General features: G+C 32.8%; 5 protein-coding genes across 9 annotated transcripts; 2 read left to right on the top strand and 3 right to left on the bottom strand.

Annotated features, from left to right (window-relative positions):
• Positions 1–35,381: 35,381 nt before the first annotated feature.
• On the bottom strand, positions 35,382–36,371 carry LOC126883565 (uncharacterized). Its single transcript, XM_050649206.1, has one exon. It carries the CDS (start codon positions 36,369–36,371, stop codon positions 35,382–35,384), a length of 990 nt encoding a protein of 329 aa, XP_050505163.1.
• An 81,163-nt stretch (positions 36,372–117,534) lies between these two features.
• LOC114324944 (nuclear receptor coactivator 2) lies at positions 117,535–511,626 on the top strand. Of its 5 annotated transcripts, none has more exons than XM_028272866.2 (16): positions 117,535–117,861; positions 301,987–302,094; positions 338,491–338,806; positions 347,110–347,825; positions 368,397–369,153; positions 421,007–421,255; positions 430,225–430,454; positions 441,740–441,941; positions 449,617–449,814; positions 450,036–450,287; positions 455,705–456,070; positions 458,261–458,441; positions 475,770–475,955; positions 485,671–485,868; positions 489,458–489,537; positions 501,456–511,626. In XM_028272866.2, the coding sequence occupies exons 1-16, from the start codon at positions 117,776–117,778 to the stop codon at positions 501,522–501,524; spliced, it is 4,194 nt and encodes a 1,397-aa protein (XP_028128667.1). In that variant the 5' UTR covers positions 117,535–117,775; the 3' UTR covers positions 501,525–511,626. The 5 variants fall into 5 exon arrangements, with proteins under 5 accessions (XP_028128667.1, XP_028128671.1, XP_028128669.1 ...); XM_028272867.2 differs by lacking the exon at positions 117,535–117,861 and adding an exon at positions 225,819–225,953; XM_028272870.2 differs by lacking the exon at positions 475,770–475,955.
• LOC126883008 (uncharacterized) lies at positions 415,146–417,921 on the bottom strand. Its single transcript, XM_050648163.1, has 2 exons — positions 417,709–417,921; positions 415,146–417,121 (listed from the first exon to the last, which is right to left on the bottom strand). Exon 2 carries the CDS (start codon positions 416,668–416,670, stop codon positions 415,612–415,614), a length of 1,059 nt encoding a protein of 352 aa, XP_050504120.1. The 5' UTR covers positions 416,671–417,121; positions 417,709–417,921; the 3' UTR covers positions 415,146–415,611.
• On the bottom strand, positions 511,410–535,802 carry LOC114324943 (uncharacterized). The gene is made up of 4 exons (XM_028272865.2): positions 535,408–535,802; positions 520,057–520,609; positions 519,119–519,302; positions 511,410–516,708 (listed from the first exon to the last, which is right to left on the bottom strand). Exons 1-4 carry the CDS (start codon positions 535,450–535,452, stop codon positions 515,160–515,162), a joined length of 2,331 nt encoding a protein of 776 aa, XP_028128666.2. The 5' UTR covers positions 535,453–535,802; the 3' UTR covers positions 511,410–515,159.
• Positions 535,803–541,780: 5,978 nt separating this feature from the next.
• Positions 541,781–550,201, top strand: LOC114324942 (COMM domain-containing protein 2). Its single transcript, XM_028272863.2, has 3 exons — positions 541,781–541,949; positions 544,678–544,838; positions 549,665–550,201. The coding sequence occupies exons 1-3, from the start codon at positions 541,883–541,885 to the stop codon at positions 550,046–550,048; spliced, it is 612 nt and encodes a 203-aa protein (XP_028128664.1). The 5' UTR covers positions 541,781–541,882; the 3' UTR covers positions 550,049–550,201.
• The last annotated feature ends 26,515 nt before the right edge of the window (positions 550,202–576,716 follow it).

Below are 576,716 nucleotides of genomic sequence, written 5' to 3'. Positions count from 1 at the left end.
CGAGTTGTTTCAATTTATAATCAATCGCGACAATACAGGGTGTAACGAAAATACAGGTCATAAATTTAATCACATATTCTGGGACCAAAAATAGTTTGATTGAACCTAACTTACCTTAGTACAAATGTGCATATAAAAAAAGTTACAACCCTTTGAAGTTACAAAATGAAAATCGATTTTTTCCAATATATCGAAAACTATTAAAGATTTTTTATTGAAAATGGACATATGGCATTCTTATGATAGTAGCATCTTAAGAAAAAATAATAGTGATATTTGGACACCCTATAAAAATTTTATGGGGGTTTAGTTCCTTTAAACCCCCCAAACTTTTGTGTACGTTCCGATTAAATTATTATTTTAGTACCATTACTTAAACACATTCTTTTTAAAACTTTTTTGGCTCTTAGTACTTTTTCGAAAAGTCAGTTTTTATCGAGATATTTTGAACCTTTTTCAAATCCACCACATATTTGTATATGGTTAAGTAAGTACGATTATGGAGACTTTGTAATAATATGAAAATTTATGTATGATTTACATTTTTAGGTGTATTTTGAACCGTATTAAAAAAGAAGCCATATCTCGATAAAAGGTGCCTTCTCGAAAAAATACAAAGAGGAAAAAAAGTTTTAAAAACACTGTGTTTAACTAATGGTACCGCAGCAATATTTTAATTGGAACGTACACAAACATTTGGGGGGTTTAAAAGAACAAAACCCCCATAAGATTTTTATGTAAACATATTAAAAAATAAGCCTCAACTCGATAAAAACTGCCTTATCGAAAAAATACTAAGAGGCAAAAACGTTTTAAGAATATTAAATTTAACTAATAGTACCACAATAACAATTTAATTGAGACGTACACAAAAGTTTGGGGGGGGGGTTTAAGGTAACAAAACCCCCATAAATTTTTTATGGGGTGCACAAATTTCACTATAATTTTTGTTTAAGATGCTCCTGCTATAAGAATGCCACATATCCATTTTCAATAAAAAATCTCTAACAGTTTTCGATATGTATTCGAAAAAATCGATTTTCATCTTCAAAGGGCTATAACTTTTTTAATGTGCATATTTGTACTAAGGTAAGTTACGTTCATTCAAACTATTTTTGGTCCCAAAATATGTGATTTAATTTATGACCTGTATTTTTGTTACACCCTGTATATCGCAGCGTCTAAACAAGCTTTAAAAAATCAATAAATCGAAGCAATTTATCGTCACAATAAATTGCTCGCATTTATCGCGGCGTCTAAACGCTGCTTAATATATAAAAATTATTGGATATGTAATTTAGTATGTTAATAATTATTATAAAAAACAAGGGGTGCCCGATCTAATTTTGTTCTGACTATAATTAATTAATAATTAAAAATGACTAAAAAATTATGAAAATGATACTAAATTTTTTCTTTTTTTTTCACCCCTGTAACTCTTTAAAATAAACATAGAAGTTCTCATTTTCGGCCCTTGGTAATAATGTAATTTTTCAATCTGTGTTTAAATTTTTCAAAAATGCTTATTACTTTTCTCTGGATTCGAAAAAAAATGAATGTTAAATAGCATTGGACCAAGATTTTGCGCCTACCCCCTTTTAAAGCGGAATTTTATTTTCTAATACAAATTTGTTTTCGTAATGTTTTTTAATATAAATTAATTTTTTTTCAGGTAAGCACATGTCACATAATGTCATTATGTCACATATAAGCACATGTCACACGTGTGGTAAGTAGAATATTTAATAACGACTCATAATTAAGATGATTATTTCATTCACAGGAGATTCTGACCAATAGAAAGCTACAGAAATAAAAATTACAGCGATAATTTTTGATAATATCCCCTCGTCAAGCATTACGTCTGCTGCCCTTCGTTACTACGCAAAAATGAACATTCAGTCACATTAATGACAATTAATGTTTTACAACTTGTTACAGAGAACACCAAGAAACAGGTTTAGCAAATATTCAGGTGGAGATATCAATAAAATATTAGTTAAAATGATTTAAAAAGACAGTTTTATTCATGAACTAATCTCAGCGAATTACACTCGATCTCTAAAATTATTATCGACCTGTTGCCCTCGTGACACTTTGACATAATAATTTCACTCCCCTTCGGGCCGTGACAAATTAAAACTGTCAAAGTGTCACTCGGAAACAAATTGATAATTTTAGAGCTCTCGTGCAATTACTACTGATAATAAATAACAAAGTAGCGAGAAAATAAGAGAAAATATAAGAATGCTTTATAACAAACCAAGTACCTATAAGCGCACTCAAAAAAGTATGAATGAAGTTCATATAAAATTCAAATTGTTGGGTTGGATGCTCGTTTGGTAGATAGTATGGATCATAGAGTCAGCCGTTCAGTGGTTTGATAAAACCGGGAATCAAGTGTAGAAGACAACAGAAAGATTAATAAATGAACAGAAAGATTAATAAATGAAGCGTATAAACTGGGTCTACAAATAAATCAAAAGAGAAGCAAGGTTATGAAAGTAGGAAGAGAAAGGGGGGATGGGACAAAGTTCAAGGTATTCACACAGTTAGGAGAGTTTGAGTTTGAGGAAATAGACGAATTTGTATATCTAGGATCAAGTATAACAAACAAGTGTGAAGAAATGATAGAAATTGATGCCAGATTGAGTAAAGCCAATCGATCTGCGGGAGCCATGAATTATTTACTAAGATCAAAGCAGCTGTCATGGAATATAAAATTCCGGATTTATAAGACTATAATAAGACCAACAGCGATATATGGATGTGAGACATGGATACTCAACCAAACAACAAAAGAAACAATAAGAAGATGGGAAAGGAAAATACTGAGAAGAATATTAGGAGGGAAGAGAACAGAGGAAGGATATATAAGAAGGACAAATGAGGAAATTTATAATATTTACAAAGAACCACAGATAGATAGCGTAATAAAATCAAGAAGGTTGCAGTAGCTGTGTCATATAGAAAGAATGAACGATGACAGAGTGGTGAAGAAAATAGCATGGAGAGTACCGGATTATAAAAGAAAGAGAGGAAGACCACGAAAGCGATGGAGAGAGGCGGTAGTAGAAGACCTAAAAAAAAAACTGAATAACAAACTGGAAGAAGTTGACAAGAAACAGAAAGCTATGGAAAAGAACAACAAAGCTCTGGGCCTAAAAGGCCTGTAAAAAAGCTACATATATAAGTGTAGGAGTAAAGTACTAACTGTACTACCCCTATGTAGCTGGTAACTGGCTGTGTTCCCTTACATGTGTTAACAGCTTCATAGCCATGGTCATAGGGAGCGGAACATTGCAGAGGGATGAGTGAGATAGGGTTAACCGAGAGATTAGTTTCAATCGACCAGTGACAGCAAGAGTTTGAGTGTGTTGATTTCTCTAATGAAGTACACCTACAGGTATTCGAACTATGTAGTCCAAGTAATGAATCTTAAAATAGTACAAAACCTCGCAATTTTTACAGAATTGATCGATTTGCTTGAAAATTTGAGAATAAGTAGTGGATAGTCCAAGGATCAAAATCTATATGATGCCGAAAGGCGCTTTTACCATGGGGGTGGTTGCCACCCCATCTCGGGGGTGGAAATTTTTTATTATATTTTGACGGCAAAAGTTGGTAAAAACATTCATTCTAAGCAAAAACGTTCTATACATTTTTTTGATAAAATTAACAGTTTTCTATTTATTCGCTAGCGAAAGTGTTAATTTTATATCGAAAAAATCAATGTTTTTAATAAGTTTTCTGCTAATAACTCCAAAAGTTTTCGTTTTATCAAAACAACTTTACTTAAAAAAATGTACCTTTTGAAAAAATAAACAAAACCGTTTTTTTTTAATTTTCTTTAAGAGCAAACAGTAGCGATCAACAGGTAGCAAAAAGCACGTTCCAAGATTGCGGCTCTAGTTTTGAATATTTTGTCGAGATATTTTTCACACATATTCGTAATATAATAAAGAATGGCGGTACAGAGCCCAATTTCAGAAATATGTTAGTATGTGGAAATTACTCTATAACCAAATAAAATATTGAAAAAAGGAGCCTGTACCATTAAGAAAGACAAAAAAATACACTTTCTTCAAATAAACTTTTTTATCCCGTGTCTAGATTTTGTGTCATATTGGAACTATTAAAAATCGATTTTTTTATAACAACAAATCGAACGTCACTGACTTGGCAACATTTCGCGCCTATGTGTATAAAAATTATTGTTTTTGATAGTATAAACGTCACTGTCAGTGTCGAATTACCGACGCACTGTTGCCTCACTTTTGAAAGTTCGCAGAACTTTCGCAATCTTAAGACCAATAATAATTGAGCTATACTTTATTATATGTTAGCTCTTCTTCGTCAAATGCTAAATATTGTAGTTTCAAAGTCAAAAGACGGGAAAACTATGCATTTTTCGATAATAACTTGTTCAAACTAATTTAAAGTATATAAAAATATCTATCTCAAGAAATAAAAAAAAACTATCTAGCTCAAAATTTAAGTGACTTATAATGAAAAGAATGTCAGTCCCTATTTTTTCAGCGAAAAAGTGATCGAAGGCAACCCCCTAATCACCATCCTAATTAAAATTAGTCATTGACCTTATTTGGTGTTCTTTATTTATGTATTATTAATAAGTTCTAGAAGTTTGACCGGCTTAGAGTGATTGATTATTTTTTTAAAAAATGGAGGTACAAGCGAATAACGAATTTTTGTAGTTTGGAAAAAATGGCCTTTTCTTCAGAATAGAATGATTAGCGTCAGCGATACGAAAAGATGTTTAAATAGGAAATTGTAGCTTATTTAATTTCCAAGATCCTGATTTGCAAAAATGTTTTCTACGGCAAAAATTGAGTGAGCTATTGACAATTAAATCTTGTATTAACATGCAAAAACCACCTTTACCAACCCTTTCAAAGTCACCTCTTTTTGCGACCGAGGATTTTAAAAAGATTTAATATTAATAGGCTTCCAGATCTTCTAAAAACCTACAAAACTCTTTTTTTTTATTAAACTTTCTAACATAAAAAATTAAAAGTTACGGTTACAAAATCAATATATTTTTTTGAAAAAAAAAGGAGCAATCCAATTGGAAGCATAATAATGTAAGTTAGCGGTGTTTTTAGTCATTGGCCTTATTCATTCTTCTTTATTTATGTATTAGTAATAGATTCTAGAAGTTTGACTGGCTTAGAATGATCAGTTTTTAAAAAACTGGAATTAAAAGCGAATCAGGAATTTTTGTAGTTTAATAAAAAATGCCTTTTTCTTCAGAATAAGAAGATTAGCATCAGAGATACAAAAACATATTTAAATATGAAATTGTATGTTATTTAATTCCCAAGAAATTTAGTTTGAAAAAAATTTTCCTACGGCAAAAATTGAGTAAATCGTAAATGAATATATCGGAAAATATTGATTTTTTCGATATAAAACTAACATTTTCGATAGCGGATAAATCGAAAATTATTAATTTTATCAAAAAATGTATACATTTTTTGCTTAGAATGAACGTTTTTATCAACTTTTTACGGTCAAAATATAATAAAAAATTTCCACCCCACACATGGGGTGGCAACCACCCCCCATGATAAAACGCCTTTCGGCATCATATAGATTTTGATCCTTGGACTATCCACTACTTATTCTCAAATTTTCAAGCAAATCGATCCATTCTGTAAAAATTGCGATGTGAAAAGCTTCATTACATGGACTAAACAGCGTTTGGTACATTACGATTCCTGGAGCATTAGTTATCATTTCTGATATTTTGGATTGCCATCGTTGAATTATAGAAATACATATCTTGATTTATAAATTAATCGTCATATCGATGTAGGTATTCTTTGTACACATTAATGAAAACTGCTTTCTCAGCGTAAATTTTATCTCTTAAACTTGCATCGTAATGTGTTTTCTCCGGCAACGCTATTTTCAACATTAATGTCACAAGAGAGTGAGAATAAATTTTTCGAAATCATTTTGAAATGATAAATTTTTTTAAATAATTTTTCGAAAACTTGTTTCCTGCAATAGACAGGAGAGCCTGGAGGCCTCGAGTGACTATTGCCGATTAGAAACAAGTTTACGCACAGGCGCGGATCCAAGGGGGGGTCAATGGGGTCAATTGCCCCCTCCTTGAGACTTCGCCTGGTGTGGTCTTTTTTTAAGCAAGAGATAATTACGATTGAAAATAAATCGTGAGTTTTGTGTCCTGTTGACAACTGAATAACGGAATGAAACATAAAACAGAATTCCTTCTCCAAAGTACGTGTTCTCGGTCTTACTGTATGGTGTCGAGTCTTGGACTGTGAATGAAATCGATCTACTTACCTTAATCGCCTTGAGGCTTTCGAAATGTGGTTCTATAGAAGAATTTTAAAAGTATTTTAGGTGAAGAAGATTCGAAACTCCACAATACTAGAACGTCTCAGCAAGACTACTGAGATTATATAAGGCATCAAGAAGAGAAAAGTGGAGTATTTTGGATATGTAATGAGAAGTTTCAAATATAGGTTGCTACAAAATATTATGCAAATATTATTTATTAAAGCGAAAATAGAAGGCAAACGCAGTCCAGGACGAAAAAGCCTTGGTGGTCGATTTAGTGTGGCAGTGAAGAAAATTAAGATAGCTATGATAGTAACCAACGTTCTGAAAGGACATGGTACATGAAGAAAAATAAAGTAACAGCCCATACCGAAAAAGAATCATGCATACGCGAGTGACGAGAAATTTTTTATTTCATTGCCCCCTCCTTGCAAGGTTGCTGGATCCGCCGTTGTTTACGCATGAAAATTGATGGAGAGAGGCAGTAGTAGAATAACAGACTGGAAGAAGTTGACAAGAAACAGAATGCTATGGAAAAGAACAACAAAGCTCTGGGCCTAAAAGGCCTGTAAAAAAGCTACATATTAAGTGTAGGGGGCTAGGATCAAGCTTAGAAGAGCAATATCCGCACGCGAGTTTCGATTTTTGGCCGCTTCACATGCGAGAAATAGACATCTAATCTTTAAGGTCATTCAACATTCGTGAAAGAGTCGATGGAAAACAGGATGAGCGATTTGACCATATCTGGGGATTAGGCTCCTGCTGTCGGGACTTAAACCTTGAGTTAAAAATACGACTGTTAAGGTGCTATGTGCTATCCGTATTATACTACGGAATGGGAGCGTGGACACTGAAGAAAATTGATTTGAGGATACGGGAGGCCTTCGAGATGTGGATGTACGATGTACTGAAGAATACTGAAGATATCATGGGTAGATAGAATAAAAAACGTAGAGGTAATCAGACGTATGCATAAGGAAAGAGAAGTACTTCTAATAATTAAGAGAAGAAAACTGAGATAAATATATGGGACATGTGATGAGAGGAGATAAATACTTAATACTCCAGGTTATTATGCAAGGAAAAAGATCCATATGAAGTAGACGTAACTCAGGGCTGAAGAACCTTAGGGACCCCTTTTTTACAACCTTTGCCCCCTTATTTACAAGTTTAGGCGTGGAGCTTGCGGAAATGCGTCCAACCTGCACTCTGAAAATTTTCAGAAAGTGGTAGACTCACTCAAACGAAGCAATTAAGTCCATTTTTAAAACTTTTGTACATAATCATCTTCCAATAAGGACGATGTGTTGTGGACTATTATGATTCATTACGACCTAAATCTCTGAATTGCAAGTTTGATATATATATATTTTTATCATTTTTTTGTAATACCTGTGCTTTATCTGTCAGTAAATTGTTAATAACAATCTTGACCCATATGAACTTATCACTAAGTAAAAAGGTTATTAAAAATTCATATTATAGATAAAAGCTAACTGTACATCTTATCTCATAATGTGCTAAATTTCTTCAGAAAATAACAAGGTGCTTAATTATGGTATAATTATTTATTTTTTTTAATTATCAGGCTATGCGAATGTTTATTTACGTGTTTACGTTTAATTTATTTTTAGTTATTTTACTTTTTATACAGTGGTTACTTATTTTCTGTAAAGACCGGTATACAGTGCGTCCATAAAGTAACGAATAAATTCATTATTTCATAAACCGGAGACACTAAGGAAAAAACCCGAAACAGATCGATTTTTATTTTTAAATTCCGATTTTTTGGCATATATATAATACCAGTGACGTCATCCATCTGGGCGTGATGACGTAATCGATGATTTTTTTAAATGAGAATAGGGGTCATGTGATAGCTCATTTGAAAGGGTATTCAATTCTCTATTCACTAATATAAATATTAACATAATTATTTATACAAGGTGTTCAAAAAAACATTTTTTTAATTAAAATAATTGAGACAAAAAGAATAATGTATGTAATTTACTTAATTCAAAATACGTTTTAGGGTTGTCAGAAAACAGGAAAAAAATGTTTATTTGACAAATAAATATTGTTTTTCGCTTAAATTCAATGTGAAAGCTGCCACCCACCTGTCTCGTGGCAGTTTGAACATTTCGTTTAAGCGAAAATCAATGTTTATTTGTCAAATAATTTTTTTTCTGTTTTCTGACAGTAGTAAAATGTATTTTGAATTAAATAAATTACATATATTCTTCTTTTTGTCTCACTTATTTTAATTAAAAAATGAACACCCTGTATAAATAATTATGTTAATGTTTATATTATTGGATAGAGAATTGAATACCCTTTCAAATGAGCTATCACATGACCCCTATTCTCATTTAAAAAAATCATCGATTACGTCATCACGCCCAGATGGATGACGTCACTAGTATAATATATATGCCAAAAAATCGTAATTTAAAAACAAAAATCGACTTGTTTTGGGATTTTTCCTTAAAGTCACCGGTTTACGAAATAACGAATTTATGCGTTACTTTATGGACGCACTGTATATGAAGCCAGTAAGAAAGCAAGTAAAGTGGGCACTAGTGGGCAGGTTACTTGCCACAAGTTACTTGCCTTTTGTAAACGTTTACTTGAGTCATATTTTACTATACTTGCTTTAAAATATGACCCAAGTAAACGTTTACAAAAGGCAAGTAACCAGCCCACTTTACTTGCTTTCTTAAGAGCTTCATGTATACCGGTCTTAAGTGCTTAGTGATTTTTTGAAAGAGACATCAATATCAAAATCTTTTTTATGCATTAAAAAAACCTTTATTAAAAAAAGAATGTGTGTGTACTTTGTACGCACGTAAGAAGTTATACTTCTATTATATGATTTCAACGAAATTAATATACTGTAAACAGTTTATTTATATTTTATTTAAATATTACTACTGACTACTTTTAACACTTACTACTTTCCAAAAATTTTTATTAAAACAATACCAAAAACAAAAAAAAAAATAAAAGAATAAAGCACACACAAACACATTGAAAACTGCCACAAATGATTTCTGAACAATAATTTTGTGGTGTTATGGCAAAAGTTGATATGTCCAAAAAATCGTGTTTTTGGTTTTCAATTGATATGTACTCTAAAAAGGATGTTTAACAAGGTGGCATAAGTAGATATGTGCCTAAGTGAAAAATTAAGGTGTTATATGCAGTGGCATAAGTTGATATGTCACAATTAAGAAAAGTTTAAGTAGCCAGAACATGATATGTTACATGTCAAGTGATAGTAAAATGAATAGTTTGTAAATATTGATACTAATTAGTTTTATCTTTTATACTATTTACTTACTATGTACCAATACAATACATATTTGTTTTCTTAAGTTTGCAAATAATTTTGTAATTGTTTTCAATCTCCTTATTTTGATATGTCCTACTAAAATTAAAAAAAAATATGGCAAAAGTTGATATGTTTTTCCCCCTCCGATTTTCGCCCTCTTATGTATTTGAAAGTAAAAAATTTACATAATGCTGTCCATATATTTTTGTCTAATACCATTTAGTTCACATATTCGAGTGCAACGATATTATATTAACAGGACAAGTTGTTTTTTCAAATAAAAAAAAAGATGGCAAAAGTTGATATTTTTTCCCACTCCGATTTTCCCCCTCCTATGTAATAAACTTTATTTGAAAGTATAAACTTTATATAATGCCGTCCATATATTTTTGTCTAATACCATTTGGTTCATATATTCGAGTGCAACGATTTAATATTAACAGGACAAATTGTTTTTATCATTTGCCAACAAATAGCAATTTGGACATATCAACTTTTGCCATAATGCCACAGAATTATTGGCAAAAATTTTAACTAAATACGTATTTCCTGAAAAAAATTATATATGGATAACGTTTGGATTTTGGATTACTTCGACAATGAATATTTTACTGTGCAACATAAGAAGTACGAAAGTAAATGGCGCTAATAATTATTCCAATAAACAACAATGTAATTTGCAATTTACTTTCGTTCTTCTTATTTTGCATAGTAAAATATTCGTTGTCGAAGTAATCCAAAACAGGCGTATGTTCGTGGAATAGAGATTAATAAATATACTTACAATCATAAAATCGATAAAAAATAAAAATTTGCATTGGGAATTGAACCCGCGTATATTAGGGCGGTTAGATTTGAAATCCAATCATCTTAGATTTTAGCCACACCCGTTATGTGGGAAAATAGACGAACTAAACGATTTAAACTTTTGACAGTTCTGAATTTAATGAAATTAGTTTGATTTTTGTGGAATTAAAATATTAAAACACAGCAAAACATAGAGTAAGAAAATAATATATATATTAGATGAATATTGGTAGAAATTTTGTTGGTAATCAAATTATGTAAATCAAAGCATTACCTACTAGGTAGGTATATTTAAACATTTTACATTTTCCAAATAGGAAGGTACCTATGTAATTTTTTATTACAATACTGAAACATTTACAATTACGTACCTGTTGCTTTTAAAATCTATTTAAAAAGTCACTACAATCATAAACTTGCTTTTGCCTTTGTCTTCACAACAATAAAAACTAATATACACAACATTTGTTTACCTATATCCGACATATTGAACAATTATTGACAGGTCATTGTAATTACCCAATCAGAGCACGTATAACGTTTCAGATGCGCACAGGACCAAGACTTTTGATGAATTCGCGCACATATACATACATTTACTCCCAAACGCGCCTAAAGAAGTATAACTTCAACAATCTATGAAATGTATTTACAAACTCCCTTATACACGTTTTTGATATGTCTAGTTAATATGTGTAACTTAATTCCAATAAACCTCTCACCCACCCTTTCTACTTAATAACTAATAAACAGGCAATTTTCAATATGGAATCTATAGGAATAAAAGGCAGGTTTCGAGCATCTAGTTTATTAAATCTGGCCCAAGTATACTTTCGCTAACTTAGCATCATCAGGGGCATTTCGTCAAATTAGGAAGATATCCCAGCAAAGTGCAACATTGGCAAGAAATTTTAAAAAAATTTTGAAACTGATAAATACATATAACACACACTGGACAAAGGACAAACAGATCAAAATTAAATAAAAAGTATGCTACATCTTAGCAAGTCAAAATGAAAGAACCATTTCTTAATTAATGACAATGGAATTTTAAAAAGTTAAAAATGACTTCTTTAATTATTTGTCATTTTGCCAAGAGGAACTCTCTAATTAAAAAAGTACACCGTGAACAACACCGTCAATGTAAATTAAATTGACAACAGATCGATCGCCCCGTTTCCATTCATATAATTTTGCCATTCACCGCTCAAGCTTCATGTGATAAAATGAAATTTCAATGTTAGAGAAAAATTAAATAATACTATTTGCTGTAGAAATACCAGTAGTTCCATTTCACCTAAAGAGAAATTGATAATGAATGTCGCGTAACATAGCAACGGTTTGTTGTAATAAACAGTTACTCTTACTTTATTGAAGAGAATTCTGGCGGACGCGGCCGGCGAGGTATTGAGCGGTGTGACGTCACATGCTGACGTCTTTTGCACTGTGCAATGCGTTCGGTTATAACAAGTAATAGTCCAATCAACAGCCATTTTCTCGTGGAATTTTGAGAACCAAGCTCGATTTCCTTGAAAATTTGGATTTAGTAATTATAACCTTTGTCAAACTCTACCCTATGCCGAACTGCGCTTTTTGCCCTGAGGGTGAAAATTTTTTAATCAAATAACTATGGAAATCGGAAATCGATAGAGTGACCAATTCTGAGTAAATTTTGGTCTATACTTTTTTTTGCAAAATTGACACTTTCCAAGTTATTTGCGATTGAAACTATGCATTTTTCATTGAAAAAACTCACGTTTTATAACAGTTTTTTATGAATAACTTAAAAAAATTTAATTTTACAGAAAAAATCATCAAAACAAAATTGTAGCTAGTAAAAAAACAAAGAGATTCGCGTATGAAAGACCTATGTAAACCCAATAACGACCGAGTTATTGCTCTTTAAAGGATGATTATTTTCGAAGCTTACATCGAAATGGAGAACTTCTAATCTCTAATGATAATCATGGATTGACTTGTATTTGAAACAATGTGTTCAATCATCGCGATAAAACAATCGCGCGACTACAAATCGCAAGTGGAGTCCAGCGCTAAGAGCTAGTAAACCCTCCGAGTAAGGGTTTGTTCACTACGGAGACCATCGGATCATATCCTAGCCTAGAGGTTAGTATCCTACTCTTCATTTTGGTGAACGCTCGCATTTAAAATAATGCATCTGGCGATCGATAATATGGTACGAGCAGTATGAAGGATACCAGGGCCTAGATTCCGTGCACTGTAGATATCTACATGTCGCTTTCTATCGATATTTGAATATCAAAATATTTGAATTTTTAGCTTTAATTGAATTATTTTCTAGTTTTGCTAGGTTATACTCTAATTGATAAACTAGAGCAAAACTAGAAAATAATTCAATTAAAGCTAAAAATTCATATATTTTGATATTCAAATATCGATAGAAAGCGACATGTAGATATCTACAGTGCACGGAATCTAGGCCCAGGGAACGAGGGTCGGCGCCTCGTCGTGAGCACAACTTAACGGTCTTCCTGTAAGGCTAAAAACCCTAACCTGACAGGCATCAGCCCTGCACGGGTATCTACCAGGTGAATCGAAAGGTGCATAGTTTAGGGGGTAAAATAAACTTTCTCCTGTAAAGTTTAAATTTAAGTATGTGTTTGAGTAAGTCATTTAGAAGACATGTGTACAATGACAGGCGGTTCTAAACAGCATAAGACCTTGACAGGCGAGGGGAAAGATAAGGTTTTTTGTTTTTTTTTTGGTTCTAAAATTATTTTTTTGCATCGAACAAAGTTTTTTTTAGATTTTTTGAATCATTAAAAACAGAAAAGGTCTTTAAGGACTTTTCTCTTAGGTTAATAGTTTTTGACATATAAGCGATTAAAAATTTACAAATTGCGAAATCGGCCATTTTTAACCCTCAAAAACTATGTGAAAACTGAAAATTTCAATGTTTCCAAGGAAGGTAGGTATTCTTTAAACATCGATTGATGAAATCCCGAAGAGTTTTTTGCAATACAATATCGAAAACCCCTTTGTTTTTTAATTACTAATCAAGCAGGCGCGACACTGTAGGGAAAATAATGTAATATGTGTAAATATAAGTGCGGAAAAATATTCTGATTAAATTTTTTTCACCATCTTGCTTGAAAAAGTTCCCTATTAACAAATTTGCATGTTGCCAGGGTCAAAAATTGTTTAAACAAGTTTTTTTAAACTTGAAAATTTTCCGCATGACAAAAATTCCGCGTAACAAAAATGCATGATAAAAACTGGCTTTTCGAAAAAGTACTAAGAGACAAAAAATATTTAAAAACATTGTGTTTAACTAATGGTACCACAATAATAATTTAATTGGAACGTACACAAAAGTTTGGGGGCAGGTTTAAGGGAGCAAAACCCCATAAAATTTTTATAGGGTGTAAAAATTTCACTGTTATTTTCTCAAATCCTGCCATAAGAATATCACATTTTTATTTTCAATAAAAAATCTCTAAAAGTTTTCGATATATTCAAAAAAATCGAATTTTGTAACTTCAAACGGCTGTAACTTTTTTTATGTGCACAATTTTGTACTAATGTAAGTTAGGTTTTAATCGATCTATTTTTTTCCTAGAGTATGTAATTTATTTTATTACCTGCGTTGTTGTTACGGTTTTGTATATGCGGAAAATTTTAAAGTTTAAAAAAAATTGTTTAAAAATTTTTGACCCATTTTTGACTATGGCAACATTCAAATTTGTTAATAGGGAACATTTTCAAGCAAGATGGCTAAAAAAAATTAAATCGGAATATTTTTCCGCACAGATTACGCATATTAATTACATATACTACATGTAACGGTTAAAAATAGTGTCGTGCCCGCTTGATTAGCAATTAAAAAACAAAGGGGTTTTCGATATGGTATTGCAAAAAAACTCTTCGGGGTTTCATCAAGCGATGTTTAAAGAATATCTACCTACCTTGGCAACATTGAAATTTTTAGTTTAAAGTTAATAGCGAACATTTTCAAGCAAGATGGCGAAAAAAAATTAAATCGGAATATTTTTCCGCACAGATTACGCATATTAATTACATACTACATGTAACGGTTAAAAATAGTGTCGTGCCCGCTTGATTAGCAATTAAAAAACAAAGGGGTTTTCGATATGATATTGCAAAAAAACTCTTCGGGATTTCATCAAGCGATGTTTAAATAATATCTACCTACCTTGGCAACATTGAAATTTTCAGTTTAAAGGGTTAAACATGGCCGATTTGGCAATTTTTAAATTTTTAATCGCTTATATGTTAAAAACTATTAACCTAAGAGAAAAGTCACTAAAGACCTTTTCTGTTTTGAATGATTCAAAAAACCTAAAAAACTTTGTTCGATGCAAAAAAATTATTTTAGGAAAAATACAAAAAAATCCTAATCTTTCCTCTCGCCTGTCAAGGTCTTATGCTGTTCAGAACCGCCTGTCATTGTACACATTTCTTCTAAATGACTTCTCAAACACATACTTAAATTTAAACTTTACAGGAGAAAGTTTATTTTTCCCCTAAACTATGCACTTTTCGATTCACCTGGTAGATACACGTGCACGGCTGATGCCTGCCAGGTCATGGTTTTTAGCCTTTGTGTGCTATGACTTATCACTATACAAATTTCTAGCCTTACAGGAAGACCGTTACTCTTAGTGTAATGTGGTTTGCCTAACTAGTTCCACTTACAGTATACGAGAGTCCATTTTACTACAACAACTAGTTTAATGAATTTTAAATGATAATTTTCACACTGGGTGTGTTGTTACATCATTTCTAATTTCAACAATCTGTATACCTTACTCTTAAATATGACAGGTTATGTTAAACTACCTGTGGAACTGTCGTTTGTCTTGTCATCGTTCCGAGGTTCCCAACCATTTCATTTTCACTTGCCGTCTCACTTCCAGCATGTGAACAAGTCATATCCAGATCTCAGATGTTACCTAGGGCAACTTAGATAATATTTTAAACATCCAGGCTTAAGGTAGCATTTTATACCTATGTTTCCTTGACGGACTACTTTCACTGGGCTTTGACCCACATATTTTTGTATAATACCATCTTGGTGGTTAGCATGTACATTGCATGTGAGTATAACCTAATATTTTTTTAACCCTAGTCAAAATTTCAACATCTTTGCCTTTTTTATCAGGTTATATTCATTTTAGGTAAGCACTGATGATGACTGGTAAACCAGTCGAAAACTAGTTATGTGAATTTAATGTGGCCCTTTTGAGGGTTTTTTAAATATACATTTTATACAGGATTTATTGTTTTTTGTATCACATGGTATACAGCCAACTACAGGAAAACTTTTTCCTTGTGAATTGTTACTCTTAGGGTTCACTAAACTCTCCTACTATTTATCATAAAACTTCTTTTTACTTTAATCAATTTAATACCAGTTTTTGAATTTACGGTACGTTATTGTAGTTTTTCTATAATATTTCTTTGCCGCGCTTGGTTATTATTTGCTATTCTTTACTACTCTTGACTTTGATGAGTCAGCAGAAGATAAATGCTCTGCAGATTTTAAGAAAATTGCTGTTATTACCGTTCGAATTCACAATTCCTTCAAGGATGTTTGGGGGAACGTTTTATGGCGTTTTATTAAGCACAAACATGAGTGTCAAGGAGTATGGTAAAATAAATACATTTTCACGATTTAACGTTTATAATCTATAATATTAATACACCAGGGAAATAAGGCAAAAATATACCATGTTCGGGATACTTGAGCAGCCAGGTTGCAAATGCGTTTTTTGGGTACTATATACCTAATACATTATAAATACAAAAATGCCCGTCACAGTTTGGACGAGAAATTTAGTTATTAACAACAAATAAGGGTAAAAAATGAGAGTTTTTTCGTTTAAATCGCTACAGGTAAAAATAGGGTAATTAAATGTCTTATTTATAATATTTTTCTTTTAGTAGATGAGCCAAGGTTTAAAACAGCGTTTTTTGAATTTTGGTCCGATTATTTATTGCTTCGGATATTGCAAAATAAAAATAAAATTTCGAAAATAAAAAATTTACTATAACTTTTGCAAAAATGAATTTAGGACTTTCATATTGCACGAAAAGTTGAGTCAAATAGTCCATACAAAGCACAAAAAACTTTAAGACGATGCGTCAATTAGTTTAAATTTTATTCAATTTGTTTATCCCAAAGAGCTTTTTTTTCGCAATGTTATTGTTCAGAAAATAATAATGATACAGCAATTCTGTGAAAACAACATGAAAGAAGAATAGTCATATTTTTAAAGCAAATTGGCACCATGTAAAAATTGGCCTACTTCTCTATGGTATATCTGATTTATAATTTCAAATATGTATATCATTCAAATGAAACTTTTTGTTTATTCTAAGGGACTTTCAGCCCTGGGTAATAATGTAATCTTTCATTCTGCTTCTCAAGATTCGAAAGAAATGAATGCGTTTAAAAAGAATTCAGCTGAAATTTGGGCCTACGCTCTCAAAAAGGATAAAAGTGTTATAAATTTTGGTAATCAGTATTTCAAAAGCTTTTAAATGGGGTATCACATGATGTACTTTCCCATTTAAAAAAATCAAAGGTATGCCTGTCACCTGAAGAGGGATCGCGTAAAGTTCGAAACATTGATGTTATAATATACTATGATTATTTTAAAAATCGACCTCTCCGAGCGTTTTGCTTATGTGCTAAAAATGAATAAGTTAATAAGGGGTTGAGGGGGGGGGGGGTAACACTTATTCCAGCGCACTGTATATGTGGATAGACACCTGCCACACAGCGTCGTCAAAAAATATAACTTATTTTACTTAATACAAAAAATTTTTACAAAAAATATAACTTACTACATAACAAGTGTAATTTTAAAAATAGTTTTATTACTAATCAAAAGTAAATTTCAAGCAGTCCGTTAGATTAAATTTATCAATTCTGTCGAGAAATTACTATTATTCATGAGAAATTAAATTACTCAGATACACAAGTCCCCATTTATCAAGTTTGGTGTTTATTCTCTATGTTCAATGTTATGCGGGTTGCAAATAATTGCCGTTTGAATATAAATTATAACTTCTACAAACACAGTTTGGTCATTGATGAAATGAAACGGAAGTTTTAGGGGAAGAAAAATAAATTACCTCCTCAGTCCAGTCGTCGGAGACAAAAATATCATTCAATCGGTATCTATCAATAATCATATAGTGCAGTCAGTTAGGGTATTTGGCTCCGAATTCCATCCTACCGCATCAATTTACTTGATATTTTTATTGTAAGCAGGGAATAACTCAAGAAACAAAGTCTGCCCTATATCCTATGACGCTTTTATCTTGGGGATTGTTCCCACCCCTTGTCGGGGGTAATTTTTTAGTCAAAATAACCACGGAAGTGGCTAGAGAACCTAATTCTAAGCAAAAACTGTTCTATAATTTTTTTTTGAAAACTCAATACTTTTTGAGTTAGTCGTGGTTGAAAAGCCATTTTCATTAAACATGACACCTTTTCGGATTTTGCGAATACCGTTTTTTGCGAATACCTGAAAAATTATTCATCTAACGAAAAAAACTATATAAAACATCTTTGTGTCTTATGACAAATCAAAGAGATTCATTTCTTCATAGATCTTCTAGTTATAATACAAAAAGAGATAAGCGAAAAAAGATTTTTTTTGGTGGTTGTTCAAATCGATGTATTCAACTTCAAATAACAGAGAAATGGTCGACTTTAGGGGTATATACTACGAGTACCTTTTCTAGTGCTTGAAAATACCTTTAGAACGCTGTTAAAGGTCGATTACATTCAAACTAAGCGAGATATGAGGCAAACAAAATTTATGACTACTGTATTTTAATGCAAAATGAAAAGAATATTTAACCCCTCATCCACCAGAATTTAAATGCATATTGTTCCTTCTACAATGCATTTTGTTAAAGTGTTATTTCTACATTCAAAAAGTTGGATGGGTTTAAAATGACTGGTTTTTGAAAAAAATAAGATCAAATTATAGAGTGCATTTTTAAATTTTCTTAAAAAGCTTCCTTTTTCTCCATGTAACTCGCAAATGATAAGAGATACAAAAAAGGATACACTACAAAAATGTAGGGCTTTTTCAGATAACAATTTGTTTTCTTTCATTACTGTATCTCTTTATCATTTTCGAGTTACATGGAGAAAAAGGAAGATTTTTAAGAAAATTTAAAAAATGCGCTCTATAAATTGATCTTATTTTTTTTTCAAAAACCATGCATTTTATAACCGTCCAATTTTTTGAACATAGATATAACACTATAATAAAAGTTATTGTAGAAGTAAAACGATACATTTAAATCTGGAAGATGAGGAGTTAAACATACTTCGAATTTTATCTTAAAATAAATTGGTTATCATTTTTTTTGCACCAAATCTCGCTTAGTTATAATTTACATTTAATAGTGCTCGTTTTAAAGGTCTTTTCAATCACTAAAAAAGATATTGTAGCATTATATCCTTAAAATCGACCATTTCTCAGATATTTTAAGTTGAACACACGGATTTGAGCACGCACAAAAAAACTCTTTTCACCTTCCATATTTCTTTATGTATTATAACTAGAACTATTTATGAAGAAACGAATCTCTTTGATTTTTCATAATCTATAAAAATGTTTCACATAGTTTTTTTCGTTAGATGCATAATTTTTAAGGCATTCGCTGAAAACCGTCCGAAAATGTGACATTTTTCAATGAAAATGGCAAATTTTCAACCACGAATAACTCAAAAAGTATTGAGTTTTCAAAAAAAATATATATAAAACACTTGTTGCTTAGAATTAGGTTCTTTAGCCACTTCCGTGGTTATTTTGACCAAATAATTTTCCACCCCTAAGAAACCACCCCAAGATAAAAGCGCACATCGACTTTGAATTAGGAAATAAATAGAGTGTATTCCCAAAATTTCATTAAAATCCATGCAATAGGATAGAATTCGGAGGTAATAATTTCCTCTTCTTCTCTCATTGACTGGCTATGTATTTACTTTGTGTTTTTAATAATTAACACTATTGGCGTAGATCAGCGTTTCCCAACCGGTGAGTCGCGACCCACTAGTGTATATTATATATCATTATAGGTGAGGGATGGGTCGCGAATATGAAAAAACATCAGAAGGTGGGTCGCCAGACATACGAGGTTGGGAACCACTGGCGTAGATCGTTATTAGTTTGAAAGCTGCTGACGAATCGTAGTGTGTTACATAAAGTAGTATTAGTTCCTAGCAGTATATTGAACGTAGGTCAGACACTTTAGCAAAATATGTATATAGCAATAAATGCATATTACCACATGTATAGTGATACATATAATCGTTTCTGTATTTCTGGGAATACCGTATTGCACCGAAGGATTTAAAAACCACTCCATATTATTGAATGCTCGAAAATAACTAGTCTTTGTAAAACGTGGTGTCACACTCAACACGACGTACACGTAAGTGTTCATACACTTTTATGACTTGCAATTCAACGGATGTCCTACTTTTGCAAACGGTGATAATTATACACGGTGATACACGGAATAGCTATAGGCTTGTGAACAAAGTATCTTAACTGAATGTTTTTTAATTCTCGCTTTTAACAATCATAAAAATATTTATTATTGTAGTTGTAGGCGACTATAGCCAATTTTTGAACCGTTATCAAAGGATATTGTCAATATTCTAAGTATTATCACTTATTAGTTGGGTATTGAAGGGAGATTGGGGATTTAATAAAGCACACTATTATTTGAAGATTCAAGCTTTCGGAAAATTTAACAAATTCTTTTAATGCTCTAGTCAGAGTAACATTACAATCTGTTTATTGATAGAACAATGAGTAACTTAATTCTAACCTAATCTAACTACATTTTTCTTAGTATTATTCAGCAGTATTTCTTTAGTTTATATCAGCATATCGTCTATTTTACACTCCAATTATTAACGTGTACCCAGCTCATATGGTTTAGTTCTTTTGAGTCGTCTGGTCTGCTTCGTGTTGTCTAGTAGCTGGACCCCGATTTTTTACCCTTCGCTTCGTTATCGATCATTCGCTATCTGTATGTGTCATCTGCAAATGTGGCAATAGTATCTTGATGTGGTTGAGGGGGGTCCACCCCAAAATCCCGACAGCCAAAATCACGACAGCCACAATCCCGATAGGCCAGAATCCCGACAACTTTCATAAGTTTCTTTTTAACATTTATTTCTTGTTTTGTGTTTATGGCCATCTGATTTTTTATTTTTTGTTACTAAACAAAAGTATTTACCATTTAGTATGAACTAATTTTCTAAATAAAATTTCTAACATGGGTATATGGGTATATATACAAGGTGTCCCAAAAGTAGTGGAACGGTCGAATATTTCGCGAACTAAACATCGGATTGAAAAACTGAAAAATACGTGTTCAATCATTTTCAAAAATCTATCCAATGACACCAAGCACCAACCCCCACTACACCCCCTGGAGATGGGGTGGGGGGTAACTTTAAAATCTCAATTGGAAACCCCCAGTTTTTCCTACAGATTTTAATTGGTTACGTAAAAGTAAGCAACTTTTATTCAAGACATTTTTTCGAACTGTGGATAGAGATGACGCTATAATTGGGAAAAACGATTTATCCTGATACCATAGGTAAATTATAGAAACGGTCTAATATCTCACGAAATACACTTCCAAATGAGAAACTAAAAAACATATTTTTAATCTTTTTCGAAAACCTTTCGAATAACACCAAACGTGACCCTCCAACCCACCCCCTGGAGCTGCGGTGGGGGGTAACTTTAAAATCTTAAATAGCAACCCCCACCTTTTATTACAGATTTGGATCCGTCACGGAAAATTAAGCAAAATTTATTCGAAACATTTTTTAGAATTGTTAATAGATGGCGCTTTATTTGGAAAAATACGATTTATTAGCGCCATCTATCAGAAAAAATGTTTCGAATAAATGTTGCTTAATTTTTTATGGCCAATCCGAATCTGCAATAAAAAGTGTGTGTTGCTAATTAAGATTTTAAAGTTACCCCCCACCCCACCTCCAGGGGGTGGGTTGTAGGGTCATGTTTGGTGTTATTCGATAGGTTTTCGAAAAAGATTAAAAATCTCTTTTTTGGTTTCTCATCTGGAAGTGTATTTCGTGAGATATTAGACCGTTTCTATAATTTACCTATGGTATCAGGATAAATCGTTTTTCCCAATTATAGCGCCATCTATCGACAGTTCGAAAAAATGTCTTGAATAAAAGTTACCTACTTTTACGTAACGAATCCAAATTTGCAAGAAAAACTGGGAGTTTCCATTTGAGATTTTAAAGTTACCCCCCACCCCACCTCCAGGGGATGTAGTGGGGATTAGTGTTTGGTGTCATTGGATAGATTTTTGAAAATGATTGAACACGTATGTTTCAGTTTTTCGATCCGATGTTTAGTTCGCGAAATATTCGACCGTTCCGCTACTTTTGGGACACCCTATATATAGTCCAATAATATATGTATAATCAAATCCTGAATTCAAGTTTACTTTCATAATATAATAGATATTATCATGTCACTTACAACCTTCCATTTCAGTAAGTACAGCATTTATATTATAAAATGAAGTGTTTAATGATTTCTTTCTTTTAAAATACATAATAATTATTAGTACCCTCACTTATTAGTAAGTAATTAATTTTTCAATTTCAATACTGTATAATATGATTTGGTATTGCATTTGAAAAGGAAACAATAAATATTCAAAATGTAGTGGTCGGGATTTTTGCAAGCGAGGATTGTTGTATGTTGGGATTTTGGCCTGTCGGGATTCTGGCGTGTCGGGATTCTGGCGTGTCGGGATTCTCGTGTGTCGGTGTTTTGGCCGTCGGGATTTTGACTGTCGGGATTTTGGCTGTCGGGATTTTGGGCGCCACCGGGTTGAGGGATATCTGTGGTGTATAAAATGTACAGAACTGGTCCAAGGACACTTTACCAAAATTTAGATTCAAAATACATATTGATTAATTCACACAAAATTAAAGTACAGAGCAAAATGCTCTAATATACATATTAAATGAAATAAAATACTAATATTTTCTTAACACAAAGATTAAGCGAAAGGCCACACGAGCGATAATTTACGGCGCCGTAAGAGCAGTAAACCCATTGGTTGACTAACTCCTCCACCAATTGTAGATGAAATTGGAGTTAGTCAACCAATGCCTCGTCAGGTTTACTGCTCTTACGGCGCCGTAAATTATCGCCCGTGTGGCCTTAGCCTTAGTTACTAAATAATTCGTTACATGTTCAAATTAATGTAAAACATCTTTGAAACATTTTTATATAAGGAACATTATCTGACATATATACGAATGGAAACATTATCCAGAAAAATCCAAAAAGATTATCCAAAATTCAATTTTCTGATGTCCATAAGACTATGTTTGCATGTCCTTTGCGGATGCTGATAGTTCTGATACAAATACAAATATCTTTACTAAATAAAAATTTTACTTCATATGTATGAAATTATTCACTTTGAAGTTAACATGGAAAATGAAAGATACAGGTCATATCAGAATAAATCAAAAAACGGCAACTGGTGTATGTTTTCAAAAAAACTGATAGTGTGTAAAAACTTTATTAAAATTCAGCTAAGTACTTTCAGCATATCAAAACCAGAGCTATCCTATAAAAAGACTAAGTTTAAATGACTTATTCATAAAAAATACAAAGGTGTAAGAACTTACGTCTCTTAGGTATACATACCTCAAATGAAGAGTAATCGTTGAACAACACATTACAACATTTAAAATTGACCCAGGGCTCAGCCTCTGATCATGAGTAAAAACCCCTTAAATATATAATTATCACATCTAATGTGAGTTCTAAACAATGCCTACCATTTTACATTTAACAGCTGTTACTGACAATTTCGCAATGATGAGGACGGAAACAAAGTCCGAAGCGACCTCTATATTATTAAATATTAATCAAAAAATTTGAAAATGATTGTATTTAGATATATTTCTAACAAAATTGTATAGGTAATTCCTGTAAAGTAACAACTTAATCGGAGTTATACCCATAATCATATCTATAAAATTTTAAAATGCCTCTTCTCTAAAATCGTCTTTTTTGACTTAAGAGGATGGGTACGTATTTTCGGCTGCAATGCTATTCAAATGGGGATTCATTTTTTTCGAATCCTGAGAAAACTAATAAATATTTTTGAAAAATTTAAACGCAGAATGAAAGATTACGTTATTAGTGAGGGCCGAAAGTCCCTGAGAACTTCTATAATGTTTATTTTAATAAGTTACAGAAGTGAAAAACTAAGAGAAAATTTAGTGTCTTTTTAATTTCAAATATCTCATTCAAAATAAACTTTTTATTTATTCTAAGGGACTTTCGGCCCTCGGTAATAATTTAGTCTTTCATTCTGCGTTTAAGTTTTTTAAAAGTATTTATTAGTTTTTTCAGGATTCGAAAAAAATGGACACCATGTTCGTGGTAATGTTTCCAAATCTATCTTTCTCTTACAACGCACTCAGTCGAATAGAATAGTGTCAGCATATTGTCAGTCAGACACTGACAGTCAGTAACAATTTTAAATATTTGACATGGCATCGGGAATATTTTGAGTTGTTGATTAAATAATATTGATATTATAGTGTATTTGATAAATAATTGATTTAAGACGTGAACTTAATAAAAAGTTATTTATTGTGTATTATTTGTCGAAGATCCAAGCAGAGAATACATCAGGATAATATATTCTGTGATCCAAGTATTTTGTTGTTAAAGATGTCCAAAATTGTAAGCGTTCCCTAGTAACAATATATTATTAAAAAATCACTTTAACACTTTTCCTCTTTTCTCGATTGAGTATTAGTTTTTGTTGTACATATAAATTATTACAATCACTGAATACATAGTTAGTGAAAAAATTATCAGTAGTAATTGCACAAGAGCTTTGAAATTATTGAATTTTTCCCGAGTGACACTTTGACAGTTTTAAGGCGAGTGAAATTATGTCAAAGTGTCACGAGAGCAAAAATCCTATATTAATTTCAGAGGTCGAGAGCAATTTGTTGCGATTATTTCATGAATAAAACTGTTCAAAACCAAAATTTTATTGTAATTTATTTATGTAAGCACCATTAAACACACAGTTTTTATAAATATTTGACGATTGAAAGTCATCACTTTTATGATTTTTAAAACATTAATTGTCATTAATGTCACTGAATGTATTTTTTCGTAGCAAGGAAGGGCATCTGACGTAATATACTTAACGACGGGAGATTATCAAAAATTATCGATTTAATTCAGATTTCTGTAGCTTTCTATTGGTCAGAATCTCCTATGAATGAAATAATCACATTTATTAACTGAATTAATAATTTGCAATTATACAAATAGTAGTTATCCAAGAACATTCAGAAGACATCTCTTTAAGTTAATGATGACATTTTTAAGTAGAATGACGTTCTAATAATGTTTACATATCCATACCAGTGTGAATTTTACTACACATAATTTGCCGTGTAAAGATAGAAAAAGTAGGGATAGCCGTAAATTATTTGCGAATTATGTACCCATGGCCTTAAGCCTACGTTCTTGCGAAGCGGCGATATACAGGGTGTAACGAAAATACAGGTCATAAATTAAATCACATATTCTGAGAGCAAAAATAGTTCGAATGAACCTAATTTACCTTAGTCCAAATATGCACATAAAAAAAGTTACAGCCCTTTGAAGTTACAAAATGAAAATCGATTTTTTCGAATATATCGAAAACTATTAGAGATTTTTTATTGAAAATGGACATGTGGCATTCTTATGGCAGGAACATCTTAAAAAAGCATTATAGTGAAATTTGTGCACCCCATAAAAATTTTATGGGGGTTTTGTTCCCTTAAACTTCCCCAAACTTTTGTGTACGTTCCAATTAAATTATTATTGTGGTACCATTAGTTAAATTCAATATTTCTAAAACTTTTTTGCCTCTTAGTATTTTTTCGATAAGGCAGTTTTTATCGAGTTGCGGCTTCTTTTTTAATATGTTAACATAAAAATTTTATGGGGGTTTTGTTCCTTTAAACCCCCCAAATGTTTGTGCATGTTCCAATTAAACTTTTACTGGGGTACCATTAGTTAAACACAGTGTTTTTAAAACTTTTTTGCCTCATTGTATTTTTTCGAGAAGGCACTTTTTATCGAGATATTACTTCTTTTTTAATATGGTTCAAAATATACCTAAAAATGTAAATCATAAAAAAATTTTCATATTATTACATCTAAGTCATATTATTAAGTCTCCATAATCGTACTTAGCCATACACAAATATGTGGTGGATTTGACAAATATTCAAAATATCTCGATAAAAACTGACTTTTCGAAAAAGTACTAAGAGGCAAAAAAGTTTTTAAAACATTGTGTTTAACTAATGGTACTACAATAATAATTAAATTGGAACGTACAAAAAATTTGGGGGGGTTTAAAGGAACAAAACCCCCATAACATTTTTGTGGAGTGTCCAAATTTCACTATAATTTTTTCTTAAGATACTATTACCATAAGAATGCCACATGTCCATTTTCAATAAAAGATCTCTAATAGTTTTCGATATATTGGAAAAAATCGATTTTCATTTTGTAATTTCAAAGGACTGTAACTTTTTTTATGTGCACATTTGTACTAAGGTAAGTTAGGTTCAATCGAACTATTTTTGGTCCCAGAATACGTGATTAAATGTATGACCTGTATTTTTGTTACACCCTGTATAGTTTTACATAACAGTACACTGATTCTAATTTCACCACAGCACAGCATCATAACTAGAAATCTTTTTTGTTTAATTTACCCGACTATAATAGTTATAAAGAACTTGGCATGTATCTCCCTGTATAAAGAACTTGTTTACTTCCAGTTGGTATCGAAGTAAGTAACGTAAACCTTACAAGATTACCGATAGCGTTACGTATGAGCGTGATCGCTTGAAAGTAAAATGCAAAACTGAGCTTGGAATTGCCTATATTATTATTATGAGCGACCCAAAAATCCCACGTTTATTCTTTATGTATCCATATGTACATACAATATATTTATAAATACGTTTTATGACAAAATGCGTGGAAAGGCTCATGGACAGAATTGCATGAAAATTTCAAGTTATTAATATAGACATAAAGGAAACGATCGTAGCATAAAATTTAAGAAAATCAAAAGGGTTTGTCATGGACAAATTGAACAATAAGTCCCACAGTTAGCAAATAAAGGGAGATTGCATTGGTTCTGTTATGTGGATGACACTTTGATATTCTAGAAACTTTTTTCATGCACAACCTCATTTATGATTGCGTGATTTCTGGGGACCCCTTATATTATAAAATCGTGTTTGTATTTAAATATTTCACATTAAAATCTCTCGCGACCCATAATTTTATTGTGACTCAGTGTAGCAGTCTCAACTTGCTGAACCCACGGCCACACAAGAAGGTAACAAATTTGATTCGAAGGAAAGTCGGTTCTGAATAGAAAATCTTCTTCTTCTTTTTCTTCTTCCGTCTTGTATGTAGGCTTTAAAGCCTTGCCATTCTACTAATGTGTTGGTTCTTCGTTCCACTGCTGTTTCCCTTTTGTCACCCATCCATTTATGTCTTCTACATTGCATGATCTTCTTATGTTTTCGCTTCTCTCCCTATCCAACAGACTTTTCCCTGATATTCGTCGAGGTATTTTCATCTCTGTTGTTTCTAGTAGTCGTCTCGTTTTAGATGTGTCAGGTCTTGTCTCCGTCGTGTATGTCAATATAGGTCTAATTGCTGCTTTATAGATTCTTGCTTTTAGAATAGAATAGAATAGAATATCACACTATTTATTATCGCAGCTCAACAGAATGTTAATTTTACGATCCGAAACACCAAACGTCTTTCCAAATACATTGAACATTTCAATATCGATTTAGAACAAACGGCAGATCCCAGGGAGCATATGAATGGAATGGTGTAAATAGCGTAGAAGGAATACTGGAGGAAGATGACCACTGAGCAATAGGAGATTACTACGTTCACTGTCGCATCGCTCTTGATGTCGCAAAGGAAACGTCAGGAAGAAACAATTCCAGATCACGAGACATAAATGGCGGAAAAATATATCATTCCTACCTATAATTATAATCTTATTTATAATGATTTTGTAGTGTTATGTTGTTGTCTAAGATATAGAAGGGAAGAACCCCTCCTCATTCTTTGAGACCTTGTCAGGACATAGTGACACTCCAAATATTGTTAGTTTGGTATATCCCTTGGCTGCGATCCTATGCCAGGTGGACAGCTTCGTGTAGGGATTTTCCTACCAGAGTCGTCATTTGGTCTGTCCATTGTGTTGGTGATCCTTCTCTTGGTCCTCGGTCGACTTTTCCTTTTACTACCAATAATTCCATAGTCGTCATTGCTGGTTATTACTGAGCCCAAGTATACAAATCTGTCTACTACATCGAAATTCGGCATTTGATGTAAGTGCGGTAGACTATTATTTGTTCTGTCTACGATCAAGATTTTTGTTTTTTCGGTGCTTGTCTTTAATCCGAATTATTTGCTTAGTTTTTTCGGTATACTTCTCTAAATTGCAAGTGAGATTACTAGCAATACATTTTTGTTTTCAAGGTTGCAATAACAATTTCTCAATACGACCAAAATATTCAGTGTATTTTACAACCCAGTTGTATTAAAGACTCGGGTTGAATCTTTCTAACTCCACCTAAAAAGGCGTTTCCTACTCTTGTGTTCATATCTTCCATGATTATTCTTTCATTTGGTGATATGTTGTCCAGCTCGTCTTGTAGTTGTTCACAAAATACTTAGCGTCTTCCATTGTCTTGACGGCATCGGGTATAAATAAGAGTGATTATAAGATGCACTAACGCATTTTCTGTTTTTAATGTTACAATTAATATTATGTCGTTCATGTACTTTACGCCAATTATGTAGGGTTCCTATCCATTAGTTTCATTTTTCATGAGTTGGTAGTTTGTCTATTAATCCGTCTGACATCCGAGACTATTATTACTCCAGCTATGTGAGCTACTCTTACCTAGGAACCCACCTCCTTTATCCGGACTTGGGACTGGTAATGGCCATGATGGTTTCTTAGATTCTCGATCCACCTAGTCGCTATCCTCAATACATGTGGAGTTGTAACGCTTTATACTTATATAAGAAATAAAACTTGAAATTCGACTACGTCGATCAAAAGGCTGTCTGGTCGACTCTCCTCTATGCACTTAAAACATCAATTGTAAATAAATCGGAAGCCTTTGAAATGTGGATCTCAAATGTGGACCGAAGAACCCTCAACATTTGATGGACATCGGACATCGCATACTTCAAACGAAAATATGCTGCATAGAATAGGCAAGAAACGAGAACTTTTTAACACAGCGAAAGTTAGAACAACATCATACATAGGCAATATCCTGAGAAATAATGCTCAACTAATAGTGAAAAGAAATATCGAAGGAAAGGGAGCACTAGAAAGAAAAGACTAACATAGCTAAGGGTGTGCTCACTACGGAGACCAAAGGAGGGTATCCTAAATTTAAAATAATGTATTTATGTATTTTACCTGGCGATCGAAACTATGTATATTATCGATCGCTATGTAAAATAAATGCATTATTTTGAATGCCAGAATTCACGAATATGAAGAGTAGGATACTATGCTCTAGGCTAGGATACCATCCTTTGGTCTCTGTAGTGAGCACACACAAGAAGCATCCGTCAATGGACAGAAGATTTTTCAATTGGAGTAGCCAATCTCCATTTAGGAGAGGACACATTAAGAAGTAGAAGATACTTAGGATACTATGCTCTAGGCTAGGATACCATCCTTTGGTCTCCGTAGTGAGCACACACAAGAATCATCCGTCAATGGGCAGAAGATTTTTCAATTGGAGTTACCAACCTCCATTTAGGAGAGGACACATTAAGAAGTAGAAGATACTTATACACTGATTTAACTTACCGTAAATTTTGCAGAGTGGATACTCAAATGAACACAAACTGTAGTACATCACTTTCTAACAGCTGTAGAGTTTTATTGGCACCTTGTATTATTACAAAAGTGGTTCTTAACAGTTAAGTGGGCTCCACACTCTCGGCGAAGTTACTTCCTCAAAGTTGACCGAAGCCCGAAGTACCTCTCTACACACTCGTTCTACTTCGCGAGGAACACATTCAAGCGGTGCGATACCGACAAAGATCCCTTTGACTCGGACGCGCCAGACCGACAGAGAACGGAAGTAGAACGAAGCGAGGCAAGGTTGCAAGAAGTGGCCGTCTACACTCTCGTACTTGTTGAACCTCGATCGACTTCGGCGAGAGTGTGGAGAGCTCACATTATAGGAATCAATCAGTCATAATACTAAAATGACTATCTGAAAGTTATAGACTAAGAGCCGCTATAGGTGAAATTTGCTAATCATTTTAGGCACAATAAGACCCTATAACTTAATTAGTAGAACCTAAAAGAAAACGTATGAACATGGGCCGTCCACTTATGGACTGTGTTTCCACTTATGGACGGGATAAATAAATTAAAAGGTACCCTCCATCACTCCCAGAATTCAATTTTTTTAAGTTCTATGTGATAAAAAATAAAACTCAGCGTAATTTTAACCCACCACCCCCTTCCCCCTTCCCCACCATCAAAAACTTCATTTTTCGTTTTTATTTGTTTTAGATGGGATGGACTTTTTTTGCAGATGGCTGGAGGTCTAATTTTTTTCTATTTTGTGTATTTTATCAAACACTCTGTTCTTAATTTTTTTCAGATTTTTCCGTAAGGTCTTCAAAAATCCAAAAAACTGTTTTTTGCTGGTTTTTGGGGATTTTTCCTAGTTTATGTAGTTCAAAATAGATCAAATTAATGTTTTTTTATAGATTATAATATGTAAGTTGAAGTAAATGAGTATTTTAGAACATTTAAAAATGGGAGAAACACGATCAAACTCCCAAAAACCCCATAAAAACGGTTTTTTGTATTTTTGAAGGTGGCGAACTTTATGGAAAAATCTGAAAAAAATTAAAAAGATAGTGTTTGACAAAATACACAAAATAGAAAAAAAATTAGACCTCCAGCTACCTCCTAAAAAAGTTATACGCTTTTTTCCAAAAAAAAAAAATTTTTTTTGAGGTTATGTACACTCAACCTACGGATCTATAAAAAATAGACATGTTTTGTAAAAGCGTAAAAGCCTCAACTATAATTTTTTGAAATTTTAAAATTGATTGCATCCCACCTAAAACAAATAAAAACGAAAAATGAAGTTTTTGATGGTGGTGGGTTAAAATTACGCTTTTTTAAAGTCTTATTTTTAATCACAGAACTTAAAAAAAATGAAATCTGGGAGTGAGGGAGGGTACCTTTTAATTTATTTATCCCGTCCATAAGTGGAAAGTTTGATGCGCCACTGTCGACGCATGTGCCACTAAAAAGTGACGGCACAGTGTTCATACGTTTTCTTTTAGGTTCTACTAATTAAGCTATAGGGCAGGGGTGGCCAAGCTCCTTGATAGGCCGAGCCATTTTTCAAAATTTGAAATTGTTCGCGAGCTGCGATTAAACAATTATTTAAAAAGTGTAAAAATGGTATTATTTCCGCAGTGAGAAAATTTTTTTCTCGGTGTTTGGATTTCATGATTTTTAAAGTGAAATAAAATGATTTACATCGCTGTTTCAAATATGCAAATAGTTCTAAAAGCAGCCTTTAATATTTCAGGATACCTTGATTCTTCATAATATTTCCATCTTTGTCTGGGACGGCCTACTGATCTTCTACCGTCTGGTCTATCAAAAAACACTGTCTTTGACACCCTGTCTTCATCTGACTTTACCACATGACCTGCCCATCTTATCCGGTTAGCTTTTATATGTCTGACGATGTTTTCAGTACCACACAGTCAAAAAAGTTGTGCGGCACCTTCTCCACTCTCCTGTCAATTCATCACTTTGAGGGCCAAATATCATTCTGAGACCTTTACTTTCAAAAACCAGCAGCATATTTATTTCCTGCTGATGTAGATAGAATCCATGTTTCACTTCTGTGTGTAATAATTGGGCGAATAACTGGCATGCACATGCAAAATCCAAATTGAGACTTTTACTACTTCGAAGTTGTGGTCATTAATAGTTACATTCTGCCTAACTCTTGGTCTTGGATTTTGTAGTATGTATTTCGTCTTCTCTTTAATTATTCGAAGGTCCAGACTACCTGCTTCTTCCTTGAGTTGTAAAAATACATCTCTTGTAGAATGAGCAGCAGCTCTAAATCATCAGCAAAGGCCAACAATAGTTTTGATCCTCGATTCAAAAATTCTCCTGTCAGCTCAGATCATACTTTACTATTACATTATCTAAGGCCAAATTGAATAGCAACGGTGATACGGGGTCTCTTTGTCCAAGTCCTAATGTTACACCTAGTCTTTTACATTTTTTATCAATAATTTAAGACATTTAACACAAAATTAAAAGTAATTCAGCTAAATTTATTGAGAGCCACAAATAATCCTTCAAAGAGCCACATGTGGCTCGCGAGCCACAATTTGGCTACCCCTGTTATAGGGTCTTATTGTGCCTAAAATGATTAGCAACTTTCACCTATACCGGCTCCTAGTCTATTAGTCACTGAAGCAAACAAGAGAAAGACAAGACAGATTGAGTAAAAATTTCACAATTCATCGAAACCGCCACGCCACGCCACGCGTATTCAGCGCCGTCACTTTGCGATGCAATGTTAGTGTGTCAATGTTACATCAAAGCTGAAACGAAACTATTTTAATGACTAACCAACCAAGGCAGTCGACCAGATTGTTTGTTACGCTGTTTTCATATCAGAACGCTTTACTTTCGATATAAAACTTTTCTAATTTGCAAACTCATTTGATAATTCGATTAATTGATTCAGATTCAGCAGCGTATTACATTTTTTAGCCGATTTTTTATCAGCTTTATTTTAACTAATCGATCTATCATTTTTACAGGTCGTTATTATTTGCAGTAGTGGAATAAATATATAGGGTGAGGCAGATATGTAACTGGCCTATTAGAAATATCTCGAGAACTAAAGGCAACAGAATCATGAAAGTTGGAATGTAGAGGTTTTGCAGGATACAGGACACCCTGTATATTTTTACACTTTTGGATTCTCCTCAATATCTTCTTTCTTAAAATATGAGGTTTTGTAATATTATACAGGGTATTTTAAAAGATATTTACGTTTTTTTATTAATTTCGTAGCAACATTCACACCCTGTAGAATTGTAACAGTTTGACATTAAAAACTCTGCTTACGTTCAAGTGATTTTTAATATAGTCTACTATTGTTAAGAATCATTAGTATAGCTAATTTTGAAATTTTAGTATACAGGGTTGGTCGAAAATCGGAATGAATATTTTCTGAGTTTTCTTAAATGGAACAGCCTGTATTTTAGTATTGTAATGAAGTGATATTTCATGGTACTTTTTTATTTTATAAGTATTCCCTATACCTAATTGCTTTAGTTTGTGAGTTATTGGTGATTCAAGCTAAACATTAATTGCAACAAAAAATACGTAAAATTTTATTAGGTTGGCCGTGAAAAAATTCAATCACGAATGATTTTTCAGAAATAAATACATATTAATCCAGACTGATCCTTAAAATTACCAATAATGGTTTAGCTATCAAAATACTTAGAGGAAAGTAACCAAATATGGAATAGTGCCCTAATATAGAATTCCTTGATTTCTCCGAAAATATACGTTGGAAGCGCTCTACAAGACCATCCTCTATTTCAGTCGCTCTCTTTATTATCGTATTCACACCTCTGTGTCAGATGCGCGAACGATACGTGTCTGACAGGCGAGTTTTGTTTTATCGTCTCGCAGAAAATTTCAAAGGTAAATATATTCAACGAGTATTATTGGTAATTATGCATGAATACAGACTTGTTATGCTATGGCGTATATCAGTAGTACCTTTATTTTGATATTTAATGACCTTCTGTAATTAAAACATTATGACTTGAAAAAATGTTGATACTAGTTTGAACTAATGTACAAATCCAAATATGGACAGTCGTTGGTGCCTAATTATGGAATAGTGGATTAAGTGTAAGTGGGCTCATTATGATTGTGCTGGTCCAGAGTTTCATACATGGATCTGTTTTGTCTGCAAGTGAATTAAGCAACTTCTTTTATTTTTCACAATTTTCTTATTTAAATTTATTTGATCTCAGATGTTTATGTCTATTTTTGTTATTGATACGTTGGTTTATGTCTATATTCCATATATGGGTACCTATTCCATATTTGGTTACTCATTTGGGATTTTGTTTTTTTATTCGATTTTTTTTTGTTAATTAAGATATTTAATAGAAGGCTTTTAATTACTACATAAAAATGTATGACTGATGTGTCATAACATTAAATTATTTTCATTTCTATAAAGGTATTATTTTATATCCCCAAAACAAAATGGTATTCCATAATTGGCGACTTTCCTCTACGTAGTTAAGATTGTTGGTGCGATTAACAATTAAGCACAAATTAAAGCAGTTAGGTATAGGGAATGCTTAAGAAATAAAAAAGTACCATAAAATATAATTTCATTACAATACTAAAATACAGGGTGTTCCATTTAAGAAAACTCATAAAATACTCATTCCGAGTTTCGACCAACCCTGTATACTAAAATTAAAAATTTAGCTATATGTACTAATGATTCTTAACAATAGTAGACTATATTTAAAATCATTTGAACGTAAGTAGAGTTTTATATGTCAAACTACTACAATTCTACAGGGTGTGAATGTTGCTACGAAGTTAATACAAAAACGTAATTATCTTTTAAAATACCTTGTATAACATTACAAAATCTCATATTTTAAGAAAGATGACATCGAAGACAATCCAAAAATGTAAAAATATATAGGGTGCCCCATTTAAAAAACGAAGTTATAAGCAACTTCGGGTACAACCGGAAGTAGCAAATAGATGAAAATATTTTCATTTAATAGATCATCCTTCAAAACCCCTTAATTCAAATTTTCATGATTCTGTTGCCTTTAGTTCTCGAGATATTTCTAATAGGCCCTTTATTTGCCTCACCCTTTATAGATACTGCAACTTAATATACTTCTTCATAATTTCTTATGAGTATTTTTCATTAATATATTCTTCAACAAACTTGCTCTGTTCTTCTTCTTCAGCCTGTTTGCATCTACTCGTGGACAAAGGCCTCCCCATTGTAACGGTGCGAAAATCGTTTGTAACATTTTGCTTCACCCTGTATTCTAAATTCGTTAAAATCATGTTTGTGTTTCCGATTGTTGAATTCTCACAAATCTATCGCTTGGTAAATCGGAAACGTAATTCGTTCGCATATTCTCATAGATATTCATATTTCTTTTATCTGAAGTACCTAGAGTTGTTTACTATACTGAGAAAAACGGTCTGTTTTTATGCAGAATGTGACGTAAATATTTTTGAGTGTCTCAGTGATGTTTGCTTAGAAGCTCGCCGACAAAAGAATCAAAGCCGTAAATTTTTTAATAATGTGTTATTGGCGACAGTAGAACTGTGGAAGGTTTGAGTGGCGATAAGAGTTCCTAGTTGATCAAAGAGTCATGTCATGTATTCAGAGAGTCTAATGTATTTTTGCTGACTCGTCTGAGAAAGAACCTTAAGTTATCCTAAGAACAGGTCTCAGTTATAAAGACAGCTGAATCAGTGGTTTTGATGGGAAAAAGGTTGTACGAACTAACGTATGGTCCTAAAGTTTTGGGAAAAATTTCAAAAGCATATAACTCTGACCACAATAATCTTATATTTTTATTAAATTATTCAACAATTTAACTTAACTATCCTTATTATAAATCAAAATTCAAATGACAGACAAGGGACCATTATTTTCGATTTGCCTAATAATTCCCCTGACACGTTGCATCATCCTTTGGACGACCTCGGCGTCAATTTCTCTAATTTTTGTATATATGCGGCGTCTTAACTGTTCCTGATTTTGTGCTTCCCATCCGTTATTATAGACTTTCCGACTTAATATTGCCCAGAACTCTTCAATTTGACGAGCCTGAGGTAGGTTGGGGGGATTGTCTACTTTCGGTACAAAGGTAATGTTGTTAGTTTCGTACCAGTCCCTTGTGATCCTCGCGTAATGACATGAAGCAAGATCTGGCCAAAAGACTATTTGATCATTTGCATGATGTGAACACACAAACTGAAGCAATTTAGAGAGACATCTTTGAATATAAATATTTGCGTTTAAGGCTTCGCCTCGAACAACACCAATGTAGGGCTGTGAGATAAAGCCAGCCTCAGAAATTGCACACCATACCAAAATTTTGTCCTCAAATTTTTTCTTACTTTTGAATTTTATTTCATCAGGTACATTTTTGTAATCGTTCGTGTAAAACCCATCGTTACCCTTCATCTCAGAGTTGGACAAAGTAAAATATTTTTCATCGTCCATCACGATCAACTTGTTGACGAAATGCACTCGCCTTAACGCGCAGGAACATCTCGGAATTCTCTCTAATTGATCCTCTGTGTATTTTGGAGCTTTCCTTCTTTTCCGGTAGATAATATTGTTACTCGATAGGGTCCTGTATACTGTAGTCCTTCCAACATGAAATCTTCTGACCAGTTTTCGCTGTGAGACCCCAATTTTGTTCTTAGCTGCTTCAATCAGTCTTGCCTCTCTTATATGGTTAAAAATCCGCGGTCGGCCACTTTTACGCAAGTTAACACATGGTATCCCTTCTTCACATTCTCTGATTGTGCGATAAATTGTCGATTTGCTTATGTTTTGATCTCGATAAATATTAACAATATCTCGTTTCGACATTCGCCCAACCATATTATAAACACCTCGACGAATATCAATTTTATAAGACATTTTGCAGAGCACAAACCAAAATATTCTGCTTTGTTTATTAAATGTCAATAATTGATGACATTTCAATTCCATGGCCTTCTTTGTTAAATGCATTTTGCTTCTCAATCAGACCAGCTGAAATTTTTCCCAAAACTTTAGGACCATACGTTACTAGAATCCGTTTATTCTCTTGATGATTGGATGAAATGTTTTTGATGGACATAGAGGGTGTGGCTAATATGTCTAAGTGACTTCTTATTTGTTAACATTTTGATTAGGGAAGTGTCTTAGGTCTATGATCTCTATTTTTGTAAATCCGTAAGAGATCACAGTTTCCTTTTAATTTAATTTTATTTTGTTTCAATAAATATTGCCTGATTCATTGCAAAATACTATTTTATTATTGTCTTTACCCTTGCTCTTGTTTCTTAAGTACAACAAAGAATTGGCTGAGTAAAGACATAGATAAGGTAAGTCACGCCATATTTGCACTGATTTGCATTCATTTAAAAGTATTTTATATATTTTGTATTGACTATGTTTTTGTTAATTTTTGGTTTGAGCCATCTTTTCTTTAATGTCTCTATTTTTGTATATTATGTTTGGTTCCATAATCCAAACCAGTGGCGCCCAATATTTTTTTTTATTTGATATTCTATTTGACTTTCTTTTTTTCTATTTCTAAGCTAATAAGAGAATATTAATAACACCCCGTTAAGATCCACTCCCATATCTCTTCCGTACTGAGCAACCGAGGACATGTTCTTCAAATTGTGTAAAACGAAAACATCCCCTTCTATGACATACCAACATCTTGTCAATTCTATTTACATTATTCCTATAGGGTGAATTTCGTCGTTACACCATGAATTCTCCACTCTGCTGTTTTGTGTTACATATTTGGTGCCAGTTTCTCCCCATTTTTGCTTTGATGTCGTTTAGCCATCGTTTTTGTGGTCTTCCTCTACTACGACTGTGCTCGCGTGGTCTACAATGTACAATGTTTCTCGTCCAATTTTCGTTTCTTTCAATTCTTCCAATTAAATCTTCCACTTTCACACGTCCTCATTTCATATATGTTCTCTCAGAGATACTCCTAACATAGCTCGTTCGATGGCCCTCTGTGTTGTTCTTAATCTATTGGCCAACGGCGTAACCAGGATGGCCCTACGGGGGAGGGGTTACAAGGCCCTAAGAGGGGGTTACAACTACTGGAAGGTCTCTAGAGGGTATGGTGTTAAGCGTATAGAGCTCAAAGTACATCCCAATGGGGGGGGTTATAACCCCCAAACCCCCCCTGGTTACGCCTATGCTATTGGCTGATAACTCTGTAAGTGTCACGGTCTCCATTCCTTAGGTCATAACCGGTAGAATACAACTGTTGAATACCCGTTTTAGATTGATTGGTGTCTTTTTGTTTTTCAACACATCACTGGGTCTTTCTACTGCTGCCCAAGTCATTCGGATTCTTCTAGTTATCGCTGCCGTTTGATTATGTTAAACTATGACGCAACTATGACCCACTAAAAAAAGGGTTTGGGATCAGCTGTAGCATCACCTCCCAATCAACATTTTTTACAAAATCCTATAGTTCGTCTAATAACCTGGCCAGGGACTGTACATTTTACATATACATACAATTGGATTATAAATATTCGTATTACAGTAACTCACTACTTTCGACTGATATCGGATTTTATCGTATTCGCTCCGAGCATGACTGACGCACCTTTTCTTGGCGACATTTTTGGCGTCCACAATTTGACGGTAAATATGATACACATATGACATATTTAACGTTAATATGCAATATTTTTTTACCATTTTTGATCAAATTTGTTATACAAACAATAAGTTCGAGTGTCAAATAAACGTCAAATTAAAAAGCGGATATTTGGAAGTTGTCTGAAGAAAATATCAGTTTTAAGGATTTTTCTTCACTTTTTCGTTATACATAGTTTAGTTGTCGGTGTTAACATTAATTAAGTGTACATCGAAAGCAATTAGACAGTGTGAATTATTAGTACCAGATGTTAACATTAGCTGGGTCTATTGAACTATTAATTTTGTGGTGTGTGTGTGTGTGGGTGTAAAATTAGAGAAGTGAAAAATAGAGAAGCGAGAATTAGAGAAGCGAAAGAAAAAGAAGCAATGGCGAGATGCCAAGAAATTGAGATTCTACAATCAAAGTACGATAGTCACAATGTACATAGGAAAGTTAAAGAACTCACAGGTGGACTAAGACGGAAACAGAGAGGAAATCTAACTGATTCTGACGGAAACATCATCTTAGATAAACAGAGTAAAATTAGAACGTGGAAAGAATATTTAGAAAAACTATTTGAAGACCAAAGAGATAACACCTTTGAGCTAGAAGAAGAGGTAAATGATGGACCAATAATATTACAGCAGGAAATTTATTCTGCCATAACACAGCTAAAGGATGGCAAAGCAGCAGGTCCCGATAATATACAAGCAGAACTACTCAAACTGATGGACAACGAATCCATAGCAATAATCACAAAGATATTCAACAACATATACAACTCTGGACAAATACCAACAGAATCGCTGAAGTCTGAGTTTACTGCACTTCCAAAAAAACCAGGAGCCAAAAAGTGCGAAGAATACCGTACGATAAGCCTGATGAGTCATCTCCTAAAATTGTTCCTGAAGGTAATCCATACGAGAATTTACAAGCTATGTGAAAGTCAAATTTCGCCCAACCAGTTCGGGTTCATAAATGCTGTTGGTACGAGAGAGGCTTTGTTTTCAATACCAGTCTTATTCCAGATATGCAGAGACGTAAATTGCGACGTATACGTATGTCTGGTTGATTACGAGAAGGCCTTTGATCGAGTACAACACGCCAAGATGATGCAAATACTAAAAGAAGCAGGAATTAACAACCAAGATCTGAAAATAATTAGAAACCTTTACTGGAATCAGACTGCAAACCTCAGAGTTGACGGTGAACTCACCGAATATGTCAAAATCATGCATGGAGTGAGGCAAGGCTGCATTTTGTCCCCCCTAATTTTCAATCTTTGAAAAAATATTTATCGAAGCTTTGCACGAAACTGAAAAAGGTATTCTACTAAACGGGTACCGGCTAAATAATATCAGGTATGCAGATGACACCATAGTATTTGCGGACAACCTAGAAGACCTACAAGTCCTCATGGACAAAATCACGTATTACAGTCAACAATATGGACTCAATATAAACGTAAAGAAAACAAAGCTTATGATCGTTAGCAAGAAAAAGATAACAGAAGGTCAACTCTATATCAACCAAACCCCTGTAGAAAGAGTGAGGCACTACAACTACCTCGGCACCATAATAAATGAAGAATGGACCAATAACCAAGAAATAAGAGCGCGCATCGGAAAAGCTAGATCAATCTTCAACCGTATGGGGGCGTTTTTCAAGAGCCACAACCTTTCTCTTGGTATAAAAGTAAGAATACTGAGATGTTACGTCTTCTCTGTCCTTTTTTATGGTGTTCAATCATGGACCTTGAACGAGGATATGTGCCGAAAATTGGAAGCATTTGAGATGTGGCTATATCGGAGAATTCTTAAAATCCCATGGACTGATCGGGTCACAAATGAGGAGGTTCTTAGAAGAATGGGGAAGAACCGAGAAGTACTAACCACCATCAAATCTCGAAAGTTGGAATACTTTGGATACATTATGCAAAATGAATCCAGATATGCCCTTCAATAAGCCATCCTGCAAGGAAAAATATTTGGAAAGCGAGGTCCAGGAAGAAGAAGAACATCCTGGTTAAAGAACCTCAGAACCTGGTTCAACACAACATTCGTTACGGATAGGCACATCAAGAAGAAGTGTGTGTGTGTAACACAAAATGGAAATAGATGAAGATGACGATACGAATATACCACTATATCGAGGAAAAAAAGAAAGTCAGTATGAAAATATAAATATAAATAATAAAAATCAAGACGGCAATAATAAGGTAAGCGAAATATCTATTGAAAAAAATTATTATTCAATCATTATTCGCCAAAGTTGTCATATCTCGCTACTACGGACGCTGGCATAGTTTCGTGTATCCCCACCATGGTCACGCACGGAGAGAATAGGCATTGAAACATTTATTAGATTTCTTATGAATCCTAATTTATCATAATACTTAAACTTTAATCAGACCAAAAAGGGTATATTTCCCACGTTGGCTCAATTCGTCCCTGAGTGATTGTTTGTTTGAATAATTAACACGAAATGGTTTCTCATGTAGTTGCATAAACGCATTTAAACACACTTATTGAATAATGTTCATTAACTCATTTAAGAAAATCGTATCATATGTTCATTTAATTTACAATGCCGTAAATCTGTTAAATCACTTTAGATTAATTGAATTAATTAATTGAATATTAATTACTAATTCCAGCATATGGCAAAGAGTTATTATATTGTCGGCTGGAAACCTTTCCAATTAGCAAGGAGTTTATTTCTATTCAACACGATGTACCTAATAAACTGTTTTCTTTTAATATTTACAAAAAATTTAACATGCCTATTCTATACCTCGTTTGTTTCGTTTATAATTTCGCAATGTTTTACTCTGCATCATGCGGATTATGATATCCTTCGAAATAATCCTCATTCGACTTAAGAGTAAACAGTGCAATATTTTTGTTTTTCGAAAGTTCTGCGAACTTTCAACAGTGAGGCAACAGTGCATCGGTAATTCGACACTGACACATTTATACTACCAAAAACAATAATTTTTATATGATGAAAGGGTTGCCAATGCGAGTCCATTATACCACTGGATAAGGAAATGAGTCAATACTCGCAATCTTATAGTTTGTATGTTATTTTTATTAGTTGTTACAATCATGGGGCAACCGGTTTCGAAGCTTACATTTTATGCTTCATCTTCAGGCCCAGTACATATAGTCTTCACATATACAAACTACTAGCTAAAATTAACAAAAAGACAAAATGTACATGCATATAAAACATAAAAACAAATATGTCTAGGTTGTGACTAAAAACATACAATAAAGCAAACCAACTGTGGATATTGAACTTATTGTTCCATAGAGTGTATATTGGAGGACTTTCTGCTATACGGAGTGACTAGTCTGATGGAAATTACTTGTTATATAATTTAAAATATACTACCATCAATCTTTAAGTGTTTAAGTGTTGATGGAGTCTAGACAAGAGGGTATAAATGATCAAAATACACATAAAGTTTTTTTTGTAACAGGTATGTACTTACATATCAGTATTTGGAACTGTTCTACAGCCAAAGATATTTACGGAAGTCACCAGCCCCATCAAAAAGCAGACTAGTTTAATTTTTGAATCTTGTGTTGCAAATGATGGATCTTTTTGTAGCTACAGTTGGTTTTTTGTCTCAAAACTTTTTCAATGCATTTGTTTTTACTTTGTGTTTAATGTTTGTATAGGTGTAAAAAACATTTAAATTTAACACTGGGACATCACTCACAAATTAACATGCACAAAATTTTTAGGACACATTAACTATTACAAGGAGCACTCCTGAATCATTATTTAAAATGTATATACATTTGAAATGTCAAATGATGATTTACAAATTGTATACATTGTAAATCATGATTCAGGAGTGTTCCTTGTAACAGTTAGCGTGTCTTGATTTGTTTACTTTTACTGCATCTTGATTGTGATTTTAGTATAATTATATTAATGTTTATATTACTAAAGAGATAATTGAATAGCCTTTCAAACGAGCTAGCACACGACCCCTATTCTCATTTATAAAAATCATCGATTACGTCATCACGCTCAGATGGATGGCGTCACTAGTATGATACATATGTCAGAAAATCATAATTTAAAAATAAAAGTCAACATGATTAACGATCTTTTTTTATGACTTTAAGTTTGTAAATTCAAATGTAATAAAACATTTTTATGGCCGACTATTACAACCTTTTAGTAAAAATAGAACGATAAAAAACTCAGGTGTATGGCTCATATTGTTTCTTCATAACCATAAATGGAATCATATCATAAATTGTATAACATAAATTGGCAAAGAAATACAGTACAGAGGCGTATTTAATAAAGATATATTTTTGTCAATATGTTACAAAGGCTGTAACAGTAGTTTTTCAAGACATTAACATTCTTGTAACCTTACTTTTATTTCAAATCTCTGATATAGACTGTACCAGATTTCCTCTTGGTTTGGCCAAAAAGATCACGTCATCTGCATAGAAGAATATTCCCAAAGACATGTTTTCCATTTTGGAGCTGACGATTAGTTCGTCGTCTATTGAATAAATAAATATTTTATTGTTTTTTATTACTGTTGTAGATAAATTATACGAAATTAATACGCACTCTTTATTGGTTTTCATTATTTGAAAAATATGCTTGTGATGAATATTTATATCGTTTTGTGATAACTATATATATACACACAAATGTCGATGTTTTAATGAGGGTGTTTATTTTGCTATTGTGAAATTAAAATTGATTCAAATATATCGCGTGTGTTACCATGTATGCCGTTGGGCATATTAATTATAGGAAAATTGAGGCCATGAGAGCCACAGTGGCCAAACTGATTTTAACATAATTTTTACATAATCAAAGAAAATTATCAGAAGCTAACAATGTCCGATTGTTTTAGTAGTTTTATGTTGACCAAGAATCATTATTTTTAATTTGAATTTATTAAATTATTTTAATTTATTTAAATTTTTAAATTTTGCAATTGATTCTTTCTGTCTAACTTCATTAATATTATTATTATTTTTAATTTATACATATTGACGATTTATGTAATTTTAGTAAATTGAATTGTTATTGTTTTGTTTTCTTGACTTTTTATAAGCTTTGTCGGTAAAATTGAACAATTTTTTATGACAACATGTAAAGCATATGTCTATGTTAAAATCAGTTAGGTCACTCTGGCTCTCATGGCCTCAATTAGTTTTTATCTATAATGTACAGGGTTGCGAAAGTCTTTGGATGGACTATTCAAATGGATTATTCAAAACGACCTCCACTAACTCCCAAAAAACATTCTTCTTCTTTATGTGCCTTGTCCGTTCCGAACATTGGCATTCAACATGGCTATTCTGACTTTGTTTGCGGTAGATCTGAATAGTTCGGCAGATGACAATCCGAACCATTGCCATAAGTTTTGGAGCCACGCAGTGGTAAACCGCGAAGTCGACGTTTGCAAACCGCCTGCATATAAACAAGCCCTAAGGGCTTGTTAATATGTGGGCGGTTTGCCAACGTCGACTGCGCGGTTTACCTGTTTTACTTGATCTCACCCTAATGCCGACTTTGAAGTTACCAAGGAAAACAGGGTGAAAACAGGTAAACCGGGCAGTCGACGTTGGCAAAGCGCCCCCATATGGACAAGCCCTAAAGTTTTGTGTAAGACCCCCTCGATATAAAAATCGACCGTTCATTGAATTTTTGTCAAAACATGTGGATTTTGTCGAATCTTAGGGGGGTGGGGTGTAAATTTTCGTTGGGATACTGTAAGGTAATTATGCGATTTATACATCTTGCACTCTTTTTTGTCTTACTGTTAATCCACGTGTTTGTTTTAAAAACTATGTACTAATTTTTTCTTATTAGATCATCTTCTAGCATTAAGTTTGATGATTCCTTTGCCTCTCACCATTCGTTGAGTTGAGCTAATTTTAACAAAAGGAGAAAAGTGCTCTGCTGCTCTGCACAAGAGAGCTGAAGTTAGAGCTAAGAGTAAGGTTGGCTAGGTGCTACCTTTCCTCGGCTTTGTTTTACGGAATGGAAGCTTGGACCTTGAATGCGGCATCAATGAAAAAACTGGAATCATTCGAGTTGTGGGTGTATAGAAGAATTCTGAAAATATCATGGACAGAATACGTCACAAACAAAGAGGTTTTGAGAAAGATGAATAAAGAAATGGAAGTCTTAAATACAATCAAAATCAGAAAATTTGAGTATCTCGGACATATTACATGTGGAGAGAGATACAACTTGCTCCAACTCATTATGCAGGGAAAGATGCAAGGAAAAAGGAGCATAGGGAGACGTTGCTGCGCAACGTCAGAGAATGGTACCGATCTCAGATACCGGTACTGGTACCGTTTTCAGAGCAGCCGTCTCTAAAGTCCGAATAGCTATGATGATTGCCGACCTCCGTTGCGGAGATGGCACTTGAAGAAGAAGATTCGTTGAGATTTCATTCTTGTAATATTCAGTGTGTTCACCCCATTTAGAATACTCGTCCATTAACTTTTTCATTTCGTGTTAATTTCGTCACTATCTGGTCCTCTGCCAGTAAGAGAGTATACATAATGGACCAAGAGCTAGCAACGTCGGAAAAAAATTATTTTAAGGCAACTGGTTCTTTAATATATTATTCCCTATGCTTCCTCGAACACCGTACCGGCCATCTGGCTGCTGATAGAGGTTGCGTTCATTACTGCGCAGCACATTTGTACAAGTAAACATATCTAATTTAAAATGATTGTAAGACGAAAAATTATTTTGTGATTATTTTTTAAACATTATTAGAAATATGAACTATAATTGCCAGACATTTTTCTGGTTTAAAAAGTAATGACGAAAAAATGTTTCGTCCTAAAATAATTTAAATTCAATATACAGGGTGATTGATGAGTGTGATAAAGCTCAGTAGATTCGCTATAGTAATAGATAGCAATAAAAGTTGATAAAAAAAATTGTAGCCAACTTTCAGCTTTACACTACGAAATTAGTTAGAATGCTACTGGTTGTTCGATAACATAGTGGCAAACCAAACTTATGTTTTTTTTTTTTAAATGGAACACCCTATATTTTATTTTATATTCGAAATTCTCTTATCACAAAAATATAAAGGTTTGTTATGTTATATAGGGCTTTTACAAAGTTATAACCAATTTTTTATGAAAAACGTAACAAGTTGAGCTCCCTGTATAAATAAAAATAAGCACAATAGCAATGGTTTATTGGTGGTATATTTTTTTGTTGATTGTCAAAATTTTAAAAAATGGTTGATATTGCTAATTTTCCTTATATCGAATACAGGGTGATTCAAAACGCAAGTACATTCTTTTCTCAGAAATTTTAAATGGAACACCCTGTATTTTATATCACCATCGAAAAGTATCATTACCGTACTTTAATTTTTGTATAATATTCCCTATGCCTAAATTTGTTAGTTTTCGAGATATTTTCATTTTTCAGAGCAAGTTATTAATTAAGGTGTTCTATTTAAAATTACTGAGAAAATAATGTACTTGCGTTTTGACTCATCCTGTATTCGATTTAAAGAAAATTAGCAATATCAACCATTTTTATGAATTTTGACAATCAACAAAAAAATATGGCACCAATAAACCATTGCTGTTGTGATTATTTTATTTATACAGGGAGCTGAACTTATTACGGTTTTCGTAGAACATTGGTTATAACTTTGTAAATACCCTGTATAACATAACAAACCTTTATATTTTTGTGATGGAGAAGTTAACAGGATTTCGAATATAAAATAAAATACAGGGTGTTCCATTTAAACAAACATAAGTTTGGTCTGCCACTATGATATCGAACACCCTGTAACATTCTAACTAATTTTGTAATGTGAAGCTCAAAGTTGGCTACAAGTTTTGTTATTAACTTTTATTTCGATCTATTACTATAGCGGATCTACTAAGCTTTATCACACTAATCAATCACCATGATTTTGTATTTACCTGCGCAGTAATGAACGCAACCTGTATCAGCAGCCAGATGGCCGGTACGGTGTTCGAGGAAGCATAGGGAACAATATATGAAAGAATCAGCTGTCTTAAAATAGTTCTCGAAAACGTTGCTAGCTCATAAGCAGTACTTTTCAATTTTTACACTTTTTTCTCCAAGTTTTTAATTCTTGTTTTACATACATTTCAAATAATCTCTTTAAGACCTTTTGGCCGTTGCCTTGTAAGTCCTTTAAACGAACTTAGCATTTGTAACATGTAGCACCTTTGTAGTTTGGATAATAATTATAGTAATTATACTAACAATTAAGCAAATCTGTACAAGTATGTTCAATTATATTGCATACAGTATATCAGTTTTTATTTGCTAACAATAAGATTGTGCAACGGAATCTCTATCACATCCTGTACATGTCAGTTTCGATTTCGGCTCTCGTTTCAGATCCATTATACTACCGAATTAAATCTGAATGACATAATAACTGTTGTACGAATAAATAATTCTTAATAGAATTGTGCGAAAAATTTGCGACGTTGATTACTTAAATAGCAAAGGTCAATAATAATTCTCAAGTTCAAAGAACTCTCCAACGCGATCCATTTCATTCAACAAATTCAAACGAAAGTAGATTTAAGTGTTCGGTTACTAGTTACTACGGAAACAATAGGTGAATCACGTTTAAGTTGTTTCTAGATGTCATTCTCCTCGTAAAACTGTTTTTCCTTTCTGTTAGAATACACATAACATAATCTTTGTACATATATACCTAGATTTACATTATGTAGTGGTTGTTCCAAATATACTGTGTGGTATTGGAGATGCCACATCCATTACACATCAAAATATTTTCCATATATTTTTGGTATAAAAAGGCGCTGATAATTTTTATATTGGATTCGATCCCCCCTTAAGTGGCCCCCAGTACATTCTCAATTGACCAAGGCGTACCCAGAGTAATATGGTAACTCATATAAACAATTACATTTTAGACCACATCTCCATAATTTGCTAATTTCTTCTAGTTATTTATATTTCATTCACGTTTCGTCAGTGGCGGCTGGTCAGAGGAGGCAAAGGAGGCTTAGCCTCCCCATAAATTTTTTACACACGCTACACTGTTTTGTTTACTTTGCTATTTTGCTTCGCGTTAGAGATATCGCAAAAAGTTATTTGAACAAGTTGTTCCAAATAATATTCTAACCCCACATACCAAATTTCAGCAAAAAATTCGCACTTTTAGTTTTTTCATTATTTGTAGTCGAGATCCTAAAATCGCAGAAGGAGGCTGCTGGCCGGAAAATCTCACTTGCTAATGCTCCGCGTAGCCCATCAGCGTTTAAGGATGGTTTAAGGAGACCCGGTCTCCTTAGAGCTGCACATTGTGCACATCGCTTAACGCACACGCTGCCCGGAGATCGGGCAAGTGAGATTTTTCGGCCAGCAGCCTCCTCTGCGGATTTTAGGATCCTGACTACAAATAATGAAAAAACTAAAAGTGCGAATTTTGTGATGAAATTTGGTATGTGGGATTAGAATAATATTTGGAACAACTTGTTTAAATAACTTTTTCCGATATCTGTAATGCAAAGCAAAATATCGGTTAATTTACCGTGTTTTTGCATTCGCAGAGTAAGCCGCTTTTAGAATTAAAAAAATTCAGTTGAGTATCTTAAACAATGTAAACCTTCAACCTGTATGGACTGCAAAACTTCAAATTTGTATTTATTTTGATATGCTTATCTACTTACAGAGATAGAATTGTTAACAAATAAACGACACAAACTTTGGTAATACACTTTTACAATTATACTAACTATTTTTAAAATGATATGATATGAAATAATTATGAATTTTGATGATATTATAAAATGTAAATAAAAAATGGTCAAAAAATGGGACCTTAAATTAGATTTTTTTGGCGGATTTTTTTTACTAGTGCAAATTTGTCTAGATAATTTACAGTTAGGTATAGCCTCCCCTATTGAAAAAATCACGAGCCGCCACTGCGTTTGATTAAACTAATATACAGGGTTAGGATAAAGTATGGAACCAAAAAAGACTCGATTCATGAAACTTTGCATGCAAGTACAAGGACACCTAAATTATCTAACTCTATCTCTTAAAAGTGAAACTTTGGGTTTGAAAATAAATATCAAGAAGACAAAAACAATGATTAGAGGTAGAAATAATTACCCAAATGCAAAGATATATGTCGCTGGGGAAGAAATCGAACAAGTCAGGCAGTTTATATTTGGGTTGTCTACTGAACGAAGAATGGGACCGGGGACCCTCCTCCGAAGTTACAGTAATACTTTGGATAGTTTATGAAAGAAGAAGATTTACACTATTAATTTAATTTAAAAAAATGACAAAGAATAATTCTAAATATTGCAAAATTATTTTGCAAGAACACATGAATTAAAAAAGGGGGCTAACTTCGTTTCTAATTGTCCTAGGACAATTGTTTTTCTTCCTAAATGTGTATAAAAATTCAGTCTTTCTAAATATGAAAAAATAATTTTTCTACGGGTAACGGTTAAAAAGTTATTCTAATTGTTTATAAGTAAGCAAAAAATCGACATGTTTTTGCAAAATAATTTTACGCTGTTTAAAATTACTTTTTGTCATTTTTTTTTAATTAAGCTAATAGTATAAAAATGTTCTTCTTTAATAAACTGTCCGAATTATTACTGTAACCTCATAATTTTCTGACTTATAGTGTTGCAAAAAAAATGAATTTGGGATAAACAAATTAAATAACTTCTAAACTATTTGACCAATTGCTTTGAAATTTTAAATATAATTTAAGCACAAGAAGTCTCAGCTTTCTGTGCAATAAGAAGGTTCTAACTTAATTTTTACATAAGTTATGAACATTTATAAAATCTCAAAATTTATCACTTATTTTGCAATTTTCTAAGCAACAAATAAGGATAGACATATTCAGCGAACGCCATATTGAAGTTTTTCATATGATTTATGAGTTTCTTATTCTCAGATTTGTTTAGAATGCTTCACTTTTCAGTAATAGACGAAAAAACCGAAAATTTACCGTTTTTTAATCTTTATTTGTTTATAACTATGTATATCATCAAAATCGGCTGCAGAAAACATATAGGTTATTAATATAGATGTCCATACTACTCAAAAAATTTGGTTTCGGCCTGGAGGGGTATGTGTCGCGAGAAAAATCTTATTTCTCTGGACTATTTGGCGTTCATAATTTCTTACTGAAACATGAACTATCTTCCTTCACATGTCGCACATCTAACAGTTTTGTATAAAATGTTTTTAGTTTCATCTATTTTCTGAATAAAATTGTATATCGAACTCCTTTAAGAACATAGCGACAGTGTGAGAACGAAAAGTGATATGAAAGGGTTAAGAAATAAATATAAATATTTATTTTTAACTGTACTTTTTTTAAATATGCAGCTGACATCACTGTTTTGTATAAATTAGCCATAATAACAGCATATGTTTTAAAATAATTTCCTAGTATGAGTATTTTTGAAATATTGAGTTGGTTTTTCTCGTTAAAATTTTAAATAAAATCAACATATTCGCCTGGTAAGATAAACTTTTCCTTTAATTTTCTGTTACTTCAGTTCACTCACCCCGTTTTAATTATTTTTGTGACAATATTTACATAATTTTTGTCGTTTATTTTCGCTAATTCGTATTTACAGTAAAAACAGTGAAGCATGTTAGTGTAAAAATTATCTAGAGTGTAATTTTTATTACGAAAACTAATCAATTACACCGATATACCAACAATATTCTTTATCTTTCTTTATCTAACAAAGCAAATTCTTTTTTTAACAAAGTCCTTTAACCATACACAAAAGGTATTTAATTAGACTGATTTGTATTACATATAAGTATTTGTACTATACTGTACATAACACAGAGGTAACTTTAATAAACAAGAAGCAAAAAAAAAATGAAAAAAAAATTATTCTTAATAAAATGCTCTGCATAGTCTAAGACCTAAGATGCAATCATCAGATATAAAATTTTATCAATAGTGAACTAGGTATGTTAAAAAAGATGAATTTCGCTCAAGAGTAAAGTACCTTTATTTTTAACAATATCAAAAAGTGTTATTACGAAAAGTTAATTGGAACTAAAAATTATGTTATAGTATGCAATTATATTCTTCTGATTGAAAAAAAAATTTAAAAAAATAAATTTTTTCTCAAATTACGGATACCCTTGGATATCCTACGGATATCTTGTTTAAAAATAGTCCTAGAATTTTTTGCAATACACCATTTTAAAGTAAAGAAAATAAGCTTTCTTTATTCCATAATGTAAAATACACAAATGTACAAGGAAAAAAGTCATAACGAGAAAGTTAAAACATAATCATTAAAAATATCAAATATCATTAAAAGTATAAAACCTTGAAGAAGCATAACTTACTTAAAAAGAGCCGTATAACCTTACACAATAGACCGTTTTAAAGATAATTGATTTCTCTTTCTACTAAATGTACCGTTGCATATACCTAGAGATGCGTAGAAAAAAGTTACAGAACAAATGTTTGCGAAATAATGGGGAAAATGGCCCAAAAATGCTGTGAGCGGCGAAGTTTGAAAAATCCTATTTCGGAAACTATAAATACCAGAAACTTTTACTAAACTTCGTTGTAAAGAGGAAGGATGGTAGTTATTTTTCGCTAAAGCAACGCCTATACCTATATCCCCGTGGAAATAAGTTATGGGCCAAAAAACAAAATTACTTTCTTTCGTGTTTTTTTCTTGCTTTTCTTTTGAATATAATTTTGTAAAAAGAAATATTTTTGATTTTAAAATGTGATATTTCATAGTAAATTTAACCTGGAACAATTTTGCTCTAAATGTGTTGGTAAAAAAGTGCATAGAACTTACCCTAACTCACCTCTTTCTCAAAAACGCACCCATTTAAATGGTAGCACTTCGTGGTTTTTTCTTTAGAGGTCCACTGACCATATGAGACAATAAAATCCCGTTAACGTTGTAGTTCCTTTTAGCTCTCTTATTTTGAACATAATCAATAGCCTATATTATGGATAAAGCGTTGACATTTCTCAGAACACATTGGTATAGTAATTTTTTAGAAATATACACCTATAATGTAATATAAAATCATCAATATCCAATCTACGATTCAGAAGAAAAATAGGTTCAAACTTATTGATATTATGTTTAAGTGGTGCGTTATATTTAGAGAGTACCTAGTGTACTTCCAAATTCTTTCATTTTATTTTTGAGTCTGAAGTAGAAACACAGTTTGTTCATAGTTAAATAAACAAGAAGTTTAATTTCCTTCTGAAACAAACTTTATGCTCAATTAATGATATTTTTTACGAGTTTCTAACAAAAAACTAGCACTTTAGTGTTCGTATACACGGTTCCTAAACACAAATGCTTTTTTAATGTTACCATCAAAGTAGCAAATTAGAGAGCAGTTTCGATTTCAAAATCATTACCAAATATGATGGTGCAAATCTACAGCTAAAGAATTACTTTCATTCCATTACTAAACACCAGAGACATTAGCATATATATTATACCAGCACGCGAATAAATCGCACAGCGGAATATCTGAATTGATAATGTTCATTTTTCTGTTGAAACCGTTTAAAATGGATACGACTCGGAGGAAAATGAAAAAATAAATCTTAACGCTAAAAATGAAGAAATAAATCTTAACGCTAAAAATGAATAAATTTGTATAACAGGACAAAAAATAAATTTCTTTGTACAACTACAGGAAAAAATAAGGGAGAAAAACTGAAATAAGAGGTTCCGAAAACTAAGTCCTAATTATGCGAATAAAATAAATACTAATTATACTGCGAGGCATAAGTTAGGGATATAGAAAATTTATACTCATTTTCATAGTTGATTTTTTCGTGAACGGATTAACGGATTCCGGTAACTTTTTTTATTATTTTAGATATTTCTTTAGTATTTACACAGTTGTGCAAAGACTTACTCAAACTTCTTTTATCTACTCTATGTCATATTATGTATAAGTTTTTAGTTTGTGAAAACTGTCATTATAGATAGCAGTGCGTGAAGGGTTTAAAGTGTGCGTGAAGTAACAATGTATTTTAAATGGGAATTACTTTTTCGCACTGTTTTTTGGCACACTTTCATATAATCAAATATCCTTAACTTTCGCGTTGTAATGATGATGACATAATGAGCAATAAATTACAATAAAAGTTTTGACAGTTTTGTGGTTTGAAAGAAGTTAGAATTTTTAAATGTCAAAGTTCTAAATATTGTAGAATAGAAATGAATTCCAGTGACGAAGAATTACAGTTTTTTTATTTGTTTATCGTAGATAAAATATTGTATGAAACTGTGCGTGAAGTACTTTTTGCGAACTTACGCGAGCGTGCGTTCGCAAAAAGCATACTTCACGAACTGTTTCATAAATAACTATTTTGTACTTATACCGGGTCGAAGAAAAGAAATGTTTTTCTTATGTTAAGTTTGAAACACCCTGTAGGGAGAACGAGGTACAAATCTGAGTATACATCGAAATCGTATTGTAGAATGTGCCTGATATCTTTAGAAACAAAGAAAATAGACGGTTTTTTAGTTTAACATGTGTTTTAACCGAAACAAAAGTTTGAGACACCCTGTAGGGGCGAAAATGTAAAAAGATGGTTATGCATCAATACTATGTTGTAGTGTCATATTTTGTGAACCTTTTATTTTTTTAATTTCTCTGATATATTTAGTAACAAAGAAACTAGACGGTTTTACTCTTTAATATGTGTTTTAAACGACGACTGCGGCGATACGTGAGGAGGGTGTGTCTTATCATACCACTAAGATGAAATTATTTCCTATATTATTATATTACAGTGCGAAAGGAAAAGAGTGTTCAAAGAAAAAGAATATGTGTAATGTACCTCTCGCTATTTAAAGAGCCCCTACGTAGACACCAAATCCGTATTACTTTCAAGGAAATTCTACTCCAAAGCATCACAGAGCCACCATTAAACAATCTCGTCTCTCTTATGTTGCGCTGTGCATACCGCTTACCTGGTCGACAAATAACTCTTATAGGTGTCGATAAGAACTGTTATGCCTTTAATTAGTTAGTTATTACGTTATGTGCCTTTCTGTTTTCAACTTTTGTTACTGTTATTTTTCATTTTCTACCTATTTCTTTGTTATTTTCTTTGTTTCTAAAGATATCAGGGAGATTCAAAAAACAAAATGTTCACAAAACGTAATACTACAATACGATTCCGATCTATACTAAGATATATACTCAGACCTCGTCATCCCTACAGGGTGTTTCAAATTTAATATAAGAAAAACATTACTTTTCTTCCACCCGGTATAAGTATAAAAAGAAGTTTGAGTAAATATTTGCACAACTGTATAAATACTAAAGAAATATCTAAAATAATAAAAAACAATTAGCGAAATCCGTTAATACCTTCACGAAAAAATCAACTATGAAAATGAGCATACATTTTCTATATCCTTAACTTATGCCTCGCAGTGTATGTTAGGTAAATAATTGTTAAGAAACAAAATTTTGGTCTTGCAATGGGTCTTTTTTCTCTATTATTAGCAGATGTGTTCATGAAAGAATTTAAAACCAGTATTATTCTCATACAAAATCTAAAAGCTAAAGTGTTGAAGGTATGTGGATAATGCTCCATAGGGCTTTTCATCGATTGTCATTTGTTTCGAGCTTCTGTCATGTGTCACATAATATTAATATATCTACGTCATACGTCTTTGGTTTGTATCATTGGTATATACCAATAACGTATGACGTAGATATATTAATATTATGTGACACATGACAGAAGCTCGAAACAAATGACTGTGAATGAAAAGCCCTATATAGCCTCATTGATTAGAATCATTGGGACAAATTCCATGTGTAGGTACGTATATCAACCAAAAAGGAGAGTCTATAACATTCACCATAAAAGAGGAATATAATAACTTATTACACTTCCTTGATATTTTAATCACAAAGGAGGATATGAAATTAGTATAAAGCGTCGTTTAAACACAACGATAAGTCACAGCAACTAGTTGTGATGACAAGTTGAAACACTGTTTAGACGCTGAGATTCAATGCGATACCACCTTCAACCCAACTCCAACTTTGATAAGTTGTGCGATGCACCGTTTACACACAGTGATAAGTTGCAACAACTCGATTGACCTTGATAAGTTGTTTGATTTATCGCTGTGTTTAAACGACCCTTAAAAATGCTTCTTCTTCCTCAGCTTTTGCCTTTTCAGGGTCGCTGTTCCTTACTATCCTTCTCCACTTATTTCTGTCTATCGTGTCTTCTTCACCTAAACCTTTCTCACTCTAAAGTCCTCTGCCACACAGTCCCTCCATCTTCTCCACCGTTTTCCTCTACCTCTCTTTCCATCAACTTCTAACAGCTCTATCCTTTATCCCACACAGATTTCATTTCTACGTCTGACGTGACCAAACTATTGTAGTCTTAATAAACGCAGGCCTGCCGTTACATTGCCCCCTCTAGGGGTTCCAATCCCGCAGCCTGAGTTCAAATTCGGTATTTGCGGGACTACCAAATTTCAATCCCGCGGGATCTCGGTATTTAAGAGATCCCGCATATTGAAAATAGTCATATTTATGTATATAACGCAAACAAAACAATGAATTAATCAACTAAGTCCACATTTATTTCAGTATTACTATTAGTATGAGATCAATAAAATTACACCGTTTATTCTTCACAAAAAACAGTAACAAATACTAAAGAAACAAAAAATATATCTTTTTCAAAAAATACACCAAAATTGACATAGTTTACTTTACTTATTTAGTTGCTATATTACTTAGCTATATGTTTACTTTACTATTACTTAGCTAAAGCTTTCAATTAAAAATATTTGCGGAGGAAACACAACATATCTAAACTGTCGTCTGCCGTATTTTAGAGGCAATATAGCCAGCAGCAAAAAATGCCCTTTCGGCTTCCACACTTGTCGGAGGTATTCCTTTTAAGGCTCTATATGTAAATGTAAGATATTTTCCCATTGACCTCAGATCCATAGAGTCATTTCTTCTTTTATAATCGACTCAAGTGTATTAGTTCGATATGGTGACGATAGAACATTACATGCTGACGATAAAGTTAACTCCTTTTGCAATGTAAGATCAAGATCGGAATCCCATGTCGGAACCTCTACATTGACGTTTCCTACTTGATCAGCCTCTTCGTCATCATTGCTCTAAGCCTCTTCGTCACACGACGCGCGATAAATTAGTTGTGCAAGTTACATTTTTACGTTGTAAAATACGTCAGCGCAAAGACAAAGCTAATTCTGAAGCTAACATTGAATCTTCCACTTTCTTGATCATAAATTTGAGTTCTGAAGCTATTTCCTTGTGGCATTTTTTTGATTAATTATTTATATGGGAAATAAGCCACAATTAAAATGAAAAAAATAATTTTATTAACGTTTCGACGCCCAAATCGGGTGCCGTTGTCAAAATACAAAATATTACTAAAATAAACTAAAGTGTCGTTGCTAAGCAAAAAAATTCTTCTAATAATTTATTTAATCTCACTCATTTATATTGGCAATTCAGACATATATTATACATTTTAAAGTAGAAGACTTTAAAATGATATTGCCAATATTTATAAATAGTAAATAGGAACGCAACTCATAAATATTGGCAATATCATTTTAAAGTCTTCTACTTTAAAATGTATAATATATGTCTGAATTGCCAATATAAATGAGTGAGATTAAATAAATTATTAGAAGAATTTTTTTGCTTAGCAACGACACTTTAGTTTATTTTAGTAATATTTTGTATTTTGACAACGGCACCCGATTTGGGCGTCGAAACGTTAATAAAATTATTTTTTTCATTTTAATTGTGGCTTATTTCCCATATAAATAATTAATCAAAAAAATAAATTTGAGTGTAGCTTCAGCAGTAATAATATTGTCATCTTAACGGCAAATAAGTTCGACAGCAAGTTTTACCGGCTTCGAGATATTTTTTAGATTTATTAGAGCATCAAAATTCACAAAAGTCATCAGGCGATAGCGCTGGCGAGAGGTCGAACGTACGTTTTTTCCAGTCCCGCAAATCCCGCGGATCCCGCGCCAGTAATCCCGCATCATGCGGGATTGGAAAATGACGCGGGATCCCGCAATACCGAGATCTCGGTATTCCGGGATTGGAAGCCCTAGCCCCCTCCTTAAGAGATGGTTCCTCCTGGAACATTGTCGGTACTCGAACTGGATGCTGGTATCGGCAACTGGAACTTCTTTGACAACTCCTTCTTGTAGATAATTATGAAATACCTATTAGGTATATTTAAAAGAGACAACTAGATATCTGCTTTCCCTTAGATGTATAAAAACAGCAGCAACAATATAGAAATGTTATCAAAAACGGATGGCCTTCAGCTACAGTCTTTTTGAAGCGAAGCGTCTATACTGGCGTTGTATTAATTTTTCTTTATAGTAAAATGCTGAGGCGATCATAAAATCTGAATAATAAAACAACGAGGAATCTAAAAAACAGAAGCACTAAAGATGTCTTCCGCTGGAAAGCAAAATTCTGGGAATCCGCGACTTCTTTAATTTACAAGACAAACGAACCGATAAATGAATAGACATGGGGGAATCTACAATATGCATTGCACAACCCGTCTACTTATCTAGGTAAAAATCCAACGAATTTTGATTCCTAGTACAGCACGACCAAATTCACTTTGTATTGGAGATTTGGTAGCTTCTCGCCAAGTAAAATACCTGTACGGTACCAAAATAAAATTCAGAAAATGTGAAAAAATCAAACGTCAACAACAGTGCGCATTCAAATCTGAAATACAAAATGAATTTGGTCGTGCTGTACTTAACATATATTAGTAAATAAATAAGCTTTGCAAATCGTTGATTGTAAAAAAATCGTAAAATAAAAAAATAAATAAATAGTAAAATTATTACTTTATTCCATTTTAAAAATAATAAATATTTCTAATTTAGAACTACAGAAAACATAGTATGAAGCTTCGTCCTAGTCTACAATACCGCCTACTGTATAGTAGGTACCTTAGATATTTTAGAAAACTGTATTTTAATCTTATTACAAAGTCATTTGTATTTGAGTAGTACACATCGTTAAATTTCGAGAGATGATCATACTGAATAGCAGGTATAATAACTAAAAAGTACTTCTTCTTCTTATATTAGGCCTCTTGGCCTGTTCTTAACCGATTTTGAGCTGTATTCGTAGCTGTGATGTTGACTGCCAGCTATCTCGCCACCTTTTAAAGGGCCTTCCTATTGGTCACTTGCCTGTTGGCTTCGAATCCCTGGCTATAAGGGCTATTCTCTCGCTGTCCATTCTCGTCACATGCTGATTCCACTCTCGTCGTCTCTGTCTTCCCCACCGTACTATATCTTATATATTACAGAGATATTTTATTCTGTCGTTCGGTATTCTGTCTCTCAGTGTTTTCCCAGTTATTGACCTCAATGTGCTCATTTCTGATGTTCTCAGTATCCTCTTGGTTTTTGCTGTGTCACATCTTGTTTCTATCGCGTACGTCATTATCGGTCTTACACATGATTTGGATATGAGTACTTTCCCTTCCAGTCTCATATCTTTGTTTCTCCAGATGACATCCCTAAGGCATCCTGACAAGTAATTTGCTTAATTTGCTTGCTTTCGGATGCTCTCAGCATCTCCATAACTACATATTTCGACTCCCAGATATTCGAATCTCGAGACTTGTTCAATTAGTTCGTTGTTAATTACTAATTTGCATCTTATGGGTTCCCTTGACACTACCAGGGATTTTGTCTTAGCTGTTGATTATTTTCATGTTGTAGTTCTTAAACAATGTAGCTCTCTACAATTAAAAGTACAATAGATTAAAATATATTAATTTCTACCTGGGCCGAAAATTTAACCACACTATTCAAATACAAATCACTTTGTAATAAGCTTAAGATTAAGGTTTTCCAAAATATCTTGATAGGTACTACACCTATCACTTTTTTGTTTAATTCCTTTAACGATGAGCCCTTCCTTTTCAGTAATACATATTTGCATTTTTTCTTGCGTTCAGTGAGAAACCAATAAGGTTTTACTTGATGTAGGCGTTTTCAAATAAATCAAATGACATTAGTCTGATTGTTTTTCCAGTGTGTTATTACCTTCATATTAATATTACCTCTGTAATAATATGGTTTGGAAACGATTGTTCTAATTTTAGAAAAGCTGTACTGATAGCGCACAAATTGTCGAAGATAAAATTTAAAAAATGAAAGCTCTGTGATTATAGGGTTGCATGTCTAGCCGCGAAAGTCCATTAAAGTGTCTACAATAATTTATTATGGTAGTATAAATCATGCTACAATTAGAATTCATTGAAGTTTGCAAATGTATTATTATAGCTTAGATATAAACTAGTTTTGCCACATAATAGGGTTCCAATAAAGCTGTATTGCCTTTATTATGAATTGGCTATATTCTTAAACGAATGGTACGAGTATACAGAGTGCGAAACCGAAAACGGGACTGATTGGATATTTTGATAAATATTTTTTTTAATGAAACAGTAAACCACGTCGATTTTTATTTTACCTGCGACATCTTTCTACCATATCCTCAACTGTCATATCTCTTTCCCCCTCAAAATTACCAATAAAAGTTTGATAGGAAAACAACTACAGTAGGAAAAATGAAAGAATACCCATGAACGAACATATAAAACACGCTGTATTTTCCTGTCACCGTGTCACAGAAAAAATTGGCCAGCGCAAGTACATGTAATAATTATTGTTACATGTACTTGCACTGGACAATTTTCTTTGTGACACGGTGACAGGAAAATACAGCGTGTTTTATATGTTCGTTCAAGGGTATTCTTTCATTTTTCCGACTGTAAGTGTGGCAGAAAAGATAATTTTGTTGTCACCCTTCTTCTTCATGTACCTCCGATGCGAACGTTTGCAATTGACATGGCTATTCTGACTTTGTTTACACTGACGTTGTTGTCACCCATTTTGAAAAAATGCGGAAGCCTTGTATTATCCATATCTGTCTGTCCCAGCGTTCCTTTAGTTGCCTTCGTTTTGGAATAATGTTATGTATATAATTTAGTTATCTTAGAATCTGTGATAAGTGATAAGTACCGTTCATTTTTAAGTATTGCCCTAATATGTGATACCTAATGCATTTATTATTAGCAAAGAAAAATTACTCAAGTAAAACTTCTCTAGTGCCATAACTTGTGAGACAAGGGGTTATGGCACTAAAGAACCTGTCTCGAATTTTGAATATGGGTGCCTTAGCAATAACTCCTTATCATATTTAAGGGTGAATTTCAGGTTTGTAAATATTTAAGGGTAAAGCAATGTTAATAATTAATAATAAATACAAGATGGGAAATAAGCCACAATTTTACTAAAAAATGAATTTATTAACGTTTCTAAGCCCAAATCGGGTTTCGTTGTCAAAAGTATTTTGACAACGAAACCCGATTCAAAACGTTAATAAATTCATTTTTTAATAAAATTGTGGCTTATTTCCCATAGAAAATACCTAATTATAAAAATGCCACAAGGAAATAGCTTCAGAACAACAATAAATACTAGCATTAGATAGATACACACGTAATCAACATAAGTGCAAAATTTGGTTGACTTATAGATAAGGAAGTTGCAGAGAAAAAAATGAGTTCACATAACATAAATACAGGGTGTTTCATTAATAATTGTCCATATAATAACTGGACAAACCTTAGCACAAAATACGAAGATTTAACCTAAAACACTTAAATAAAATATGGTTCCTTACTGAGTTACAGGGTGTTTTATCTAAAAATTTAAAAACAATTTTTGTTCAGCATTTTAAAACTATTTGACGTATCCTTTTTATACTTGACAGGTAGTATAGGTACTGTAAAAACTACTAAATTATGTTAAACAAAGGTTTCTGGCTATTACCAGAGGCGTACGACGGGGGAAAGTGAATGGTTTACCCTTTCCAAATTCTACGCCACTGGCGAAATTGCTATTTTAGTTCAATTTTTGGATTTTCCAATACTTTCTATGAAAATAATACACTCTTCATTTGTAACGATAAAGTCATTAGTTTTCGAGATCTTTGAAGTTAAAAATGAAACGACACGGTTATTTTGATTAATGTATTGTGTCGCTTTAGTTTTAATTTCAAATATCTCGAAAACTAATCATTTTATCGTTACGAATGAAGAGTATAATATTTACATAAAAAGTATTGCCAAATCAAAAATTACACCAAAATAGCAATTTCGTCAGTGGCGTAGAATTTGGGAAGGGTCAACCAGCCACTATCCCCTGTCGTACGCCTCTGGTAGTAGCTAGAAACTTTAATTTATCCTAATTTAGTAGGGTGTACAGTACCTACACTTTCTGCCAATTATGATAAGGATACGCCAAATAGTTTTAAAGTACTGGGTACAAATAATTTTTAAATTTTAATCATACGAATCATATCAGAAATTAATCAAAATAACTGTGCCGTTTCATATTTAACTTCAAATATCTCGAAAACTAATGACTTTATGGTTACCAATGAAAAGTATATTATTTACGTAGAAAGTATTGGAAAATCTAAAAATTGCAATAAAATAGTAATTCCTCCAGTGGCGTAGAATTTGATAAGGGTCAACCATTCACCATTCCCTGTCGTACGCCTCTGGTAGTAGCTAGAAACGTTTGTTTATCATAATTTAGTACGGTGTCTAGTAGTCGCACTTTCTGACAGGTATGAAAAGGATACGTCGAATAGTTTGAAAATGCTGAGCAAAAATAGTTTTTAAATTTTTATATAAAACACCCTGTAACTCAGTAAGGAACCACAAGTGTTTTAGGTTAAATCTTCATATTTTGTGCTAAGGTTTCTCCAGTTACTATATGGACAATTATTAATGAAACACCCTGTATATTGTTTTTGCTCCCCTGAAAAGTTTGTGATTTCAGGGTTATGGCAGTTACGAAGTCAGGGTAAAGTCATACATTTTATTAATTAATATGTATTATATAGTTTACTAATTAATAATTTCTTTTCAGGTGAGTCATAAAAGAAACATTCATGATTCGTTGGCGTGTAAGTACAACTAGTTAATATTTTTATATTTTTTATACCAACTAACATTCTGTTCAAAAGTATAGACAATATTGCATAGATTATGTAAAAATTCAGATCGCATAATTATATTATATTCAGTGAGGGGCCAAATCATGGCATACATTCATTTTCTTGAGTATAAAGCAACTTTACTCAAGGGGTCGAAAAAATTTAAAGGAGAAACTCCATTTTTCACCCTTTTCCCGATTATTGCTATTTTTCAAATAATAAACATGAAATTTTAAATTTCTAGCTAGTCAAAAAGGTATTATGCAAGGAGATTGTTAGAGTTTGCTCACTACGGAGAGCACTGGATTGTATCCTCGCTCCGACCCTTGCTCCCTGGTATTTATATTCGTTAATTCTCGCATTTAAAATAATGTATTTATTTTACATAGCAATCGAAACTCTATTATCGATCGCTATGTAAAATAAATACATTATTTTAAATGCGAGAATTCACGAATATAAATACCAGGGAGCAGGGAGCAAGGGTCGGAGCGAGGATACAATCCATTGATCCACAACTTAAGAAATAGGAGATTATACAGGGTGGTGAATCGTAAAACGGGCCATAGGAAACTCAATGTAAAATTCTAAACTGTTGAATTTCTGCTTCCCTAATTATTTTACATCAAAAGTCAAGAGAACTTATTCGTAGAGGATTGAAATATGTATTAAAAACAAAAGTTACAATTGTTCTACGATTTAAACACATTATAAAATTTTGAAAAATATGTTTTTACCGCAGTAGCTATGTGTGGGCATGTTAGGCCACACGTTACTATTTAACTGACAGTGTGCACACTATTGACTGAAGAAAATATCTTTATTATTAATACATTTTCCCTAACTGAGGGTATATTGTCAATTTTATTGTGTTTTAAATAATAAATGATAAAAGAAATAAAAAATTGACAGTTCAAATTGTTAATATAATAACTTCATTATCACCAAATGCAGCCTTATACACATTATTGCACTGTGTGTGGCCTAACTTTGGCGTATTACTCTAAAAATTGTATTATATTTTTACAAAATTTTGAATAACTATTGTTCGTAGAACAATTTTAACAGTTGTTGTATTCAATACAGATTTCAATCCTCTACAAATAGTTTCTTATGACTTTTGATGTAAAATAAATAGGAAGCAGGAATTCAACAGTTTACAATTTTACATTGAGTTTCCTATGGCCCGTTTTTCAATTCACCACCCTGTATATATCTCAATTTATAGGCAAAAATATGAGCGCGAAAAGAAAAATTCGATTTTTTTTCAGATTTTGTTGATTAAAATATTACTGGCAAAAAGGTTTGCAACTGGACCATATAGTCCTGTCGCCAGTGGGGGTACAACGGCCTCTTTAATTCAGATGGACTTACCCAAGTTTTTTTTATGTATTTTGACCCGTAGAACACGAATTTTTTGGGTAACAGTCGATCCGGATGTCGATAAGATTGTTATACACAAAGAATTTGAGGAATCACATAACAGCAATTTTTCGCAAAACAAAACATTTTTTAGTATTTTTTGGGTCATTCTAAGCAAAACATGTTTTTACAAGTTTTTTCGTAGGATGCATAGTTTTCGACATAAACGCGGTTGAACTTTCCAAAAATCGAAAAATTTCAATTTTTGAACCCGAATAACTTTTGATTGAAAAATAAAATGGCAATTCTGATTACCGCATTTGAAAGCTCAAGTCAAATGCTATCGGTTTTGATTATTTTCATTGCTAAAAATTAATTTTTTTATTGTTAAACAAAGCTATAAACACATCGTGATTGAATGATGTTTTCAATGCATTTCTCATTTGAAATCAAACGAGTAGGCGCGCATACATACAATTTCTACGTAGATTACGTGCATTAAAACGCATGCCTTGGGCACGGGAAACACTATAGTGTTTATAGCTTTGTTTAATAAATAAAGACTTAATTTTTAGCAATGCAAATAATCAAAACCGATAGAATTTGACTTGAACTTTCAAATGCAGTAAGCAGAATTGCTATTTTATTTTTTAATCAAAAGTTATTTGGGTTCAAAAATTGCACTTTTTCGATTTTTTGAAAGTTCAACCGCGTTTATCTCGAAAACTATGCATCCTACGAAAAAACTTGTAAGACCATTTTTTGCTGAGAGTCACCCAAAAAATACAAAAAAATGTTTCGTTTTGCGAAAAATTGCTGTTATGTAATTCCTCAAGTTCTTTGTTTATAACAATCTTATCGACATCCGGATCAACTGTTACCCAAAAAATTCGTGTTCTACGGGTGAAAATACATAAAAAAAACTTGGGTAAGTCCATCTGAATTAAGGAGGCCGTTGTACCCTCCCTGGCGACAAGACTAATATCGTGATTATTGATATATGTACATCCTGAAGTGGTTCCAGTAAAAAACTAGACTCCTATGGAAAATGTCCATTATGGTCTGCTACTCGACAAATCCCGCCTGGACTAGTTTTCAAAAAATCGAGATAAGACGGATGAATGCACTTGTATTCTCAATATTTCTATACCAAACAGAAACTTAGAGTCTGCGCACAAGAACCCCACAAAAATGGTGCATTTTAGATGTGGTCTTGGAGGAGAATGCTGCGCAACTTTGCACAGATCATCGGACAAACGTTTTTATTCTTAACTAACTTAGCTTTAAAAAAAGGCTACCCACAACATATCTGCTTGCGAAAATACGCATTTTCGAGGTTTGAAAACGCATAATATGTAGATTATTATTTTTGAAGTTGCTAAGTGCCTAAAGTGAAGTTTAAAAATTGATTTTCAAGATTATGAAGAGTATTCGAGGCTTATTTCAATGTAAACAGTTGTTTTTTAATTTTTAATTATGCGCGTCCTCTCGACTTTTAAGCAGCCGCGCAGCGGCGCTGGAGGCGGCGCTCCCCTGCGTGTCGCACTGTATGGTGCGTCTCTGTCGCACTATATGATTGGCATATTTTGATTAGAACATTGGCAATAATTAATTGAATAAATAAGTTAATAAAAAAAAACTATAGACTAAGTGAAAATATTTAATTGAAAATGGTTATTCATTTTTGAAAAAAAAACTATGCTGAACAGAAATCCGCAAAGAAACCGATCAGAAATTTCTTGATACGGGAGCGGATTCACAGCACTATTGTACACAGTACTATTATTGTCAGTAGTTTTAGATATTTATATTATTTTAATCGTTTAGTCCAAGTAATGAAGCTTAAAATAGGACAAAACCTCGCAATATTTACAGAATGGATCGATTTTCTTGAAAATTTAAGAATAAGTAGTGGATAGTCCAAGGATCAAAACCTATATGATGTCGAAAGGCGCTTTTACCATGGGGGTGGTTGCCACATCTCGGGGGTGGAAATGTTTTTATTTTGACCGCAAAAGTTGGTAAAAACATTCATTCTAAACAAAAACGTTTTATACATTTTTTTTTTTTGATAAAATTAATACTTTTCGATTTATTCGCTATCGAAAGTGTTATTTTTATATCGAAAAAATCAGTGTTGTTAATCAGTTTTCTTATTATAGTTTTCTAATAGCTCAAAAAATTTTCGTTTTATCAAAACCACTTTGCTTAACAAAAATGTACCTATTGAAAAAATAAACAAATCTGTTATTTTTAATTTTCTTTAAAACCACTAGTAATCGAGCTATACTTTATTATATGTTAGCTCTTCTTCATCAAATGCTAAATATTGTAGTTTCAAAGTCAAAAGACGGGAAAACTATAAATTTTTCGAGGATAACTTGTTTAAACTAATTTTTCTACAACCGTGTTAAAAATGCTACTTTAAGGCACTAGTGCTTTAAAATATTTTTAAGGCACTGCAATTCGTATTGACCGTATAGGCAATTTTGATGTAATGTCAAAAAAATATGAAAATCGAATATCAGTCAAGTAAAAGTAGATATTGTCCTGTAATTACGTTTGTAGAAAAAATATTGTATGATATGCGTGTTAAAAAGTACATTTTTAAGGCACTCATGTGAATTGCAGAAACTTTCACATGCGTGCCTTAAACGTGTACTTTTAACACTTATGTCATAAATAACTATTAAAGTATTTAAAAACATCTATCTCCAGAAATAAAAAGTCTCTAGCTCAAAAATTAAATCTTATACTGAAAAGAAGAATGTCAGTCCCTATTTTTCTTCAGCAAAAAAGTGATCGGAAACAACCCCCTAATCACCACCCTAATTAAAATTAGTCATTGATCTTATTGGGTCTTTTTTATTTGTGTATTATTGATAGGTTCTAGAAGTTTGACCGGCTTAGAATGCTTAGTTTTTAAAAAAATAGAGTTAAAAGCGAATAAAGAATTTTTTAGTTTGGTAAAAAATGCTCTTTTCTTCGGAATAGAAATATTAGCATCAGAGATTCGAAAAAATGTTTAAATATGAAATTGTAGCTTATTTAATTCCCAAGAAATTGGTTTGAAAACATTTTTACTACGGCAAAAATTGAGTGAATAGTAAATGAGTACCTATATCGAAAAACATTGATTTTTTCGATAGCGATAGCGAATAAATCGAAAACTGTTAATTTTATCAAAAAAATGTTAGAACATTTTTTGCTTAAAATGAATGTTTTTATCAACTTTTGCGGTCAAAATATAATAAAAAATTTCCACCCCTGAGATGGGGTGGCAACCACCCCCATGGTAAAAGCGCCTTTCGGCATCATATAGATTTTGATCCTTGGACTATCCACTACTTATTCTTAAAATTTCAAGATAATCGATCCGTTCTGTAAAAATTGCGAGGTGAAAAGCTTCAGTTCCTGGACTATTAGTTGGGCATATTTTTTGAAAATGTGTAAAAAAGGTGAAAACGAAAAATTTTGAATTTAGCAGGGTTTCATTCTGATGGCCTCATTTGTCTGTCAATTAGATCGTAGTCCAAGCGAGAGTTTATATAGGCTTGGCCCGCGAAGATGCATTCCTGTCCACTCTAAAAGGTTTTAAATTAAAATGTTAAAAATCTACTTAACTAATGCATAATGCAATTTACGATTTGTGTCTTTAAGTAGTTGTAAAATATACTAGAAGAAAATAATTATCCAGTAGTTGAGAGATGGTTTAAATTTATTAAGTTAGTAATGGCCAATGTGAGCAGAGGCGACATCGAAAGTAGTATCGCCACCGTGAGACTATTGCTTTCTCACATTTTATTCATTAGCATCGGAACTTTCTTTTCACTGTGTAGCATAACATTAAATAACTGTTACTAAATATTTGCAAAGATACGTTTGGATGATGTACAGTACCTTTATCTAATTAAGAGGCGATGCTCTACTTAATGTTTTTAGTAATTAGTAATTACCACGTCTTTTATTAGTTACTAAAACGCTACCGTCAAAGTAAGTTGGTTTACAGATATTGAAATATTGTAACAATACAGTATACCTACAATAGTTCCTTCTAATTCTCCAGGATTTACGAAGTTTTTTTATCTTGTAGTGCCTATCCGTTTCGGATGTTGGCGAGCATCATGGCAATCTGTACTTTGCACACTGCTGCTCTAAAAATATTTGTGGTTGTTGTGTTGAACCACGTACATACTAGTAGGGGAGGAAAGTATGCTAAATTTGCAGTTACTCGAGCGTTATGGTCACCTATGATTGTGAAGAGTAGGTTCTAAAACCAAAAAAAGTTAAGTTTTCCATAAAATGGGGGACTTTCCATTTTTAATTTAATTTTCCATTTCCAACAATCGTTTTTTCCGATTATAGCGCCATCTATCCATAATTCGAAAAAATGTTTCGAATAAAAGTGGCTTATTTTTTCGTAAAGAATCCAAATCTGCAATAAAAATTGGGGGCACCTATTTAAGATTTTAATGTAACCCCCCATCCTACCTCCGTGGGGGGGTCGTGTTTGGTGCCATTCGATAGATTTTTCAAAAATATTGAATACGTGTATTTTGCAGTTTTTCGATCTGATGCTCATTTCGTGAAATATCGCGGGGTTCGCAGATGAAAACATCCACTATTTTATAAATGCATTTTTTCATTATACACATTATATTTTATAAATGCAATGAGAGAAAGAGAGTTGTAGTTGTAGAGAGGGGGTAATGGTTTAGATGGGCCTACCTAAGAAAGTAATTATTGCAGTAACGGGAATGACTCCTTTGCAGAATTTATAATAGGAGGTAAAACTTCAATGCTTTCTGCGTAAATTCTTTACTAATACAGGGAGATCCGCTATCTGTTGTTCTGTTGTTTCACCTGGCATTGGAATATGTCATGCCAAAAATTTATCGGAAAATCAAACCAGACAGCATAGATCGTTCGAGCCTTTGCCGATTACATAGATGCAGCAGCACAATCATCATTAGAAGTTAAGGATATTTTCTCGAGCTTTGAAGAAGCTGCATCAAATATCGCTAAGTAAATGAAGACAAAACATAGTACATGGTCGTTTCAAAACAAGAACGAACAATAATGTACCGGGTGTTCCAATAAGAATGGCGCTCGGCCATATCTCAGGAACCGTTTATAGTACAGCTTTGGGAAAAAAAATTTTATAACATAATTTGCCTCGAGAAAAGCCTGGAAATTATTTTCATAATTGTAAGTCCACCGCTAGAGGGCGTAATTAAATATCAAAAATTAAAAAATCGAAATTTTACAAAATTTGCCTAATGAAAGGACACTGGAAATTCGATTATCGTATTCTTCATAAAATTCTGCGCATATTTTATTTCACAAGTTTAAGTCTACCTGTGCAAATAAGAGGTGGAGGTGAGTGGGAACATTGTTATGAAAAAATCGCTGTAAGTCCGGTTCTGCTTAATCGATTTTTGCAAACTTGGTCTTGTTGAAAACAGCTCTTTTTCGTCAATGTAATAGTTATAATTTGGAAACAGCCTATTACGTAATATGCCGGTTAGGATGCGCTATTCATTTTCTTTTTAGAAATCTTATTTTCTTTGGAAAATATTAAACACAAGTATGTATTTTTTTTCCTGTATTACAAAATTAGACCAAATTAGCAACAGAATACCGAAAACCTCATGTCTATACCTTTTTTCTATCTCGAGATATCTTAAGAAACGTGTAAATTTTAAACATAACTGTTGCTGTCATATAAGTGGAAATATATAGAAGCAAGTAGTGTGCTTTGGAAAAAAACAAAGAAACATTTTCCAGATGTCACCGTATATAATAAATCAAAACAAAATATGAAAAACTCTACTACTGGGGTGACGTCTTTGGGGATATTTCATTGCATATATTCTAGCCGCAACAGTTGCATTTCTTATGCATTCAAAGAATGTGGCTATCATGTCAAATGCTTCTTAGTTTGTAAGAATCATCTTGAATTTCACTCTGTATAAATTTTATATAAATTTTAATAGAAACAAACCGCAACAAACCATCAATGAACAAATTTTTATGTTTTACTGATTTGACACATGATGACTTTTTGAAGTTAATACTTCTAATAGTTCTATTTTTTCCATAGCACACTACTTTTTTCCACTTTGACTTTCTTAACTTAGTTTACCGGTGACAATAACAGTTATGTATTTATCTTAGTTGGGAATAGGATAGGTAATTGATATTAAAATATAATGAAATAAAAATTAAAAATGTGTGTAGAAAATCTGACGTTTTTATATTTTCTACGATTCATCGAGAGAAAAGCAAATGCGCGGAGGCAACAATTCATAAAAATTTACATATTAACGCTATTTTTTTGGTATTATTTTAAGTATTAAAATTAGTGTAATATTTAAACAAAAATAAAATTAAACTGTTTAAAATATATTTATTTCGTTAAAATCATAATAGTAGAAGTATAACTTCTTACTCGCGTACAAAGTACACACACTCTTTTTTTGTTATATTTTATAGTGTTATTTGTCTTATTGTTGTTTTGATTCATTATAAACGGTGACATCTGGACAATGTTCCTTTGTTTTTTTTCATAGCACACTACGTGCTTCTATATATTTCCACTTATATGACAGCAACAGTTATTTTTAAAATTTACACGTTTCTTAAGATATCTCGAGATAGAAAAAAGGTATCGACATGCGGTTTTCGGTATTCTGTTGCTAATTTAGTCTAATTTTGTAATACGGGGAAAACATACATACTTGTATTTAATATTTTCCAAAGAAAACTAGATTTCTAAAAAACAATAAATAGCGCCTTCTAGCCGGCATATTACGTAATAGGCTGTTTCCAAATTATAACTATTACATTGACGAAAAAGAGCTGTTTTCAACAAGACCAAGTTTATAAAAATCGATTAGGCAGAACCGGACTTACAGCGATTTTTTCATAACAAGGTTCCCACTTACCCCGACCTCTTATTTGCACAGGTAGACTTACTTAAACTTGTGAAATAAAATATGCACAGAATTGTATGAAGAATACGATGATTGGATTTCCAGTGCCCATTCATTAGGCAAATTTTGTAAAATTCGATTTTTTAATTTTTGATATTAAATTACGCCCTCTAGCGGTGGACTTACAATTACGAAAATAATTTCCAGGATTTTCTCGGGGCAAGTTTTTGTTATAAAATTTTTTTCCCAAAGCTGTAGTATAAACGGTTCCTGAGATATGTCCGAGAGCCATTCTTATTGGGACACCCGGTACAATATGAATAAATATGTGTTGTATGATATTCTAGTAAACAATCGACATGCGCAGTCTATGTATCTTATAAAATTATTATTTGTAATGTAAATTGAAACCATTACTAGTTAATAGAATATGTAAAAGTAATACTTAAGATTTGATTACGATTAGCTAATAACTAGCGAGATCGATCGACAAGCATCTACATGCGGGTACAGTAACCCCTATAGGTTCTAATATATGCTTTTTTCATATCTCCCACCATTATGGTTATCTTACAAAATAGATTTATTCATCGCTAATAATAAAAATATATTCCTTCTTTGTTAATATAATACTTAAGGGAATTTATTTTTAGATTTCTTAAAAAATATATCATTGGTTTGTAGTAAAACACAAATTCATTCACTTCATTACTTAGCAAACAAAAAATTCACTTCATTTAGTACGTTCTTTAAAGGTAAAATATTGCAAAACCTCTAAATTTTAAAGAACCGCTTAGATTTGACATGACATTTGGCAAACACATAGCTAACAAGTCATAGAAAAAAAGTGATATTGTGCCGCCGATGTGTGCTTTTGCCCTAGGGGTGACTTTCACCCCCTTCTGGGGGTGAAAAATATATGTTCGAAATAAGTCCGGAAATGATAAAATTACTAATTCATAAGGCCGGTTTTTCAGTGCTAAGTTAACCAATTTATTTTTCGGTCACCGAAATTCAACCTTTTGTATGTTACTGCAATCAATCTCTTTGTTTCTGAGCTGAGCTGAGGTTCTGATTGATTCGTATTCAATTTTTCTTTTGTTTCCTGTTGTATTTACCTGCAGTTTTTTGTTTTGCTTCTTTATTTTAGTTTCCAACAAATAATGGTCACTACTTATTTCTGGTCCTCTAACATTTTGAATTAACTTTCTATTGTCACGTTCTATTAGTATGTAGTCAATTATCGATTTTTCTGATTGTCTTTGTATGAATCTTATCTTTGAATGTTATGTATCATTGAAAAACAAAACTATAATTTTATTTTGTATGAGTAATATATGTTTTGAGTTACAGGCGAAACTATGGGCGCAAAAAGCAAAAACTTCGATTTTTTTTCAGATTTTGTTAAAAAATAAAAAAATTAAGTATCAGGCTTAGACCAGGGCGCATCTGTAAAAATATTAGTACATTTGGACGTTGAGAGGTGACTTAAATTTTTTTGCAGAAATTGCTTGAAAATAAATCAAATAATATTATTTGAGTTATCCTACCTCTCAAAAAGGTCCGGAACATTGTTTAAATAATTAAAATGTCAAAAAATGAAGGAAAAATTCGATTTTTTTCTTGGGTTTTTGATTATAACTTTAAAAGTATTCATTTCCGAGAAAAGTTGTAGTGACATAAAAGTTGCGTAATTAAATTTCCTACAATATAGAATTGGTTAAAAATTTAAAAAATAGTCACCCTTGTTGCAAAATAGCAATAATTGCAAAAAAAACCATACAAAAACAAGTATTTGCACTTTACTTTTTTCAACCATTTATGCTACACTTAGGAGCATACTTGGGAAATACTTGGGAAAACGTCAGGAAAGAAGTTTGAAGATAAAGAGACTTGGTGGTGGTCAAATGAAGTACAAGGAAACATAAAAGAGAAGAGAAAATTATATAAAAAGTGGCAAGAAACCAGATCGGACATAGATCTTCAAAACTATATGGTCGCCAAAAAGAAAGCGAAAGTAGCAGTAGCAAAAGCTAAAGCAGAAGCGTATTCAAACCTATACGATCAACTTGATACCAGAGAAGGCGAAACGAAGATATATAAAATAGCCAAACAGAGAGCAAAGAAAGCAAAAGATTTTAATCAGATTAGATGTATCCGAGATGAAAATAATAAAATACTAGTTCACGAAAGGGATGTCAAAAAGAGATGGAGAAAGTACTTTGACAGCTTATTAAATGAAGAATTTGACAGACAGCCTGTAGAGTCAACGGAGACAGTAGCAGCAATGGTCACCAAAATAACCAACGAGGAAGTGGCTCAAGCGCTTCAAAAAATAAAGAAAGGAAAAGCGGTAGGACCAGATGATATTCCTGGGGAAGTATGGAGAGCATTGGGAGAGACAGGAACAAGGTGGCTAGCAGGTCTATTTAATAGAATTATGGAAGTTGGACAAATGCCAGACGAATGGAGAAGCAGTATACTGGTACCTGTTTACAAAAACAAGGGAGATATACAACAATGTACAAACTACAGGGCTATAAAACTGCTTAGCCACACCATGAAAATATGGGAAAGAGTAATTGATAGACGGATACGTGAAGAAACCGAAATATCCGAGAATCAATTTGTGTTTATGCAGGGTAGATCAACAACAGATGCAATTTTCATTATAAGGCAGTTGATGGAAAAATACAGGAGTAAAGAAACAAACGCTCATATGGTATTCATTGATCTTGAGAAAGCATATGATAGAGTTCCTCGAGAGATTCTGTGGTGGGCACTCAATAAGAAAGGAGTCCCTGGTGAATATGTAAAGATTGTGAGGGATATGTATGAGGGAGTAACGACTAGTGTTAGGACAGGTGTGGGAGAGACTGATAAATTTCATGTGAAAGTAGGATTGCATCAAGGTTCTGTGCTTAGTCCGTATTTATTCTCATTAGTTTTGGACCAGATAACAGCGAAAATACAGGGTAACATTCCATGGTGCTTAATGTATGCTGATGATGTCGTGTTAGTAGGAAATAGTGAAAGAGACTTAGAACAAAAACTGGAACAGTGGAGACAAGCTCTGGAGGAAAAAGGTTTAAAACTTAGTAGGACAAAAACAGAGTATTTGGAATGTTCATTTAAAGATGGAGCTACTACAAATAAAATGGTATCTTTGGATGGTGAAATGATTGTAAAAAGCAATAGTTTTAAGTACCTAGGATCGGTATTACAGAGTAATGGAGAAATAGATGGAGATGCATGCAGTAGAATTAGGGCTGGATGGATGAAGTGGAAAGAAGCGAGTGGTGTGTTGTGTGACAGAAAAATTCCAATGAAGCTGAAGGGAAAATTCTATAAAACAGCCATAAGACCAGCTATGATGTACGGAACTGAATGTTGGGCAGTGAAAAAGAAAGAGGAACAGCGAATGCATGTGGCGGAAATGAGAATGCTTAGATGGATGAGTGGAGTGACAAAGAAGGATAAAATTAGAAATGAGTATATTAGGGGAAGTCTAGGTGTGGCACCAATTGATGCCAAAATGAGAGAGCATAGGTTAAGATGGTTTGGTCATGTTCAACGTCGAGACGTTAACCACCCAATACGAAGAATAGCTGAAGTGCAGATTCCTGGAAGGAGTAGGAGAGGAAGACCAAAGAAGAGCTGGGGGGAGACGATAAGGCAGGACATGTTGGTAAAGGGGATTAACATTGATATGGCCCAAGATAGAATTGTGTGGAGAAATGCAATTAGGGAAGCCGACCCCGCATAGGGATAAGGCAAAGAGAATGATGAATTAGGACCTTCATATTTCACCTAGAAAAACTTTATGATACTGTAAAACAATACTGTAAATTTCATTAAGATCGGTTCAATAAATTTTGCAAAATAAATTTTGCAATCCAGCTTTCGCAAAAAAAATTCATTTTTTCAAAATGTTACAGGACTGAAAATAAAGCAGATAGCAAGTTTAAATTTTTTTGCGTATAGAAGTGTACTGTAACTTTCATTCGCAATTTGCAAAATTAAAATCGATTAACTACCACGGCGTCAGGAATTTTTTTAAATAAACATTAATTATTGGTGCTTCGCGCAGGACAGCGGATAGTTTGCTCTGATTTGGCATTCCAATCACTTTTGATAATGATTGATACATTTTAATTTTTATTACATTTCGATATAAATAAATAAATTTGTTTATTGCAAAATAAAAACACATACTCTATCCTTTGAAATAACACTTTTTTTAGCAAAAACTTTCTTTGTTCATATATTTTAACTTAGAGAATAAAAGTTTATTATTTTTAAACATATGCAATTGTTTAAACAATATACAGGGTGAGGCAGATAACTGGCCTATTAGAAATATCTCGAGAACTAAAGGCAACAGAATCATGAAAATTGGAATAAGGGGGTTTTGAAGGATGATCTATTAAATGAAAATATTTTCATCTCTTTGCAACTTCCGGTTATACCGGAAGTTACTTATAACTTCGTTTTTTTAAATGGGACACCCTGTATATTTTTACATTTTTGGATTCTCTTCGATGTCTTCTTTCTTAAAATATTAAGTTTTGTAATATTATACAGGGTATTTTAAAAGATAATTACGTTTTTTTATTAATTTCGTAGCAACATTCACACCCTGTAGAATTGTAGTAGTTTGACATCTAAAACTCTACTTACGTTCAAATGATTTTTAATATACTCTACTATTGTTAAGAATCATTAGCATAGCTAAATTTTTAATTTTAGTATACAGGGTTGGTCGAAACTCGGAATGAGTATTTTCTGAGTTTTCTTAAATGGAACACCCTGTATTTTAGTATTGTAATGAAATGATATTTTATGGTACTTTTTTATTTCTTAAGCATTCCCTATACCTAACTGCTTTAATTTGTGCTTAATTGTTAATCGCACCAACAATCTTAACTAAGTAGGTATTTCGATAGCTAAACCATTATTTGTAATTTTAAGGACCAGTCTGGATTAATATGTATTTATTTCTGAAAAATTATTTGGGATTGAGTATTTTCACGGCCAACCTAATAAAATTTTACGTATTTTTTGTTGCAATTAATGTTTAGCTTGAATCACCAATAACTCACAAATTAAAGCAGTTAGGTATAGGGAATGCTTAAGAAATAAAAAAGTACTATAAAATATCATTTCACTACAATACAAAAATACAGGGTGTTCCATTTAAGAAAACTCAGAAAATACTCATTCCGAGTTTCGACCAACCCTGTATACTAAAATTAAAAATTTAGCTATACTAATGATTCTTAACAATAGTAGAGTATATTAAAAATCATTTGAACGTAAGTAGAGGTTTAGATGTCAAACTACTACAATTCTACAGGGTGTGAATATTGCTACGAAATTAATAAAAAAAACGTAATTATCTTTTAAAATACCCTGTATAATATTACAAAACCTTATATTTTAAGAAAGAAGACATCGAAAAGAATCCAAAAATGTAAAAATATACAGGGTGTCCTATTTAAAAAAACGAAGTTATAAGCAACTTCCGGACTAAACCGGAAGTTGCAAAGAGATGAAAATATTTTCATTTAATAGATCATCCTTCAAAACCCCTTTATTCCAATTTTCATGATTCTGTTGCCTTTAGTTCTCGAGATATTTCTAATAGGCCAGTTATCTGCCTCACCCTATATATTCCGGACCTTTTTGAGAGGGAGGATAACTCAAGTATTATTATTTGAGTTATTTTCAAGCAAAATCTGCAAAAAAAATTGAGTCACCTCTCAACGTCCATCTCAAAACAGATGCGCCCTGGACTAGCTTGCGACTTTCTATCATAATTATTGATACAAGATATTATATTCTGAAGTGAATATAAAATTGGACTATAAAGTTTATATTTATTACTATCTATTATTAATCGATATTTAAATTCAAACTAATAAATGTATATTTTATATTTTTTATATATAATATATTTATCTTTAGCGGCATAGGCGCAAAATTTCGGCTCCAGTGCTTTTTAGGGTACTAGTACACTTTATAAGACCAACAATAATAATTTTTTTCAAGAATTTTTTTCTCAGAACCTTTATTAAAAATGAACATAAAACGTTTTGCATATCTACTAATATCTAACTCTTACAGAGTACAAAAAAATATGTCTTTTTCATTTATGCACGTACACTAATATTGTAGAGGGCACAAAAGTCGAGGCCTCGAAAAATGATGGCGGATCTGAAACAAAAAAATCGTACTGCATTTGAAAAAGGAAGCTTCTTACGTGACAATTTACCACAATTTGACCAAAAAATAAAAAATAAATATTTTTTAACCATGAAAAACTGAAGAAAAACGGACGATTTTTTCACAATTTTTTTTTAAATTTCCGTAAAATCTTTGTTTTGCGGAATTTTTCACTAATGGTGGTAAATCGGTAAAAAATTTTTCACTAACGGTATCCCGAATGAAGTACGTGCCTCCTAGTGGCGGGATACGGGCAACAATACATTGGCTTATAGGGCAGTCCTTACAGTAGGGATCCTGGCCTATACAGAAAAATGCAGGCGGGTGTGGGGTAATACTGCACTTTGGTTGCATTGGTGGTGTATTGGCTAAACGTGCAGGACAGGGCAGGGTATGGTGCTGATAGAAAAGGCATTCAGGCATCAAATATCCAAAAATCTTTTCAGGCCATAATAATGAAAAGACCTTCTCCAAACGAAATAAAAACTTATACTGAAATGATGGCATCTCCTGAGGTAAAATGTTCCGGAAGTAAAATGAGCCTCCATTCGGATCTCCGGGTGAGGACTATCTCAGGGGGAACACCATTACAGGTTAGAAAAATCAGGATAGGGTCTTGGAATCTTGGTAGTCTTACAGGTAAGAGTCTGGAGTTAGTGGATGCGCTCAAACGAAGAAGAGTTCAAATTGCTTGTATTCAAGAAACTAGGTGGAAAGGACAAAGGGCGAAAGAACTAGGTGATGGATATAAATTGTGGTATGTAGGGAGTAGTAACACTAGAAATGGAGTTGGTATAATTGCTGATAGTGAAATGAAAGATAACGTAGTAGAAGTTGTAAGAACGAGTGATAGAATGATGTCAGTGAAATTTGTAATTGATAAAGAGGTATTGAATGTTGTGTGTGTGTATGCTCCTCAAACAGGTCTGGGTGAGAATGAAAGAAGAGCTTTCTATGATCAATTGGGAGACATACTGAGTGATATTCCAGCGGAGGAGAAAGTTATAATAGGAGGTGATTTCAATGCACATGTGGGCCAAGCCAAGACAGGATATGAAACAATACATGGGGGATTAGGCTTTGGAACTAGAAATGAAGCTGGAGATGACATGCTAGAATTAGCAACAGCATTGAATATGGCGATTGTTAACACATTCTTTAAAAAGAGAGAAACTCAACTTATTACCTACAAAAGTGGACAACATCAATCCCAAATAGACTACTTCATGATAAGGAAAGAAGACATACGTGAATGCAAGGACTGCAAGGTAATAGTTAGTGAGACAGTAAGCCAACAACATAAGCTGCTTGTTCTGGACATCGAAGTAAAAAGCGAAACTAAACAAAAATATCGGAGAGGACCACAAAAAATCAAGTGGTGGATGCTAAAAGATGAGAAGGAAGGTCTATTCAGGGAAAGAATAGTAGAAAAAATATGTTGGAACATGAAAGGAAGCCCTAACACAATTTGGAGAAAAATGGCCAATATTATTAGAGAGACGGCTATTGAAATACTTGAGAAAACGTCAGGAAAGAAGTTTGAAGATAAAGAGACTTGGTGGTGGTCAAATGAAGTACAAGGAAAAATAAAAGAGAAGAGAAAATTATATAAAAAGTGGCAAGAAACCAGATCGGACATAGATCTTTAAAACTATATGGTCGCCAAAAAGGAAGGGAAAGTAGCAGTAGCAAAAGCTAAAGCAGAAGCGTATTCAAACCTATACGATCAACTTGATACCAGGGAAGGCGAAACGAAGATATATAAAATAGCCAAAGAGAGAGCAAAGAAAGCAAAAGATTTTAATCAGATTAGATGTATCCGAGATGAAAATAATAAAATACTAGTTCACGAAAGGGATGTCAAAAAGAGATGGAGAAAGTACTTTGACAGCTTATTAAATGAAGAATTTGACAGACAGCCTGTAGAGTCAACGGAGACAGTAGCAGCAATGGTCACCAAAATAACCAATGAGGAAGTGGCTCAAGCGCTTCAAAAAATAAAGAAAGGAAAAGCGGTAGGACCAGATGATATTCCTGGGGAAGTATGGAGAGCATTGGGAGAGACAGGAACAAGGTGGCTAGCAGGTCTATTTAATAGAATTATGGAAGTTGGACAAATGCCAGACGAATGGAGAAGCAGTATACTGGTACCTGTTTACAAAAACAAGGGAGATATACAACAATGTACAAACTACAGGGCTATAAAACTGCTTAGCCACACCATGAAAATATGGGAAAGAGTAATTGATAGACGGATACGTGAAGAGACCGAAATATCCGAGAATCAATTTGGCTTTACGCAGGGTAGATCAACAACAGATGCAATTTTCACTATAAGGCAGTTGATGGAAAAATACAGGAGTAAAGAAACAAACGCTCATATGGTATTCATTGATCTTGAGAAAGCATATGATAGAGTTCCTCGAGAGATTCTGTGGTGGGCACTCAATAAGAAAGGAGTCCCTGGTGAATATGTAAAGATTGTGAGGGATATGTATGAGGGAGTAACGACTAGTGTTAGGACAGGTGTGGGAGAGACTGATAAATTTCATGTGAAAGTAGGATTGCATCAAGGTTCTGTGCTTAGTCCGTATTTATTCTCATTAGTTTTGGACCAGATAACAGCGAAAATACAGGGTAACATTCCATGGTGCTTAATGTATGCTGATGATGTCGTGTTAGTAGGAAATAGTGAAAGAGACTTAGAACAAAAACTGGAACAGTGGAGACAAGCTCTGGAGGAAAAAGGTTTAAAATTTAGTAGGACAAAAACAGAGTATTTGGAATGTTCATTTAAAGATGGAGCTACTACAAATAAAATGGTATCTTTGGATGGTGAAATGATTGTAAAAAGCAATAGTTTTAAGTACCTAGGATCGGTATTACAGAGTAATGGAGAAATAGATGGAGATGCATGCAGTAGAATTAGGGCTGGATGGATGAAGTGGAAAGAAGCGAGTGGTGTGTTGTGTGACAGAAAAATTCCAATGAAGCTGAAGGGAAAATTCTATAAAACAGCCATAAGACCAGCTATGATGTACGGAACTGAATGTTGGGCAGTGAAAAAGAAAGAGGAACAGCGAATGCATGTGGCGGAAATGAGAATGCTTAGATGGATGAGTGGAGTGACAAAGAAGGATAAAATTAGAAATGAGTATATTAGGGGAAGTCTAGGCGTTGCACCAATTGATGCCAAAATGAGAGAGCATAGGTTAAGATGGTTTGGTCATGTTCACCCTCGAGATGTTAATCACCCAATAAGAAGAATAGCTGAAGTGCAGATTTCTGGAAGGAGTAGGAGAGGAAGACCAAAGAAGACCTGGGGGGAGACGATAAGGCAGGACATGTTGGTAAAGGGGATTAACATTGATATGGCCCAAGATAGAATTGTGTGGAGAAATGCAATTAGGGAAGCCGACCCCGCATAGGGATAAGGCAAAGAGAATGATGGTGGTAAATTGTCTCGTAAGAAAACTTCCTTTTTCAAATGCCGTACGATCTTTTTGTTTCAGAGATCCCAATCCTGAGATTAACTGTCCGCCATCGGAACTACTTTTTTTCTAGGCCTCAACTTTGGCGCGCTCTACAATATTAGTATACGTGCATAAATGAAAAAAGATATATTTATTTTTGGTACTCTCTAAGAGTTAGATGCAAAAAGTTGTATGTTCATTTTTAATAAAGTTTCTGAGAAAAAACATCGTGAAAAAATGCTTATTTTTGGTCTTCTAAAGTGTGCTAGTACCTTAAAAGAAAACTAATAAATATTTTTGAAAAATTTAAACGCAGATTGAAAAATTACATTATTACCGAGGGCCGAAAGTCCCTTAGAATAAACGTTTCTTTTGAATGAGATATTTGAAATTAAAAATCACACTCAATTTTCTCTTTTTTTTTTCACCCCTGTAACTTATTAAAATAAACATTATAGAAGTTTTCAGGGACTTTCGGCACTCGGTAATAACGTAATCTTTCATTATGCGTTTTCATTTTTCAAAAATACTTATTAATAAATTAGTTTTCACAGGATTCGAAAGAAATGAATTCATTTAAAATTCATTGTAGCCGAAATTTTGCGCTTACCCCCGAAAAATATATTTTATGTCAAGTTGAACCACTAGACATATATATACATTTATGAAAACATTAAATGATAAACGATCTGTTGTCTTTTCTCTAATAATAATAAGTAAAGTTTCTTTTTCATCCCAAACAGAACAGATTCAAACAAGCAGCACATCTGGTATATATACAACAACGTTCATTTTGAAATTAACAGTAAGAAACAAACATGATATTATTTTGTGCTCTCCTACAACACAGGAAGTGGGACGCGTATATGGATAAAGATATGGGAAATCAAAAAGACAGATGGGAACTGTGTGGATGCCAGTTAATTAACATATTATTGTTTGCCTGCTATGGAATTTTTGTGTGTTCTATTCTAAAACGTGATATCAGGATGGTACAACGCGTGAGACTATAATTTCCACAGTAATTATAGCTAAAAAAGTGCGTGGACGTGTATTAGTTGCGACTGAACGCATTTACAGGTTTAACTGGGAGGGTAAATAATAACTGCCACTTTTTGATTCGTAACAACTAAAATCAACTGATCACGAAAATAACCATAAACAAACCATGTTAACAACGATGAGATTAAAAATTATTTTTTCAAATATACAGTATCTTACAAAAATATCGTTTCACTTAAATATACCATAAACTTAAAGCTATTTATTTCGTATAATATGCCGTTGATTGAATTTCGATCAGTTTAAAAAAAAGTGGGACAGTAGACGGTACTGTAGACTAGCGCGAAGCTTCATATAGTTCATACCAAAACCTTCTTTCAGTGCGTCATAGTTCATCGAATTCTCTCTAACGCATTAAGTTACAAGTGACTGCATACGTGAGTATTAAACATGCATACGTGAGTATTATACATACATAGAACTCATAATATAATAGCCAGGGAGGTAGTGTCAAATTTGACCGGAGCATTTTAGCATGGCTGGTATCTTATTATTTAGGTAGGTGCTCCAAAGCTTATTAACAAATGATGTGTCAGCTGGCCCAAAACCGGGGATTTTAGTCAAGAAAAGGTAAAACATGAAAGTTGATGGACCAACGCTACAGCTTAAATGTCAAATATTTATATACGTTACTCAGAACATTTAATGGACTTGCTTACTTGGCGCCTCCCTTTCACTCAGGAGATCGGGGTTCAAATCCTGGCGCAGAAAATTCTTTTTGTTTTTTAAATTGACATTTTATTTTGAAAAATATTTATTTTTATAACACCACGTTTTTATTATTTATACGAGACAATATAAAAAAATCTGTATGTCTATAGAATTATGCATAGAACTTATGAAATAGCATAATATATACATTTGATCATAAATATTATGATTCACCTTAATAAGCAAAATTACTGTACATGAACCCCTGAAGCTTCCTGAATTAGTACGACCAATCTAAGTGAAAAAGGGGGTTGGCCTCCCCACCCCACCCCCCTCCTGACATTTTTTTATCTTTTTAGACAAACTGTTTTTTGCACAATTTTATGTGATGTAAAACCAAAAAATACATACAACCCTAATTTTTCACTTTTCTATCACCAACCCCCATTTTTAATAGCAGTCTAATTATTTCCCTGTTCTCTATAATATATAAGAATGAATTTTTGTCTGTATGTCCCTTATAGAATCGTAAACTATGCATTTAATCATATAATGACCTCAAGCAAAGTTTTTGTACTTACATGAACCCAGGAAGGAGTTAATACGACCAACCTAAGTAATCATTATTTTGTGATGTCTGCGTAAATAAATTATTTACGCAGACACCACAAAACAATAAGTATGTATTGTTTATTAGAAAAAAGTAGGCGCAATATTTTTGAGTATTTTTTGGCTTTCTGGTAATTTTTAGGTATTTAACTTTTAAACATTATTTGGTTCTAAGGCGGTACGAAGTTTGCCTGGTCAGCTAGGTAATACTAAAAAAATATTCTTGGACTAGTTTGGCAAAGACTAAAAAGTATAAATCATTAATTTATGAATTTTAGATTGTAAGAAAAAAGCGTCCACATGGAACAAGTGGAAGAAGATCTGAAAACACTTGAGATTACCAATTGGAGGAACAAAGCAAGGAACAGAACAGAATGGCGGAAAATCTTAGAATAAAATCTTAGAAAATCTTTGCTAAGAAAATGAAAAAAAAGATACCTATAATAGGTATCTAATAATTAGAACTAGTCTATAATAGTATCTATTAATAGATACCTTATAATTAGATAAATCATAAATGTTAGGTACTGGTTAGTGTTTATTCCGAGAGTTTAAGCGCTACTCTGCCCTTTGAAAAACCAGCTAATATGTTTTCACACATCAAAATACCTGCTGTCATAAATTAAAATGTGCAATTAGGTATTGAATTGTAAACTTGGATATATAATTTTCAGCTTTGCCAAAAAGATACGAGGTTTCCTTATTTTTCTGGCATGTGTACTTGGCCAGCTAACATTTTTTGCAACGTACATGATGCAGCTGACGCTTTTTATTACAATCTAAAATTCATAAATTATTGATTTATACTTTTTAATCTTTGCCGCACTAGTCCAAGAATATTTTTTTATTATTAACTAGCTGTTCCCGCAAACTTCGTACCGCCTTAAAACTAAATAATGTTTGAATGTTTAATACCTAAAATTACCAGAAAGCCAAAAAATACTAAAAAAATATTGCGTACCTATACTTTTTTCTGCCAAATGCATAATCTACGATTCTATAAGGGACATAGGTACAGACAAAACATTCATTTTTATATATTATAGAGAATAGGGAAATATTTAGATTGCTATTAAAACATGGGGGTTGGTGATAGAAAAGTGAAAATTTAGGGTTGTATCTTTCGGTTCTACAACATATAAAATTAAGAAAAAACAGTTTGTCCAAAAAAATAACAAATAATATCTCCCTTTTCACTTAGATTGTTGGTCTTACCAACTCAGGAACCTTCAGGGGTTCATGTACAACACATTTGCTTATTAAGATCAATCATAATATGACCAAAAATGCATAGTTTGCGATTCTATAAAAGACATACAGATTTTTTATATTGTCTCGTATAAAAAATAAAAACGTGGTATTAGAAAAATAAATATTTTTCAAAATAAAATGTCAATTTAAAAAAACAAAAAGAATTTTCCGCGCCAGGATTTGAACCCCGATCTGCTGAGTGAAAGGTAGGCGCCAAGTAAGCAAGTCCGTTAAATGTTCTGAGTAACGTATATAAATATTTGACATTTAAGCTGTAGCGTTGGTCCATCAACTTTCATGTTTTACATTTTCTTGACTAAAATCCCCGGTTTTGGGCCAGCTGACACATCATTTGTTAATAAGCTGTGGAACACCTACCTAAATAATAAGAAACCAGCCATGCTAAAATGCTCCGGTCAAATTTGACACTACCTCCCTGGCTATAATATTCGTTGGCGGGTAGTTGCATACATACTTTCACAATGTCAAGGTGTAAAATTACAATTGTCATTCTAGGTTAGGATATTTCGACATTTTATTTTATATTTATTTATTTTTACATTAAAATATGTATTTTAAATTAATATTCAGGCAAATATGTAGGTATATAAATATTTATATAATTTATATAAATATAAATAATATCTTCTTCGTCTTTCTCTTTTTATTGGCTTGCATACTTAAATGGAAATATAAATATTCTGGCAATTGTCAGATTTAATTAAAATGTCCTGCAATGATATGCGGCATTCTTAAAATCCTATATGACGTCAAAATTAATGACGTACTGAAAGAAAAGTTTGGTTTGAACTATACTATGTTTTCTGTATTTTTAACATTTAAATATTTAAAAAATTGAATAAACTAAGTTTATTATTTATTTATTATTTTTAATTAATTCTGCTGCACCTATTAACTGGCATTTGATCTGCCCCGAACCACATTATATAGAATACAGTTCTGACGGATAGTCGCAGTCGTTCAAAAAATATGGGATAGGTACATACTTACACTTGAGTCCAGGATTCTTTACCCGTGCGTCATCATTTAAAGCATACGAAATAAGTCGAAAATTTACTAAACGCAACAGCAAGTGACAGTAATAGCTACTGCTCCGATCACGGGTTAAAATTTGACGTTATCAAATAAATAAATCAAATGTAAGTTTTGCTTTAAAATTTTGGTGCAGAATTACAGCTACATTTGAAGTAGCTTAACAAATTCTTTTAATATCATTAGTGGTTAATAAATAAATAAACAATTTATAAAAAAATTCAATAACATGTTTTCTTTTTGTCATTTCATTCACTTTGGCTGAACCTTAACACAATTTTATATATTCTTATTCCTTATCTGTCACTTAACAAAACTTCCTTAACAAAATAAAATACTTACCATAAAATTTCAAACTCCAATATAAAACTGTTTGTGAAATATAAAAAAACTTCAAAATGCAAAAATTCGACAAAAAAACAGCGAAAAATTCAACAGACTGACAGCCACAAAAGTAAACAAACCAGAAACGTCACAAAAAATCTGAAAACATTACTACGCGTGTTTTTTTGTATATACACTCCTGGCCAAAAAATCGGAACACCTTAAAAATAGGTCATTTTTGATGTCTCGAATCTCCTAAACCTGTTGTCCGATTTTAGTGATTTTTTTAGTATGTTACAGCTTTATTCTTTAAGAATCTCGATGTAGTAATATTGTTGCTGAACATGTAAATTTGATTATATACCGGGTGTAACAATAATACTGTATTTTTTCCTCAAAGTTCGGAACGCCCTGTGGAATATTCTAGCATTTAAAAAATATTGAAATTAAAACTCAATTTTAGCCTTAGGCTTTCTTAACAATATTGTAACAAAATAATTATTGACCTACCCTCGTATACCAGCTCCCGTCTTAGCACAGGCAGAACACTATCGATGTTTCGAGATACGCCGATGCAGCGCCGATGACGTGCAAGCGGTCACATGGACATAGCTGGAGATATATAGATATTTCTGGAATATCTGTATCGCATATATAAATAGGACATATTTGTAAATAGAGTTAGTCTTAAGCTAAAGTTTGTAAAGTAAACTTGTATAAATAAATAATAAAGACGTATATAAATTACGAACCGCTAGTTTTATTGTAATTAGAAGTATTACAGTAAATAACCGCTACAGTTGGTGTTAACGGTGTGGAGTGTAAATAAATGAAAAGTGAAAAAAAAGACTTTTGAACTTTATTCGTCGGGAATAATCGGAGTGCGTTAATTGTTCGGTATTCGGAAAGACTTTTGAACTTTATTCGTCGGGAATAATTGAAGTGCGTTGATTGTTCGGTATTCGGAAAGACTTAGACATTTTGAAAAGTACGTGTGTGCCGACCAAAGATGTTGCTACAAGAACTGACCATAAAACAGCTCCGTGAACAATTAGAAGAGTACGAATTAGACAGCAGTGGGTGCAAGATAGTCCTACAAGCACGACTCAAGGATGTCCTCACGAAGAACGGAGATGACCCAGAGACGTTCCACTTCCAGTCAGCAGAACAAGTAATCTTATCGAAATTAAAAACTGTTTCTGAAACGATCGATGAAACTTCTAGACAGAACAACGAGAAACTTGAGGAAGTTAGTAGACAGAACAACGAGAAACTTGAAGAAGTTAGTAGACAGAACAACGAGAAATTTGAAAGTGTTTCTCAAAAGATCGATGAAACTTCTAGAAAAAGCGACGATAAATTCGAAAATGTTGCTAAAAGATTTGACGAGACTTCTCAAGTAATTAAAGAAGTTTGTAGACAGAGCAACGAGAAATTTGAAAGTGTTTCTCAAGTAATTAAAGACGTTTGTAGACAGAACGACGAGAAATTTGAAGAGGTTTCTAGAACATTCGATAAGATACAGAAAAGCGTAGACGACAGTAAAGAAATGTTAGAAGATAAGATCAAACAACTAGAGACTATGGTAACCAATACGAAAGTGCTACCTTCAGTTAATGCAGTAGTTTTGGCCGTAGAAGAGAAGATCAAAGAATTAGAGAGCATGATAACCGATACAAAAGTGCAACCGTCAGTTCATGCAGTAGCTTTAGATCCTGTAGTGAAAGATGAACTACCGAGAGAAGAAATGTCGCATAATATGAGATTCAAATTACCACCATTTGATGGAAAGTCCTCTTGGTCCATATATCTTAGACAGTTTGAAGCTATTGCGACCGCCAATCATTGGACCGAACAAGAAAAGGCTGTTTCCTTGACTGCTGCTTTACGAGGTGATGCTGCAGATATATTAAGGTCAATTCCCAAGGGTCAAGAAAATTGTTACCAGACCTTGTTCACTCGTCTAGAAAAACGCTATGGAGATGCCCATCTACAACAAGTATACAAAGCACAACTGCGAAGTAGAAGTCAACGAGCAAGTGAGAATCTGCAAGAATTTGAAGCAGATGTGGCTCGTGTGGTGCGGTTGGCCTATCCAGAGGTGCCAGACAGCGTTTTAGAAGAAATTGCAGTAGATACCTTCGTCAATGGGCTGAAAGATAATGAACTACAGAAAGCTTTACGACTAGCAAGACCGAAAGTTTTAGATGAAGCACTTGCTATTGCATTGGAACACGAAACGGCTAGTCAAACTTCACGAGGCCATAGAGTAAGAACCATTGAAGAAAGTGACGAACACAACGATGAACGTCTGGAGGAAATGATACGGAGAGTATTAAGTAATCAGATGCCAAAGAGACGCGAGCCTAGATGTTGGAATTGTGGAGACGTAGGCCACATTCGTCGTAATTGTAAGAAGATCGTACAGCCGTCGGAAAACTAGAGCGGGTCGACACCAAGGGGCAACTGCCGACCTCGAGAACTAGAGCCCCCATAGTAACTGTCAACCTTACGTCCTCCGGTGGAATCCACAACTTATACATCGAAGGTCGTATCAGTAATAGATGTAGATCATTTTTGGTGGATACAGGTGCAACGAGAACTATCGCACGTCCAGATGTAGTACGAGACCATAATAAATTATCACCTGCAACAGTAAAGCTTAGAACAGCGACTGGTGAGCTAATTAATACATATGGCGAGGCTAATAATATGTCAGTATCCATTGGCCAGACCACAGTTGAACATCAAGTATTAATTGCCGAGATCTCCGACGAGTTCATATTGGGGATGGACGTACTACGAAAAGTGGGGGCAATATTGGATGTTCAAAATGGAGTTCTCAGGATCAACGGTGAAGAGTTGCCCTTTCACGACGACAAAGAAGATGTCATCCGCTTACTAACTACATGCGACGTAACCATACCCGGTAATAGTGAGAAAATTCTGATGACCATGCTTGATGGACACTGCCGAGAGGGAAGTTTAAGGATGGTCGAAGATGTAGAAAATGTCGAGTTCCTAACGGCGAAAACTTTGGTAAAAGTTCGAGATGTCATCCCTGTAAGAGTTATGAATTTAAGGGAAACTGCTATTAAGTTAAGTAGAGGAGCTTTGATCGGACAGTGTGTTCCCGTGGCTTCAATTTGCTCTATGAATACCAATGAGAAATCATCAAAGTCAAAGTATCCAAAAGACCTTGTCGAGATGATCATTGAAAGATGCCAAGACCTTGACTATGAACGAACGGAAAAAGTAAGGTCTATGCTGATAGAGTATCAAGATGTTTTTGCTATTGATAAGAAGGATAAGGGCAAAACAAGCATAGTAACGCATAAAATAAATACCGGAGACGCTCAGCCAATCAGACAACGGCCTAGACGACTTCCATTTGCGAAAAGAGATGAAGCCGAAGAGATTATCAAGGATATGGACAAACAAGGGGTAATTGAACCATCGAACAGTCCATGGACATCACCAGTAGTTCTGGTAAAGAAGAAAGATGGTTCAACGCGTTTTTGTATCGACTACCGCCAGCTCAATGCGGTAACAAAAAAAGATAGTTATCCTTTGCCCAGAATAGACGATACATTGGATACTCTCTCCGGTTCTCGTTGGTTTTCCACACTCGATTTAAAAAGTGGATATTGGCAAGTAGACATGGAGCCAGCCGATCGGGAGAAAACCGCATTTTCGATAGGATCAGGGCTTTGGCAGTTTACGGCTATGCCGTTTGGTTTATGTAATGCCCCTGCCACATTTGAAAGATTAATGGAGGCAGTTTTAAGAGGTCTAACATGGAAAACATGCCTGGTTTACTTGGATGATGTAATTGTGGTTGGAAGGTCCTTTGATGAACATGCCAAGAATCTAATAGAAGTCTTTCAACGATTGAGGGCAGCGAACTTGAAGTTAAGTCCGAAGAAATGTCACATGTTTCGACGAGAAGTTAAGTATTTGGGACATATTGTATCGAGTAATGGTGTAACAGCTGATCCCGAAAAGATTGAAGCAATTAAAGATTGGCCAGTACCAAAAGATAAACATGAAATTAGAAGTTTCCTTGGCCTATGTACATATTACCGACGATTTGTCAAAGGATTTGCCAATATCTCCAAGCCCCTAACAAAGTTGACGGAGGAGGGCAAAGAATATACATGGAGTGAAGAGTGCCAAAAAGCTTTCGAACAACTACAAATGGCTCTGATCAGTGCACCGATATTAAGCTACCCGGGACAGGCAGGAAAATTTGTTTTGGATACCGATGCTAGCAACAGTGCTATAGGAGCTGTTCTCTCCCAAATCCAGGACGGACAGGAAAAAGTCATCGCTTATTTCAGCAAAGTCCTGTCGAAACCGGAAAGAAACTATTGCGTTACCAGAAGAGAACTGCTGGGTGTAGTGAAGGCTTGCGAACATTTCCATAAATACTTGTATGGCAGAAAGTTCCTTCTTCGCACCGATCACGCTGCTCTAAAATGGCTCATACAATTCCGTAATCCAGAGGGCCAGATGGCAAGATGGTTAGAACGATTACAAGAATATGATTACGAGATAGAACACAGGGCCGGAAGAGTTCACTCAAATGCTGATGCCCTTTCGAGACGACCATGCAGTGCGAATTGTAATCACTGTGCCAAATTAGAGGAACGATTTTGCCCCGTGAGACGAACCACCGTAATTAATGAGCAATGGCAGCCCCAACAGTTACAAGACGCCCAAGAAGATGATCCATGTATAAAAAGAGTATTGGATTGGATGCGGCAAGGTGAGAGACCTAGTTGGCAGAACATTAGTGCATGTAGTCCAGAAGTCAAGGCCTACTGGAGCCAATGGAATTGTCTGGTACTAAAAGATGATCTTCTGTACAGAACCTTTGAGAACGATGATGGTACAGAATCTAAGCTTCAGTTAATTGTACCTAAAAGTAAAGTGTCAGAAGTATTGCGTCAGTTGCATGACGGTACATCAGGTGGACACTTTGGTATTACGAAGACTCTGCAAAAGGTTCGAGAACGGTTCTATTGGGTGAACTGTAAAGATGATGTAAGAAGATGGTGCCGAAAATGTGAACCGTGTGCATCTGGTAATGGTCCGGTTGGTAAAAAGAGAGCACCCATGAGACAGTACAATGTTGGAAGTCCTATGGAAAGAGTAGCTATCGACATTGCAGGTCCATTTCCAGAAACCGATGCTGGAAATAAATACATCCTGGTAGCCATGGATTATTTTACAAAATGGACTGAGGCCTATGCATTACCAAATCAAGAAGCTGCTACCGTTGCAGAGGTACTTGTTAAAGAATTCTTTAGCCGATTTGGTGTTCCCTTGGAGATCCACTCCGACCAAGGGCGAAACTTTGAGTCAGCTCTTTTCCAAAACGTTTGTAAATTGATTGGTGCCAATAAGACCAGAACAACACCCCTGCATCCTCAATCAGATGGGATGGTCGAGAGGATGAACCGAACGATGGGTAAACACTTGTCCAAAGTTGTATCTGAACATCAGCGAGATTGGGACCAACACATTCATTTATTCCTGATGGCCTACCGCTCGGTCGTAAATGAAACTACAGGTCAAACACCAACCTGCCTGATGTTGGGTCGTGAAGTTCGGTTGCCCTGCGACCTAGAGTTTGGCTGCGGACCTTCCGAGGAACATGTTGCAGGCGAAGACTACGTTGACCGCCTGAAATTACGAATGAACAACATTCATGAACTTGCCCGACAACACATCCAGATAGCCAGTGACAGAATGAAAGATCAATATGATTCTCGATGCAAGAATGAAAGCTTCGAAGTAGGTGATCTTGTCTGGCTTTATAATCCGCAACGTCGTCGAGGCTTGTGTCCTAAACTGCAAAGACAATGGGAAGGTCCGTATGAAGTTAAGAAGAAAATAAATGACGTAATATATAGAATTAAGAAGTTGCCAAACGGTAAACCAAAAGTTATTCACATAAATCGTCTTGCACCATATGCTGGCTCAAATGAAACAGAAGAAGCACGAGTCCTCCAACAGGAGATGAAAGATGTCGCACAGCCAAGTTTTAATCAATTTATGTCAAATTACGCAGAAAGAAAGAGTGCTAGATTCAGCGTGACCACAGAAGTTCAGCAAGATCTGTTTGGTGTTCCAGAAAACGTCTCTCTAGCCCACTGTGTTGCACAAGACCTCGAGATGACTAAAGGAATCTCGTCCGTATTCAATAGAAAGTTTGGCCGCCTGGACGAGTTAAGGAATCAACAACCTAAAATTGGAAGAGTATTGCGATTGGAAGATGGTCCTCGATCTTTGCTGTATATAGTGACCAGGAAGTCTTATACGGACACGCCAAGCTACGAGAACATATGGCGTGCTCTAACTAATTTAAAGAAAATGGTCTGTAATTATGACATCAAAGATTTGGCTTTACCAAAAATTGGCCATGCAGTAGAAAATCTGGATTGGAAGATTGTGAGAAGCATGCTGGAAGTGATCTTCAGAGAAACTGGCGTACGGATTACTGTGTGTTGCATGAACCCGAAGATGTCATACCCTTCAAAGACAGTAGACTGTTACTTCTTTTCTAGGGGTGTATGCAGAGCTGGAGAATCCTGTAGATTCCGCCATCCTGGGCCATCTAGAGTTGCTGATCGGGACGCTCAGATCTTAAGAGGGGAGCAGTGTAACAAAATAATTATTGACCTACCCTCGTATAAAAGCTCCCGTCTTAGCACAGGCAGAACACTATCGATGTTTCGAGATACGCCGATGCAGCGCCGATGACGTGCAAGCGGTCACATGGACATAGCTGGAGATATATAGATATTTCTGGAATATCTGTATCGCATATATAAATAGGACATATTTGTAAATAGAGTTAGTCTTAAGCTAAAGTTTGTAAAGTAAACTTGTATAAATAAATAATAAAGACGTATATAAATTACGAACCGCTAGTTTTATTGTAATTAGAAGTATTACAGTAAATAACCGCTACAATATGTTTTTTGACTCATTCACTTATGTTTAATAATAAAAAAGTTAGTTACTTTAACAATTAGCCATGTTCTTCATCAATACAGGGTGTTTATAAATAAGTGCGACAAACTTTAAAGGTTAATTCTACATGAAAAAATAATGACAGTTTGCTTTATAAACATTTGTCCGCAAATGCTTCGTTTTCGAAATACGGGATGTTGAATTTTTTTACACAAACTGACGATTTATTTATTGCTCTAAAACTGGTTGAGGTATGCAAATGAAATCGGAAATCATTTTTTGACATACAACTAAAAATTTTATATTTACCTTTGGCGTGCATACAGGGTAAATGACCGGGTTATATGACCCGTATGCACGCCAATGGTGAATATAGAATGCATCATTGTACGTCAAAAAATGCGCAATAACTACCTCTTAAAACCCATCAAATTTGATTTGCATATCTCAACCGGTTTTAGAGCAATAAATAAATCGTCAATGTGTAAGATCTCGTATCTGGGAAACGAAGCATTTGCAGACATATGTTCACAAATCAAACGGTCATTATTTTTTCATGCAGAATTACCCCTAAAGTTTATCGGGCTTATTTAGAAACACCCTGTATTGATAAAGAACATGGCTAGTTATCAAAGTACCTAACTTTTTCATTATCCAACATAAGTGAATGAGTCACAAAGCAGAATGTTAAGAAAGGCTAAGTTTAATTTTAATATTTTTTAAATGCTAGAATATTCCACAGGGTGTTCCGAACTTTGAGGAAAAAATACAGTATTATTGTTACGCCCGGTATACAATGACATTTACCTCTACAGCAACACTGTTACTACATCGATATTCTTAGAGAATAAGGCTACAACATATTAAAAAAATCACTAAAACCGGACAACAGGTTTCGGAGATTCGAGACATCAAAAATGACCCATTTTTAAGGTGTCCGGATTTTTTTGGCCAGGAGTGTATTATCTATTTTCAATTTACTGAGACTAGACGTTCATAACATGTGTTTTTATTTAATAACAGGCGGTAGCTGGTTTGTCTTTAGTTTCATGCGTGGAAGAGAATGATGCTAGATAAAAAGTATGTGTTTTATGTCGCCAGGTATTAATGACGCACGGGTAAAGAACCCTGGACTCAAGTTTACAACTGCACCAAAAACCATGGTTTAATTTGTACCCGTCTTTTTGTCTGACTGCACGTAAATGTCAACAATTTCGAATTTTACATTTAAATTGTTCTTTAATATTAATCCAAAATATTGCAAATATTAGATTAATCGTTTGTGTAGTCAATAATACATAGAAAACACTGTTACTGTTGTAAGAAAAGTTGTAAATCATTCGAAAATATTTGAAACTTACGACAAAAATTGGCAACCTCGCACAGACGCTGTCATAATTCAATGCAAATCGTTACCCTAAGTGCAAAATGTTGTATGTAAAATTAGTGTACTTTACAGGAGGCAGAAAAAACGTATTTACTTTTAAATGCATTTTCTTTAAAACATGGGAATAAAAAATATGTATCTTTTTAGTCTTTACTTTTAAAATGATTTTGATTACACAGCAAAAATTATATGATATACTTATTTTTTTTTTGTACATACGACACTTTGCAACTTAATTTATATTTATAACTCTACATACGACTTTTTTCATGTAGACATACAGCTTTTTGAACTCTAATTTCAAAGAAATAAAGTAACATACGACATTTTTAAAAATTTTATTTACACAACTTCTACTAATTTTTGTAACAAAACAGTAAGTAAAACTTTTTTCTAGTTGCCATGACTCAAGTTGTCGTAAAATAGTGGTAGTCCTCCTCTAGGCAAGGTTTTAATTCTTATAAGTCTTTGTACTTCCTGTCTTGAATTGGTAGAGATTTGGAGTACAGAGGATTTAGTGTTAGGAAAACTTCATTAATTGGTTTTGGTCTCTTAGGTAGCTCTAACCAGTTATCTGAAAAGTTTAATTTGTACCAAATACGGTCATCTTTTACATACTTAAGGCACCTAAGTCAGTGACATAAGGGTCTCCTTTTTTTGAACCAGGCCTTATACTCTTGTAGTATCCATTTGAAAAACAAAGAAAATCCTTAAAAGATAAGCTTTCTACACAGTAAGGGCTTGGATGGGTTCTTGCGTCACGTATTGCTCTCACGTAGTCTGCCGGAACGTTCTTAAGCTTTTTTTCTATTTTGCTATGCATGGAGTCTACCTCCATTTGTGTGTGTCCCACTTCCAAATATTTTTGATATACAGTTACTCCTGTTTGGCAAGTGAAATATAGTAGAGCATTTGAGACAGTCTCACGCCTGTTTTGGTAAGTGCAACCATCACTCCAAATAATTATTTCATTGATACTTGGTTTTTTTTCCAACTCTTTTCTCAAAAACCTCACAATCATTGAAGCACATACATCACTTTCTACACCTCCATTACCTTCGTCCCAAACATAGCATGTGCCTTCATGTGTTGCCAAGTTATAAATAGTCCAATTGTGAACTTAAGTTTTGTTTTGTAATAGGCTTGCACATCAACAGCATAAACTTGCACTTCACTTGAGTTTTCAGCCCATTTTTTATCTGTTTCTTTTTCATTTCTGTATTCAACTTTCCTGTTTTTGTGATCATCGTATTCTTCGTTTGTTATTTTTCCCAGTTTGTGTTTTAGGCAAGTCTCACACTGATCTTTTTTAGGAAGAAAAAACCCGATATTCTTATTTTCAAAAACTACATGAAAAAGAGCTTTTGATGCTGGTTGAAGTTGCTGCTCTTGGCAGACGCGCTCATATTCTCTGTAAAGTTGACTCTTGCTTTCCCACATTGGTTCTAAATACACTTTGCTTGTTGTAGCACGGCAGTAGTGCGATTTCATTTTTGGCAGAGTCTAAAAACTGATGGATTCCCCTCCGTTTTTCTGTATCATCCCTAGATGGCGTCTGAGCACTGGAATCAATATTTTTTGTAGATTCTACGTTTTCATGGTTTTCTCGATGAATAGGGATATCAAGGGGTGATTTCATAACCCAAGAACGTACAGACCTTTCCCCTAAAGAGAATGTATTTAAAAACATTTTCTTACATACTCGCATTCTTATATCACCCACCTTCAAATGGTACTTAAAAGAAGAATTTTTACGCGAGTTCTCTGAAACAGTACTTGATCGTCGAAATTCTGGTGTAGATTTATCCACCAAAGACACTATAGTAGCTTGTTTTGCTTACCAACTTTCAATTCCTTTCCAAAAATTTGTGAAAGGTTGAAGCCTGTTAGCTTCACTCACTTTATCACAATTAAAAAGCCTATTCTTGCATTCACATGGAGCTTTCATTTTTCGTTTTTCTCTTTCAACAGAAAGTTTGTACTGGCCGTTGTCTTGTTTTTTTAAACCTAAATATTTTTCTCCTTTTCTTCCTTTTGCTGCATTAAGAGTTCGTTCCCAATCTCTTGGGTTTACGTTTTCCCCCTTCCTTCTCTTCTTTTTGGTTAAAGGCAAATTTTCCGTGCTATTATTAAGGCCAATCGACTGAGCCTCCTCTTGTGTAACAAAATCAGTTCCTTGTGAATTTGTTTATTTTTTCAGAATTATTTTCCTTCTTTCGTTTTGATTTCACGTTAGTTTTATGTTACACTTCAGTAAGTTTTGTTTTTGTTTTAAGCTTTTGTCTTTTAGAAGCAATATTACTGCACTCTTCATCTTCATCACTTGTGCTTGATAAAGGTTGGTAGTCATCTTCAGACCCTGAGGAATAGTCGGATAAATCAGCTGATGACATACGATATTTAGCCAGCAGTTGCATATCATAAAGAGCAATGTTTATCGCTAATAAAAAAAAATTGAAATTTTTTACATACGACATTTTGCACTTAGGGTAACGAAATGTCATGTCATTCAGTAGTGATGTTGATTATAGTTACTTTCGAGTATTCGTTACAAATCGTTACTTTTGTATAAAGTAATCATTTAAAGTATTCGTTACTTTGATTACTTTTGTTACTTTTGTATTTGAGTACCGGTAATCATATCGAAAATCGTATTTCTCAGTAGGTAGGTATTTTGTATACAGTAATCATTTACAGTATTCGTTACTTTTATTACTATGATTACTTTTGTATTTGAGTACCGGTAATCATATAGAGAATCGCATTTCTCAGTACATATTTTGTATTAGTAATTAGTATTAGTAGGATACTTTGATTACTATGATTACTCTTGTATTTGAGTACCGGTAATCATATCGAGAATCGCATTTCTCAGTATTTCGTATAAGTATAAGATCCGAAATAACGACCTTCACCGATCTATTTAATGGATAGAAATTAAATGATATGTAATTGTTCTGTCATACTGTCATTGCTGCTCCACAATATCAGTAATCTCGAGTAATCTGTTTGCATCAATTAAGTGCCAAAAACAAACCCTCAAAACTCTAGATGACGTACCTTAGCAGTAACCCTGGGCAACCAGGTGCTTCGGAGGTCAGTTCTGATTGTAAATTTGTGTTCAGTGACCCCAAATACCCCGAAATAAGAAAATCTGGCCCTTAGTATACTGATTTTAACATGTTTATGCATTTTTCGATGCGTTTTAAACATGCGTTTCGACACTTTAAAATGTAATAATGCATTTCCACCTATTTTTTTATTGTAGACTTTTTTTCCAGACGGCATCCTAATCCTAAATACAATGCAAAAACTTGCAAGTCTCTATGTACCTACTATATTTAAAAATAGATTTATTCCTGTATTTTTAGTGTTAAATGCCCAGGTCTAAAAAAAACAATGCCATACCTACATGTCAAATTAAAGTTGATGATCATAGTCTAGAAATATTATCATTTCTACATATTTTCTGGTCAATCTAAGCTATTTTTTCTAGGCCTGATAAGAATAGTGTGTATTTATTATTAAAATCTAATGTGTTCCATTTTTTATTTTCAAAAGAACTAACATCTGTGAAATTCTGTGAATTATCTACCTCGACAAATCGTATAGAGACATCTGTTTCTGGGTGCATGCTTTGTTAAATGATATACCTCCCTCTGTTTCAGCTACTTCTCAGCGCCCTGTAATCCTGTAAAACTTTTCATAGCCTTCGCCCTTCATAGATAAAATTTTAGTTAACTGTACTTGATACCGAATACTCGTGGAATACCGGTCAGACTCCGATACCAACCGAGTAGATACAATACTCAAAATCAACATAGATAGGCTCTGATACAATTGGTACGTAGTAACGAAGTAATCAGAGTAATCAAAGTAACGATTTACCTCTCTGTATAGTAATCGTTACTTACGGTATTCATAAGTAACGAGTATTTTGTAACGAATAGTTACTTTTTCAACATCACTATCATTCAGTACAAATTAATTAGCAAAATTGATTATTTTGGTGAATATCAATCAATATTCAGTATTCCATTATATCCAGTAATAAAAGTTAAGAAATATTCCGCACTAATAATATGATATAAATGAAAGGTTAGCAGAAATATATACATAGTTTTGTTATACAGTGAGCACGTAAAGCACGCATCTGGTCGTGATGACGTAATCGATGATTTTGGGGTGTTTCACAGGGTGTTTCTAAAGAAGGGAGAAAGAAACTTTAATTTTGCTCCTCCTATATGGTAAAAACTTTACATGTTTTCTTATAAAACATCTGTATATTATGTAAAACTCAAATATAAAATAATGAAAATTCATCATAATTCAATCAACGGTAAAGAAAAACAATAGCTTTAATTATGTTTTATTGTAGACATTGTCTTAATTTTGGTGGGTAGTGTATTTCAGATATACATACATACATAACTGTGTGGTGAATTCCTAGATTTATCGGTATTGTATTAATAAAACAATATAATATTGCTCAGGCATTTATGCTATTTTCATTCAGTGTTTTATGTGGTAAAATTAAATGGTGTAAAAATATTACATTGTTTCATTAATCCCAGAGCCATAAACACTGGAATTCTACTGAAGTTAAATTGAAAATTTATGGTGGGAGATAATAAATATGAATGAGTTGTATCAAAATAAATAAACATATATCGATCTAGCAGATCGAGGTAGCAGATACAGGATGCTGCAGTTAATACTCAATGGAAAGATCGACGGAAAAAGAGGAATTGGTCGAAAGAAATATTCATGGCTCCGAAACCTTCGTCAATGGACTGGCTTATCAGCAGATCAATTGTTACATGCCGCACAAGATCGAGAACGATATCGGCAAATTGTTATGGAAGCTACCCACGCCTAAAAATTTGGGCACGGTACTTAAAGAAGAAGATATCGATCTAATTTTGTTAAGCCATTTTTTGCGGAAATCCATCCATAATGGACCACATAATTGTTTCTATTTAACATGTAAGCAAAATCATTTATAAAAATGTTAACATCAAGGGTAAAAGACAAAGATGGCAAATATGTTGTCTGCGATTAGATGAGTCAAGATATCTGAACTGAACAATAAAGATATGTACATATGTTAAATTATTAATATAATTTCAGGGGACTTGGACTGTATGAGGCTTGTTAGTTCAAGTGGAAATTTATAGACGGATTATGATAAACACACAATATTATAAGTTTACAAAAAGTCCTACCAAAGTCCTGTGTCACTGATAACTAATCGCGTTTTGATTAAACAAATATGCCGTTTTCACTCGCGGATTAAATTGGTTCACGAGTATTAATTGTTCTTAACGGTTTAACGGTTATCAAAGAAGTGAAAAATCAAGTACAAAAAGCAAATATACTGTCAGGATGCCTTAATAATACTACATATACCGGGTGGTGAATTAGAAAACGGGCCATAGGAAACTCAATGTAAAATTCTAAACTGTTGAATTCCTGCTTCCCTAAATATTTTACATTAAAAGTCATAAGAAACTATTTGTAGAGAATTAAAATCTGTATTGAAAACAACTGTTAATATTGTTCTACGAACAATAATTATGCAAAATTTTGTAAAAATATAATACAATTTTCAGAGTAATACGCCAAAGTTAGGCCACACATAGTGCAATAATGTGTATAAGGTTGCATTTGGTGACAATGAAGTTATTATATTAACAATTTGAACTGTCAATTTTTTTATTTATTTTATCATTTATTGTTTAAAACACAATAAATTTGATAAGATACCCTCAGTTAAGGAGAAAGTATTAATAATAAAGATATTTTCTTCAGTTAATAGTGTGCTCACTGTCAGTTAAATAGTAAGGTGTGGCTTAAAATGCCCACATATACCTACTGTGGTAAATACATTATATTTTTTAAAATTTTGGAATTTGTTTAAATCATAGAACAATTGTAACTTCTGTTTTTAATACAGATTCCAATCCTCTACAAATAACTTCTAATGACTTTTGATGTAACATAATTAGGGAAGCAGGAATTCAACAATTTAGAATTTTACATTGAGTTTCCTATGGCCCGTTTTCCGATTCACCACCCTGTATGGCGAAACCGACATATTAACACTGTGATGAAGTCAAGAATTTATGCCAGTGTAAGAACAATAATGCATCCATCAGAAAAAGATCTGATACAGCCACAACACATACTACTGGAAACGGCAGAGATGATAGTACTACTGAGAAGAATTACAGGAAATACGATGAGAAATCGAAAGGGGAGTGAAGACATTAGAAAATGTAACTTACAGTATATAACCGAATGGACACTAAATAAAAAAGAAATAATGGAATAACCATATAAGCAGAATAGCCATATAAATCACCAATCGGTAGAAGTATCGGCCGACCGCGCAAAATATGGGTGACAACCTTCCATAGAGATATCAATCTGCCAGTGAACAAGCAGAATTGCTTATAAAGAGGAAGAAGCAGAAAGATATTTTTTTTTAATTTGAAATAGCTTTTCGTATACTATCCAAATTAGTTAAGTAATTAACTTCTCTTTTTCTTTTATTTTTATTATTCTTCTTTTTGTATAGACATGACTCTGTCTGTTTTTTCAATGTGCCTCTAGTAAGTTGTCGTTCCATCGTTTTCGTGGTCTTCCCACTGATCGTCTTCCTATTGGGGAACCGTCTCTCGCCGTCCTTACTACTCTATTTATTTTTGAAGTTATACTTCTTTAGGCGCGATTGGGAGTGAATTTTTATTATTCTGCGCGCATGCGCACACAGACAATATGGACTTCGTTGCTAAATCTTCTAAGTTATGTATGTATCAGTCCAAAAAAGGTGTGGAAAGAATATATTAGTGTTTTTAGTAAATATATTTATAATAATTTTTGTGACTTTGGATTTGTCTTCCTCGGGAGTAAGATAATACGTATTATTAAAACATTTTTATATTTTATACTTCACTTCGTCTATTTGTTACCGTGAATTGTCATAATGTCCGAGAAACCGTAAAAACAATACCGTCGTAGTGTATTGGTAGAGCATTCGACTACGGATCGAAAGGTCCCAGGTGCCGACAATTGCTGTCTTTTTTTTTTAATTTTTGGAAAGTGGTAAGTACACAGTTTTCATCATTGATTAAAAAATTCTAAGTTGTCAATATATTGAACTTCTTGTCTGTTATCTGCTGTTATCCTAATTTTTATTTTCCTAAGCCTCTACCACATAATTATTTCGTCTTTCACTTCTCTCATTTCGGTCATTTAAGAAAGTTCTTGAAATAATAAAACGGTCTAATAAGATAATATATTTTGTATAACTTTATTTCTTTCCACTTAGATTATATTTCGTCATCCATGTTGTGTCACACACATTTTGTATTCACGTTATTTTATTCTTTAGAAGAATAAATACGAACAATTTTTTAAGCGAAATATAATTGATGGATTTTGACATTTCATGAAGATTGATGTAGACTAATGTATTATGTAAGGAGTACGTATGAATTATAGAAATACTGTTGTATTTTTTATGTAAGACTTTTTGTTGCATGTCTGGGACAGTAAGTAATAGAAATTTTAAGTATTAGAAGTTATTTTTATATTCTTTTTGAAGTATTGCTACATCATTAATCCTCACGAAATTCGTATATATACTAAGTGACGTAGGACTATACTTTGTACAACTATACAGGGTACCAAAATAAACAAACGATCAAAATGTCAATATATGTGCTGATGCACCTTAGTGAGCTATACATTCTTAGATGCACCTAGGCTCGCTTTTTATTATATGCTTAGTATCCTTCTGATGTCCCATGACCCATCATGTTCCACACGTGTTCAATTGGGGTTAAATCTGGAAACCTCGAGGGCCAGGACAAAGATTCACTCCAACCTGTTCAAAGAAGTCCATAATGACTCTTGAAATGTGTCGACTTGCATAATCCTGCTGAGAAATTAAATTTGGAGCGTCTCAAAGTAGGGTATGAGATGAGGTTTCAGAATTTCTTCTACGTATTGCTGAGCTGTCATGTTCATATCATGCTCAGCTGTAGAACGTGCCATTCTAGAAAACACTGTGAATGCCGTCTTTCACCACGTCGTATTCTGACCCTGGCCATCAAGCATCCCTAAACAGAATCGAGATTCATTAAAGAGAACTCCATTCCACTCCTGGTCCCAAACACTTAAATTCAGGAGTAGGTATTCCAGTGTGGCCGAAATGAAAGAAGGCCAAAACTGAGCAAATTGATTAAATTATTCGCATCTTAATTGGACCAACTACAAGAAATACTTAACCACCTCATATCCTGGTAGAGCTATAATTAAAATCAATTCGGTGAATTTACACGGTTTCTGAGATATTTTGAGCATATAGCTAGAAGAGAAGGCAAGGAACGAATGATAGCTGACGGCAATGTAGAGGGCAAAAGATCCAGAGGAAGACCTCCAGTACGATGGTCAGACCAAATAAAGGATATGGCTGGTTACTCTTTCTCCGAATCAAAACAACACGCACAGGAGACAGAAATAGACAAATTACATGACGCCACAACATCCTTACGAGGGAGACAAAATAGAGGAGTTTCAGATTAAGTAAATAAGCAACGATTCAGCTGACCATCTCTACAAAGTATTGTATATACAGTTGAGTCCGCGAGTCTTTATCCGTGCGTCATCATTTAAAGCATACGAAATAAGTCGGAAATCTATTTCACGCAACAACAGCTGACAGAAAGTGGCTACTGTTCCGATTACGGGTTTTATTATAAAATTTGACGTTGTCAAATATATAGAATGTCAAAATTAAGTTTTGCTTCAAAATTTTTGTGCAGAATTACAGCTACATTTGAAGTAGCTTAATAAATTATTTTATTATTATTGATTAATAAATAAATAAACAATTTATAAAAAAATTCAATGACACATTTTATTTTTGTTATTTTATTCACTTTGACGGAAATCTAAACACACTCATTTGTTTACTGTGTGAATGACGTTAGCTTTGTATGTTTTAAATATTAACTGCCAAAATATAATTATTATACCATAAAATTTCAAAGCTCAATATAAAATTAGTTGTAAAAACAACTGTTTGTGTAATATAAAGAAACTTCAAAACGCAAAAATTCGACAAAAAACGCAAAAAATTCAACTGACTGACAGCCACAAAAGTAAACAAAGCAGAAACGTCAAACAAATTGTGCTTAAAATATGAAAACATACCGAATCGTCTTTTTTTGTACCTATCTCTTTTCAATGCACTGAGTCTAGATGGTTCTTAAAAATAACATGTGTTTTTACTTAATAACAAACGGCAGCTGGTTTGTCATGAGTTTCATGCGTGGAAGAGAATGATGCTAGATAAAAAGTATGTGTTTTATCTCGCCAGGTATTAATGACGCACGGGTAAAGACTCGCGGACTCAACTGTATGTAGAGTGGTATCTTTCAGTGGGTTTCGGGGTTTGGCTTATTTTAACATTATTAGTTTAACATATTTATACATGGCGTATTTCCGTCTCTTTTCTACATTTTTAGGTCTTAGGATTGGTACACATATGCAAGCCGAACTTTTAGCGAACTTCTCGCGAGTTGTTCACGGACAGTTCGTTGAAAATATGTTTACTTGAAAATATGTTTACAGCGAACTCATCGCAAGCTCGTCACGATACATGGAAAGCGACCAACCAAAAGAAAGTCATACAAACTAGATGCGACGATACGAACAGACAATATCGCTGCAAAGCACCGTCCTAATTGAACTGTGGTTCATGCCATCGCCATCAAATTATACTAATATAATTTCCGCAAACGGTTCGCAAACAGTTTGGCTCGCAAATGTGTACTGACCTTTAGGTCATATGTATTTCCTAGGTAATAATAAGAATTGGATGTGTCTTGTCTATTATAAGTATCCACTTTCTGTTGTTTAGGATTCAAATTGCCCTTGCCCTTGTATTCTCAATATTTCTATGCGGAGTAGAGACTTGGTCTCCTCGCGCATGCGAGCGCCAAAAAATTGATGCCTTTGAGATGTGGTGCTGGAGAAGAATTCTGCGCATACCTTGGACAGCTCACAGGACAAACGTTTCCATTCTAAACCAACTCAAGATTTAAAAAAGGCTGTCCACAATATGTCTGCAACGAATACTGCAATTCTTTGGTCACGTGGTTCGCAGAGGTGACGACAGTTTAATTAGAGATTAATTGTTTCTGGAAACGTTCCGGGGAGAAGATCAAGAGGACGATCACCAACTAGATGGTCCGACCAAATAAAGAATTCAGCTGGAAACTCATTCTGCGAAGCTCTTAGAGCAGCTGAAGATAGATACCAATGGAGAAAATTGTTAGGAATATTGGAAGAAATCACGATTCTCAGTAATGGGGAAACGACAAGAGAGAGAGAGAGAGAGAGAGAGAGAGAGAGAGAGAGAGAGAGAGAGAGAGAGAGAGAGAGAGAGAGAGAGAGAGAGAGAGAGAGAGAGAGAGAGATAGGATTCAAATATTTAAAAATAGAGGCGTCCGTTATTTTGGTGAACAATTGTTCCCTTCAAGGTATTTTTTTACTTTCTTGTTCTCTTCATTTCACGTATTACCTACGGCCCTAAACTACCCCACCCATTATCTCCAACGACTGAGTGTCTTCGAGACACAAAGTGTATCAGCGTCAAGGCAAAGTCTACTAAGGTGTGCTACTACAAAATAGACAAAAAAGAATGTGTGTGTACTTTGTACGCACGTAAGAAGATATTCTTCTATTATATAATAGGTAATTTAAACGAAGTAAATATACTTAAAAGGTTATTTGTACTTATTTTATTTAAAAATCAAACTAACTTTCTTATCTACCACTTTAAAAAAAGAAGAATATCTTCAAAAATTATATAATAATATACTTCCAATCATAAAATCTATAAAAAAAAATAAAAAAATAATAACTTGCTTGAGGCTCGAACCCACTTCACGTCCACCGCGCCGTACGAAAGCTGACGGCATTTCAAACTAGACCACATTCGCGTGTACGTCATGTGGGAATATACACAAACTAAACGTTTACACCATAAATTTATATGAATTTAATAAAATTATTAGTTTGATTTTTGTCGAAATAAAATACAACAAAATATAGAGTAAGAAAACAATATATGAGATGAAGATTTGTAGAAAGTTTGTTCGTAATCAGATTATGTAAATTAAAGCATTGCCTACTAATAGGTAACTACATTATTTTGTTTACATTTTCCAAATAGATAGGTATTGAAACTATTAGGTAGTTCCAACTGAAACATTTAGAATTACGTACCTGCGGCTTTTCAAAACTATTTAAAAAGTCACTATAATTATAAATTTGATTTTATTTCTGTCCACACATCAATAAAAACTAATATTATACAATATTTTTGTTTACCGATAATCTCCATATTGAACAATTATTGGCAGATCATTTCAAAATTTCAACACCCAGTCAGAGCCCGTATAACAACTAATACCATACTGTCGGTGTGCGCATTCGCGCGGATCAATCAAATTTTACCCTCAATCGATTCGCCGCTAAAGAAGAATATCTTCAAAAAGTCTATTTGGTAGTAGCACAGTTAAGTGAGTGTTAAAATATTATGTAAGACTTTCAAATTTCAAATATTTATTGATAAGTCATCCGCTAATAAGACGATATGGCAAATATGATACTTTAACCGGAAATATCTAATCTGCACCCATAAACCTACTTTTTAAAAGGGTAGGAACATATTCTTAGAAATATTCTTATCGCTTTTGTCAAACCAATAACTAGTTCACAATTTTGCGCCGACAAATACAGAATTATTTATTTGAGCAAACAAAAAACCTAAATACAAATAGATTAGCAATATCACACAACCTTTGTTTTACTGGCATTAATAATGTTATCACGTCAATCTAGAAAAAAACCGAGGGAAAATATAAACATTAGCGGTGTATAAAATAATAAGACCTATAATAAATAATAGTTGTTATTTAGTCAATAGATAGTTAATTATATTTACTTTCAAAAGTGTTCGTTGTTCGCAATCGAATTACTATACTTTCCCAGGAAAATTAACTGATCATTAAGATTTTAGACAAATCATACCTAATCTGAAGTACCATGCAAATATAATGTATGAATACTAATCTATCACCGCGTCTGTATGTTTTAAACGTTTATTTATAAATATATATTTTTGTAATTAATTCCTAATCGGAGTAAACCACACTTTTGTTGTTGAATTGGAACTACTTTTTACTACGTTCTTATAAATATATTCGCCTGTTCTTTGACTGCCTGTGTGTATTTAAACATACTTCCCGGTTTGGTAGAGATCTGAATCTGAATTTACAGAATAGCTCTTCATCTTTCTCTTCAGAATTTAACATCTTCAGCAAACCCTCCTCGAAAACCCGACGTTTAGGTAGGATTTTTTCCGCTCGGAATTTTCATAAATTTCAAAATTTATGCTTAACTTCTGAGTGGCATTTTTCTTCTGCGGACGTGGACTATAATTTCAACGATTTTATAGAAAAGCTTGTCTCTATCTTCAATAAGGCATTTCCTTTAATTTCAATTAAGCCAAAACACCACAAACCCTGGGCTACCAAAGGTATCCGCATATCAGCCAAAAATATGCGCTCACTATTGTATATCAAGAAATTTGCTACCAACGTCTCTGTCACTCAATATATCACCAAGTACAGGGTAACCTATCTAAAACTTATCAAATCAGCTAAAAAAGCCTACTATCAAAATCGTATGGAAAGCTCTAAAAGTGTTGCAAAAGAAACTTGGTCCATAATAAACGATCTTCGAAATAGAACTCACGCAGTTCAAACATTTGTCCTTCCAGACCCGGAAAATCTAAACGAATATTTCGTTAATGTGAGTAAAAATATAACTTCTACTATTTTGCCACAAAAAGATCCCATTTCCTATCTCCCCAATTCAGGAGTGTTCTCGAATTCATTCTTTTTAAGACCAGTCCATACATCTGAACTGATCCAAACTATCAATAGGATCAAAAGCAAATCATCCTGTATTACTGACATAAAAATCTTCTCAAATCTCACAGAAAATGTGTTGGAAATCCTCGTCTCACTAATTAATGATTCCTTTGAAAGAAGCAAATTCCCAGAGTGCCTAAAGATAGCCATTATTATTCCCCTTCATAAGGGTGGTGAAAAATCTAATGCTTGCAAATATAGACCTATTGCCTTACTACCGGTATTCAAAAATTATTGAGAGACTCATAAAAACTCGTCTTATGTCCTTTCTCATTGATAACAACATCTTATCCCAAAATCAGTTCGGCTTTTTAACTAATCAATGTACCACTGATGCCTTGTTTTTTGTGCTTCATGAGGTTTACCAAGCACTAAACAATAATCTTTATACTGCCACTGTTTTCTGTGACTATGCCAAAGCTTTTGATTGTGTAAATCACGACATTTTGATTAAAAAACTAAATTTCTATGGGACTCGAGGTATTTCTTTGAATTGGTTCCAATCTTACTTGAATAATAGGAAACAACTAGTTAGAGCAAATGATACTGACTCTAGTCTCAAAAACATTGTATGTGGAGTACCACAAGGTTCAGTATTGGGTCCTCTACTGTTCCTTATCTTTATAAATGACATCACTAACTTAAAAATCGATGGAAAATTTTTTCTTTTTGCTGATGATACCAGTATCACTTGGAGCAACTCAACTATTGCATCTCTGCATGCAACTATAACTTCTGATTTGCTTACGATAAAAACCTGGTCTGACTCTAATTTACTCTCTTTTAACGTGGATAAGACAGTAGCATTATCCTATAAAAGTGCTCTTCAACCTCTGCTTGTTAATAACAGCCAGATCTCTACCGTTGATTCTGTAAAATTTCTTGGTATTTTTTTAGACAGCAACCTCAAATGATCCCTTCATATCGATTTGTTAAGTAAGAAACTCGCCTCAGCCTGCTATGCTATACGATCTGTTTCGAAAGAACTCAATTTAGCATCTTCTAAATTAACATATTTTTCCTTGTTCGAGTCTCATCTTCGATATGGTCTTCCTTTTTGGGGTTCTAGTACAGCTGACTAATTAGATGTTATTTTTAAATTACAAAAAAGAGCAATAAGGTATCTGTTTGGCCTCAGAAGAACACACATTGCAAAAGTTACTTCAAACATCACGGCCCTTCAAGAACCCTTACATCTTTATATATTTTAGAAACTGTTTGCTTAATTCGTAAACACATGCATGTCTTTCCAGCAAGGCCTCGTCATGACTACTCCACCAGAAATTCAAATTTTGATGTCTGTTTACCGATCCCGTCCTCTGAGTTAGTAAAGAAATCTATATTATATTCCGCAAAAAAACTATACAACCATCTTCCTTTACAACTCAAATCTGCAACATCTTTCCCCAAGTTCCGTAAAATGACAAAAGCTCATCTATCTAAAAGACCATATTATTCAGTAGAAGAGTTTCTTAATGACTAACTAAGAAATTACAGTAATGTACAAGTAACCAAACTTATCTATATTTGGGTGTCACATGCAGCAGCTTAAACTTATTAGTTCCTATGTCTATAAATAGTTTACTTTGTTGTATGTTCACTTTGCAATTTCTATAAATTGTTGCAATATATCGATTTTGTTTTTTTTTCTTTACTTTATTAACTTATATTTTGTATTTATGTATATTTTTCTTATATTGACGATTTATCAAATTTCATAAAATTGTATTTGTTATTGTTATTGTTAGATATTATTTATTTATTTTTTCTGACTTTAATTAAGCTTTGTCCATAAAATTTGTATAATTTTCAGTGACAATAAAGCATATTTCTGTTCTATTCTATTCTATAATGACAACGCAATATTCAATAGCTTTTACTCAGTTAGCTTAATGCATTGAGATTTATTTGGAATTTTAAGCCATTTTAAATTGTATATGGTAAACATCACTTTTCTCAAAAGATGGCGCTACTAGTTTTCTTAATAGATGGTTTTCTCAATAAATGGCGTTACTTTCTATGTCATGTAAATTGTTCTATTAATTTGTAATAGGTAATGAATATTTAAAATTGCCTCGCTAGTTGGTTTACATAAAAAATTCTCAAAAATAAATATTTCATTAAAATTAGAAATTCTGAAGTGTATTATCCTATATTATGACATTTATAAATACCTATTTCTAATTATATACTATCATCATCATCATCTTGGTGCTACAGCCCTTAGAGGGCCTCGACCTTCTCAAGCTTTCTACGCCATTCTGTTCTGTCCCTTGTTTGCATTTTCCAGTTGCCGACTCCGATCTTCTCGGCATCTTGTGTTATACTATAATATATTACCTTGTACATATACAGGGTGTTTCATTAACAATTATCCATATCATAACTGGAGAAACTTTAGCACAAAATACGAAGATTTAACCCAAAACACTTAACTAAAATATTCTTCCTTACCGAGGTACAGAGTGTTTTATTACAAATGTTCTAAAAGGATTTTAGCCCATTGTTAAAGCACCTTTTAATATTTTTTGTCTAAACTTGACAAACAGTTTACACATGTTAGGGTACTTTAGCTACTCTTAAAAGATAGTTTTCCGCTGTTACCAGAGGCGTGCTGTAGGGATATATACTTCCTTTTCGCCCCTTTCCCCTTACAATCTACGCCACTGTCGTAATAGTCATTTCAGCATGTTTTTTTGATTCTTCGTTACTTTTTACGTAAATATCCTTTTGTCTCAATGCGATAGAGTAAGTAGTTTTCAAGTTATTTGCGTTTTAATGTAATGGATTCAATAAAATTATGTATTTTAGACACATCATAATCTTATTGAATGTAGTTTGTTTAAAATACATAGTCTTATGGAATCCGTTATATTATTTAAACGCAAATGACTTGAAAACTACTTACTTTATCGCAATGAGACAAAAGGATGATATTTACGTAAAAAGTAAGTAAAGTAAAAGTAAAAGTAAAAGTAACAAGGAATCAAAAAACATGCTGAAATGATTATTACGACAGTGCCGTAGTTTCTGAGGGGGGAATAGGGGCGAAAATGAAGTATATATCCCTATGGCACGCTTCTGGTAACAGCGGAAAACTATCTTTTACCTACCACTAGTTAAAGTATCTTAACATGTGTAAACTGTGTGTCAAGTTTGAACAAAACATATTAAAAGGTGCTTTAACAATGAGCTAAAATCATTTTAGAATTAGAACATTTGTAATAAAACACTATGTAAGGAAGAATATTTTATTTAAGTGTTTTGGGTTAAATCTTTGTAGTTTGCTGTAAGGTTTCTCCAGTTACGATATGTACAATTATTAATGAAACACCCTGTATACATACTACCCTGCTGTAACAAAAATAAACTATTTACGTTCTCCATACCCCGTATTTTCTCATTTTTGTCCGGGGCTGTTATTTAAATAGTGTCAGAACGTCACGGTGACGTGGGTATTTATATAACGACGTCATAGTAAAGAGACATACATACACACAAGCGCAATGAGCTTATTTTCAAAGTATGTATATAAATCTTGAAAAATTATAACAAAAAGTTTATAACTGTCATAAAATTATAAAAATTGTTGTATCATTTATGTAATCACTTATCAGATGTCTTGCTAATTTATCATTTTTATGAATTGTTTTATTAACTCCAACAATAATTACAAGTGCTTAAATATAAGATAATAAATATGTCATTTTAGTGTCCTAGCAGACAATCTTCTGTTTATTAACAACTACTAAGTTACTTATTAATGATTAATTAAACTAGGACTAAAAACTGAAAATAAACATGATTTTTATTTTAAAGATCTGTAAATCTATATTTTTTATTGTGTCGATGGGATACAGGAGGACGTCGCATTGAAAGATGGAGAAATTATGAGACATTCCGACACATAAGTACCTGGGTATGCTCATCACAAAAGAGGGAATGTAAACGACATGATAGAAGAAAGAAGCAACCAGGAAAGAACGGCAATATCCCTTCTAAATACATATTATACTTTGGGACCAAGCAATAACAAATTGTAACAAACGTAATTTATACAGGGTGTCCCGAGATTGGTCATAAATTATACCACAGATTCTGGGGTCAAAAATAGGTTGATTGAACCTCACTTACCTATATACAATAATAGTGCACACAAAACAAGTTACAGCCCTTTGAAGTTACAAAATGAAAATCAATTTTTTTTCATATATCGAAAACTCTAAGAGATTTTTCATTGAAAATGGATATGTGGCATTCTTATGGCAGCAGCATCTTAAATAAAAATTAAAGTGAAATTTGTGTACCCCATAAAAAATTTATGGGGGTATTGTTCCCTTAAACCCCCCCAAACTTTTGCGTAGGTTCCAATTTAATTATTAGTGTGGCACGATTAGTTAAACACAGTGTTTTTAAAACATTTTTGCCTCTTAGGACTTTTTCGATAAGCCAGTGTTTATAGAGATATTTTGAATATTTATCGAATCCACCACATATTTGTATATGGTTAAGTACGATTATAGAGACCTGTTAATAATCTGAAAATGTACTTATAATTTACATTTTTAGGTATGTTTTGAAAAAGAAGCCACATCTCGATAAAAGGTGACTTATCAAAAAAAGACGAAGAGGCAAAAAAGTTTTAAAAGCACTGTGTTTAACTAATGGTACCACAATAATAGTTTGGGGGGTTTAAGGGATCAAAACCCTCATAAAATTTTTATGGGGTGGACAAATCTCACTATAATCTTGTTTTAAGATGATCCTGTCATAAGAATGATACATGTCCATTTTCAATAAAAAATCTTTAATAGTTTTCGATGTATTGAAAAAAATCGATTTTAATTTTGTAACTTCAAAGGGCTGTAACTTTTTTTATGAGCATATTTGTACTAAGGTAAGTTAGGTTCAATCGAACTATTTTTGACTCCAGAATGTGTGGTATCATTTATGACCAATCTTTTCGGGACACCCTGTATAACACAAATATTGAAGTATAATCACCTACATGAGTGAAGTATGACAGATAAAGGAACGATACAAGAGAAAACTTAAGGCAACGGAAATTGATTGCTGGAGACGTTTGGCAGGGAAACCGTTATTGGAGAAACTTACTAACAGTAGAATAAGACAACTCATGAAAGTAAATGGTATGGAAATGTTCAAAGAATGCACGAAGATCGACTTTCAAAAAAAATCCTAGCATAGCAACCTGACGGTAGAAGAAAAAGAGGAAGACCTCTTAGAGAGATAAATCGGGAATAATAGATAGAGAAATAGAGGAAAACCTATGGACGGACTGAGAAAAATGACAATTATCGGTTTAATAGTTATTTATGAAGTGTTAAAAGTACAATTTTAAGGCACGCATGTGAAAGTTTGCAGAATGAGCGAAGCGAATTCTGCAATTCACATGAGTGCCTTAAAAATGTACTTTTTAACACGTATATCATACAATATTTTTTCTACAAACGTCATATATATCAACAATTATAATTTATTCATTCTCAATTACTGGACAATATCTACAAAAACTTTTACTTGAACCAGTTGACATTCCATTTTTATATTTTTCTTGACATTACATCAAAACTGCCTATATTGTCAATACGTAAATCATAACAACTATAGAATAACATCTTTTATTGTTGTATATTCTAACAAATTTTAATAGTTTTTTTCTACAAACGTGTTAAAAATGCCATAATACAATTTAAATTCAATTTTAGAAAACCTTTTAAACCACCTTTTTCAAATTGCGCAAGTTGTACTATTAATATTAATGTTAATAAAGGAAATATAATAAATATTTTGACGTTTCACAATTTGACAATTCACTTTTAACTGCAGTGCCTTAAAATTTTTAAAGCACTAGTCCTTTAAAGTAGCATTTTTAACGCTTCTATGGAGTGCTAAAAATTGCATTTTTAACGCGGTTGTAGAAAAAATGTTTTATCTAAACACTCACAAATTTATTTGGATGTTGGAACTTGTTATCGCTTCATAAAAGGCACTTAAAGATCGTTCCCGATTGACGAGCATGTTACATACCATAGGGCGTTAATTGTGTATCTACGTTAACAGTTTACTCTGAAAGTGGAAAATGTTAGAATGTTTGATGTTGTTAGGGTATCCTATAGCGGTTTAAGGGTTGTCTTGTAGAGGAGGTATTTTTGACCAATGTTAGCTTGGAGTTTCAAGCGACCAGCTAGTATATCTACGCGTATTAAGTGTAAACTTAATACCATGCTGTTTTATTGTAGTAAAGAGGTGCAGCTACCAGATTAGTGTCTATTAAGGGGATGGGTACGTATTTTTGGCTGCAATGGTATTTAAATGGGGATTCATTTTTTTCGAATCCTGAGAAAACTAATAAGTATTTTTGAAAAATTTAAACGCAGAATTAAAGATTACGTTCTTAGCTAGGGCCGAAAGTCCCTGAAAACTTCTATAATGTTTATTTTAATAAGTTACAGGGGTAAAAAAACTAAGAGAAAATGTAGTGTGATTTTTAATTTCAAATATCTCATTCAAAAGAAACTTTTTATTCATTCTAAGGGACTTTTGGCCCTCGGTAATAAAGTAATCTTTCATTTTGCGTTTAAATTTTTCAAAAATACTTATTAGTTTTCTCAGGATTCGAAAAAAATGATTACATCTAAAATACATTGAAAATTTTGACAGGCGTCAAAATGTTCCTTTCCTCTTAAGTTAAATGCCTATATATTTTGTGTCGTTAGTGTTATTTGATTGTTCGCAATATAAAGAAAACAAAAACCATAGTGATAAGCAAGAGGGGCCAAGTCATAACAAGGATCCAGATAAAAATGAAGATATCGAACAAGTGGACAAAATGAAATACTTAGGCGTCTGGAATACGGAACATCTAAATCGGAAATCAGAAATTCGATCAAGAATAGAGCAATCAGGAGCAGCCTTTTTGAAAATGAGGAAATTTCTGAGTAACCAAAGACTCAATCTGCAAATCCGACACCGGATGGTAAAATGTTATATCCACTCTATTCTTCTTATGGTGTCGGAAGTTTAGACTGTTAATGTTGACCTAATGAGAAAACTAGAAGCTTTTGAGATGTGGCTTTTCAGGAGAATTTTGAAAATACCGTGGACCGATCATATTACGAATGAAATGGTGTTGCAGAGCACAGAATGGGAAGAGACAGAGAACTTTTGACCACAATTAAAAAGAGAAAAACAACATAATTGTGGCACATACTTAGAAATGGTAAGTACGAGTTATTACAGCTGATTATGAAAGCTACAAATCGAAGTAAAAAAGGAGTCCTGGTAGTCGACAAATATCCTAGCTGAAAAATATTTGCGACTGGACCGGATTAAACACACAGACGCTTTCCAGAAAAGCAGAAGATAGAGACTAATTTGCAACGGTTATAGCTAGCCAACCTTCATTAGTGGAGTCGGTACTAAAAGAAGAAGAAAATTATCTTTCTTCTGAGCAAGCTGATATTTTACCGAGAAAGCTGTTTCATTGTAGGAATTCCTTAAACCAGTATTTGTTTAATATTATATTATTGTCCACAGGTTTGATAACATAACGTGTTTGAAGAGACTTACTCGATATAAAAGATTTTTCAAGACAATTCATGTTTTTCTCATAATTGACTCGTTTTATTTATGTCCAAAAATTCCAAAAAGATGTTTTAATGAACAACAATCACTGAACATTTAGTTGTTGGCTGTTAGGGTTGTAGTAGTTAGTGGTTAAAAGTTTTTTCTTGTACCAAATATTTTCATACTAATGAATCTTCCTACAGCTTACACATATGAACGTTATTTTTTTTCGAAGTCCCTATAGCGAAATTCACCAAAACAGAGGCATGAACATGAAAAACCACCTTACACTAAGCTCAGTGCGATTAAAAAAAGATACTGCATATTTTCGAATCAGTCTCGAAGTCGTGCTAGCGATTGTACGTTTTTGCACGACTCCCTTCACTGACATTAGGGAGCTGCTTGCCAATCAATTTAAGCTTCCTGATGAAACAAAAGCACATATTAATGCTTATATTTCTTCTTTTCCTCATCAGGAAAACCACTATCCCCGGAATAAAATTTATATAAATTAGGATTTTTTTTATTAAAAGTACCCTGAGAGTTCTGCAAATTTTCACGTTTTGCAAGCACAGAAGGTATCAAGATAAATGTGAAAATATAACTAACATTCGTTATTCCGACGATACAGTCATGATTGCTGAGAAAGACCTGCATATACTTCTAAACACAATTTGTGATACTGGGGAATAGTTTGGTTTAGGAATAAACAAAAAGAAAACAAAAACCATGGTGATCTACAAGAGGGGTAAAGTCATAACAAGGATCCAGATAAAAAATGAAGATATCAACAAGTAGACAAAATGAAGTTCATGGTTTTTTCATAATTGACTCGTTTTATTTATGTCCAAAAATTCCAAAAAATGTTTTAATGAACAATCACTGAACATTTTAGTTGTTGGCTGTTGGGGTTGTAGTTGTTAGTGGTTAAAAGTTTTTTCTTGTATCAAATATTTTCATACTAATGAATCTTCCTACAGCTTACACATATGAACGTTATTTTTTTTCGAAGTCCCTATAGCGAAATTCACCAAACAGAGGCATGAACATGAAAAACCACCTTACACTAAGCTCAGTGCGATTAAAAAAGATACTATTTTCGAATCAGTCTCGAAGTCGTGCTAGCGATTGTACGTTTTTGCACGACTCCCTTCACTGACATTAGGGAGCTGCTTGCCAATCAATTTAAGCTTCCTGATGAGACAAAAGCACATATTAATGCTTATATTTCTTCTTTTCCTCATCAGGAAAACCTCTATTCACGGAATAAAATTTAAAAAAATTAGGATTTTTTTTATTAAAAGTACCCTGAGAGTTCTGCAAATTTTCACGTTTTGCAAGCACAGAAGGGATCAAGATAAATGTGAAAATATAACTAACATTCGTTATTCCGACGATACAGTCATGATTGCTGAGAAAGACCTGCATATGCTTCTCTAAACACAATTTGTGATACTGGGGAACAGTTTGGTTTAGCAATAAACAAAAAGAAAACAAAAACCATGGTGATCAGCAAGAGGGGTAAAGTCATAACAAGGATCCAGATAAAAAATGAAGATATCAACAAGTAGACAAAATGAAGTTCATGGTTTTCTCATAATTGACTCGTTTTATTTATGTCCAAAAATTCCAAAAAATGTTTTAATGAACAATCACTGAACATTTTAGTTGTTGGCTGTTGGGGTTGTAGTTGTTAGTGGTTAAAAGTTTTTTCTTGTATTAAATATTTTCATACTAATGAATCTTCCTACAGCTTACACATATGAACGTTATTTTTTTTCGAAGTCCCTATAGCGAAATTCACCAAACAGAGGCATGAACATGAAAAACCACCTTACACTAAGCTCAGTGCGATTAAAAAAGATACTATTTTCGAATCAGTCTCGAAGTCGTGCTAGCGATTGTACGTTTTTGCACGACTCCCTTCACTGACATTAGGGAGTTGCTTGCCAATCAATTTAAGCTTCCTGATGAGACAAAAGCACATATGAATGCTTATATTTCTTCTTTTCCTCATCAGGAAAACCACTATTTACGGAATAAAATTTATATAAATTAGGATTTTTTTTATTAAAAGTACCCTGAGAGTTCTGCAAATTTTCACGTTTTGCAAGCACAGAAGGGATCAAGATAAATGTGAAAATATAACTAACATTCGTTATTCCGACGATACAGTCATGATTGCTGAGAAAGACCTGCATATGCTTCTGTAAACACAATTTGTGATACTGGGGAACAGTTTGGTTTAGCAATAAACAAAAAGAAAACAAAAACCATGGTGATCAGCAAGAGGGGTAGAGTCATAACAAGGATCCAGATAAAAAATGAAGATATCAACAAGTAGACAAAATGTAGTTCATGGTTTTCTCATAATTGACTCGTTTTATTTATGTCCAAAAATTCCAGAAAATGTTTTAATGAACAATCACTGAACATTTTAGTTGTTGGCTGTTGGGGTTGTAGTAGTTAGTGGTTAAAAGTTTTGTCTTGTACCAAATATTTTCATACTGATGAATCTTCCTACAGCTTACACATATGAACGTTATTTTTTTTTTCGAGGTCCCTATAGCGAAATTCACCAAACAGAGGCATGAACATGAAAAACCACCTTACACTAAGGTCAGTGCGATTAAAAAAAATACTATTTTCGAGTCAGTCTCGAAGTCGTGCTAGCGATTGTACGTTTTTGCACGACTCCCTTCACTGACATTAGGGAGTTGCTTGCCAATCAATTTAAGCTTCCTGATGAAACAAAAGCACATATGAATGCTTATATTTCTTCTTTTCCTCATCAGGAAAACCACTATTTACGGAATAAAATTTATATAAATTAGGATTTTTTTTATTAAAAGTACCCTGAGAGTTCTGCAAATTTTCACGTTTTGGAAGCACAGAAGGGATCAAGATAAATGTGAAAATATAACTAACATTCGTTATTCCGACGATACAGTCATGATTGCTGAGAAAGACCTGCATATGCTTCTGTAAACACAATTTGTGATACTGGGGAACAGTTTGGTTTAGCAATAAACAAAAAGAAAACAAAAACCATGGTGATCAGCAAGAGGGGTAAAGTCATAACAAGGATCCAGATAAAAAATGAAGATATCAACAAGTAGACAAAATGTAGTTCATGGTTTTCTCATAATTGACTCGTTTTATTTATGTCCAAAAATTCCAGAAAATGTTTTAATGAACAATCACTGAACATTTTAGTTGTTGGCTGTTGGGGTTGTAGTAGTTAGTGGTTAAAAGTTTTGTCTTGTACCAAATATTTTCATACTGATGAATCTTCCTACAGCTTACACATATGAACGTTATTTTTTTTTTCGAGGTCCCTATAGCGAAATTCACCAAACAGAGGCATGAACATGAAAAACCACCTTACACTAAGCTCAGTGCGATTAAAAAAAATACCATTTTCGAATCAGTCTCGAAGTCGTGCTAGCGATTGTACGTTTTTGCACGACTCCCTTCACTGACATTAGGGAGCTGCTTGCCAATCAATTTAAGCTTCCTGATGAGACAAAAGCACATATTAATGCTTATATTTCTTCTTTTCCTCATCAGGAAAACCTCTATTCACGGAATAAAATTTAAAAAAATTAGGATTTTTTTTATTAAAAGTACCCTGAGAGTTCTGCAAATTTTCACGTTTTGCAAGCACAGAAGGGATCAAGATAAATGTGAAAATATAACTAACATTCGTTATTCCGACGATACAGTCATGATTGCTGAGAAAGACCTGCATATGCTTCTGTAAACACAATTTGTGATACTGGGGAACAGTTTGGTTTAGCAATAAACAAAAAGAAAACAAAAACCATGGTGATCAGCAAGAGGGGTAAAGTCATAACAAGGATCCAGATAAAAAATGAAGATATCAACAAGTAGACAAAATGAAGTTCATGGTTTTCTTATAATTGACTCGTTTTATTTATGTCCAAAAATTCCAAAAAATGTTTTAATGAATAATCACTGAACATTTTAGTTGTTGGCTGTTGGGGTTGTAGTAGTTAGTGGTTAAAAGTTTTGTCTTGTACGATATATTTTCATACTGATGAATCTTCCTACAGCTTACACATATGAACGTTATTTTTTTTCGAGGTCCCTATAGCGAAATTCACCAAACAGAGGCATGAACATGAAAAACCACCTTACACTAAGGTCAGTGCGATTAAAAAAAATACTATTTTCGAATCAGCCTCGAAGTTGTGCTAGCGATCGTGCGTTTTCGCGTCTTCGGACTGCGTCACTTCGACCTACTAACCCCATTCGAGAACCTCGCGGCACGGCTACGTCGACTTTGCCATTGAGTCGTCGGTTTTCGTGTCGAAAGCACGTACGTATACAAGTTTGCCTGCCTGCCTCTCTGTGCTGTGTCTTGGATATACACAACATTGATATACGTTACGTACCCAGAGCGATAAGCGGCGGAACAACCGCTACTATTGTGACTTGTGTCTGACGCTTGGTAAAATATGAAACTGTGATTGTGATCTGTGCTGTGATAGTTCGAACTAGTGGTCAGATATGTTGGTGATTCTAGTCAAATTTTAAGATAACATGTTGGAACACAGTGCTATGTATCTCAACGTGACACCGCCATACGAAGAGGATACTTCCTTCTTTCCTGACTTTTATACTACACGGTTAGTTTATCACTGTTTCTTCATTACATATGACTTTAATATATTTGTGTGTATGTGTGAGGTCTTTGAATTTTGCTTGTGCTGCTTTGGAACCTTGCCAATGTCCTCTCTCTCTAGCCGAACGGATTTTACATGGATTCTTTTGTTGCTAGACGAAACTCGTTTCTCTTGGAACGATTAAAAACACAATCTAACAATTCGACACGCAGTTCTGAATGCGACTTGGTATTTCGCGACTTCATTTGAGCATTTAGCTCTTTCTCTAAGACTGTTTTTATTTCTTTATACCGCAGATACCGATTCTAAACTCTTTGGTTCTTGACTGTGGTAATTTAGTTTTTAACTAGATATTATACGAGGTGCATTTAGACAACAATTACACTTTCATACACACATTAGTTTCACTTATAAAGGATCAAAGGTGTGTTTACATTTTACCGGTCAGTTATCGGCAATCGCTCTCCCATTTGTTATCGCAAACGAAATGTATTTTCGTTCTATTACATCATTTTACATAATGTTTTGGCCTTTTTATACTTTTGGTAATTTCTTGGTTTTATGTTTTACTTGGTATCGCCTTTCATGCAATTCTGAATGCGACTTGGTATTTTGCGAATTCATTTTTTAAGCATTTCGCTCTTCTCTAAGACTTTTTTATTTCTATATACCGCAGATGCCGATTCTAAACTCTCTGGTCTTGACTGTGGTAATTTAGTTTTTAACTAGATACTGTACGAGGTGCATTTAGAAATTTTACAAATATTACACTTTTACATAAACTCATACACACATTAGTTTCACATAATAAGGTATTTAGGATCAAAGGTATGTTTACATTTTACTGGTTAGGTATCGGCAATGGTTGTCCCATATTTTAGTTTTGTATTTTCGTTATTTTACATGTTTTAACCTTTTTTTTACTTTTGGTGATTTCTTGGTTCTACTTTTTACTTGGTATCTCCTTTCACGTAATTCTGAATGCGACTTCATTTGAGCATTTCGCTCTTCTCCAAGACTTTTTTATTTCGATATACCGCAGATGCCGATTCTAAACTCTTTGGTTCTTGACTGTGTAATTTAGTTTTAACTAGATATTGTACGAGGTGCATTTAGAAATTATACAACAATTTCACTTTCATACAAACATTAGTTCACGTAATAAGGTATTTAGGATCAAAGGTGTGTTTACATTTTACCGGTCAGTTATCGGCAATCGTTCTCCCATAAATATATTATTAGTTTTGTATTTTCGTTCTTTACATCATTTTACACGTTGTGGCCTTTTTTTACTTTTGGTAATTTCTTGGTGCTATTTTTTACTTGGCCTTTCATTCAGTTCTGAATGCGACTTGGTATTTCGCGACTTCATTTGAGCATTTAGCTCTTCTCTAAGACTTTCTTTTTTATTTCTTTATACCGCAGATACCGATTCTAAACTCTTTGGTTCTTGACTGTGGTAATTTAGTTTTTAATTAGATATTATACGAGGTGCATTTAGAAATTATACAACAATTACACTTTCGTACACACATTAGTTTCACTTATATAGGATCAAAGGTGTGTTTTGTGTTTACATTTTACCGGTCAGTTATCGGCAATCGCTCTCACATACTTTAGTTTTGTATTTTCGTTATATTACATCATTTTACATAATGTTTTGGCCTTTTTTTACTTTTGGTAATTTCTTGGTTCTATTTTTTACTTGGTATCGCCTTTCACGCAATTTTGAATGCGACTTGCTATATATTTTGCGACTTCATTTAAGCATTTCGCTCTTCTCTAAGACTTTTTTATTTCTATATACCGCAGATGCTGATTCTAAACTCTTTGGTTCTTGACTGTGGTAATTTAGTTTTTAACTAGATATTGTACGAGGTGCATTTAGAAATTATACAACAATTACACTTTCATGCAAACATTAGTTTCACTTAATAATGTATAATTTAGGACCAAAGGTTTGTTTACATTTTACCGGTCAGTTATCGGCAATCGTTCTCCCATATTTTAGTTTTGTATTTTCGTTCTATTGCATCATTTTACATGTTGTGGCCTTTTTTTACCTTTGGTAATTTCTTGGTGCTATTTTTACTTGGCCTCTCATTCAGTTCTGAATGCGACTTGGTATTTTGCGACTTCATTTGACCATTTAGCTCTTTCTAAGACTTTTTTTATTTCTATATACCCCAGATGCCGATTCAAAACCTATAGTTCTTGACTGTGGTAATTTAGTTTTTAACTATATTTTGTACATGTTGATAATATTGCATTTAGAAATTTTACAAAAATTACACTTTCATACACACATTAGTTTCACATAATAAGGTACAGTCGGAAAAATGAAAGAATACCCATGAACGATCACATCAATCACTTATTTTGTATTTGCTGTTTTTTTTTTCTATAAATAACAAACGTATGCTATAGAAAAAGATAGCAAATACAAAATAAGTGATTGATGTGATCGTTCATGGGGATTCTTTCATTTTTCCGACTGTATTTAGGATCAAAGTTGTGTTTACATTTTACCGGTCAGTTATCGACAATCGCTCTCCTATATTTTAGTTTTGTATTTTCGTTCTATTAATTTTTACATTTATTTTTATTTAATTTTACATTATTTTACATATTGTTTTGGCCTTCTTTTACTTTTGGTAATTTCTTGGTTCTATTTTTTACTTGGTATTGCCTTTCATTCAGTTCTGAATGGGACTTGGTATTTTGCGACTTCATTTGACCATTTAGCTCTTTCTAAGACTTTTTTTCTTTCTATATACCGCAGATGCCGATTCTAAACTCTTTAGTTCTTGACTGTGGTAATTTAGTTTTTAACTAGATATTGTGCGAGGTGCATTTAGAAATTATACAATTTCACTTTCATACAAACATTAGTTTCACGTAATAAGTTATTTAGGATCAAAGGTTTGTTTACATTTTACCGGTCAATTATCGGCAATTGTTCTCCCATATTTTAGTTTTGTATTTTCGTTCTATTACATCATTTTACATGTTTTGGCATTTTTTATTTTGATAATTTCTTGGCTCTATTTTTTACTTGGTATCGCCTTCACACAGTTCTGATGCGACTTGGTACCTATTTTCCGACTTCATTTGAGCATTTAGCTCTTCTCCTTCTCTAAGACTTTTTTGATTGCTATATACCGCAGATGCCGATTCTAAACTCTTTGGTTCTTGAATTTTGACTGTGGTAATTAGTTTTTAACTAGATATTGTACGAGGCGCATTTAGAAATTTTACAAAAATTACACTTTCATACAGACATTAGTTTCACCTAATAAGGTATTTAGTATCAAAGGTGTGTTTACATTTTACCGGCCAGTTATCGGCAGTCGTTCTCCAATATTTTAGTTTTGTATTTTCGCTCTATTCTCTATACTCTATAACATAATTTTTCATAATGTTTTGGCTTTTTTTACTTTTGGTAATTTCTTTGTTCTATTTTTTACTTGATATTTCCTTTGTCTACTTTGTTTCGATTGTATTTATGACGTAGGTATATACTTAGTTAATTTTATGACAACTTCTGCGTTTCGGTTATTCTTAGAAACTGTATAAGGAGTGAACAAATAAAGACGCAACTAGATTTTTGTAATACAGAGGTACCGGATTTTGATGTAGACTCTTCGTTACAGTTAAAAAATTTTTATGAGGATAATTTTCAGCTCCGAAATTCACCTATTAATAATTAACTACATTCATTTTGGTGATTCTTAAATTTCTTCATAGACGTTGCTCTAACTACATGCGTACAAAGATAGACTTCTGCTTAAAATATAATCAAATAGTAGTTCTTTTGGCTCATCATAAAGCATAGGAAAGATTATTTTATAACATCAAGGTCTTACTGTTCTGAAATTGGTTTCTTCTGTTATGTTAATTTTATTCTGAGGCTATTTTCTGGTATCATTTTAATTCTAATTAAGTGGCGAATCGATAGGGAGGAATGGGGCAATGTAACCCCTAACAAAGTCCAAAATTAAAGAAAAAAATTGTAACATAAAAATACAGGGTGATTGATTAGTAGGGTAAAGCTCAATAGCTCCGCTATAGTAATAGATAGCAATAAAAGTTAATAACAAAAATTTTAGCCACCTTTGAGCTTCACATTACAAAATTAGTTAGAATGTTACAGGGTGTTCGATAACACAGTGGCAGACCAAACTTATGTTTTTTTTTAAATGGAACACCCTATATTTTATTTTAAATTCGAAATCCTGTTAACTTCTCCATCACAAAAATATAAAGGTTTGTTATGTTATACAGGGTATTTACAAAGATATAACCAATTTTATATGAAAATCGTAACAAGTTCAACTCCCTGTATAAATAAAAATAAGCAAAACAACAATGGTTTATTAATGCCATATTTTTTAACGTATTGTCAAAATTTTCAAGAATGGTCGATATTGCTAATTTTCTTTATATCAAATACAGGGTGAGTCAAAACGCAAGTACATTATTTTCTCAGTAATTTTAAATGGAACACCCTGTATTTTATATCACTATTGAAAAGTACCATTACCGTACTTTAATTTTTAGATAACATTCCCTATGTCTAAATTTATTAGTTTTCGAGATATTTTCATTTTTCAATGGACCAGTAGCGTGACTACCCAAATCACCAGAATTTAATAAACTGCACTGATTTAATAATGAAGTTTATAAAATACCTCCAACAACAAGGGATGAGATGAAAAATAGAATACAAAGTGTATTTCGATGTGTTAATTTACAAATGATCGTTTTTAGGCGTACATAAATGTGTTAGGAGATAATTTTGAACACCTTATGTAATTAAATATTAAAAACATTTTATTAAAAGTAACTTCTAATTTTTTCAAACATGTTTTTTTGCAAAATGTATTACTGATAAATTATGTTTCGTTCTTTATTTGTTACATTGTTACATTTACATACAAAAGTAGTCTTTAATTGTCTTCACAAAATATTGTATTTTGTGTTTGTGTGTTTTTTTTTGTAAAATTTATTACTAATTTTCTTTGTTTATTTGTTGCATTTACATAAAAAGATAGTTTTTAATTGTTTCAAAAATGTTGCATGTAGTGGTTGTGTTTTTGTTTGTAAAATGTATTACTAATAAATTATTTTTATTTCTTTATTTGCTACAGTGTTACATTGATTACCGGATTGATAATCGGTAATCTTCAATTGTCAATTCAGTCATGGCTTACTTAAAATTTAGATAAATTTAAACACCTAAAATAATTTGCTCTGAAAAATGAAAATATCTCGAAAACTAATAAATTTGGGCATGGGAAATGTTATATAAAAATTAAAGTACGTTAATGTTACTTTTCAATAATGATATAAAATACAGGGTGTTCCATTTAACATTACTGAGAAAATAATGTACTTGCGTTTTGACTCACCCTGTATTTGATATAAAGAAAATTGGCAATATCACTAATTCTTAAAAATTTTGACAATAAATAAAAAAATATGGCATTAATAAACCATTGCTGTTGTGCTTATTTTTATTTATACAGGGAGTTGAACTTGTTACGATTTTCATACAAAATTGGTTATAACTTTGTAAATACCCTGTATAACATTACAAACCTTTATATTTTTGTGATGGAGAAGTTAACAGGATTTCGAATATAAAATAAAATATAGGGTGTTCCATTTAAAAAAACATAAGTTAGGTCTGCCACTGTGTTATCGAACACCCTGTAACATTCTAACTAATTTTGTAATATGAAGCTCAAAGGTGGCTAAAATTTTTGTTATTAACTTTTATTGCTATCTATTACTATAGCGGAGCTATTGAGCTTTACCCTACTAATCAATCACCCTGCATATAAGCCGACATGAAATAACATAACCACAGAGAGACAAATTCAACCCAATAAACCCGCTAGTTAGGAAAATTAAGGCAGCATAATGCATATAAGTTATTATTTATGTATTTGGGGTTATCTTTTTTTGTCTGTTGGTTGGTACAAGTTGGTATTTCATTCGAACCCCCTGCTACCCTTCCCTTTCCCACCACCAATGCTAATATCTAGATCCACAACTGTGCTAGTTACTACCTTTAATGGAAACTATTCACAATTTTAGTTGAAAATACTTTTAATTTGACTTTTATTTATTTATTTTGAAAATACCAAGTGGAAATCGAAACGTCAAAATAAACGTAACTACATAAGTACCTACATTTAATTCCCATTAACGATAGTGAAAGGAATCTTAACTTTTATCAAATATTTTAGTTTTCTTTCACTTTGGGAATAAACCATGTTTGTAAAATAAAAAATCTTTGTTTGACAGTTCGTTAGCTGGAGTTTTCCTATTGGTTGAAAGGCATGGAATTTCCAGAATTTATTTTAGCTACTACCCATTTTCTTCTGATCTTTCATGACTATCCAAATAATCATTAGTCTTTAATGAATAATCATCTAAGTCTACACGATTAGTTGTTTTGATCAGCGGGGTTGGTATTGGTATTTAACATCCATTTCCATCTTGACCTTTGGTACTATAATAATTGTAAACACTGGGTAAAAAAGTCTATAGAATGAGTGATCAGTGAGACAATTAGTCCTGTCGCCAGGGGGGGTACAACGGCCTCCTTAATTCAGATGGACTTACCCAAGTTTTTTTCATGTATTTTTACCCGTAGAATACAAATTTTTTGGGTAACAGTTGATCCGGATGTCGATAAGATTGTTATAGACAAAGAACTTGAGGAATTACATAACAGCGATTTCTCGCAAAACAAAATATTTTTTTGTATTTTTTGGGTCATTCTAAGCAAAAAATGTTCTGGCAAGTTTTTTCGTAGGATGCATAGTTTTCGAGATAAGCGCGGTTGAACTTCCAAAAAATCGAAAAATTGCAATTTTTGAACCAGAATAACTTTTGATTAAAAAATAAAATAGCAATTCTGCTTATAGCATTTGAAAGCTCAAGTCAAATTCTATCGGTTTTGATTATCTGCATTGCTAAAAATTAATTTTTTTATTCTTAAACAAAGCTATAAACAGTAATAAACACCTAGTGCGTGAGTGATGTTTTCAATGATTTCTCATTTAAAATCGAACAAGTAGGTAGAGTAGGTACTAGTGCAAGCGAGGCAATATCTACGTAGGATGTATTAAAACGCATGTATTAGGTACGGGAAACACTATGTGTTTATATATTTGTTTGACAATAAAAAAATAAATTTTTAGCAATGAAAATACTCAAAACCGATATAATTTAACTTGAACTTTCAAATACGGTAAGCAGAATTGCTATTTTATATTTAAATCAAAAGTTATTCGGGTTCAAAAATTGCAATTTTTAGATTTTTTGAAATTTTAACAGCGGTTATCTCGAAAACTATGAATCCTAGGAAAAAACTTCTAGAAACATTTTTTGCTTAGAATGACCCAAAAAATACGAAAAAATGTTATGTTTTGCGAGAAATCGCTGTTATGTAATTCCTCAAGTTCTTTGTTTATAACAAACTTATCGACATCCGGATCAACTGTTACCCAAAAAATTCGTGTTCTACGGGTCAAAATACATAAAAAAAACTTGAGTAAGTCCATCTGAATAAAGGAGGCCGTTGTACCCCCCCTGGCGACAGGACTAAATGGCCAAATATATTAATAGGGCAATATGTGCTAGATATAAAAGAGAGTATCAGCAGCCCATTATATACATTATGAGCATCCTATAGGCCTTTGCCATTCTTCTCAATTTATCTTCAGTTTTCGGTAGACTTCTTATTTTTTTGTAGTATAGTTTTCAATCTCCAATCTTTATGTTTTTCTGTTATTGGAATACCTAGAATGTTTAGTGTATGTATTGGCATTTTGAGTATTCAACAACCGGCGAGTGTTGTTCTGGGGTCCCGCGGAGGAGTCGTGAAGATTACAGAAGACAGGGGGAAGATGTGAAAGCGGCACTTTTCAGATGTTTTTTACTTAGTTTACTGAGTTGTTCAAATGTCCAATCTCTATTTAGCTTTCGCTTTCATTCTGTCCAGCCCACTTTCATTAGAGCGGGTTTTTTTCTTTCCCTTCTACAATTATATGCTCAGCCCAGCCATGAATCTATAAGCTTTAATGACAAGGTATTCTTGTTAGATGTCATCGTTAAAGGTATTTTTTGTTTTTTAATGGTATATAGGAGTGTTTCAAATAGCGCACATTCCAAACTTATTTTTCTAATTTTTATATTTTTAAAAAAGATCAAAGGATACATTGGTTTAAATTATTCCATAGTTACTTGTTATTTTTATGAGAAAAAATGAATGACATCCATTTATTTTGGCTCTTTAGCAATATTCTTGTCGGCTATTTTTCGAGTTAATGAATATAGTAATTTGTTCAAGCATATTCTAGTATTCTAGTACATAATGTATAGATAGAGTATATTGTTTACCTTTGGTCCTGATTGTACAGTCATTATGACTAAATAGTAGATGCAGTCGTTAGTTAGATATGACCAAAGCATTGTTCATGTACGAAATAATCAGGACATCTTTTAAGTGCCCTCTCCGCGACGGAGATCGGCAATCATCATAGCTATTTGGGCTTTGGAGACGGCTGCATTGAAAAGTTTATTTTTGATCTACATCCATGAATGGGGACTATTGAACTAACAATATTTTGTTATGTCGATGACATAATACAAAGAAGTAGAAAATTACCTCCAGAATGAACCAATTTTAGACCACTACCCCCCAATATAACATCCAATCTAATCCAAAGATTCGATCCGATGTAAAGTTATGGATGTCGACGATGTACCTACGAATAAATAACCAGGGCAAAATAAGAGACAATGTAAAACAAACATCAGCATTAAAAATGGTGGTGAAACCGGTATTGTCGTTCACTGCTACTGCTGAGACCTGATCAGGAGAACAAATGAAATCAGCACATTACAAGGAACTTGGGCGGACAAAGCATAAAATAAAGAAAGTTAATAATTTTGAAACGAATTCTTTTATATTTCTTTTCGTTTACTCTTCCAGTTATGTGCTTCAAAATCTTTTCTTACTTATAATATACTTAGTGGTAGTATAGATGTTTTATTTGCACTAAACCATGGCACTTTTAGATTTTTGTATCTAATTTATGTTATTGTTCTTCTCTTTTAGCATTTGATTTGATTTAATATTTTTGTTTCCTTTTGCAAATAACAAATCTCTAAGATAATCCTTTGGGGTCTGGTTATAATGTAGTCATATTTCTATTTCCCTTGAAATATCAATGTTTTTCAACTTTTAGGTATCTGCAAATATTTCGTACAGTATTCCTTTCTAGAGATTAGGTGTATGTTATGATTATATCGCTGTTTGTGTTCCTAAAACAATAATATTAGTTAATAGTACCTACACCTACAAACTATTTTTTTTTGTATAAACATTTTCAATTTCTTTGCAACACGAAAATGCAGCAGCTGCATAATACTCTGGTTAAATCGGAGAGTGAAGGTAGAGTCTATACCGGTTTCAGAGGTTTTTTCCTCCTCATCAGAAGTCCCATATCCTCTTCTCTCCGATTTCCCCAGGTATCGTACTTTGGGCCTTTGCGAATTGCAAAGAACGAAATGCCGCGGATGAACTAGAGCCATCTACCGAAAAACAAAATAAGTTATCGATCGAAGTAGCACAGAAAACGACAATAAATATCGTTCGCATACCACCAGATTGACAACAGGTGGAATACTTTCTTTGGTTACAACCTCCCGAGATTTTCAAAAATTATAAATCATACAGGATGCCGAAGAAATTAAGATGAGAGAATTTTAAATAATTCACAACCCATCTGCTCAGCGTGGTAAAAGTTCCAACAAGAAAGATTCCTTAGTACTCAACTAAAGAGGAAATGGACGCATTTAAATTTTTTTTTAATAAAATCTCGGTATTTTTCCAAAAAATCACTTTCGTCATACTTAGTTCATCTTAAAAATATATCTTGTGCAAGTTTTTTAACTGCTTGATGTTTTACTTGCTTTGAAGGTCGACCACTTTTCCTTTTTTAGGGAATAGATACGATTTTCGATGTATGTTTAAATATTACATAATAAAAATAAAGTTGTTGTTTTGGTAACATACAACATCCAAAACATTTTTCATGTTATTTAGATAACAACTGAAAAATTTTTCATACCATTGCTAGGAAGTTGAGCAAAATGAGTGTAGACGGGACCAATTCCAACGAATCCTATATAATTCTGTAGAAATTATCATTCTGTAGAAATTTTTTGATATATTGAATATCTCATTACATATATCTGTCATTTCATTCATTTTTGACAAGGCGGCAAAGTGCGTTTGATTTAGAAACAGTGAAAGGATTGAGTTAAGAATAGTGATCCTTCCTTTTCAAGGGTTTTGAGTTTAAGCTTGGTCAGAAGAAAACATCAAGTGTCATCTTATGATCATCGGATCTTCATTCTGTTAGTAACTACTTATGTCCCGTGTTTTGCATTAAGGAGCATTTTGCAAATTAATGTGCAGTAAAGATAACATAATGTATTTATTCAGTGGTTTTTGTATTTTATTGTTTATTACAAATCAACATTATAATAATTCGCAGTAACCGAAATAATAAAACAAAACTTGTTTAGTTGTTTTGTACATAAATAAACTTCAACTTTTATATTAGAGTTACTGCACTATTAGAATGTTTCATTCATACATAATTTATTCATAGGATCAAAAAATCAAAACTGATCAGAATTACTTGTGTGCATGACCGAGTTCGAATACCTGAAATGATTTTTGAAATACACTTGGTAAATTGGCGCAATATTTTTAAAACTAGATTGAGCATGTTACCTTATTTGTTAGTAACTACATAAGTACTGGTCTTTTCGATTGATAAAGAGTTCTTAAGCACTACAAAAGGTATTGGTAGCATTATACACCTAAAATCAACCGTTTCTCTGTTATTTCAAGTTGAATACACCGATTTGAGCATGCACAAAAAAAACAAACTCTTTTCACCTAAAATATCTCTTTTTGTATTATAACTAGAAGATTTATGAAGGAACGAATCTCATTGTTTTTTTATAAGCTACAAAAATGTTTATATAGTTTTTTAGTTAGATGCATAATTTCTAAGGTATTTGCAAAAAAAACCGTCCGAATAGGGCCGTAAGTACGATGTGGGGGGCCCCGGGGCAAACGTGTTCTGGGACCTCCTACCGGGTTGTCTCGGGGGTTTACCCCCCAGCGGAAGGGAGGGTAAACCCCTATCTCTCACCTCAAATCATCTTTAAAAACGTTTTGCAAAGTTGATTGCTTCATTTTGGAGGTCTTGTTCGTTAGCATTCAACATAAAATCAGTTTGAACAATTCGGTAGGTACATATCTAACACTGGTAGGTCTAGCTGATGGCAGAATGTGTCGATCATTGAGTAAAACATGACTTGGGATCTTGAAGTCTTTCATCTTCGCACAGTTCCTCGAAATGTTTTTTCGTCTTCTGCATTATTTTTATGATTGCATTATTATTATATAATGATTCTAGTTTCGTTTTTTCAGTTGTGTTGCTCCGGCTTTTTCATTTATTTTGTTACTTGTCAGAATTAGACTTAAAAGGCACTTCAAAATATCGTAAAATCTGTGTTTCAATGTATTGATTGCATCAAATCTTCCAGCTCAGCGTGTTGGATTGAGAGGTTTTAGAGTCACTTTCGAGGAACAACTTTCAGATTGGTATGAGGACTTAAGTGTCTCCCAACGAACGATACTGTTTGTTGGGAGTTGAAAAAATATGAAGATATGAAGGTTTATTTAGAGAAAATGCAGGAAGAGTGGAAGAATTCGATATGGAAAAAGTGGAAGAAAAATTGAAGACGATAGGAAGATGTCAAAAAGGAGGAGACCGTTGGGAAGTAATTGTATACAGCTCTAATGAGAGCAGAATCCAATTTGGTGGGGATATTAGAAACCGACATCCAGCATCTTTCATTAAAATCTTAAAAAACAAATTCCAACATATGCAGAACTTCGAAGACTGTAAAGAAATTATAAGAAGCCATAAGCCATCTAAAAGACGGAGCTGCTTTGTGGTTTGAAAGCAGAGAAAATGAGGTGATTTCATGGAGAGATTTTGAGACAAAAAGTTTTATAATGGTTAGAATTAATATGCCGGGTACTTATTACAATCGGACAACTCGAAGTAGAACTTGCCTGAAAGTACTTTAAAAAGTTTATTTGACCTCGTTACAATCTATGCACGGTCAACCAAACGGGGGCCCTTTTAGCCGAGGGCCCCGGGGCACTGCCCCGGTTGCCCCAATGGTAGTTACGGCCCTGCGTCCGAAAAGGTGTCATTTTTCAATGAAAATGGCGAATTTTCAACCACGAATAACTCAAAAGTATCAGTTTTCAAAAAAAAATTATAAAACAGTTTTTGCTTAGAATTAGGTTCTCTTTAGCCACTTCCGTGGTTATTTTGACCAAAAATTATTCCACCCCTTGAAGGGGTGGGAACCACCCCAAGATAAAAAGCGCCATAGTATATAGGGTAGACTTTGAATCAGAAGATAAGTAGAGGCTATTCCCAAAATTTTATTAAAATCCATGCAATAGGATAGAATTCGGAGGTAAGATTGACTGCTCAGACTAAACTCATAGAGCTCAGACTAAACTTGTTAAATATTATATTTACTTAATGAATTATTGAAAGTGTAAAATGGTGTTTGTACATCTTAGGCATTTGCAGTCGCATACGTTTTAATCAAACACGGTAAAATAGGAGAAACTTGAATAGTCAGTGTCGAAACGTAAGTATTTTCTGCAAAGCCATTACTTGAGACTGATGTTGAAACTATTACGTATATTCCGGTGCAAACTGGTTTTATAATAGAATAGTTTTTTGTTGAATTGACTGTAGAAAATTACCACGACACGCATTGTGCCCTTGATTCTTAAGGTGGTAATCGTTCTGTGAAATCAATGTTTTATTGATTGTGACGCAACCGATGCAGATGGGGCTTGGTACGAGGGCAGTTGCATTATTTGTGTTGAACTGTATTGCAAGAACGCGAAGAAGTGTTTCAAGACATGATATAATATTATAATGTAAGTAAAAGAGTGGAACAACTTTTAAACCGCATAAAGGTATTCGCGTGGTAAGCAAGGAAGTATACTAAATTTCCAATCAAGATGCAGTAGAAATAAACAAACCAAGACACGTTAAATGCTACTAGGAGCACCCCGAATCATAATTTACAATTACACCAGGACGCATCTGTAAAAAGTACATTTGAACGTTGAGGGGTGACTCAATATTTTTTTGCAGAAATTGCTTGGAAATAACTCATGTAATAATAATTGAGTTATCCTCCCAGTCAAAAAGTTCCGGAACATTGTTTAAATTATCAAAATGTCAAAAAATGAAGGAAAAATTCGATTTTTTTCTTCGTTTTTTGATTATAACTTTAAAAGTATTCATTTCCGAGAAAAGTTGCACTGGTATAAAAGTTGAGTAATTAAATTTCCTACAATTTGGCACTGGTTAAAATTTTTAAAATGGTCACCCTTGTTGGAAAATAGCAATAATTGCGAAAAAAACACAAAAAAACAAGTATTAGCATTTTACGTTTTTCAGCCATTTATGCTACAATTAGGACCTTCATATCTCACCCAGAAAAACTTTATGATAAAGTAAAATAATACTGCAAGTTTCATTAATTTGCAATCCAGCTTTCGCAAAAAATGCATGTTTTCAAAATGTCGCAGGACTGAAAATAAAGCAGACAGCAAATTAATTTTTTTTTACATGTAGGTATACTGCGAAAACCAGATAAATGACAAATTTTAAAATATTGAGTTAAGTATACCAAAATTCTCAGCTTTTTACGCTCTACATGCAGGTAAAACCCAATAAATGATACGACTTACCATTCAGCAGATAATTTGTGTAATAAACAAATAAGTTACACCTAACCAACTTTTCATTTTCAAATAAAACAATATATCGCTACTTACTTCCATAAAATCAAAGTTCTGTTGCATGTAAAACCAACTAAGAGTACATATATATTTGTCGGACAACAATATATTTCTACTGCTGTATATCTACCATATTCAGTAAAAAGGTGATAAGTGTCTTTAATACAGTGTGATTTATTTTGATTTACAGGTAAAACCAGGTAAGTGGTCGCACCTCGATATTAAATTTAGGTTTAATCAGCTAGGTCTCTTAACTATTTCAAACTAATGATAGAATATTATTTCTGATATATGCATCTTTCACTAGCATATCGAATATCAAACACAACTGATACGCTTAATTCAAAATAAAGCACTAAACTTTTAAAACGTTTTTTCTCGATTTTGGTATTTCGACATTTATCTGGTTTTCGTAGTATACCGACGAATAAGAACACTTTACGTTTCATTTACAATTTGCATCATTAAAATCGGTTAACTACCACGGCGTCAGGATTTCTTTTAAATAAGCATTAATTTTTGGTGCTACGCGCATGACAGCGGATACGTTTGCTCTGATTGGACATTCCAATGACCTTTGATAATGAATGATAAATTTTAATTTTTAGTACAGTTCGATATAAATAAATAAATGTATTTATTGCAAAATAAAAACACATACTCTGTCCTTTGAAATAATACTTTTTTTAGCAGAAACTTTCTTTGTTCATATATGTATTTTAACTTAGAGAATAAAAGTTTATTATTTTTAAACATATGCAATTGTTTAAACAATATTTCACAAACAATAATCAAATTAGTTTGATTTTTGTGGAATTAAAATATTAAAATACAACAAAATATAGAGTAAGAAAATAATATATTAAATAAACATTGTAGCCGTAATATTCGATTCGATCATTTTTGACAGGTCATTGGCATGCCCAATCAGAGCAAACCTATCTGCTGTCCTGTGCGTAGCACCCAATATTAGTGTCTATTTAAAAAAATTCCTGACGCCGTGGTAGTTAAATTTTGCAAATTGCAAATGAAAGGTACGGTACTCTTCTATATTAAAAAAAAAATTCAACTCGATATCATTTTTAACTTCATTTTTAATCCTGCAACATTTTGAAAAAATGCAATTTTTTGCGAAAGCTGGATTAAACCGATCTAAAGTTATAATCAAATAACGAAGAAAAAAATCGAATTTCTCCTTCATTTTTTGACATTTTGATTATTTAAACAATGTTCCGGACCTTTTTGAGCGGGAGGATAACTCAATTATTATTATATGAGTTAATTCCAAGCAATTTCTGCAAAAAAATATGAGTCACCTCTCAAAGTCCATCTCAAAACAGATGCTTCTTTTTCTTCTCGTGCCACTCCTATCGGAGATTGGAAATCATCAAGGCTACCGTGACTTTGTTGTTCATTAGTGGTGCAGCCAAACCACTCTCTCAAATTCCGCATCCACGACATTCTTCTACGGCCTGGATTCCGTTTTCCTTCTATTTTTCCTTGCATTATATTTTGAAGTAATGCGTCTTTATGACCTCTGATCAGGTGACCCAAATACTCGAGTTTTCTTCGTTTTATCGTTAACAAAATTTCTGGGTCTCTTCCTATCCTTCGTATTACTTCAAGATTTGTGATTCTTTCAACCCAACTTATCTTCAGCATTCGACGGTAGCACCACATCTCGAAACTTTCAATATTTTTTATGTTGTTCTGTTTGAGAGTCCAGGCCTCTACACCGTATAATAGCGTGTTAAATACGTAGCCTCTTAGCATTCTTAATCGTAGAGGGATGCTTATATCTCTGTTGCAAAACAGATGCGCCCTGGACTAAATGTATAAACTTTGAAAATCATGATTTGGGATTTACAATGTACATATCGCACCTTGGGAAGAAGAGTGTGCCAACTCAAAAAATGGAAATTTTGAGTTAAGTTGACTAACCGATAGTTTTCTAAATTACTAGTTACTGTAGTCTGTAGTTGACTAACTTAGTTCCATTTAGGATGTTGTTTTCTGTTTATATCAGCTAATACAAATATCTTTACTCTGCTATTTGATTTTACATTTTGCTTCAAACATTAAAATGCCTGTCCTGTAAAATTGAAATTTTGAATTGGAACAGTCTTCTTCCCAAGGTGCGATATATACATTGTAAATTATGATTCGGGAGTAATCCTAGCAGCATTTAACGTGTCTTGGTTCGGGTCTTGGTAACCAGATAGGCTTATTTAAGGATATAAGCAATATTTAAGTATTTAGAAAGAATTGCAGTCTTCAGTAAGTGTTTAATTATCAGAAATAGTTGATTGATTAATTAAAATAGCAAAAATTGAAATTAACTATACATAATCATAAATAAAGAAAAACAATTGGCATAATTCATAAATTATCATTTCTACAAAGAAAGCACTTGCCTCTTTTTGAAATACTGTAGATACTTGGCGTCCCGTTCAGATCTTCCTGTGGTAGATCAAATGTCTCGCTTCAGCTGCGGCCGGTCGAAATCTTGGGTAATATCCAGTTTTTGATCTCTAGTCCATGTATCCGTCTTTGTCGCGGTAGATGTTGAACTGTTTCGAGTCCGCTCTTTACCCAATCAGGCTCTGCTTCATTCTCGTGAAGTATGTGTATGTCTCGAATATATTCTTCCACTGAAATTGATTGTGCTATCTTTATCTTTGTCAATATCTTCCATGGTTTCTTGACCAACTAGATCAAGCACATGGTCATCTTCTTCAGGATGTAAGAAAGCAACGATTTCTTCTTTGTTTAATTCACCCTCCTGATCTTTGTCTGCAATTTTCCAACGCCTATTGTCTCTGGCCATCATATTTTTGTATGAGAAACCTCTCATACTCTACTATCATTTTATATTTCCGCGGGATCCATATTTTCTAGAAAACTATAAATCATTTATTCAGAAACCGAGCGAGATACAACTTGCTCCAACTTATTATGCAGGAAAAGATCCAAGGAAAAGAAGCATAAAGACGTAGAATATCATGGCTGCGCAACCTGAGAGAATCGTACGGATTTACATCGGATGTACTTTTCAGAGCAGCCGTCTCTAAAATCCGAATAGCTATGATGATTACCGACCTCCGACGCGGAGATGGCACTTAAAGAAGAATATATATCATTGTTTAGTACCTCTACCATGGTAGGGTTTGCTAATCATCGGGGTTTTGTTGCTTCCGCTGCCTGTCAGCATACCCAGTCATGTATTGTTTCTGAGTAAATCTGACATTTCTGAGCAATTTTTTTTTTCATAATTCTGCTCTCTTTTGATGTCGCGAGCTTCGTCAATATTTTGCGAATAACTCGTTGTTATTTCTCCAAATTTTATTCCCACGAGATCATTACTGTGATCTCTCTGTGATTAGCTCCTTCATTAAAGCCACATGCTGCTATCTTTGCCTAATTTTTTCTAATTTTTTTTTGAACAATTTGCCAAATTAAATACTTTTATTGCCTTCTAAATGACCAGATTCAGGCATCCCTTTCTTTTATTTTGGAATCAATTTTCTATAAATTTCAATAGTAATATAAAACACGTGCTTTTATAAGTTTTAGAAAGCAACTTTCGAGTTACAGGTGCACAGGTGAGGCGGCGCGCGCGCCGTGTTGTACAGAAACTAGTTTTAGCTCGGGTAGGTACCGTTTTAAATACCAAAACTTTATTTCTATTTCTAATTTCTTAATAAAATTTAAGGACAGTACCTTCTACTTCTACTAAGAAATGTTTTTACACAAAAAAACAAAAATCAACTTTTTGAAAATTAGAAAGTATACCTTAAAAATATGAAAGTAACTCTTAAATAAGATCATAAATAAATATGTTACAATATTAAGAATATTAAAAATATATATAAAATATTTAAGTAGGTAAATGCCAAATACTTTTCCAAGCAGTACCTATAGGTATTATGGATTATGAAAGCTTGTAATTTATTCTATCTACTTATATCTATAATATATATTATATATTGTAGACTTATTATCCCAAGGGTGTCAAAAGAGTTAAACCAGCTAACCAGTTGCCGGACACACAAGATCGACTCATTTCGACTGATTGAATTTGATTACGAAAATTGCTAATTTCCTCCTTTAAATTTTTTTCAAGACAACTAAATAAAGCTCGTAAATTCTGATTTTTAACACGTATTTTATGTCAACAATTATTTATTTTATTTTAACATCTGACCCACTTAACTTCCAACAAACACCTATCGGCCCATCATCTTGTTAAACTACGGCAACTTATTCAACAAAGCATTTCAAAACAGAATACATTAAAATTTTTGTTGTAACTGATAAAAATAGCATCCATGTCCCCCTATAAAATATCGTTAATATGTATTCTGTTGCTGTTTATCGATTTAAAAATGTTGTTCGTAGCTTGCTGGTTGTATAATATAAGCGATTGATTTCCATACATGAATTTCATCAGTTTAGATTTCCAAATCTCCACCATTTGTAATTTATCATCGGTGTCGTTGTCAATTAATTTAACAGAGTTCGAGAGGTGTGAACTTACTAAATTAATTTAATGGAGTCTTCATAGATCTTCGTTTATTTTTAACAATCTGATTTTGGTAGGTACAATAAAAAAAATTTTAATTTAAATTTACGTGCTCAGCAACTATGGCCACTCGCACGGGGGCGATTACAAACAACATTGCAAGAAGTGTACTAACTTACTAATGAAGTAAAAACCTCACGTGTAGGTAGATGGTATATAATTTATTAAAAAATTTTTTCTAAAATGATCCAAAATGGATAAAATCACACAAACGTTTTCGGACCAATCAGTCCATCATCAGGTGGTAGAAACCTAAAATAAGCAAACCACTGCATTAAAAAAAGGCCAAGATGAAATTTTGACTGTCTGAAAGTTAGGAAAATTACAACATGTGGTTACTTACTTTAGATCCAAAGTAGTTGGAACTAGCTACATATTTAGGTCAAAAGACCTTAATATTATAATAATTATGCCATTTCGGCTACAAAAATGTCGACAATAAGTCGATGTCACAAGGAATTAAAATGCAGCGGTATTACAGAGTGGTCTTCATCTTGGCTTCAAACTGACAGACTGAAATATGACATTAAACGGATATTGACAAGACCTTCTAGGTAGGGAATTTTATGTGTATGTAGTTATATTGTATTAGAAATGCAAAAAATATTTTTACTTAACTGAATGAATTTAATTAGATATTAAATGAATGAGTGAGAATAAACAATTCAAATTAATAGTCACATAAAATTATTTATGATCATTTGATGACGGTGAAAGCGAAAATTTTGCCAACAAAGTAATGACGTCACTTGGTAAAAAAGAAGAACAAAATGAAAAAATAAACTGAAGAAAAATAAAAATAAAAAGAAATTTATTAGATGATAAGTATGAGGTAAAAGAATTAGTGAATAAATCTGGAGTTTGGCTATTATGAAATGTAATTTAGTTAAAAATCATAGTATAACAGTATAACTGGTTGTCTAAATTCAAGTAGATATAATAGGGTGAATAAAACAAAACTAAGTAAAATACTATGGTTTAACGGAATTGAGATTAAAGTACTAAATGGATGTATTATTTAAGTGAAAGTACTGTGAACTGTAAATAAAACAACGATAAGAGAAAGTTAATATGGTGTGAAGTAAATAATAATAAGATGCCAAATTACATTTCATAATAGCCAAACTCCAGATTTATTCACTAATTCTTTTAACTCATACTTATCATCTAATAAATTTCTTTTTATTTTTATTTTTCTTCAGTTTATTTTTTCATTTTGTTCTTCTTTTTTACCAAGTGACGTCATTACCTTGTTGGCAAAATTTTCGCTTTCACCGTCATGAAATTATCATAAATAATTTTATGTGACTATTAATTTAAATTGTTTATTCTCACTCATTCATTTAATATCTAATTAAATTGATTCAGTTAAGTAAAAATATTTTTTGCATTTCTAAAATACAATATAACTACATACACATAAAATTCCCTACCTAGAAGGTCTTGTCAATATCCGTTTAATGTCATATTTCAGTCTGCCAGTTTGAAGCCAAGATGAAGACCACTCTGTAATACCGCTGCATTTTAATTTCTTGTGACATCGACTTATTGTCGACATTTTTGTAGCCGAAATGGCATAATTATTATAATATTAAGGTCTTTTGACCTAAATATGTAGCTAGTTCCAACTACTTTGGATCTAAAGTAAGTAACCACATGTTGTAATTTTCCTAACTTTCAGACAGTCAAAATTTCATCTTGGCCTTTTTTTAATGCAGTGGTTTGCTTATTTTAGGTTTCTACCACCTGATGATGGACTGATTGGTCCGAAAACGTTTGTGTGATTTTATCCATTTTGGATCATTTTAGAAAAATTTTTTTAATAAATTATATACCATCTACCTACACGTGAGGTTTTTACTTCATTAGTAAGTTTTTTATTATGGTATACAGCCAATGAGAGGAATCTTTTCCTTTTTATTTTAAAGTATGCTAACATTAATACGTTTTTTGATCATTTTTGATCAGTCCGATAGATTGGTTGTTTTCTTTTTCAGACGAGGTCTACTTTTGTGTTAGATTTCGATTAGATTTTTTTGCACATACTTACTCAAAAAGAGGTCCTTTTAACACATGCATAGGGTACTGGGCAGTGCCGTGGTCAAAAAATTGTTTAAACAATTTTTTTTTAATAAATTCACAAAAATAATTTTTTCATTGCGAACGATTTTTTTTTTAGATAATTTGGGTTATTCTGAGCAAAAAAGGTCTCTTGTGATTTTTCTCTCAAATTGATTGTTGTCGAGTTATATGGCTATTTTCGCATTTTTCAAATTTTAAATAGCGTATAACTCGACAACAATCAATTTTAGAGAAAAATCACAAGAGACTGCTAAGAATGTCCCAAATTATCTAAAAAAAATTTGTTCGAATTGAAAAAATTATTTTTGTGAATTTGTTTAAAGAACTTGTTTAAACAATTTTTCGACCACGGCACCGCCCGGCACCCTGTGGATATGTTATAAGGACCTCTTTTTGAGTAAGTTTGTGCAAAAAAATAGAATCGGAATAATTTCGCTAGCGGGGGCGACGATACCGCCTGGTCTATATAGAATTAGAGCTGTTTCCTATATTTTTCTACTTTTAAGATGCAGTATTGAATGTTTATTGTAGACTGCAACATATATTTTTGTTATTTATCGTATACAGAAGATAAATATACGTTGTACACATTTCTAATTAATGTAAATATACCAATAGAGACGGATAATATCCATGTATGCTTCAATAATTATTGTGATAATTAGAAGTCGTTGCTAATTTTCACATATAATTAAAAAGTGTTACAAATAAACAAAGTATTCGTTTACGAGTTAGTTAGTTAGTGTAAAAGTCATTATGTCAATTTTCCAACATTTTTTTATTATTTTTTGCCCTTGCTCTTTGCATATTGCTGTTTATACGAGTAATTGCAAACTATAATTATAAAAGACAAAAAAAGTCATATCAATGTATTTAGACTTAAGTACATATATATACGAAGGATTTCCACAGTTTTCACTGTATTCCTTAACTCAACCGTTCACTCCAGTTCTTTCTGTTTTGCCAGTCCCCTTCCTGTAGATTTCTTCTTTCCATTGCTTCGTCCACTTCATCTCTGAAAGATCTTCGGGTCTGCCTCTTTTCCGTCTGCCTATCGGGCTCCACTCTGTTATTCGGTTTATCCAACGATTTTGGTCTGCTCTTCTGACGTGTCCGTACCAGGTTAATCTCTTCTGTTCGATGTAGTGTATTATGTCCGAGTTCACTCACATTTATCTCTTTATCTCTATGTTATTTATTCTATCTCTCCTTGTTACTCTTCAGCTTCTTCTAAGGAATTCCATCTCTGTTGGTCTATTTTATTTTTGGTTTTCTTATTTATTGTCCAATTTTCACACCCATATGTGAGGATACTTCTTGTCATGGTATTATATATTGTTTTTATGCTGATGTTCTTATCCCACAGTTTCGGGTTCAATTTTCGTATACAGTCTCTTGTTTTCCTAGTCTTTTTTTTATATCTTCCTCAGTTGTTCCTTTGTTTGATATTATAAAACCTAAATACTTGTACTTATTATCTGTTCCTCTGATTTATTTACCTTCGTCTATTTCCAGTTGTTTTATTTCTGTATTCTCTGTTGTTAGGTATTCAGTTTTCTTTAGGTTTATTTCCATCCCATTCTTTGTATATTCCTGTTCCAGTTTCCTCATCATAGAACTGAGGTCATCTTCGTCTTGTGCGATCACTTCCTTCGCACTTTCTTTTCCATGGTTTCAGGGTTTTTTTACAGGAATATTTTGAACAGGGTAGGGGATGTGGAGCAGCCCTGTAGTAGTCCCTTTGTGGTCTTAAATGGACTGCATATTATATTTCCCATTTTAATAGCTACTGTGTTATTCTTGTAGATTGGTTTTACTGCTGTTATTAATCTTCGTGGGACTTCGATGTCTTCTAGTGCTTCCCATAGCTTGACTTAGACATGACTTAATAAGTATTTAGACAGTCTTCACTTCACATAGATGTTACTGGAAAAATGTGCACAGCGTTATGAGAAACAAGGACAAACTTACTCTAACAGCCGATTTATTTTAATAGCATTATGCCGACGAATGAAAAAGCAGCATATTAGTTTCTCTTTTTTGACACTTCTTCTTTTGTGGTTCTTCATCTCCATCCTTCTCTGTCTTGGGTTGCTAGGGAAGCTTCGTGCAGACACTGTAGACTGTAGACTAGTGTAGACCATGACCAATATCTACTCTGACGATCAACCAAGCGCGTGGGAGATCTTACCCGAGATCGTTTGCCATTAATCGATAAGTTTTTCTACACCTTCTGTTCTTCTTGCTATTTATCCGAAGTATCTGAGGTAGGACTAATTTATTTTTGACAGTGTTTTGTTTACCTGTTACCTTGAGTGCTAGTGCCAATCTATGTTTGATGTCTTCGTTACATGCTACAGAGTGGTTCGTCTGTTTTTGAGCTAATTTTGAAACCACTATGAAATCATAGTCTAAGAGCTAGTGAACCCTCCGACTAACGGTCGTCCTGTAAGGCTAGAAATTTGTCTAGTGATAATTCATAGCACACCAAGGCTAAAAACCATGACGTGGCAGGCATCAGCGGTGCACGTGTATCTACCAGGTGAATCGAAAAGTGCAAATTTAGGGGGTAAAATAAACTTTCTCCTGTAAGGTTTAAATTTAAGTATGTGTTTGAGTAAGTCATTTAGAAGAAATGTGTACAATGACAGGCGATTCTGAAGAGCATAAGACCTTGCCAGGCGAGGGGAAAGATTAGGAGTTCTTCCTAAAATTATTCTCTTTGCATCGAACAAATTTTTTTTAGGTTTTTTGAATCACTCCAAACAGAAAAGGTCTTTAGTGATTTTTCTCTTAAGTTAACAGTTTTTGTTATATAAGCGATTGAAAATTTTGAAAATTGCGAAATCAGCCATTTTTAACCCTAAATCGGACATTTATCTAAAAATTTTCAAAGTTGCCAAGGTAGGTAGATATTCTTTAAACATTGATTGATGAAATCCCAAAGAGTTTTTTGCAATACAATATCGGAAACGCCTTTGTTTTTTAATTGCTAATCAAGCGGGCGCGACACTGTAGTATAAGTGAGGACGTTTGAGTTGGCATAAATTCATTATCTCGAGAATGGACAAATTTCAAGAGAAATCCTCAGACAGGTCGATTTTTATTTTGAATTAGGACTTTTTGGCATATATATATAATACTAGTGACGTCATCCATATGAGCGTGATGACGTAATCGATGATTTTTTTAAATGAGAGTAGGGTTTGTGTGATAGCTCATTTGAAAGGTTATTTAATTCTCTATTCACTAATATAAACATTACTATAATTATTTATACAGGGCGTACAAAAAAAATTTTTTTATTAAATTAACTTTGATTAAATTTGACAAAGAGAAGAACAATTTTTTTGTACACCCTGTATAAATAATTATGTTAATGTTTATATTACTGAATAGAGAATTAAATAACCTTTCAAATGAGCTATCACACAACCCCTACTCTTATTTAAAAAATCATCGATTACGTTATCACGCCCAGATGGATGACATCACTAGTATTATATATATGCCAAAAAGTCCTAATTCAAAAATAAAAATCGACCTGTCAGAATTTCTCTTGAAATTTGCCCATTCTGGAGATAATGAATTTATGCAAACTCAAAGGTCCTCACTTATACTACAGTGTCGCGCTCGCTTGATTAGCATTTAAAAAAACAAAGGGGTTTTCGATATTGTATTGCAAAAAACTCCTCGGGATTTCATCAATCAATGTTTAAAGAATATCTACGTACCTTGGCAACATTGAAATTTTTAGATAAATGTCCGATTTAGGGTTAAATATGACCGATTTCGCAATTTTCAAAATTTTCAATCGCTTATATAACAATAGTACATTGTTTACCGGGTAGGAAAAGCTTAACATTCCTGGACGACTGTGAAGATTGCTAAGTCGAGGCGCAAGCCGAGACTTAGCAACACAGAGTCCAGGAATGTGGCTTTTCCTACGAGGTAAACATACTATTTTTCCGCAAATCGTTTAAAATTCGACAGATATTGATTGATTTAAAAAAAACGCGATAATTTTATTCCCAAATAAATGGTGCTTTGAAATTCCTAATAAAATTACTTGGGTTACTATGGAAACGTATTGAGGTTGAATTGTCAAACTTGACGCTTATAAATTTAACACTAACAACTGTACGGAAATATCATTTCCTTACAGTAAGGAAGTCCTGACTTTTTCTTCAAGAAATTTTGACAGGAATGTCAAAATTTCCTGGCGATTTGCGGAAAAAACTATTAACTTAAGAGAAAAATCACTAAAGACCTTTTCTGTTTGGAATGATTCAAAAAACCTAAAAAAAATTTGTTCGATGCAAATAGAATAATTTTAGGAAAAACCCCTAATCTTTACCCTCGCCTGGCAAGGTGTTATGCTCTTCAGAATCGCCTGTCATTGTACACATTTCTTCTAAATGACTTACTCAAACACATATTAAAATTTAAACCTTACAGGAGAAAGTTTATTTTACCCCCTAAATTTGCACTTTTCGATTCACCTGGTAGATACACGTGCACCGCTGATGCCTGCCAGGTCATGGTTTTTAGCCTTGGTGTGCTATGAATTATCACTAGAAAAATTTCTAGCCTTACAGGACGACCGTTAGTCGGAGGGTTCACTAGCTCTTGGACTATCAGCATTCCCTGCTATTAATGTCCAACTTTTTTTATTATTTGGGATCAGTTCCCCTTCTGATATTTGGATATTACATTAGGATGAATTAGGATTAGGACATTCGGATATCGTCCGCACATCTAAGGTTTGTGATTCTTTGTAATGCTGGGGCCACAGTAACGTTAACGTCTAACGTTCATTATCGTATTAATTAACACACCAAAAATGATGGAATAAACTGCACATTGAAGTGACTGGCCACATTTATTTTAGCGCGTAGTCAGCAGAAAACGCGTTTTTAATCCAATAATTTCAAGATTGAAGTCGAAGCTGCTACGCTGTTATATTTTATGAGTGCCACTATTATTTTATGAATTTATTATTTTATAAACGGATCAAGCAAAAACCAAGACTCAAAAGAAGATGGTGGATGATAAAAATGCAGCGTCACCCTGAACACCACGATTTTTATGTGACTTTTGTCGGCGATCCCATAAACAAGGTTCTGTTTCAAACACTGTTAAAAATTCAATTACTTTCTCATTACTCTACTCCATTTTTGTAGAATAGTACGTACCTATTTCACAAAACAAATTACTCTGCTGCGCTGCAAGCTAGAACTTGTTGAAACAGTGCAAGTGTAGCCACAACAACGAGATAAGTAACATAGTAACTCCTTTTAGTTTGTCCTAGTCTAAAGAAATCGACACCCGATCTATCGCCTAACTTTTAACGGCATTAATAATGGCATTAACAAATTAGCGCGCTAAGTCATGGCTACACCTAACGCGTTAGTCAAATAGCGTGTTAATTAACGGCATTAGACGTTACGGTGGCCCCAGCATAACGGTCCCGTCATTTAGGAAGGCACTAATTTGTATATTATGACGCATCTAAAAATGGTCTAAGAATATTGTCTTTAAGTTAGTGATTGGTTACTGACATTGAAATTTTATTACTGAGTATTAAATTATTTAATGATAAGGCGTGGCTAGGAAGAAACTTCAAAGGCTATAGCGGGATAAGATGGTCAAAATTGCACCTGGCTCGATTCAGTTTTGGGTTTAGCCATTCGAAAATATATAATTGAAAACTTACTCAGCCAAATTTTTAAGTCCCTAGGTGCTTCTGGGGCTCCACAATGGAAAAAACGTGTTTTTTTGAATAAAAAATTTTTAGACGCTGTAATGCTGCAAAAAATCTAAAAAAATTAATGAAGGCGTATCTTAACAATACAAAGCTACCTGATATTTTTCAGATTTTTAGCTTCAAAATTGAGCACAGGAAAAATTTTTTAAATTTTCAAAAAAATTTTAGGTTATGAGAAATTTTTCGCCAACTTTAAAATATTGTTATTTTGTGAATTTTTTTTTCATTCTTTCGAATGGCATAGGCATCATTATCATTTTCGACGTGGAAAATACCTAAAAATCGAAAAAAAACTTTTTTGGCATTTTCTGAAGTTTTTGATTCATAACCTCAACAACATACAGCTAAATTAATCATCATTTACATTTTTATATTATATATTTTTACCTTTACAATCAAAATCGGCTAATAGAACTTTTTTTTCCTACAGCATGCACAAAAACCCCGTTTTTCGGTGTTTTTACTAAATAGCATCAGAAATCAGTAAAAAAATAATTTTAACTATTTATAATGGGAAATAAGCCACATTATTATTAAAAAAATGATTTTTATTAACATTTCGACGCCCAAATCGGGTGCCGTTGTCAAAATACAAAATACTATTCAGTAGTATTTTGTATTTTGACAACGGCACCAGATTTGGGCGTCGAAACGTTAATAAAAATCATTTTTTTAATAATATTGTGGCTTATTTCCCATTATAAATAGTTCAAATTGTAAAAATGCCACAAGAAAATAGCTTCAGAACAACATTAAAAAAATAATTCTTTTAACGTGTAAAAAATTAAAATTTTGTTATTGATAGAATGTAATACAATTAACTAAATGATTTTTTGTTTTGCACGATTGTTTGAATTTCATATATAATAATATCGCCCCATTAAGGGCACCCTGCCATACATAGGCTTCATAAAAAAAAATCAATAAATTAATTTTTTTAACGTTTAAAAAATAAAATTTTTGTAGTATTAGATAGAAAATGTTGCCCCTTTATAAAAATGCTCCTTTGTAGTGTCGAAAGAAACCGACACCCGATCTATGGCCTACCGTTTAACGGCATTAATAATGGCATTAACAAATTAGCGTGCTAAGTCATGGCTACACCTAACGCGTTAATTAACGGCATTAGATGTTACTGTGGCCCCAGCATAATATTGTACCATACACAGTCAACGAAACTACTCGAAATCACACCGATACACTTGATATACTGATCTTGAAAGCACCGTTGCTCAGACGTTATAGATGATTATGCAAATAGTTGCACAGTATACTTAAGAAACGAATGGAATGGAACAAAGAATTCAAGTATCCAATATATTATTATTTGTCGAATATTTATAATCAACTATTTTCAATAGGAAATAAGCCACAATTTTACAAAAAAAAATGTTTTTATTAACGTTTCGACGCCCAAGTCGGGTGTCGTTGTCAAAATAGAAAATAATACTAAATTAAACAAAAATGTTATTGCTTAGTAAAAAATTCTTCTAATAATTTATTTAATCTGACTCATTTATATCGGCAATTCAGACATGTATTATAATCTTAAATTATCGCCCAACTTGGGCGTCAAAACGTTAATAAAATCATTTTTTGGTAAAATTGTGGCTTATTTACCATTGAAAATGATTATAAAAATGCCACAAGGAAATAGCTTCAGAACAACGAATATTTATGTAAAATAATTTGTTAAATCGAATTCCATCAGAACAATTTCCTAATTAAATTGAAATGCTAGTTCTCATTTATACTTTACTGTCTTTTTCAATGTACGATCAAATTACATTTTAATAAAAATATATAATGTATTTGGTATTGATTTATGAATCACTTCAGAGTATTTGCGTATTACATTATATATGATATGTGGTATATGTTGCAGATAGATATGCTGATAATAATTTTAATTAAATAAATGAACTATCAATGATACAAAGTTCAAACAGTAAAACGGATAATATAGATTTGAGAAATGAGGACGTTGAACAAAATTGGCTAGAAAATAATCTACTAATTCCATAGTTCAATTTTGTTAAAAATGTAGCCTCGAGTGCCAGAAAATGCCACACTAGCAAAAATTTTAAATGCTATAGACCTAGAAAATTATAAATTTGTTATGAAAGTCAACTAATAAATATGGCATCACTATAACATTTGGACGATATAAAGTACAGCAAAAGAAGTGTATGGAGAATTGTGGAACAGGCAAACAATTTCGTCTGTCTTTGCAAAGAGAAATAAAAATGTCAACTTAGAGAAAAGCTGTTTCTTGTGATCTTCAATGAAAATGAATGTAGGGCGATTCGCAGATTTTAAGATTTTTCGGTTGTGAGACAGAGCATTAATAAATGGTCTGTTTACTAATTTTTTAAGGGGATTTATCTCCTTGTTAAAAATTTTAGTGAGATGAGTCTTTGTTTTTTAGAAAAGTATAAATAGTAATAGAAACATTATGCAATTATTTCTAAGCTATTTACCGGATGGCGTCGTCTTAAGTATAAAGGTAAATCTCTAAATAGATTAACTATGGTATGACTATGGCAGTGGTGACTATAACTATGGTATATTCAAAAAACACAAATCATCAACTTCACAAAAAAAGGCAGCGTTACAAAGCGTAAATCCACCGATGCTGGCAGGAACAGAGATTTCGTTTGCCACAGAAACGAAATGATATATAGCTTTGACAATAAATTCAAAATTAACATACCAGGCAGGCAGGACTGGAAGGGAGGAGTACCCATAGCAGATGCAGAAGCAGATGCAGATACAAACATACTTGGCACAATGATGGCTCAAAAACATCGGAGGGTATAGGAACAGTATAGTAGGAACAAAGCAAGGGATACATTCCCTGGTAAGACCATCCATCCATTCCATCGGAATGGAGGAATGGAACGCACCCTTCAACTGCCATCTTCACAGATGGCCAGGCAGTGCTTAACATTTTCCGCTGCGGGCCAATATCAGATATTTGTGTCATGTGCCCATTTATACAGTCATTGAAAAATTGTTGAAATGTAAACACAGTAGCCGTGTCGGTGACACCTAATTGATAACAGTGTGAACACGGGAGCCGTGTCGGCGGACTTGAAAGTGTTAATGCAATCAATTCTGTAGAGACCAATTCCAAGCTAGTATGGGATTTTTAGGTGTCCTAAATAAACTAGAGATCTCAGAAAGGTGCCCTGGTACCTAGGTAGAATGGTGGAAGAATTCACCAGGACAAAGACAGGCGAGACAGTTCATTATGGAACATTCGCCAATTTACAGCAGACCTAATAAGCATAGACAGGAAAATAGTATACGACAAAGTACCTATGTTTGTTAACAGGGCACTGTAAGTTGAATAGGCAATTAAATCTGATGGAATTGGCAGATGATGATCTATGCAGATTCTGCCACCTAGATGAAGAAACAGCAGGGGACATTTTGTGTCCCAGCGACAGCCTCGCAAATGTGCGGTTGCACTGGCAAAAAGCTACATTTCATGGAAGGTTCAGTCTCGAAGCTATCAGATCTTTTAAAAGAGGTCAGGCTAGAGAATGTAATCGAGGATTAGAGGACCATAATAGATCTGAAAAGGTTGCAGTGTAAAGCCACCTCTAGTCCTAGTCCAGGGCGCGTCTGTTTTGAGATGGACGTTGAGAGGTGACTCAAATTTTTTTGCAGAAATTGCTTGAAAATAAATCAAATAATAATATTTGAGTTATCCTCTCACTCAAAAAGGTCCGGAACATTGTTTAAATAATCAAAATGTCAAAAATTGAAGGAACAATTCGATTTTTTTCTTCGATTTTTGATTATAACTTTAAAAGTATTCATTTCCGAGAAAAGTTGAACTGACATAAAAGTTGCGTAATTAAATTTCCTACAATATAGAATTGGTTAAAAATTTTAAAAATAGTGACGCTAGTTGCAAAATAGCAATAATTGCGAAAAAACCATACAAAAACAAGTATTCGCATTTTACGTTTTTAAACCATTTATTCTAGACTTGGACGTTCATGTTTCAACCAGAAAAACTTTATGATACAGTAAAACAATACTGTGAATTTCATTAAGATCGGTTCAATAGATTTTGCAAAACAAATTTTGCAATCCAGCTTTCGCAAAAAAAATTCATTTTTTCAAAATGTTACTGGACTGAAAATAAAGCAGATAGCAAGTTGACATTTTTTTGCTTATAGAAGTGTACTGTACCTTTCATTTGAAATTTTCAAAATTAAAATCGATTGATTACCACGGCGTCAGAAAATTTTTGAAACAAACAATAATTTTTGGTGCTACGCGCAGGACAGCAGTGTTCGATTCACACAAGTTGATTTCCACCAAAATTGCTTCCAATCTTTACTCTATATTATTTTCTTACTCTATATTTTGTTGTATTTTAATATTTTAATTCCACAAAAATCAAACAAATTTTTTATTGTTTGTGAAATATTGTTTAAACAATTGCATATGTTTAAAAATAATAAACTTTTATTATTTAAGTTAAAATATATGAACAAAGAAAGTTTTTGCTAATAAAAGTGTTATTTCAAAGGATAGAGTATGTGTTTTTATTTTGCAATAAACAAATATATTTATTTATATCAAAATGTAATAAAAATTAAAATGTATCAATCATTATCAAAGGTCATTGGAATGCCCAATCAGAGCAAACTATCCTCTGTCCTTCGCGTAGCACCAATAATTAATGTTTATTTAAAAAAATTCCTGACGCCGTGGTGTTAATCGATTTTAATTTTGCAAAATTTCAAATGAAAGGTACAGTACCCTTCTATAGGCAAAAAAATTTTCAACTTGCTATCTGCTTTATTTTCAGTCCTGTAACATTTTGAAAAAATGAATTTTTTTTACGAAAGCTGGATTGCAAAATTTATTTTGCAAAATTGAACCGATCTTAATGAAGTTTACAGTATTGTTTTACTGTATCATAAAGTTTTTCAGGGTGAAATATGAAGGTCCTAAGTGTAGCATAAACGGTTGAAAAACGTAAAATGCGAATACCTGTTTTTATTCTCGACAATGAATACTTTTAAAGTTATAATAAAAAAACCAAGAAAAAAATCGAATTTTTCCTTAATTTTTTGACATTTTGATTATTTAAACAATGTTCCGGACCTTTTTGAGAGGGAGGATAACTCAAATATTATTATTTGAGTTATTTTCAAGCAATTTCTGTAACAAAATTTGAGTCACCTCTCAACGTCCAAATGTACTAATATTTTTACAGATGCGCCCTGGTCTATCCAGGAACCAAAGCTTTTCACCTCGCAATTTTTACAGAATGGATCAATTTGCTTGAAAATTTGATAATAAGTAGTGGATAGTCCATGGATCAAAATCTATATGATGCCGACAGGCGCTTTTACCATGGGGGTGGTTGCCGTTGCCACCCCATCTCGGGGTTGGAAATTTTTTATTATATTTTGACCTCAAAAGTTAATAAAAACATTCATTCTAAGCAAAAACTGTTCTATACATTTTTTTTGATAAAATTATAAGTTTTTGATTTATTCGCTATCGAAAGTGTTAGCTTTATATTTAAAAAATCAATGTTTTTCGATGGTATACTCATTTACGATTCACTCAATTTTTGCCGTAGAACAAATTTTATGAAACCAAGTTTTTGGGAATTAAATTACCTACAATTTCATATTGTAACATTTTTTCGTATATCTGATGCTAATCTTTCTATTCTGAAGAAAATGGCATTTTTTACCAAATTGTAAACATTCGTTATTCGCTTTAAACTTCAATTTTTTAAAAACTAGTCATTCGAAGCCAGTCAAAGAAATCTTCTAGAATCTATTAACAATTCATAAATAAAGAAGAATAAATAAGGCCAATGACTAAAAACACCGCTAACTTACATTATTATGCTTCCAATTGGATTTCTCCTTTTTTGTTTTTCAATACATTGATTTTTTAACCGTAACTTTTTTATTTTTTATCTTAGAAAGTTCGTTAAAAACGAATTTTGTAGGTTTTTATAAGATCTGCTTATAAGGTTATTAATATTAAATCTTTTTAAAATTCGTCACAAAAAGAGGTGACATTGAAAGGGTTGGTAAAGGTGGTTTTTGCATATTACAAGTTTTAATTGTCAATAGCTCACTCAGTTTTTGCCGTAAAAAAATTTTTGCAAACCAAATTCTTGAGAATTAAATAAGCTACAATTTCATATTTAAATATTTTTTCGTATCTCTGGTGCTAATCTTTCTATTCTGAAGAAAAGGCATTTTTTACCAAACTACAAAAACTCGTTATTCGCTTTTAACTCCATTTTTTTTAAAACTAATCATTCTAAACCGACCAAACTCCTAGAACCTAGAAAACAGAATCAGGTCAATGACAAATTTTAATTAGGGTGGTGATTAGGGGATTGTTTATGATCACTTTTTTGCTGAAAAAAATAGGGACTGACATTCTTTTCATTATAAGTCACTTAATTTTTTTAGCTAGAGATTTTTTTTTATTCGTGCGAGATAAGTGCTTCGTCACTTACCTCGTATGGGGTCTAATTATACATAAATTTTTTAATATTACAAATTGGAAGTATGAACACATTGTACAGGGATCGTTCGTTTTAATATAAGAGAAATCCCAAAATTTGTAACCGAGTTAAAGCTAGGTAAAGAAGAGCATATCTGTAGGATCACAGTAGAAGGACAAGTAGGATATTTGCAGTACTTAGATATTTATGTCGTTATACAGTCTCACATTGATTATAATGAGGGTGTAATAATTATTAATAGGTTCATTTGAAAAAAAAAATAAAACTCATAAATAAACCGAACTACAACTCATTTCATATTGCTCATACCTTTAAGTCTTTTTTAAACAGGTAAAACTATGCGTTCATATTTCTTTTTACTATTACACTATTTTATAATTAAATTTAAACAATTTTACTGACATAACTTTGTGATATAAATTTGACGTCGTTATTACATACCTTGAAAGCACGCCTTGCAAGTGATCTCATTTAGCAGAATTGTCAACAGATGAAGTTAACGTCTAACCAGCTTGAACTAAGCTTCCGTAAACATAACGACAAACTTGTGATCATTAATAATACAGACGTTGACGACTTTATCCTAGATTATTGTTATTTACATCACTTAGAATTCGAACTTTTACTATTCACTCACATAGTCCACAGTGCCAAATCGTCAGTTTTCTTAAAATAACGTCATGTTATCTAATGCATTGAGGTTGAGGAAAGCAGTATGCAAAATTTACCTTAAATATTCGCGGTGTGCAAGTACTTGGAAGGGAATTGAGAAACGATCGTGCGCGAATAGCGGAGAAATATTGCAACTTTCTTAAGTAATTCATATTGTCAATTGAAATTGTCAAATTGACGTACATTTCATATCTACTGTCATTGAAGAAGAAAAATTATATGTTGCTCCACAATATTGATATGATATGCAATTATATAAAGGTAAATTTAATTAATTGTATTTTGCTTGCAGTACTGCATTTTAATAACTAATTTTATTTACTACATAAAATTGTTTACGTTTTAATAACATAACCTGAATCTTATTTTTTCTTCTTATTATTTTTTTGGACTATGGCCTTGACAATTATCCAGTAACCAGGACTAATATAATTGGACAATATAATTAGAAGTGCGAATAAAGTTGCAGAGCGTAGAAATAGGTGTCGCTTTGCCGAACTTGCACGGTCCCAATAATTCATTTTATTCGAGTTCACTTAAGTATTTTGGACTTTATTAGTCGAAGCAATAAAGCACTGAACCTCCGAAAAAAAGGGCAAGACGGATCTTAATAATTATTTTTGCATTCGATTCGTGAATGCGCCAGGAAACTTTGTGAACCGGAGCCATGATATAATATTGAAAATCTGCATACAAAAAATGCATTCTTAAAGTGCATCTCAAACAGACAATAAAAAAAATTCAGAACTCGTCAATTTAGTCTAAGAGCTAGTGAACCCTCCGACTAACGGTCGTCCTGTAAGGCTAGAAATCTTTCTAGTGATAATTCATAGCACACCAAGGCTAAAAACCATGACCTGGCAGGACTCAGCGGTGCAGGTGTATCTACCAGGTGAATCGAAAAGTGCAAATTTAGGGGGTAAAATAAACTTTCTCCTGTAAGGTTTAAATTTAAGTATGTGTTTGAGTAAGTCATTTAGAAGAAATGTGTACAATGACAGGCGATTCTGAAGAGCATAAGACCTTGCCAGGCGAGAGGAAAGATTAGGGGTGTTTCCTAAAATTATTCTTTTTGCATCGAACAAATTTTTTTTAGGTTTTTTGATACATTCCAAACAGAAAACGTCTTTAGTGATTTTTCTCTTAAGTTAATAGTTTTTGTTATATAAGCGTTTGAAAATTTTGAAAATTGCGAAATCGGCCATTTTTAACCCTAAATCGGACATTTATCTAAAAATTTCAATGTTGCCAAGGTGCGTAGATATTCTTTAAACATTGATTGATGAAATCCCGAAGAGTTATTTACAATAAAATATCGAAAACCCCTTTGTTTTTTTAATTGCTAATCAAGCGGGCGCGTCACTGTATTATGTGAGGACGTTTGAGTTTGCATAAATTCATTATCTCGAGAATGGGCAAATAGGGCTTTTCATCGATTGTCATTTGTTTCGAGCTTCTGTCATGTGTCACATAATATTAATATATTTACGTCATACGTCTTTGGTTTGTATCATTGTATATACCAATAACGTATGTCGTAGATATATTAATAATATGTGACACATGACAGAAGCTCGAAACAAATGACTGTGAATGAAGAGCCCTATTTCAAGAGAAATCCTCAGATAGGTCGATTTTTATTTTTGAATTTTTTCGTTGATTTTTTTAAATAAGAGTAGGGGTTGCGTGATAGCTCATTTGAAAGGTTATTTAATTCTCTATTCAGTAATATAAACATTAACATAATTATTTATACAGGGTGTACAAAAAAAATTTTTCTTCTATTTGTCAAATTTAATCAAAGGTAATTTAATAAAAAGAAATTTTTTGTACACCCTGTATAAATAATTATGTTAATGTTTATATTAGTGAATAGAGAATTAAATAACCTTTCAAATGAGCTATCACACAACCCCTACTCTCATTTAAAAAAATCATCGATTACGTCATCACGCTCAGATGGATGACGTCACTAGTATTACATATATGCCAAAAAGTCCTAATTTAAAAATAAAAATCGACCTGTCTAAGGATTTCTCTCGAAATTTGCCCATTCTCGAGATAATGAATTTATGCCAACTCAAACGTCCTCACTTATACCACAGTGTCGCGCCCGCTTGATTAGTAATTAAAAAACAAAGGCGTTTCCGATATTATATTAAAAAAAACTCTTTGGGATTTCATCAATCAATGTTTAAAGAATATCTACCTACCTTGGCAACTTTGAAATTTTTAGATAAATGTCCGATTTAGGGTTAAAAATGGCCGATTTCGCAATTTTCAAAATTTTCAATCGCTTATATAACAAAAACTATTAACTTAAGAGAAAAATCACTAAAGACCTTTTCTGTTTGGAATTATTCAAAAAACCTAAAAAAAATTTGTTCGATGCAAAAAGAATAATTTTAGGAAAAAACCCCTAATCTTTCCCCTCGCCTGGCAAGGTCTTATGCTCTTCAGAATCGCCTGTCATTGTACACATTTCTTCTAAATGACTTACTCAAACACATACTTAAATTTAGACCTTACAGGAGAAAGTTTATTTTACCCCCTAAATTTGCACTTTTCGATTCACCTGGTAGATACACGTGCACCGCTGAGGCCTGCCAGGTCATGGTTTTTAGCCTTGGTGTGCTATGAATTATCACTAGAAAAATTTCTAGCCTTACAGGACGACCGTTAGTCGGAGGGTTCACTAGCTCTTAGACTAATTATCGGCGGAAATGAGTTCAATTTTGTTACTCGGGGGTTTTTGGGGTCGCTGAAAACGAATATGACGTCAAAAGTGATCTCCGGTGTACCTGGTGCCAAGGGTACCTACTGTTTACCTCGTCATTAAAATTCATTAAAGAATTAGTCAAAAATCATTACTCGGGGATTTTTGGGGCTGCTAACGACGAATATGACATCGGAAGTGATTTTCGGAGTACCTGGTGCCCAGGGTACCTACTGTTTAGCTCTCTTGTGGAGTTTTCGGCAAAAAATTAATTAAAAAATTAGTCAAAAATAATTACTCGGGGGTTTTTGGAGTCGCTAACGACAAATATGACATCGGAAGCGATCTCCGGAATACCTGGTGCCCAGGGTACCTACTTCTTCTGGAGTTTTCGGCAAATTCATTAAAAAATTAGCCAAAAATCATTACTCGGGGGGTTTTTGGGTCGCTGACGACGAATATGACATTGGAAGTGATCTACAGAGTACCTGGTACCCAGGGTACCTACTGTTTACCTAGTTTTCTGGAGTTTTTGACAAATTCATTAAAAAATTAGTTAAAATTCATTACTCAGGGGTTTTGGGGTCTCTGACGACGAATATGATATCGGAAGTGATTTCCGGTGTACCTGGTGCCCAGGGTACCTACTGTTTATCTCGTAACTAATTTTTTAACAATTAACAAATGTTAATTATCACATTCTTTTGTTCTATTATTTGCTTGTCTTATTTACGGTTTATGCAATATTTTTGGCAGCTTGATATTCTATCGCATTTTTCCTGTGTGCGATTTCTTAGTTATTCCAGATTATAAATTGTCGTTAAATAAATAAAATTTTTGGTGTTGACGTATTTGGCCATGATCTAGGACAGTCGTTCTCAACCTTTTTGAGTCAGGTACCACAAAATTATTTCAAAATATTTTTGGTACCGCCTAACTGAAATACCTATCTAGCTAGGTAATCTAATTAAATACAAATATGCTGGATTTTGGCTGTTTTTGTGTTTTATGTACCACCACAAATAATGATATGTACCACCAGTGGTACATGTACCACAAATTGAGAACTCCTGATCTAGGACAAATATTTTTTAAATATTTATTTATGGAACTATATAAAATTTACAATCAAGATGCAGTAGAAATAAACAAACCAAGACACTTCAATGTTACGAGGAGCCCGCTTGAATCATGCTTTACAATGTATAAACTTTGTAAATCATGATTTAAGATTTATACAATGTATATACATTAAAAATCATAATTTGGGGGTGCTCCTCGTAACATTGAAGTGTCTCGGTTTGTTTATTTCTACTGCATCTGGATTGTAAATTTAGTATAGTATAAGTACATACATTATAATATTCTTATTATTTGGTAACATTATAAACAAATTTGCATTTTGTTCATTAATTTTCGTCAAAAAATTAATGAGTGGCTCCTCTTTGATATCCTATACACTCAGTACTCTATACACTACAATGGAACATTGATCCAAGTAAGTGGTCTATCATATTGCGGAATACTCATCCCGTTTCTTCCGGATGAAAACTCCTGAAAAACCGAATACTGACTTTTTTATGTGGTTCCTAAATCTATAATCTAAAGAGCGACTTGACAAGCTCTAATTTGCTAATTTTAATTTATCCATATCGTTGAAATCTCGTGTACCAACCATGTACCATACTCAGATTATAGGGACCGCGGATCTGTCTCACTCAATCGACTGACTGGATCAGATACGATCCAACCATCATCCTCACAAAATTAAAAACAATCATCGAGGCCGATTAAAAAGATTTCTAGCAGAAAACCTTGACAACACAAAAACCATTACGTTCAGTGTAATGTCGCAACTAAAAACCAAGCCGGCATTAGTTTGATGGAAACAATCTCTGTGACCAATTGCTCGAAACTCGTACAATTACGTATTGCTGTAATTGAAAGCAAATAAAAAATTAGAATAAATTGAAATTGACATAGTTGACAAATTACTAATAGAAGCAGGTTTTCGCAGTGATTTAGTATCGAAATTTATATATGGTAATAAATACAGCCAAAAAAGTATAACGATTGATTTAGTACGCAGATATAAAACGATGAGACTAGTATAGTAGACTCTGAAATCGGCTTAAATCCCAAGTACCTTCTCAAGTGGACATTTGCCCACGAGAGGAATGGGACAGAGGAAACTGAGTGGCTTAATATCAAAGACGGACATTTGTAAAAACATGAAAATTTAGTTAGAAGTGGTTTCTTATAGAATTTTTCCCGCTCTTTTCAAGGGTGATAATAGTTTCCTTCAAACACGGACGCAAATACGTTATTTTTAGCTTCAAAGTTGAATGTTTGTTTCAGAAACGGACTCCTGTCATGAAGGTTTATTTCAAAAACGGACATTTCCCCAACAGCCCAATGAGAATGCTGTATTGTGATCACATGACTGCGAAATCAACGAATGAACTAAAACTATAGGAAGTGAGATTTTCATTGTATACAAAAACCCATTTATCTCAATTCTTCTCGAATGACACAGGTCTGTCTTTGATATTAGGCCACTCAACTCTCGACCCAGACTGCAGGGTTACACCTGGTATACGGAATTTAAAATTGTTCATTACAATAATCATTATGATCTAGAATCTAGATCTAGAATCTAGAAGGTAAATTGCGTACGTAGAATCTGGATTTTCTATTATTGGAAGCCCTTTTGTGTTCTACTATACGTTTGATAAAGGTTCTACCAGATTGACCGATGTAAGTTTTTAGCTTTTATCTCAGGAACTGATGATACGGAGACTACGAAATTCACGGAACCAACATTTGACAGTGTGCTCTGAAGGAGCATTAGTCCCATAATATTTATCCAGCGTTTTTTTTATTTCCTTCGCCGTTTTACTACAATAATGTTTAATGTGAACATGTGAACGCATTTTTCTCCCTATGCGTCATTTTTCTAAATCCAAAAGCTTAAATGCAGCTGTTAAATACATACTAAATCCAGCATGCTGTCAAAATTAAATCAATATGGCGGCTAGGAAGGAAACATAAATGTGATTATATTAATTCTTAATATGTTTAAGATCATTTTAGTTGCGTTTCTTTGTAATTACTTTGTAATTTGTACAAGGATTAATTTAACATTTTCACTGGAAGAATTAATTTAAAAAGATAATAAGCCTTACTTCTGTTGTGTTTTGAAGTGTGGAATGCGAAGTATTTATCATAAAGTTCAGTTTTATCGGTTACCATCAGTGCTACATTTTAAGCATAAAACAACTAAATAAGTTATCATCTGAGAGACAAAAACATAGAACAACTAAATAAGTTATTATCAGAGAGACAAGAACAATAGTTAAGTGTTATAATAAACGTCCTATAAAAACGCTAAATAACTAACTATGCCCATGTTACTTACGCTTGGAAAACTGTCTAAACCGTAGGTTAACTCGGACCCCTTGAGGGAAAGTGGACCTATATCTTTTATTTTGACAATATTTTGCTTGTACCTACTAGCAACATTTGTATTTTCTACCAACAACTTTATATGCACTCATGTTTATTTATTCACTGCTTAGAACTAAATCGTTCAAGTACTTCTACAACTAATAATTCAGAGAAATAAGGAAAAAAATATCCTGTTGGTGACACAACCCCATCCAGGCCGAAAAAAATTTTTTTGAGTAGTATGAACATCTATATTAATAACCTATATGTTTCCTGCAGCCGATTTTGATGATATACATAGTTATAAACAAATGAAGATCAAAAAACGGTAAATTTTCGGTTTTTTCGTCTATACCCAAAAAGTTAAGTATGTTAAACAAATTTGAGAGTGAGAAACTCATAATTCGTCAAAACAATTTCAATATGGCGTTCGCTGAATATGTCTATCCTTATTGGTTGCTGAGAAAATTGCAAAATAATTCATAAATTTTGAGTTTTTATAAATATTCATAACTTATGTAAGAATTACCTTAGAACGTTCTTATTACACGGAATGCTGAGACTTCTGGTGCTTAAATCATACCCTAAATTTCAAAGCAATTGGTCAAATAGTTTAAAAGGTATTTAATTTGTTTATCCGAAATTAATTTTTTTTGCAACGCTATAAGTCAGAAATTGATGAATTTACATTAATACTTTGGATAGTTTATGAAAGAAGAAGATTTATACTATTAATTTAAATAAAAAAAAATGACAAAAAATAATTCTAAATACTGCAAAATTATTTTGCAAAAACATAGGAATTAAAAGAAAGGGGGGCTAACTTTGTCCCTAATTGTCCTAGGACAATTATTTTTCTTTCTAAATGTGTATAAAAATTCAGTCTTTCCAAATGTGAAAAAATAATTTTTCTACAGGTCACGGTTAAAAAGTTATTCTAATTGTTTATAAGTATGTATTAAGCAAAAAATCGACGTGTTTTTGCAAAATAATTTTACACTGTTTAAAATTACTTTTTGTCATTTTTTAAAATTAAGTCAATAGTATAAATGTTCTTCCATAAACTGTCAGAAGTCTAACCTCATAATGTTCTGACTTATAGTGTTGCAAAAAAAAAAGAATTTGGGATAAACAAATTAAATAACTTTTAAACTATTTGACCAATTGCTTTGAAATTTAAAATATAATTTAAGCACCAGAAGTCTCAGCAATTCGTGTAATAAGAAGGTTCTAAGTTAATTTTTACATAAGTTATGAATAGAGAGCGGAATATATGCAAAGTGCATATAGATGCATATATTGCATATTTTCAGACAACAAACACAACATTGCATATTTAAGCTAAACACGATTTATTTTGCATATTTTAAAAATAAATTATATAAAAGTTTAAAATTTTCCTCTCTTAGTTGGAATTTTATAACTTCGATATGAACGAGCTCGTTATTTATCTATCTGTCGCTCATCTGGACTTTCCCATTACTACCTGAATTTTTGTGGGCGTTCCCAGAAAAATATTATTTTATTAGCGTAGCAAGTCGTAGGTACCTACCTGCTTTTAAAGGTCTAATAATTATTTTGTCAGTTTCCGGCCAACATTTGTTTAAAGTAAACGTTGTATCGTATTTAGTGTTTTTGAAGTGATTGGTATATATTAAATTGAAATATGTCTTTCAAAAAAGTGCTTGGATAAAGTGTTTTCCCGAGTTAAAGCTAAGTGGAGACAAAGTATTTTGCAAGGCCTGTTCCAAAGTCGTAAGTTACATTCATTTTCACATTTCATTTTTTAAATGAGGAACTGACAAACAAAAGCATCATGTCCCACAAAATAAATTTTTCTGGAAAGAGTGTTTTTATTCGACAAATTCGCTTTTACTTCTATAAAGACGGACATAGAGAGAAGCATCAAAATACAAAAATCCATCAAATTGTAGACAATTCCGCTTTTGTTTTTCAGCTTAAGTAACGTACTTTGTTCTTTAAGTAACGTACAAATTGCTAAAGAACTTCTGTTCATAAAAGTTAATTTTAGTTTTTTACCAAATCTAATAAAGTCATTAGAACAAAGGAATTTACAATTAAGTGATTCGGTTAATCTTGTTAATAACACTTTTTCTGCTCATTGTCAAAAAATTCCCGGAAATACAGGGATTACAATTAGAAATAAATTAAAAAATGTTTTAGAAAAAAATGAGGGCTTCGATTGTTTGAGGAAAGTTGTACGTATTTTTGAAGGCAACTTTTCTGAAGATCTTACGACTTAATATATTGTTTTATTTTTGAGTATTTTTAATATGCATTTGCATATTTAGACAAATTTAGAAAAAATACCTGCATATTTGTAGTAAAAGTAATGCATATATATGCGCATATTTTGGTAATGTTGTGTTGCATATATTCCGCTGTCTAGTTATGAATGTTTATAAAAACTCAAAATTTATTATTTATTTTGCAATTTTCTAAGCAGCCAATAAGGATAGACATATTCATCGAACGCCATATTGAAATTATTTAGACGATTTATGAGTTTCTTACTCTCAAATTTGTTTAAAATGATTAACTTTTTGGTTATAGACGAAAAAGCGAAAATTTACCGTTTTTTGATCTTTATTTGTTTATAACTATGTATATCATCAAAATCGGCTGCAGGAAACATAAAGGTTATTAACATAGATGTCCATACTACTCAAAAAATTTGGTTTCGGCCTGGAGGGGGATGTGTCACGAGAAAAATCTTATTTCTCTGGACTATAAAAACTACACAAAATCTACAACAGAATGTTCGGAAAATACAACTAAAAAACAATTTACGGTAAAAAACTTAAGAAACAATGTGATACAAATAATATAAACAAACACAATATTTGACAGTTTCCCACCCAGCGGTTTCATAAACGTCAAAGTCTTGGAGTGCCCTATTGGCTACATCGCGCTAAAATTTGACATTTACGCCTAAAAATGTTAGACTTTTTAGAACTAATATTTTCTTTTGAAATCCCAGCTCCCAAATCGGCGAATGCGGTTACTTGTCAAACCACCACATATTTTATTATTATCCCACTATACATAGAAAAAGGGTTGTTTTAAAAAACAGCAAAAAGAAACAAGTTATGTACTTCGTTCCATAAACAATATAAATATTTATTTGTTTTACTTTTTAACTACATATTTAGAGTTTATAATGGTAGTTAAAAGTATAATAATACATACTTATTTCTGTAACTAGCCTGTGCCTGTCATATTTATTTTAAAAACGAAACGTATACGAATTCGGTTATTGAACTATGTACTTATATTACAAAACGTTTCATCATTGTTGTCGATCTTGTCATACCACCTTAATTAGAAGTAATGCTGTTTCAGAGAATATTAATAATTAATTTTATTGTACTTTTTAAATTTATTCAATATGTCAGTTTAATCTCAACAATTTACTTTTGTGATGATTTTGTCAGAATCATTGAAGTATAAAAAACATGAAAAAAAATTTTTTAAGAGACGCTTTTTTTTAGTTACGAATGACTATAATTAAAATATCATAAACAACTAAAAAGAAAAAATAAAAAAAATTGAAAAAATCGTAACACGTTCGTCAAAGAACAGCGTGGCGCGTCTTCATCGAATAAACGGTTTTCGCAACACGCTTTTCTTTAACGAATGTGTTAGATTTTTTCAATTTTTTTTATTTTTTACTTTTTAGTTGATTTTTTTATAATTGTTTAATTTTAGTCACTCGTAACTAAAGAAAAGCGTTTCTTAAAAAAATTTTTTTCATAATTTTTTATTTTTTACTTTTTAGTCTTACACTTTCCAAACATTAAAATATATCGTCATGTTTATTAAAATATGTATAAAACATATGATGTACTAACATGAAAAGTAGTCGGAATCGGCAAAAAATTTGAATCTATTGTTTATTTGTGAAGCATAACGTAAACAATTAACGTAAAAAGTGAAATTATGTATAGTTCATATCATTAGCTACAATCCGTAAAAGTTTTCAAGTTTTTACATTGTAAAAAACAAGAGAATTTAAGCATGTTCCATTAAAATCGTTTTTTTTTATTAAACAATTAATAAACATAAATTTTTTTTATTGACTATTCGTGAATTGTTCCCGCGAATGCATATGTCTGCAAATTTTCATTCATTTGCATTGGAGAAAAGGCAGTCAAATTAACGTCTAAAGATTTGACGCAAACTATTGAACTAAATAAAAGCGTTTAATAATAAAAATTGAAATATTTATTTCAGTTTTTTTAAACACCTGTTTAAACGGACTAAAAAGTTAAACCAAGCCCACAGAGTTCTAAAATAAGGAGGTCGAACTCCCTGTGACCTTATAAGACAGAATTAAGGGAACTATTTTTCGAAGGGGGTAAGAATTTTAAAATTAAGCTTGACTGAATATAAGAAGACCAAGCTTATGATCATAAGCGAGAAAAAGATAACAGAAGGTCAACTCTACATCAACCAAACCTCTGTAGAAAGAGTGGGGCACTACAACTACCTCGGCACCTTAATAAATGGCCAACAACAACCAACAACCAAGAGATCAGAGCGCGCATCGGAAGAGCTAGATCCACCTTCAACCGTATGGGGGTCTTTTTCAAGAGCCACAACCTTTTTCTTGGTATAAAAGTAAGCATGCTGAGTTGCTGCGTCTTCTCTGTCCTTTTTTATGGTATTGAATCCTGGACCTTGAACGAAGATATGTGCCGAAAATTGGAAGCATTTGAAATGTGGCTATATCGGAGAATTCTTAAAATCCCATGGAGTGATTCCCTTGTACTTCGTCGAGTAACTTCGCGAGTGTGTAGAGCTCGCTTTAAGTGTCCACTATATACTACTCGCGAAGTTGATCGAAGTTCAGCGAGCACGAGAGTGTAGAGAGGTATTGTACCCTCGGAGATCGCTGGGAAAATTTACACTCAAAATAACACAATTCAGTTTGGCAACACTGTGTGAATGTTGATAGTAACATATCCCTTTTAAGATAAACAGAACTGTAATTTAGTCCAGACAAATTAATATATTTTTTTGCCAACAAAAATGAGATTTTTCAACCAAATAATGTTTCAAATATGAATGGCAAAATAATTTTTAACTGGGTTCTGTTAATGAGCTTGCTTTTTTTGTCATTAAAGTAGAAAAAACTTTAAATTTCACTAATTAAATCATTATCGTCCACTTATCGTCTTCAATTATTTTAACTGTACTAATATCCGTCGACTAATTCTGAATGATAGATAGGTTGTTAAAACATTTTATCTGTAGCGGCTTCTGGGATGTTTTAAAAATATCGAATTTCATTGATAAAATGCGCATATCCCACCGATCTTCGCTTCGATCATACTTCACGCGACTTCGCTTCGCCTCGGGCTACTTCCATTATGTGTCGGTTTTTGCGACTGAGTCAAAGAACTCGGAAGTTAGTTTCTTCCCGCGCGAATGTGTTCCTCGAAGTTGAACGAGTGTGTAGAGATGCACTTTGGACAACTTTCCCTAGTACTTCGTCGAGGAACTTCGCGAGAGTGTAGAGCTCGCTTTAGGTCTAAGAAATATCTGTTCCTGATGCATTTCACATAATTGGACAGCAGCGCTAAAAAAGGCTTGTGTTGATTATTGAGCATTAGGTAAGGATGGACCAATTCTACGGAGGATGTACAAAATCCATATATAACATTGTTAGCAAACGAAACTTCGATATACTTGGCAAATACTACTGATTAGGCTATTGATTATATTCAAAATAAGATAACTAAAAGGAACTACAACGTTAAAGGGGTTTTATTATTTCATTTTGTCAATGGACATCTCTATATGAAAAAACCGCGGAGTGCTACCATTTAAAGGGGTGCGTTTTTGAGAAATGGGTGAATTAGTCCCTGGGCACAGGTTACATTAGGGTGATTTCTATGCACTTTTGGTACAAACATACCTACATAAAAATTGTTCCTGGTTAAATTTCCTATCTAAATATCACTTTTTAAAGTCAATGGTACTTTTTATTACAAAAATATATTCAAAAGAAAAAGCACAAAGAAACCCAAAAGAAAGAAATTTTGTTTTTTGTCCCGTAACTTTTGTCCACGAGGATATATTGCTTTACAGAAAAAAAACCTACATATTTCTTCTTTAAAATGTTATTTAGTAGAGGTAATTAGGATTTATAGTTTTCGAAATATGATGTTTCAAAATTCGCCACTCACAGCAATTTTGGGCAATTTTCCTTGTTATTTCGCAAATATTCTGTAAACTTTTTCGACATAACTTTAGGTATATGCAATGGTACATGTAATAGAAATAGACATCAATTACCTTTAAAATGGTCTACTGTACAAAGTTGTACGACTTTTTTTTAAAGAGATTATGGTTTTTCAAGGTTTTGTACTTTTAACGATTTTTTATAATATAATATAAAAATAAAATAATATTATATAATATATTATAAATTATATAGTACCTGATATAAAAAAAAATATTATTTTTTACATTTTTACGATTATTTTTGAAATTTCTCTTTTTTTTTATAAGTACATGAATATACTATATATTGCTCAATAAAGAGGGCTTACTTTCTTTTCTTTAAAATGGTTTATCATCTATATTTAAATAATGGAATCCGAGCGATTTTTTGATATTTTTTTACCTGTAATATTTAAAATTATTTCTTTTACAAAAATTACATAAACATTAGTCTTAGAAAACATCACTTTAGTTAAAATTATTTAAACGTTGACATTTAAAAATTTTTCAAAATCAAAGTCCATCTCTTCGTTAGCATTAGCTTCAATATCTTCCTCTGACACCCCAGTTATCTTAGAGTTCCCACAATTAGTACCCATGCACATGCACCCTTTGCAGAATATTGAACAACTAATTCCTATCTTCCTACAACCGCAGTTATTTTGTACATCCTTTGTTACATTTACATGCTATTTTTTCAAGCAAAGCTTGTGGTGCAGGAGCTTTTACAGTAAATATTGGAATTAATCCATATTTTGAAGTTTGCCCGGCCGAGTCAAGTGGATCCAAAGTATTACCTATAAAAAATAAGATTCAATCATAACACACAATCACATAAAAAAGTTATAATGAGAAATTTAAAAAATAATCCTAAAATCAAAAATTGTTGCAAGTACTTATTACATTTTGAAAAAGCATATCTTATTCAAAAATAATCATAGAATTTTTTATAACACACCATTTTAAAGTAAACAGAATAAGCTTTCTTTTTTATTATATAATATATAATACCTAAATGTAGAAAAAAAAGTTATAATGGGAAATTTAAAAAATAATCGTAGAAAACATAAAAACTCGTTGAAAGTATAAAATCTTGAAAAAGATAACCTCTTTAAAAGAAGTCGTACAACATTATACAGTAGAAAATTTTAAAGGTAATTGGTTTCTATTCCTCTTACATGTACCATTGCATATGCCTAAAGTTGCGTAGAAAAAAGTTACAGAACAATATTTGCGAAATAACAAGGAAAATTGTCCAAAATTGCTGTAAGTGGCGAACTTTGAAAAATCATATTTCGAAAACTGTAGATCCTAATGACCTCTACCAAACATCATTTTAAAGAGAAAATATATAAGTTTTTTTTCTGTGAAGCAATGTCTATACCTATATCCCCGTGGACAAAAGTTATGGGACAAAAAACAAAATTTCTTTGTGCTTTTTCTTTTGAATATATTTTTGTAAAAAAAAGTATCTTTGACTTTAAACAGTTATATTTAGATAGGAAATTTAACCAGAAACAATTTTTATGTAGACGTGTTTGTACCAAAAGTGCATAGAACTCACTCGAAAGTAACCTGTGCCCAGGGACTAATTCACTCATTTCTCAAAAACGCACCCCTTTAAATGGTAGCACTCCGCGGTTTTTTCATATATAGATATTCATTGACCATATGAAATAATAAAACCCCGTTAACGTTGTAGTTCCTTTCTATAGTACATAATCAATAGCCTAGATGTACTGTTTGGGTGTTTCACAATGAACCAAAATGGTTTCTTATTATTTATTCGATTGTACTGAACACGTTGCAACCATTCCTTTAGAATCTTCAAGAGCTGTTAGCTGTTAATGATGAATGGTTTACAACAGCCTTAACAAGAATAGAAATAAACAGACCACCTTTCGTAGACCGCTTAAGACAACTGAATATTTGGTCGAATTAATGCCTCATTGCGAGTATTCTCGATTCTTATGTACGGAGTGTAGTCGTGGACTTTGACTGACGAAGCATTGAATTATGGTGTATGTTGATTTGGATAGACAAAGTTACCAACGAAGAAGTTTTGCACAGAATAGGTAAAGAGTGAGAAATATTAATGAATAAGATCAAAAATATATAGACGTTAACGGCGTATATTTTTAAAATCAATAAAACTTTCTTTTGAACTTGCTCTTTTCATTTTCTCTTATTATTTTCGTTACAAACTTGAAAGAAGACCCCGGTGAATATATGTTTTGTTTATATAAGCAAAATAGTTATTTTACATATTACTGTAGTTTATTCAGCATACATAAATATTTCTGGTCTTTCCAAATAACCTATTGAACAAAAAACTAGTTTTTTAAGGACCCGTTTAGTTGAGTCGGAACCATTTATAATATTACTTGAATATTGAAACCGATGAAGCCAGAAAACACAAAACTGAGAATCGGCTGACATACATAATAATATAACAGGCGATTTCTTTGGTATACCAGCAATGCAATAACTTTCTACAAACCTCGTATCTGTTTGACATAACAAGTTTCTTTTTATCTATTGTTTATACAGTACTTACAATAAATAGTAAACGTGAAGTTTGCATTATGCTAAAAATGCAAAAAGGATGTTTATAGTAATATTTGCAGAGGAATAAATTATCTTTTTTCGTTACTTTCTTGAACACTAGTAGTTAGTAATCACTATTTTATACTTGTCTATTACTGATAATGCATGATGCATCCAGTATCCGCAAAAAACCCGTATAACTTGTTTCTAAAATAGTATTCCCTCTTTTTGTTCAGGTCATCTTGTATTCGCAGAAATGATAAATCCCTGTTAGTCCAGGCTATACGATCGCCCCCGTTAGGTCAATTATTCCGATCCGTTTTTTTTTTTGTACAAAGAGAGGTCCTTATCACAAATCCATAGGCGGCGGTACCACGGTCGAAAAATTGTTTAAACAATTTTTTTAAACAAATTCCGACAATTTTTTTTTCACTTCAGACAAATTTTTTTTAGATTCTTTGGGTCATTATGAGCAAAAAACGTAAATTGTGATTTTTCTCTAAAATCAATTGTTATAGAGTTTAGTGATGTAGCGAATATTCGTATTCGCATTCGCGAAATTTGTGCGAATGTTTTGCGAATATGAATATAAAAAAAATAATAATTTGAAGATAATATTAGGTGGATTAAATCAAAATGTATTCATTTCTCATCTTTTTTTTATTAAGAAAAGGTAACTTAACCTAACATAATCATATTATTAGCCTTTACGTTATTTTATTATTTGGTATTATGTAATAAAGCTTAAGATTCAGATTGATTTACACTAAATATCAATTAACTTCTCATTTAAAATTTGGAAAACAATACAAAAATAGAAACAAATTTAAAAAAACTGAATATTCGCATTCGAGAATGTCGGTAGCAGATAATCGCATTCCCATTCGTATTCTCGAATGTTCAAAAAATGACATTCGTTACATCACTAATAGAGTTATACGCGATTAAAAATTTGAAAAACGCGAAAATAGTCATTTTCAAGGCTTAATAACTCGGTTAAAAATTATTATGCAAGTCGAAAGTGACTAAATCAAAGTTTAAAGCCCCCATACAAGATCCTGAAGAAATTTTTGTCATTATTTTATTACTAAGCCGTTGATGGCCGCCTAATACGCGCTTAGCGCTCATTGTTAATAATTCGAAATAACAGCTTAGTAATAAAATAATGACAAAAATTTCTTCAGGATCTTGTAGGGGGAGCTTTAAATTTTGATTTGGTCACTTCCTGACTTTCATAATAATAATTTTTAACCGAATTATTGAAAATGGCCATTTTCCCGTTTTTCAAATTTTAAATCACATATAACTTTGCAACAATCAATTTTGGACAATAATCACAAGAGACCTTTTTTGCTCATAATGACCTAATGAATCTAAAAAAAATTTGTCCGAAGTGAAAAATTGATTGTTTGGATTTGTTTAAAAAAATGTTTAAACATTTTTTCCACCGCGGTACCACCTGGCACCCTATGGATTTGTTATTTATGTAGTAATTTTGTGCAAATTGGAATAATTGACCTAACGGGGCGCCCGTACAGCCTGGACTATGTTAATCATTTTTTATAATTTAAACCTATCGTGCTCCAGACAATAATTTTTGTTTTTGAGTACGTCGTAGATTTTCACTTTTCTTGTTTCATCGTTTTTGACCGATATCTCGATTTTCCGGGTGTGATTTCAGCCCTATGGGATGATAGGGTAGTTTTTGGGGATTGGTCAATGTACCAATCAACAGCAATTAATTAGCAATACGATATGCCGCCTATATGGGCCTTGTAGCCCTTTTTCTTGCCGAGATATAGCTATGGCGCTGCTAGCTTCCCCGTAAAGTTAGCATACCCATTGTTTCTCGAAAACGGCTACAGCAATAATGTTTTTCGTTCCATAATAAATTAGCAATAAACTATAGCCTTCGTTTGCCTTCGAATCCGGCCTTGTAAAATGGATAAGCTAACTTTACTGACATACTGGATAAGCTAACTTTACTGGCGATAAACTGTTTAATAGTTCCATTCCCATGTACTTACTGTTCTTTGCAACTTTCTTCTATTCGCAAGATAAAAGTGTTTTGTATAAAAATAGCAAAGGAAGTGCATATGCTGTCTGCTGAAAGCAATATTTTTTCTTTATAATTGACATTAATTACTTTTAAATGTAAAGTTAGATTTGCCCAACTGAATTTACATATTATTCAAAAAAGGAACCGTCCCAAATTTCGGTTTGCAGATAATTAAAGTGTGTGTTTCCGTCTTAATTACAACTAGTAACTTCCAAAATTATAATACAACTCGCATACTAATGAACCAGTGAATTCCTTGTTTTTTGATAAGATGTTTATTTCCTTTTTAAAATTCAACTCGTAAGGCTACCCACGAACATAATTACTCGTTCATGTTGATTGAAATATCTCTATTTTGTATTTGTGGATGATGACGAATCTGACAATAAATTATTCTAGTCGCTCATTAGCAGATAAGCGAAACAGATATTAAACTAGAACGTATAATTCAGATCACTTGTGTTGTTGCTGTTCAGTTTTTTCGCTTATGGTGTCCTATGTAAAGAGTAAACTTAATGAATGTAGCTTATTATGGTGGCTTTAATATTTGTTTTATTTAAAAAATCAACAGTTTGTCATTTGTTATTAGATTTTTCTCGTATTTATTATTCAAAAAAGGTCCCATGACAAAATATATATACTAAAGACATGCAGTGCAACGATTTTAGTTGTAAAGATGTCCAAAATTTGTCTACTCGTTCCATAGTAACAGTGTATTACTAAAATCACTTTATCACGTTTTCTCTTTTCTCGATTATTAGTTTTTATTGTATAGTGTATAAATTATTGCAATCACTGGATACACAGATAGCGAAAAAATAATCCTATTAATTAAATTAATGAATAATTTACGCGATTATACAAGTAAATGTTATACAAAAAATTCAAAAACTGAACGAAATAGTTTAAAAAGTTTAGTATCCATTTAAGTATTTTTTGTTACAGTCCACGTAGTTACTTATTTCTTCAGTTTCTTACTCACTCAGGCACAGTTGCGGATTTCACCGTAACACCAACCAAAAGACAAAAAAGATAATCCCAAACTACATAAATATAAACTTATACGCATTCTTTTTTTGTCTATCGGCTGCTGCGCGAAATAATTTTTCTACTATGGAACCACACCATTAGGCAGCCATGAAAGTTTCTTTCGACCAATCCATCTCTTTCTCCCCAGTTTTACTTGTATTATAAGGCAAAGTAGCAGGGTTGGCATAGAATTTCCCCATCTTATAAAACCCAGTGGGTTTTTTCGGGTTTTTTCAATTGATAAAACCCACTATTATTGGGTTTTTTGGGGGTTTTTTTAAAAAAGCAAATTTTCAGTTGAATGAACGTCATATACATATATTTATTTCTGAATAAAAACAAAAACTAGCATAAATACCATGAAGTAAGTAGTAGGTGAATACAAAACGAGAGAAACTGAAACTAAACTACTAAAACACTTATTTTAAACATGGTATATAGACAAATAAAAAAATAAACAAGTTTCTTGTTAAACAAAGCATCAGCAAAGCATATTAGTTATCAGGAAAATCAGAATCTGTATTTTTGTCACATTCCCAATTCCCATTCGTTATTCGTTAGACTCGGTCGAGGACGAGGACTCGGTTCTTAAATGATTATATATTTTTACCAAGTTTGCAGCTCTATCGGCACCTAATCTGTTGCGAAGCTTAGTCCATATTAATCCATATGAAGAAAAAATCCGCTCAATAGATGCAGATGAAGCTGGACATGAGAACAAAGATAACATATAAATACAAAATTCATGTGGTATTTTATTTGTTTTTATTTTTTATTGATATCAGCTTCCACCATTTCTTTGTTGAGAATTGTTTGACAAGTTCTTTGAAAAGTGTTGCGGGGAACATATCTGTATCCTTAATCTTGAATGATAACATCACTGCCAAAAACTCATCAGAAAGATTCGATGCAACCCATTGTTCGACTGTTTCCTCTTCTTCCCCTGTAAGTCGTCTTCCTATGTATTTGGGATCCATAGTATTTGCAAAAAGGTGAAATGGTTGAATGGCAAAGTCATATCTCTTTTTAATTTCTTGTCTGTATGACTGTAACAAATCATGGTCGAGGGCATCTTTCCATATTTCTACTGCATCAGAAATGTTTACAGAATCGCTTTGGAATCTGTCTAGAGCTTTCACAATAACGGCAAGTTGTTTTTGCAAATACAGAGCCTCTCTATATATGTGGCGACATTATCTAATATTTTGGAGATATTTTTATCAAATTCTTGCTCCTTCTCTGTCCTAATTTCAACATGTGATAGTTGCTTATAAATGTTGCAAGACAGGCTTCATGTGATTTCCAACGGGTTTCATTGGGTAGCTGAGGCATTAGACCCTTTTTTTCTTTAAGCCACCCATGTGGTATATGTTTATTTCTAAAATATTTATGGACCTCAATTATGTGCTTGGTAACTGTTTTGGGTGTAACATATGTTTCTAATAAATTCATTAAATGAGAGGAACACCCATATGTTAGTAAATTTGGATAAGTTTCCTTCAAAATGTCTTTCATATTGACCATTTTTGCCTCATTATCGGTACATATAGCAAAAACATCTTTATTATAAGTTTCTTTAATATATTCAATATTTTTTTTAGCTATTTCAGAACAATATAAAGCAGTTTTTTTTTTCATCAGAAGGCTCCACAGCATCAATCAATATACTATGTTCGCCAGTATGAATACTCGTAGCAATTATAGCGTCATTCTTGATGCTGGACCATCCATCCTGCATCATTGTGAAGCTAACGTCTTCAGCACTGAGTTCACTTTTCAGGGTTTCTTCTATTTCCTTATAAACTGTATCTAACAGCTCTCCTGATACTTTCTTGCGGCTAGGTGGATCATATCCAGGTCTCAATGCGCAGATCATGTCCTTGAATAATTTGTTATCAGCAATATTGAATACTATGTTACAGCCATAAAAAAATTTGGCTATTTTAATATCCAATTTCTGCGGAAGTCTGCACAACAAAGCTTTCAGTACCTAAAACAATTTACATAAAATTAATTATGTTTGTTACTTTTCTTGAAATTTCTTCTTATTATAGTAGACCAGACACAGGGTGGGTAGAAAATATATAGATATACAAATATACATCCTGTATATCCTGTCAAAGTTTGGGCATAGTCAGTAGCATAAACATAATATGATGTTTTTACTTTCTGCGACGCCACTGGAAGTTACATAAAAATCGGCGAAAACACTTTACAGCAATAATTGGCAAACTTTGACACCCCTTTATGATTTCGATATATGACAAAGTATACTAATACTTATTAGTTATTTTGACATTTTCTATTGATTTTAGATATTTGAAGTTTTGCCAAATAGTTGGACCACCCTATACATATATTATAGATTGAATCCAATATCAAAATTGAAGGAAATAATAAAAATAACAATTGGTTAGCATTGGTTAAATTTTAAAATTTAAAATTACTAAATTTAAATTACGGAGGATTTATTGAATTGTCGTAATTAATTCTCAAATATAGAATATAGTATAATGAATGATTTAATGATTTTACCATACCTGCCTGTCTTTTTCTTTTAATAGGTACATTCGTTGATGCACTTTCTTCAAAAAAACTGCTGCTACCACCACCACTACTACAACTTTATATTTCACTCATTCTATTGATGTCCCCGTCAGCTCGTTCAGCCACTCTTTTTTTAGTTAGCACCGCACATTTCTGCAAGTGTGCTTTTATTCTTTCAATTTTGCTGCTAATTAAAATTTTACAATGTTTACATTCGGCTTTAAGCTTTCCTTCCGTTTCAATTTTGTTAACGTCTGCCCAACTGAAATCTAATTTTCTTCCACATCTACTGTTATTTGCCATAATTTCAGAATGATGTAATTTCACAACTCCAGAACGCCACGGCAAAACGCACTCATCAATGCATCGCACAGTTAAAATTGACAAAATTAAGAGGTTTGTGCTCTAAATAAATCCCCGAAGAAATATCGGTGATTCCCCATTATCCGGCTGTTGGCGTGGAGGCAAATGACGTAGTGCAGGTGCTGATGCACTAATGGCCAGTGATGCCAAATGTATTTATTTATGTCAAGTTGCTTTATTTTGTATGCATATTTTGTTATTTTATTATTTTTGCAATAAAATTCATAATTTTTGTAAAACTCTTGATAGAGCAGAAACTATATATCAAATCTAAATAAAAAACTGAAAATCACCAAAAAAACCCAAAAAAACCCGTCGGGTTGGGCTTTTAAAAAAACCCGGGTTTTTTCCAACCCAAGTAGATGATATTCCCCTTCCCCTCCGTAGGTCCGCTACTGCTCAGGAAACTCGCACAGAAAACGGGTTGGGCCGCATTTAATTTTGCTACATCAAGATATCCACTCCATGACTAGATTCCTAATCAGAACCTATCATGGATCTGAGGTCTCCTAATTGTTCACACACTGTAACTACTATATTTTATTGACACTGTGGTATTTTATTGACATATGGTATTCATTGATCTTGAGAAAGCATATGATAGAGTAAATTTCAGGTGAAAGTAGGATTGCACTAAGGTTCGGTGCTTAGTCCTTATTTATTCTCATTAGTTTTGGACCAGATAACAGCGAAACTGCAGGGTAGCATTCCATGGTGTCTAATGTAGTGTTGATGATGTAGTGTTAATAGGAAATAGTGAAAGAGACTTAGAACAAAAACTGGAACAGTGGAGACCAAGCTCTGGAGGAAAAAGGTTTAAAACTTAGTAGGACAAAAACACAGTATTTGGAATGTTCTTTTAAAGATGGAGTTACTACAAATAAAATGGTATCTTTGGATGGTGAAATGATTGTGAAAAGCAATAGTTTTAAGTACCTAGGATCGGTATTACAAAGTAATTGAGAAATAGATGGAGATGCATGCAGTAGAATTAGGGCTGGATGGATGAAGTGGAAAGAAGCGAGTGGTGTGTTGTGTGACAGAAAAATTCCAATGAAGCTGATGGGAAAATTCTATAAAACAGCCATAAGACCGGCTATGATGTACGGAACTGAATGTTGGACAGTGAAAAAGAAAGAGGAACAACGAATGCATGTGGCGGAAATGAGAATGCTTAGATGGATGAGTGGAGTGACAAAGAAGGATAAAATTAGAAATGAGTGTATTAGGGGAAGTCTAGGTGTGGCACCAATTGATGCCAAAATGAGAGAGCATGGGTTAAGATGGTTTGGTCATGTTCAACGTCGAGACGTTAATCACCCAATACGAAGAATAGCTGAAGTGCAGATTCCTGGAAGGAGTAGGAGAGGAAGACCAAAGAAGACCTGGGGGGAGACGATAAGGCAGGACATGTTGGTAAAGGGGATTAACATTGATATGACCCAAGATAGAATTGTGTGGAGAAATGCAATTAGGGAAGCCGACCCCGCGTAGGGATAAGACAAACAGAATGATGATGATTTTATTGACACTGTGCACACTACTCGTATACAGTATTGACCGTATTAAAGGCATTCTCCAAATTTTAACTAAAGTTATTACTTAATGCCTTATTTTCATAATAGATAAAAATTTTATATATATTTTTTTTTTGTTTCAGGTATGTGTCAATAAGCTGAATTTTGCAAGGTTTAGTATGTAATTTTTATAAAATTTGTTTGATACCATGTAGTGCCTCTCTCCAACGGCACTATAGCCGAAGAATTACAAACCAAGTTTACAATAGCAATAGAACTACAAACCACGTCCAATTCACCCTCCATTTATAATATGAAGCTAAACACCTAAAATTTATTTTTACCAGGGTTGGCAAAAACCAAGGTTTTTCCAAAAAAAAAACAGGTTTTGTGGTTTAAACCAGGTTTATTTTATATAAAGTATAATAAGTCTAAATACTTTAAAAATGAGTACAGTCGGAAAAATGAAAGAATGCCCATGAACGAACATATAAAACACGCTGTATTTTCCTGTCACCGTGTCACACAAAAAATTGGCCAGCGCAAGTACATGTAATAATTATTGTTACATGTACTTGCACTGGACAATTTTCTTTGTGACACGGTGACAGGAAAATACAGCATGTTTTATATGTTCGTTCATGGGTATTCTTTCATTGTTCCTACTGTAAATTATTATTTTATAAAATAATAGTAATACACGATGAAAAAAAATTATTAAGACAACTTTTATTTTTATTTACACACACAACAAATTAATATAACAAAAAAATCTTCAAATGTAATATGTAATATTCAAAATAACTAAGTTCGAAGGTAAAAAATAGAATTTATTTATCTTAATTTTCTTTATTTGCGGCAGCTATATTAAAAACATTAAATAAAATCACCAGTTTGGAGGCTCAATAAAAAACCAGGTTTTTTTCTTAAAAAAAATATTGGTTTAAACCAAGGTTTTAAGTATGTGGATTTAAACCTGCCAACCCTGAATTTTTACAACCTTAATTTGACAATAGTAATACAGAATATAATGTCTAGGCAATTTAACTGCTATATTGGCAAAGAGCAATTATTCATAAAATGCCAATGTTATTACCTTTAAGTTGGTTGTTAGAAGAGGACCATGGTTTATTTTACAACTGAAAGGAACGACCCCCTTATTTTTGAACCTTATTCAATGACAATTACATACTGTTCTTTTATGAACTTTTTTAAGGTACGTTAGAGACTGATTATTTTATTTCCCGTTCAATGAATGCACAATCGCGTTTTTGTTTTCTATGTAATTGAAAGTAAAAAAGTTTCTATGGTTTTTTTCCTTTTTGCAATTCTTCGGAAATTTATTCAGAAATCTAAGTTATGTTGCTCTTTTATCGCTTGTGGATATTTTAAATTTAAGTGGCCCTTGATTCATAAACAAAACAGCGAATATTGGTAATATTTGTTCATTCATCATTATGTTCATTCACGTATTAATATTTTGTTTTTAAGTATCTAAACGAGGCACATTCTCATCTTACGACTTTTTAATTGCATGCTTCGGGTTTCTACTGTATGTTTTCTTTTTATTTACGTTTATACTCGATTTAAAAATTCATGATAGCACTGTTTTTATGGCAGAATATTACAAATTATCTAAGTTTTTTACAAGAATTCGAATTTTGACGGTTCCAATTTTGTAATCCACTCCTGAGACAAAATTTTGAATGTACGACAATAACGACCTATCACGCCAAACGTAGGATGCTGGGGCCACAGTAACGTCTAAGGCTACGGCTCCACGGGCTGGAAATTGACGCTAGCAGTAGCCGCAAAACGAACTTAAGGTTTCACGGAACGGAATAGGAATAGCCGAACTGAACCGACTACGCACAAGTCCTGTAGTCGGTACAGTTCGGCTATTCCTATTCCGTTCTGCGGAACCTTAAGTTCGTTTTGCGGCTACTGCTAGCGTCAATTTCCAGCCCGTGGAGCCGTAGCCTTATGCCGTTAATTAACGCATTATTTGACATTAAAGAGGGGTGTAGCCACGACTTAGCGCGCTAATTTGCTATTGCCATTATTAATCCCGTTATTAATCACGTTAGGCGACAGATCGGGGGGCGGTTTCTTTCGACACATCAAAGGAGTTACTCCGTTACTTATCGCGTTGTTTTGGCTACACTAGCGCTGTTTTGGTTATACGCAACAAGTTGTAGCTTGCAGTGCAGCAGTGTAATTTGTTTTGTGAAATACATATAGTATGGTATAGTTAGACCCAAACCCAGACATCCAAAGTGAAAGTTATCCTTTAACACCAAATTGTTCTATATGGTCCACATAATGTTCAGAGAAAAGTCACACCTTTTTGAGCGTCGGGTTTGGGGGGAGAGGGGGGAGAAATCTGCAAATTCGTAGTTTTTTAGGTTTTTCGTCAATATTTCTAAAACTAAGCGGTTTAGCATGAACAACCTTCTACACAAAATTGTTCTACATTAAATTTGAAATAAAAAAGGCCCTATGCATAACGCTTCTAAAATGAACGGTTCCAAAGTTACGGAGGTAGTATAGTATAATTGGTCCAAAAAAAGGCCTAACCCAGACATCCAAAGTAAAAGTTTTCCTTCAACACCAAATTGTTCTATATGTTCCACATATTGTTCAGTAAAAAGTTATACCATTTTGAGCGTCCGGTTTGGGGGGGGGGGGAGAAGTCGGTAAATTAGTAGTTTTTTACGTTTTTCGTCAATATTTCTAAAACCATGCTTTAGCGCAAGGAATGATCTATAGAAACATGTTCTACATAAAATTTAAAACAAAAAAGGTTCTATACATAATTGTTATAAAATCAATGGTTCCAGAGTTACGGGGTGTGAAAAGTGGAGGTTTTCGATAATTTTTATATTTACCGATTTCTCCCCCAAACCCGACGCTCAAAATGGTGTGACTTTTTTCTGAACATTATGTGGACCATATAGAACAATTTGGAGTTGGAGGATAACTTTCACTTTGGATGTCTGGGTTTTTGGTATCGTTATATCATAAATATTGCCCAAAAAATATAAAAAGTATCAAAAACCTCGATTTTCACACTCCGTAACTCTGGAACCGTTGATTTTATAACAATTATGTATAGAACATTTTTTGTTTTAAATTTCATGTAGAACATTTTTGTATATAAAATTGTTTACGTTAAAGCGTAGTTTTAGAAATATTGACGAAAAACCTAAAAAAACTACTAATTTACCGGCTTCTCTCCCATCTCCCTCCCAAACCGGACGCTCAAAATGGTGTAACTTTTTACTGAACAATATGTGGACCATATAGAACATTTTAGTGTTGGAGGAAAAATTTTACTTTGGATGTTTGGGTTAGGCCTTTTTTTGGACCAGATATACTATACTACCTCCGTAACTTTGGAACCATTCATTTTAGACAGATTATGCATAGGGCCTTTTTTATTTCAAATTTAATGTAGAACAATTTTGTATAGAGGGTTGTTCATGCTAAACCGCATAGTTTTAGAAATATTGGCGAGAAACTTAAAAAACTACGAATTTACCGACCCCTCTCCCCCCCAAACCCGACGCTCAAAATGGTGTGACTTTTTTCTGGACATTGTGTGGAACATATAGAACAATTTGGTGTTGAAGGATAACTTTCACTTTTAGTCCTGTCGCCAGGGGGGGTACAACGGCCTCCTGTATTCAGATGGACTTACCCAAGTTTTTTTTATGTATTTTGACCTGTAGAACACGAATTTTTTGGGTAACAGTTGATCCGGATGTCGATAAGATTGTTATAAACCAAGAAGTTGAGGAATCACATAACAGCGATTTCTCGCAAAACAAAACATTTTTTTGTATTTTTTGGGCCATTTTAACCAAAAAATGTTCCTACAAATTTTTTCGTAGGACGCATAGTTTTCGTGATAAACGAGGTTGAACTTTCAAAAAATCGAAAAATTGGAATTTTTGAACCCGAAAAACTTTTGATTAAAAAATAAAATAGCAATTCTGCTTACCGCATTTGAAAGTTCAAGTCAAATTATATCGGTTTTAATTATTTGTATTGCCAAAAATGTATTATTTTATTGTTAAAACAAAGCTATAAACACCTAGTGCTTGAGTGATGTTTCAATGATTTCTCATTTAAAATCGAACGAGTACGTAGAGGAGGTAAAAGTGCAAGCGGGGCTATTTCTAAGTAGCATGCAATAAAACGCATGTATTAGGCACGGGAAACAGTATGTGTTTATAGCTTTTTTTAACAATCAAAAAATAAATTTGTAGCAATACAAATATCCAAAACAGATATAATTTGACTTAAACTTTTAAAGGCGGTAAGCAGAATTGCTATTTTATTTTTTATTCAAACGTTATTCGGGTTCAAAAATTGCAATTTTTCCATTTTTTGAAAGTTCAACCGCGTTTATCTCGAAAACTATGCATCCTACGAAAAAACTTGTAGGAACATTTTTTGGTTAGAATGACCCAAAAAATACAAAAAAATGTTTTGTTTTGCGAGAAATCGCTGTTATGTAATTCCTCAACTTCTTTGTTTATAACAATCTTATCGACATCCGGATCAACTGTTACCCAAAAAATTCGTGTTCTACGGGTCAAAATACATAAAAAAAACTTGGGTAAGTCCATCTGAATTAAGAAGGCCGTTGTACCCCCCCTGGCGACAGGACTATTTGGATGTCTGTGTTATGCCATCTTTTGGATCAACTATACCAGCGGTTCTCAATCTTTATGAGTCATGTACCACCAAATACTGTTTATTATTTTTGGTACCACCTAACTGAAATACCTATCTAGTTAGGTGATCTAATTAACTATAATAGTGGTGCTTATTTTGGCTGTTTTGCGTTTTGTGTACCACCTCAAATAATGAAATGTACCACCAGTGGTACATGTACCACAGATTGAGAACCGCTGAACTATACTATACTAATAGGTACTATTCTACAAAAATGGAGTGGTGTAATGAAAATAGAGTGGTGTAAATGGTAGGGGAGCCCAAGCGGGGATTTTTGCAGTTACTCGAGCGAGTCAGATTATCATATGGGGAGAAACCTGGTACCCTGCAGATGTACCTCTACCATATATTAGCTCTTAACACAGGGGAGTTCGTTAAGAGGGGTCCGAAAGAAAAATCTATCCTTAAAAATACTCGAAATTGTCAGATTCAGATAAGGTAAGTTAAGTACATGCAAAAGAGTGTATATTTCAAAAATCTGACGATTTGAGCCGGGCGTAAGGAAATGGGTGAGGCCCAAAGTTTCACAAGAAAAAAGCGAATATTTCGCTAAATGAGTGACAGATCGAAAAACTAAAAAATATATGCTCAATATTTTTTAAAAATCTATCGTATGATACTAAACACGACTTTCCACGGAGAGGGGTGGGGGGTAAATTTAATATTTATATACGAATCCCGCGATATTTCGCGAAATGAACATCAGATCGAAAAAGTGTAAAATACACTTATTCAATATTTTTGAAAAATCTATCGAATGGCACCAATCATGACCCCTACGAAGATGGGGTGGGGGGTGACTTTAAAATCTTAAATAGGAGCCCTCATTTTTTATTGCAGATTTGGATTCCTTACGTAAAAATAAGTAACTTTTATTCGAAACATTTTTTCGAATTATGGATAGATGGCGTTATAATCGGAAAAAACGATTGTTGGAAATGGAAAATTAAATTAAAAAATGACAAGCGCCCACTAAAATGGAAAACTTTATTTAACTTTTTTTTGGTTTTAGGACCTACTCTTCACAACCCAATAGATCCCCAAAGCGCTCGAGTGACTGCACATTTAGCATACTTTGCTCCCCTACCAAAATAATAAATTCATAAAATAATAATTATCACTCATAAAATATAACAGCGTATCAGCTTCGACTTCCATCTTGAAATTATTGGATTAAAAAACGCGTTTTCTGCTGACTACGCGTTACAATAAGTGTGGCCAGTCACTTTAATGTGCAGTTTAATCCATCATTTTTGGTTTATACGATAATAAACGTTAGACGTTAACGTTACTGTGGCTCCAGCATTATACTGTGTTACGGGTGTTCCTTGTGCCCTGCGCTTTATGTGAATCGGTTGATTAAGTATACTAAAATCACAATAAAGATGCACTAGAAATAAATAAACCAAGACACGTTGAATGTCACAAGAAGCATTTCCAAATCATGATTTACCATGTATATGTTACAGTTCAAGTTGATTATTCAGTTGGAGTTGACTCCAACTAGTTGGAGTCAACTCTAACGGCTGGTTTCAGTAAAAGTTGATTATAAATATAAAATGAAGATTTATATTCAACATTTACTAGTAAAAGTAGACTCCAACTAGGAAAAGTATACTCTTCCCAATGCCATTTAGTAAAAGTTGATTCTGATTCACACAAACAGCCGATTCTAGAAATTAAATGTTACTGAATATGCTCAAATTAGTCTAGACTGTATCGTCGCCCCCGTTAGGTAAATTACTCCGATTCGAATTTTTTGCACAAACTTACTCAAAAAGAGGTCCTTATAACAAATCTACTGGGTGCCAGGCAGTATCTTGATCGATAAATTGTTTAAACAATTTTTTTAGACAAATTCACAAAAATATTTTTTTCACTTCGAACAATTTTTTTTAGATCATTTAGTCTGAGCAAAAAAAGGTATTTTGTGATTTTTCTCTAAAATTGATTGTTGTCGAGTTATACGCGATTTAAAATTTGAAAAATGCGAAAATAGCCATTTTCAAGGCTTAATTACTCGGTTAAAATCCATTACTATTATGAAAGTCAGAAAGTGACCAAATCAAAGTTTATAGCCCCTCTACAAGATTCAGCAGAAATTTTTGTCACTATTTTATTACTAAGATTTATCTTTAATTATTAACAATGAGCGCTAAGTGCGTATTAGGCGGCCGTCAATGGTGAGTGCTAAAGAGATGCACCATTCCAGCCGTCCAATGGTGAATCTCACTCGCACTCACATTGACGGCCCGCCTCAATGCACGGTTAGCGCTCATTGTTGATAATTAAAAATAATATCTTAATAATGAAATAATGACAAAAATTTCTTCAGGATCTTATAGAGGTAGCTTTAATCTTTGATTTTTTTTAGTTTATGACTTTCATAATATATAATATCGTATTGCATTTTTGCCTTTCGGACAGTTCCGGCGCCAATTACATCTTTAACCCTGTTTCAAGTAACTAGTGTCGATGTACACTAGCCCAGGGGGACCGACTGCTTAACGTGCTCTCCGAGGCACGGTGAGACGGCTCGTGTCATTATTGAAAATGAAAATGGTTTGTCTTTAGCAGGGCTCGAACCCACGTGCACTGGCGTATGAGGCCAGCGATTATGCCGTTACTCCACGGCCGCTCGCTCGCTCGACTTTCACAATAATTATCTTTAACCGAGTTATTAAACCTTAAAAATGGTTATTTTGGCGTTTTTCAAATTTTAAGTCGCTAATAACTCGACAACAGTCAATTTTAGAGAAAAAAAGGCCCATCGGATCTAAAAAAAAAATTTGTACGAAGTGAAAAAATTATGTATTTTTGCGAAATTGTTTAAAATCATTGTTTATCGCCAAACTTCACTAAAATCATTCATTATTGTACTCATTTGCCCTCATTTTCGGCAGTAAATTAACACTTCGTTGTATTGAAATACTAATACGATAATTAAATACGATAATTAATCAAATTAACCGAGATTGAATGTAAGTGGTCAATGGCAGCAATCGATTATTTATTTGAGTGAAATTAAAATTTACTTTAATTATTACGTAAAATATTTACTTTAATTATTAAAAATATTGTACAAAATGTATCTTATTATTAATAAAATTTATGTCAAAAAGTAAAATTCTGTAGTGTTTCGCAATTATATTCATACAAAATAAATCATAACTTTACAGATTTAGTAAATAGGTAGGTATACAATATTGATAACTATCGATTAAACATCAAAACCGGCCATCATGCAAAAGTCATCTGTCATTACTGTCATACGAATTTTTTATTTCGTCTAAAATTAAAAAAAAAATCCTCGAAAGTTGTAAGTAAGTGTTAATGTTTTGTATGATTGACGATACAATTTTGTACGCACCACCTCAATACTCTTTATCGAACGCGTCTGTTCCTCTGCTCGTAATATCAGACTCGTTCGATAAAGAGTCACTTTACTGACTGACTTTACTGAAATTGGTTAAACAATTTTTCGACCGCGGTACCGCGTGACACCCTGTGTATTTGTTATAAGGATTGTTATACAGATGTATTTCTTTGAGTAAGTTTGTGCAAAAAATCGAATCAGAATAATTTACCTAACGGGGGCGACGTTACAGACTATACTAATAAGTAGTTGAAACGGTCAAAACAAAGAAACGCACACTTATCAAAAATGCACTTGAGATTCTCGTATAATCAACATTTACTGAATCGATCCAGGAAGAGTCAACTCCAACTAGTAAAAGTTGATTTAAATTTTTAAAATCAACTTTTACTGCTCGTTTCAGTTGGAGTTGACTCCAACTAGTTGGAGTCAACTCTAACTGAGAATCAACTTGAACTGTAATACATTGTAAATCATGATTCGGGAGTGCTCTTCTTAACAGTCAACGTGTCTTGGTTTGTTTATTTCTAGTGCATTTTTATTTTGATTTTATATAGTAGGTAATTTTAATAGTAACCGAGTCCCCTGTCTTAGTGTCACACCCTGTCCGAGTGTCTTAACTTGTTTTATGGTCTTCTAATATTTTATTTTGTCTAGTCGAGTCAATAAGCATAACATATGGGTATTCAAACTTTTGCATATATTTTCATTTTGATTAAAAACCGTTATAAAAATAACAATGATGTTGCTTTTAAAATGCGTTTCATATTTTAAGAAAATCAGTAATAATCTTAAAGTTAATGCAGAATGTCTATAATGGCCAAGAAATTCTGATAAGAGTTTTAAAATAACAGCCATTTTGCGTGGGTTATCACAAACCTCTGACACTAAACAATGATAAACAAAAACACGAAAAATCTTCGAGAATACATTAACATAATGTACATTGATTTATTGAGAATTAAGAGAAATTTAGAATGACCCTAAAAATAATTAATATCAAAATATTGATAATAGAGGTTTCAAGCTTGATTTAAATTTATATTGATGTGAAAGTTTGCAAAATTACAATACATTGTAATATGTAATGGATAGATCCAAGAAATACTTGTCCATATAACACACGTTTATAGGAGTAATCTGTGAAATAAAATGGCAATATAGATAATTATGTGTACAGATTAATATAGAAAGCATTAAAGAACGCTCAGAATAAAGGAAAATAGCTGTAAAAAGGTAATGGATTGATTAACCATAAAATAGATCTAACATAAAAATCAATAAGAAATGAAACTACAGTAGGTATATAGTCCAGGAACCAAAGCTTTTAACCTCGCAATTTTTACAGAATGGATCGATTTGCTTGAAAATTTGAGAATAAGTAGTGGATAGTCCAAGGATCAAAATCTATATGATGCAGAAAGGCGCTTTTACCATGGGGGTGGTTGCCACCCCATCTCGGGGGTGGAAATTTTTTATTATATTTTGACCGCAAAAGTTGATAAAACATTCATTCTAAACAAAAAATGTTCTTCACATTTTTTTGATGAAATTAATAGTTTCCGATTTATTCGCTATCGAAAGTGTTAGTTTTATATCGAAAAAATCAATGTTTTTCGATATATACTCATTTACGATTCACTCAATTTTTGCCGTAGAAAAAAATTTTTCAAACCAAGTTCTTGGGAATTAAATAACCTACAATTTTATATTTAAACATTTTTTCATATCTCTGACGCTAATCTTTCTATTCTGAAGAAAGTGGCATTTTTTATCAAACTACAACAATTTATTATTCGCTTTTATCTCCAGTTTTTTTTAAACTAATCATTCTAAGCCAGTCAAACTTCTAGAATCTATTAATAATACATAAATAAAGAAGAATGAATAAGGAAAATTACTAAAAACATCGCTAATTTACATTATTATGCTTCCAATTGAATTTCTCCTTTTGTTTTTCAAAAAAAAAATATTGATTTTTTAACCGTAACTTTTTATTTTTTATCTTAGAAAGTTTTTTAGAAAAGAATTTTGTAGGCTTTTACAAGGTCTATAAGCCTATTAATGTTCAATCTTTTTAAAATCCTCAGTCACAAAAAGAGGTGACTTTGAAAGGGCTGGTAAAGGTGGTTTTTGCATGTTATTACTTTAATTGTCACTAGCTCACTAATTTTTTTCCGTAGAAAAAATTTTTGCAAACCAGGTTCTTGGGAATAAAATAAGCTACAATTTCATATTTAAACATTTTTTTCGAATCTCTGATGCTAATCTATCTATTCTGAAGAACATACCATTGTTTTCCAAACTATAAAAATCGTTATTCGCTTTTAACTCGATTTTTTTTTAAACTAATCATTCTAAGCCGGTCAAACTTCTAATAATAATATATACTGTTTTATACCGCTCACGTGGCTTTGGGAGTATAGCAGGGTAGTCTGCTATATCTATGGCCTACGGTATACAAGGAAGGTAACACGGCCAGTGCTACTCTTCAACCGCCCATTATTACCCCTGGTTTTACCCAAGGTACTCATTTTATTCAGGCTGAGTCGACCTGGGGCCTATAAACATTTTAAAAATGTCTAGTTGTTCTTGCCGGCCGCGGCGGTAGGATTTGAACTCCGGACCACCGGAGAAATGTCAAACTTCTAGAACCTATTAATAATACATAAATAAAGAAGACCAAGTAAGGTCAATAACTAATTTTAATTAGGATGGTGATTAGGTGGTTGCTTTCGATTACTTTTTCGCTGAAAAAAATAGAGACTGACATTCTTTTCATTATAAGTCACTTAATTTTTGAGCTAGAGACTTTTTTTTATTTCTGGAGATACATATATAGTTTTAAATACTTTAAATTAGTTTGAACCAGTTCTCTTCGAAAAATGCATAGTTTTCCCGTCTTTTGACTTTGAAACTACAATATTTAGCATTTGACGAAGAAGAGCTAACATATAATAAAGTATAGCTCGATTACTGTTCGTCTTAAAGAAAATAAAAAAGAAACGATTTTGTTTATTTTTTCAAAAGGTACATTTTTGTTAAGTAAAGTTGTTTTGATAAAACGAAAACTTTTGGAGTTATAAGCAGAAAACTTATTAAAAACATTGATTTTTTCGATATAAGTAAAACTAACACTTTTGCTAGCGAATAAATCGAAAACTATTAATTTTATCAAAAAAATGTATAGAATGTTTTTTGCTTAGAATGAATATTTTTATCAACTTTTGCGGTCAAAATATAATAAAAAAATTCCACCCCCTAGATGGGGTGGCAACCACCCCCATGGTAAAAGCGCCTTTCGGCATGATATATATTTTGTTCCTTGGACTATCCACTACTTATTCCCAAATTTTCAAGCAAATCGATCCATTCTGTAAAAATTGCGAGGTTTTGTCCTATTTTAAGCTTCATTACTTGAACTAATATAAGTATATTTTATAATTTGTTGAAATTTGTTGAAATATTAAATGAAATTTAGTTCAGAAAGAAAACCTGCATACAAAGAAAATGCGATCATTGAATGGCACACAATTATTGTTTATTGCAAAATCGTTGCAATTATCGTTTTGCAATTAAAATGGGCGTTTAAAAGTGTCAAATTTGAAATCCTTGTCGCCTGAGACATCGTTTTAAAAAAAGATCAAAATCGGATGACAGGAAGCCGAGAAAATGCAATTTTTGGAGAGCGTTGTGATTTTGAATTCGCCGATTCACTTTTTGTTCGGCGCACCGAGGGGCTACCCCCTCCACCATAACTTCAAAAATTCTCTAGGCTCCCCTAGTTGACCAATTTCAATTTTTCGAAGTGCGAAAAAATTTTTCGACTATTTAAAATGGTTATTTTGTGCCCAGCTTAATGTTGCAAATTTGCAACTTTTTTTCGGATTGCGCCCTGGATTGCAAAATTATTATGCAAAAACTATTAAATGAAACCTAACGAAATTTAGCACCCATTTTAATCGTATTATAAATTTTTCTATGCGGAATATAAAGGCTATAAGTTATGTTTAAGGGGTCGAAAAAATTTAAAGGAAAAACTAATATGACAAATATTATGTAAAATTGAAAAACGAAACTTTTCCTTGTATAATTTTTTTTTATGAGCAATATCTCTCGAGTTTTTTTTTTAGATTTTGTTAAATTACCAGAGAACGGCAGTTCTCGCCAGTGGCGCACACCCACACCCCCTTACACACGACACTATATATACACGAAATTTTCGATTTTCTAAATCTGACTGAATTTAAAATTGGGCCAACTCCTTAAAATTGGGCCAACTCCCATCCTAAAGTTCAGGAAAAGACTCACCCATTCATATGTCAACCACCCATTTTGGTCCAAGGGTGTGGATTTTACGGCCCTTCCTATTTAGGGTCTATTTTTCGTTCTCGTCCCCAAAACTCCCAAAAACTTGAAAATTTAACTCCGACCATTGCGGCTTCTAATAGAAGCGATCATTACCTTTCCAACGAACAGAAATATGACTCAATTTCTATTAAAAAAAGGGAAAATGTTTGTGGATTTGTATGTATGTGTGTGGAAAAGTTAAACCGATCTGAATTTTTTTTCTGTGTTTGAAGAGGGGTCAGGGCCGATTCAGAACCGGTGTAGTTTGTGACTTTTGACCACCCATAAGCCAGCTATAGGACTTGGTAGGTACAAAACGGCATATTTTTTGGGAGTATATATCTTCGGTTCAAGAAGAGACAGGAGAACCGCAAATACACCAAATCAATAGTGTTGAGTAAAGCTTTCAGATGGTGTGTAAGCCGTCAGGATTAGACATACACACGGCTCAGTATAGCAACTAAACTTTGAAAATTGTGGTTTTTCGACAATTACTCAAAATTTCAACCTACGAATTGCGCCAATAACTGAGCGGTTTGTAGAATGACTCTAGACGAATCTAACCGTGTATACCTGATATCCGGGAAAATTCGAATTTTTAAGTTGCAGGCTTCATAAGTAAGATCAAATCTATTATCTATGGGAAAAAACGGTTTTTCAAGCTCAATAATTCCTGTAATAGCTTCAGTTATCATACTTGACCTTAGATCAGCGGTTCTCAATCTGTGGTACATGTACCACTGGTGGTACATTTCATTATTTGAGGTGGTACACAAAACTCAAAACAGCCAAAATAAGCATTACTATTATAGTGAATTAGATCACCTAGCTAGATAGGTATTTCAGTTAGGTGGTACCAAAAATAATAAAAAGTATTTGGTGGTACAAGACTCAAAAAGATTGAGAACCGCTGCCTTTGATGCATCAGATACTACTTGTCAATACGTTTCAATCTCATGTTTAGTGATCAAAATCGGTTAAGCCGTTTAGAAGTTATTAAGCTACAAAAGTATAATCCAATTAACGATTATTCCCGAAATGGTTTATGTAGTTGTAGTGGTTACGACGCTAAATTTGATCTGGAAACGGGCAATCCGAGTTTATTTACCGGCCATCCCAATATTTTTTTCAATGTATTTCAAATAGAAAAAAAATCTAGTGTACATTCGATGGACACTAGATCATTTGGGAGATAATGCGACAAAGGCGACCATTTATAAAGCTTAACGTGTAATCGAGAAACATTGCATTCAACTTCATACATGTAATTTATAAATAACTTTGAAAAACTCCTGATACAAGAATAAAAAACCGCTAAACGCCGTAAAAATGAGTGGCGCTTAAAATATTCCAGCTACAAAAGATCTGATATGAATATTACGTGGCGCGAAAATGTATTTTCATTTTGATGCCAAACAAAATTCTAGTTTAATTTTAAAAGATTTTTCCATAATATTTGCTAAATTTGAAGTAAACGCGCCACAAAAGAGTTTCAAAATTCAAAATGTATCAAAGTTGCTAATTTTTTAGTGGTTATGTGAAAGTGTTTAAAATGCGAGGAGATACTTCAAACCCGATTTTGTTTAATGTAAGAGAGATCTCATTTCGAGCAGAACTCTTCTGGCGCTAATTTGATAGGACATGCACAAAACATGTGAGATTAAAATCTAATTATACATCCAGTTAAGTGTATAAACATAAGAAACTTATCGACTTTCTCTCTTCTGTATTCCGTTTAATTAATTCGCGAATATTTCGCATAACTTCAATTAAAGTAATAGTAGTAGTAAATAATTGCAAAGGTGACGCAAGAGGTGTGCCAAAAATATAATTAAGCAACTTAGTCTAAAATTTGTTTCGGTTGTCGCTTTCAATAACTTCACACTCAGCCGATTTCCCTTTCCATACACTTTATTTATAAAATATAATTGAAAACAAAATTATTATTATAAACCGTGTTATTTTTACACGGGTATCGCTCTTATTTACTGTGTATTGTGTCAAATTTTTACACTGCCAATTACTTGATTAGTCCGGGTAGTGAGGGCGCACTGGTTAGGAAAAATATTCTCACTCCATATTTTTACACAATTTTACTAAAGACATTTAGTCACATTATAGTTTTTGAATTTTCGCAATGTTTAATAGTTTTTTATGAAACAGTTCGTGAAGTATGCTTTTTGCGAACTCACGCGATCTTTAGAACACGAGCGACAGCGGAGCGAGTGCTATACATCGCGTAAGTTCACAAAAAGTACTTCACGCACAGTTTCATACAATATTTTGTCTACACTGGAATTCATTTCTATTCTACAATTTTTAGAACTTTGACATTTAAAAATTCTAACTTTTTTCAAACCACAAAACTGTCAAAACTTTTGTTGTAATTTATTGCTCACATGTCATCACCATGACAACGCGAAAGTTAAGGATATTTTTGATTATATGAAAGTGTGCCAAAAAAACAGTGCGAAAAAGTAAATCCCATTTTAAATACATTTTTTTTTATTTAGCTAATGCCTCGACAACTAATGGCCACTGGCATGGTAGGTACGGTGAATTTTTGCAGTTAGAGGTACCTAGTGTTATGTGTAGTGTATGTTAAATACATTGTTACTTCACGCACACTGTAAATCCTTCACGCACACTGTAAATCCTTCACGCACTGCTATCTATAATGACAGTTTTCACAAACTAAAAACTTATACATAATATGACATAGAGTAGATAAAATTATTTTATCTACTCTATTATGTATAAGTTTTTAGTTTGTGAAAACTGTCATTATAGATAATAGTGCGTGAAGGGTTTAAAGTGTGCGTGAAGTAACAATGTATTTTAAATGGGATTTACTTTTTCGCACTGTTTTTGACACACTTTCATATAATCAAATATCCTTAACTTTCGCGTTGTCATGGTGATGACATAATGAACAATAAATTACAACAAAAATTTTGACAGTTTTGTATTAATGTTGTTTATGTATTAATGTTGTTTGAAAGAAATTAGAATTTTTAAATGTCAAAGTTCTAAAAATTATTGTAGAATAGAAATGAATTTCAGTGACGAAGAGTTACGGTTTTTTTATTTGTTTATCGTAGATAAAATATTGTATGAAACTGTGCGTGAAGTATTTTTTGCGAACTTACGCGATGTATAGCACTTGCTCCGTTGTCGCTCGTGCTCTAAACATCGCTTGCGTTCTCAAAAAGCATACTTCACGAACTGTTTCATAAATAACTATTTTGATTATGTATATAACAATCCACGACTTCTCTACATACAGACTTGTTTCACTGTCATTAGAACCAATTTTTTGTCAAAACCTTTGTTATTTTACAACCTCACTATATTTTGTTAATACTTTATTAGGCCGAAGTAGAGACTGAAACACACTTTACGAGAAATCAATAATCAAATATCTAGGCTAAGGGAACAACTTACGTATTGATTATCCCAAATCACGATAAGTTGAATATATAGCTGAGGAATGTTTATGATACGATTACAAAAACCTTTTTAACCGTAAAATGAATAGGGCTATCGAATTATCATTCATCGTGCTAAACCCCGCCTTGTCTCATTTGCATTCGTGGTTATTGGATTTTTCCGTTTATTTCCTCCCCAATTTGAACCATAATATTGTCATGTTTATGCTGAGTTTTCCGGAAATGATTTACTCAAGGAACTGATTTACAAAGATTCGCAATGTTTGGTGAAAATCTGATAAAGGTATCGCATGTTTATGTTTTTAAGAAATTCTTCTATTACCTTTTAGCAAACGTGCAGTGATTATGAATGTGATATCAACGAATATAGACGGTTATTAATAACATAAACACATAACATAACCTTCTATTCGTTAATGATATTCTTTCAGGATTCGTATTGCTCTTTTGATTCTGTGTCTTTAACTTTCTCTATTCTGGCTTGCTCTTGCTACATCGCTGAATTACACCACAATTACTAAAAATATAATTAAAATGTTTATTTCTCTTTTGGGTTTTATACAGAGAAGACGTTTAGGTTGGAATAAAGTCATTTTCTCGAGAATGGGTGATTTTGGAGATAAATCCCGAAATAGGTCGATTTTTATTTTTAAATTACGATTTTTTGGCATATATATCATACGACTGACGTCGTCCATCTGATATTGATGACGTAATAGATGATTTTTTTAAGATGAGAATAGGGGTCGTGTGATAGCTCATTTGAAAGGTTATTCAATTATCTATTCAGTAATATAAACATTAACATAATTATTTATATAGGGTGTCCAAAAATTTTTTAAATTAAATTAATTGATACAAGAAGAAAAAAACAGAAAAAATGTTTATTTGAAAAATAAACATTGCTTTTTGCTTAAATTAAATGTTCAAACTGCCAAGAGGCAGGTTTGTGGCAGCTTTAACTTGAGTTTAAGCGAAAAACAATATTTATTTGTCAAATTATAAACATTTTTTTACGTTTTCTGACAGCAGTAAAATGTATTTTGAATTAAATAAATTACATACATTCTTATTTTCTATCGATTAATTTAATTAAAAAAAATTTGGACACCCTGTATAAAAAAATAATTATGTTAATGTAATTACTGAATATTGAATTAAATTAAAAAATCCACGAGGAAAATAAACTTCCTGTAGCTGGCTGTATACCATAAATCACAAAAATACCAAGTTTCTTGTAAAAGGTATATATTAAAATACCCTAAATAAGGGACACAATACAAAACGTTTTCGGATTAAGGAATCCATCATCAGTGTTTAAAAGCCCTAAAATTAAGTATAACCTAATTAAATGAGATAAAAGTTAAAATTGACAGAGGTTTTCAAGAACAAGAGGTCATACTTACAAAATTTGCATGCCTGAGCCACCAAAATGTATCGGGTAAAAACCCTTTAAATGTAAATAATAAGGATATTTTACATATTTATATAAAATTCATTGGATGATATAGATAAACCTGGATGTTACCCAGGGCAACACAGGACTCTCCCCACGTGGTTTTAAAGTTATACCCGTTTGAATTTATAATTTTCTTTAAAAAATTGTACATTAATTTGTTTATAAGGTATTCAAACTTTGAGCTATAAACAATTATATTTTAAAAATCCACGAGGAAATAAATTTTCCTGTAGTTAGCTGTATACCATTTATTACAAAAAACCATAAAATCCTTTATAAAAGGTATATTTGTTAAAATTCCTATACAGGGCTATATCACAGAACAGAACTAGTTTTCAGTGGGAAAACTAGTTCTGTTCGTGGGTGCACGCCGTGCGTTAAAGTGCAACTTTCGGAAACCAAATGCGTGCGTGAAAGTGGCTCTTTTAGCACGGCCGTAGAAAAATAATTATTTATGAAACAGTTCGTGAAGTATGCTTTTTGCGAACGCACGCGATGTTTAGAGCACGAGTGACAACTGAGCGAGTATGTACTATACATCGCGTAAGTTCGCAAAAAGTACTTCACGCACAGTTTCATACAATATTTTATCTATGATGAACAAATAAGAAAACTGTAACTCTTCGTCACTGGAATTTATTTCTATTCTACAATTTTTAGAACTTTGACATTTAAAAATTCTAAGTTCTTTCAAACCACAAAACTGTCAAAACTTTTGTCGTAATTTATTGCTCATTATGTCATTACCATTACAACGCGAAAGTTAAGGATATTTGATTATATGAAAGTGTGTCAAAAACAGTGCGAAAAAGTAAGTTCCATTTAAAATACATTGTTACTTCACGCACACTTTAAACACTTCATGCACTGCTATCTATAATGACAGTTTTCACAAACTAAAAACTTATACATAATATGACATAGAGTAGTGATAAAGTATAATTAATTGTATCGAGTTAGTTCCAGTTCAGTAGAAACAACCTGTATACTTCTTTTAACATCATCAGTCCACTACTTCGAAGGCCACTCCTTGAGCCCGTTATTTTTTAGTAGCTAATACTACTACGCAGTCAGCTGTCTGTTAAAATTTTAACTATTGAAATATTCTGCTTGTTGCCAAGCAAATGTTAAGGTTCGTAGCGTACATTCGAATTTCGCAATTTTTTAAAATTAGTCGGTACAAAATTTTAAGTTTCGTAAGTTCAACTCGTAAGGAAGTTACTGACATTGACATTGAAAATATTGGAAAAAAACTATCATTCTTTTTTAAATTTTCCTTTTTTTACTGGGTTTAAAACTTTACGTGGCGGGCACTTGATATTATCATCTACAGCTACTGTGAAAATTTGGACCTTCTATCATCTAAGGATCCAGAGATATTTGACATCAACAGTTAAACACGTAGTATTCGGAAAATCGCAAAAACATAAAACACTCTAATAGGCTATAAAGCTACCGGTACACGGTAACTTGAGTGTAGACATTCAGAAAAAAAAATAATTTTGTAACCATGGATATTTTATACTATAATGTGTCAAGCGGGCTCCACACTCTCGGCGAAGTTACTTCGCCAAAGTTGTCCGAAGTACCTCTCTGCACACTCGTTTTACTTCGCGAGAAACACATTCAAGTGGTGCGATACCAACAAAGATCCCTTTGACTCGGACGCGCCAGACCGACAGAAAGGAAGTAGAACGAAGCGAGGCAAAGTTGCACAAAGTGGCCGTCTACACTCTCGTACTTGTTGAACCTCGATCGACTTCGGCGAGAGTGTGCGATCGTTGGAGCGAGAAGATTTCAGAGAATAATTTTCAATCATAACCCAAAAAAGTTATAAAATCCAATTTTCGAACTTTGGCTGCCCTTAAATGTTATAGGAAATTATTAGCTTTCAAAACTTGCTAATCATCAGTAATCCGATTTAAAGGTGAGACTTATCCACTAAACATCATCATGGCGTCTACACTCATCTTCTAGCGGAGTGATCGTCGCGGATTTATCTGTCGCGGGGAATCAATCCGCAATAATTGGTTGTGTGATTTGGAGTCTTCGACAATTTTCTTCCATGTTCATTCCTGTTTTTGCTTATTAGTCGAGGAAATCAAACTGAAAAAACACCTCGCAATTTTTCGTCCAGCATCGATTTGTACAAAAATTTGGGATTAGGCTCATTTTACCCTCTAGTTCATTTTCTATATTGAGCCTTTTGGTTTTTTTAAGGGTGAAAACTACCCCTAATTGTAAAAAATTATAAAATAATATTTTAAACTTTAATATTGTCAAAATTTGGTTCTTATTAATTACATAATGATTGTTTTATGCTTTAAGATATACATACTATCATAATATTTCAACCCTTAAAACCACCCTTGGAGCTATATATAAAAAATTTTTACTTATCCTAAAAGAATAATTTCTGCTTGCAAAGATTTACATAAAAATTTTGGATTAGGATCATCTCACCCTGTACTTAATATTCTATATCATGCTCAAGGGCGTTAATTATTTTTAGGGGTGTAAACTACCCCTTATTGTCAAAAATTATATAAAACATTGTAAAGTTTAATATGGGTAAAATTTGGTTTTGATTGGTTAAATAATGAATGTGTTATGCGTTAGGATATATCATATTTCAACCCTTCAAAACCACCCTTAATAACATTACAATTTTTATAAGTACAGTAGAACCCGCAAATCCGAACTAATTGGGGGGACATCCTGTTCGGATTCCGAAAAGTTCAGATTATCCGAAAGTTAGCTAGTAGTTCAAAGCTTTCATTGTGATTTTGAGTAGCCAAACGTTCTCGCACGAGTGTGGACAATATTTTTGGACTCAAGTTGACTACGAGAGAACCAAAATAAGTTTGTGTTTAACCTTTATAAACACTTTATAAACCTATATATTAAAGTATAATATTTATTTTTAAGAAATTTTAAATGTCAAAGTCCTAGTAATCCTACATTGTCCAATTTTCTGGCTTTACTCTGTATAATAAACATGTTTTTAAGTTTTTGTCTTGAATTTTTATATTTTTTTCACTTTCCGTTGGTTCGGATTTGCCGAAAGTTCGGATTCGCGGGGTTCGGATTTACGGGGTTCTACTGTAGATAATTTAATAGATCTATACAGAACAAAGTATAATTAAAGAATTACAAAAATATTTATTTACACAAAAATACGAATTTATTTACACAAAAATACGAATTTACCAATATGTACAAATACAAATAATACAAATCGTTTTTTAGTCATCTTCCAGTATACGAACCGGTTTTGTGGTATTATACATACTTTGAAAATGCTCCATAAGCAGACTATTCGAATTTTTCGAAAAAAAAATCGTTTTATTTTATTATTGTTTCATTATATATGTTTCATTTTTGGTGATAAAAACTTTTTCAAAAATGATTTTGTAGGATTTTTGAAGAGCTATAAGACTGTGGAAATTAAATTCCGTAAGATCCCTTAGTTTTTAATTGGGGTGTAAAAGTTTTTACATGGTTAAAATGTAATAAAAAATTCCCGCCCCCGAGATGGCATGGGGTGGCAACCACCCCCAAGGTTTTAGCGTACAGCGGCATGTTATAGAAAATGATCCTTGGACTATTCCCTACCTTACGTGAAAATTTCAAGTAAATCCATGCTGGACGAAAAAATTGCGAGCAAAAATGCTTCATTTCCTCGACTATATGGTTACCCATTATCTTCCCATCTTCTTAAGGTCCTGGACTATCTGGTTCTCCCATCTAGTTTTGGGTCTTCCTCGGGATCTGCGCCTGATACTGGTCTCCATTTGTTGATTTTTTTGATAACTGCTTCTGGATTTTTCCTTTCTATAATATGTTCCATCCATCTCTGTACCTTGATAAATCCGACCATGTCGGTAGTCTAGGAGGTGTAACCAGAGAAGGTTCCCATTGTTTTCAGTCTGGTGGGATGTAGAGTAACAATATGTTGTTTTATATGCCATTAGATTGAAAACTTAGTCTTTTGCTAGCAGTTGCAGCTAGGGCATCTATGCCATTTCGTCCGTTGCAATCCGTGACTGCACGCCGGGGTTTGTTTTGGTTGGATCAGAGAGAGCAGCATATGTGCCTCCTGATGAGAGACTAATAAGTTTCGAAACCGGTAGAGGTTGCTTGCTGCACTCTCTGATTGAACTGGAATAATGATGCGGTTGTATTTTCGTTTTGCAACGAAATTAAAAATATTCATTTTTGTTTTACATGTTTACTCTGATTGGAGTACGAAGGGAACCATTCTCGTTGGAACTTTACCGCGCTGAGCAGATGGGACGTGAATTATAAATTGTAAAATTCCATCATCTTCCTTAGTCTCAGCATCCGTATGGCTTGCAAATTGTAGAAGCCTCGGAGGTATAACCAGATACGGTTCCCATTGTTTTCAGTCTATTAATAGAAATCTTCCAATATTATTTCTACTCGTATATAATAAAATATGTCTAGTGGCTGTAATTCCAGTGTACTCGGCTAAACGATTCTAAAAAGGAACAGACCTAGAACTTAAATAATTCGTGATGGTATGCTGTGATGCGGATGACTTGCAACGGTATCTATATTGTACGAACTGAAGTTTTATTAAGTAAGATGCTTGTACATTTTTATACTATTCATTCATATTCAAATTTCGCATAACAACGCCAGCTTCCTAATATGACGATAACTACTATATTTGAACATCTATAACTCATTTTAACACCCACATACATCATTTCATTTCGCCGGTAGAAATCATTTTGCAAACTAACGGTAAACAATAGATCCATAGCAAAGTGACATGTGATTATTTAGAGTCATTGACTGAATCGTTACAAGTTCAGGTATAATGACTGTAAATCCAATGGTTACTTCTGAACAATCCCAACATGACTATAAATAAATAAATATAAAATGAAACCAAAAGAAACAAACAAGAAAACACACAATATTGTTAGTCAGTGTTCGATCGAGCGAAATTTTACAAAGTCAATACTCACGAAACTCGTTAAACTAGTTTATGTTCTATAACCATGAATATGCAAGACTAGAGTTGGGCGATTGGTTAGTTTCCGGTACTTGATTCTAATATAACTACAAGGATCAGAGAAATTTCATTTATTTCGTGTCAAGGTATATTGGACGTGCAAAAAAATCACAACAAATTTTTAGCTGTGACAAACTTCACTTTCTTATTGTGACCTACATGAATATGCCAATGTGATGGTTGCTAACAGATATGATTTAAAATGTATCAACACGTATCCTTAATCTTTCTCTAATTTCCTTTCAATATTTCCTACTAACATCACATCATTAGCATTTTTTTCCATGCATGTCTTAATCTCCATGTCCAGAACTTTAATTAGATCAATATGCATGACATAAAGTAGATTGTAGATTTGAGTTTTCTCTGCATTTTCAACAGCTTGTCCATTTCACAGAGACGATATCTGGGTCAGCAGTGTCCATTGCGAACACCTGTGATTACTTTGAGTTCAGTTTTCTGAAGCTCTAAGCAGGGTTGGCAGGTTTAAACCAACATGCTTAAAACCTTGGTTTAAACCATGGTTTAAATCAACTGGTTTTTTAAGAAAAAAAACCTGGTTTTTTTATTGAGTCTGCAAACTGGTGTTTTTGTTTAAAGTTTTTTATACAGCTGCCGCAAATGAAGAAAATTAACATAAATAAATTCTATTTTTTACTTTCGAACTTAGCTATTTTGAATATGTTTTGATACGTTTGAAGATGTTTTTTTATTATTTTAATTTTTTGTGTGTGTAAATAAAAATAAAAGTTCTCTTAATAATTTTTTTCATTGTTTATTACTATTATTTTATAAAATAATTGATTCATTTTTAAAGTATTTAGACTTATTATACTTTGTATCAAATAAACCTGGTTTAAACAAAAAATCCAGGTTATTTTGGTTTTTTTTGAAAAAACCTTGGTTTTTGCCTACCCTGGCTCTAAGGCCAAGACAAGACTATCCGCAATCACGTTACCAGCAAATTCTTTTTGACCAAGCACCTAGAACATTTACACCATGAAGTTACTTTTTACACTGCTTAAGTTACTGCTTCACTAGTTGCTTAAGGAACTGTTTACAATTTTAAACTGTTAGGTATGCATGAATTATAGACTTCAGATACTTTAGTAGAATTTGACTGTCACAGAGAACTAATATTTCGACGACGGTGTTTTTTCAGACACCCATAAGCACAAAAATCTATTGATATATTTTTGACCCATCAATATAAGTGAAACACCTAGTATTGCAATTTGACTGATTTTGTTTTGTGATGGCATGAAGTAACATGAACGTAAATTGTGAGTGTGAATTGTGATTTTCTTATTTCTCTATCTTGCAGCCTTTTCTAATTTTCGCATCGTCAGAAGTTGTTCTTATCCAATATTAACCGTTCTTTTTAGGCAACTAACATGTGTCTAAAGTTATCTACTATCTTTAATGAGGTTAAACCGAAATTGTAATTAAGAATATATTTGACGTTTCGATTTCCACCTCACAAATCGTGTTTTGAGCACGATTTCTGCGATGGATATCGAATCATCAAGTATAACGTATTTTGATAGAATCAAAATTGTGATTTGTTTCCATTAAATACAGTAAATAATATAGAAACGCATGCACAAAATAATATCAGAACCATATTCTATCTGAAGATGAAAATACTACGTGAATCTTTCTTCTTATGCAACTTATGTTGCCCATTTGTTGTCTGTACATGGTTTGCGAATGTTTCTATCTCTTCACTCATATCTCTTCTCTCGCTTATATTTTTTAATCAGTTATTTATATGAACGAATAGTTATAGTATTATAATACTTATAATTAATTTTAATAATACTTAATAATTTATTAGTTTATAACCTTCAGACACAAAGTAGATAAATGGGACATCACGTGAGAGCAAACTAAGCAGAAGCCGTACAAACCAAAATGGTCAAATGAACGAAAACATAGTTTTGCTTAACCTATGTGTGAATACATTGCGTGAACTGATTCACGTTACTTATCGCCATCCTTTAAGGGGGAATTCCCCAATAATAATAATATCAATAATTGTGATAGTGATCTAATATAAATCTGAATCTGAATTGAAGCCAATCACACCCAAGCATTAGAGTAAAACTGTGTTGTTAGTAATTCCATTGTAATTCATCAGGAAAAAACTTAAAATACTATCCCGACATGGTTAAATTTGGTCCTACATTTACTTTACTCCCAATATTAACGTTAAATTCTAATTTTGTATGTATGTAACATTAAACTTTAAATAATGTATCCTCGATATGATATTGACTTGCCAATAGTGCTATTTTCTTTTTAGTAATTTCTACTTTTAATTTGTCAATTGGGCAAATGTTGTTCTATAACTTCCATTAGCCAGCTTCTCAAAGGTTATAGCTTAATTATGTTTAAATCTCTTATAAAGAAATTAATTCGCATTTTTAGCGAAATGTTTAATGTTTAATTGTTATAACTTGTTTATTATCTACTAAAGATAAACTAATTTTGCAGTTTTTTTTAGAGCTGAAACAATACCTTTGAAATGGGGGGGTTTTGAAAGTTAATCGCACAGGAACAATGTTCTTTTTGGTAAAATTAATTATCTCGAATAGTTTAGGACTTACTAGGAGATACAATGATTTAATTAAACAATTAAATTGTTAATAAGAAATTATTTGGCGGGTTTTCATCCTGTCACCCCCGAAACATCGAGTCTACGCAAGAAAAAACATATATAAAACCTCAAGGTACCAATGGGACAGAAAAGTGCATAATACTCAACCCCGCTTGGTCCTAGAGTATGTGCTAGTATGTCGTTGTAATTGTTGTGCTAACTAAAAATTAAGCGCCTCTTGGTCGGACAAGCCCATCTCTATTTAAGAAATCCACTGAAAATAATAATTAACTCCCGACACGAAGGTTCTTCGGCTGTCCGGAGCCGAAACAGATCGGAAGGAGTGCTTTGATTCGGTTTTGGTATGCTTATGGTTTTCTTCGCCGAATTACAAAAAATAACCTAGATGATTTGAACAATTTAGTTTTTTTTTTATTTTTTGGTGTCGTAAATCGGTTTTTATAGATTCGATTCGATATTTACAGCTATCTAAACATCTAAAGTCTACCTGAAGCTACACTCTGGGCCAAAATTAACGGGCCACCTTAAAAATAGGTCATTTTTGATGTCTTATTTCTCTTAAACCTGTAGTCCGATTTAAGTGATTTTTTAATATGTTATAGCCTTATTCCTTGACAATATCGTTATAATAATATTGTTGCTAAACAGGTAGATTTTCATTGTATACCGGGTGTACGAATCAAACTGTGTTTTTTTCTTAAAGTTTGCATCACCCTGTGGAATATTCAAGCATTTGTAGAATACTGAAATTAAAACCTAACTATAGCCTCATGCTTTCTCAACATTTTGTTTTTTGATTGATTCGCTTATATTGGATAATAAAAAAGTTAGGTGCTTTAACAACTAGACATGTTTTTTTATCAATACAGGGTGTTTTTTAAAAATTTTGGAAAATTTTAAGGGGTAATTCTGCATGAAAAACGATGACAGTTTGCTTTATAAACTTATGTCCGCAAATGCTTCGTTTCCGAGATAGGGGGTGTTGAATTTTTTTTGACAAACTGACGATTTATTTATTACTTTAAAACCGGTTGAGGTATGCAAATGCAATTTAGTGGGTTTTATGACGTAGTTATTGCATATTTTTTGACATACAATTAAGAATTTAATTTTCACCATTGGCGCCCATACGGGTAATATGATGGCTCATATTACCCGTATGGGCGCCAATGGTGAATATTAAATGCTTAATTGTATGCCAAAAAATGTGCAATAACTACATCTTAAAACCCACCAAATTTCATGTGCATGTCTCAACCGGTTTTAAAGTAATAAATAAACTCACCTACAAAATTAACCGCCCACCTTGTATTTCTTTCAATTTGCAGAAATTGTTAACCTTGGACCACATTTTATGAAGGATACGGTGACAACTACGGTGAATACTACCATAATTTTTTTGAAAAAAGTCGTTTGTTACAGCAAAAATCAAATAAAAAAAATCTTCGAAGAAAATTCAAATTAACAATATTTTGGAAATAAAAGTCTAATTGAAAAAAAAATTGAGTATCAATAATGAGTGTTGCCGCCTCTAGCCCTTAGGACTTCTTGGAGCCGGTTTGGCAATCCATTCATGATATCCTGGATATCAGATTGGGGGATATTTTGCCACTCTTCTACCGCAGCTGTCTTCAGCTCTTCAAGGGATGCAGGGGCTGGTACTCTCGCTCTTACCCGTCCTTTAAGGTTGTCCCAGATATGCTCAATTGGGTTAAGATCGGGACTGTGTGCTGGCCCTGGTAGAACTTGCATCCCGACTTCAGTAAGGTACTCACGGGTAGATCTTGCTGTATGGCAACGTGCATTGTCATGCATTAGTCTGAAGTTATCACCAATGAATGGTGCAAAAGGCATGACATGGTCTTGGAGAACTTCTTGCACGTATACTTGGGCACTCACACTGCCTCTACCGAACACAACAAGATCAGTACGCGCTTCGTAAAAAATACCTCCCCAAATCATTATTGACCCTCCTCGGTAAGCCACTGTTTCGGTTATAGCGCATAGAGCAAACCTTTCATTTTGACGCCTATAGACACGTTGGCGTCCATCTGGACCTTTTAGGGCTATTCTGCTCTCATCTGAGAACAGTATATTCTTCCATGCCGCCATAGTCCAGTTAGCATATTCTCGCGCAAAATGAAGTCTAGCCCTACAGTGTTGTGGGAGCAGTTGTCGTGCGCGAGCTGGACGGAAAGCCCTTAAGTTTATTTCTGACAGTCTTCTTCTAATCGTTTGTCTACTCACACTAACGTTTCTCACCTCAAAAAGAGACCTACGAGCTTCAGGAGCGGTGCAAAAGCGATTTCTCAATACTGTGGTGGCAATGAAGTGGTCATCTCGAACTAAAGTGCATCGTTGTCGGCCTTGACCTGGCCTGCGGTTGTACGATCCTGTCTCCCGAAATCGTCTGATGGCATTTTGTACCGTAGTTCTGGATAAATCGAGCGTACGGGCGATATGACGTTGACTGTAACCAGCATCAACTAAAGCCACTGCCCTAGCAGCATCTGTTGGAGCGAGTGGCATTTTTAAAATCACAAACAATAAATAAGCACTAAAATTTTAACTTAAACAATATTCGCTCACAATGATATGAAATTACAGGGATTGTTCAAGAATTGTTGTTAACACGGAAACAGATTTGCAACAATGTCGTACAACGACTATATGTCAAAAATCTTTCAATGACACAAAAGGAAACAAACTGTCACAGATAATGTAAACAAAACAATAATAAAGGTGGCGGGGTTAATTTTGCTGGTGAGTTAAATCGTCTGTATTAATGAAAAACATGGCTAGTTGTTAAACTACCTAACTTTTTTATTATCCAACATAAGCGAATGAATCAAAAAACAAAATGCTGAGAAGACATGGGGATATAGTTAGGTTTTAATTTTAATATTTTATAAATGCTAGAATATTCCACAGGGTGATGCAAACTTTAAGAAAAAAACACCGTTTGAGTGGTACACCCGGTATACAACGAATATTTACCTGTTTAGCAACAGTATGATTATAACGATATTGTCAAGGAATTAGGCTATAACATACTAAAAAAATCATTTAAATCGGACAACAGGTTTAGGAGATATAAGACATCAAAAATGACCCACTTTTAAGGTGGCCCGTTAATTTTGGCCCAGAGTGTATATACAACCTTATATTTAATCCATAAATTGTTGAAATATATTGCTAAAATACTTATTAAACTTGTGTGGAGAATTTCTATATAAGATCATGGATTATAGGCCAGGTGCCCGCGTACCAAAAAAATTGATTAATAACAAACTGAAAATTTGTTAATAGCTTAACGGTGTATAGTCGGACAAACTTTGATGCGTGGGAACACTGGAACAGGGCAAGTTTTAATCGTGGAACAAGTTAAAAATTTGGAACTTCAGACTAAGAAAGCCTTCCATTTATTTTGTCGGACAGAACTTCCAATTGATTTGTTACCATTTCATTAAATTCTCATGCAAAAATCAGACTGGTATTTATCACTAACTAACTGGGCGTTTTAATAAGTCCAACACGAAGAACATGTCAAATGACAGGAATTATATTGGTGATAAATAGCAGCCTGATTTTTTGCATGAGAGTTTAATGAAACGGTAACAAATCAATTGGAAGTTCTGTCCGACAAAATACATCAGGCGTTATCGTAATATATGACGTTCCAAATTTTTAAACTGTTCCACAATTAAAACTTCTCCTGTTCCAGTGTTCCCGTACATCAAAGTTTGTCCGACTAGACACCGTTATCTAGCTATTATCTAGCTATTATCAAACTTTCAGCTTGCTATTAATAATCAACTTTTTTTGGTACGTAGGATCCAGGCCTATTATATTTTATAATATTGTTTTAATGCTTGTATTTTTTGTTTATGTGATTCTTAACAGTGAACGATCTATATTTTTGGGGAATGACCTACAAATCTCGATTTGCTCCTAGTTTTTCATTAGGAATATCTCTTCCATTCTAATTTTCTTATTCATATCTTGTCTTCCAGCCACATCCAAAGCTGTTACGTAGAGTAGATTTCTCACTGGAGACTGTTCACTAATACTCGACACTAGTATTCGGCTAAGAGTGAAATCAGGCTCAAAGCCAGTGACGGATCTATGGGGGGATAGGGAAAATTCCCCCCACTCCTACAAGGTCCGTAATTAAAGAAAAAAATGTTGAAACATAAAAATATATTAGCTGCCATGAACCTTAAACAATAGACAGACAAATTAAACCTAATAAACCCCCTAGTTAGGAAAATTAAGGGAATTTAATGCGTATAAGTATTATTTATGTGCTTTATGTAGTTTCGGTTTGTCTTTTCTATGTTTTTTGGTTGGTGTTTCAGCAATTGTCCAAATCCGCCACTGCTCAGAGCTGAAGATCGTAATTTTGTCCGCCACCTTTTCTTATAGGCGGTATTTTCAATTTTTTTCTTAGAGGGTTGTGATAATCATGTAAGACATGTGTTAGACCCGTACTGACATACGCAGCTGAGACAAGGACCGAGACAACAAAGACCAAACAGATAATGAGAACAACAGAGATGAAAACCCTAAGATCCATAAGAGGTATCACACTCAGAGATAGAGTACGAAACGAAGACACATTGAGAGAGCTAGGCGTTCAGGACGTAGTGAGATGGACAAGAGCGCGACGACGCATGTGGAGGGACCACGTAGATCGGATGGACCCTGAACGTATGGCGCATTGGGCGAAAACACAGAAGCCCAACACCAAGCGACCCATAGGAAGACCCAAAAAACGATGGTACGAGAGTTGGAGCTCCGGATCGCAGCAAAGACTGTAACAGAAGAAACAGGACATAGTCCTATTACAAGAAGAAGAAGAAGAAGAAGAACCTTAAACAATAGACAGACAAATTAAACCCAACAAACCCCCTAGTTAGGAAAATTAAGGGAATTTAATGCGTATAAGTATTATTTATGTGCTTTATGTAGTTTCGGTTTGTCTTTTCTATGTTTTTTGGTTGGTGTTTCAGCAATTGTCCAAATCCGCCACTGCTCAGAGCTGAAGATCGTAATTTTGTCCGCCACCTTTTCTTATAGGCGGTATTTTCAATTTTTTTCTTAAAGGGTTGTGATAATCACTCCAAGGTATTTAGGATGCTTTTGGTCGTTAGTTGATTCCCGGTTATAAAGGTGAAAGCCGCTAGCTTTAGTCTTATTTAGGTTTTATTTGAGTCTACTTTTTTTAAGTACTCATTCAGAGTGGACAAAGCATCTGTTAAAGTTGTCTCGATGCCTTAAAAGTTCTTATGTTGGGCAGCTAGAGCTAGATCACTCGCGTATCTAACTTTCCTTGCAGCAGCTTTGGGAACGACTTATAAAGATTGAATAGAGTGGGGACCAAAACAGATCCCCGTTGTTTAACTTTCTTCGTTCAAACATCTATCTGATATAACATGTTAATTAGCCCACTATGATGGGCATGATGTTGTTCGGCATGTGTCTATTAAGAATTGATGGTCTGTGTAGCTTCTATTTGCCATAAAGCTTGCTTACTCTGGGGGATGGTGTTTAGGGTTTTTGGTCTTATTCTATTGAGCACACACTCTTCAGAAGTTTGTAGCAGCCGCTTAAAATATCTATTGGTCTCTAGCTCTCTGGTTTGTCACGTGACCTGTTTAGTTATTCAATATGGCAATTATCTTTGAAATTGTAAAAGCCTGTGGTAAGATTGCTGCTGATTAAATGTTTGCATATCATTTGGTAAACCACTTTTGCGATATTTTGCCGTACAAGGAACTCGAGATGTCCATTAAACCCTGCTGCTTTGCCTGTTTTGATGTCCGTTTTAGTAGTTGATAGTTCTTTGTTGGCAAAGGCGCCAAATAATTATTTATTGACCTGTCCTTCTTGATGTAGTTTTCCTAATTATTTTTTTTTGAATTGTCTATGATGTTGCTCTTGTGGAGCTCTAGAAAGAGAAATTATTCTGCAGGCTCTCGGGTCCGGTGTGACCACTTGATCTTCGTCGAAAGCTCATTCCTTCCATCACGTTTTTTTAATAGGATTCTTACTTGTCTGCTCGACTTTTTCAAATTCAGACTGTTTCATGCGTGTATGGTCTAGTTCTTCCAGAAGCTCCTCAGCGAAATGAGGATCACTATTCTCCACATGGGCGTTATATAGTTCCTCACTTGGGATCCACTTTTGAGCTCTTGCAATGACGGCACTTGTCAAGTTCTTGTGAGAAGGCATGTTTAATTGGAGACAGATCAGATGATCGTGGTGGCCAAGGTAAGTAGTTGATGTGATGTTGATCCATGAAAGCTAACGATTCTCTAGCAACAAGCGGTCTGGCTGAAAATGGGGTTTTCGGATGGCGTTAAGGAATGGAATATAAAAGAGGATGCTCCGCAACCAAATTAATCAATACTTCGTCGTCCATTTCGTTGAACGGTGACGACAATACTGAACAGACCGACACCTGATCGCACACGATGCACGACTATACTAGACGTAGAACGCGCTCGTTTGTCGCATAGTACTCGGAAGCGGTGCTATGGAGTCTCATTTATTTGTATTGTCGCCACAGACACACAGCGACCGATCGCACGCGTCTCTCACATGAGTCGCTACCTTAAGGGCACGTTCACATGACAAGCGCTTAACTCGCGTTTTGATAAGCGTTTATCATGTGAACGTGCCCTAAATTCACGAAAACTAAATGCTTCTTTATCACCAAACAATTCAAACGACCAAAACTTAACAGATAAACCTAAAAGTTGTTATTATACTTCTTTAGGTGCGATTGAGAGTAAATTTTTATGATTCTGGGCGCATGCGCACACAGACAGTATGGAGTTCGTTGATAATCTTTCAAGTTATGTATGTATCAGCGCAGATAAGGTATGAAAAGAATATATATTAGTGTTTTTAGTAAATATATTATTTATTATAATTTTTGTGTCTTTGGATGTGTTTTCCTCGGGAGTAAGATAATAAGTATCTACACTCACCGGCAGAGAAAACGGGCACCCCAAAAAATGGGTCATTTTTAATGTCTTGTATTTCCTAAACCTGATGTCGGATTTAAGTAATTTTTTTAATATGCTATAGCCTTATTCTTTATCAATATCGCTGTAATAATATTGTTGCTAGACAGGTAAATTGTCATTGTATACAGGGTGTACGAATCAAACTGTGTTTTTTTCTCAAACTTTGGAACACCCTGTGGAATGTTCTAGCTTTTATAAAATACTGAAATTATAACCAAACTATAGTCTCAGGTTTTCTTAACATTCTGTTTTTTGATTCATTCGCTTATGTTGGATAATAAAAAAGTTAAGCACTTTAACAACTACCCCTGTTTTTCGTTAATACAGGGTGTTTTTAAATAAGTACGGCAAACTTTAAGGGGTAATTCTGCATGATAAAATAATGACAGTTTGCTTTATAAACGTATGCCCGCAAATGCTTCGTTTCCGAGATAGGGGGGTGTTGAAATTGTTCTTACAAACTGACGATTTATTTATTTCTCTAAAACGGTTTGTGATATGCAAATGAAATTTGGTAGATTTTAAGAGGTAGTTATTGCGCATTTTTTGGCATACAATTAAGAATTTTATATTCACCATTGGCGTGCATACGGGTATAAATATTTTAGATATATCCCTTATGCACGCCAATGGTGAATATAAAATTCTCAATTGTATGCCAAAAAATGCGCAATAACTAGCTCTTAAAATGTACCAAATTTCATTTGCATATCACAAACCGTTTTAGAGCAATAAATAAATCGTCAGTTTGTAAGAACAATTTCAACACCCCCTATCTCAGAAACGAAGTATTTGCGGGCATAAGTTTATAAAGCAAACTGTCATTATTTTATCATGCAGAATTACCCCTTAAAGCTTGCCGTACTTATTGAAAAACACCCTGTATTGACGAAAAACAGGGGTAGTTGTTAAAGTGCTTAACTTTTTTATTATCCAACATAAGCGAATGAATAAAAAAACAGAATGTTAAGAAAATCTGTGGCTGTAGTTGGGTTTTAATTTTAGTATTTTATAAAAGCTAGAACATTCCACAGGGTGTTCCAAAGTTTGAGAAAAAAATACAGTTTGATTCGTACATCCTGTATACAATGACAATGTACCTGTCTAGCAACAATATTATTACAGCGATATTGATAAAGAAAAAGGCTATAATATATTAAAAAAATTACTTAAATCGGACATCAGGTTTAGGAAATACAAGACATTAAAAATGACCCATTTTTGGGGGTGCCCGTTTTCTCTGCCGCATGCCGGTGAGTGTATTATAACATATTTATACTTCACTTTGGATGTGTCTTCTTTGGGAGTAAGATAATAAGTATCTATCATAACATCTTTATACTTCACTTGATCTATTTGTCACCGTGATTTGTAATAATTATGTCCGAGATGTCACGTAAACAGAGCGATGATGGCTTCGTTGGTAGAACATTTGACCACAGATCGAGAGGTCCCGGGTTCGAATCCGGACGATTCATATATTTCTTTTTAATTTTTGGTATGGTTTTTATAAAAAAAATTTGAAAGCGGTAGGTATTAAAATTAGTTTAATATTTAAATAAAATACAAATACACTGTTTAGTATATTTATTTCGTTAAAATTATATAATAGAAGTATAACTTCTTACGTGCGTACAACAAAGTACACACACATTCTTTTTTTTTCACTTGTTATTTATGGCAAGATATGTCGATATGTAAAAAAATTATAAATTCGAATAACCATGTAGGTGTAGGTGTTTACGCTTTTGGTCACTTAGTATATTAATGGTTCTACTAGAGGTGCAATTACCTTAGTAATTTTGTTGCAATTATTTTTTGTTTCCAAGAATTAAAATGTTTGAAATAGGTACTATGTGCTAGTTTGAATAGTTTCTCTGCTCTGATTAATTGGTAAAAAGTTAAGTTTAGACATGACCTTACTCAGTATTTAAAATGTTATTTATATAATGAATACTATTAAAAAATACACTGTTCTATCCTTTTAAAATTATCAATAAACATCGGCACAGTCACATAAAAGATTTTTATTTTATACTGTTTAACTTTGATAGGACTCACTCAGCCCCACTTTACATCAAAAATTTATTTCTCTGTTTCAACCCACTAATTATCATTTTAATGTCCACAGAAGTCAGAACATATTATTACATTTACGGAACATACAAATTAAACCCTTAAAATGGCAATTTATATTGTTCCATGTACCCGCATTAGTCCACATCAACACCAGAATGGACATGCCGTGGGTCTACCAGCGTATTCACAATTTTAACAGGGACATTGAAAAATTAGCTTTTAATTATCACCTAATTTGAGTAATTGCTGTTGAACACGGAACGTCCATAACTGCGGTTATCTTAGAATATTTAGTTCAGGCTGTATCGTCGCCCTCAGGTAAATTATTCCGATTCGATTTTTTTGCACAAACTTTACTCAAAAAGAGGTCCTATAACAAATCCACAGGGTGCCAGGCGGTACCGTGGTCGAAAAATTGTTTAAACAATTTTTTAAACAAATTTTTTTAGATCATTTGGGTCATTCTGAGCAAAAGAGGTCTCTTGTAATTTTTCTCTAAAATTTATTGTTGTTGAGTTATCCGCGATTTAAAATTTGAAAAATGCGAAAATGGCCATTTTTAAGTCTTAATAACTCTGTTAAAAATAATTACATACATATTCTGAAAGTCAGAAACTGACCAAATCAAAGTTTAACTACAAGATCCTGAAGAAATTTTTGTCATTATTTGATTACTAAGATGTTATTTTTAATTATCAATAATGTCCGCTAAGCGTGTATTGAATACTATTAAAGCGACCGCGACCGTCAATGTGAGTGCGAATGAGATGTACCATTGGACGGCCGGAATGGTGCATCTCTTTCGCACTTACCATTGATGGCCGCCTAATGCGCTCTTAGCGCTCATTGTTAATAATTAAAAATAACAGCTTAGTAATAAAATAATGACAAAAATTTTAACTATTTAGAATGCGAAATAAGCCACAATATTATTAAAAAATGACTTTTATTAACGTTTCGACGCCCAAATCGGGTGCCGTTGTCAAAATACAAAATACTATTAATATAAACAAAAATGTTGTTGTTTAGTAAAAAAATTCTATTATTATTATTATATATATTATATATATTAATCGAATGAACTATCTTTCAGTAAAGTCGTCCCAGGAACGCAACTCATAAATATTGGCAATATCATTTTAAAGTCTTCTACTTTAAAATGTATCATATGTATCTGAATTGCCGATATAAATGAGTCAAATTAAATAAATTATTAGAAGAATTTTTTTACTAAACAACAACATTTTTGTTTATATTAATAGTATTTTGTATTTTGACAACGGCACCCGATTTGGGCGTCGAAACGTTAATAAAAGTCATTTTTTAATAATATTGTGGCTTATTTCCCATTCTAAATAGTTAAAATTGTAAAAATGCCACAAGAAAATAGCTTCAGAACGACAAAAATTTATTCAGGATCCTGAAGAGGGGGGCTTTAAAACTTTGATTTGGTCACTTTCTGACTTTCATAATAATTATTTTAACCGAGTTATGAAGCCTTGAAAATGGTCATTTTCGGATTTGTTAAATTTTAAATCGCGTATAACTCGACAACAATCAATTTTAGAGAAAAATCACAAGAGACCTTTTTTGCCCAGAATGGCCCAAATGATCTAAAAAAAATTCTTCAAAGTAAAAAAAATATTTTTGTGAATTCATTTAAAAAAAATTGTTTAAAGAATTTTTTGACCACGGTACCGTCTGGAACCCTGTGGATTTGTTATAAGGACCTATTTTTGAGTAAGTTTGCGCAAAAAATCGAATCAGAATAATTTACCTAACGGGGGCGACGATACAGGCCGGACTAATTTTTTTTTATGTAGATATAGTAAAACGAGACGTTGGCAAAATAGTATTTAATGGAATAATTTGTATACATAGCGCAAACAATTCAAATTATAAATAGCAATAAAAGCATGATTGTGTCAATACTGCTGATACTATGTTTATAAATTTATTCATTATAAAATTTAGATTACATATACAGTGATGAGCGCGCTAATAACCGGCAAAATAACGCAAAAGATGGAAAACATAATATTTTGTGAAATAAAAAGAGATGGAACCAGTTGAGGTGGGAAATTATCCATAGGAACCTGTAAATAAAATAATTCTATAATTTTAGTTGGTGCTTTCTTCAACGATGTACTTGGTGTAATATTAAAGACAAAACTTACCATGTCACATAAATTAATTCTACACATAAACTACATTTTACTACTAGTTATTTAAAGCAGGAGATATAAATTAGAAGAAAACTGAAAACTGCTTTATTCCAAATATTCATAAAATTTATTAAAACTTAACGAAATATTTATGAAACACACCTAATGAATAATGCAGTCCAATCGAATAAAACGGTTAAAATTTATAACTTTTGCTCGGTTTTTCACGTGTTATTTATATTTATGTTTTCCATGCAATTCACGCACGTGGCAGATTTTCCTGGAAAAGTTCAAACACGACTTGAAAATAGCTCAGTTGTCAACAAGCACTCTTTAAAATTTTTTATGTCATTTAAAGATGACTTACTGCTTACTGTGAATGTGGTCAATTAGCAGACTTAAAACATGAGATTCTTGAATGTTCTATTAACACTATTAGATTTTAACGTGGAATGAAGTAAATACTTTTAAAGTTTGTATTAAATTTTGTTTTATATTATTGAACTGGCTATAAATAGGTGCTCAACATACATATCTCTTATAACCCTTCTTTATAACCCGTAGACGGTTGTTATTACTTGAGGGCGTAGGCGCAAAATTTCGCGCCAGTGTGTTTTAAAAGCATTAATTTTTTCCGAATCCTGAGAAAACTAATAAGTATTGTTGAAAAATTTAAAAGCAGAATGAAAGATTACATTATTACCGAGAGCCGAAAGTGTCTTATAATAACCAAAAAGTATCTTTTGAATGAGATATTTGAAGATAGCTATCCTTAAAGGGGGGCCGAAGGGGTTGAAATCAATTTTCCAAACACATTTTTTTTAGAAAGTTTGGTAGAATAATTTTATTTTTAAATTAAATAGGCATATTCAGTACAATTAATAGATTACTCAAGAAAAAATTCAAGGAAAAATACCGAAAAATAAGCCAACGGTGGCAAATTTTTAAAAGACACCTCAAAATATAATGAATTTTGCGGTGAAAATCAGAACTCATCATTGAATCGTGGAAAAGAAAAAATTCAAAAAGATTTTATTAGCTTACGAGTTTCTCGAGGTAACGCTGTTTTTTAGTTTTATCTAATTTTGACTTTTTGATACCACTCAGAAGTCAAAAAAACGATTTTTTTTTTGTAAAAAAGGGTGAAAACATATTTATTATTGTTAAACAAAAAATAAGCATACAACAAAAAATATCTCAACAGCTTTTTTTCAAAGAATGTCTAACTAAAGAAAATATATACAAAATTCCAGGTGGGTCGGTCAAGTACTTTTTGAGTTACATGTCTACAACCTTTGAAAAAAGGAATTTTGAGGAAAACGCGTTTAAAGTATTGTCATCTTTTATTTTCAATTTCTTTTTTGTCTTTCAAATCGTAAAATGATGCACACCGGAATATCTTTTTCAATCGCAGAGTAATTTACAAAAGAAAATAAAAACAGCTGTTGACCGTTGTTCACTACGTTCAAGCGTGCTGGTCAAATCGAGTCGAAGCTAGGGCTATTTAACACTATCTCCCTACCTTCGACTCGTTTTATAGCAAGTTCGTGCCAACGCGCTTGAGCGTAGTGAGAAACGGTCAACAGCTGTTCTTATTTTCTTTTGTAAATTACTCCCCGATTTAAAAACATGCCGGTGTGCATCACTTTACCATTTGACAGACAAAAAAAATTGAATATAAAAGTTGACAATACTTTAAACGCGTTTTTCTCAAATCTGATTTTTTCAGGCTGTAGACATTGTAACTCAAAAACTACTTGACCAACTCACCTGGAATGTTGTATATATTCCTTGAGGTAATGCTGTCAAAATATTTATGTTTAATGCTTATTTTTTGTTTAACAATAATAAATATTCTGATTTTCACCCTTTTTTGCAAAAAAATTCTTTCTTTAGATTTCTGAGTGATATCAAAAAGTCAAAATTAGATAAAACTAACAACACTTGACAGCGGTACCTCGAGAAACTCATAAGCTAATAAAATATTTTTGAATTTTTTGTTTACCATGATTCAATGATGAGTTCTGATGTCCACCGCAAAATTCATAATATTTTGAGGTGTCTTTTAAAAATTTGCCACCGTTGGCTTATTTTTCGGTATTTTTCCTTTAATTTTTTCTTGAGTAATCTATGAATGGTACTGAATATGCCTATTTAATTTAAAACTAAAATAATTCTACCATACTTTCAAAAAAAATATGTTTGGAATATTGATTTTAACCCCTTTGCCCCCCCTTCTTAAGGATAGCTATGACACGATTTTGATAGGCAACCCATGCTAGAAATATTTGTCTATGTATGAAATTTGATAAAAAAAATGTTTTACCTCCTATTCGGATCTCGTACTAATACATTCTTCGAATATTCACAAGATTTATGACGAAAGGGAAAAATAAAATGAATGGATAAAATGAGTGGATAAAATAAATAAATGTATAATAATAAATATAATTTTTATGTTTTATTTTATATTAACGATCTGTTTTCTTTTTCAGGTGAGTGTCTGGTTATTAAAAATATGGTTATTAAAAATAAGTCAGTCCTGTCGATGAACATCAAGGTAATACTTATGCTTAAAATTGTTAAACCGGCTCCTTTGGTGACTTTTATGTTAAAGCAGGCCACTCACGATACTGCGGCGTCGTTCCATTTTGTCTACAGTCACTGCACTGAATTTTTGGTAATTCTCCTATTTTATCGTATTTTCTTACAATTTTTTTTGACATCCTCCATTTTTTTCTGATTCCCTCAATTTCTCTGGCTCCCTCTAATTTTATCTGATACCCTCCATTTTTTTGTGATTCATTTTTTTAATGTTTTTTTTATTTTATAACTCGAGAAGGACTGGATTGATTTGGCTACTTTTTATTTTGAAATGTTCTAAGGAAGAAGATCTTTCAATCTCCCATCAGATTACAAATTTTATTAGTTGTGTATGAAGTGAGTAAAAAATGTGTTCCTTCCTCAAGAATATTTCTATTTTTGACAATTGGAAATGAATACATATACAGAAAATGTGCTTATAGTTAAAAATAAAAACTATTTTTCAACATTTTCTCTGCGATAAAGTTGAAAATTCAAGTTTGTGCATTAATGCAATATATTTTAATAATTATAAATTGAATGAAACAATTCTAAATAACATATTTAGATCAAACGAACTGCCAAAAGCATGGATTTCACGGAAAACGCAAAAAAGTAAATAGTCCCGAAGTTAGCCGCAGTTTTAGTGACGTAAATCTAAAGGAGTATGTACAAATACTATTGACTCCACATCCAACTCCCACAGAAATCTTGAAGCACGTTGCCACTAGCGCCACTGTCGGCTTGCGGTGAAACTACGTTGTGACAACGTAAAATTTGACGTAAACATTCAAATTTAATTTTATAAATTTTTGAATAATAAGCTAATTTTGCTAAATTAAATTAAAATAAAAATAGTTCAAACACATATACAAAAACAATAATAAAGCGAATTTATAAATGTAAGGTTAGATTGCTCTGGTTATCACCGTAGACCGCCTAGATGGCGCTTTTTTTGCTTCCTCAAATATAATGGGAAATGTCAAGAGTTGTATGTATTACAGTCCATAGTATTTGGTATGTATAATATATGTATTTTATATATGACAATAACATTGTTGTGTTTAGTATTTTCTTTACAATTTCATCACATTTTCTCACTTTTTTAACCTTCTTTGGATTTCTAGAAATGTTTCAAAATCGAAATTAGCTAAATCGATTCAGTCATTCTGGAACTGTTACAAAAAAGATGTTACAAAATAAAATGACGTTTATTAAACGTCATTCAATGTTTACATATCGAAACCGTACCGGACAGATTGCGTGACTTGTCGCATTAGGATTTTATAAGATTAGATTATTTAACTGTTCAGCAATGAAATGATAATGAATCTCTAGATCGCTGGTTCTACTAAGTATACATTTCAATACATACTCACAGGCCTGGATCCCACGTACCAAAAAAAAGTTGATGAATAGCAAGCTGAAAACACTGGAACAGGGGAAGTTTTAATTGTGGAACAGTTTAAAAATTTGGAACGTCAGATTACGAAAACGTCACATGTATTTATCCACTTGATTTGTTACCCTTTCATTAAACTCTCATGCAAAAATCAGACTCCTACTACTAACCAACATGATTCCCGTCATTTGACATGTGTGTTCCACTCATTAAAATGCCCAGTTGGTGATAAACACCAGTCTGATTTTTGTATGAGAGTTTAATGAAAGGGTAACGAATCATTTGGAGGTTCTGTCCGACAAAATACATGGAACGTTTTCAAAATTTGAAGAAAATCTTCTGTGTAAAAGGTATATTTATTTAGAACCCCAATAAAGGGCTACATTAAATAAATATACCTTTTACACAAAAGATTTTCTTCGATTTTTGTAATTAATACAGCCAGTTACAGGAAATTTTTCCTTATGGAACCTTTTCGTAGTCTCACGTTCCAAATTTTAAACCTGTTCCACAATTAAAACTTCCCCTGTTCCAGTGTTCCCGTACATCAAAGTTTGTCCGACTAGACACCGTAAAGCTATTAACAAATTTTCAGCTTGCTATTAATCAACTTTTTTTTGGTACGCAGGATTCAGGTCTATCAATCAAGCAACACTTTTTTATTTTGACTTCACTTTTTAAAGTCATTAAAATAACGACTTGTTTGACTTTGACTTGTAGAATTTACCACCATTAGTGAAAAATTCCGCAAAACCAAAGATTTTACGGAAATTTAAAAAAAAATTGTGAAAAAATCGTCCGTTTTTCTTCAGTTTTTCATGGTTAAAAAATATTTATTTTTTATTTTTTGGTCAAATTGTGGTAAATTGTCACGTAAGAAGCTTCCTTCTTCAAATGCAGCACGATTTTTTTGTTTCAGATCCGCCATCATTTTTCGAGGCCTCGACTTTTGTGCCCTCTACAATACTAGTGTACGCGCACAAATGAAAAAGACATATTTTTTTGCACTCTGTAAGAGTTAGATATTAGTAGATATGCAAAACGTTTTATGTTCACCCTTAATAAAGGTTCTGAGAAAAAAATTCTTGAAAAAAATTATTATTGTTGGTCTTATAAAGTGTACTAGTACCCTAAAAAGCACTGGAGCCGAAATTTTGCGCCTATGCCGCTAAAGATAAATATATTATATATAAAAAAATATAAAATATACATTTATTAGTTTGAATTTAAATATCGATTAATAATAGATAGTAATAAATATAAACTTTATAGTCCAATTTTATATTCACTTCAGAATATAATATCTTGTATCAATAATTATGATAGAAAGTCGCAAGCTAGTCCAGGGCGCATCTGTTTTGAGATGGACGTTGAGAGGTGACTCAATTTTTTTTGCAGATTTTGCTTGAAAATAACTCAAATAATAATACTTGAGTTATCCTCCCTCTCAAAAAGGTCCGGAATATATAGGGTGAGGCAGATAACCGGCCTATTAGAAACATCTCGAGAACCAAAGGCAACAGAATCATGAAAATTGGAATAAAGGGGCTTTGAAGGATGATCCATTAAATGAAAACATTTTCATCTCCTTGCAACCTCCGGTTTAGTCCGGAAGTTGCTTACAACTTCGTTCCTTTAAATAGGACACCCCGTATACTTTCACATTTCTGGACTCTTTTCGATGTCTTCTTTCTTAAAATATAAGGTTTTGCAATATTATAAGGTTTTGACTTTGACTTGTAGAATGTGATTTTCATATGTTTGATAAAAATAATATATGATAACATTTTTACATGACGTCATTATCACAATCTTGTTTTATTAATATTAGCAGCTAGATATTTAAATTGCGAAACTTACTCTCTTTCTCCGTTTAGTTGCAGGATAGCACATACGGAGTTTTGACTGGTTACCATCGTTTTAATTTTCTTTGTGTTTACGTGGTGTAACCCGTATCCATATTGTTGTTCAATGTCCATCGTCTTTTATCTTGTTTAATAGATACTGAAGATTCATAATAATTTTCTTTCTACCTTCTCATCGGGTGCACTTTATATTTTATTAATATTCTATTGATAGACCAAGACGTTTGGAACAAAAAACACCGAAATAAATCGATTTTTAAATACAGCCCCTATCGAACTTTTAGCTGTGGTCTGGATGACGTCAGGAAAAAAGTCTATGCGTTTCCAGTGCATATAATGCATTTAAAGGTGCATAAACATCAAAATCAGTATATTAATGGTCTCGAGGGTTTTCGGCATTAAATTTATGCAGATTACTCGGCGGTTTTTGGGATTGCTGAACACGAATATGACATCAAAACCGACCCTCGGAGCACCTAGTGCCTAGGTGGCTGATATGCACGTTATCTTCTAGAATTTCAAGGGTATTCGGTTTTCGAAGGTCGATTCTGATGGTGTATTCCTGTTCAGCAAACCCAAAAACCCCAAGAGTAATCTATTTGCATCAATTTAGTGACCCCAAAAGCCCACCGAGTAACAAGTTAATATACTGATTTTGAGATGCTCATGTACTTTTTATGCACTATAAATACAATTATGCATTTCCACAAAAATAAACTAAATTTATGATTGTCTCAAAAACACAACATGGAAATGAAAGGTTAATGATAGAGCAAACCCAAATAGAAAAAGTAAAGACATACAAATATCTGGGAAACTGGGTTGATGACAAAAATGACCAAAGCAAAGAAATTAAAGTCCGAATTTTTTTTTATTTACATTAACGTGCTCGGCAACTATGGCCACTCGCACGGGACGATTACAAACAAGATTATAAGAGGTATAATTAAAGAGCATTAACAAGTTATGTCATAAAAAAAAATTTAAAGTTTATGATACAATGATATATTTTTTTAAAAACTGAAGAACTCTTGTCTAACTGGTTGGTATCACTTAGAATGTCACATAGCTGCGGTTTGAGTTTGAGCTGTTGTCTTACTACACTGAACTGATGACATTCGGTAATAATGTGGTTCACGGTAAGTTGGCACTGGCATGTTAGACAGATAGGCCGGATATCTGATGACATCAGGAAGCCGTGAGTAAGTTTGGTGTGGCCTATACGGATTCTTCTTATAATTCTAAGGTCTTGTCTAGAGAGTCCTGTGGGGCCAGTGTAAAGTGGCTTATATACTGAGGGCTGGATTGCACGTAAAGATGTATTTAAGGAGCTCCAGTGGGTTTGCCATAATCTCCATGTGAATCTGTACGCTTCTGTTTTCAAATCTTTACAAATTTGGATGTGGGTTGTTGACGTGGTATCTGTTAAAGCCGTTTTAGCATGCTGATCTGCGAGTTCATTGTCAGGTATACCAATGTGAGACGGAATCCATATAAATGTAATCTTAGTGTTTAAGGTAGAAAGGTGGTGGTACCAATGATGGATATTTTGGACAATAGGATGATCGGTAAATAATTCCTGAATGCATAAAATTGAAGCTAGAGAGTCTGTACAAATGGCAACATTTATGTTCGGGAGGTTAATATTCTTAACAGCCTGTAAGATACTATATAATTCTCCAGTATTTACGCTGCACAGAAGAGGAATAAAAGAAGCACAAATGAGATTGTTTTGAGAGGTGAAAAGTCCGAATTGAAACTGCAAGGCAAGCATTTATAAAAATGAAGACACTGCTTACAAACAAAGACCTTCAGTTGCCTCTCAGATTGAGGGCTCTAAGATGCTAGATATTTTCTATATTACTATACGGAATGGAAGCTTGGACATTGAAGAGACAACACATAAGAACAGTAGAAGCGTTCGAAATGTGGTGTTACAGAAGAATGTTGAAAATTCAGTGGGTTCAAAGGATTACCAATGTCGAAGTGCTACGACGTTCAAATAAGGAGTTAGAAATTACGAACAGTATAAAAACTAGAAACCTGGAATATTTGGGTCACATTCCAGAGGAGAAAAATATGAGTTGCTGAGAATTATTATGCAAGGAAGGATCCAAGGAAGAAGAAGCATAGGAAGAAGACGCATCTCCTGGCTGAGGAACCTTAGAGAATGGTTTAACTGTAGCTCATTACAACTGTTCAGAGCAGCAGCCAACAAAGTGACCATAGCCATTATGATATCCAACCGCCGATAGGAAAGGGAACTTCAAGAAGAAGAATTTCCACCCATTTTTCTATAGTAGACTTTTTTCCTGACGTTATCCTGAACACAATGCAAAAAGTTGCAAGTCTATAGGTGCTGTATTTAATTTGCCCTGATCTAGGATGTTACTTTTATTATTTTAACTTCGTTGGCTTTTTTGATGGTCTGAATAAATTTTCATCTGTCTCTATAATCAGTTTTTTTAACTTAACGTTTTCATATTATGAATAAGATTGTGAATTTTATGACGGAATAAAATTTAGCTTTACTAATTTGTGTGGTTATCGGAAAGGCGTTGTTATTTGTCATAATGGTATGGAAAATTTTCGATGCACAAAAACGCAGCACTAAAATTTCGCTTATTCAGTAAATTAGGTTTTTTATTACTTATTACCAGTTTGCAATTAGCTTACATTGTAGAAAATCTACACGTGTCAATCATTTTTAATAGTTTTTTATGACGTTCGTTTAGTTTTACTATTGTAAAGTTGCAACTTTCTAGTTGTTTCACCTAAAATTACGTGTCACTGAAAACAAAACATATTATTAAACAAATTATTCATATTGAATTGATAAGCAATGAAAGGTACAATATCGGGCAATGGATCGCCAAACGGGCAGTAGCAAACTCATTGGGAAATTCTAAATTGTTGAATTCCTGCTTCCTTAATTATTTTACATGGACTGAAATCTGTTTTGAAACTCTGTTTTTTTAAACAATAAAATTTATTCATGAAATAAAAATATTGATAATTCAAATATTGATAATACACTGTGTTTAGTTTTATATTAGATATACAGACTTGGTTTATTATTATAATTATAGACATTTAAACGTTAAGAGTGCAGGCGGCATAGAGTTATTGAGTATCAATTTCATCTGCAAAATAGAGGTGGGTATTTCGTTTGGTTTTTGATTATTCTGGGAAAATCCTAAAAGGATTATTTTTAACTAACTATGTAGGTATTCAGGGATTACAATAATTTATGTACTATGCAATAAATACTAATAATCGAGAAAACAGAAGCATTGATAAGGTTATTTTAATAACATACTGTTACTTTCGGAAGGAGTAGATAAATTTTGAACATCTTTAACAGTTAAAATACAATTTTAAATGTTTACTGTAACTTATTAAAATAAACATTATAGAAGTTTTCAGGGACTTTCGGCCCTCGGTAATAATTCATTCTGTGTTTAAATTTTTCAAAAATACTACTTATTAGTTTTCTCAGGATTCAAATAAACTGAATGCATTTAAATAGCATTGGACCAAGATTTTGCGCTTATCCCCTTAATTGGTGCGTACTTACTGGACAGTCGTATACATAGTACATTCTTTCACGGTTTTTGCTGTAAATTTTAAAGAACCGCTTGGATTGACATGAAATTTAGCATACGCATAGCTAACATGTCAAATAAAAAAAGTGATATGGTGCCGATGTGTGCTTTTGTCCTGGGGGTGACTTTCACCCCATCTCGGGGGTGAAAAATGTATGTCCAAGATAAGCCCCGAAATGTATAAACTGGCTAATTTTAAGCAACTTTTGTTCTATAAAGTTTTTTCACCAAATCAATACTTTTCGAGTTATTGGCAAGTGAATATGTTCATTTTTCAACAAAATAACCACGTTTTTAGACGGGTTTTCGCAAATAACTCAAAACGTAAGCATTTTTTCGAAAAAAAATATTCTTAGCAAAACTATAGCCTATAAAAAAGTGAAAAAACGGTGTATATATTAGGTCTCTATGCCTAGCAAAAGCAGAGTTATAGCTAATGAAAAATAGGTTCATATTCGAAAAATTCCAAATAGAATAATTCAATGTGAAATATTCAAATAATGAAGCATTCTTGGGAAAAACACATTACAACTTTTTTAAAGTTTAAAAAAAAAGCTTTATTTCTGTTTTTATAAAAAAAATTTCTAGCATCAAATGTAAGCAAGTTACGCTCAAAATAAAGTGGGTCCCTTTTGTTTTGGCAAAAAAAATCAAGAAGATCACCCCCCAATTAGCAACTTAAATGAAATTAATCGTTACCGCTTCCAAAGTTACTTTAGTTATGTTGTGTTTTTATATTCTCTGAAAGTTTCATCGATTCAGTGTGCTTATTTTTGAAAAAAATTGGTTTTAAAGTGAAATTTTAAAAAATTTTAATTTTGAAAAGAATGATTTTTTTTCAAAATAACTTAAAAATTGTTAGATATACCAAAAATCTTAAACAATAAGAAAAGTCGGCTTTACTTTTCTGAATATTTTGTATTTTTTTGTTTTTCTGTAAGACAAAAATTGGTTAAGATTCGGTGTTTCTAAATTTGCATACACTCGTGATAAGTAACTCGTTCAAGCCCTTTTAACTGCAGCTCTTTCAAAAATAAGGACTTTGAACCGATGAAACTTACAGACCATATGATCAATACATACGCGAGTAAAAAACTTGTGAAGTGGTAACAATTAAGTTCATTTGAAATGCTAATTAGGGGGTGATTTTCCCGATTTCTTACCAAAAAAAAGAGACCAACTTTATTTTGAGCGTAACTTGTTTACTTTTGATGTTAAAAATTTTTTTTAAGAAACAAAAATAAGCATTTTTTAAACACTTTAAAAAAAGTTAAAATGAGTTTTCCCCAAAAAAGTTCTTCGTTTTTTTGGTTATGGCACGTTAAAATATTCGATTTGGAATTTGACGAATATGAACATATTTTTCATTAGATATAACTCTGCTTATACTAGGTATAGTGACCTAATATATACACCATGTTTTTCACTTTTTTACGTGCTATATTTTTGATACGAATTTTTTTTCGACCAAATACTTACTTTTTGAGTTATTTTGGAAAAATCGTCTGAAAACGTGGTTATTTTGTAGAAAATTTAACATATTCAGTCGCAAATAACTCGAAAAGTGTTGACTTGGTGAAAAAACTTTATAGAACAACAGTTGTTTAGAATTAGTCATTTTATCCATTTCCGGACTTATTTCGAACATATATTTTTCACCCCCAAAAGGGGGTGAAAGTCACCCCTAGGGCAAAATCACACATCAGCACAATATCACTTTTTTTCTTTGACTTGTTAGTTATGTGTATGCCAATCATTTCATGTCAATCCAAGCGGTTTTTTAAAATTTAGAGAATATTTTACCTTTAAAGAATGTACTAAAAGTAATGTAACATAAAACACAACAGTTTTTAATCACCTCGAGATAGTCAATTCTCCCCAGAATTATCATTCTTTCTTCTGAGGAGCCTGATGTTTCAGCGCATATATTTTTTTGGAAATTAAAAGGGTATTGTTTTTTATAAGGTTGTAATTAATTAAACGTGACGTTGACCGATTTAGGGCCGGGTGTTCGAACGCTAATCAAAATTGATTCTTATCAAATATTTAATTACTGTCAGCAACTGTCAATGTCAACTTTGTTTGGGTTGCTGAAAACATAATTATGGATTACAATTATGAAATTAGTTAATCAATTATGTTAATAATTGTTATGTTAATTGATTTACTAATCTCATAATTATAATCAATTATGTTTTCAGCAACCCAATCAAAGTTGACACTGACAGTTGGTGACAGTAATTAAATATTTGATATTGTTCATTGTTGATTAGCGTTCGAACAACCGGCCCTTGAGTTTTATCAGCTGATTGCTTTAAAATGCTGTATATGTAATAACTGTAAACTTCCTTATAAATTTCTGTCATCGTTACCGTTTTTAAATGATGCGAACTCTATTAAAAAGGTATATTCAAATGTAAAGGTATATTCAAATAATACTGTATTATTTTGTATTTTGACAACGACACCCGACTTGGGCGTCGAAACGTTAATAAAATCATTTTTAGGTAAAATTGTGGCTTATTTCCCATTTGAATATACTTGATTATAAAAATGCCACAAGAAAATAGCTTCAGAACAACTATTAAAAAGGACATAGATATCTGAAACATAACTCTTATTCATTTTATTTAATTTAATAAAGACTCGTGTTCAAAATGTATTCTCATTATAAAAAGCAACAGGGGATACTTCATCAAAATTTTGCAGTGAGTGAATTTATGAAGCGAGTTAGTAATCGTTCCGCTACAGTGTCCTTTGCAAGAGTCTAAACATAGACTTAATTAACGTTTCGTCTCTTTTCATCGGTGAGCACAATTAAATTTGTGTAAATGCTGCTTATTAAGTCCCAAGGCAACAACTGTTCCCACTATGAGAGAAGTCTTAACGCGTTGCGACATGCATCTGGGTGGTTCTATATTCTTTGTTTTTTACGTAAAGACGTTAAAAATAATGAATTTTGCCAATATTACCAATTACTGAGCAGTTTATAAATGTTTTAACTTCATTTACAGTAGGAAAAATGAAAGAATACCCATGAACGAACATATAAAACACGCTGTATTTTCCTGTCACCGTGTCACAAAGAAAATTGGCCAGCGCAAGTACATGTAATAATTATTGTTACATATACTTGCACTGGACAATTTTCTTTGTGACACGGTGACAGGAAAATACAGCGTGTTTTATATGTTCGTTCATGGGTATTCTTTCATTTTTCCGACTGTATACAGTTTCGGTAAGCATAAGAATAGTGGACGACTATCTATGATCTATCTTCAACTAGTTTTGAAAAAATTAACTTTTTATAACACATGGCTAAAAGGTTATTAATAAATGAAATTGATAACAGATTAATCTATGAGAATCTATGAAGAAACACAATTTAAAAAATGTTTAATTGATGAAGGATATAAATTATAAAATATTCCTAATAGGTAAGATTCCTAAGATCCGATTAGGTCGACCTTCACCCATCGGCTTTCCGGATGAAATATTTTTTTTTATTAAATTTTATACATAGACAAATATTACTTGCATGGGTTGCCTATCAAAATCCTGTCATAGCCATCCGTAAATAAACATTTCAAGATCATTTTTGTGAATTTTTTTTTGAAAGTATGGTAGAATTGTTTTATTTTTAAATTAAATAAACATATTGGGTATAATTCATAGATCATTCAAGAAAAATCAAGAAAAAATATTGAAAAATAAGCCAACGGTGGCAATTTTTTTAAAGGCACCTCAAAAAACAATGAATTTTTCGGTGGACATCAGAACTCATCATTGGATCATAGTAAACAAAAAATTCAAAAAGATTTTATTAGCTTTTGAGTTTCTTGAGGTAACGCTGTAGAGTTTTTTAGTTTTATCGACTTTTGACTTTTTGATATGACTCAGAAATCAAAACAACGAATTTTTTTGCAAAAAAAAGGGTGAAAATCAACACATATTTATTATTTTTAAACAAAAAATAAGCATAAAATAAAAAATATCTCGACAGCGTTACCTCAAGAAATGTCTAATTATACAAAATTCCACCTGTTTCGGGATTTTTCATTAAAGTCGCCGGTTTACGAAATAACGAATTTATTCCTTTCATTTGCACCATACTGTATATTATCGTTTAATGTAAAACCATTAAACAGTCATGACAAAATCTTAGGTGTTCTGGAATTAATGTAATTTAATTAAGTAAACATTCTCCTTTTCTTTTTGAAAACATGTTATTATATCAAATATGCAGGTGATTGATCCTCATCCCAAGTAGTTTGTTTATTCATTTTTTTTCATTGTAAATTAAGGTATACATTTGTTGACAAATATGTATTAAAAATTTTCAACGTGAAAATGCCCATTAATTTTTTCGAAACCACTGGTCCACTGACTGTGCACAAACGTCATCAGTTATATTTATTTGAATTAAATTAATTTTTCTACTCTCATACTTTAATATGTATGTATATCAATTATGACTTTAGTACCTCTATCATAATGGGCCTCATTATGCTACAGATTTTCATTACGATACAGATTTTTAACCAATAGGATCGCGAGAGGACGTTCAAACTCGAAGATGGCACATGCGCAATGAGCAGTGTCAAGTAAAATTCGTTCGTTTTGACAGTTTATAAAGATAGCACACATGTACAAGGAGCAATGTCAAGTAAAATTCGTTCGTTTTGACAGTTTATAATTTAAACAAATATTGAATATTTAAACATATCGAAAAATCATTACACTGGAACTTATTCGACGAATAACTAACTGGAGTACAAATAGTTATTGAAACGTTGATTCACCGATTTATTTATTGTTGATGAAGCCGGCCCTTAATTATATAAGTACATAGTTGATTTGTTTGTGTTATAAAATAAATAAATTTGAATATATTTTTTTATTGTGAATTATTATAGAAAAAATTATGTATACAAGTTGCATTTAATTATTGTCATTACGATGCTCATCTTCCATACGACACTCGCGGCTCGTGATTGTATCCGTCATACTCGCATCATAGTGACCGTCATTAAATGCTCGTTTTATAATATACTATTTGATATCTCATTTCTATTCCCTTAACTTTGTTTTTTCTGCCTCTGTAACAGTGTCCATGCCTCGAATCCGTAAGTGATTGATTGAGTAATATAATTTTATCGTGTTTCCTATTATGTATTTCGGATTCTTGATCTCTTCGATCATATTAGTATTCTAGATATTTGTATTTGTATTGATTTACTTGTTTTATTTCCGTTACCCGTCTGCAAACCAATAGTGAATATAAAATTCTTAATTGTATATCGAAAAATGTGCGCAATAAGTACCTCTTAAAACCCACTAAATTTCATTTGCATATCTTAATCAGTTTTAGAGCAATAAATAAATCGTCAGTTTGTAAGAAAAATGTTAACACTCCGTGTCTCGGAAAAGAAACCTTTGCGGGCATACGTTTATAAAGCAAACTGTCATTTCTTTTTCATGCAGACCCCTTAAAGTTTGTCGTATACCCTGCATTGATGAAAAACATGGCTAGTTGTTAAAGTACATACCTAACTTTTTTATGGTCCAACATAAGCGAATTAATCAAAAAACAGAATGTTGGGAAAACATAAGGTTTTAATTTCAGTATTTTACAAATGCTAGAATATTCCACAGGATGTGGTGAACTTTGAGAAAAAAAACGCTGTTTGATTGGTACACCCGGTATACAATGACAATTTATCTGTCTAGCAACAATATTATTACAGCGATATTGTTAAAGAATAAGGTTATAAACATATTAAAAAATCACTTAAATCGGACAACAGGTTTAGTCAATTCGAGACATCAAAAATGACACATTTTTAAGTTGGTGCGTTAATTTCTTGGAGTAGTGTATTTCAAACATTATTTTTAATTTTAGCGATTGTTTTTTTTTTTATTTTTTTACGCAATATTGGCCGTTTTCTGGGTAAAAAATGAACTTCATAAACTAAAATTATCCCAAAAAAATTTCAAAATAAATAAATCAAATATATTCAAAACAACTAGCACGACTGCTTCACATTTTTTGATAAAATAAGTTTATCACGCTCATATCTCATTTGCTTATTTATAGGTATTTAAAATTAAGATATCAAGTTAGCAGTTTGTACACATATTGTTTTATATTTTCAGTATGATGCGAAATTCTTTCGTGTCGCAACAAATTATTATTTCGGTTAGTTGATTTGAAATAAGTGAGTGCATACATAGATCGTGAATTATTAGTTAATATTTTTTAATGCAAAGGTAAGAAAATATCTTTATATAAGTTTATTGAGTACGTATCTAGTTATAACTTATAACATTCTCCTTTATAGATAAAATACAAATAAAGTAAATTTCCTTTCATAATCAGTTGATTACATTTACTGGTTGCCATTTTTGTGGTTCGCCATTGGCTCTCCTTGCAGGTTGAATGCAGGTTTCTGTTGCGTTTGTACCCACTATTGTTATCTTAATATTTACTCAAACACAGTTTGCATCAGGATATGTTGGATAAATGGCAGTAACTTTATACTTGCGTTTTCTTTAATTATTTGCACTTATAGACATCATTTTAGCCACTAGCTTTTTCTACGGGGCCTGATTGTAGGGCCCGAAACGGGTTGCCCCGTTTTTCTATTACAATAGAAACAAGCTGAAAATGCGAGCAATATAATAACGAGAACTGATTTACTGTTAGCAAACATCATTTTTATATAACTATATATGTACATATTTGTATTATAATATCAATATTTAGCGTATATAAATGGGTATTAAAACTTAATATATGCCTTAAGTCGAAAATTCGATTTTTCGGCTTTGAGGTCGGCTATCTCGAAGATGGTTCGAGATATCGAAATGCCGTTTTCAGATTTGGATTCAGGATTGCAGGTTAATTAAGGTTATATTACGTTAGGTTAGGTTTGGTTTGGTCCATAGACACATAATAGACTGCACGCTGCAATCTATAACTGTTCCCCCAATGCGACAGAGAAAAATGTTGTAAGTAGGGTATGCATTTCTTTCTTCTTTTTCTTTAAGTTTCATCTTCTATCGAAGGTTGGAAATCATCATGGCAATGCCGACCCTGTTGACTGCCGCTCTAAATAGCTCTGCACTACCGCATTGGAACCATTCCCTTAAGTTCTTAAGCCAGGATGTTCTTCGTCTTCCCACATTTGGCTTTCCTCGGATTTTGCCTTGCATAATAAGTTGTAATAATGAGTACTTTTGCCCTCTCATCACATGTCCCAAATACTCAAGTTTTCGTCTTTTGATAGTTAATATTATATCCGGTTTATTTCCTATCCTTCTGTTAGTTACTTACACGTTTGACATTCTTTGAATCCATTATATTCGTAACAACATCAAACAAATGAAATAGAGAATGTGGAAAAATCCCCTTACGAATAACTCACACATCCACTATTTCGGGCTGGGAAAAATTTTCTGAATAGAATCAAAGATCCAAACACCAGTTCTCAGAAATGTGTTTCGCCCTCTTCAACCTCCCTGGGCTCATCGGTAAAGATGAGAGGTTGAATATTTTTAGACACATTCCATCAAAAAACAACGTCCGAGACATAGACATAACAGGAGCGTATATCTACGCATCATCTGACAATGACAGTCTCAAGTTTTAATTCCCTAATTACTTAATGTAAAATATATGTTTAAAAAACAACAAAAAAAAAAAGAAGTCAATCTTTGAACACACTCAGTGATCAAAATTCAACCTCTCATCTTTACCGATGAGCCCAGGGAGGTTGAAGAGGGCGAAACACATTTCTGAGAACTGGTGTTTGGATCTTTGATTCTATTCAGAAAAATTTTCCCAGCCCGAAATAGTGGATGTGTGAGTTATTCGTAAGGGGATTTTTCCACATTCTCTATTTCATTTGTTTGATGTTGTTACGATTGGTCGGTGAACCAACTTTGTATCTTTTGATCACTGAGTGTGTTCAAAGATTGACTTCTTTTTTTTTTTGTTTTTTAAACATTATATTCGTAGCATTCTTCTGCAACACCAAAATTCAAAGGCAGCCAACTTAATCAGATGGACTTGTTTTAATATCCACGCTTCCATTCCATAAAGAAGAGTATAGAACACGTAACACCGAAGCATCCTTAGGCGTAGTTCTAACCTTATATCCCAACAACAAAGAAACTTTTTAAGTTTAATGAATGATGCACGTGCTATATTTCACTACGTGTCTTAATTTCTTTGGTTTGGTCTACATTTGATGTTATCCATGTTCCTAAGTATTTTTGTAGTTATCCACACTCTCAATTACAGTATCTTCAATAGTCAATTGGATGTTTGCGTGTGCTGATTTAGTCATGATCATGCATTTAGTTTTCTTTAAATTTATCTTCAGTCCGTACTCATGACAGCGTTCATTAAGGCGTTGCATTACGTTCTGTAAATCATTGTTGTTATCCGTTATTATTACTGTATCGTTTGCAAAACGTAAGTTGTTCAAAACTTCTCCATTGATAAAAATGTATTTTCTATTGAATCTGACAGCGCTTCTTGAAATACCGCTTTACTGTAGACATTGAAGAGTAGTGGAGACAGCACGCAACCCTGACGGACTCCTCTCGGTATTTTGATATCTTGGGGTCCTGGTTGTCAACTCTTACCTTGGCAGTTTGATTTCAATATATTATAATATTAGATATAATTTTCATATCACGACTGTCAATATTTTTGTTTTTTAATATATCTACAAGCTTTTTATGTTGAACTTTATCAAATGCTTTTTCAAAGTCTACAATACATAAGTACATATTCTGATTCATGTCCATGCATCTCTGGACCAGCACATTCAAACCGAACAAAGCATCTCTTGTGCTCATACCATTTCTAAAGCCAAATTGTGTGTCGCTAATTGCATATTCAAGAGTTTTAACAATTCTGCTGTGTATTATTTTCAAAAATGTTTTAGTGTGTGACTTATTAAAGATATTGTTCTGTGATCGGAGCAGGTTGTTGCACTTTTTGCTGCATTGCTACAAAGTCGATTGTAGCCATTGTCTGGGGATTGTTTCAGTCTGATATATATTAGATTAAAGAGTTCAACCATTACATCAATAACATCTTCATCAATAAGCTTTAATAATTCGATGGGCACATTATGGTCCAGTAGCTTTACCCTCTTTTGTGTTTTTAATGGCGTAGATGTCTTCTTCTCTTAATATTGGTGGTCCGGTATCCTCTGTGATTACTAATGACAGTTTTTCATGCATTTCTTTCTAATCGACGGTATTTATCGACCACGTGACTTTCCCACTGCCGCTGATTAGACAAACCCCGCCGATTAGAAAGGGGTGCATACCCTGCTTACAACATTTTTCTCTGTAAAATTTAATAAAAAAATTTTGTCCTGGTAAAAGGTCTATTAGTTTAAAAAGCCCCTATAGGGCTACAAACAGAAACAAACCGTTTTCGCTCTGTAAGAGCATCAAAAAGTGTTACAAGAACATGGTGAGCCACCCATTTTTGTTTATTGTTGTCAGAATCGCTTTATCTCAAGCCGTTTTCGAGATATCAACGATTTTTGAAATGTCACGCGACCTCAAAAATTGCAACCAAAACGTGTAAGAAGCCTCAAAAATACCCTACATATGCTGAGAAATTGTCAAAAAGTCATAATAAGCTTTTGATGAACATTTCCGGCTTCGTCTTCCAGGTGTTAATTTGATTTTGCTTCATTAGTGAACTTACTATCTCCAATTCAACTTTAAAATGGTTAGCAAATGTTCCAGTTGTAATGATGATCTTCTTGACAAGTTTGTCGCATGTGATAGCTGCCATGTTACTGTGCACCAGTCTGAACACTGTACTGGTTTATGCGCCTCTGAACTACGCGCTGTTGTTATCCAAAAAAGAACCTTAATGTATTTTTGTGCTGATTGTCGTTTATCTTTTAAAAGTGTACCCAAACTTATTAGGGAAATTGACAGTTTTAAAAATGAACTTAGTGCTTTGAAACAGGACATGTTAAAACTTAAGGCTGAAAAAGGTGCTAATTCATTTTCTGTTGATGATGTGGTAAACGAGCTTCATGAACGGGAAAAAAGATCTAAAAACATCCTCATTTTTAATCTTCCTGAATTAAGTAACACTTCTGAAGATGCTTCTCAAGTAAAATCGATTTTATCAAAGGCTCATGCCTCCATCAACACAAATGAAGTCAAAATCTTACGCTTTGGAAATGTGAACAAGAATGGACATCGTCCCATTAAAGTAATTTTTTCTTCAGCAAGTGATGCTCTTCATGTTATTAAAAACAAACAAACAGTTAGTCGTGAAAAAAAGATATATTTTATTTTAGATCAAACCCCTAACCAAAGAAAGCTTTTAGATAGTCTTAGGTCCGAGCTTTCAGAGAGACAAAATGCTGGAGAGGTTAATCTCACGATTAAGTATTTCAATAACATACCTAAAATCATTCAAAAAAACCTTTAAACTCTACTGACTTGGGCAAGTTTACAGTCTATTACCAAAATGTCCGGGGTCTCAGAACAAAACTTACTGAATTAAGCCTCAATGTTTTTAATTGTACCTATGATATTATCATTCTAACAGAAACTTGGCTCAATAGTGACATTGCTGATGCTGAAATTGGTCTTGTCAATTACAATATCTATAGACAGGATCGTACACCTGCCTCTAGTTCATCTCTTAGAGGGGGTGGAGTATTAACAGCTATTTTAAAGAAATATTCATCATTACGAATCCAATCTGATCCTTCTATTGAACAGCTGTTTGTACGGTTCCACGGCAAACTTATTCTGGGAGCTCTATACATTCCACCTCAATCTCCAGCCTACACCTATCAAGTTCATGCTGACCAACTGATGCTTCTAAGTGAACAGTTTTCATCCCTGAAATTTCACTTATTTGGTGACTATAATCTCCCCTCAGCTAGGTGGAGAGTTGAAGATTATTGCTCTTCTGCAACCTCACAAACTTCATCACCTCTAAATGTAGTTGATGGCATTGAGGTTGTTTCAAATATGTGTGCTTATCATAATCTTTTTCAATGTAATTTTATATTTAATAGCAGGGGTGTTATTCTGGATCTTATCCTGGCCCCAGAAGAGCTTGTCATTTCTGAAGCTGACGATGCTCTGGTTTCACCTGACTCTCATCATCCTCCTCTGTTAACATCATTGCAGCTTAATGTTTTTGATAGGTCAATTTCTGGTAACGAATATTATTATGATTTCCGTAATGCAAACTTTCCAGCAATTCACCAATGTCTAGAATATATAGAATGGGATAACCTGTTTCGTGGTAGAGATCTTTCCGACATGATCGCTATGTTTTATGACATTATTTACTCTCTCATTGAACATTTCACTCCAATTAAATATTTTAGTACTAAGAAATTTCCTTGTTGGTATTCTTCTGAGCTTAAGCAATTGTTAAAGGAAAAAATAAAAGCTCATAAAATTTATAAAACCTTAAAGACTCCTGAAAGCTATGCTGATTTTTGTCATCTGAGAACAAATTGTAAAAATCTATCTAAATGCTGTTATGACAATTACATACGTTTCACCGAATTTTCTATACAAAATAACGCAAGGCATTTTTGGAAATTTGTAGGTAGCAAGCGTGAAAACAATTGTATACCTGACTCAATGTCCCTGAATGACTCTGTAGCTTCATGTGGCAATGATATTGCCAACTTATTTGCAGATCACTTTTCATCAGTTTATAGTGATATTACTTTAAATTGCAATGTCGACCATATTCAGTCTCAACTCAATATCTCATCATATCGTATCCAGATTTCCAAAATTTATGAAAAGCTTTCATCATTAAGTGTCAACAAGGGTCCTGGGCCTGATGGTATACCACCTAATTTTCTTAAGGAATTCAGTTTTGTACTATCGCGACCTTTGTTTCATATATTTAATAAATCTTTGGATGTAGGTCAGTTTCCAGACTTTTGGAAACTTTCATATGTCACACCAATATATAAATCTGGTAATAAATCTAATATTAGTAATTACCGCCCTATATCTATTCTTAGTGTTATACCAAAGGTTTTTGAGAGTATTATAACTGATTTCCTCACCTTCGATAGCTCCGGGATCCTAAACTCTCAGCAATTTGGTTTTACTACAGGTAAGTCTGCTGAACTGAGTTTGTTGACCTATGTTGATTTTCTGTCTGAAGCCTTGGAGGAGGGACTTCAAGTTGATTCAATTTATACTGACTTTTCCAAGGCCTTTGACAGAGTAAATCATGAACTCCTGATTCAAAAGCTTAGCTCCTATGGCATAAGTGGACCTTTGTTGCAGTGGTTACAGAGTTATTTAACCGAAAGATTTCAACAAGTTCGAGTAAACCACTTTTACTCACAAACCTTTCCAGTTAAGTCAGGTGTACCACAAGGGTCCCATTTGGGTCCATTACTCTTTAATATATTTATTAATGATATTACCAACTGTTTTCACGATTGTAACGCCTTGCTATTTGCTGATGACTTGAAGTGCTTTAAAGTTATAAAAAATCATTATGATGCTGCCATATTGCAATCAGAACTGAATAACCTCTCTGCATGGTGTTCACTTAACGGTATGAACCTTAATTCAATCAAATGTCATGTAATTAACTTTAACCGTACTCACCACCCAATATTATCAAACTATTACATTGATGGCCAATTGCTCAACACTGTTAATAAAATCAAGGACTTGGGGATTACACTGGAAAACTCTCTTTGTTTCAATACTCACATCATCAATGTCATTCAAACATCTATGAAAATGCTGGGTTTTGTAAAAAGAACAACTCGTGATTTTACAAACATATCCAGTATTAGAGTTCTTTACTTCTCTTTGGTCAGGTCTCACCTCGAGTATTGTTCTTCAGTGTGGTCCCCACACTACTTGGTCTACATTAGGAAACTTGAACAAGTCCAAAATAGTTTCTTCCGTTACATTGCTTTTAAGCTTCATACCTATCAAGATTACGCTGTATGGCAGCATCAACTGCAGGTCCCTTCTCTTGCAAGCAGGAGAAAACAAAGGGACCTTTTGCTATTATTCAAGATCTTAAATGGTATATGCAGTTGTTCTCAACTACTTAATAAGATCGCACTGTTTGTACCACCTCGCACCACTAGACAAGTGCGAACATTTTATGTACCATTCCACAGGTTTAATTATTCACTTTTTTCGTTCGTACCCAGAGTCTTGAATTTAGCAAACTCCCTTTACAATTTACAACTGTTCGACAACTCCATCAGTCGTTAGAAACTTACATGGGATCAATATTTGAGTGAAGCGTATGTAATTTGTTAACTTGGTTTTATGATATTATTTGATAGTACATATTTACTTCTAATATTATATTTATATTTATATTTCTGTATGTCTGTTTTTTTATATTATATTATGTTATTGTTTTTTTTTCTGTACACTATGTATTTTTGTAGAATTGGGCTTGCCCGTAAAATAAAATAAATAAATGTCTTGTCTGACTTTCGGATATCTTTTCATTTATCTGTAACTTATTTTTTTGGAAATTTTTGGAACTTCTGGTCCTTTAGTTATTTCAACATTATAACAGATTTACTAGTTCGTAAAATCATGTAGCAAAACGATGTAAAATAATTTAACAATAGTTGGAGAAAAACGTTTATTTTGTAATCAGCACGTGAACCTTGGACGAGCTGCGGTTCAATGAAATAAGGTAATATTAGACATACTGCAAACTTTTTATATTCATATTTTTTTTCTCAATTATAAAACTTGGAATATAATTTTATCAGGCCAAACTTCTTTGTCAATAAATATACAGTTTTATTGAATATTGAATACGTTATAGATACCGCTAGAAATAATGAGGACTGCTCAACGCTACTCCGATAATAATTATAACGTCACAGTAAAACAATACATATATGTATTCCCAACATCCAATAAATTTAGATAATAACCTACTGTACATAATAAGTACCGTTATCAAATCAGATTTTCTATTTCAACTGCAAATTAGTCCATGGTATCATACGGTAATTAAAAGACTGCTTTTTTTGGCATGTTCCAACGATGTAATAAGAGAAAGTTTTATTCGGAAATGATTCTTTAACTTGACGTTTTGTAATATTTGGACACGCCACATGCTGAATGCCATCCAGAGATGGATTAAGTTGATTTTTGTAAATTATGTTTTTGTGTAGGATAATAATTGATAGAATAATTATTATAATCAATGAATGAGTAGATATTTAACCCTCCCGTGGCCACACTGCGGCACTTCGTGCCGCATTTTAAAGTTTTGATAACTTTTACGAATAGCTATGTGTATAACAAGGGAGGAAAGTGCTACTTTTCGTCCCGAGAATGAAGTTTACTTCCCGACGCGTAGCATAGGGCAGTAATCATTCGAGGGAGGAAAAGGCACTTTACTCCCATGTTATACATATGATTTTTTCACCTTCCTCAAATATCAAGTAATTTTTTCATTTTTAAATAATTTATTTATGTAACTGACAAAATTTATTAGAGCACTGAAACTAACAAGTAGGTACAGTATAACTGTTAGCTGTCAAATATAAGTCAAATTATTAATGTAAACATTGTTAAATCAAAATAACAAATTACTGTTTTTACCATTCTGCAAAATACAGGGTGTTCTATAAATAAACGTTAAAATGTATAGATACACTTACGTAATAGATAATAGAATATTGTATAGGGCGTCAATAAGTTATTTCATCAATGACATACCATGACGTCACTTTTACTTTTCCTCCCTAGGGAGGAATAGTACGACTTTGCTCCCTGCAATCAGGTCAGGAAAAGTATACTTTCGGTAGAGGTAGGTGGAAAAATTCTTTCCTACAGACCACTATCTATTTTAGATATGTGCGAGTCACTATCTTTAAAATACTACCTGCGGCGGCTATTGCATTTTCTGAATTGTTTTATCGGTTTGATATTGAGCGTTGAAGTCAGAGTTGTTCAATATTTTTTTTGCAAAAATCAAAGCGAGAAAAAAATTCAGTGCAATGTGTGTTTATAAGACTAATTCAATTATTTTGTATTTAGGTATTTTACTTTTGGGATGTTTGTGAAATTTTTGAAGTTATACTTCTTTAGGCGCGATTCAGATTGAGGGTGAATTTATATTCATCTGCGCGCATGCGCACACCGACAGTTTGGTATTGGTCTTTATACGGGCTCTGATTGGGTGTTGAGTCAATAATTGTTCAATATTGAGGTTATCGGTAAACCAAAATGTTGTATAATATATTAGTTTTTATTGTTGTGAGGACAGAAATAAAATCAAATTTATAATTATAGTGACTTTTTAAATAGTTTTGAAAAGCCACAGGTACGTAATTCTTAATGTTTCAGTTGTATTCCAATAAAAAATTATCTTCATATCTATTTGGAAAATGTCAAAAAAATAATGTACTTACCTAGTACTTGCTATGCTATACCCCTAGTAGGCAATGCTTTAATTTACATAATCTGATTACGAACAAACTTTCTACAAATTTTCATCTAATGTATCGTTTTCTTACTCTATATATTGTTGTATTTTAATTCGACAAAAATCAAACTAATAAAAATTCGTATAAACAAAATGTCAAAAAGTTGTTCAGTTTGTATATATTCCCACATGACGTATACGCGAAGGTGGTGCAGTTTGAAATCGCTCCGACTCTCGTACGGCGGGATGCACGGGAAGTAGGTTCAAGCCCAATGCAAGTTATATCATTTTTTTATTTTTTTATAGATTTTATGATTGTAAGTATATTATTATATAATTTTTTTCAGAAAATACGTATTTAATTAAAATTTTTGGCAACAATTATTGTTCAGAAATCATTTGTGGCATTTTTCAATGTGTTTGTGTGTGTTTTATTCTTTTATTTTTTTAATTTTTGGTATTGTTTTAATAAAAATTTTTGGAAAGTAGTAGAGAAACTGTTTAAAGTATATCGATTTCGTTGAAATCATATAATAGAAGTATAACTTCTTACGTGCGTACAAAGTACACACATTCATTTTTTTTTTGTAGTAAACGTTTTCTTTGTTCAGAGTTCAGTTCAGTTGTATCGTTTTTTTTTTTTATTTTACGCCCGAGTCTTTCATTATGTTAAAGTCATACAATAAAATGTTAAAAATAACGCTTTTCTTTTGTTATTCTAACAAATTTTTGATATTTTTAACATCTAATACCGTTTTTTATCTGTGTGGCATTAACTACAGCAGTGTGTCCACTCATGTAACTTGACGAGATGTGGCTACCGGAGGGTTAAACCGAAATGAATACACTGAAACAAATAAATTACATGGATGAATTATACTGAACTAGTCAGAATCTTCCGAATCCATTCAGGAAATCGTTTTAAAAATATATGTAAATTAAAAATTAAGAAATTGTTAATCTATAGTTTTGTAATAATCTGGCAGCCAACTTGACAGTTGACTTACTTGGCCTGGATCATGTAGGCAAATAGCTATGTTTTTAGTTGAAATTCTGAGGCTAATGTTGTAACCTCTTTGATATCAAATTCTGATTTTTTGTGTGTTTGTGTATTATGTATATGTACTGTTATATTTCTATTTGATATGAAAATTAAAATTTGATAATTATAGACAAAATTCAATTTAATATAAAATATTTTCAATTTTCTCAACCACGGGCATATAAATTTAGAACAACCTGTATACAACAAATTGTTATATTTAATTTTAAGAAGTGATTAAATAAGACTCAAGTGAAATCGTTAATAGGTCATTATCGTTTGTTCGCGGAAGGATCGGTCATTAGCCGATGCTAAATACGACTAAGTGGAAATAGAGAATAGGTCATTAAAATTGTATATAGTAGAAAGTAATTTTAGAATGGGAATTAACTATTTTCTTGGAAATCCATTAAGCATATTTAGAAAGTTTAAAAATTGGTTTTGAGGAATACTGCGAATGAGAGTTGGTGGTGGAAGTTTGATTTATGCATCTGGAAGGGATATTTAGAAAGTAGGGGAATGAATGACAAATAGAGAGGAGAATGTTTTGAGCTGTCGAGAAGTGAAGTCGAGTCGTAGACGGTAGTGTACGGAGAGTGAGAAAGCCGGTGTAGTTCCGTGAGTGTGGAGTGTCTATCGTGGAACGAGAGGTAGGCCAGGTTGAGAGTAAAAGAACCTCCTTGGGCCAAGAGTTCCCGGTAGCTGATTGCAGTTTCGAAAAAGGTAGAACACAGCATCACGACAGAAGCAGGAAACGAGAGCTATACGAGCTATTTTCAGAGGAGAACATTACTGGAAGCCAGGACGAGGTTTTGATTGCAGCCAAGGATAGCAGGAAACGGGTCTTGTGTGAAGACATTCTCAGTGCACCAGAAAAAGGTCAGTCTCATTTGTTTGGACATGAATGTATGGGTTTTTCGTAGTAAATACCACATTTAAAATTGAAGAAACATAATCAATAATATCAGAAAAGCTTCATCAAACTTAAATAGAATTGTTGCTAATAAATCATAATAGTTAAATGTTAATAAAAACTTTCAATTGGAAATCAAAAGAAAATAAGATTCCCATGTGTAAATGTTATGTTTAAGAAAAATAAGATATAGCAAATATTAAGCAGTGATTGCCATTTAAATAAAATAAACAATATTTTGATTACAATTGTAACCCATATGTGTTATTATTTTACTCTTTTCTTTCCTATCCCGATTAGGAACCATTAAGAAATACTTAGAAGCCACGTATGTAAGTAATTAATTTTATAAAAAGCCCTGAGATTGAAAACATATTGATATGTGATCTGGTAAATTAATTAGATTATTATTAATGCATTGATTAAATTAAATGACATATAAAAATATTATCTCATATCAATAATCAAGATCACAACAACTGTCGTCCAACGTGGAGGGCATTGTAAAGTATTTCTAGTGGCAAATTTGAAGGATAGAAAGAGTAAAGCCGGTATTTGAAAATTTATATGCCTGTGGTAAAAAGTGAGATACTTACATTTGATAACATAAAATTTTAGATCTCTTTAGGTACAAATTTTACATAACTGATTTAATATTTTATTTTTACGATATTTACATTTGATATATTTATTGACAATTTATAATATTTGGGTGAGAAAAAGTCGTCTTGGTAACATACTAGTAAAATTTCATATTTGGCGGGGACAGTACTTCTTGAAAACAAATGTCTGTGACAAGAAGCCAAAGCAAGGACAACAAAAAACAAAAAGAACATTCAAATCAAGAGAATAATTCAGACCAAGAAGATATTTTAGACATTACAATCATGGCATCAGGACAGCAAGAATTATCAGGAATAGATAAATTATTGCAAATGATGCAACTCCAGTCACAAAGAATAGAACAAAAACTGGATGACAATCAAAGAGAAACAAAACAAGCAATGGATGAAGCAAAAAGGACGATGGATAAAAATCAGGAAGAAACATCAAAGAAAATGGATAAAGTGGATCAAAAAATGGATGAAACACAGCAAAAAATGGATGACAATCAAAAGGAAACAAAACAAGCAATAGAAGAGAACAATAAGAAAATAGAGGAACGCATAGAAAAGTATGAAAAGGAAATAAAAGGATGTTTGACAACAATGAAAAACGAGATAGAACAGCAAGAAATGAAAATTAAAGATCACATGCAAGAACAAGAAATTAGAATGAAGGACCACATGAAAGAACAAGAAATGATAATTCAAAACAAAATGGAGGAGTTAACGAATGGCCAGAAAAAGGAAATAGAAAATTTGGAAAATAAGTTAGAAAATGCTATTCAAGTAGACAGAGAAGAAGTGGAAAAAAGAATCACAGAAATAGAAAAACAAGTCACCGAAAACAGGACGCAACAGAATGTCGGAGAAAGAAGAGAAATGGTTATACATAGCACAGATGACGTGAAGATAAGGTTTGGCGGGGATGTAAGAAGATTACACCCAGTGCCGTTCATAAATAGCCTGAAAAAGAAAATACAACACATCGGAAATTTCGAAACAGCAAAAGAAACTATCAGAAACCATCTCAAAAATGAAGCAAGCCTATGGTTCGATTGCAAAGAAGAAGAATTCGACAGTTGGCAAGAATTTGAACAAAAATTTTTGAATTATTTCTGGGGAAAAGTCCAACAATTGGAAATTAACAAGGAATTGCAAAATGGGAAATACAATGATAGGATGGGTATATCAGAAAGGACATATGCATTACAAATTTACTATAACGCAAAACATTTACAATATAATTACTCATCGGAACAATTAGTCGAACTGATTGCAAGACATTTCGAAGAAACGCTGGAAGACCATATCACATTGCAAAACTACAAAGACATAGATAGTTTATGCCAATTCCTACAAATAAGAGAATCACGTTTAAGAGAAAGAAAATCAAGAAGGTCGCGAGAAGATTACAGGCCCCGAGAAACACAAGATTACAGAGATAGAAATCAAAATAGGAGGGACTATACAAGACGAGATTTTAATCCCAGAAGGGAAAACGAAAATAGAGACAACGGAAGAGGAAATTATGAACAAAGAAATAGGCAATGGAATGAGGACAGAAATCGAGAATACCAGAATAGAAACAACACACTCGCAAATCAAGAAAACAGAAATAATGGTAGACAAAATGAACAGGGATATCGAGAAAACCGAAACAGATCCGACAGACCAAGAGAAAATAGAAGAGAAGTAAATAATACCCAGACAGATGAATATGACGGAGAGAGACATTATGACGAAAATATAAACTACGATGAGCAACCGGCGTTTTTTCACGACGGCGCTCACTAAAAACCAAAAATCAAACAGGAATCTTTTGTAACCCAAAGGAGTTTATTAAATTGGCAAGAAACAACGAAAAGAAAAATGGAGTTAATTTAAAATTTGTGGATGGATTTATCAACGAGAAACCAATTAAAATTATGATAGACACTGGATCTGAAATAACATTGGTCAACAGAAAACTAATAGAAGAAGTTAACTTAACAAATTTAATTTACAAAATACCTAGGGTAAATTTAGTGGGCGCAAACAAACGGACATTGGCAACTATAAATGAAGGCATACGAGTAATAGTACGACTGGGTAAGAAGATGTATGCACTACAATGTGTAATAATGCCAAACATGTCACATGACATGATAGTAGGAGTTGACGAATTGGCAGAAAAACATGTAGTGATAGATTTTAAAAATAATACGATGAATCTAACAGAAGAAAAAGAAGAAGAACAGGACAAGGAACAGGAGAAACAAAATACGGACGAATCAGGTAAAGAACAAACAGTGGAAATGAATTTGGCAACGAAGCAAGGACAAAGAAGAAAAGGGAGAAAAAGTCAGAAAAAGACAAAAGAAAATGAAACCTGTGGCTCCTCAAAAGAAGAGTTGAGCCCAGAAGAAGAAAAATTGAGAGTATCAAAAGCAAAAGAAAACTGGGATTCCTCAAAAGAAGAGATGAGCTCAGGAGAAGAAGAAATAAAGCTAACAAATGAAAGCGAAAAAGATATGATCGAAACAGTGGCATTTGAAGGGGAGGCATATGAAAACGAGGATGCAGAATACACGGTAAAAGTATGTGAAAAATCTGAGGAAAAAGACAGAAGATTGATATGGGAAAAAGGGAAAGACAACATAATAGCCGACACTCTAACACAGGATGAGGACACTGAAAATAAGGAAACAATTACTCTACAGGTGGGACTAATTAGAGTAATACAAGAAGAAGGGGTATAAGACGTAGATTAAAGTAAGGAAATATACAGGGAGTTGGTTTTGCCTCGAGAAAATTTATTTAAAAATGCAGATAAATTTTATCGAATACAAGGCGGGGATTTGTTATATTTCTATTTGATATGAAAATTAAAATTTGATAATTATAGACAAAATTCAATTTAATATAAAATATTTTCAATTTTCTCAACCACGGGCATATAAATTTAGAACAACCTGTATACAACAAATTGTTATATTTAATTTTAAGAAGTGATTAAATAAGACTCAAGTGAAATCGTTAATAGGTCATTATCGTTTGTTCGCGGAAGGATCGGTCATTAGCCGATGCTAAATACGACTAAGTGGAAATAGAGAATAGGTCATTAAAATTGTATATAGTAGAAAGTAATTTTAGAATGGGAATTAACTATTTTCTTGGAAATCCATTAAGCATATTTAGAAAGTTTAAAAATTGGTTTTGAGGAATACTGCGAATGAGAGTTGGTGGTGGAAGTTTGATTTATGCATCTGGAAGGGATATTTAGAAAGTAGGGGAATGAATGACAAATAGAGAGGAGAATGTTTTGAGCTGTCGAGAAGTGAAGTCGAGTCGTAGACGGTAGTGTACGGAGAGTGAGAAAGCCGGTGTAGTTCCGTGAGTGTGGAGTGTCTATCGTGGAACGAGAGGTAGGCCAGGTTGAGAGTAAAAGAACCTCCTTGGGCCAAGAGTTCCCGGTAGCTGATTGCAGTTTCGAAAAAGGTAGAACACAGCATCACGACAGAAGCAGGAAACGAGAGCTATACGAGCTATTTTCAGAGGAGAACATTACTGGAAGCCAGGACGAGGTTTTGATTGCAGCCAAGGATAGCAGGAAACGGGTCTTGTGTGAAGACATTCTCAGTGCACCAGAAAAAGGTCAGTCTCATTTGTTTGGACATGAATGTATGGGTTTTTCGTAGTAAATACCACATTTAAAATTGAAGAAACATAATCAATAATATCAGAAAAGCTTCATCAAACTTAAATAGAATTGTTGCTAATAAATCATAATAGTTAAATGTTAATAAAAACTTTCAATTGGAAATCAAAAGAAAATAAGATTCCCATGTGTAAATGTTATGTTTAAGAAAAATAAGATATAGCAAATATTAAGCAGTGATTGCCATTTAAATAAAATAAACAATATTTTGATTACAATTGTAACCCATATGTGTTATTATTTTACTCTTTTCTTTCCTATCCCGATTAGGAACCATTAAGAAATACTTAGAAGCCACGTATGTAAGTAATTAATTTTATAAAAAGCCCTGAGATTGAAAACATATTGATATGTGATCTGGTAAATTAATTAGATTATTATTAATGCATTGATTAAATTAAATGACATATAAAAATATTATCTCATATCAATAATCAAGATCACAACAGTACATATAATAGTAAGGGAACAAGTAATAGAGCACGTATCTACTTTTGAATATTTGGGAAATATAATAACAGATGATGGGAAAACAGACATGGCAATAAGTAATAAACTGAAGAAGGCTGCTCACGTGTATTACTCTCTAAATAATACAATTTTTGGAAAGTCAAAAATAGACAACAAAACTAAACTAAAGAGTGTATAACAGCATATAAATCCGATAATGACATATGGGGCGGAAACATGGATTGTGCAAAAGAAACATAAATCAATGATAAACGCGAACGAGATGAAATACATGCGGAGAATAGCTGGCGTTACGAAGTTTGAAAGATTCAGAAATGAAGATATAAGGTGATTCAGAATGAAGTTCATTCTGTGCTTTGTACTTTTTTTCAGTCTAGTCTCCGTAAGTATTTGTAACAGCTGATAATAGGGAATATCTCAATATAGAAAGCAACAAAGAGATTAAAGAGACCAATGATCCACTTTCCGCCCATCAGGACGAATAATGGTAATTGACTTAAATACAATGAATATAAGGTAGAGATATTTGCCAACCACCTAACAATCACGCCCAATGATAATCGGGCAGAAGAACACATAAGAGAATATAGGTCCACTTTCCCTCAAGGGGTCCGAGTTAACCTACGGTTTAGACAGTTTTCCAAGCGTAAGTAACATGGACATAGTTAGTTATTTAGCATTTTTATAGGACGTTTTATAGCATTTAACAACTGTTTTTGTCTCTCAAATAATAACTTATTTAGTTGGTTTATGTTTTTGTCTCTCAGATGATAACTTATTTAGTTGTTTTATGCTTAAAATACTGATGGTAACCGATAAAACTGAACTTTATCATGAATACTTCGCATTCCACACTTCAAAAATCAACAGAAATGAGGAATATTATCTTTTTAAATCAATATTTCTAATGAAAATTTTAAATTATTCCTTGTACAAAACAAAATTACAAAAAAACGCAACTGAAATGATCTAAAACACGTTAAAAACTGATAGAATAACATTTATGTTTACCTCCGGCGGCATATTGATTTAATTTTGACAGTATGTTGGAATGCCCTATAGATCAAATAGATAAACCAACTGGTATAGCAGCGAAATCTTTAGACCAAAAAATAGTCTCAAAAATCTAACTTATGATATTGAGACAAAATCTGTTTAATTTTATGGTAATGTATATTTTATTTTATATTAACGATTTTTTTTCTTTTCCAGGTGAGTGTCTGGTTAATAAAAATAAGTCAGTCCCCCAGATGATCATCAAGGTAATATTATGTATGCTTACAATTATTGTTGCATCGCCTTCTTTAGGAAATTTTATCGAGTCCCACACAAAATCCGCAATCTTTGTGTTAATCGATATTTTGAAATAAATAACATGTCTATACTTATGTTAGCTATGTACTTATCTAACACAGGGTCGTCCAAGGCTAATAGAAATGCCCAGAATTCTATAGTATCAAAAGTCTTTTTAGTCCAGAAAGCCACTGCGCATCCGCTAGGAAAAATATTCTAATTCGGATTTTTTGCACAATCTTACTCAAAAAGGACTCCTTTTAACAAATTTGCATGTTGCCAGGACCAAAAGGTGGTCAAAAATTTTTTAAACATTTTTTTTTGTTTTTTTTCCTAAAACTATTTTTTTGCACTATTTTTAGGTTTTTTGGTTCATTCCAAACAGAAAAGGTCTTTAGTGACTTTTCTCTAAAAATGATAGTTTTTGACATATAAGCGATTAAAAATTGAAAAATTGCGAAATCGGCCATTTTTAACCCTCAAAAACTATGTGAAAAACTGAAAATTTGAATGTTGCCAAGATAGGTAGATATTCTTTAAACATCGATTGATGAAATCCCGAAGAGTTTTTTGCAGTACAATATTCAAAACTCCTTTGTTTTTTAATTGCTAATCAAGCGTGCGCGACACTATTTTCCACCGACATCGACAGTATGGCCAAATGAAAGGAATAAATTCGTTATTTCGTAAACCGGCGACTTTAAAGAAAAATCCCGAAACAGGTCGATTTTTATTTTTAAGTTATGATATTGTGGCATATATGGTATACTAGTGACGTCATCCGTCTGGACGTGATGACGTAATCCATGATTTTTTTAAATGAGAATGGGGGGTCGTGTGGTAGCTCCTTTGAAAGGTTCTTCAATTCTCTATTCAGTAATGTAAACATTTACATAATTATTTATACAGGGTGTCCTTCTATTTCTTTTTTTGTCAAATAATTTAATTTAATAAAAATTTTTTGGACACCCTGTATAAATAATTATGTAAATGTTTATATTACTGAATAGAGAATTGAGCTAGCACACGACCCCTATTCTCATTTTAAAAAATCATCGATTACGTCATCACGTCCAGATGGATGACGTCACTAGTATACCATATATGCCACAATATCATAACTTAAAAATAAAAATCGACCTGTTTCGGGATTTTTCCTTAAAGTCGCCGGTTTACGAAATAACGAATTTATTCCTTTCATTTGCACCATACTGTCGGTGGAAATAGTGTCGCGCACGCTTGATTAGCAATTAAAAAACAAAGGAGTTTTGAATATTGTATTGCAAAAAACTCTTCGGGATTTCATCAATCGATGTTTAAAGAATATCTACCTACCTTGGCAACATTCAAATTTTCAGTTTTTCACATAGTTTTTGAGGGTTAAAAATGGCCGATTTCGCAATTTTTAATTGCTTATATGTCAAAAACTATCATTTTTAGAGAAAAGTCACTAAAGACCCTTTCTGTTTGGAATGATCCAAGAAACCTTAAAAAACTTTTTTCCATGCAAAAAAAATAATTTTAGGAAAAAAACAAAAAAAAAACGTTAAAAAATTTTTGACCCCCTTTTGGTCCTGGCAACATGCAAATTTGTTAAAAGGAGTCCTTTTTGAGTAAGATTGTGCAAAAAATCCGAATCAGAATATTTTTCCTAGCGGATGCGCAGTGGCTTTCTGGACTATTTGATTTTAATTTCCGTGTTACCTTTGTACTATGGTTTCAAATGTTTGCAGATAATCCACCAGTCCAAAACCTTTATAAATCTAACTTGCTCGACTGATTAATAGAGGTAAAGTTTTGCTGTCAAACGATTAGTTAATAATATTCATGTCAGAAAGTTATAGTTGTCACAGAACAGGCTTATGAGTTGATCTTCTAAAGGTGTCTATTTTCTAGTGATGTTGGCCGACCACATTGAGCCATCTTATTCAATTTACAGCAGATCGAAATAGATCAGTTGACGTTAGACCAGTCCATTTCCTAAGACTGGCTAGTCAGGATATACGTCCAGCATCTCTCTTGTCCTCATAGTCTAGGAGGCAGTGTCAAATTTTTATGGCGACTTTAGCACGGATTCTATGAATTTATTTTGGTGGTTAGTACTTCTTTGATAACGAAAATGCCTGTCAGCTGGCGCGACTCGGGAGCTTTTAGACAAGAAAGAATAATTATTAAAGTAGATGGAAAAAACCCTAGAACTTATATGTCAAATATTTATCTCCGTGCGTCACATCCATATATATGGTCTACTAGTGGATAGGATACCTGGCTTTCACACGCTTTTACCCGGAGGCGAGGCAGTAGATCAGTTGACGTTAGACCAGTCAATTTCCTAAGACTAGCCAACCAGGGTATACGTCTACGTCCAGGACCACTTTTGTCCTCAATCCTACCTTCTAGAATCAACTGTAGAAGTTGGTATTTATTATTACGCATAATGTAGCCGAAGTTAACCAATTTTCTGTTCTTTACGGTGTTAATAATTTCTTTGTATTTTCTTGGCATCTGGAGTATATTGATGTTAGTTGTGTGGTGTATATAATAATACCTTTTTAACATACGTCGGTAGCACCAAATTTCAAATACCTCTAATTGTTTTATGGCATCTTATGTGAGGGTCTAACTTTCTACTCCGTAGAGGAGGACTCTAAAGACGTAATATCTAGAATTCTTATGCGTATATGTATTGATGTTTAAAGATAAGCTGCCGAAAATCTTCCTGACCGTTATAGGAGCTTCTGAGTTTATTCTGAGTTTATGAGTTGATAGTTCTTTATATTATGGGGAGAATTCAAAGGCCTTGCACTTTGTAGTTAAAAATAAATAATATTCGAAAAATTGTACCAGTCGACTTGCGTAGTAAATACACCAGGGAAATAAGGCAAAAATATACCATGTTAGGGACACTTGACCAGCCAGGTTGCAAATGGATTTTTTGGGTACTATATAGGTCTGGATCCCGCGTATGAAAAAAAAGTTGATTAATAGCAAGCTGAAAATTTGTTAATAGCTTAAGGGTGTCTAGTCGAATAAACTTTGATATGTGTGAACACTGGAACAGGGGCAGTTTTAATTGTGGAACAGGTTAAAAATTTGGAACGGTCACAGCACGAAAACGGCACATTTATTTTGTCCGACAGAACAGACTTAAACTCTTCGAACAGAGATTAAACTCTCATGCAAAAATCAGACTGCTATTTATCACCAAATGGGCGTTTTAATGAGTGGAACATGTAGAATATGTCAAATGACAGGAATTATGACAGGTAATAAATAGCAGTCTGATTTTTTCATGAGAGTTTAATCTATGTTCGGAGAGTTTAAGTCTGTTCTGTCGGACAAAATAAATGTGCCGTTTTCGTGCTGTGACCGTTCCAAATTTTTAACCTGTTCCACAATTAAAACTGCCCCCATTTCAGTGTTCCCATATATCAAAGTTTATTCGACTAGACACCCTTAAGCTATTAACAAATTTTCAGCTTGCTATTAATCAACTTTTCTTTCATACGCGGGATCCAGACCTAATATATCTAATACATTATAAATACAAAAATGCCCGTCACAGTTTGGACGAGAAATTTAATTATTAACAAATAAGGGTCAAAAATTGAAGTTTTTTCGTTTTAATCGCTACAGGTAAAAATAGGGTAATTAAATATCTTATTTATAATATTTTTCTTTTAGTAGATGAGCCAATGTTTAAAATAGCGCTTTTTGAATTTTGGTCCGATCATTTGTTGCTTCGGATATTACAAAATAAAACTAAAATTTCTAAAATAAAAAATTTGCTATAACTTTTGCGAAAATGAATTTAAGACTTTAATGCATGAAAAGTTGAGTCAAACAGTCCACGCAATGCATAAAAATTTTTAAGACGATTCGTCAATTAGTTTAAATTTTATTTAATTTGTTTATCGCAAAGAGCTTTTTTTCGCAATGTTATTGTTCAGAAAATAATAATGATATAGCAATTCTGTGAAAACAACGTGAAAGAAGAATAGTCATATTTTCAAAGCATTTAAAAAATCATTAAAAAGTCATTTTTGTCACTCAGAAAACATTTTACTAAAATAGAGTGATTTTTGGCTTATAAACAATTTGAATAACTTTGTTAATATTGACTGTAGGCTAAAACTACAATGGGATTTGAAAAACTGGTATTTTTATACGAATTTTCAAAGAAAAACTTTTTGCCTAGGTTAATTACGGTCAAAGTTAGCCACTTTTTTTATTTAATTGACTGCTACTTTGTTTATAACAATTAAGCAACCTAACTCGAGCTATTTTGAAGTTGAAGATATATAGTTTATCTGTAAAAGTTTGGGTAAATTTTAAACCTCAACAGAATGGTTAATAAAGTTTTAAAAATGGCGTCCGAACGGAATTAACTCGTGGTCATTGGAGGGGAATTATTAAAATCCGTGCACTGAAAAAATAAAACTGATTCTGCAAACATATGCTGCGATTAATATCGCCGGAGCTTATTGATTGATTTTGATCATAATTTTTTAAATTTGTATGTACTCGTAGTCTTATAGAGGACGTTATGTACACACATCCCCACCTAACATTACAAAATGTTAGGGGGAACTCCCCTTGTCACTCAGGGATATGAAAAAGAGATTACGACCGATTCTAAGACCTACCGAATATAGATACATATATAATTTCATAAAAATCGGTCATGCGGTCTCGGAGGAGTATGGAAAGTAACACTGTGACAGGAGAATTTTATAGACGTAAATATATAGATTGCTATTAACAAATAGGGGTTGGTGATAAAAGAGTGAAAATTAAGGGTTGTATGTATTTTTTAATTCTACATCATATAAAATTAAGGTAGATAATTTTGTTCAAAAAAATAAAAAAAATGTCAGGGGGGCAAGCTTCCTTATAACTTATGGGTATAAAAAATAGATTTAAACCTCTTCTCCGTCCTATAGAGTATAGGTGTAAAATTTCATAAAAATCGGCCAATCCGTTTCGGAGTAGTATGGTAACTAACACTGTTACAGGAAAATTTGATGTATATAGAAGTAACTGCGAATTAAATAATAAAAGTGGCTAACTTTGAGCCTAATTAACCTAGGCAAAAAGTTTTTTTCCGAAAATTCGTGTAAAAATATCAGCTTTTAAAATCCTAAAGTAGATTTACTCTATAGTCAACATTAACAAAGCTATTCAAATTGTTTTTAAGCCAAAAATGACTCTATTTTACTAAACTTTTTTCGGAGTAATAAAAACGACTTTTTAATGATTCTTTTCAACATTTTGAAAATATAACTACTCCTCTTGCATGTGGTTTCCACAGAATTGTTATGTCATTATTATTTTCTGAACAATAACATTGCGAAAAAACCTCTTTGCGATAAACAAATTGAATAAAATTTAAACTAATTGACGAATCGTCTTAAATTTTTTTGTGCATTATGTGGAATGTTTGACCCAACTTTTCTTGCAATATGAAAGTCTTAAGGTCATTTTCTTAAAAGTTATAGCACATTTTTTATTTTTGAAATTTTAGTCTTATATTGCAATTTCCGAAGCAAAAAATGATAGGACCAAAATTCAAAAAGTGTAATTTTAAACCTTGGCTGATCTACTAAAATACTATTACTCTAAATAATATATATAATTACCCTATTTTTAACTGTAGCGATTTAAACGAAAAAACTGCCATTTTTGACCCTTATTTGTTAATAACTAAGTTTCTCGTCCGAACTGTGACGGGCATTTTTGTATTTATAATGTATTAGGTACATAGTACCCAAAAAACCCATTCGCAACCTGGCTGCTCAAGTGTCCCGACAAAAACCTTATTTCCCTGGAGTAAAATATTTTATCTCAAAATATATCGTTTATCTGATAATACACACTAAAAAATATTCAATCCTGCCCTGAATGCAGCTACTGAATATGAACTTGTACCATTATTATAACTTTCGATTTTTTTTTTGCTTGGCAACAAACACTTATCCGTCACTTTTAAACTTTCTTATCAATGTGTGTACTTGAATTAAATGATAACAATGATGGATTCTTTATTTGCGAGTTCGAGATGTGTAACTTCTATTATATTATTTTGTTTAGTTAACATTTTATTTAGTGTGTGTGAAACCGGTCGTGTAGGAAATTTATTGTAGTTAATAATCGTGCGCACAACGTTGCCAGATGTTTGATATTGACCTAGAGACTGCTCTACGGTTGGGTTCTTGTACAAATTAGGTTATAATAAAAAGAGCATTGTTTTCAATCGATAAAGAAATAATTAGTATTTGTTTCAATGCTGTTACGTTTATTATTTTAAATCGGCTGTAATATACAGGATGATTTTTTTTGTTCTTTTTTGTTTGTTTTTGTTTGTTTTTTTTTAATCATAATTATTAAGTAGTTTATTTTAATTAGATCTGATCATTGATTTTAAGGCCCTACTATATGCCCCCGTGATTGGTTGAAACACGGCCAGTTTTCTACAAAAGAAATACAGTAGAACCCCGATTATCCGTGCTCCTCGGGACCGGACGTTGACACGAATAATTGAAAAGCACGGATAATCCGAACATTTATTTCTTATTATAATACATATGTACGTATGTCCATACATATACCTACCATAAAAAGACAACAGAACAAATAAATCTTTCATTATGAGTCTCCCTCTCCGCGTATAGGGTTTCTGTCGAGGGATTTACACTAACGCTATTTTGATAAAACCTCAAAAATGCAATTTACGTAATACAAAATCATAGCACGGATAATCCGCAGCCCGGATAATCCGCACACGGATAATCGGGGTTCTACTGTATACTCAAATTGTAAAAAAGATGAATATGAAGAAATGTAAAAAAATTAATAAAAGGAAATAAGGGGCTATCCTAATGAAAAAGTATGAAATGCATAATATACTTTTTTGGGAATTTCTAAAATAAAAAGTACTGTATCAGTTATTTTGAAAATATAAAAATAACATAAGAATTTATTATACAAATAAGTTAACGTAAAAAAATTTTCGTAAAAAAATATTTAAAATTAAACGATTTATGCGCCATCTGCTGGCAACGCGAAAAAAACATAGCTCCACTGCTGCAGTGCAGTGATTGGGACTAATAGAGCTCCTGAAATATAAAATTTCTAAGTAACTATTGAAATATAAGTTATTTTCTACGCCATCAAATAGGGGTTTTTTGATTGAATAAAAAATGTCGATTTGGCGGTTTTTGAAACTGAGAATTTTTTAACTAATTTTAAAAAAATTTCAACACTTCGTCATTTTCCAAATTTTAATATTTTTCAAAAACCCTGGTTGATGGTATAGAATATAGAAAATGTCTTCTAAGTAACTTCTAATATATTTCAATAATCACGTTGAAATTTTATATTTCAAGATCTCTATTAGTCCCAATCACTGCAGCAGTGGAGCTGTTTTTTTCACGGTGCTAGCAGATAACGCATAAATCGTTTAATTTTCAATATTTTTTTATGAATTTTTTTTTGCATGTATGTACTTCTTTTTATAATAAATGCTCATGCAAATTTTCAAAATAACTGGTACGGCACTTTTTATCTAGAAATTCCTAAAAAAGTATATGAATTTCGTACTTCTACACTTGGATAGCCTCTTAAAAATTAGTTGTCATTATTTGTAATTGAGATTTTATTGCCCGTTTTGCTTGTTTGTTTCTCTTGTGTTTTCGCGTTTATTCTCAATTAGTTTTATAAAAATGAGTTATAAAATCTAAATGATAACGGGCCTTGAAATAAGCCTTCCTTCTTTTGGATGATTAGTCACTCCCACACAAGGAATTTATAATAAATGTAAATAAATACTATAATATGCAATACAAAACAGGAAAAATGGGAAATCTACAAGCCCACATAATATTTATACAGGGATTATAAATTTCATTGAAGAGGAAAATTTAGACCTGTTCTCAAATCTTCAAAAACATGTATATTTATGAGACAGGAGAAATTACTAAGGAGTTTAATATCAGTTTTTCTTTCTCGACCAAAAACTAGAAATGCCAACAAATGTAGCGATTTCAGATTCATGTCGTATATCACATGTTGTCAAACTATTTACAATAGGAAAAATGAAAGAATACCCATGAACTATCACATCAATCACTTATTTTGTATTTGCTGTCTTTTCCTATAAATAACAAACGTTTGTTGTAGAAAAAGACAGCAAATACAAAATAAGTGATTGCTGTGATCGTTCATGGGTATTCTTTAATTTTTCTGACTGTATAAAAGTGATTCACAATCTAATAAGTATATAGAAAACTCGAGGAAGACATAGGCACAGAGCAATTTGGTTTCAGAAACGGTCAAGAAATTAGAGAAGCTTTAATGCAATAGTGTCAAGATCAACAAAAATACATCTGCCTATGTTTTATAGATTGTGAGAAAGCTTTCGATAAAGTAAAATACGAAAAATTGATGGAATACTTAAAAAAGAAAGATCTGGATCCAAATACCATCAGAATAATACAAAACGTATTCGAATCAAGTGATGCCATTGTTAGAAAAGGGACTAGTGATATCGAAATCATGAGTATTAAAAAAAGCGTTAAACAGGCTGCTGTTTATCCCCTCTGTTGTTTAAATTCTATTCAGATGAAAATCTTTACAAATGTCTTACATAAAGCTTTAAACGTAAATGGAAAAATTATCAACAATATCTGATACGTCAATAACACGGTACTAATCGCTGATAGCGAGCAAGATGTACGAACTCTGCTGGATAGAAAGGTTATAACAGCCACCTGTATATTGGCTAACAATCTCCAAGACTATGTTGTTCTACAAGAAAAAAACAACCGCTGACCATTTTTCCGCTCGGAGCCAGCCGAAATATAATCTAAAGCACTAAGTGTCTTCGTAATTCCGTGTACCCCACACCCTCCTTATAAGGTTTATATACCTTGGCTGGCTAATCAACAATACACTTGATCCACATCAAGATCCATTGGAGAAGAAGCAGCAGATTAGTACTAATGGACAAAGTGAGAAATGAACGAATTAGAGAACTACTGAATGTGAACTGAGACACAAAGTACCCTTTCAGACTAAGACTGGTGTGTGACACCGGTGTCCGCCACCGGTGTTCGCCACCGGTGTTCAATTGCAGCAAAGCATGAGCCACTAAAATCAGCCAGACACTCAAGGTGGCTCGTCTGTAGTCGTTCATTTAAAACAAGGCTTTGCTGCCGGTGGCGGACACCAGTGTCTTAGTCTGAAAGGGTAAGGACGAAATAGAAAACGAAAATTACTCTGGTATAGACATATGTGAAGGATGAACGAGACAAGAATACCACCGAGAATTTGGAAATGGAAATCAAATAGAAGGAGGAAAAAAGAGACCTCACTGAAGAAGAGATATATGACAAGAAGAAATGGCGATTGGGATGTGATGTGGTAAAGTAAGGAAGTAATAAACTTTTGAACAGATAATTACTAAATAAAATATCTTCTGGATTAGACGAATTTGAACAGTTAAATCAAGCAATAATAGGCCTATTCGCGCTGTATACCCCGAACTTACCCAGAGGGAGAACGCCTGCGCATTACAAAATTGGACGTTCAATAAGGTCGAATATTTTCCTCCGAAAACCTAATGCGCAGGCGATCTGCCTCGGGTTAAGTTCAGGATACGTTCAGGGCATGCAGCGCGAATAGGCCTAATTTATTTTTTTTTTTATTTAATGGCATAGACATTAGTCATTCAGCCAGTTGCAATAAACAAAATACAATCCTAATCCTAATACAAAATAAACAGAAACAATATATACAAACACAATAAATAATACAATACAATAATAATACAATAAAAACAATAATGGAACTCTGATAAAGTGATAAAACATTTATGACAAAAAAAAAAGATGCAAATCTGAACTTAAATCATAAAAAATCTCATGCCCGCGTACAAATCTTATAGGACTGTGCGTGTATCTGACAAGAAATCTATAATGATATTGTATATTTGTTGTGAGCCTGTAGCCAGCAAAGACTGGCTAATATTATACGTGGCTAATGTTTATACGTGGCCTAAATATTTATACGTGGTTGTAATGCCTCCACTACACATCGGCAGATGCGTCTGCGGATGTATGTATTTTCACGTCGTCAGACGCATCTGCAACACATCCGATACTTGTCGGTTTTTTCAGCACAGATCAAAGGATTTCAGTGCCACAGACTGAACGACCTTCAGGTGTGTGGTCAGCCTGTTATGATACATTCGCGGACCGTCTTCCGATGTGTAGAGGAGGCATAAGAAGGTCTGTAGGACGACCTACAAAAAGGTGGAAAGATGCAGTTAGGGAGGATCTGGAGAAAATAGGAGTGAGACAATAGGAAACCTGTGTTGAGCTGGCCCCCCCCCACTTGCAAAAATTAAAAAACAAATAGCCCTGATTTATGAGCTATTTATGAGCTCTCATATTCCGCAAACTAAAAATTTTGAGCTCGTTCCACTGAGCAGGAATTTAATACCCTAGTGGGGGGGGCTGAGTCAGCACCCCCCACTACTTAAAAATAGGAATATTGAATCGGTTTTTGCGGCAGAATTACGAGCTATTTATGAGCTCTTGAAATTATATAGTTTCGATTTTTGAGCTCATCCCCTTCACCCCCAAACAACCCTTTAATTGATTTAACTTAAGAGAAAGATGCTGAGAAAACTTAAAATATATCGTATTGCGGATATAATTCCTATAGCTTATATACTCTAAGAATAAACTATTAAATCAAGGGCATTTCGATTATTGAGCTACAACCCCTTCGCAAGAAAACCACCCTATCTTCCCGGCTTAAGAGAAAGTTGTACTTAAAATGCGTTAAACTAATTATTTGGCGACTACATATCATTTAATAATTTATAAGCTTCCAAATTACGCGCATTTAGATCAGTAAATTGCAATTTATTTTGTATAGTGCAGTCACTGAAGGTAAAAATCAACGATTACCTTCAAGTTCGGTGAACCTTCATCGATTTTCACGAAAATTGGTCAGTGGTTATAGGATACGTCAAGAAACAAAGGTGACATGGTACCACCTTGCGCCTTTACCCTGAGGGTGGATACCGCCCCTTCTGGGGGGTGAAAACTATTTTATAAAAAATAACTGCACAAATCAATAAAAGAACAAATTAAAAGCCAAATTTATTATATAAAGTTAATAAAATAAGTCAATACTTTTTAAGTTATTAAAGATCAAAGATTTTAATTATTTGTGAAAAAATGCATATTTTGAAGAGGAAAAACTGTAAGTTTTTACAAAAAAGTTAATAGTAGTTTAATTCGTATAGCTTATATTCTAAGAATAAACTCTAAAATCACGCGCCTTTTGATTATTGAACTACAACCCCTTCGCAAGAAAACCATCCCATATTCCCGGCTTAAGAGAGGGTTGTACTTAAAATAATTTAAATTAATTATTTGTCGACTATATATTGTTTAATAATTTATGAGCTCGCAAAATATACGCATCTCAATTATTGATTTGCCATTTTCTTGCTATAGTGCAGTGACTGAAGGTAAAAATCAACTATGACCTTCGATTTCGGTAAATCTCCATTCATTTTCACGAAAATTGGTGAGCGGATTTTGATACTATCAACTTTTTCTGCATCTTATTTTTCATAGGTATTTCTAAGTACTTTGACAAGTATTTAGTACCTAAGTGTTATAAAACGCATCTCTTTCCCGTTATTTAAGCTTGAACCCTTAGATTTTAACAGTCGCGGAAAAAATATACATTTAATTACCAATAACTTACTTTAAATTAACATTAAAGGGTTTTTCAAGTAAGCAATTTATTATATTTTTTATTAGCTTCAATTTTAGTGATGAAAACTTTTCTGTAAAAACTTACAGTTTTTGAGCCATTTATGAAAAATCGCTCTAAAGCATGCATTTTCTTTCCAAAAATTAAAATATTTGATCTTTAATAACTCAAAAAGTATTGATTTATTTTAATCACATTATATAACAAATTTTGCTTACAATTTGTCCCTTTCTCGATTTGTGGGGTTATTTTTGATAAAGTAATTTTCACTCCCGAGAAGGGGTGACATATACCCCAGGCTAAAACCCCAAGTTGTTATTGCTAGTTCGTGAAAATAAATGGAGATTTACCGAAATCGAAGGTAATAGTTGATTTTTACCTTCAGTGACTGCACTATAGAAAGAAAATGGCAATTCAATAATTGAGATGCGTATATTTTGCAAGCTAATAAATTATTAAACGATATGTAGTCGCCAAATAATCAATTTAAATTATTTTAAGAACAACTCTCTCTTAAGCCGGGAAAATGGGGTCGTTTTCTTGCGAAGGGGTTGTAGCTATATAATCGAAAGGTGCGTGATTTAAGAGTTTATTCTTAGAATATAAGCTATACGAATTAAACTACTATTAACTTTTTTGTAAAAACTTACAGTTTTTCAGTGATTTACAAAAAACCTCTTCAAAACATGCATTTTTTTCACAAATAATTAAAATCTTTGAGCTTTAATAACTTAAAAAGTATTGACTTATTTTATTAACTTTATATAATAAATTTTGCTTTTAATTTGTTCTTTTATTGATTTGTGCAGTTATTTTTTATAAAATAATTTTCACCCCCGAGAAGGGGCGGTATCCACCCTCAGGGTAAAGGCGCAAGGTGGTACCATGTCACCTTTGTTTCTTGACGTATCCTATAACCACTGACCAATTTTCGTGAAAATCGATGAAGGTTCACCGAACTTGAAGGTAATCGTTGATTTTTACCTTCAGTGACTGCACTATACAAAATAAATTGCAATTTACTGATCTAAATGCGCGTAATTTGGAAGCTTATAAATTATTAAATGATATGTAGTCGCCAAATAATTAATTTAATGCATTTTAAGTACAACTTTCTCTGCCGGGAAGATAGGGTGGTTTTCTTGCGAAGGGGTTGTAGCTCAATAATCGAAATGCCCTTGATTTAATAGTTTATTCTTAGAGTATATAAGCTATAGGAATTATATCCGCAATACGATATATTTTAAGTTTTCTCAGCATCTTTCTCTTAAGTTAAATCAATTAAAGGGTTGTTTGGGGGTGAAGGGGATGAGCTCAAAAATCGAAAGTATATAATTTCAAGAGCTCATAAATAGCTCGTAATTCTGCCGCAAAAACCGATTCAATATTCCTATTTTTAAGTAGTGGGGGGGGGCTGACTCAGCCCCCCCCCCCCACTAGGGTATTAAATTCCTGCTCAGTGGAACGAGCTCAAAATTTTTAGTTTGCGGAATATGAGAGCTCATAAATCAGGGCTATTTGTTTTTTAATTTTTGCAAGTGGGGGGGGCCCAGCTCAACACGGGTCAATAGGAAATAGTGGCATAGGGCCGACAAACATGAAAGACAATAGTAAAGGTGGGAAAGACTCACAAAGAGTTGTAACGCCATTGATGATGATATATTTCGAAAAACCGTTCTATACGTTAAGACAGCACAATAGGTTATCACCGAAACTACTCATTAACATACTGGAAGACGTCTTCAAAACTTTAAACTAGCAAAATAGAGAAACAATAAGTATCAAAATTACTAGAAACGGCGTATATTGTCAAATATACACTAAATATTTTAGAAAATGGTTTTACAATGTAGTTGTAGTTTAATTAATATAACGTCACTCTTTTAATATTCCGTTTGAATTATAAAATAACGATTAAGTTAATTTATATGTGGCAACTATGCATTTATGTATATACGAGAAGCTTTAAAACTAGCACACAAAGGTAAAAAATTTCACAATTTCTGTTTCGTCAAGAAATAAAACACTTCCTTTGGATTTGCTGTTCGTCGAAGACACAATTAATGATGATTTAATTAACTGTTAGTTTCTTCATTTGCATAAAGATGTCGTCCAAAGCGGTTAATTTGATAGATTATTTTATAGATATCCTTGGTTTCCCATTTTAATTGACCTGTCATTTTTAGAGCCATGTTAAATTTGGTAAATATTTCGTTTTATTGGAGCCTACAAACGAATGAACACTGATTAAGAAGTCTGACGTAACTATCGTTAGAATTTAATCTAATTAAAACAGCAAGAATAAAACTTTTTTGTACTATTTTATACTATGAAATAAGAACTCACATTTTAAAATTATTTGATACATTTTATAGACCAGTAAGGATCTGCGAAAAAACGTCTATTTTTGGATGTGAGAGGTGGCATTCGGATTTTTGCAGATAAAGTTAGGTGACACCTTCAGTAATAATAATTTCCTTCTCAAATATGCCCGAAACATTAATAAAAAAAATTAAAATATTTAAAAATTTCGAAAAACATCAATTTTTTTCTGCTTTCTTTGCTTATAACTTTAAAACGATTCGTTTTGGAACGAGTCGTAGAGAAATAAAATAAAGATAATTGAATTTTGTATGATATACGACTGATGAAAAATGTCTTAAGGTATTATCTTTCCTGCAATATAGCAATAAATACAAAATAAGGGGGCAAAATAAGTCTATTGTTATGCAATATTTTTTAACCACTTTGGTGGCACTTAGAACATTAGTAATTCGCTTAGGAAATTCTTTGTAACATACTTAAATCGTGTATGGGCCATTCCACGAACATACGCCTGTTTTGGATTACTTCGACAACGAATATTTTACTGTGCAACATAAGAAGTACGAAAGTAAATGTCGCTAATAATTATTCCAATAAACAAACATGTAATTTGCAATTTACTTTCGTTCTTATTTTGGACAGTAAAATATTCGTTGTCGAAGTAATCCAAAACAGGCGTATGTTCGTGGAATAGGGTATACCAAATTTCATTAAAATCGACCTAATAAATTTTGCAGAATAAATTTGCAATCTAAATGTTTTTAAAAAAGTTCAAATTTTTTAAAATCTTTCTGAACAAAAAGTAGACCATTTAGAAGTTGGCTAATTTTTTTACATATAAAGAGGTGCTCTACCTATCTAATACCCTTTACAGAATTAAAATCGGATTATTTAAGGGGCCCCAGCAATGTTTTAAATTTATAAACAATTTTTTGGCTTATAAACAAATAGCTTTGTTTAACAATAAAAAAATTAATTTTTAGCATTGCAAATAATTAAAACCGGTATAATTTGATTTAAACTTTCAAATGATGTCAGCAGAATTGCTATTTTATTTTTTAATCAAACGTTATTCGCGTTCAAAAATTGCAATTTTTCGATTTTTTGAAAGTTCCACTGCGTTTATATCGAAAACTATGCATCCTACGAAAAAGCTTGTAAGAACATTTTTTGTTTAGAATTACCCAAGAAATACAAAAAAATGTTTTATTTTGCGAAAAATCGATTTTATGTAATTCCTTAAGTTCTTTGTTTATAACAATCTTATCGACATCCGGATCAACTGTTACCCAAAAAATTCGTGTTCTACGGGTCAAAATACATAAAAAAACTTGGGTAAGTCCATCTAAATAAAGGAGTCCGTAGCACCCCCTCCTGGCCACAGCACTAAAAGCCAAAAAATTGTTTATAACTTTAAAACATTGCTGAGGCTGCTTAAATAATCCGATTTCAATTCTGTAAAGTCCATTAGATAGGTGGAGTACTTCTTTATATGTAAAAAAATTGACAAATCTTTGTATGTTCTAGTTTTTGTTGTGCAAGATTTTAAAAAATTTTAATTTTTTAAAAAAAGTTTAGATTGCAAAATTATTATGCAAAATCTAGTAAGTCAATTTTAATGAAATTTGGTGTACGGTTTTAGCACATTACAAAAATTTTCTAAGCGAATTAAGAAGGTTCCAAGTGTAACCTAAATGATGGAAAATCGTTGAATAAGGACAGGCTTGTTTTGCCCCCTTATTTTATATTTATTGCTATTTTTAAGCAAAGGTGATAAATTAAGACATTTTTAACCAATCGCATCTGATAGAAAATTTAATTATCTTTGTTTTGTTCCTATAGAACATTGTTCTAAAATGAATAGTTTTTAAGTTATAAGCAAAAAAAGTAGAAAAAAACGAAATTTTTTTAAATTTTTCAATATTTTATTTTTTTTTATTAATGTTCCGGGCATATTTGAGAAGGAGCATAAATCAATTATTATTAACGAAGTTATCACCTAACTTTATCCGCAAAAATCTGAATGCCACCTCTCACATCCACATCCACCTAAAAACAGATCGTTACTGGTCTATTTAGGTATATGTAGGATCTACCTACAAGACGAACTTAGCCAGTTCACTTATTACTGAATTTATTCGTCAATTACTGCCAATTCTTGTTACTCGCATCTTCATAGCCATGTTCTTCTTCTTCCTCTTTATAAGCAATTCTGCTTGTTGATTGGCGGATTGATACCTCTATGGAAGGTTGTCACTCCATCTTTTGCGCGGTCGGCCGATACTTCTGCCGATTGGTGATTTTTCTCTTGCTATTTGGACCACACCTGTCTCCCCCATCGTGCTTATGTGGTTATTCCATTCTTTTTTCTGTTTAGTGTCCATTCGTTTATACACTGTACAGTAGGAAAAATGAAAGAATACCCATGAACGAACATATAAAACACGCTGTATTTTCCGTCACCGTGTCACACAAAGAATTGGCCAGCGCAAGTACATGTAATAATTATTGTTACATGTACTTGCGCTGGGCAATTTTCTTTGTGACACGGTGACAGGAAAATACAGCGTGTTTTATATGTTCGTTCATGGGTATTCTTTCATTTTTCCGACTGTATGTTACATTTCCTACTAATGTCTTCACTCCTGTTTCGATCTCAGCGTATTTCCAGTAATTCTTCTCATTACTCTCATCTCTGCCGTTTTCAATAGTCTTTGTATTGTGGCTATATTGGGTCTTTTTCTGATGCATGTGTCATTATTGGTATTACACTGGCTTTATAAATTCTTGACTTCATCTCAGTGTTAATATGTCGGTTTCGCCATCTAGTGTTATTAAGACATCCTGCCAGTCTATTTGCTTTTTTAATGATTTCTCACTTCTTTGTCCAGGCCACAGTGTAATTCCATTTCCATTACTTGCTCAATACTGATGCCATCAATTTTTATTTTACACCTGATTGGTTATTTGCTGATTACTATTGAGGTGCCCTGCCTTATTCCGCTATCTACATAGGTTCTATAATTTGTCCATCTATTGTGACTTCCATGTAGTTGTTTTATTAAATGTTTTCAATAGTTTTATGATATCTAGGGGAATTTCTCTATTAGACAGAAGATGGATTACATCTTTGAGTCTTACTCTGTCAAATGCTTTCTTCAAATCAATCAGACACAGAAATGCTGGTCAATTATACTCTAGTGATCTCCCAGTAATTTGCTTTATGACCAGTATTGCATCGGTACACGATCTTCCAGTAAGAAAACCCTGTTGTTCATCTGCTAAACTTATCCTCTGATTCTTTAGTTCTTGAAAAATTTTAGTTGTAAATTTTAGGACAAGTTAATATATTTGTAGTTTTCTGGCTATTTGACTCCTTTTTTGAATACTAGAATTAGTTCACTCGTTCTCCATTCTTGCGGTATTTTATTGTGTTTTATAATTTTATTAATTAATGTTGTTAATTATTGTTCTGTCCTTGCTGCTAAAGAATATTTCAGTAATTCGTTTAGAATTCCGTCTTTAGCTTTTCTATTTTTCAGCTTTTTAAGTGTTTTTCGGAGCACTTGAAAAGCCATGTTAACATAACGAATTATCGTTTGATCTTTGTATCAGAAATGCAAGATCTAATATGTTACTTTTTACTAATCAACTGAAATACATCTTAAATGCAACAGTTAGTTTATGGGATTCTTCGTAAACCCAAATTAGTCGTGACTTACGAAGAATTGACTTTAGAATCGTTAATTTTATAAATGAAAATAAATAAAAACAAAATTAAAACTAAATTTTAAATTTGACATGTCCTCGGACATTTTGCTCAACTTCTTCGTTGAACTTTGGTGCATCTAAAAACCACACGGAAGATAAAATATATGTTTTGTGTTAAAATTAGATGCTAGATCATATTGTGGATTTCCAATGAAATTATTTCTGCACTTAAATAGTTTCTATTTCACCCCACATACATTTATGACACCAATAACTTTATATAATATGATTTTAAATTCGTAAGTTGAATATTACTTTTATCGATATGTAATAAATAGAAGAAAATGAAATTTATTTTATGAAAGAATTAACTAATAATGGTTAAACAGAAAGAATCTTAGTTAGATACATACCATGAATATAACAAATAATCAAATAAAGACAGATTTGCTTGTAGACACTTGCCTGTACCTACTTGTCTGTGAGATTCTAAAAAGGTCAAAAATAGTTTCAACCTTCAATTACATTGCATACATCGAGATATGATTTCGCGACTTTTCGGTTGACATTGAATTATTATAGTAGTGAGGTAAAATATCACATATTGCCATGTGTTAGCAGAATGATATGGCCTTCTATGTTGCCTTATTATATACTTTTTAGTCATGTGCCTCTCCTTGTAAAATAGGTTAAGGGTTAAGGTACATGATCCTGAGTAGCTATATTTTTAATAGTTAATGAGATATAAGAAACTTCCCAGTGTTTCTTAAAATTTTAGAGACATCAGGATCATTAGCACTCTCTATTATAATTAGATAACTTTGGTAAATGTTAACAAAATTTTTGTTAACATGGTGAAGAAATGCAGATTGGAGCGATGTTATGCAGGACTGTATCCTATCTTCTACTTTGTTTAATGTAGTTGATGGAAGAGGGGGGAGCCACCTAAGGAAATATTTTTACTTAAACCATACTATGTCTTTACACAAATTTAACAATTTTTTTCTATTCTCATACTATAATATATCAAATATGATGTCACTACCTGTATCATAATGAACTTCATTATGATACAGATTTTTAACCAATAGAATCGCGATATGGCATTCGCGATAAAGGTAGTACACGCGCTGTGACCAATGGCGAGTCAAATACATACGCTTTGACAGTTCTCAATATGTAAACAAACAGTCAAATTGACAAACTAGTGAATTTATTTGTGTTACAAAATTAATAAATTTGAATATATTTTTTGTTGTGAATGATCATAGAAAAAATAGTGTATACAACTTGCATTTAATTATCATTATGAAGCTCGTACTCTATACCATCAAATATACTATTTATTATAGGAAAGTTTACATGCGTAGTTTTGTTTTATCTGACATTTTTTAAACAAAACTAATTAGAATTTATTTAAAACAAGCTGAAAATGCGAGCATTATCATAACGAAAACTTTGTTTATTTACGTATTTTAATTCATAATATGGAAAATTTGCTATTATGAAAAGTTGTTCAGAATTAAAAATTATGTTTTAATGTGCAATTATACCATTCTAATTTAAATGTTGTGAATTATAAAGGTACTTTACTCTTGATCGAAATTCATATTTTTTATATACCTCGTATAAAATTAATAAAATTTTATATATAATGGTTGCATAATAAATCTTAGACCATGAAGAGCATTTTATGAAGAATAACTTTTCTTCGTCAGATTAAAAATAAAATAGTTATAAATGAAAATGTTGTTGGTATCCATAATTTGAGAAAAATCTTCAAATATTTTTTCCATTAGAAGGATGTAATTGCACATATAAGACCATAATTTTTTATTCCAAACAACATTTCGTATATTCGGTTCGCTAAATTAGAGACACAACTGGCTAGTGATTTTAGTCAGTAATTTTGCCAATTCGACAAAAAAATAATTACTAAATAGTTAATAATTACTAAATAATTATTAGTAATTTTGTTTTTGTTTTTTAAAAACAAAATTACCTACTAAAATCACTAGCCAGTTGTGTCTGAGTTTAGCGAACCGACTATAATAACAATTTTCATTTCATATCAAATGGAACAGTCCATTTATCATTACGTAGTCCCATTAAAGGGGATGCCGTATACTCGTATAAACCTTTGTAAAGTTATTAGTAAATTATTGTTTTCAAAATATATTCAAATTGTATTTTTGAACATCTTATTTATTTTATATAATAATTAAATTCACTATCAAATGTCATTGATATTTTATTAATAGGTACTTAATTTAAAATTTAGTTTGACATTCACGAAATGTCAAACTCAAATGTAAATAACCTATGCTTTGCTTAACAAATTCAGATTAAAAAAACTAGCCTACTTACTATAAACGATTTCAGCTGACGTTTAGTGTGTCAGACTTAGACTTTGAGGTCGATTATCTCGAAGACGGTTAGAGATATCGAAATGGCGTTTTCAGATTTGGATTTAGAAGACAAAACTACATAAGAATCCATCGATAAATCTACTCTAAGTATTGCAGGAGCGGCGACGCAATAACACACAGACTTTGCGAATTTATAAACGAAAAGTTTTCGTTCGTTGAAAATAAACATGTCGTTTCCCCCTCATGTGGGTAATGAGAGCCAGCAGAAAAAAAACAAAAATGATAAAAAAACTCTAATTCGGCTTGTTCATTTTCTGGTGATGAAGAAAAAATCTGCCGTTTTGTTAACCTGACCATTAAAGTTTAAAAATTATAAAGCTTTTTGTAGAATTGCAATTAATTTAGTAGTTTTTTAGAAAAAATATCCCAAGAATCCAAAAAATTTTAGAACTCGAAAAGGAAACATTTTTTTGAAAAAGAAAAAATACCAAGAGAGAAAACATTTGAATGAGATAAGTTTTTTCACGAGTATTCTAATTTTTATACAAATTTAGGAACCATATTATTACGTCCGTGAAGAATATTAACACACGGATCTAAAGTAAAGCATTAGGGCATCATGCATCTGCCAGCTTTATCCCCCGGTAAAATATGTCTAGTCACGATTATAACTTGATTTTTATAAATGAGCTTCTGGGTAATGGTTGAGGAGAGGTTACGTCATAGTTTCACAGCTGTGGATTAATTTAAAAAAAACAAACAGGTACAAAAAGATGTTAGGCAATGTAAAATGGAATTTTATCTTTCTTAAATAACTTAACTTTGGCTTTTGATGTAACTGAAGCGAGCGAAAAATAAGTAAAAAATTATATATTAACACATAAATATGTATGTAGTATGTACCTATAAATTAAAAAGTTAAAAACATCCCAATTCTACTAATACTTTTTGAAGTGAATACTTCTTATTGCTCGGTATGATGTTTTGCACGGGTCCGAAATTTTATTTAGCATCATTCGAAAAATGAAGACCTGTGCAGTAACCTTGCGGTATACAGTAATACGTATTCAGTTCGGGTCGATGTGACGATATTTGGTACATGAATGAATAATATTTACTATCGCGTCAATTAGGAATTACCTTTATTAATATGAAATGGGCTTATAAGGAGAGGGCATCTAGCTCAACTCGCCAGGGGAAAGACATGTAGGGAAATACGATCACCACTCGTATAAGGATAGGTAAAAGGAAAAAACGTCGGATTCGTTCAACGCACCAAAAGGACGGGGGAAAATAAACGTTATTTATTATTCTTCGATCAACGCTCCAAGAATAATCAACTAGGCTTTTCGTTCCGTCTTTTATATCGTCCGAGACGGTATAAAAACACGTTTTACTTTGGCGTACTCTAGACGATAAAATTATAGTATCGTCACCGAATCTAAATTGAATTCTAAATATTACCACTGTTTGGTTTTGGGGCTATTTTGCAAGTACATGAGTTCACTGATGATGGATCCGAAGTCCGAAAACGTTCGTTCTGAACCAATTTATGTAATCCCTTTGGATTTGTAAGATTTTTAATTAAATTATACCTACTAGTAGGAAGATCTTTACTTGTTAAATAGTACTTGTTACATTTACGATGTTAGAGTTTATTTACTTGTTTACTGCATATTTTTTAACTTAATGTATGTATGTATCATCCACAGCCTCCTACAGTTACTGTAGGAGGCTGTGATGTATCTGATCGAGAATTGCTTTTCTCCCAGATTGTTTTCGAATCTGAACTTCTTTATTCTCCACGTGTACATCTGAAATTATTATAAATATTATAGTAGATATTTTTCTTTTCTGTAATTTCCTCCGTTTTATAATAAGTAGTCTAATACAAATAAATATGTTTGCTTGAGCAAATTTAAATAATAATTCTTTCGTAAGTGTTCGTAATCTTTTCATATGGAGAAAGCACGGGGTTCTTTTCTTCTATTATTCACTGGCATGTGCTTGAAAAATTGAATGTGGACTCCCTTCAATTACAATAATTACTTGAAGCCCTTTTGAAACTGAATGAATAAACACAATAATAATTATAGTATCAGCACATAACCGCATACACACAGAAAATAACCGGTTTTGTAGTCTAGTTTCATGCTGTATTAAATATCCATTTATTTTTAGAAGCTCTAGTTTTATATTAGCAGATACACAAATGCCTTGTAATTAGAATATCTTAGTTCCTATAAAGAGGAGGAAGAAATATCTAGGTCTCTTGGTAGAAAACCATTAAAATTATAACTTATTTAATATACTGACGGACAAAAATATTGCATGTGAAATGAAATTTTTTGTCCTGCTATCCTTGGCCCTCCATATCATAGGAAAAGGATTTCTTTTCCGGATGCGATATTTTAAAGTGTCATGTTAATGCTAAAACCCGATTTAAATCTGATCTAGGTATATGGTGGCCAATACAGGCCAATACAAACATGAAGACGTTCATTAGCACCAATATGTCATATCTATAGCGATACGCTTTAATTACTATTTTTGCTAATTTTAATTTTAATATTTTTTCTCAAAAACGAAACAACGTCAGTCATTCGAAATGCACATTCAAATACAAATGTTAAGAGACATGGCTTTACCCTGTCACATCTGTTTTTCGTCTGTGCGGTGCAACAAGCTGCACCCTCATTAATTAAGTACTTTATCAGACAATTATTGTGTCAGCAACTCACTTAATGCATTCGAAATTGTTTTTCTTAAAACTGCAAAAGTATACGCCAGACCTAGTGATTTATTTGCTCATCTGGTCAGGGGAAAAGGAACACAAACATTATTATCGTTTGTGGTTTTTTTTTATTCGGTCACTACACAGCATGTGAACGATTCACACACACACCGACTCGACCCTCTCCGAGAGACCTAAACGAAACACATTTTCGTTACAACAATAAAATTACCGTTCGTTTTATTATATTCATTTTTAATTAAATTCCGGCAACTCACCCATCGGAATATATCCAATGTGGCTTGCAAATGGCAAAACATGATCTTCTAAAATGTTTTCAATGTACATGTCAGTTGACATTCGCCTAACCACCTCCACGTGTTCGGTATGTCCTTTCAAAGCAATACCGCTCCGTAGCATTATGCCGCCACCACCAAAATTAACGCTCTGTATGAGGTTACAACTGGCATACTGTTCACTAACTCTTCTTTAGACGAAGTCAATCTTGCTTCCATATGATGAACGGTATGCCAGATGTAACCTCATACAGAGCGTTAATTTTGGCGGTGGCGGCATAGTGCTATAAAGGAGATACCGAACTTGTGGAGGTGATTGGGTGAATGACAGCTGATTTTATTATGTACATTAAAAGCAAGCACCACACTCTTGGCGAAGTTATTTCGGCAAAGTTGACCGAAGTCCGAAGTACCCGTCACTACACACTCGTTCTACTTCGCGAGGAACACATTCACGCCGGCGATAAGGACTTCGGTTCCTTTGACTTGATCGCAAAAACCGCCACCGAATGGAAGTAGGCCGAGGCACAGCGAAGTCACATAAGGTGCCTGTCTACACTCTCGTGCTTGCTGAACTTCGATCGACTTCGCGAGTAGTATAGTGAGCGTTAAAAACATTTTAGAAGATCATTTTGTGCCATTTTCCAGCCATATTGGATAACAAATTCGTGTTAACGCACCATAACACAGGTCTTCATGTCGGTAGAATATTGAATAGTGAAACTTGATAAGATTCAATTTAAAAATTATATTGGCCACCATATAGCCAAAAAATCCGATTATACCATTTATATGATTTCCGAAAAGAAATCCGATTTCTATGGCACTGGGTCAGCATAAAAAAGTTAATTTCGCACGTTAATTTCAAAATATGCAATATTTTTGTCCGTAAGTGTGAGTCTATAAATAGACTATTTACATAGTGACATCGTCCCTACCATTTCCAACTGTCGAATGTGAAAAATCGGGTTTTTCAGATTCGATACCTTGCCCTAACATTATACGTGATACATCTTGTGGCAAATTCTCGTTATTGTAGCTTGATTAGGAGCGCGGGAAATATGCTGTTTAAACCATCGAATATGAACATTTTTTCATTTGGTTGACTGCAAACTGACGAAAATGATTATATTCGATATTTTTTTTTGTATAAATATAACTAAAGGTATATTTGTACAACGCTAAATGTCTGAGTTTGTGTTGTAATTTATTCAACAGTTATTTAATTATAATCTGTAAACTGTAGAAAATGCTAAACTGCTGAGAAGAATAAAAGGCACGTGTTTACAATTAGTGCGAATTTTGTTTCAGTATCGCTTCCAAGAAATTCTTGTGAGGCAGTTTATGATTTCATTTTAACGGATTTTCATTATTTGATTATACAGTAGTTATTCGCTATTATACATTCGCTACTTTGAATCATCGGACCGAAACAAATCTTTGATTAATAGTATAGTATAGTTGATCCAAAAGATGGCATAACCCAGACATCCAAAGTGAAAAAGTTTTTCGCCAATATTTCTAAAACTATGCGGTTTAGCATGAACAACCCTCTATACAAAATTGTTCTACATTAAATTTGAAATAAAAAAGGCCCTATGCATAATCTTTCTAAAATGAATGGTTCCAAAGTTACGGAGGTAGTATAGTATAACTGGTCCAAAAAAAGGCCTAACCCAAACATCCAAAGTAAAAGTTTTCCTCCAACACCAAAATGTTCTATATGGTCCACATATTGTTCAGTAAAAAGTTACACCATTTTGAGCGTCCTGTTTGGGAGGGAGATGGGAGAGAAGCGGTAAATTAGTAGTTTTTTTAAGTTTTTCGTCAATATTTCTAAAACTATGCTTTAGCGTAAATAATGTTATATACAAAAATGTTCTGCATGAAATTTAAAACAAAAAATGTTTATACATAATTGTTATAAAATCAACGGTTCCAGAGTTACGAAGGGTGAAAAGTCGAGGTTTTCGATACTTTTTATATTTTTTGGGCAATATTTATGATATAACTATACCAAAAACCTAGACATCCAAAGTGAAAGTTATCCTCCAACACCAAATTGTTCTATATGGTCCGCATAATGTTCAGAAAAAAGTCACACCATTTTGAGCGTCGGGTTTTGGGGGGGGGGGGAAGAGAGAGGGGGAGAAATCGGTAAATATAAAAAGTATCGAAAACCTCCACTTTTCACCCTCCGTAACTCTGGAACCGCTGATTTTATAACAATTGTGGATAGAATCTTTTTTGTTTTAAATTATATGTAGAACATTTTTCTATAGAACATTCCTTACGCTAAAACATAGTTTTAGAAATATTGACGAAAAACTTAAAAAAAACAACTAATTTACCGACTTCTCCCCCATCTCCCCCCTACCCAAACCGGACGCTTAAAATGGTGTAACTTTTTGCTGAACAATATGTGGACCATATAGAACAATTTGGTGTTGAAGGAAAACTTTTACTTTGGATGTCTGGGTTGGGCCTTTTTTTGGACCAATTATACTATACTATCTCCGTAACTTTGGAACCGTTCATTTTAGAAGGGTTATGCATAGGGCCTTTTTTATTTTAAATTTAATGTAGAACAATTTTGTGTAGGGAGTTGTTCATGCTAAACCGCTTAGTTTTAGAAATATTGACGAAAAACGTAAAAAACTACGAATTTGCAGATTTCTCCCCCCTCTTTCCCCCAAACCCGACGCTCAAAATGGTGTGACTTTTTTCTGAACATTATGTGGACCATATAGAACAATTTGGTGTTGGAGGATAACTTTCACTTTGGATGTCTGGGTTTGGGTCTAACTATACCATACTATAATACAAAAGGCAAAGTAACGAATGTGATTTTTTGGAAAGAAAAAAATGAAGCAGTTCTTTGTTATCAATCTAACAAGGATTAAACATTACATACAAAAAATATAAAAATTTTCCCATTTGTCAATGCGCTGATTTAGGAGTCTCTAAAAAAGAGTTATTTTCCATCAGAAACAAAGTGGGAAAAATGAAGTCAGAAATATCATTTTTTTTACATGTCAGCCAGGAGAAATGAAGTGTTAAAACTGAAACTCGGGCAAAATTTAACAAGGTTATTCGAAACAAAATGGGTTGTTTGAGATCTGTCGTTTTACATAATAATTGAAGCTGAAGCGCTAACATCTATCTCAACATGGACGGATCCAAGACTGCTACACTTGCGTCAACTTTGCTTAATTCTTTATGCACATCTGAGTTTCTAGTGTAAATGATGTCACTGATTGAAATACTAAAATTAACATTGCCACTAAGCCGACTTCTACAAACAAAATCTCTTGATGCTAACCTGGCGACTAAGGCTGTTTCCAATACCATGTCAACTTTGAAAGATAGAAGATCTAACTGCGAAGAAAGTTTAGTCACTTCTCTACCGAAGTTAAAGAATGATCAGACGAATTGGACGTTAAAGTGAAGTTACATAAATTTATGGGTAGACAAACTAAGAGAGCCAATCATCTAGGTGACCCAGTAGAATATTATCTACTGGCGTTCAATTAACATATCTACCTCTTCTAGACAATGTTTGTACCGATTTAACTTTAAGACTACATGTCGCCTCACTGGAATGCTTGGGGCTACGGGCCATTATTTCCACATTCCTAACTGATTCTAGTGAGAAAACGAAGTGAAACTATTAATAGATTTGAAGAAAGCAGTTGAGCAGTTTTCACCTATCATTGACATATTGGTGGTACACAGATAAACATTATTCTATTGCCAGATGAGGTAACAAAGGTGCTTGACGTTTGTGACGCAAAGGTCTTAATGACACTCAAAAGTATGTGAAAGGTGCCTTGAAACTCACCATTTTAAAACTAATTTTTTAAAAATTTCCCCCAGACCCCCTTCCCAAAAAAACTTCATGGTCCGTCCCGAAAATCGGTCCTGGATCGGCCCTTAGAGGGAGATAGACATATTATTGCATGCGGGTGGATCACATGGTTTTATTGATGGAGCTGATCTTGTGTTTTCGTCAAAATTAAAATAGATTATCACGATAACATGAATCCGGACATAGGCCTGGATCCAGCGTACCAAAAAAAAGTTGATTAATAGCAAGCTGAAAGTTTGTTAATAGCTTAACGGTGCCTAGTCGGACAAACTTTGATGTACGGGAACACTGGAACAGGGGAAGTTTTAATTGTGGAACAGGTTAAAAATTTGGAACGTCAGACTACGAAAACGTCCCATGTATTGATTTGGAGAACATCCAATTGATTTGTTACCCTTTCATTAAACTCTCATACAAAATGCAGACTTTTGTTATTAACCAACATGATTCCTGTTATTTGACATGTTCTTCGTGTTCCACTCATTAAAATGCCCAGTTGGTGATAAACACCAGTCTGATTTTTGCATGAGAGTTTAATGAAATGGTAACAAATCAATTGGAAGTTCTGTCCGACAAAATACATGGAACGTTTTCGTAGTCTGACGTTCCAAATTTTTAACCTGTTCCAGTTCCCATACTTCCCCTGTTCCAGTGTTCTCATACATCAAAGTTTGTCCGACTAGACACCGTTAACAAATTTTCAGCTTGCTATTAATCAACTTTTTTTTGGTACGCTGGATCCAGGTCTAAGATGTTTGTGAAATGGTTGAAAGAAAAACTGCTTCCAAGTTTACATGAATCATCTGTTATAGTTTTGGATAATGTACCATACCGTTCGGAAATTTTAAATATACAACCAACAAATCACTGGACAGTACATAAAATAAAAGAATAGTTAACGAATGAGAATATTTTATTTCCTCAGTATTCTTTCAACTACCTAGTCAACTACCAAAACTTCATTCTTCGAGAAGTATACATCACAAATGACGAAATGGATAATGGGAAAAAAATAAAACACATCAAAAGTAATACCATTGTCATGCATGACACATAACAAAAAGACTTTAAAATGGGCTATAAAACGGTCTTCAAAACTTGTAACTAATATACAGACATGATAAATTCCAGTGGGGGAGGAACGTAAAGTTTTGTAAGGGCAAAAGCTTTATTACAATTAAAACAGATATTTATTGTTAGATAAAACATACATTTTAAATTTGTTTTTGTGCATCAAAAGACACATACAAAAAATGCGTAATTTCAGCAATGATTTCAAAGTAAAAAAATTAGTCAAAGTAGCTAAATAGGAATCCTTGATATAATTTATAACGAAATTATAAGAAGGCAACAAAAAATTATTATTTAATGTTCTCAAAAACTAAATAAGTAAAAAAGGTAGACTCAATAACAATTAAAAATATGGAAGAAGTGATTCTGAGACGAAGTGGCAAGATGGAAAGATTGTTTTCAAAATCTAGAAAAGACAAGCAAAAAGAAGACTAAAAAATGGGAAAGCCTCTAGAAGTGATAAAATAACAGAAATGATAAAAAATTCATCCCTATTGGTCCGAATTTCATTATCTTAATTTAGCCCCCTCCCCCCATTACCAACCCTATTTACAGTTACGTCATTATTCATCTGAAACAAGGTCTCAAATGGCGCGTATTTCAATAACGACGCAACTACCCTGTATCTAAATACCCACTACGATGTAAAATCTAAATTTATGGGAAATTAATGAAGCAGGAAGCAAGGTTTAATTACTTCGACGAATATCAGGAATGTTGGATAGGGAGAGAAGCGAAAACATAAGAAGCATGCAATGTAGAAAACACAAATGGATGGGTGACAAAACGGAAACAGGAGTGGAACGAACACATTAGTAGAATGGAAGAGGATATGATAGTACGAATAGCACGAGATAAGTCACCAAATGGGCGAAGAAGTATTGGCAGACCAAGAAAAAGATGGTGCGATAATTTAAACAATTTAGGAGGCTAGTATTGAAGAAGAAACAGGCTTTAAAGCCTACATACAAGAAGAAGAACAATTTAATTTTGATGGCTAATGTGTACTTTATTAGAGCAAAAATCGTTTTCTCTACACCCCTGTTTACTGCCATTACGTTCACTTAATTTTTATAGTCGCATGCGAATTAATCCTATGGAGCTAAAAATACGTCTCTTAAGCTTAAAACTTTGTTGCAGCATTACATATACACGACGTACTTATCGATGCCCTCGACATTTTATGACGTTCTATTTTTATGATTTCTTGTTAGTGTCGTTTTTATTTTTATATAGGTACATGAAACGGGGAGATGAGCGAGACGTAAGTTTTGCAAGGCAAAAGACTCAGCTGTGCTGAAACATCGGGCGAGAGTATTTCCCGACCTGCCCCAAACAATGTGGAAAAGCCGATTTTGTGTAGGCGTATGCCAAGACCTCGGCGTTGCCAAATTCTCGACACATGAATATACACACACCGGCATATTTAAAGCAACAACCATAAAATCTGAGTATTTTCTCTCTAGTCTATATGTTGTTAATAGTGTTTAGATTATTTCATTCATAGAGATTTTGACCGATAGAAACCTAGAAAAATCAAAATTTTAGCGATAATAATTGTACGAATAAGCATGTACATTAATTTGTGAAATTATTAGTAATTTCAGAATTTTGCGGACTGTATGGTTTAGGGGCATGTTTGTTGGTTTAAATCGGAATTTATAAGGGTTTATATCAACAGACAATATTATAAATAAGTTTATAACACTCTTACCAAGACTTCTTTAACTTTCCACTGCTCCTGCTTTTTAGACACGTGGACCAGTTCGGCAGTTCGCTCGCGTTTTGGTTAAACAGGTGTATGAGTTCACTCACGTTTTGACTAACCAGGGATTCGTGCACGATTAACCCTTATTCGACCATTGTTACGGCACAGCAATATCACTCATTTTACTTGCTCTTTGCAATACGAACACCACGGATTAAAACAAATAAAAAAATCACTTCCAACAAGCTCAAACAAATTAACTTATCACTTAAATACAAGTGTAAAACAAAACACAAATACTTAAACAAATTAATTTGACGTTTCGACATTTATAACTTCATTGTGGCGATGAGCATTCAAAGCTATCTAGATATACTCTATAAAATAGAAATATAAAGAAATACAATGCATTAATAGGTCTGGATCCCGCGTATGAAAAAAAAGTTGATTAATAGCAAGCTGAAAATTTGTTAAGAGCTTAAGGGTGTCTAGTCGGTCAAACTTTGATATATGGGAACACTGAAACAGGGAAAGCTTTAATTGTGGAACAGGTTAAAAATTTGGAACGGTCAGACCACGAAAACGTCACATGTATTTTGTCCGACAGAACTTCCAATTGATTTGTTACCCTTTCATTAAACTCTCATGCAAAAATCAGACTGCTATTTATCACCTGTCATAATTCCTGTCATTTGACATGTTCTACGTGTTCCCACTCATTAAAATGCCCATTTGGTGATAAATAACAGTTTGATATTTGCATTAGAGTTTAATGAAAGGGTAAAAAATCAATTGGAAGTTCTGTCGGACAAAATACATGTGACGTTTTGGTGGTATGACCGTTCCAAATTTTTAACCTGTTCCACAATTAAAACTTCCCCTGTTCCAGTGTTTCCATATATCAAAGTTTGTCGGACTAGACACTCTTAAGCTATTAACAAATTTTCAGCTTGCTATTAATCAACTTTTTTTTATACGCGGGATCCAGACCTATAATAACCTGTTTCTTTAAATTTGCCGGTGTATGTACTTATTGTACATGTTCATATTATACAGTGATGAGCGCGGTAATAACCGGCAAAATAGCACAAAAGACGGAAAACGTATTAAGTTGTGAGATAATAAGAAATGAAACTAGGGGAGCTGGGAAATTTAGCGTTATTAACCTAAAAATTTACATTATATTGATTGTTTCATGTTTCCCACCTTTACACGTATCAGAGGAGTATGTCAACTAAAACTGTCACTGTGAAAGTGGTAGTTGCCAAACTCGTGCGATACGTCTAAAGGTGGGAAACAACCAATATAATGTAAATTTATAAGTTAATATCGCTAAATTTCCCAGCTCGACTAGTTTCATTTCTTTTTATCTCACAACTTAATACGTTTTCCATCTTTTGTGCTATTTTGCCGGTTATTAGCGCGCTCATCACTGTATATTCAAATAATGAGAAATAAGACATTTATTTATTTACAGGTGCTGGGTTTATGTAATATAGCGAAATAAGTTAAAAGCAAAATTGATCAATTAACTGAAGTGTGTGTATGCAAGTTAGATATTCGTACGGTACCTTTATGTTGCTTAGTTCGTCTTCTTCTCCCTAGTACTAGGATCGATTTCAGTTTGAGTTTATGGCACTTTGTATGGGTTTTAAAAACTACATAAAACTGTGTTGTTTCACTGATGAAAGTATATACATATCTGAAGAATGTGTGTATTTGCTTGGCTTGCCCAAGCTCTTGTAAGTGGGTTTGAGCTTGGGGGTAGTGCCTATAGGACCGTATTGGTACGTAATTAAAACATACACACACAAGGTTAAACTAAATAAAAAATGAATAATAATAAAAACTTATGATATTAACTACTAATAAATTATAAAGAAAATTATATGTGGAGGGACGGAACAGTACATATTTTATATCGCAGTTTTCATTAATTATTATTTGCATGCGGGTTTTGATAACTTTTCCACATATTGGTTAACATCAAGGTGACTATTGTTATAAAATATTTTGGTTTTCGAATCCATTTAAGCAGTATTTTATTTGCTTTTGTACATATCCATTGCGGTTTAAAGTAATAATGTTTGTTATTTTACATTATGTGTTTTTAATCTACGGTTTCAGTTGATTTGAACGCTGCTACGCCTTTTTAATGTTGAGACTGTAATTTTCTGTCATATTATTGAAGTTTCTTGATCGATACGTTTGATTTTATACGATTCTTTGTGTCAAGCAATACACATTCTCAATTCGAAGGGGAGAAACCAGCGGGTTCTAGGTTGAACGTATTTATCAATAAAAATCCACGAGGAAAATAAAATTCCTGTAACTGGCTGTATACCATAAATCACAAAAAATACAAGATCCTTTGTAAAAGGTATATTTAAAAGACCCCAATAAGGGTTACCTCACAACACAAAACGTTTTCGGATTAATAGGTAATCCATCATCAGCGTTAAGCCCTAAAATAGTAAGTATAACCTAATTAATAATAGACAATGTTATAAAAGTTGACCAAGGTTAAGAATTGACAGAGGCCATACTTACAATAGCATGCATGCGTGAGCCACCAAAAAGTTATGGGTAAGAACCCTTTAAAAGTTTTAAGATCTTAAATGATACTACATATTTTTATTAAAACAGATGGATGTTGCAAATATTCCTGGATATAACCCAGGACAACACAGGACTCTAACCCACGTGGATGTGATAAGCAAGGAATGAACCTCACATATTGAAAATTGAGTGTCAACTGAACTGAAAGGTGAAATAACTTTAGAAGTATGACAGTGACAGATTGTCAATGCGACGTTATGAACTATTTTGTTACTTCAGCCAACGAATTTAAAGTTTATGGTGATGTTGAAAATAAAACATTATCAAATATCCATATATTGGTGTTAGAAATATTCGAACATAAATGTAAAATTGTGAAATATTTGATGATTAAATATATGAACATGACAAATGATCAATAGGTACTAGGAGTTATGCAGTCAGCAACACATTAGGATCTTACAGAAGTGGTAATAGACTTAGAATTATTAAAAAGGCCTTTGTAGGTTTTAATTTAAAATTTTGGTGCATAATTACAGCTACATTTAAAGTAGCTTAATAAATTTTTTTAATATCATTGATTAATAAATAAATAAACAATTTATAAAAAAAATGAATAAGATATTTTTTCTATGGATGCTTAATTATTTATATGGGAAATAAGCCACAATTAAAATGAAAAAAATAATTTTATTAACGTTTCGACGCCCAAATCGGGTGCCGTTGTCAAAATACGTATTTTGACAACGGCACCCGATTTGGGCGTCGAAACGTTAATAAAATTATTTTTTTCATTTTAATTGTGGCTTATTTCCCATATAAATAATTAATCATAAAAATGCCACAAGGAAATAGCTTCTATGGATGCTATACAATGTGCAACTTCTCTCACTACTTACATACATTCAAAATGAACAATTTCTCAGGCAGTGAGAAAAGTCGGCCATTGCAGTGAGAAATATTTTTTCTCACCGATTCACCGCCGGTTTACATACATATGATCGCCATTTCCATGGTAACATGCACAATACAAACACAATTATTTTTGTCAAACAAAATGTGTTCAAACTTGTCAAAACTTACCAAAAATTACCTTTTAAGACTGTTCAACTGTGAATTATAATTTTAAATAAATAAAGTATATAAATATTAAGAATATTAAATACCTATATGTGTATATATGTATTTTATTTCAATTTATGCATATAATATACCTAAAAGCACCTAAATTATTTAGTTTTGAAGTTTAAACTCTTGACAAAAACGCATCCATAAAAAAGTACAGTGTACAACTCGAGAGAAAATGACATATTTCTCTCTCTCTCTCTCTTCATTTGCGGCACTCGCCTCGTGCCTCGGCTCGTGCCAACAAACTTCTGCCCTCGTGAGAAATGTCTTTTTTCTCTCTTGTTGTACAATATACTATTGTTTTTGTCATTTTATTCCCTTTGGCGGAAACTTAAACACTTCCTTAATTTTGTGAATGAGGTTAGCTTTGTATGTTGTAACATTAATGTAACAAATGTTGTAAATACACTTACCATAAAATTTCAAACTCCAATATAAAATTAGTTGTGAAAAAAACTGTTTGAGTACTATTAAAAACTTCAAAATACAAAAATTCGACAAAATTCAACAGACTGACAGCCACAAAAGTAAACACACCAGAAACGTCACAAATTGTACTCAAAATCTGAAAACATCCCCAAAAGTCTTTTTTGTACCTATCTCTTTTCAATGTACTGAGTCTAGTCTAGAGCGTTCATAAAAATAACATGTGTTTTTACTTAATAACAGGCGGAAGCTGGTTTGTCATTAGTTTCATGTGTGGAAGAAAATGATGTTAGATAAAAAGTATGTGTTTTATCTCCCGAGGTATTAATGACGCCCGGGTAAAGAATCGTGGACTCAAGTGTATAAATCGGTATTATATTATTGTTGAAAAATATAGATAATAAGCTAATAAAATGTTTAAAATATTAATATAAATTCAACTTACTGTGTTTGTAAAAATATATCCAAATTTGAAACTGTCAACAAATCTATTTGTAATTCATAAATACTGCGATAACGTCATTCATATATAAATAATTGATATACAGACAATAATTACGGTTAATTACAAATTTTTTACTTTATTACTGCAGATTTTTAAATGTTTTCAATGTTGTAAATCTTATGATGATGATGATATAATAACCTATAGAGGGCGATACTCGTTCAGCTGCACGGAGCGAGAAGAAGCAAATATTGATGTCATTTTCAATAATGTATGTCGAATTATTTAGTTTTTTAAAACAAAGCTACTGTGGAAGTATGACAACTGATTTTCTCAAAAACTATGCTGTTTTTAAACCAAGAGGAGTAATTCAAATTTACCGCGCCTTAATGCTTGTTTGTAATTGATCCAACGTCAGGCAAGTTTACTCCACTGTTATGCAATTTTGACACTATTAACATTTAAGAAATTGTGACACTATTGGAATTTCATAGGTTAATTAAGTTATAATAACGATTTTTTGTGTGTTTCTGCGTTATTCTTTAATATTTAGATTTTTAGTCTGCATTTATATAAAAAAAACAGTTGTTTTTGGAACTCTTTAGCGAAAAAGCTTTTTGCCTTGTCTCACTCCTATTTTTATATTTATATTATCCGACATTTTCTGTTCAACTTTTATTATTGCCACTAGATGCCGGTGTAGGTTTGTAATTATTCGTAAATCTTTATTGTCCAATCCAGCTGTTTTCAATATTTCTAGCATTTTGTTGTGCCTCACCTTGTCAAAAGTCTTTTCAAAATCGATTGCACAGGATTGTGATTGGATAACGGAATATTGGAAGATTTTTTAGAGCAAGAGCATTAAAAAACTTCGAGACACCTTTCACAAATATGAAATAGATATTGCAGCGATCCAAGAGACCAACAAATAGGGATTTTCTTTAAAATGAGAAACTACGTATTTTTCAACAATGAACTATTATTTGGAGTTTGATTTCTACAAATTATTAGAGTATATATTATAAAGTTGCTTATAAATTATTTAAAATTTTCTCATTTTTAATGTCTTGGCAATGACCTGACAACAACGCGCGTAGGCGACAAACGTCGATTTCTAATCACGCAACGCGCACGCGTCTTTGGCCTGTTGAGTGAAAACGCTCGACGTCGAGACGCCTTCTTGAAGCCGTCGCTCGACTCTCTCATCTGGATATTGATTGGCCTCTGCCTTGGCGACGACGCCGAACAACTTTACTGACGCTCATGCACCGGGTGTTTTTTATTATATACGTTATATTAGAAAAATATGAATGATGCGTTGCTTATTCTGAAATTTTGGACTATGGATGATTTATGTGGAAAATAATGTAAAAATGACTGTTTTATTAGCTTTTTTATAATGTTATTAGAGATATTTCTGCAGTAATAAATACAACGTTTAAAATATTCTGGTAATTTTGTTGGGATATAGTTAATTGAATGTTGCTATTTCCACCGTTGCGTTGGCAAAGTGTGTTACAGCAATCCCTTCTAGGAACTTAGCGAGAATAGAATAGAGTGGATAGAATAAGTACAGAGGAAATATGGAACATAATGAAAGTATAACGCTCAATTACAAACAAGTTGGAAAACAAAGCTCTGGAATGGTACGGGCATATATAAAGAATGCCAGAGTATAGGTGACCGAAAGGAATATTGGACTGGGACCCGCCGGGAGAGGAAGAACTGCTATCAGATGGAAAACTTGCATAGGATATGCTATGATAGACAGAAACCTCAGAGAAGGGTGACGGGAGGATAGAGTGCTGTGGAGAACTAAAGCGGTGAACTTATAAAAGGAAAAAGCCGAAGGATAAAGAACTTAGCCGTTTACATAAGAACGCTATGCAGTGGCATAATAATATAATGTTTCTTTTCCATTTTCGCCGAAAAGGCAATTCTAACTCTCAACTTGCTAAAGTTAGTGTCTTGAGACTTGTGTCAATTTTATATCTTTTCTACTTATTTCGAGAATGAATTGTAATGTGTCAAGAGATAATTTTAATACAAATATTTTTGTCATATCAGTCCTAGCGTATTAAACCAAGGAAATACACTCACCGGCAGAGAAAACGGGCACCCCAAAAAATGGGTAATTTTTAATGTCTTGTATTTCCTAAACCTGATGTCCGATTTAAGTAATTTTTTTAATATGTTATAGCCTTATTCTTTATCAATATAGCTGTAATAATATTGTTGCTAGACAGGTACATTGTCCTTGTATACAGGGTGTACGAATCAAACTGTGTTTTTTTCTCAAACTTTGGAACACCCTGTGGAATGTTCTAGCTTTTATAAAATACTAAAATTAAAACCCAACTATAGCCACAGATTTTCTTAACATTCTGTTTTTTTATTCATTCGCTTATGTTGGATAATAAAAAAGTTAGGCACTTTAACAACTACCCCTGTTTTTCGTCAATACAGGGTGTTTTTCAATAAGTACGGCAAGCTTTAAGGGGTAATTCTGCATGATAAAATAATGACAGTTTGCTTTATAAACTTATGCCCGCAAATACTTCGTTTCTGAGATAGGGGGTGTTGAAATTGTTCTTACAAACTGACGATTTATTTATTGCCTAAAACGGTTTGTGATATGCAAAAGAAATTTGGTAGATTTTAAGAGCTAGTTATTGCGCATTTTTTGGCATACAATTGAGAATTTTATATTCACCATTGGCGTGCATACGGGATATATCTAAAATATTTATACCCGTATGCACGCCAATGGTGAATATAAAATTCTTAATTGTATGCCAAAAAATGCGCAATAACTACCTCTTAAAATCTACCAAATTTCATTAGCATATCACAAACCGTTTTAGAGAAATAAATAAATCGTCAGTTTGTAAGAACAATTTCAACACTCCCTATCTCGGAAACGAAGCATTTGCGGGCATACGTTTATAAAGCAAACTGTCATTATTTTATCATGCAGAATTACCTCTTAACGACGTTCTACACCTTCGGCAAAGAATTAAGGATTTGCATGAAATTTTAGTATGTTATAGTTTACTTCAAAAGATTTGATTTTTTAAAAATTGTTTTACCGTGCCGTTTAATTACTATTAAGGTTCAAAGTTAAGTTTTAACATGGGCTCTTATGGAAACTCTTAAAAAGTTAATAACTTTTGACACAAATTTACGATTTTTAATTATTTGTGCTTAAATTAAAGGTTTTTTTGTAAGGAATAACATATTAAAAAATGAGGATTGTTTACCGTACCATTATTAAATAAAAGTGAAAATACTGTTTCGAAAATACTGTTTTGCTCTTAAAAAGTTAATAACTTTTGACCCAAATTTACGATTTTTAATTATTTGTACTTAAATTAAGGGTTTTTTTGTAAGGAATAACATATTAAAAAATGAGGATTGTTTACCATACCATTATTAAATAAAAGTGAAAATACTGCTTCGAAATCATGTTGCGCTCTTAAAAAGTTAATAACTTTTGACCCAAATTTACGATTTTTAATTATTTATGCTTAAATTAAAGGTTTTTTTGTAAGGAATAACATATTAAAAAATGAGGATTGTTTACCGTACCATTATTAAATAAAAGTGAAAATACTGTTTCGAAAATACTGTTTCGCTTGTACATACGTTTTTCCCCTTTCCTCTGAGAGGCATACCCCGCAACGAAGGTGTAGAACGTCGTTAAAGTTTGCCGTAGTTATTTAAAAACACCCTGTATTAACGAAAAACAGGGGTAGTTGTTAAAGTGCTTAACTTTTTTATTATCCAACATAAGCGAATGAATAAAAAAACAGAATGTTAAGAAAACCTGATTTGAGTTTGGTTATAATTTCAGTATTTTATAAAAGCTAGAACATTCCACAGGGTGTTCCAAAGTTTGAGAAAAAAACACAGTCTGATTCGTACACCCTGTATACAATGACAATGTACCTGTCTAGCAACAATATTATTACAGCGATATTGATAAAGAATAAGGCTATAACATATTAAAAAAATTACTTAAATCGGACATCAGGTTTAGGAAATACAAGACATTAAAAATGACCCATTTTTTGGGATGCCCGTTTTCTCTGCAGGTGTAGTTAGTTGTGTTCCAAGGCACGCAATTTTTTTATGTGGTTTTTGGTTAGTTCACAAAAGGGGTCCAATTCTAAGAGAGGAGAGTTTGTTCCAGGATTTTCTTATTAAAAGCTTGAAAACCTTTAACGCTGCTGGCTTTATAGACCCTTGTCCTATGGTTATTTCTAATGAGGGACTCCTGGGCCTAATGTTTGTAGCTTGCATTTCCGTAGATAGTTTCTGATACATAGTTAGGGCATTCACAGAGTAAGGGACTTGTTTATTTTGGGGTACTTCATCTTTAGAAGGAAAAATAGAGCTCTTGTTCGTGCCCAGTGGTGGTCGCACAGGGGGTTTGACACTTGCCAAACAGCGTAATCAAAAAATATAACTTACTTTAATTTTGAGTCAATTTTTTGGCTCTTAAGTGTAGATCCCACCTTCTATGTTTCAAAAGTTCACCATCACCAGTATCACCATTTCGTGAAATTTAGTGTACAATTTTGAAACTATACTATAGTAATGTAAGATTCTTCATTATTTAAGTTATTATTGCAATTCAGCTAAGATCACCCAAGCATAATTATATTAAATTTACACAATAATATCTAAGGTTAGGTAGGTTAGGTATTGTAATACATTTCATCTAATTTATCAATAAATTTGTCTGGAAAAACTTGTATATATAGAGCAATTAAAGTAATTGTAATTAAAACAACAAATTAGGTAATATTGACAACGAAAATCTGCTATTACAGTGCAATTATTATTTTACTGATGGCAATGTTTATCAAAGACCAATTATTTCATGTAACGAACTAAAAAATAAATCAGTATTTGAAATGTAACAATGATTTCGAATTCAGTATCAGCATAAAAATAGTCCAGAGAAATAAGGCTTTTCTCGGGACACTCAACGATCCAGGTAGCTGACTACTTTTTTAGTTATTGTAGACCTATAGGTAGGGATGGCGGTTTTTGACAAAACACCGGTTTTCGGTTATACCGTTTTTTTTGCTTACGGTTTAACCTGGCGGTTATAACCGGCCAAAAAAACCGGTTTTTGGAAAAACCGGTTTTCGGTTTTTTAAATCCAATAGGTTACAAAGTTACATTTACAATACACTTTAGTTTGCGATACTCCATTCGACTCGATATCAATATGATCAAAGTTAATACTATCGAAAGAACATGTATTACTTTTAACACGTTTGTATATTTGTAGAATAGGTACATTTTAACTCATTTAATACTTCCTGTATGAGTGTATCGTTTTGAAAACGTAGCGAAATTCTTGAAGTTTCGTATTCGTAATCAGTAATTCGATATTCATAGTCAGAGCATTATTTTTGGTAATCAGAAAAAGTCATTCACCCACTTTCAATGTCAAGAGTTAAGTGTGAAAAATAGATGATGTTTGCGTCTAATTCAACCAGATCACTTCTTATGTAAATATTATTGAAATATTATGATTACAAATACCTTTTCAAGGAAATATTATAATAAAATTTAATAATTGTTTCTGGCTGATATGAGATTGCACTTTCAGTTTGCTGCTGTATTGTATAAAATAAAATAAAATTTGAATTATGGTTTTGTTTGGAATAATTACTTGAGAATAATAATTAGGATTGGGATCCGAAATAATACCTAACCGAATCCTAATCACCGTAAAAACCTAATAACCGGTTTTTACTTTAAAAAGAAAAAACCGGTTATAACCGGGACAAAAAAACAACCGGTAAAACCGGTTATTGCGAAGTAAAAAAACCGGTTTTAGGTTTAAACCGGTAGGTTTTTCCCATCCCTACCTATAGGAAGAAAACCTACCTATTTCCTGCCTAGAGTGCGCGTTCTTTTTTTAATTATTAACAATTTAGTGCAAAAAGCGCGATGTTTTCGATTTTTTTGCACACCATTAAAAAGCTAAATAGTTGACATAAAATTACAAAATTTGATTTTTTAGGACATTAAAAAAGCTTCAAAACACCGATTTTTAAATGTTAAAAAATCAATTGGTTGCTTCGCAAATTGCAAAATAAATGAAAATCGATTTTTGTTAATAACTTTTACTAAATTTAACATTGAATTTTAGAGTTTCACCCATAGTTGGGTATTTTGGTACTTAACAAACCCTAAAAATTTGAGACCGATCCATTAATTAGTTTAAAAGTTATTCTATTTGTTTATCCCAGAGACCTTTATTTTGCAATAACATAAGACAGAAAATAATCGACATAGGGCAACTCTGAGTATGCCATATGAAAGCAGAAGAGTGATAGTATCAAAATAAATTAAAAAAGATAAAAGAATTAATTAATATAGTCAAAAATCCTAATGCCAATTTTTTGAAATTTTGTAGTTTATAAACATGTAGAAGAACTTCAGAAATGTTGTCCGTAGAAACAATCTTTTTATATATTCGAAAAGCTAGTATGTTAACCCAAATTTTCAAATAAAAAAATTAGCCTGGGTTCATTTGGGACAAAGTTAGACATGTGTTTTTTTAGTTCACAGCTAATTTGTTTATAATAATTAAGAAATCTCATTGATACCATTTTAAAGAATGGGATTTTTTGTTAAAAAATTTGCACAAACATTGTACCTTCACAGCATTCTGTACGAATTTTCAGAAATGTAGTTCAAACGGTTACTATATGGGGAACCTACAAATCCACCTAGTTAAAATACCGAAAAAGCAATTTCAAACTAATACAATTTTTTGTATCTCCGGATCAACTCAATGGATTTTGATCTTTATTTTTTTAATTTGTATGTAATTTCTACGTACATTACAAATATGCAATTTGTTTATAAATTTATTAATTAATAAACAGTCTAATTTGTTTAAAAAATTCTTGAAACAATATTTTTTTACAAAAATATATTTTTTTAATCATAGTATCATTAATGATCATAAAAAAAGTTAAAGTACACTTTAATAAATAAATTATTTTCATTAGATAACTATTTATTAAAGGTAGTTTATTTATTAAAGTATACCTTAACTTTTTCTATGATTAATAATGATAGTATGATTAAAAGCATGGATTTTTGGGAAAAATTATTTTTTCAAAAATTGTTTAAACAAATTAGACTGTTTATAATTAACAAATGTCTAGACATATTGCATATTTGTAATGTACAGAAAAATTACATACAAATTAAAAAAAGAACGATCAAAATATATTCAGTAGATCCCGAGATACCTATAGAAAATGATAGTAGTTTTAAGTTGCCTTTTTTAATTTTTGAACTCATGCGTTTGTCGGCTCCAAGCTCCCCCCTCACTTACCACGACTAGTCACCAATTGATCTAAATTTTTAAAAATTCGTGTAAAATACCAGCTTTTCTATTATGTAAAATGATTTTTTCTACGGCCAATATTTTTAAGGTTATTCTAAATGTTTATAAACTACAAAATTTCAAAAATTTGGCATTAGGATTTTGACTATTATTAGTTAATTTTTTTTATCTTTTTTTAGTACATTTTGATAGTATCACTTTTCTACTTTCTTTTGGCTTACGCAGAATTGCCATATCTTCATTATTTTCTGTCTGTTATTGCAAAATAAAGGTCTCTGGGATAAACAAATAGAATAACTTTTAAACTAATTAATGGATCGGTCTCAAATTTTTAGGGTTTGTTAAGTACCAAAATACCCAACATTGGGCGAAACACTAAAGTTCTAAGGTAGTTTTAGTAAAAGTTATTAACAAATAACGATTTTCACTTATTTTGCAGTTTGCGTAGCAACAAATTAACTAACAATAAAACACTGAAAACGTTTGTTTTCTATACTTCCACAAAATTTATTATAACTAAGTGACTACAGCTGTTTCGGCGGAGTGCCTTTCTCAAGTAATATAGTTTACATGCCATGCCACATTGTTTGATTTGCTTGTCTAGATAATGTTTAGAAGAAATGCGTTCAATGTGCTTCCCCGTTTAGGATTTTGTCCTCTTCAGGGTTTGAGGTGAATGTATTGTGTTGGCAGCAAAGCAAATATAGTTTACAATGTGTTTGCCTTTTTAAGTCTTCAACTGAAGAGGTTGAGGAGTGGGGAGCTGTTTGTCTCGAGTTGGTCATTCAGAATTATATCTGTATTTTTCAGTTTATTAATTTCCATAGATTCTAAAAAAGATAGCTTAAGGCCTTTATTTTGAATATGTAGAATTTGAAACTCTTCATTGAAAGAATGATTATGATCTAGAAGGTGAAGTGCGTATGTAGAAGTGTCTGTTTTTCTATTGTTGAATGCCCTTTTGTGTTCTGCTATCCGTTTGTCAAAAGTTCTGCCAGTTTGACCGATGTACGTTTTCGGACAGTCACCACAAGTTAGTTTGTACACACCACTCTGTAGTTGCTTTCTCTTTCGGCTTTTATTGTTCTTAATATATTTGCTTAAGTTGTTGTTAGTTCTGAAAGCTGGTGTTATTCCTTTCTTTTTTATGTATCTGGCTATTGTTGTTGTTATCTTGCCAGTATATGTGAGAGAGCAGAAGGTACTGGGTTCTTTCTGTGGTGGTGGATACACTAATTTCAGGGCTTTCTTATGGAGTTTTTGGTTTAAAATTTTGTTAACTGTTTGTTCGTTATAGCCGTTGTTTACTGCTATTTGTTTAATGATGTTTAGTTCTATTTCGAAGTTATTTTTTGTCATGGGAATTTCTGTCAGTCTATGTATCATGCTATGGTAGGCTGCTAATTTGTGTTGTGTAGGATGGGATGATGAATTGTGTATAGTTGTGTCAGTATGGGTAGGTTTATGATATACGGAGAACTCATGTTTGTTGTGTAGTCTGGAAATCGTTACATCTAGAAAGTTTATGGAGTTATTCTGTTCTGTTTCTATTGTAAACTCAATATTATTATGAAGTGAATTAATATATGATAGAAATTGGTCAAGTTGTCTGTTAGTACCTGTAAAGCATACTAGTATATCATCCACGTATCTCCACCAATATAAGAACTGTTTAAATACGGGATGTTTAGAAATTGTTGTTTCAAGTTGGTTCATAAATATATCTGATAGCAATGGGCTTAGAGGATTACCCATAATAAGTCCTGCACTGTTGTTTGTGTATATTTGATTATTGAATTCAAAATAGTCTTGATTTATGCAAATTTCAAGAAGGTGTAAAATTTCAGATGCAATGATCGGATTTGTACTATTATGGTCTAAAAGATTTTTAACTAAAACAAAAGTTTCTGTAGGAGGAACACTAGGAAAAAGATTTTTTACGTCAAATGAAATTAGTCTGGAGTTGTTGGGCAATTGAAAATGTTGTATTTTATTTTAACTAGTTCTAGTGTATTTTTTACGGTGAATTTAGGTGAAAATTTAGTGTATTTAGTGTAGAAACAGAACAGAATAACTCCATAAACTTTCTAGATGTAACGATTTCCAGACTACACAACAAACATGAGTTCTCCGTATATCATAAACCTACCCATACTGACACAACTATACACAATTCATCATCCCATCCTACACAACACAAATTAGCAGCCTACCATAGCATGATACATAGACTGACAGAAATTCCCATGACAAAAAATAACTTCGAGATAGAACTAAACATCATTAAACAAATAGCAGTAAACAACGGCTATAACGAACAAACAGTTAACAAAATTTTAAACCAAAAACTCCATAAGAAAGCCCTGAAATTAGTGTATCCACCACCACAGAAAGAACCCAGTACCTTCTGCTCTCTCACATATACTGGCAAGATAACAACAAAGATAGCCAGATACATAAAAAAGAAAGGAATAACACCAGCTTTCAGAACTAACAACAACTTAAGCAAATATATTAAGAACAATAAAAGCCGAAAGAGAAAGCAACTACAGAGTGGTGTGTACAAACTAACTTGTGGTGACTGTCCGAAAACGTACATCGGTCAAACTGGCAGAACTTTTGACAAACGGATAGCAGAACACAAAAGGGCATTCAACAATAGAAAAACAGACACTTCTACATACGCACTTCACCTTCTAGATCATAATCATTCTTTCAATGAAGAGTTTCAAATTCTACATATTCAAAATAAAGGCCTTAAGCTATCTTTTTTAGAATCTATGGAAATTAATAAACTGAAAAATACAGATATAATTCTGAATGACCAACTCGAGACAAACAGCTCCCCACTCCTCAACCTCTTCAGTTGAAGACTTAAAAAGGCAAACACATTGTAAACTATATTACTTGAGAAAGGCACTCCGCCGAAACAGCTGTAGTCACTTAGTTATAATAAATTTTGTGGAAGTATAGAAAACAAACGTTTTCAGTGTTTTATTGTTAGATAAAATGAACTTCCATCAAGTAACGGTCGAATCCATCAACCATCAACAAATTAACTTTTTAACTATAAAAAAATCGGCATTGTGAAGGTTTTTTAATGTTCTAAAAAATTAAATGTTGTATGTCAACTATTTAGCTTTTGAATGGGGTGCAAAAAATCGAAAAAAAAACGTGATTTTTGCACTAAATTGTTAATAATTAAAAGACGGACGCGAACTCTCGGCATGAAACAGGTAGGTTTTCTTCCTATAGGTCTACAATAACTAAAAAAGTAGTCAGCTACCTGGATCTTTGAGTGTCCCGAACATGGTCTATTTCTAGCTTATTTCCCTGGAGTAAAAGAGTAAAATACAATGTTATCTGTTTAATTATTCAGAGTTTCTTTCTATTTTTTTTTTTACAAAATGAACAGTTTTCGAACAGATGTCTGTGAGCATGATGTGCAGATTCAGCTTACTTCTCGTGAAGATAATGTTTTCTAAATACATAATGATTTTCTAGAAACAATCAACTAAAATAAGATAACTCATTTAATGAATTCTTAATGTATTTTATTTGAGTTTATCCTTCATAAACTAACTTTTACTGACTCCTGGAGATTTTGTATTTAGTTTGTTAATTAACTAGGCAGTAAAAAAACTTGTTGCAAGGCAAATAGCTAATTACTCTTACCATACATTGACTTTTTCGTGGCATTTATTCTCAACACACAGTCCATTACTACTTTTGTTGATTTTATCTATTTCCAAACTTGTGTATCAACACGTTTTCTTGTTTATTGACTTTCCTTTATAATAAAATTTTTTCTTCTTCCTCTTTATAAGCAATTTTCTTGTTGATTGGCGGACTGATTCCTCTATTCTATGGAATAGAAGGTGTCACACCATCTTTTGAGCGGTCGCGGTCGGCAGATACAAAAGCCAATATCAGGAGAAAATTTAACAAAATGTAGCAGTTTTCGTGTTAATGTAAATGTTTTCGTCAGTAATGAAGATAAGGAATGATAATATGAAAATGGAATGAAAATATTTGTAATAATTGTTATTTTGATATTATTTTATAAAATATATATAAATTCATACATACAGTTACACTTTGGCCAGATTGTAACTAACCTGTTACAACATTGTCCTAGGTCAGGTCCTAGGATGTTACAACTTCAGAGTGGCCTGAGTAACTGTATTTGTCCTTTTGTAACTTGTGTTATATATCAAAATTAATTATTTTCCATCAAAAGTAAACACTATACCTAACTTAAATGTAATTTAATTATAAATGCAACCTATTATAATTTGATGATTACCGTTAGTATAAAAAAAATGGTTAATTTAAAATGTTCTTTTTGATAATTAAAACTTTGAACAGGTCAGGTACCTACTCAATTATTCAAGTATGTATATCAAGTATATAGTTAGTCGCTAACAAAGCAATAAAACACATTAATTAACTAGTGCATATATACAAATATTTAAAGCGCCTAAAATCATATGCAGATTTATTCGTTTGTGTAACTTTGTCTGTAAAGACAGCCGCACTTTTGAAAATAATGTGAAAGTGGATATTTTGTCGTAGGGAATCCAACGTCAAGTTCACATCAAATTGCCTGTTAAAATAATGTGAGCTATATCCTACGGTGTCTCCATGAAGAAAAACTTCATCTATGTAAATTGATGTTTGTGCAGTAGCTAACAGAAAGAAGATCCAGATTTTGGAGGGATCACCCTGTAAATTTATGTTTAAAAAACGCACTCAGACTAAGAGCTTCAGTCCGACGCTCTTATAGGGCATAAGGACAACGAGAAGACAAGAAAAACGCACATTGAATTTAAAAGTTGACGGCTCCCACCGTTTTTTATAATTTTCTAAAATAAGGACACAAACAATTTTATTCTATCTAACAATAAAACACTTAAAACTTTTGCTTTCAATATCCACGATATACATATATTACAAGTTGTTTCGACATAGTGCCTTTCTCAAGTGATTCAGTTTACAATGTGTCTGCATTTTGAAGTCTAACTGAATAGGTTGAGAAGTGGGGAGCTGTCTGTCTCAAGTTGGTCATTCAGAATTATATTTGTATTTTTTAATTTATTAATTTCCGTAGATTCTAATAAAGATAGCTGAAGGCCTTTATTTTGAAACTGTTCATTAAAAGAATGATTATGATCTAGAATTAAAAGTTGAAGTGCGTACGTACAATCTGTTTTTCTATTATAGCCCAATAAAATAAAATAAAACCAAAATGTAATTCCGTACAGGTTGGGATAAATTTTGTATTAAAGTTTAGGTCAAAACAAAAGATTCATATGAGGGGATCATTGTTTAAATAATTAGAAATTGGTAATTTTTGCAAAAAAATTACTTTTTTAACTACTGCTTGTTATTATTAAGGATTTTACAATTTTTTTTCTGCAAAGATCAAGAAACAGTCTTTTATATAGACTTACTAAATTAAATTTGACCCTTAATTTATTTAAATATTTGTAAATCAAAATTGAAAAACAAATTTCTAAAAAAATATTATTTGCAATATAATTAAACACTATAAAATGTTTAGTTTTGCAGAAAAAGTTGCACTATGATATCACTATAAATTGCTAACAAATTGGTTAATAAATATTGAGTAGTTTATGAGATATTTAATTTGTTTATAAAATATTACCATTTTTTCAATTGCAAAAACGCGGTTATTGCCGATAGAGTATAAGGTTTTAAAGGTCTCATTTTGTTTGCTTTTATGTGTGTTTTCGACAAATGTATTGACAAACTAAAAGTTTTAAATAAACAGCCCTTCAAAATGGCGTTTGAAAATTGGTGTAATTTGTTTAAAACTTGTTTTTTTAATAACATCACCGGGATTAAAAATTTTTAAATTATTTTTCGATATTCGGGTTCCTGGTAGTTTTGGACACACTTACAAAAGAAAAAAAAATTGTAGATCCATTTTTTGCCGAGATAGCTGTTATTTATAATTTGTCTATTTATCAATATTAACATTTTAAAGTGCGTGAGTGCATCTATCAACCCTACTACTTGACAATGTCATTTACACATAGAGTTAAAATTTAAGAATATTTTAAAAAATAATGATTTTCTTAGCGACCTTACTGAAAACTTTTTAAAAACTGCATGAAGAGTGGTGCAGTAGTACTTTGCAATATCTTCTTTAATAATGGACCATTCAATGTTTCTTTTTAGTTTATGGTAGTATATAAAAATAGTACATCTAAATGACACTTTTAACAATAAATATTCGTCAATTTGTTATAAACAATTTTTTCAATTTTTTTTTCTCTAGATGTTATAAATAAAAGTTGACACAAAGATTTTTATAAAAAAAATAATACTGAATTAGCATTAAAATGTGTAAGGCTTTTTTCTTTTTACTTTGTATTAAAATATATATGTATTTTACAATTCATTTTATAATCATTTTAACAGGTAATACACTAAGAATTTTGTATATATTTGTTAATTTTTATTCACTTATATACATAATATTATATTTATATAGAGGTTTTCCTCCATTATTTTTGCGAGATTTTGTCAATGATTTGTACAAAGAACAAAGTTTTTTTGATTCTTTAACGAAATTCTACTATTTTGTTAAATTTTTAAAATAAAAATTTTTTTTAATGCTCTTTTGTGATTATCTTTGGTGCCAAGTTTTATTTATAACAATATTAGACAAAAAAAAATTAATAGAAAATATTGAAATTGGCCCATTATTAACGGATATATTGGAAACTACTCCTCCGCCAATTTTAAGACAAAAAGTTTTCATTTAAGGTGTTACGAATATCATCATTTTTTATAATATTCTACAACTTTTATTATGTTTATAAATGACATTGTTAAGTAGTATGGTTAATACATGTACTTACGTACTTTTAAATGTCAATATTAATAAATAAACAAATTATGAATTCTTAAACTGGGAAAAGCTGTCTCAGCCAAAAATGCTTCTAAAAATTTTTTATTTTTTGGTGGATATGTCAGAAATTACCTAGAATGCGAATATCGAAAAATAATTTAAACATTTTTAATCCCGGCAATGTTATTAAAAAAATAAATTAAAAACAAATTATACCAATTTTCAAACGCCATTATGGAGGGGTGTTTAATTGAAATTTTGATTTGTGAATACATTTATCGAAAATATACATAAAAGCTAAACAAATGAGACCTTAAAAACTTGTATACTCTATAGGCAACAACCGCGTTTTTGCAATTGAAAAAATTGTAATTTTTTAAAAACAAATTAAATATCTCATAAACTGCTCAATATTTATCAACCAATTTTTTTGTCGATTTATTGTGATATTATAGCGCAACTTTTTCTGCAAAACAAAATATTTTATAGTGCTAATTTTTCTTTCCAAATAATATTTTTTTGGAAATTTGTTTTTCAATATTGATTTACAATTATTTAAATAAATTATGGGTCAAATTTAATTTAGCAAGTCTCGTTTACACAAAACAAGTTTTAATTGTGAATAGCTCACTCAATTTTTGCAGTAAAAAAATTTTTACAAACTGGGTTCTTGGGAATTAAATAAGCTACAATTTCATATTTAAAGATATTTTCTCATCTCTATGCGAAAATTTGCTAATCTTTCTATTCTGAAGAAAATACCATATTTTTCCAAACTACAAAAATTCGATATTCGCTTTTAACTCCATTTTTTTTAATCTTATCATTCTAAGCCAGTCAAACTTCTAGAACCTATTAATAATACATAATAAAGAAGACCAAATAAGGTCAATGACTAATTTTAATTAGGGTGGTGATGAGGGGGTTGTTTCCGATTACTTTTTCGCTAAAAAAAATAGGGACTGACATTCTTTTCATTATAAGTCACTTAATTTTTGAGTAGAGATTTTTGTTTAATTTTTGAAGATAGATATTTTTATATACTTTAAATTAGTTTAAACAAGTTATCCTCGAAAAATGCATAGTTTTCCCGTCTTTTGACTTTGAAACTCCAATATTTAGCATTTGACGAAGAAGAGCTAACATATAATAAAGTATAGCTCGATTACTATTGGTCTTAAAGACAATTTAAAAAAACGGTTTTGTTTATTTTTTCAAAAGGTACATTTTTGTTAGGTAATGTTGTTTTGATAAAACGAAAATTTTTGGAGTTATTAGCTGAAAACTGATTAAAAACATTGATTTTTTCGATATAAAACTAACACTTTCGATAGCGAATAAATCGAAAACTATTAATTTTATCAAAAAAAAATGTATGGAACGTTTTTTGCTTATAATGAATGTTTTACCAACTCGTACGGTCAAAATATAATAAAAATTTTCACCCCTGAGATGGGGTGGCTACCACCCCTATGGTAAAAGCGCATTTCGGCATCATATAGATTTTGATCCTTGGACTATCCACTACTTATTCTCAAATTTTCAAGCAAATCGATCCATTCTGTAAAAATTGCGAGGTTTTGTCCTATTTTAAGCTTCATTACTTGGACTATAAAGACAACTAACTGCTTACTGTTTATAGCGAATTCTTTATGCATATTATAACAAAAACAATGCATACATTCTTAGTATATAACTGAACGTTTATTACGCAATAATTTTCCCAATAACGAAATACACTCCTTTTGTTTAAAATATTGAGGTTAGTAGGTCGATCGATAATTTTAAACAATTAACATATGCATTAAATTACCAGCGGTATTTCCAATTCCAATACGGTTGCGTCTGGTTTTTGTGTATTTGCTTTTATATTTGAGCAAAAAATAGTCCATATTGTGAGATCACTCCCGTATGAAGAAATTTCTGATTCGGTCTAAACAAATTCGGTCCAACGGCGCCGCCGGGCGAAATTTTTGAGCAGAAACAATTTTTTTTAAACAAATTCAAAGATCATTTTTTTTGCTCCGAACGTTTTTTTAGGTTTCTTGGGTCATTTTAAACAAAAAAGCTCTCGTGTAATTTTTCTCAAAAGTTGATAGTTTTCGAGTTACATATAAGCGATTTAAAATCTGAAAAATGCGAAAATACGCATTTTCCTGGCTTGAAAACTCATATTATGTAAATTTTTTTTTGAAGTTGCAAAGTGCCTAAATTGAAGTTTAAACATTCAATTTCAATTTAGACGGTTGCCTTTAAATTGATAATAATGGTAGGGGAGCCCAAGAAGGGATTTTGCGTGTGACTCGAGCGCGTCAGAAAATCACATGGGGAGAAATCTTGTACCCTGGAAAAATACCCGTACCATATAAATATGGACTCTTAATACAAGGGCGGGCGTTAAAAAAAACTCGAAAACGTCAGATTAAGACAAGGTAGTTAAGTACATGAAGAATAGTAGGTATACAGTGTGTCTGCGTAACTTGGAACCATATGGGAAACTTTTTTAATATCAATTTTACGAAAAAAAGTTATTCTTCATAAAGTGCTCTGCATAGTCTAAAACCTAAGATGCAATCATCAGATATCAAATTTTATCAATAATATACGAGATATATCCAAAAATATGCATTTCGCTCAAGAGTAAAGTGCCTTTAAATTTCACAATATCGAAAATTGTTATTAGGAAAAGTTGTTTTTAATTAAAAATTATGTTATATTATTTACATTCTTCTAATTAAAAAAAAAATTTCCTCAAATTACGGATACTCAACATCATTTTTATTTACGATAACTCCGTTATTATTAATTTTGCGAATAAAAGTTATTCTTTATAAAAATGTCTGAATAGTCAAAAAAACTAAGATGCAATCATAAGATATCAATTTTTTTCAATTTTATACCTGGCATGTCAAAAAATATGAATTTGAAGAGTAAGATACCTTTACAGTTCACAATATTTCAACTAGAAGGATGCAATTGCATATTGAAACATAGTTTTTTATGCTGAACAACTTTTTATAATAACAAATTTCAATATTGTGAGAAATGAAGATACTTGACTCTTCAGCGAAATTCATATTTTTTGACATACCTCGTATAAAATTGACAAAATTTAATATCTTATAATGTATATTGGTTGTTAGACTATGCAGAACTTTTTATAAAGAATAACTTTTTTTCGTAAAGTTAATAATAACGGAGCTATCATAAATAAAAATGATGTTGGGTGTCCGTGATTTGAGGAAGATTTTCAAAAAAAAATTTTTAATTAGAAGAGTGTAAATGCAGATTATGACAATTTCTAATTACAAACAACTTTTCTCAATAACAATTTTCGATATTGTGAAATATAAAGGCGAAATTCTCTTGAGCGAAATTCATATTTTTTGACATACCTCGTATACTGTTTATAAAATTTGATATCTTATGATTGCGTCTTAGGTTTTAGACTATGCAGAGCACTTTATAAAGAATAACATTTTTTCGTAAAATTGATATTAAAAAAGTTTCCCATATGGTTCCAAGTTACGCAGACATATATATTTAAAAAATCTGACGATTTGGGCGGAGCGTAAGGAAATGGGTAAGTCACAAAGTTTCACAAAAAAAGCGAATGTTGTTCTGAAGCTATTTCCTTGTGGCATTTTTATGATTAACTATTTAGATGGGAAATAAGCCACAATTAAATTGAAAAAATAATTTTATTAACGTTTCGAAGCCCAAATCGGGTTTCGTTGTCAAAATACAAAATACTACTAAATTAAACAAAAATGTTGTTGCTAAGTAAAAAAATTCTTCAATCTGACTCATTTATATTGGCAATTCAGACGTATATTATTATACATTTTATGAGTTGCGTTCCTTTATAAGCGAATATTCCGCGAAATGAATATCAGATCGAAAAACTGAAAAGTACTTGTTTAATATTTTTCAAAAATCTATCGAGTGATACCAAAAACGACCACAAAAGGAAAGGGTGGGGGTTACTTTAAAATTTTAAATAGGAACTCCGCGATATTTCGCGAAATGAACATCAAATCGAAAAACTGAAAAATACGTGTTCAATATTTTCAACAATATTAAGTTTTGAGAAAACTGACAAGAGACCTAAAAAACCGAAAAACAATATTTCCCGGAGCAAAAAAAGGTAATATTTTGAATTTGTTTAAAAACCAATTTTAGATTTGTTTAAGGTACTAGTACACTTTAGAAGACCAATAATAAGCATTTTGTCAAGAATTTTTTCTCAGAACCTTTATGAAAAATGAACATACTAAAATATTTACATATTAATATCTAACTCTAATTGTAGAGAGTTCCAAAGTCAAGGCCTCGAAAAAATGTAGTTCCGATGGCGCACAGTTAATCTCAGGATTTAAACCTCTGGAACAAAAAAATCGTACGGCATTTGAAAAAGGAAGGTTTCTTACGTGACAATTTACCACCGTTAAAAAAGATATATTTTTTGTATTCTCTAAGAGTTAGATATTAATAATATGTAAAAAGTTTTATGTTCATTTTTAATAAAGGTTCTGAGAAAAAAAATCTTTAAAAAAATGATTGTTCTTGGTCTTCTAAAATGTACTAAAAACTAATTTAATATTATTACTTTAAAGGGGACATGTTTGAAGTTTGAACAGAAATCAGCAACGAAACCGAATCAGAAAATTTTTCCCACGGGAGCAACCTCACAATATGTACTAACAAGCCATCTCGAAAGTTGTTTGTAATATTTAAAAACAAATTAGTCTGCACTCCAACCAAAATAATTGCGCAATAAACAAGCTAATTTATTATTTTGTGGCCATTCATTATGAGAGATAGTCTCAACAAGATGGATTTCATTCAATTTTAATCTACTACAATGCCTTCGCTTATTCTATTGCAACCATAACTCAAATGACGTGTTATAAATGGATGCAAAATAAACATTTGATATGATAAACGGACGTAATGTTTATAAGTAGACGAATTTAAGAAAACCATATGAAATAACGTTCACAATGGGTCTCATGAATAAATCCTTTAAAGTCCAAAGTATATGATAAATAAGTTTGCAGCACTTGCTTTACAACCGAAGCAAAAGCATTTGCTCTATAAACAAATAATATAAGTTATATGAATAAAGTCATACATTTGCCAGAAGCTTATTTTTTCCGAAGGTCTGCAGTGGAGACTTTCTCACTAATGTAAGAGTCTTAAAACTTAAAATGTTACACAAGACGAGTAGAGTAACATCACCAAATATTTTTCCCAGAGAAGGTTCCCATTGTTTTCAGTCTGGTAAGATGTAGAATAACATTATGTTGTTTTGTATGCCATCAGAGTGAAAACTTAGTCTTTTGCTAGCAGTTGCCGCTAGGGCATCTGTGCTATTTCGTTCGTTGCAATTTGCAATCTGTGACTGCACACACCGAACCGTTGAAGCAAACACCTTCCGCGAAAGTGACGTCACAATACGGCAAGAACTCGTTTGGATTCTTAGCAAAGCACTAATAAAATTACCCAATTTTAGATTAATTTTAATATAGCTTCAATATTTGGTAAAAAATATGGATGATAAATAATTTAGCAAAGTAATTAATAAATGTTTTTGACTTAAAGTAATTTTGTAAAAATAAATGTTTTAGTTAAAAGTAGGTACATATTAATTATGTCGTTGGTATATCTCTTCTTGTTTGATAATCAAAAATAAATTTGAAGGAGAGTAATTTTCTTTTGGGTGGAAGTTTCAGGTTAGGTGAAAAAATATGTAGGAAATCTATTAATTTATTGACCACAAAACAAAATAGCTTTTGTTAACTTATTAGATACTTCTATAACTCTTATTACATTATTTAGTTTTTCACCTTCGTGGTACAATCTGATCTTGCAATAATGGAAACAATTTATCTTTATTAGATTAAACAAATGGTTTGTTTCAAAATCATGATCAAACATATGTTCTTTGTATGTACATATCTTCTCATTAATTTAGAATCGTTCAATTTTTTTGAATTGTACATAAATTTAATTTCGCTTTCAGCAATTTTGCAAATATGAATGACGTCTTTAGAAGGTTGAATTAAATTTTTTTTGATATGCTCTAATTTTTGTGTCTTATGAATGGAGATTGTAAATTGTCACATTCAATTGCAGACAAACATATGTCACAATTTAATGTTTTCTTAACTTTCTTAAATACAGACCCAGCGATATAGTCAACAACATCACAAACATAAGATGACAATGTTTTTGAAAAACTTAAATTATTTACAGTATAATCATGGTTACTAGTTATTGTTTCCTTATTATTTTCATCAGTTATAAAGTTGTCAATGAGTTGATCATCTGTTTTCATTTTCACAGTATTTGTTGTGCTCATTGCTAAAATTATTGAAGGTCTCTGTTCTATACAATTAACCTCGGTAGATCCTGTAACACTTGTGTGCATTAAGAGTCTTTTATATGCAGCTTTAAATTGTTTTGCCGTTGGGTTGTTGTTGTAACCTCCATGACTCCTCCTAATAGAACTAAAGAAAACTTCTAAGTGATCTTTTAGAACAGCGGTTCTCAATCTTTTTGAGTCATGTACCACCAAATACTTTTTATTATTTTTGGTACCACCTAACTGAAATACCTATCTAGCTAGGTGATCTAATTAACTATAATAGTGTTGCTTATTTTGGCTGTTTTGCCTTTTGTGTACCACCTCAAATAATGAAATGTACCACCAGTGGTACATGTACCACAGATTGAGAACCGCTGTTTTAGAAAGTTTATAGACCGAAAGAACTTCAGACCTCCATCCATATCCTCCCAAGTAATTTTTCCAAATTCCCATTAGTGACTTTAAACTAATGATCATACCAATAAAACCCGTTTTTCTTTGGCTTGGATATTATAGTGGTTCACCATTGTTGGAACATTTAAGTGATCTAAGATATTTTATAGATTCTTCAATTTTTTGAAAAATCGCTTGTTTATTGTGCTGCTGTAAACTGGATTTTAGGTGTTTTGTCAATAAATTTCGGCTATTTAAAATATCAAAAATATCATTAATTCGTTCAATGAAATTTTGAGTAGCTTCGCTATGTACAACTTCTTTTGAGCTTTTATTTCTCAAATAATGTATTGCCGTAGCAATTTTTTGGCTGAACGTTTGGGCAACTAATTTCACCTTCATTTTTTCCTTATACCAATTTAAATGCCTTCGGGTTATCCTAGTTGCAAGATGAAGGCCTTCCTTTTCTTGAATGTCTACTAATTCTTCCAAATAATTCCATTTAATCGCTTTATTATTCCCGTCAAAAAAAATTTTGTAATATAATATACGCTTATTCAGATCAATAGTTATTACAATAATTTACAATTTCAGTTTACTTACAATGAAATAAACGTAAAAAAGTCTTAAAAGCATGAACATACTTATTGACCTAAATAACCTAAACTATTGCGAATAAGTTTTACCATATGTGGAGGGTCAATTATTACATATTTTGATTTGTTACTGGATGTAGAAAATATACTTTATTTTAATTCACAAAGCCTATAAATACTTCTAATCTCTAACGTTTTCTGCCGTAAACTGACGTCACACACAGCTGTGTGAATCGTTTTATGTTGGCTTCACTCTTCGAGACGAGAGAATAAGCATTACGGCGTGTCTATCAGTTTTTATGGTCTAAGGATCAAAGAGAGCAGCATATGTGCCTCCTGATGAGAGACTAATAAGTTTCGAAACCGGTAGATGTGCTTGCTGCATTCTCTGATTGGACTAGAATATGGTGCGGCTGTATTTTCGATTTGCAACGAAATTGAAAATGCAAACGTGCATTGGTTTACCAACCATTTCTTTGGCGAGGAGAATAATAAGAATATTGTGGTGCACTATCACCTTTTTTTTTATTTTTCCGTGGACTCTTCTTACTGTACAGATGATCTTCCAAAACTTAACTCAGATGGCACATATTATAAATCTATATCTGGAGTAATTATCTAAATCGCCTTTTCAAGGATAGTTATAATAGCTTATAATGCTAATTTTCAATATTTTGGTACATTAGCATCATTTATACAATTCTGAAAGATTTTTGTTAGGTGTGTATCCAAATTGTTGTTCCATGTCTATTTAATCCTGTAGGTATTTCACCTGGACCTGAGTGTGCATCAAATAATAAAAAATATTTAACAATAAGGCGTATCAAATTCCGTTGATATAGACAGAAAATCACTTCAATACTTGTCTTTCTAATAATTTGATGATTTTGTTTCTGGTGTTCCTCATCATTTATAGGGGGAATATTTACCTGTCGTGATTTTTTGACAGATTGTTTCCTTCTAAGTGGGCGACCCTAAGTTTTTGTTGATTTCATGAAATCAAATGTGCTTTTAAATATGTACAGCAATGTATGATCAAAGTTTTGTAAAGTATTTAGAAGACGGGTGTATGTTTTAAAGCCTGCCCGTTCAATTTCTTATTGTTTGAATTAGGAGTTTCTTTTTAGTAACAAAAAATAATTTGACCTCATATTTTTAAAAATATCGCCATTGATTTATTTCCTCACTATACCGCCACTCTATGGCTACTAACAATCTAATCCATACGCAATATTTATTAAATGAACCCATCAGAATCAAAACCTACTAAATCCAAAAGTTTTCATTCTGCTAAATCCAAACTAAAAGTACAAATTTCTGAAGATGAAAGGGGCAAGCAGAAAAATGACAAATTAGTGTGATAGCTATGATATTTATTGATGCCCCTTTCATTGAGAAGTGCCGGATACTTTTTGGAAAATTTACATTTTTAATGTTTTTTTAGTAGCTTCCTGACAAAATTTCAAAACATTGATTTAGCAGGTTTTGATTCTAAAGGCCTCAAATATACTCTAATTGAGCTTGTCGAAACGGAATTTTAAATCGACTTTACTTTTTTTCTTGCGTTTTCACTTGACATCTATGTATATTATAATTTTCAACTGGCCTTTTTTCATCGAGTATTTTTCATTTTCATTTCATTCAGTATACATAACATTATTACTAGTTAGTTAGGTCAAGAATTCAGTGATATATTTATTCATATTTTACACTTATTGTTAAGAATATAGCACATACTTAGGCACATGCTGCTAATAAATATTAATTATTACAGTAAAATATTATTTACAGTCTTATTTATTTTTTTTAATGAAAATGTATATAAACTTTTATTATAAACGTACACTGACCGGCACGAAAAACGGGCACCCCAAAAAATGGGTCATTTTTGATGTCTCGTATCTCCTAAACCTGTTGTCCAATTTAAGTAATTTTTTAATATGTTATATCCTTATTCTTTAACAATATCGATGTAATAATATTGTTGCTAAACAGGTAAATTTTCATTGTATACCAGGTGTACGAATCAAGCTGTGTTTTTTTCTCAAAGTTCGCAACACCCTGTGGAATATTTTAGCATTTATAAAATACTGAAATTAAAACCCAACTATAGCCTCAGGTTTTCTTAACATTGTTTTTTTATTTATTCGCTTATGTTGGATAGTACAAAAGTTAGGTATTTTAACAACTAACCATGTTCTTCATCAGTACATGGTGTTTCTAAATAAGTGCGACAAACTTTAAGGGGTAATTCTGCATTAAAAAATAATGACAGTTGGCTTTATAATTGTATGTCCGCAAATGCTTCGTTTCCGAGATACGGGATGTTGAATTTTTTCTTACAAACTGACGATTTATTTATTGCTTTAAAACCGGGTGAGATATGCAAATGAAATTTGGTGGGTTTTAAGACGTAGTTGTTGCACATTTTTTGACATACAATTAAGAATTTTATATTCACCATTGGCGTGCATACGGGTAACATGGTCGGTCATAGACAGAAATGCAGACTTCGAAGTGTCCCATTACGAAGTGGACTCTATTATTACGTAATTTACCTTGTCATGTTTTCATCTGCTACATCTTATCTACCTTGGTTAATAAAAACTAAAGACCACTTTTGGTTTCTGTACTACGTACCAGCCGTTCTAATTTGAAATATCTCTAATCTTCTAATAAAGTGTTATACTAAATTTGTATGCCAAATTCTTTACACGTTATTGTTTTCATGATTTTTGATTGGGGATTTTGTTACAGGCTTGGCCCGTGCGATCTGCAAGACCCGGTTTGGGGTAAGATGAGCGCCTTGACAGCAGGTGTCAATAAGAAAAGGAAAAAATCGGAGACAAAACCTCAAGCGCAAATGTAAGTACATAATAAACATTTTTAATATACTTATCTCTTTTAATATATTATCTTAATTTACGAATTATTAATAGATAATGATTTGAAATTGATTTTTTAATAGGAAATAATTAATGACAAAAACGGATCAACTTTATACACAGCAGTTATACATTTTTAATACAAGTCACTGACAAAAATTAATATTTGTTAAAAGCAGAATTATACCAACTTTACTCTTAATATGGACACTGTGCAAAAATGCAGCAAATAAGCCTCTAGATATCCTTTGATGCTGACAAAATATCTAGTTATCCATATTCAGTACAGTAAAGAGGATGAATAAATACACCCTACCCTAGACTATACACATGCTTGTCAGCGCCATTGTGTTATTCATCTTTGATATCCTCATCTAGATCAATGTGGTCATAAAACGTTCTGCGTAGTTGCCACTTTTTGCAAGATGTTCATATATTTTTTAAAATATCAAGAAGTCCAACATAATAATAATTACAGTATTAAAAAGTATAACACAGAAAAATCATAGGTGCCACTACAGTATGCAGTCTACCGTCGCGTTTCTGCTATAACTTGCGGTCTACCGAACAATACCATAATATTTTCTCAGAAGGTAGCAAACCATTTTGTAGACAAAATGTTTTTTGCTAAGTAGTAATAAACATTTTCAGGAATATACAATAAACTTATTTCTTTTCTATTACTATATAACTACATCATAAATCACAAAAAAACATAATCTTTTTGGTTAGGGTGCCTGTATGACTTTTTTAAGCTAGAATCATTGACTGCATTTCTCTCGTTGGGGTGCACTTTTTTGTAAATTATTAGTCCCCTTTCATTTTACTACTTTTATGTATAGTATCTGGAACGACATGCATGCACGATATCTCTCTCGTCAGTTCTGACCTCCCTGAGGTCATCGATATGTCGTGTATTGTCCGTTTGTAAAGATCTCTGTCTTTGGTCATTTCTTTTAACTCATGCATTGGTCTTTTGCATACTCCCGTAATTTGATTGATCCATCTTGTTGTGGATCTTCCTCGTGATCTTCGGCCTTCCACCTTTCCTTGTATAATGAGTCTTTCCATGTTTTCTGTGTCTGCTCTCATAACATGTCCAAAGTATTATTCCGGTTGGTGTATGGCGGAATTTAATTAAAACGACAAAGAAATAATGTGTACAACGAACGGTAATCTGTTTATTTATTTTGTGTGAACAAGCGGTGTGTTGTTGACCTATATCGACAATCGAAGGGTGTGTGTTGTGCAGACGCTGGTAGTAAACTGACTGGGTCGAACGAAACCCCACTGTTATGTCAACTGATTTGCGGTTTCTTAGATAAACCAGAGAAAGCCATAAATTGAGAAACTTTATGGATTTCAAGAACTTTGACATAACGAGGCTGGGGACATCGTAATCAATTAAGAAGTGTTTCTTTGAAAGAAACATTAATCGTATACAATCTGTTTAACGTTTCGTTTAACATCTGCTCTGTATTTACATGTGAATTTATATGACACATATTAGGTATTTCGTTTTGCGAAAAGTTATTAAAAATAAAAATAAAAATTAGCAGAAAATAGTAATTACAGCGTAATGCTATAGTATTTTAATTGTTGGAGATGGACATTGCGTGAGAGACGTTTACTGACCTTTAGCTCATTTAAAATTGAATTATTTGTCCGGTGGTCAGTCCACTGAATTCGGAACATTCTTCTCCAACAGAACATTTCAGTGGCATCTTTCTTCTATCCGCTTGTTTTCCGGTCCAAGATTCACATCCATATGTCAGTATTGAGAATATTCTTCCATATTTTGACAATCTTTTCTACGGCGACTTTTGCTAGAACACGTCTACGTTTTATTTCTTCCTGTAGTAAACCTTGGTTAACATCGGACTCAACAGAAGAAGATATAGAATATAGAAATGTTCTATGCAGAACTTAAACAACTGCTTAGTAACGTTAAGAGACATGAAGTAAATCTCATAATGGGCGACTTTAATGCCAAGATAGGGAGAAGTAGAGACGACGATGTAATAGGCCCGTACGGCGTGGGAGAGAGAAATGACCGAGGCGAACGACTATATCAATTTTGCCAAGAGAAATAATATGAAAAAACTAATACCTGGTTCAAGCTACCACCTAGACGCTTATACAGGGTGTCCCGAAAAGATTGGTCATAAATTATACCACAGATTCTGGGGTCAAAAATAGGTTGTTTGAACCTCACTTATATACAATAGTGCACACAAAAAAAGTTACAGCCCTTTGAAGTTACAAAATGAAAATCGTTTTTTTCATATATCCGATAACTTATTTTTTATTGAAAATGGACATGTGGCGTTTAAAAAAAAATTAAAGTGAAATTTGTGCACCCCATAAAAATTTTATGGGGGTTTTGTTCCTTTAAACCCCCCAAACTTTTGTGTACGTTCCAATTAAATTATTATTGTGGCACCATTAGTTAAACACAATGTTTTTAAAACTTTTTTGCCTCCTAGTACTTTTTCGATAAGCCAGTTTTTATGGACATATTTTGAATATTTGTCGAATCCACCACATATTTGTGTATGGTTAAGTACGATTATAGAGACCTATTAAAAATCTGAAAATTTATTTATAATTTGCATTTTTAGGTATGTTTTGAAAAAGAAGCCACATCTCGATAAATGGTGACTTGTCAAAAAAAGACTAAGAGGCAAAAAAGTTTTAAAAACACTGTGTTTAACTAATGGTACCACAATAATGAATTAATTGGAACGTACACAAAAGTTTGGGGTGTTGAAGGGAACAAAACCCCATAAAATTTTTATGGGGTGGACAAACTTCACTATAATTTTGTTTTAAGATGCTCCTGCCATAAGAATGATACATGTCTATTTTCAATAAAAAATCTCTAATAGTTTTCGATATATTGAAAAAAATCGATTTTCATTTTGTAACTTTAAAGGGCTGTAACTTTTTTTATGAGCACATTTGTACTAAGGTAAGTTAGGTTCAATCGAACTATTTTGACTCCAGAATGTGTGGTATAATTTATGACCAATCTTTTCTGGACACCCTGTATACATGGAAAGCCTCAGCGGACCGCCCCGAGAGTATAGTTCGAAACCAGATCGATTACATAATGGTTAACAAAAGATTTTGATCATCAATAACTAGAACTTGTACATTGTACATACCCTGGAGCCGATGTCCCATCAGACCATGTCCTTCTCTTGGCAGAAATAAATATCACTAATATGAGGAGACGCAGACCAGAATCAACAATAGACTATGCTAAACTTAAATATGAGAATACCAGAAGATAATTAAATATGAAATTAAACAAAGAACTAACAAAGAATACAAATGTAGAACTAGAAAGGGAAGTTAATTTGGATAGCACATGGAGAGCTATAGAGGAAACAATGACGGATACAGTTAAAAAAGAATTAAGTTATAAACAAAAAATACAAAAGAAAAGTTGGATGACTGACGAAATCCTGGCAATGTTCGAAGAAAGAAGAAAACATAAAAACCAAAAGAACCGAGACAGATATCGAGACCAACAACAAAGCATAAGAAGGTAGATAAGAACGCCAAAAAATAAGTGGATAAAGAAACAGTGTGAGGAAATGGAACAGTTACAAAAACAACATGATGACCAATGACCACAGTCTGTATAAGAAACTAAAGGAGGTAGCTGGAATATACAGAAAAAAGAAGTTTTCTAACTTAGAAAATGAACAAGGACAAATGGCACAAGATGATACAGAGAGGAACCTCATATGGGAACAATACATCAAAAATCTCTTTGCAGACGAGAGGCCTGAGATAGAAGTCGTTCAGGAAAAAGTGATAGATATTAACAACCTATCTGGTCCCGAAATCACAATTGAAGAAATTACCAGAGCAATAAATACCTCGAAAGACGGGAAAGCAATTGGACCTGATCAAATTCCTGTCGAGTTACTCAGATTGTTGATGAAGAGGGAATTACGATACTCCAAAGATTTTTCCACCAAATCTATAAAAAAGGAAAATTCCCTGTCCAATGGCTTGTTTCTACCTTTATCCCTTTGCCAAAAAAGAACAACGTAACAAAGTGTAAAGACCACCGACTAATAAGTCTGATGAGCCATTCTTTAAAATTATTCCCAAAGTTCTTCACTACAGCCTTCCTTTCTACAGCCAAAAAGCCTTCGATCGAGTGCAACATCATACACTCGTACATATACTAAAACAACTCGACATAGATCAAAAAGACATTCGTTGCATAGAAGCTCTTTACTGGAATCAAACAGCTGTCGTCAAGGTGGATAATGAAACAACGCAAGCTCAAAAACTTCTCATAGGTGTAAGACAGGGATGCATTATCTCCCCACTACCGTGCAATTCATATTCAGAAAGTATCTTCCAGGAAGCTCTTGGGGAATGCGAAAGCGGCATCAAAGTAAATGGTACCTGGGTCAATAATATACGATATAAAATTGGAGAACATAGCGAGAACATAAAAAAGACGAAGTTCCTTATAATCAGCCGTCAATTATGTCAACATCAAAATGCAAGACTAGCATATAACAATCAAAATGTAGAGCGCGTAAGAAAATTTAAGTACCTGGGAACCTGGCTATGTGAAGACTGGATGTTGGATATGGAAATTAAATGCCGGATAGAAAGAGCCAGAAGTGCATTCATGAAATTCAGAAACGTCTTTACGAACTGTGATTTTGACCTGAACCTAAGAATAAGATTCACGAAATGCTATATATGGTCGGTGCTCCTGGCATGGAAGGATGGACTATTAAAATAAACACAATGAATAAGCTAGAGGCATTTGAGATGTGGATTTATCGACGAATCCTTGAAAGTTCCCTGGACCCGCACGAATAACAAATGAAGAAATCCTGAGAATTGGTACAGAACGACAACTGCTATGCACAATTAAACAGAGAAAAACGGCATACCTGGGGCACCTAATTAGAAATGAAAGATACCAGTTTCTGCAAACCTTAATTGAAGGAAAGATCGAAGGAAGAAGGGGAGTGGGCAGGAAGAAAATGTCATGGCTCCGTAATGTCAAACAATGGACAGGGCTAAGAAACATATGAGATTTAATACATATTGCAAGGGATAGAGAAAATGGTCCAACGTGGTCGCGAACATCCATTAGTGGATTGCATAAGAAGAAGAAGTAATGACCCTGTGTTTGTGGTCAACGATCCCGGATATAAATATGAGCTCACAACTTCAAATCGGTTAATCGTGCAAATTATAATGACACCAATAACTGCGTATTAAAAGAATAGAAAAAGAGTAGAATGATCATATTAATAGAATCGAATAAGGAAGGTCCAAAGAAGCGATAAGAATCGCTAGATATACATTACATCGAAATATGGAGCCCAATAGGTGGACCGATGACCTAAACACGGAAGAGGCAGGTGTATGAAGAAAAGAATAGTCAATTTGATTAAAATAAACAAGGAAGAAGATGAAATAAATTAAGTCAAATTTCTACATAATATGAACATGTATATTTTTAAACCTGGCAACAGTGTATAAAATATGACCCCTTACAACATAGACTCTGTGTTCGTGCAAGCAAGTGCACTTTTGTAGAGTTGATCCGAGATGCGAGAGATCTTGACTTTTCTGAGAAACTATCGACGTTGTTACCATCTTTGTGTAAAAAGTCGTCGTCAGCCAAAAAAGAATAGCGATAAGAACGAGGGATTTGTTACAGAAAATCTCCACGTAGAACAAGGCTGATTCGACTCGGCGAAATTTGCAATGTGGAGGATTTTTACTTTAATAACGAGTGGTTGAGGTATAATACAATGGCATCATTTATACAGGGTGTAACAAAAAGGCAGCTCATAAATTAAATCACATATTCTGGGACCAATAATAGTTTGATTGAACCTAACTACCCTTAGTACAAATGTGCACATAAAAAAAGTTACAGTCCTTTGAAATTACCAAATGATATCGAAAACTATTAGAGATTTTTTATTGAAAATTGACATGTGGCATTCTTATGGCAGGAACATTTAAAAAAAATAACAGTGAAATTTGAGCACCCCATAAAAATTTTATGGGGGTTTTGTTCCCTTAAACCCCCCCAAATATTTGTGTATGTTCCAATTAAATTATTATTTAGGTGCCATTAGTTGAACACAATGTATTTAAAACATTTTTTGTCTCTTATCACTTAACGCTTATCACGATAAGCCAGTTTTTATGGAAATATTTTGAACATTTATAAAATCCAACACATATTATTTTTAAATGGTAAAATAAGATTATAGAATATTATTTTCATATTACATATTACCAGGTCTCTATAATCTTACTTTACCATTTAAAAATACGTGTTGGATTTTACAAATGTCCAAAATATCTCGATAAAAACTGGTTTATCGAAAAAGTACCTACTAAAATGCAGGAAAGTTTTAAAAACATTGTGTTTAACTAATGGTACCACAATAATAATTTAACTGTAACGTACACAAATATTTGGGGGGTTTAAGAGAACAAAACCCCCATAAACATTTTATGGGTACACAAATTTCACTGGTATTTTTTTAAAGATGTTCCTGTTTGATAGTAGTAGAATGTATTTTGAATTAAATAAATTACATACATTCTTCTTTTTGTGTCAATTAATTTAATTAAAATTTTTTTTTGGACACCCTGTATAAACAATTATGTTATTGTTTATATTACTGAATAGGGAATTGAATAACCTTTCAAATGAGCTAGCACATGACCCCTATTCTCATTTAAAAAAAATAGTCGATTACGTCATCACGCCGAGATGGATGACGTCACTAGTACCATATATATGTCAAAAAATCATAATTTAAAAATCGAATAACTTTTATATTTTACATTTTTTTCTAATTCTGTAAATAAAACAGTTTACAGGGGGGTCAAAATAAAGTGAATAACCCTGTACTTTATGAGTCAACAAAAAAAATTACAATCTAAGGAAAAAAAGCGGCGTTTTCTATTAAGGGGAAAGGAACAAAATGCAAAATTTTGACGCGTGTCAAAATTTTCAATGTATTTTAAATGTAATCATTTTTTTCGAATACAGAGAAAACTAATAAGTATTTTTGAAAAATTTAAACGCAGAATGAAAGCTTATTACCGAGGGCCGAAAGTTCCTTAGAATGAATAAAAAGTTTCTTTTGAATGATATATTTGAAATTAAAACTCACACTAAATTTTCTTAGTTTTTCACCCCTGTAACTTATTAAAATAAACATAGAAGTTTTCAGGGACTTTCGGCTCTCGGTAATAACGTAATCTTTCATTCTGCGTTTAAATTTTTCAAAAATACTTATTAGTTTTCGCAGGATTCGAAAAAAATGAATCACATTTAAATAGCATTGAAGCCGAAAATTCGTACCCATCCCCTTGTTAAAATCTTTTGTAAATTTAGGGACACCCATTATAAGAATTGTTTTTCGTGAATTATATTTTTAGTATTTATAGGCCAGGGTAATAAGACAAAAATATACCCTGTTCGTAACACTTCAGCAGCCAGGTACTGAAGCGTTTTTGCGACAGGTAATACCCATAGGAACAAATTGTAACTATTTCCTGCGCAGGATCTGGCGGCCATTTTTATTTATAAACAAATAACTGTAAAAAAATGGCATTTCCTTCTTTTTTTTTCAAATCAACGGAAAACAGTGAAACTTAAGATTTTTGTAGTACAAATATCTTCGAGATTATGGAAAGAGCTTTAAAATGACGTATTACAAAGTTTGATATACTCATTTATTGTTAATATAATTGCGAAAATTGGTCGGAATTGCAAAAAAAATTATTTTCGCAATAACTGTTGTAAAAATCAGTTTACAGCTTTGAAATTTTTGTCAAATGAGGGTTCTTTGGTGCTTAATATGCGATAAAAATTTCAAAGCGATTCATTCAATTTTTTAAATTTTATTCAAATTGTTTATCCCAGAGAGCATTTTTTTTGCAATAACATAAGTCAGAAAAAAGTGACGTTAAAACCATTCCACAGGTGTCAAATGAAAGAGCATGAGCTACATTTTCAACATGGTTTAAAAAAGTGAATAAAAAAGGCATTTATTAGTAATAAATAATTATGCAAAAGTATCAACAATTTTTCATTATAAATTTTTTGAATAACTTTTTCCAAAAAAATTTACTTTTTTACACTGTTTTAAGTGCACAACTACCAAGTAATCTTATTTATATCATAATTGATGAAAAATTGTAATAAATATATATAATTTCTTATATAACAAAATAAAAAGTTTATAAGGAAAGATTTACGATACTTTTGTATAATTATTTATTACTAATAAATGCATTTTTTTATTCACTTTTTTTAAACCAAGTTGAAAATATAGCTCATGCTCTTTCATTTGACACCTGTGGAATGGTTCTAACGTCATTTTTTTCTGACTTGTGTAATTGCAAAAAAATGCTCTCTGGGATAAACAATTTGAATAAAATTTAAACAATCGAATGAATCGCTTTGAAATTTTTATCAAATATTAAGCACCAAAGAACCCTTATTTGACAAAAATTGCAAAGCTATACACTAATTTTTACAACAGTTATTGCGAAAATAATCTTTTTTGCAATTCCGACCTTTTTTCGCAGTTATATTAACAATAAATGAGTATATCAAACTTTGTAATACGTCATTTTAAAGCTTTTTCCATAATCTCGAAGATATTTGTTCTAAAAAGACCATAAGTTTCCCTGTTTTCCATTAATTTGAAAAAAAAGTGAAAAATGCCATTTTTTGACACCTAATTGTTTATATGTAAAAATGGCCGCCAGATCCTACGCAGGAAAAAGTTACAATTTGCTCTTATAGGTATTACCAGTTACCAGTCGAAAAAACGCTTCAGTACCCTGGCTGTTCAAGTGTCATGGAAAAAACCTTATTACCCTGGACTATTATAGCAATTGCTGGTTGAAAGCTTTTCTGAAATAAATATGACATTGTACATATTCCTACAAAACATTCCTTGTTTAATTTTATAAACAACATTATACTGACCTATAAACTGACCTAAGTCTCAAAAATATCTTCGTCTTTTCGAAATATAATACCCTTTTTGTCAGGTTCGTTTATCTCTCTTTTTAACTTAAGACCTTTCCAGACTATCGGACGCCACGTTAAGAGATCAGATGTGTTATCTCCAGAGTTGGGTAATTTTTCATGTCCGACCCGGCACGTTTTTGTACAAATTATATTGTCGACTCTTGTTTTCGTTAAATATTTTTTGTTGGGCAGATTTAATCCTTGATTTGTTGTGAATAATAGTGCGCCGCTTTTGGAAGTTTATATTGATGGTTTTAGTTAGTTTCTTTATAATGGTTTTTATGGTTTCCCCACTTTTGCAGACATTTCATAAAAAATGATATACAAATTTAAGATATTTGTTGAGTTTGAGTATTAAATATTTTACATTTTGATTACTATATAATTTCCTGGGAATAAACCACAATAATTGTACTTACAATTATCAATTTTATTGACGTTTCGGCTTTCAGTCCGGAAATCGTTTTTAAAGTGACATAATGAGATATTAGGTTTGTTCTAGCAAACAGTCAAACTAGTCAGAAACCGTCAGCAAACAGTTGGTCAGTGAGAGAACATAATACAGTCACCAGTGCTATCCCCTCTACTCGCGCTGGTCCACTATTCGCTGATGGTTTGAAACCGTTTGAAACTGATGCTAGAACAAACCTATTGTTTGTAGTAGATAGACAAGCGGTTTCTGGCACATCCCCTAAATCGCAACCCTTAAATATTAATAAATGCCAAACGGCCTAACGTAGGATGACGTGTGACGTATCGTTGGAAAGAGGATGAAAAAGGGGGTTGAACGCAGTAATGCCCGTAAAAGGGCATTACGTCATATCTTCGTTTCTATTGGTCCGATCGTGGCGTAAGAGGGTGCGTTGGAACGGGGAGGGGGTAACGAATACGTTGAGACAAAAACAAAGATGGCGGCAGTGCCAAAACGGCATTACAGCATATCTTCGTTGTCATTGGTCCGATTTTGACGTATGGGGTGTCAAATGAAAGCGGTGGCGACACAGAAGCCAACTGTCAATTCTTCTTCTGTCAACGTTCAGTATTAACTGCCAATTCTTCTTCTTTTTTCAAGATGGCGGCATTGCCAAAACGGCATTATACCATATCTTCGGTGCTATTGGTCCGATTTTGACGTATGGGGTGTCAAATGAAAGCGGTGGCGACACAGAAGCCAACACGAGCAGTCGCTTCCACCACAAAAAGCGTCAAAAATGACCAGAATGGACCTTAGCGATTTCTTATGGGATTTTACATGGAGAAATGGCCAGAACTCTTGTTGCCCTTTTACTTTGACTTTAGAGAGTGTAACAGAGGGTATCAGAGGCTAACAGAGGGTAGCAGAGACTAACAGAGGGTAGCAGAGCGCAGCAGAGGATAGCAAGTCGAATGTCACGTAAATGTCACGTCCTACGTCGGATGTCACGTCCTACGTCGGATGTCACGTCCTACGTCGGATGTCACGTCCTACGTCAAATGTCACCTTCTGCGTCGAATGTCACATGTCTACGTAAAATGTCACGTTTTGCGTCGAATATCACGTAAATGTCACGTTGCACGTCAAATGTCGGACGGAAAACTGAACAATGTCACATAAATGTCACGTCATACGTCAAAGGTCACGTTCTGTTAGGCACTATACGAAGAAGAAGAAGAATTGACAGTTAATATTGAACGTTGACAGAAGAAGAATTGACAGTTGGCTTCTGTGTCGCCACCGCTTTCATTTCACACCCCATACGCCATCTTTGTTTTTTGTCTCAACTTATTCGTTATCCCCTCCCCGTTCCAACGAGCCCTCTTACGCCACAATCGGACCAATAGAAACGAAGATATGACGTAATGCCCTTTTGGCATCCGATGCGCACGCCACATACTGCGTTCAACCCCATTTTTCATCCCCTTTCCAACGATAAGTCACACGTCATCCTGCGTTAAGCCGTTTGGCATTTATTAATATTAAGGGTTGCGATTTAGGGGATGTAGTCCTGTCGCCAGGGGGGGTACAACGGCCTCGTTAATTCAGATGGACTTACTCAAGTTTTTTTTATGTATTTTGACCCGTAGAACACGAATTTTTTGGGTAACAGTTGATCCGGATGTCGATAAGATTGTTATAGACCAAGAACTTGAGGAATCAAATAACAGCGATTTTTGGCAAAACAAAACAATATTTTGTATTTTTTGGGCCATTTTAAGTAAAAAATATTTCTACAAGTTTTTTCGTAGGATGCACAGTTTTCGAGATAAACGCGGTTGAACTTTAAAAAAATCGAAAAATTGCAATTTTTGAACCCGAAAACCTTTTGATTAAAAAATAAAATAGCAAGTCTGCTTACCGCATTTGAAAGTTTAAGTCAAATTATATCGGTTTTGATTATTTGCATTGGTAAAAATTTATTTTTTTATTGTTTAACAAAGCTATAAACACGTAGGGTTTCCCGTGCTTTTACATGCGTTTTAACGCATGTAACGTAGAAATAGTCTTGATTGCACTAGTACCTATTCTACCTACTCGTTCGATTTTAAATGAGAAATCATAGAAACATCACTCACGCACTAGTTGTTTGTAGCTTTGTTTAACAATAACACAATAAATTTTTAGCAATGCAAATAATCAAAACCGACATAATTTGACTTGAACTTTCAAAGGCGCTAAGCAGAATTGCTGTTTTACTTTTTAATCAAAAGTTATTCGGGTTTAAAAATTGCAGTTTTTCGATTTTTTGAAAGTTCAACCGCGTTTATCTCGAAAACTGTGCATCCTACTAAAAAACTTGTAGAAATATTTTTTGCTTAAAATGACCCAAAAAATACAAAATATTGTTTTGTTTTGCCAAAAATCGCTGTTATTTGATTCCTCAAGTTCTTGGTCTATAACAATCTTATCGACATCCGGATTAACTGTTACCCAAAAAATTCGTGTTCTACGGGTCAAAATACATAAAAAAAACTTGGGTAAGTCCATCTGAATTAACGAGGCCGTTGTACCCCCCCTGGCGACAGGACTAATGTGCCAGAAACCGCTTTGCCTATCTCTACTCCTGTTCAATAGGGAACTTGCACATTTTTTCATTACATAATAATGTTCAGTTTCGTGTAAAAAAGATTTCCAAAATTGCACGCCCTAAAACCTCATAATAACTAAGAAGTACAAATTTAAAATCTTCTATGTATTTAATTATTTCAAACGATCAAAACACTTGTGACGTCACATCATTGTATTTTCTTCTGACGTTTATAATGTCTCATTTAACGGACACCCCAAAAAATGGGTCATTTTTAATGTCTTGTATTTCCTAAACCTGATGTCCGATTTAAGTAATTTAATGTTATAGTATAAGAGCTGTGAGACATTTTTGAGTAGGTATTTTAGGCAACCTGAAAATTTTTCAGGTGACTCTTCTATGATAACCTAATACAAAAATGCCGGTCTGACTGGAGGGTAGCGGTTATTTTCCCCAAAAATCCCCCCCAAAGTTAAAAAAGGGTAAAAATTGTTATTACAAAAAATATCATTGATATGACTTGAAAGTAAATTTAAATATTTAAATATAAAGAAAATAAACAGACCAGGCGATTTGAGGGCGATTTTAACTCTGCAAGATACTTGCATGGGCGCCCCAGGATTATTTTCAGGGGGTGCATCTGAACTTCAGAAGATTTCATCTGAATCTGTACATACTATTAATGAGTATAAAATATACAACTATACATGCATAGCTATGCACATTCCTTTCGGACAGGTAGGTGCAATTGTTATTTTGACAGGGTATTTTTTAATTTTAAAAATAAATATTCTAAAAAGACACGTTTTTTTTGGTGACATTATCCAATTGCCATGTGATCAAACAAATTACGCGTGCATATAAATGAAACCGCTATAGGTAAGCAGCAGTGTGTGAAAGAGCGTATACCGATAGCTGTTTGCGTCCTCTGTTGTAGCTGAGCAAGTCCGTTCGCTCGAGAAAATCACGTGACCTTGCGATATCCATGTTGTTGTGCCTCGAAACGTTAGAGTAATTATTATATATATTATAGTTTTTTAAGTAATGTTTTTAGATGTTTTAAGATTTTGCAAATATGATAGAAAAACACAAATTTATTATTATAAATATATAGGTAGAAAAGTATAAAACTATAAACTAAATTAATTCTGTGTCCGAATCTTGTACTTCTTCTTCAAACTTCTCATCTGAGCTTAAATGTTCATTCTCTTCTTCTTCGTCAGACACTCCTCGAGACTCAGATTCCTCTTCTACATGATCTGTAAATAGTTGTAATATGTATTTAAAATTAATTAAAAATTAATCAGTGATTAATTAATTAAGTTGCTACGTATTCTCTGTCCTTTTATACGGAGTCGAAGCCTGGACAATCACGGGCGCATCTGAAGAAAGACTTGCCATTGTTGAGATGTGGTGTTATCGAATAATGTAAAAAATATCATGCACACAACACACAACAGGGAAACATTAAAAAAGATGAAAAAGGCAAAATAAGAAATACTCAACACTATGAAAGAAAGAAAATGAGCTAAAATAAATATACATTCTCTTCTTCTTCATCAGACTCCCCTCGATACTCAGATTCTTCTACCTGATCTGTAAATAGTTGTAATATGTATTTAGAATTAATGAAAAATTAATTAGTGGTTAATTGATTAAGTTGCTACGTATTCTTACTTACATAACCAATGCTTAATACTTTTCCTTATATAACCAATCACATCACGTTTTTTATTTCTTAGTATATGACCAAAGTAGCTCATGTTTCTTTTCTTCATAGTGTTGAGTATTTCTTTTGCCTTTTTCATCTTTCTTAATGTTTCCGTGTTTGTTACGTGTGTCCATGATATGTTTAACATTATTCGATAACTTCACATCTCAACAACGGCAAGTCTTAAAGGACGGAGAATACGTAGCAACTCAACTAATTAATGATACAACTATTTACAGATCATGTAGAAGAGGAATCTGAGTCTCGAGGGGAGTCTGACGAAGAAAAAGAGAATGAATATTTAAGCTCAGATGAGGAGTTTTAAGAGGAAGTACAAGATTCGGCCACAGAATTAATTTAGTTTATAGTTTTATACTTTTCTACCAATATATTTATAATAATAAATTTGTCTTTTTCTATCATATTTGCAAAATCTATTGTATAGTACGTATTGTTTTTCTTTAATGAAGAAAAAGTTACTTAAAAAACTATAATATATAATAATTACTCTAACGTTTCGAGAAACAACAACATGGATATCGCCAGGTCACGTGATTTTTCTCGAGCGAACGGACTCGCTCAGCTTCAACAGAGGACGCAAACAGCTATCGGTATACGATCTTTCTCACACTGCTGCTTACCTATAGCGCTTTTCATTTATATGCACGCGTAATTTGTTTGATCATCTGGCAGTTGGAAAATTTCACCAAAAAAAACCTGTCTTTTTTAGAATATTTATTTTAAATATTAAAAAATACCCTGTCAAAATAACAATTGCACCTCCCTGTCCGGAAGGAATGTACATAGCTATGCATGTATAGTTGTATATTTTATACTCATTAATAGTATGTACAGATTCAGATGAAATCTTCTGAAGTTCAGATGCGTCTCCTGAAAATAATCCTGGGGCGCCCATGAAGTATCTTGCAGAGTTAAAATCTCCCTCAACTCGCCTGGCCTGTTTATTTTCTTTATATTTGAATATATAAATTTACTTTAAAGTCACGTCAATGATATTTTTTGTAATAACAATTTTTACGCTTTTGTTTAACTTTGGGGGGAATTTTTGGGGAAAATAACCGCTACCCTCCAGCCAGACCGGCATTTTTGTATTAGGCTATCATGGAATAGTCACCTGAAAAATTTTCAGGTTGCCTAAAATACCTACTCAAAAATGTCTCACAGCTCTTGGACCATTATAGCCTTACTCTTTATCAATATCGCTGTAATCATATTGTTGATAGACAGGTACATTGTCATTGTATACAGGGTGTACGAATCAAACTGTGTTTTTTTCTCAAACTTTGGAACGCCCTGTGGAATGTTCTAGCTTTTATAAAATATGTACTGAAATTAAAACCCAACTCAGGTTTTCTTAACATTCTGTTTTTTGATTCATTCGCTTATGTTGGATAATAAAAAAGTTAGGCACTTTAACAACTACCCCTGTTTTTCGTCAATACAGGGTGTTTTTAAATAAGTACGGCCCGAGCCCTCCGGGCTCTCGTGTCTATTGCCAGGCAACAAGTTTTCGAACAATTGTCGCATTATTGTCAATTTATTATCACTGTCTTGTGATATTAATGTTGAAAATTTTATGTCAATTCAGAAAACGCAAAATTTTCAAATCGATTTTTCTAGAAAATGGGGTATTCTACCGGCTTAAAAGCACGAGCACTTTTTAGTACAATTTAATAATCCAGTATCAAAAATGCTTAAAAGGTACAGACAAAAATATTATGCGATAAAATAACCGTAGCCTACTACATAAAACGGACTCCTATTACCGGTACTAGAAATTCACAATTTATGGAATCGATTTATCTCTGGAAGATAAATAGGCGTAGTAGTTTTCGTTTTTGTTAATAGAAGCGTTCTGAAGGTATTTAAAATAACTAATTACAAGACTCCATCTTCAAAGAGTTTTGAATTTAGGTTAAACCTTAATATTTTGAGCCCAGGAATCTACAGTTAAAATATTTCCAATTATTAATGAAACACCCTGTATATCGCATAGTTAAGTAAAAAAGCTCAAATTATCAGGGTTTTATGTCGATATGAGTGTAATAACAGTTCCACTTAAACCAGTTACTTTAGAAATAAGGCAGGTAGATTAAAACTGTCAATAGAATTGATTTACGGCCAATTCACAGCTAAACACAATATTTATCATTAAGTTATTTTAATTATGAGAACGATTTCCGGACTGGAAGTCGAAACGCCAATTAAGTATGTAATATCAATAATTATGGTGGTTTATAAAAAAAATGTAGTTTAATGTCTACCAAAAGATAATAGCTTCAGATCAGAACCACATTAAATATTCTGATTTCAAATTTATATTTTCAATTTACCTTACCTATTTTTAGTAGTTACGATTACAATATAATGACATAATTGTCCGAAACATGCAAGTAGTGAACTTTACGGGAATATGCATTTATTAATAGATAGACATGTATGAAATGGATTTTTAAGATATTTGGTTGATTCTTTTTCTTAAAGTGCCGTCTCATCAATGGAGGTTGGCTACTAGTACAATTGGAAACTCTTCTCTGTCATCAGCTTTTCTTATTAGCTGTTCAAAATTTAGCCCTGTCCATTGTCGGATGTTTCTGAGCCACAATAGTCTTTTCTTTTTTAGTCCCTCTTTCCCTCATTCTTTCCTTTCACTATAAGTTGAGCATATTGGTACTTATTGTTTCTCAGTATGTGATGTGGCCTAGGTATGATGTTTTTTTAACTTTCGCTGTATTGAAAAGTTCTCTTTCCTTGCCTATTATCCTATGCAGCACTTCTTCGTTTGAGTTATGCGATGTCCATGAAATTTTGAGGATTCTCCGGTAGATCCACATTTCAAAGGCCTCCAATTTATTTACGGTTGATGTTTTAAGGGTCCATGTCTCAACTGCATAGAGAAGAGTCGACCAGACGTAGCATTTGGGTAAACGTAGTTGAATTTCGAGTTTTATTCTAAAATGAGAACACAGCAGTTTTTTGATATTCTCGAAAGATTTTCTGGCCTGTCCTATTCTCGATCTTATTTCTGGATCATGATTTAGGCTACTATCGATCCAACATCCCAGGTACTTAAATCTATTGACCTGTTCTAAAATGTGCCCATTTATTGTGCAGTGTTAAGGTACGTTTTGGTTTTTTCGGATTGACATCACTTTGGTTTTTTTTATGTTTATTTTCGTACCAAATTTCTCACAGGTCAAGTTGGTCTTGTCGATGAGCCGTTGTAGACCCAAGTCGGAATCCGCAATAAACACCGTATCATCGGCGTATCTGATGCTGTTGATATTTACGCCATTCACCTTGACTCCATCCTTGGAATCCTCCAGTGCCTCTTCAAATAGAAACTCGGAGCAACGATTAAACAGCAGAGGCGACAGAACACAATTATGTCTAATTCAATATAGGTCTAATTGCTACTTTACAGATTCTTGCTTTTGTGTCTTGTCTTAGGTGTTTGTTCTTCCAGATTGTGTCATTAAGAGATCCCGCCGCTGCTTGGTTCCTGCTTTATTATTTTCTCATCAATTTCGATTTTACATCGTACTGGGTATTTAGATGTCATACATTTGGGTTTTTCTGCTGATATTATCATATTGTATTTCTTGGCTGTCGTGTTGAAGATGTGTGGTTAATCTTTGGAGATCGTCTTCTGTCTCAATGATTGATACTGCGTCGTCTGCAGTGGCGTAGCTAGGGTGGGGCGGGGAGGGGGGCGGTCCGCCCCGGGTGTCACCCCTTCAGGGGTGACACCCGAGAGACCCAATCACAAAAGAATGAATCGTTACTTTGTGACTTTACTCACGTAACAATCTAAATCTAATCGATATTATTTTGTGAACACACAAAACCGAAAAAAGTCGAGGTCAAAGAGGCATTTCTTGGATTTTTTCCGTTAAAAGGAAAAAAAATCAGTTAATCTAAGTTGATCTAAGTAACAAAATTCTCAAGAAGCTTGAAATTGATGGTGTAGAAATATTATGAAGTGTCGTTCACAGGGATACGATAATGCAGCTGTTATGAGCGGCGTACATGGAGAAATACAAGCTATTATTAAAGAAAAAATCAACAAGGTCATTTTCGTCGGATCTATTGATCATTTAAATAATTTATGTGGCCAGCACTCTTTTGCGCAAAACACATCTTGTGTAACATTTTTCGGAACTGTAGAAGCAATTTTTAATTTTTTATCTGGTTCCATTAGCTGCCAGGAAGTGCTTATTAAACACGGCAAAACATCTGTTAAGCGACTTTACACAACGCGTTGGAGTTCTCAGTCACTGCACACTATGCTGGCTGCAGTTAAAGTATTGGCACAACATTTTTATAGTATTGTTGCTTCAATTGAGGAATTATCTCGCCAACAAGAAAATTTATACACCAATGGTGCTGCACATAACCTTATGCCCGCTTTGTGCAATTAAAGGCATAACCGTTGATCAATCAGCGACCAAAATAGGGGCATTTCGTCTCTATATTAAAGAAAAACGTAATCATATTATAAATGAAGCAGTGCATAGATTTTGCCACGAGAAAATATGAGGACGACGACATTTCCACCTAAAACTAATTCGATGAAGAAAACGAATGCATGGTGAGTTAGCTACCGATATAGGACTTACACTTCGAGCCGAACTTCAAAAAGATATGTTGGAATGTTTTGACATATTCAATGTTGAACTCGAAACTAGATCAGTCCATTCATATGGCTTCATTGTTCGAGGCTGTGCCGACACACACTTTGCTTTTCCGCGAACAGTGAACAGTTGAAATTAGCTGTTTCAACATTTTGTGACTTTTACCATGAAGAGGTATCAGAAGAAGACCTCCTGCTAGAAATACCAAGGCTCAGAAGACTTTTACCAGCGGCCAATATTACAGTTATCTAAATGGTTAGCTGTAGACTTTTTAAAACTCATTGTGGAATGGGATTTCATGGAATCTCTCCCAAACTTAATGGTCGCCTTAAAATTGTCTATGACTATTTTTGTATCGGTTGCTTCATGTGAGAGAAGTTTTGGGAAGCTAAAATCAATCAAGAATTACTTGCGAGAAACAATGACGTCAACCGGGCTAAATAACCTCGGTTTATTAACTCTTTGCGGTCGTTGTCTATGGGCAAAATCACTAGTAATATTCAGGGTGTCCCGAAAAGATTGCTCATAAATTATACCACAGATTCTGGGGTCTGTTGACCCCAGTCAAAACTGACTTTTCAAGAAAGTACTAAGAGGCAAAAAAGTGACGACCGCAAAGGGTTAACTATCGAACATAAAGCAACACAAAACATAAATATAGAAAATGTGATTTTCAGAGTTTGTCGCTAGTAAATCTAATAGACCTGGATCCCGCGTACCAAAAAAAGTAGATTAATAGCAAGCTGAAAATTTGTTAATAGCTTAACGGTGTCTGGTCAGACAAACCTTGATGTATGGCAACACTGGAACAGTGGAAGTTTTAATTGTGGAACAGTTTAAAAATTTGGAACGTCAGACTGCGAAAACGTTCCATGTATTTTGTCGGACAGAACTTCCAATTGATTTGTTACCATTTCATTAAACTCTCATTTTCAAAAATCAGACTGGTGTTTATCACAAACTGAGCATTTTAATGAGTGGAACCCGAAGAACATGTCAAATGACAGGAATCATATTGGTTAGTAATAGCAGTCTGATTTTTGCATGAGAGTTTAATGAAAGGGTAACAAATCATTTGGATGTTCTTTCCGACAAAATACATGGGATGTTTTCGTAATCTGATGTTCCAAATTTTTAAACTGTTCCACAATTAAAACTTCCTCTGTTCCAGTGTTCCCGTACATCAAAGTTTGTCCGACTACAAACCGTTAAGCTATTAACAAATTTTCAGCTTGTTATTAATCAACTTTTTTTGGTACGCGGATCCAGGCCTATAAAACAAAATATTTTAATTCATTCACATAGTGTAAACCACAAAAGTAAATGAACTGTTATATAGAACTGCCGGGAACTAGATAGTGGTAGCTCAAGATAGGGAGACATAGAGAAACATAGAGCAGGCCTATGTTCAGCAGTGGACGATTACGGCTAGATTATGATGATGATGATTATACTATTTAATGCAGTTTCGTTACCTATAATTCTTAATTTTTTCATTACTCAAAACATACTTTTATCGGATTTTCGTTGATTTTAACAACCTATATTTTTAGGATTTGGGGTGACACCATCGATTACATCCCCGGGTGTCACACCACTGATCGTCTGCATAACGTAATATTTAGATTTATTTGTTCCCCATTCTGTAACCATGACCTTTACATACTGCTTGTATTATTTCGTCCATTATAATATTAAAGAACATGCGAACTTAACCGAGTCACCTTGTCTGACTTCGCTTTGTACTGGTATACACTGTGTTAGTTTTCCATTTATCTTTGCCTCTATTCGATTATGGAAGTAGATGATTTCGATTGTTTGTATAATATTGGTTGGTATGTTTCTTCCATACAGTAGGTGTAAGACGTCTTCGACTTGGATGCGATCGAAAGCTTTTGTCAGGTCTATAAAACATAGATATGCAGGTTTATTGTACTCGGTCTATTGATGTAGTTGTTTATCGAAATGGTCCTTGTTTGTAATGTATTATTCAAAGTTATTTTTATATTCAAAAACAACCTTTTTATGTTGCAGAAAAATAAAGGAATAGTCTTGATCCTATAAAAAAGGACATTATAATTAACCAATACAGAAGTAAAAACTTCGAGATGTATTCTGGTATAAAATCGTTTATTTAAAACTATAAAATGTCATGGATTGCAGAACGTTTTCGTTCTAAACAGAACATCTTCAGTGCCTAGAATGAAGTATTTCCACGTTAGTTTAAAGCAAAAGGTTAAAACTGTGACTGTTAAAATGAAAAATGTGGGAATACTTACATCCTGCCGAGTATTTTGAAACTAGCACACTGTAAATAGTGTTAACATCATCGTATATGGTTTACATAATGTAATATATTAAAATGTTATGACTACAAGTCGATGTTGATAGATAAAGTGGAACACATGCTAAAAGGGTGCCATGGTTCCCTGCTCGAAGATGCTAGGTACTTGCGAATTCAATGGGCACAGACCAACTGAGAAATTAGGAAGTGGATATACAATTTGACAAGGGTGACATGACATTATAATTGGTTTGTAAGGAGTAAGAATAAACCAATATTCAAGGAATATCTCGGAAACAAAAATGTATCCTGAAATATCAATGTACCTTTTAGTACACATGAACAACGAAATTGATTTTATAAATATTGAAAGATACATATATTGAATAATATAAAAAGGGTTCATTCTCATTATGGAAAAAGTATCGTGTTTCTCTCTTGACCCACTGAAAACACCATCGATACCTACCTGAATATAAAAATTATTAGCGTATCGAATAACGCAGGTGTCAGCTCTTCCAAAATTATTATTTATAATGAAGTAGTTAGAGGTGTTTCAATAACTAAAGAAAAAATTGGAAGGTACCTATATCGGAAAAAGAATCTTTTTCTATGAATCAGTTCTATTTTGTTGACATTAACAGATATTTTATGTCTAAAAGACGAGTTTTATTAGAGGTGTCAATACACTCTGTCTATACTGTTTGGGATATGTTAGTATACTTTTTTTACTACAAAAATAAGCTTACGTAATTCGAGATTTCTGACGCCAGAACCCCACAGCGTTGCCAAAACATTAGAATAGTAAATAAATGTGAGGTATTTTCCAAATGTCAACTTGACATTAAACTTGAAACCGTTTAGCAAATGAAAAAGGAAAAGGGAGCCAGCAAGAGAGAAATGGGAAAGCAGAACCAAGTATATATACGGGGATTGATCCAGAAATAAGGTTCCCATCAATTTTCATAGAAATGCGTTGCCTGTCGCTGCACTATGCTAAGGGGTCACTACTTTCGGAGGAAAATACACAGCATTTCTGTTACTTGGGACGGGGGACGGTCATAAATTTAAGGGAACAGATATAAACTGTAACATACACATTGTAAATATTTTACACATAATCTCATGGAACGAAGTTTATGAAAAATGTTGGAATGGGTTGTACAAAGGCTGTACCTACTATGTGTAAACTGCTAGAGAAAAAAAAAACAAGTCGAAGATGTCACAATGAAACAAAATACTGGTTTTAAACAAAATAACTTTATTGTACATTTTGAATTCTGCATTTTTTTGGTTTACGTGTGTTTCCTCCAAAAAGCCCATAACTACAGTCGTTCGCCTTCTCATACTTGTGATAAGGCTATCGAGCTATCAGTTCTTGAGACATTCCTCAATCAAAGCAATTCTCATTACCTCTCTGCTTCGAACAACAGGAATTCGTGCCCTAAGTCTTCTGCCTTGCATGTACCACACATAGTCTATAGGGTTCAAGTCTGGTCAACTCGCTGGCCAATTTATTGTAATAAAACGTCTTGCGCGATGTGCGCGTATTATCCTGCATTAAAATGATATTGTGTCTAATGGAGCAAAAGTTACCTGATGGTCTTGGAGAATGTCTCTGATGTACCTATCTGCTGTTAATGCTCCAAAATAAATCACCACTAACTCTGTTCATGCCTCCAACCATATAACGCCCCACACTATGATTGAACCTCCAGCAGAAGGTACAGTAGTTGTAAAATTAAAATGTGCATTTTGTTTCCCTTGGCGTAGATATAATATTTCCCTTCCGTAAATGGAATTTACACGGAAACAGCTCTCTTCCATGAAGAGAATTTGACCCTACTGGTTATCATTCCAATTTTGACGTTTTCCACCAAATTCGACGTAGGCCAGCTTCTTTAAGTCTTCTTCTTACTGTGCATCCACTTATAATAGTTTCATAAGTGAGCATAAATGTGATAAATCACCGAAGATATTTTTAACGTTTGCGTTAACGTTAAGATAACTCTGACAGATAACTATCTCGATAACTTTTAACGTAAATTAACGTAAAAGTAGATAGAAAGAACAGTAGGTACCTACTTAAAATCCCTATGTTATGTTTATAAATTTCAACTTATATCTCCCGATTTGATTTTTGTATAATTTTTAAAATTTTATTACTTTTCTATTCTTAAATTATTAGCTTTGTTTTTATTTTTAATTATTGTCTTAATTTTATTATTACCTACGTGCTTTTAATTGTTATTTTAGGTCTATGTTTTTGATACTTTAAATTTTGTACTGCTTTATATTTGATATTAAATTTTTAAAATGCCACACAGAGTCCTAGGACAACCTGAAGCAGCGTTCTTCGTTGAATATTCACTTGATTTCTATCTAAAAACAAATCAAAAGCTGAACCTAACCTTACACATCTTTACATAACTACAAAGCTATCTCATAACTTCAGGTTTAACGACGTGTTTTAAAGTGACAGTTGATATATCAGATCTACATATAATATATGTAGATCTGATATATCAGATCTACATATAATATATGTAGATCTGATATATCACCTGTCACTTTATAAGTTTATAATATGATAACTCAAGAACTGTCAAGAAATAACGCAAGTAGTTAAGTTAAATATGATACATCACACCAATTTGACGATAATAACTTAACTACAGGATAACTTTACGTTATATTTAACGTGAGTGATTCACAGGGCTGAATGTTTGCAACATTAGAAAACGATCATCTACACTACAGCTTTTCGATCATCTACAATGTTTTCTGCCTTGCCCTCTTCTTCTTACATACTCCCCGGTTTGTCTTTAACGACACTATGGTGGATGATTGATTGTAATTTACCAAACATTAGAGCAACTTCCTTGTACTTTCGACCATTGTTATGTCCCTTACAATATCAGTAATTGAGAATGACACAGAGGACGATCGAACGAGATATGTTAGGAGTGTCTCTCTCTAAGGAAACATTATACGAAATGAGGATGTACGAAGCAGGACGAAGGTGGAGGATGTAATTGGAAGAATTGCGCATATGAAATGGAACTGGATAGGACACGTGGCACGGCAAAACATCGAAAAGTGGACGAGAAACATTGTACATTGGAGACCACGCGAGCACAGTCGTAGTAGAGGAAGATCACAAAAACGATTGGCTAGACGATATCAAAGCAAAAATGGGGAGAAACTGGCACCAAATAACACAAAACAGAGAAGAATGGAGAACTCATTGGGAGGCCTTTGTCCAGGAGTAGATGTAAACAGACTGAAGAAAAAGAAGATATTTCCAGTATCATTTATACGAGATACAGAAATAAATTATTAATGAAAATATAACAAAAAGGATATGGCTTAGAATAAGCTCATACGGGAATTGATCGACTCACTGGATCCAAATCATAAGTGGGATTTGGTTGTGAACATCTCTAACGTTGTATTATTTTAACGGCTTGTTAGTTTCATGGAACAAAATCAACGGAGTGTAATATATTGCAACACCACGTGGACCCTGGTAACACAATAGTTTACATTTGCCATAATAACTAGAATAAATATACAAAGACAAACGTGCCTATTCTGCGTTTTTATCATTCTGACTACGCTAAGGTGTCATGATTGTATTAAAAAAACATCAGTGTAGTTTTCGCTAGTTGCACGAAGAAAGTTAAAGGATCACCAAAACGTGTCAGTTGTTAAATTTTCCCGATTTTCCGACATTTTTCTAAATACACCAAAGGCTAGTGAAGTGTTATTGTTTCGTTCGCAAAACCAAACATGACTTTACACCAAAACATGTTCGTATTAAGTTTTTTAATCAATTTTTAGGGCTATTTGCTAACCAGAGATGGAATTGTAATGTAACCATATAACTACGCATTTAGTACACATATACAGGGTGAGGCAGATAAAGGGCCTATTAGAAATATCTCGAGAACTAAAGGTAACAGACTCATGAAAATTGGCACGAAGGGGTTTTGAAGAGTGATCTATGTAATGAAAATATTTTTATCCATTTGCTACTTCCGGTTATACCGGAAGTTGCCTATAACTTCGTTTTTTAAATGGGACACCCTATATATTCTTACATTTTTGGATTCTACTCGAAGTCTTATTTCTTAAAATATAAGGTTTTGTATTGTTATAACAGGGTAGTTTAAAAGATAATTACGTTCTTTTATTAATTTCATAGCAACTTTCACACCCTGTAGAATTAAAGTAGTTTGACATCAAAAACTTTATTTATGTTCAAATGATTTTTAATGTAGTCTACTATTGTCAGAAATTATTAGTATAGCTAATTGTTGAATTTTAGTATACAGGGTTGGTCGAAACTGGGAATGAGTATTTTCTGAGTTTTCTTAAATGGAACACCCTGTATTTTAGTATTGTATTGAAATGATATTTTATGGTTCTTTTTTATTTCTTAAACATTCCCTATACCTAACTGCTTTAATTTGTGCTTAATTGTTAATCGCACCAAGAATCCTTAACTACGTAAGTATTTTGATTGGGAATTTTAACGATCAGTCTAGATAAATATGTATTTATTTCCGAAAAATTATTTGTGATTGAATATTTTCAAGGCCAACCTAATAAAATTTCACGTATTTTTTGTTGCAATTAATGTTTGGCTTGAATCACCAATAACTCAAAAATTAAAGCAGTTAGGTATAGGGAATGCTTATAAAATGAAAAAGTACCATAAAATATCATTTCATTACAATACTAAAATACAGGGTGTTCCATTTAAGAAAACTCAGAAAATATTCATTCCGTGTTTTGACCAACCCTGTATACTAAAATTCAATATATAGCTATACTAATAATGTTTAACAATAGTAGACTATATTAAAAATCATATGAACGTAAATAGAGTTTTTGATGTCAAAGTACTATAATTGCTACAGGGTGTGAAATCTGCTACGAAATTAATAAAAACACGTAATTATCTTTTAAACTACCCTGTATAATAATATAAAACCTTATATATTAAGAAAAGAGACATCGAGGAAAATCCAAAAATGTAAAAATATACAGGGTGTCCCATTTAAAAAAATTAAGTTATGAGCAACTTCCGGTATAACCGGAAGTAGAAAATAGATGAAAATATTTTCATTAAATAGATCACTCTTCAAAACCCCTTCATTCCAATTTTCATGATTCTGTTGCCTTTAGTTCTCGAGATATTTCTAATAGGCCCTTTATCTGCCTCACCCTATATTTTTATTGTCAGTATACTCAGTCATGTAATTTTTTCTTTGCGCAATGCTAAACTCTTTTTTACAGGTTTTACTTTCTTTGTTTTGTACAAATTGTCGTCGTCATGATATCAGTTTACATTTTATTAGCTTCTACCTCTACTAACATATTTCTTTTGTATATGATATGACTTTCCTTTTTTCAATTTATTTTATCCTCAGATATTCTTCTCAGGGTGGAGTTGCCTTTACTTTACTACTTTGATATTCCTTTAACGACGTTCTACACCTTCGGCAAAGTGTTTTGTCGGATTTGCATGAAATTTTAGTATGTTATAGTTTACTTCAAAAAACTAAGACTTGATTTTTAAAAAATTGTTTTACCGTGCCGTTTAATTACTATTAAGGGTCAAAGTTAAGTTTTAACATGGGCTCTTATGGGAATTCTTAAAAAGTTAATAACTTTTGACCCAAATTTACGATTTTTAAGTATTTGTGCTTAACCTTTAACTACCCGCGCATCAAGTTAGAACATAACTACACGCGTGGCGTACTTTATACGCCACAAGAAAATACCCTTAGAAACAGCGGATTTGTTTACTTTTTTTTGAAAAAATACACTTAGTTGTTTGTTATAAACCTTATTCGGCATCAGTGAATACTTGGAGTTCCCTCTCCGTAAGCCAATTGGGATTTATAACTGGAATCATGGAATGATTGGATTCCATGATAAATAAAATTAATAACAATTTTTTTTTAAATCTGATTTTTTACAGGAGAAAAAGTATTGTTTATAAAGAAAAATATATTTTGTGCCATAATGACTAAAAAACAATTGAAATATGCACTTATATTACTACTTATATTAATATAATCGTGGCGTATATTGTCCACCACCCGAAACAACAAATAATAAACTGTAAATTACGATCTTCCCAGAACGCCGATTATAACGAAACTAAAACCAAATTGTAAAACACATTCCAGTGATATGTTAGAGAGATAAACAAGGTCAAAAATTAAATTTTTAAATATATTTGCAGTATAATTCTTATATCTGGCGTACAAAATACGCCAGCGCGTGTAGTTAAAGGTTAAATTAAAGATTTTTTTGTAAGGAATAACATATTAAAAAATGAGCATTGTTTACCGTACCATTTATTTTTAATTTATTTATTATAATTAATTCCGTAATTTCCGTAATTTATTATAATTTATTTTTATAAAGTATTCAATACTGAAACATATGATTTGCGTATTCTGCTATAAATGCATTGTCACCAACTTTCGCTTGCATATAAGTTTCCCCCCTTTCCTCTGAGAGGCATACCCCGCAACGAAGGTGTAGAACGTCGTTATTTTCTTCTCCTCTTTATTTTCTTAGTTTTATCTTTTTTATTTTGTTTTATATTAATACCCGTTGTATTATTATTTGAGATACTGAGAGAGTAATTTTTGTAGATTCAATATGCAGTTCTTTATCATTTTTTGTAGCTCTCGTGTTATCTGATATCAGTATAGCTTCATTGTTTATATGTGCTTCAAGTGCTCCTAGTTATACGATTGTTTATTGTTTTAATCTAATATTGCGTTAATAAAAAACGTTAACCACGTCAATTTTAATTTTTAATGGCCATCAACTGCTATACATATACAGGGTGTGACAAAAATAACAGGTCATAAATTAAAGTACATATTCTGGGACCAAAAATACAGTAAAACCTCCGTTAACCGAAACCCTTTTAACCGAAACATCGCTTAACCGAAATGGCTGACAGCTACAAAAAGTTCGTCAATAAAAAGTGAATTTAAAAAAAAGCAATAAAATTAAGGAAAATTAACATGTTTAGAGTGTTTTTTAAAGAAATCTGCTATTTTCTTCTGTGTTTTTTTTGATAAAGATGTTTTGCAGTTATATCTCTCCAATATCATGTAATTTGATATAAGAAGAATACAAAAAACAATGATATTTTTAACCGGAATTCTTGTTATCCGAAACGGCCTTCCCCCCAATTATTTCGGTTAACGGAGGTTTCACTGTAGTTCAAATGAACCTAACTTACCTTAATACAAATATGCACATAAAAAAAGGTACATCCCTTTGAAGTTACAAAATGAAAATCGATTTTCTCGAATATATCGAAAACTGTTAGATATTTTTTATTGAAAATGTGGCATTCTTATGGCAGGAACATCTTAAAGAAAAATTATGGTGAAATTTGTGCACCCCCTAAAAATTTTATGGGGTTTTATTCCCGTAAACCCCCCCAAACTTTTGTGTACGTGTCAATTAAATTATTATTGCGGTACCATTAGTTAAATTCAATATTTCAAAACTTTTTTGCCTCTTAGTATTTTTTCGATAAGGCAGTTTTTATCGAGAGGCGGCTTCTTTTTTAACATATTTACATAAAAAATTTATGGGGGTTTTGTGTCTTTAAACCCCTCAAATGTTTGTGTACGTTCCAATTAAACTATTACTGCGGTACCATTAGTTAAACACAGTGTTTTTAAAACTTTTTTGCACCTTTGTATTTTTTCGATAAGGCACCTTTTATCGAGATGTGGCTTCTTTTTAATGTGGTTCAAAATATGCCTAAAAGTGTAAATCATAAATAAATTTTCATGATTACCAAGTCTCCATAATCGTACTTAACCATATACAAAATGTGGTGGATTTGACAAATATTCAAAATATCTCGATAAAAACTGTCTTCGAAAAAGTACTAAGAGGCAGAAAAGTTTTAAAAACATTGTGTTTAACTAATGGTACTACAATAATATTTAAATTGGAACGTACACAAAAGTTTGGGGGTGTTTAAAGGAACAAAACCCCCATAAATTTTTTAAGCGGTGTCCAAATGTCACTATACTTTTTTCTTAAGATACTACTGCCATAGGAATGCCACATGTCCATTTTCAATAAAAAATCTCTTAATACTTTTCGATATATGTATTGGAAAAAATCGATTTTCATTTTGTAACTTCAAAGGGCTGCAACTTTTTTATGTGCACTTTTTGTACTAAGGTTAGTTAGGTTCAATCGAACTATTTTTGGTTACAGAATATGCGATTAAATTTATGACCTGTATTTTTGTTACACCCTGTATATTGAGGTTCAAAATTATGGAATAAATTCATTTTTTCGGGAATAGGCCACTTTTGAGAAAAATCCCGAGACAGGTCGATTTCTATTTTTAAATTATTTTTTTTTGAAATATTCGCCATAATAGTGACGTCATCCGTTTGTTAAATTAAAAAAAATGTTAATTTAAAAATTGAACATTGCTTTTCGGTTAAATTAAAGTCAAACATCCACCCATCTGCCTCTTGTCAGATTGAACATTTAATTTAAGAGATAAGCAATGTTTATTTGTCAAATAAACATTTTTTTTTATTTTATGACAGCAGTAAAATGTATTTTGAGTTAAATAAAGTACATAAATTCTTTTTTTTGCGTCATTAATTTAATTAAAAAATATATTTTTTTGGCCATCCTATATAGGTACCTAAATATTGATGTTAATGTTTATATTCGAATGGATGACGTCACTATTATGGAATATATGTGCCAAAAAATCGCAATTTAGAAATAAAAATTTACCTGTCTCGGGATTTCTCTTCAAGGTGGCCTATTCTCGAAAAAATGAATTTATTCCATAATTTTGAACCTCTCTGTATGTTAGACATTGTTGGCGAAATAACGTAATCGTCGATTTTTTTAAATCACGGAAGTCACGGAACACCTCATTTGAAAGGTCTTCAAATCGACTTTGCAACGATGCAGTTACGGTGCACAGATTCTAAAGGTACCGGTGGGGGGTTAGCGTCTATGTGCAGTATTATAGTCGGTGTATGAGAGAGAAAGTAGTCGAAATAATGAAATAACAAATTTAAAAAAAAAAGACTAAGTTTTCACTCTAATGGCATATAAAACAACATAATGCTATTCTACATCCCACCAGAATGAAATCAATGGGAACCTTCTCTGGTTATTGAAGGAAAATTGAAAATGGTTATTCATTTTTAACAAATTTTTATTTATTTTTACAAGGTCAACCGAAACTGTTGGTTTATTATTGCAATTAACTTATAATAAATTTTTAGATATATACAATAAAATTATAAGAAATATTGAAATTGACGACCTTTAGTAATGATGCAATGAGAAAGACGGGCAGTAAATAATAAATTTATTCCATACATTTGCATCATACTTAACTAAGTACATAATTTTGATTAGCCCTGTAGAAATAAATATTTGAAGAATACATCGTTGCAAAGCAGATTAGGAGACCTTTCGAATAAAATGAACGCATATAATAGCAATTGATGGCTATTTAAACATTAAAGTTGACGTGTTTTAAGACTTTTTTTATTTAATGTTGTCTGTTTCTGAAGTAATGAATTTATGCCATAGTTTTGCATCATACTGTATAACTAATTTAATAGTAATTTTATCTCCTGGTGATTTTAAACAGATGCATTGTGCAAGTGGCAGCCGAAAAATACCTTCCTTTTTGTAGTTTTACCTGACACCAACTCCGATAATATCAGGTACAAAGATAAAAATTCAACAAAAATCATAACGCTTGCATCGGGCCGGCCCTGGATTAGGTTATTTTAAATCATAATTTATCACTCTCTCCTTCCGATACATACTTTAGTTAGTGAATATTAAAAAGTGAGAGCTATTTATATTCTTTTGTAACGAAATTTCTCTATTGTAAACTAAAATAAGTCTTTAATTAAGGTATTTGAATCGGAGGGGACAGCTACGAATATGTTTATTTTACTTCCGATGGAAACAGGTTGACGTTTGTCGTGACGTATGTTTGAATTATTCATTTACTTAGCTTTTCAAAACCTAATTGTTTCTAGTTGCTATAGAATTTTCATACTAAATCTGTTCCACCTTATCGATCAGCTGTTCCAAGTGTATGTCGTCACGGCTATTAGAGCCAATTAAAGGGGGGTTATTTTGGTATTGTGGATACTATTGGTTTCGGTTAATAATTTTTTGGGTATTCTTAAGAGATTTATACATTATTACAGTAACAGGTGATGACTTTGTACCTGTCGGGTTGATTTTGTGGCGTTCTTTTTATAAATTTAAATGGTGCTACTATAGTATGCGGTCTACCGTCGCGCTTCTACTATAGCTTGCGGTCTACCGAGGGATGCGCTTTATAAGCTGTAATATATTACAATGCCGACAAAAAAATCTTTACAAATCGAATAAAACGCATAAATCATAAGAATTATTATTATTTTAATTTTCAAAATTAATACTTACTTAATAATACTTTAATTTGTCATATCAATTTGCTATTTTAGTTGGGAATAAGCCAATTTTGTGGCTTCTTCCCAACTAAAATAGTAAATTGATGTGACAAAGTAATATTTTGTAAAATTAAAATAATAATTCTACTGACTTTTGCTTTTTATTCACTTTGTAAAGATTGTTTTTACTAAGGGTACTGTATAAATGTGCGGCTAATCACCCTAATCTTTTCTCAGAAGGGTTTGCACACAATAATGAAAGGCACCTTTGTAGGCAAAATGTTTATTGCTAAGTACTAATAAACATTTGAGGAGGTTTCAATCAAAACCAATCTTGTCTACCTTAAGAAGTTTTAGGGAAATCACAAAAAACGTATTAGTAAATAACCTTACACGGAAAATCGGGTAAATTAGCATATTATCATTTTATTTAGTGAAATTAACTTATTATAATAAATATTTCAAATCTGAAGGTATACATAAACCTGTAAATACGTTTTAAAAGAAGGACATGTTTCATTATGGTTGCTCTCCAGTAAGGTGGAATAGAATATCATTCTATAATATGTTTTCTATCATTTTTAATAATATGTTACTCACGTGACCAAACCACGTGACCAAATCCGGCACTGCTATTAACTAAATGGACATGTGGTTTTATAATTGACACTATTATGTGGACATGATCTCATTTGATTTGGGACCCTAATATTGTGTATTCATTTTAAACAGAACATAATTTTTTTAACCGAAACCGAAAACAGTTGCTAACTCATTTTTGATTTTTATGGACATGATTGATTTTAATTGACACCTCCTCATTTACAGTTGAAAGAAATTTCAGTATTTCGAATACTTTCTCTCTCATACACCAACTATAATACTGCGCATAGATGCCATCCCCACCGGTACCTTTCGAATCTTTCAACTCTATACTACTATGTACTATTCAGGAATATACAATCAACTTTATGCAAATTCAGTTTCTTTACTATTATGCAAATACATAACACATCTTTTCCCAGGGTATGCGCAAATATCAACTCCTCTTTTCAAATAAATTGGATTATTTTGTTAATTATTAGAGTCCTCTTATCATTTTACATTTATTTTGCTCCAAATGTCTATTACTTGCGAGTAAATATTTTTTTGAAATAAAAGAGAGACGTAATCGCAATCATTTATTGTATTACTCCGACGACCAGTTTCGCTGTCTATAATTTACACAGCATCATCAGGTCCTGGTTACAGTAAAACTAAATGCTACAAAACTACAAAAAAAAAGAATTAGAACGTTGTCTGGTAATTATCAAAGACTATGTGATCAAGCTAATATTAAAAAATATAAAATTACATAATATGTATACACATAATATGCATGCATATACATATACAAGATACAAGTATATACTCATTATATTATACACATACAAACGTATCTGTATGTAGTGGTATCTGATTATGACATTGTCATGTATAAGTAGTGTACTTACATGCCGATACAAGGAATTATTTCTAGAGTCTGCACTATCATATTATCTTCTTGCTCAATTTTTGCTAGAGAACTGATGGAAAGGATGGATTATGTTGCATTGATTAGCAAATCTTTGGGGAAGTTCTTGAGGCTGGGGGAAAGTGGCGAAAGACAGCTAACAATTCCGTGCTTGTTTCATTGAAGCTCCATTTCATTTGTGCAATTATTCCAATTACATCTTCCACTTTCGTCCTCGTTTGGTATACGTTCTCTTAGAGAAACTCCCAATGGTTTTTTGTGCCTTTGTACATATTTATATGTTAGCAATATTTTTTGTATGTGTTTCAATAATCATCAACTTCCATAACCTCTTTTAAAAAAGGTCAACTTCACTTTTTGTATGTTCTCACTCTCACATACTGAACAGTCTCATAGACAAAACGCATTTATGTATTATTTTGGCGCATTACGTTTAAGGGGGTAGGTCCAAAATTTCGGCTCCAATGCTTTTTAAATGCATTAATTTTTTTCGAATCCTGAGAAAACTAATAAGTATTTTTGAAAAATTTAAACGTAGAATAAAAAAATACGTTCTTACCGAGGGCCGAAAGTCCCTGAAAACTTTTATAATGTTTATTTTAATAAGTTACAGGGGTGAAAAAAAAACAAAATTTAGTGTGATTTTTAATTTCAAATATCTCATTCAAGAGAAACTAAAATATTTATTATATTTATTAGTTTTCTCAGGATTTGAAAAAAATGAATGCATTTAAAACGCCGAAATTTTGCGCCTACGCCCTTGAAATAACTTTCTCACAAACAAAAAAAACAACAAAGTATTCTTTTTCTCATGAGCATCTTTCAGTGCCTCACAGTTTTTCGATTTCTTTCTAACGTCTATGAGACAGAAAAAAAGGCACGTCGGTGATTACAGACATTTATAACATTTTTATTCTAGTCGATAGATGGCGCTATAATAAAAAAAAAAAAATTATTTACAAATTATATAATATATCTACGAATATAATCTGCACAATTTATAAGACGATACAAATCAAAGAAAATACCATTTTATAAATGCAAGTTATGCCAAATTGCAAATAAAATGTGACAACTGTCAGATTTAACTAAAATGTCATGTTAGAATAAATGTTATAAATGTGTATTATCACGGACTTATTACCTTTTTTTCTATCATTTGTGACGCACTGAAAAATGCTCATGAAAAGGACCATACCTATATTAATAAAATTTAAAATAAAATTCTGTTTTATGTGAGATTAGGTATTTTCAAATAACGTCATTCATCTAACATTCAATTTAAATTTGAACTCACCGCTGTCTTTTTTGGAATGCAAATAAAAAACTGCAGGCTATAGTTAGAATTACAAAGAATTTATTTCCAAGAAATTTGATATTTTCTTTCTTGGGTAGGATGTCTGAGAATTGAGATAATGATTAAATGACGGGTTTCTGTTGTTTGTTAATTTAATGGGATAATTGTTGGACGAACTTTTGTAATTATAAATAAAAAGCAATAGAAAAATGCTGTCTGCTAATTGACAATTACTATGCAATAATGTTGTTTATCTTAAGGCAACGGCCACTTGTAAAATGGGATGTGATGGGACATTTTTTTATCTTTTTTAATCAATGTTTAAACTTCTGCAACGGTGATGAAAATTTGCAATATTTGAAGTACAGTAAAACCTCCGTTAACCGAAATAATTGAGGGGGAGGACGTTTCGGATAAAAAAAATTTCGGTTAAAAATAACATTGATTTTTGTATTTTTCTTATATCAAATTACATAGTATTCTTGGGCACAGTTGGTATTAAAAAATACTATGAGGTGATTTCGCAATGTGGTATATATTTAATTTTCTTTAGTCGTATGAAAGCAATGTTGAAGGTGTTGATAAATTAACATCGAATTGTTTCCGTTTTGCGATAAAAATTTACTTTGTATTGACGAAATCCGCCTTTTCGGTTAAACGATGTTTCGGTTAAAAAGGTTTCGGTTAACGGAGGTTTTACTGTAGTTGAGTTTTTTAATTTCCTGTTTAGTTATTTATAGTTTAGTTATGTGTTAGTACTAGTCACTTTTTATTTCTATTCTTCTTCTACTTTTATGTAGAATAATAATTGTCTGTTTTTTCTTCGATGTCCCCTAATCTCATTAACGTTCCAAGTCTCTGAGCCGTATGTTAGGTTGGCCTATTGTTTTGTAAAGCTTCACCTTTGTATTTCGTGATATTTGAGCCCAAAATAGCGCCTTTTGGGCATAGAAATTCTGCGATTAATCTCTGCGGTCTTGTTGACAAGCGCTCTCAGCTCTCAGGTATACAAATTTGTTAACTTGACTATTTCACTCATCTTAAAATTTTCACATCTGACCAATCACAAACCAAAGACAGCTTGTGTTATCGCGAAAACACCAACTGTTTTTCAATTCTGATTGGTCTATCAGCTTCGTGTTTTCAACGACGTAACCATGGATACCGATCGCAAAGCAAAGTTTGACGTTTGCCAAAAAAATTATTAGAATAGAATAGAATAGAAATATGCTTTATTGTCATGAAAAATTGTACAATTTTATCGACAAAGCTTATAAAAAGTCAAGACAACAAAACAATAACAATTCAATTTATTAAAATTACATAAATCGTCAATTGTAGCTGTATACGTCAAAATGAGTCGTTTCGGTGGTACTTCAAACGAAGTTATAAACCAAAACATTGAAGAAAATATAAATATGTATACAAATTATTTATAGTTATAATAAATATTTCATGATTATGACTAATTGTGAATTATTCAAAAAATGGGTAGATTTGGGTTACCTAGATCAAATGTATTATTATTAAATTCCTTCCTCTCATTCTACTGAATGTTTGACCTATCACTTTGTTCGTGAAATAGTCTAATAAAATACCACTCGTGATTTAATTTATCTTATAAGTCTGTCTTTTATTTCTAAACTCAACTGAGTTGCTTAAAGAAAACACCACTCGTCCTACGGACTCGTGGTGTTTTCAAGCAACTCAGTTTCGTTTAGAAGTAAATCGACAGACTTATCGCGAAAATTGAATCACTATAGTCCGTCTATCGAACGGACGGAGTAATCGCGTGAACAAAATCACAATATTTCTTCAAAATACCTTAACTTACGCCCTTTTATACAATACCGATAGCAAGGTATTCGGTATTGGTGTTATCGATATTGTGTACAAGGGCGTGAGTTAAGGTATTTTGAAGAAATATTGTGATTTATTCAAGTGATTACTCCGTCTCTTCGGTGTATTACTATTGATGATGTCGTATTCTTTAAATTAAAGCTGTAGGATTCGCGGTTGCGTGCATATTTTCATATATTTCGTTTCGTTTTCAGAATATTTAACATTGTATATGTTCGACACAGTCAAATGTTTTAGCATAATCTATGAAACATAGATTAACTTGTTTTCGTTGGTCTTGGCACTTCTATAATACCTACATAACATGTGTTCTTTTTTTCAAGGATAGCAATTCCCGTCTATCGCATTTTGTGCAGTGCCAAGGCATCTAATCTGTATCAAATAACTTATTAGCTTCAAAAAAGTCATTTGGTGATTGTTTTTCGAGTTGAAAAATTATTTTTTATAGCTATAGCATTATTAAAGATGATATATTTTTTTTTCAGAAATAAGTGCAATAATGAGAAGCGTCGCCGAGAACAAGAAAACATCTACATAGAGGAATTGGCTGAGCTGATTTCGGCAAATTTCGGGGACATGAGCTCGTTGTCGGTGAAGCCGGATAAGTGCGCCATTCTTCAAGAAGCTGTCAACCAAATTAGAAGTATAAAGCAGCAGGAGAGTGCTACCCAATCTTCGGATCCCGTCCAACAAGGAGAGGTTTCGTCTTCCAGGCCGACGATACTCTCCAACGACGTTTACGGTCCTTTACTACTGGAGGCTTTGGAAGGGTTCCTGTTTGTCATTAATAGTGAAGGCAAGGTATGTATTATTTGTTTCATCATTCAATTTACGATTGTCCACTGCTGGACATAGATCTTCATAATTTCCCATCTGTTTCGATGTTGTGTCTCTTGCATCCAATTCCTATGACAACGTTTAAGATCGTAAGTTCAACGTGTTAGTGTACGATCTCTGCTTCGGCAGGCATTATCTCTTGGTCTCCATTCTTGTATACGGTTTGTTCATCTGTTATCTGTCAATCGAGCCACGTGACCTACTCAGTCCCATTATTTGTTTGTACAGTTAAAATCAGGAAAAATTGGTTAAGTGATAATGTAGACTGATTTGCGGCTTACATAAATAAGTGATAGGAAAAGTTTAAAGACCTGTTTATTATCTTTACAGGACTTGTATTCTGTATAAATCAAGAAACTTTTAAATTAATATAAATTTTTTCATTGCTTGGTTATTTTTAATTATCTCCGAATTACATTTGAACAACACTTTTTCGTCTCATCATCATTATCATTAGTGGTTAGGAAAGCTCACCATTGACGATGATGACACCTAGCTGAGCCTCAACATTCCCTAGTCTTTTCGCCAATCATTCCTATCATTTGCCTACCATTGGCAATTTGCCACACCAATCTTTCTTGCGTCCCACTGTGGTTCTAAATGTCGAAAAGGTGGTCATGAACCATTAAAAGCGTATAATGTTCATACACTTCGGAATTACAGTGTGCGGCAAAATAAACAGTACTGAAATGAATATTGAAATGTTTATGATTATTTATATATCTATAATACATGATATAGTCTTCCAAACATCATTCATGACGACGCACGTTCCCAAAAAAAAACAGATGTTAACCCTCTTGCCAGTGGCGGATCTACGAGGAGGGAAAATGAGAAAATTTCCACCCTAACAAGGTCCAACATTAAAGAAAAAAAATTGTGCAAACATAAAAATATATTAGCTCACATGAAACCGAAACCACAGAAAGACAAATTCAACCAAATAAACACGCTAGTTAGGAAAATTAAGGAAACTTAATGCCTATAAGTTATTATTTATGTCTTTTATATAATCTAAGTTTATCTTTTTGTGTCTTTTGATTGGTTTTTCTTTGGAAGTTCCCACCTAAGGCAAATTTCACCTCCCAAGGCAAGATGAATGCGAGATTATTAACACAATCAAAAAGCGCAAACTAGAATATCTTGGCCGTGTTATGAGGAATGAACAGAGATATGGCTTGTTGCAACTCATTTTTCAAGGCAAGGTATTTGGAAAGAGAGGACCTGGGAGAAGAAGAATATCTTGGCTTCAAAACCTGAGAAAGTGGTTTAATACATCGACAACCGGACTATTCAGAATAGCAGCAAGCAAAGTTAGGATAGCCATGCTGATCGCCAACATCCGGAACGGATAGGCACCTCGCAAATTTATAGATCCGCCACTGTCTCTAGCACGAAAAAAATCTTTAATTCTAGTCCTCAATTCCGAAATGGCAGACGGTGACCCCTTCAGCATTCCCCATATGTGCGCATCTGGTAGCGTTAGTTCTGGTGCGGGAGCACGCCAAATAGAATTATATTTTAGTGACGTCACGTTGCGTAGCAACCGTCGATTCTCCCATTATGAAATTCTATTTTGTGACGTCAGCAAAATAGAATTCTATTTGGCGTGCTCTGGGCCCTGATGAGTGACAGCTCCAAAAATGATCGCGCAGTATTCGAAGAGACTCCGTGGCAGTGTGACAGGTTGTCCCGTCCTGCTGAAAGCATCGTTGATTTTAAGCTTTGACCATTTTCCCTTTTCCGTATGGCCGAAAATAGTACTCCACTATAAAAAAGTTTTCTGCAAAACTGAGAGCCATCCTGAAGTATCTAACATTAACATGATATTGACAAACGGTATAACAATGTTCAGAAACCACTCAATACGTTTCGGCACATGACACATACAAATTTGAGGCATACGAATTTCAATACTGTTTATTTTGCCGCATATCGTACTTTCGTACATACCTAAGTATTATTGGCATCGCTGATAATACGAATCTAACATTTTTTTTTTTTTGAAAATCAAAATGGCAGATCCATCATGGCGGAAAGGAATTGAAAATATCAATCAAAATGGAAATTTTTTGTTAAATTTGGTAGTTTAAGGTCGCTGATTACAAATCTAACATTATTTTTGAAAAACAAAATTGCGGGTCCAATATGGCGGAAAGAAATTTTAAAATTTTCTTTTTCTTTTTGAAGTACAATATTTAGAACCTATTACTTAGGTACAACCGCCCATACATACGCAACAATCGCCAGAATAATGTAATATGCGTCATTTCACACTTTTATTCAAACTGTCAGCAATGCAAAGGCAGTTAAAGGCAGCTAAATCATTGTGATTCTATATCTTCTGACTGTACATTTTGAGATTAATAAACATTAATCTCAGAATTATGTACTTTTTGAATGTATTTTTACGAAATTTTGATTATTTCAAGTATATTTTCACTGTTTATTCATTAACAAATTTTATGCATTTATTGTTATCAAATCTTTAGTCAACTTTTATCTTACATTAATACTGGGTGCAAAAAAATCGATCCACTGAAGTTTTGGTCATTTTTGATGTCTCGAATTCCCTAAACCTGTTGTCCGATTTAAGTGATTTTTTACCGTGTTATAGCCTTATTCATTAAGAGGAAACAGTAGCGATCAACAGGTAGCAAAAACGCGTTCCAAGATTGCGGCTGTAATTTTGAATATTTTTTCGAGATATTTGGCACACATATTCGTAATATAATAAAGAATGGCGGTACAGAGCCCAATTTGAAAAATATATTAATATGTGGAAATTACTCTGTAATTAAATACAATATTAAAAAAACGAGCCTGTACCGCCATTAAGAAGAACAAAAAATACACTTTCTTCAAATAAACTTTTTTATCCGATGCCTAGATTTTGTGTCATTTTGGAACTACTAAAATTTTTTATTTCCTTAGTAGTTCCAAAATGACACAAAATCTAGGCATCGGATAAAAAAGTTTATTTGAAGAAAGTGTATTTTTTTGTTCTTCTTAATGGCGGTACAGGCTCGTTTTTTTTAATATTGTATTTAATTACAGAGTAATTTCCACATATTAATATATTTTTCAAATTGGGCTCTGTACCGCCATTCTTTATTATATTACGAATACGTGTGCCAAATATCTCGAAAAAATATTCAAAATTACAGCCGCAATCTTGGAACGCGTTTTCGCTACCTGTTGATCGCTACTGTTTCACCCTAACAATATCGCTGTAATAATATTGTTGCTAGACAGATAAACTGTCATTCTATACCGGGTATACGAATCAAACTGTGTTTTTTTCTCAAAGTTCGCATCTGATTCAATAAAATTGTGTTTTGACTAGGAAAGTTTTGGGGTAGTTCTGATTTCTTTCATTATATATGGATTTTGGGCTGCTGAATCCGGATATGAGGTTTGCGGACAAAATTTCGTGACGGAACATTGAAAAAATCGTGAAAAAAGCGAAAAATTTCTGCTTTTTCTCGCTTTTTTGCTTAAATCTCGAAAACTATTAACTTTTAGTAAATGATATGTTAACATAAATTAAAGTACTTAAAATTCTCTACAAATATCACTATTTACTTTTTTTTCAGACGAACCGCTCGGTCTAAAGTGCAAGTTGAAAATTGCGAATTTTGAATGGTCTCTGCAAAACCCACTTTATTTTTTATTAGAATGCTGTCATTTGATAAATTTCTCCTAGATTCTTATAAATACATAATACATTTCTACTACTTATAAAAAAATAAGAATTATTTCCAATATTTCTTCTTTTTTTAATGACAGAGTAAGATTAATTAAGCTTTAATAGCGTGAGGTCGTAAAAATTACAATGATGTAAAAATGATTAACGCTTACTTGAAGAAAGTTGAGGAGGATAGGGAGCAAGTTCAAATACGTTCTACTGCACCACCTTTTAATTTCAAAACTCAATGTTTTATGTGTGGTCTCGTCATAACACTTGAGTTTATAGAACAGCAAAGTAAAAAGACAACCTACCGCAATATGGTGTATCAGGTTCGAGTTTTAAAATTTAAAGAAACTGTTATAAAACGAGCAAAACAACGTGATGATCAGTATGGCAAAGCGATAATCAAACGCCTTTTGCCTGTCTCAGACAATTTGTAGCCTCTGATTGCCGGTATCATAGTTTATGCATGAGAAAACTGTACAATCGCCCAATCACTCAAAAAAAGATTAAAAAATCGGGTCCATTTGCCGATGATGTTGAAAGAGCAATGCAAGATGTTTACAATTATTTACAGAATAGGGATGGGGAGTGCCAATTTTTGCTCGATGAGTTGATCGACCAAATCAAGGGTAAATATCGTCCTGACAAACAGACAGCCAAAGCTCATCTACTTAAAAAATACGGAAGCGATATAATTATTACCATGTCCCGAAACAAGAAGTCGGTCGTTTGTTTCAAAGACACAGGTTACAAAATCTTGAACGACGCTTGGTACCAACAAGCGTTAAAAAATGAAAAAGAGGAAAGACTACGGATTGTTCAGACGGCTGCTGCCATTATTGTTGAGGATGTCCGGAGCCAGGTTTATGAGACACAGGAATACCCACCACCGGATAAGTTTTTAGAAGGAAATGAAGAACTAATTCCTGAAACACTACGTACATTTATGGAAAAAGTTGTACTTCATAAAAAACGTGGGGAGTATGATAACTGGAAGAAGTAAAGCAACGCGCTGGCTCATAGTCTTGTAACGGCGGTAAGGCCCAGATCATTCGTCTCACCAGTCCTTGTAGGGTTGGCCGTGTTGCTCTACAAAAAGTACGGATCAAGAAAATTGGTGGATGTAGTTTCCTCTTTGGGGTTTTGTTCATCCTATAAAGAAGCTATTTGTCTGAAAAAATCAGCAATCGCAGGCGATCCCCAGAAAATTGACCAGCCGTGCTTTACACAGGAGGTGTACGATAACGCTGATTTTAAAGTACATAAAATCGACGGATACAACACTTTTCACGTCATGGGTGGCATTTCTTGTATAAATAAATATTGAAATAAACAACCAACTATAGCCTCAGGTGTTCTTAACATTCTGTTTTTAGATTCATTCGCTTATGTTGGATAATAAAATAGTTACTTTAACTAAAGGTACTTTAACAACTAGCCATGTTCTTTATCAGTACAGGGTGTTTCTAAATAAGTGCGATAAACTTTAAGGGGTAATTTTACATGAGAAAATAATGACAGTTTGCTTTATAATCATATGTCCGCAAGCGCTTCTCTTTCGAGATACGGGATGTTCAATTTTTTTTACAAACTGACGTTGAATAACAAATAGTTATTCTAATTTTAATAGTTTTTGAAAATCCCGAAAATGTTGTAGGACAAACTTTAAACGTCGTTTTCTCGAAACTTTGCTTTTTTGACTTACGACACTCTTTGAGCGGAGGTGCGATATGTATTTAAGGACATGATATACTTAGTTGCAATTGTTGTTTAATTGTTCTGCTACCAAATTCAAACTACATAGTTGCATTTGAGGGTTTTCCATTTTCGTTATGACAATGAACTAAAAGACAAAGAGAGCTTATATAATAAAAGCATCTCCAATTCACAAATCACATTACACAGCCATTTTAATTTTTAGTTTTAAAAGATTTTCTAAGTACATATATTTAACGTCCCAGGTGTCCTTAACCTAACATTGTTCATACTAAAATAATGTATAAACGTCGTTGTAGACGTAACTAGATTAATAGGATTCTGTTTGACACTGAAACGTGAGAAATGTGAAGGAGAGTTATTAGTTGCAAGATTGATTCGGCAGTAATTACAATGGAACACAGAGGAAAACTGGCGCAACACTCGGCTCGGTCACGATAAACCAATTAATAAACCCTATTCTACAATTCGAATTTATGTTGATTTGGTATATGATCGAGAGTCATAACATTGGGCGCGTTCACCAGATGCAAACGTTGGCAATCAGTTTGCGCTTTATGCTTCTGAACGACTTGCTAACGTCAAACTTGTTTGGAAAGCGGTCGCCATTTTTGCAAACATAAAATATTTAAGTTGAACTTTGCAAACGTGTTGAATATTGAAAACATATGGCGGGAATTTAAATTGTATATATTATAGCGGCGACTGAAGACATTCAGCTATGTTATTATCTATTAAATCCATTTTCTTCTTTCTCTTAATAAAAAGAATAATTTCAAAAACTTATTTATTGATAAAATTATTTTAGGTTACGTTCAAACCAAACAAGCCAAATGTCAAATTTTAACCTAAACAATAAACCGTTCAGCTCACTGTCAACAAGTTTAAGAATCAAAACGCAAACTGTTGTGAACGTGTTTGCATCTGGTGAACGCAGTCATTAAAACAGAAGGTGGGGCTGTAACTAACAAGTACAGAAAATTGTTATAACCTCTTGAACATTTGAATTATTTTTTTTACCATCTGAATATCAAATCCCGTTGTGATTTTGAAGAACGTTAATGGAGATCGAAACGATTTTTATTAGTTCTACTCCTATTCTGAGTATTGGGAACTAATCTTTGTTGGAATTTTACCGTGCTGGACAGGCGGGTAGTGAGATACAACTTGATAGATCTCCCTCGGCTTTCTTGCTCCGGCGATTCGTTGGCTTGCAATTTTTAGAAGCCACGAATGGTGTAACCAGATGATTAGTTCTGATAAAGTTTTATCTTTAATCTTCCTTGACATCTTGTCATAAATTTTCAGGCACCAATCTGTCTAATCAGTTGGTTGTTAACCTCTCACCTGATCACAACAACCTTGTGCAATTTCCGAGCCAGGATGACATACATCCACATGTGATATTTAGAATCTTAAGACATCGACTTAATGTCGATTACTATATAGCTCATAATGTAGCAATAATGTTATTTAGAGGTTTTTACACCTATTGAAGTGGCTAGTTTCAATTACTTGTACACTTTACGTAAGTAACCACATTTTCTTTTTTTAACTGTCAAAATTTCACCCTTTTGCATTTCAATCTAAGCGGTTCACTTATTTCCAGGTTTACACTGATGATGGTCAGTTTGACCGAAAACGTTTTGTACTTCCACTCCCTTGTGGATAAATTTTAAGAATTTTAATAAATTCATATACCTACATACAACAGAAGTGTTTACTTCATTCTACGTTGTTTTAACGAAGGTATACAGCCAACTACAGGGTTTACCCCTTTTAAAGTTTTATTTTTAATATTGTTAATATTTAAAGTAAAACTTTCGTTCGTTTTTAGCAGATGCCGCCACGGCATCCTTCTTCTTACCGTGCCCTATCAAGTCCCCTTGACGTTGGCGAATAACATGGCGAAACTGTCTCTGTCTCGAGCTATTCTAAATAGGTGTTCTGCTTTCTTTATTCCTCTCCACTCCCGGATATTCTTCAACCAAGAGGCCTGCTTTCTACCAATTCCTCTGCGTCCTTCGATTTTACCCATCATAATAATTTGAAGAATATTATACCGGTCTCCCCGTACTACGTGTCATGTTACTACAAAATACCATGTATTTTGTTTTTGAACAGTTTATATTTAGGCCAAACTCTCTTCCCACTGTGTCAATGGCATTTAAAAGGTGTTGTAATCCATTCATATCATCACTTAAAATAACTGTATCGTCTGCATATCTGATTGTATTTATCAGAATTCCATTAACTTTCACACCCCATTAGAAATTATGCAGCGCTTCCTTAAATATTCTATCTAAATATAAATTGAATAACAGTGGGGACAGTATACAACCCTGTCTGACACCTCTTTGTATTTTGCATATTTCTGTTGATTTTCCATTTATGCAAGCTGTCGCTGTTTGACGCCAGTATAATTTTTCTATGATTCGTACATCTTGACTATCAACTCCTTTATCCTTTAATATTTTAATTAATTTGTGATGTTGAACTCGATCAAAGGCCTTCTCATAGTTAATAAATACAGCAAAGGCGTCTTTCCTTTGATCTCGGCATTTCTGCAATAACACATTTAGTTTTCGACGTTATCCTAGTTTATAGTTTAGTTTTGACGGCATCCATGTCATCATAATATTTCGTTTGTGGATCGAGGCTGACGGCCAGAATTTTAGTGGTTCAGAGAGAATCAAATATGGACTCTCTGAAGAGACTCTGAGTTGAAACTAGTTAGAACACTTTTGGCGCTCCCCGAACTAACTAAAATAAGACGGCTCTTGTTTCGATTCACAACGAAATTATTATTTATTATTAATATGTCTAATTTAAGATTAAATAAACTATTTTTTTTCAGGTTGAACATGTAACCGAGAACGTCTCCAATTACATAAAATTTACAAAAGACGACGTATTGGGCAGCAGCATTTATAATTTCATTCATCATGGGGACCACGCTAAATTCCATTCGAGCCTTCTGCCCATGACCATTGAATGGGGCAATGAACAGCAAGTAAACAGCAAATCAAAATCTATAGATATAAGGCTTCTGGTGAAGCCTCCCGATGACCTAGATAAAACCATAGAGGAAAAGCAACAAAGAGTCAGTAGTTACGAGTTGATGCATATATCTAGTACCCAATTAAAAGATCACTTATCGGTATCAGAAGAGGACGGAAGTGATAGTGGTCCGTGTTTGTTGTGTGTCGCGTCTAGGATTTCTCATAGGGACAAGGCTACTTGCAGTATAGAACAGTTTACTACGAAATTGGACATTACGGGAAAGGTTATTTGTGTAGATACTTCGGGTTTAACGGATACTTTGGCGCAGTACATCAAAAAGGAACTAAAAAATAGACCGTTGCGGGAATTGGTGCCGCAACAAGAGGTGCACAAAGTTACGGCACATCTTAGAGAAACTCTCAGTTTAGGACAGTCTTCTAGTCCAATCTATAGGTTACAAATCGGAGCGGATAGGTTGATACAAGTTCAAACTAAGTCAAAATTATTTAAAACCAATCCGCACGCTAACAACGATTCGGATTTTATTATGGCAACACACTCTGTGATTGGGTAAGTGAACACAATCTTATTGAATTAGTACTAATGACGAAAATTAAATTAGTTGGAATATTATGTGCGCCGCTCATTTTTACGGCGTTTAGCGTTTTTTTATTCTTGTGTCAGGAGTTTTTCAAAGTTTTTTATAAATTAAATGTATGAACTTGAACTTCATGTTTCTTGATTACACGTTAAACGTTGTAAATGGTCGCCCTTGTCGCATTATCGCCCAAATTATCTAGTGGTTACGACATTAAACTTGTGATTGAACAATCCGAGTTCATATCCCAGCCATCCAATTTTTTTTTCATTATAATTCTTTGTGTGCATCGAATGTAAACTAGATTTTCTATTCGGAATAGATTTTAAAAAAATATTGGGATAGCTGGCAAATGAACTCGGATTGCCTGATCAAATTTAGCGTTGTAACCAGTACAACTAAAACCATTTCGGCGATAATTGTTTAAATGGATTATACTTTTGGAGCTCGATAACTTCTAAACGGCTTAACCAATTTTGATCCCTAAACATGAGTTTGAAAGGTATTAACAAGTAGTGTCTGATGCATTCAAGGTAAAATATGATAACTAAAGGTATTATAGAATTTCGTAAGCTTGAAAAACCGTTTTTTTCCTATAGGAAATGGATTTGATCATACGTATGAGGCCTAAAACTTAAAAATTCGAAATACGAGGTACACATCGGTAGGCGCATCTCGAGCCCTCCTACATTCGTCGAGAAACCAAAATTTTTAAAGTTCAATTTTTCAGTTTTTCGGCCATACTGAGCCGTGATCCTGACCACTTAGGCACCATTTGAAAGCTTAACTCAATCGACCTAATCAACGATCAAATACCCCCAAAAAATATGCCGTGTTGTACCTACCCAGTCCTATAGCTGGCTTATGCCGCTTATGGGTGGTTTAAAGTCACAAACTACACCGGTTCTGAATCAGCCCAGACACCCTCTTAAACATAGACACCCTCTTGACCATCAAAAAAAAATCAGATCGGATTAACCTTTCCACACACATACCAACATACATAATATGTAATACAAACATTTCCCCTTTTTAAATATAAATTGAGTCAAATTTCTGAGCTCGGTAACTTTTGAATGATACAACCGATTTTCAAAATTAGACATGCGTTGGAAAGGTAATGATCAATACTATTAGAAGCCGTAGAGGTCGGACTAAAAATTTCGAAATTTTTGGGAGTTTTGGGGACGAGAACGAAAAATAGACTTCAAATGGGGAGGGCCATAAAACCCATACCCTTGTACCAAAATGGATGGTTGATATATCGATTAGCTGGTCTTTTCCTTGCGACTGTGATAACGAGATAATAACCAGGATTGAAATATCACGTAAGGCTTTTATGACCTGGAAACGAGTTTTATGTAACCGAAGCCCGTCGATGAATATTTGCAAGAAGGTCCTAAAATGTTACGTGTGGTCTATATTATTGTATGGTTGTGAGACATGAACGTTAAAAATTACAATGCTAAATAAATTAAAAGCATTCGAATTGTGGTGCTATCGACGAATCCTAAAGATATCGTGGGTTTCGCACACTTCCAATGAAGATGTTCTCCAAATGATGAATTCAGAACGTCTGCTCGTAAACATCATAAAGGGGAGAAAAACAGAATACTTCGACCATATAATTAGAGGACCTAAATACCATCTACTTCGCCTTATAATACAAGGAAAAGTGGAGGGAAAGAGATGGATTGGTTGAAAGAAACTTTCATGGTTGCGTAATATTAGACAATAGTGTGGTTCCACGGCAGAAGAATTATTTCGCACAGCAGCCGATAGAGAGAGGTTTCAGTAACTTGTAAACATGATGACGGCCAACGTCTTAATACAGACACGGCACCTGAATAAGAAGAAGAAGGTCTTTTCTCAAACTTTAAGATGGCATTTGGCCCCTTTTTTAATCCAGTCAGGAGTACTGAATCGAAAACTTCGCATATATAGTGTCGCATGTAAGGGGGTGTGCGCCACTGGCGAGAACTACTATTCTCTGGGATAAAAACAACGATTTTGCAGCTTAAAAAACGGAACAATCCCGTTTTCACGGGACGTTTGGTCACCCTAAATACCCACCTTTGCACCTTGTCCTCCCTACAGGTTTCAAACTTAACCGTTAAGTACCAACACCCCATCTCTCAGACGGCATAGCTTGTTGAAAGTGGGATATTTTCCTTCCTAGAAAATTTTGAAGCTTACCCGTTTATGACTTTTCAAGTTGGGTTGTTCTTTAGTAGTATTGAATTCGGCAATTTGCGGCAGGTTGTTATTCGAAAGATATTTAGACTCAAAGTGTGATTTCCGTCCAATAGACGGGGTGTTAGTGTTTGTACCCAGTTCGTCATTATACATAATGTGCCCCAGTTCGTCAAAAAACATAAAGTAAAGGAATAAAGACTATGAAAAAACTCTTGATTGATGGTTTCATGAGGTAGAAGACGACATAAGCAAAGTGAATCAATTTGTGATGAAAATGTTGCCACTGACTACCATTGCTACACTGTACTAAACTAAATATAGTACCTTTCAGTTTTTTTTGTTTTAACATTTTTTAAAAACCTTTTTTTTTCATTTTTCCAACTCTCTGTTTAACTCGATTATAAATTTTTATCAAGATTCTTGAATTTGTTTAATTTTTATTACACTTTTTTCAGGAGTAAAAAGGCACACAAGCAATCCTTTCATTCTTGTTATAATGTTTTTTATTTTAACCTTCCGATGACAAACCTTTTTTTGTTACACGGATGACCAAGGGGGGAAAAATGACCCCAGGTCAAAAATGACAATTAACAAAAAAATGAAGTTTTTTTTTTATTTTTTTTTTATTTTTATGGCATGGACTTTATGTCATTCAGCCAGTCACAACATGAGTATTAGTGTCATGTGTAGTGTGTATGTTGAGTAAGTGTCTTGTTACTTTGCAAAGTCGACGTCATTAGCGTAAAACTACTTGGAATTACACATAATAGACGGTATTTTACTAAACATCGTCTTCAGAATATATTTTTTATTCGTAAAATATAGGGAATTTTTTTTATTTCAAAATATGAGGATATCTAGAATGATATTAAAGTCAAATAAAAAAATAATGAGTTAAAAATTGAAAATACTTTTGAATTTATTAAAGAAAAACATACGCTGGGGTCAAAATTTCCCCCGCTTGGTCATCCGAAAGTTACAGAAAAACTAGATTAATTACTGTGTTTTTTAGATAATTAATCAATGCTTTCAGTAAGTCATTGAAATATTTTTTTGCATTAAAATATTTAACAAAAACAAAAATTACCACTAAAATGTTAAACTCGTCTGTCAGGCGGTTAGTTAGTGTTTACGTCATTGATTTAAGATGTTAGTACTTAAGAGTTAACATAATTTTCCACCCGGTATAAGCTCAAAAGAGAAGTTTGAGTGAACCTTTGCCAACAGTGTAAAAAGGTACCAAAGAAAAAATCTCAAATTATAAAAAAAAATTGTGGAATCCGTTAATCCCTTCACTAGAAAATCAACTATAAAAATGAGCATAATTTTTGGTGGTGCAAAACTTTTGTGGCTAAGTTTACCTATTATTTACTTACATTAGGGAGCGTTCAAGTATTACGTAACGCGATTTTTGAAGATTTTTAACCCCCCTCTCCCCAACCTGCGTTACGTAATACTTGAACGATCCCTTATTTTTTTTTCTCGTTGATTTCTTACTTTATTGTTAATAAAAATATAAAAGTGATTAATTCTGGATATATTTATAAGAAATTAGTTGAAAATACGTTATGTTGAAAATAAACAAATCTAATGTGTATTGTGTACTACTGGCATCATCCAAAAATATAATATATGTTCCCGCCACATTTCCGTAGTGGTTGTTAAGTTGATTTATTGACAGTTGTAGCAACATCGTTTAAGAGAATTAGGATCTCCATAAGTTAAACAGATGGTTTGAGTACGCCAGATGCCTCAAGTCAACAGATCTTAAATCAGTAAATCACGGATTTTACAAACGGTTATAGCTTATAATAGCTGCCATTCCGAAGGGTTCTATACCGCGGGATTTATATTGAGTAGCGGTGTGTAAAAGATCTTTACACTTTACATCCTGCCTTAATAGTGTTTGGGATGTTTTCAGTTACATACTCTTAATCAATAATTTATGTAATGTAAATTTTTCTGTATTGAATGATTCCCGATTCGTAAAAATGACAGCGCGTTGTTGCTAATCTCGCACATTTTCCCTAAAAATAATTTTTCCGGTATAATTTTCATAAAAATAATTGGACAATCAATTGGATGAACAAATTAATTATGGGGATATGTGCCAACTTTCGGCTCCAATGCTATTTAAATACATTCATTTTTTTCGAATCCTAAGAAACCTAATAAGTATTTTTGAAAAATTTAAACGCAGAATGAAAGATTACATCATTACCGAGGGTAAGTCCCTGAAAACTTCTATAATGTTAACAAAGTACAAAAAACTCGAAGAAGTACCACAAATTTTTTTTATTAAAATGGTCAAAATTGGACGCGTTTCGGCTCAGCAAGAGCCATCCATCATTAGCAAAAAGGTACAGGAACACAACATCAAGAACTGACCAAAACAGGAAGGAGGAAGAATCAACTAGTTTAAAAGATAGCACAAACATTCATCCGTATTTACTGTTAAGCGATTTTAACATTATATCATAATAAAACGGTAAATTGTGTAAGGACATCTTCATGTGGAGGAACCATCTTGTGAACAGCTCCGACCCCTCTTCGTGGTCTTAATCGTTTGTGGATCTTCGCTGCCTGTACGATTTGACTTCATCTACTTCGGTTCATCATATCTTCTTGTATTCCCGTTGCATTTAAATCTTGGTACCCCTAGTTGAGGGCAAGAAAAAGTACCCTGTTTGTGACACTGGCCCCTCCAGGCAAATGAAAGCAGTTGTCAGCAGGTTCAGATAATAGAACAAGTCATGGAGTTTAAATATCTAGGCATCACACTATCTAGCTAAGGAAAGCTCGAAACAGAAAGTGGAAGATCAAGTGAATAAATGCAAAGAGTTGCAGGTTGCTGAATGAAACAATATGGAGAAATAACAATATCGGAAAAGGCAGAATTTAAAAAAAAGACCACGAAAACGATGGAATGCCAACTTACTGGAGGCACATTAAAAAACGGACAGAGTTATGTCTACACAAATAGAAGAATAATTGTAGTTTAGTCTCATATAAAATAATAAACAAAGTACATATTACAAAACTATCATCCTGTCAAGATAACAAATTTGAAGAAATTTAAAGCACTTACACAGTATACGAGTATGGTGCGGACTGATAGCTAATAACTATGAAGTATTCGTCATATAATTTCACATCCGAAATGACAAGAAAAGTCTGATAAAACTGCCCTCTCCGAGCCTTATCATTATTTAGTCACTATTCGCCTTATCTCCACTTATGACTGCTATCGCAGCCATCGACAATTTATTTTTGAATTAGCCACAGTCGTAGAACGTTTATTTTATGAATTTTGCGCTAGGTTAATTCGCCGTGTTCATCTTATAATATACATACACAAGTTCACAGTTTGGTTTTGTTGTAATATACCAGTTGATGTTGGTTTATCTAGTGTTGTACGTTCGTAATTTAGTTTCAAGGTGTGATTTTATATTTTGGTGTACGAGTAGAGGAACTTCTTGTAAAAGGCAATTGGAATTTTAATTTGACTTAGTAAGTTCTTACATATTTTAAAAACTGCATATATAACCGTGTTTAAATGTATTATTCAAACACTCTGAGTAAAATTGGTTTATGTAATATGTTGAAAGTTTAAGTGGATGTATTTGTTATCTATTCATGTAAAAATAGACTTAAAATTTATAGGTATGGTATATCGAGAGTGAAATATAAAAATAATAACGTTCTGAAATTGTTTTCTTATGGCATGTCCAAGACGTCCAACAAGTTAGCAGAACACAGTTATTATTATACCATAATTAGGTGTAAAAAAATGCAAATTTAATGTTCCCACAAAAAATGTATGATTAGGCGAATGAAGCCTTATGTTTCGCAGTCATATCCCAACCACACACACACAACAAAAAATGTATTGCTCTTTTGTTAAAAAAATTATGGCCTGTTCTGCCAACTTGATTTCAAGCTAGCAGAAGAGTAGTTCAAAAATTGATAAACTATTTTATAATTTAATATCAGAGTACTCTCTGAATTAAATGCAAATTTAATGTTCCAAAAAAAAAGTTATTGCTCTTTTTTTTTTAAAGTTATCGCATGTTCTGTCAACTTGATTTCAAGCTCAAAACTTGATTTCAAGTTCAAAAATTGATAAACCATTTATAATTGAATACCAGAGTATTCTCTGAATTGAATTAAATGCAAATTTAATGTTCCAAGAAAAAAATTATTGCTTTTTTTTTAAAAAAGTTATCGCATGCTCTTCCAACTTGATATCAAGCTAGCAGAACAGTAGTTCAAAAATTGATAAACCATTTATAATTGAATACCAGAGTATTCTCTGAATTAAATGCAAATTTAATGTTCCAAGAAAAAATTTATTGCTCTTTTTTTAAAAAAGTTATCGCATGCTCTGCCACTGCCAACTTGCTTTCAAGCTCAAAACTTGATTTCAAGTTCAAAAATTGATAAACCATTTATAATTGAATACCAGAGTATTCTCTGAATTGAACTAAATGCAAATTGAATGTTCCAAGGAAAAAATTATTGCTTTTTTTTTAAGTTATCGCATGTTCTACCAACTTGATATCAAGCTAGCAGAACAGTAGTTCAAAAGTTGATAAACCATTTATAATTGAATACCAGAGTACTCTCTGAACTAAATGCAAATTTAATGTTCCAAGAAAAAAATTATTGCTTTTTTTTTTAAAAGTTATCTCGTGCTCTTCCAACTTGATATCAAGCTAGCAGAACAGTAGTTCAAAAATTGATAAACCATTTATAATTGAATACCAGAGTATTCTCTGAATTAAATGCAAATTTAATGTTCCAAGAAAAAATTTATTGCTCTTTTTTTAAAAAAGTTATCGCATGCTCTGCCACTGCCAACTTGCTTTCAAGCTCAAAACTTGATTTCAAGTTCAAAAATTGATAAACCATTTATAATTGAATACCAGAGTATTCTCTGAATTGAACTAAAGTTGTAGTAGTAGTTGAGACACGAGTAGTAGTTGAGACACGATCGAAGCAACATCGAATCTCTTTAATAACCGAATCAACGTATTAATATTTGATATTTGTTGTGATTTCTTTTTACTAGTCTAAAAAGTGATTTGCAATTAGTGTTTTGGAACAGGTATATTAGAATTTTTAATTGCTTGCTAATTACAAGAATTCATAAAGTAAGGTAACACATTCCAGTCTGTTTTTGTTTCTTGTTGTTTTTTAAAGTATTTGGAGGAACATAAGCGTATCGTTAGCTGTATTTTCGGAAATATGCCGTCAAATTTAATATGTTCTTGCTGCAGCAAATCATACAAACCAAATTTAATGTTAAAATGCTCTGTGTGTACTAAAGTATTTAGACATACTTGTGTTAACATTAGTGCAAATGAGCTTGAACTGATTAATGATGAAGAGAAGGGATGTGACTGGTCTTGCATAAATTGTAGACAAATTGGTAATCAGATTAAGGACTTAAAATCATTAATTCTCTCACTTCAGGCTGAAATACAAGCTCTAAAAAATGATAACCAGATTTTGAAATCTTCTTCGAACCCACTAGAAATGGAAGAAATAATACAAGAAATCAACGAACGAAATAAAAGAAAACGAAATGTTATTTTCTTTGGTGTGCCGGAACAGGATCAACAACTATCTGAGGATCATCGTAAGATTAGCGATAAGTCTGAAGTTCAAAAAATAATCTCAAGCGTAAGTCCTAATGTGAATACTGCCAACATTAAGCTCTTCAGACTTGGGCAAGTTAACCAAGGGCGAATCCGACCAATTAAGGTCATATTAGATGATGAAAATGATGTATTTGCTTTAATACGGCAAGCTAAATTTCTAAGAAATGGGAACTACAAAAATGTGTCAATGTCATTTGATCGAACTAGAAATCAAATTAATTATTACAACAATGTAAAGGTTGAACTAAACAACATGAATGCGAGTGGAAATGGATCTTTCAAAATCAAGTATATGAATGGTATACCCAAGGTAGTGCCTTTAAACCAATAGAGCCCGACAGTGTTGTAGGATGTGAACTTATATGTTATTACCAAAATGTACGTGGTCTTAACTCTAAAGTTTCAGAGTTTTATACTAGTGTAAGTGAGGGTGAATATGACATTATTGCTTTAAGTGAGACCTGGTTGAACAATGATGTGTCCAGTCTAGAGTTGTTTCCTGATCAATACGATGTGTATAGAAAGGATCGAAAATTTGATGTTGTAGATAAAACCACTGGGGGAGGCGTCTTATTAGCGCTGAAGACGGAGATTAAATCGTCTGTTATCGATGTATCCACATACGATCTACAGTTTCCCCTAATCGATATGTTAGCTGTAAAATGTTGTGTTGGTTATAGAAAATTTTATGTTTTAGTTCTTTATATTATTGATAAGTTAAGTTCTGAAGACTTCGAATACTTTTTTGAATGTTTAGAACAACTGGATATATTTAATGAAACCATTGTTATATTAGGTGACTTCAATGTACCCAAGTTTGTAGATCAAAGCAGATTAGATAAAAAAACATCAACTGTATTAGATTTTTTAAGTTTATTTAATTTAGTTCAATACAATGATGTGCCTAATAACTTAGGTCGTTTGTTGGATTTAGTAATGTCATCAGAGAAATGTGATATTATTCATGATAATTCTTCACTGGTTAAAGAAGATGGTCATCATCCTGCACTTATGATAAAGATTAATAATTTGGGAAAAAAGGAAATTAGGTTTTTACCAAATTCTAATTCGAAAATGTATAATTTTCGGAAAGCAAATTTCACTTCTCTGTATTCTGAACTATTACAAACTAATTGGGACTTTTTAGATAATTACGATGATGTAAATATAGCATTAAAGCAATTTTATAATATATTGTATACAATAGTTGATAGATATGTTCCGGTATACAAAAATTATAAACATAAGTATCCAAATTGGTATCACTCAGATATTATTAAAAATATTAAACTCAAAGCCAAAAACCGTCAAAAGTATAGAAAAACAGGAAACGAAATATATCACATAGAATTTAAAAGATTGCGCAAAGTTATTAAACAGCAAATTAAAACTGCATATAACAATTACATTGAAAACATTCAAGACAGTATTACCATTGAAACAAAATCATTTTGGTCTTATGTACATACTAAAAATAAGTCATCGCGAATTCCAGGTGAAATGTGCTATGAGGGAAATACTTTTGATAATCCCCAGGATATTGTCAACGCTTTTAAAACATTTTTTGAAAAAGTATATGTATCTACTGACAATAATGAACCAGAGGACATCAGCGTTCAGGGTTTTAATTTACCAACCATTAATTTTTTGAAATTTGAAGAAAATGAAATTCTGGAAGCTTTTAAAAGATTAAAAAATAAAATGACGACTGGTCCAGATAAGATTCCAGCATTTCTAGTTAAAGATTGTACACGAATATTTGTCAAACCGCTTCAAAAACTGTTTAACTTGTCTTTGGAAACTGGAAAATATCCTGAAATATGGAAAGAGTCAAAAGTATGTCCTATATTTAAAAATGGAGTTAAATCTGATATATCTAATTACAGACCTGTCTCTCTGTTGTGTAACTTCTCAAAGATTTTCGAGATTGTTCTGTATAATCGTATATATCCGTGTGTTCGCGGCTATATTGCACCTTTTCAACACGGATTCATAGATAAACGATCTACCGTCACAAACCTGGTAGTGATGACACAATTTATTTCTGAAGTATTAGATGAACAAGGACAAATTGATGTCGTATATACAGATTTCTCGAAGGCATTTGATAAGGTGGTTCATCCGTATTTATTATCCAAGTTATCAAATTTAGGATTTTCTGTTAATTTAATTAAATTCTTTGGTAGTTATTTAATAGGAAGGAGACAGTACGTATTCTATAATGGCTTTAAGTCAGATTTAATTCTGTCTAAGTCTGGTGTTCCGCAAGGCTCCAATCTAGGACCGTTATTATTTTTACTTTATATTAATGATTTGTTTCAAGAAATTAACTGTAAAAAATTGTGTTTTGCGGACGACTTGAAAATTTTCTGTAAGATCGACACTATTGGCGATTGTTTAGAACTTCAGCGTAACTTAACTGCTATTGATACATGGTGTACTAATAACAAACTACTATTAAATTCTGCAAAATGTAAAGTAGTGAGTTTTTGCAGGAAATTGACGACAGTTAACTTTAACTATATAATTCAGAACTCTGTTTTGGAAAAATGTAATAGCCTCAGAGACTTAGGTGTCATTTTTGACTGCAAGTTAACTTTCAATTTGCATATTGAACAAAAAGTTTCTGAAGCTATGAGAATGTACGGTTTCATTATTAGGAATTGCAGAAACTTCACCAACATAACACCAATAAAATTATTATACTATTCTCTAGTACGTCCAAAATTAGAATATTGCAGTTTAGTTTGGTATCCTATATATAATTGTTATACAAAAGATATTGAAAAAGTACAGAGAAAACTTATAATAAAATATCTGATATTTAAAATTGATGGAATCTATCCTAACCGTGGATGTGATAATAATACATTATGTTGTAGAGTTGACATGGTTAGTTTAGAATTAAGGAGAGAAATTAGTTCATTAACATTTTTGTATAAATTATTACATAACAGTATTGACTGTAGTGATTTATTAGCACAAATTAATTTCAACGTTCCTCGAGTTATATCTAGATCAAACGTTTTATTTAAGTGTCCAAGAGCAAGAACAAATATATTAGTTAAATCGCCTCTTTTTGTCATGTGTAAGAATTATAATAGTATTTGCAATCATTGTGATATTTTTTCGTGCTCACTTAATGATTTGTTAAAAATGGCTTCTCTTTACTTAGATTAGGTCTCTACTATTACTTTGTAGATGTTATACTAATGAATTATGTGATTTTTTTTTCTGTATTTGTCCTATAAATGGGAAACTGTTGGGCAATAAAGCTATTATTATTATTATTATTATTATTATTAAATGCAAATTGAATGTTCCAAGGAAAAAATTATTGCTTTTTTTTAAGTTATCGCATGTTCTACCAACTTGATATCAAGCTAGCAGAACAGTAGTTCAAAAGTTGATAAACCATTTATAATTGAATACCAGAGTACTCTCTGAACTAAATGCAAATTTAATGTTCCAAGAAAAAAATTATTGCTTTTTTTTTAAAAAGTTATCTCGTGCTCTTCCAACTTGATATCAAGCTAGCAGAACAGTAGTTCAAAAATTGATAAACCATTTATAATTGAATACCAGAGTATTCTCTGAATTAAATGCAAATTTAATGTTCCAAGAAAAAATTTATTGCTCTTTTTTTAAAAAAGTTATCGCATGCTCTGCCACTGCCAACTTGCTTTAAAGCTGAAAACTTGATTTCAAGTTCAAAAATTGATAAACCATTTATAATTGAATACCAGAGTATTCTCTGAATTGAACTAAATGCAAATAGAATGTTCCAAGGAAAAAATTATTGCTTTTTTTTAAGTTATCGCATGTTCTACCAACTTGATATCAAGCTAGCAGAACAGTAGTTCAAAAGTTGATAAACCATTTATAATTGAATACCATAGTACTCTCTGAACTAAATGCAAATTTAATGTTCCAAGAAAAAATTGATTGCTCTTTTTTTTTTTAAAGTTATTGCATGCTCTGCCAACTTGATTTCAAGCTAGCAGAACAGTAGTTCAAACATTGATAAACCGTTTATAATAAAGACAGTAAAGAGTACTGCCTGAATTAAATACAAATTTAATGTTCCATGAAAAAATTTATTGCTTTTTTAACTTGCTTTTATTGCTTTTTAACTTTAAAGTTATGACAAGTTCTGCCAACTTGATTTCAAGCTAGCAGAACAATAGTTCGAAAATTGATAAACCATTTATTGTAATTGAATACCATAGTATTCTCTGAATTAAATGCAAATTTATTGTTCCAAGAAAATTTATTGCTCTTTTTTTAAGTTATCGCATGTTCTGCCAACTTGATTTTAAGCTCAAAACTTGATTTCAAGTTCAAAAATTGATAAACCATTTATAATTGAATACCAGAGTATTCTCTGAATTGAATTAAATGCAAATTTAATGTTCCAAGAAAAAAACTATTCCTTTTTTTTAAGTTATCGCATGCTCTGCCAACTTGATTTTAAGCTAGCAGAACAGTAGTTCAAAAATTGATAACCGTGTAAAGGCTCCCTGACATGTTCTGCCAACTTGATTTCAAGCTAGCAGAACAGTAATTCAAAAATTGATAAACCATTTGTAATTGAATACCATAGTATTCTCTGAATTAAATGCAAATTTATTGTTCCAAGAAAAAATTTATTGCCCTTTTTTTTACGTTATGACATGTTCTGCCAACTTGATTTCAAGCTAGCAGAACAGTAATTCAAAAATGTGATAAATCATTTATAATTGAATGCCAAAGTATTCTCTGAATTAAATGCAAATTTATTGTCCCAAGAAAAAATTTATTGCTCTTTTTTTTTTTAAGTTGTGACATGTTCTGCCAACTTGATTTCAAGCTAGCAGAACAGTAGTTTAAAAATTGATAAACCATTTATAATTGAATGCCAAAGTACTCTCTGAATTAAATGAAAATTTATTGTTCCAAGAAAAAATTTATTGCTCCTTTTTTTGAAAAGTTATCGCATGTTCTGCCAACTTGATTTCAAGCCTAGTTACTGTCATTATTAATCTCAACAAAGTCATTGAGGTATTATTAAAATACAAAAGTGAAATAGTGTTACCGAGTGATAAAGTTGTAATGCAACACACGATGTCTGGGAAAAGGTCAAGAGTTGGAAAAAAAGCCAAAATCCTACATTCATATGTGTGCAGCAACACAGATTTTGTGTGGGATTTGTTGAATGATAGAGAAAAACGCACAAGTAAAGACATACGAACATATTTACAAAAATACGCATGTACGAGTACCTACCGAAGATAATGTGAATTGCAGTGATTCAGAGTCTTCCAATCATGGAAGTGAAACATAAGACATGTAACAATTTCAATGAAAATGACTTTGTTTGAGAAACCTTGTCATGAAGGAAACCTATAAAGGTCGTGAGGTGCTAAGGTTGGAGCCGGGTGTGTGGAAATATGAAATATCTGAGCAATATTTTTTTTCTTGGAAAATTAAATTTGCATTTTCTTCAGAAAATACCCTGTTTATCATTATCAATTTTTGAACTACTGTTCTGCTAGCTTGAAGTCACGTTGGCAGAACATGCCATAACTTTTTTTTAAATAGCAATAAATGTTTTGTTGGAACATTAAATTTGCAAAATCAAACAGATGAAATAGAGAATGTGGAAAAATCCCCTTACGAACAATTCACACATCCACCATTTCGGGCTGGGAAAATTTTTTCGAATAGAATCAAAGATCCAAACACCAGTTCTTAGAAATGTGTTTCGCCCTCTTCAACCTCTCTGGGCTCATCAGTAAAGATGGGAGGTTGAATATCTTTAGACATATGATGTTTGGATCTTTTCTTGATTTTTTGATTCTATTCGAAAAAATTTTCAAAACTCGAAATGGTGGATGTGTGAATTGTTCGTAAGGGGATTTTTCCACATTCTCTATTTCATCTGTTTGATTTCGTATGAGTGGTCGTCAAACCATTAACCTTGGATCTTTTGATCACTGAGTGTGTTTCAATGATCTACATATGTTATTAAATTTGCATTTTATTTACACTTAATTATGGTATAATAATAACTGTGTTCTGCTGACTTTGTTCTGCTAACTTGATGGACGTATGTTCAAGTTAAATATTGTGTTTATATAGGATTAGGATTAGACAGTTGATTGTATTGACAATTAGTAGTTACTTGAGGACACTTTGACCTTTGACCCCTGATGACATGCCTTGATACACAAATAAACGTCAAAACATGTCAGGGTAGTAGCTGAACTACATATTTACAGTAAAACTTTGTCTATTTGCCAACAGGTGGCGCTACAAGTAAATACGAAAATTTATTTAATTATTTTAATATAATCTAAATAAGCCATTGAAAATGTATTCACTATAAATTATAAAAATACAAATTCGTCAGACTACATTCGTTGCTTTAGACTACAGTTCATTTATTACACTTACCGTGTTGTTGTAGGCATACCGTGATGTTGTAGGCAACAACCATGCTTTGGCTGAAAGATCTGAGGGTGGATGTTTTATACTCTATGGTACATTAAATTCTGATTATTCTATGTGTTTCAGCATTATTTCTATGTACTTTATGCTGTTCTGTGTCTGGGAGTGTTAGTATTGTGTGTTGCATATGTATTGTGTATGATAGAAGATGTGCATCTCACATTTTCCCATCCGCTATTGTTGTTATACTCTTGTTGTTCACTTCTTCTTTAAGTATTGGTAACCAAAGCTAGCTGCATTCTCCTGATGGGTTTGCTACACATGTTTCTTCATTTAGTACGATGAGGGCTGTTTCGGAGGGAACGTAAAGCCGTCGGTCCCGGCTGCGTAAGTAGTCCTTAACACTAAAAACCTGAGCCAAAAGGTTACAAGAGTGGAAGATGTACAGCTGGTTCCAAAAAAAACTGATACGACTCTTAAAGCGTATTTTGTAGAAAATTGAGCAGTGTATTTTGAAGGATAAACACTTATTATTTACATACTGTCATTGTCACTGCCAAATCTTAAAATTTGTCAGATTATTTCATTCATAGGAGATTCTGACCAATAGAAAGCCACAGAAATCTGAATTAAATCGATAATTTTTGATAATCTCCCGTCGTTAAGTATATTACATCAGATGCCCTTCGTTGCTACGAAAAAATACATTCAGTGACATTAATGACAATTAATGTTTTAAAAAATTATAAAAGTGATGACTTTCAATCGTCAAATATTTATAAAAATTGTGTTTAATGGTACTTACATAAATAAATTACAATAAAATTTTGGTTTTGAACAGTTTTATTCATGAAATAATCGCAACAAATTGCACTCGACCTCTGAAATTAATGTTGGGGCCGTGCAAGTTCGGCAAAGCGATCCCTATTTCTACGCTCTGCAACTTTATTCGCACTTTTAATTGTATTGTCCAATTATATTAGTCCTGGTTACTGGATAATTGTCGATGCCACAGCCCAAAAAATAATAAGAAGAAAAAATAAGATTCAGGTTATGTTATCAGAACATAAACAATTGTATGTAGTAAATAAAATTAGTTATTAAAATGCAGTACTGCAAGCAAAATACAATTAATTAAATTTACCTTTATATAATAATTGCATATCATATCAATATTGTGGAGCAATATATAATTTTTCTGCTTCAATGACAGAAGGTATGAAATATACGTCAATTTGACAATTTCAATTGACAATATGAATTATTTAAGATAGTTGCAATATTTCCCCGCGACTCGCGCACGGTCGTTTCTCGTTTCCATTCCAAGTATTCTTTTTCTCATGATCATCTTTCAGTGCGTCACAGTTTTTCGATTTCTCTCTAACGCATTAAATTGTACGTGACAGAAAAAAAGGCACGTCTGTGAATACTTTGGTAATTATTCTAGTTTGGTGATTATTCTAGTTGTCGATAGATGGCGCCATAATCAAAAAATAATTATTTATTAAATAAAATAATACTATTATCAATATAATCTGTACAATTTATAAGACTATACAAATGAAAGAAAATACCATTTTATAAATGCAATAGACACAATTGATTTGGTTTTATTCCAAATTGAAAATAAAATTTGACAACTGTCAGATTTAACTAAAATGTCACGTTAGAATAAATGTCATAAATGTGTATTATCACGGACTTACCTTTTTTTCTATAATTTGTGACGCACTGAAAAATGTTCATGAAAAGGAGAATACTTGCACACTTCGAATAGAATTTTTGCTCTCGTGACACTTTGACATAATTTCACTCGCCTTCGGCTCGTGAAATTAAAACTGTCAAAGTGTCACTCGGGAAAAATTCAATAATCTCAGAGCTCTTGTGCAATTACTACTGATAACTTATTCTGTTCAACCTCAAAAAATGGCTCCACATGCTGGCAAAGAACTAAAATCAAGAATTGTAACGAAATTAGAAGATGGTTGGTCACTATCTGCCGTAGCGAACCATTTTAACGTAAGCAGAACAACTATTTTTAATATTAATAAAAGATGGAGAGAACAAGAAACTCTCGAAAGAAAGCAAGGTTTGGGAAGAGCTCTCTGAAGAAGACAATTTCATAGTTCCTTTCACGCAGATGGACCGAAGACTACAAGCTGTTATCACTGCTGATGAAGATATTACAACATATTAATTTTATTTTTACATACTTAAATTTAGTATAGTTTTGGTCTTCCAGATCCTCGCTTTCTTTCGAGAGTTTCTTGTTCCCTCCATTTTTTATTAATAGAAAAACTGTGGTTCTGCTTATGTTAAAATGTTTTGCTGCCTCTGATAGTGCCCAGTTATCTTCTAATTTGGTTACAATTCTTGCTTTAATATACATATTGTTGAGTTAAGTCGTTTGTTTTATTCCTTAATAATAATATGGCGAATGGATTTAGTGTCCGCAGTCATATAAACCCAAATAAACAACAAAAATGATAACAAAACCCTATTTTATGTAAAAACTATCATTTATATACTCTTTATAAAATGTAGAAATTCAAAATAATATAAAAATTTAGACTTTAATAATTATTACAATTTATGAATTAACATATATGTAACCAGTTGTTTGTTTGTTTATTTTAACTGACTTTGACAGTCTGTTATAATAAATATAATAACGAGCGATCCACAATTATTGGGATCAAAGCTAGCCGTGCAAAAAATTACGTATGTCATGTTTTAATCTGAATTTATATCATTGGTTTATCAATTAATTTTGATTAACATTATAAAACATAAAAAAATCAGTCAAAGCCTAACACAGAACCTTAATCAGAAATAAAAAGAATTAACAAAATTATAAGTAACAATAATAAATAAAATCAAACAAACTACATAACCTAACTTTTCTTGTTTACTTGACGTACACTGCAAAGTTGACGTAAACTGGAAAGTATATCTGAATTAAGAATAGACATGCACTGTATACGCTGTGAGCTTCGCTGGTGTCGCTCCTAGCGGTTACTAATTCAACTTTTACCGGTAATTTTTAAATTTATTATTTAATTGTTATCGCTTAATATTTACAACGCAAAAAAGTAATTAAATTGTAATCGATTTTTTTAAGATTTTTCTAATCATTTTGACGTTCTGTTGATAAAATATCAATTTCCTACTTCGGATACTTTGACAATAATCGTGTAGATGGCGCTAAGATTATAATAGATTATTTATAATTAGATATTACGGAACATTAAAAAAACTTAAATTCGGTATTTAAAACGTAAGTATATTTAAGGTAAAAATATATACCACAGCTTTGACCAACTAATATTGTTTATAATTAATGTTTTTAATTTTAATTTTAAATTAATCACTTTGACATTTATGTCAAATTTCCGGTAAACGTTTACAAACTTGTCACTACTGGCGTTCGCGAATTTGTAAATATCCCCTCTACGTACGAGCTCACAGCGTATAGCTATGTCTGTCGTTCAAAGCCACCTATAGTGACAATAATTTTGGATCACACGTTATAATTTCAGACCAATCAAATACACTGCTCAAAATAATCAAATCTTACTAAGAGTCGTATCAGTTTTTTTAGGAACCAGCTGTACAATTATTGGTCAGTTGGCTGCAGTTTGACCGGTTATAATTTCAAAAGCTTTCTGAAAAAACATTTTTTTCGAGTCTTTTAATGCATCCTTTAATCGGATGCTAAGTTCTAACGTTTATCCTAACACTGTAGATATTATATTTTATGTAGTGGTCTAAGACACGATATAAGGTCGATCTGCACCGATCTGTTTATTGGATAAAAATTATTTAAAGTGTAATTTAGTATGCCAACAATTATAAAAAACAAGGGGTGCCCGATATAATTTTGTTCTGACAATAATTAATTATCGAATTAAAAAATGGCTTTTTTTATAAATTCTAAAAATGATTTTTTGATCCGAGCAGATATTTTAGATTTTTTTGGTCATTCTAAACAAAAAAGGTCTTTTGTAACTTCTCTCTTAAGTTAATCGATTTCGAGTTATAAACAATTTAAAACTGAAAAAAGAACGAAAGATGACGATTTTCAAGGCTCAAAAACATAGTAAAAAATATAATTTTTGAAATTACGCAACACCTGAATTCAAGTTCAAACATTATCCTATCAGTTCTTGATAACTATTTTGGACTTATTTCCTTTTGAAACATTGTTTTTTAGTTGTTAATGCAGCACGATCGTTTTCCGTCTTCCCATAAGGAGACTTCCTCATTAACAATTATTAAAAAAATATATTTTAGAATAAAACATGGCCAAAATTTTTATCGGGACATGAGATAGAAGAAGATTTAAACCTGAATTTAGGTACTTGATGATTACAAAAATAATAGTTTTTACTTCTGTTTTTGAGCCTTGAAAATCGTCATTTTTTTTTAGTTTTAAATCTAAGATATAGTTCTTAGCTGATTAGAGCTACATGCTACAATGCTACATTTTAAATCAAATTTAACAATGTCTAAGTGTTTGTCAACTGTATTAACTGGAAAATAATAAATATGTATATCAAAACAAAAATAAGTTATTATTAATTCGCACCTATTGGACATGAGTCCAGTGGCGACGCGTGACTTTTTCTAAAGTGTTACCAAAACCAGATGCAAAAAATCTTATTTAAAAAAATGAAGATATGGCTAAATGTATATACATATAGCTTCAATAATATCATTTTGTATATCACTTGAAACTCTCGAAAAAACAGTTGATGTTTCTAGATGTTGGCAAAATTTTTGATCTTTTTTGGCAATTAATGTTAACAATTCCCTGTAATTGCCTCGAATGTCAGAGCCGTCGCCCTCAAAATGACCACGAAACGCTAATTCTTGTTCGGCCAAAAAACATACGGTACATATCTATTATAAGTGAGCTAAGGATATACATCTATCTACACCTATCTATTTTTTTAACAAACTCATTATATGTTTAGCAATATTTGCTTTAAATGCTTGGTTAAGAGAACTTTTGATTCTTGTTTTGCCAAACTGAATCAAATTGGGTATACATCTTACATGTAGGTAACGGAGAAATTTCATGTCTCTTTTTTAAAACTCTAAAACTATTTAAATCGTGAACCTGGTCCACCCATTTTTCTGTAAAAACCAGAAGACATGGCCAACAATACAGTCTATTTTTCTTACAACCACATAACCAAGGATTTTCACTGTACCAACTAAATTTAAAATATCGAGCTAATTTTTTAAATTCCTTTTTTAAATTGTTTAAAATAGGTCTTTCATTTTCAATAATCTCATTTTATTTTTCAATCAGAATTACTTTTCAAGTAGTTGATCGATTACGCAGCGACACTCATCCATGGTGAACTGCACGCACACTTTTTATTATAGGTACTGTTAGCAAATTTAAATCTGGTAACAGCCCTACTGATATACACAGCGCGCTTACGCCCATCGCTCCTTCAAAATTTTCACACTAGCCGGTCCCGAGTCGCCCGAGCGACAGCGAGATAACCGCATTCATTGTCACCACAAATGAGACTGGTAACAGAATATAATAAAGTGCAACTGAGTCACACAAACTCGCCAATATTTTCGTGTGTCTGGCTATTTACTGAATTAGGTACTATTAACACATAATATAATAATATATTTCTGTTGGTAAAAATATAGATAAATGGAATTATTCATCGTCATAAAATACATATTTATTTGCAAGATTTTTAACTGTTACCAATGGTAACAGTGGTTACATGGACGCTTCGCCAGTGCATGAGTCTATTTATAGGTTGTAAATTATCAGTTAGACGGTCAGACGGCTCAGTCGGCTGAGGCGCAGTCGATCGACAAGTTTAGTGGATTTGCGATCGAGGTTTGAGCCCCAGCCTGGTCATTTGAAATTAATAAAAAGGCCAACGTAGTAGTATAAAATTCAATAGAATCTACGACTTGGTATGGAATAAACTGGTTTCTGATCGACCTATGGACTAGTATGGACGAGCAGTACGGCAAGGGATAAGGGCTTGCGGCTTGATGATACTCATCCATAGATCCCTACCGAAGGGCGTTGACGCCTAATAACGGTATATAATATAAATTATCAGTTATAAAATAATCCAATTCTTACAATTTCTGTGAGTTTTACTTCTAAATACTACTTAATATAGAACTAGATAGAACTAGTAGAACTTAGTATAGAAGTATGTAGATAGAACTAGTAGATTTAGTAAACCTATGTTTTTTTTGTTCCAGCGAAAACGATCTTGTCGGAACAGAATCGGTCAGTGGTACCAGCAATTCCTCAAGCACGGGCGTAGGAGGACCCTTGATGCCTAGTGTAGTCAACGGAAACCGCAATGGTCCACCCATTAGTTCAGGTAGCGAAAATTCTAACAACACTCTTCTAAATTCAAGCTCCACTTATCAAACCTTTCATCTTGACAACGAATTCAACTTTGATATATTCCCTTCATCCACTTGGGAACTGGAATCTACTAATTGGCCTGAAGGCAGGCCAGATTCGCGTACAAGTGTGACTCCTACACCTCGTCCGCCCAGCAATCCCTCCTACAGCAATGCTCCCACTGTGGTGCAGTCTTCCCCTTTTTCCTCCCAACCCAGCCCAACTGTTCCGAATCCCCCTACTCCTGTGGCTACCAATCCCTACAACACGGGAACAGGAAATTTCTTTAATTCTATGAACGACCAAGGATTTTCTATGGATGAGCAGAAAGATACCAAAGCCAACGTTTTGGAAGAATCGGCTATGATGGCTGAACCTAATAAGTTACGAAAATTGCTTACCAAACCTCAAAATAACAATAACGAGAACGATGATAAAAATAAAGATCGGATATTAAAAGAATTGCTGAACCAGCAAGACGAAGAGAGTATACGAAACGATAACCGGGGCAGTCCAAGAGGAATGATGAATAGAGCGTCCATACCTGGGCCTTCTGAACAGCCAAAGACTTCGAGCTCATCAACTGGAAACGACATGTTAAGAAAGGTAAGTTGCCAATCTAGTTTTAATGTAGTCTTGCTCTGAAAATGAACATTTACTTTGAAAAATCTATAACAGCGGTTCTCAATATTTTTGAATCATGTTACTCATGTACCACCAAATATTTTTTATTATAAAAATGTATAAACATTTTCAATTTCTTTGCAACACGAAAATGCAGCAGCTGCATAATACTTTGGTTAAATCGGAGAGTGCAGGAAGAGTCTATACAGGTTTCGGAGGTCTTTTCCCCCTCATCAGTAGTCCCATATCCTCTTCTCTCCTATTTCTCCAGGTATCACACTTTGGGCCTTTCCGAATTGCAAAGAAAGAAATGTCACGGATGAACTAGAGCCATCTACCAAAAAACAAAATAAGTTATCAATCGAAGTAGCACAGAAAACGACAATAAATATCGTTCCCATACCACCAGATTGACAACAGGTGGAATACTTTCTTTGGTTACAACCTCCCGAGATTTTCAAAATTTATAAATCAAACAGGATGCCGAGGAAATTAAGATGAGAGAATTTTAAATAATTCAAAACTCATCTGCTAAGCGTGGTAAAAGTTCCAACAAGAAAGATTCCTTAATACTGCTACAAAAGAGTAAATGAATTAAAAATGTATAAACATTTTCAATGTCTTTTCAACACGAACATGCAGCAGCTGCATAATACTCTGGTTAAATCGGAGAGTGCAGGAAGAGTCTATACGGGTTTCGGAAGTCTTTTCCCCCTCATCAGTAGTCCCGTATCTTCTTCCTTTTTATTATTTTTGGTACCATCTAACTGAAATACCTATCTAGCTAGGTGATCTAATTAACTATAATAGTGGTGCTGATTTTGGCTGTTTTTGCGTTTTGTGTACGACCTCAAATAATGATATGTACCACAGATTGAGAACCGCTGATCTAGAAAAAAAGTTTGACAATATAAACTTTTATTAAAACGTTTTTATATACTTGGCTTGATCTTTGTCACTATATCCGCAAATTTTGTAATCCATTTTAAAACAGTTCTATGCTACCTAGGCACCTGAAATTTTCAGAATAGCTTAGAACTAGCTAACAATGCAATATTTAACTGTTATTATGTGGATAAATCGATTTTTTTAATTTCAAACTATTTTAAATATCTGACTAATAGCCAGGTCAAGGAACACAAAATTTTACGAAAACCTGCAAAAAACTAATGGAAGGATGGAAATTTGGGAATAGGTAGTTGAAATTGTCTATTATTGTATAAGAAAAAGTTTACAATTCTACATCCCCTCCATTTTACAAAAATTGGAAAATACGGTGTGAAAAAATTTTTCTCGGGGGTGAAAAAAAATACGTTCAAAATAGGTCCGGAATTGGATTTAATGACTAATTCTAAGCAACTTTTGCTCTATAGAGTTTTTTTACAAAGTCAATACTTTTCGAGTTATTTGCTAGTGAATATGTTCATTTTTAACAAAAAAAAAACATGTTTTTGGACGGTTTTTCGGAGATAACTCAAAAAATAAGTATTTTAGCGAAAAAAATATTGTATAAGTACATGTACAGGGTGTCCAGAAACTCTACCGACAAACGAAGACAGGAGATTCCTCAGATAATTTTAAGACAATTTAGCCTAATTCACCTAGTCCGAAAATGCTTCCTAAGGGATCTAGAGCTCTTTGAAGATGGCGTCATGTAATTAGTTTTTCTTAAATACCTCCAGAACGCTTCTATTTAGAAAAACGAAAATTTGTATACATATTTACTTTCCTGAAATGAATCGATTCCATCCATTGCGAATTTCTAGTACAGGTCATAGGCGTCCGTTTTGGGTAGGGCAACGGTTATTTTATCGCCTAACTTTTTTGTCTTTAATTTTTAAGCATTTTTGACTCTGAATTATTAAATTGTGAGTTATTCTAGTACTAAAAGGTACTCTTAGTTTAAGTCGATAGGATACACCGTTTTCTAGAAAAATCGATTTGAAAATTTTTCGTTCCTTGAATTTAAAAAAAAAAGATTAAAAAAAAACTATTTAGAAAGATGAAAACTGGTACATTTATTTATATTCCAGAGATTAATTGATTTCATTCATGGCGAATTTCTAGTACCGGTCATAGGCGTCCGTTTTGGGTAGGTCAACAGTTATTTATAGCATAACTTTGTCTTTAATTTTTAAGTATTTTTGACACTAGATTATTCAATTATGAGATATTCGAGTACTAAAAGTTACTCTTGCTTTAAGTTGGTAAAATACATCGTTTTTTTTAAATTATTTTTAACTTTTTTTTTCAAATTCCCAAAACTAAAAACTTTCAAATCGATTTTTCTAGAAAACGGTGTATCCTACCGACTTAAAGTAAGAGTACCTTTTAGTACTAGAATACCTCACAATTTAATAATCCAGTATCAAAAATGCTTAAAAGTTGAAGACAAAAAAGTTATGCGATAAAATAACCGTTGCCCTACCCAAAACGGACGCCTATGACCGGTACTAGAAATTCGCAATGGATGGAATCGATTCATTTCAGGAAAGTAAATATGTATACAAATTTTCGTTTTTCTAAATAGAATCGTTCTGGAGGTATTTAAGAAAAACTAATTACATGGCCCCATCTTCAAAGAGCTCTAGCTCCCTTAGGAAGCATTTTCGGACTAGGTGAATTGGGTTAAATTGTCTTAAAATTATCTGAGGAATCTCCTGTCTTCGTTTGTCGGTAGAGTTTCTGGACACCCTGTATAGTAAAAATATAGCTTATAAAAAATTGAAAAAAATGGTGTATGCGTGAGGTCTGCAGACACAGTAGAAGCAGAGTTGCAGCTAATGAAAAGTAGGTTCTTCTTCGTCAAATTCCAAATCGGATATTTCAATGTGAAATAACCAACAACGGAGCACTTTTCTGGGAAAATTCATTATAACTTTTTTAAAGTGTTTAAAAGAAGGTTTATTTTTGTTTAAAAAAAAACTTCTAATATTAAAAGTAAGTGAGTTACGCTCAAAATATTGTTGGTCCCTTTTATGTTTTGGTAAAAAAATGGCGAAAATCACCCCCTAATTAGCTTCTCAAATAAAATTAATCGTTACCGGTTTACAAGTTACTTTATTTATGTATTATTTATATTATCTATAAGTTTCATTGGTTTAAAGTGCTCAGTTTTGAAAAAAAATGGGGTTTAAAATAAAACATTTTCATTTACTTAAAGAAATAGGAATTGTTTATGGAATTAACTTAAAAATTATTAGTAATACCAAAAATCTCAGAGTTTTGCTTTTCTGAATATTTTTGATTTTTTGTTTTCTTGTTAGACAAAAATTGGTTATGCTAGGGCTGTTCCAAATTTGCCTATACTCGTGAGTAGTTACTCGCTCAAGCCATTTTAACTACATCTTTTTCAAAAAGAAGCACTTTGAACCGATGAAACTTACAGATCATATAAATAATACATAGACAAAGTAACTTGTGAAGTGGTAATGATAAATTTTATTTGTGATGCTAATTAGGGGGTGATTTTCGTGATTTTCTTACCAAAAAATAAAAGGGCCTAGTCAGTATTTTGAGCCTAACTTACTTACTTTTAATGTTACAAGTTTAAAAAAAAAAACCTTTAAAAAAGTGACATTTAAAAAAGAACATTTAAAAAAGTTAAAATGAATTTTCCCCGAAAAGTGCTTCGTATTTGGGTTATTTCACATTGAAATATTCGATTTGAAATTTGACGAAGAAGAACCTACTTTTCATTAGCTGAAACTCTGCTTCTACTGGGTCTACAAAGCTCATATATACACCATTTTTTTAAATTTTTTATGAGCTATATTTTTGCTAAAAATATTTTTTCGCTAAAATACTTACTTTTTGAGTTATCTCCGAAAAACAGTTCAAAAACATGTTTTATTTTGTTAAACATGAACATACTCACTCGCAAATAACTCGAAAAGTATTGACTTAGTGAAAAAACTCTATAGAACAAAAGTTGTTTAGAATTAGTCATTTTATCCAATTCCGGTCTTATTTTGAATGTATTTTTTTCATCTTCAAGAGGGGGCATTCTCCTCCATTTTTGTAAAATGGAGGGGATGTAGAATTGTCAACTTTTTCTTATATAGAGTGTCCCAAAAGTAGTGGAACGGTCGAATATTTCGCGAACTAAACATCGGATCGAAAAACTGAAAAATACGTGTTCAATCATTTTCAAAAATCTATCCAATGACACCAAACACCAATCCCCACTACATCCCCTGGAGGTGGGGAGGGGGGTAACTTTAAAATCTTAAATGGAAACCCCCAGTTTTTCTTGCAAATTTGGATTTGTTACGTAAAAGTAGGCAACTTTTATTCAAGACGTTTTTTCGAACTGTGGATAGATGGCGCTATAATTGGGAAAACGATTTATCCTGATACCACAGGTAAATTATAGAAACGGTCTAATATCTCACGAAATACACTTCCAAATGAGAAACCAAAAAACATATTTTTAATCTTTTTTGAAAACCTATCGAATAACACCAAATATGACCCTCCAACCCACCCCCTAGATGTGGAGTGGGGGTAACTTTAAAATCTTAAATAGCAACCCCCACTTTTTATTGCAGATTCGGATTCGTCATAAAAAATTAAGCAACATTTATTTGAAACATTTTTTAAAATTTCTGATAGATGGCGCTAATAATTCGAATTTTTCCAATGAAGGCGCCATCTATTAACAATTCTAAAAAATGTTTGGAATAAATGTTACTTAATTTTTTGTGGGTTGGAGGGTCATGTTTGGTGTTATTCGATAGGTTTTCGAAAAAGATTAAAAATCTGTTTTTTGTTTCTCATTTGGAAGTGTATTTCGTGAGATATTAGACCGTTTCTATAATTTACCTATGGTATCAGGATAAATCGTTTTTCCCAATTATAGCGCCATCTATCCACAGTTCGAAAAAATGTCTTGAATAAAAGTTGCTTACTTTTATGTAAAAAATTAAAATCTGCAAGAAAAACTGGGGGTTTCCATTTGAGATTTTAAACTTACCCCCCACCCCACCTCCAGGGGGTGTAGTGGGGGTTGGTGTTTGGTGTCATTGGATAGATTTTTGAAAATAATTGAACACATATTTTTCAGTTTTTCGATCCGATGTTTAGTTCGCGAAATATTCGACCGTTCCACTACTTTTGGGACACCCTGTATAATAATAGACAATTTCAATTCCTTTGTTACATAGTATATTTAAAGTCTAAGCATTACTACGCCAAAAGCATATGCATACCTCGATGGTCTACTGGATAAGACACCGGCCTTTCACACAGGAGGCCCTGGTTCGATTCCTGGTAATGGAAATCCTTTTTTTTTATTTTTAAAATTGACATTTTGCTTGCATTTATACTTGCATTATATAAAAGTAGTCCTACATGGGCCGTATAGAGCATGGAAGGGCACTTATTTAATTCAACCCAACCAAATTCGGCCCAACCAAATAAAAACGAATATAATATTTTAAAGAACTTAAGCTCGATGCTTTCTATGGATAATAAACTGATGGTAATTTGGGTGGCAATTTCTGCCCAAAAATTCCTTCCAGCACCCTTCAGATTTGTTTAAAGGGGACATTTTTGAATATGAATCTGCAGAGAAACCGAATTAGAAATGTTTTTCAGACGGGAGCGGTCTCACCACATGATATAGGGTGAGGCAGATAAAGGGCCTATTAGAAATATCTCGAGAACTAAGGGCAAGAGAATCATGAAAATTGGAATGCAGCAGGGGTTTTGAGGTATGAACTATTCAATGAAAATATTTTGGTCTCTTTGCTACTTCCGGTTATACCGGAAGTTGATTGTAATTTCGTTTTTTTAAATGGGACACCCTGTATATTTTTACATTTTTGGATTCTGCTCGATGTCTTCTTTCTTAAAATATGAGGTTTTGTAATATTATACAGGGTAGTTTAAAAGATAATTACGGTTTTTTATAAATTTTGTAGCAAACTTCACACCCTGTAGAATTGTACTGATTTGATATCAAAAACTCAATTTATATTCAAGTGATTTTTAATATGTTCTATTATTATTAAAAATTGATAATGTAGCGAAATGTTTAATTTTAGTATACAGGGTTGGTCGAAACTCGGAATAAGTATTTTCTGAGTTTTCTTAAAAGGAGCACCCTGTATTTTAGTATTGGAATGAAATTATATTTTATAGTACTTCTTTATTTCTTAAGCATTCCCTATACCTAACTGCTTTAATTTGTAAGGTATTCGTAGTTCTTTAAGCCAAACATTAATTTCAACAAAAATTACGTGAAATTTGATTAGGTTTGCCGTGAAAATATTCAATAATAAATAATTTTTTGAAAATAAATACATGTTAATCTAGAATGATCCTTAATTTATTAATATTGGTTCAGATACCAAAATGCCTACGTTGTTAAGATTTGGGGTTGATTTCATGTAATCGAATGAACTATCTTTCAGTAAGTCGTCCCAGGAACGCAACTCATAAATATTGGCAATATCATTTTAAAGTCTTCTACTTTAAAATGTATAATATATGTCCGAATTGCCAATATAGATGAGTGAGATGAAATAAATTATTAGAAGAATTTTTTTTGCTTAGCAACAACTCTTTTGTTTATTTTAGTAATATTTTGTATTTTGACAACGGCACCCGATTTGGGCGTCGAAACGTTAATAAAATTATTTTTTTCATTTTAATTGTGGCTTATTTCCCATATAAATAATTAATCAGTTGTTAAGATTGTTGCTGCATAACATATTAATAAAAACAAACCATATTCTACCTAGTTGGTTATGGCTTTGACGCTAAACTTGCTTAAACATTAGACATTATATTATTTTTATAGTTCCAGTTGCTTTGTTACCATTACTAATATAAATTTTTGTAATGGGAACTGATTAGTAGTTGGCTATGGCTTTGACGCTAAACTTGCTTAAGCATTAGACATTATATTATTTTTATAGTTCCAGTTGCTTTGTTACCATTACTAATATAAATTTTTGTAATGGGGAACTGATTAGTATTAAGCAACTGGAACTTCAAAAATAGTAGAATGTTTAAGCATATTTAGTGTCAAAGTCATAGCCAACTAATAGATATAATGTTGTATGTTTTTATTAATATTAAACACACCAACAATCTTCACTACGTAGGTATTTTGATATATCAACTAGTATTAATAAATTAAGGGTCAGTCAAAATTAATAAATATGTAAAAATAATAAAGTCTCAGTTTTAAATTACTATTTACCATTTTAATTTTTATTAAATTGGTGGATTCTACATCTGAGACTCTTCAATTTGTTATGAGATGTCGCTGTATCGCGTCCTAATGGGGAATTTGAATTATCTTTCAGATTCCCTTTAAATTTATGGTCCAGCTATTTTTCGATTCAGAGGAGTGCACGCTAACGAACGCTGCTGAGGACGCCTGAAATGGTAGAAACAGCCTGTCCAGCGGGTGTGCAACCGTCTGAATCGAAAACAAGAAAAACCATCATTTATTATTTTTCTATCTTTACTCGGATTTGAGTACTGAAAAAGTCGCAGATTAAGGATGTACCAGAAAGAACTTTCAACACGAAAAGTCTCAGTTTTAAAATACTATTTACCATTTTAATTTTTATTAAATTGGTGGATTCTGCATCTGAGACTCTTCAATTTGTAATAAATATGTGTTTATTTTCGAAAAATTATTTATGATTAAATATTTTCACGGCAAGCCTCATATAGTTTTACGTAATTTTTGTTGCAATTAATGTTTGGCTTAAAGAACTACGAATAACTTACAAATTAAAGAAGTTACTTATAGGGAATGCTTAAGAAATAAAAAAGTACTATAAAATATCATTTCATTACAATACAAAAATACAGGGTGTTCCATTTAAGAAAACTCAGAAAATACTTATTCCGAGTTTCGACCAACCCTGTATACTAAAATTAAACATTTCGGTATATTATTAATTTTTAATAATAATAGACTATATTAAAAATCACTTGAATATAAATGGAGCTTTTTATATAAAATCAGTACAATTGTACAGGGTGTGAAGTTTGCTACAAAATTTATAAAAAACCGTAATTATCTTTTAAACAACCCTGTATAATATTACAAAACCTCATATTTTAAGAAAGAAGACATCGACCAGAATCCAAAAATGTAAAAATATACAGGGTGTCCCATTTAAAAAAACGAAGTTACAATCAACTTCCGGTATAACCGGAAGTAGCAAAGAGATCAAAATATTTTTATTAAATAGTTCATACCTCAAAACCTCTGTATTCCAATTTTTATGATTCTCTTACCTTCAGTTCTCGAGATATTTCTAATAGGCCCTTTATCTGCCTCACCCTGTATATGTAGAGTGTAGAGTGTAGTGAAATGATATGAAAAATGAAAACTATACTAATATTAACAATGTAAGCATTACGCACCGTTGCGCTAAACCTTACGCACTTTTGAAGTCAATTACAATAAATTATCGAAAAACGAAAAACCACTATCAAGATAGAAGTGATATGACTTATTACGGTTTTTATGATTCAATTCAGACAATATCGCGTGATAGTATGTTTCTGCGGTAAATCTACTGAAGATGACGATACACATTTAACTTTTGGTAAGCATATTTCTTAATTACTTTGTTGTTTCATGACGATAGATTTTGGCAAATATTTGTTCATTTTTATTTTGCCACTCCTACCCGCGGACTTCCCCCAAAACTCCCCCTCGTATGGGGTGAAAATGGAAAACATCGATTTACCAAGAATATGTACGCCGTAGAAAAAAAATGTTTCAAACAAGAGATAATTTTTGTGTAGAATGAACTGTTCTCTCAGAAACAATGCTTGAAACGATCGCCGATTTTGAATGTTTGTTACGCGCGAGAATCAATTTTTTAAATAAATGGAGACCATGGACAGGAAAGAGAGCAAGAGGACGACCCCAAATGAGATGGGGAGATGACATTAAAAAGAGAGAAGGAACGCACTGGAAACAGAAAGCACTAAACAGAAGCGAATGGAGGAAACTGGGGGAAGCCTATGTTCAAAATTGGACGAATTAAAGGGCAATGGAAGTACATAATATACAGGGTTTCCCGAAAAGATTGGTCATAAATAATTATACCACAGATTCTGTGGTCAAAAATAGGTTGACTGAACCTCACTTACCTATATACAATAGTGCACACAAAAAAAGTTACAGCCCTTTGAAGTTACAAAATAAAAATCGATTTTTTTTCATATATCGAAAAATCTTTTTTATTAAAGATTTTTTTATTAAAAACCTCTATTAGAGATTTTTTATTAAAAATGGACATGTGGCATTCTTATGGCAGCGACATCTTAAATAAAAATTAAACATAAAAATTTTATGGGGTTTTGTTCCCTTAAACCCTCCCAAACTTTTGTGTACGTTCCAATTAAATTATTATTGTGGCACCATTAGTGAAACACAATGTTTTTAAAACTTTTTTGCCTCCTAGTACTTTTTCGATAAGCCACTGTTTATCGAGATATTTTGAATAGTTGTCGAATCCACCACATATTTGTATATAGACAAGGCGAAAACGGCGGGTTCGAAGGGAAAAATATTCCCATGAGATTTTTTTGCATAATCACATTCGTGAGACATCCCAGAATAAGGTTCAAGAAGTCGCCCATGTGAAAAGTGGGCCAATTTTTTTTAACAATTTTTTTTTAATCAAATTTCAAGAATCAATATTTTTGGCCTGAACAATTTTTTCTTTAATTTTTTGGACCATTCTGGACAAAAAAGGTCTTTTATAATTTTTCTCTAAAGTTGATCGTTTTCGACTTATAAGCAATTTAAAATTGAAAAAAACGAAAAATGGCGATTTTCAAGGCTTAATAACTCGGTTAAAAGTTATTATTATGAAAGTCAATATATAACTAAATCAAAGTTTAAAGCCCCCCCTACAAAATCCTGAAGAAATTTTTGTCATTATTTTTTTACTAAGCTGTTATTTTTAAGTAATAATAATAAGCGCCATGCACGTGTGCGGGGCTGTAAATGCTGAGTGCGAGAGAGAAGCCATTCCAGCAGTCCAATTGTGCATCTTACTCGCACTCACATTTACAGCAGAGTCAATACGATCTAACCACTCATTGTTATTAATTAAAAATAACAGCTTAGTAGTAAATTAATGACACAGATTTCTTCAGGATCATGTAGCGGCGACTTTAAACTTTGATTTCGTCACTTTCTGACTTTCAAAATAATAATTTTTGACCCAGTTATTAAGTTTTAAAAATGGCCATTTTCGCGTTTTTCAAATTTTAACTTGCTTATAACTCGAAAAAGATCAACTTTAGAGAAAAATTATAAGAGACCTTTTTTGTCCAGAATGGTCCAAAACTCCTAAAAAAAGATTAGTCCGGGCCAAAAATATTGATTTTTGAAATTTGATTAAAAAAAATTGTTAAAAAAAAATTGGCCCACTTTTCTCGTGGGCGACTTCTTGAACCTTATTCTGGGATGTCTCACGAATGTGATTATGCAAAAATATCTCATGGGAATATTTTTCCCAACGAACCCGCCGTTTCCGCCTTGTCTAATATGGTTAAGTAGTATTATAGAGACCTGTTAATAATCTGAAAATGTATTTATAATTTACATTTTTAGGTATGTTTTGAAAAAGAAGCCACATCTCGATAAAAGGTAACTTATCAAAAAAGACTAAGAGGCAAAAAAGTTTTAAAAACACTGTATTTAACTAACGGTACCAAAATAATAGTTCAATTGGAACGTACACAAACATTTGGGGGGTTTAAAGGAACAAAACCCCCATACAATTTTTATGTAAATATATTAAAAAATAAGCCGCATCTCGATAAAAACTGGCTTATCGAAAAAATATTAAGAGGCAAAAAAAGTTTTAAAAACGTTGTGATTAACTAATGGTACCACAATAATGAATTAATTGGGACGTACACAAAAGTTTAGGGGGGTTTAAGGGAACAAAACCCCTTATAAAATTTTTATAGGGTGGACAAATTTCACTATAATTTTGTTTTAAGATGTTCCTGCCATAAGAATGAGACATGTCCATTTTCAATAAAAAATCTCTAATAGTTTTCGATATATTAAAAAAAATCGATTTTCATTTTGTAACTTCAAAGGGCTGTAACTTTTTTTATGAGCACATTTGTACTAAGGTAAGTTAGGTTCAATCGAACTATTTTTGACCCCATAGTGTGTGGTATAATTTATGACCAATGTTTTCGGGACACCCTGTATAACATGTAAATTGCTTGTACCTACTAGGGTCTAGGACGTTTCATCGCCGCCGTTTCGATGCCGCCAGTTCGATGCCGATGCCGGCCGATTCATCGCCAGTCAATTAATCGCTATCTGATATATTTCCGAATTTTCGACAGTTACAATTATTAGTTATTTTTAGTATTAATTAGGAATTCTAGGAAATGCGAGATATGACGGCGATGAAATGTACTGGCGATGAACCGGCGGCATCGAAACGGCCGGCGATGAACCGGCGGCATCGAAACGTCCCATTCCGACCTACTATGATCTACTATTTTGTTACACTCTGTATGTAAGTAAGCATCATTAATTTATACTTCTGTGAATTATAATTAACAGTTACTTTTTCGCTTTATATCTTAAATGTCGAGTTACTGTTCAGTATTAGCGTTATTTTTCCGATGACTCAATAATAACAGCAATATCAAGAAATCTCTCGCTATTATGGCTATCATTCTTAGCTTAATGTTTTAATACAGTTGTTTAATATCTTTCAGTTAGTTGTGCTCGAGCAACTCTAGCGGTGCTGAAAGCAGAAAAGGCGGGACAGTAGCACTTTGATAGTATTTATTGATATCATTTTCTAACACTTCATTACACAAGTGTAAATAACCGTGCATAGGCTGCATAATCATTGATACGCCAGTCAGTAGGGGAAAAAACATGAAAAAAAATTCTACAGGTAATTGAAGGTTTTAAAACGTATTTGGGGCAGAGCTGATGACAATTCCGTGAAGGCGTAATTTTGTTCTGGTTTTTTAATAATCATAAAGAGCGAAAAAATAATTTTTGGCCTATACAAAGTTTCTTATACATTTTAGAGAAAAATGGTTCAAATAAATGTTGAAGATCATAAAAAGTTCTTTAATTTTTCGAATTTTCAAATTTTTCCAGGAATTTATAAATATTAAGAACTTTATTTTTTACATAATAGACCTGGATCCCGCGTACCAAAAAAAGTTGATTAATAGCAAGCTGAAAATTGGTTAATAGCTTAACGGTGTCTAGTCAGACAAACTTTGATATATGGGAACACTGGAACAGGGGAAATTTTAATTGTGTAACAGGTTAAAAATTTGGAACGTCAGACTACGAAAACGTTCCATGGATTTTGTCGGACAGAACTTCCAATTGATTTGTTACCATTTCATTAAACTCTCATGCAAAAATCAGACTGGTGTTTATTACCAACTGGGCATTTTAATGAGTGGAACACGAAGAACATGTCAAATGACAGGAATCATGTTAGTTAGTAATAGCAGTCTAATTTTTGCATGATAGTTTAATGAAAGGGTAACAAATCAATTGGATGTTCTGTCCGACAAAATACATGGAACGTTTTCGTATTCTGACGTTCCAAATTTTTAAACAGTTCCGCAATTAAAACTTCCCTTCCCCTGTTCCCGTGTTCCCGTACATCAAAGTTTGTCCGACTAGACACCGTAAAACTATTAACAAATTTTCAGCTTGCTATTAATCAACTTTTTTTTGGTACGCGGGATCCAGGTATATAATGACATATAACCACTCAAAAATTGTGGCAGTTAATTAGTTATTAAAGTGTGCTAAATTTCAAACAGATCGATCAAATAATTTATTATTCAATTTGTTTATCCCGGAGAGTGATTATATAAACAACTGTACTTTCCCAAATAGTCACTATAGAAGTATTTTGTAAATCACAATCGATTCCTTGAGGCTTCATTTTTAAAATATATTAAAAAAACAACATTTTATTAAGGGCACCCAAAGTCCCATTTAACGACAATGTTAACATTATGTCATATAGCTCTGTAGCCAAAGCACTTAGAGACCTAATTGTTGTTTTATTTTGAAACTACATGTATTGTTTAGTCCCGTGTAGATTTTTGTAAAGTTAGAGTGAAAGAATCATTTATTTTAAAAATTTTTAAAATACTCTTACAAAAAAACCCAAAAAAGTTTAGATTTTATTTTTTATTTTACTTGTTTTTGTACATTTTTCAATAAAAATTTTTCATTTTGTACATTTTGTACATTTTTACGCGGGACTAGATATTATCTATCTACAATTACTGTAAAAATTTGGACCTTTTATCATCTCAGGAAACAAAGATTTCTGACATCAAAAGTTAAAAACCTAGTATTCGGGAAATCGCAAAAACATAAAACACTCTAATAGGCTATAAAGCTACCGGTACACGGTAAGTTGAGTGCAGACGTTCAGAAAACAAATACATAGTTTTGTAACCATGGATATGTTATACTATAATGTGTTATATATCGTTGGAAAGAGAAGCTTTCAGAGAATAATTTTCAATCATAACCCAAAAAAGTTAAAAAGTTAAATTTTCGGACTTTGGGTGCCCTTAAAGAATCTAACTTTAGCCGGATAAGATAGTGAAAAATGCCCCTAGAGGGCCATAATGCCAAAAATGCCATATTCGAAAAATAAAAATGCCATGTTGTTCTTCATCAAAAAGAATTCGGCCAAAAAAAATTTAGACCCCCTATCTTCACCCATAACACCCGAAAAATTAAAACGTGTTTTTTTGTTTTTTGGTGATATCTTCGGTTAGGTATGTTATAATCATCGTAAAAACTTCTTTTTCATTCATTTTGTAGGGTTTTTTATCTCCTACAACAAGGTATTTTTTACAACAATTTTGGCCCTAAATTCAAAGTTTTGGCGCATTTTTAAAATTCGTTTAAAAAAATTGTGCCGAACTTACGCCAAAAAAAAATTAATTTAAATTTTGGAAACTATTGTTTGTGTAATTTTATTATTTTTATTCTTTCTAACATAATATATCAAAAACTATTGATTATAATTCAAAACTAAAAAACTAAAGAACACGTTTTAATTTTTTTTGAGGTTATGGGTGGGGCTAAGGGTCTAATTTTTTTTTGGGACGTACTTGAAGAAAACCAAGACAGAGAATTATTTTAAAATTTAATCCGAGTAATAACGGTTAAAAAAAATACCAAAGAAAGTATAAAAAAATGATTTTTGGATATTTTGATTATGATGGACCTACAAAAATCTGAAAAAAATCATGGAGATAATTTGGCACCCTTTTTTCGTTGTTACGCTTGGCCCAGTTTTTTTTTAATTGAATTTTGCGCCAAATATTTTGTAAAAAATACCATGTTGTAGGAAATAAAAAACCCTTCAAAATGAAAGAAATAAGTTTCTGCAATTATTAGAACCGAAGATATCACAAAAAAACGAAAAACCACGTTTTAATTTGATAGATCTCAAATATGTCAACACGCATGGGATAATGAACATAGAGTTCAGTGGAGAGATTCAAGTATGGTCCTAAAAGAAGCAGATAGTAAAAAGAGAAAAATCAAAGAAGCGGCTTTAATTATGCTAAATGAAACCAATTGTGTCGCAAATTCCTCGGTAGAATGCAGTAGGATGTGGTTACCCATATTAAAGGAGGAAGTCAATAGAAAGAAAATACCACAATTAGTAAATCAGTAACATATCGAGTTAGTACATCGAGTATTTTAGTATTATTTAAAATTTAAAATATCAAGTCAGAATTCGGTATTAGTTTTGAGAGTAAACTAAATGTAAACCCAAATACTTACGATGTCGGGATAGTATCACGAGGTTTTTCCTGGTTTTCCCTCGTGATTTACTATGGAATCTCTAACGCGAGAATTTCAGTGCCACCGTTGCATTTGGTTGTCTTTTTAAGGACAGATCACATGCTATGATTTTTTGTGGCGGATATTCTTGAGTTGGGATTGATTTCATGTAATCGAATGAACTATCCTTTAGTAAAGTCGTCCCAGGAACGCAACTCATCAATATTGGCAATATCATTTTAAAGTCGTCTACTTTAAAATGTATAATACGTGTCTGAATTGCCGATATAAATGAGTCAGATTAAATAAATTATTAGAAGAATTTTTTACTAAGCAACAGCATTTTTGTTTATTTAGTATTATTTTGTATTTTGACAACGACACCCGACTTGGGCGTCGAAACGTTAATAAAATCATTTTTAGGTAAAATTGTGGCTTATTTCCCATTTGAATATACTTGATTATAAAAATGCCACAAGAAAATAGCTTCAGAACAACCACGTTTTAATTTTTTGGGGGATTATAGGTGAAAATAGGGGTCTAAAAATTTGATGTAGAACATCTTAATCGGGTAGACCCTTTGTTATTAAGACGTTTTGAAAAGGGACTGACTTTTTAGCTTACAAATATTTATAATAACTTTGATATTTTTTAAGTCACACGCGTGTAAGTAGGCTCAATGAGAAGCTGGTGAAAAAAACAAACTTAAAAAAACATAACCTTCTATTCGCTGTGTGCAAGTACTTGGAAAGGGATACGAGAAACGATCGTGCGCGAATAACGGAGAAATCTTGCAACTTTCTTAACATATTTCTTAAATAATTCATATTGTCAAATTGACGTATATTTCTGTCATTGAAGAAAATGGGATTTCGCAAATGCTGTGGTATAAATTGTAAAAATTATATGTTGCTCCACAATATTGATATGATATGCAATTATTAAAGTGAATTTAATTAATTGTATTTTGCTTGTAATACTGCATTTTAATAATAATTTTAATTACTACATACCTGCAATGTTTACCTTTTAATAACATAACCTGAATCTTACTTTTTCTTCTTATTCTTTTTTGCTATGGTCTTGATCATTATCCAGTAACCAGGAGTAATATAATTGGCCAATATAATTAAAAGTGCTAAAAATGTTGCTGAGCTATGAAACCAGGGGCCTGATTCTAATTCATTTCGATGTTAGTTCCAACTGGGGATATTAACGTTATCATTTTGACACTGCTCAGAATTTGGGTTGGTCCTCCTGTTTATTGGATTTATTGGCTGTGCAACCACCGCAACGTTTGTTGATAGTCTGGGCAAATTATCGAAAAAATGTCATTTTGGGAAAAGTTATTTACCAGCTATTTTATTGCTAAAATCGAATCTTAAGATTGCATATATTACTAATATGGGGTGTGACAAGTCCGCAGAAAGTGTGTTATTTTATTTATAAACAAATTAGCACTCCCAAATCTTTTTTTTCAATTACTGCTCTGTAACTCCTAAGATTTTTCCTTTAAACCAAAAACACTCAAATAAAAATTCCCCGCAATTTAGTTCTGCGCAAAGTTATTTTTTCCGATTTCCTTCAACAAAAATTTTACTCGGAAAATCCGAGTTTTCCAAAAAAATCGGCAATTTTCAACTAAAATTTTAGGAAAGTAATTATTTATCAAAAATTAAATAAATTGGTGACATGAAAGATTTTTTATACCTAGTAGATTATATATCAGGAGGCCGGCGACAATCTAACCAATAGTTTAGCAATAATTAAAATGTTAATTAAAAAATTTCGATCGAAATAATAACCAGAAATATTATGATACACCAGAATAACTATGATTTTCGTATAAAAAAGCTCTATACCTATTCAACGTACTTTACAGAATTGAAATTGGACTATTTGAGCGGTCTCAGGAATGTTATAAAGAAACAATTTTTGGCTTATAAACAAATGGAACCCCTCAAAAAATGTCAGATTAAATTAAATTAAGTTAACGCTGTTGAAAAGGGCACGGCTTCTTCTTCAAAGAAAAAAAAATCGAATTGAGTGGTTCCAGGTATAACCGGTCAAATTTGACCGGCATTTGCGACAGAGTTATGAACAACAAGATTTCAATCTTTGAACCATTACCTTTTTATTCCGGTCCTCTTTATAGATACAAATTTTCATATCTTCAAAACACTCATAACAAAAAAGATTTATGTCACCAAGTTATTTAATTATTGATAAATAATTACTTCCCTAAAATTTCAGTTGAAAATTAAAGATTTTGTTTGGAAAACCCGAATTTTCCGAGGAAAATTTCCGACGAAGGAAATCGAAAAAAAATATCTGTGCAGAATTAACTTACAGTGAATTTTTATGTTTAATTGAGCAACAATTGAAACAAAGATTTCGGAGCGCTAATTTGTTTATAAACCAAATAGCACACTTTCTGCGAACTTTGCATAGCGATATTACTAATATATGAAATCTTAAGATTTGATTCCAGCATGTCCAGCAATAAAATAGCTGGTACATAATTTTCCTTGTTTTATACTAATTTTCCCAGATTATTACATCTTTCATTGAGTTGATAATTCACGTTGTGAACATTCTGAATTATTATACATATTTCTAATTTAATACTATTTATTCTATCTAATTCGTCCAAAACCAGCAAATTTCCATAAAACCCAGCCATATTAATACCTTTTGCTTTAGTTTTCCTTGCAAGAAACAAACAAAACACATCTCCTAAACTAAACCTAACCTCGCTTTCGGTCATTCATTATTCATTCATGTCCTTGCCACAATAAGTTCGACTCGAAATTATCAAGCACTTTTTTGGAGTCGCAATTAATTTCGATAAGTCGCTATTTAATGACATCGTTTCGTTAGTTCAACTAAAATCCACAAGGCTCGCACAGTCGCATTTCAACGTCGCCATATTGATTGCGACTTGTTTTGCCCCTTGTCAGGGGCCAGGTGTCGCTCTTTCGAACTTGCACGGTCCCAATACAAAACGTTTTTGGAGCGTCCCAAATAATGCTTATTGGCTCATCGAACAACATCTCTATAATAACTAGTACAAAGTAACTGATGTTATAGTGCGTCCCACCTTGACTTTACAGTACAGGTTCTTATGACCAACAGTGATGCCAAATTTTATCAGAAATAGGTTTTAAGCAAACATAGGTACTTTTTTCTATGGGATAACTATTAATAACTTAGGAATTAATATTATTGACATCTTGTGGCTGTCTGGGGTTCTTTTTTTTCTCTGATTTTGGCCTTGGTTTAGAACTAGAACCTTTAGCCACGTAATTGTATAACACTAACTCAGGTGTAATGTGTATTGTGTGTGTTGAGTAAGTGTCTTGTTACTTTGCAAAGTCGACGTCATTGTCTTTGCAAAGAGACGCTAATTGTATCCGAACGTCTGCGGTCCCTCCGGTGAGTACCGATCCCACAAGGACAGAAACTATTTTCTCTTCAGGGATTCTAACCCACTTCAGGGGTTCTAAAACAATTTTTTTTTTCGAAAAATACCTTTATGTGAACAAAATAAAAATAATTTTGTATAAAACATTTATATAATAATGTATTTAAGCGCAGAACTATGTTAAACCTTAATAAATACGTAGGTACCTACAGAAATAATTAAAATACATTTAAACTATATATTTTAGCTTCTTTCCATAATCCCGTCTTCCTCACTTTCACTGCCACTGTCGTAGGGTGTAAACACATTAAAATGACATTAATTTCAGCTTGGAAATCAGTCATTAAATAACAATAAACTGCAATTAGGATCCAAATTTCAAATAAGCAACGAGTTACTCAATACAATGTTATCAGTAATAATTTTAAGCTTATTTAATATTCTTTGTTATAATTTAATTTAGGTGAACTGACCATCAACAATTATACTTTATTTATTCTCAACTGTAGGACCTGGTAGGACAATATAAAACTTTACTAAAACTTGACTGACAATCTATTTTATATTTTTCTTGACATTAGTTCAGAACTGTCTATACTGTACTGTCAATACATAAATTAACAACCATAGAACAACATCCACTTTTAATGTTGAATATTCTAACATTAACCAAAAAAAGTTATTACGCATATCGATTATAAAATTGCTGATTACTTTTCGAAAATGACTATCACTCATAAAAAAAACAATGAAAAGTAATGTTTTACTTGACTGTAACGGGTTAGTTTTAATTTAACATTTTTAGGGACTTACATTTTTAGGACCTTGGTAATGTCCGATTGAAAATTCTTTTGAAGAAAATCGGCATCGCCGCGCTAAAAACTCCCATAAGGATTGTATGCTTCTTTTCATGAGCATTTTTCAGTGCGTCACAAATGATAGAAAAAAAGGTAAGTCCGTGATAATATACATTTTAGTGACATGACATTTTAGTTAAATCTGACAGTTGTCAAATTTTATTTGCAATTTGGCATAAAAACAAATCAATTCTGTTTATTGTATTTATAAAATGGTATTTTCTTTGATTTATATAGTCTTATAAATTGTACAGATTATATTCGTAGATATATTATATAATTCGAAAATAATTTTTATTTCGATTATAGCGCCATCCATTAACAACTAGAATAAATGTTATAAATGTCACCGACGAAATGTAATCACCGACGTGCGTTTTTTTCTGTCACATGCAATTTAACGCGTTAGAAAGAAATCGAAAAACTGTGACGCACTGAAAGATCCTCATGAGAAAAAGCATATTGCCGTATGTTCGTGTACTGTAAAGTCAAGGTGGGACAGACTAGTATGAAATCTGCATAAATATCGGAAGTTAGCATCATGCCGGTAAATACTCTCAGCCACTATTTACCTTAGAATATACACACAAAGGTTAATGCAATATACTGACGGTACACTAATGGATTTGAAAAAAGATTTGCCAAGCAAAATAAATAAAATGCTGATGGGATTTCTTACGAATTGTTGTTTAAAACTTTTTCAACATTGTTATCGAAATTGAAAAGTACTGTACTAAATGTATTATTCAAAACATGATAAAATGTTCACGATAACACAATGTCGATAACATGTCGGAATAAATAAGTTAACTGTTATTGTAATTCTTGGTCTGCCTGAAAATTTTATTCGTAACTGAATATTGAGTGGTGATCAGTAGTTTTCAATTCAAGATTTTCTAATTAAGCTTGCTCTAAGAGGACGTCCTAGTACTTCGTCAAAGTACTTCGAAATACCTATCAAATGAGCTCCAGAAGTTAATAGCATCAAAATCAAGCAAGTTATGATGAAAATAAAAGAACCCTTTCGAATTTTTTAGGAAAAAGTGAAAACGAAACATATGCCATTTCCACAAAAATTAAAAGTTATAGAAATTCTTACAAAAATTTCTTTACATTAGCATAAGTAATTATTTCAACAATTTTGACCGGTTTAGAATGCATATTAAAAAAAGATATAATTTAAAAAACAGAATTTTTAAAATCATCGTAATTTTCACATTCTTTTTATAATAACTCCAAAAATACTCAATATACGTAAAAAATGATATTTAACAAAATTTTAGTTTTTTCTGTGTCAAATATTTTACCTGTTTTACTATTAGACCAGTAAGGATCTGTTTTTAGGTGGATGTGAGAGGTGGCATTCAGATTTTTGCGGATAAAGTTAGGTGATAACTTCGTTAATAATAATTGATTTATGCTCCTTCTCAAATATGCCCGGAACATTAATAAAAAAAAATAAAATATTTAAAAATTTCAAAAAAATTACTTCGTTAATAATAATTGATTTATGCTCCTTCTCAAATACGCCTGGAACATTAATAAAAAAAAATAAAATATTTAAAAATTTCAAAAAATTTCGTTTTTTTTTTCTACTTTTTGCTTATAACTTTAAAACTATTCATTTTAGAACAAAGTCGTCTAGGAATAAAACAAAGATAATTAAATTTTCTATCAGACGCGATTAGTTAAAAATGTCTTAATTTATCACCCTTTCTTCAAAATAGCAATAAATATAAAATAAGGGGGCAAAACAAGCCTGTCCTTATTCAATGATTTTCCATCACTTAGGTTACACTTGGAACCTTCCTAATTCGCTTAGAAAATTTTTGTAATGTGCTAAAACCGTACACGAAATTTCATTAAAATTGACTTACTAGATTTTGCATAATAATTTTGCAATCTAAACTTTTTTTAAAAAATTTAAATTTTTTAAAATCTTGCACAACAAAAACTAGAACATACAAAGATTTGTCAATTTGTTTACATATAAAGAAGTACTCCACCTATCTAATGCACTTTACAGAATTGAAATCGGATTATTTAAGCAGCCTCAGCAATGTTTTAAAGTTATAAACAATTTTTTGGCTTATAAACAAATTAGTGCTGTGGCCAGGAGGGGGTGCTACGGGCCACGGGCTCCTTTATTTAGATGGACTTACCCAAGTTTTTTATGTATTTTGACCCGTAGAACACGAATTTTTTGGGTAACAGTTGATCCGGATGTCGATAAGATTGTTATAAACAAAGAACTTGAGGAATTACATAACATCGATTTTTCGCAAAATAAAACATTTTTTTGTATTTCTTGGGTAATTCTAAGCAAAAAATGTTCTTACAAGTTTTTTCGTAGGATGTATAGTTTTCGAGATAAACGCGGTGGAACTTTAAAAAAATCGAGAAATTGCAATTTTTGAACGCGAATAACGTTTGATTAAAAAATAAAATAGCAATTCTGCTGACAGCATTTGAAAGTTTAAGTCAAATTATACCGGTTTTAATTATTTGCATTGCTAAAAATTAATTTTTTTATTATTATAATTATTATTATTAAGCCAAAAAATTGTTTATAAATTTAAAACATTGCTGGGGCCCCTTAAATAATCCGATTTTAATTCTGTAAAGTGTATTAGATAGGTAGAGCACCTCTTTATATGTAAAAAAAATTAGCCAACTTCTAAATGGTCTACTTTTTGTTCAGAAAGATTTTAAAAAATTTGAACTTTTTTAAAAACCTTTAGATTGCAAATTTATTATGCAAAATTTATAGGTCGATTTTAATGAAATTTGGTACACGATTTAAGTATGTTACAAAGAATTTCCTAAGCGAATTACTAAGGTTCTAAGTGCCACCAAAGTGGTTAAAAAATATTGAATAACAACAGACTTATTTTGCCCCCTTATTTTGTATTTATTGCTATATTGCAGAAAAGGTAATACCTTAAGACATTTTTTACTAGTCGTATATCATACAAAATTCAAATATCTTTATTTTATTTCTGTACGACTTTGTTCCAAAACGAATCGTTTTAAAGTTATAGCAAAGAAAGCAGAAAAAAATCGATGTTTTTCGAAATTTTTAAATATTTTAATTTTTTTATTAATGTTCCGGGCATATTTGAGAAGGAGCATAAGTCAATTATTATTACTGAAGGTGTCACCTAACTTTATCTGCAAAAATCCGAATGCCACCTCTCACATCCAAAAATAGACCTTTTTTCGCAGATCCTTACTAGTCTATATTTCTGTAGGGTAAAAAGTAACCGAGATAGAAACCTTTAAAGCTTAAATTTTGCTGCGAGAACAATGTAACGGGGGCCATTTAACCTTTTATTTTTAAAATAGTAAGGGGTTTAAAAATTTAATTCAACGAGGTTTAATAGCCCTTGGAATTAGCTTTCAAATGGTTTTTAGGTGAACCTAATATCGTGAGAATTAACGGAGCTATTAAAAAAACAATAACATTTTTTGGAAAAATGTTTAAAAGATAAATTTTGAAAAATTTTTGGAACATAAATTTAAATGCTATTGACTCGCTCGGGTACTCATTTGATAGATATTTATAAGTAGATACTTTGACAAATGTTAAATAAGTTTATGGTATAAAATGCATCATTTTCCCGTTATTTAAGCTTGAAGACTTAGATTTGGGTACTCGCCGAAAAAAATATACATTCAATTACCTGTAACTCACTTCTAAATTAACATTGAAAGGTTTTCTAGTAAGGAGTTTATTTTATTTTTTATTAACTTCAATTTTGGTGATAATAACTTTTTTTTGAAAACTTATAGTTTTTGAGTTATTTGTGAAAAATCGGTTCAAAACATGCATTTTAGTCACGAAAAATTAAAATCTTTGATCTTTAATAACTCAAAAAGTTTTGACTTATTTTCATAACTTCAAATAATAAATTTTGCTTAGAATTTGTCCCTCTATCGAATTATGGGGCTATTCTTAATAAAATAATTTTCACCCCCGAGAAGGGGTGGCATCCACCCCCAGGGTTAAAGCGCAAGTTGGCACCATGTCACCTTTGTTCCTTGAGATATCCTCTAACCACTCATCAATTTTCATGCAAATCAATGGAGGTTCAACGAAATCGGAGGTAATAGTTCATATCCACCTTCGGTAACTGCACTAAGAGCATTTTCTCCAAACAAACGGAGTGCGCATAAACAAACAAGTGCTCAGGTTGTTCGAAGTGTCCGTTCTATTCGCCGCGTTTCAATGTTCTGCTCATTTTATTTGAGTGTTCGTCGTGTAGCAGAGAATTGGGTTACAGCTTCTGGAGCTGTTTTCTTATTCAATTTATTAGGTACAAATAGAAAGAACTTGAAAAAATACATCAAAAAGACATTAGATAAGGTTGTTTTTAAGTCATTACAAACAACCCTATAGTTTTTTTGGTTCATCTCCCGTTCTCACTTTTGGGATTTTTTCAAAAAATAAATACATATTTATTAATTGCACAGTAACATGGGGTACTAACCGTGTTCTCTTTCCTTTGCTCTATTATAATATTTTCTATATTATAGGCTATTGATTATGTACCATAGAAAGGAATTACAACGTTAACGGGGTTTTATTATTTCATATGGTTAATGAATCTCTATATATGAAAAAACCTCGGAGTGCTACCATTTAAAGGGGTGCGTTTTTGAGAAATGGGTGAATTAGTCCCTGGGCACAGGTTACATTAGGGTGAGTTCTATGCACTTTTGGTACAAGCACGTCTACATAAAAATTGTTCCTGGTTAAATTTCCTATCTAAATATGACTTTTTAAAGTCAAAGATACCTTTTTTTACAAAAATATATTCAAAAGAAAAAGCACAAAAGAACCCAAAAGAAAGAAGTTTTGTTTTTTGTCTCATAACTTTTGTCCACGAGGATATAGGTATAAACATTGCTTTACAGAAAAAAAACCTACATATTTCTTCTTTAAAATGTTGTTTAGTAAAGGTAATTAGGATTTATAGTTTTCGAAATATGATTTTTCAAAGTTCGCCACTCACAGAAATTTTGGGCAATTTTCCTTGTTATTTCGCAAATATTGTTCTGTAACTTTTTTCTACGTAACTTTAGGCATATGCAATGGTACATGTAAGAGGAATAGAAATCAATTACCTTTAAAATGTTCTACTGTATAATGTTATACGACTTCTTTTAAAGAGGTTATCTTTTTCAAGACTTTATACTTTTAACGAGTTCTTATATTTTTGAGGATTATTTTTTAAATTTCCCATTATAACTTTTTTTTCTCCATTTAGGTATATATTATAATATGATAAAAAAGAAAGCTTATTCTGTTTACTTTAACATGGTGTATCATAAAAAAATCTAGGGATATTTTTGAATAAGATATGCTTTTTCAAAATGTAATAAGTATCTACTTGCAACGATTTTTAATTTTAGGATTATTTTTTAAATTCCTCATTATAACTTTTTTATGTGATTGTGTGTTATGATTGAATCTTATTTTTTATAGGTAATACTTTGGATCCACTTGACTGGGCCGAGGCAAACTTCAAAATATGGATTAATTCCAATATTTTCTGTCAAAGCTCCTGCACCACAAGCTTTGCTTGAAAAAATAGCATGTAAATGTACCAAAGGGTGTACAAAAAACTGCGGTTGTAGGAAGATAGGAATTAGTTGTTCAATATTCTGCAAAGGATGCATGTGCATGGGTACTAATTGTGGGAACTCTAAGATAACTGAGGTGTCAGAGGAAGATATTGAAGCTAATGCTAACGAAGAGATGGACTTTGATTTTGAAAATTTTTTAAATGTTAACGTTTAAATAATTTTAACTAAAGTGATGTTTTCTAAGACTAATGTTTATGTAATTTTTGTAAAAGAAATAATTTTAAATAATACAGGTAAAAAAATATCTTCGGTTTCCATTAAATATTTAAATGTAGATGATACACCATTTGAAGGAACAGAAAGTAAGCCCTCTTTATTGAGCAAAGTATATTCATGTACAAGAAAAAAAAAGTTATAATGAGAATTTTCAAAAATAATTGTAAAAAATGTAAAAAATAATTTTTTTTTGTTATATTAGGTATTATATAATATATAATATAATATTATATTATATATACTATAGGTATATAATATATTATATAATATATAATAATATTATTTTATTTTTATATTATATTATAAAAAATCGTTAAAAGTATAAAACGTTGAAAAACCATAATCTCTTTAAAAAAAGTCGTACAACCTTATACAGTGGACCATTTTAAAGGTAATTGATTTCTATTCCTATTACGTGTACCATTGCATATACCTAAAGTTACGTAGAAAAAAGTTACAGAACAATATTTGCGAAATAACAAGGAAAATTGCCCAAAATTTCTGTGAGTGGCGAACTTTGAAAAATCATATTTCGAAAACTATAAATCCTAATTACCTTTACTAAACAACATTTTAAAGACGAAATATGTAGGTTTTTTTTCTGTAAAGCAATGTTTATACCTATATCCTCGTGGACAAAAGTTATGAGACAAAAAACAAAATTTCTTTCTTTTGGGTTCTTTTGTGCTTTTTATTTTGAATATTTTTGTAAAAAAAAGTATCATTGACTTTAAAAAGTGATATTTAGATAGGAAATTTAACCAGGAACAATTTTTATGTAGATATGTTTGTACCAAAAGTGCATAGAACTCACCCTAATGTAACCTGTGCCCAGGGACTAATTCACCCATTTCTCAAAAACGCACCCCTTTAAATGGTAGCACTCAGCGGTTTTTTCATATATAGATGTCCATTGACCATATGAGATAAAAAACCCCGTTAACGTTGTAGTTCCTTTTATCTATCTTATTTTGAATATAATCAATAGCCTATCTCTCTTTGCTGACGTTTAAATTGATAAACTGGTGAAGCGCGCCTCTACACGCGTCGTTGGTCCGAACCTTTAGTCTGGCCATTTGTCCATTTTTTTTTCACAAGCTTTAAACTTTTACAACACAATTTTTGTTATAATTATTTTGCCCTCACAGATTGGGCCCTCGAAAATAAAAAATAACTACCCTAGTATTTCGTCACGTTTCTTGTCGATCCTTTTTTCTATGAACTTATTACTACCTGGGCATCCCTTTAGTTTAGCTTCTTGGAACAGCACTTGCAGGACATTTGAAACATTTTACCACCCATTTTACCAATTCTTACAGTACCAGCGTTGCAATATTCTGATTATTTTAGTAATTCATTGTTATCCAATTTTTATTTTAATTTATTTTTATGTCGTACATAGCTTACAAATATACGCTTAGAAAACTAGTGAATATAATAATATAAATAGGTACAGACATAAAAGAGAAATAGATAAAATAATTAAGTGTACAAAATAAAGTAAATATTTAAGAGCGATATAAACATTAAATTTAATCAATTGCAAAAAAATGGTAGCTAATTAGAACATTTCAAGCTGAATTAGCTAACTAGGGTAGAACGACATTTTTGCTTCCAAAAATATTATAGTATGATCGGACGGTAAAAGGGTCTTCAACCAAAAATAGGGAATAACTAACGCCCATATGGTACCTATCTTGAGAAAGCGTATGACAAGAGTTCCTCGAGAGGATTATGTGGTGGACGCTCAATAAGAAGGGAGTTTTCGGTGAATATGTGAAGATTGTGAGAGACATGTACGAGGGAGTAACAAGTAACAACTAGTGTTAGGAGAGGCGGAGAGAACACCGTACCGGCCATCTGGCTGCTGATACAGGTTGCGTTTATTACTGCGCAGCACACCTGTACAGGTAAATACAAAATCAGGGTGATTGATTAGTGATGTCTATTAAGCCAGATCATCCATTTCATAAGTCCATATTTGGAATAGTTTCATATTTTTTTGCTAATTTTTTGCTAATTTATTACCACAAAAACAATTTTTTTGCTCCACCCCTAACCGAGAAACAATGGTTGATGTAGCTTAATATTATGTCACATCATCGATAGCCATATCTCGCGAACCTAAAGAGCTAGAAAATCGTACGACGCGGCATATTTTTTTGCTAATTTATTGCTGTCGATCTGCATATACAACATACCCCAAAACCACCCCTGCTTCCCTTACAGCTAAACAACACCCCCAAAAAACAACGGAAAATCTTGAAAAATGATTTTTGTGATATAGTTGACGGTTGATATTTAATTTCTAATTTTTTGCTGTCATTAGCCGTAAAAAACAAATGTTTTGCTCCACCCCTAACCGAGAAACAATGGTTGATGTAGCTTAATATTATGTCACATCATCGATAGCCATATCTCGCGAACCTAAAGAGCTAGAAAATCGTACGACGCGGCATATCTTTTTGCTAATTTATTGCTGTCGATCTGCATATGCAACATACCCCAAAACCACCCCTGCTTCCCTTACAGCTAAACAACACCCCCAAAAAACAACGAAAAATCTTGAAAAATGATTTTTGTGATATAGTTGACGGTTGATATTTAATTTCTAATTTTTTGCTGTCATTAGCCGTAAAAAACAAATGTTTTGCTCCACCCCTAACCGAGAAACAATGGTTGATGTAGCTTAATATTATGTCACATCATCGATAGCCATATCTCGCGAACCTAAAGAGCTAGAAAATCGTACGACGCGGCATATTTTTTTGCTAATTTATTGCTGTCGATCTGCATATGCAACATACCCCAAAACCACCCCTGCTTCCCTTACAGCTAAACAACACCCCCAAAAAACAACGAAAAATCTTGAAAAATGGTTTTTGTGATATAGTTGACGGTTGATATTTATTTCTAGTTTTTTGCTGTCATTAGCCGTAAAAAACAAATTTTTTGCTCCACCCCTAACCGAGAAACAATGGTTGATGTAGCTTAATATTATGTCACATCATCGATAGCCATATCTCGCGAACCTAAAGAGCTAGAAAATCGTACGACGCGGCATATTTTTTTGCTAATTTATTGCTGTCGATCTGCTTATGCAACATACCCCAAAACCACCCCTGCTTCCCTTACAGCTAAACAACACCCCCAAAAAACAACGAAAAATCTTGAAAAATGATTTTTGTGATATAGTTGACGGTTGATATTTAATTTCTAATTTTTTGCTGTCATTAGCCGTAAAAAACAAATTTTTTGCTCCACCCCTAACCGAGAAACAATGGTTGATGTAGCTTAATATTATGTCACATCATCGATAGCCATATCTCGCGAACCTAAAGAGCTAGAAAATCGTACGACGCGGCATATTTTTTTGCTAATTTATTGCTGTCGATCTGCATATGCAACATACCCCAAAACCACCCCTGCTTCCCTTACAGCTAAACAACATCCCCAAAAAACAACGAAAAATCCTAAAAAATGATTCTCATGATATGGTTGACAGTTGATGTTCAATAACAAATTTTTTTCTATGATAAGTTCTATCGATCCAAAGCTTATTTTAAATGTTTTTTAATGATACTTATGCACGTATTATAAAAATTGAGTTATCCATCGCATTTTTTCGGTATGTCAAAAAAAAAAGTGTTTCATTTTTTGTTTATTACATTTTCTGTTATATGTATCTCGAAAACTGCTCGATGGATTTTAATGATCCTCATCTCTTTTTATTTTGTTAAACGTGCAAAAATATGAATTTTTCATTTTACCATATCAATGTATATCGAACCATATCTCCGAGATTTATCGATCGATTTTTGACTATTATTAAATATAAGTCACTTCGATACCACTCCGGCTACACTCATAAAAAAAGTAGTTACCGATCTTAGAAAAAGCGTTCTTGAACGAAGAAAGGCTGTTTTCTAGAGCCAAGAGTAAAATAAATTACAACCAAGAATTTTTTTTCAATACATTCTTATGAAGAATAAGTTCTTGGCTATAGTTTATTTTACTCTTTGCTGTAGAAAACAGCCTTTCTTCGTTCAAGAACGCTTTTTCTAAGATCGGTAACTACTTTTTTTATGAGTGTAGCCGGAGTGGTATCGAAGTGACTTATATTTAATAATAGTCAAAAATCGATCGATAAATCTCGGAGATATGGTTCGATATACATTGATATGGTAAAATGAAAAATTCATATTTTTGCACGTTTAACAAAATAAAAAGAGATGAGGATCATTAAAATCCATCGAGCAGTTTTCGAGATATAACAGAAAATGTAATAAACAAAAAATGAAACACTTTTTTTTTGACATACCGAAAAAATGCGATGGATAACTCAATTTTTATAATACGTGCATAAGTATCATTAAAAAACATTTAAAATAAGTTTTGGATCGATAGAACTTATCATAGAAAAAAATTTGTTATTGAACATCAACTGTCAACCATATCATGAGAATCATTTTTTAGGATTTTTCGTTGTTTTTTGGGGGTGTTGTTTAGCTGTAAGGGAAGCAGGGGTGGTTTTGGGGTATGTTGCATATGCAGATCGACCGCAATAAATTAGCAAAAAAATATGCCGCGTCGTACGATTTTCTAGCTCTTTAGGTTCGCGAGATATGGCTATCGATGATGTGACATAATATTAAGCTACATCAACCATTGTTTCTCGGTTAGGGGTGGAGCAAAAAATTTGTTTTTTACGGCTAATGACAGCAAAAAATTAGCAATTAAATATCAACCGTCAACTATATCACAAAAATCATTTTTCAAGATTTTTCGTTGTTTTTTGGGGGTGTTGTTTAGCTGTAAGGGAAGCAGGGGTGGTTTTGGGATATGTTGCATATGCAGATCGACAGCAATAAATTAGCAAAAAAATATGCCGCGTCGTACGATTTTCTAGCTCTTTAGGTTCGCGAGATATGGCTATCGATGATGTGACATAATATTAAGCTACATCAACCATTGTTTCTCGGTTAGGGGTGGAGCAAAAAATTTGTTTTTTACGGCTAATGACAGCAAAAAATTAGCAATTAAATATCAACCGTCAACTATATCACAAAAATCATTTTTCAAGATTTTTCGTTGTTTTTTGGGGGTGTTGTTTAGCTGTAAGGGAAGCAGGGGTGGTTTTGGGGTATGTTGAATATGCAGATCGACAGCAATAAATTAGCAAAAAAATATGCCGCGTCGTACGATTTTCTAGCTCTTTAGGTTCGCGAGATATGGCTATCGATGATGTGACATAATATTAAGCTACATCAACTATTGTTTCTCGGTTAGGGGTGGAGCAAAAATTTTGTTTTTTACGGCTAATGACAGCAAAAAATTAGCAATTAAATATCAACCGTCAACTATATCACAAAAATCATTTTTCAAGATTTTTCGTTGTTTTTTGGGGGTGTTGTTTAGCTGTAAGGGAAGCAGGGGAGGTTTTGGGATATGTTGCATATGCAGATCGACAGCAATAAATTAGCAAAAAAATATGCCGCGTCGTACGATTTTCTAGCTCTTTAGGTTCGCGAGATATGGCTATCGATGATGTGACATAATATTAGCTACATCAACCATTGTTTCTCGGTTAGGGGTGGAGCAAAAAATTTGTTTTTTACGGCTAATGACAGCAAAAAATTAGCAATTAAATATCAACCGTCAACTATATCACAAAAATCATTTTTCAAGATTTTTCGTTGTTTTTTGGGGGTGTTGTTTAGCTGTAAGGGAAGCAGGGGTGGTTTTGGGATATGTTGAATATGCAGATCGACAGCAATAAATTAGCAAAAAAATATGCCGCGTCGTACGATTTTCTAGCTCTTTAGGTTCGCGAGATATGACTATCGATGATGTGACATAATATTAAGCTACATCAACCATTGTTTCTCGGTTAGGGTTGGAGCAAAAAATTTGTTTTTTACGGCTAATGACAGCAAAAAATTAGCAATTAAATATCAACCGTCAACTATATCACAAAAATCATTTTTCAAGATTTTTCGTTGTTTTTTGGGGGTGTTGTTTAGCTGTAAGGGAAGCAGGGGAGGTTTTGGGATATGTTGCATATGCAGATCGACAGCAATAAATTAGCAAAAAAATATGCCGCGTCGTACGATTTTCTAGCTCTTTAGGTTCGCGAGATATGGCTATCGATGATGTGACATAATATTAAGCTACATCAACCATTGTTTCTCGGTTAGGGGTGGAGCAAAAAATTTGTTTTTGTGGTAATAAATTAGCAAAAAATTAGCAAAAAAATATGAAACTATTCCAAATATGGACTTATGAAATGGATGATCTGGCTTAATAGACATTGATTAGTGCTATAAAGCTTAGTAGATGCGCTATAGTAATAGATAGCAATAAAATGTAGCCAACTTTGAGCTTCACATTACAAAATTAGTTACAATGTTACAAGGGTGTTCGATATCATAGTGGCAGACCAAACTTATGTTTTTTTAAATGGAACACTCTATATTTTATTATATATTCGAAATCCTGTTAACTTCTCCATCACAAAAAAAAAAGGTTTGTTATGTTATACAGAGTATTTACAAAGTTATAACCAATGTTCTACGAAAATCGTAATAAGTTCAGCTCCCTGGATAAATAAAAATAAGTACAACAGCAATGGTTTATTGGTGCCATATTTTTTTGTTGATTGTCAAAATTTATAAAAATTGTTAATATTGCTAATTTTCTTTATATCGAATACAGGATGAGTCAAAACGCAATTACATTATTTTCTCAGTAATTTTAAATAGAACACCTTAATTAATAACTTGCTCTGAAAAATGAAAATATCTCGAAAACTAATAAATTTAAGCATATGGAATATTATACAAAAAATAAAGTACGGTAATGATACTTTTCGACGGTGATATAAAATACAAGGTGTTCCATTTAAAATTTCTGAGAAAAGAATGTACTTGCGTTTTGACTCACCCTGTATTCGATATAAGGAAAATTAGCAATATCAACCATTTTTATAAATTTTGACAATAAACAAAAAATATAGCACCAATAAACTATTGCTGTTGTGCTTATGTTTATTTATACAGGGAGCTGAACTTGTTACGTTTTTCATAAAAAATTGGTTATAACTTTGTAAAAGCACTATATAACATAACAAACCTTTCTATTTTTGTGATGGGAAAGTTAAGAGAATTTCGAATATAAAATAAAATATAGGGTGTTCCATTTAAAAAAACATAAGTTTGGTTTGCCACTACCTATGTTATCGAACACCCTGTAACATTCTAACTAATTTCGTAATGTAAAGCTGAAAGTTGGCTACAATTTTTGTTATCAACTTTTATTGCTAGCTATTACTACAGCGGATCTGCTGAGCTTTATCACACTCATCAATCACCCTGTATATTGAATTTAAATTATTTTGAGACGAAACATTTTTTTGTCATTATTTTTTAAACCACAAAAATGTCTGGCAATTATAGTTCATATTTCTAATAATGTTTAAAAAGTAATGACAAACTAATTTTTCGTCTTACAATAATTTTAAATTCGATATGTTTACCTGTACAAATGTGCTGCGCAGTAATGAACGCAACCTGTACCGCAAGATGGCCGGTACGGTGTTCGAGGAAGCATAGGGAATAATGTATTAAAGAACCAGTTGTTTTAAAATATTTTTTTTCCGACGTTGCTAGCTCTTGGTCCAAAATACTTATATCTGTCTACCTGTTCAAGTTGCTTGCCATCTACTTCTATTTCATGTCCACAGGGCTCGGCGCTTAATCCTTATTTATTCTCATGGATACAACAGTGTAAGTGTTCCTAGGAAACACTGAAAGAACAAAAACTGGAACAATGGAAAAAAGCTCTTCTTGCTAAAAAAAGGTTTAAAACTTAGTAGGACGAAAACAGAGTATTAGACTAACATGTTAGATGGGGAGACAACGACGTGTTTTCTTATAGAAATAGGTATATTGGTGCGAGTAGTTCAGGCTCAGTAGCCGTCTACCGTTAAGAATGCCTTTGAAAAGATAGAAAAATAGTTGGCAATCTACATCATCGGAAAGTATGGTCCGAAAAGTAGACAGTATGAAGAATATAATAATACTATGCGGTACCTATGTCATGTCTTTTTCATTGGATTTGATTGTTAAAATTAAATTGAAAAACTTTATCATTATAAAGCATTATTTTAATCGATAAATAACAAACTGTTTAAAGTACTATCTGATACTAATAGTCGTTTTGACATGATTCTTTATATGCTACTATTCCAAAAATCGTTTATATCACTAGATTATTATTTGCTATTGATAAAAGGTATTAACTTAGTACTATTTGCGTTCTGATAGTTATAAATGTTTTTATCAGCTTTGCCTTGTTCATTTATTTTCCCAATAAACAATTTTTCCACAGTAAACAGAACTCAGTAATGATTATTATAATTAAGCGGCAAACATATTCTAATTTTGTGATTTAAAAGGTAATTTTTATATTTAGAGTTTAGTGAGACCATTAGCTTTCTTTGACACCCAATAATTGTTTGGGTCACGATGTATTTCGTAAGATCCATCCTCGTTGCTTTCGGGATTCAATGAAAAGAAAGCATCCGTTACCTTACCTGTTTGGTCCCCTAAACTAATGCTGGCTGCAATCTTTGTATTATTTGAGTGTTATTTAATGACCCTAGATACACACTATTGCCAATTTTATAATTCTTTACCAGCAAGTTGGATTTTACGTTTAATAACGAGTTTATTTCCAGATATCGGGTATTTCAATAAGAACTTTGATTGTTTTATATAAAATATATTTATATAAATAAATATAAAAATAAATGATATTTTTATTTAAATACAGTACCTACCTATCCGCCAAATACATTACCGAATATAAAAAAATATATTTTTGAAATAATTTTTATTGACTATGACATATATGTTCAAAATGTGCACCATGGCGTTGCAAATAAGCTTCTTAACGATTCTGAAGATCATATAACATATTTAAGAAAAGTGGTTGCTGCAAATGTTGAAAATAACTTATTATTCTTTGCCGTAGTTCTCAACAGTTTCTGGCGGATTTTCCGAGCGAAATATGGAATCCTTCGTCATACCGCAAATGTAGGCATCATGTGGTGTTAAATCCGGTGAATGAGGTGGATACTCGAAATCTGCGCGACGAGAAATTATTCTGTTACCAAAATGTTTACGGAGCAAATTTATGGAGCGTTCGGCTGTATGGCTGTAAAACATTGCTTACGGACGGCAAAAAGTCTTTAAATATCTGACTAAAGGTGTCACAATATTATATCTGTACCGCTCTTAATTGACAGTAACTGGCTGCTCATTCTCGTATTCAACAAAATACGGACCAATTAGCCCCTGGCCAGACACAGTAACCCATATGGTTACTCGAGCATTGTGGAGAGGCTTTTCTGCAATGGCATCAGGACGTTCAAACCCAAGGAATCGATTTGTTTGTCGGTTGATGTAACCGTTGAGGTGAATGTACTTTCGTCAGAAAATCATACGTTTCTTAAAAAATCGGGATTAAATTAGGGTTATCGTTTAGAGTCTCACCATGTTCCCGAAGGTATTCTTATAACATCGGCGTTTAGCCTATCCAATTTCACAATACTGTAATGTAGATTGAATTATAAGTACAACCATTGTTTGGTTCTGGGGCTAATTAGCAAATATATACGAATTCACTGATGATGGACTGATAGGTCCAATGGACTGATAGGTTCGGAAACGTTCTGAATGAACCTATTTTATTTAATCCATTGGGATTTTTACAATTTTATTAAATATACCTTTTACATAGAAGTGGTTTTACTTCATGTTACGAGTTTTTTTAACTATATGGTATACAGCCAACCCAGGTAACTACCCCTTTTAGTTTAAAACTAATATACTCTTTTGATTGAACTCAATCTCAAGCATGTAGTAAATTTAATAATTTTGTGCTATGTTGATGAAATTTTAACTTCGCCTGAAATTGGCTAGAAGTTACTATCAACAAAGTATACGTTCTGCTGATCAATATTAATTATAACTTAAAACTAACAATATTCGCCTGCAGTTTATCAACAAATTAAAACTGCGTCAACTAAAATAAAGGTTTAAAATTTGTATTTACGGATGGAAAAAGTTTTCAATTAAAATTAATGGATATACACTTCATCATTCATGATTTTTCTTCATTTTTCAATTAAAGCAGTCTGCAAACGTAAGTTTATTTTAGCTATTAATTATGAGTGGTAACAATTATGATGTATGTTTCGGACAATGACTTTAAACATTTCTAAACTCGGTGAATCATCTATATCTGACCATAGTCATCAATGAAACGCAATTTGGTCAAGACTTATCTCATCTTCCTTTCGACTGGTTCACTTCGCGAATGTTTCTAAACCAATTCTCAACCCTTTTCGAAACAATTATATTCCTCAACCATAGTTTGAGAAACAGTTAGAGGGTTTTCTTCTCTTTATACCGCGCTATGAGATGCAAAGTGGCCTAAGCCCAAAATACAACAAATGAGAAAAACGGTTTTGAAATTTAAAAATTTTCAAAATGGAATTACACTGTTAATGTCAGAGGTTATATTGTAATTTTTTGCAGAACAATATAGAATTCTGATATATTTTTTTACTTAAATTACTTAAATAGAGGATAACTTTAATGTAATAAATGCGTTTTGCTAAAATTGTGGGTTAGGTCACTTAACATCTCATAGCGTCATACTTATTGGTATCTTCCTGGTATACGGGTACGTATCAAGATTAGGCCAAAATGTATTTCGTCATTCTGATTATAAATATTAATAAAATATTCGGTAAACACCTTTTGGCACAAATCTCGGGATCCAAATATTTTCTTAGAATCTGGCCAATATAAATGGTGTCAAAATCCTACTAACATAAATTGTGCTCTAAATTGAAACTTCGTCAGCAATTTTGCTTTTGCTTTAAGGGTATAGGCGCAAAATGTCTGTCAAAATGTTCAATGTGTTTTAAATGTATTAATTTTTGAAGATATTCTTCTTTAGGCGCGATTCGATTGAGGGTAAAATTGTACATAAATCTGCGCGCCTGCGCACACAGACAGTATGTAGTTCCTTACTAATCTTTCAAGATAGGTATTTATGTATCTGTATCCGTGCAAATAAGTCATTAAAAGAATATATTAGTGTTTTTAGTAAATGTATTATTTATTATAATTCTTGTGTTTTTGGATTTTTACTCTGTAGTAAAATAATAACCTATTATTATGTAGGCATAACATTTTATGTGTTGTGTAATTATATCCGAAACTTACATGTCAATTAGAAGGACCTCGCTGGTGTAGTTGGAAGGGCGATAGCTCTGTGATTGGAATGACGCGGGTTCGAATCCTGGGCGATTCTTACTTTCTTTTATTTTTGGTTGTTTTAATAACATTTTTTTGAAAGTGGTAGATAAGAAAGTTAGTTTAATTTTTAAATAAAATACAAATAACCTGTTAAGTATATTTACTTCGTTGAAATTACCTATATAATAGAAGAATATCTTCTTACGTGCGTACAAAGTACGCACACATTCTTTTTTTTTTCGAATCCTGAGAAAACTAATACATATTTTTGAAAAATTTAAACGCAGAGTGAAAGATTACATTATTACTGAGGGCCGAAAGTCCCTGAAAACTTCTAAAATGTTTATTTTAATAAGTTACAGGGGGGAAAATAAAAGAGAAAATTTAGTGTGATTTTTAATTGCAAATGTTTCATTCAAACGAAACTTTTATTTATTCTAAGTGACTTTAGGCCCTCGGTAATAACGTAATCTCTCATTCTGCATTTAAATTTTTCAAAAATACTTATTAGTTTTCTCAGGATTCGAAAAAAATGAATGCATTTAACACATTGAAAATTTTGACAGGCGACATTTTGCGCATTTCCCCTTAAGTTTAATTTCATGTGGACAGTTTTCAGTATTCAGTGTATTAACTGTGGTATGTGTCATATCCTCATCATGAGGTCTTCCAATTTTTTGGAAAATTATTAATTGTTGGAAAAGACAAGGGTATCTTGTTCGCATTCTCCTATCCCGCTGTAAATCTGTACTTAGCTAAAATTTTAACTTCTAAACAGGTTAACAATTTCAAATTGGATTAGCGATAGGTAGATTTTTTTTCTTCTTTTATGGCTTTTGGGAACTGCGCAAAGCATAGCGGTAGGTATATTGATAGAGCGATAAATATTATTATGAATCAAAAATGAATAACCACTTTCAATTTCATTTTTGATTTACATTTACTCTGATTGGAGTACGAAGGGAACCATCCTCGTTGGAACTTTACCGCGCTGAGCAGATGGGACGTGAATTGTAAATTGTAGAATTCCCTCATCTTTCTTAGTCTCTCAGCATCCGTATGGCTTGCATATTGTAGAAGCCTCGGAGGTGTAACCAGAGAAGGTTCCCATTGTTTTCATTCTGGTGGGGTGTAGAATAGCATTATGTTGTTTTATATGCATGCCATTAGAGTGAAAACTTAGTCTTATTATTATGAATGTTAAGTCTTTACAGCATTTGAAGTTTGTTTTTACCTCCATTTGAGGGTTATCAATAAAACCAAACCATAATATTATGTTTGTTGTTTTACCTAGTGGTGGCTAGGTCAGATATTAAACAGTAGTGGGCTTTTCAAGGTGTTTCAAAATTTAAATTCCATACATTATAAAATTTTATGTCGTTAAGGTTATTAGATTACTGCATTCAGCAGTCCCAAATTTGTTCTTGTTTACCAAGTGTTAGTAAACAAAGGTAAAAGTAAGATTATAGGCAGACCTAACGACTTTTTGTGTTGCTGATATTTTTCGAAAGAATTTCTTCCTACTCAATTTTAAAGACATTTTTTTTACTTGGTCTTCATGAATATCTAAGCATTTTATTCTTACAAATCTTTCGAATTGCAGATAATAAAGTTACGAAGGTCTTTATACTTCATAGGTCTTCTTCTTCGTGTGCCTCATACTTTATGGGAATTGGCGATCATCACGGATCATGGCGGATTTTGTCTGCAGCTGCTCTGAGGAGTTCTAGTGCTGATTTTCCACTCCATTGCTTTAACTTTTTTAACCAGAACATGGGGCATCTACTTGTTCTCTTTTTCTACCACTTTCCCTTGTATATAACCAATCGCATCAACTCATATTTTTCATTTCTTAGTAGGTATATGACCAAAGTAGCTCATTTTTCTTTCCTTCATAGTGTTGAGTATTTTTCCTTTTTCATTTGCTTAAGACAGATGTTTCCGTGTTGGTTACATGTTGTAATGATATTTTCCTCATTCTTTGATAATACCACATCTCAAAGCTGCAAGACTTATTTCAGTTGCGTACGTAATTGCTGCTGAGGGAGACCTAGTTCTAATTTCTATTCTCAGTTTTCCATTGCATAATACTGTTTTCATCTTAATGAAAGCGCTTACGGCCATCTCAATGTGGTCCCATTGTTTTTAGCTCATATCCCAAGTAATTGTATTTGGGTGCTTTCTCAAGAGCTTTTCCTTCAACGTAGATTGTTTCGTCTTCAATGTTGTTCTTACTGATAATCATGATTTTTGTTTTTTTTTTTGAAGATATTCTTCTTTAGGCGCGATTCGATTGAGGGTAAACTTGTACATAAATCTGTGCGCCTGCGCACACAGACAGTATGTAGTTCCTTGCTAATCTTTCAAGATAGGTATTTATGTATCTGTATCTGTGCAAATAAGTCATTAAAAGAATATATTAGTGTTTTTAGTAAATGTATTATTTATTATAATTCTTGTGTTTTTGGATTGGTGTTTCTCTTTAGTAAAATAATAACATATTATGTAGGCATAACATTTTATATGTTGTGTAATTATATCCGAAACTTACATGTCAATTAGAAAGACCTCGCTGGTGTAGTTGGAAGGGCGTTAGCTCCGTGATTGGAATGACGCGGGTTCGAATCCTGGGCGATTCATACTTTTTTTTTATTTTTGGTTGTTTTAATAAAAATGTTTTGAAAGTGGTAGATAAGAAAGTTAGTTTAATTTTTAAATAAAATACAAATAACCTGTTAAGTATATTTACTTCGTTGAAATTACCTATATAATAGAAGAATATCTTCTTACGTGCGTACAAAGTACACACACATTCTTTTTTTTTTGTGTTCAGAGCCATTTCATATCTCTCATAGTACTGCATTGTGCGATCAACCAAAATTTGCAGCCCTTCGCTACTGTTCGCAAGGAGTACTGTATCGTCTGTATCCAGAGCCGCATTTAGGTCAATTGACGCCCTAGGCAATTCTGTAGTAGCCGCCCTTTAAACATGTACCATTTTTTAGTATTTTTGCTTTTGCCGCCCTCTCATAATTTGCCGCCCTAGGCAACTGCCTATATTGCCTAATGGATAAAGTGGCCCTGTCTGTATCATCATCATCACGTAGCGCTACAACCCTGGGTGGGTCCTTACTGATTGTACAACTTTCTTCCAATTTGTTCCGTCTTCCATCGACTTAAGGTCAAATGGGATGTTCATTTTTCGGAGATCTGCTTGGATGTTATCTCTCCATCGCATTCTGGGGCGCCTGAGTGGTCGTTTACCAGTCTTACAAGGCTCTCGTTATGAAGTCCGTGCACATGGCCTGTCCATCTTAGTCGCTGTGATTTGATTTCTTGGACAATATCGGTGTCATTGTAGAGTGCTTTTAATTCGATATTGGTTCTGATCCTATACTGGTTTGTGATGAGGTCCGAAAATTTTTCCAAGTATTTTTCGTTCAAAACGTCTGAGATTTTCTTCGTTTTCTTTGGTCATGGTCCACGTTTCGCATCCATATGTTAGTACAGGTCTGACGATGTATCGTCTGTATGTCTGAGATTATTCACTAGTGCTCCGTTAATTGATATGCCTTCATTGATCTCTTCTAGTGCAGCGTTTTTCAATCTTTTTGAGTCATGTACCACCTACAGTTCTTTTTATTATTTTTGGTACCACCTATTATTTTTAGATTGTATTATCAAGACTTACTAAGTACTACTATTTTAATTTTTTTTGTCTTTTGTCTACCACCACAAATAATGATATGTACCACCAGTGGTACATGTACCACCAGTACATGTACCACAGATTGAGAACCGCTGTTCTAGTGCCTCTTTAAACATCTCTTCTGAGCAAAGTTTAAAAAGTAGAGGGGTTAGAACACGTCCTTGTCATACTCCTCTTTTAATAGGTATCTCTTTAGATTTTTGTTGGTTACTCGTTTATGGCTTTCTGATCATCATCATCATTCTCTTTGCCTTATCCCTATGCGGGGTTGGCTTCCCTAATTGCATTTCTCCACACAATTCTATCTTGGGTCATATCAATGTCAATCCCCTTTACTAACATGTCATGCCTTATCGTCTCCCCCAGGTCTTCTTTGGTCTTCCTCTCCTATTCCTTATAAGTATAAATTTGTAATGATTCTTTCTGATATAAGTATAAATTTGTAATGATTCTCACATCCTGATCATCTATATCTGTGTTCCATAATAAATATTTCTGCAAGTTGTATTTTGTCGAAGACTTTCTCAAAGTCAACTAGACATATGAATACGTCACAGTTGACATCTCAGTATATACGTCGCAGTTGACTTCATAAGTATATACTTGAAACCCAGTTTTTTCTTATCGGTAACAACGGTCCGCAGTTTAAAACATATCCGAATACACAATTATTTTATCTACAGGAAACATACCTAAATGTCTTCGAACTATGTATCAAATACACATCTATAATTGTTCGTGGTCCGATTGTTGTTTCAATTTTTGTATTCATTATCTACACTGTACACCTTCCAAACTTGATAAGATTTGTGGTGCATGCTCGCAAAATTTTCAAATAGCTGATAATACTAGTGATTACGACATGGCAACGTCGCAATACAGTTCTTCCCTCTCTACTACCTACTCAAATACAAATTTTATCAGATTTACTTTTATTTGCATTACTTTTACCAGTTGTCAGTACTTCTTCAAAAAGATAAGGTTTGAAGACGTACCTAAAGAATTCTAATGGTTTTTTTTATTGGTGTTTTGTGTTTTTGCATACGAAAATGTGTTTTTGTTAGGGACTGGTGAGTAGAACCTATTTTTATTATTTCAAGAGTTATTTTTGTTGTTGGTCAAGATCTGCCCACATATTTAATTTGTATACATTTTTGGTGATGCTGTGATTAATAGCATTAATAGTTTTTATTAATTTGGCCGTTTCGTCATCCGATAATTACTGTTTATAAAATTTACTTTTATAATACAAAAAAAACCGGCAATTTCAACTGTTTCTTAGAAATTAAATAAGCAATCTAACAATATCGAAAATATTAATTACCATTATATAATCGATATTGTTCAATCTTCCAATGTTTATTTAATCTTAAGAGATAATTTTCAAAAATTTCCTTGTCATAACTTTCAAAAGTGGTTAATTTCTTCTAAATGAGATATTAACTACATAAAACAAATGACGTCGATTTGATAACAAACGTGCACAACGTAAATGAAATAACAAATTGGTGTGTATGGTTAGTTACATACCACAATGATTTAATTTTTTTTATTTACAAGATGTGCACAGCTGAGCTGAGGTCGTATATTATCCCCTGCAGATTTTATTTTGTACACGGAAATATTTCGGGCACAAGGAATATACACAGTGGAACAATAAATCCACGAAAAAAATTTGTCATGATCGTCTTTTGTATTCATTGAAGGTGTTTATGTTTAATATTTCAAATTCTGATTTAGAAATAGAGGTTGCGAATAAAATTAGCAACGAAATAAAAAACAATATACGGTGACCATATCTTTTTAAAGAAAAATAAGTACAAAAACAAAAATGTATTAAAAACGCAAAATATATCTTGTTATTGGACAAATATAACTTTTTGGCATTAAAAATAAATATGTAGCTAGACATAAAAAATTATATCAATTAAACTAAACATAACACATTACATTAACTTTGAAAAAGTTACAAGCCTGTAATTAAGAGTTTTTAGATAAGAGACCTGGAATAGCCTCATCTTCTTCCAGTTTTTTGCATCATTCATATTTTTCTGAACTTAAAATTAATTTAAGAAGGTCCGGCTTCGACTGAAGTAAATGAAACATTTCATACAAGTCTCATCAAAATTTGCGTACACCATCATCGCTGCCTTGAGAGTGGATATGAACATTTGTGACTTTTCCGACGTCCAATAATAATCATTATTTATTATAGAAAATAAATGCTCGATAGCCGCACTAGTACCCGGAAGACAAAAAATAAATTCGCATAATATTTGTAAGTTTTTCAGTTTGAATTGATCTACACACTTAAAAACTTTAAGCCATCGATCCTGACTATTTTTTTCTTCTCTGTTGCACTCAGCAATTTTTTCACTTGTAGCCACGTCTTTCAAAATTCCCAGTTAGTCAAAGAGTTGATCTTCGTTTAACATGGTTGCCTTGATATACAATTTAAAAGCTTCGAGAGAATAACAAACATCGTTTCATGTTACATATTTCACTTCTTATGCGAGCTCCACACTCTCGCCGAAGTCGATCGAGGTTCAACAAGTACGAGAGTGTAGACGGCCACCTTGTGTAACTTTGCCTCACTTCGTTCTACTTCCATTCTCTGTTGGTCTGGTCAAAGGGATCTTTGTCGGTATCGCACCGCTCTTTGGCGAAGTAACTTCGCCGAGAATGTGGAGCCCGCTTTAGATCTATGCTTTTGAATAGTTTAAATTCATGAAAATTTGTACTCCAGTTTTCTAGGTAGGTTACACATTCTGTGTAAAAATGTTTCACTTGCGCAGTGAAGTTTTGTGTGCGACCACCGCACTACCGCACCATAATCCTGATGTTTCAAACACTTAAAATGTTTTAAAGATCATTCATAAATGATCATTTACCAAACACTTGATATGGATATTGAAGAAACCCCCTTTGGATTTACACTAATAATCCAGAGATGCTTGGATGTGAACCAGGATATGTACGTCCGTTTCATAGATTACAACAAGGCTTTCGATAAAGTCCGCCACAAAGAGCTAATGGACGTCCTCAAAGCAAAAAAATTACAATACAATGACTTTTGAATTATAACAAATCTATATTATAAACAGCAGGCACACATACGCATTAACGAACACACATCAGAAGAGTTCGAAATTAAAAGAGGAATGCGACAGGGGTGTGTTTTGTCACTACTACTATTAAATGCATACTCTGAAAAAATTATGAAAAAAGTTCTTGAGGGAGAAACAGCAGGAATAAAGGTACCTAAATGGAACGAAAATTAACAACATTAGATATGCGGACGACACTATCATCATAGCGGACAACCTCCAAGACCTCCAAAAGCTAATGAACAAGATAGTTTAGTACGGAGAACAATATGGATTATCAGTAAACATCAAGAAAACTAAAATTTATAAGGCTATCAAAAACCCAAAATAATGATAAAAGCCTGACAATTAAAGGTAAAACTTTAGAACAAGTTGAAAACTACAATTATCTTGGCACAATTATTAATCACACAAAAGATTACTCCAAAGAAATCAAAGTTCGAATAGAGAAGACAAGAACCAACTTATGAAGACAATAAAATGAGAAAGGTAGTTTGAGCCATTGCAAGAGAACTGAAATAATTAAGACTTCAGAGTTAAGCTGGCAAGGTGTTATATTTTCTCGACTCTACTTTACGGGATAGGAGCATGGTCAATTAACGCGTCGACTACTAAAAAGTTGGAAGCATTTGAACTGTGGGTGAAGGTACCTGAAGATAGCATGGACCGAGCCTGTAACAAACAACGAAGTCATGAGAAGAGTCAACAAAAGAATAGAAATATTGGAAACCATCAAGACACAAAAGCTGCAATACCTGGAACAGTATACCAAGTTTGTTTAAAAGTAGTAAAAGATAAAAATATTCATTTTTTAGAAAAAATAAGTACATTCGCGTGTCCTTAGAAAGGTTTTAAAGTACATTAGGACAATATTTAAAAATAAGTACTGTCCTACTTAAATAAGTACATATGGTCACCGTATGTCACCTATCACCTACACTTTTTAACATCAGGCTTTGGAAAGATGATACCTATTATAGAAAATGTGGAACCATGAGCATATCAGTACAAGCGAATATGATGCGTCATTTTTGCAAAAGACAAGGAGGACATGCAATACATATACAGAGTGAGTCTGTAATTTGGAATAAATTCAATAGTTCAAATATGTACTAATTATTTTTTCGAAAAATGCTCAGACCTGTCGATTAGTACCTATTTCAAATTTAAATTTTTACATGCAATAATAATGTCTACAGGGTGTCCCAGTTTGGAGTTATGACGTCATCGTTGATTTTCTTAAATGGCAACACTGTCATTTTGATAGCTATTTTGATAGGGTGTATAAAGAAATACATAACTGGAAAATATTAAATTTTTATTCCTTACCATTTACAAGATAATAAAACAACAAAGTTATGTCTGTAATTTGGAATAAATTCAATAGTTCAAATACTAACTGTTTTTTTGTTGAAAATGCTCAGACCTCTCGATTAGTATACATACAATAATGTATACAGGGTGTCCCAATTTAGAAATATGACGTCGTCGTTGATTTTCTTAAATCACAACACTGTCATTTTGATAGGGTGTGTAAAGTTATACCTACAAAACTGCAAAATATCATATTTTATTGCCTACCATTTACAAGATATGTCATATCTCTAAATTGGGACACTATTATATGTAAAAATTTTTGATTTGAAATACTAATCGACAGGTCTGGTCTGAGCATTTTTCAAGAAAACAATAGTATTTGAACTACTGAATTTATTCCAAATTACAGACATAACTTTGTTATTTTTTATTATCTTGTAAATGGTAGGGAATAAAAAATTGATATTTTGCTGTTATGTATAACTTTACACACCATATCAAAATAGCAATCAAAATGACAGTGTTGTCATTTAAGAAAATCAACGACGACGTCATATTTCTAAATTGGGATGCCCTGTAGAATAATAATAAGAAATTATTGTATGTAAAAAAATTAGGTTTGAAATACTAATTGACAGGTCTGAACATTTTTCCAAAAACAATTTATTAGTATTTGAACTACATATTGAATTTATTCCAAATTACAGACTCACTCTGTATGATTAGGAAATTAAAGAAAGAATATGAGCTAGGGGGACTCAAAGATAAATATTTGTAGGGCCGAATACTTATGTATTAGATCAGAGGTTGCAGATTTGAACATAAATTTAGAAGAAGAGACTAAAGGCTGGTTTATGTTACACCGCGACGTGGACGGCACGGCGCGCAGAACAATAGAAATCGCACTTCCCGGTTTCGCCCGTTCCGTTGTAAGATAAATCAGCCAGTGCTTTTCATATCGGAAGATCCTTCAACGTGCCCCGTCCCGTCGACGTCCCCGTAGTAACATAAATTCGGCTTAAATCCGGCTTTAGAGTTGTAAGACTTTTTTAAGTAAAAATGTATACCATTTTTATTCAGTTGCAATGCGAAGGCAAAACAATCTTACTTTTCAATTAGAATACGGAGCGCAGTCCAGTCCAGTGAATAAAAATGGTATACATTTTTATTTTATAGTCGTATTACTCCGTAGAGTAACCAGGTGCATTTCCCGTTGGAACTTTAATTTTTAATATTTTCAATATTATTAATTTTGCTATTAGGATTGAAAACTACTTCATCTTTCAATTGCCAGATGACGCTAGTCACCTAATACCTTCACTTCGGTTGCAATGGGTGGGAAAAGCTCTCGGTGCTGGTCAATTAGGGTATGGAGAACAGTGCCTACATTCTCTCCGATGAGGCTCCAATAAGAGCCGAAAATCGCGATTCAGAGGACTGGACTGCGCTCCGTATTCTAATTGAAAAGTAAGATTGTTTTGCCTTCGCATTATAGTCGTATTACTCCGTAGAGTAGGGTAAGGTGGGGTAATGGCGTACACTTAAAGATAATTAGAATTTATTTTATTATTAGACGACATTAAAATTTGAAACCTAAGCAAAAATGAAGAACACATGTTAGTCTACAAATTTTGATTAAAAAAACTTTTTAAAATTACAATACAAAATTAAAAATATACATATAAAAAAAGTTGTCACTGTCCGGTATTACCCTCTATGTTGGGGTAATGACGGACACCTTTTACAAACAAAAGTCGCAAATAAATTTTTTGTCTTTTGGAGAGTTAGAACATGCCTTGTGTGCCCAATGACCACAATACACACATCTTAGCCAAAGTTCACTGTTCTTGCCAAATTCTCCACACAAAATGCAAATGTCTTCGGTAATGTTCTTGTCCCTAACATCGTCATCATCCTCTATCTCACTTTCTCCTTCTTCACATATTTTATAGTTTAAGGCAATTTTTGTTCGCTTTGATTTTTGTCTTAATGTAGACCCCTCCTGTGTCATAAATACATTTCTTTTAGCCTTATCTGATTTGATTGTTGTCTTTTTATTTTTCTTCTCTTCTTTTTTTCTAGCTCTTCTTTTAGCGGTGTTGACGTAAATACAATAGAGTGTTGCTTGTTTGCCTTATTTTGTCTCTTTACAACATTTTCGTGAGAACAAGATGGTAGAGGAATTATCTCGGCAAAGGAAACATTTTTTAATTCTGTCTCATTCACACTACTATTTTTTTCAGGGGTAGTCTCATTTGTTTTGAGTAGTTTTTCTGCTTGGGTAGGTTCTTGAAGTGCATCAGAAACAGTGGATTGAAAGGCTTCTGCAGGAGCAAAATCTTCATCTGTGAATACGTCAGGGTTGTAGGGGAAAATACCTGTCTCTTTAAATCCCTTGATAGCCTTTTCCGGGGTTGCCACTCTACTAAATGCTAAATTAAATAATTCAGCAATCTCACTAGGCGTGATTTTCTCCCCTGGATGGCTGGTCAAATATTTGGAACATTCAGAGTTGAATGCGGTCTTTAGAGGAAAGTAAAAGCTCGCATCGAGTGGCTGAAGGCGATGTGATGAATGTGGAGGGATTGTCAGAACAGCAATACCGTTATCTCTACAAAAATTATATGTTTGTAACGTGCAGTGAGTGCTATGATTGTCCATGATTAAAAGAACTGGATCTTCTTTGGATGCTTTTACAAATGCTTGAAAATGTTGTAACCAAGTAAGAAATATGTCCTCTGTAATCCACCCATTTTTTGAGCATGTGTAAAGGGCACCTGGGGGACCGTTTCGTTGAAGATGGGACGCCATTCTTTGGCGTGCAAATATAAACATGGGAGGTATATAGGTTCCTGTAGCGTTGACGGCACACATCGCTGTGGTTGTTTTCCCCCTTTCCCAGCTTGTAACAAATCCAACACGCTTCTGACCTTTTTCTGCATATATTTTTGGTGGGCGTTGTACAGTAGTGACCCCAGTTTCATCGCAATTATAAATTTTATTGGGTGAAAATGTATATTTTTCCATAAGTCTGGATAAATTGTTAAAAAAAAATGGTAACTTCATTGTGACTAAAAGCTGTAATTCTGTTAATGCTGGTTGCTTCTGGTTTCCTTAACGTAATATTGTGACGAGATATGAAGCCCCTTTCCCAGTCTTTACCAGCCATTTTTCTTTCTTGATTAAAGGGGACTCGGATGTTGTTTGATTGTGCAAATCCAAAAGCACATCTTCGTACTTCCTGGGGAGTTATTCCATAAAAAACTTTTGCCAGCTTCTTAATTTGAACAGCAAGTGCATTTTCGGCTTCAACTGAAAAAACTGGCTTTCGGCCCAAGGAAGGTCCAGAAGGGGCAGTGCCATTTTTAAGTCGTTCGTGTAACGTAGATTTTGGAATTGAAAATTTTATTGCAGCTTTTCTTAACGACATACCATTCTGTATAGCACGGAGTGCTCCTTGCAACTCCTCCTCTCTCCACGAAGCTTTTTCGGTGACTCTTTTATAATTCCGCGGCATCTGTAAATTAAAATAACAGTGTTTACTGTTTTGTATCCAATAATAAATATTATGATGGAATCGCAGAAACTGGATATAAATACTGTAGGTATGTTTGTTGAGTTATTTTTATTGCCAATGTTTTGATCACGAATGGGATCTTCTTCAGGTCTACAAAGAATTAATATGTAAATGTCACATACATGTCATAAACTATATTAGATTTTGTTTTAATTGTAATGGGAAACAAAAACTACAAAAATTTATAAAAAATGTTGACAAATAATTATAAATGTAGGTAATTATGAATTATTACCTATTAACTATATTTATATCCACTTTCCAATATTCCATCATAATAAAACAACAGCAGGTATTTGCATGTACCTATCTCCCAATACAATAAATAGTTCAAACCGGAGCTGGGGTAATGCCGGACACAGTGTCCGGCATTACCCCTAAACGACATATTTATGCATATGTTCGGTAGTAATTATTAGAGGAAGTAATGAATAAAACTACTTAAAGATACGTAAAATACACTGCGTAAGCTATGACTTTGCACGTAATCTCATCAATTTCTTATAATAGAAATGGTCAATACTCACCTTTAAAATCAGTTAATTCATATAATCACACACTAAATTTTGTAATTTTTGTGATAACTCTCTTTGCAAGCACGTGGCAGCGACTAAACTGAGAACTGAGATTCAGATGTCTAACGGTCAGCCTGTGATGAGCGCGAAATTCAATAATATGCCGATACGTGCACAAACAACGCAGTCCGGTATTACCCCGCTGTCCGGTATTACCCCACCTTACCCTAACCAGGTGCATTTTCCGTTGGAACTTTACCAAGCTGCAGACGGGGGATGTGAATTGCATAGTGTAGAATTCCTTCCCTTTATCTTCACTGCAGCATCCATGTGCTTGCATATTGTAGAAGCCTTGGAGGTGTCACCAGGAAAGTGTACCAATAAGTTTTCAATTTAAAAATCTTTTAGTAATGTTTTTAATATTTTCAATATTAATTTTGCTATTAGGATTGAAAACTACTTCATCTTTCAACTGTTTTAAATATTTAAGCCCAATGATAAACCGATGTGGTACTTGTATGAAAGACAAAGAAATGAAAATAGCACGAAAATAATAGCACAAGCCACGAAAGCACGCCATTGAGTAATAGGGAACAACAATCTAACCATAAAGAAAACAAAAAAGGATATTTCAGAGTCACAGTATAAAGAGGGACAGTAGAACCACTCTCCGAACAATTTTAAGTAAAATCTTTAGTCGCGCAAGGCGACCGCGCAATGTTCCCAGTCGCTTTTGCCCCACTCTCGCATTGCTAATCGCATAGAAACGTATGGGTTTTAACAGGGAAACCCGCATCCACCACTGGTGAATTACCAATTGCATACTGCCGGTATTATTCCTTGAGATCAAAATGCCGACATGGAAGAGGTTTTACTGTCCCTCTTTATACTGTGGCATAGTGCTGAATATTACCTACCCTATATGGTATATGGAGCTGAAGTAATGACATATTCAATACGAAATAAAATCATCACAGTTGAGCTGGACTTAATGAAAAGATGTCTACAAACCACCAAAGAGGATAGAATAAGAACAGAGGAAGTATGGAACAGGATGGACGTACAATTCTTAAACCCTTAATGTCCGCGCTCGACTCGGCACTAGCGTGTCTTACTGGCAATTTTGTACATGCTCGACACTGACACGAGCGACCATTAAATTTTAATCTTTCAATTTTTCAAGCAGTTGCGAAGTTGGTATTTGTATAAAAGCGTATAAATATCTAAAAAGCGGTAAAATCTTTTCTGTATTTCTTCTTTTTTTTTACATCTAAACCTTTTTTGATTGCCAACACTGTGTTGTCATTGTAAAATGATAGGTATATTTATATAATCACTTGCAGTAGGAACGATTAACAATAATTGATACATTGAAATTTGTTGAATTATTAAAAATCTGTTTTTATTCGAAGCGTTAGTGTACTAAACAGTGGTAGAAATATATCTTTTTTTATTGCCCAGCCAGTGTTAAGACATTGTAAATTGAGATTTATTTTCTAATAACTTGCCGAACCATTGATAATCGATACGAATTGAATTTTGTAGAATTTTCAGTATTTTGTTTTTATACAAAACGTTAGTGTATTTGAAGCAGTCCCAAGTGAATCGTATTTTTTTATTCCTAGAACTATTTTATGCCTTATTAGAGATTTTATATAGTTTATTAAGTTGTATATATTATGAAGAAAATATAATTTATTAACTCACCTCATCCCCAGGTAAAGTAAAGGTGCTACGCCACTGAAAATGCTTTTTTACAATTTAATTATACATATTTTTACTTTAAAAAAATCGATTATTTTTTGACCGAAACTTCAAAATTAATGTGTACATTAAGAGATTAATCACAAAAAAGTTGGAAAACAGAGACATGTAGTGGTATGGGTATGTAAAGCACAAGTGGCTAAAAAGACTATTGGTCTTTTCCTGGTCCCGCCAGGAAGAACACAGAAAGAAAGACCTGCTACAAGATGGAAAATAAGTCTGTTTACATAGGAAATGGTAGACAGAGACCTCAGAGAACTAATGTTGTTAATGGGAACTCTATTTTAAAAATTAAACGATTTATTCGCCATCTACTGGCACCGTGAAAATAAAAACATAGCTCCACTGCTGCAGTGATTGGGACTAATACAGATCCTGAAACATAAAATTTCAAAGTTATTATTGAAATATAGGTTATTTTCTATACCATCAACTAGGGATTTTTTAATCGAATAAAAAATGTCAATTTGGCGGTTTTTGAAACTGAAAATATTCTATTGTTTGTTTTTTAACCAAGAGGAGTGATTCAAATTTACCACGCCGTAATGCTTGTTTCTAATTGGTCCAACCGCAGGCAAGTTTACTTCACTCTTATTAAATTTTGACATTAATGACATTTATGAAATTTTGGCATTTCTGTCATCTTATAGGTTAATTAAGTATATTGGCGATTTTTTGTGTTTCCTGCAATATTCCTTTAATTTTTAGATTTTTAGTCTACTTTTATATAAAAACAGTTGTTTTTAGAACTCTTTAGCGATGTGTTAGTATAATATAATATGTATGGATTATCATCGAAAGCTGATATGATCAACTAAAAAAGATGATGAATTTGGTGACTTTTCTAGTAACTTTCTTGGGTGTGAATCTGTCTTTTTAGTTTACTCCTCTTAGTTAAAAAATCAACTATAGCTAATTTAAAACAAAATTCAACACTTCGTCATTTTTCCAAATTTTAATATTTTCCAAAAATCCTATTTGATGGTATAGGAAATAACTTATATTTCAATAATCACTTGGGCATTATATCATATTTAACTGACTTCGAAATCATGTCATTATTTGTCAAATAATATACCAGTCAGACATTAAATAGTTTTAAGAGTTTGTTTCAGTTATTAAGGTACCAAGGGTATTAAGGTACCAAGGATAATAACGCTTGAGGTCAATGATGGTCCGAGGTATATACGTTGACTGAAAGCGTTGTTAGCAATAATACCTGTGGTGCCTAATAATTTTGAATTAATTAGTTTTCAAATATGTACATTTAGCAGCAATAGTTGTAACGTAATTGTGGTAACCATAGTTTTACTTAGGTTGTTATTTGTCAACTTGACAGTATTTAACTAGTTATTTAAATTTAACGCCCAAGGGCATTATCTTTCAAAATAACGCCCTAGGGCATTATATCATATTTAACTGACTTCGAAATCATGTCATTTGTCAAATATTATACCAGTCAGACATTAAATAAATTAATAATGTTTTCCCAATTTTATCTTACCATTGTAGTGCAGCTGTATGATTGGCTTATTTATATTTTCAGTTACTCAACGATAAAAACGACGATGACGATCTAGAAAGAGCTGGCATGAAAAATAAAAGCGAGTTACTTCAACAACTGTTGAAACCAGAAAGAGATGCTGACGACGACAAGAAGAAGGAAACACAATGTAATGATGATACGTTGATGAGAAGCTTGGGATTTCCTTCATCTCCTACAGATAGAAGTAGAAAACGATCCATCGACGATAAAGATAATATTCCCGCTAAACGGACTTCAGATGGTTCTCAGGTACAAATATTTTTTTAGTTAATATTTGGTTTTACTTACTGGGTTATTAACAATTTTTTAGATTTATCGGTATTTAGCCGACTCAACAACATGCCTCCATTCCTCCGTATATTCAGCAATCTCCATCCAATGGACCGTGATAGTGTGACGTCAAAACGTCAAAAAGGTTTCCAAACAAAGCAACTGTCAATTAATTATACACGTGATTTGTGTAATCATTTTTAATTTTATTTTGTTTTAACAATCATCTGCACATTTTTTCTAAAGACACAATCCTTGTTAGTCGTATCAATCATATTGCTTTTAATTTATAAATGTCCTTACACAAAATCAAGGATTTACACACTACATATACTTACTGCGTTTCTTCAGGTTTTTAACCAGTCCTATTTGGAAATATGGTTGGAAATATACTATGATCATTGATTACAATCACGGGTACCCAACACATTACCATTTTGTAAAAATTAAACATGCTACAACTCCAATTATAAAAACGAAAACAAACACCATGTGTGAATTTTTGCTTTGTTTGGAAACCATTTCAGAGTAGCCAACATTGATTTGACGTCACGACTATCACGGTCCATTCTCCACGCCCATAGCTTTAAAATCTGCTGCTTTATCTTACCACGGTCATCCACGTGGTCTTTTTCCAGTTGAGATTTCTTCCCATACCATTAAATTATTTTCTAAGGCATATTTATTATATGAGTGTCTTCTGTATTCACCTTATTTACTTCGTAACTATGTGGCTATATCGTGTATTTAGATTTCTGAAAAAATTGTGGTATGTCATCAAAGAAAAAACTTCAACACATGAATAGAGTTTATGTGTTAAATTTTTCAATAGAGTTCAAAAACATGCATGAATAGAGTTGTTCTAAAAGCTCTTGAAGCAGACGACAACAGATAGGTACTCTGACCAATATACCAAACTAAGTGAAAAGATCCTGAAATGTATAAAATAAAACAAAGAACGCCCGCCCTATAAAATAACTAAAACCTAAAAAATTTCGAAAGATTAAAAAAGGGAAGTAAACAGAACAGTAACTGTTTTATAAGCGACCTCAGTACGCTGGTGTAACAAAATTACCAAATTGTGACATATAGGACGAAAAAATATAGTAACACCTTGAATATCGTTTGGAAATGGAGCATACGTGGCAATGAAAGGAAAGAGGAAACCTGCAAGATAGATATTGGAAGCTAGGAGAGGACGGTTAATAGAAAGAATGCAATGAAAACAGAAAATTCATAGTAGGGGTAGTATTTCTTTGGTTTTTATTCTGCAATTTGTATTTGTTTTTGTAAATCTCGAGTAAGAGATATTCGTAATCATCATCATTCTCTTTGCATTATCCCTATGCGTTGTCGGCTTCCCTAATTGCATTTCTCCACACAATTCTATCTTTGGTCATATCAATGTTAATTCCCTTTACCAACATGTCCTGCCGTATCTTTTCCCCCAGGTCTTCTTTGGTCTTCCTCTCCTACTCCTTCCAGAAATCTGCACTTCAGCTATTCTTCGTATTGGATGATTAACGTCTCGACGTTGAACATGACCAAACCATCTTAACCTATGCTCTCTCATTTTGGCATAAATTGGTGCTATACCTAGACTTCCCCTAATATACTCGTTTCTAATTTTATCCTTCTTTGTCACTCCACTCATCCATCTAAGCATTCTCATTTCCGCCACATGCATTCGTTGTTCCTCTTTCTTTTTCACTGCCCAACATTCAGTTCCGTACATCATAGAGTAGAGTAGAGTAGAGTATTTATTGGTAATAATGTACAAATGTACTTTTACAGGTCAGCAATAATTAAAATTGTCTAAAATTACATTAAAAGTTGACAGTACTTCAGTAAAAAAAAAAAAAAAAGCTGGTCTTATGGCTGTTTTATAGAATTTTCCCTTCAGCTTCATTGGAATTTTTCTGTCACACAACACACCACTCGCTTCTTTCCACTTCATCCATCCAGCCCTAATTCTACTGCATGCATCTCCATCTATTTCTCCATTACTCTGTAATACCGATCCTAGGTACTTAAAACTATTGCTTTTCACAATGATTTCACCATCCAAAGATACCATTTTATTTGTAGTAACTCGATCTTTAAATGAACATTCCAAATACTCTGTTTTTGTCCTTCTAAGTTTTAAACCTTTTTCCTTCAGAGCTTGTCTCCACTGTTCCAGTTTTTGTTCTAAGTCTCTTTCACTATTTCCTATTAATACTACATCATCAGCATACATTAGTCACCATGGAATGCTATCCTGTAGTTTCGCTGTTATGTGGTCCAAAGCTAATGAGAATAAATAAGGACTAAGCACCGAGCCTTGGTGCAATCCTACTTTCACCTGATATATTATAAGAGATATTCGTAATATTTACTTCAATTAATCGATTTTTTTAGAAGGTATTTACAGTTGGTTTGTCCAAGAGGTGATTAGGGTTATAAAGATTTATTTTACAAATTTACAAATTGCAATAGCCTCTAATCTAATCTCAATAGTCTCTAGTACCTAATCCTATTTCTCTCCGGAGCTTTCACAATCACTCATGGGTCATCTTCAATCAATCATATCTTCTTAATAAAAAAGTAAAAACTTCTGTTGTAAGTGGTATATTCAATTTATTAAAATTATCCAAATGGATTATTGAAACGTTTTCGGTCATGTCTCACCATCCTCATTGTGAAACGTCCAGTGTATGTGTAGTTGAAACAAGCCATAGTAATAGGTCTAAAGACAGTTAAATTACATTGTTAAACCATTGTTAATTTATTAACAGTATTTAGACCTATTACTGTGGCTAGTTTCAACAATATGTACACTGGATGTTTCACACTGAGGATGGTCAGACATGACCGAAAACGTTTTGTGATGTTCAATAATCTATTTGGATAATTCTAATAAATTTAATATACCTACCACTTAACCAATATATGTGTATAGGACATAAAAATGAGTTACAACTAGAGGATAATATGGTTATCGAGCCAAGCTCTGATTATGTATACATTGGAATGAGAATCCAACAAAGGGGAAGGACAGAATTCGAAATAGAGGAAACAATTATGAAAGGAAAGAAAGTAATAGGAGCTTTGAACTTACTCCTGTGGTCAAAAACATAACTACTGACTGTGGTCAAAAAAGAAAAAAAAACAACTATATAATAGCATCTTTAAAAGCAAGGTACTGTATGGATGTGAAACCTGGCAACTGAATAAGCGAACAAAACAGAGGTTGCTCGCACTGGAAATGGACTTCTGGTGAAGATTGATCTGCATCTCTAGAGGCTCACACATAACGAATGAACGAGTACAAAATATTATGAATAGGAAAACAAACATAATAGAAGAAATCCAAGAAAAACAACTTTGTTGGTATGTCCATGTACAAAGAATGAAGGAACATCGACTCCCAAAGCTGACCCAAACATTGTCGGAGGAACGTTTGTACATGTATCTGTGCTCTGTCGAAGTCTCTGTTTTTGGTGAATGTTTCATGCTTGTTTATCCTGGCACTTAGTGACCTTGCGGTTTCTCCTACAAAGAAATTGTTGCAGTGACAGCATATTTTATAGATGCAGTTCTCTCTTGTGTGTTGTTGGATTTGGTTTTGGACTAGTGATAGTTGTTTTGAATGTTGTCACGTTGTATATATTTCGTATCGTTTTTAATTTTTCTGATGAGTCCTTTACATATATGATATTGTTGTCATATTTAAATCCCTTGTGATAATTTCTGAATTGCTTGTGGTGTTTATTTTGTTGTCATTGCTGATTGGTTCGTCGCTTTCGGAGCATAATACATCTTTTGAGCAGATGTTTGAGCATTTCTCACTTTTATAATCATCCGCTATTCGTTAGTGCACTTGGTTGGAGCAAGATACCTGTTACCTATATTTGTATCAATGCCAAACCAAAGTGCTATATAAAATATCCTTTATTTGCAACCCATCCTTACGAACGACTAAGGGTGTTACTAAAAATGATGCACAATGTTCAAATTCAGACAAATATTTTCTTTTACTTTTTAAAAAAAATTGACTATAATGATCTGGCGTCTGCGTCCTTATACATTAAACAACATTTGAACAGAGGATTTGGCAGTTCATTGCTTTAATTTGCAAGAATATAGAGTTAGCCCGACAAGGCTTTGTCATAATGAAAATCTTATTTTTGTAATACATATAAGCTATCTAATAATAATTTGTAACAGTAGCATTAATATCAGCCTTAGATGTCGTTTTCTGCATTGCTATGTATGGTCACTACTTTTATATGGAATGGTGTCCTGGACGCTCAGTACTCATCACGTAGCGCTACAACCCTGGGTGGGTCCTAGCCGACTGTACAACTTTCTTCCAATTTGTTCAGTCTGCCATCAAGCTAGGGTCAAATGGGATGTTCATTTTTCTGAGATTTGCTTGGATGTTATCTCTCCATCGCATTCTGGGTCGTCTGAGTGGTCTTTTGCCTGTAGGAATCTCCTCCCATACCATTCTTACAAGTATCTCGTTATGAAGTCTGTGCACGTGGTCATTGTAGAGTTCTTTTAATTCGAAGTTGGTTCTGATCCTATACTGGTTGGTGTTAATGTCGTGGTGAGGTCCGAAAATTTTTCTAAGTATTTTTCGTTCAAAACGTCTGAGCTTTTCCTCGTTTGATTTGGTCATGGTCCACGTTTCGCAACCATATGTTAGTACAGGTCTGACGATGGATTTATAGATTTTGATTTTGGAACTTCTTGTAAGATTTTTTGATTTTATAAGCTTATCCAGTGCGAATAGACAGCAATGTGCTGATTGGATTCTGTCTTTTATTTCTTCAGTAACATCGTTGTTAGCTGTGATTACGGCCCCCAGATACTTAAAACGTTATACTCTTTCGAAATTGAAGGTGTTGACCGTCACATTTTGTCCTACCCTGTCTCTTCGTGTCGTTCTATTTATACACATATATTTCTTCTTCTCTTTATTAATCCTCAGCCCTACTTCGCTTGTTGTTCCTTCCGCCTTGTTGAAAATGGCTTTTGTGGATAGGATGGAGTCTCCAACGAGCTCAACATAATGGTGATGAATAAATTAGAAGCCTTTGAACTCTGGCTTTATAGAAGAATCTTGAAAATATCTTGGACAACCCACACCACCAACAAAAATGTTCTGAGGAGAATAGGTACTGATAGGGAGCTGCTAAAAATTATCGAAGTTAGAAAAGTTAGCTACCTGGGACACATAATGATTACGATTGAAGAAAAACGGGGTCCCGGTAGGCGCCAGATTTCATGGCTTAGACATATCAGAGACTGGACCGGCCTTGATTCAACATCTTTGTTTAGAGCCACATTGAACAGACAGAGTTGCCAGTGTAGTTGCTAACCTCCAGTAAAGGAGACAGCACCACAAGAAGAAAAAGATTGCTTTCATATTTCCCTGCGTTTGTACTTGGGAGATCATTTTGTAAGGATGAATAACGTCTTGGTCAATGGATAAAACAATTAAAACGCGTTTGTCAAATTTAAAGAAAAATATAGAAGCTGTACTTTTATGCTTCCAGTGGTTGTTACTGTCCATGGTAAGTCTGAGTAAAATGCACTCTTATGGCTGCATTTCATTAATTGTGATGTTTAGCCATTTAATTTTATCATTACAAGACAGTAGCATCCAATATTCATCAATGTTATTTTTATTTTTTTGTTTAACATGCAATATGGCAACATCCAACATTCTTTGCCCTTGTTAAAAAGGAAATTCCCAAAGGTGCGCATGCGCCTAACCTCATGCTAACTAACATGCAATATGGCAACATCCAACATTCTTTGCCATTGTTAAAAAGGAAATTCCCAAAGGTGCGCATGCGCCTAACCTTAGTTGTCAGGTATCAAAGTTTGGATTTGATTAGTATTTGTCAATCACTGTACTAATACGTTTGCGCAATATCAAGTTATTATACAAGTGATAGCTTGTTTAGTGATTTTTAATTATATTATTTGTTGTATAGTTGTTGGTTTTTGCCGATATTTATACCAAATCATTAATGAGTTGTTCTAATATACAGGTAACATGATACAAATAATTTTGCTCATAAGTATAAATGGTAGAGTATTAATTCGCTGTTTTCCTATCGTTAGGATCAGATCCTTCCTTTGCAACTAGATTAAAGGTTTTACCACCTTTACTAATCTTCCCGTTTATTTTTTATTATATTTTGTTCTGAAGCTATTTTCTTGTGGCATTTTTGCAATTAACTAGTTTGGACACCCGTTTTGGGCGTCGAAACGTTAATAAAATTTTTTTTTAGTAAAATTGTGCCTTATTTCCCATCAAAACTAGTTAATTATTATATTTTGTCATATATATTTTTTTTCACATTATTCCATATTATCCCCATATTGTCGCATTATGTTATATGAACTCCTTTTACCAAATACACATAAAACTAAAATCCTGATTTTTATGTCATTCTTTAATTAGTTTATAGGGATATTTAATTTTGAGTTCAAAATTGATTGAAGTCTATTTTGCTTTTTTCTATATATAATAAGGATTTCCACAGTTTTCACTGTATTCCTTCACTCAACCGTTCTCTCCAGCTCTTTCTGTCTTGCCAGTCCCCTTCCTGTAGATTTCTTCTCTCCATTGCTTCGTCTTTGAAGGATCTTCGGGGTCTGCCTCTCTTTCTTCTTCCTATCGGGCTCCACTCTATTATTCGGTATATCCAATGATTTTGGTCTGCTCTTCTGACATCCGGACTAGGTTAATCTTTTCTGTTCGGTGTAGTCTATTATGTCTGAGTTCACTCCCATTCTTCTCTCAATCTCTGTTATTGATTATATCTCTCCTTTCCATCTCTATTGGTCTTATTTTATTTTTGGTTTTCGTATTTATTGTCCAATTTTCACACCCATAAGTGAGGATACTTCTTGTCATGGTATTATATATTCTTCGTTTTGTTTTTATGCTGATGTTCTTATCCCACAGTATCGGGTTCAACTTTCGTATGTAGTCTCTTGTTTGTCCTAGTCTATTTTTTATATCTTCCTCAGTTGTTCCTTTGTTTGATATTATAAAACCTAAATACTTGTACTTATCTGTTCCTCTGATTTGTTTACCTTCGTCTATTTTCAGTTGTTTTATTTCTGTATTCTCCGTTGTTAGGTATTCAGTTTTCTTTAGGTTCATTTCCATCCTATTCTTTGTATATTCCTGTTCCAGTTTCCTCATAAAACTGAGGTCATCTTCGTCTTGTGCGATCACTACAGTGTTGCCGATGTGACGATATGAAATTATGTTAAGCGGTTGCTAAAATTATCAGATTTTGCCAAAAATTATGTTAAAATTTTTTATCGCCAACCCCTGCCGCAAGCCACAGACCTTGGACAAAATTTCAGTAGAATTGCTCCTAATTTTTCGGTAGAAATTGTCAAATTTCGGTTGATTTTATTTTTTACTTCTTTTGCTATCACATTGCAAAAAAATGATACTTTATTATACTTCTATTATAGGTACAAGTATTCAAAAATAAACTACCTTCGTCATCATATGATGATCAATAATCATCATTCATCATAAAAATCACTCAAAGTTTAAAATCGGTTTACGTTAAAAAATGTATTTTCTCGGCTTTTTATAGAGCAATTTTCTTTTTTTTTTTTAATCCATAAGTTACTTAGTTTGATATTAATGAAATTTTTTATATGAAAACCACAATCCTCAATAGTATTCACTATTCAGGTAGGTACATTAGTCCCAAAATCAAATATAAAAGGACAAAGGTGGTCATAAAATTGATATCTGTAATATCTGTATCTGCTGAACATGTGTCGCAAGTCGCAAGCTAGTAAATGCAAATGCAAACAAATTGAAGGATTCTTGAAAATTTACTAAACTCTATTGCCAAATCTGTCCCTATAAAATTATGTTAAAATTATCAATTATGTTAAAAAAATATTTATTATCAGAATGCCATAAAAATTATGTTAAAATCTGATAATTATGTACAAATCGGCAACCCTGGATCACTATTTGGTAGAGACCGACCGATTAATCGGCTTTGGCATCGGCTTCGGCCTATATTTAAACCTTCGGCCAAAACGAAGCCGAAGGTGGAATAATAAAATGCTCTGAGTATACTATACCATATAAATAATCTCTAAACAATATGCTTCGGCGAGCCTTTGATAATTTGAATAATATTTACTCCCTATTTTATACCCTAATAAACTAAAACGTTTTACAAACTTTCAGGTAGTAGGTAGGATATAAATTTTAACAATAGGCCAAGATGTCTCAAAGATCTTCATTTTAATATTTCTCAAGTAGTAAAATTCGGAGAAACTATAATAATTTTATTGTATTTGTTAAAACTCAAGATTACTGGTGTTTTGACTACCTAAATATTAATGGCAAAACATCGACTATCCCTACTATGAATGCAAATATGTATTTAGTCACCTTCGGCTTCGGCCGAAGGTATCCTGCAGGCCGAACTTCGGCATCGGCTTCGGTCAAAAAAATCACATTCGGTCGGTCTCTAGAGTATTTGGTCGTCAGCAAAACTTAGGGTATATAGATATTCGTTCCTTAATGGTATACCCATTCCTTCGCACTTTCTTTTCCATGGTTTCAGGGTATTTTTCCAGGAATACTTTAAACAGGATAGGCGATGTGGAGCAGCCCTGTAGTTGTAGTAGTCCCTTTGTCGTCTTAAATGGACTGCATATTCTATTATTGTCCATTTTGATAGCTACTTTGTTATTCTTGTAGAGTGCTTTTACTGCTGTGATTCTTTTGTTGTTTTTTTATTTTTGTTCTAATTTGTCTCGTTTGTCATTTTTGAACATTCTCGAATAATTACAATGCAATATTACTTTTTTTTATCGTGATGCGTATTTTAGTATACTACATCTCTTAAATTATTACATATCTCAATGTATTAACATGTTTTCAATTTTTTCAGGTATCTTCTTCAGGAACATCAACGGGTACTTCCTTGAGAGAGAAAAATAAAATGTTGGCTTCTCTCTTAGACAAAAACTTTTCAAACCACCAGCCAATACCACCAATTCCTGCCAGCGTGATCTCTGCCACTCCTCAAGAAAAACTGCCGAGGATCTCAGACCCCAACAAATCTATACAAATGGTTATGGGCCAAAACACAATGAACAATTCTAGAATGGGCGTTAACAGGTAAGAGCTTTAATGTATATTAATAATTTAACCCTTATCCGGGCAACACATTTTACTTACGTAACCAGGCAACTCGGGTCCGTTGGGCCTACCACTGTTCTTGAATGTTACTATTCATATTTACCCATATATTTTAAATATTCTTTTTTGATTTTTTTATTAAAGTTACATTTAAATTGTCTAGATTAAGTATGCTACTATAGTATGTGGTCTACCTCGAGGGTGCGATCTACCTGAAGGATATACAAAACTTTTGTAGAAAAAATATTTATTCACAAGTAATAAACATTTGGAAGGTCATGTTTTTTCCTGATAAATAGTATTTCTGAAAGTTTTTGTTGACTTGATTCCACACATAGTGTATTGCTGCTAATTTGTCATTCCTTCTACGTTCAGACCTTGTGTCCTTATCATCAAATCGAACAAATCTTAGAAAATCCTTGAATCGTTTTAACCTCATGGTAGCTTTAAATATAGTAGGTCCATAAAATTTACTCCAAAGTATATCTACATTATGGATGTTGGCACTCAGGTGCCTTGCAGTTAGTAGTAGTCTAATAAAGGCATATAGCTCTGTAGAGTCGCAATATTTCCAGTTCTGTATCCCCAGGACTTTTTCGACTTCTTTATTTGTACACTTTACTATTTCGTTGACAATTTTTTCGTCCACAAACAAACAAAAGGAATCAACAGGATCATCTACACTTTGACCAGGGGCTAACCTTACGTTGTGCACTTTGCTTTTTATTATGTCACAGGATCGCATACGTCCTGTCGGTTGTGGTTGACTCTTCCAATTAATTCCATTCTTAGTTTCAAAAAATACATACTCTGAAATCTGGGAACTTGTAGCTACACATTCTTCTTCATCATCACTCAATACTACTTACTAATCATCCTCTTCACTTGCTTCCGAAAGATGATCTTCAATTTCAGAGTCACTTTCAATGCCACCTGCTTTAGGAGATCCTTCATCATCGGAATACCATACATTATTAGCAATATGTTGCAGTTCTACATTTTATTCGCACTATCTACTTTCACTGTAATTCAATATAATTTTAGGAGCTTAGTTCTTGACACTAACATCGATATCAAATGACTGATAGCAGATGCATTATTTATTCCAAAATATGTATAGGTACCTACCTAACAATATTATTGCATTCCAACAATGATTATTAGATTTTAAAATTCATTTAGAATAGATATAACACCTATTGTAAGCATCTCTTTGATGTTCACATCAAAGAGATTTTACATTGTTTGTTACATGTTTAGACTTTATTATTGGATTTCTGGAATCATAAAAGTCGTTTAGATAATCCACAAAAACATTACCTCACTGCCAGATTAACTTCTGTAGATTTAGACTTAAGGTATAAATACAAATAGGGTCTGACGGGCCTGTGTTGCCCCTTTATGTCACAAAATTTTTTCGACGCAATAATTGCAAAAATTATAATGAATATTTTGAATAGCTCATGACTATGTTGAAGGAAGCATACTTCTAAACACATTCAGTGATGCATAAAATTTAATAAAAATTTTTTTATCAGTTTATGATAAAATAATTGGCGTCTGGTGCACCTTGTACCGATAATAGGTCTGGATCCCGCGTATGAAAAAAAAGTTGATTAATAGCAAGCTGAAAATTTGTTAATAGCTTAAGGGTGTCTAGTCGGACAAACTTTGATATATGGGAACACTGGAACAGGGGAAGTTTTAATTGTGGAACAGGTTAAAAATTTGGAACGGTCAGACCACGAAAACGGCACATGTATTTTGTCCGACAGAACAGACTTAAACTCTTCGAACAGAGATTAAACTCTCATGAAAAAATCAGACTGCTATTTATTACCAAGTGGGCGTTTTAATGAGTGGAACATGTAGAATATGTCAAATGACAGGAATTATGACAGGTGATAAATAGCAGTCTGATTTTTGCATGAGAGTTTAATCTCTGTTCGGTAAGTCTGTTCTGTCGGACAAAATAAATGTGCCGTTTTCGTGGTGTAACCGTTCCAAATTTTTAACCTGTTCCACAATTAAAACTTCCCCTGTTCCAGTGTTCCCATATATCAAAGTTTGTCCGACTAGACACCCTTAAGCTATTAACAAATTTTCAGCTTGCTATTAATCAACTTTTTTTTCATATGCGTGATCCAGACCTATAAGGGTTAAAGGAAGTTTCCATTTGTTGCCAACTTTTTCAGACATACTGTATATAGGTATATATCAGCTATTCCATCCATCGTCGGATGTAAGCATCCCTTAGTTGTGTCCATTCTTTTCTTTTCACTGTTTTTTGCATCTATTCGTGGCCAGCCATTCGCTTGATGTCATCAGTTCATCTTGTTTGAAGTCTGGCTCTACTTCTTTGGCTTATCCTTGGTCACCATTCGAGAATTCGCTTCGGTTGTCTTCAATTCTTCCTATTTGTCCTGCCCAGTTCCATTTTAACATAGCAATCTTCTGGATCACATCTGTTACTTTTGATCGTCTTCTTATCTCTTCATTGGATTTGCGATCACTGACCTTAACGTTGAGTATTCTTCGTTCAAGATCTAAAAATTATTCAGTACCTATATGAACACCAGGTAGTAGGAGTACAATTTTGAAAATACACTAATAAAATCTCTCTTAATTAAATGTGGACATGTGGGGTGAAACAGGCATAGCGTTACCAGGTGTCCCGATTTGCGCGGGACGTCCCGATTTTCATGGGTCTGGGGACGCGTACCGATTTTTACCTAATCGGGACACTACATGTCCCGATTTTCATCCACGAAAACCAATTTCAGGAGAACTTGCAGTGAATTTTATAACTATGTTATAAAAACAAGGCACTCCTGAAAGCGGCAAAATCGAATGAAAAATATAATTTTAATAAAAAGTAAAAAATTTACTTAATCTACGATTTTTTTGGTAATTTCGTCTGATTATTATTATTATGTAGGATTAAAATACAGATTATAGAAACACCTTGCAGTCCAGTAAATGAACGGGAAATATGGCGATACCGTGTAATTTTCAGGATCAACTCCGAATTGCATGAAAATTTGGACGGCTTGTACCGTTTTGGTTGCTTTTACTCGGGAGGTGACAGTCACCACTAGTTGGGGGTGAAAAACCGCGCGTTTAAAATAATGGTAGAGGATCCCAAGCGGGGATTTTTGCAGTTACTCGAGCGCGTCAGATTAGCATATAGGGAGAAACCTGGTACCCTGCAGATGTACCTCTACCATAGATTGGCTCTTAACACAGGGGAGTTCGTTAAGGGGGGCCCGAAAAAAAATCTGTTCTTAAAAAAACTCGAAATTGTCAGATTAAGATAAGGTAAGTTAAGTACATGCAAAAGAGTGTATATTTCAAAAATCTGTCGATTTGAGCCGGGCGTAAGGAAATGGGTGAGTCCCAAAGATTCACAAGAAAAAAGCGAATATTTCGCGAAATCAATGACAGATCGAAAAACTAAGAAACATGTGCTCAATATTTTTAAAAAATCTATCTATTGATACCAAACACGACTTCCCACGGAGAGGGGTGGGGGGTAAATTTAATATTTTAAATACGAATCCCGCGATATTTCGCAAAATGAACATCAGATCGAAAAACTAAAATACACTTATTCAATATTTTTGAAAAATCTATCGAATGGCACCAAACACGACTCCCCATAGATGTGGGGTGGGGGGTTACTTTAAAATCTTAAATAGGAGCCCTCATTATTTATTGCAGATTTGGATTCCTTACGTAAAAATAAGTAACTTTTATTCGAAACATTTTTTCGAATTATGGATAGATGGCGTTATAATCGGAAAAAACGATTGTTGGAAATGGAAAATTAAATTAAAAAATGGCAAGCGCCCACTAAAATGGAAAACTTTACTTAACTTTTTTTGGTTTTAGGACCTACTCTTCACAACCCAATAGGTCCCCAAAGCGCTCGAGTGACTGCACATTTAGCATACTTTGCTCCCCTACCATAAGTCCGGAGATGGATAAATTGACTAATTCTAAGCAATTTTAGTTCTATAGAATTTTAACTTAGTTAATACTTTTCGAGTTATTTACGATTGAAAATGTTTATTTTTCTACAAAAAAATCACGTTTTTAGGCGATTTTCATAATTAACTCAAAAAGTAAGTATTTGATCGAAAAAAATATTCTTAGCAAAAATGTAGCATAATATAAAAAAATGAAAAAAAATGTGAACTCGTAAAGTCTATAGACCCAGCAAAAGCAAAGTTGTAGCTCATGAAAAATAGGTTCTTATTCGTCAAATTCCAAATCAAATATTTTAACGTGAGATAACCAAGAAATGAAACACTTTTCGGGAAAAATCAATTAAAACTTTTTTAATAAAGCTTTATTTTTATGTTTTAAAAAAGTTTGTAGCATCAAAACTAAGCGAGTTATGCTCAAAATCAAGTTGACTCCTTTTTTTTGGTAACAAAATCGTGAAAATCTCCCCCTACTTAGCACCCCAAATGAAATCGTTACCCCTTTATAAACAATTTACTTTACTTATGTATTTTTTACATGATTGAAAGGGCCTGAACGAGTCACTAATCACGAGTGTATGCAAAATATGAACAGCCATATTTTAACCAATTTTTGTCTTACAGAAAAAGAAAATGAATCTATCATATTTATAAAAGCAAAATCTACCTACTTTTTACTCCTTGAGATTTTTAGTATCGCTAATACTTCTATCTACTCTATCTCATATTATGCGTACGTTTTTAGTTTGTGAAAACTGTCATTATAGGTAGCAGTGCGTGAAGGATTTAAAGTGTGCGTGAAGTAACAATGTATTTTAAATGGGGTTTACTTTTTCGCACACTTTCATAACGAGCGATCCACAATTATTGGGATCAAAGCTAGCTGTGCAAAAAATTACTTACCTATGTCTTGTTTTAATCTGAATTTATATCATTGGTTTATCAATTAATTTTGATTAACATTATAAAACATAAAAATTCAGACAAAACCTTTAACACAGAACTTTAATCAAAAATAAAAAGAATTAACGTCTCTAAATAAAGTCTCTTTTCCGCACTCGACTGCTTGCCGAACTCCCGCTTCGCGTCGTTCGGCAAACTGCAGTCGCGTGCGGAAAAGTATGACTTTCTACACTTCTTGTTAGGAAAATAACTATTTAAGTTATTTTGAAAAAAGGGAATTTTCCAATATTTTAGGAAAAATTTTTTTACTATAAAACTTTTTTTCAAAATTAAGCACTCCCAACCGGTAAACCTTACAGATCGTATAAACAATACACATATAAAGTAAATGGTAAAGCGATAACGATTAATTTTATTTACGGTGCTAAATAGGGGCAGATTTTTACGATATTTTTTTTACAAAAAAAGGAGCCAACTTTATTTTGAGCGTAATTTACTTAGTTTTAATGCTAGAGACTTTTATATAAAACAAAATTAAAGATTTTTTTACACCCTTTAAAAAATTTTAATAGGTTTTGCCCGAAAATTGCTTAATTTTTTGGTTATTTCAAGTCCAAAAATTCGATTTGGAATTTGACGAATAAGAACGTATTTTTGATGAGCTACAACTTTGCTTTTACTGGTTTTATAGACTTTCTGAACAGACAATTTTTGTTGCTTTTTAAAAAGCTACATTTTTGCTAAGAATATTTTTTTCAATAAAATTACTCGAAAAGTATTGATTGACTTAGTTTAAAAATTATATAGAACAGAAGTTTTTTAAAGTTAGTCAGTTGATCCACTTTAAACGCGCGTTTTTTTACCCCCGAAAAGGGGTAACTGTCACCCCCCAAGTAAAAGCAACCGATGGTACAAGTTCAACTTTGAAGTAGACAGTATGTAGAACCTAAAACCACATTTTCATGCAATTCGGAATTGACTCTGAAAATTACACTCCAAAACGGTCATTTACTGGGCTATTGTTGTTTATTTGTCCCGATCTACAACCCTAAATCCCGATTTGTTTTTGTTTATGTACCGATTAAAAACAAATCGGACCTAGTAACACTACACAGGCAGCATACTAAGCCATATATGCTATTTAACTTGTAATCTGCAGTTGTATTCCACAACTCACTTGAAGGCTCAGAAGATAGTATAAAGGTGAATGTTAAATTGATAAATAATTTAAGATGTGCCGATGACACAGTTATAATTGCAGATACTCTTGAAGGCCTTTGAAAAGATAGGTGAAAGAGAACTATTGGGCTTAAAAATCAACACCACAGAAACGACTATATTGGTGGTAAACTGGAATCGGAATCAACCAGTGAGTGTAAATGTATACATACAGAAGTAATGAAAGTCTCTTAAGTTTAAATACCTGGTCAGCTGGATAAGTGAAGATCTAAACTCTGACTTGGAAATCCAAACCTGAATAATTCAGGTTATTCAGTTAATAAGGAATACACATACACATAAGATCGTCCCACAGACAGCCACAGTGTACCACGTGACCATGTGTCAAAGTTAACGCTCCCAGCGGATACGAATCAGTTAGTTCACTCTAGTTTTTATGCGGTTCCTGCGCTTGCAGGAACACACAGAAATACATTCAATTATTGAAATGGCCAGGGAAAAAGTGCGAAGCCTCTTTCGAGATAGATCACTCGATCTGCAATTAAGATACAATTTTGGGAAGCATTATAGATACATTCCACACGCTTATATTGAATTGAAGCGTAGCTGCTAAAAGTTGCCAGTTTGAACAAACTTAAAGCATTTAAAATGTAGGTATATAGACAAATGTGACGAATACCTTGGACTTGTCACATCACCAACTTGAAAGTTCTCCGTTGAATGAGAAGAGAATGTGAGCTCATTGAAAGCATAAAGCAAATTGCACATTAGATACAATGATTACACAAGAAACAATAGATACAATTTTCTACAGCTCGTAATTAAATGTAAGATTGAGGGCAAACTTAGGCACATAGAAGAAGATCCTGGAAGAGCTAGATGTATTTGATATTTTAAAAAATCTCTTTATTTTGCAACTATCAGATTCCCTTAATCTTTATTACTTATTAATTAGAATGAGTTAACATGGTAATTGTTAGGCGTACAAATGATTATACAGTCGAACCCGCTTATTGGAATAGCCTTCGTGCCAAGCAAAAGTATTCCTATAAACGGGATATTCTAATAACCGATCATTAGTGGCTAGTAGAAATGTTTCGGGACCTCAAATTTTGATTCCTTAAAGCGGAATATTCCTATAACCTGTATTCTAATAAGCGGGTTCGACTATATTGATTTTTTTACGATCAATCACACTATATCTGTACAACTTAACTAGCTGATTTGATAACGAAATTTTGACTTTAAATTTTTGGTACAGTGAAAGACCATATTCCTGAAATAAGATTAGGTAAGCTTTGGACAATAATTCTGAGGGCATTAAACTTCAGAAATATACTGGTACCCATCTGCGAGAATGGTATGTGGATAATGAGGTTCAACCAGGAATTATATTAATATTACAAAGATCGTGCAAAAAAACGAAAGATTGCACTGGACAGGTCACCTTATAAGAATGGATAATAACAGAACAAGTAGTGGAACTATGGTGGGATATCGGCCAGTAGGAACACTAAGAAAGAGGTGGAGAGGTGAGAACCGACTCTAAAGAAATATTGAGTGTGCAATAAAAGGCATTGAGACCGTGTACATTTTAGTCCAATGATTACCACGAATAGATGAATGCAGATGCTCCTGATTAATACTTTCAGCAAATGATCAGAGCTATTTTCAACTGATACCTTGATTGTTTTACACAATGATCCGTACCATCCAGGAAAATCTGAAAGGCTACCTACAACTGCTTGGAAAAAAGCATGAATAGTTCAGTGGGTTTCGGAGAAACAATTAGCAATTGTGAATGTAAACAAACATCGGTTTGTAAAGAAAGTTATTGGCTAAATAGCAAAAAATCGAAATATTCTGGTGCTACCACTGTGATCTAAACAGTATTGAGACGTCAGTCAGCTATCTTTCCCAGGCCAAAATGGTTTGGTGATACACCCACACCATGAAAAAAGTTTTAATGTGTTTGTAACGTTTATACGGCCGTTTTTCTGTTTGGGGGTTGTACGGAAGACAAAATAATTCAATAGCATACATGATCATAAACTGTAATACAACTTAATGTTATCAAGATGCTCACGCATATGCCTCAAGTAGTGGTATTTTTTTCTAATTGACCAATAGCTCCGGTGATGACATTTTTGTCGAAAGTGCTCAGCTAAAGAAGTAAATACTTCTTACACACTTTGATGGTGTGGGGCCATCCAAAAGTCTTACAGTCCGACTGCCTCTTCTGGATCGTAGAAGATGCTCACCATTGTAGACTCCGACGGCACCTTCATCTGCTTGGACTGGCGGATGGCTCACGGTGCCGTCTATGTAATGAGGAGGAGGATACCTCCTCACATGTCCTCTGGGAGTGCCCGGCATTGGCCTATCAGAAGTGGCAGATCCTGGGATCGGCATCTGTGCAGCCGAACCAGGTGAGGGAGTTGTCTTTTAAGAGACTTGTGGATTTCTGTGAGTCCATAAGGTTTCTGGGGGACTAGCATGGGAGCTCGGTGCAGCCTGGGCCCCATAAACGCCGAAGACCAGGTTCTTATGGACCTGATCCGTAAGATAGGGGTGATACAATGGACCCGCCGTAGGAGGTCTAAGTGTCTGAAGGACTCACAAGTGGGCCCTGCCCCGATATACCATAACCAACAGTTTGATATACCTACTATTTTTTCACTTCCTTTATAAATACAAATAACTTAGATATGACCATAGATTCTACAGACAAGCATAAAAGATTACCCTAAGTACATACTGTTTTTTAATTTTATAAAACCTACAAAATAAAAGTTTGTATAATTTATAATGTATTAAATTGTTGATAATTAATTTTGGCAATTTATATCTTTGATTATAGAAACCTATTAAAAATCGTTTAAATTCTAATGATTTATGTAAATACCTTATACAACAAAATGTACATTAGTATCATTTTAGCAACTTAACTATATAATACAGAGAACACTGGTATTTATATAGATTCTCATTTTAAATTCAAAAACTTCCATAAATTAATGTCACCGAGAATAATCTTTTTAAGATGATTTCAAAAAACTGATAGCTGGGTCGTAACTATTCATAATATGTAAAATCATATGTAAAAGATGGTGCAGCATAACGATAGGAATGGAAATCTACATCTTTTAGCTATATTTAGTTTGGGTGTTGTATCATATTTTCCATAGATCATTGTGTGTTCGTGACTGATTTGAGTGGTGAAATTATTTATTGTCTATAGCAATGTCATGTTGAATAAATCTGCTTTTCTAACAAAAGTTCGTTATGTAAAGATTTTTTAGAATAGTATCATTTGTGATTTTTTGTTTAAATCAACTGAAAAGAATAGGTCTCTTCTGTTTCTCCCGCAGTGGCCCATTTTGTGATTGGTGGACTCAATGTTTGATTTATCTGTTATAACAATTTCATTAGTTTATATCTATAATTGACGTCTTTTTACTGCTACGAGGTGTTTTACTTTTATGTATTTCTCTACAAGAACTTCTTTTATTAGACTAGGTCTAACGCAACATCGTGTTATTGCTAGTACTATAGAAGTACATATGATGGACAACATCATCTATAATTTTAAATGATGGATCTACATTTAAAATATTTATTTCTTGTTAACCAAACAGTGCTTCATATTATATTCCTTAGTTACTTTTTGTATGCGTCGAAATATTGCGAAATCGGTTCAGCTGTTTTCCGTATTTTTTTAACATTAGTTTCCTATTTGATGCAACCTGCATACTCCATCAACTTTCTGCATTAGTGATATTCATCATAATGGCTTAAATAGTCTTATATAACTTTGGCCACTGTTTTGTAAAATAGTGATGTAAATTTTGTTTTTGGCATATATCTCATCAGTTTCTGCCTCTTTTGATTTATATTTTTTGTGTTTTTACAATGAATTTAATAGGCACATTGTATTTTGTGTGAGCCATGGTTTTTTCACCATACAGGGTGGTGAATTGGAAAACGGGCCATAAGAAACTTAATGTAAAATTCCAAACTGTTGAATTCCTGCTTCCCTAATTATTCTACATCAAAAGACATGAGAAACTATTTGTAGAGGATTGAAATCTTTATTGAAAACAATTGTTAAAATTGTTCTAGGAATTAAACACATTCCAAAATTTTGTAAAATATAATAAATTTTATCAAAGTATTTGCCACATTTAGGCCACACACAGTGCAAGATTGTGTATAAGGTTGCCTTCGGCCACAATGAAATTATTATATTAACAATATTTTGAACTGTCAGTATTTTTATTTTATCGTTTTTATTGTTTAAAAAACAATAAAGTCGAAAAGATGTCCTCAGTTGAGGAGAAAGTAGTAATAATAAAGATGTTTTATTCAGTCCATAGTTTGCGTACTGTCAGAAATAGTAACGTGTGGTCTTACTTTTACGCACTTACTTAGGCATGGCATATTTTTCAAAATTTTGGACTCTGTTTAAATCGTAGAACAATTTTAACTTGTTTTTAATACAGATTTTAATCCTCTACAAATAGTTTCTAATGACTTTTGATGTAAAATAATTACGGAAGCAGGAATTCAACAATTTAGAATTTTACATTGAGTTTCCTATGGCCCGTTTTCCAATTCACCACTCGGTATATTAGGTATTTATTTGTATAACATATTATGGAATAATTTAATTTATTATGCAGTGATGACTGCTCTAGGTAATAACCAATAAATTAACAGAAAAGATGGAAAACATAATGCTTTGTGATATAAAAAGAGATGAAACTCGTAGAGGTGGGAAATTATCAATATATACCTATAAATTTACATTATACTGATAGTTTCGCACCTTTAGACGTATCAAAGTCAAACTGTAACAAGAATTTTATAAAATTCTCCTGTTACATTGGCCGTTGTCAAACTCCTCCGATACATCTAAAACTGGGAAACTATCCATATAATTTAATTTGTAGGTTTTTATTGATAATTTCCCACCTCTACTAGTTTCATCTCTTTTAATTTCACAACATATTATGTTTTCCGTCTTTTGCGTTATTTTGCCAGTTATTAACGCACTCCTCACTGTATTATATTTATATACCCTTTCTATTATGAGATCAATGTTTACTTTTTTTATAGACACTAATGAATATATGACATAGTATACACAAGAGTATTTGATTTTTTATGTTATTAAAACATTAATTTTTTTCTCAGGCTGCCTGGACGTCAAACCACAAACTACCTCAGTAACGTTCTGTCCAGTAATAATAATGTACAACGCAATGATAACCGCCAGATGAGTCAGGTTAATTCGAGCTGTTATGCTTCACCTGCTACTTCTACCACGGACAATTCCATCTGGGATACCAATATGCAACCTTCCAACGATCCTTTGCTTTCTGAACTTCTTGATCAGGTTCGTACAATATCTTGTAATATTATTATTAAGTTTTTTTTTTATTAACTCCATTGAGTACAACAATCTGCCCATTGGGCATTAAGCATTTGTTATGGTAAAAAATACAGACATGTAGAGAGTTACTCCAGTGAGTAACCTCTTTACAATTCTAAAACTAAAATTTTATCAGTCTGAATACACTTTTGATTACATTCAGTTGGTTAAGTCGGACGGCAGTTGCCGTTTTAGTCTACGCACTTCAAAGACGTCCCGCACATTTAATTTTCTGGCAAACGCATTAGGATGCACTAACACTCGTTCAAAGTATTTAACACTAAAACGTTGTATGGCTTCTTTCACGGATTCTAGGGGGATGTCGTGTTGAATCACCTCACTGGATACATAGTATGGCGCATTGACTATGGAACGCAGCACCTTGTTTTGAAATCTCTGTAAGATGTTTGTATTGGAGACGCTAGCAGTGCCCCATAGCTGAATCCCATAAATCCATATGGGCTTGAGGATGGACTTGTAGAGTAAAATTTTGTTATCCAGAGATAGTTTGGAATTGCGTCCAATGAGCCAATACATATTTCTCAATTTAAGTCCAAGCTGTTTTCGTTTTGTAAAAATATGTTTTTTCCAAGTAAGGCGGCGGTCCAAGTGCATGCCAAGATATTTGGCGTCCTCGGATTGAGGAATTAGACAATTATCAATATATACAGGGGGCATGTTTCTCTGCGTAGCGTGAATGTTACATGTAATGATTTAGTTCCATTAGATTTGATGAGCCATACTTTCATCCATTGCTGAATTCTATTTAGGTTTGATTGAAGATTCCTTGATGCTGTTGTTGGATCTGTGTGGGATGCCAGGATAGCAGTGTCATCTGCATACGTTGCAACTGTAGTTGTACTAGATGTTGGAATGTCTGCTGTATATAAAAGATACAGAATTGGGCCGAGAACGCTGCCTTGTGGGATGCCTGAGTGAATAGGATATATCTTAGTGTGCTCGGTACCGTGCTTCACAAGGAAGTGTCTATTTTCTATGTAGGATTTTAAGATCTGGAAGTGAGGATAGGGTAGGAGCTTCTTTAATTTTATTTGTAGCCCTATGTGCCATACCTTGTCAAAAGCCTGAGATATGTCAAGGAAAGCAGCAGCACAGTATCTTTTGGAGTAACTCCAATTATTAAATTAAAAGTCAAAGTTGTCATCCTAATAAAAATATTTAAAAATAGTTTTAAAAGGTATTTAATTGAAAACTTATTGGACCATTTCCTGGTAACACCTCCATGGCTTCTAAAAATTGCAAGCCAGATGGATGCAGAAGCGAAGAAGACAAGAGGGAATTCTAAAATTTGCAATTCACGACCCGGTCTGTTCAGCGTGGTAAATTCCAACGGAAAATGGACCTATGTTACTCAAAGGAGTAATACTAATATAAAATAAAAATGTATACCATTTTTATTCAGTTGCAATGCGAAGCCAAAACTGTCTCAACTTTCACTTAGTTCAGAGATCGCAAACCAGCACTCTAAGGGGGCGTTCAAGTATTACATAACGCGATTTTTGAGCCCCCCTCCCCCCATATGTAACGCACCTTAATGGGGCGTTCAAGTATTACGTAACACAATATTTGAAGATTTTTGACCCCCCTCTCCCCAACCTGCGTTACGTAATACTTGAACTATGACGATTTCGCCTGTTATTTGGGGCATCATCAGAGAGGCATAGGTTTGCTATCTCTGACCCAAGTGAAAATCTTCAACCAGTTAGTCCCCGTATTGCAACTAACGTGATGGTAGTAGGTGCCTAGCGGCATCTGCTAAATAATAGTCACGTTTGCCCAGGGGCGGATCCAAGACCGATTTTCGGGAGGGGCCATGAATTGTTTTTTGGTAATACTTTTCTGGGGAAATTTTTTAAAAATTAGAGATAGAATGGTGCGTTTAAGGCACTTTTCATATAGTACTTTAAATATCATAAAGACATTTGCGTCACAAACGTCAAGCAACTTTGTTACTTCATCTGGTAATAGGATAATGTTTGTCTGTGTATCACCAATGTCCATGATAGGTGAAAACTTTTCAACTACTTTCTTCAAATCTATTAATAAATCCACTTCTTTTTCTCCTTGGGAATCAGTTAGGAGTGTGGGAATAATGCCCCGTAGCCACAAACATTCCAATGAGGTGATATGTAGTCTTGACGTTAAATTGATAAAAACATTGTCTAGAAGAGGTATGTAAATTGAATGTCTGTAATATTCTTCTGGTCCACCTGAATGATTGGCTCTGTTAGTCTGCCTAACCACAAATCTAGGTAACTTCACTTTAACATCCAATTCGTCTGCTAAATCTTTAACTTCGGTAAAGATCTTACTAAAACTTTCTTCGCAGTTGGATTTTCTGTCTTTCAAAGTCGGCATGGTATCTATTGGAAACAGCCTTAGTCGCCAGGTTAGCATCAAGAGATTTTGTTTGTAGACGTCGTCTTAATGGCAATATTAATTTTAGTTTGTCAATCAGTGACATCATTGATACTAGAAACTCACATGTGCATAAAGAATGTTGATGCAAGTGTAGCAGTCTTGAGATCTTTTCATGTTGAGATAGATGTTAGTACTTAAATTATGTAAAATGCCAGATTTGAACTGGATTAAGCTTTCATGGCGCTCAGCCCATCTTGTTTCACATAAACTTGTTAAATTTTGTCCGAGTTTCAGTTTTAAAACTTTATTTCTCTTGGCTGCCATGTTAAAAATGATATTACTGACTTCATTGTTCCCACTGTGTTTCTGATGGACGATACATTAATAGAAGTTGAAAGGGAGTTGTTGAAAATATAAGTAATTCAAGCAAGGACATCTTACTGCATTTGTTGCGATCTTTTTTATTTCTGTTACTGCACCGACCGCTTCAGAGCTCATTACTCTACAACTGTAAGTTTTACTAATTATTTTTGTTCTCATAAGCGTCAATCAACTTGACAAAAGTCTTCACGAATGTTGTTATTGTATATGTATCTCAAATTTAGCGAAAGCTTTTCCACGTGGGATACGTCGGTCCTCTGTAAAATATGACACAGTAATAATTTGCACTTTGAACCTAATTATATAGTATATGTTTGAAACTAAAGACATTTGGACTGCAAATATATAAATTTATATTTTTCTCGGAGGGGGCCATGGCCCCCTCTCTGGATCCGCCCTTGCGTTTGCCGTTGGAATTTATCACGCTGGACAGACCGGGTTGTGAATTGCAAATTTTAAAAATCTCCGCTTGTCTTCTTCGCTTCAGCATCCATCTGGCTTGCAATTTTTAGAAGCCATGGAGGTGTTACCAGGAAAATGGTCCAATAAGTTTTCAATTAAATATCTTTTAAAAATATTTTTATCAGGACGAAAACTTTGACTTTTGTTTAGCAGATGCTGCTACCATCACGTTAGTTGCAATGCGGGGACTAGCTGGTTGAAGATTTTCACTTTGGTTAGAGATAGCAAACCTATGCCTCTCTGATGATGCCTCTCTAATAAGAGGCGAAATCGTCGATTAAAGTGCTGGTTTGCGCTCTCTGAACTAAATGAAAGTTTTTTTTTGTTTTAATGTTGTAATATTTACAATTTGTCCTTAACTAAGAACAATAGGTAAATTCTTTGACAAAAATTGAAAATTTGACCTGTAGAGAGAGATCCAGTGATCACCCTCTTTACATAAATTAAATTAAAACAAGTTAAAAAGTTTAGTAGAGAAGAAAAAACAACTTCACCTACAACGTCTACAAAATCAGGAAAACGTTGAGATTCAACAACAATACAGGGACCTAAATAGAGAAGTAAAAAGAGAAGTGATTAAAAGAAAAAACGCAACCTGGATCAAAAAATGTGAATACATAGATCAACAATTAGGAGGAACTAGGAGTTCAGAAGCATGGAAGATGATAAAGAATGTCAGAACATCACATAAAGGTGGACACACAATTAAGAGTATATCTGATGCCGAATGGGAACAACATTTTAAGGAATTGTTGGTAGAAAAACGACCACAATACATAACAAGAATACAAGAAAAAGATAATGATATACAGAGTGAACACGAAATACAACTAGATAAAACCAAAGTGGAAGAAGCTATTAAAAATATGAAATCCCGGAAAGCACCCGGAGCTGGAGGAATTAATCCTGAATTAATGAAATATGGACCACCCAAACTATGGGATATGCTTAAAAATCTTTTCGAAAGATGCCTGAATGGAGAAAAAGTACTAGATGAATAGCTACATCACATATTACTTCCATACATAAGAAGGGACCTAAAAATAACCCCAAAAACTATAGGGGAATTGCAGTCATCAGCACCATTGGAAGATTATACTCCAGGCTATTAAGAAATGAAATAGAACAAGAAATTCAAGGAAAGCAAGCTGAAGAACAAGCTGGTTTTCGTGCGGGACGTTCAACGGTAGGTAGACAATCTCTTCACTTTAAAAATAGCACTAGAAAAAAGAATACAAAGAAATCAGGAAACCCACATCGCTCTTATCGACCTAGAAAAAGCCTATGATAGTGTCCCCATTATAGAACTATGGAATTCAATGAAAGACATCGGTATCGATGGAAAACTCATACAAGCAACTAGAATGTTGTATGAGACCACTAACACCAGAATCAAAAACGGCAAAAATTTCACTGAGGCATTTAATACTTCAAAAGGCCTCCGACAAGGATGTTGTCTATCTCCCACTCTCTTTAAAATATACCTTGACCAATCCTTACAAAGCTGGACAAAAGCAGTAAAACCGATGGGACTGAAAGTGGGAGATGACTCCCTATTTACATTATACTTTGCGGACGACCAAGTTGTAATAGCCCAAGATCAAGATGACTTAAGCTATACGATACGGAAGCTAAATGAGCATTACCAACAGGCAGGATTAGTAATAAATATGAATAAGTCAGAATACTTCATAGTGGGAAACGAAGACATTGAAAACCTACCATTGGAACAAGGACATATTGTTGGTGTGAAACAATGCAAATATTTGGGAGCTATATTTAACAAACAAGGAAATAGTGAAGATGAAATACAACACAGGATCAATAAAGGTAGAAGCATCACTAGATCCCTCAATTCAGTTTTATGGGACAAAGATATCAGGAAGGAAACAAAGAAAAGAATATATGAAAATATAATGAAGAGCGCTATAATCTACGGTGCAGAAGTTTGGGACATAAGTGCAAGAAATAAAAAGAAGCTACTTAGTACAGAAATGGACTTCTTGAGGAGAAGTTGTCAGGTTTCCAGATTAGAACATGTAAGAAATGAAACAATTAGAGAACGTATGAAGGTGGAAAAAACTATAATGGACGATATTGAAAAGAAACAGCTGACATGGTTCGGGCACGTTAAAAGAATGAATGAGACTCGCTGGCCGAGAAAAATATTAGAGTGGGTCCCACCGGAGAGAAGAAGAAGGGGACGACCACGGAGAAGCTGGAGGGACAATATTCAGGACGCAATGGATTCGAGGCAATTAGATGAAGATACGTGTTACGATAGAAAAAATTGGAAGCTGGGTATGGAGAGGCGGCGACAGCCGTAGAAATCCATTATATATATAAAAAGTTTAGTTATCACAGATTATTCGAATCTTCTTGCTAGGTCCACTACTTTGAATCTCTTCAGGCGTCGTACATCATTGTGGTCATCAGTGAGGTTGCTGGCTAACTCGTTTGGATGAGATTCTAGTCTCTTGGAATATTTTTTGTAATATTCTGTTATTACTGTTTTTATGGATGGCACATTGAGGTCTTGCTCTATCACATAGTTTGGCACGTACCAAGGGGCATTCAGCATTGTTCTAAGGACTTTGTTCTGGAATCTCTGCAGTATTTTTTGACTGGCTGTCCCCCAAAGTTGGATATCATAGGTCCACACTGGTTTTAATATAGATTTATATATCAGCAGTTTGTTTTCAAGAGATAGTTGAGATTTACGACCGATGATCCAGTACATTTCTCGGAATTTTATTCCTAGTTGTTTTCTTTTTGTAAAAATGTGCTTTTGCCAAGTTAATCTCCTATCAAGATGGATTGCTAGGTACTTGACAGTGTCGGTTTGCGGGAGTTGCGTTTCATTTAGTGTTACAGATGGACATGTTTGTCTTTTCATGGTGAAGGTTACATGGATGGATTTACTCTCATTCGCCTTTATCTTCCATTTTTTAAGCCATCTGTGTATATTATTAAGGTCTTTCTGAAGGATTCTGGATGCTGTATTTGGATCATGGTGAGAGGCTAGTACAGCAGTGTCATTAGCAAAAGTTGCACACGTTGTTCTGTTACTTGTGGGTAGGTCAGCAGTGTAGAGCAAGTACAATATCGGTCCCAAGACACTTCCTTGTGGTACTCCGGCTTTTATTGGTCTTAGGTTTGTGTATTCATTATCCCGCTTGACTAGGAAATGTCGGTTGGAAATATAGCTTTTTAGGATTTGATAAAAAGGATGGGGAAGGTTTTTCTTTAGTTTAAAGAGCATACTAGCATGCCATACCTTGTCGAAGGCCTGACCAATGTCCAGGAATGCAGCAGAACAATACCTTTTATTTTCTAGATCACTTCTGATGTGTTTTACCAGTCTATGTACCTGTTCTATCGTTCCGTGTTGTGTTCTGAACCCAAATTGGTGTTGGGAATTAGTTTCATTTCTTCTATAACTGGGGATAATTGTTTAATGAGAAGTTTTTCCAAGATTTTTGATAGAACAGGTAGCAGGCTTATTGGTCTGTATGAAGTCACCTGAGTATTATTTTTCCCTGGCTTGGGTATGAGAATTATTTGAGCAACTTTCCATTGTTCTGGGTAGTAACCTAGCCTAAATATTGCATTAAATACTTGCGTTATCATTTTCAGACCTTTGCATGTCAATTGCTGCAGTACTTTCCCGTTGATCAGGTCATACCCTGGAGCTTTTTTTGGACTGATTTCATGCTGGATAATATTTCTAACTCCTTTAGTGGTGATTTTTTGTATAGGTAAGTCCATCTGGTAGGGCGATTCCAGGAATTAATTTATTTCTTCCTCTGTGTCACCATCTTCCATGGGATGTGACTGGAATACATTAGTGAGGTGATTTGCAAATGCTTCGGCTTTTTCCTTATTATTTCTACACCAGTTTCCCTCTTGGTTCCGTATTGGTGGTATTTGTTGTTTCGGGTGTTTGATTTTTCTCGTGGCCTTCCAAACGGAATATTCACTATCTGCGTTCGCTGATAAACCTGTAAGATATTCTTGTATTTTATTATTTTTGATATTGTGCAATTGTAATTTAATTTCCTTGGTGATTTTATTTAATTTTGTCTTGTTCTCAGGTGTTCTTTTTCTTCGCCACTCCTCCTTTATTTTTCTCTTTCTAGCAATCATTTCCTTTATTACAGTTGGGCAATGCTCTTTAAATTCTGTTTGGTAGCAATCAGGGGTAGCATACCAAGCATCTTCTTGTATAGATTTCTGAAGATTTTCTACTGCTGCGTAGATGTCACATTTTGTTTTCAATGGGATGAAATGAAAGTTAAGACAGTTTTGGCTTCGCATTGCAACTGAATAAAAATGGTATACATTTTTATTTTATTATTAAATTGTTCGAAGTGTTTGTTTTCTTATTATAATAAGGTTTTTTTTTTATTTTCAGGTCATAGAGTTTGTGCCAGATGAAATTATGCAACTTCTGGATGGTGGGGATGGCCAACAAAGTAACAACTTCGCGTTGAGCGAAGCAGTGGCCATTAACAACATACAGAAATCATTGATGCAATGTGAGACTGTTGTCAAAAGTCCAGGTTCACTCATTTCCTTATCAGGAAATCCTCCAGCTTATTCATCTGCTAACGTAAGCAACACAACAAATATTAACCCTTTCAGCTCCTCTTTAATATTTCCAAGCTCATCTGCTGTGACGGCAGAAATAATTTCGTTTGAATACTTACGTGCTATGGATCTATAGTATAGCGTCGCCGGAGCTGAAAGGGTTAATCACATTATCTATTATTTAAGAAAGTATATTCCCATTTGTACTTTTTAGATATCTCTAATGTGTTTTATTTTTTGTAGCTATCAAGCCAAAACAATGCTGTGTTTCCGCCTCCTCCAAATTATTCTCAGGCAAAATTTACAAGAATGCCGATTCGTGGCGCTAATGTAGGCAACCAGCAATTTTCTGGAGTTATTAATGCTCCTAACCTTCTACAGAGAAAACAACTTTTGCTTCACCAACAAGAACAGAAGCGCCGTTTGTTATTGCAACAAAAGCAACAACATCTGTTAATACCGTCCAATGCTGCTGCCAATGAGATCTCTAATAACGTAAGCATAATTCTTCTTTTTTCTTTTTATAATCAATGCTGCTTGTTCATTTGCGGATTGATACCTCTATGGAAGGTTTTTACTGTGTCCGGTCTTGTTTCTGATGCATATTTCATTATTAGTCTTACACTGGCTGTATAAATTCTTGACTTCATCTCAGTTTTAATGTGTCTATTACGCCATATTGTGTTATGAAGGCATACTGCCATAGTCTGGGGGCAGATTATCGGGTAATAGGCCATTTTTGGGAAAAGTTATTTACCAGCAATTTTATTGCTGGAATCGAATCTTATGATTGTATATATTAATAATATAGGTATGCAAAGTCCGCAGATAGTGTGCTACTTTTTTTATAATCAAAATGGCGCCCGAAAATCGCGTTTTTTCATTTTTTGCTCTATAACTCCAAAGATTTTAACTTTACACCAAAAACACCCAAATAAAAATTCACCGTAATTAAATTCTGCATAGAGACGTGTTTTTCCCGATTTACTTCGACGAGCAGTAGCAAAAGCTAAAGCAGAAGCGTATTCAAACCTATACGATCAACTTGATACCAGGGAAGGCGAAACGAAGATATATAAAATAGCCAAACAGAGAGCAAAGAAAGCAAAAGATTTTAATCAGATTAGATGTATCCGAGATGAAAATAATAAAATACTAGTTCACGAAAGGGATGTCAAAAAGAGATGGAGAAAGTACTTTGACAGCTTATTAAATGAAGAATTTGACAGACAGCCTGTAGAGTCAACGGAGACAGTAGCAGCAATGGTCACCAAAATAACCAACGAGGAAGTGGCTCAAGCGCTTCAAAAAATAAAGAAAGGAAAAGCGGTAGGACCAGATGATATTCCTGGGGAAGTATGGAGAGCATTGGGAGAGACAGGAACAAGGTGGCTAGCAGGTCTATTTAATAGAATTATGGAAGTTGGACAAATGCCAGACGAATGGAGAAGCAGTATACTGGTACCTGTTTACAAAAACAAGGGAGATATACAACAATGTACAAACTACAGGGCTATAAAACTGCTTAGCCACACCATGAAAATATGGGAAAGAGTAATTGATAGACGGATACGTGAAGAAACCGAAATATCCGAGAATCAATTTGGCTTTATGCAGGGTAGATCAACAACAGATGCAATTTTCATTATAAGGCAGTTGATGGAAAAATACAGGAGTAAAGAAACAAACGCTCATATGGTATTCATTGATCTTGAGAAAGCATATGATAGAGTTCCTCGAGAGATTCTGTGGTGGGCACTCAATAAGAAAGGAGTCCCTGGTGAATATGTAAAGATTGTGAGGGATATGTATGAGGGAGTAACGACTAGTGTTAGGACAGGTGTGGGAGAGACTGATAAATTTCATGTGAAAGTAGGATTGCATCAAGGTTCTGTGCTTAGTCCGTATTTATTCTCATTAGTTTTGGACCAGATAACAGCGAAAATACAGGGTAACATTCCATGGTGCTTAATGTATGCTGATGATGTCGTGTTAGTAGGAAATAGTGAAAGAGACTTAGAACAAAAACTGGAACAGTGGAGACAAGCTCTGGAGGAAAAAGGTTTAAAACTTAGTAGGACAAAAACAGAGTATTTGGAATGTTCATTTAAAGATGGAGCTACTACAAATAAAATGGTATCTTTGGATGGTGAAATGATTGTAAAAAGCAATACTTTTAAGTACCTAGGATCGGTATTACAGAGTAATGGAGAAATAGATGGAGATGCATGCAGTAGAATTAGGGCTGGATGGAAGAAGTGGAAAGAAGCGAGTGGTGTGTTGTGTGACAGAAAAATTCCAATGAAGCTGAAGGGAAAATTCTATAAAACAGCCATAAGACCAGCTATGATGTACGGAACTGAATGTTGGGCAGTGAAAAAGAAAGAGGAACAGCGAATGCATGTGGCGGAAATGAGAATGCTTAGATGGATGAGTGGAGTGACAAAGAAGGATAAAATTAGAAATGAGTATATTAGGGGAAGTCTAGGTGTGGCACCAATTGATGCCAAAATGAGAGGGCATAGGTTAAGATGGTTTGGTCATGTTCAACGTCGAGACGTTAACCACCCAATACGAAGAATAGCTGAAGTGCAGATTCCTGGAAGGAGTAGGAGAGGAAGACCAAAGAAGAGCTGGGGGGAGACGATAAGGCAGGACATGTTGGTAAAGGGGATTAACATTGATATGGCCCAAGATAGAATTGTGTGGAGAAATGCAATTAGGGAAGCCGACCCCGCATAGGGATAAGGCAAAGAGAATGATGATGATGATGACTTCGACGAAAATTTTCCCCGGAAAATGCGGGTTTTTTCCAACAAAATCTTTACATTTCAACTATAATTTTAGATAAGTAGGTAATTGTTTATCAATAATTAAATAACTTAGTAATATAAAAGCTCTTTTCGTATAGATAGATTATAATTCCAGAAGCCGATGGAAATTGAATGGATAGTTTAGCAACAATTAAATTGTTAATTAAAAATTGACGGTCGCTATAATAACCACAATAATTATGATACATAAGAATAACTATGATTTTTGTATAAAAAGACACTGTACCTATCTAATGTACTTTACAGAATTGAAATTGGACTATTTAAGCGGCATCAGGAATATTTTAAAATTATAAATAATTTCTTGGCTTATAAACAAATAGAATATCTCGGGAAATAATAAATTAAATTAAATCATGAAAACGTATTGGAAAAAAGCGTAAGGACGCTTCTCTTAAAACAACGTTTAATTGTGATAAGTGGTTCCTGAGATACAACCGGTCAAAGTTGACCGGCATTTCCGGCAAAGATATAAACAATAGGATCATAATTTTCGAACCATCACCTTTTTATTTCGGTCCTCTTTCTCCACACCAATTTCCATATGTTTAAAACATTCATAACATATATTATTATAATAAAAACTATCGATATTACGAGTGAAAATTGTCAAAAATAGCAAAATTCCAATCAAAAATTAGGTTGGAGAAAATGTAATCTCAAAGTTCAAAATCGGTATACGTTAAAAAAATGCATTTTCTCGGCTTCCCATGGAGCAATTTTCTTCATTCTTTTTTTGTTCCCAAGTAACTCGAGTAGAGCCATCTAACTAACGCTAATAATTATTAATTATCAAAGTTGCTTTTGTTTTGTTATAATAAATTAATTTATTTATAAGAAAATAAAAGTACATATTTTTTTCAGTCGTAGACTTTTTTTTAGATAAACTTACTACAAGTGTACCTTTTAACGTTAAAAACACAAATATTCTCATTTGAAAGCTGTATAATTATTTAAACAATCTTTATTTAAACAAAGTAAAAATTTTTGTTATAATGGTTATTATAGCGACCGTAAATTTTTAATTAACAATTTAATTGTTGCTAAACTGTTCATTCAATTTCCATCAGCTTCTGGAATAATTATAATCTATACGAAAAGAGCTTTATATTACCAAGTTATTTAATTATGGATAAACAATTACTTATCTAAAATTTTTGTTGAAAATTAAAGATTTTGTTGGAAAAACCCGCATTTTCCGGGGAAAATTTTCGTCGAAGTAAAGCGGGAAAACCACGTCTCTATGCAGAATTTAATTACGGTGAATTTTATTTGGGTGTTTTTGTTGTAAAGTTAAAATCTTTGGAGTTATAGAGCAAAAATTAAAAAAAAAACACGATTTTCGGGCGCCATTTTGTTTATAAAAAAAGTAGCACACTATGTGCGGACTTTGCATACCTATATTATTAATAGTACCAGTCTATTTGCTTATTGTACTTAATATCTCACTTCTTTTTCGATGTCTCCATAGTTGGACAGTGTAATTCCAAGGTATTTTATTTCCATTACATGTTCAATACTGATGCCACGGATTTCTATTTTACATATGATTGGTTCTATGAAGAGCATAGGGCTCAATGAGTCCCTATGACCTTATTCCCCTGCCTATGTCTATAGGTTCTGTAAGTTGTCTATTTATTCTGACTTCCAGTGTATTGTCTTGGTAGATGATTTCAATAGTTTTTATAATATTTAAGGAAACTTTTCTATTATACGGAAGATGGATTACATCTTTGAGTCTTACTTTGTCAAATGCTTTCTTCAAGTCAATCAGACACAGAAATGTTGGTCTATTATACTCTAGTGATTTCTCAATAATTTGCTTTATGGCGCATATTGCAGCTGTAGACGATCTTCCAGTACGAAACCCATTTGTTTGTTTACTAAATTTATCTATTGATGTTCTTGTAAAATTTTAGTTGTAATAGTCCAAGAGGCAGCGCTGAAAAATTTCTCTGAATTTACTAAAGCTAGTTATTTCACAGTTGATTACTGTGATTGTGTAGAGAAACATACTGCGGTCGGTAGAGCGAAATGTAGAACAAGTGGTACTGACAGCTTGTCAAAGTTGCTTACCTGCGGAGGTAATTAAATCCATTTGCTAAGGCTGAAAATCAGTACACACATTTTAAATTGAATATAAATAAAAGTTATTATAGTCGGTCAGCTGTATGGCGGGACAGAGCCGGTCGGTCGGCCCCAATGAATGTACAGGGTTATTCACTATATTTTGACCCCCTCTAAACTGCCTTATTTACAGAATTAGAAAAAAATGTAAAATACAAAACTTATGCAATTTTTAAATTGTTTTTTTGACATGTACCTATATTGTACTAGTGACGTCATCCATCTGGGCGTGATGACGTAATCGACTATTTTTTTAAATAAGAATAGGGGTCGTGTGCTAGCTCATTTGAAAGGTTATTCAATTCCCTATTCAGTAATATAAACATTAACATGATTGTTTATACAGGGTGCCCAAAAACATTTTTTAATTAAATTGTTTAATTAATAATTCAAAAATGTTTTTTGGACACCCTGTATAAATAATGATCTTAATGTTTATATTACTGCATAGAGAATTGAATAACCTTTCAAATGAGCTAGCACACGACCCCTATTCCCATTTAAAAAAAATAGTCGATTAACGTCATCACGCCCAGATGGATGACGTCACTAGTACGATATATATGTCAAAAAATCATAATTAAAAAATCGAATAACTTTTCTATTCTACATTTTTTGCTAATTCTGTAAATAGAGCAGTTTAGAGGGGGGTCAAAATATAGTGAATAACCCTGTACATTCATTGGGGCCGACCAACCGGCTCTGTCCCGTCATACAGCTGACCGACTATAATAACTTTTATTTATATTTAATTTAGAATGTGTGTACTGATTTTCAGCCTTAGTAAATGGATTACCACCTGTTCTACGTTTCGCTTTATTTATTAACTCCATGGTTTTCTGTATATACATATAATTCTGTTATAAAAATGTTTACAACAGTGCTGTTGATATTAATATATTTTTTGTTTATCAAGAATTTAATATAAAACATTTAATAATTTATTTACAGATTAACTCAATTCAGAGCATTGACAGTTTGTTGAATAATTCTGTGGCTCCCAATGTATCTTTGCAACGCTCATCCAGCGTACCGTCAGAATCCCAACTATCTCCTCCATATGGACAGACATCGAGAGTCGCCAACCAACAACCCTATTCACCCCACTCTCAACAAATGGCTTCGCCAGCCTTTCCACAAACTACCTCTGTGGGTAATTACCAGAATTCTGCAGCCATGTCTCCACAGTCACAATTCAATTCGCAATTGTCACCAAGACAGGCTTACCCACAAGCAAATACACAGAATGCCAACTGGCAACAAGCACAGTCCAGGATGACTGTTCAGCAAAATCCAATGCTTGGTGCTCAGCTCACAGTAAGTAGAAATTTTACTCGCTTATTTTTTAAATAAATAATGTCAATTATTTTGTTTGTATGGGATTATCCACAGTTGATTGCAATGACTACGTTTAGTCGAATAAATAAAGCACTGAACTTCCGAAAAAAAAAGACAAGACGGATCTTAATAATTCTTTTTGCATTCGATTCGTGAATGCGCCAGGAAACTTTGTGACCCCTAGCCATGAGATCATATTAAAAAGCTGCATACAAAAAATACATTCTTAAAGTACATCTCAAACAGACAATAAAAAAATTCAGAACTCGTCAATTATCGGCGGAAATGAGTTCAATTTTGTTACTCGGGGGCTTTTGGGGTCGCTGAAAAGAAATATAACGTCGTAAGTGATCTCCGGAGTACCTGTGCCCAGGGTACCTACTATTTACCTCGTCTTCTGGAGTTTTCGGCAAATTCATTAAAAAATTAGTCAAAAATCATTACTCGGGGGGTTTTTTGGGTCGCTAACGACGAATATGACATCGGAAGTGATCTCTGGAGTACCTGGTGCCCAGGGTATCTACAGTTTACCTAATCTTTTGGAGTTTTCGACAAAATTTTTATTAAAAAATTAGTCAAAAATCATTACTCGGAGGTTTTTGGGTCACTGACGACGAATATGACATCGGAAGTGATTTCCGGAATACCAGGTGCCCAGGGTACCTATTGTTTATCTCGTGACTAATGATTTTTGACTAATTTTTTAATGAATTTGCCGAAAACTCCAGGAGACGAGGTACGCAGTAGGTACCCTGGGCACCAGGTACTCCGGAGATCTGTTCCGATGTCATATTCGTCGTCAGAGAGCCCAAAAACCCCCGAGTAATGAATTTTGACTAATTTTTTAATGAATTTGCCGAAAACTCCCGAAAAAGAGTTAAACAGTAGGTACCCTGGGTACCAGGTACTCGGTAGATCAATTCCGATGGCATATTCGTCGTCAGCGACCCAAAAACTCCCAAGTAATGATTTTTGATTAATTTTTTAATGAATTTGCCGAAAACTCAAGAAAACGAGGTAAACAGTAGGTACCCTGGGCACCAGGTACTCCGGAGATCACTTCCGATGTCATATTCGTCGTTAGCGACTATGGCATTGAAACGGTTATGAAACTATTGCTATGGTTCTTATGGCATTTCTGTTGTTTATTATACTTAATGGGAATTAAACACAATTTTAATTGATACGTTTATTTTGACGTTTTGATTTCCACTTTAGAAACCGTTCTGAGATTAATTTCGATTTTAATTTAACACGTTGATGGACAGAACAGTCTAATTTCCATTGATGTAATGTGACACAATGTCTATAGACGACATTTTTAAAATAACGAGTTGTGACAAAAAATCTGTAGAAGTCAGCTTTCAGATGCATATGAAATGTGACACGACGTCCATGGTTGTTGTCCACATGTTCACGAAAAATGTTAAAAAACTCATTGTTTCCATAAACTATAAGCACTAAAAGAACTTCAGCAATTTCCCTATTCTATTTTGCAAAATACATAATAAAATATAGTGTCACAACACTTGCTTATACATTTGACGCACTGTCCATCAACCTGTTAAGAACGATTGCTGAAGTAGAAATCAAAACGTCAAAAAATTTCAAAACTCATTTTACTGAAAGTTACGGTTAATTTCCATTAAATATAAAATATATCAATCTCTGAATCAAATAATAGACTTTCTTAAAATCGTACAACTTTTGAACTATAGAATACATGTATGGTGTAACAAAACCGGCAAAATAACGCAAAAGATGGAAAACATAATACATTGTGCAATAAAGAGATGAAACGTGTAGAGGTGGAAATTAAGGATGTAAACGTATAAATTAACATTATATTACATAGTATATCCTACCTTTAAACGTCTGTGACAGGAGTATTATATAAAAGTTTATAAAAGTTTTAAAAAAGTACTGTCAGTGACAGTTGTCATACTCCTCCGTTACATAAAGGTGGGAAACCATCTAATGTAATGTTAATTTATACGTTTATATCGATAATTTCCACCTTTACTGGTTTCATCTCTTTTTACTTCACAATGTATTAGGTTTTCCATCTTTTGTGTTATTTTGCCGGTTATTAGCGCGCTCATCACTGTATATGGCACACGTCTTTCACTTTCGTTATTTTATATTTACATTTTCTATTGCCATTTTTAGAGACCACCTCAGCAAACACAGAGATCTATCAATAGTCCAGGATCAGTAAGTGCTAGGCATTCACCATATCCAACTAACGACCAGTTTCCTCCACCTAATTCGCCCAATTCGGCATTCAACAATCAGTACCTGAGACTCCAACGGGCAAATAGCGTTCCAACAGCTACTACACAATTGCCTGGTAAGTTTTTCCACGATAAATTTTTTTGTACCATAGACATCGAAGAAACTAATAGATTGCTAGTAGTGTAATATTTCGGAATAATATTTTATAATGATATCAAAGAGACAAGTTTACAGTTTTCTAAAGAAATCAATTCTTAGTTGATTTTTTTTATTTCGAAAGTTGTTCTTTTAATTATTTCGAATTTCGTCACTTAACTAAGAAAGATTGATACTTATTGTACCTAAGTTGTAAAGTATTTTTTTCAAAGGTTTATTTTTTATACAAAGTGTTACTACAGTCATTACTACTAGAAAGAAGTACTAATGAGTACTAATGTTATTGTACCAATTTAGATACAGAAAACCAATTGAGAACTAATTTTATTATCGCTAAATAATAAGAAAAATAAAATAATAGAAGGAACTTTTTTACAGCACACAAATATGGTAACAATCCCATCTATGACAGTTATAATCCTGGAAGCTATATCAGCTATAACCTCAACTCTGATTTTTATTCTCCCGCCTATAACACATATCATCTCAACTTTGATAGTTATAGCCCTAGCTGTGATATTTATAACACGACCTGTGACAGTTTTGTACCTGGATATTATGAGTGAACAATATTCTACCTTTCAACCAAAGATATGATTCAACGAACAGCCATTGTAATGTTGTGATGTTTAAAAAATTATGTTGTTAGAATGCAATTAAAAGTGATTTTTAAAAAGTACAATAAATAATTTTAAGTATAAATTCCATTTTATCATTTAATTATGCAATAAATATGTTTTTCGAAAGAGTTTTTCTTTTGACCACAAACTATAAAATCCCTTTCGACAACACAACACACCACTCGTCTTCCATCTATCTACCATTTCATTCGTCCTGTCCTAATTCTACTACACACGTTTATGTCCTTATTCCTATTTTAGTTTTAGTGCTTTTTCTCCAAGTGTATGTCTCCAGTACCAGCATTTGCTCTAATTCTCTTTCAAGTATTTCCTATTGAGATCAAAGAATGAAATTTAGCCACTGAAATTAAAAACCAAAGAATGTTTTAATTTCAGTGTATCACTAATTGCCATTTTCTTACAAATTTGGCTAAGTGTGGTTATTTGCCTATAGGTTCGAGGCCAAGTAAGTAAATTGTCAAAGTGGCTGTTACAAAGCGCCAATTCATAAACATTTACAGGTTAAAACAATTTCTTAATTTAATCATTTTTTTGGAAACCATTCTGTATTGGAAGTCAAAAACAAATGTAAAATATAGTTTTTATTAGAATAAATTGTGGTTTAATGATATATACAGTTAGTCTAGTCGCAACATAGGGGGTCCCGTGGGCATTTTTAGTTCGCCGCGATTTGATGGTGGTATTATAGGTTTTTTGGGTCGCTGAATCCAATTGAAGTGGTCTGGAAGCCCAAATGTGGTGTGTTTAATTGTTATTAACAAATTATGGTAAAATTAGGTGTTTTTCAGGAATTATTAGAAGCCCTTTAAATAAATTGATAGTGTCAAGGTCGTCTCTGGTGTATTTTTGGTCCCTGAATCGAATGCGACTAGTCGCGATTACTCAAAATGTGTTCTTATTTTGTTCATAACAAAATAATTGTTTATTCGCCGAAAAGCTCGAAATGCGTTATCTACAGTAAGTTTGTAGTCTTTTTCATAGTATTTTTATACGCCAAACCGATTGTCACTAGTCGTGATAGCTTAAACCACGTTCCGACTTTGTTATTAATAAATTATTGTAAAAATAATGGTTTATAGTACGTTTACTCACGGTTTTTGCTCTGATTTTAAAAAAACCACCTGGAATGACATGAAATTTGGCATGCACGTAGCTAACATATCAAACAAAACAAGTGATATTGTGCCGATGTGTGCTTTTACCTCGGGGGTGAGTGTCACCCCGTTTCGGGGGTGAAAAAAGAAACCTTTAAAATAAGTCCGGAATTAGCTAAACTGATTAATTCTAGTAAACTTTTGTTCTATACAGTTTTTTCACTAAGTCAATACTTTTCGAGTTATTTGCGAGTGAATATGTTCATTTTTCAACAAAAAAACAAAAATAACTCGAAAAGTATTGACTTGGTGAAAAAACTGTATAGAACAAAAGTTGCTTAGAATTAATCACTTTATCCACTTCCGGACTTATTTTAAAGGTTTCTTTTTTCACCCTCGAAAAGAGGTGAAACTCACCCCCAGGGTAAAAGAAGACATCGGCACAATATCACTTGTTTTGTTTGACATGTTAGCTACGAGACTACAAGCTTGCTGTATATAGCGCATTTCGAGCTTTTCGGCGAATAAACAATTATTTTGTCATTAACAAAATAAGAACATATTTTGAGTACTCGCGACTAGTCGTATTCGATTCATCGACCAAAAATACACCAGAGAAGACCTTGACACTATCAATTTATTTACAGGGCTTCTAATAATTCCTGAAAAACACCTATGTTTAACCATAATTTGTTAATAACAATTAAATGCAGCACATTTGGGCTTCCAGACCACTTCTATTGGATTCAGCGACCCAAAAATCCTATTATCAGTCAGAAAAATGAAAGAATACCCATGAACTTTTATAACATGAATCACTTATTTTGTATTTGCTGTCTTTTTCTATAACAAACGATTGTTATTTATAGAAAAAGAGAGCAAATACAAAATAAGTGATTAATGTGATCGTTCATGGGTATTCTTTCATTTTTCCGACGTAAATACATACAATATTTAGCTTAAATATGCCACACGAATATACTTTCGCAAAAAACATTTGTATGTTAAATTAAACAAAAACAAATCATATAACTTTTTTCTTCTAATTCATAAACAGTTAAAGTAAACTAATATTAAGAGTTTAGAATGAACGGATGCAGAAATGGCAGTTTGATTGGTTTACCTTCTAAAAATGAAACATACAATGACGTTGTGCGTTTGTAAATGATTGATTATTTTACAAGGCCACGATGTAGCAAAAGGGGCAAACCCTTGCTAGTATACTGCGCGCCATTAGGATGCAATCTGCTCTCCCAACTTTAGAGCGCTGAATCGTCGGTTCAAATACCGCGAAGGAGGATTTTTTTTTAAATAATGGTGACTGGTGGAATGTAGCAGAACTAAAACATATTTTGTAAATTAATGTGAATTTAGCAGATGACTATTATTATTATATGGACTATGAGAAGACCGTAATCGAAATACAGGGCGAACAATCACAGGCGTTTGAAACAAATGTTGGGCTGCGACAGGGAGATGCGCTGGTGTGTCTCCTCTTCAACATAGCTCTGGAAAACGCGGTCAGAGATGCACGAATAGACAACAGAGGAAATATTTTTAATAAATCATCCCAATATTTGGCATATGCAGATGACGTGGACCTAGTTGCCCGCACAACACGCAAACTAGAAGAAATGTATACCACCTTCTCAAATGCTTCAAAAAATATGGGCCTGAAAGTAAACGAGGGGAAAACTAAGATGTTGGCATCAACACCCAACAATAGAGCCAGAAACGTCAGTCACCAATTCACTGTTGATAACTCTACCTTTGAAGTGGTGGACAAATTCACATACTTAGGCTCCGTGATCACCAAGGAGAACGTCATGACGGAAGAAATCAAGCGAAGGATAATCCTAGAGAACAAATGTTATTTTGAACTGAGTAGACATATGAGAAGCAGAAACTTAAGCCAAAAAACAAAAATAACCATATGCAAAACCCTTATACAACCAGTGTTGACATCTGGATCGGAGACATGGACCATCTCCAAGGCAGATGAAAACCTGCTTATATTTGAACGAAGGATCCTAAGAGGAATATTCGGTGGCATCCGTAAAAATGTTATTTGGAGGAGGAGGTTCAACTACGAGGTATACTACAGATATAAAAATATATTTGGTGGTAAAGACGTAGTATCTCTTATGAGAATAGGAAGACTAAGATGGGCAGGACATCTAGCAAGATCACAGCATAACAACCCTCCTAGAAGAATTCTTATTTCACAACCTGTGGGAAGTAGAAATAAGGATAGGCCAAAACTTAGATGGAAGGATGGTCTAGATGATGATGGGAGAAAAATAGGCGCAGCAAACTGGCAATGGATAGGACCGACTGGCGTAATAGACTTGGGAAGGTCGAGGCTCTTTCATAGGGCTGTAGCACCATTGATGATGATGACTATGAGAAGACCAAAAAAGAAATTAATGAGAAGTAGATGACGATGCTAAAAACCTCTTAAAAACCAGAAAGAAGGAGGCCAAGGCCCGCTTTGGGCTGTAGTGCCATTAGATGATGAAGATGATTATTTGACTAAACTCGACCGGTAATGCAGATTCAACGCTTGCCGACATTGGCTCCTGTGAAGTCAGAATTGGACTTTGACCATCTGACCCATTACTTAGAAGTAACGCTAGATCTTCCCGGCCCACCCCTACCTATACTTGTAAGGAGAATCGCTCTAGGAAGTGCCTTTAAACTAACACGAACTGAGTTTCTAAAACCCGACGACATTATTGTACATCTGAAGATTTTAGGGGTTGGAACAGCACAGTCCATCAATATGCTCATATTTTATGACTAAAACATATTTCGTGAAAGTATATCTAATAAATGTCGGTCTTGACGATCCAGTTAGCTGGGGCTCAGTCGATCGACAAGTTTAGTGGATTTGCGATTTGCGGTCGCTGGTTCGAGCCTCAGCTAGGTCATGAAATTTATAAAAGGCCAACGCCGTAGTATAAAACTCAATAGAGTCAACGGCTTGGTCTGGAATAAACTGGCGTCTGATCGGCCTATGGAGGAGCGGTACGGGAAGGGATAAGGGCTTCCGGCTTGATGATACTCCTCCATAGATCCCTACCGAAGGGCGTTGACGCCTAAGAACGGTGTATACATACATATCTAATAAATATAGGTAAGGTCCTTTTCATGAGCATTTTTCAGTGCGTCACACACAAATGATAGAAAAAAGGTAAGCCCGTGATAATACACATTTATGACATTTATAGGGCTTTTCATTCACATTCATTTGTTTCGAGCTTCTGTCATATGTTGTATAATCCGTGTATATTAATATTATACACGGATTATACGACATTTGACAGAAGCTCGAAACAAATGACAATCGATGAAAAGCCCTATTCTAACATGACATTTTAGTAAAATCTGACAGTTGTCACATTTTATTTGCAATTTGGCGTAAAAACAAATCAATTGTGTTTATTGCATTTGTAAAATGGTATTTTCTTTGATTTGTATAGTCTTATAAATTGTACAGATTATATTCGTAGATATATTATATAATTTGTAAATAATTTTTTCTTCGATTATAGCGCCATCCATCGACAACTAGAATAACTAGAATAAATGTTATAAATGTCTGTAATCACAGACGTGCTTTTTTTTCTGTCACATACAATTTAATGGTTAGAAAGAAATCGAAAATTGTGACGCACTGAAAAATGCTCATGAAAAGGACTTTATTCATAAACAAATGTGAGTTAACACAAACAAAATGGTTTAAGTAATGCGAGGTGTCATGTAATTTTTAAACTGGTCTGTCAAAAACACAGAAAGGAGTAGATATAGGGGTCACCTATGTGCAAAACGTCTGAATTCGGCCAAAATATTGATTTGATCAAACTGTAAAACTAACTTAAGACTGCTACAACTCTGTAACAGCTTGAAACTGCAAATAGGCCCTTAGAAGCCGGCCTTTTTATTACAAAATAGTGTCAACCATTTTTTTCGTACTGTTTTTTGTAAACAAACATGTTGGGTTAGTAATATAAATAACAATATAATAAACAAGGGCATCCGTACACATAATTTAAGAAACACGAAAATAAAGAATGCATGTGCCATTTTTCGCCTTACAATATTAAGTGATCTCAATGAAAGTTTTATTTTTAATTTTATTAAAATAAAACTTTGAATTATTATTAAGTGATCTATTTTATTCATTTATACACTATAATATTTTTGTTAACTACTTAATATATTTCGACAAGTAATGAAAATATATTGACATCATTAATTACAATAAAAAAATTACAGATATTTATAAGAAACAAGTAGTTATGCCTAATGAAAACTGTACAAAAAACATGGCGGATGCGCATGCGCTCGTCACATGATAATAGGGCTATTTATCGCTTCTATTTGATTAGTACACTTGACATATGACGTATAATACTAATATATCTACGTCATACGTCATTGGTATATACAAATTATATGTATATATCAAAGATGTATGACGTAGATATTATATTAACATTATACGTTATATGTCAAGTTTACTTTACATATGAGAAGCGATAAGTAGCCCTATTGGATGTTGACTCGCATATATTCTTTATAACATGGAAAAATGAACAGTAACATTCTGCGAAAATGCAGAACATAGACTTATATATTATCATAGACAGAGTGTCATTCAGAGCGAAGTGACGACACCATCTTTTTTATTTGGTTCAGTGCTGTTTCACTCTTACGCATAGTAAAGATACGACAGCAGTCGTCCCCTTCCGTGCCTATACTCACACTAAATGTCATCTTAGTTTCTCGATACAATGTGCTAGAAAGAGAGATACCGCAAACCAGTCCATGAGATCTTGCCGTCAGGAAGCGCGGAGGATAGGCTCATTCTATGTTAATATATAACTATGATGCAGAAGATGTGCCTGAACAGAATGGACAGCCTAAGTCTGACGTCACAAATGTCACAAAATTGGGAGGAGCTTATATTGACTCCAAACAATTTTGTTTGTAACGTTAAATGGTCATAAGGAATTTTTCATTTATGTGCCTTGTGTGGCAAAATAAGCATAATAATATAAACATAACCTCAAAACTGTTTACGTTCTAATAATTGCATTGAATTAACTCACCTGGGCAAAAACGAATAAAAATCTCTTAATTGACACGTTTCTTTATCTAAATACCTAAATGAAAAGTCTTATTTTGTCACACAAACCACGTAAACAATAAATTAAAAATTCCTTATGAGTGTTTAACATTATAAACAAAATTGTTTGGAGTCAAATATAAGCTCCTCCCCATTTTGTGACGTCAAGACTTAGGATGTCCATTGTCTGCAAATACAAGCACAATTTTTCGTCATCGAAAAAAAACCAAAGCACTCATTTTTAATCTGTAAGGTCACGCTGTTATTTTTATACCATACATGTTTATGAGAACCATAAAATAATCAGATCAGTTATATGTTGTATATTATGAATATTTACACAGTGGATATGAATAATAAGATGATAATGGTACAATTGGCACAAAACTGTTTTACATGGAGAGCATTTCTTGAGTAGAATCATGTTCAGTAAACACAACTTTAGAAAACAGTTACAGTTCCTTAACATTTCGTAAACGATACAAATTAGAACAATTTTCACTTAAAAATTACTTTTCATTACAACGATATATAAACGCTACATAATCCAAATATTATCTATTAGCAACCTATTGGGTCTATAAGGTCCGTGGTAAGCACCAATGATTTTTCTTTTTAATATTCACATTGTTAAAACTTGAAGTTTGAACTTGTGCGAGTTTTCACTACTTTTTATTTTATTTTTTAGAATTGATGGTGTTTGAAAAAGTTATTGCAATATAGATGATAATTCATATGTCTTATAGACAAGAATGTTTTAGTACAATGTTCTACATTGTAATATGGTACATACACTAATAGACTATAGTGATCATTTCTTCAACTCTTTAATCAAAACAGTTCTTGATTTAATTATTTTCATTTACTTTTACTTTACCATACTCTTTTTGTATACACTACACGATTTGAATAAAAACAAGAATAACTGATATTAAACGATTTCGAACACGGCAGGACAAAAATCAAATATTTTTGTAGATATGCGTAATGTATACAAAATCGAAACAGTTTCAACATAGAGACCAGTATGAGGTGCTTGAGTAAGGCGAGTACAATTGCCATAATCTTATCCACGTCAACACCTAAACAGCCATCTATTATTATCGATTCTGAGATAGATTTTGCTATCTTCAATAATAATAAATATATGAGTCAGTAGTACTTTTACCCAAGGAATGTTACATACCCAAAGAATGGCTTCTCTCAACTTTTGTAACGATTCCAAAAATCACAAATGCTAAAGATTGCAATGACTATCGGACAATTGCATTAATGAGCCACACATTGAAAACCTTCCTTAAAATCATACATAACAGAATCCACGTGAAATTAGAACAAGAAGTAAGTGATTCCCAGATGGGTTTTAGAAAGGGTCTAGGAACTAAAGAAGCATTATTCGGAGTCAATGTTCTGACACAACGATGTCTGGATATGAATCAGGACATATATGCTTGCTTCATAGATTTTAAAAAAGCTTTTGACAGAGTTCAACATGAAAAGCTTTTAAGTATTCTTAAGACCAAAAACATAGATAGTAGAGATCTACAAATTATATCGAATCTGTATCAAAATCAGAAAGTTAGAGTCGAAGGAGAACTGACAGAGGAAGTAAGTATACTTAGAGGAGTTCGACAAGGGTGCATACTTTCACCACTCTTATTCAACGTCTACAGTGAAGTGATATTTCAAGAAGGTTTATTGGATATTGTGTAAGGTATTTTGGTCAACGGAAATAGCATTAATAATATTAGATATGCGGACGATAAGTGACATGGAAGATTTACAGTAATAATACAACATGTATACAATGCATGTGAAAGGTACGGACTGCAAATGAATCTCAAGAAAACGAAATCAATGATATTCTCAAAAAAAACCACAAAATGTAGATAACCTGATCATCAATAATACACCGATCGAAAGAGTAACAACACATAAATTATTAGGAACGTGGCTAACCGAAGATGGAGATCAAACAAAAGAAATCAGATATAGAATAGAAATGGTAAGAAACACGTTCATAAAATTGAAGAACTTACTTTGCAACCGTAACCTTAATCCAGAGATCCGCACAAGAATGCTACGTTGTTACGTTTTTTCTACTTTACTATACGGCATGGAAGCGTGGACAATAAAACAGTCTGAAATCAAAAAATTAAACTCCTTTGAGATGTGGTGCTACAGGAGCATCCACAGAATATCGTGGACTGAAAAAGTAACTAATATAGAGGTATTACAAAGAATGTGAAGTCATAAAAACCGTTAAAATTAGAAAGATTCAATATCTGGGTCATATAATGAGGGGCGAGAAGTACGTATTACTTAGGTTAATTATGCAAGGGAAGAGAAACCCAGGACGACGCAAAATATCCTGGCTAAGAAATTTGAGAGAGTGGTTCGGTTGCAGCTCATTAGAATTATTCAGAAGTGCGGCCAATAAAATTAAAATAGCGATGATGATTTCCAACCTCCGATAGGGGAAGGAACCTGAAGAAGAAGAAGTACTTTTACTGTTGGATCTTGAATGCTTTCAGATTCTTTATCAGTCGGGAATGGTCTGAGCATTTCCTCAGTCCTTTTTTTTAAATCAATGCAATATTTAAATCGCCATCCTTATAGTTGCCTAGAAGTATTTTTGATACTCTCCTACTTGCCTAGAAGTATTTTTGAGTCTCATTCCTTGTAAGTCTTCCCAATATTTAAATCTTTTGCAATCTGTTTCTAATTCGATTTTTAAAAACACTAAGCTGTCACTAATCCTACGAAAGGCTTCTGGGCCCAGAGCACGCCAAATAGAATTCTATTTTGCTGACGTCACAAAATAGAATTTCATAATGGGAGAATCGACGGTTACTAGGCAACGTGACGTCACTAAAATATAATTCTATTTGGCGTGCTCCCGCACCTGGTCCCATAAAAGGAGTCTCTGCACCTTTGTTGTCTAATTCGTCATTTCCTTCCACTCTGGTATGTCTCGAAATTCATAGAAGCTGACTATATTTTCCTTGATTACTTCATTTAAAGAGGGAAAACCAAGGAAAAGGTAGATAGACTAAGTGAGAACCGAGATTAAAGAGATATTGAGGTGTGGATAACTGGTGGAGAGCAGCCAGGAACAGAGATACTTGGAGACCGATGCTGGAGTTTTACCATGAGTTTCTGTTTGAGATATGATTGGAATTTTTCACAGATTTTCTGATTATTTATTTCTAGACCTGCACACTACTATCCCAGTTCTTTTAACTGTTTTACAGCCAGCCTTCTTTGATATTCGTGTTTGACTTAGAAATGGTATACAGACTGAGAAATTTCTCATGGTCGGTATGCTCCTTTAATGAGAGCGACAAAGAGACATGTATTTATTATACATTTAAAACGGGCTAGAAGATATAGGCCGGCAAAGCGAGGTAGCGCCAACAACCCACTCGAGTTTCGTAGGTAGGTCTTTCTCAGCACAGCGTTGCCAAAGTAGATTTACAAAAGAAAATAACAAAGTAGAAGAAATAATAATATTTGCCTTTTTGTAAACGAATATACTTAATAAACAAATTATTAAAAAAAACTTACATACTTACTTACAAAGTAAAAAATATTGTTTTCACCCATTTTAAAAAAAAATGGGTGAAAAAGGTTGAATTATACAGGGTGTAACAAAAATACAGGTCATAAATTAAACCACATATTCTGGGACCAAAAATAGTTCGAATGAACCTAACTTACCTTAGTACAAATATGCACACAAAAAAGTTACAGCCCTTTGAAGTTACAAAATGAAAATCGATTTTTTCGAATATATCGAAAACTATTAGAGATTTTTTGTTGAAAATGGACAAGTGACATTCTTATGGCAAGAACATCTTAAAGAAAAATTATAGTGAAATTTGTACACCCCATAAAAATTTTATGGGGGTTTTGTTCGCTTAAACCCCCCCAAACTTTTGTGTCCGTTTCAAATAAATAATTTTTCTGGTGCCATTAGTTAAATTAAATATTTTTAAAACTTTTTTGCCCCTTAGTATTGTTTTGATAAGGCAGTTTTTATCGAGTTGCGGCTTGTTTTTTATATGTTTACATAAAAATTGTATGAGGGTTTTGTTCCTTTAAACCCCCCAAATGTTTGTATACGTTCCAATTAAACTATTACTGCGGTACCATTAGTTAAACACAGTGTTTTTAAAACTTTTTTGCCTCTTTGTATTTTTTTGATAAAGCATCTTTTATCGAGATGTGGCTTCTTTTTTAATATGGTTCAAAATATACCTAAAAATGTAAATCATAAATAAATTTTCATATTATTACAGTCTCCATAATCGTACTTTACCATATACAAATATGTGGTGGATTTAAAAAATATTTAAATATCTCGATAAAAACTGACTTTTGGAAAAAGTACTAAAAGACAAAAAAGTTTTTAAAAACTTGTGTTTAACTAATGGCGCTACAATAATAATTAAATTGAAACGTACACAAAAATTTGGGGGGGGGGGTTTAAAGGAACCAAACCACCATAAAATTTTTATGGGGTGTCCAAATTTCATTATAATTTTTTTTAAATACTACCGCCATAACAATACCACATGTCCATTTTTAATAAAAAATCTCTAATAGTTTTCGATATATTGGAAAAAATCGATTTTCATTTTGTAACTTCAAAGGGCTGTAACTTTTTTTCCGTGCACATTTGTACTAAGGTAAGTTATGTTCAATCGAACTATTTTAGGTCCCAGAATACGCGATTAAATTTATGACCTGTATTTTTGTTACACCCTGTATATTTCAACGTTTTCACATTTTTTTAAAATGGATGAAAACAATATTTTTTTACTTAAGTTTTTTTCTTTTAAATAATTTGTTTATTATATTTGTTTACAAAAAGTTAAGTATTAAAATTTTTTCTACTTTGTTATTTTCTTTTGTAAATCTACTTTGGCAACGCTGTGCTAAGAAAGACCTACCTATGAAACGAAGTGGGTTGTTGGCGCTACCTTGCTTTGCCAGTCTATATCTTCTAGCCCGTTTTAAAAGAATAATAAATACATGTCTCTTTGTCGCTCTCATTAAATGTGCATACCAACCATGAGAAATTTCTCAGTCTGTATGTATTCCTTTCGTTTTTGCAACTTAACTTTGACGTAAACTTATTCACAAATTCAGGCATCTTTGTTGTGTCTGTGCGTCTTCTTGAGGAATGCCCCAATGCCGAATTCCATCAAAGTTCAACCGAGAATTGTATCCAATCATCCCTTCATTGATTATCTTGAAATTCTATAATATAACATAAAACCCAACACTGTTTTTCATTTCGACATACTTAATGTAGTCAAGATTTTGCCGAAACATCATCTTTAGAAAAATGAGCGAATGGTTGAAAAATTTTTAATTTAATTCTTCTTAGTAAGTTGTTTTAACGAAACATACTAGTATTATGTCAAGTTGTGTTTGATTTTTTATATTGTATTACAAAAATAATTGGCTGTTTGAAACTCCACCAGTGAAGCTTCTTTTATAAACATTTAGGGGCCGCAAGAAAATTTGATTTGGTCTTAATATACCATCTTCGATCTTTTTTAATATCAGTCATTGTTTTTTCTCAAGCTATTTCCTTGTAGAACTTTAATATTATGTACTATTTTTAAACGAAAACGATTTCAGAAGTGGAAATCGAAACAAAATAAGCGTATTTTAATCTAAAGTTATGATTTATTTCTATTAAAGATAGTAACTTATTAAGGGCAATCGCAAGACTAAAGTTCGTTAGATCGAAACATAACATATGATCAATTTTTCGTGAGCTCTCTATAAGTTTTACGTACTGACTCGCAGAATTATTAGTGATTCTGTCAGTTTTCATTTCATTTATTACGCATCATTCTTTGAGTTTTATCGAAAAGTGAGAAATTGAGAAAAATATCGAAAATAATGAATGAAGTTATATACAGAGGAACAACAAATGGCGTTGGAACCACAAATACCACTTGAAAAACTAAAGAAAAAGCTGCAGGTAAAGATGCAAAACCAAATGAGTTGTTGAAATTTGGTGAGGCGGCAATGATTGATCAACTAACAGTATTAATTAACTTTATAATTGTTAAAATTATAAGACACAATAAAATACCAAAAGAATAGAGGACAAACGAGTTAGTTCTATTATTCAAAAAGGACGAGAAGAAACAACCAGAAAACTAGAGGTATGAAACTGCTAAATAGTAACCTGAAACTTACAACTAAATTTTTGCAAGAACAACTAAATCAGCTTACAAACTTAGCAGACGAGCAACAAGGTTTCTGTATGGGAAGATCGTGTCGAGATGCAATATTCGTCATAAGACAGAGAAAGTATTAGAATGTAATAGACCTGAATTCCTGTGTTTGATTAACTTGAAGTAAGCATTTGACAGAGTAAGACCTAATACATATTTTGTATTATAGACAGATCCCGCTTAATATTATAAAAACAAATGATGAAAGGGTTGCCAATGCGAGTCCATTATACAATTGGATATAGGAATTGAGTCAATACTCGCAATCTTAAGGTGATACAGTAGCGATCAACAGGTAGCAAAAACGCGTTCCAAGATTGCGGCTCTAATTTTTAATATTTTTTCGAGATATTTGGCACACGTATTCGTAATATAATAAAGAATGGCGGTACAGAGCCCGATTTGAAAAATATATTAATATGTGGAAATTACTCTGTAATTAAATACAATATTAAAAAAACGAGCCTGTACAGTTCACCAAATATAGATGAAAGTGTGAAAACGCGTGACGATCATGATGCGCATTCGTCAAACGACGGACCTCGCACTCGCACTGACGGTCCAGACCGTTTCTATGTGCGTTCTCACTTCATTGTTAGCGCAGGCAATGAGAATTTCACACTTTCAGCTATATTTGCTGAACTGTACCGCCATTAAGAAGAACAAGAAAATACACTTTCTTCAAATAAACTTTTTTATCCGATGCCTAGATTTTGTGTCATTTTGGAACTATTAAAATTTTTTATTTCATTAGTACATAGTTCCAAAATGACACAAAATCTAGGCATCGGATAAAAAAGTTTATTTGAAGAAAGTGTATTTTTTTGTTCTTCTTAATGGCGGTACAGGCTCGTTTTTTTAATATTGTATTTAATTACAGAGTAATTTCCACATATTAATATATTTTTCCAATTGGGCTCTGTACCGCCATTCTTTATTATATTACGAATACGTGTGCCAAATATCTCGAAAAAATATTCAAAATTACAGCCGCAATCTTGGAACGCGTTTTCGCTACCTGTTGATCGCTCTGTTTCCTCTTAAGTTTGTATTTTAATAGTTGTTACATAATCATGGGGCAACCGGTTTCGAGTCTTACAATTTGACTCATCTTCAGGCCCAGTACACAAAGTCTTCATAATACAAACTACAAGCTAAAATCACAAAAAGAGACAAACATGTACATATACATATATAAAAAACATAAAACAACTATGTCTTGGTTTCAATTATATACAATAAAGCCAATCAACTGTATAGTATTGAACTTAATAGTCTATAGAGTTTATACTGAGACGTTTTGCCATTGGGAGTGACCAATCTGATGAGAATTGCTTGCTATATAATATAGTCCGTCCGCTATAACTTTTCCCATGCGGTACGATTCATTTTCAATCAAATTAAGTCAAAACAGAAAGTGAAACGTACGCCGATGTGTGTAGTATATAGTATACAGTATACAAAATGTATATACACATCGACGTTCGTTTTAATTGATGTTTTGACTTAATTTGATTGAAAATGAATCGTACCGCATGGGAAAAGTTATAGCGGACGGACTTTAATTTAATATACTACCATCAATCCTTAAATAGTTAAGGGTTAAAGAAGTCTTGACAAGATGGTATGTGATCAAAAAATAAATAAAGTTTGTAGTAATAGGTATGTACTTACATATCAGTTACGGAAACCATCCTACAGAAACTGAAAACCTGTAGGACGGTTTCCGTAACTGATATGTAAGTACATACCTATTACTACAAACTTTATGTGTTTTTGATCGCATACCATCTTGTCAAGACCCCATCAACCCTTAACTATTTAAGGGTTGATGGTAGTATATATTAAATTATATACCAAGCAATGCTCATCAGATTGGTCACTCCCAATGGCAAAATGTCTCAGTATACACTCTATATACTATTAAGTTCAATACTATACAGTTGTTTGGCCTTATTGTATGTAATTTAAACCAAGGCATAGTTGTTTTTTATGTTTTTTATATATGTGTATGTACATGTTTGTCTCTTTTTGTGATTTTAGCTTGTAGTTTGTATTGTGAAGACTTTATGTACTGGGCCTGAAGATGAGTCATAAATTGTAGGACTCGAAACCGGTTGCCCCATGATTATGTAACAACTATTAAAATACAAACTTAAGATTGCCAGTATTGACTCAATTCATATATCCAATTATTGTAAAAACAATTGAAAACGTCTATCAAAACAACAATATAGAAGTCAGACTAGATGGACAACTTACGGAAGTATAGATATAGGACAATGGAATAAGACATGTGGATTTACTAAACCATATGCCTTTCAATCTAATTATGGATGAAGTTATAAAGAGCGTCAATAAAGGAAGATATGTACAAATAATGCAATATTGATAGCCCAAAATTAAGATAGTCTGCAAAGGTCCACAGATTTAATTAAGATAGTCCACAGATTTAATACAAGAGCAAATAATTGAAAATATCGATTTCAGCTCAGAAAACTAAAATAATAGTAGTTATCAGTAAAGAATTAATAAGATGTTAACTTTAAGTAGATGTAGCATTGAACAAGTAATGAAAACAGGTAACCGGTCAATTGCTCGAATGCAATTGCTTGAAATCAATTGCTCGAATAAAAAAGAAAATTATATATCTAAATATTTCTGCATAATAATACAAAATATAGACATAAGAAAGATATTTTAAATAGGACAAATTATGTGATATTCTACGTATATAATCGTATATTAATTTATGCTGAAAAATATTTATCACAAATCTAAAATATCGTTGAACTTTGGAAATAAAAAAAATAACGATTTTGATTTAGTTTCATTATGATATAGGGATTATGATAATTTCCAGGTATTAGGGAAGGATTAAAATCATTACCTTAATTTTATCGAAGATGGGCATCGCAGATTCCAAAATGCAGAAAAGTGCTGATAGATTATTGCGTTTAATAAACAATTATGAACAACAAAAAATAATATGTGATTATTTACATGAAATATTACATGATTTTTCATATTAAAAGTATATTTCTTATGTATATTTAGGTATATATTTTGCATTATTGTGAATAAAATACTTGGATAAATATATAATTTCCTACTTTAGTCAAGCAATTTGTATTTCGACCAATTTTCATGTCCTTCAAGCAATTGACCTAGAATCATGAAAACAAAGTACTAGGGATTGCACTGTCCAGATATGGAGACTTCGAAAAATAAATATCTATTTTTCAGATATTTTAGAAATTAGATTGGAAAATGATAACTATAGGTCCAGAATACTTTCTCTTTCCATTTTTATAACATTCCTACTTAGAGAATTGAGCTACTAAGTATTTCGCATTGGTGATATAATTTCCTAGTCCACAGAATGGTTTTCTTCAGCTTTGATTTTAAGGAAATTTAACAAAAATAGTATGTTATGTATTCTTGAGTATACTGATCTATGTGGTGAGAATTTAGAAAGGCGATAGCCTTTAAGTTTTTATTATGTTAACTATTCAGATCATAATGATTTTATAGTATGGTAGTATACACATTTTGAATCTTTACGAAGAACTGTATTAGAAAAATGTACCATTTAGATTCTTCTCTCTTTACCAGTTGTTTATTAGCATGGTTTGAACTTGCTACCCATGCATTCGTAGGAAACAAATTCTTTTAGGACATTAAATTGTTACTATGATTATGCATGGTAGAAAATTTATGCAGTTATTTTCCTCAATTGAAAATAAAAAGTAGTCACTTATATCAATTTTTATAGCACTTGTTATAGTAGAAGTGATTTGATTGGGGAATATAACAAAATTTAGTCATACATATTAGATACAAACTTAGAGTGAAATACTTAAGCTTCCATAATTATATTGGTCGGGGCGGTTACATATATTTTATTTCCTTACATGTTATTGTTATTAAGTTATTTATATATGATTTTAAGTTTAATCTAAAATAAAATTAAAACTCCAACAACAATGAATATTTTACAATATTTTTTATAAAATGTTTGTTGTTTAAGGAGCCTAAAAAAATATGAATGAACTATAACATGTAAAGATAATTTTGAATAACCGCCCGATAGAATAGGGTATATAAGAGAGGAGATAAAATACAGAACACCATGAATTGAGAGGGTGGCGTGTGTTACAGGTGGGCCGTACACAGGCAGGGACCACCATCCCCACCTTTATTCCCCCGTTCCTCCCCATCCACACCCTGTCCCCCAAATGATGAGTTACCACCAAGACTCCCAGTACTGTTACGATCAGACGGGTATACCATTAGCCTACAATGGCGCAGATAGGGGCCGTGCTCCTCCCCCACACCTTCAGCCTGGTAAGTCATTGTCTCCGTTGGCAAGCTAGGGGCACCTCTGTTATCTATCAGAACACCCCACGAAGGAAAAATCTTCAGAATTACCTCATTTTCTCTCCCTGCTGCTTTTTTCGCAATATATCTGACATCGCCTTCTCAGTTTTTTTCTAAAGAACTATAAAACTAAGGACTGTTGAAATTTAGGTGGTAAAAAGGTCACAAAAGCTAGTAGTTTCATTTTTTTACGCTAGCATAAAATAACTCGGTGCTTATTACTCAATCAACTATATAATTTTTTTCTCAAATGATCTAGATTTTCAAAAACATTTGTGCAAACAGCTATAAAGGGAAGGGAATTGATGTGCATGTAAATGTGACAGAGATAGAACTAATATATTACTGTACTGACCGAGTATATTACGGGAATCAACTTATGTTTAGAAGAATTATTTGATTTTTGGTTAAGATGTGATTAGATTGTTAGAGAACTGTATAAGAATACATCTTTTATTTTGCCATTATGAGGTGAATACTAATCCATCTATTAGGCACTATCTAATAATTTGATAGAGGAACTGGACACACAAATAAGTAATAGAGAAATCCACAAGGAAAATACATTCCTGTAGCTGGCTTTATACCATTAATCAAAAAAGAAATAGTTAAATCCCTAATACAATGTATATTTTATTTAAAAATATCTTAAAGAGCTATATCACATAACGTTTACGAACTAAAAAGTTCATCATCAGTGCGGTTAACAGGTTTGGCCACCAAAACATATGAGTGAAAACCCTTTAAATGTTGTACAATTATAAAATGTTTACATTGTTATATTGAATTGAAGGTGTATAATCTTCGAGCTCAGCTGCAGGATCTGTAGCCTTTAGTGAAACACCAAATTCAACATGATCATTTATTTCTGTAAATGACAACTATACAACTTCCCGGGAGACGTAATGACGCTACTTTACTGACCGCTTCGTATGAAGCTTAAACTGAGAATCATTGATTATGCTACATGTTGATTGAATCGAAGGAATGTATTTAAAAGCACATCTTGACTCGTTGAAGTTACTCGACGGAATGAATCTAATGTACCTATGCTCTTTCTTAGCTGTAGGATAAATTGGGCCATAGCCCATACGACTTTAAAACAAATATTTTTATTTAGTCAGCAAAATGAATGTCCATTGTCAAAATATTGTTTATGATTTGCAACAATTAAACAAAATTAGTAACCCGCACATGTGTAAATATAATAACAAATTGTTTCATGTGATATACGGGGTGATAAATATATGTTTAATATCGGATATGAATGATGAATATTTCTCCCCACAGGACTCCCCACAACACTTGGGTTGCTTGTCCGCAGGTTAGATCTTCACATTACAGACAGTAACTGGCAACTGAGTTGCTAGTTGCCGAGCAATGTTGCTTATTGGTCAGTTTACTATACTCACACTTTTTAGACAGACAATTTACAGTACAATAAATTAAACTACCTAAAAACTACTCAGCAGAAACTTATAAAGAATTTTTTGAAATAATTGAGAAGGTACCGGAATTAAAAATATATCTTTTTAAAATACTTATTCTGAGGATTTGAGATCGCGGTCATCCTCACCATAGCACTCATTTGGCACATAACCCTGTGTCTAACAACATTCATAAATTTCGAGGTCATGTTTACACTCTTTTGTACATCATGCATGTTAACAGCATAGTGCCTAAAATGCAATCAGCTGCTTCACCTGTCATAGTATCATTCTTGGCGGTTCATACAACTTTTTAGGTAACATTTTTACTTTTAAACGTATTGTATTTTGGTTAGTTTTTACTATTGTTGATTACGTTATCATATATTTTATTTGCTTTAAAAGAGTATGTTATACAGGGTGTCTCATTAAGAATTGTCCATATAGTAACTGGAGAAACCTTAGCACAAAATACGAAGATTTAACCTAAAACACTTAAATAAAATGTGGTTCCTTACTGAGTTACAGGGTGTTTTATCTGCAAATTTAAAAACTATTTATATCCAATACTTTAAAACCATTTAAAAGTCGATTTTCACTATACGTTCCGTTTGCTTTCCATACCCGTTCCATACACCTTACCTTCCTTATTTTAACCACCATTTTCAGTAGACGTCGCGTTTACGTTCCGTCTCCATTTAACATTGTATTTTGTTCCAGTTTGGTAACATTTTATTCTTGTTTTTGAAAGGAATACGCGTGCTTTTTTTCTGGCTTGATAAAATGTAGACTGAAGAAAATTTAATAATAAAATACCGTCGCGACTTGCCGAAAAAATACGGGGCAGATAATCTTAACCGCGAACGGAAAGTGGCATAATATAAAATATGTACTATGATTTGTATTTAATAATATTTTATGTGAACGGAAAGCAACGGATATGTAAAGTAAACGAAACGTATAGTGAGAATCGACCTTAACATGTCCTTGTCATACTTGGCAGGAAGTGTAGGTACTGTACACCCTACTAAATTATGTTAAATAATTGTTTCTGGCTACTACCAGAGGCGTACGGCAGGGGAAAGTTAATGGGTGACCCTTTCTACATTCTACGCCACTAACGGAACTGCCATTTTAGCATTTAGATTTCCCAATACTTCTATGTAAATAATATACTCTTCATTCGTAACGATAAAATCATTAGTTTTAGAGATATTTGAATTTAAAAACGAATAGGCATAATACATTAATCAAATAACTGTGCCGTTTCATTTTTAACTTCAAATATCTCGACAACTAAAGACTTTATCGTTACGAATGAAGAGTATATTATTTACATAGAAAGTATTGGAAGATCCAAAAATTGCACTAAAATAGCAATTCCGCCAGTGGCGTAGAATTTGGGAAAGGTCAATCATTCACTGTCCCCCATCGTACGCCTCTGGTAGCAGCCAGAAACGTTCATTTAACATAATTTAGTAGGGTGTACAGTGCGTACACTTGTTGCCAAGTATCAGAAGAATATGTCAAATGGTTTTAAAGTACTGGGTACAAATAGTTTTTAAATTTTTAAATAAAACAACCTGTAACTCAGTAAGGAGCCACATTTTATTTAAGTGTTGTAGGTTAAATCTTCGTATTTTGTGCTAAGGTTTCTCCGGTTACCATATGGACAATTCCTAATGAGACACCCTGTATATTAGCTCACCGATCATGATGTTTCTGTTTCATGTCATAATGTAGTAACTCATTTTAGTAGGTAACTCACACATTTATTGTGCGTTTAGACATGCAAAACAACGGTTGCACGTTACACAAAGAGGTAACTTGTATGGTACGCAATTTTATTGTATATCTATACGTACATCGTAAGTTTAACACAATTTAGGTTCATTATCTAAGTGAGGATATAGCTGAATCTATGACAGATGAACTAACTGACCACAATAATTATTTCAGGATATAAAATTTAATAAAAAACAATAAAGATGTAGGTGTTGATAAATGCGAGAAGTAAACATACCTCATACATTTACATGTGCTCGCCTCATAGCTGTGCTAAAATCACTGGGATAATACCAAAAAAATAGTCTCCTTTTTCCTTTGTATGTCCTAAACATTCCATTTTCCCTGAATTATCGCCATGGGTAAAAATCATTAGAAATTTTATATCGTTGCTGGTTAATATGTCGCTTATTTTATGTGTGCTTAATTTTTTGTTTGGCAGTTTTTTTGTTTGCAGATTTTTATTTGTGCTTTGTGTTTTTTACTTCATATACCACAATTATATTTTGTCTTGCTAAAATAATTTTAGAAATTAGGGCATGATGCATTTACAATAATTGTTATGTTATTTTTCGAATGACTAGTTTCAGTAGCTTTACAGATTTTCTAATATTGTTTAATTCAAGTTATGTGACATAAGAATTCAGTACCTATTTAAATATAAATGCAAATGAACATTTGTTATTTTGTTTTTTAGGTATCGTTATAAAATATTAGAGTTTTTTAACTCTTAACTTTGCCTTTAACTTGAAAACCATGTATTTTTTAGCAACTTTATTCGTAGACGAGACAATAAAGTCTACTAATGTTTTGTAGTTGTTCAAATTTGTTTCATTTGATTCGTAAGAACGTTAGAAAATTTTGTGAACTGAAGTCATGATGTCGAAATGAAAATTGCATTATTGAACAAGACAAATAGACCAGGACGGATCTGTTTTGAGGTGGATGTGAGAGGTGGTATTCGGATATTTGCAGATAAAGTTAGGTGACAACTTCAATAATTATAATTGACTTATGCTCCTCAAATATGCCCGGAACATTAATTAAAAAATAAAAATATTAAAAATTTCGATAAACATCGATTTTTTCTACTTTCTTTGCTTATAACTTTAAAACGATTCATGTTGGAACATAGTCGTAGGGAAATAAAATAAAGATAATTAAATTTTGTATGATATACGACTGGTTAAAAATGTCTTAAATTATTACCTTTTCTGCAAAATAGCAATAAATACAAAATAAGGGGACAAAATAAGCCTATTTTTGTTCAATGTTTTTCAACCACTTTGGTTGCACTTAGAACCTACGTAATTCGCCTAAATAATTCTTATAACATACTTAAACCGTCCACCAAATTTCATTAAAATCCACCTAATAGATTTTGCATAATAATTTTGCAATCTAAATGTTTTTAAAAAAGTTCAAATTTTTTAAAAACTTTCTGAACAAAAAGTTCCACTTTTTTGGTTTCCACAAAACCATTTAAAAGTTGGCTAATTTTTTAACATATAAACAGGTCTCTACCTATCTAATACACCTTATAGAATTAAAATCGGATTATTTAGGCAGCCTCAGCAATGTTTTAAAGTGATAAACAATTTTTTGGCTCATAAACAAATTAGTGCTGTCGCCAGGAGGGGATGCAACGGCCTCCTGTATTTAGATGGACTTACCCAAGTTTTTTTTATGTATTTTGACCCGTAGAACACGAATTTTTTGGGTAACAGTAACAGTTGATCCAGATGTCGATAAGATTGTTATCGAGGAATTACATAAAATCGATTTTTCGCAAAATAAAACATTTTTTTATATTTCTTGGGTAATTCTAGGCAAAAAATGTTCTTACAAGTTTTTTCGTAGGATGCATAGTTTTCGAGATAAACGCGTTAAACTTTTAAAAAATCGAAAAATTGCAATTTTTGAACCCCAATAACTTTTGATTAAAAGTAAAATTTAATAAAAAATTTTTGGTCTTGGTAAAAGGTATATTATTTTAAAAAGCCCTATAGGGCTACAAACATCGAACAGAACGTTTTCGCTCTAAAAAGAGCATCATCAGTGTTGCAAGAACATGGTGAGCCAACCAAAAAATACGAAGGTCAAAGCCTTTCAAAAATGGACTAAAAGTCACATCAAAATGCTAACATAGCAAATTCCAAAGGATGGATATAATCCCTAAGGATATGGCCCTAGGATAACATATGACTCCCACACGTTGTAAGTGGGTCAAAGGTAACAAATTAGGTCATTATGTTACAAGAGCTGACAGGCAACTTAGTTTTTGGTTGGCTCACCATGTTCTTGCAACACTGATGATGCTCTTTTTAGAGCGAAAACGTTCTGTTTGATGTTTGTAGCCCTACAGGGCTTTTTAAAATAATATACCTTTTACCAAGACCAAAAATTTTTTATTAAATTTTACTTGTAATTAATGGTATACAGCCAGCTACAGGAAATTCTTCCTAGTGGATTTTTGATTAAAAAATAAAAAAGCAATTCTGCTGACAGCATTTGAAAGTTAATTATATCAAATTATAATTATAAAGTATTATAAAGTATCAAATTATACCGGTTTTGATTGTTTGCATTGCTAAACATTCATTTTTTTATTTTTAAACAAAGCTATTTGTTTATAAGCCAAAAAATTGTTTATAATTTTAATTGTTTATAATAACCAACTTCTAAATGGTCTCTACATTTTTAAAAAATTTGAACTTTTTTAAATAAATTTAGATTGCAAATTTATTATGCAAAATCTATTAGGTCGATTTTAATGAAATTTGGTAGACTGTTTAAGTATGTTATAAGAATTTTCTGAGCGAATTACTAAGGTTCTAAGTGCCACCAAAGTGGTTAAAAAACATTGACTAACAACAGGCTTATTTTGCCCCTTATTTTGTATTCATTGCTAAATTGCAATACTAAATTAAAATATTTTAAAACATTTTTAACCAGTCGTATATCATACAAAATTCAATTATCTTTATTTTATTTCTTTACGATTTAGTTCCAAAACGAATCGTTTTAAAGTTATAAGCAAAGAAAGTAGAAAAAAATCGATGTTTTTCTAAATTTTTAAATATTTTAATTTTTTTATTAATGTTCTGGGCATATTTGAGAAGGAGAATAAGTCAATTATTATTATTGAAGGTGTCACCTAACTTTATCTGCAAAAATCCGAATGCCACCTCTCACATCAAAAAATAGACGCTTTTTCACAGATCAGCCCTGGTCTAAAATGCATTTTTCAAAGTACATTTCGAAGTGATGACATATAATAAATTTGTAATTTGGAAATAATTGGCGGAAATGAGTTCAATAGTACTACTCCAGGGTTTTTTGGGGTCGCTGAATACGAATCTCATGACGGCTATAGTTTTCGATGCATGTGGTGCCCAGGATAGGCCTCGTTTCTGGAGTTTTGTGAAATTTCAATACAAAATTAGTATAAAGTGGTTACTCAGGGATTTTTGGAGTCGCTGAATATGAATATCATATGGGCGATAGTCTCCGCGGCACCTGATCAATACTTAAGGTCATAGGTTCGTTTCTGTTTATTGTCTGCGTCATAGGCGTAGGACCTTAAGTTTCGATTGTAGCACAAAAGGTCAAAATTTGTCGAAAAGTCGAAAATGGCAGGAGGTATTGCAGTTGAAATTTTAAATTTACACTACGATTGATCCGCCCCCCCCCAAACCACCGATTGAATGGTTAGAATAATTAAATTTGGAGTAGCTCGCCATGAAAGGTTTGGCCTTTATTTTTGACTCACCCAACTGGACTATATTGATAAAGATTTTAATTACTAAAATGATGGTTTTCAAGTTAAAAAAGCTCTTATGTTTATTTCAATTTTTTGTTTCTTATATAATCATAAATAAGCAATTTTCTCAAATTTATTTATAAGCAATAATTAAAAATATTTACACATGGAAGTATGGGACGACAGTAAAAATATGCAGTTTCTAAAAGAATGAGTAATAAAAACTGTAAATTTTTAATGTTTTTCATAATTTTCATACTAAAACTTTTGAACAACATTATTTTCCACATAATTGAAACTAGCTATGTCAATATTCGTTTGCAAGAAACAATTATATTATTAATGTAACGTAAGCTGTGCTTGGCATTTGGATTGCCTTTTCTATGGTACTTCCAAGGACCAAGTTTGGCACTAACAATGTGTATTATATTTTTTTCAACCTCAATACTATCGTTAATATTATTATTTCTTGCAAACAATTATGTTTTAATCGGGTTTCCTACAGAAGTTTTAAATTTGTATGTCATGAGATGAGGTCGAACCATATAATTGTATTTTGTAATATTAAACATTGCTATATAAATAACAACGGGGATTAAACTGATTACTTCTTTTTATTTTAATAGCTTTTAGTTTATTATTTACTTATGGGCACACGTTCAGCTTACGTGGTTGTCTTTCCATGTAGGAAGACAACAACAGAAGCTGGACATAAAGAGCTCCAGCATAGGGAGTCAAACATGCCAAATGCGTATTGCATATACGCAGGCTCCAAAATGGAAGAAGGCTCAGGATGCGGGATATACCTACTCCAGATCACTGAACCTTAGTATAAAATGGGGTATGGGCAAAAATGCCAGCGTAGTCCAGACTGAACTGGCTGGTATCTCCATAGCCGCAAAAGAGATAACCCGGAAAGGTATAGCCGGTAAAACCATTATAATCTGCACAGACAGCAGACAACTAACGTTGCGCTACTAACCCTGAATAGACCACTTGTCACATCATAGTAATGGAATGTCATGAGTGACTAGCCCAAGCTTCGGATGGTAACAACATCATCCTGAGGTGGGTTAAAAGACACAATGAAAATAAAGGCAACCGCATTGCTGACCAGCTAGCTAGGAAGGCAGCAAGTCTACGACTCCTAGGGCCTGGTGATCTTTTTGGCTGGTCAACTACAACAATTGCAGAAATTGCCAAATGTCGCTCCCACATGCAAACCGTGAAAAGGTGGGAAGAAGGGCGAGGATGTCGACTTACCAAGGTAACACTAAGAAACCTTGCGAAGTCGGTATCAGAAAAGTACTTGGGAATGACTAGGAAAACCTACGCTTGACAGTTGGTTTTTTAACTGGCCATTTTCAACTAAGCAAACACCTCCACCCACTGGGGCTAGTAGACACATCTCTACGCAGGAAATATGAACGAGACGACGAAACTGTCGAGCATGTCGTATATGATGCCAGTGCACCATTCCTGGCATTTTTTTCTTCTTCCCAGACTTTGACAAGTATATTGTAAAGATGTATAATGGTATTACACCTCCATTTTTGATCTCTGCGCGGATGCAGTCGACTCTTAATGACTTGTAGGCGAGTGATTGCTCTCTCACTTACAACATTAGATGGAGCATTGTTTCTTGATATTTGGAGAGACATATCATTTGCTTGGTACTAATTATGTATCTATTGTTGTCCTTAAACATCGTTAACCTTGGATTAAATTATTTTCTTGGTTATTCAAGATATTCTGTAACTTTCTACTTTTGTTCTATGCATTTTTCCTCGCTCCTGAGTTTTTTATACGTTTGCTCTTTATCCCATATTCTCTTTTGGTATGAGTTTATGTGCTTATATTAGGTTGGTTCCAACTCGATACAAAACCGTTCTTGAATCGTTACGCGCATGCGCAATAACGAATAATTCTGCGCATTAACACAATTTTCGTTACTGCGCATACTTGTAACCGTTCAACCGTTCAAGAACGGTTTTGTATCGAGTTGGAACAAACCTATTATTCTTTCTTTTAGCGATTCTTAACATTCGTCATCGAAACAACCATTTCGTCTGGTTCGAGTGAACCATCTGGTCCGAGAACATCATATCTGCTTCCTTAATCCCTTGTTTCCTTCTACATTATCCATTATATTTTTATTTTTAAGGTAATTTTAGTAACATTCTGGTATGTTGGGCTCTTTCAAGAGTTTTATACTGCAGCTAGTACTTCAGCTATTACCCTTTTTCTTTTTTGCATTTGCGATTCTTACATTCTTACTCGTTATTTTTGTGCCTACCAAGAAGTGACCTATTTGATTTTTTATTATTCCATCCACTCCAGGCAAAGTCTGTGTTACTTTATCGAAATTCTTGCGTAGGAAATAGGTACTTACAACGATCACGCTCTTGGAAGGTGCAAATTCTACTCTATTTCCATTATCCTTGGTGACATCATGGGCACTGCATTTTACGATGTAAGGTCTATATATTGTTTTTCCCTGTGTTTGACTTCATTTCTCCAATTATGCTATTAGCAGAAAAATTTATAATTTGTTAAATGATCAAAATTATTTTTAAATTTCGGTAAAACAGTTTTTACTTTATACTATACATAACTTAAAACTATTCTGTAGGATATCCGGCACTCATACATTTTTCTGTTAGATTGTTTTGTTAAAACAACATGTTCACTCTCCATATTGTGACAGGTGTATCGGGAAGTGCTCCAACCTCGGAATTTGTTCGGCAAGAATTGCGTGCTGTTGTTGGAGCCAGAACTGCTCAAGCTCAGCCTGCCGCAGGGACGACAGCGCCCCCTACAAGGCCACCATCCCAGATGCAGATTTCACAGCAGCAACAAGTTAATGATCTCGAAACTTTAGGACTCAATTTTGAAATGGGTAGCGGTAAGTTTCCTTTTTAATGGGCCTTTATGGAATTATACGTCAAACTAAGAATTTACATACACGATTGTAAAAGTTGTTCTGAAGCTGTTTCCTTGTGTCATTTTTGTAATCAACTGTTCTAGTAAGCCACAATTTAAGTAAAAACAATGATTTTATTAACGTTTCGACGTCCACATCGGATGTCGTTGTCAAAATACAAAATATTAATAAATTAAACAAAAATGTTGTTGCTTAGTAAAAAATTCTTCTAATAATTTAATTTAATCTCACTCATTTATATCAGCAATTCAGACATATATTATAAATGTTAAAGTAGAAGACTTTAAAATGATATTGCCAATATTTATGAGTTGCGTTCCTGGGACGACTTTACTGAAAGAGAGTTCATTCGATTACATGAAATCAACCCCAACTCAAGAATATCCGTCACAAAAAATCATAGCATGTGATCTGTTTTTAAAAAGACAACCAATGCAACGGTGACAGTAAAATTCTCGTGTTAGAGTTTCCATAGTAAATCACGAGGAAAAATCAGGAAAAACCTCGTGATACTATCCGGACATTGTAAGTATTCGTTACTGGTCAAACTTTTCGCCTCAGATGAGAGATAACAAAATGGCTACCTCTTGAAAATGACACTTCAAAAACTTACAAGACGCCGACGAGAGTATCACTACTGTTTGTTTTTAATACTGTTGTGTGGTCTACACCTACTAACTTGAGAAAAGCAAAACGGTTACAGGGCTCTACTATGCCGAACTATTGGGCCGATTATATGCCAAATTGTAGGAAAAACGGACTCGTTTGGCGAAAAAACAACCATGTTCCTCCACTATGACAAGGCATCGACTCACATTTTATCTCAGCCGTAGCCACACTCAAATTGGTCGAATTGTGGTCTACAAACTGCTGCCCGATCCACAGTATTCACCAGATTTGACCTCGTGTGAAAATCAAAATTTTCTAATGAATATTCTACTACTAAGTCTCCGACTGGTAATAAATTAGTAATTTACAAAAACTACATAGGAAGTAAACTTTTTCCTAAATTTTATATTTTAATATAAATATTTCTATTTTTTTTTAACTAAAAACAATGAAAGCAACTTCTTAGTTTGATGTCATTATATTTGCCTTATATATAATACAGACAACGAAGAGACAATGACAGTTGTCTCTTCGTTTTCTAGTCTCCTGCCACTTGAATCATTGGGTGCAAAGCAAATTGGGAATGTTTAAGTCAGATATTTTTGGGAAAATTTGAAAAAATACTATTTAATTTTATGTAAAAATTTGTAGAACGAAGGGTGCACATTTTATTCGGGGTTTTGTGTGTTAACTTATACTAACTTTAATACATATTCTCTAGCATTTTATTCGTATTAACCAATTTTTGATTTTCCAAAAATGTTTGATTTGGATAAACTCATCGAAGTTTTGTATAAACGAATATTGTACAGTTGTTTAAATCTTTGGGAGATGGGTTGACCATTGTTAATAATAGTAACTCTCCCGTCTTCTCTGTGCCCACTAAGTGGTTCGTATTGCGTGTTTATGTGTTTTACTAAACATACTGAGGGGCAGATATCACCCTCATTGCTTTGTATAACGGATTAATGAAATCGTAGATTTTCATAGGTGCATTGATAAATTGGTAAATTTACAGATTAATTTAGTAAGTACATATTAGGTAAACGTTGTTAATATGGCGACTATTCTATTAGGCGAGCGGTTTACTCTTAAAAAGATGTATAGTAACGGAATATACTGACTCTTTTTTTGCATTTATACCGCACCAAACTATTTTTATTTTGGAAATTTTTATTAACAAAAAACTTAAAAAAACAAGACAATTTCCCGAATCCCATCGAAATAAACACGTTTTCTCTCTTGGTAATTTTTCGAAAAATGCTTCCTTGTCGAGTACTTTGTAAGCGTTAAGTTTTTTTTGCATAAAAACGTCGCGTCGTATGAAAAAAGGGAAGATATATTTTTTTGTCACAAATTGAACGAGGAATTCAAAAATTATTTTTAATTTGAAATACCTCAGTGACGTAATATTTTTTTCTTTAAAAACATTCAGACTATTACCCGTATGTGCGCCAATGGTGAATATAAAATTCTTAATTATATTTCAAAAAATGCGCAATAAGCTCTTAAAACCCACGAAATTTGATTCGCATAACTCAACCGGTTTTAGAGTAATAAATAAATAGTCAGTTTGTAAGAAAAATTTCAACACCTCGTATCACGGAAACGAAGCATTTGCGGACATACGATTATAAAGCAAACTGTCATTATGTTTTCATGTAGAATTAATTACCTTAAATTAATTAATTAATAAAATTACCCCTTAAAGTTTGTCACACTTATTTAGAAATACCCTGTATAAAAGCTTCGAAGTCTTAAAAAGTTTGAATTTCACGACAAAAATTTTGTAAAAAATAACATGGTGTAGGCAATAAGAAACCTACAAATTAAAAGAAAAAAGAAGTTTCCACGATGATTAGAACCAAGTTAGACCAAGAAGTTATCATCAAAAAACGAAATAATACGTTTCGATCAAGGTTCAGGTCTTGGGGTCTAAAAATGTTTTTGATATTTTTTGGGATGTACCCACTTAAAGGAACTTGAAGGCAGATAATGATTTTAAAATTTAATCAGAGTCAAAACGGTTATAAAAAATACCGGAAAATGATTTTTTGTTATTTTGATCATGATGACCACGCCATAAAAATCTGAAAAAAAAAACATGTGAGATAATTTGATACCCAAGAAATATTTTCTTTTCGGCAATTTGTTCGGCTTTTTTTTTAAACGTTTAAAAATTCCAAAAGCAAAGAAAATTTGAATTCCGCGCCAAATTTTTGGAAAAAATACTATGCTATAGACTGACAATAAAAAACCATACAAAACGAAAGAAAAAACAAGTTTGTATGATGATTCAAAGCGAAGATATCACCCAAAAACGAAAAACCCCTTTTTAATTTTTTTTTAGGTTATGGGCGGGGCTAGGCGTCGAATAATTTTTGATGTCGAATAACATGGTATTTTTATTTTTGGAATATCGCTATTTTCGGGCTAAATCGGGCATTTTTCACTATCTTAACTAGCTAAATCCTTTCAAAGGTAAAAATAGCCAATATATTTTAGTTTCATCATTATAATGATTGTGTTTATGAATAACAGACATTTTTGATCATACTGCAGGAAACAATATCAATTATATGTAGTCATTTCCTACTAAAAATATTAAACTATTGTAAAATTACAAAATTAATAATTAAAGTTTAAGTAGGAATCAAGGACTAAAGTTCAAATTAGGTTTGTTTGTAGTACGATCAGCAACTGTTGACAACCATCATACGCATGCGCTTTCGTAGTCTACGAACCCTAACTGTTAACTGCGCATCCGTCTGATGGTTGGCAACGGTTGCTGATCGTACTACGAACAAACCCATTAACTGTTTTAATGCCACTTGTCAGATTTTGAACCTTACTATTTATTATATAACGAGACAAGCAAAGCATTGGGGGTGATACTGTAGGGAGTGCGATAGTGTACAATGATTGTCATTGTTGCGTGCAGGTGCGAGTGATAGCCCAAAACTGTGGGGTGCGATGGGTTCAGATATGGGCTCAATGTCTCCGCAACCAGTCAACTCGAGGGTAAGCCATATACACACACCTGTCCACTTACGCTTTTCTTGACTGTTCAATTTATATTTGCTTAATTTGCTTACTACATCACTAATAGCTAAATGTCTGCAAATGCATGCTAATGAATGTATTTTCTCGCACTTTGATTTTAACAGTACAGATAAAATTATCCCGTACGTGTAAATCTTGATTATCTTAGGCTCGATGTACATTTGCGTGTTTTCAAGCCGCGTGCACGCTGCGGGCGATCGCTAGCGCTTCAGCTCGAGTGTGCAGTGAATAAATTCAACTCATGTACTGCTGAACCGCCAGCGGTCGCCCGCAGCGTGCACGCGGCTCGAAAACACGCACATGTGCATCGAGTCTTAGTATCTAAATTTTGTTGATTATTTGATTGCTATAAGTAATTTTAAGTATGATTTTTTATTTAAGTTATCCTAATATCTCGTACAGTAATACTTTTTAAAAATTGTCTAAATGTATTACTCTGAGAGAGCCATATACATTTATAAACAAAAGCATGTGTAGGTAACCGTATTTGTAAATTGCGAACTTTTTTGCATGTAGTACACATATTTGATTGAAAGTGCAACATTGTAATCATTTTCATGTTTAATTATTAAATATTAAACTTTAATATACAGGGTATCCCAAAAGTAACGAGATGGTCGAGTATTTCGCTAAATGAACATCCGACTGAAAAATACGTGTTCAATATTTTTCAAAAATCTATTGAATGATACTTAACACGGCCCCCCACTCCACCCCTGGAGGTGGGGTGCAGGGCCTATTTTACCACTAGGCCGTGAGACACCTGCCTCGGGCCGTATTTGAATGGGGCCCGGAAAGATCACCAAACAAAACATGTTTATTACAATAACAAAACAAATTTTCAAAATTCTTCTATTTTACGAACAGGCAATGATGAATGATAACCATAAGAGTTATAATTAAGTGGATAGGCGCCAACTTTAGGCTTCAATGCTCTTTAAATGCATTCATTTTTTCGAATGCTCAAAAAACTAATAAATATTTTTAAAACAGTTAGACGCAGAATGAAAGATTACATTATTACCGAGGGCCGAATGTCCCATAGAATAAATAAAAAGTTTCTTTTGAATAAGGTATGTATTTAAAATTAAAAATCACACTCAATTTTCTCTTTTTTTCACCCCTGTAACTTATTAAAATAATCATTATCGAAGGTTTCAGGGACTTTCGGCCCTCGGTAGTAATGTAATCATTCATTCTGCGTTTAAATTTTAAAAAAATATTTATTGCTTTTCTCAGGATTCGAAAAAAATGAATGCATTTAAATAGCATTGAAGCCGAAAGTTTGCGCCCATCTCCCTAAACAATGTTTAATTGTTTAAATATAAATTTTATTTATTGATAATAAATATTTTAATATTTTGTGCAACTATATTTCTATTAAATAATTAATACATTTAAAAAAATTATTATTATTAAATTATATTTAGGGGCCCAAAAATTGTGTAGTGCATCGGGCCTGATTTGAAGTAATATAGGCTCTAGTGGAGTGGGGGTAACTTTAAAATCTTAAATAGGAATCCCCATTGTTTCTTGCAGATTTGGATTCCTTACGTAAAAGTAAGTAACTTTTATTCGAGACATTTTTTTGAATTGTGGATAGATGGCGCAATAATCGGAAAAAACTATCCTGATACAGCAAGTAAATTATAGAAACGGTCTAATATCCCGAGAAATACACTTCCAAATGAAAAACCAAAAAACTCGTGTTGTAATATTTTTCAAAACTCTATCGAATAACACTAAACACGACCCCCCACATTCCATCCCAGTTGGTGGGGTGGGGGTAACTTTAAAATCTTAAATAGACACCTTTTTTATTGATTTGGATTCCTCATGAAAAAATAAGGAATATTTATTCGATGCTTTTTTTAGAATTGTTGATAGATGGCGCTGCAATTGGAAAAATACGATTTATTAGCGCCATCTATCAACAAATCTACAAAATGTCTAGAATAAATATTCCTTATTTTTTCATGACGAATCCAAATCTGCAATAAAAAACGGGAGTCCCTATTTAAGATTTTAAAGTTACCCCCACCCCACCTCAATTGGATGGAGTGGGGGGGGGGTCGTGTTTAGTGTTATTCGATAGGTTTTTGAGAAATATAAACACGTGTTTTTTGGTTTTTCATTTGGAAGTGTATTTCTCGAGATATTAGATCGTTTCTATAATTTACCTAGGGTCTAGGCCAGTCTAGGGTATCAGGATAAACAGTTTTTTCCGAGTATAGCGCCATCTATCCAGAATTCGAAAAAATGTCTCGAATAAAAGTTACATACTTATTTTTGGGTAAGCAATCCGAATCTGCAATAAAAAATGTGGGTTCCTATTTAAGATTTTAAAGTTACCCCCACCCCACCTCCAGCTTGTGGGGGGGGGTTGGTGTCATACGATAGATTTTTGAAAAATATTGAAAAGTATTTTTCAATTTTTGGATCCGATGTATATTTCGTGAGATATTTGATCGTTCCGCTACTTTTGGGACACCCTATATATAAAAAAGGCACCCAGTACATACAAGGCAGTCTGAAGAAAAGTACAAGTGGGAGAGCAAAAAATCCAATGAATTCAAAATAAATAATGCATTAAAACAGGTACAAAGGAATAAAACAGGGAGATAGTCCATAAGCTGTTGTTTGTCAGAATAATGGACAGAACTAGAAAGAACCTCGAAGCTAAAGAAGAAAGCCTAAATACAATGATTGTATATAGGAACTTGCAACCAGTAAAATTACATAGTTTACTCTATGCAGCTGAGGCTGTTCATGGACTGAACAAATACTAAAAATCAAAATGGGGGTGGATGTAAATAAAACAATGATGATAGCAATGGATGATAGCAAAATGTATACGGAAATAACAAATAGAGGAAATAAATCTACGCCATTATACTACACAATTAATACAACAACACTAGGACACAATAATGTAAAAATTGAAGTAAGTATAAAAGTTGAAGAGAAAAATTCACAATACGCTAACAGTGCCAATAATAACATTCGCAAGCGAAAACTGGACAATTCATAAAAAAACATGAATATAAAAACGCAATCGAAATGAAAGATTTGAGAAACATGTGCGGGAAAACAAAATGGGACAAGATAAGAAAATCTTATCAGACAGATGACAAATCAGAAACCTATTACTGAATTCATTAAACAGAAGCAAATGTTCTGGTTCGGACATATTAATAGAACGAAACCAGAAAGAATTGCAAGGCAAATACATATATTATAATTGGAAAGTAGAAGGAAAAGGAGAAGGGAAGACCCAGAAGGAAATGAATATATCAGAACAAAGAAATAGGAAGGAATAAAGGTAAAAGTATTAAAGATGATGGCCAAAAATAGAAATGCATGGAAAAAATGGCTAAAGGAAGAACCGAAATCCCAATTCGACGCCTGATTTATGGCTTGTTCTTCTGTGCCATTTAGACAAGGCGAAACCGGCGGGTTCGTTGGAAAAAATATTCCCATGAGATTTTTTCGCATAATCGTATTCGTGAGACATCCCAGAGTAAGGTTCAAGAAGTCGCCCACGTGAAAAGTGGTCCAATTTTTTTTTCAATATTTTAATTTTTCTTTAAAGTTGCTCGTTTTCGAGTTATAAGCAATTTAAAATTGAAAAAAAAACGAAAAATTAAAAAACGTTAAAAGTTATTATTATGAAAGTCAGAAAGTGATCAAATAAAAGCTTAAAGCCCGCCCTACAATATCCTGAAGAAATTTTTGTCATTATTTTATCACTAAGCTGTTATTTTTAAGTAAAAATAATGAGCGCCATGCACGTATTAGGCGGCCGGCAATGATGAGTGCGAGAGAGATGCCATTCCGGCAGTCAGTGGTGCATCTTACTCGCACTCATATTTACAGTCGCGTCAATACGATCTTACGGCTCATTATTAATAATTAAAAATAACAGCTTAGTAATAAATTAATGACACACATTTCTTCAGGATCATGTAGTGGAGGCTTTAATCTTTGATTTGGTCACTTTCTGAATTTCATAATAATAATTTTTAACTGAGTTATTAAGCCTTAAAAATCGCCATTTTTCGTTTTTTTCAATTTCAAATTGCTTATAACTCGAAAACGAGCAACTTTAGAGAAAAATTATAAGAGACCTTTTTTATCCAGAATGGTCCAAAAAACCTGCAAAAAAATTGTCCGGGCCAAAAATATAGATTTTTGCAATTTGATTAAAAAAATAAAAAAAAATTTGGACCACTTTTCACGTGGGCAACTTCTTGAACCTTATTCTGGAATGTCTCACGAATATGATTATGCAAAAAAAATCTCATGGGAATATTTTTTCCAACGAACCTGCCGTTTTCGCCTTGTCTAATTCCCCTTTAGCTTTCTTTATACCACCAAAAACTTTTCTCAAGATTATCCTCTCCCCAATCTCTAGCTTTTTTCTTCTTTCAGATTATTTGTCAAGTTTCACTTGCAGACAACACCGTTGGTATCACTAGTGTTTTAGAAGTTCGTATCTTGGCTTCCTCCTGCACTCGTTTTTGCCTTCATTAGTGCGTTTAATGGTTATACTGCTTTGCTACATTTCAACAACCGTTTATCTATTTCTCTTTTTTCGCGCCTCCTCTGTATTTGTAACTTTTACTCCAAGGTAGTCAAATTCTGTTACCTTCTCAAATTTATACTCTCTTGTCATTCGTCCTTAGACTGATCCATTTATTTTCTTCTGCATTTTTCCCTCCCATTTCAAGATACTTGGATTTTTCTTGATTTATAGTCAGGCCATATTTTCTAGCTTCTTCAAATTTTGTGAACATTCTTCGAAGTTCTATTCTTGAACGTGTAACGTGTCAGAAACACCAAGTCATCTGCAAAACCTACGCACTGTTGTCTTTTGTTCATAATCGTGCCACTTGTCTGGATATTGGCTCCCCAATTTTCTTTTCTAGTACTAGGTTGAATAAGTCTGTTGACAGTCTCATGTATTAACACGTTAATCGCCATGACACCCGACATTTGGGTTTCAGATCCTGTGGTCGTATACGCCCTGACAGCCATAGGGCAACCTTCACTACTAGCGTTAACATCAAAGCCTGTAACCCAACTGCAGTGCTTCGAAGCACATTTATCTATATGAAAGTGTTTACAGAGGGGCCTGGCAGGCAATACTAGTGAATGAGCTCGGCACTTTTTATGTGTTTACTATGATTAAAAAATGTTTCAAAAAAAGTTATAAGGATTTATAAAAGTATATTTTTATTTTAATCCACAGAGAACGGCAGTTCTCACCAGTGGCGCACAACACCCCTACAAGCGACACTATATATGTATACACGAAATTTTCGATTTTCTAAACCTGACTGAATGGAAAATTGGGCCACATCCCATCTTAAAGTTTACGAAAAGACTCGTCCATCCATATGTTACTTCTCCATTTTGGTCCAAGGGTGTGGAATTTACGGCCCTTCCCATTTAAAGCCTGTTTTTCGTTCTCATCCCCAAAACTCCCAAAAATTTCAAAAATTTAAGCCCGACCTTTGCGGCTTCTGATAGCATAGATCATTACCTTTCCAAAGCATGTTTAATTTTGAAAATCGGTTGTACCATCCAAAAGTTATCGAGCTCAGAAATATGACTCAATTTTTATTTAAAAAATGGAAAATGTTTGTGGATATGTATGTATGTATGTGGAAAAGTTAAACCGATCTGAGTTTTTTTTCTGTGTTTCAAGAGGGTGTGAGGGCCGATTCAGAACCGGTCTAATTTTTGACTTCTGACTACCCGTAAGTTAGCTAGAGGACTAAGTAGATACAAAATAGCATATTTTTTGGGCGTATATATCTTAGGTTCAAGAAAAGACAGGAAAACCGCAAATACACCAATTTAATAGGGTTGAGTTAAGCTTTCAAGTGGCCCTTAAGCGATCAAGCTGAGACATACGCACTGCTCACCATAGCCAAAAAACTGAAAAGTTAAACTTTGAAAATTTTGGTTTTTCGACAATTACTCAAAATTTCAACCTACGAATTGCGCCAATAACTGAGCGTTTGTAGAAGGACTCAGGACGCGTCTAACGGTGTATACCTTATATCTGGGAAAATTCGAATTTTTAAGTTATAGGATTCATAAGTATGATCAAATCTATTTCTTATGGGAAAAACGGTTTTTCAAGCTCAATAATTTCTGTAATACGTTCAGTTATCATACTCGATCTTAGATGCATCAGATACTACTTGTCAATACGTTTCAAATTCATGTTTAGTGATCAACATCAGGTAAGCCGTTCAGAAATTATAGAGCTCCAAAGGTATAATTAGTCCAGGAACTGAAATTTTTCACTTCGCAATTTTTACAGAATGGATAGATTTGTTTAAAAATTTGACAATAAGTAGTGGATAGTCCAAGGATCAAAATCTATATGATGCCGAAAGACGCTTTTACCAAGGGGGTAGTTGCCACCTCATCTCGAGGGTGGAAATTTTTTTTTTATATTTTGACCGCAAATGCTGGTAAAAATATTAATTATAAACAAAAAATGTTCATTATACATTTTTTTGATAAAATTAATAGTTTTCGATTTATTAGTTATCGAAGCTGTTAGTTTTATATCGGAAAGATTACCAGATAACGGCAGTTCTCGCCAGTGGCGCAGAAATACACCCCCCTACACGCGACACTATTATATACACGAAATTTTCAATTTTCTAAATCTGACTGAATTGAAAATTGTGCCAACTCCCATCTTCAAGTTCAGAAAAAGACTCACCCATTCATATGTCAACCATCCATTTTGGTCCAAGGGTGTCGATTTTACGGCCCTTCCTATTTAGGGTCTGATTTTCGTTCTGGTCCCCAAAACTCCCAAAAACTTCGAAAATTTAAGTCCAACCTTTGCGGTTTCTAATAGAACTGATCATTACCTTTCCAACGCATGTCTAATTTTGAAAATCGGTTATACCATTCAAAAGTTATAGAGCTTAGAAATGTGACTCAATTTTTATTTAAAAAAGGGAAAATGTTTGTGGATATGTATGTATGTGTGTTTGAAAGTTAAACCGATGTGATATTTTTTCTCTGTATTTAAAGAGGGGGTCAGGGCCGATTTAGAACCGGTGTAGTTTGTGACTTTTGACCATCCATAAGCCAGCTATAGGACTTTGTAGGTACAAAACGGCATATTTTTTGGGGGTATATATATATATTCGGATCAAGAAGAGGCATGAGAACCGCAAATATATCAAATCAATAGTGTTGACTTAAGCTTTCAAATGGTGTCCAAGCCGTCAGGATCAGACATACACACGGCTCAGTATAGCCGAAAAACTGAAAAACTAAACTTTGAAAATTTTGGTTTTTCGATAATTACTAAACATTTCAACGTACGAATTGTGCCAATAGCTTAGCGTTTGTATAAGGACTCAAGACGAATCTAACGATGTATACCTCATATCCGGGAAAATTCAAATTTTTTAGGTTATAGGCTTCATAAATATGATAAAATCTATTTTCTGTGGGAAAAACGGTTTCGAAAGCTAAATAATTCCTGTACCTAATAGCTTGAGTTATCATACTTGACCTTAGATCCATCAGATACTACTGGTCAATACGTTTCAAACTCATGTTTACTGATCAAAATCGGTTAAGCCGTTTAGAGAAGTTATTAAGATACAAAAGTATAATCCAATTAACGATTATTCCCCAAATGGTTTATGAGTTGTAGTGGTTACGACGCTAAATTTGATCTGGCAACGGGCAATCCGACTTCATTTACCGGCCATCTCAATATATTTTTTTTTCAATCTATTTCGAATAGAAAAAAATCTAGTGTACATTCGATGGACACTAGATGATTTGGGAGATAATGCAACAAAGGTGACCATTTATAAAGCTTGACGTGTAATAGAGGAACATTGCATTCAACTTCATACATTTAATTTATAAATAACTTTGAAAAACTCCTGATACAAGAATAAAAAACCGCTAAACGCCGTAAAAATGAGTGGCGCATAAAATATTCCAGCTACAAAAGATCTGATATGAATGATCTGAAATTCTAGTTTTATTTTAAAAGATTTTTCCAAAATATTTGCTAAATTTGAAGTAAACGCGCCACAAAAGAGTTTCAAAATTCAAACTGTATCAAAGTTACTCTTTTGTGGCGCGTTTACTTCAAATTTAGCAAATATTATGGAAAAATCTTTTAAAATAAAACTAGAATTTTGTTTTGCATCAAATGAAAATCCATTTTCGCGCCACGTAACATTCATATCAGATCTTTTGTAGCTGGAATATTTTATGCGCCACTCATTTTTACGGCGTTTAGCGGTTTTTTATTCTTGTTAAATAATACAAACAGTTTTTATTAATTATACAGAATAATGGTGAACATAAAAAAAAACATAACAAACAATAAAACTTATTACATGCATCAAATGAAAATTTTGATTTTGGTCCCTTCTTCTGAGTTGTTTTTCTGCCTTCTTCAGCGCTTATTTTCGCGTAACATTCTACACATTTTCGACGATCTTTTGAAGCAACTTCATGTGAAATATGCGTTCTGTTATCATTTTCCGGCACTTTCCGGACATCTACTTCATCGATTTGTAACATACTTAGAGCAATGCTCTGTCGCTCTGTCTAAAATCCGTTATTGATATTTTGGTATTTGTCACCATTTTGTATATTATAAAAGCGTTTACCACTGCTGAACCAAGTAATATTTAAAATGCAAGTTTTCTATACAACTTAATCCCTTTACGCAAAGGGGAAAATATGATTTCAACTGATCGGATAGATCTATGAATGACTTACATAAATTATAGTCAACTATAAGAGATGGATTTTTTAGGTATGTTCCTCTTCTTGTATATGTGGTTGTGTCAGTATGAATAGTGCTTAGGCAAAGAATATCACGTTTATCCATCTATCCTGCCATTTTAAAACACCTACTTCCGTATTACTTTCCTTTGCGTAAAGGTGTTCTTTATTTAATTTTTGGGCCTCTACATCCTTTGTTTTTGGTTGTTTTTTCTACTTTTCCTTAAAGTACCCACAAGTTTCAACGAATGGATTGTAGATTAAACAAAACATCTGCAATTTTAGCACACACAGACTTGTTAGAATTCGAAAAAGATGACATTCGATATTCGGGTTTCGCGGCGCTCGGTCGTCAGAGGATCTGAAAATAAGTAGGGCGTCATTTTCAAAATACATTTTTAGAAAATTTTTTTAACCTAGCACTTTATAACAGCCAGTACATCATATCCAGTGTAAACACCTAATGATTTACTAGAAAAACTAAGTTGGGCTTGGGGGTGGGATATTTTTCGCTTCGTTTGGGCGATTAACGTGTTAAGATTGCTTTTTTTTGTTTTACTTCAGCCATTTGGTTTATTGTACACTGTGCATGTTGTAGTGTGTGTGTGTTTTTGTGAGTAATTACCTTGTTACTAAGTAAAGACGGCTTCCTTGTTTTAACAAAGAACCGCTTTCGAAGTAGAACGATTTCTACTGTGGCTGACTCCGACATAGAATAGTTTTTTTAATAAAAATTCCCATCTCATCTGGTTCCGAATTTACGACCAATGAGTTTTTATGCTCAGTAAACGTCTCGAAGAAACACTCTCCAGTTTCAAATTCACGAAGAAAAAGCTTGTTGAAAAACCAGAATAAGCTCAGACGCCAGTTTCAGACTCCTGATGTCGTCACAGCTTGTCAATGGTTAGAAATTAATTTCTAACCAATGCCACGACGCGCTCATCGATTAGGTGTCTTACACCAGCGTCAGAGCTTATCTTGAGTTTGAACATAGTATAGTAGTGATATTTATCTACCCTCACCATGTGACTTAAACATTGGTGTAGGGCAGCTCTTACTGTAGTTGGAATTATTTAATGGTTTTTGGTGCGTGGTATTGATAGGAATACACATAGTATCAAAAGTTATACATCACTTACAATTACGCTCATGCTCATTTTCGTAGTTGATTTTTTCGTGAACAGGTTAATGGATTCCGCTAATTTTGTTTTATTATTTTAGATTTTTCTTTGGTATTTAGTCAGTTGCGCAAATGTTTACTCAAATTTCTTTTTTGTACTTATACCGGGCGGAAGAAAAAATATGTTTTTCTGAAGTTAAGTTTGATACCCTGTAGGGAGGACAAGGTACAAGTGTGGGTATACTTCGAAATCGTATTGTAATCTTATGTTTTATGAACTTCTTGTTTTTTGAATGTCCCTGATATCTTTAGAAATAAAGAAAATAAATATTTTATTCTTTAACATGACGTGTTTTAACTGAAACAAAACTAAATTAACAATAAAAAATAACAGTTAACAAACCTTTAAAAACAGAAAGGCACATAACGTTAACAATACCTTAAGAATTATTTGTCGACTAAATGAGCGGTATGCGCAACATAAGAGAGACGAGATTGTTTAATGGAGGCTCTGTGATGTTTTGGGGTGGAATTTCCTTGAGAGTAAGTACGGATTTGGTGTCTATGTGGAGGCTCTTTAAATAGCGAGAGGTATATTCCACAGATTTTCTTTCTTTGAACGCTTTGTTCCTTTCGCAGTACTTATAGGATATAATTTGATCTTCGTGTATGATAAGACATAGCCTCCTTACGTATCGCATGTCATGAGTTAAATCACATTTGAAAGTGTAAAACCGTCTAGTTTCTTTATTATTAAAGATAGAGAAACTAAAAAAAGAAAATGTTCAAAAAATATAAGACTACAACATAATTTCGATGTATACCCTTTGTACCTTTTCCTCCCTACAGGGTGTCTCAAACTTTGGTTTCAGTTAAAACACATGTTAAAGAATAAAACCGTCTATGTTTATTTGTTTCTGAAGATATCAGGGACATTCAAAAAACAAAATAATCACAAAACATAAGACTACAATACGATTTCGATGTATACCTACACCTCTAACTTGTCCTCCCTACAGGGTGTCTCAAACTTAACATAAGAAAAACATTTCTTTTCTTCCACCCGGTATAGGTACAAAAAAGGAGTTTGAGTAAACCTTTGCTTAACTATGTAAATACCAAAGAACAATTATTTAAAATAATAAAAAAGAATCAACTATGAAAATGAGCATAATTTTAGGTGATCCATAACTTTTGAAACTACATTTATATTTTATAGCACATTTTAGTATTTTTCATTAATTGATAAATTCTGTTTGGGAGTGGCTTTTAATTGCTTGACATCAATAATATATGAAAAGGAAGGAAATTATGTGTAGTTAAAATACTTCTTTTCAACATTTTTTTTTATAATAGTTAATGTGAAGAAATTTATTATGATGAAATCTATAAAAGCTATAACGATTATAGTGTTTCTAATATGTTCTATATGCTTCTTTCTGTATTTGCTATTATACTTGTAATTTTATGAAAAAATTTAGTAAAATTAGATGAAGATTTTTGATAGAATTAAATGACTTTAAGAAAACTCTAGAAGTACTGTGAATACAAAACCCTCGTACATGTAAACGCAGGTAATCCTTCAAATTTGACTATTAATGGGTCAACGAGAAGAGAAATAAACGAAATAAGAAAATGCTTATTCACTAAAGTTTAGTGATTAAACGATACTGCTATAGAATCACAAATATTTCGATTTTTACCCATTTTTAAGTTATAGGCTACTCATGTACTGTAAAAACAGTAAGTGCCGGGGAATATTATCGTTAATAAATATTTCAGTTTTCGAAAAATCAAGTTTTTACCAACTAACGACTCGTTATCCCATGATCAAATTAATATCTATGTGTAATTTGTTCCTTTTCATATATTGTACATATCTTTTTCATTTAATACTAACTATATGCATATATTTTAGATTTTCTGTAATTATAACAAATAAAATATTTTGTGTTTTCAGAATACTATGGAGGAGGGCCGGCAAGGTGATCAAAAGTCTTCACTTTTACAGAAACTTCTTTCGGAGTGACCACTTGTAAATATTAGAGATATACACTACTAGGTACCTCATTGGTAATCGTACCACAGGCTGTAATCCAGACAGGTTAGCTGTATCAAAAGTGCATTACTTCGTTGCTTATTCGTTACATATATATAAAAAAATATATATTTAAGATAGGGTAGTGCGGAGCAACAGAACGGAAGGCGCAAGGGTGAGCGTGCAATTGTAAATATTACATAAAAGATCAATTTTGTGGGACAATTGTTTATATTATACATATATAATGATAAGTATAGTTTATTACTGGACTTGTTTGAAAACTTGTACCTCAGTCGGATCGCTTAGTTAGATGTAGGATTGTCATACAGGCAACCAGTCATTTTCAATTAGATTGGCATTCGAACATAATCTCATACTGTCACTGACAATATTGAAAGTAGACTTTTAAAAAATTATTTTACTAATTATATTCTAATGGATAATGATTCATCATTTAGAAAACCGATCGACAAACTAAATTTTTACTGATCCTAACAATGCAGTTTAGTTAGAATTTTGGGAAGCATGTAATTTGCCTTCAAGCGATTTATTTTTTTTTTCGATGTATTCGTAGAAAAGGATTAACGGGATCAAGAAGACAGACACGCGACAGGGAAGGCTGGAAGAATGTTTTGAGGCAGGCAAGGCTCACGAATAGTTGTAGCGCCATCATGATGATGATTCGTAGGAAACATCCATACAGTCAAATATGTCCAGATGAACTGTCGTTGCCCTGTCATAAAATTATGTATATATATCTAAAAATTAAGCAGTCGCTAGAATAGAAAGTCTTAAAACTTATAGACTAAAAAAAGAATTTTAATGTTGCATTAAATATGTCATTGTCACTTTTAATTGTATGTTTGGGTGTTAAAATGACGGATCAGGTGAAGTTATTTAAGACGGTCATTATATACATTGATCTTTGTTGTGCTTTATTACAAATAAAAGTCTAGATGTAGCATATATTGAGTTTAGACAGAGACAATCTTCTAGATCCATGGAAATTAATGAAAAGTAGGATACAGGAAAATATAGAAACAGAAATACCTTTTACTAGGACTTGGAATTTAAATCGAGTGCGGAACCCACCAAAATACTGCCGATTATTAATGTGAGATACATTAAAACAAGTTATTTTATATTTCTGTTTTTAAAAATCCACGAGGAAAATAAAATTCCTGTAGCTGGCTGTATACCATAAATCACAAAAAATACAAGATCCTTTGTAAAAGGTATATTTAAAAGACCCCAATAAGGGTTACATCACCAAACAAAACGTTTTTGGATTAACAAGTAATCCATCAGCAGTGATACTACATATTATGAATAAAATCAATGGATGTTGAAAATATTCCTGGATATTACCCAGGGCAACACATGACTCTAACCCACGTGGATGTGATATGAGAGGGATGAACCTCACATATTGAGAATTGAGTGTCAACTGAACTAAAGGTGAAAGAACTTTAGAAATATGTCAGAGACAGACTGTCAAGCGATGTTATGAACTGTTTTGTTACTTCAGCTAACGAATTTAAAGTTTTTGTTGATGTTGAAAATAAAACATTGTCAAATATCCATATATTGGTGTTAGAAATATTCGAACCTAAATAGGTTGGAATCTAAATAGGTTCGAATATTTCTAACACCAATATATTATGGATATTTGTTAATGTTTTATTGAATATATTATATTTAACACTGATGATGGATTACTTGTTAATCCGAAAACGTTTTGTTTTGTGATGTAGCCCTTACTGGGGTCTTTTAAATATACCTTTTACAAAGGATCCTGTATTTTTTTTATTTCTGTTTTTGTCTTTCTTCGATGCAACTAAAACTAGATTTGATACTACCCAAATATTAAAACGACGGTTAAAATGTTTTTACATGAACTTCTTAACAATGAATTTCGAATGCCTACTATATTAAAATAACTGGTTGGACCGTGAGAATTTTACTTTTTAAGAATTAATTAGGTACTGTTAAATTGTTAATGTTAATTTTAATTCTATGTTTCTCTTTAATTAGTTTGTTAATACTTCAATAAGAAACATTACAAAAACATAGTGAGACTAATCTATATGGAGAGATTTGTAGAAAGGTACAGAACCTGCGAGTATATATTTTAACATATTTTAAATTTGCAGCAAGCATATCATTTTTTAATCTAGCTAGTGCCAAATAAATTCAATAGTTTTTTTCTGCCTTTTTAAAATCATTTTATAACTTTTTTTATTACAAAACAGTAGTTCAAATGTATTTTCGTTTCATTTTATAAAAGCCATATACTATGTTAGTTTAGGTATTGTGTTATGCTAACTGTGAATGATACAAACATTTTTAGGATTTTTTAAATGTACATAAACCAATTTTTTATTGACTTTAATCAAATCAAAACACTCAGTTGTCCGAAGAAAGTTTAGAAGGTCTAGTATTTTTTATTTATTGATAATAAATATATTACATTGGACTCTTCATATATTTAACATTAATCAATAGAAGTAGAGACCTTTATCTCAGAATTAATTGATTATAAGAAATCGTGAGTGACATTGGACTATAGATGGAAGTGATGAGCCAGTAAGTAGTATACGAATATAAATATTTTCAATATCTGGCTTTGAATGTTAATTACAAATAACTGCCATACTTAATACTTTTTTCAATATAACGGTTTTTAAAGATAATACAAAACCTAGACCTTTTAAACTCTTAAATACCATTTACATATTTTTAATAATACCATTACAATGACATTTGTTTTAGATTTTTACAGAGATTACATATTAGTAGTTTTAGATTACATATTATGTTTTTTGTATACAGTTCTGCTGTTATTTCCCCATATTCCTCCTCATTCAAATTGCGCTTTGTTACTGTAAGTTACTGTATACAACGAATGTAAGTCTATACTATATACATTTTTAAACCAACTCCAACTACTTTATATTGAATTGCGGTGACTTTATTTTTGATATTTTCATTGCCGAGGTATAGGTAATGGATTGTGTACTAAATCGGCATAATGCATAGCTCTTGTCAAAATCCAATACCTTAATAATATAACTAAATATTTTCGATTCTAAAATATTGTAGAAGACTTGAAGGGTAAGAACAGAACAAGTGGGTCGCAGTGGAGGTGGAGGTCGCGGTCGATGTCGATATCCATGTAAAATAAACACATTGTGTTGAATGGAAGAGAACAGAGCAGGTAAGTCGCGGTGGAGGTTTAGCGTGATGCCATCCAGGAGGTTTACATCGATGCTTTTGAAAATAAAATGAGTTTAAAAAATAAAATCAATGGGAAAATCCCAATAGTTGGGAAACATTAGTTTGTTTTACATGGATGTCCACTGCGCGGCCTACAAGGATGCTTCCCTGTGATTGGTTCGTTCGAAGCCAAGTTGTCATTACCTGCGCTATCAAATCTGAGTTAATACTTGTTATATAATCCCTTTTTCGTATTCAGTTTATTTTTGAATTTCTAAAGTACTTAAATTCAGTAAATTTTTGAAATATTAAGGAGAATCTGATTATTTACAGCTGACATTTCATCACTATCATCACTTGACTGACACAACATCGCAAAAGCACAGTCTTTTTGTCATTCAAATTTCATTAAACTACTTCACTTGATAGTGGTTCTAGCTCGACTGACAGCGCAGGTGACCTTGCTATATGCTGTCGACATCGACTTAAGGGGTCATATACGTTTCTCGAGCTTAAAAAGTAGTCTAAATGTAATGATAAATTGTACGAAAACTATTGGGCTAATTGATTTCATTTTTTTTTTAATGTTAAAGGTGGAGCATATAACATATGTTAAAAGTTAAAAAATAATTAAAAACATGGCGGCTGCGTCCAGTGGCGTAGAACGTGTTTTTTGTTCAGGTCAAACGGTGGGCATCATAACCGCTTAACCGTTCGTCCGATTAACTTCATTTTTGACATACATATTCTAAATTAGATTCACTATCGTGTGACGAGAGCTTTTTCGATTAAATTTAACCATTTTCGAATAGCAATAAAAAAAAGACAATTTTTTTGGTGAAAATTACGACTTTTTTTTTAAATTTCGACCATTTCCGTAAGTTTTTTTTCTTCTTAAATTCCTCTCGTCACACGAGAACTATGACTCTAAAAAATGAAAAAAATTAAACAATTTTTGTTTCAGATAAATATTACGAGCTGAATCATGCCCACCGTTTGACCTGAAAAAAAAAACACCTACGCCACTAGAGGCAGCCGCCATGTTTTTAATTATTTTTAACTTTTAACACATGTTTTATGTTCCTTAAGAGTCCACCTTTAAAATAAAAAAAAATAAAATCAATTAGTCCAATAGTTTTCGTACAATTTATCATTACATTTAGACTACTATTTAAGCTCGAAAAACGTATATGACCCCTTAACTAGTAGCATCCACCGCGACCCACTTGTTCTGTTCTTACCCTAAAGAGTCGGAGTAAGAAATAACAGTCGGAGAGATTTATTGTCCATGTCTCTCCTTACAACTTTTATTGTCCATACCTCTCTACGTTAAGGTACTACATACCTACAACTTTTATTGTCTATGTCTTTCTACGTTACGCCATTTAGGCACTACATACCTACAACCTTTATTGTCCATGTCTTTCTTTACTCCATGCCTCTCTACGTTAAGCCGCTTAGGCACTAGTATAGTAGTTTAGGTAAATAGATTTCTTCGACGTAATGTCTGTGTCAAGGCAAATTGGACTAAAAATGGCGAATTGGATTAAAAATGGCGCCATCTAGCAGATAATAGCTGAACTATGACGGTAGATTCCTTCGCTGTGGCGTCAGCATCTATCTCACTCTTACTAAAAAGGCACCTCTCTCTCTCTCTCTCTCTAACACATTGATTTCCCTATCTTGATAGTGAGGCCTGCTTTGGTTATCTGCGCAAATCTATATACGCTTTCACTAATTGAGACGTGAAAACAATCAAAAAACGTATCTTCAATCAGTTCATATCTGAGCTCATTATTGGGGATCCAGTACAGTTTTCCGATTTTTTTATAACATGTCTGCTGATTTTGAAATTCTTGCTTGTAAAATTCGTGCCATTATATCAAAGCAAGATAGCAAATTCATAAAAGCAATTGATTCGTAGGGAGAGAATATTTTCAAGCAATTGCACTTCGTAAGTCCTAGGTGTTCACCCAACGTGACCGCACTTAAAACCGGAAGTCGATATTTGAACTCTTCGTGTAACTTTGCCTCGATTTATATACAATTTGACTAATTTTTGAGTTATTTTTGCCAAACTTTCGATTACGTATATCTTTTTAATCAGAAATTACATCATATTCGAACTCGACTTTTCAATACGCGTCGATTGATATAACATTACGTCATAACTTTTATTCGGAAGTGATATCATAACCAAAACTTTTTCCAATGCTCTACTCTTATATCATATTATATCTTATGTCTACTCTTATATCACCTGTGCTGTTTCTGCAACTATAATGTTGCACTTCTGGTACAACTTTTTAACCGGAAATGACATAAAAACCGAATGTATGTAGGATTCGTTAAAGACAATCGTAATAAAAGTCCGTATGAGTCGTAACAGTTTTAATTAATAAAATAGACAATTAAATTATAGATACTATTAAGTTGACGAAATGTAAAAGTGTTTGTGTAATTGCGACCAAAATTTTACGTGTTCTGACAAAAAGAAATGTATTTGGAAATAATTGCGTCTAATGAATATTATAACCGGCTTGTCATAATACCCGTCTTAAAGCGTCTTTTTCGATTATCCCAAACACGTCCGTCGAGGTCCTGATGTTAAAATCGACTAACTATTCATTCCCACACTAACCAAAACCGTTTCCTTTATTCCCCTCTTCATGCTTAAATCCGAAACTATTAAAATTCTACTGCAATAAACTTACTTATGTCTTAAAGATTCAAAGTTAAAAATAGTTCTCACCGGCTACCGTAGTAATCCCAATCCGTTCCACCCATCTGGGCCGACGTAGGTCCATATGTGTGAGATTCTTATTCCGTGCTCGTAATAATAATTAAGAAAAATTATATACAGGAGAATTTAAAATATTACTTACTTTTTTTTTACTTAGTCCTAAGCCTTTCTACCTTTAGGTGTAAGGCTGGTGGAGTTGAGAGTTTGACATTGTAGTCTCCATGCTTTCCGATATTGCGTTAGGTTTCTTGCACTTCGTAATGTCGATCCCTTCTTCTCGACTTCTTTCCTGATTTCATCTACCCACATAACTCTTGGTCTTACTCTTTTGTTTTTCCCCTGCACTCTCGTTTCGAACACTCGTTTTGTTAGCCTCTCGTTCGACATTCTACACACGTGCCCGAACCATCTAAGTTGTCCCTCCACTCTTTTTTCATTGATTGGTTTTAGTTTTAGGTTTTGTCTAATTGTTTCGTTTCGTATTTTGTCTGTCCTCTTTCTGTTTGCTATTTTCCTCAGGAACCTCATTGCCATAGCATTGACTCTGGATTTTTGTCTCCCCGTCAATGTGCATGTCTCGCTGTCCTATTTTATATGTCTTATATTTTAAATGTCCCATTTAAAATATAAGATACAATATTTACAATTCTACATGTAAATTATAATTGTTATCGTGTTGCTAAGGCGCGTCAAATAATATCTCGCTTGTACTATTTCGACGACTTTAAAACAGTACTTCCAGTTGAAACTCTGGGACCGGAATTCCGAGGTCAATTTCTCACTTTAGTATCATCTTTTGGTTATAAGCTCTCATTCGTCGCCTCATTTGTCATTCTATCTCTTCTAATAACGGAAGAGTTGTGTCTACGCACAGACGGGCAGACGTGGATAATTTAAGGTTTTCATTTTCTTCTTTTTCCTCTTTATAAGCAATTCTGCTTGTTCATTGGCGGATCTATGGAAGGTTGTCACTCCATCTTTTGCGCGGTCGACCGATACTTCTACCGATTGGTGATTTATCTCTTGCTATTTTTACCACACGTGTCCCCCATTCTGCTTATGTGGTTATTAAATTCTTTTTTTTTTTTTGAAGTTATACTTTACGATCGAGAGTGAAATTTTATAATGCCGGGCGCATGCGCACACAGACAGTATGTATTTCGTTGCTAATCTTTCTATGTATCAGCGCAAATAAGTCATATTATATCATATAAAAGGATATATTAGTGTTCTTAGTAAATATATTATTTATTATAATTTTTGTGTCTTCGGATTTGTCTTCCTCGGGAATAAGATATTTTATAATAATAGTTAGTATATTTAAAGTATTTTTGTATACCACTTGGTCTTTTAAATTTGTCAGTATGTATGAGAAATCTTGTAACCTGTCAAAGCAAAAGGTATATAGTTCAATGGTAGAGCGTGTGACCGGAGATCAAGAGGTCCCGGGTTCAAATCCCGGACGATTCATATTCTTTTTTTTTATATTTTTGGTATCGTTTTAATATTTTTTTTAAAGTGGTAGGTAAAGAAAGTTAGTTTCATATTTAAATAAAATACAAATAACATGTTAAGTATATTAATTTCGTTGAAATCATAATAATAGAAGTTTAACTTCTTACGTGCGTACAAAGTACACACACATTCTTTTTTTTTTCTATTTAGCGTCCTTTCGTTTATACACTGTACTTTACATTTTCTGGACTCCTTTTTCGATCTCTCAGCGTATTTCCTGTAATTCTTCTCAGTAGGTACTCTCATCTCTGCCGATTCTTATAGTCTTTGTGTTGTGGCTGTATCGAGTCTTGTTTCTGATGCATATATGGACGGGATTCTGCAGAAAGGATCCAAACCACACTTTGTTAAAACTGAGATATTAGCCAAAAACTTTACGATAAAATTTAAAATTCTCTATTAAAAATAATCATGGTTTAACATTAAAATCGTGACTATATGCATTAGATTTGATTTCACACATACTGTTTGATCCAAGAAAACAGTTGTGGTTTTAAAAAAAATCCACTTTTGTTGCTTGGTTCTCTTTTGCAAAATAACCTAAGTGAATTCAAAGTTCACAAACATTTATTTTCCATTATTGAGTTACATAATCTGGCGTATAATATAAAAAAATGTTAATATGAAATTACTGGGATTTAATAATTTGTTTGATTTCAAAATCTGGACGTCCCGTGAATTCAAGAAAACAGTTGTTTAAAAAAATCCACTTTTGTGGCTTGGCTCCCTTCTGCAAAACAACTTGTGAATTCAAAGTTAACAGACATTTATTTTCCATAATTGAGTTACATAATCAGGCTATAATCTAAGAAAATGTTAATATGAAATTACTGGGATTTAATAATTTGTTCTGGAAGTGCCGTGAATTCAAGAAAACAGTTGTTTTAAAAAAAAAAGTACTTTTGTAGCTTGGTTCCCTTCTGCAAAATAACGTGAATTTGCATAAAGGAACCAACCCACATGGATCTTTTCTGCAGAACGCTGTCATGCTGCAACGATATTGTTGGTTGGTTCTTTCGCTCATAGAGGACAGTATATATCATATGTGGCTTGGTTATTTTCTGCACAAGTATCTACGGGGTATTTTACAACCTACGAGACTGTTAATAGGAAAAATACATATTTGTGGTTTGCTTCCTTTCTGCAGAATCCCGTCCATGTCATTATTGGTCTTACACTGGCTTTATAAATTCTTGACTTCATCTCAGTGTTAATATGTCGGTTTCGCCATATAGTATTATTGAGACATCCTGCCAATCTATTTGCTCTTTGTACTTGAATTTCTCACTTCTTTGTCCAGGTCTCTGTAGCTTGACAATGTAATTCCAAGTTATGCTACTTCCATTACTTGTTCAATACTGACACCATCAATTTCTGTTTTACATCTGATTGGTTCTTTACTGATTGTTTTAGTTTTCTGAGATGAAATTGTCATATTGAATTCTTTTGCTCTTATGTAGAACCTGTGGAGTAATTTTTGCAGACTATCTTCATCTTGGGCTATCAATATTTGCTCGAGTATTTTTACCTCTTTGTTTCCCATTCTGTATCATCTTCCTTTGTTGACATTTTTGACGATTTCATCCATGATTAAATTAAAGAGCATATGACTCGATGAGTCTCCCTGTAGTAAGTTGTCCATTTATTCTGACTTCCATTTTGTTGTTTTAGTAGATGTTTTCACATTTTAAATTGTAAAATGGGCGAAAGCAAAATAGGAAAAGAAAAAAAATTATAGGAGAAAATAGATACAAAAAGGAAATATTGATTGCATAAAAGACGATGTTTCCTACAAATTGAATATCTCAAAATTATATCCATCAATTATAGCAGCAGATTTTTTTTTGTAATGTGGTATTATTAAAAAGTGAATGTTAACAGTTTTAGATATTATTTAAATAATTTATATTGCTGTACAAGGTGACACTCAACATACAATTTTATCTTCATATTCACGGAGTCAAAAATAATTTTTAGTCAAAATAAACTTTATATAATTTTTGGTACAGGCTAATTGGCTCTGCCAAAGCCATTTTTCAGAAAAAAAATTTTATATTCAAGGAAATTAGCTCTGATGATTTTATTTTGACCTTTTAAAGAAAACAACTTATTTTTGATCTTCACTCAATAACAATTTTAACTCTATACCACATTTTTGTTGTGAAAATACATTTAAATTTTCAGAAATCTGAATATTTTAGGATATTCGACTGAGGTATAGCAACAAAAATTGTTATTTTAAAAATATGTTTATATGTTTAGTGTTGTCTTCCTTTTAGTGAGTGTTCAAGCTACGCATTACCAAAAAAGTATAAATTAGTAACTGTTAATATTTTATACATAATTTAAAGTATGTTATTTGGAAAGCCCGTTTTGTTGGACATTGTGATAGGCGTTGGCCATGTTACTGTTGCTAGGATTCGCTCCTAGGCCCTGTATATGTAGACATAGAATTCATACTTGATTATATTGTCAATTACACCCTAGCCACAGAAAAATTGAAAAAAAAAAATGAACAAATTGACAGACAAAACATTATTTAATTACACAGATATTTTTTGTACATTATTGGAGTTTTGAAATATATCTATATTATAAATAAAAATATAATTTCTGGTTTTTCGTTTTATTTTAAACTAACTGACCCGACGCACTTCGTGCCGCCCAATAATGTAACATTAATATAAATGTTACATTATTAGCTGACTTCTATTTAGTCTAGGCGCCAAATAGAAGTAACCGTGGCCTTTTCAATGCTGATGGGCAAACTCTAACGGTTTCTTATAAATTTTTGGCTGCTGATTACGAATTTCGATCCGAGTGGTCAAAAAATTGTTATAAACAATTTAATTGTTTATAAGGCTCTAAAAACAAAGAAAATAGCGTTTACTAAACTTATCCAACAATTAGAACTTGTAATGATATGATAACAAAGATATTGTAAAATTAGCGCATAATGCAAATTGCGAAATAAGTATTTTTCGATCGTTACTCAGCTTCTGCGCATGCAAATGAGCTTTATAAATTCCCATCTTGAAGCTTAATTCATAGACTTCCAAATAAAGTTTGTTAAAGTACTTTATTTGTATTAAAGTTATACCCGTTTGAAGTTATTAATTTTTTAAAAATATTGTACACATAAATTTGTTTACAGTATTTCTCATGATCATCTTTCAGTGCGTCACAGTTTTTCGATTTCTTTCTAACGCATTAAATTGTATGTGACAGAAAAAAACGCACGTCGGTGATTACATTTCGTCGGTGACATTTTTATAACATTTATTCTAGTTATTCTAGTTGTCGATAGATGGCGCCATAATAAAAAAATAATTTTTTTTTAATTAGATAATAATATTACAAATGTAATCTGTATAATTTATAAGACTATACAAATCAAAGAAAATACCATTTTATAAATGCAAGAAACACATTTGATCGGTTTTTATTCCAAATTGAAAATAAAATGTGACAACTGTCAGATTTAACTAAAATGTCATGTTAGAATAAATGTCATAAATGTGTATTATCACGGACTTACCCTTTTTCCTATAATTTGTTACGCACTGAAAAATGATCATGAAAAGGACAATATAAGGGTTTTAAGCAAATTTGAGCAATAAACATTTAAACTTAGAACTTAAAAGGAACCTTTTGAGCTTAGGAAAATGTTCGTTGGTTTATTTTTGGCCAAGATATCGATATTTTAATAGCGCTCTCTGAGACGCAAGATAGACTCACAACGTAAACCGTAAAGGTTCGCTCGCTAACCTCTGGATAAAAATTATAATTTATACAATGCACTGGAATAAGTGTTACCTCTTCCTACTAACTTATTTATTTTAAGCAAAACGCTCAGACCGGTCGATTTTTAAAATAATCTTATACTACATTCACAATCAAGATGCAGTAGAAGTAAACAAACCGAGACACGTTAATTGTTACAAGGAGCACTCCTGAATCAAGATTTCTTTTGTATATATACATTTTAAATCACAAATGATGATTTACAAATTTTAACGTGTCTCGGTTTGTTTACTTCTACTCCATCTTGATTGTGATTTTAGATTAGTATATTATAGCATCAATGTTTCGAACTTTACGAGATCCCTCTTAAGGTAACAGCCACAATTTTGATTTTTTTAAATGGGAAAGTACATCATGTAACACATCATTGAAAAGCTGATGAAATACTAATTAAAAAAATGTATAATAATCCTTTTTGAGAGCGTAGGCGCAAATTTTCGGTCGGTTTTTTTAAATGCATTTATTTTTTTAAATCCTGAGAAAACTAATAAATATTTTTGAAAACTTTAAACGCAGAATGAAAGAATACAGTATTACCGAGGGTTGCAAGTCCCTGAGAACTTTTATAACGTTTATTTTAATAAGTTAACACCCCTTCACACAGGTGAAAAAAGAGAAAATTTAGTGTGATTTTTAATTTCAAATTATCATTCAAAAGAACCTTTTTGTTTATTCTAAGGGACTTTTGGTCCTTGGTAATAATGTAGTCTTTTACTCTGCGTTTAAATTTTTAAAAAAGTACTTATTAGTTTTTTCACGATTCGAAAAAAATGAATGCATTTAAAAATAATTTGATTGAAATTTTGCGACTACACTCTCAAAAAGGATTAAGTTACATTTTTGTAATCAGTGTTTCAAAAGCTTTTAAATGAGGTATCACATGATGTACTTTCCCATTTAAAAAAATCAAAGTTATCACTGTCACCTGAAGAGGACCCGCGTAAAGTTCGAAACATTGATGCTATAATATACTTTATGTTTTGCTTATGTGCTAAAAATAAATAAGTTAGTAAGGGGGGCAACTCTTATTCCAGCGCACTGTATGATGTCTCACTTCCAACATGTGAACAAGTCATCCAGATCTCAGATGTTACCTAGGGCAAATTAGATAATATTTTAAACATCCAGGCATTTGATATCAATGTTTCCTTGACGGACTACTTTTACTGGGCTTTGACCCACATATTTTTGTATAATACCATCTTGGTGGTTAGCATGTACATTGCACGTAAGCACTGATGATGACTGGTAAACCAGTCGAAAACTAGTAATGTGAATTTGATGTGGCCCTTTTGAGGGTTTTTTAAATATCACTTTTATACAGGATTTATTGTTTTTTGTTCCTTTTGAGTTCTTAATCTTAAAGTATAAAAATGTTTATTGCTCTTTGCTTAAAACCCTTATAAACAAATAAATGTACACATTTTTAAGAAAATTATAACTTCAAACAGGTATAACTTTAATACAAATGAAGATAAAGTAAATTAACAAACTTTGGAAGTTTATGAATTATGCTTTAAAATGAGACTCTGTAAAGCTTATTTGCATGCATAGAAGAGGAGCTTCGATCGAAAAAGCTTCGAAAAATACTTATTTTACAAATTGCGATTTGCATTATGCACCAATTTTACAACATCTCGAGTTCTAATTATTGGATTTAAGTTTGTTAAACGCCATTTTCTTTATTTTTTTATTAAGGAACAAATTTTATTTGAAAACATTTTTTTTTCTCTTTTAGTTTATGCGCTAGAGCCATATAAACAATTAAAAAGTTTCCTGAAATTTTTCAATTTTCTGTGCAATTTTCTTTCACAAAAATTACTCGTAATATAAATAAAAATAGGCTATAGATAAAAAACTACAATAAAAAATTAATTTATTGCAATTCGGAAAGGCCCAAAGTATGATACCTGGGGAAATCGGAAAGAAGAGGATATGTGACTACTGATGAGGAGGAAAAACCTCCGAAACCGGTATAGACTCTTTCTGCACTCTCCGATTTAACCAGAGTATTATGGTTTCAAACGTGCAAGGTTGTATCGTGTTGCAAAGAAATTGAAAATTTTTATACATTTTAATTTATTGTTTTGATTTATAAACGTCTTGGATGTTAACAAAAAATTGGGTAACATATCCATTCTGTATAGGTTTTTAAACTATGGTATACAGCCAACTATTGGGATTTTCCCATTGATTTTATATCCATATAGTTTTTAAAACAGCACATTTTTAAATTTCCCTCCTCATGCGTATGACTTGGAACACAACGTGGAATACGTTCTTCTAGTCTAGATCAACTGCTTTTTAGCCTTTTTAACGTCACTCTATACATGGAACCGTTTTTATCACTCGACTTCGGCATATGATTCGCAGGCTATTACAAACTGTTGTATCGAACTCAAATTGTTCGTTTGAATAAGTAATTTTTGTAACGCGGGCACTACTTTGAAAGGACTTTGCTCTAAAACAGAAATCAAAGAATTTGATAGCTCGCCAATTATCTTTTTGCCCTCTGCTACCGCTTCTGGTTCGCTAGTTACTAAGGCACCCGCGTCTTTCATTTCGGTACCTGAATCTTCAATTTCCTCTTCTTCATCTTTTACTATTTCTAGTTTTATTACTTCTTTTCCATCGACTATTATCATTTGCTCTATTACTTCTGATTCTGACATTAAAGATTCCTCGTTGAATTCAGTTTTTCCTTCTCTTTCTTCCATTTCTTCCGAATTTAACTGTAACTCTTCTATTAAAATATCTTTTTCTTTTGATTTTCCTGTGGCGATTTTATAAAACAACTCTTTAAGTCCAGCGTCTTCGATTTTTTCTTGAATTGGGATAGACATGGTAAGAAGCCAGCCAACATGAAAGCAAATATAGCCAGTGCTATTTTTTAAACAAGTACAAGCTAAAATTTCCTTATTAACGGCATAATTTGTAGAAAGGGCCTTTAAGCTGGGCACGAAATACAAATAATCATTATTTTTCTCTATATCTTTTAAGTCGATCAAGATTGGAATATTTTTTGACATATTCCTTATCAACCGATTATTCGCCGCATCAAGTAATCTTTCGGTATAATAATCAGTAAATTTTGTTAACAAGAAATCGACTAACTGTATCACGTTAAACGAACGCATTCTACGAAACACTGACCCTTTTAATAGACAAAGACTTGTTTCAGAATTGTCTATTGAAATTAAATCTTTATATTCGGTGTGAAGCAAAGATTCCTGAGATAACGTTTCGTTTAACAAACATGTATTTGCTTTGGAATCATCTAGTGCAAGTACATCTTTATATTTTTCATGTAGGGAAGGATCCCTGTATGCAACAGTCCACATATCTCTCTTTTCCCAATAAGCATGCAAAATCTTTAAGTAATCTGTATAATTTAACGCTAAATTCAGTGCGGCATGATACATTGAACAACATTCTTCTTGAGTAGGAGCAGTCATAATCTGTCTAAATGTCTTAAAGAATGACAAGCTTTCGTTCCTAGGTATACCGTTCCTTGAACATAATAAGTACCTCCAAAGCGAATGCAAGATATGAAAGCCACAAAACAAAACGTTCGATTCTGGCCACATGGTATTTAAAGCAATTTGTTCTGCTTCACAGTCGTCCACAACAAATAGTCCAGGACCTTCTTCTTTACCATAAAACATCGCAACTCCGATTAAACTTTTCAACATCTGTAAACCTTTAATGACTAGTTGAGGATCTTCTACACTGGTAAAAATGATACCGAGTGGTAAAGTGCCACATTCGCTGTGAGTTAACATAAAAAACGCTTTGCTACCGTCTTGATCTGCAGGATTAATAGCCGCCATGAAAACTACTTCAGAAGATGCTTTTATGTGCGCATGGATCCTTTTAAATAGTGGCGGACATAATCTGAAAATTAAAAAGTACTTATTAATGTTATTAAACTGTCTGATCTACGACAACTACTCGAAAGGGCAAGATAATACAATAATTATTCCTCAGTGCATGTCTGATTACCAAATCGTAGATTACCAAAAAGTGCTCGATAACGTCTAATGAAACACACTGAACAGTCTCGACACCCTTCCAGAATATTTGTCTCATTGTGACATTAGGTAACAAACAAGACAAAGGTAACAAACCATGGTAGAGTTGCACAAGTTTGACTTGAATGTTTGAACTTGACTTGAGTTTGACTTAATTTCAAGTCAATCCTTCTGACAAATAATTCAAGTCAAGTCAAACTGGTCAATCGTACAGGTTTGAAAATTCAAACTGTTTGTCAAACTAGTTTGAAAGAGTTTAAAAAATAATTTATTTAGTAGATATACTTTTTTGTCGAGATTGACGTGTTAGTTGCCAATTAAGATAAGAAAATTAATAATACAATGAATGCCACATAAAAGTATCTTGATACAGGAAGCGATTATAATCAAAATAGGGTAAATTTTTTGAAAATAATTCCTGTATGCTTAGAATTGCTTGAGTTTCGTTTTATCGATATAACTTTTTTTATTTGAGTGTCACTAGATTAAAACAAAGAATTCGTTGGATAGTTTTTTATCATACCAAGTGTAATTTAATTTACTTTGGAAGCTTTAAAGTATTACGTAACGCAAGTTGGGGAGGGTAACGCAAATTAGTAAATGGACTAATTAAACATCTAAGATCTAACAACATCACGAGAAAAACCAAATGCAAAATATACAAAACCCTGATAAAACCGGTCCTTATATATGGATCAGAGGCATGGACACTGTCGAAAAGCGATGAGAACTTATTAGGTACGTTTGAACGAAAAATCCTCAGACACATATATAAGGGGGTGAAAGAAAATGACGTATGGCACAGAAGATATAATTTTGAATTATACGCAGCATACAACGAACCCGACGTCATAACATCCATAAAGATCGGACGTCTGCGCTGGATGGGCCATGTTAAACGGATGTTGGAGACCGAAACACCAAAACATATAATTAGGCAAACACCAGTAGGGAGAAGGTCAAAGGGAAGACCCACGGCATGGTGGAAAATCCTAGAACAAGCCAGGACCCAAAAAGGGTTGTCGAGCTACTGATGATGATGAAGTTGGGGGAGACGGTCATGTAAAACGTTACGGCACGTTATACGGGGGCGAGGGGGGTTCGAATAGCACGTTACATAACATTGTTTTTTAACTTTTCATTGTTTTTTTTTAAACTACGGAATCACAATCTCCCAACTTTTCAACTTTCGTTTATATTTTACATAGAACCCCAGGATTGTATTATATTGCCAACTCACGCTCCGCTCATCTTACAATAGGACAATAGTATTTAAGTGAAAAAAATCTTAAAATCTGTATTAACCAGATCAAGCACAGTAACATATGTTTGCAATAAATTTCCTTTCTTCACAACAAAAGATGAAAAGGTAGGTACAGATGGGATAAAGAGGTTGTAAAATTGTGTTACGATACTTGATTTACAAAAATTTATGTAAGTACAACAAAATATTATATTTTTGATAGAGTAGGTTTAATGAATTTTTTGCGACTTTGCAATGTCGTCTTTAAGAATTAGTTCACTAATTGTCACTGTTCTTTATTTTTAGATAATACCAGTATGCACTTTTCAATTTTCATTGTTTTGAAATCACCTGCCGCAATATCAAATAAATCAGTATATTTATTTTTCTTAATTAATTCTACTTCAACTACAGATTTTTTCTCTTAATTTTTCTAGTGGAAGAGAAGAGATACCTTCAAAATCAGACTCAATTTGATCTCGTACTTGTTCTGAGCCGAAAAATATTCAGGTTCAGATATTATTTTACAAAGCACACACTTCAAAACGAACGTAATAAACAAGCCAAGCACATTTGCGGAGTAGAAGAGTACAGATTCAGACCTATCCAAATAAGTCAAAACAAAAGTCGGTACGCTCTCAATTAGAATTGGAAATAAACACGTTGCGCAATATGATATTCAAACTTCAAACTGTTCGAAGAAGTTTGATTTTAAGTCAAACCTAAAGATATCGAAATCAAGTCAAGTCAAACTTTTTTACAGAAAAAGTTTGGTTTTCAAGTCAAGTCAAGTTTGTTGAATAAAATCAAACTAGTTTGACTTGATGCATCTCTAAACCATGGAGCGTCCAACAATGGAGTTTTTCCAGTTGGCCAAACTTGGTTTTATAATCATTATCAGAAAGTAAAGCAATACGAAATAAAATGCGCTTCATTTCAGTTAATATTTGGTGTTACAGGGTAAGTTTTAAAATGGTGCGTTAATTCCTTGGAGCATTTCTGTATATTCTCATTAATTTTTCGTACTTACACAATAATAAAATCTTCTCCAGTGGACTCAATTTTTGTACATATTTCACCCATTTTCGTATTATATTCTTCCAATTTTTTAATAAGAAATGACTTGTCTGTAAAATCTATGGCTCCGTGTTCCTTTATGAACGTGTTATACCATCTGTGGCAGTAGTTTCTATCTGGACAAATACTACGATTCACTGCAAGACAAAATAAATTTATTTATATATATATATATATATATATATATATATATATATATATATATATATATATATGTAGTATTTCCAAATGTTTTTAAACACTTGCTAAACAAATAGTAAATCATAAGCGTTCACAGTGGATAGTTTACGTAAGGCATTGTAACGACAAAAGGTATTCTTGAGCTCTCTGAGTACTTCCGTACTAGCCCAGCGTCTTATCAGTTATTAAAAGTTTCGGTGATCTTTCCCGGGATTCTTCCATACCGGTCGTCTCCTGGTAGTGGCGGTAAGCCTTTTAGACTGCAGACTGTGTCATAAGTAGGCGACGGGCCTACTTCCTCTGACTATAGCCCTCTCGTAATAAAGCAATTACCTGGACCGTCTTCACTGAGGAAGTATCCATTTGTAAAATATTCACTTACTGCACATCGTAACATGTCAACTTGAAAAGCGACTGAGACGATCACCGGCAAATTCATAGAAGCCTACATTGCGTAGAACATGCTCGTTACAATGTTCGCTGTTTTCTCTATGCCATACAGAAGTAGGCAAATTTTACAACACAATTATTTTTTGGAAGCTCTATAATAGACAATATTTTTTTGCATTGGTTATTTTACTTCAAAGTAAAACAACCTAAGATTACTAATCATAAACTACAATTCATGGTGTCAGTCGATTTTTTTGCTCGCAAGTGTATATTTTTACCCTACATATCACACATGGCTGAAATACTATATATAATACATACCTATCAGATCTTCGTAAGTTTCAGGATTATTAAGTTGAAGCTCAAATTTAATGTATTCATAAGCTGTTGACGCATTGTATCCAATTGCGAACAACTGTTTAATTTTTTCATGTACGTTTTTATGTACTCTTCTAAATCGAACTGCAAGTTCTGGTGTATGATTGTGTGAAATCACATAGTCAATTATACACGGCATTGTTGGATCAGGTGGATCCCTCCCTCGAAACTTTTTCTGTATCCTCATCAAGCAAACAGATATGCGCGATGGACAGTTCGTATTTCTTGAACCAGTTTTGGAATTTTGGTATAAATTTTTATCCCTAGTTTTGTGTTGGCATTGAAAACGTCTTCTAAATAATACTTTTTGTCCAGCACACTTTCTAGTGGTTTGAATAGAGTAACAGCACTGAACTTTTTCTTCCAAAGCTTCCACCCATGACTGGATCTCTTCTGGTGTGAATAGAGCTACTTTAATACAGACTTCCAATTTCGGTGGTGAACCAAATTCAACCTTATTAAGGATTTTATATTTCCAAGCTAAAGGTATGGCATTCTGAAAGAAAACAAAAATAAATGGTGATAACAAACACTTTATCTTTATAGCATTCTTCGTCTAGAAGGCACCGAATTTTGGACAGTTAAAAAGAAATAAGCATAAAATTAAGAATGGATACATTAGGAGATGTCTAGGTGTAGCCCCAATAATTAGATAATTATCCAATAGCCAATCTGTCATCACCTGTCCTCACTACATGATCAGCCCAGCCCATTCCTATTAGGGTGCCATGGAACATAATACATACATATAATATTCTTATGTATTCGCGGTGTGCAAGTACTTGGAAAGGGAAACGAGAAACGACCGTGCGCGAGTCGCGGAGAAATATTGCAACTATCTTAAATAATTCATATTGTCAATTGAAATTGTCAAATTGACGTATATTTCATACCTTCTGTCATTGACGCAGAAAAATTATATATTGCTCCACAATATTGATATGATATGCAATTATTATATAAAGGTAAATTTAATTAATTATATTTTGCTTGCAGTACTGCATTTTAATAACTGATTTTATTTACTACATACAATTGTTTACGTTTGCTAAACATAACCTGCATCTTATTTTTTCTTCTTATTATTTTTTTGGACTATGGTCTTGACAATTATCCAGCAACCAGGACTAATATAATTGGCCAATATAATTAAAAGTGCGAATAAAAGTACAGAGCGTTGAAATAGAGGTCGCTTTGCCGAACTTGCACGGTCCCAATACCCTATGCCACGAACATACGCCTGTTTTGGATTACTTTGACAACGAATATTTTACTGTGCAAAATAAGAAGAACGAAAGTAAATTGCAAATTACATTGTTGTTTATTGGAATAATTATTAGCGCCATTTACTTTCGTACTTCTTATGTTGCCCAGTAAAATATTCGTTGTCGAAGTAATCCAAAACAGGCGTATGTTCGTGGAATGGCCCATATACAGGGTGTCCCGAAAAGATTGGTCATAAATTATACCACAGATTCTGGAGTCAAAAATAGGTTGATTGAACCTCACTTACCTATATACAATAGTTCACACAAAAAAAGTTACAGCCCTTTAAAGTTACAACATGAAAATCGATTTTTTTTCATATATCGAAAACTCTCAGAGATTTTTTATTGAAAATGGACATGTGGCATTTTTACGGCAGCAACATCTTAAAAAAAAATAAGTAAAATTTGTGCACCCCATACAAATTTTATGGGGGTTTTGTTCCCTTCAACCCCCCCAAACTTTTGTGTATGTTCCAATTAAATTATTATTGTGGCACCATTAGTTAAACAAGGGGGGGGGGGTTAAGGGAACAAAATCCCCATAAATTTTTTATGGGGTGAACAAATTTCACTATAATTTTGGTTTAAGATGTTCCTGCCATAAGAATGATACATGTCCATTTTCAATAAAAAATCTCTAATAGTTTTCGATATATTGAAAAAAATCGATTTTCATTTTGTAACTTCAAAGGGCTGTAACTTTTTTTGTGAGCACATTTGTACTAAAGTAAGTTAGGTTCAATCGAACTATTTTTGACCCCAAAATGTGTGGTATAATTTATGACCAATCTTTTCGGGACACCCTGTATAACTTTTCCCATGCGTCACGATTCATTTTCAAACAAGTTAAATCAAAACATTGAAACCTACACCGACATGTAGTATCTGATACGTATGTCACTGTCAGTGGTAATAATTAGAAAATGGCTATTATCCCGTGGACGTAATTTATAGTTATTTTATTGAACTGTTTAATCTTTTTGCACTATTGAGGAGATTGATCGACTCAACATTAAAGAACCTGAACATCATACCGAGTAGGTATTACTAGTATAGGTGTACAAGAATTCATCTGTACTCAGTAGATATATCTTAAAAACACCCTGTAATTATCTACAATAATTACTTTCAGTTATTTATGTCATCATAACAATATTACAACCTTCATTCGATTATACAGGGTGTCCCGAAAAGATTGGTCATAAATTATACCACACATTCTGGGGTCAAAAATAGTTCGATTGAACCTAACTTACCTTAGTACAAATGTGCTCACAAAAAAAGTTACAGCCCTTTGAAGTTACAAAATGAAAATCGATTTTTTTCAATATATCGAAAACTATTAGAGATTTTTTACTGAAAATGGACATGTATCATTATTATGGTAGTACCATCTTAAAACAAAATTATAGTGAAATTTGTCCACCCCATAAAAAATTTATGGGGATTTTGTTCCCTTAAACCCCCCCAAACTTTTGTGTACGTTCCAATTAATTCATTGTTGTGGTACCATTAGTTAAACACAACGTTTTTAAAACTTTTTTGCCTCCTAGTATTTTTTCGATAAGCCAGTTTTTATCGAGATGCGGCTTCTTTTTCAATATATTTACGTAAAAATTTTATGGGGGTTTTGTTCCTTTAAACCCCCCAAATGTTTGTGTACGTTCCAATTAAACTATTATTGTGGTACCATTAGTTAAACACAGTGTTTTGAAAACTTTTGCCTCTTAGTCTTTTGTTCATAAGTCACCTTTTATCGAGATGTAGCTTCTTTTTCAAAATATACCTAAAAATGTAAATTATAAATAAATTTTCAGATTATTAACAGGTCTCTAGAACCGTACTTAACCATATACAAATATGTGGTGGATTCGACAAATATTCAAAATATCTCGATAAACACTGGCTTATCGAAAAAGTACTAAGAGACAAAAAAGTTTTAAAAATAATGTGTTTAACTAATGGTGCCACAATAATAATTTAATTGGAACGTACACAAAAGTTTGGGGGGGTTTAAGGGAACAAAACCCCCATAAAATTTTTATGGGGTGCACAAATTTTACTTAAATTTTTTTTTAAGATGTTGCTGCCGTAAAAATGCCGCATGTCCATTTTCAATAAAAAATCTCTGAGAGTTTTCGATATATGAAAAAAAATCGATTTTCAATTTGTAACTTCAAAGGGCTGTAACTTTTTTGTGTGCACTATTGTATATAGGTAAGTGAGGTTCAATCAACCTATTTTTGACCCCAGAATCTGTGGTATAATTTATGACCAATCTTTTCGGGACACCCTGTATAAATATTGTTAGCCCAGATCACGATTCAACTAATAATTGCAGAGTCAATTATAAACACTTTTCATGGTCGATGCTGAATAGGCATTTCTAAAAATATAAACAGTAAAACTATAACAAGGGAATTCATAATATTATATTAGACATTCGTCATTCTATTTTGGTGATCAGACGTAATATTTCCACATTAAAGATAGTGTCTCTTTCTACACGAGATGTTCTTTGGGTGCGGTGCTACCAGCTTATACTAAGTGTAAATAAACCAACTCAACAAGTAAGCGTATCAATTATTCCACCCCTCGGATAAGGGATAACCACCCTCACCGGGAGAAGATAGCCTTAGTGCCCAGGGCTGTCATATGGCGATCCAGAACCAGGGAAGAACTCAGGACTGGTAAACAGGACAGGTATGAAGAAACACGTCAATGTTCAGGCACCTAGACCACCTTAGACAACAGTGTGGTATATGTAAAATGGATGGAGACATCAGGCCGACGCGGAGCTGAAAATGGAATAGTATGGAGATGGAACATCGTGGGACAATGGAAAATGGACAATGCTATGGAACGTGCAGCGAGGACTTGTGATACGAACAAAGACGCGTAAAAGTGGTAAGTCCATATTAGCTATTTTTATGGTATTTCCTGATTAATATAAAGTATAAAGTATAAACATTATGTGCTACCTTAATTACATTAATATATGTTTCAAGTTTACCTATTTTTTACTTAATTATTCTATTCTATTACCAATATTTATCAATATAAAAAGATTTTTTTACCCTCATATTAAGTTATTATAGGACGCAATTATACAATTTTATATGATTTTTACATATTTATCAACGTATACCTTATCATTGCTGACTTTTATTCATTTATTATTTGACTACTGATTTTTAGTACATTTTTGCAATTTTTTATGATCTTAATATTTGCTATCGTAAATATACCTATCAAAATAAATATACGATATAACAAATATACGCTATATGCATAATACATTTAAATTATTATTCTAACTACTTATTTACAAGGGTTAATATAACGTTATTTATTTTTGAATTTTTATTACTACTGCAATTTTTACATATTTTTACCATATATTGACGTATTATTTTATCTCTATATTTTTTTACTATATATCTATATACTACATATCTATATACACCGTAAGACTATCGAATTTATATTTTCGCTAAGAAGTGCAGAAGCTGAAAAAAAGAAAAAAAAATATGTATAAATGAGTAGCAACAAAGTTACTTGGGAAGATTTTGTCAAAATAGTTGAGGAAATTGCACAAGAAATAGACAGGCAAAGCAGAAGAGTCTTGAAGAAAAAAGTTCCGAAATCTAAGGACATAAAGGAAGAAGTAACGACACAGCTAATTAAAGCTTATAACAAGTTCACACAATTGACTAGGAAAAACTGGGAAGCACTTTCGGACAAACAAAGGGAATCGTGCAACAAATATTTTGGAAAAATCAGAGACAAAGTTATACGATCATTTCAAGCAGTAAATGTAAGAACAGTGGTTCCAAAAAAAGCGACGAGGAAGTAGAAGAAGAAATAATTAACGACGAAATAAAAGAGGAAAAAGGTGACATAAAACAAGATATAACAATATTAAACATGGCTTTGACAATCAATGAATTTTTGAATATCGCAAGCAAGATATTGCCCAACGAGTTCGATGGAAGCGCAGGGAAATTACAACCATTTTTAGACGCATTAGAACTACTTGGAAAATTGGCAGAAGGTCATGAAGACACAGCTGTAACGCTAATAAAAACGCGACTCACCAATAAGGCTAGGAACCTAATAACCACAGAAGATACGATTCCACGGATAGCTGAAGCACTAAAGAAAGAATTAAAAGGTGATAATCCGAAGATTTTAATAGCCAAATTAGAAAAAAAAAAGGCAAGGGCATAGAGATGCAGCAGTGTACGCATCTGAAGTGGAAGAGTTAGCAGAACAATTAAAAGTAGCATACATAGCGGAAGGAATGCCACTTGACTTAGCAAAGAAATATACGACGGAAGCCGTAGTAACAGCAATGAAACGAAACGCTAATGCAGAGAAAGCTAAGCTAATACTGGAAGCAGGTAACTTTACATCACCGCAGGAAGTAGTATCTAAATTTTTGTCGATCGATACGACTGAAGAAAATGCACAAGGAAGAGTCTTAAATTATAGGACAAACTACGAGAATAGGAGAGGACAGCAGCAATACAGAAGAGGATACCATAACAAATATGACAGAGGAAGAAGAAATAACTTCGGACAACGGAACGAAGGAGAAGCAACGGACAATCAACGAAATTATTCGAACAGAGGATACAGACAATTTAACAATCAAACATACAGAGGAAACCAGAGAGGCGGACGTAACAGGAACGTAAGGTTACTAGAAATAGAGGACAGTCAAGAAGAGCAAGAAAACCAGCAGTTGGGGTTTTGAATGAACAAGAAGTTGGAAGCACACAGGCAGAAATAAAATATAACAATGACAGTTCACAAGATTTTATGAAGGAACAGGTGAAACCAAACACAAAGGCGAAAATAAAAGGAGTCACTAAAGGAGAGTTGCAAACAATGGGAGAAGTTGAGACAACACTCGAAGTAAAAGGAACTCGATTCGAACACATCTTTCAATTGGTAGAACCTAACTTTCCAATTCCAACAGACGGAATCATTGGGAGAGACTTTATTTCTAACTTTCAATGTATACTAGATTACGCAAACCTTAAAATGCACATTAAAGAGGACAACGATTGTTACATTAGTACGAAAATTCTGGATAATATAGACAATGACACCATAATAATACCGCCTAGATGTGAAATTTACAGAATCGTAAAAATTTTTCAAACGTTAAAGAAAGACAGGATAGTGGAACAGCAAGACTGTACACTTTTAATTATTATCTTAATACAGGTGAGCTAACAACGTAACTGAGCCCAGAACCTATTAGAAATAGTAGATAATAAAAGGTACAACTAATAGTAAACAAACTATTTATTTTAACCGAAAAACCGTAATATTACAATATACAAAGAAATTAAGATACGTGTTTCTACAACGAGATATTCTTCTAGACTACTGTAAAAATATCAAATACAAAACTACTAAAATCGCTCTCACATCCATATGTCTTGTAACACGATACTTTCATGTAATCAATCCTACGTAAGAGTTTTCGACCTAAAAGGTTCGGGGAAATTAGCCCGCCCACTTAGACTGCATATGTCCATTTTAACACTAATAAGAATACCATAATTTATAGTTGAATATATTCTAACAAATACAACCAGGAATATTCATAGCAAGAGCAATTATTTCAAGTAATAATCCATACATCAAAATTTTGAACACAACGTACGAAACAGTAAATGTAGACGCAAGCACAATCAGGACGTTGGATATTAAACTATTCAATATATATAGGCTAGTCAACGACAGCAAAGACAGAAAAAAAGAATTACGAGAATCACTGAAATTAGACATACCAGAATACATACGAGACAACTTAGTATCGTTATGCGAGGAATATTCGGACATATTCGCCCTAAGGCATATGTTAACCTGTAACAATTTCTACGAACAAAAACTAAGAGTTAAAGACCAAACTCCGGTATATATCAAGAATTATAGGACACCTCATGCGCAAACAGAGGAATTAAATCGACAAGTACAAAACCTAAGAGACCAAGGAATCATAGAACCATCTACATCCGAGTACAACAGTCCAGTAGTACTGGTACCGAAAAAAGCTATAGATGGAGGAAAAGCATGGAGATTATGCATAGATTTTAGACAACTGAACAAGAAGATAGTTACAGACAAATTTCCATTACCAAGAATAGATTCGATATTAGATCAACTAGGAAGAGCAAAATGGTTTTCAGTTATAGACTTAATGTCAGGCTTTCACCAGATACCATTAGAAAAATCATCGAGAAAATACACATCGTTCAGCACAGAAAATGGAGCATTTCAATTTACCAGATTACCTTTTGGATTAAATGTAAGCCCAAATAGCTTTTCAAGAATGATGTCAATAGCATTTTCAGGATTAACACCAGACAAAGCATTTCTTTACATGGACGATATCGTAGTAATTGGAATATCCGAAAAACATCACTTAGACAACCTGAAAAAGACATTTGAGACATGTCGAAAATTCAATTTGAAACTTAACCCAGGAAAATGTCAATTCTTTAGAAGGGAAGTAACATATTTAGGACATGATCTTTCTCAAGAGGGAGTATCACCAGACAAAGCGAAGTATGCAGTAATTGAACAATATCCGACACCTAAGACAGCGGAAGAAACAAAGAGATTTGTAGCATTTTGCAACTATTACAGACGTTTTATTAAAAATTTTGCGGAAATATGCAGACCACTCAACAAATTATCGAGGAAAGGAGTAGAATTTTCGTGGACCGAGGAGTGTGAAAAAGCATTCAAAAAGCTTAAAGCATCTCTGACGAAACCACCAATTTTAAAATATCCTGATTTCAACAAACAGTTTATCTTAACAACAGACGCATCCAATGAGAGTTGTTCAGCAATCCTAAGTCAAGATTATAACGGAATTGACCTACCTATAGCATATGCATCAAGAAGTTTTAGTAAAGGAGAATGTAATAAACCTATAATCGTTAAGGAATTACTAGCGATTCATTGGGGAATTAATTATTTTAAATGTTATCTATATGGAGCACCAACATTCAAAGTAAAAACAGACCATAAACCTTTGACACACCTATTTGCAATGAAAGAACCAACCTCAAAACTCACGAGGATCAGATTAGACCTAGAAGAATATGACTTCGAAATAGAGTACATAACAGGGAAAAGTAACTACGCAGACAGCCTTTCAAAAATAACATTGCATCAACTAAAAAACCTATACATAGACAACGCCCATATACTAGCTATAACAAGAGCTCAAGCAAAAGAAAAGGAGAAAGAAGCAAGACAAACAAAGGCTGAAAGTGAACTCGCACTACAGCCAGAAGCCACCAAACAGACAGTAAGGAAGGTACTAAATAATTTAGAGGCGCATAGACTACCAATTTTGTCCTTTGGAGCAGAACTAATCTCACCAAGACTGAGCATTAGGGCCAAAAACAAAATAAAATGCAGCAAAAGCATAGCCACAGGATTGAATCATTTCGATTTAAACCAAGCGTTGGTACAGCTTGATAAGCTGGCGGTAGAGAATGCAGTACGTAAAGTAAAAATATACGTAAATGATATTATTTTTAAAATGTGCACAATTGATGAATTTATTAAAGAAGGAAATAAAAAATTGAAGAATATAGAAATATACATATGTGAAGTACCAGAAACAATAAAAGATGACAAAGAAAAACACAGATTAATAGAAGAATACCATAATCACCCGATGTTCGGAGGACACGTAGGGAATAACGGACTAATTAAGAAGCTAAAAGCAAGATTCCGATGGAAAAATTTGGAAAAAGACGTAAGAAAATACGTAAAACAATGCCACAAATGTCAAATTAACAAACCGAAAAGAACACATGTCGAAGAGTTCGTGATATCGGACACATCTTCCAAACCATGGGACATAGTATACATAGATACAATAGGTCCATTCACGAGAAGTAATGAAGGTAATAAATACTGTATCACAATGTTGTGCGAACTGACAAAATACGCGGTCAGCATACCAGTGTGCAATAAAGAAGCAGAGACAATAGCAAGAGGAATCTTTGATCATTTCATACCAACATACGGACTCATGAAGCAAATAAGAACAGACCAAGGCACAGAGTATAAGAACGAAGTAATGCAGGAATTAACAAAGCTATTAAAAATAGAACACAACTTTTCAACGGCATACCACCCACAGTCCATTGGAAGTTGCGAAAAACTACACAGAACGTTGAACGAGTACGTAAGAGCATTCATAGACGAAGACAGAGAAAATTGGGATGTGTGTTGCAGAATGTTCACATACTGCTACAATACAACCCCTAACGCGTATCATGGATACACACCGTTCGAACTGTTATATGGCAGGAAGGTTAACCTACCGGAAGACCTTACACAGGAGATTCAACCATGTTACAATATAGATGCCTACTACAATGAGTTACGATACAAACTACAAAGCGCACACGAGAGAGCCAGAACCTTCTTATTAAAACACAAAAAAGAGCGGCAAGAAAAGAATAAGCTCAAAGCAACACCACAACACTTTAAAAGAGGAGACCTAGTCCTTGTAAAAAGGGAAGAGAATGGTAAGTTTGATAGTCTTTATGTAGGTCCTTTCACGATAACAGAAGCAAATAACGTTAATTGTAAAATCAGAACAGAAAACAATAAAATCAAGGAAATACATAGGAATAGATTATATGCTTACAATCCGAAAACACAGTGAGTGACAAGTGTTACGAAACAATGTTGTTAAACGAACATTTTATATTATTTATGTATTTGCGTAGGCTTAGGAAGTTTGTATATAAAATAAATTTTTTTGTATTGATTACAACACAGTATGGGTTGGTAGCACGACTTGCAAATTTCCCTCCCCATAGTCGGAAAATTCCTAAAAAGGGAAGGTGTACAAGAATTCATCTGTACTCAGTAGATATATCTTAAAAATACCCTGTAATTATCTACAATAATTACTTTCAGTTATTTATGTCATCATAACAATATTACAACCTTCATTCGATTATATAAATATTGTTAGCCCAGATCACGATTCAACTAATAATTGCAGAGTCAAATAAACACTTTTCATGGTCGATGCTGAATAGGCATTTCTAAAAATATAAACAGTAAAACTATAACAAGGGAATTCATAATATTATATTAGACATTCGTCATTCTATTTTGGTGATCAGACGTAATATTTCCACATTAAAGATAGTGTCTCTTTCTACACGAGATGTTCTTTGGGTGCGGTGCTACCAGCTTATACTAATGCGAGTGTAAATAAACCAACTCAACAAGTAAGCGTATCAATTATTCCACCCCTCGGATAAGGGATAACCACCCTCACCGGGAGAAGATAGCCTTAGTGCCCAGGGCTGTCATATGGCGATGATGTGTAATTACGTAGGATGTAAAAGACGTGAGTAGCGATAAATACGTTTATTGATATAGACGAACACAAGGATATATTTCAATCCCGGGAGAACCGCCGAACACTGTAACTGATAAATGATACGCGATTAGCTGAAGACTAAATGAGAACTCATAAATAGAAAACCCATAAATATCGGACCCGGAGAATCAGGGGCGTCATTTGGGCGTCCATTTGCCATCCCCCCAGGGCCCTGAAAATGACTGAAATTTACAAAAAATACATCAATATTCATCATAACATCATATATAATGTATTGTATATATAGTGCTTGCCCCCCCAAACAAAATTTCAAATGACGCTCTTGCGGAGAATTACAGAGGAATTAATTTATTAAACACAACACTAAAATTAACAACCAAAGTGATAACAAACAAACTGAATAAAATTATAACATTAGCAGAAGAACAACAAGGTTTTATAGGTCGGGAAGATCATGCACAGAAACTATATTTATAATGAGGCAGCTTCAAGAAAAATCGTTAGAATACAACAAACCAGCATACTTATGTTTCATGGACTGGACCTTAAGAAGGCATTCGACAGGGTCAAATTAAAGGACGTTATCCACTTATTGTATGCAAGAGAGGTACCTCTAGGAATAATTAAAACGATCGAAAATATCTACCAGAACAACACAATAAAAGTAAAAGTAGATGAAGAACTAACTGACTCAATTGAAGCTGGCAATGGGATAAGACAGGGAGATTCCCTGAGTTCTTTATTGTTCAACCTGATCACGGACGAAATAATAAAAAAAGTAAGAACTAAAGAAGGACACCAAATAGGAGAAAAACAACTTAAAATAATCTGCTATGCAGACGAATCAATACTAATCTCTCAAAGTAAAGATGATTTACAACGTATGCTGCACCAATTTAACATAACCGCCAGAAAATTTAACATGTTAATTTCCCCAAAAAAGACAAAATGCATGGTTATAACAGCATATCCAATAAGATGTAAATTGGAGCTGGAAGGTCAGATAATAGAACAAGTGATGGAGTTTAAATACCTAGGCATCACACTATCTAGCTACGGAAGGCTCGAAACAGAAGTGGAAGATCAAGTGAATAGAGCAAACAGAGCCGCAGGTTGCCTGAATGACACAATATAGAGAAATAAAAATATCGGAAAAGAAATAGAAGGCAGAATTTACAAAACAGTCATCAGACCAATAATGACATACGCGGCAGAAACACAACCCGACAGAGAGGACAAAAAGATTGCTCGAATTGCAGCGAGAGACGATTCCCCAATAGGAAGACGATCAGTGGGAGGACCACGAAAACAATGGAACGACAACTTACTAGAGGCACATTGAAAAAACTGACAGAGTCATGTCTATACAAAAAGAAGAAGATATCTACCTTATACTTAGGATAACTATTCTAGATGTAAATACGGAATAACCTTGAATAAGAATGTTTTATTAGTAAGGCAGTAAGAGTTTAATACCCTTCCAAGGATGTGGAATGACCTCAACGTGGTAGAAGAGCTGAGTAATTGGTCTTGGTCCCTACTAATGTAAGTGGAACATAATCGATGAAACCAACTACAGTCCAACTAGTCCGTTGTCGGTGCACCTTGTGGTTGTCACCTGATTCTGACGTTCGGATGCTGAAAGGTGCAGAATCACTCTAAATTTCTGCGCTTTCCTCCCAAGAAAATATTCATCTGATTGTACTAATCCCTAACAAAAACTTGAAAGACCTTATTGTCACCTTCCAAGTCTGCGGCATAACTCACAGTCACCAAGTGATCAAATAAATCTGTTCACTTAACTCGAATTTTTAATGATTGTAGGAAACCTACAATACAAAAATTCATTCAAAAAAGAAGAAAATCGTAAGAAATAATACGAGTGTATGGCCAGAGTTTCGTTGTTATACTTGTAGTATATATCTGCATAGCTGTTTGCTACATCCAATAGGTCTGACTTTAAATAATCTTCAAAAAATATATCCTTCTCTCGTAACTATTCTTGAATTTGATGTTTGTTCCAGTAGCTTGGGAAATTTTGTTTGCATGAATGATATGGAGCATTATCCATTACTACTACATTTAACTCTTCCTTTGGGAGGTTTGTGATTAATTTATTTTCAAACCTATCTTTGAAAGACTCATTTTGTCAAAATAGTTGCCTGAATATTTTTTTGCTAAAAATACACATTCTGAACTTGGTACAAAACCTCTATCAGATCCAGCATGTAACAATGTAACAAGAAGAATCTCACACCTCTTTGTTTTGGATCTTTTAGACCAGTAGTCAAGCCTTCTAAAAATGCATCCTTATAATTGGTTATGGTTGAAGCCATCCATATATTATACACAATGCATGGGGTACTTCTTGGAAGATACGCCTGATTAAACAACTGGTTCCTCTTTTCGTGGAGACCTTATTTATTAACAATGATTAACTATGCTTTTCTATTAAACTCTCATTGTTTTGAAGATACGCCAGGTAATTAGTGGTAGATAAGCAAGTGACAGAATTCGAAGTGGCTATCCATCATTCTCAATCTCTCTCTCTCTCTCTTGGACCATCACTCCTAGTGGAGTATTGGGCACATCTGCGTTTCTTGGCCGATAGTGTAAGACGGCTGGTGGTGGCCAGCTCAGCGCGTCTTCTTGTGTTTATTCTCTGGTTAATCTGCGTACCAGTTCCTTCCATTCTCCTCTGTTTCTTGCTTTGTTTTTCACTTCCCCCCAACTTAAGCCGATTCTGTTGTGTTCTCTGGTTACTGTTTTCTTCCAAGTATTATCTGGTCATCCCCTTTTCCTTGTCCCCTCAGGTTGATCTTCGAGCACCTGTCTTGTGATGTTACTAGGATGTTTTCTTAACATATGGCTGATCCATTTCCATTTCTTCTGTCTGATTGTTGTTATTATACTGGCTTGTTTCGTTAGTTTCCATAGTTCTTCATTCGTTATTTTATTAGGCCAGTAAATTTTTATGATCTTTCTTAAGGAGCTATTTACAAAAGTCTGTAGCCTTTTTGTTGTGCTTTCGTCGTGCTTCCAAGTCTCTGCTCTGTAGAGTAATATGCTTTTTACACAAGTATTGAATATATTGATTTTTGTTGACTCTGTTATTTCACTTGTTTGCCAGATTTTATTTAACGCATTGAAGGCGAATTGTGCCTTTGTTATTCTTGCTTGTATGTCTTTCATGCATCTTCCTTCTCTTTCCATGATTGATCCCAAATAAGTGACTTTATCTACTTCTTCAATTTCTTTGTCTTTTATTTTTATTTTATTAATTTGCGGGTTATCATTTTTTAAGATTTTTGTCTTCTCTGTATTTATCCGGAGACCAATTATCATTTAAAATCCACTTTGGGATGGAATCAGTGACTGATTGCTGATTATTGCCAACTGAAATTTGGTCTATATATAAATGAAAGTAAAACAAAATATATGGAGTGCACAAGGTTGAATCAATGGTAAAGAGATATTGGGGGTGGACAACTAGAGGAGAGCACCCAGAGACAGAGAGATACTAGGAGGCGGATGCTAAGGGAGGCCAGGGCCCGAGTTGGGCTGTAGCGCCATAGAAGAGAGAGAAGGTAGACAACCAACATGAGAATCTGAAGGTAGACAACCATACCTACGAATATGTCTCCAATAATTATTTTCCCTACCTAGGCTCAATAATAAATGACAACAGTAACACCAGTCAAGAAATACAAGCACGGATTCTTAGTGGTAATAAGTGTTTTTCTAAGCTTATTATGCATACTCAGACTTAATGAAAAGTAAGTTACTGAATCGAGAGTCTAAGCTAAGAATCTACAAAACAGTAATTAGACCAGTGGTCACATATGGATGTGAAATGTGGACCCTCTCAACCACTGATGAAAATCAACTGAGGATATTTGAGCACAAAATACTAAGGAAGATATTTGGACCAACGTGTTCCAGCAATGGTTTGTGGAGAATTAAAATGAACCGTGAGCTGGATGAACTAATGCAGAGCGCAGATATTGTTAGATTTGTAAAGTCTCAAAGACGAAGCTGGCTTGGTCACTTAGAAAGAATGCCAGATAATCGAGCTGTGATGCTGTGAAAGTAATCCAGAGATGGAAGCCCCAAGGAAATAGAACAAGAGGAAGGCCTTGTAAAAGATGGATACATGACATAGAGGGGGATATTAAAACCACGAACATCAGGCAGTGGAGAAGGAAAGTATCTGACAGGGCAGAATGGAAGGACATTGTTAAGCAGGCCAAGACTCACAAAGGGTTGTAGTGCCATTAGAAGAAGAAGACTATGTATTTCTAAAAGCAATAAAGTAATTACAAGTTCAGTACTGTTTATTTTGGACTATACTGTAATAAAAAAGCGAATTTTTATGAAAACAAAAATTTAGGATAACAAAAACACAATTTTTTTATTTTTTCATAACCTGGACTGACTCTTTTATTTTTATTAATATTTTTTGCACTCAAGTGTTAAGTGTTCCCTGCTAACCATAGAAAAAAGTGTTGTGTGATTTGGCGGTGCTCAAGTAATTTAAAATTTAAGTTATTAAGTGTTAAGTCATAGATGACAGTCATTTAAATTAAAGTCAGCACCAGTATTTATAAAACAGCTACTTACCTGAATATCCTCAATGGTAAAACTGCTTGAACTAGATTGGTTCATTATTTGATCATATTATGAACTAAATATACAATTAAAAATAGGTTTCTAGTACATTTATCATAATATTTGGGTAATTATTATCCATTAATTACCAGAAATCTAATTTAAAATTTCTATATTTTGAAATTCCTACTTAACGAGAATGGATACAACTTCGAGTTATGTTATGGCGAATGCAAATTATTCATCAGATGGTTGGTTTAATGGTTTTACAGTACAACCAAAAAAACTTAATATCTTAACGTTTATTTAAAAATTTGTACAATCAATATTGTTGTCAAATATTTGCAAATGAGTATAAATAAATAAGAACACAGTCGTATGAATTTTAAAAAACACAACTAATAAAAATAAATTACAATATGATATGAAGTTATATAGTAATAGTAACAATTCCAGTGTCATAGGCGTAGGCGAGTAAAGAATTAAAGGATTTGACGAACCTTTCCGAATGTTTCATTGCCATTTAATTTGAACTAATTTCTACGGAGTTTTATTGTAATTGTTTATAAGCTTAAAAAGTGCTATTTATTAAAAAATATTTTTTTCTACGAGAGTGCAAAAATGTCTACTTTCGCGCACGCATTTTAGTTTAGAAAGTTTTACTTTTCCGCACGCGTGTTACTTTTCCGCACGCGTGTTAATTTAGATACGTTAATATGGCCTTAAAGTAATTATAATACATACAATAAACTAATATTTAGATATTATTTACTAATTTATTTCAAAAATATATCTTATTGTGTTCCTGTTTTAATGAAATTAACGCGAGAATTCGATGAAATAAAATAATTTTGACATAATATTCGAAAGTCAAATCAGTAGACAATAACAGTGGTTTTGAATCGTCGTCATGGAAACCGCAAGATCGTCGTCATGCTAACCAATTATGCTCAAACTTTGGTTTTGACAACCTTGTCAAAGAATTAATTTGTGTATGTATTTTCATATTAATTAAATTAATTGATTAAGATTTGATAATTTTTTAAAGACTCGTAGAAAAATTTTGTTCCTAACGCTTGCAGAAAGTCTCTTTTCCGCACTCGACTGCTTGCCGAACTCCCGCTTCGCGTCGTTCGGCAAACTGAAGTCGCGTTCGGAAAAGTATGACTTTCTGCACTTGTTAGGAAAATAACTATTGTGTACATAAATGTATCTCTTTTCCTTTTTTTCCATAGGGTATTATGGTCTGTTTTTAAACCAATAGGAGTATTCAAATTTTCCGCGGCGTAATGCTTGTTTGTAATTGGTCCAACCTGACAAGTTTTCTCCACTGTTATGAAATTTTGACACTAATGACATTTATAAAATTTTGACACTACTGGCATTTCATAGGTTAATTAAGTTATATCGGCGATTCTTTGTGTTTTCTGCATTATTCCTTTAATTCTTTAGATTTTTAGTCTACCTTTACTTATATAAAAAAAAAACAGTTGTTTTTAGAACTTAAGTCGAAGGTGAGATTTCAGTTTCTCCAGAACTTGTGTTATGTGAAAATTTGGACCAATCACGGGTCACTGATTTTCGATTTGACACTTGAACAGCTGCTCATCACTCTTTATCATTTTGTGTAGGGTGTTTTTATATCAATGGTGTAGACACTTACAGGTCTCCATAGTCACTTACTTATAGGCCTTTTCATCGACTCTCATTTGTTTCGACCTTCTGTCATATGTTGTATTCGCTCCGAGCGTTAACTGTCAATAGTAAATAGTCAAACGTTATAAGTGTCAAAGCAAAATCGACCGACTTGCTCATGGTGGCGGTTGCTTGAATCTTTGTAAGGACGCTTTATTGTATGTTTAAATGGGACATTTTAAAAAAATGCCATATCACGTTATTTGTTGTGTTGTTCACTGTAAAAATACATGGAAAACTAGTGATGTGAAATACTTTTATTTTCCTCATTCCCAAAAAAAATTAGATCAAAGAATAAAATTAATTAACGCTATTATAAGGCCGCGTCGCACCATCAAATAATTTGATCAAACAGTTTGAGCAAACTTGACGTACTTGAGGAAGTACGTCAAAGTGACGTCACAATTGCAGTTTTTTTGAAATTCTAAAAATCTGTGCTCTCACTATCAGTCTAGTTTGATCAAATTTTTTGTATTGAGTTGTCTAACTTGTTTGTACTTTATTTAAAATTAAAATTTTTCATTATTATCCACAATGAACACTCAGGATGTGACGTCACTAACTGTCACTTTCTTGTCACTTTCAGTTTGCTCAAACCAGTTTGATCAAATTATTTGATGCTAGGACGCGGCCTATTGGGACCGTGCAAGTTCGGCAAAGCGACCCCTATTTCTACGCTCTGTACTATCATTCGCACTTTTAATTATATTGGCCAATTATATTAGTCCTGGTTACTGGATAATTGTCAAGGCCATAGTCCAAAAAAAATAATAAGAAGAAAAAATAAGATTCATGTTATGTTATGAAAACATCAACAATTGTATGTAGTAAATAAAATTAGTTATTAAAATGCAGTACTGCAAGCAAAATACAATTAATTAAATTTACCTTTATATAATAATTGCATATCATATCAATATTGTGGAGCAATATATAATTTTTCTGCTTCATTGACAGAAGGTATGAAATATACGTCAATTTGACAATTTCAATTGACAATATGAATTATTTAAGATAGTTGCAATATTTCTCCGCGACTCGCGCAGGGTCGTTTCTCGTTTCCCTTTCCAAGTACTTGCACACCGCGAATAAGGATGAAGTGAGGTTAACTTTTTATATATATACAAAGGGTGTGGCAATATACACACGATATAATAATAATATTTACGTTTTGTACATATTACATACACTTTTTAGCTCTGATAAATCCGAATTGACTCCAAAAAGTACGGATACACGGTATGTCCTATAGTATATATTATCAATTTAATTAATATTTAATTTGTCCTATAATTATATTATAACCTCACTATCGCAAATTATGTCAATAAATCTTTATTAACGACAAAAAATATTTTTGTTGAACTATAAATGGCATTATAAACGAATAACTAATGAATTCTAACAATTTGTATTCGTTTATTATCACTAGAAAATAAAATATTCAAGTTTAACAAAATAATCCCATAAGAGGCAATACTAAAATGTGCTTACAAAACTGACAGCGTGTCACGTGATTGTAAATTTCTGTAAATAGAGGGGAGACGCACGGAGCCAATAATCTGTACATATGTATGAGATTATGCAACATATCGCCGCTTCGCAAGAACATAGGCTTAAGTCAAAATTTTACTAAATTGACTTATTAATGCAGATCGACTAAAAATAAAAGTATCTATCGCGTGAATAAAGACCTATATGACGTTAACAATAATAGTCGCTAAGAGATGTCACCAAGTGTCTATATTTGTTTGGTGCGCAAGTAGTTAACATTTTCGTATGAATACAGACCTAAGTTAGTTACGCCGCAGAATGTGAGGCAATTTGTGTGTTTACTTCTCGTCAATAACGACCGTTCTTATATTTACGATTAGTTTTTGTGAAAATTCTCTCTAAAATAAGGACCCTTTTTATAGTTAGGTCAGCGTTTTAACAACGTTGAAATAAATGTTTCTCAGGAAAAAAGACTCAACTCTAATAGGGGTAACAAAATGATAAAATTTAACCATTTTAACACTTTATAAATTTATCTAGTTATCACAGTTTGTATTTAGATATATTTCTAACAAAATTGTATATGTAATTTTTTTAAAGTAACAACGATGAAAAGCCCTATTAGACAATAATAAATAATTTGGGTAAAGAATTTAGAATAGTACTGATGTGTTTATTTTATTTTAGACTTTTTCTGGCCATCTTTAAATATGTGTACGTTTAATGGGTAATGTGCGTAAGTATATCTGGCGCGTGTAGAATTTAAAAGTATAAACGCACTTTTGATTACTCTATAGTTTTATATATTATATGTATATAAGCAAAAACGTATAAGTAGATGTACTATGTAGTTAGTGTAGGTAAAACCATAGAACAAGATGATATTAGTTTTTTTTTTCTGTAAAGAAATTATAGAAAATCCAAAAGTATTTACTTTATTATTTTGTGTAACTCCAAAATGAAAGGTGAAATACATATAAAGGCCGCGTCCCACCATCAAATAATTTGATCAAACTGGTTTGAGCAAACTGAAAGTGACAATTAGTGACGTCACATCCTGAGTGTTCATTGTGGATAATAATGAAAAATTTTAATTTTAAATAAAGTACAAACAAGTTAGACAACTCAATACAAAATTTGATCAAACTAAACTGATAGTGAGAGCACAGGTTTTTAGAATTTCAAAAAAACTGCAATTGTGACGTCACTTTGACGTACTTCCGGAGTTTGCTCAAACTGTTTGATCAAATTATTTGATGGTGAGACGCGGCCTTTAGGAAATTAAAAAAATTCAATTATTTTATTTCTTTGATTATAACTTGTCTTTTTGGGATTTTGGATCTAACAAAAATGCCTCATTTATACTATTTAAAATTTGTTTTGGTAATAAATTAAAACACTTGTATTTACACGTAAGGTGTATTTATTTTACATTTTCATAGTATTAACATTATTATCATTATTACATTACACAACATACATATTACACTTACACCTTCTGAATTTGAATTCATTTTCAGAGTTAACGATATTTTGATAAAGTAAATCCAATTAACCTACAAATATCAATGAAAGTACAGAATACTACAGAACAAAATAAAAGTGTATAAAAATAACAAAACGAAAGAGGTAAACACACAGTATTAAAAACAAATTTGTTTTTAATACTGTGCCTACGACACGTGCCTACTGTGATAAACCGGTATATTTTCGAAAGTTGACAATCGAACTGTCAAATCGAAAATATGTGACCCGTGATTGGTCCAAATTCTCCCATAACACAAGTCCTGGAGAAACTGAAATCTCGCCCGTCGAAGGCCGATATGATCAACCACAAAAGAATATGTATTTAGTAATTTTTCTAGTGACTTTCTTGAGTGTGAATCTGTCTTTTTAGTTTACTCCTCCTAGTTTAGTTTAAAAACAAAGCAGTATACCTACATCTTAACGAAGAAAATAAGCCCTGGATTATTAATTGAGATCCATTCAGTCAAATTATCTGGGCTAGAACTGGACTCGTTTTTCAAAAAATTTTATAAACAAATTAAATTTTGCAAAAACAGATCTGGAACCTTTCTTGCACACCATTCAAAAACGATAATATCTTCAAGTTCAGGTACATTTAAACAAAAAATAAAAATAATAGAATTGTTATTAACAGTATTAAAAAACAGCGATTTTGTCGTCCGTTTTGCAATAACTTTTTTGTTCAAACCGATTTTCATTTAGGATATCTCATTTTATTTATCTTTTTTTCTGAAAAATTTGTCTGTTGGCGTCAAATCTCTAAATAAGTCGACTTTACAGTAATTAATTAACAATTCGTAGATAGGTAGACACTTCATCACACTTTGCCCTTTGGACCCTAGCGCCATTCAAGGGTGAACCGAACGCGCAACTGGTTTGGCACATATATAGCACATAATATATTTTATTAATTTTTAAGTACTTACTTTACGGAACAGGTGAGCAATTGGTATGAACAATAATAAATATAATGAATTGTTTTAAAAGTCTATACGAAGTGAAATAATGCAGATCATTCGTGTTACCGTAATAATAGGTGACTAACAGGACAATAACTAAACGAAATGGTATAAAAACCAGTATACTTATTATACAATTTAACATGTATATTATATGTAGGTATCTGAATAAATTAGCGAAATTCTTTAGTCGTAGGAAGACGTTTAAAAAAATTTTAAAACAAACAAAACCGGTCTCTTGTAAACTTTACGAACGCTGCATACTGATATCGTGTTAATGAATACGAAATAAAACAAAATAAACGTATTATCAATTTGCTATTTCACTTACATATTTCTAAATATATTGTGTATAAGCCGTATTTTTAAATTTTAGTGTCATAATAGGGGTACAAAAAATTCAGCATGTTAAAATATACAGCACCATAATTTATGCCCAGTGTTTGACCCGAATCAACGGTAGACATTATTGACAAGAATTATTAAACCACTAAAGAAATAACGCTCAAAATTTAATGCATGGTAGAGTGTGAGGTGTTGCTTTAAAGGGGAGAGGTCGAGGGACATTGGAGGTTGTTGACGGACAATAGTAACAAAAAATAGTCACCCTCTTATATAAAAATAAACTCCGACTATGTTTAATTTTGACAATTTAGATAATTATGTTCAATTGTTACAGTGGAGTTTCTAGTGTAACAGAAACGAACAAATGTTTTTATTTGACTTGACTTTTGACTGACTGCTTTTGACATATTTTTATTTATTATATCAGGTGTTAATTAATTAAAAATAAACATATCAATACTAAAATCATGTTAATTTCCTTAAAGAAAATCCACAAAGAACATTTACACTATTTAACTCTCCAACCAAGTCAAAGTAAGTATAAAACAATGTCTAGGGATATATAGATGTTTAGGGATTGATTCTAGGTATATATAGATGTCTAGGGTAGGGATATATAGTTTTATATAAATATCAGATTAAAACATCATTATATTTAGGAAATGATTGATAATCCATTAATCACTATATTTTCCTTACTATCACAACAAATATTTTACTTTTGAATGTAATTTTATACAGATTATCTCTAAAAACATAATGTGCTTTAAAAAGATTATTTGAAATATTTAATCATGTTGATATGGTTAAAAGTTAGCGGGTAATAATTGGTGTAAACAATTTTCAAATGTGGGATTAGTAGAATCCATCTGCTCAATTTTTGCACATGTATGACATTATTCATCATCATCATTAGGTTTGTTCCAACACGACCGAGAACCGTCACGAAACGGTAACGCTCCTGCGCAGTAAACAAAGTCCGTTCCAACAAAAATATGATCGTCATCGGATCGTCTTTCCCACTGTTCCAACAAGAATTGTGATCTTTCGGTGACGGTTTCGTGATGATCATTTCAGTAATTGGGCAAATGCATAATGTGCTGGTTGTACTGACTTGCTCACTAGGATTTAATTCTTTAAATTTTTTGAGCCTTTGATCGACTAAAAGCACAGAATCTGTCACCAACAAAAATGACAAATATATGATAATGATAGGTAAATCAGTTATCAGTCAGATAACCGTTCCAACATCGGTTTCCAAATTACCGTCATGGGACGATAACTGGGCGATACAATTACGAACATGCGCACTACAAACGGTACAAGTAGTTTCGTGACGGTTTCTGGACCGTCCAAAAGTTCATGTTGGAACAAACCTATTGGCTCTACAACCCATGGTGAGTCTTGTCCTGCTCTAGAATCAGCTTCCATTCCTTTCTATCCTTCGCCTTGGTTTTCTAATTGCATACTCTTAATACTTGTAAGTATCACACTTCCACCTGGTACTTACCCATTTGCTGCTGATCACACGCCAGCGTGCGATATGGTTATTTCAGTCAGGTGCTTTTTCCATACCAGCGAGTGATATGGTTACTTCAGTAAGGTGCCGTTTAACAAAATGGCTTCTAGCCGAATTCCATCCTCTTTGATAAGGCAGCGAATGGGTTAAATCATGCTCTGGGCCTGCCTCTTTCCACACCATCCGATTTTTGGTTATAAATGTGTTTCGACGGCTCCATCACATTTGTTCTCTCTATCTGGCCTAGCCACTGCAGCCTGTTTATTTTGACAGACCTACCAATACTTAATACTGGAAATTTTTAGTTTTGACTGTGCTGTGACAAAGTATTATTTGATACTTATTTTAATTTTAAATTAATTTTCGTACCTTGGGGTTGTTTATTTCTTTTGAAAAGTGTTATAATGACTACCAACTATCTTAATGTTCGTTTTATGCTATAAGTACATATTTATAAGCTAGTAATCAGAACTAACATTATAACTTCTAATTAATTTGAAAACTTAATTCTTTTAAGAAGCCATCTTTTATAAACTGGTCATACTGAAGCACTTTGTAGTTTCCTAAAAGTTTTTCCAACTGTGATTTGTCCCTTGACTGATAAATGTCCAACAAGGAAGCCTGTTATAAATCTGTCCTGAATTCGGCTTATTTTCTCTAATCAGGGCCATTTCTAAGGTATCTGCCACCTGGGTGTGAGATTAATTTGGCTCCACCCCAAACCCAATCTCCACAGAAAGTTTATAAGCATTTGTGAATCAAACAATTAAAATAAGGGGCCTGGTCCCACCAAAGCTGTGCAACGGTGACACAATTTCGATATGGCACAAGCAGGCGACTTACAGTTGTCCCATCAAAGCAACATGTTTTCTACATCTCTACTTCGATCAGTTTAGTGTACAATGTCACCAAGTGAAGACGATGATGTCCCTTTTCTTTATTTAAACGATACTACTGCACACACAGCTTGAATGTTGCTTTTAAACTGACCTGACGAGTCTCTTGGCAACAAGATACCAACATGTCGTTTGAATGTCTCTTTGCCAGAGTGTTTCAGTATATTCCCGGTGTGCAAGTACTTGGAGGGGATACGAGAAACGATCGTGCGCGAATAGCGGAGAAATCTTGCAACTTTCTTAAGTAATTCATATTGTCAGTTGAAATTGTCAAATTTATGTATATGTATATTTCATACCTACTACCATTGAAGTAGAAAAATTATATGTTGCTCACAATATTGATATGATATGCAATTATTATATAAAGTTATATTTAATTAATTGTATTTTGCTTGCAGTACTGCATTTTAATAATTAATTTTATTTACTACATACAATTGTTTACCTTTTAATAACATAATCTAAATCTTACTTTTTCTTCTTATAATTTTTTTGGGCTACAGCCTTCACAATTATCCAGCAACCAGGACCAATATGATTGGCCAATATAATTAATTAAATGTGCGAAAAAAGTTGCCGAGCTATGAAACCAGGTGTCGCTTTTCTGAACTTGCATGGTTCCAATATAAACCATAAGTTAAACAATAAAGATACATTGTGTCGCTATCACATGGCTTTGATGGGACAAGGGCCTAAGTAACAACTTTTCAAGCAACAAATGGACAAAAATGTAATAGGTATTTGAAATATTAATCATGTTATAAAATATTCCTACACATTATTGACATGCATATAATTCATCATACAATTACAATGGATTTATTTAATTTTAATATCATTTTAGTTGTTGAAGAGTTCTGTACATTAGTTACAGAATTTTTAGATAATGGCCCGAATATTGAAAGGTATACAAAAATTGCCAAAAAGCTGGGGATAGAACAGGAAATCATAGAAAATACTGTTTATGGCATCACCCAGTTATTATTACTTAGTTGTAAATATAAGGTAATTTATTTTACTAAATTTTTATATACCTAAGTTTTTATATAAGATAGGGGAGAGTTGGGTAAAACGGTATAGTCGGATAAAATGGGATACTTAGCCTAGAGACCCAACTAGTGCTTCTATCAATCGGACAACGACGAAAACTTGTTCTCAGTCGTCATTTTAACATTCTCGTTCGTTTTACCTCGATGCCATCATTTGATGAAAAGTTGTTGTGGTTAGAATTGTTTGACTCTATTTTTTTGGTACTTTGTACTTTTAAGTGCGTTGTTTTCTACATTATATTGCCTACATATCTAAACATATAATTCCGGTCACTATTACATTTAATTAAGCACTCATTAACGAATATTCTCATGTGTAGTCTATCTAATTTTACTTTCACGTTTAGGCAGGAGTCATTTTTGTTTTGAAAAATGTCTGAGTTGGACAAAACGGGACACTTATAAGTTGGATAAAATGGGATACAGTTTTTTATGTCCCGTTTTATCCACCTATTAATTTGTTGGCTTATTAATTTTTTAAATAGCGATAAAGCGTGTTCTCATACTGCAGAAAAGAACAACATATTTTTATGTGACTTTTGTGTTCTAATATACGTACCTAGTCCTAAATAAAAGGTCTTATTTCCCATTTTTCAATAAAACAAAAAAGGCCTATTTTTAAGTTTCTGACTACTAAAGATATTGTTTTTTTAAAGGTAAATTGTGCTTTGCAGTCTTATATCTACTTAAATATACTTTTTAGATAATTTTATACAAAAAATTAAATATTGTGAACCTATCCCGTTTTATCCAACCATGGTATGCTAAAACGGGATGTGCAGGACTTTAATAAATATTTTTTTTACTATTTTCCAGTCATTGAAAATAGCTAAAAATATGTTTTTTGTGTGCTTCAATAAATGTTATACCTATAAAAAATGATATGATAATTTCTTTAACATTTTTTCCGTAATAACAATAAACAAGAATGGTATTCCGTTTTGTCCAACTCTCCCCTAAGTACCTACTATGGTCTGTTTTTAAACCAAGAGGAGTAATTCAAATTTACCGCTTCGTAATGCTTGTTTGTAATTGGTCCAACCTCAGGCAAGCTTACTCCACTGTTTTGAAATTTTGAAACTATGTAATGACATTTACGAAATTTTGACACTACTGGCATTTAATAGGTTAATTAAGTTAAATCAGTGATTTTTTGTGTTTTCTGTGTTACTCCTTTAATTTTTAGTCTTCTTTTAAATAAAAAACAGTTGTTTTCAGAACTCTTTAGCGACATATTGGTATGTATAATATAATATGTATGGATTGCTGTTGAAGGCCGATATATGATCAACCAAAAATATGTATTTGGTGATATTTCTAGTGAATTTCTTGGGTGTGAATCTGTCTTTTTAGTTTACTTCTCCTGATTTAAAAACAAACCATAGAGAATGAAAAATCAATATAAAGTTCGTCTGTGAGTTAACAGAAGAAGATTAATCATTAAAAATGTACATAATCTTGTAATGTGCTGTGTGTGAGCTTTTTATATCAACCTTCATTGCACTATGTTTATTTCTGATTTGTCGGCCCCCTTGATCCACTCAACCATTTCCTACGCTTTGGTTATAATTGGGTACATGTAATGAGAATATATTAATATGTTATAAACTGTGTTTATACAGGGTGTTTCATTAACAATTATTGTCCATATCGTAACTGGAGAAACCTTAGCACAAAATAAGAAGATACCCAAAACCCAAAACACTTAAATAAAACATTCTTCCTTACCGAGATACAGAGTGTTTTATTACAAATGTTCTAAAATGATTTTAGCCCATGGCTAAAGCACTTTTAATATTTTTTGTTCAAACTTGATACACAGTTTACACATGGTAGGGTACTTTACTAATCTTAAAAGATAGTTTTCCGCTGTTACCAGAGGCATGCTGTAGGGGTATTTACTTCCTTTTCGCCCCTTTTCACCCCTTACAATCTACGCCACTGTCGTAATAATCATTTCAGCATGTTTTTTTGATTCTTCGTTACTTTTTACGTAAATATCATCCGTTGTCTCAATGCGATAGAGTAAGTAGTTTTCAAGTTATTTGCGTTTTAATGTAATGGATTCAATAAGATTATGTATTTTAAACACATAATCTCATTGAATGTAGTTTAAAGTACATAGTCTTATGGAATCCATTATCTTTAAACGCAAACAACTTGAAAACTACTTACTTTATCGCAATGAGACAAAAGGATGATATTTATGTAAAAAGTAACAAGGAATCAAAAAAACATGCTGAAATGATTATTACGACAGCGACGTAGATTGTGAGGGGGGAAAAGGGGCGAAAATTAAGTATATATCCCTACAGCATGCCTCTGGTAACACCGAAAAACTATCTTTTAAGAGTAGCTAAAGTACCCTAACATGTGTAAACTGTGTGTCAAGTTTGAACAAAAAATATTAAAAGGTGCTTGAACAATGGGCTAAAATCATTTTAGAATATTTGTAATACTCATCTCGGTAAGGAGGAATATTTTATTTAAGTGTTGAGGGTTAAATCTTCGTATTTTGTGCTAAGGTTTCTCCAGGTACGATATGGACAATTGTTAATGAAACACCCTGTATACAGCCTACGGAGAATTTATATACTGACTTCTATTTTGTGCCAAGATTTTTGCTTCTTTCCAGGATTTGCCTCTTTTGTAGAACTTTTCCAATAGCTTGGTCCCATGTTTCTCTCGGTCTTCCACTCTTCCTGTTGATATTTACTCTCGCTTCCCAAATCATTTTTACCGGTCTTCTATCGTCTAGTCTTTGTAAATGTCCCCACCAGCTGATTTGTCTTTTTTCTATGAATTCTAAGATTGATTCCACCTCCAGATCCTCTCTTATTTGCTCATTTCTTACCCTGTCAAGTCTTGTGACTCCTCTCGCTCTTCTTAGGTACTTCATTTCCGTCGCTTGTATTCTGCCTCTCTGTTAATGTCCACGATTCGCAACCGAAGGTGAGTATGGGTCTATATATTGCCTTAAATACTTTCATTTTTATACTTGCATAATATGAATTTATTGCTTTCTCTATACGTTTATCGATTTCTAAACCTTGTTGCCCTGAATCTTCAATTTTTACACCCAGGCATTCGAAGCATTCAACTTGTTGTATATGTATACCATTGATCTGAATACTCACATTTTCTTTAGTTTCTGCTACTACCATTACTTTTGTTTTTGTTAGGTTTAGTTTCATGACATTTTCTTCTAATATTTCATTCCACGTTTGTAAGTTTTCCTGTAGGTCCTTTTCTTTTGCTGCCATTATAACGATGTCATCTGCAAAAGCACATTCTGATATTTCGATCGGTTGCAAATTTTTGTATCCTACAGATAGGTGTTTTGTTCTCTGACTACATTTTTTAATTATTTCGTCCATAAACAACTTAAACAATGTTGGACTCCTCCTCCCTGTCTTAGACCATCTTTTGTTATAAAATTTTCTGACTTGAGGTTTCTAGTTATAACACAATTCGTCGTATTTTTATATAGACATTCGATATTCTTCCTTAGTTTGGTTGTTATTCCTCTGTGTTCCAGAAGCGACCATACTTTTTGCCGAGGGACAAGATCAAACGCTTTTTGTAAGTCGATAAACGCAAAATATGCTTTTCCTCTTCTGAGTTTTGTTTTCTCAATGGTCTGTTAATAGTGAAGATGTGATCTTGCACACTTCTTCCTTTTCTAAAGCCACTTTGAGATTCTGCTAATGATGTAGTATCGATTATCTTTGTCAGCTTTTTTTGTAATATTTGTTCGTACAGTTTCATCGCCGAGCACAAGAGCATTATGCCTCTATAGTTTTTGCATTCCTTTTTATCTCCAGATTTAAATATGGGTAGTATCAACGAGATCTTCCATTCTTCTGGTATTCTTTCAGCTTTCCATATCGTGTTTATTAATTGTAATAATATGTGTTGTCCTTGTACTCCCATATATTTGAGCATCTCCGTTGTTATTTTATCATGCCCTGGTGACTTTCCATTTTTCATTTTTGCCAGTCCTTGTGTAAATTTTTCCCATGTTATTGCAGTGTCTTGCGTTTCTTCTATGGTTTCTCCGGTATTTGTCACGCTAATAGTATACTGTGTTGTTTCGTTTTCGGTTGATAATAGTTCTTGAAAATACCTTTTCCATCTTTCCATTATTTCTTCTTCCTGTGTCAAAATGTTTCCTGTTTCGTCTCTAATTGTCAATTGAACTGTATTTTTTCCCCTTCTTAACGTTTTCATGGTCTTATAAAACAGCTTTTGGTTACTTTTACTATCTGATTCTAGTTTTTCCCCGAATTGTTTCCAACTTTCTTCTTTTGCATCTTTTATCATATTTTTTACTATTTTTCGTTGTTCTTTATTTTCATACGTTTCAGTTGTTTTGATTGATAGGTATATTTTCCATCTTCTTTTCTTTTCCTTTGTTTCTGATTTAATTTGTTCATTCCACCATGATGTCTGTTTCCTGTTGCTAGTTGTTCTACTTACGCCGTAAGCCTCCTTGGATGCCTCAATAATAATTTCTTTTATACTATTCCATAACTGATCCACATCTGCATCTCTAATTCTTAATAGCCTTTTTTCAATTTCTCGATTTATTATTTCTTCATATTTAGTTCTCACATTTTCTTCTGTCAATTTGTAAGATCTTATTGATTCAAATTCTACTTTTCTTTCTTTATTTATTTTCTGCTCCTCGTTCTTCATAATTTGGTGTTTAATTTTTGTTACCACCAGATAGTGATCACTATTGGAGAATTTAACTTTATTTAATATACATTTCTCTTGCAGTTAAGTGAGGCAGATTTCCGAGATTCAGTTCTCACTTTAGGATTTTCAACTGAACAACAAACAGTGTTAAGCAATTTATATAACTCAAAACAAAGCAAAATACACGAAGTACTCAAAGTTCCCATTAAGGAACCACACTTTGATGATTTGCGGTGGAGGTTTGAGGCCCAGGTGTCTTCAAGATCACTCTTACACCATGTAGTACCACTTGTAACTATGGAACTTACGACGAAAACAGAAGTCGGTGGTACTTTTGAGAAAGAGAAGTGTCTTCTACAGACAGATCCTAATAATTTATTACATATAGTGAATGAGTTAGAAAGAGCATTAGCTGAATCTAAGAGTAGACACTCCAGAAAGATTCAGAGAGCTCTGAAAAGTTGAAAGAAGAAACTGCAATTGATATTTTCCTATTAAAATCATAAAATAGACGGGAAATAAATTTGTAATACATTGGAATAAATATTTTTAAATGTACGCCTCTTTACTTATATTATGATTTTTGTGTATTCAGAATAAAAATGCTTACTTGATTTATTATTTGCTAAAGTTATTTCCTTTTAACCTATTCCAATTCCTGGTGGCATCAATTAACCCAGTCATCATTTACAATCCAAATGAAGATACCGACGACAGTGATTATGAGTACGAATCTAATTCTTGATTACACCTTAAGATAATTTAAGAAAAATTTTGATTGTTGTCGTTAGTATTGTATCACTAATAGTCCAGGAACCAAAGCTTTTCACCTCGCAATTTTTACAGAATGGATCGATTTGCTTGAAAATTTGAGAATAAGTAGTGGATAATCCAAGGATCAAAATCTATATGATGTCGAAAGGCGCTTTTACCATGGGGGTGGTTGCCACCCCATCTCGGGGGTGGAAATTTTTTATTATATTTTGACCGCAAAAGTTGATGAAACATTCATTCTGAGCAAAAAACGTTCTATTCCTATAACCTTTCTATTCTGAAGAAAATGGCATTTTTTACCAAATTACAAAAATTCGTTATTCGCTTTAAACTCCATTTTTTCAAAACTAATCATTCTAAGCCAGTCAAACTTCTAGAATCTATTAATAATACATAAATAAAGAAGAATGAATGAGGCCAATGACTAAAAACACCGCTGTATTACATTATTATGCATACAATTGGATTTCTCCTTTTTTTTTTTTTCAAAAAAATATATTGATTTTTTAACCGTAACGTTCTTATTTTTTATCCTAAAAAATTTGGTAAAAAAGAAATTTGTAGGTTCTTACAAAATCTTTAAGGCTACTAATATTAAATCCTTTTAAAACCCTCAGTCACAAAAAGAAGTGACATTGAAAGGGTTGGTAAAGGTGGTTTTGCATGTTATTACAAGTTTTAATTGTCAATAGCTCACTCAATTTTTGCCGTAGAAAAAAATTTTGCAAACCAAGTTCTTGGGAATTAAATAAGCTACAATTTCATATTTAAATATTTTTTCGTATCTCTCATGCTAATTCTGCTATTCTGAAGAAAAGGTCATTTTTTACCAAACTACAAAAACTCGTTATTCGCTTTTAACTCCATTTTTTAAAAACTAATCATTCTAACTCAAACCTCTAGAATCTATTAATAATACATAAATAAAGAAGACCAAATCATTTCAATGACTAATTTTAATTAGGGTGGTGATTAGGGGGTTGTTTCCGATCAGTTTTTGCTGAAAAAATAGGGACTGACATTATTTTCATTATAAGTCACTTAATTTTTGAGCTAGAGACCTTTTTTTATTTCTGGAGATAGATATTTTTAAATACTTTAAATTAGTTTCAACAAGTTATCCTCGAAAAATGCAAAGTTTTCCCTTAAAAAAAACGGTTTTGTTGATTTTTTCAAAAGGTACATAAAGTAAAGTTGTTTTGATAAAACGAAAACTTTTTGAGTTATTAGCAGAAAACTGATTAAAAACATTGATTTTTCGATATAAAACGTAACACTTTCGATAGCGAATAAATCGAAATCTATTAATTTTATCAAAAAAAAAAATGTTATAGAACGTTTTTTGCTTATAATAAATGTTTTTACCAACTTTTGTGGTCAAAATATAATAAAAAATTTCCACCCCCGAGATGGGGTGGCAACCACCCCCATGGTAAAAGCGCCTTTTGGCATCATATACATTTTGATCCTTGGACTATCCACTACTTATTCTCAAATTTTCAAGCAAATCGATCCATTCTGAAAAAATTGCGAGGTTTTGTCCTACTTCATTACTTCAAGCTTCATTACTTGGACTATAAATACTTACTGTAGATTAGAATTAGAATTTGTAATTTTCTACTATTTTTAAACTCTAAATGAATGTAAAATACTTTATCCCTCAAAATCGTATTTTTGCTTTTTGCTTGTCTTCGACAGTCCTTCAAATACAGAGTGGGCCAAAGAAAACAGTCCACCTCGATATTTGGCAGTATTTATTAGATTTTAAGGAAATGAAGAAACAAGTAGATTTTTTATCTAAGGGAGACACATTTTTACGGTACATACATCTGTTATTTGTCAACCCCCTCCCTTCCATTTCCCCACTCCTTATTTTTAAATAGGAAATAGGGGTCGTGTGCTACCTCATTTGAAAGATTATTCAATTCTCTATTCAGTAATATTAACATTGACATAATTATTTATACAGGGTGTCCAAGAAAAATTATTTTGAATTAAATTAATTGACACAAAAAGAAAAATGTATGCAATTTATTTAACTCAAAATACATTCTACTACTGACAGAAAACAGAAAAATGTTTATTTGACAAATAAATATTGTTTTTCGCTTAAATTCAATATTCAACCTACCAACCAAGAGGCAGATGGGTGGCAGCTTGAACATTGAAATTAACCCTTCAACGGCGGAATTTTTTTTACTAGAAATATGCTGTGCCCGGTTATAATTCCTAATTATTATGATTAAGTTAGGCTCTTTCAATAACTTTTTAACATTTTTTTTTATTTTTTTGCGATATAAGTGCCGTTACCATATGGTAACACTAGCCGTTAGTGATGTACAAAATAATAGAAATTCAAATATCTGTTGCAAACTGTCAAAAATGTTTATTTAGTGTGAAAAATATAGTTACAGTCTATACATATACCAACATTACATTTACAACACATTGTTCGGATGCTTGAGGAGCAACCTTCACCGGCACAACGTTTTCTTTTTTTATCCCTAGTTGGAACTAATAAATGGTCAACCTGGTCATATCTAATATCATCAGACACCCGGTTTAGAGTAACGCTGTTTTTAGATGTAGATGGCCTTCCTGATCCTTTTGAAACTGTTTTGTATTTCTCAAGATAATGCAAAACGATTTCTCTTCTGTAATTTAGCTGACTTATTGGTGGGTGGCTTCTGCATTTTCGCCTAACAGACCATGCATTTACTACACTTGTGTCCAGCAACCAAGTAAAAATGGGCCACCACCACTTTTTCCTTCTGAAGGATATACGATATCTTGAAATATTTTCATCCATCAGGTTGGTTCCTCCCATAAAGCGGTTGTATTCGGTTATAAGCGTTGGACGCGATACCTGTATAATTTTTTTTCCTTCTGAGAGAATCTTTTCACTAAACAAGTGGGATTTACTCCATGACAGGTAGAGGCTACGCTAACAACATTATTATCCAGCCACTTCACAACAATGATTCCATCTTCTTTATCAATAGCTGATACGTAATCACCCCTTTTCTGAGAATTAGATTTAGATAACATATTTTTCGCAGGTAAAGGACAGCTTTTCGGGATACCGTTGTCACGAATTGTTCCCGTTCCATCAAAGCCGCGTTGTTTCAGGTAATGTAAAATATTGAAACCAGTAAAAAGGTTATCAAAATAAAATCGAAATGGAAGTTTGGACACATTAGGGGAAAAGTCGTCAATCATGTTGATAAGAGGTGCTGCACATTTCCCGAATCCATTTTCATAGAAAGTATTTCGCCTAGGATTGTTCCCTTGGTATACATCGAAATTTACAAGATACCCCGACACAGCATTCAAACACCATACCTTGTAGCCGAATCGGATTGGTTTTCCTCGTATGAATTGTTTGCTGGGATGTCTTCCAAAATATTTTACCATGGATTCATCAAAATTTAGGTGTTGTTCAGGAACAAAATTTTTAATAAAATTTGCTCGTAGTTTATCCATGAGAGGTCGTAATTTTCACATTTTGTCATTATTATTAGGTTTCGTGTTATCAGCACAGTGTAGATATTTTAGAATCTGCCTAAACCGATCTCTTCGCATGGCATCTGACACAATGGATACGTTCAAGTCCTTTTCTGTACTCCAGTACATGTCTTTTCCAGGCAATTCATGATAACCACTTAGAATCATGATGGCGATGGCGCATTTCATCTCCCCAGAAGTGATTTTAGGATCTGAATGATTTAAAAAGATAGCATATTTTATAGACTGCTCAACAAGTAAGTCAACAGTTTCTTGATCAATAAACTGCTCAAAAATTTCTACATCTGTTAGATTTTCAAATCTGGAGTAATCAGGTTCGGGAAAAGCTTTTTTATTTGGAATTATATCACCCTTCTTTATCCAAGTGATTTTTTCCTGTCCTGGTCTGGTATACGGACCTTCATTATCTTGAACAGGCTCGTCTGGCTCTTCATTTATAGCTTGGTTCACTCTTAGTTCTGCTCCAGCTAATAATTGTTGACCACTAAGATTATCGACTAAACCCCCCTCCTCTTCGTCGCCTGAATCTTCATCGGTCAAAACGTTTGCCTCTGGAGGTTCTATAAATATATCTTGAACATCTAAGTCATCTTCATACACCATTTGCAGAGCTTCTTCCAAGGTAAAACCTCTCATGGAAAAAAATCACGCAATCTTTTAATTTACTCCCATAAACAGCTAGCGTTACCATATGGTAACAGGCGAAAAAAACGAGCCTAACTAATTATTTGAAAATAAACTAGCACGCATTATTATTGGCCATCCTATAAAGTACACTTTTACCTATAATTTGTACGCATTATAAACAAATAAAAGTAAACGGAGGAGTTTGAAAGTTACTTACTGTAATCAAAGGTCGCCATAATCCATGATTTGCAAACAAAGTCGTTTTTAACGATCGCTCGATACGCACAACAAGCCGCTGCGAACGTCGAATTAGTACTAACGAGTAGCGATACGTATGTAGTAAGGATCCCCTCTCGCAGAGTTCAAATTTCTAACTTCAAAAATATATGGTGGCGCTTGATGTACAACCTTGTAAGCGTTACCGTATGGTAACGCTAGCTGTTGAAGGGTTAAGCAAAAAGCAATGTTTATTTATCAAAAAACATTTTTTCTGTTTTGTGACAGCAGTAGAATGTATTTTGAATTAAATAAATTACATTCTTCTTTTTGTGTCAATTATTTTAATTAAAATATTTTTTAACTATTGTTCTTTCGCTTGCTAAATGGTGTATTTTATTTGTTTATCCACAATTTTGTACATCTGATTATCTTTGTTTTTATGTTGACGTTTTTCTTCCATTAAATCTAAGATTTTCCATGCTATAGGCTGCTGAAAATAAAATCTTGAAATAAAACAAATTATTCATTTAATTTTTGAAATGTGATTTTTTAGGAAATAGTAGGTAGGTACCTATACACAATTGTGTGATAATTTTAATATCCTAAAACCAACATTATTACCACAGTATTACCACATCCATGAATTAATAAAAGACAAGATTTTGATGATCGTTTTCAAAGAACCTTACCTATACCTCGTAATGTATAAAATTTACCTAACCCATTATAGGTCTGGATCCCGCGTATGAAAAAAAAGTTGATTAATAGCAAGCTGAAAATTTGTTAATAGCTTAAGGGTGTCTAGTAGGACAAACTTTGACATATGGGAACACTGGAACAGGGGAAGTTTTAATTGTGGAACAGGTTAAAAATTTGGAACGGTCAGACCACGAAAACGGCACATGTATTTTGTCCGACAGAACAGACTTAAACTCTCCGAACAGAGATTAAACTCTCATGCAAAAATCAGACTGATATTTATTACCAAATGGGCGTTTTAATGAGTGGAACATGTAGAATATGTCAAATGACAGGAATTATGACAGGTGATAAATAGCAGTGTGATTTTTGCACGAGAGTTTAATTTCTGTTCGGAGAGTTTAAGTCTGTTCTGTCGGACAAAATAAATGTGCCGTTTTCGTGGTCTGACCGTTCCAAATTTTTAACCTGTTCCACAATTAAAACTGCCCCTGTTACAGTGTTCCCATATATCAAAGTTTATCCGACTAGACACCCTTAAGCTATTAGCAAATTTTCAGCTTGCTATTAATCAACTTTTTTTCATACGCGGGATCCAGACCTATTAGCATTTGTTATTTAATGATGTAAAAAAATGAATATGGATTTGACAACAAAAAGTACCTACTGTCATATTGTTCGTCCGCTATAACTTTTCCCATGCGTCACGATTCATTTTCAAACAAATTAAGTCAAAACATAAAGTGAAACGAACGTCGATGTGTATATACATTTTGTATACTGTATACTATATATACTACCCAGATAGCACAAGTACGTATTATGGACATCCAATGGACGTACATCTGTGTACATTGGAACGTCCAATGGACGTCCCGCTAAGGTACAATGGACATCCGATGGACGTCCAACGAATGTCCAGAGTTCACAAAATTGGACGTCCATAGAACTTCCGCTACAAACGTACATTGTACGTTGTATTGGAGCTTTCAGTGTACACCTTATGTACCGGGTGTCCCAATAAGAATGGCTCTCGGCCATATCTCAGGAACCGTTTATAGTAGAGCTTTGAAATAAAAAATTTTATAACAAAAGTTGCCTCAGGAAAAGCCTGGAAATTATTTTCATAATTGTGGGTCCACCGTTAGAGGGCGTAATTGAATATCAAAAATAAAAAAATCTAAATTTTACAAAATTTTCCTAATGAAGGGGCACTGGAAATCCGATTATTGTATTCTTCATCAAATTCTGCGCATATTTGATTTAACAAGTTTAACTCTACCTTTGCAAATAAGAGGTGGGGGTGAGTGGGAACCTTGTTATGAAAAAATGGCTGTAAGTCCGGATCTGCTAAATCAAATTTTGAAAACTGGGTCTTGTTGAAGATAGATCTTTTTCTTCAATGTAAGCGTGATAATTTTGAACCATCCTAATAAGTAATAAGCCAGCTGGGAGGCGTTATTTAATTTTTTTCAGAAATCTAGTTTTCTTTGGAAAATATTAAATACAAGTATGCATTTTTAATCATACTTTATAAAATTAGATTAAATTAGCAATAGAATAGCGAAAACCGCATGTCGATACCCTTTTTCTATCTCAAGAAACGTGTAAATTTTATACATAACTGTTACTATCACCGGTAAACTAAGTTAATGAAAAGTAGTGTGCTGTGGAAAAAAACAAAATAACATTTTCCAGATGTCAACGTATAAAAATATAATTAATTAAAACAACAATGTAAAGAGAAACAATACTATTAAAATTAAATATAACACAGAACAAAAAGACCTACTTAGTGACGACCTAAATATTCAAATTGTTGCCCATCATACACTACTTTAGAATACATTATCCAGAGAATACTAAACGCCATTCAAAGCATATCGAGAGCAGAAATTGAGACTGCTGTTCAATCTACTCTTGAAAGAGTAAATGTTTGCAACGAAAATGATGGGCAAAAATTTGAACGTTTATGTCATCACTAAATAGTTGTTTTTATTTCTTTGTAATAGGGCTTTTCAACGCTTCTCATTTGTTTCGAGCCTCTGTCATATGCCGTATAATCCGTGTATAATATTAATATACGAGATATGAACGAGGCTCGAAACAAATGAGAAGCGTTGAAAAGACCTAATATACGTTGACAGCTGGAAAATGTTTCTTTGTTGTTTCCACAGCACACTACTTTTAATGAATTTCGTTTACCGATGACAGTAACAGTTATGTTTTTAAATTTACACGTTTTGTAAGATATCTCGAGATAGAAAAAAGGTATTAACATGCGGTTTTCGCTATTCTGTTGCTAATTTTGTCTAATTTTGTAATATGGTATTAAAAATGCATGTTTGTATTTAATATTTTCCAAGGAACACTAGATTTCTGAAAAAAATTAAATAACGCCTTCTAGCTGGCATATTACTCAGTAAGTTGGTTCGAAATCATAACTTTTACATTGACGAAAAAGATCTGTCTTCAACAAGACCAAGTTTTCAAAATTTGATTTAGCAGAACCGGACTTACAGCCATTTTTTCATAACAAGGTTCCCACTCACCCCCACCTCTTATTTGCAAAGGTAGAGTTAAACTTGTTAAATCAAATATGCGCAGAATTTGATGAAGAATACAATAATCGGATTTCCAGTGCCCCTTCATTAGGAAAATTTTGTAAAATTTAGATTTTTTTATTTTTGATATTCAATTACGCCCTCTAACGGTGGACCCACAATTATGAAAATAATTTCCAGGCTTTTCCTGAGGCAACTTTTGTTATAAAATTTTTTATTTCAAAGCTCTACTATAAACGGTTCCTGAGATATGGCCGAGAGCCATTCTTATTGGGACACCCGGTACATTCAATGTACGTCTTATGGACATTTGTAGGGCACTTTTCAGAAAGCAATCTAGTATCCATAATTTTGTGAATACATAGCAAAAAGCTTTTATAGGAAATAGTTCCTTATAATACTAAACTTATAGATACTTAAAAATATTACACAAAAGACCTTTTTTATTTCTCTTTACTATAACTTCATTATAATATATACTTTATTATAGGAACTAGGAACTTCATTAATGCACGACTGCACTTGCACGATAAACAGAAAACACAAATATATCACAGGATGTATTTTCATAAAGACGAGATTCAGATAATGACGCCCTAGGAAGCATGCACATTAAAAGAGGTTTCATCTCTGTTCTGTTTCTGTTCCAAACTATTTTTAGAGTCAGTACCGTTGTTGTATATTACAAGCGCGTTTGCCATTCTGTGAATTATCATAAATAAACCATCCTTCAGTATTCCACAACAATTAACAGCGATAATTCCCTAAAAGTACCTGCCTAATACTACACCTTTCACGACCGATAGCGCGAAGAGCGACAACGTTGTCAAGAAGATTCTCATTTAGTTTGTATTGGGACTTAAATATAATAGTCGCGTTTTGTGTAAAATATCCATGGACCACAAATGGATGTCCAATGTACGTTGAAATCAAACGTCCAATGGACGTCCCGTAATGTACGTACATAGTACGTCCAGTTTTGGTCCATGGACGTTTGGACTTTAAATGTACGTTATATGGACGTACATCGGACGTTGTGTGCTATATGGGTACACACATCGGCGTACGTTTCACTTTGTTTCGACTTAATTTGTTTGAAAATGCATCGTGACGCATGGGAAAAGTTATAGCGGACGAACAATATTGCGTCAAATAAATAACTCAAAATAGACTTTTCGCCCACTCTGTATAGGTAGGTACAGTCCCTGGCCATATTATTATGACCACTTATGAATTTTTACAAAAATCAACTATTCCATTAGAAGTTTTGTTTAAAATATTATTTTTAAATTTAGTTTTGTTATGCAATGTTAATGTTATGCATTAACTATAATATATTTAATAATAAACAACAATAAAATATTTGAAAATATTACATATTTATATTTTTTTAATAATTTGTTGAACTTCTGGCCTTAATCAGATGGAAAATATTTGGGAGCTTTTAAAACGAGAAATTTCCGATGAAAAGGTCACTAGCGAAATTGATTTGATTAAAGAACTAATATAGCATTGAAACCAAAATGACAAATTAAAGCAAAAAAAAATTTAACTGCATTCAAAGTATGCCAAGACGGGTAGGTAATAGCGGTAATCAGAGTTTACTCAGCAAAATATTTAAAAAATGCAAATATGTGATATTTTCAAATGGTTTATTGCTGTTTATTATTATTATTTTTTTTTTATTGGAAATTTACCGCATCCACCAAGAGGTGATTAGCGGGAATACAGTGTAGGAGTACAGTTCCAATAACTTACAATCTATAATATAATTCTATGAGTTTTAAATAATTATCGATATTATTATCTATAATTACAGTATGTATCTTAAATTAAGAATACAGTGTAGGTATAACTTCCAGTAATTTAGATTCTATAATATAGCCCTATACATTTTAAATAGTTTGCGATATTGTCATAGTAACCATCTGTGCCTAAAAGTTTGTTGATGTTGTTAGGAATATTGAATCTAATTCGTTCATTTGCAAAAAGTGGACAGTCAATTAAAAAATGTTTTACATTATTTATTTCGTCACAAATTTCACATTTAGGGGGATCGTCTCTTGTAAACAGGTGAGAGTGCGTGTATCTTGTGTGACCTATACGCAGACGTGTGATAACAGTTTGAAGTTTTCGGGCTCGTATTCTCGATAGCCGCGGGTAAACATTATCCTTGATTGTTCTTAAAGATGTCTGTGAATATTTCCATTCTTGGTTCCATTTACACGTGATTAGATTTCTAAAGTACGATTTTATGTCACTCGCGAGATTTCGACACTCCGTTACCTCTGTTTCGACACTTTCCGACATTTTACGGGCGCACTGATCTGCTGCTTCGTTTCCATCGATACCAATATGAGATGGGATCCATATGAAGGTAATGCGTCTGGAATTTTCTTGAGCCTCTTCTAGTTCAGATTTTACCATTTTCTCTAGGGGGTTTTTAGGATACACATGATTTAAAGTTTGTAAAGCACCGAGTGAATCACTTAGGATCAAGCATTTTGATATTTTGTTTTTGTTGACATGTTCAAGGGCTTTGAGTATTGCATAAAGTTCAGCAGAAAAAATACTGCAATATTTGGGAAGTCTAAAATGATTTTCTGTCATTTCTAAAACAATTGAACTGCTTAGAATTGTAACTTGTGTTTGGACTAAGGTTAGTTTAAACTAAAAAGGGGTAGTTCCCTGGATTGGCTGTATACCTTATAGTTAAACAAACTGGAACATGAAGTAAAAACCACTTCTATGTAAAAGGTATATTTACTAAAAATTTTTAGAATCCCAATGGATTCAATAAAATGAGTTCATCAGAACGTTTTCAAACCTATCGGTCCATCATCAGTGATCTACTTATTTGATTTTAGATCACTGATGATGGACCGATAGGTTTGAAAACGTTCTGATGAACTCATTTTATTGAATCCATTGGGATTCTAAAAATTTTTAGTAAATATACCTTTTACATAGAAGTGGTTTTTACTTCATGTTCCAGTTTGTTTAAGGTTAGTTTCTTGTAGGCAAATTATTTCTGGACAGTATTCTGATTGGATGATTTGAAGCATGGGTAAACGATGGAACAGTCCATCAATATTCCACTGTAATATAGAGTTGAAAATTAGGCATCGGAGGAAGATAATTCACTGTCAGTGATATCTTTACCTAGGTAGTGATTCAATTTATTTTTAAGTCGGGTGAAGCGATGTTTCGTAGTTTTGTCTGATAGGTATGGGTAAGATATGGTTAATAGGTTTATTAAACCGGGGAGATCGGTTGTGTATTCCTGGATAATTTCTATAGGTGAATTGTTACCTTGGGTATTTTCAATTAGCATTATTAGCTGATCATAGTTTAATGGGAGTGTTGTGGAATTTTTATTCATGAAAAATTTAAGTGCGTCAGGAGTAGGTGCTGTGCGTTTAGGTTTTTTGGGCTTTTGGATGTTGGTTTGACGTGGTGTTTGAGGGAGAGCAAACGTTGGATTATTAGTATTCAGATTTTCGATGGGAGGGGATAACGTTTCGTCAATACTTCTTTTCACAGATGTACTGGATGATTCTCCTATGATTCCGAGTGAAGCTTGTTGATCCATTACTTCAGAGGTTTTTTCACATGGATTTTTAGTGGGAATGTTCTCTTCGGTGGGAATTATTTTGCTCGCTTCAGAAGTTGGCAGTAGGGTTTGAGGAGTAGAAGAAATTGAAGAAGGTTTTTGAATATTTATGTTGTTTGGATCACCGTCTTCAGCTTGATGTGATTCAGTATGGGAGAAAAGTTGTGTGTTCTGTTGCTGTGGCGTAGATTCGGTGGTGGTGGTTAGGTCATAAGAGATAGTAGAGTTTTGAGATAACACATTGTCTGTCACAAGTTGTGTATGCTGTTGCTGTGGCGTTGATTCGGTAGTGGGAGTTGGGTCATGAGAAAGAGTAGAATTTTGTGATAACACATTGTCAGATGAAGTATTGGGGCAATTTGACGCAACGTGTCCAGCCTGTTTGCATACGAAACATTCCATCTTGTCCGTTGAAAGAAAAATTCTATTATCATTGCCTTCAAATGAAATTAATAAGGAGGTGTGAAGCTCGAAATTATCAGAGGGTGAAAAGACATACACTTGGCGGCGGAAACTGAGGATGTGGGAATATTCATCACCTGGAATTCCTGCTCTAAGGAAAGACACTGGGGAGGCTATTTGAAGACCAAGACTCTTGATTGCATTTTCTGCAAGTTGGTGGGGAATATAAGGAGAGATATTCGAGATTAATATTCTTTTTGTCGGGGAGACAAGTTTCCTAATACTTAAAATTAGGGATCCGATTTGGATAGTTGGGTGGGACTTCAGAAGTTGATCAACGAGATTTGGGTTGGCTAGATATATGCAGATTCTATTGTTGGAGATTCTGGAAGCAAAGGAAATATTTTTTGGTCCGATGACATCACCAATAGCTTTAACGTAATCTAGAAGTTTAAGGTTTTCTTCTGCGTGAAGGACTATGGCTTGCTCTTTTTTGGGTAGGGATGGTGGTTTCGGCGAAGATTTTGCAGCGTTTACGTACGAAATTGATGTAGTAGCTTGAGTATTTGTAGCACTTTGAAGGGCCATGGTTGAGGTAGAAACTGTAGGATTACTGTGTATGTTTGTACTTGTCATGCAGATACAGACAATAGCTTCGTGTTATATTTTTTCTTTAAATGGTTCTGGTATCAGAATTGCATTCAAAGCCATTATGCTGGATGGTCAGCAAGAACCAGCAAACTGGTGAAACCAGCCGCTGGTATGCACTTTTTATAAATTAAATACAATTTATAATGGTTTAATAATATAAGGAAAGCAATACGTACAAATTTTGTCCAGAAATCACTTTTTAAAATACACTATTAAATCGAAATCAAATACACTAATTACTACTGATAAGGTAAACTAGATTTTAATTATACTTGGCACAGGTCTTACTCGTATGAATGCTAGAACAAGACTCGCTGTTTATTATTAAATGTATTTAATTTGATAATAAACACCGATAAAACATTTAAAAATATCACATATTTTTATTTTTTCAATATTTTGTTGAGCCCCTTTAACTTTGATTAACGCTTGTATCCGTCTTGACATACTCTGAATGCAGTTAAATTTTTTTTGCTTTAATTTGTTATTGTGGTTTCAATGATATATTAGTTCTTTAATCAAAACAATTTCGTTAGTGACCTTTTCATCGGAAAATACTCGTTTTAACAGCTCCCAAATATTTTCCATCTGATTAAGGTCAGAAGTTCAACAAAATATTAAAAGTATATAAATATGTAATATTTTCAAATGTTTTATTGGTGTTTATTATTAAATATAATATAGTTAATGTATAACATTAACATTACATCACAAAATTTAATTTAAAAATCATATTTTAAACAAAACGTACCTAGTGGAATAGTTGATTTTTGTAAAAATTCATAGGTGGTCAGTGGTCATAATAATATGGCCAGGGAGTGTATGTAAACAACATAAAATATATAAACATATTTGAGCGTCGAAACGTTAATAAAATCATTTTTTTAGTAAAATTGTGGCTTATTTCCCATCAAAACTAGTTAATAAACATGCACAAAATTTATTGATGTATAGTTAGTTATGGTTATAGTTTTTTAATTAAATATTTTTTTTATTATTTTTAATTAAATATTGATCTTAAACCAATACTGCTATCATGCATGTCAATAGAAAGCTTAAGACATGATTTTACTATTCTAGTACAGGGTAATAAGGTTTTTTTCCATGACACTTCAACAGACAGGGTACTGAAGCGTTTTTCGAGAGGTATATAAGAACAAATTATAACTATTTCCTGCGTAGAATCTGGCGGCGACTTTTATTTATAAACAATTTAGTGTCAAAAAACGGTCTCTTTTCCTTATTTTTGAAATCAATGCAAAACAGTTAAACTTATGGTTGTTTTAGTACAAACATCTTCGAGAGCATGGAAAAAGCTTTAAAATGGCGTATCTATTATAAAGGTTGCTATACTTATTTATTGTTAATATCATTACGAAAAACGATCGAAATTCCAAAAAAAATTAATTTCGCAATAACTATTGTAAAAATTATTGTACAGCTTTGAAATTTTGGTCAAATAAGGGTTCTTCAGTGCTTAATATGTGACAAAAATTTCAAAGCGATTTATTCCATTGTTTAAATTTTATTTAAATTGTTTATCCCAGAGAGCTTTTTTTACAATAACATTAAAAGAAGATTCTAAACTCGAAAATACTAAAACGTCTTAGCAAGACTACTGAGATTATAAAAAGTATCAAGAAGATAAAGCTGGAGTATTTAAGTCACAAAAAAATGATAGAACCATTCTACAGGTGTCAAATGAAAGAGCTAAACTTTCAAATTGGTTTAAGAAAAGTGACAAAAATTTCAAAGCTGTAGGTACACTAATTTTTACAATAGTTATTATAAAATTAACTGTTTTGCAATTTCGACCTTTTTTCGCAATTATATTAACAATAAATGAGTAGGTATATCAACCTTTCTAATACGTTATTTTAAAGCTTTTTTCATGCTCTCGAAGAAGTTTCTACTAAAAAATCCATAAATTTCACTATTTTCCATTGATTTGAAAAAAAAAGGAAAAATAGCCGCCAGATCCTACGCAGGAAATAGTTACAATTTGTTCTTATAGGTATTGCCTGTCGAAAAAACGCTTCAGTAGCCTGGCTGTTGAAGTGTCAGGAACAGGGTATATTTTTGCCTTATTACCCTGGCCTATTCACCCAAATGATTATGATGCGAGCTATCGTAGATAGCTCATAGTATACACAGATCAAATTCATATTTTTTACCTTTTTATTATACAAAACTACAAATCTAAAACATAAAAACTAGAAATACTGTGTTGTTTACAAGTATCAAATTAGTTCCATTTTTAGACAGGCAATACTTTTATGCTAACAGGTACTCGTATTTACTGGGCATTTGGCACCATCTCCACTAGTTACAGTGTTTTATGTCATGGTTCTTAAAAACGATCATCTTCTGATGGTGTATATTTTTCATTGTACAATTCTGCATTGACTTGTCTAAAAAATAATTATCTAATTGAATAATATTTCCAAATAGTGCAGTCAGTGAGGGTATTTGGCTCCGAATTTCATCCTACTGCATCAATTTACTTGATATTTTCACTGTAAGTAGGGAATAGCTCAAGAAACAAAGTCTACCCTATATCCTATGGCACTTTTATCTTGGGGGTGGTTCCCAAAATTTTTTGGTCAAAATAACCAGGGAAGTGGCTAGAGAATCTAATTTTAAGCAAAAACTGTTCTATATTTTTTTTGTAAACTCAATACTTTTTGAGTTATTCGCGGTTGAAACTTTGCCATTTTCATTGAAAAATGACACCTTTTCGGACGGTTTTTTGCGAATACCTTAAAAACTATGCATCTAACGAAAAAAACTTTATAAAATATTTTTGTAGCTTATGAAAAAACAAAAAAATTGTTTCTTTATAAATTTTATAGTTAGTGATAATACTAAAAGAGATATGGTAGGTGAAAAGAGATTTTTTTTAGGTGCATGCTCAAATCGGTGCACCAACTTGAAATAACAGAGAAATGGTCGATTTTAGGTGTATAATGCTAACAATGCCTTTTTGTAGTGCTTGAAAAGACTTTTAAAATGAGCACTGTTGAATGTTGATTACATTCAAACTAAGCGAGATATGGGGTCTATTGAATAAAAAGAAGTATTTGCTTTTACTTAGAAGTATTTAAGTATTTACTTAATAGTAAATGAAGAGTACAGGGGAAAAACAAGGAATGTCACATTTTATACATATTGAGATAAACACCAATAAAGGTTTAATATTTTCTTCAATTATCAGGGGCCCCGTATAATTGATACGGCGGTAGCTACGCCTCTGGGTGGGAACCGCCCCCAAGATAAAAGCGCACATCGGCATAGGGTAGACTTTGAATTAAGAGATAGGTAGAGGCTATTCCCAAAATTTCATTAAAATCCATGCAGTAGGATAGAATTCAGAGGTAAATATCCTGTTTTTGCTCTCATTGACTGGCGTAAAAGCAATAAAAGGCATTTCATGTAAGCCACGCTTACAAGTTAGGAGTATAAAAAATGTTGAGAGCTGAGCAGGTTGAAACAAATGAATTTTTAGTTAAATATCTGTAGTCGACTGGACAGAGACACAAAACATACATCTAATCTATAGTCTCAAGAATATTGCCACTTTCAAATCAGACAGATGGAGCTCGGAATCAAACTCTGACCCATACTTTGCCACCACTGAACGAAGGACAAACCCATTCCTATCTACCGCTACATTATTAAACATCTCTTTTTACAGCCAACACAGACCAGTCTTCCTAGAAGTGGGTAGTGGGTAAATACACAGATTCCTGTGATCCACACATCTCAAATGCCTCGCTGTAACTTCTCCAAAGTCGACTGGACTAGCTTCGCCAGAGACCTAGATTCTAACATCCTATTCGTACCACATAAACCTCAAAACTACCAAAAACTCATTCCTAGAGGTGTTAGAAGAGAGTACATAACAGGCTGTCATACAGCACAGCCAGCGAGAGACTGTATGAAAACTATGTGGAGAATTGAAGATCATAAGTCGCAGACGACCTGTTGCATAGCCTGGACGAAACGAGAAAAGCCAAACGGCAGAGTACTGCTAAAAAAATGAGCTTTAAACAAACCAGTGGAAAAGCTTGGAGCCTTCTGAAAAAATTAGGAGCCAACTCTCACGTTCCACAAACTAAGCCAAATGTCAGCACTGGCCAAATTGCCAACAGCATAGTGAAAGCCTCCAGAGCACCAGCTGACAAAGAATATTGACGTACGATAAAGAAAGAACTAAGGGCATAAAATAAGAACAGGAGTGATCAGCAAAACTTGTCAACATTTTTCACAACTGCAGAAATGACAACTGCCATGCAGGACATAAAAATGGCAAGGCTGCAGGTTTTGATATACACCCAGAGTTCTTAAAACACTGTGGACCTATTAAAGTCATCTCCCAACAAGGTCCTAAATTAAAGAAAAAAATTATTGAAACAAAAATTTATTAACTGGCATGAAACTTAAACAATAGAGAGACCAATTCAACCCGATAAACCCCGGCTAATTAGAAAAAATTAACGGAATCCCCCCTCAAGGCAAATGTCTAGATCCGCCACTGCAAGGAGTGCCTGCTTAGGGCTTTCACTGGTACCGATGACGACACTTTGAAGACAACCCCACTATCTGGAAAGTGGTTGCAGCACCTGAACCTGAAACTGGAATGAAGAACAACTAGCTGAGAAATATCGAATCCCCGATACACATATTTTAATAGTTTTTAATATTCTACTCACTTAATATTTTAATGTACCTAAGGCATATGATGTGTCAGGCAGTACGATAAATAAATAAGTAAATCAATTTTCACTGACCACGAACACATATACAGTGAGGACGTTTAGGTTGGAATAAATTCATTTTCTGGAAAATTTTGGAGAGAAATCCCGAAACAGGTAGTTTTTATTTTTAAATTATTATTTTTTGGCATATATATCATACTAGTGACGTCATCCATCTGGGCGTGATGACGTAGTCGATGATTTTTGAAGTTATACTCCTTTAGGCGCGATTGAGATTGAGGGTGAATTTATATTGATCTGCGCGCATGCGCACACCGACAGTATGGTATTAGTCGTTATACGGGCTCTGATTGGGTGTTGAAATGATCTGTCACTAATAAATAGTTGTTCAATATGAAGGTAAACAAATGTATAATATATTAGTTTTATTGTTGTGAGGACAGAAACAAAAAAGTTTATAATTGTAGTGACATTTAAATAGTTTTTAAAAGCAACAGGTACGTAATAATTGTAAATGTATCATAGGTACCTACCTATTTGAACCTACCAAAATACATAGTATGTAATACTTTTATTTACATAATTTGATTACCATCAAAATTTCTATCAATGTTCACCTAATATATTGTTTTCTTACTATATGTTTTGTTGTATTTTTTCAATTCTAAATCACTTCAATTCAAAATAATTTAATTTAATTCAAAAATGTCAAAAGCTTAATCCGTTTAGTTAGTCGATCTTCGCACATAATGACACATTGCCTCCGTGGCGAAGCGTTTAAGGCGAATGAACCCCAATATACCAACCGCGCTGATAGCTGGTTCGAATCCCAATAAAAACTTTTATTTTTTTATTTTTTTTTATACATTTTATGATTGTAAGTATATTTATTATATAATTTTATTTTCAGAAAATACGTATTTAGTTAAAAAAATTTCCGACAATTAATGTTCAGAAATCATTTGTGGCATTTTTAATGTGTTTGTGTGTGTTTTATTCTTTTATTATTTTAATTTTTGGCACTGTTTTAATAAAAATGTTTGAGAAGTAGTAAGTATAAATTAGTTTAATATTTAAATAAAATATAAATAAAAAGTATATTAATTTAGTTTAAATCATATAATAGAAGTATAACTTCTTACGTGCGTACAAAGTACACACACATTCTTTTTTAAATGAGAGTACGGGTCGTGTGATATCTCATTTATTGAAAGGTTATTTAATTCTCTATTTAGTAATATAAACGTTAAAATAATTATTTATACAGGGTCTCCAAAAAATTTTTTCAATTAAATTAATTGAAACAAAAAGAAGAATGTATGTAATTCATTTAATTTAAAATACATTTTAGTGCTGTCAGAAAACAGAAAGAAATGTTTATTTGACAAATAAATATTGATTTTCTCTTAAATTCAATGTTAAAGCTGCCACCCACCTGTCTCTTAGTAGTTTGAACATTGAATTTAAGCGAAAATAAATGTTTATTTGTAAAATAAACATTTTTACCCATTTTCTGATAGCAGTAAAATGTATTTTGAATTAAATAAATTGCTTACATTCTTCTTTTCTTTTTGTGTCAAATAATTTAATAAAAAAATTTTCTTGTATACCCTGTATAGATAATTATATTATTGTTTATATTACTGAATAGAGAATTGAATACTCTTTCAAATGAGCTAGCACACGACTCCTATTATCAGTTAAAAGGATCATCGATTAGGTCATCACGCCCAAACTGATGACGTCACTAGTATGATATACATGCCAAAAAATCATAATTCAAAAATAAAAATCGACATGTTTCGGGATTTATCTCCAAAATCGCCCAATTTTGAGAAAATGAATTTATTTCAACTCAAACGTCCTCACTGTATAAACTTTCAACACAGTTTTCTCAACTACAATGGGAATATGTTTTATATGGTCCTTTTCATGGGCATTTTTCAGTGCGTCACAAATGATAGAAAAAAAGGTAAGTCCGTGATAATATACATTTATGACAATTATTCTAACATGACATTTTAGTTAAATCTGACAGTTGTCACATTTTATTTGCAATTTGGATGAGCATCAAGTTAGCTAAACACCTATCACAAATCGATTCGAAAGTAGGTGGATAATTTGCCGCTAATTAGTCGTTAATTAGTTGTGAAAATACCGATTTTGTCGTTTCTTTTTTTTTTATTTTTTTAGGTGCTTTGCTAACTTGATATAAAGTTAGCAAAGCACACCTCCGAAAAATGACTTTAGAGCGTTCGTAGGAGAATCGGAATAGGATTAGTTTTTGCCGCTAATTAGTCGCTAATTAGTTGTAAAAAAATTAATTTTCTAAATTAATTTTTTTTTGTTTTTTTGGGTGCTTTGCTAACTTGATATAAAGTTGGCAAAGCACGCTTCCATAAAATGATTTTAGGGATTTCGTAAAAGAATGAAAATAGAATGAGAATTTGCCGCTAATTAGTCGCTAATTAGTTGTGAAGAAATGAATTTTCTAAATTAATTTTTTTTTTGTTTTTTTGGGTGCTTTGCTAACTCGATATAAAGTTGGCGAAGCACGCCGCTATAAAATGATTTCAGAGTTTTCGTAAGGGAATGAGAATAAAATGAGAATTTGCCGCTAATTAGTCGCTAATTATTTGTGAAGGAATTTTATTCAGAAAAATTTTTTTTTTTGTTTTTCACGGTGCTCCGCTTACTCGATATAAAGTTGGCAAAGCACGACTCCATACAATCATTTTAGGGTTTCCGTAGAAGAATAGCAATGGAATAAGAATTCTTTGCTAATTAGTCGTGCATTAGTTGTGAGAATACCAATTTTGTCGTTTTTTCGTTTTTGACGGTTCTTTGCTGACTTGATATAAAGTTCGCAAAGCATGCATCCATAAAATGATTTAGGTTTTTTTTAAGAAGCATGGAAATAGGATCAGAATTTGCCGCTAATTACTCGCTAATTAGTTGTGAAGAAATTAATTTTCTAAATTAATTTTTTTTTGTTTTTTCGGGTTCTTTGCTAACTTGATATAAAGTTGGCAAGCACACCTCCGAAAAATCATTTTAGGGTTTTTGTAGAAGAATAGGAATAGAAAAAAAAATTTGCCGCTAATTAGTCGTGAATTAGTTGTGAGAATACCGATTTTGTCGTTTATTTTTTATTTTTTATTTTTAGGTGCTTTGCTAACTTGATATAGGGTTAGCAAAGCACACCTGCAAAAAATGACTTTCGAGCGTTCGTAGAAGAATGGGAATAGAATGAGAATTTGCCGCTAATTAGTCGCTAATTAGTTCTGAAAAAAATTATTTTTTTAATTAATTTTTTTTTTGTTTTTTTGGGCGTTTTGCTAACTTGATATAAAGTTGGCAAAGCACGCCTCAATCAAATGATTTAAGGGTTTTCGTAAAAAAATGAGAATATAATGAGAATTTGCCGCTAATTAGTCGCTAATTAGTTGTGAAAAAATGAATTTTCTAAATGAATTTTTTTTTCGTTTTTTTGGATGCTTTGCTAACTTGATATAAAGTTGGCAAAGCACGCCCCCATAAAATGATTTTATGGGTTTCGTAAAAGAATGAAAATATAATATGAATTTGCCGCTAATTAGTCGCTACTTAGTTGTGAAGAAATGAATTTTCTAAATTAATTTTTTTTTTGTTTTTTTGGGTGCTTCGCTAACTTGATATAAAGTTGGCGAAGCACGCCTCCCTAAAATGATTTTAGTGTTTTCGTAAAAGAATGAAAATAGAATCAGAATTTGCCGCTAATTAATCGCTAATTAGTTGTGAAGGTATTTCATCCATAAATTCTGTTTTTTTTTTTTGGTTTTTACGGTGCTTCGCTTACTCAACATTAAGTAGGCAAAGCACGCATCTTTAAAATGATTTAAGTTTTTTCGTAAAAGCATGGAAATAGGATGAGAATTTGTCGCTTATTAGTCGCTAATTAGTTGTGGACGAATTTTTTTAGCAATTTTTTTGATATTATTTTTGTTGTTTCAGGTGCTCCGCTAACTCGATGTAAAGTTAGTAAAGTACACGTTCAAAAAATGACTTCAGAGCGTTCGTAGGAGAATGGGAATAGGATTAGTTTTTGCCGCCAATTAGTCGCTAATTAGTTGTGAAAAAATTAATTTTCTAAATTAATTTTTTTTTGTTTTTTCGGGTGCTTTGCTAACTTGATATAAAGTTGGCAAAGCACGCTTCCATAAAATGATTTTAGGTATTTTGTAAAAGAATAAAAATAGAATGAGAATTTGCCGCTAATTAGTCGCTAATTAGTTGTGAAGGAATGAATTTTCTAAATGAATTTTTTTTTTTTGGGTGTTTTGCTAACTTGATATAAAGTTGGCAAAGCACGCCTCAATAAAATGATTTAAGGGTTTTCGTAAAAAAATGAGAATAGAATGAGATTTTGCCGCTAATTAGTTGCGAAGGAACTTCATTCAGAACATTTTTTGTTTTGTTTTTTACGGTGCTTCGCTTACTCGATATAAAGTTGGTAAAGCACGCCCTGATACAATCTTTTCAGGGTTTTCGTAAAAGAATATGAATAGAATAAGAATTTGTCGCTAATTAGTCGTGCAATAGTTGTGAGAATACCAATTTTGCCGTTGTTTTTTTGTTTTTTACGGTTCTTTGCTGACTTCATATAAAGTTTGCCCGACCGCCCGCCTTTTTACCACTCATATATAAAAGTTATTCTACAGTAGTAATTTTTAAAAATGAATAGATTTTGACTTCGATGGTCATCGACCACCAAATTCTTATTATGTGTAATTTCCAATCTAATCTCAAAGTCCCAAGGAAAAACAAAGAGTAAAATAACAAAATAGTTATAAATGAAATTTAGTGGAACGTATTTCATTATAAACAATTTACCATTTTTGACAATAAAAAGTTAAAAACTTTTATTTTCTTTTTATTGTGTTATATTTTTTAAAAAAACACGAAATGGTTCAAAAAAAATTTTAGTTGACTGATGTTTCAGTCAACTACGATTCTGATCCTATTTCCATGCTTTTTCATAAAAACCCAAATCATTTTATGGATGCATGCTTTGCGAACTTTATATCAAGTCAGCAAAGAACCGTCAAAAACGAAAAAACGACAAAATTGGTATTCTCACAACTAATGCACGACTAATTAGCAAAGAATTCTTATTACATTGCTATTCTTCTACGGAAACCCTAAAATGATTGTATGGAGTCGTGCTCTGCCAACTTTATATCGAGTAAGCGGAGCACCGTGAAAAACAAAAAAAAAATTTTTCTGAATAAAATTCCTTCACAAATAATTAGCGACTAATCAGCGGCAAATTCTCATTTTATTCTCATTCCCCTACAAAAACTCTGAAATCATTTTATAGCGGCGTGCTTCGCCAACTTTATATCGAGTTAGCAAAGCAGCCAAAAAAACAAAAAAAAAATTAATTTAGAAAATTCATTTCTTCACAACTAATTAGCGACTAATTAGCGACAAATTCTCATTCAATTTTTATTCTTTCACGAAATCCCTAAAATCATTTTATGGAAGCGTGCTTTGCCAACTTTATATCAAGTTACCAAAGCACCTAAAAAACAAAAAAAAAATTCATTTAGAAAATTCATTCCTTCACAACTAATTAGCGACTAATTAGCGGCAAATTCTCATTCTATTTTTATTCTTTCACGAAATCCCTAAAATCATTTTATGGAAGCGTGCTTTGCCAACTTTATATCAAGTTACCAAAGCACCCAAAAAAACAAAAAAAAATTAATTAAAAAAATTAATTTCTTTACAATTAATTAGCGACTAATTAGCGGCAAATTCTCATTCTATTCCCATTCTTCTACGAACGCTCGAAAGTCATTTTTTGGAGTTCTGCTTTGCTAACCTTATATCAATTTAGCAGAGCACCTAAAAAAATAAAAAAAAATAAATAAACGACAAAATCGGTATTCTTACAACTTATTCACGACTAATTAGCGGCAAATTTTTTTTCTATTTCCATTCTTTTACGATAACCCTAAAATGATTTTTCGGAGGTGTGCTTGCCAACTTTGTATCAAGTTAACAAAGCACCCAAAAAAACAAAAACAAAATTAATTTAGAAAATCAATTTGTTCACAACTAATTGGCGACTAATTAGCGGCAAATTCTGATCCTATTTTCATGCTACTACAAAAAAACCTAAATCATTTTATGGATGCGTGCTTTGCGAACTTTATATCAAGTCAGCAAAGAACCGTCAAAAACAAAAAAACGACAAAATTGGTGTGTTCACAACTAATGCACGACTAATTAGCAAAGAATTCTTATTCCATTGCTATTCTTCTCCGGAAACCCTAGAATGATTGTATGGAGTCGTGCTTTGCCAACTTTATATCGAGTAAGCGGAGCACCGTGAAAAACAAAAAAAAATTTTTTTGTGAATAAAATTCCTTTACAAATAATTAGCGACTAATTAGCGGCAAATTCTCATTTTATTCTCATTCCCTTACGAAAACTCTGAAATCATTTTATAGCGGCGTGCTTCGCCAACTTTATATCGAGTTAGCAAAGCACCCAAAAAAACAAAAAAAAATTAATTTAGAAAATTCATTTCTTCACAACTAATTAGCGACTAATTAGCGGCAAATTCTCATTCTATTTTCATTCTTTTACGAAATCCCTAAAATCATTTTATGGAAGCGTGCTTTGCCAACTTTATATCAAGTTAGCAAAGCACCCAAAAAAACAAAAAAAGAAATTAATTTAGAAAATTAATTTTTTCACAACTAATTAGCGACTAATTAGCGGCAAAAACTAATCCTATTCCGATTCTCCTACGAACGCTCTAAAGTCATTTTTCGGAGGTGTGCTTTGCTAACTTTATATCAAGTTAGCAAAGCACCTAAAAAAATAAAAAAAAAAAGAAACGACAAAATCGGTATTTTCACAACTAATTAGCGGCAAATTATCCACCTACTTTCGAATCGATTTGTGATAGTTGTTTAGCTAACTTGATGCTCATGCAATTTGGCATATAAACAAATCAATTGTGTTTATTGCATTTATAAAATGGTATTTTCTTTGATTTGTATAGTCTTATAAATTGTACCGATTATATTCGTAGATATTTTTTTTCGATTATAGCGCCATCTATCGACAACTAGAATAAATGTTATAAATTTCTGTAATCACGGACGTGCCTTTTTTCTGTCACGTACAATTTAATGCGTTAGAAAGAAATCGAAAAACTGTGACGCACTGAAAGATGCCTATGAGAAAAAGAATACCATTTTTGTTCGCTAAACCCTTCAATTTTATGATAACTCGTTAGGAAAACCACTAAAAATGAAAATAACGAACACAGTTAAGAATTGATTTTAACTGCCAGTAGGACTAGTATTAATTACTTACACAATATAAACACGTACAAACATAAATTTCTAGTGGTGTGTTCATACTGTGTAGTAAGAATTCCTTACTACATGGGTGAAGGGTCATACATATTTATATTCGTATAAGCTTCGCGAAGGTATTTAAATCACCTGATTTGAAAACCAAATTTCTGTTGTTATCACAAAAGGCTTTGTCATTTTATGAGTAATATAGTTTTATCTGTATTTTATGTGACACTAACTTTTATCAAAATATAACAATTAGTATAACAAATTGATAAAGGAATATTTAATGGCACGTCGAAATATTTTAAGTTTTTAACATAATCAATCTTTCTACCTTTTTTCTATATTCGATTAACTTTCCTAGTTACATTTTTAAATCTGTTTCTATCTTTGTCATATTAACTTAAGGAAGCAGCTCAGGTACGGATTCTGATCTATGTCACTCTCTGCTCTGATAACAATCTTCTTCTTCTTTAGGTACCGTCTCTTCTAAGGAGGTTGGTAATCATCACAGCTATTTTCACTTTTGAGATTGCAGCTCTGAACAGGTCGACGGAACTGCAATTATACCACTTTGTCAGATTGTTGAGGCAGGAGATGCGTCTTCTTCCAATACTTCGTTTTCCCTGCATTACGGTTTGTAGCAATACATATTAATCCCCTCTTATAACGTGGCCGAGATATTGTAACTTTCTTATCTTAATCGTATTCATGATTTCCTTTTCCTTTTTCATCTTTCTGAGGATCTCAGCATTTGTTATCCTATCTACATAACTTATCATATTTGAAACAATCTTAATTGAAAATGGCGTAGATATTGAACAAAAACAATTGCTACAAAATCAAGCAGGTCTTACGCTCGCGCCATTATCGCATACGTACTACCAAATATTAACTTTAGCAGAAAAATGAAAGAGATTAAAATTGTGTAGAATTTAATTCTCTCTATTTTTGTATAGCAACATTTTTGTCGTAGAACTAATAATAAACCAGATAATTCAATAATAATGCTCTAAATGTCAGTATTCTCCGCCATAACTCGGAAAATATCGATGGCACGAAAAAATTGTAGGAATAGAAATGATAGAAAATCACATTGTCAACAATTTTGATTGTTATACTTTTTATCGAAAAGTTGAAAATGGCGGAGATATTGAGCAAAAACGCTTCACGTTTAAAATCAAGATGACGGCTAACGCAACGGCGTAATTCAGTCGAGATTTTAAATTTACACCACTATTGACCCCTCCCCCCTAAAGATTAGAAAAATAAAATTTGGGGCAGCTCCTAATGCAAGGTTAAGCCTGTTATTCGTCTAACCCGACTGGACTATGTATGCCCCATAAAACTAAAGCCCCAATACAATTAAGGAAACAACGAACCTTGTAGAATTTAACAATATACGACGCTAATATTAAAGTAGTAAAACAGCTCACATACCTGGGTGTACAGATAACAGAATGGCAGCGAGGAGGAGAAAATACAGAAACGGATAATGCTTGCTAACAAAGTATACTTCTCTCTGTCGCAGATATTTCGATCCAAAAACATCCATAGAAAAGTAAAGTTCAAAGTAGGTATATAAAACTATTACATATATGACCAATAGCAACATATGGCGTAGAAACATGGATCATGCAAGACAGAAAAGACAATATTTGGGACGCAAATATAATTGGGATCCGTCTGCGACAATGGTATGTGGAGAATAAGGTTCAATCACGAGTTATATCAATTCAAATTTGATAAAAATTTTTTGTCCTGGTAAAAGGTATATTAGTTTAAAAAGCCCCTATAGGGCTATAAACATAGAAACAAAACGTTTTCGCTCTGTAACAAGAGCATCATCAGCGTTACAAGAACATGGTGAGCCACCCAAAAATACAAAGGTTGAAACCTTTTAAAAATAGACTAAAAGTCTCATATAAATATAAACATCATAAAATCCAAAGGATGGATAAAATTCCTATGGATGTGACT

The sequence above is a fragment of the Diabrotica virgifera genome, chromosome 4 (genome assembly GCF_917563875.1).
Source record: "Diabrotica virgifera virgifera chromosome 4, PGI_DIABVI_V3a".
Taxonomy (NCBI): domain Eukaryota; kingdom Metazoa; phylum Arthropoda; class Insecta; order Coleoptera; family Chrysomelidae; genus Diabrotica; species Diabrotica virgifera.
This window is presented reverse-complemented; position numbering and strand designations above follow the sequence as displayed.

Excerpts from the sequence above, each read along its gene's own strand:
- LOC126883565 (XM_050649206.1), bottom strand. The coding sequence starts at position 36,371 with ATGGTTGGGCGAATGTCGAAACGAGATATTGTTAATATTTATCGAGAT.
- LOC114324944 (XM_028272866.2), top strand. The coding sequence starts at position 117,776 with ATGTTGGAACACAGTGCTATGTATCTCAACGTGACACCGCCATACGAA. Across the intron at positions 421,256-430,224 it reads GGACTTCAGATGGTTCTCAG|GTATCTTCTTCAGGAACATC; the intron begins GTACAAATATTT and ends CAATTTTTTCAG. Across the intron at positions 485,869-489,457 it reads CAATTTTGAAATGGGTAGCG|GTGCGAGTGATAGCCCAAAA; the intron begins GTAAGTTTCCTT and ends TGTTGCGTGCAG.
- LOC126883008 (XM_050648163.1), bottom strand. The coding sequence starts at position 416,670 with ATGAAGTTACCATTTTTTTTTAACAATTTATCCAGACTTATGGAAAAA.
- LOC114324943 (XM_028272865.2), bottom strand. The coding sequence starts at position 535,452 with ATGAACCAATCTAGTTCAAGCAGTTTTACCATTGAGGATATTCAG. Across the intron at positions 519,303-520,056 it reads AACTTACGAAGATCTGATAG|TGAATCGTAGTATTTGTCCA; the intron begins GTATGTATTATA and ends TTTGTCTTGCAG. Across the intron at positions 516,709-519,118 it reads GGAGAAGATTTTATTATTGT|ATTATGTCCGCCACTATTTA; the intron begins GTAAGTACGAAA and ends TTTAATTTTCAG.
- LOC114324942 (XM_028272863.2), top strand. The coding sequence starts at position 541,883 with ATGTTAATTTCCTTAAAGAAAATCCACAAAGAACATTTACACTATTTA. Across the intron at positions 541,950-544,677 it reads AACTCTCCAACCAAGTCAAA|TTGTTGAAGAGTTCTGTACA; the intron begins GTAAGTATAAAA and ends ATATCATTTTAG. Across the intron at positions 544,839-549,664 it reads TACTTAGTTGTAAATATAAG|TTAAGTGAGGCAGATTTCCG; the intron begins GTAATTTATTTT and ends TTTCTCTTGCAG.